Source organism: Rhinoderma darwinii, chromosome 5 (genome assembly GCF_050947455.1).
Source record: "Rhinoderma darwinii isolate aRhiDar2 chromosome 5, aRhiDar2.hap1, whole genome shotgun sequence".
Lineage (NCBI taxonomy): Eukaryota > Metazoa > Chordata > Amphibia > Anura > Rhinodermatidae > Rhinoderma > Rhinoderma darwinii.
The window spans coordinates 139,212,588-139,789,303 of record NC_134691.1 but is presented as its reverse complement, the minus strand read 5'-3'; the positions used below and the strand labels follow the sequence as shown (position 1 = coordinate 139,789,303).

The window sequence follows — 576,716 nt, the reverse complement described above, 5'->3', positions numbered from 1 at the left end:
AACGGCAAGTAACAACAGGGTTTCATGGGCCTCCTAGTTCAGAAGTATATATATATATATGTGTGTGTGTGTGTTCCAGCTATAAGCTAAATATGTAACCGCAAATACCGAGGATAAATTAGAAATGTATGTTATATACTGAAAGGCACAAACAAGCTTTCTGCAGCCCTTGCAGAACTGAACAAGCTCCTCTTAGCTGGACTTTAAAAACACTATTATTTATTTCAGTTACTTATATAGCGCTAACATATTCCGCAGCGCTATACAGAAGTTGTCCCCAGTGGGGCTCACAATCTAAGTACACTATCTACATTTTTGGGGTGTGGGAGGAAACCAGAGTAAACCAATGCAAACACTGGGAGAACATACAAAATCCATACAGATGTTGTCCTTGATTGGATTTGAACCCAGAACTCCAGTGCTGCAAGGTAAGGCTGGATTCACATGAGCATTTTACGTCCGTAATGGACGGAACTTATTTCGGCCGCAAGTCCCGGACCGAACACACTGCAGGGAGCCGGGCTCCTAGCATCAAAGTTGTGTACGACGCTAGGAGTCCCTGCCTCTCCATGGAACTACTGTCCCGTACTGAAAACATGATTACGGTACGGGACAGTTGTCCTGTAGCGAGGCAGGGACTCCTAGCATCGTACATAACTATGATGCTAGGAACCTGGCTCCCTGCAGTGTGTTCGGTCCGGGACTTGCGGCCGAAATACATTCCGTCCATTACGGACGTAACATGCTCGTGTGAATCCAGCCTAACAGTGCTAACCACTGAGCCAAGGAATCTTAGCGTGGAGGCACCGATGTATCCATCTTCAGAGCTGCCAATCTCCACTTAATGGGGAACATTCCTTTCTGTCGCACTGGAGAAATGACACTCAGAAGAGACTGCACTCAACATTTCCTATGCCTGATAAGCTGTGGCCTTTAGAAACACTGCTGTGGTTTTCATTGAGCGCTCCCAACGCTGAGTTTCTTTTAGATTTACATGCACGGTTTTGTCTTTTATGTTCATAGTATAACTGGGTTCAAAACCTACACCGCAGTTTACTGCTGTCAGACTGGCTGGTTTAACTTGTGTAGAGTGAACCTTTACTTATGACTCCAGGTAGTCATGTATCTGTAATATATTGAGTATTCATCTAGGTAATCTATAGGCTTGTAATAACAAAATATGTCATTAATGGGTTCTCTACTTTTAAACATTTCTGATCTTGTGGCCAATGTTAATCCCTTATTCACTTCCTAAAATTGTATGACTGTACCTAGTTAAGGGGGTTTATCAGTGACTTTTCAAAATTGGCAGCAGAGCAGGTGATGGCATTATATAATAAATTAACAGATACCTCCTGAAGTGCCAGTCCAGCGCTGAGGAACCTGTTCTCCACCGCTCCGGTCCCGGAAAACCCTGCAGTAGTCATGTGCTGTTTATAGGTCACGTTCCGCTGCACCCAATTACTGGCGATTCAGCGATCTAGTGCCGATGAATGGCAGGTGACCACTGCAGGATCATCCTGGATTGGAGCGGCAGAGTACAGGACCTCGGCCTTGGAGCTGGGGGGCACCTCATGGGGTGAGTGTCTGTTAGTGTATTATGTACTGCCCTTCTGCCAATTTTTAAAAGTCCCAGATAACCCCTTTAAAGGGGTTTTCCTGGAGTCCTTAGAACAGTCCAGCAATCTTTGACCAGTGGGAGTTCGACGCCCGGGACGCCTGCCGATCAGCGAGATGGAGTGCCAAGGGGTCTTCCATGTTTACATCGGCATATTGGCTCATACATTTGGAAAGCTGTGGCTTGTACTGCAGCTCAGTCTCCCAGCAAGCCCAGCATGGTTTGGGGTTGCTTTGCTGCCTTTGGAGCCCGGACACCTTTGAATCATTAACCCTTGCCCGCCATAGCCATTTTTCGGATTTTCATTTTCGCTTTTTCCTACCCACCTTCCAAAAGCCATAACTTTTTTTTTTATTTTTCTGTCAATATAGCTGTATGAGGGCTCGTTTTTTGCGGTCTGCATTGTAGTTTTTCACGGCACCATTTATTGTGCCATATAATGTACTGGGAACCTGGAAAAAAAAAATCTTTGAGGGGTGGAATGGGAACATTTATTCTTTTCGTTTTTACAGCATTCACCATGCGGCATAAATGACACGTTAACTTTATTCTGCGGTTCAATACAATTACGGTGATACCAAATTTATATATATTTTTTTCTGTTTTTACTACTTCGACAAGGTATAAAATAATTGTTCCAAATAAAATTTGTTTTGTGTCACCATATCTTCTTTTAAAAATTATTTTTTCATCTATTGAGCGATGTGAGACCTTATTTTTTGTAGGGTGAGCTGTAGTTTTGGGGTACATGTGACTTTTTAAAGACTTTTTTTATATTTCATTTTTTGTGGTAGATGATGTAACCAAAAGAGAGCTATTTAAATTTTTTGTTTTTACGGCATTCACTGTGCGGGTTCAGTAATGTTATTTTGTAACGATTAAACCAGTTATGTTAAAATATATCTAAATATATATATATATATACATTGCTTTTGGGGAAGAATGGGAAAAGGAGGTTTTTTGAACTTTTAATATTTTTTAAAAATGCTTTATTTCACTGTGTTTCATAACTTTTTTTTATTAGTCCCCCTAGGGGACCTGAAAAAGTGATCGTTGGATTGCTTGCATTATATGCTATAATACTATTGTATTGCAGTATATCTTGACTCTGACATGTTCGGAGTACAAAGATAGCAGACCTGGGGCCTACATTAGGCCCCCACACTGCCATGCCAACCATCAGCACTCTGCGATCACATCGCGGGGGGGGGGGGGGGGGGTGGATGGAACATCAGAGGGAGCCGACCCTTTTTCTAACAGCTAATGTGCAGAGGTCACTAGCGGGACCCCAGTAATATGCAGCCGACACACTCTTTCTATGGGGCCCGCTCCATGCTCCCCCCACCTGACCTCTGCTGTATATACTGCGGATGTTGGGAAAGGGTAAAAGGAACAATGAATTAAAAGGCATATCAAAACATTTTACAGGAGAATGTAAGCGCAGCAGTCCATGATCTCAAGCTGAAGACAAGACCAGGATCCAAAGCACACGTAAATGTAACTAAAGAATAGCTGAAAAAGAAAGAGTGTGTTTTAAAATGGCCTTATCAAGATGATGTGGAATGACCGAAATAGGGCTGTGCACACCAGGCATCCCAGAAATATTGAACTCTAAAACAATAGCAGGGAGGAATGGTCCAAAGTTCCTCCTCAACATTGTGCAAATCTTATTTGCAGGTACCGGAAATGTTTGGTGAAGGTGATTGCTACAGGTTCTTAAATTCAAGGGTTCACTTATTTTTTTTCCCCTTTCTTTCTGAATGTGCTCAGTAAAAGAGTACAACTGTTTGTGTATTATTAGTTTAGTTAGATTGTGTTCGTCTATAATTGTGACTTAGAAGATAATCAGATCTCATTTTATTAGTAATCAATGCAGAAATCCAGGTAATGCCAAAGGGTTCACTAACTGTTTTTTGTTTTTTTTTTGCTGCTGCTGCTGTACTCCCTTGAAAAGTCCTTAATTTAAATAAACAATTAATGTTATGTTCTTATGCTTCTAACAAAGTGACACTAAAATTGTACAGACATCTAGAGAAGTAAATATTATCCACTGGATATTTATAACTGTTTACACAAAACCCAGACAAATGTATTATTACAATGCACCTCCATGGTATGAGATTACAAAATCCAAGCCAAAAACTCTAGAAAGGACTGCAACAACAATCGTAACTCTCATGGATGTGCCTAAAATGTCTTCGATGTGGCTAAATAAACGAACTGTCAACAGAGCACCAAGATGAAAACATTAAAGGGGTTCTGTGGGATTATAACATTGATGGGCTATCTTTAGGCTAGCTCGTCAATGTTTGCGTCCTCCGAGACCCACACCAATAAATACATCGACAGGTCCATGACTCAAAGGCTCGTCCATACTAGAGGCTGTGCCTGGAACTACAGCTAGTCCAATTCAGTTGATTTACTTTAACTTTCTATGCGCTAAAAACACTTTGACAATTTATTAGGTCATGAGCCCTCTTAAACAGCAGCCAGTTGCTGATACTTTTTTAGGCTGGTTTATACAGTCGTAAGATGGCCACAACACAGATTCTCCATGGTTCTTCTAATCCAAACTTAGATCCGCATAAAAAACAATGATAATCTAAGTTCAGTTAAGTAGAACTTCAAGGGGTCCATTCGTAGCTGCCATAATACCTATGGTGCTCTACGTTCGGTTTAGTAGGACTGCGTCAGGTCTGGGTGTTGAGGCTATAATACACTATCTGGCCAAAGTATGTGAACACTTGACCATCACACCTATATGAATTTGTTGGACATTCCATTCCAAAACTGTGGATGTCAATATGAATTTGGACCTCCTTTTCTGGATATAACAGAGTCCACTCTTCTATGAATGCTTTCCACAAGATTTTGGAGTGTCTGTGGGAATTTGGGAAAATTCAGCCAAAAGAGCATCTGTGAGGTCAGGCACTGATGATGTTTGAGAAGGTCTAGCTCGCAATTGGCGTTCCATTTCATCCCAAAGTTGAGCGATGGGGTTGATGTCTTTCAAAGTCAATATCACTGATCTCTTTAGTATGACCCAATCGACTACCGGTGTTTGTCTCAGAAGATTGCATGGCTGTGTGCTTGATTTTATGTATGATGTGATGTGTTGACTACCACTGAGATTAGACATACTTACTGATATAAGGGCAAGTTGAAATACCAGTTCCCAGGTCACACAGGTGCAAAACTGAGACCCTCACACGCCTTCAAATCCTGGTGGGGGGGGGGGGCTGTTAGTATTATAACCACATGAATAAGGCATTAACACGGCTAGTTGTAGTGCACTATGCTCACTAGCAGCCGAGTGGTCTCGCCCATACTATTAGATTAGTATTTTGTACCTTTGCGACCTCCCTCCATATTACATTGTGGCTTGTCTGCATCCTGCATCAATCTGTTGTTTTAACTTGCCCTTATATCAGTAAATGAGGCCTTTTCTGTGATTTTAAGTAAATTTGATCCTGTCTTCTGGGATTTATTTGTACTGTTAGGCTGGGTTCACACGACCACTTTAACGTCCGTAATCGACGGACGTATTTCGGGCGGAAGTCCCGGACCGAACTCAGTGCAGGGAGCTGGGCTCCTAGCATCATAGTTATGCACGATGCTAGGAGTCCCTGCCTCTCCGTGGAACTACTGTCCCGTACTGAAAACATGATTACAGTACGGGACAGTTGTCCTGCAGAGAGGCAGGGACTCTTAGCATCGTACATAACTATGATGCTAGGAGCCCGGCTCCCTGCACTGAGTTCGGTCCGGGACTTCCGCCCGAAATACGTCCGTCGATTACGGACGTTAAAGTGGTCGTGTGAACCCAGCCTTAGTGTAGGGACTCGAAACGATGAGGACCCGCAGCGTGGGTTGCAAGCTTGCGTATTTTGGCTGAAATATCATCCAAAACCTCTTGTTTATCATGGTTAGTATTTTTTCAGGATTCAGTCTGACCTTGCGATGTTGGGGGAGAATAGTGTGTCAGTACTTTGTGTGGTTCACTTAGAGGGTGCTGGGCAGACCACCTGATCTAATAGTATGGGCATAAGTAATAGGCTGTAAGCCAACATGGTGCACTACACGTAACCGTGTGACTGGCCCCTTATGAAAGACTTATCGGTGTGCAATGTTAATACTAAGCAGACATCCCCTAATGGATGATAGGTGTGAAAGTGGCTGTTCTTCAGTATTTTGCTCCTGTGCGGCCCCGCCATGTAACATTGTGTCTTGTCTGCATCCTGTTGGGAAGTGGTCTTTTAATCTGCCCTTGTATCAGTGAGTATGGCTTTTTTCTATGTTCTTAAGTAAATTGAATTCCATTTTCTGTAATTTGTTTACTAGCTACAAGTGCATACTAAGAAGTGGGTGACAATGCCAAAGTTTTATTATCGTGAGGACCACCAGCCAGTCAGCAACATTTCCAAATTATCTTCTCTTCAGTGTACAATAATGTGGAGAATACTCCTGACCGAATGGCTGCAGCAGGTACATGCCATCAATCCATCCTCCACCTCCATTTTCCTATTTGCCAGTTTGTAAAAGGGGAATAAATAAATTAAAATGTAACTGGTATTCTTTCTTTAGTGTAACTTACGTGTTAGTGCTGCACCAAAACTAGGCTGGCACCGACATTTTCCAAGTCCATGTTTTTTTTTTTTAATTCATCCTGAGTGCATGTTGCAGAATGTGTAAATTCCACACTGAATGTATAAAAAGTACTTTTCTACTGTACTCTATGTAATCTTATTCCCAGTCGCAACTGCTAATACCACAATTCTATACATTTCTGCTTTGTATATTGTAGGGGGTGTTGGTAATGGACTATCTTTGTTGCATCTTGCTACATCTGACTGTAAAGAAAAGAAATTATTTTTTTTTAACTTTGCCCGGAATTGTAACATATATTTCAGTCCAGAAAATTGAATTTTTCTCTCTCTCTTTCAGGGGAATAGAAGTTATAGAATATTATGGTATAAAGTGCAGTATTCTTAAGATTTCACCTCAAAAACTTAAGTAAAAATCGCTATATAGCTCACTTACAAGTCATTGTTTATAATGCAGCTTTAGGGCATTAACCCCTTCCCAACCACTTCACATAAGTATACAGCAGCTACAAGTGTGCCAGTGTGCAAAGCTGCTGTATATTTATGGTCGCCCCCCTCCCCCCAACGATCTTAGTGTTTCTGCTGCATGAAGTGTCCAGATCTAGCTGTAACTAACAGCTCCTGGTCTGGGTTGATTTACCTGCACCTGATTGGTTCAAGTTTCGATAACAGCATCTGGACCAGAGGCCACGGGCGTTGCTAGGGTCATCAAAGATCAAGGGCACAAGCCCCGAGACATATATTTACCCCCCCTCCCTCGCAAAAAACAACCTTTTACATACATATCGGAGATAGCATATCTATAAGACTAAGGCTCCTGTAGCTACACCGCTGGATAAAATTGGATGCATTGTCTCAGCAGACAGTATCACACAAGATAGGCGTAAATATATGACCCCAGCAGAGAGTATCACACATGATATGCTTAGATACAGGGCCCCAGCAGTATGTATACTTGTACTAACCCTCAGGGGCAAATTTGGCATTTCTGGGTCCCCAAGCAAAGTTATATCTCGGGGCTCTAATCAAAGACACCTGTAGAGAGTTCCCCACACAATGCCCCCTGTATATATTGTCACAACCCCCCTGTATGGTCCCGCACACAGTTCCCCTGCCATACATCCCCCTTGAAGACAGTGCCATACATTCCCCTGTAGGTAGTCCCACATAACCACCTTATCTCAGCAGACAGTATCATACATGAGAGATACATGGCCACATCAGATAATATCACACATGATAGGCTTAGATACATGGCCCAGCAGACAGTATCACACATGATGTACTTAGATACAGGGCCCCAGCAGTAAGTATCCTTGTACTAACATATGTCCACCCTCCAAAAAAAATGTGTGTGTATGTATGGGCCTGTTTACAAACGGAAACCATTAGCAAAGTTTCCATCACCATTGAGATCAATGATGATGCAAACGGAAGCTATTGATGGGACTAGATGTAGTGGCTCAACAGAATTTATCACACATTATAGGCTTAGATACAGGGCCTAGCTCGCTGACATTGTGGCTCCAGCGCTGGACCCAGGTAAGGTAAGAATAATAATTGCTTTCCTTTTTTATGTGTTAGTAATTTTTTTTCGTGTGTTTGTGTTTTTTTTACATGTTCGAATGTTGGACTACTTCGGATATGAGGGCAACTTCAATGACAGCTTTTTTTTTTATTATCAGTAAAATTGTTAATGAGGATTGTGTGTGGTGGTTTTGTTTCAATAAAAAAAAATTCTATATCTGTATTTTTTTTCAACTTTATTACTATCGCCTTAGTAATGGCCGCTGGCTGATTGACAACGTCCATTGCTAAGGCGGGGCTTAATGTTAACCTGTGCAGTGGCTAAAACTAGTCCCCATTATTACCCCGGTACCAACTGCCACCAGGGTTGCCAGGAAGAGCTGGGTACGATCCAGTACCCAACCGTCCGTAGTGATGGTCGGGCACTGGGGCAGACGCAGGCTGGTATTATTAGGCTGGGAAGGCCCAAAAACAGTGGCCCTTCCCACCCTGGTAGTGCTAGGCTGCTGCTATGTTGTAGCTGGCTGGTTATGAAAAATGGGTCCCCCCCCCATTTTTTTATATCCAGCCATCTGGATAGCAGCAGGCTGGCATTACCAGGGTGGGAAGGGCCACTGTTTTTGGGCTTTCCCAGCCTAATAATACCAGCCTGCGGCCGCCCCGGTGCCCAATCATTACTACAGATGGTCGGGTACTGGATCGTACCCGGCTGTTCCCGGCACCCCTGGAGGCGGTGGGTACCCGGGTAATAATAGGGATCAGCCAGCTACCATTACTAAGGCGGTATTAATAAATCTTAAAAGAAAATACAAAGCCATAGAAGAAATATTTTATTGAAGTTAAAAAAACACACAACCGTCGTTAACCATTTTATTGAAAATAAAAAAGCCATCATCAAGGTAGTCCTCGATTCCGAAGTAGTCCAAAAACCATAAAAAAAACTGTAGTCCAAAAAAAACAACAAACCACAAACACAAAAAAACACATTAGTAACACATGTGGTAGGCTTAGATACAGGGCCCATGTGTGATGCTGTCTGTTGGACCCTGTATCTAAGCCTACCACGTATTAGGCTTAGATACAGGGCCCCAGCAGACAGTATTCTTATACAATATAAGATTACTGTCTGCTGGGGCCCTGTATCTAAACTTACTATGTGATAGGCTTAGATACAGGGCCCATCAGACAGTATCATACAAGTCAATGTATCTAAGCCTACCATCTGGTAGGCTTGGATACAGGGCCCATGTGTGATACTGTTTGTTGGACCCAGTTTCTAAGCCTACCACAAGGTAGGCTTAGCTACAGGGCCCAGCAGAAGGATCACACCATGTATTATCCTGTCTGATGGGCCCTGTATGTAAGCCTACCACATGGTAGGCTTCAGAGGTGGGCACAGACTGCAGAGGGCCCTTGTGCAAAGTATGTGCCTGGGGCCCCCATAACTTAACCACGCCCGGGCGCATGTAAAACTATACAAATCTATATTGCACATTTTATTACTAGTTTAAAACATAAATAATGACAATAATGTTACTGAATAATACCCCCATACGGTTACTGAATAATATCTCCACACCATAACCACATAGTGACTGAATAATACCCCCATACTGTTACTAAATAATACCACCACACCATTACCACATTGTGACTGACTAATACCCTCATACTGTTACTGAATAATACCACCACACCATAACCACATAGTGACTGAATAATACCCCCATACTGTTACTGAATAATACCGCCTAACCACATACTGACTGAATAATACCTCCATACTGTTACTGAATAATACTGCCACACCATAACCACATAGTGACTGAATAATACCTCCATACTGTTACTGAATAATACCGCCACACTATTACCACATGGTGACTGAATAATACTCCCATACTGTTACTGAATAATACCGCCACACCATAACCACATAGTGACTGAATAATACCCCCATACTGTTACTGAATAATACAGCCTAACCACATACTGACTGAATAATACCCCAATACTGTTACTGAATAATACTGCCACACCATAACCACATAGTGACTGAATAATACCCACATACTGTTACTGAATAATGCCTCCACACCATAACCACATAGTGACTGAATAATACCCCCATACTGTTACTGTATAATACCTCCACTCTATAACCACATAGTGACTGAATAATACCCCCATACTGTTACTGAATAATACCACAACACCATTACCACATAGTGACTGACTAATACCTCCTACTGTTACTGAATAATACTGCCACACCATAACCAGATAGTGACTGAATAATACCCCCATACTGTTACTGAATAATAGCGCCACACCATAACCACATGGTGACTGAATAATACCCCCATACTGTTACTGAATAATACTGCCATACCATAACCATATAGTGACTGAATAATACCCCCATACTGTTACTGAATAATACCGCCACTCTATAACCACATAGTGACTGAATAATACCCCCATACTGTTACTAAATAATACCACCACACCAGTACCACATAGTGACTGACTAATACCCTCATACTGTTACTGAATAATACCACCACACCATAACCAGATAGTGACTGAATAATACCCCCATACGGTTACTGAATAATACGACCTAACAACATACTGACTGAATAATACCCCCATACTGTTACTGAATAATACTGCCACACCATAACCACATAGTGACTGAATAATACCTCCATACTGTTACTGAATAATACCGCCACACTATTACCACATGGTGACTGAATAATACCCCCATACTGTTACTGAATAATACCGACACACCATAACCTCATAGTGACTGAATAATACCCCCATACTGTTACTGAATAATACTCCCTAACCACATACTGACTGAATAATACCCCCATATTGTTACTGAATAATACTGCCACACCATAACCACATAGTGACTGAATAATACCCCCATACTGTTACTGAATAATACCTCTACACCATAACCACATAGTGATTGAATAATACCCCCATACTGTATAATACCTCCACTCTATAACCACATAGTGACTGAATAATGCCCCCATACTGTTACTGAATAATACCACCACACTATTACCACATAGTGACTGACTAATACCCTCATGCTGTTACTGAATAATACTGCCACACCATAACCAGATAGTGACTGAATAATACCCCCATATGGTTACTGAATAATACTGCCACACCATAACCACATAGTGACTGAATAATGCCTCCATACTGTTACTGAATAATACCGCCACACCATTACCACATGGTGACTGAATAATACCCCCGTACTGTTACTGAATAATACCGCCATACCATATAGTGACTGAATAATACCGCCACACCATAACCACATAGTGACTGAATAATACCCCCACGCTGTTACTGAATAATACCGCCTAACCACATACTGACTGAATAATACCCCGATACTGTTACTGAATAATACTGCCACACCATAACCACATAGTGACTGAATAATACCCCATACTGTTACTGAATAATACCTCCACATCATAACCACATAGTGACTGAATAATACCCCCATACTGTTACTGTATAATACCTCCACTCTATAACCACATAGTGACTGAATAATACCCCCATACTGTTACTGAATAACACCGCCACACCATTACCACATGGTGACTGAATAATACCCCCATACTGTTACTGAATAATACCGCCACTCCATAACCACATAGTGACTGAATAATAACCCCATACTGTTACTGAATAATAGCGCCACACCATAACCACATGGTGACTGAATAATACCCCCATACGGTTACTGAATAATACGGCCTAACAACATACTGACTGAATAATACCCCCATACTGTTACTGAATAATACTGCCACACCATAACCACATAGTGACTGAATAATACCTCCATACTGTTACTGAATAATACTGCCACACTATTACCACATGGTGACTGAATAATACCCCCATACTGTTACTGAATAATACCGACACACCATAACCTCATAGTGACTGAATAATAACCCCATACTGTTACTGAATAAAACCGCCACAACATAACCACATAGTGACGGAATAATACCCCCATACTGTTACTGAATAATACCACCACACCATAACCACATAGTGACTGAATAATACCCCCATACTGTTACTGAATAATACCGCCTAACCAGATACCGACTGAATAATACCCCCATACTGTTACTGAATAATACTGCCACACCATAACCACATAATGACTGAATAATACCCCATACTGTTACTGAATAATACCGCCACACCATTACGACATAGTGACTGAATAATCCACTCGTATTGTTACTGAATAAAAAGCACTATACAAAGACCAATATTACCACATATAGTGACCATATAGTGGTAGATGCCACTTATACACAGAAGCTCTGCACACCATATAAGTGATTACATGACATTTATATCTAGTGACTCAAAAGTGATGTTTCCTCTAATCATCGTTCACTTTCCCTTTTCTTCTCCATCCGGCCCAGACCACTGTGACGACTTATTCCAGCCACGACCTGTCTCTGCATTAGGGGCCTCCATCGCAGATCCGGCAGAAACCGACACCCCAACGGAAAGCCGATGGAACCCATCAAAGTCAATGGTTGTGTCCGTGTTGCAACGGAACTGTTGCATCCGGCATTCAATTGTTCTGCTCCTCTGACAGAGCAGAACAGCATAATGCCCTGACGCAGATGTGAACAGGGCCTTAATGGGTAACTATAATAGTGTTTGTTCTCGGCAACTATAGCGACGCCATATGTTACACAATGTACACATATATAAAAATACTATGTACGGGAGCACTAGAGGATGCATTTTTGAGGTAAATATTGAGGATAAACCAAATAGAAAGAAAATTAAATAAACTCAATGTTGCCCAGATAAACAGATTGGGGGAAATGTATTTATTGGTGTTATATATGCCAGTCTAAATATGAACTGCATGTAGTAAAATATGGAAAATGTATTAAGTGGTGAATAAATTTGGCACATCTAAGGCTGTCCTAAAGCCAGAAAATGAAATCTACACATGCTTTGAACAGGCAAAGATTGGCACAGCCTTTTGCACCATTTTCTGGCTTTAAATTTAATAAATTTGTCAGACCACTGTTGACCACAGCTCTCCGACTAAACCCCATCCTCTTTTCTCTGCACTTTTCAAAAGTAAGAAGAGGAGAGTCACAAATTATAGTGCAAATATGGCGTGTGCAGTAATTTGCTATTTTTTTTTACACCAAAATGCTGGCACAAATAATTTCATAAATTCCCCCATTCTATTTTATTGAGTGTCTTAAAATATAGTGGTTCCATAACTCTAGTATACAAGCACAGAGAGAGTCTACTACTACAAACTATAGTAAGGTTGCGTTCACATATATCAGTTGCATCAGGATCAGTTTTTTTGTCTCGTGATTACAACTGATGCAAAAACTGAAAAAATGTATCAGTTGCCATCAGGCTTTTTCACAATTTTTACTACAAAACCATCAGTTAGTTGTCATCAGTTTTTACCATCTGTATTTAACATCAGTTTTTACCACAAGGGTCAACCAAAAAGTTAGTCTAGGGCCTAAAAATGTGCCAATTTTATCAGAGTGGTCCATAGCTTGATAATAGATTGGATACATGATAGATTAGATACTTATGTACCATGTCAGGGCTCTCCTTCTCTGTTATGACCTCAGCGCTACACTGAAGTCTGACACACAAATGTGTGTAATGTCACGTGTGTCATATTCAGTGCAGCGCCAAGGCCGGCACCAAGAGAGAGAGCCCAGAAGGCAGCTGCTGTCCACTGGCCTCAGATCAGATCTTCGAAGCAGTCTTGTGAGCCTGCAAAGACGCCAAACACTAGCCCTAACTTCAGTTAGTTTTTGGTGCCTTTACTGCTACCCAATCCCACCCTGCATCTCCTACCCACCCCACACTACACAGGGATTGCTGTTGTTTCTATTCACACAACAGCGTTTGGGTGTCGGCCATTAAAAACGTCCGTCTAGGTCCATTTTTGATGGTCGTTTTGCATCTGTTTTGTATCCGTTCTGTGTCCGTGTTTTCAATTTTTGATTTAAAAAAAAAAAAAACAGATGAATTTCATGTGTAGATAATGAAAGAGTGCCCTCTCTATATAATGCTGCAGTGCCCTCTGTATATAGTGCCACACACCCCCTGCATATAAGGCCACAGTTCCCTCTGTAGATAGTGCCACACTGCTCTCTGTATATAGTGCCACACCCCCCTGTAAATAATGCCACAGTGCCTATTTAGATAGTGCCTCACACCCCCTGTTGATAATGAAACAGTGCCCTCTGTATTTATTGCCACACACCCCCTGTAGATAATGCTGCAGTGCCCTCTTTAGATAGAGCCACACACCTCCTGTAGATAATGCCACAGTGCCCTCTGTATAAAGTGCCACAAATCCCCTATAGATAATGCCGCAGTGCCCTCTTTAGATAGTGGCACACCCCCCTGTATATAGTGCCACACACCCCCTGGAGGTAATGCCACAGTGTCCTCTGTATATAGTGCCACATCCCATCTGTAGATAATGTTGCAGCGCCCTCTGTAGATAGTGCCACAGCCCCATGTAGATAATGCCGCAGTGCCCGCTTATTAAATGCCACAGTACCCCTGTAGATGTCACACAGCCCCCTGTACATAGCACCACATAGCGCGCCCTGTAGATTGTGCCACACATTGCCCCCCTGTAGATATCGCCACCCCCACTGTATATTATGCTACCCCCCTTGCCCTGTAGATGGCACCACAGTGCTACACCCTCTTCCTGTAGATAGCTCCATTGGGGCTCCCTCTAGCAGCGGAATCCCCAACCAAAGCATTGTCGACGCTGTGGCTGGGGAATCCCTCAAGGAGGGCCCCCTGACGCCACTGTCCATACATGGACAGTGACGTCAGTGGCTACTCCTTGAGCGGAATCCCTGTTTCCGACTATAGTCGGGGATTCCGCAACAGTAGGAGCGCCTTACGTCAATGTCCATATATGGACAGCAACCTCAGGGGTTTCCTCTAGGAGCGGAATCCCTGGCCAGATCATCGGCAAAGGGGGTTCTGCTCAATCAGTAGCCACTGACGTATATGGACAGCGACGTCAAGGGCTTCCTCGTGCACAGCGCTTAAAGTAGCGCTGTGCCCGGGGAGTCCTCGGCGAGTGGAGGAGCTCCCTCTGCTCCTCTGCTCTGAACTAATTCTGACGCAGGGAGCTGATGGTTCCCTGCTTCAGAATTGGGTTCAACTGTATCTGCGTCCTGAGGACGCAGATACAGTTGACAGCGGGACATCGCCCGGGACAGCGGGACACTGCTCGGAATCCGAGACTGTCATGCTGAATCCAGGAGGGTTGGGAGGTATGAAGTCAGGTGCTACGGAGCAGAATCCCATGCAATGCAATGACCGGAGGTTCCGCTCCTAGCGGTAACCCCCGACGTCACATCCACCTTTCTGCCAGGTGCTGCCAGAAGGTGGATGCGGCAGCACCCGGTATTCATCCGCCCACAGTTAAAATAGATAGGATATGGCACCGGACCTCCCTGGGAGCCAGAACCAAAAACGCTGCAGGTAACGTTTCCGGATCCGGCTCCTGCACAGGTCCAGTGCCATATGGAGCCACAACTGAAGTCCCCTGTGCCAGGACAGATACCATAGAAAGCTATGGAGTCCATTCTAACATCAGTTTCCCTCCGCTTGTTCTGCAACACTTCGGAGGGAAACTGACAGGAGCAACGGACATATGTGAACGGCCCCTAACATTTCAATGGACACTGACTTTTCAAACCATTTCTTCTAATCAAATAATATATCAGATATATATCAAGTTTGTAATTTACTTACTGTTAAAATGTTGTGGTTTTATTCTTCTCTGTGTATGGTAGACATGATAGTAGTTTAGGCTCCGCCCACTAACTCAGAAAACTGAGAAACAAAAATAGAGCCTGCAAAGAGTAAATCTGCTAAATAATGCCAAATACAAGTCATTAAACGGGCAGAAATAATGTTATTCCTCATGTACGCACATATGGACAGTGCCTGAAAAGTTCCCTGAAAAGTTGGGTATGCTTTAAAGCTATAAAGCTTGCTGATAAATTCATTGCATGCAGGAACTATTTATGCAGGGGACAATATGCAGGAATATAAAAATCAATGCAATTGTTCTTGGTTATTTTCTGTCCCGTTTGAATGAAGTTTAAATTTAATTCTCCAATACTCCTCTACAATACCACATCTATCTCTATTATCCAGGAACTTGTCTAGTATAAAGTATTAAGGGCTCATTTTAGCTTTGAAAAACTAGGCTTACAAGCATGGTGGATGTTTGTTAGTTTCAGTTTTTGTTTAGGCTCTGTTGACATTGCATATATACTAACAAATTTATAGGGCAATATTCCCAACATATACGTCTGACGGAAGGAGCTCCCATGGGTCGGATACGCTGTGTAAAAATCACGCAGCGTAATTGACCTGGAACCAGCAGCACATTCTGTCCGAAAAAGCGTATTGTGGTGCAATTGTTCGGCCGACGTTTTCGCTACGGAAAGCAGCGCTGGAAATAAAAATATGTTTACACTTACCCCCTGCCTCTCTTCTGCGCGTAGTCTGCCCCCCTAAGATGACATTGCAGGCCATGCGACACTGCAGCCTGAGATTGGCTGCAGCGGTCACATGGGATGAAACGTCATCCCAGGAGGCCGAACTGCAGGAAGAAGGAGAGAGTTCTGGATAAGTATGATTTTTTTTTCCTGAATTGGGATTTTTGAGGCGGAATCGCTGCAATTCTACCGCAAAAGTCGCAACACATGGCTTTCTGTTGCGGGTTTTGCATCCAGATTGAATTAAATAGCCAAAACTTGCAACAGAAAAGCAATGAAAACGCAGCATAAATTGACATGCTGCGGATTTAAATTGACCGCTACATTTGAAACCGGCCTTACAATGTTTTTTTTTCTCTTCATAGTTCCTGCCATTAAGTTTCAATTTCTTCAACACAACTTATTCCCCAAGTAACATTATAGATGTGGTTCTTAACTAAGCACCATTATTTCTCAGTCACTAAAGCAGGGGTCTCAAACACGCGGCCCCTGAGGCTGTCATCCGCGGCCCGCAGGGCTCCGAAGCGCTTTCGGGTGAGGAGAGAGTAGGCCAAAGGAGGAGGCGCTCTTTTATGACATCATGAAGGAGCCCAGTCCCTTTTCCACGCTGCTGGATAGTTGGTGTTAGGTGAGCAATGGCCACACAGGCCCCTGTAGATATTGCAACCCCCTGTTAATAGCGCCCACACACCCCACCCTGTTTTACAGTGCTACACCCTCTTCCTGTAGATAGCTCCATTGGGGCTCCCTCTAGGAGTGAAATCTGCAGCCAGAGCATTGACGACGCTCTGGCCGGGGATTCGTCTACTGGAGGAGCCCCTGAAGTCATTGTCCATATATGGATAGTGACTTCAGGGGCTTCTCCAGCAGAGCAATCCCTGGCCAGAGCGTCGGCAATGCTCTGGCCGGGGAATCCGTCCAGGAGGATCCCCTGACGTCATGTCCAAATATGGACAGTGACTTCAGGGGCTCCTCCAGCAGCGCTCTTGCTGGGGATTCCACTCCTAGAGGGAGCCCCAATGCAGCTATCTAAAGGGGGGTGGCACTATATAGGGGGTGTGTGGGACTATCTATAGGAGGTGTGTGTGGGGCATATTTAAAGGAATGTGTGTGGCACTGCCTACAAAGGTCATTGTGGCATTATCTACAGAGGGCTCTGCGGTGCTATCTACAGAGGTCACTGTGGCATTATCTACAGAGGGCATTGTAGCATTATCTACAGAGGTCACTGTGGCATTATCTACAGAGGGCATTGTAGCATTATCTACAGAGGGCACTGTGGCATTATCTAGGGGTGTATGGCACTATCTACATAGAGCACTGTGGCAGTATCTACAGAGGGTACTTTGGCATTATCTACAGAGGGCACTGTGGCATTATCTAAAAAGGAGCTGCCCAATCTTGACATTCTTGTGTCTGCCAAACGCTGACAACTGAGCCGCCAGACTGCATTTAGCGACACTTAAACTGGAAACTCGCAAATTTTTGGTATGTTTAAACCTAGCACTATTATTATAGTAATGTAGAATTGTTATAGCAATGTATTATTATAGTAATGTAGTATTGTTATAGTAATGATGTATTGTTATATTAATGTAGTATTGTTATAGTAATTTGGTATTGTTATAGTAATGTAGTATTGTTATATTAATGTAGTATTGTTATAGTAATGTAGTACTGTTATAGTAACTTAGTATTGTTATAGTAATGTAGTATTGTTATAGTAATGTAGTATTATAGTAATGTAGTATTATTATAGTAATGTAGTATTGTTATAGCAATGTAGTATTATTATCGTAATATAGTATTATTATAGTAATGTAGTATTGTTATAGTAATGTATTGTTATAGTAATGTAGTATTATAGTAATGTAGTATTATTATAGCAATCTAGTAATATTATAGTAATATAGTCTTGTTATAGTGATATAGTATTATAGTAATGTAGTATTATTATAGCAATGTAGTATTATTATTGTAATGTAGTATTATTATAGTAATGTAGTATTGTTATAGTAATGTAGTATTATAGTAATGTAGTATTATTATAGTAATGTAATATTGTTATAGTAATGTAGTATTATTACTGTAGTATTGTTATAGTAATGTAGTATTGTTATTGTAATGTAGTATTATTATAGTAATGTAGTATTATAGTAATGTAATATTGTTACAGTAATGTAGTATTATAGTAATGTAGTATTATTACTGTAGTATTGTTATAGTAATGTAGTATTGTTATTGCAATGTAGTATTATTATAGATAGTAATGTAGTATTATAGTAATGTAGTATTGTTACAGTAATGTAGTATTATAGTAATGTAGTATTATTACTGTAGTATTATTATAGTAATGTAGTATTGTTATAGTAATGTAGTATAATAGTAATGTAGTATTGTTAGGCATAATTCACACGAACGTGTCCGTTTTGCGCGCGTAAAAAACGCAGCTTTTTGCGCGCATTGCAGTTCCGTGTGTCATCAGTGTTTGTTGCGTGTCTGCGTTATTTTTGCGCGTATGCCATCCCTATGTTATGCGGTTTTGATGTTTACAAAATGAAATGAAGGAGGTGGTTTTCTTTTTCCCATCATTTTTTGAGCAACTATTGCGCGAATCACGCACAGCACACGGATGTGCGTCCGTGTGCTGTCTGTGATTTTCACGCACCCATATACTTCAATGGGTGCCTGATGCTCCAAACACGCTCAAGTATAGGACATGCAGTGAGTTTTACGGAATGTCTGAATGGCCCATTGACTTGCATTGGTCCGTGCGACATGCGTGATTGTCACGCGCGTATCACGGACGTGAAATACGCTCGTGTAAATAAGGCCTTATAGTAATGTAGTATTCTAGTGATGTAGTATTATTAAAGTAACGTAATATTGTTTTATTATAGTAATGTAGTATTGTTATAGTAATGTAATATTATTATAGTAATGTAGTATTATAGTAATGTAGTATTATTTTAGTAATGTAGTATTATTATAGTAATGTAATATTGTTATAGTAATGTAGTATTATAGTAATGTAGTATTATTATAGTAATGTTAGAGTAATGTAGTATTGTTATAGCAATTTAGTATTATTAAAGTAATGTAGTATTATTATAGTAATGTAGTATTATTATAGTAATGTAGTATTATAGTAATGTAGTATTATTATAGTAATATAGTAATGTTAGAGTAATGTAGTATTATTATAGTAATGTAGTATTATTATAGTAATGTAGTATTATATTAATGCAGTATTGTTAGCAATGTACTATTATTATAGTAATATACAGGGTGGGCCATTTATATGGATGCACCTAAATAAAATGGGAATGGTTGGTGATATTAACTTCCTGTTTGTGGCACATTCGTATATGGGAGGGGGGAAACTTTTCAAGCTGGGTGCTGACCATGGCGGCCCTTCTGAAGTCGGCCATTTTGTATCCAAATTTAGTTTTTTCAATGGGAAGAGGGTCATGTGACACATCAAACTTATCGAGAATTTCACAAGAAAAACAATGGTGTGCTTGGTTTTAACGTTACTTTATTCTTTCATGAGTTATTTACAAGTTTCTGACCATTTATAAAATCTGTTCAAAGTGCTGCCCATTGTGTTGGATTGTCAATGCAACCCTCTTCTCCCACTCTTCACACACTGATAGCAACACCGCAGAAGAAATGCTAGCACAGGCTTCCAGTATCCGTAGTTTCAGTTGCTGCACATCTCGTATCTTCACAGCATAGACAATTGCCTTCAGATGACCCCAAAGATAAAAGTCTAAGGGGGTCAGATCGGGAGACCTAGGGGGCCATTCAACTGGCCCACGACGACCAATCCACTTTCCAGGAAACTGTTCATCTAGGAATGCTCGGACCTGACACCCATAATGTGGTGGTGCACCATCTTGCTGGAAAAACTCAGGGATCGTGCCAGCTTCAGTGCATAAAGAGGGAAACACATCATCATGTAGCAATTTCAGATATCCCGTGGCCTTGAGGTTTCCATTGATGAAGAATGGCCCCACTATCTTTGTACCCCATATACCACACCATACCATCAATTTTTGTGTTCCAACAGTCTTGGAGGGATCTATCCAATGGGGGTTAGTGTCAGACCAATAGCGGTGGTTTTGTTTGTTAACTTCACCATTCACATAAAAGTTTGCCTCATCACTGAACAAAATGTTCTGTGTAAACTGAGGGTCCTGTTCCAATTTTTGTTTTGCCCATTCTGCAAATTCAGTGCGCCGATCTGGGTCATCCTCGTTGAGATGCTGCAGCAGCTGGAGTTTGTAAGGGTGCCATTTGTGAGTAGCTAATATCCGCCGAAGGGATGTTCGACTGATGCCACTCTCCAGTGACATGCGGCAAGTGCTACGCTGTGGGCTCTTGCTGAATGGAGCTAGGACAGCCACTGATGCTTCTTCATTAGTGACAGTTTTCATGCGTCCACATTTGGGCAAATCCAACACTGAACCAGTTTCATGAAACTTGGCAAGCAGTTTGCAAACTGTAGCATGGGAGATGGGTGGTCTCGTAGGGTGTCTTGCATTGAAATCTGCTGCAATGACCCGGGTACTGCGTTCACCAGACATCAACACAATTTCTATCCGCTCCTCATGTGTTAACCTCTGCGACATGTCAATGGCTGTAAACAAGAGAAGGTTTTTAAATAACTCATGAAAGAATAAAGTAACGTTAAAACCAAGCACACCATTGTTTTTCTTGTGAAATTCTCGATAAGTTTGATGTGTCACATGACCCTCTTCCCATTGAAAAAACTAAAGTTGGATACAAAATGGCTGACTTCAAAATGGCCGCCATGGTCAACACCCAGCTTGAAAAGTTTCCCCCCTCCCATATACTAATGTGCCACAAACAGGAAGTTGATATCACCAACCATTCCCATTTTATTTAGGTGTATCCATATAAATGGCCCACCCTGTAGTATTGTTATAGTAATGTAGTATTATAGTAATGTAGTATTATTATAGCAATGTAGTAACATTATAGTAATATAGTCTTATAGTAATGTAGTATTATTATAGCAATGTAGTATTATTATAATGTAGTATTCTTATAATGTAGTATTATTATAGTAATGTAATATTGTTATAGTAATGTAGTATTATTTTAGTACTGTAGTATTGTTATAGTAATGTAGTATTATTATAGTAATGTAGTATTATAGTAATGTAGTATTATAGTAATGTAGTATTATTATAGTAATGTAGTATTATAGTAATGTAGTATTATTACTGTAGTATTATTATAGTAATGTAGTATTGTTATAGTAATGTAGTATTATAGTAATGTAGTATTGTTAGGCATAATTCACACGAACGTGTCCGTTTTGCGCGCGTAAAAAATGCAGCTTTTTGCGCGTGTTGCAGTTCCGTATGTCATCAGTGTTTGTTGCGTGTCTGCGTTATTTTTGCGCGTATGCCATCCCTATGTTATGCGGTTTTGATGTTTACAAAATGAAATGAAGGAGGTGGTTTTCTTTTTCCCATCATTTCTTGAGCAACAAATGTAGTATTATTATAGTAATGCAGTATTGCGGTATTGTTATAGTAATGTAGTATTATAGTAATGTAGTATTATTATAGTAATGCAGTATTGCGGTATTGTTATAGTAATGTAGTATTATAGTAATGTAGTATTATTATAGTAATGCAGTATTGCGGTATTGTTATAGTAATGTAGTATTATAGTAATGTAGTATTATTATAGTAATGCAGTATTGCGGTATTGTTATAGTAATGTAGTATTATAGTAATGTAGTATTGTTGTAGTAGTTCAAATAACGAACTGATTAACAATAATTTTGAATTGTATCAAATTTGAAAGTAATGAAAATATGTTCTAGATTTGTTATTTCATGAGGAATACAAATATTTACTAAAATAGACATGTCAGGAGAGGTGACAAATCCTCTTTAAGTGCAGACCCTGCATTTTAGCTTGTGATGTGCTCTTGCATACTGTGGGCAACCAAATCCCTCCGAGCCCTCTGGCAGATTCTGATTGCCTGAATGGTCAGTTCACCTTAGCATTAATATTCTAGTTATATCTCTACATGGACTAACAGTGGTAACCAGTAACAAGTGTTTGTTACTGGTGGCTGCGTAGTCTTCTGTGAAGAATAGTGCAATTCGCTGTGACTGTAAGGGTCAGTTCACATGTTGCGTAAATACAGTGGATTTTCCGCAACGGAATTTGTTGCAGAAAATCTGCAGCATAATACAGTAGCAGCAAAGTGGATGAGATAGTACAAATCTCATCCACACGCTGCTTAAATACTGAGCGGAAAAATCGCTCAGAAATTTACATATGGTTAGGAATTTTATTCCGCAGCATGTCAATTGTATTTGTCTAAACACTGCTTATTTGTTGCAGGTTTTCCCCATTGAATTAAATGGGAGGTAAAACCCACATCAAATACCAGTTGTTGCGTCTTTTGCGGCATAAACGCAGCGATTTTGCCATAAAAAATGCAACTCAGAAAAATAAAAAATCTTATACTTACCCAGAAGTCTGTGTTTTTTCCTCCAGGCCGCCCTCCTGGGATGACGTTTCATCCCATGTGACCGCCGCAGCCGATCACAGGCTGTAGCGGCAGTCACATGGGATGAAACATTATCCCAGGAGGCCGGCCAGGATGACGTCAGAGGGCCTGCCTCCTGGGATGATGCTTCATCCCATGTGACCGTTGCTGCAGCCAATCACAGGCGGGGCGAAAAACGTCACCACGACTTGATGCGGTTTTCCGCCGGGAATTTCCTGCTGTGCACAGGGTGGATATGCTTCATGCTTTCACGCAGTGTATCCGCCCTGTGTGAACTCAGCCTAAGGCCTTATTTACACTAACGTGTTTCACGTCCGTGATACGCGCGTGGAAATCATGTGCGTCGCACGGACCTATGTAACTCAATGGGGCCGTTCAGACAATCCGTGATTTTCACGCAGCGTGTGTCCGCTGCGTAAAACTCACGACATGACCTATACTTGAGCGTTTTTTGCGCATCACACACCCATTGTCAATGGGTGCGTGAAAACCGCGCACAGCACACGGACGCACTTCCATGTGCTGCGCGTGATTCATGCAATAGTTGTTAAATAAATGAAAGAAAAAAAAAAAAAAGCACCACATTCATTGCAGTTTCTAAGCATCAAAGCCGTGTGTCATTAGGATGGCATATGCGTGAAAATCACGCAGCCACGCACCAAACACTTATGACACACGGAACTGCTAGGCGCAAAAAACGCAGCATTTTTTGCGCGCGTAAAATGCACACGTTCGTGTGAATTTTGCCTAAGGGTACCCACACGCGTCAATGTTTTTACGTTTTTTCTGCAGCAAATCCACTGCGAATCCTCAGCATTGTTATGTGCAGATTTCGGTGTGGATTCACCCCTTATAATAATAATAATAATTACATACATAGTGACAAAACGAATTACTAATTAAAACAAGAGGAGTGAGGGCCCTGCTCTTACAGTCTATGAGGAAATAGAGAGTGACACGTGGTAAAAAGTGCTTGTTCAGTACAATGGTCCAGCCATCTTTTACATGAATAGGGTAGTACACAAAAAAATGGATGAGCCAGTCACCCAGCCAGTATATATGTGTGACAAATACGCAGTAGGGTGCAAGGAGTGTGGGCGATACTGTTGAGTGAAGGGGTCAGGTTCTGAGGACTAATGTAGTTGATGGGGTGGGGGGGGGGGGTAAAGGAAAGGAGTCAGAATAGGTAATGTTACAGGCCTGTCTAAAAAGATGTATTTTAAGGGCACGATTAACCCCTTCCCGCCGGATCACGTACAGTAACGTCAAGAAAACTGGTGTCTTACCGCATTTTCACGTTACTGTACGTCAAGGAGATGAAGCTGGCTCAGGAGCTGAGCCAGCGACATCACTGCCGGGTGACAGCTGTATGTTACAGCTGGCACCCTGAGGTATCGGGCAGGACCGGAGCTAGCCTCCGATCCGACCGATTAACCCCTCACATGCGGCGTTCAATAGAGATCGCAGCATGTGAGGAGTTTATAGCCACCGGCACCCCAGCAACGTGATCGCTGGGTTGCCGGTGGCTGCAAAGGCGATCGGAGGGCTAATGCTTACCTCCCGGTCTGCCAGTAACGGAATCCTCCTATGCCCCGTCGTCGGCGGAGCCCAGGAGGCTTCCGGTACCATCGGCAAGATGGCGCCGGCTCAGCTTCCGGCTCAGAAGCTGAGCCGGCGTCATCAGCAGTGGGTGTCCGCTGTATGATACAACGGACACCCCGATCTATCGCCAGGAACCGGAGCTAGCTCTGATTCCTGGCATTAACTCCTTCGATTTAGCGATCCATTGTGATCGCTGCATCCTAGAGGTTTGAAGAAAATCGGCAGCCTTGCCATGCGATGGCAAGGCTGGTGACTGTTACTATGGCAACAGGAGCCCTAACAATGGACTCCTGTCTGCCATTACGTAAGCTGATTAGGCCCCACCCAGAGGCGGAGCCTGATCGGCTTGCTGTCAGTGAACAACTGACAGTTCCAATACATTGCACTACATAGGTAGTGCAATGTATTAGAACATCAAACAAACAGTTGGACATTCAAATCCCCTAGTGGGACTAAAGAGAAGTGTAAAAAAAAGTGTAAAAAAAGTAAAAATAAAAGTTGTAAAACATACAATAAAAGTTTCAAATAATAACATAAAACACAATCGCCCTTTTTCACTTATCAAGTCATTTATTATAGAAAAAAATAATAAAGCCATACATATTTGGTATCGCAGCGACCGTAACGACCTGAACTATAAAAATATTATGTTATTTATCCAGCGCAGTGAACGCCGTAAAAAAAACCCTCAAAAACACTGCCATAATGACTGTTTTTTTGGTCACTGTCTTCAAAAAATTGAAATAAAAAGTGATCAAAAAGTCGCATGTATTCAAAAATGGTACCTAAAAAATCTATACCTCGTCTCGCAAAAAAAACAAGCCCTCACACAGCTCCATCGACGAAAAAATGTAAAAGTTATGGCTCTCACAACATCGCGACAGAAGAAATACATTCTCTTTCCAAAAGTAATTTTATTGTGCAAAAAGTTATAAAAAAGTTCTATAAATTTGGTATCGCCGGAATCGTACTGACCCGCAGAATAAAGGTAACATGTAGTTTATAACGTACGGTGAACGCTGTATATAAAAAAAAGTGGCACAAGCTGGGCACGACATATTTGACACTGAATTGGCATATCTAGGGAAAAATTTTAATTTGTACCTTCCGCAGCGCAATCATTTATGGAAAAGACACGTGGGGTGAAAATGCTCACTACACCTCTTAATAAATGCCTTGAGGGGTGCAGTTTCCAAAATGCGGTCACTTCTCAGGGGTTTCTTTTATTATTTCACATCAAAGCCTCTGCAATTGTGAACTAATACTTTATATGTCGCCAAATTAGGCCTCAATTTTACACGGTACTCTTTCACTCCTGAGCCCTGTCGAATGTCCAGGCAAAAGATTAGGGCCATATGTAGGGTGATTCTAAAACAGGGAAACACCGCATAATAATTGAGAGCTGTCTTGTTATGGTGGCACAAGCTGGGCACCACATATTGGCGTATCTAAGGAAAAATTCCCATTTTCATTCTCCCACATCGTGTGCACACGAATTTCTGCAAAACACCTGTGGGGTTAACATGCTCACTACACCCCTAGGTGAATACCTTGAGGGTGTTGTTTGCAAAATGGGGTCACTTCTGAGGGGGATCCACTGTTTTGGTCCCACAGGGACTTTGCAAATGCAACATAGCGACCAGAAACCAAATGCAGCAAAATCTGTACACAAAAGCAAATGGCGCTACTTCCCTTCTGAGCCCTGCCGTGTGCCCAAACAGCATTTTATGACCACGTGTGGGGTATTGCCGTACTCCAGAGAAGTTGCTTTACAAATGTTGGGGTTCTTTTTTTCCTTTATTTGTTGAGAAAATTAAAAATTTGGAGCTAAAGCTACGTCTTATTGAAGAAAAAGGATTTTTTTTATTTTCACTGCCCAATTCTAATAAAATCTATGAAACACCTGTGGGGGCAAAATGCTCACTACACCCCTAGATGGATTCCTCAAGGGTTGTAGTTTTCTCAATGGCGTCACTTTTTTGGCGTTTTCACTGTTTCTGTCCCTCAGGGGCTTTGCAAATGTGACATGGCCTCCGTAAACCATTCCTGCTAAATTTGAGCTCCAAGAGCCAAATAGTGCTCTTTTCCTTCTAAGCCCTGCCGTGTGTCCAAACATCCGTTTATAACCACATGTGGGGTATTGTTTTACTCGGGAGAAATTGCTTTACAAATGTTGTGGTGCTTTTTCTCCTTTAGTCCTCGTGGAAATTAGAAAAAATTAGCTAAACCTACATTATCTTTGAAAGAATGACGATTTTCATTTTCTCGGCCTACTTCCAATAATTTCTGCAAAAAACCTGCAGGGGTCAAAATGCTCACTATACCCCTTGATAATTTCCTCAAGGAGTGTATTTTCCCAAATTGGGTCACTTTTGGTGGATTTCCACTGTTTTGGCACCGAAAGAGCCCTTGAAAACCTGACATGGTGCCTAAAATATTTTCTAATAAAAAGGAGGCCCAAAATCCACAAGGTGCTCCTTTGCTTCCGAGGCCGGTGCTTCAATCCATTACCGCACTAGGGCCACATGTGGGATATTTCTAAAAACTGCAGAATCTGGGCAATAAATATTGAGTTGCGTTTCTCTGGTAAAAACTTCTGTTACAAAAAAAATAGATTAAAAATGAATTTCTGCAAAAAAAAATTTAATTTGAAAATTTCACCTCTATGTTGCTTTAATTCCTGTGAAACGTTTAAAGGGTTAAGAAACTTTCTAAATGCTGTTTTGAATACTTTGAGGGGTGACGTTTTTAAAATGGGGTGACTTTTTGGGGGTTTCTAATATATAAGGTCCTAAAAGCCGCTTCACAACTGAACTGGCCCCTGTAAAAATAGCCTTTTGAAATTTTCTTGAAAATGTGAGAAATTGCTGCTAAAGTTCTAAGCCTTGTGACGTCATAGAAAAATAAAATGACGTTCAAAAAACGATGCCAATCTAAAGTAGACATATGGGGGATGTTAATTAGCAACAATTTTGAGTGGTATAACTGCCTGTCTTACAAGCAGATACATTTACATTTAGAAAAATGCTAATTTTTGCAATTTTTCACAAAATTTTGGTGTTTTTCACTGGTAAATATTGAATTTATCGACCACATTTTTCCACTATCATAAAGTTCAATGTGTCACGAGAAAACAATCTCAGAATCGCTTTGATAGGTAAAAGCATTCCGGAGTTATTACCACATAAAGTGAAATATGTCAGATTTGAAAAAATGGGTCTGGTCCTGAAGGCCAAAATGAGCTTGGTCCTGAAGGGGTTAAGGGTATGTTTCCACTGGCCGGATACTCAGAAATCCATAGGTAAACAACTCTCAGAAATACACAGCTAATGGTGCGTTTTTGCTGCGCATATTGCTGTGGAAATGCAATGTAGCTGCGGTTTTACCTGCAGATTTAGTATGAAACCTAGTGTGAAGCATTGATTGTAGAAACATTTTATTTGCAGCTGCGGTTTTACTTGTGGAATCAATGCCTAATCAATGTAAAAACAAAATACAGTTTGCAATTTTTACAATAGATTTTATGCTCCCCACACAAGTCTATAGGGAAAAAATGCTGCATCTCCACTCAGAATCTGCAGCATAAATTGACATGCTGCGGATTATGAAGTGGCACTGCAGCTGAATTTCCACAGAAATGATGCTGAAATCTCATCCACTATGCTGCTACTGTAAACGATCTGGATTTTCTGCACGTTAATCTGTTGCGTAAAATCCGCTGCGTATCCAGCCTGTGGACACCTTTAAATGGTTGATGTTGAGAATTAATCTGATTGTCCGGATCAGCGCATTCCAGAGAGCTGGTGCAGCACAAACAAATCTTAGAGACGGGAGTGGGAAGTTCAGATTATGGAGGATGTTAATCTTAGATAGTTGGCAGGATGTAGAGCACGGGTAGGGTGCTAGACTGAGATGAGGGAGGAGATGTAGGAGGGTGCAGCATTGTGGAGAGATCCGTGGGTGAGAGTAATACGTTTAAATTGTAAGTGAAAGCTTAGTGTGGGGAACATCTATCAGTAATGAGTCACAGAAGTCAAGAGGAGAGTGAATCAGAGCAACAATAAGAATTTTGGCCGTTACCGCAGTAAGAAAAGGGCGGATTCTGTAGAAGTTTTTGAGGTGCATGTGACGTGAGCGTGCAAGTGATTAAATATAAGTAAAGATCTCAGTCCAACAAAACCCCAAGACAGCGGGCGTGCTGCTTAGGAGTTATGGTAGTACCACACACTGAGATGGAGACATCACGTTCATGATCGTCCAATCGCTATTATAATACACTGCAATACTTTTGCATTGCAGTGTATTACTGCCTGTCCTTGTAAAACGGACAGGCATCTGCTAGGCCATGCCTCTGGCATGGCCTAGCAGGCATTAACTGGGGCAGACATGGGCGCCTTTATTATGCCCCCCGGCTGCCATAGAAGACACCGACACCCTACGATCACACTCAGGGTGCTGGTAGTGTGAGAGAGGGAGCTCTCTCCCTCTCTCCAAAACCACTCCGATGCGGCGCTTGCTATTGAGCGCCACATCGGAAGGGTTAAACGAGCGAGATCGATACTGATATAGATCTCGACCATTCGAGAATGGATGCTCCTAGCCCTCAGCTACCGAAGGTAGCTGCGAGCAGGCAGATTTAATGGCTCCCTGCTCTATTTATTTATTCTGATGCAGCGCCGTAAAAAGGCTTTGGAATAAAGCCACCATATAAACACTATGGGGCAGTCACTAACAGGTTAAAAAAGTTAAATATTATCGTTGTCGGCAGCACATCTCCCTGGGAAAACAGGGAGATGCGCCGCCGACATGATAATAATGTATACGAGCGATCGGAGTAACGAGTGCTCATCCTCATCCATAGCTCCATGTGACATGAGCAAACGTGCGCCGATCAACGATGTCTCGTTGATCGGCGCTCGCTGCATCGGCCGATTATCAGCCGGTGTAAAAGGGCTTTAAGACTCATCCCTGAGGAGCCTCCAACAGCAAGCAGAAAAGTAGAAGAAGTAGAGCCAGTAAATTATATACTAAACATGGGGTTAGAGAGATAGGTAGAAAGCCAAGAGAGAGCAGTGTCCTTGAGGTCAATAGGTAGGCGCATACTGAGTAGGAGTTGGTGGTCATACACTGCAGAGAGATCTAGAAGAATCAATAAAGAATAGTTAGATGTAGCCGTCAGGAGATCATTTGAGAATATAGTAAGAGCCGTTTCTGTAGAGTGCAGCAACCAGATTGTAAGGGGAAGAGAAGAGAGATAGCAGAGAGATTTCTGATTAGGTGAGTACACCAAGCGTTCCAGGAGTTTAGAGATGAAGGGGGGATTAGAGACAGGTCTGTAGGTAGTTAGCAGCGCAGGACGGGTCAGGAGAAGTTTTTCCATATTAAGAAGGTTGAAATCCGCAGTGAACATCAGTAACAGAATGAGCATGTTGCGAATTTTGAAATCTGCAGCATGCTCTGGTTTCCATGCAAACATTTTTTTGGAGTTCGTGAATGAGATTTGGTCAATTCTCATCCTCAAGGCTGGTACTGTAATTCACTGCAGATTTTTTGTGCTCAAATCCACACGGAAAATCTGCAGCATTTCTGTCCCGTGTGGGCCTCTAAGGATGACATCTGTGTAAAAGTGTTTTTTATACACCTTAAAATTGGGAGTTTTTAAACTATATGAATGTCCATGTGGTTTCCGAGTGTCATCTGTTTTTCTCCTCAGCAAGCACTTCCTGGTTTTCCTTTTTCTTTAGCAACAATTCTGAAAAACGGACATCAGACAGATGTCATCTGTGTGCTGTATGTTTTTTTCACACACCCATAGACTTCAATTGGTGGGTCTAGTCTGCAAAAATGGACCAGAATAGGACATGCTGCTGTGAGTTTCTCACAACAGATGCACGTTGAAAAAAAATGGATGTGTTAATAGCCCTATTGACCACGGAAAACGGACAGCACACGCACGAGAAATACGTTTGTGTGAATAAGGCCTAATATGAATGGTCATTGTTGTTACTATATTAAATATAATATTTGAAGCTCATGTTTGGTTGAGTGATTACTGAGGGCACTTTGATCTATAAAGTTGATTAACAATAAAAAAAGTTTTAGAATAATATATACATTGTCCAAAACTTTTTCTTTCCATTGTAAATTCTATATTTGAGACTCGCTCTATATTATTTAACAGTGAAATGCAATAAATAATTTTTTCTATACCTATTACAATAAATAAATACAGTTTCCAATTTTTGCATTATGCGAAACCATTCAAGGCAAAATGTCTTCTTATGTTTAAAAAATATTGAACAAATGCTCAAATGAGAAACAGCAGTGGGAGTTATAAATCGCTTAAAAAGACTTAAAAATTCAGTTCAATTTATTTTTAAAATCTAAATATTATATGGCTCCTAAATATTCTGTTGTGAAGAATATTGCAGTTTGATGTGACGTCTGTTTGACACAGCTATCTGTTTTAGATAGGCTACTTTAGGGTAAGAAGCTATAATTATTACCAGAGTACGCCTGTTTGAGGCTGAAAAAATCCTTATAGGCTTCAAGAAAAACTACTTAGCTTAGGCAGTTATGTTTCAAGAAGAGCAAATTTTGTATTCAAATCTAGACCAACAGTAAAGGATCTGCCTGACACAGCTTCTTTGTTGACGCCCGTGGTTAATCTGCATCTGCTCCTAGGTCTGATAGAGTGACTCGATCTGCTACCACTCAGGCTGGTAGGTTCTCCCACTCCTCAGCCTATCACAGCCTGGCTAGATGTAGCTAGTTCACGCCCTCGGTCTATTTATACTCATTTCCTGCTCTTCCTTTGCCTGTGATTCTGTCTGGTTTCCTGGCTCTGCTGTTCCTGCTAGTACTATTGACCTCTGCTTCAAATTTACCCTGGCTTTACTGACTACTCTCCTGCTCTGCGTTTGGTACCTCATACACTCATGGTTTGACTCGGCTCGTTCACTACTCTTGTTGCTCACAGTGTTGCCGTGGGCAACTGTCCCATTTCCCTTAGCTTCTGTGTACCCTTGTCTGTTTGTCTGTCGTGCACTTATTGAGCGTAGGGACCGTCGCCCAGTTGTACGCCGTCGCCTAGGACGGGCCATGCAAATAGGCAGGGACTGAGTGGCGGGTAGATTAGGGCTCCTCTGTCTGTCTCCCTACCCCGACATTACACCAGCTTTGCTAAAAAGTGCTCTCAGAGCTTTCTAAGCTGTTGCTCTAGTCCCACTTACACAAGTCAAAAATATATTCTCCTAAGCAATTACCGTTAAACATCTTTGTCAAGCTACATAGGTTACAGCACATTTCGAGCGGTAGCTTTGTCTTCAGGCCTTGTACTTTTTTTGTATACCTCCTCCAATAAGACCAATACAGAAGGCATATAATTACGTAGTTTCTATAAAAACGCTACTGCAGGTCCAGCAGGGTCGTTTTGCCATTTTTGGTATATGACAGAAGGGCTTATATCTTGCTCTTTATAGAAGATATATGGAACTATTGTTTTAAATATCACTGCTAAAGAGCTCGGAATGGTAATCTGTGAAAACTCTTGCCAATATGGCTTGTATCCAAAAACACTACTGGTCTGCTCTAGGTCACAGCCTGGATTGCATTTTGACAGTTGTGTCACTGTAAAAAACAGGTTCCAGATGCAGAGTGGTTAGACCCCCCAAGGCATATCCACAACTACCGAAAGCCTATTATTATTTAAAATTGCAACCCTCGAGATGACATACATTTTTGGTCAGCTTGTCCATGTCTATGGCTGTAATCAGAATCATTGTAGGAATAAAGTGTTAGTGGACATTTTAAACAATCATCTTCTAAATGCTATTTTCATAAAGCAGGTAAAACTGTAGTGCAAGTCCCTAGCGCACACCCAGCCAGGATATGGCTTGATGATTGGCCACAGATACAGTGCCTTGCGAAAGTATTCACCCCCTTTGTGTTTTTTTCCTGTTTTGTTGCATTACAACCTTAAATTAAAATGGATATTTGGGGGGATTGTACCATTTGATTTACACAGCATACATACTTTGAAAGTGCAAAGAAAAAAAAAGAATTCTGTTACACAAACAATAAGGCTTCATTCACATCTGCGTCAGGGCTCCTTTCTGACGTTTTGTATGAGCTTTTTGTCAGAACAGAGCCCTGACTGAAACAAACCGAAACCATAGGCTTCCGTTTCCATCAACATTGATTTCAATAGTGATGGATCCGGTGCAAATGGTTTCCGTTTGACTCCGTTGTGCAAGGGTTCCGTGGTTTTGACGGAATCAATAGCGTAGTCGACTACAGTATTCATTCCGTCAAAACGACGGAACCCTTGCACAACGGAGAAAACAGCTCCTGATTTTCAGACGTTTTTGTTGCAACTCGCATTTTTCACGGCGTATTTTACAGCCGTTATTGGAGCTGTTTTTCAATGGAGTCAATTAAAAACTCCTCCAAAGACGTCCCAAGAAGTGACATGCACTTCTTTTTCACGGGCGTCTTTTTACGAGTAGTATTTTGACAGCGACGCGTAAAATTAAGGCTCGTTGGAACAGAACACCGTAAAACCCATTGAAAGCAATGGCCAGATGTTTGTAGGCGTATTAGTGGCGTTTTTTCAGGCATATTTGGAGGCGTTTTTTTCAGGCGTAATTTGAGGCGTAAAACACCCGAATTACGTCTGAAAACACTGCGTGGGAACATACCGTCACAGGTGTATTTCTCTTGGGGTATATCTATTAGCTGTAATGACAGGGATAGGGAAACAGACAAGTGCGCCCTAAACTACCCGCCACTCAGTCCCTGCCTACTTGCAACGACCCGCCCTAGGTGACAGGGTACAACTGGGCAACGGTCCCTACACTCAATAAGTGCACAACAGACAACCAGACAAGGAAACACAGAAAGAAGGGAAACGGGGCAGTTGCCCATGGCAACACCGTGAGCAACAAGAGTAGTAAACGAGCCGAGTCAAACCAGGAGAGTAAGAGGTGCCAAATGCAGAGCAGGAGAGTAGTGAACAAGCCGAGTCAAACCAGGAGTGAACGAGGTACCAAACGCAGAGCAGAAGAGTAGTCAGTAAGCGAGGGTCAATTCGAACCAGGGACAAGTAGTTCAAGAAGCTGCAGCAGGGCCAGGAAACCAACAGAGAAGAATCACAAGCAAGGAGGAACAGGAAAGGCAAGTATAAATAGACAGAGGGCGGGAGCTAGCTCCGTCTGGCCAGGCTGTGATAGGCTCTCCCACTCCTAAGCCTGCCATCCTGAGTGGTGGAAGATGGAGTCAGTCTCACAGACATAGAAGCAGGTGCAGACTGATTACCTATGGGTGTGGATACAGAAGCTGTGCCTGGCAGATCCTTAACAGTACCCCCCCTCTTATGAGGGGCCACCGGACCCTTTCTAGATGGACCTGGTTTATTGGGGAAACGAAGGTAGAACCTCCTGACCAATACCCCAGCGTGAACATCCCGGGCGGGTACCCAAGTCCTCTCCTCAGGCCCGTATCCTCTCCAATGGACCAGGTACTGGAGGGAGCCTTGGACCATCTTGCTGTCCACAATCTTGGCCACCTCGAATTCTACCCCCTCAGGGGTGAGAACGGGGACAGGAGGTTTCCTCGAGGGAGCCAAGGATGGGGAGTAGCGTTTAAGGAGGGAGGCATGAAACACGTCGTGTACTCGAAAAGATGGCGGCAACTCCAGTCGGAAGGAGACAGGATTGAGGACTTCAATGACCTTGTACGGCCCTATAAACCGGGGAGCAAACTTCTTGGACGGGACTTTAAGGCGCAAGTTCTTTGACGATAGCCACACCAGATCCCCGACCATAAACAAGGGGTTAGCAGAACATCTTCTATCTGCCTGAGTTTTTTGTATGCTCTGGGACGCCTCTAGGTTCTTCTGAACCTGGGCCCAGACTGTGCACAGTTACCGATGAACGACCTCTACCTCGGGATTGTTGGAACTACCAGGTGAAACGGAGGAGAACCGTGGATTAAACCCAAAATTACAGAAAAAGGGGGAGACCCCTGACGAGTTACTGACCCGGTTATTAAGGGAAAATTCGGTGAGGGGAATGAATGAGACCCAATCATATTAATAGTCAGAGATAAAACACCTTAAATATTGTTCTAGAGACTGATTAGTCCTCTCGGTTTGGCCATTAGTTTCAGGATGGAAGGCAGAGGAGAAGGACACATCAATCTCCAACTTTTTACAGAAGGCTCTCCAAAACAAAGAAACAAATTGTACCCCTCTGTCAGAAACAATATTGACAGGGACCCCATGGAGACGCAGGATGTGTTTGACAAACAAGGTAGCTAACGTCTTAGCATTGGGTAGTTTTTTGAGGGGCACAAAGTGGCACATCTTACTGAAGCGGTCTACTACAACCCACACCACCGACTTGCCTTGAGATGGAGGAAAATCGGTGATAAAATCCATGGAGATATGGGTCCAAGGTCTCTGGGGAATGGGCAAAGAACGTAGTAAGCCCGCTGGTCGGGACCTGGGAGTCTTGGACCTAGCACAAACCTCACAAGCGGCGACGTAGGCCTTAACGTCTCTAGGCAACCCAGGCCAACCAATAGCTTCTGGCAATGAGGTGCTTGGTACCCAGGATGCCTGGATGACCAGATAGTGCGGAGTCATGATTTTCGCTAAGTACCCTTAGCCGGAATTGCAGGGGAACAAACAGCTTGTTCTCAGGAAGGTTCCCGGGAGCTGAACCTTGATCAGCAGCAATTTCAGAGCCTAAATCAGAATCAATAGAGGAAATGATTATACCTGGAGGCAAAATACAAGCAGGATCTTCCTCCGAAGGAGCGCTGGCCATGAAGCTACGCGACAGTGCATCAGCCTTAATATTTTTAGACCCAGCCCTATAGGTAACCCAAAAATTGAATCTGGTAAAAAATAACGCCCATCGAGCTTGTCTCGGGTTTAGCCTCCGGGCCAATTCTAGGAAAACCAGATTCTTGTGGTCGGTAAGGACCGTTACCTGGTCCCTAGCCCTCTCCAGGAAGTGGCGCCACTCTTCAAATGCCCATTTAATGGCTAAGAGTTCGCGGTTGGCAATATCATAGTTACTCTCAGTGGGCGAAAACTTCCTGGAGAAGTAGGCACAGGGACGGAGATGGGTGAGGGACCTGGTACCCTGGGACAAGACAGCCCCCACTCCCACCTCGGACGCGTCAACCTCCACGATAAATGGCTCCATTTGGTTGGGCTGAACCAACACCGGGGCTGAGATAAAGCACTTCTTAAGGACCTCAAAAGCCTGGACAGCCTCAGGAGGCCAGCGGAGGAGATCAGCACCCTTGCGAGTGAGGTCCGTAAGAGGCTTAGCGATGACCGAGAAGTTAGCAATAAATCTCCTGTAATAATTAGCGAACCCCAAGAAGCACTGTAACGCCTTCAGGGAGGCAGGTTGGACCCATTCCGCCACAGCCTGGACCTTGGCCGGGTCCATGCGGAATTCATGAGGAGTGAGGATTTGTCCCAAAAATGGTATCTCCTGCACCCCAAACACACATTTTTCGGTCTTCACAAACAGTTTGTTTTTCCGAAGGACCTGGAGCACCTTCCTGACATGTTCAATGTGGGAGGACCAGTCCTTGGAAAACACAAGTATGTCATCAAGGTACACTACAAGAAATACCCCCAGGTAATCTCTTAAAATCTCATTTATGAAATTCTGGAAAACCGCAGGAGCATTACACAACCCAAAGGGCATGACGAGGTGTTCGAAATGACCTTCGGGCGTGTTAAACGCAGTCTTCCACTCATCCCCCTCTTTGATGCGGATAAGGTTATACGCCCCCCGTAGATCAAACTTAGAGAACCATTGGGCCCCCTGAACCTGATTAAAGAGATCAGGAATCAAAGGAAGGGGATACTGGTTCTTTACAGTGACCTTATTCAAGTTACGGTAGTCAATGCATGGCCTAAGACCACCATCCTTCTTCCCTACAAAGAAGAAGCCAGCACCTACCGGAGAAGTAGAGGGGCGAATGTAACCCTTGGCCAGGCATTCCTGGATATACCTTCTCATGGCTTCATGTTCGGGACAAGAGAGATTAAATATCCTACCCTTAGGGAGCTTAGCTTCTGGTACCAAATCGATAGCGCAATCGTATTCTCTATGAGGAGGCAACACTTCGGAGGCCTCCTTAGAGAAAACATCAGCGAAGTCCTGAACAAACTCAGGTAGCGTGTTCACCTCCTCAGGGGGAGAAATAGAATTAACAGACAAAACATGACGTCAAGCATTCATTACCCCATTTGGTAAGCTCCCCAGTATTCATGTCAAACGTGGGATTATGCAACTGCAACCAGGGAAGGCCTAAAACCAAATCGGACGATAATCCCTGCATCAACAGTACAGAGCACTGCTCCAAATGCATGGAGCCAACAAGGAGTTCAAAAACAGGGGTATGCTGTGTAAAATAACCATTAGCAAGAGGAGTGGAGTCGATACCCACTACCGGGACAGGTTTAGGCAAATCAATCAAAGGCATAGCTAGAGACATAGCAAATTCCACAGACATGATATTAGCAGAAGACCCTGAATCCACGAAGGCACTGCCGGTAGCAGACCTACCACCAAAAGAGACCTGAAAGGGAAGCAAAATTTTATTACGTTTCATATTTACGGGAAATACCTATGCGCCCAAGTGACCTCCCCGATGATCACTTAGGCGCGGAAGTTTTCCGGCTGCTTATTCTTACGCCTAGGACAGGTGTTCACTTGATGCTTGTCATCCCCACAATAGAAGCAGAGACCATTCTTCCTGCGGAACTCTCTACGTTGTTGGGGGACACGGAGGCCCCGAGTTGCATAGGTACCTCCGAGTCTTCCGTGGAAGAACGAAGCAACGGAACCTCGGGAGGCATCATGGGGGAGTCAGAGGAGAAAACACAAAAACGTTCACGTTGTCGTTCCCTGAGACGTCGGTCAAGTCGTACCGCTAAAGCCATAACCTGGTCTAGGGAGTCAGAAGAGGGATAGCTAACTAGCAGGTCTTTCAGGGCGTTCGACAGGCCCAACCTAAACTGGCACCTTAAGGCAGGGTCATTCCACCGAGAAGCTACGCACCACTTCCTAAAGTCAGAGCAATACTCCTCAACAGGTCTCTTACCCTGACGTAAGGTCCCCAGCTGACTCTCGGCAAAGGCAGTCCTGTCAGTCTCGTCATAAATGAGCCCGAGAGCAGAAAAGAAAAGATCAACGGAGGAAAGTTCAGGGGCGTCAGGAGACAAGGAGAAGGCCCATTCTTGGGGCCCTTCCTGGAGCCGGGACATAATTATACCCACCCGCTGGCTCTCAGAACCTGAGGAGTGGGGCTTTAAACGAAAATAGAGCCTACAACTCTCCCGAAAGGAGAGAAAAGTCTTCCGGTCCCCTGAGAACCGGTCAGGCAACTTGAGGTGGGGTTCAAGAGGTGAGGTGAGGGGCACTACCATGGTAGCATCAGGCTGGTTGACCCTCTGAGCCAGGGCCTGGACCTGTAGGGATTGACCCTGCATTTGCTGAACCAGGGTCTCAAGGGGGTCCATAGTGGTGTGAGGGACCAGGGTAAAGTAGGTATATGGGCTTGTGATTATGTAATGACAGGGATAGGGAAACAGACAAGTGCGCCCTAATCTACCCACCACTCAGTCCCTGCCTACTTGCAACGACCCGCCCTAGGCGACGGGGTACAACTGGGCGACGGTCCCTACACTCAATAAGTGCACGACAGACAACCAGACAAGGAAACACAGAAAGAAGGGAAACGGGGCAGTTGCCCACGGCAACACCATGAGCAACAAGAGTAGTAAACGAGCCGAGTCAAACCAGGAGAGTACGAGGTGCCAAACGCAGAGCAGGAGAGTAGTGAACAAGCCGAGTCAAACCAGGAGTGAACGAGGTACCAAACGCAGAGCAGAAGAGTAGTCAGTAAGCCAGGGTCAATACGAAGCAGGGACAAGTAGTTCAAGAAGCTGCAGCAGGGCCAGGAAACCAACAGAGAAGAATCACAAGCAAGGAGGAACAGGAAAGGCAGGTATAAATAGACAGAGGGCGGGAGCTAGCTCCGTCTGGCCAGGCTGTGATAGGCTCTCCCACTCCTAAGCCTGCCATCCTGAGTGGTGGAAGATGGAGTCAGTCTCACAGACATAGAAGCAGGTGCAGACTGATTACCTATGGGCGTGGATACAGAAGCTGTGCCTGGCAGATCCTTAACATTAGCTTTGCACTTCCAGACACTGAAATTTTTTCCCATTCTTCCAGGCAAAACTGCTCCAACTCCTTTAAGTTTTATGGGCTGTGTTCAGTGGCGTAACTACCGCGGTAGCAGCAGTAGCGGCTGCTACGGGGCCCGGGGCTTGAGGGGGCCCGTGCCGCCAGCCGACACGCCCTCCCAAATGCCCGGTGGCGCCGCTAGCAGCCGTTATGGCTGCTACAGGGGTAGCACCGCTACTGTGGGGCCCGCGCCACCGAGCCTTACACAGGCACTCTCATGCCTGTAGGTGTCGCTAGCACCGGAGGGGGCCCCGGTGCTAGCGGCAGCCAAATACATGTATTAGCACTGAATCGCCGGGCATGTTCCGTGCCTGACCATCCAGTGCCTTACAATGACACTGATTGGCTAGCGGCGCGATGACATCATCGCGCCGCTTCCATGCTTGGAAGGTGCTGATTGGCGGGGCAAGTCATTCTGCCCCGCCAATCAGCGTCATTGGAGGACGCTCGTTCAGCTCCTGCAGACATGCTCAGAAGAGAGCATGTCTGCATTGCCAGTGAACAGCGTGGGAACCGGAGAATGTGAGTATGTCAACTTTATATATTTTTTTCCTCATAAAAATGTGAATGGCATTATCTATAGTGGGGGGGTCTATCTACAGGGGGGGGGGGTCGTCTTTATGTGGGCTATTATATATAGGGGGGTCTATATGTGGGGCAGTAGCTACAGGGGGGTCTATATGTGGGGCAGTAGCTACAGGGGGTCTATATGTGGGGGTGGGGGCCACTATATACAGGGGGGTCTATATGTGGGCCACTATATACAGGGGGGGGTCTATATGTGGGGCACTAGCTACAGGGGAGGTCTGTATGTGGGGATGTGGGCCACTATCTACAGGGGGGTCTATATGTGGGGCAGTATATGTGAGACACTATACAGGGGTGGGCTATATGTAGAGCACTATCTATAGGGGAGCTATTTTTTAGGGTACTTTCTATAGGGGTGGGCTATGTGTGGGACACTATATACAGGGGTGGGTTACCTGTGGGGCACTAGCAACAGGGTGGCTATATGTAGTGCACAGTCTACAGGGGTGGGCTATATGTGGGACAATATCTACAGAGGTGGGCTATACGTGGAGCACTAACTATAGGGGAAGCTATATGTAGGGCAGCACGGTGGCTCAGTGGTTAGCACTATTGCCTTGCAGCTCTGGAGTCCATATGTGGGCACTATCTACAGGGGCTTCTATGTAGGTCACTATCTACAGGGGGCACTATCTACAGGGGGCACGGTGTGTGTGTGTGTGTGTGTGTGTGTGTGTGTGTGTGTGTGTGTGTGTGTGACAGTTATATTTAGATGTGTTGAGAATTTTAACTTTGTTTACAGGTGCAGAAATGTTTTAAAAGTGAGAAGCTGAAGACATCTGAGCGGGAAAACTCCAGAAATGGGTCATGCCCGGGAGAAATCCATCATAGATGTCTGAATCGGAGTGAGAAGAAAAGAACTAGAATCTGAGACGTCACCGGTGAGTCACTTAATGTAAATGTTTATTCTGCCTCTAATCAGTATTGTAGTCACTGTATGATCTGCAGCGAGATGATGGTGGTATGATTTTTTTTTGTGAAACCGCATCTCCCAGCATATCCTTATCATTGTTTCGGCCATGCTGGGAGCTGTAGTTTTACGCCGTACAAACCTATGCGCAGTGGCGTAACTACCGCTATAGCAGCCGTAGCGACTTCTACGGGGCCTGCAGCATGAGGGGGCCCGTGCCACCCGCCGCCACGGCCCCTCCCATGGCCGCAGGCTCCGCTAGCAGCCGCTATGGCTGCTACAGCGCGACGCCACTGAAGGGGTTGTTCCTACAAAAGACATGCATCCCCTAACCACAGGATAGGGATACATGTGGGATCGCTGGGACGCCAAGCGATGAGGAGAACGGGGGACCGAAAGTCCCCCCTAAGTTCTCCATGGCAAACCTCGGACTTCCGTAGTCTGTCTGCAGCTCCATGGAAATGACTTGCGCATCGGTCGTGCTTGTGCGCATGCGTGACCAGCGCTCCTTTCATTTTTATTGAACTGCGCAGATGCCAGAAGTCCGAGGTTAGTCATGGAGAACTTCGGGGAACTTTCGGTCTCCTTATCGCTGCCAGCGATCACACATGTATCCCCTATCCTGTGGATAGGGGATGCATGTCTTTTGTAGGACAAACTATAGGCCGCTTTTTTTTTTGGGGGGGGGGCTGTATGGCGTAATCTACAGAGGGGGCTGTATGGCGTTATCTACAGAGGGGGTCTGTATGGCGTTATCTACAGAGGGGGCTGTATGGCGTTATCTACAGGGGGCTGTGTATGGTGCTATCTATAGGGGGGCGCTGTGTGGTGGAATCTATAGGGAGGCACTATCTACAAGGGGGGGGTTGTGTGATACCCAGCAGAGGGGGGGGGGCCCCAGTCAAAAGTTTGCTATGGGGCCCAGTCTTTCCTAGTTACGCCCCTGGCTGTGTTGGTGTACAGCGTCTTCAAGTTATATGGGTTGTGTTGGTGTACAACGCCTTCAAGTTATATGGGTTGTGTTGGTGTACAACGTCTTCAAGTTATATGGGTTGTGTTGGTGTGCAACGTCTTCAAGTTAGATGGGTTGTGTTGGTGTACAGCGTCTTCAAGTTAGATGGGTTGTGTTGGTGTACAACGTCTTCATGTTATATGGGTTGTGTTGGTGTACAGCGTCTTCAAGTCATGCTACAGATCCTCAATTGGCTCCGGGCTCTGACTGGGCCATTCCAAGACATTTACATGTTTCCCCTTAAACCTCCAGTGTAGATTTGGCAGTATGTTTAGGGTCATTGTCCTGCTGGAAGGTGAACCTCCATCCTAGTCTCAAGTCTCTGGCAGAAAAACAGGTTTTCCTCTAGAATTGCTCTTCATTTACTGCCATCGATCTTTCTTTTAATTCTGACCCGTTTTCTAGTCCCTGTTGATGAAAAGGAGGGGGGATGGGAAGTGTTGGGTTTAGTCTCCTCTGACCAGAGAACCTTTTTCCATGTGTTTGTGGAGTCTGCAATATGCTATTTGACAAACTCTAAGTTAATTTTCTTATGATTTTCTTTAAAGGGAGTCTGTCACCAGAACTTCGTTTTGAACTAGCAGTATGCTAATATAGTTCATGCTAACCTGGTTTTAAATGTGTTTTCCTTTTTCCCCAGGGTACCTGCTTTGCATTAAAAACATTTTTATTAAGTTTATGCAAATTAGCATTTCAGTGCAACGAGGGCATGTCCGTTGCACCAAAATGCTAGCGCGTCATTGTCCTGTTCAACCCCCCTCCCTGCTCGCTGTGATTGACATGGGCCATTCAGCTTACTCGGCGAGTTCACGACTGGCTCCGTAGTGTAGTGAACGCACGCTCGTTCCTGCAACTTAGTCGGCGCATGCGCAGTATAAACAATATCGTTGTAATCGGCACTACTGCGCATGCACTACTGTTTTTGGCTAAAAAAAAAAACTGCATCAAAAGCTGCATGTGTGATTAAGGCCTAATACAAGAAATTAGTCTTTGCTATCCAGGCCCATAACAATGTGTGATCAGATAAATCACATATTAACCATAACATTTCTCTAAATATTGTTTGGGTTTCAAGGTGCTTTCACAGGGTTGTGTGCAGTGTCTTTTTTGGGGCTGATTTAGAAGTGAGAGGGCAGTAATGTATATGGTCGGAAACAGGGCAAAAAGGCTCTAACAGTGGAAAATAAATGTACGTGTTAACACATACACATTGCCTTTATTTTATGTTCCACATCCCAAAAAAATACTAATAGATTGATTTGAGTGTGTATGATATTGTGAGATCCATTGGAGATGACAATCTCTGTACAATCCTGCGGAATATGTAATAAAAAAGTAATAGTAAAAATAAAATTAATATTTTGAGCAAAGGTTACCCAAAACTGGGGGACCAGCTTCATATATGAAATGTTCTCTTGAGAAAATGGTGAAAGGCGAAAGATAAAGAAAATTCCCCCTTATTGGTGTTGTTCCGCTGTAGAGTGCTTTAGATGATCCTTACACTTCCATTTTGCACAATTGGATGGTCAAAGAAGGGAAGTCCGTGGCCAAGTGGTATAAACTTCAAAAGGTTTATTCAGTTTCTTTTTATAAAATAAGAATATAAAAGAATATAAAATATAAAAACACTGAATAAACCTTTTGAAGTTTATACCACTTGGCCACGGACTTCCCTTCTTTGACCATCCGATTGTGCAAACTGGAAGTGTAAGGATCATCTATAGCACTCTACAGAGGAACAGCGCCAATAAGGAGGAATTTTCTTCATCTTTCGCCTTTCACGATATCGCCAACAGAATCACTGTGGATCTCCGTACAAACCCCGGGCTACAGTACCCTATACCATATAATTTAGGGGGGATTCACACGAACGTGTATTGGATCCGTGCGGGCCGCGTGGTTTTCACGCGCCACGCACAGACCAATACAAGTTTAAGGGGCAGTACAGACAGTCCATGCTTTTTGCGCAGCGTTTGTCCGCTGCGCAAAAAGCACGACATGTTCAATATCTCCGCGTATTTCGCGCATCACGCACCCATTGAAGTCAATGGGTGCGTGAAAACCACGCAGGTCCGTGCGAACTGCCTGTTTCGCGCACCAGCTGTTAAAAGGATGAATGTAAACAGAAAAGCACCATCCAAACGGAGTGTCTTTGAGATGAGCGAACCCGGACAACCGAACCGAACTTCACCGGGTTCGGCCGAACTCGTTTTGGCCGAACCCGGCAAAAAAAATTCCTGTACGCGACGTCAGGAGTTAAACTGTTTCAGCACCCTGGACAGTGACTTCCGATCCCAATATACATGAACGTGTAAAAAAAAAAAAGAAGTTCTGACTTACCGATAACTCCCGGCTTCTTCCTCCAGTCTGACCTCCCGGGATGACAATTCAGTCCAAGTGACAGCTCCAGCCAATCACAGGCCAAGCACAGGCTGCAGCGGTCACATGGACTGCGGCGTCATCCAGGGAGGTGGGGCCCGATGTCAAGAGAGGCACGTCACCAAGGACGCGTCACCAAGGTAACGGCCTGGAGGGAAGTTCTCGGTAAGTACGAACTTTTTCTTTTTTTTTAACAGGTTTCTCGATATTGTGATCGGCATTCACTGTCGAGGGTGCTGAAAGAGTTAACTGCCGATCAGTTAACTCTTTCAGCACCCTGGACAGTGACTGACGTCGACTAGACTCATCTTTATGATGGCGGCTGCGCGAAAATCACGCAGCCGCGCATCATACACGGATGACACACGGAGCTGTCAAGTGCTTTTTGCGCGCGCAAAACGCCGCGTTTTTTGCACGCGCAAAAACTCAACGTTCGTCTGAATCAGCCCTTATACTATTTTTTTTATGTTTTTATACAAAATAGAGAAAAGTTTATTTTAATTGGCCATGATCAAAAATGTCTAAATATAGGTAATCTATGTATTCTAAGCAACTGAAGCAAACATGTTTACGCTGCCTGTCTCCCCTGAATCAATTTTCATTCACACAAGGGAATGTGTCACACAGTGCCAGTGTAGCAAACAAACTCTGAACCTATCAGTGCCTGATGTCTTGCTTATTTTAGATAACTCAGTGACCGGAGAGAAAATTGATTTATTTTTTAACCCGGCAAGAATTTTAATGAACTAATTGTTTGACATAGGTAGACTATCAAAATCTTCCTTGGAATACAAGCAACATAAACATTAATAACATTAATATGATAACGTGCCATATCAGTAATTCACATCAGGAAACAAATGCAATAAAGTAAAAAAGCAATTGCTTCCACTGTGTGATAATGGATGAAATGCAATGCTGGTTTCCCGGCTGAAGTTCAAGTCTACAACTTCTTTTATGGACTTTATTTTAGTATTAATAGTAAATGCCAAATAAATAACCAGAATTTTTTTTAAAGATTTTTTTGTTCTTTGAGAACAAAACAAAAAATCTATTAAATAATAATAACACAATTATCATTACAGTATTTTATCATATATGCTATAAATGCTAAAATAATTATTACTGCTACTGCGCCAACCATTATTATTATTATTATTATTATTATTCTCTTACGTGATATGCTGTTTTATATGTTATATTTATCATGGTCCCGATTAGGAGTAATAGGCAAGACCTCCAAAGCTATCAAGGATGGATATATTGTACAGGCAGTCCATACAGCTGCTATGGGTCCCATAAAGAAAAGGGGCACATTCAAGGTTGGCCTCATCCTTTTTTTTAATAGGTGCATGTGCAGAGATCCCCTCTATGCAGGCAGCAATGTTAGTAAACAAGGGTGTGGGGAGTCAACCCAAGGATTAGGGAATGGAGATGGGGGCAAACAAGCATGAAGTCCTCCTGTCTTAGGTGGTTATGGGTGTGGTGTTGTTAACCAGCACCAGAAGAAAGCCCCATTTTAATTCTCGCTATGGGTCCCACTTTTCTCTATGTCCGCTCCCTGGATGCTATAAATCCATATTATGCATAGAAGCCATAGTGTCATCCTAGAATTATTATGTTGGCACTTCAATGTCTGGAATGCTTAGAAAAGTCATAGGCACATCCTCATGGGTATATCATATGCATGTTTAGCCAGGAGATACCAATATAGAGGGACATTTTAAAAATGTAACCCAATACAAGAGAGGACATGAGGTGAGATTAGACAGTGTTAGTGACTAATGTGTCATTAGGAAATGAGTGTTGAAGTAATAAAGTGGGCGATCATTGAGCTAAGTGACTTGAACTTAGAGATAATGTATGTTGGTATACTGTGTATGTCATCAAAGGTGTTCAATCCTTAAATCCTAGATATGTAGGTATGTAATGGAGGGACCTCAAGTAAACATCACATTTCTTTTGAGGTGGGTTCACATAAACCAACAAAACACCAACATATATTTGAGCTCAATTGCTAATTTTCCATTATTTATTTGTTTTTTTTTACATATTCAGACAATATAGTCCACACAGTGCACATCTGCTTGTATATGCAGATCCATTATCTGGACTTCTGAAGTGCTACCTGCAAATCGGCACTAGGGATCCATAGTATTGTCGAGTACAGTTGTTTGTGCCATGTTAGTTTACTAGGTGGGATAAATGGCTGCCAAATCAGCCCATGAGCAGTGCAATCCATAATGGTGCACTATCTAGTTGCTTGAGCGACAATATAAATCACCAATGTGCAAGTATGCCAGAATTACCACTGGCAGTATATCTAGCTATATCTTCTAAGTAACTCTAGTCTTAAAATCCAATAGATCCATTTTTACCATCTCAGTAGTAACTCGGTAACTCAGTAACCCGGGAATAGCTTAAGGCTATGTTCACACTGCTGATTTTTATGCATATTTTGTTGTGAAAACCATGTGGAAAATCCGCCATGTGAACAGGGCTTAGACATCTCTTCCAAAAAAACTAAAAACCCAAGGGTGCTTATACACGTTCAGGTTTTGTTCAGGTTTTTTGGTGCAGTTTTTGAAGCCAAAACCAGGTGTGGATCATAAAGGCAGAGAATATATAAAGCGTCCTTCACACACAGAAATTGTTTTGGTGTTATAAACTGCATCAAATATGTTTATGAAAACGCTAGCCTTATTAAAATGTAACTTGCGTTTTTTGTGGCGATTTTCATTAAGTGTAATTTTGTACATGCTTTTTTTCGGGCATATTTGAGGTCCTATAGAAAAGCATGTAGGAAAAAGGCCTGCAAAAAAAAGGCCATACCCAAAGCATGCTGCGTTTGGAAAAAAACACCACTGACCACAAAATTGCCTCAAAAACACCAAAACGCAGTTGTGTGTAGTGCATTTTATAATTTATCTGGCCACACTTAAAACTGCACTAAAAAGGCGCACAAAACACCATGAAAAATGCACAAAAATGCAGCAAAACTCTGTGTGTAAATGCAGTCTGAGACTGAATTTCCAGACAGCATTTTTATTGCATTTTTTTCAGCATTCTAAGGGTATGTTCACACGGCCTATCTTCGGCCGTAAACGCCCAAAAAACGGCCAAAAAATCGGAAGCAGACGGAGCGTTTTTCGCAGCGTTTTTTTACGCATAAAAAACGGCTGCGACAAAGAAGTGGAGGACACTTCTTGGGACGTTTTTGGAGCCGTTTTCCATAGACTCTATTGAAAAAAGCTCCAAAAACGGCCATTTTCAAAGTATGCACTAGAACTAATAAAAAAACATGATGTGAATAGGGCCTCTGTATGTAAATATTAAAAGCTTCCTTTCACTGGCAGCAATCATAGATCTTAAAAATGGTAGGCAGTTGAAATATAAATTATAATACAACGTGGTCTAACTTGTGGCCTATCTACACAATGACCCCTTTAATATATGTGTCCTTACACAACTGACGAGTATTCATTGATTTTAATTTTACATACTGTACATGCCTAGATATCTCTTTGTAAATTACTATTTTAGGTTACACAGTCGGTCAATGTTGCCAAACAAACATATTCACCTGCAGATATTTGAAACATGGCCATGGCAAATATTCAGCAAGTAACAAAGCATGCTCATTACTAAGGATGCTTACTATTTCAGAAATGAAGTGAACATTTTGTCGAAGGCATTTTAATTCTCCAGCATTTTAATTCTCCAGCCTACTGTCTTTACGGTGTAGACCACACACATGGAGCTTGTCTCTTGCTCCCTGATTCTAAACTACCACAATTTAGTTTATTGCTTTATGTTTAAAGCAATGAAAACCTTGCTCCATAGTGGTCTGTCAACAGTATTGGATTTCATGTTGCTATCATGGAAAATACAATCACATTACAAAATTTGTTCCTTCTTGCCAAAATAGGCATTTGTCAATTTTTTTTGCAGCTCTTCATATTATTCTCATTAAGGCTATGTTCACATGGGTTGGATACGATGCGGAAAAGTTTGCAGTGTATCTGACCCAGAATTCAAAGGGAATTCCATCGGGAGATTCGCACCGATATGCGGATATTCAGGCCGGATTTAAAAAAACCTCCCTCCCCTCTCCTGAAGCTTTTATAGCAATGCGTCAGTGGTGCCCCGGCCAGGCTCTGACCAGCCTGCCTCCTGTGATAATATTTTATCACATGTGACTGCGTCATCATAGGAAGCCACCTGTGCACAGACCAGCCGGAAGAGACAACTCAAGGGTATCATTGTATCCTAGAGCAATGTCAAAACTACTATAAGGCCAGGATCACACATGCTGTTTTGAAGCACTTTTTGCTTAATTTTTTGAGCCAAACACATGAGTAGGCACAAAAGAAAGGACATGCATTAGTCATTTCTTTATACCTTTCCTTCCTTTAGGATCCACTTCTGTCTTTGGCTAAAAAAAACTGCCACAAAAACTGTGTGTGATCCTGGCCTCACATGTGGTTTTTGGTACAGTTTTTGGAGCAAAACCCAAGAGTGGATACAAATGGATAGTAAAGTATAGAAGAGAAACGGATACAGCTCCTCTCTTTTATAACCACTTCTGGCTTTGACTTCATCTAACTTCATCTAACTGAATTTGTGAATCCAATGGCCCAGCTGTCACATTTAAAAGTAGCAGATTCTTTTTGGGTAGCAGACTAATTTTGTTGCAATATGGAATTTCGTTCAAATGCAATTGATGGTCTTCTGGCAGTGGATTCCATGTAAGTCTGCACCCCGTGACCATTATACAGTGAGAAGATTATAGCTCAGTACTTTTCTGTCTGTGAGGGAAGACTCACTTGCAAGGTGGACCCCCAGTTGTTGGTTAGGCATGGTGGGGAAACCGTTTTCACAGTAGTGATTATATGCTGATTGCTTCTGAGGCACAGGTCTTTCTCTGGCTGCAGTAGCCCCAGGTACAGGGGAAATCAGCCCTGTTATAGTGACTATTGTCACTGATAGGGTTGTGCTGGGTCTAGTTAGACCCAGCAGCTTCCCACTAACTACATATCGGCGATCATGTAAAAGTAGACAGAATTGGTGTAAACCGTTTCTACCTTCTCTTCAGGGTCCCAGGCTTAAGGCAGCTTAAGCCCGCGCTGTAGATAAACTATGGCACGGGATTTAGGAACCAGGACCGACCGCCGTAAATCTACAGTGGGTGGTCCTCAACCAGTTAATACATAGAAAAATATGACTTTGGGCCCAATTCCCAATTGTGGAGCCTCTGCAAAACATTTTCCAACATGTGCGAGCTTAAAAAATTGGTAAAAGAACTCTGACCTGGCGTTGTTTGAACCCCCACATCATATTCATCAATACCAGTAATAACAAATCTCCCCCTTTATGTGAACGGTATTCTGAAATATACCAAAGAAAAGAAATGCAAAGACAATGGGGAAAATGTATCCATAGGATGTGTGAATTACAAATCACCAAAAATTGGAGCCTATTGGGCAAAATTTATCAAAATGGTTAACATGGCATACTGAATTTTGCTTGCTTGGTATGTCAGACAGATTTCTCTTCCTCATGCAACATGCACATTAATGATTTAAGTAAAAAATGGCATGTGTGTTTAATAAGCAGGCATATTTTATTACTCTCAGCTACATTTTTTTTTGGACTGCTGAGGTAGGTGTAAAAAGTGCCTAAAACTCCCCCACTGAGTATAGATGTATCCTATCCTATTACAAGGTCAGTTTTGTTATTGATGCCCCTAAAATCCTACAAATTAGTGGACATATAAGATTTATACTACATTGTGAAACTTGCACACAACAAGCATATACTGCTTTATACCACAACATCTGCTTTACCTCAGTCTACAGCTGTATACACATATTATGCTTGGGGAATATTCCTAAATGATGTGGAATATTCAATTAAAATAAAACTTTTAAATTTCGAATAACGGAAACTCTTAAGTATTTCCAGATTTAGATCTGTGATTATTTCCATATCTGTACACCTGGCCTCTTTTTTTGTTTCAAATATTTACAACCACTCATTTGCATTTCTGAATTGGAGGTTGCTATGGAGACGACGGGAGCAATGGGTTAAGGTCTACTCTTTAGGTAATTATTGATTCAGTCTACCAAAAGTTCCATAGATACCCTATCGAGGGATCACCAGGAGGTGCTGCTGTAATGGAAGATGCAGTCTGCTTGGACAGAAATATATCAGAGCACGAGTTTTCTCTTTTTTCTTAGGTTATGCGGTTCTCCTTTTTATATACATTTTGTATATTTACAAAGTTTAAAGGTTTTTTTTCAAATATGGTAATATCATTCAACTTTCTTCTTTTAAAGTGAGAATTGAAATCTTTATTTTTTTCATTCCTAAAAGATTGTGATACAAAATAGAAGATAACACGAAAATGTTAGCAATTAATAAATGGTCATGTAAAGTAAACTCTTAGAACTTCTATACAACGTACCATATATTTACAGTTTCTACATACTAACATCGCTTGTAAGTTGGAAAAAAGGCATACAACCATCACGTTCAACCTTTTATTCTGCAATGTTGACCCAGAGGAAGGCAAAAGCCCCATGAGACAAAAGCCAATTTTCCTCATCCTAGAGAAAAATGTCTTCCAGACTCCAATATGGCAATTAGAATAAATTCCTGGATCAACGACCCTTCTCCAGTAATGTAGTAAACATAACTTGTAATATTATTACACTCAATAAAGACATTTATGCCCTTTTTAAACTCTTTCAGTGAATGACAGCTTCTTCTGGCAGAGAGTTCCATAGTCTCACTGCTCTTACAGTAAAGATTCCCTTTCTATGTTTATATGGAAACCTTCTTTCCTCTAGATGTAGAGGACGTCCCCATATTATAGTTACAGGCCTGGGTAGAAATAGATCATGAGAGAGATCTCGGTATCAACCTTTGATATATTAATTAATCGTTATTAGTCACCCCTCAGCCATCTTTTTTTAAAACAAGATAACCCTAATTTTTCTGCGTACTGTAGTTCATCCATTTAATTTATTGCTTTAGAAAGGGAGCAAACAGATAAACAGAGCAGGAGGAAAAGGAACAATTGCAGGCTGGACATAAAGCTACCGTGTATTATCCGTAACAGAGAAGGGGCCAGCTTATCTAATGAATTGAGTCAGGCAGCCAGCCCCTTGATCATGTCACCAACACACAGAGAGGGGAAGGGGATCTCCCAGCATCCTGAAGTTGTGTCGGTACGTCACAACTAAGGGGAGAAGCTCCACCTCCAGGATCACATCACAGGCCAGGGAAATCTAGACATCCTTGCAGTTTCGAAAGTAAAAGTATATTAGTAAGTGTCTCCATTGTACACTTCTTAACCAATTAAGAACATTTTCTGTTGTTGGACAACCCCTTTAACGTCATCTCTAAACTGATTGAGCTTCGCCTTCCTGAAGTTCAGTGTTTTTGTGGCTCCTCAGCAAGGCATTCTATTGAAAGACAAGTATAAGTTTATTATCTTACGCCCCCCAAGACCTTTGTTAATCTGTCAGGTCTATTGGTTAATAAAAGTCCAAAAGGGCCATTCCTCTAGCTGGGTCCTGAACCATGAATTAATGAATGAATGAATTTCTTCAATTAATAGGACATCAAATTTCCATAGCCCAGGAGGAATACGCTAATTAAATATAATGGTCCTTGTACAGTGAATATCTTGTGGTTAGATTTATGGCAGTGACGAGATTGACTGCATTGTCCTAATATTAATAATACCCATTGGCATTAGTGCCATGCCTTTCACATCGGCAGTAACTAAAGCAATTCTATAGCCTGCATCACTGTGCAATAGCCATCTGGCTATTATGAAATGCTTGTGTTGTATTTAACATTCATTTATTTATATTATGCAACGTTGCTTTAATGAAATGATTAGCATGAATTTATGTGCTATGTATACATCAACTCATTTATTTATTTCATGAATTATACATATACTAACTGGCCAGTAGGTTGTTTACTATGTGGTAGCGCAGCGGAATAGAGAATGCTTTATGTATCTTTGATATGCATATACATTTTTAATATGAAATTGGGCAAAAAATATATTTTTATACTACTTGATCACGGTCTAGGAAGTGCTTGGCATTATGGCCAACATTTGTTTCGGTGTCTTCTATATAATTATAGTTGGTTGGGTATCCAGCACTGTGTGGAGGTATTCCCAATACATTATGATTGGCTAATTTATGTAGTTATCTTTGTGTATTCTTCTATTTGGTCCTGCACCCGTTGGGAAAGGTAATTATCTGTAGTTATTGACAAAAAACTGTTTCCTTTATGAGATCCACAGGTTTCAGTTTCCCAATTTTATATCTGGGTAGTTAAAGTCAAACCTAATACCTACCAAATTGTGACTTGCTGCCTCATCTATTTGTCTAAGCAGAAGATTGTCTGTGAATTCTGTTATATTTGGTGGCTTATAGCAAACCCCTTTCCTATAAAACAATATTTTATTATTGTTTTTACCCTCCATGTATTTTTACACATAGAGACTCCACATAATCATTTAACTCACATAAATCGCCCCGTAGTGTGGGCTTTAGACAGGACTTTACATAAAGGCAAACCCCTCCCCATTTCCGTTTTATACAATCCATTCTGAACAAACTGTAACCCTGTAAGTTAGCCACCCAGTCATATCATCTAGTGATTTCTTAGTTATCCCCACTGTCATACTTTTACTCTGACATTATTAATTTCATTTTATTTGTTACGCTTCTAGCAATGAGTAGCCTACAATTTTGCGTTTTTTTGGTAATTTTTTTATTTATTCATATTCTTATGAAAGGGTTATTCTCAGGATATCATTGATGGCTCAGTTTGTTCTGTGTGTAAAATAAATAACCTTCCCAATGACACTCTATTTCAGCAAATGTACCATTTTTAGTACTCACCCCCTCAAAAAGCCATGGCAAGTCACTGTTTTCTCTCCGTTGCTACTGGACACGTCCTCCAGAAATCGAGCATGTGCTGTTTGTTGCAGCTTGCTGTCTATTGAATAACTTGTTCTCCATGTGCAATAAATACTGCCCATGTGCGGTATCCTGTTCTCACAGGGCGAGCATGCGCAGAGTAGACTGTACTGTGTCCCTCTGCTATATCTCTCTCCCATTCAAGCCATATTCGCCGCTCAGCTACTTCACAGCTACAGTCGAGCGTGCGCACATGAAAGTTCACTTGAACCACCAATGAAAGGGAGATGGTGGTGACAACAACAGTAGCACATCACTTACAGAAATTGTAGTTCCCAAGCTAGACTCAGCGGCCACGTGGTAAGAGCAACAGGATCACCCAGTTGACTTTATGAAGAGTGCTGTCCAAACGGGAGAAGAGGAATCAAAATACACAAATGTGAATCTCAAAGTAAGTTTTTTTTTGTGCATGGGGCAGTTTATTTTCAGAAGTTAAAAGTGTTCTGTGCTTTTAGAAAAGACATTGGATTGTGGGACAACCCCTTTTTAACTATTCTAACCTCTACTTCTGTTCCACCCCCAGTTTCATTGATAAGTCCCAGTTCTTTGTCTACACTATCTTGCCCTCTACATGTGTAGTTTCCTCCCCCCAATCCCTAGTTTTAAAAAAACACAAAAAAAAAACACTTCTCCTACCTCCTAGCCCTCTTCTCACAGCTGCACCCTCCCAATTCAGATACAGCCCATCCCTACCAAAGAGTCTGTAGCCAACAGAGAAGTCCACTCAGTTCTCCAAGAACCCAAAACCCTCCTTCCTACACCAATTCTTGAGCCACTTGTTTGCCTCCTTAATCTCCTGCTGTCTCTCTGGTCTGGCATGTGGTACAGGTGGTATCTCAGAAAATATTACATTTGAAGTCCTTGCCCTGAGCTTACGACCCAAAGGCCTTTTTTTTACAGGCCAATGATCAGGTGAACAAGCATTCATACAAACGCTCATTCTCAATAATTGCCAGTCGTTCATCGGCTGTTTGCATCTTATGTGAAAAAAATGGTCACTGGTTGCCAGCACATTTCCCTGTGTACACTGCAGATGTGCTGCTGACATGATGCAAATGCATGGGGACAAACTATCGTATTAACGAACGTTCAACCCTATACTAAACGATCATTGATCTGTTTAATGGGAGCAAACGAGATGTATTGGAAATCCGCAGGTGCACATATACTTTGCTATAATCAATGTTTAACACTGAATCCGCAGGTAAAACCACTGTGTATTTCTGTGACAGATTTATCTGCGTTTTTTTAAGATTCTGCTTCTGATTTTCTGTTGCAGAAAATCCGCAGCGTATCCTAAACATGCCCTAAAGGATTCAGATCACTGAATACAAATAGCGGTGGATATGATGAAACACTAAACATAATGCGTAATATATATAATACTTTAGTGACATAAGGCCATGTTCATACATGCCGGATATATTGTGGGTTTGTGGTGCAGATTCCATACCAAATTTAGCAATAAATTACAGTGTAATACAATACATGTGAGATACAAATTTTGCATATTTTCGATGTGGATATCACTTTTTGCTAATTAACAAAAAGAAAACGAATGTAATACATAACATTGTGCATAATCTGACCTCCGAATATTGGAATTTTATTAACGTCAACTGGACCCAATGGTTTATTTTAAGAATGGGAAACACGTGTTCACTGCCTCACATATTTCTATCTAAAATAATGTTGTCTGTTAGACACAGGCAGATCATTAATTTGACTTGCAGCCAGGCACTTTATGATTTACCCTTTATGTAGTTATCTCATCTCATCTGCTTTCATGCAAAATGCCTTACAGGTGTTTCCACTCTAGAGCGAACATGACTGTTTCCTTTTTTGTGTCACTGGCAGAACAGACTGTTGCTATATTTTGCATATTCACAGTGGACTTCTCAAGATCACCTTCAGTTACATATGAAGCTGTACAGCCAGGATTAAAAAATCTACATTGAACATCACATGTATTGCATATCTACAAATCTATTGTGTAGACAGAAATGTGACTGAACTGTCAACTACCATATTATTCAATAAGGGGTAAAGCCAATTTTTCCACATTTTAAACAAAAAATTTGCAATGTGACATTAAAGTATTAAAGAAGTTTTCCCTTTAGGGACATTTATGACATATCCACAGGATATGTCATAAATGTCAGATAGATGTGGGTCCCACCTCTGGGACCCGCAACTATCTCTAAAACGGAGCCCCCTAAACCCTGTTCTATCGCTCTGTGTTCCCGATGTAGCACGGGATTTCCGACCATGTTAGATGAAAACAGCGTAGCTCGCCGAGCTACGCTGTTTCTGTAAGTCCCATTGTAGCGAATGGCAGTTACGGAAACAGCGTAGCATGTCTCCATAACAGCCATCTAACATGGTCGGAAATCACATGCACAATGGGAACACAGAACAGGTTTAAAGAGGCTCTGTTACCGGTTTAAAACTGCCCTATCTTCTACCTAATCTAATAGGCGCTTTAACCCCTTCGGGGTGAAGCCATTTTTTTTATTTTTCATTTTCATTTTTCACTCCCCGCATTCCAAGAGCCATAACATTTTTATTTTTCCATCAATAGAGTGGTGTGAGGGCTTATTTTTTGCGGTTGGAGTTGTAGTTTCTTTTAGTACCATTTATAGTTCCATATAATGTACTGGGAAACTGAAAAAAAATTATTTGCGGGCTGAAGTTGGAATAAACTGTGATTCCTCAATAGGTTTTTGGGTTTCATTTGTACAGCTATCACCGTGCGGTAAAATTGACAACTTATCTTTATTCTGTGGCTCAATACGATTACGGTGATACCAAATTTATATAGTTTTTTTTTTATAATTTACTACTTTTATTGATAATACACTTTTTGTTAAAAAAAAAAATGTTTTGTGTTGCCACATTCTGAGAGCCATAACTTTTTTATTAATTCATCGATTGAGCGGTGTGAGGGCTTATTTTTTTGTGTGACTAGCTGTAGTTTTTATCGGTACTATTTTTTGGTATGTAGAACTTTTTGATCACTTTTTATTAAAAATTTTCTAATAGCTAAGTTGACCAAAAAACTGAGATTTTGGCGGTTTACATTTTTTATGGCGTTCACCGTGAGCATTGCTACAATGCTATATTGTAACAGTTCAGACTTTTACAATCACAGCGATACCAATTTTGTTTACTTTTTTATCTTTTACATTACTATAGGGGGAAAATGGAAAAAGTTTTTTTTTTTAACTTTTAATATTTTTTTTTTATTTTTCACTACTAAAACCTTTTTTTTTACTTTTTTTTTTACACACTTCATAAGCCCCCCTAGGGGACTTGAATGAGCGATCGTTAGATCGCTGGTACAATGTACTGCAATACTAATGTATTTCAGTATATTGTCCACAGGCAGGACTTAACAGAGACAGAGTGAAGGCAGCCCTGGGGGCCTTCATTAGGCCCCTAGGCTGCCATAACAACCGCTGTCACCCCCCCCCCGATCTCACTGTGGGGGGGGGACGGACGATGAGCTGTCGGAGGTGGTGCCCCCTCTTTTCAACGCCTCAGTAGCTGCGGTCGCGATTGACCGCAGCATTTGAGGGGTCAAACAGCCAGGAACAGCGCGATCGCTGCTCCCGGCTGTTAGTCCCAGGTGTCCGCTGTAAAATACAGCGGACACCCGCAGCACATGGAGCGCTCTCAGCACGTGAGCGTGCGCCAAACATCACACCACGCACCCGGAAGTGCGGAATAGCACGTCTGTGTGTGCGAAGGGCTTAATGTAGATAACGGTAGTTTTATTTATTTTTAAAAACGTTTATTTTTTACCAAGTTATGATCATTTTTAGTTTTATGCTAATTTGCTCCTAATGCCCAACTGGGCGTTGTTTACTTTTCACCAAGTGGGCGTCGTAAAGAAAAGTGTATGTTGCTGACCAATCAGCATCATACACTTCTCTTCATTCATGCCCAGCTTGTATCATTGCACAGCATGATCTCACGAGATCATGCTGTGACGGGACTTCCTCCCGCAGGTCCTTCACCGTCGCTCTCTTCCAGCTGTCTCCTGCTTCTTGCTTACCTATCAAATGTAAGTTGTTAAGAATTAGAGAACTGATGGAAAGGACCGTCCCTTTACATATATTTTTGATCCTAACTTCAGCCAAATTCCATTCATCAAGCAGCTAATGTTCAGGTGACAAAAATTGACCCATGCAGTGTTAGTATGAATTCATTTAGCTCTTCCTCGGAATCAGATTTACTTTTTTTTTTCTTGCAAAGACACGCCACAGAATCTCAATACATCCACACACTATAGTCATCAGCAACATCGAGAGTGTAGGTGCTTATAAACCCCACAGAACATGTGTATGTCTATACATATGTGTAGAAATATATATTGTATATATACATCCAGTGATTCAGAATTTTTGATAATCCATCAGCACGGCGATCTCGAGGATGCATGTTTTTTTCCTGGCCTACTGGCGGTGAATTTGTGGAGTTTTTTTTCTTTCAGTTGACTTCAATGGGTAAAAAAAAATATAAAAAATACTTAGAAACAGTTCTAAGAAAATTTTGTAGAGCTGTTTAAGGCTTCTCCACTATTTGAGCATTCGTGTGTAGATTTGGTCATCCTGGAAAACCTGGAAAAACCTTTGAAAATTTAGCATTACTTTTTCACAGTACTGATGTTTATGACAAGTACATTTATAACAAAATGTGCAACTCTGAATAGTCAATGAGTCCTGTTACACATATAAACACCTATAGACTATTCTGGTATGATTCCTTGCTAAGTGTTATTTAATCACAGGCATGCAAACAAGACAGCAAAAAACAAACTGGCATCTAAACACTGTATATATTAACATGTTAATTATGCAGGTATTCCTAGACAGGGAATGAGAATCCTTCCTCTGCACATACAAAAAAGAAGCTACATTAAAAACAAAATGGTGTGTGACAATTGTGCTGTAGTTTTAAGCAGGGCCGACCTTTGGGGTGTGCGACCTGTACGATCGCACAGAGCGCATCACTCCAGCAAGAGGAAGGGGGCGCTGCACTGACTACCCTCCATTTGCATTTCTGAAGCGGGCAGCAGTGCCGGCGTTAAGGGGAGGGCATTATAGCAGCATAGCGGCTGCTATGGGGCCCACGGCATGAAGGGGAACGCGCCGCCCAGCACATAACATTTAGCGACTAGTGACGGCCACATTCACTTGTATCTGCGTCCTCAGGACGCAGATACAATTGAATAGCCCTGCAGCCTATAAGATGCTGGGACAGGCCGGCGCAGGCCAGCGTGATAATGTCACTGGCCCATGCAGGTGTCCTGTTTGGAGGTCGTGGAGCAATCTGTCAGTCGTGGGAACGGGGCAAGGTAAGTTAAAAAAATATATGTTTTCTGGCGGTGCTGTATATCTAAAACTCGGGGGGAGGGGGGGTTTCTGTGTGGCACTATATGCAAGGGGGGGCAGTGTATCTAAAATGGGGGGATTGCTGTGTGACACTATCTACAGGGAGGGCTGTGTATCTAAAACGGGGGGAATTGCTTTGTGGCACTATCTACAAAGGCGGGCTGTGTGGCACTATACAGGGAGGAGGGCTGTGTGGCACTATACAGGGGGAGGGCTGTGTGAGACTATCTACTAAGGGTGCTGTGTGTGGCGCTGTCTACAGGGGGCTGTGTGTGTGCCGCTATCTACAGGGAGCTGTGTGTGTGCCGCTATCTACAGTGGGCTGTTTGTGTGGTGCTATCTAGAGTGGGTCGTGTGTGTGGCATAATCTACAGGGGGCTGTGTGTGTGTGTGTGTGTGGCACTATCTACAGGGGGCTGTGTGTGGCGCTATCTACAGGTGACTATGTGTGTGGCACTATCTGCAGGGGACACAGTGGCACTATCGACAGGGGGCACAAAGGGGGCATTATTACCGTGTGGGGCCACAAGGGGGGCACGATTACTGAGGGGCAATTTTGTTGTGTCGAGCACTGAGGGATAATTATTACTATCTGGGACACTGTGGATTATGAGTTTGTTTAGAGGATGGGGTATAGGTGTGCATGGTGCTGGAGAAGCGAGAAACCAACATGTCTGTGTGTCAAATTCTGACGAGTCATGGCTGAAATAAGTTGTCACAGTGGTCTGGGCAAGATGGAGAAAAAAAGGGAAAGTAAACGACTCTAATCAGAGAAAACATCATCTGTCAGTCACTGGATATAAATGTGCTATAATCACTTATATCGTCTGCAGAGTTCCTGTGTATAACTGCCATCTATCACTATATGGTCACTACATGGGGGTAATATTGGTTTTTGTATAGTGGTTTTTATTCAGTTACAGAATAGGGGTATTATTCAGTCACTATGTGGTTATGGTGCGGAGGTATTATTCAGTAACAGCATGGTGGTATTATTCAGTCCCTATGTGGTTATGGTGTTGCGGTATTATTCAGTAACAGTATGGGGGTATTATTCAGTCACTATGTGGTCATGGTGTGGTGGTATTATTCAGTAACAGTATGGGGGTATTATTCAGTCACTATGTGGTTATGGTGTGGCGGTATTATTCAGTAACAGTATGGGGATATTATTCAGTCACTCTGTGGTTATGGTGTGGAGGTATTATTCAGTAACAGTATGGGGGTATTAATCAGTCACTATGTTGTTCTGTTGTGGAGGTATTATTCAGTAACATTATGAGGTACTATTCAGTCACTATGTGGTTATGGTGTGGTAGTATTATTCAGTAACAGTATGGGGGTATTATTCAGTCACTATGTGGTTATGGTGTGGCGGTATTATTCAGTAACAGTATGGGGGTATTAGTCAGTCACTATGTGGTTATGGTGTGGCGCTATTATTCAGTAACAGTATGGGGGTATTATTCAGTCACTATGTGGTTATGGTGCGGAGGTATTATTCAGTAACAGCATGGTGGTATTATTCAGTCCCTATGTGGTTATGGTGTTGCGGTATTATTCAGTAACAGTATGGGGGTATTATTCAGTCACTATGTGGTTATGGTGTGGTGGTATTATTCAGTAACAGTATGGGGGTATTATTCAGTCACTATGTGGTTATGGTGTGGCGGTATTATTCAGTAACAGTATGGGGATATTATTCAGTCACTCTGTGGTTATGGTGTGGAGGTATTATTCAGTAACAGTATGGGGGTATTAATCAGTCACTATGTTGTTCTGTTGTGGAGGTATTATTCAGTAACATTATGAGGTACTATTCAGTCACTATGTGGTTATGGTGTGGTAGTATTATTCAGTAACAGTATGGGGTATTATTCAGTCACTATGTGGTTATGGTGTGGCGGTATTATTCAGTAACAGTATGGGGGTATTAGTCAGTCACTATGTGGTTATGGTGTGGCGCTATTATTCAGTAACAGTATGGGGGTATTATTCAGTCACTATGTGGTTATGGTGTGGTGGTATTATTCAGTAACAGTATGGGGGTATTATTCAGTCACTATGTGGTTATGGTGTGGCGGTATTATTCAGTAACAGTATGTGGATATTATTCAGTCACTCTGTGTTTATGGTGTGGAGGTATTATTCAGTAACAGTATGGGGGTATTAATCAGTCACTATGTTGTTCTGTTGTGGAGGTATTATTCAGTAACAGTATGGGGGTATTATTCAGTCACTATGTGGTTATGGTGTGGCGGTATTATTCAGTAACAGTATGGGGATATTATTCAGTCACTCTGTGGTTATGGTGTGGAGGTATTATTCAGTAACAGTATGGGGGTATTAATCAGTCACTATGTTGTTCTGTTGTGGAGGTATTATTCAGTAACATTATGAGGTACTATTCAGTCACTATGTGGTTATGGTGTGGTAGTATTATTCAGTAACAGTATGGGGATATTATTCAGTCACTCTGTGGTTATGTTGTGGAGGTATTATTCAGTAACAGTATGGGGGTATTAATCAGTCACTATGTTGTTCTGTTGTGGAGGTATTATTCAGTAACAGTGCGGGGGTATTATTCAGTCACTATGTGGTTATGGTGTGGTGGTATTATTCAGTAACAGTATGGGGGTATTATTCAGTCACTATGTGGTTATGGTGTGGTGGTATTATTCAGTAACAGTATGGGGGTATTATTCAGTCACTATGTGGTTATGGTGTGGCGGTATTATTCAGTAACAGTATGTGGATATTATTCAGTCACTCTGTGTTTATGGTGTGGAGGTATTATTCAGTAACAGTATGGGGGTATTAATCAGTCACTATGTTGTTCTGTTGTGGAGGTATTATTCAGTAACAGTATGGGGGTATTATTCAGTCACTATGTGGTTATGGTGTGGCGGTATTATTCAGTAACAGTATGGGGATATTATTCAGTCACTCTGTGGTTATGTTGTGGAGGTATTATTCAGTAACAGTATGGGGGTATTAATCAGTCACTATGTTGTTCTGTTGTGGAGGTATTATTCAGTAACAGTGCGGGGGTATTATTCAGTCACTATGTGGTTATGGTGTGGTGGTATTATTCAGTAACAGTATGGGGGTATTATTCAGTCATTATGTGGTCATGGTGTGGCGGTATTATTCAGTAACAGTATGGGGTTATTATTTAGTCACTATGGGGTTATGGTGTGGCGGTATTATTTGGACCTTATATTGTGTTATTATTGGTAATATTGGTCTTATAATAGTGAGTTGTGTTCAGTAACAGTATGCAGATAATATTTCATCTGGTATAGAGGTATGATTTAATAACTGAACATGTATATAGATAATTTTTTTGTGAGAGATGGGGGACATATGCTTTGGGGATTGCAACACTCCTGGAGGCGCTAGAAATCAGTAATGCAGCTCTCTGCACACCGCCTTCTTAATTTACTGCATTATTGGGCCCCAGTTTTAACTTTGCCTAGGGCCACACTTTGTCTAAAATGGGCCCAGCGAGTCTGCACCTGCCTTCTGGTCCTGGCGCTTTTTCTCTGCTCCGGTACCGGCGCTGCACTGAAACTGACACGTGACATTACAATGCAGTGTATGTCAGACTCAGTGCAGCACTGGGGGCCGAAGCAGAGAAAGAGCGCCCAATGGTGAGTGAAAACCAACCATCGCTGGCTCCCCGGGCCCCCAAGGCATTATTTATACTTTGTGGGGACACGTGGGGGACATTATACTGTGTGGGGGGCACTAAAGGGGACATTATACTGTGGAGGAGGGCAATAAGGGGCATTATACTGTGTGAGGGCATTAAAGGGGGCATGATACTGCGTGGTGGGCACTAAGGAGGGCAATATATTCTGAGGGGGTATTCTGTGTAGGGGCAGTAAAGGGGGCATTATACTGTGGGGGCAGCTATGGGGCATTATACTGTATGGGTCACTAAATTAGCATTATACTGTGTGGGGTTACTAAAGGGGCATTATACTGTGTGGGGGGCAATATACTGTGTGGGGGCACTAAAAATAGCAATATACTGTGTGAGGGCATTATACTCTTTTATGGGGCATTTTTTTTATGATGGGGGTGGGGCGCCAAAAGAAGATTTTGCACAGGTGCCATCTATCCTAAGGCCGACCCTGGTTTTAAGCACCAAGTACCTGCAGATCTTAGTTGCTTGTAAACATGGAATGTGGAGTATGGAATAAATGTCCTCATAGACATGAAATGGAGCTCAGGCATTCTGACCACAGAAAGATCTTTGCATAAACATACAAGCTCAGAAAAACGTTATACAAATCCAGCAGGAAAGTGTTTGACACATTGATAAGAAACATTGGATAGATGCAAATGTTTACTTTTATTTACCAGTACAAGAGGCATAAGTTATAGATATAGACTCAACTGTGTAATAGAAGAATTACAAGATGAGAAGGGGTATTCAAATCTGATTCATAGGCATCAACATAATTTACATACTGGACCTGGTGTAAAAAAAAACAAAAACTGAAATGGACGGATCCAACTTGTCTGGCTGACAAGTCACAAAATAAACACTAAAATAAGCACAAAAATTGAAATCAGACTGCAGAGGAAATAAAAACATATGGCCATATTATGGCTCCATACAACGTATAAGCTCCATAACAAACATATATGTTTATACATATATGTATACATATCCAAAAAAGAGAACGTGAAGCAGCACTCAAATAAAGTGAATTTATTCATCCAACATGGAACCACAACGTTTCACCTCCTCTATGAAGGCATTTTCAAACTGAAAATGCCTTCATAGAGGAGGTGAAACGTTGTGGTTCCATGTTGGATGAATAAATTCACTTTATTTGAGTGCTGCTTCACGTTCTCTTTTTTGGATATCTAACACATAAGGAGAGGTCACTCCTTTATTTTTGAAGCTTTGCACCGGCCTAGTCAGGCATTTGTTCACAGTGCTGCTCCAGTCCTCTGCTTTTTTCTATATGTATACATATATATACAGCACCTATACGAGCTTTTGGCCCCTTATTGTACCTCTTTATGCCTCAGATTTCATACAGAGCTTTCTTCTGTCAGATTCTGTACGAAGCATGTTACCGCAAACCGCACGGAGGTAGCGAGGCTCCATACTAGGGCAAAAGTCTCATCCACTAGAAAATAAATCATGAAGCATATTATTTCGTAGTTGGGTAGCAAAGTGATCCAACATTTACAAGAGAACTCCCACTTAGGCTTCATGCACACGACCGTAAAATCGTCCGTAATTACGGTCCGTTATTACGGGCCCATTTATTTCTATGGCCGATGGACACCTTCCCATATGTCTACGGGAGGGTGTCCGTGCTGTAGAAACCTGCTAAAAAAATAGGACATGTCCTATTTTTTTATTTTACGGACCGTGCTCCTATAATTTATAATGGGGGCACGTCCTGTAAAAACGTCCGGCTGTCCGCGGCCAGCCGTACCCGTAATTACGGGCACGGTCGTGTGCATGAAGCCTTAGGTAATATAAAACACCATCAAGTTTGGACTGGCTCACCACAGGTTCCTCCAGAGTGCAAAATTCTTAAACATGGCCTATAAGGTCACGCAAAAGACATTCTCATTTCAAGTTCACATTACCGCTAAGGTCTATTCCTTTTTTTTTTGGGTTAATTAAAAAATAACCATCAGTTTTTTATTGATGACATCACCTGTGTGTGCAATGGTAACATCAGAATTAATGATGCAAATAAAAGGGCACATGTTCTGTATATGTTTAGGGTGGCCCTCAGAATCACTTCCTGTAGTGAGCTCAGGGCACCCCAGTCTGTCACCAGTCAAGCATCCATCAGGATGTTTGCTTGTCAAGAACATTGTGCACTACGCCTGCAGAATGATGTATGCAGAATATATGAACCTCTGTTTTCTGGGTTGACTAGAGATATAGTCTGGGAGTTCATATGTGGTGTATTATGTGAGCTATGGGGAATTGTCTTCAATCATTACCCATTTTCATATGAAGTAATCCATGGTGGCACCCTGAGGTCCCTCTCAATCCATACATAATACAAGATAGGGTTTGGTATAGATGTAACGGCAGCTAAATGAACATAATTACTGCATGCATTATATATGGCAACTCATTTAGTGCCAGTAGGGAGGTAAAGAAAAATAAGAAATTTAGTAATAAGGTTCACAGGGTATAACTGGCAGTCGCAGGCAGGTAATCTCCCGTGATGCTGCAACTATGCAAATATGTTGTCTCAGATTTATAAAAACAGCTTGTCATCTAGATATAGTACAGGATTCTGCTCACTATCAGATCATTATTCAGTGATTAATAAATGGAAGACAGACTTCTACAGTGACTCATTGCTGGCAGATAAAAGTGACACCTTAGAAGCTTTTAAAAGCACAGTGTAGCTATCACAAATCAAGTGCAAATCACCAGACACAAAAGCGACTCTCACTTATAGAGGGGTTAATGAGTAAGCAATACAAACATTGCCTAATAGCAAACACATTTCAGTGTCCTCTAGTCACCTTGTGGATCTGCTTTACTGATGCTATAAGAAAGTACATAGGGCAGATTAACTGAGACTGGCATTTAAAAAAAAACAACTAATAACTGTTCAATGGTCCGCCACTTCAGCACCGACGGTCTTTGTTTACTTCCCTGCAGCGATGCAGTGCCGTTCATGCACGTGAATAGCCTCAGCGGTGATGCTAGCATGAAAGACACGAGGCCACTGAGGCCAGTGATTGGCAACAGCGGTCACATGCATTACTGTAGGACAAGTCAACAAAGATCGGCGGGGACTGGAGTAGCGGGAGATTGAACCGGAGAGAATTGTTTTGGTTCTTTTTTAATAACTTTACTGCTCTTAGCAACTTTTTTTTAAATCCCTTTAAGTTGTCAATACATAATAATGTTTGCTGAGATCTGTGAATGATATATTGTGCATGTGGGCAGCAGATGTCTGATTTCAAGTGGAAGATTTCAACATACCCAATCCTCTGTTTCTCCTGGAGGCGAGCTGCTGACAGAGTTGTCTGGCAGCAGCTTATTCCCCCTTCCCTATTGAAATAAAGGTGCATATACATGTATATGGGGGAGTCAAGAGAGATAGCCAGCGACGGCTATGTTATGTGTATGGCTGTCCTAACAGTCTTTTAACTGTTTGTAGAAATTATACTACAGACAAAAAAATAGGAATTAAATGTAAAAACTAATATTTATATTGTAATGACAGCTATGTACTCCCCGATAGCTAGAACCACCATTTTTTTTTTAAAGGGATCTGGCACTAGATTTTGGGGCAGTAATCTACCAGCACACTGCTACAGTTCAGCTTCCTAAACATGTAATTTTTTCTAATATTAAGTATTAAAGTAAGTGAATTTATTAAAGTATAAAAAGATGAAAGTACTGAAATTAGATACAACATGTACAATAATACCAAAAAGTAAACATTAAATCAGAATCGCAAAGTTGAACACAGAAAAATAAATAGCTATTGACCCTAGAAACAAAGTAAAAACAATTTATGTGTATAAATGCCCAAAAAATATTGGAATTAAAATGGTACCAAGGAAACATGGTTGTACAATAAGAAAAATGTCATGAATATTGATTTCTATTAAACCCCATGCAGGTGAAGCTAGCTACATCATTCCTCACTAGTGTCATTATTAATCTATACTTCCAGGTATTCCTTGTTTTTCAGATCATAAGGTCACGAGCCTCCTTATTCATTTGGATTGGATTTAGATGTTTAATGGAACAGTTGTTGAAATTGTGTAATTTAAAATACTATAGAATTCATGCCTGTAATTCTTCATGTTTATCCTTCAAGTAGCATGTTTAGCCTTACCCTTTGTGAAACACATGTAGAGAACATTGTTACTTATAAGGGCACATTCAGACATGGCGGAATTACTGTTGAACTACACTGTGGACAGTCCGCAGTGCAATTCTGCAGCAAATGGTTTTCTCATTTCTTTCTATACATTTTTAGGAAACTTAGTTCAGACGTTTGCAGAAAATAACAGTGCGGAATTTAGGCTGCGATGCAGAATTTCCCCTACGCAGCATGCTCATTATGTTGCGGAGAAGAAGCGGAATTTCACTTGATATCATTATTTTCAATGGAATAAAAATATTTGACATTTTTGCCCCATAAAACCAGATGGAATAAAGAGTCCAGAGTTTTTACAAATACTAAATTCCCTGAAGCTTTAGGTTTCTAGCACTAACACACTTATCTTTGTTTTGGATGCCACATAGACGTGGCCGTTATTGCTATAACTCTATGTCATGTCAGATTGTTTATATCAGCAGAGGCTCAAAGTGGCTATTTGTTTGGTTCTGTCAGTAAAAAGATGTCATACCTGACAAAGCAAGAGGGACTTTGGAAAACATGGAAAATAAACTGTTAGTCCAGATAAAAACATATAATAAAATATTACAGCTCTCATGTGGGTCTCCCAGGAAATGTACTCACAATCAACCATCCAAGACAATTTTTTCTTGGTCTTCAGCTCAGTAGAAATTGCAGAAAGGAGACAGTCCTGCAACTTTTGTACCACTTACATTTTTATGTGGTTGTTGAAATGGCTCGAAAATACTTTTTTTTTTTTTAGGCAATAAGGCCTCATTCACACATACTTTAGTATGGACGGTTCTCGCACCGTTGAGAATTACAACAAAAATTGTACATCTATGTCCCAGTTTTCTCAGGAGTCAGGAAAGTCCACCTTGGAAATGGTAATGTAATGACGGGGAGGGAGACAGACAGGTGAGCCCTAATCTACCCGCCACTCAGTCCCTGCCTACTTGCAACGACCCGTCCTAGGCGACGGGGTACAACTGGGCGATGGTCCCTGCGCTCAGTAAGTGCACGACAGACAAACAGACAAGGGTACACAGAAGCTAGGGAAACGGGGCAGCTGCCCACGGAGACACCGTGAGCAACGAGAGTAGTGAACGAGCCGAGTCAAACCAGTAGTGCACGAGGTACAAAACGCTGAGCAGGAGAGTGGTCAGTAAGCCAAGGTCAATAACAAGCAGAGGATCAGTAGTTCAAGCAGCAGCAGCAGCAGAGCCAGGAAACAAGCAGAGCAGAATCACAGGCAAAGGAGGAACAGGAAGGGCAGGTATAAATAGACAGTGGGCGGGAGCTAGCTCCATCTGGCCAGGCTGTGATAGGCTCTCCCACTCCTAAGCCTGCCATCCGGAGTGGTGGAAGATGGAGTAAGTCTCACAGACATAGGAGCAGGTGCAGACTGATTACCCACGGGCGTCGACACAGAAGCTGTGTCTGGCAGGTCCTTTACAGGTAATTATATTCTTTCCATTCAAATCTGTCAAGCAAATTGAAATTTCCACTGTGTTGTTCCTTGGTTTATCACAAAATGATGGGAACTATGGTACAGGTTTACCTTAAATCGGTTTATAGCTAGTCTTAAATCAGTTTTAAGAAGACAATAAGAGAAAATAGTTCTTAGACCACAATCTCTGTACTAGTCATTTTCATGGATGAAGAGACATTGAGGAGTACTGTGTTATATTTGTCCTCCAGCTATAGAAGAGAATAGATCAATCAATGTGTAGGATTACCATTGGCAAACTTACAATTATATATTACATTATATACCAAGTATATACTTATGATTGGAATTCATCCCTTTACAAACAGGAGCAATTTCATAATACATCAGAGCAGCCTTAATCTTTCAAATTCACATTGTCCTCCATGTTAACTTATCAGCAACCAATGCCTGATAATATACACTAAATCTAGAACTGTAATTTTCCATTGTAATTGTTAGTAAGTCTTTCCCACTTTCTGTATTAATAACTTTTCAACTGTGCAGCTAAACAGTTGCCTAAATGTGTTTGGGCCGCTGCTTAAGCCAGCCATACATTTATTATCCGTGATGCCCAAATGGCGGTCCAGGAGGGCACATTCGGCCCTAATGTACCTTATCTCTCCCTATTATGTCAAAAATAATTTATTTTCTTTTGTCAAATCTGTTTTTAGTTAAAAAATATATGTAGTAAATTCTGTCCACAAATACAGCTGTGTAATAAACTCATATGTGTGTCTACACTGACAGAATGTGATGTGCGGCCCTTTGATGGCATCAAGTGCTGCATTTAAGGCCACCACAACATGATTATTACTTTATTATCCTGACTGTTTATTTCAATGGGGAGAGAGGAATAACATGAGACTTATCTCCCGGAGGGACAATGGATCAGGGGACTATGAGGCTGCCCCATAGGAATTAAATCCTAGGTCAATCCCATATTTGGTCAAATCGAACAACTTTAATGTGTATGGCCAGCTTTACTAACAAGAATAAAAGGGTTTTACACTGGCCGATTATTTTTCACGCTCGTTGCCGATAATTGCCCTGTGTAAACAGGGGAAAGATCAGCAGATGAACAAGCAAACGCTCGATCATCTGCTGGTCGTATCATTTAAAAAAAGTAAAATATTATCGTTGTCGGCAGCACATCTCCCTATGTAAACAGGCAGACGCCCTGCCGACATGATAATAATGTATGAGGACGAGCGATCGGAGTAACGACCGCTCGTCCCCATCCATAGCTCCGTGTGACAGGAGCAAATGAGCACCAATCAACGATGTCTCGTTGATCGGCGCTCGCTGCATCGGCCGAATATTGGCCGTTGTAAAAGGCCCTTAAGGCTCACTGGTGAGCAGAGATCTTGTGTTATTCACATTAAAACGAAGTGTTGCTAGTGCTCCCTCCCGGCCACCAAGGAGAAAAAGATGGTGCTCGGGACCTATGGAATTATGGGTATTTTTGTTTTGTGGTCATGGAGAGGCCTGGGCAAGCAAAGAGGCTTTTTGTAGCCCTGCCGGAGTTTTATACAATGTACAAATGCTCACTTCTGATCAGTGTCTGATAGATTTTCCACAGCATTAAACTTCAACAGTGTATTTTTCATAATGTGTTCGTAAAGGTATGTAAAAAGAGATTCCACTTGTTCAAAAATTTTTCATAAAATGACTGTTTGTGGTAAACCACAGTGGAGTCCCTCTCCTGGTGTTCTGCAAGTCTCCCATTTGCTCTATAAACCATCTCCTTGTCCTCACTACGCTGCTACATCCTTTACTTACACTTGTTATTTACTGCTATTTCCTTCCGCTTCTCCTTTTATCACATTTCTCTGCTCTTAGATCTGTTTTACACTGAACAAACGTTAGTGGCTTTGCTATAACCTGAGTCAGTTACAAAAAGCAGTCAAGTAGAACAGTGTAAACAGGAACACTCATTTTCTAGATTGCCTCATACATGGAAATGCAGGTACTAAGTAGAACAATGAGACACTGATTACTTCAAAGGCACAAAATAAATGTGCAGATTTTGGCACAGGAACACAGATGCTGGAGGTTATCTGTACGCACAGTAATGGAGAGAAATACAATGTAATAATGTTCTGTCTAACTATATTATATGAGGACAAGTTCTCAAGTACCAAATACAAAGAAATGTATAATGCACAATAACAAAATGTGCACAATAAGTTACCCAGCCTGGTCACAAATCAGGTGCTGCGTATTCTATCTTCATGTTTTTGCCAAAACTAGGGCAAGATCAAATGAGAAAGACAGGTCTAATGGAGGGTTTTATACCTCTCTCTCTCTCTCTCTCTCTCTCTCCTGTTGGATCTAATCCAATTTATGGAAAATAAGGAGCAGCAAATGCTCTACCTCACAATTCTTAGAACTGTTTCATTCACTTTTGGAACAAAACAACTGCGAGCAGCAAATACTGGTGTGTGGCCTCTGCCTAATAACCCTTGTATAGAAAAAAAAAACTGATTCAAACTTGTGAGTGCTGTGAGTTTTACAATAGCAATAATAGTAGGGGGCGCTGTTTAAATGATAGTGTTGCTTATTTCAATATGAGAGTAAGAACTGAAATTGGGAGAATAATCAATGGTTAACAAACACAGTTATTTACGTGATCAATAAGTTGAATGTCTGCCTTATTACGCAAACTACCTTGTCAATAGTACCAATTGGTGGGTAAACCAGTTAGGATTAATGAGGCCTGGGCTAGAAATAATAGTGGGTCTTCTGCACATCCATCAATAGTGTGAGTGTTGTCACTGCAGTCCGTGATGTTATAGAACAGTCAGGCAGATTTATTAATGTCAAACGCAAGTCTTAATCTAAAGACGTAAACAAGCAAATTTTCATCAGTTGGGACCAGTTGGTTTAGAAACATGCATGACTACGCATTTTGTTTCCATGAATAAAACTGAAACTTTACGGAACGGAAACCAACTGCAAAGGAAGCATTACCATTGAAATCAATGGTAATGCAAACGGAAGCTATAGTTTCCATCCAGCTTTACGTTCATCTGTTCCTCTTGTAGCGTCTATGGCCACAGCCCATCGTTCTGACTTACCCCTCGACGACCGTGGCCATGGACCTGTGTGTTCTCTGCTGCGTCGTCCCCCAGTGGGGCGCCGGCACTCACTTCCTGGTATCGAGACTGTCTCCCGTTGGGCGCTCCCACCCGAGCGTGCACGGTCTTAAAGGGCTAGTGCGCGCATAATTGCAGGAAGTCTGCAATCAAGCCCTGAATGTTACTGGACTATAAAAGGGGCTCTGCCCTCTTGTTATTTGCCTGAGCGTTGTTTGTTACCCAAAGTTTGTCGTGCTAATGGTCTCCTAGTGTCTTCCAGTTTCCAAGTGTTCCCTGTTCCTGTATCCTGTTTCCTGTATCAAGTGTTCCTGTATCTTGTTTCCTGTGCTATCCAGATCTAGTACCGTGCTGAGCTGTTGTCGTGTTGTGCTGCATTCCACGCCTGTTCCGCTACTCCACGCCTTACGTCTACCTGCCGCCTGGACCCAGCCTAGCCTGCCTTGCTACTGTCCGAGTTGCCACAGGTACTCTTTCTGGTCTATAGAATCTGTACTATACCTGTTTGGTCAGCTGCCGTCCCGCTATGCGGTACGGTCCAGTGGGTCCACACCCCGCATCGTGACACCTCTGATGAAATGGATGAACGGAAACCCCAAACGGAACCCGACGGTGATGTGAGCAGGCTCTAACCATTCTAAATTGTGACATATCATAACTAGGCTATATGTCTAGAATCAAGCCCTAGAGCAGTGAACTACAGCAAATATCACATAGGTAAATTACCTGTAGCAGACATCATGAAATGAGAGAAGTCACCCCACAGAGCTTCTCGACGTTTCACAACCTTTATCAGGAGAGTAAATGCTAATACTCACACAGTTTAAATACTACAATTTGATGACGGTATCTAATGGCGCAGGAAACACATCCAGGTCTTGTTCGGCGCAGACTATCTGCGTCAGATACCTTGAGCATGTTAATGCCAAGAGCGGAAACTTCCACCCATACTATGACATCTTCCGGTACAACGCAGAATAAATTCACAAGAGTGCATGCGTACCATAACGGCTAAAAATTAAAGCCCATCCATTTTTTTTAACAGATTATTTTATACCAGATGAATTTTCCCATCTCACAAATCATTCACATATAACCATAAGTGGAAAAGCATAGCCGATGTTCAACGGACAAGTGGTGGTGCAAGCGAGAGGCTGTCATCATGGAAACCCAAGCAGCATTTAAAGAGGCTCTGTCACCAGATTTTGCAACCCATATCTGCTATTGCAGCAGATAAACGCTGCAATGTAGATTACAGTAACGTTTTTATTTTTAAAAAAAACGAGCATTTTTGGCCAAGTTATGACCATTTTCGTATTTATGCAAATGAGGCTTGCAAAAGTACAACTGGGCGTGTTGAAAAGTAAAAGTACAACTGGGCGTGTATTATGTGCGTACATCGGGGCGTGTTTACTACTTTTACTAGCTGGGCGTTCTGATGAGAAGTATCATCCACTTCTCTTCAGAACGCCCAGCTTCTGGCAGTGCAGATCTGTGACGTCACTCACAGGTCCTGCATCGTGTCGGCACCAGAGGCTACAGTTGATTCTGCAGCAGCATCAGCATTTGCAGGTAAGTAGCTACATCGACTTACCTGCAAACGTCGATGCTGCTGCAGAATCATCTGTAGCCTCTGGTGTCGATGTGTCCTCGCTCGTCTGACACGATGCAGGACCTGTGAGTGACGACACAGCGTGATCTCTCGAGAACACGGCTGTGTCTGCACTGCCAGAAGCTGGGCGTTGTGAAGAGAAGTGGATGATACTTCTATGCACAACGCCCAGCTAGTAAAAGTAGTAAACACGCCCCGATGTACGCACATAATACACGCCCAGTTCTACTTTTACTTTTCAACACGCCCAGTTGTACTTTTGCAAGCCTCATTTGCATAAATACAAAAATGGTCATAACTTGGCCAAAAATGCTCGTTTTTTAAAAATAAAAACGTTACTGTAATCTACATTGCAGCGCCGATCTGCTGCAATAGGAGATAGGGGTTGCAAAATCTGGTGACAGAGCCTCTTTAAGCACTGCAGGGCCTCCCGCCCACTACTTAGAGTTAATATAGGTTACAGTTAATAAAAATTATCTATCTCAAATAGAATCACCCACATATTCAGAAACAAGATGTCAGAAGCATCGGATAAGACCGCGGGCAGAAGGCCGTCACCCAAAGGACCACCCCATTATAGGCATATCCGAAGGTTTACAGGCATCATGTCGGCAGTCCCATTCGATGCACTGGAGTCCAGCATTCACATATAAACATGAGTGGAAAAACATAGCCAATAGACAAGTGACGTGCAAGTGAGAAGTCGTCACCATGGAAACCCAAGCAGCGATTAAGCACTGCAGGTCCACCAAGGTGGCAAACATTGCGCCAGCAGCACCACTCACCACATGGAGTCAATATAGGTTACAGTCAATATAAAACACCCATCTCAAATAGGGCCACCCACATATTCAGAAACAAGATGCCAGAAGCATCAGATGAGACAGCTGGTGGAAGGCCCTCACCCAAAGGACCACCCCATTACAGGCATGTCCAGAGGGTCATAGGCATTACTCCAGCAGTGCCAACCGATGAACTGGAGTTTGTGCACCAAACACAAGCTATCTTCATTTAGCCTAAAAGTACCTATGGCACATACAATCCCCATACATGGGTGGCCAACTAATAGCGTTGTCCTCAAATGTTGTAAGGGGTGGCGGTGCATGCGGTATGCTGACAACGGGGGGACCCATCCGCCAACATACAATGTGGGGAGGCCACCCCAGTGGGAGACATCATGCAGGCCGCACCACCCGTAATGATCTCATAGTTAAAAGTATACAAGATACCAGTTGCCATAGGACAACACTATTAGTTGGCCTCCCACGTTTGAGGACAGTGTGCTTTTAGGCTAAGTTTAGAATAACTTGAATGGGGCCGTGCTGCAGTACCGGCACATCAGTTAGCCGGGGCGATGCTGTGCAGGGAATATCAGTGAAGGGGACACAGTGCTAAATTAGCGCAGCGGCCCCTCTCAGTCTCAGTTCGGTGGGGGGGGGGGTCTTAGAGGTTGGACCCCCACTGATCATAAAGTGATGGCATATCCTATTGATATGCCATCACTTTATAAAATGGGAATACCCCTTTAAAGCATATATTGCATACATTGCCCAAATTAATGGCAATGCATAGTGGAAACCTATTCCCAACAACACTACTGCTAAATCTATCTCAGTGTGCCCAGGGTTGCATAGTTACAAATTATAGATAACTGGGGCTGCCAATATTTTTTCAACATTAGATTGAAACTCCACCTGGAAGCTGCATTAAAACTTTAATGTAGGAATTGTGTTATCAGCAATTTCCTAATAAAAGGTTATTACTGTCATCACTCCCCTTAAGAGCAGAAATGTTACTGCATGGCAGAATTTTAATAATTAGCCTGCCTCACAGGTAGTACACGGTTAAATTCAAGGGAACAATCATACAAAATGTCCCTATAACAGGATGTGAAGTTATATGATCTTCTAAAAGGAAGTATGTTTCCAGCCTACTCTTGCCAGTCTACTAAAGTTGGCCATATACATGATATTGTAGTTGGAGATGGAATTAGTCGAATCTGCCGATATCGTTAGGATTGTCCTTGTGCCTTATGTGTACGGGGGCCTCCAGGCATTGGGGGAAAGATAAATTCGGCATGTTAGATTTTAATATTCCAAATTCTTTGTTCCCCAGGAAGATCAGCCACTTAAGCTGGTATCTCAACACTCGGTGGGTCACTTGACTTCTAAACACCTCCATGGGTAAGCCTTCAGTTCTAGTTTTTTCATATTTTTGGTTCTATTGAGCGGACTTTGTTTCCCTTGTACCTCAGGCTATATTGGGCCAAACCTTTTTTCCCATGCCCTATCTTCAAGACTACGCAATAGAGTAACTAGACAGAACTCTTTTTGTTATCTTTATGCTGATGTTACTTTGTCCATTGTTGACATGTACGTAGTATCTGGGGGCGAGATGGCACAGGCACCGTTACAATGAATCAGTACTATCTGTATTGAGCGGTGATATGTGCTGTGCTTTTCTTTCCCTCACATGCCTAGATTTGTCAGCATAACTTTTAAGGTTTAGTACGTACGGCATACCCGTGTGGAGGGTTTGTTATACTTGATCCACCTACCTATTTCTAATTTTAAAATATCTCGTTGTGTACTTGTGTTTTTATATTTTGTACTTCAGATGTAACAATAAAATTATATTTCTTTGTGTACTTATAGTTTCTGACTCCTTTTTCCTCATGGTTTTCAATGTAATTGTGGAGTTTTCGCTAGTTTATATTGAGATTTTTGGAGGTATTATATATCATCGTGTAGGTGATACCTAACCAAACTACCATTCCTGTGAGACAACTTGGTTGTTAATGGTATACATATGAGAAAAAAAACAAAATGGTTAAAAAAATTAACGACCATTTGCGATGACCAACGGCAAACTTCTGCCTGAGAAATTGGCCATGTTGGTACGCTGAACCGACATGCGTATGGCATGATCGGACGAATTCGGCAGATCATTTGCCACTTTGCACCACCCCAGGAACTAATTTTTTTTTTAAATGACTCCCTGATTGGCCAATTTTCTCTCCTGTGTTGTTGGTGGCATAACCGCATTGCAGTTAATCATTGTCTAATGTGTATGGTCCGCTTTAGACAGGTGTCTATAAGTGGCTTTTCCTTCAAGCTTTGTTAAATGAGTTATGGGTGACATAGTTATTTTAGTCAGACAGCTATGTCATATACAAAGCTAGCGTAAGTATTTTTTTTGAAGATGACCTCTCAACTCTCCTGACATGACAATTATGGAGCATATTTTCTTAGCTGGCATTCCTCAGTTATTCTTCCTGGAAATGTATGAATACATTTAAAACTGGGTGTTACAATTTCTCTTGTCAATGTTGGTTATCTCTACACATTCTGACACTGCCAGCACTGCAGCACTGATTAGACAGTATCAGATCATGTAGAGACACGCCCCATTGACAAGGGGAATGATGACGCCCAGTTGTCAATTTACTCAATTATTTCCATGGGGAATGGGTTGTTAATTTAACATCCCATTTGAAAGAACAAGGTAAAAGCGGCCAGATCCCACTCCTGTTGTCCTGTGCTGGGGCCACTAATTATTACTAAAAGTAAAATAAAGTCAATGTGTACAATGTGTCCATGTGTACAACGGTTCTCTAGGCAACCCGAATTTGTCACAGAAGAGTACTGAGAAAGGAACCAAGAGGATTCTGAAATGCGTACAGCCAGGTACCATTACAGAACTCATATTGCTATGAGCAATTCCTTTACTGGTCTAAAGAAGCCTTGTGCAAAAAAGGCTTGGTGCACACTGTGCATTTTTGTTGCGTTTTTAACATGCAATTTTTTGTTTTGGTTGATGAACTTCCATTGAAAACGCATTTAAAAACGCAACAAAAACGCACAATGTGAATCCAGCCTTATATACAGTTGGCGTCCCGAGCTCCATGTAAACAGGTAGTACTTCCTGACACTCCTAGCCAGCTGGATTTGATTAACCAATGAGATGCAGCTAGTGGCGGATCCTCATATGGGCGGTTTGGGCAGCTGCCCAGGGCCAAAGGCTCCGAGAGGGCCCATGGCCACCCGACAGGGCCAGCGTTAGGGGGGGAAACAGGGCAATTGCCCAGGGCCCCCTGCTGCACGAGGCATGAGTGGGCCCGCACCATGGGCCCCCTCATGCCCGATGGTGTCGCTAGCCCCGGAGGGGCCCCGATGCTAGGGACAGCCACATTCACTTGTATCTGCACCCTCAGGATGCAGATACAAATGAATACTATTGGCTGCAGGCCACATTAGGCCTGCAGCCTATAAGGCGCTGGGAAGACTCCCTGCGCAGACCGGCGTATGACGTCACTGCATCACGCTGGTCTGCGCAAGCCACCCGCCCCGGAGGATGTGCAGCGGTCCGTCCGTTGCGGGAATGGGGCAAGGTAAGTTCAATATACTGATTTTTTGGGGGGCTATGTGGCAATAAGCAGAATGGGATTGCTGTGTAGCACTATATACAAGGGGGAGACTTTGTGGCACTATATAAAGGGAAGGGGGGCTGTATTGCACGATATACAAGGGGGGTTGTGTGACACTACATACAAGTGGCGGGCTGTGTGGCACTATATTCAAGGGGGGCTGTGTGGCACTATATACAAGGGGTTGCTGTGTTTCACTATATACAATATATACAAGGGGGAGCTGTGTGACACTATATATAAGGGGGGCTGAGTGGCGCTATCTACAGGTGGAGTGTGTCGCTATCCACTAGGGGGTTGGCGCTCTCTAGAGGGGGGGCTGTGTGGCGCTATCTATATGGGGGCTGTGTGTGATGCTGTCTACAAGGTGATGTGTGTAGCGCTATCTACAGGGGGTCTGTGTGGCGCTTTCTACAGAGTCTGTGTATGACTCTATCTACACGGGCTGTGTTTGACGCTATCTACAGGGGGGGTGTGATGCTATCTACAGGGGCTGTGTGTGGTACTATGTACAGGGGGCACTGTGTATGTGGTGCTTTACTTTACAGTCTTTGACACAATTTTATTCAGGGACGCAGTGTATGGTGCTATTATATTTAGGGGCACTGTGTGTGGCACCATGATAATTTTACCTTCGTTTATAGGTCTGAAAATGTTGGAAAAGTGAGGAGCCAAAGACATCTGAGTGGCAAATTCTGCAGAAATGGGTCATGGCCGGGAGAAGTCATCATGAGTTCTGGAACTGATGGAGATGAAAAGAGGAAAAAAACACTACTACCTGTGAGTCACTGGATTTATAGAAACTCTGTCACCTCTACTGACATGTTTATTATAGGAAATCTATGTATTTCACAAAAAGTCTTTGTGGAGTCCAGGACTGATAGACAAATGGCTGTTACTAGTCAGGAGGATGTGTCCCTGCACAGTTTGATACTATCAGCGATGGTTGGAGAGGCTGTCAGTATGTAGGGACACAGCTCTTTGACAAGGGGATTCATAACACCCATTTGTAAATGCTTGCACAAAAAGGTAGTGTTAACAATAGTTGCGGGGGAGAAGGGGGGCCCAAGTTTAGGTAAGAGCCCAGGGCCTATGGTCTATTTAATCCGCCACTGTGTACAGCCACATCAGATGTACGTGAACTGCACTGGTTGGTCAGCAATAAAGTTGAACAGTTGAGGGGGAGGACTTTATGATTCATAAACGCTGTACGAACCTTTAAATAGTGGTGCTTATATCAATAACTGCCAAAGAAATCAATCCTGCTATAGATTTATGTGAAACAAAGAGAATATGCACTTTAAAGGGGTTGTGCGGGTACGGACAACTGATAACCTATCCACAGGATAGGTCATCAACATATGATAAGTGGGGGTCCGCGACCCGGACCCCGCACCGATCAGCTGCTCTGTGGATAGGTCATCAGTTGTCTGTTTGTGAACAACCCCTTTAATGCTTAGGATCCCTCAGGTTGTATGGAAAAATACAGAAACTTGTAAGGTCAATCGGATCGGATGCCATATGTATGGAGGTGCTTGTAATAGATAGTAGTTCTATATATACAGGGTGATTAAAAAAGGATGGTGTAAAAGTAAAGGCCTGTAGTTAAAGTAACATCAGTGGTAAATGGTCAGTGACTGAAAATCAAAGCTTAGCTGCCCATAGCAACCAATCACACCACAGCTTTCATTTTTAAGAGCCAAATTTGAAATGTGCTTACATAGTGTGACATAAGATGGTGAGATTGAAGCAAGAAAGAGCTTTTTTGTGTTCTGGAATTTTAAAGAACGGGGTCGGTTGTGACAGCACAGCGAAACTCGGTTTGGTAAACGTGTTCCGCAAAGAAACTGCATTTTGCGTTGGGTGAAGCAATTCGAAACCACTGGGTGTTTATGTCATGGGAAAAGTCCAGGCCCCCCAAAGACTTCAGAAGAGACAGTGAACAGGATTCGAGCCGTGTACGAGTGTAGTCCTAGAAAGTCAACCAGGCTGACTAATATAGAACTACAGGTGACACAAACCACAGTATGGCGTATCTTACGAAAACGTCTGTATTGTAAGCCATACATATTAAATCTTTGGCAGGAGCGGAAACCAGACTATAAACCGAAACGCCGTGGAAGAGGACAATTTCGCTGGGGCTCAGAAAAATCATGTGCCCTTTTCGAGCACATGAGGGACTCACTCAAAGTAAATATGTCTGTGCAATGAGCACACGCAACGTCTACAATCCCTTCTTTTCTGCCAATGATACTGTCACTGGCACTCCTACCTGGACATGTTAAAGGAATGGCTTATGCCACAGATAGAGGAAGATCTGCCAAACGTAGTCTATCAGCAGGATGGTTCTCCTCTACATTTACAATTGGATATTCGCCGATACCTGATTGAAGCTTTACCGGAACGATGAATCGGCCACTCCGGAAACAACGATTCACCAATGTTGCGCTGGCCTCCACGATCGCCAGATCTAACACCATAAGACTTCTTTCTGTTGGGCTACATCAAGAACTCAATGTATCTGCCCCCCCAGCCACAGGATCTGAACGACAATGCATCACTGAAACAGTCCATATCCGAGGATATGCTGGCACGTGTCTGGACAGAATTTGACTACCGCCTAGACATTTGCTGTTTCACCATTGGAAATCACTCTGAACATTTGTACTGTATAGATAAAACATGTATAGTGTGTCTTTTCATGTTAATAATTTTGTTTTATATTCTCTCGGTTATGAATACCGGGGCTACAATTTTGCATCACCTTGTATATATAATGTACCCGACAGATCCTGTACTATAAAGCCTCCTTACACTGTCGTACAGGCTTTGTACACACGGCTAACCTTTATTTGCTGATATATTAACACCCCTTTAAGCGTCATTTTTTTTTTTCGTTTGTAATGGAAGTAAATGCCAGCAGAAGCTAAACATATAAATATACATTTGTATACCTTTTGCGTAGTATATGCTTGGATCTGTCTGAAGAAAATAATGTCAACATTTTTTTTCACTTCCCCTTAAAAAAAGGTTTAAATGGTTGTCAATTGTATACAAAGGTTATGCCTTTTTTTTAACAGATATATCAAACAAGCATACAGTTCCATTCCCTTTTTTGAACTTGGTATCTCAGGGGCTCTACAGAAGTGGTATTCGGAACATTATCTAGACTGTTGTGACAACAAACTGCTTGTAAGCTATGCCACACCATCACAGCCTTTTTCAATTCGTAAACTGATGTCAAACAATTAGCACATCTCTACTCCTGAAGGTTACTTTAAAAACAGCCTACCTCTAGAGACCTCTCAAAACCCTAGACTCCATTGCTGATAACGACCTGGTCCTGATATGCAGTGGGTTGGAGATCAAGATCTGATAATGACAGATTGTGAGATCATGGACCCCGCAGAGCAGCTCACCTATGAAAGGAAGTCCACCACTTTCTCACTAGAACACCCACTATTCTGAACCTGGAGGCCCTAAAAGTTACTCATCAAGCTCATCACATTGCTGAGCACAGGGTCATTCAAAGTTTGTAGACTTTCATGACTTTCACAAATTCCTTCCACCTATGTCATGACTTAAAAAGTCTTCAGTCTGATAGAGGATCTGAACAATAAAACATGTCTTGCAATGAGATGAAACGTGTGAGTGTGAACTTTCCCTCTGTTAAAGAGCCAATACCACTCTAAGTTCCATAAGATATCATATTGGTATGAAGGGTTAAGGAAAATTGTGCCGTAATTACAGTAATGGCGCCAAGCAGATAGAAAAGAATGATAATGAGGGATGATTTTTTTCTTTAGAAGAAGTTTTTTCTTTATTCAGTTGACGATGCATTTCTGGACCATACCGGTCCCTTCATCAGGTGTGTTGTACATGTCATGTGCAACAGACTTGATGAAGGGACCGGTACGGTCCAGAAACGTGTTATCAACTAAATAAAGAAAAGAAAACTCCTTCTAAAGAAAAAATCATCTTTCATTATCATTCTTTTCTATCTGCCTGGTGCCGATACCGTAATTACTGCACAATTTTCTTCAACCCTTCATACCAATTTGATTCCTGCAAGGAGGATTCGTCCTCCCAGGGAACGCAGTGGGTGGCAGCCGGCTTCCACACAGAATGACACAGATTTCTGAGGAGTGCCGTGTCCCGTTATTTTCTTCAAGCTCCCTATGTGCATAAGATATCATAGACATCTTGAGTAGTGTTACAAAAAAAGTACTTTTATGCTAAATGTTCTTTATTAACAGTATGTGAATTATGACAGTTATAAGGTAAACCTGCTCACCAACTTATCAAGAAAGCATTCTTCTCAAGTTGCTAACCACCTTTCTGCTTTTAAGGGTCCTCTTACATAGCCGGACATGGGCCGTGTAAACGAGCGCCTATCAACGAGACAGCTCGTTGATCTGCACTCGTTTGCTCCTTTTAAATTATTACTCATTGTGAACTTCCCCACACGGCTTCTGGAATTACACCTCTCCACTATTTGTTGTTTAGAAGAAATTTCCACTTCCTGGACCTCAAGGAGGCCCCCCATCATGTTCCATAATCTCTTGTGGGGATTAGATTGGCATGTTTTTGAGTAGCTGTTATGACAATGCTGTTGACTACCATTGGTGTTTCCATGTTCTCAATGTTACCAAATACAGGGTTTGGCTCACAGCACACTGTCATGTTATGTTCCCCTACGAGGGCTCTCGGCGGGAGTATTTCAGTCTCCCTTGTAATGCCACTGGCACACCTATAGTTACGCCTGAAGTGGTAGATCCATTGGTAGCAGTATTATGTCTCATACTGGTGTCTTTAGTTCTGCTCACCTTATGGGAACTTTGTTTTAGGTCCTAGAATATCTAATGCCTCATGCACACGACAGTGTGCACCGGCTGGGTCCCATCAGTAATCCGTGGAAAGATAGGACATGTCCTATCTTTCCACGGTTCGGAGAATCGGGTCAGTTTTCACGGACCCGATTCACCCGCTAAAGTGAATGAGTCCGTGAAATCTATCAGGTGCCACTCAGATGACATTAAAAAATGGGCCAAGTGGCACATTGGTCGTGTGCAACTGGCATAAGTCTTTTTTTTTTTTAGCTTGATGGCCAGTCCAACTTGCTCACTAGATTCTGAGCACTGTTGATAGTCATGTATAAATAAAAAATAATTTTCCATTTCGCTTTAATTCCGTATATGATATATTCTGCTCAGGCAAAAGCTTACTTCCCTCAAAATTATTTTTTGTTGTCACTTTCTGTTTGTTTTTTTTAACAACTAATAAATACACAATTTGTTTCTTTTTCAGGCTCCATTGACTTTTTATACAGACACTGATAGAGCATGCTTTATTTTTTTAAGTAAAGACTGACATAAATAAATATGACCTTGTGATAGCTGCATTAAATTAAATTAACTCAGTATTCGCAATTTTCCAACTACAGAACCAATGTAGACCTGAAATTAGAAAACAGTTTAACCACACCAACCACACATATATATCAGGTATCTCTATCTAAACTGTGGCATCAGGAAGAAAAGTCATGTAAGTATACTAGAAACTATAGAGAAGCAAAGCCAATGTTAACCAGTACTGCTTTGCGTTACAAATGCATAGATATGTTATTACATAACTCTGGTTACTTATCAGATTTCATCTGTTACTAAGATAGCACATTTATCCATGTCACTGCTGATCAGCTAAATAGTCTTTTTTTTTATTAGCCAAAAGTAAATTTTTCTTATAACAAAACAAACACATTGCAAAAGTGTATAGCAATTACAGTTGTGTGTGTAGCCAATAATGGCAATAACATTTTTATATAATGTAGATTTCATCAAAACATTTCTTGCCAAAGTATATACAGTACTACTGAGGTTCAGAAGATGCCCTTTGAAGAATTGATTCATCTTGATATATTGTAGAAGTGCATAAACAACAGTTAATAAAAAATTCTTAATAATGACATTTCTCTTACAAAAAAACAAAACAACAATGTGGTTGTCTATGGAAAATAAAATAAATCTATAAAATGTTATGGTCAGAAAAGTTAAATTCATCTCTGACATATTATTTGGACACTAGCTGCTAAGGCTGGATTCACACGAGCATGTTCGGTCCGTAATGGACGGAACATATTTTGGCCGCAAGTCCCGGACCGAACACACTGCAGGGAGCCGGGCTCCTAGCATCATAGTTATGTACGACGCTAAGAGTCCCTGCCTCTCCGTGGAACCCATACTGAAAACATGATTACAGTATGGGACAGTTGTCCCGCAGCGAGGCAGGGACTCCGAGCGTCGTACATAACTATGATGCTAGGAGCCCGGCTCCCTGCAGTGTGTTCGGTCTGGGACTTGCGGCCGAAATACGTTCCGTCCATTACGGACATAACATGCTCGTGTGAACCCAGCCTAACAGTTTCAACTGTGGATTCCATCTGTTACCAAAGTAAGAGATGGCTGACATGCACTTAGACTACCATTTATTTTCATTACACATACACATCACCTGAGTCTATTGAAGGTAAGTGAATAAAGCAGGTGACCAATCCCTTGTGACACCTATAACCGATTGCCAAGAAACTGAAGATATCTTACGGAGGTGTGTACTATAAACATGTCCTCATCTAGCAGCTAGGTAGAGTTTTAAAGAAAAAGACAAATCTGAGAGTGGTCAATAAAGTAAAAAGATTAAAATCAGCCAAGGAACACCAGCGTTGGATGTGGGATGATTAGAAAAAAAGTGTCATGTGCATAAGAATCTAAATTTTAGGTGTTTGGCTCTCCGAGTGGAACATTTGTAAGGCATAAAATAAATAAAGACGTGCTGGAGGACTACTTGGTGCCATCTGTCAAGCATGGTGGAGGAAATGTGATAGTCAGGGGTGCTTTGGTGATGGTAATATGAGACATTTGAACAGGGTAAAAGGAATCTTAAACATGAAAGACTATCACTCCATTTTTGAATGCCATGGTATACCCTCTGGGTGGCACTTGTTTGGAGTCAGTTTCATCCTACAACAGGACAATAACTCAAAGCACTACTCCAAATTATACAAAAACTTTTCAGGAAGGAAGAAGTCAGGTGGTATTCTGTCTGTAATGAATTGACCAGCGCAATCACCACACTTCAACCCTATTGAGCTGTTGTTGGAGCCACCATATGATATACATATATATATATATATATATATATATATATATATATATATATATATATATATATATAAACTTGCCCCTTAGGCAGATCTAATTTGCGGGAGGAGCTTTAAAAAGTATCAAGAGAAATCTCTGCAGTTTTTCTTAACCTATTGATAGCTTCTGTTTATGCAATATCCTAATATATATTGTAAATGTAGGTCCACATAGGTCAAAGAGTTTTTCTCACTATAGGAAGTGGTGGTCGGAAGCTTCTCTATGCAGGGAAACTCCTGACGGGACATCTATCCCTTCGTTTTAGGGATTGTTGGGGGTTCTGGAGGTTGGACCCCCGCCGGTCATAATGTAATGTAATATCCTAATGATATACCATAAAATGAAAAAGTGGGAATACACCTTTAACATTTACACTTCTATTCAAATATTAAAAAATACAAGGTTGACTTGATAAATTGTTGTGTCTTAATATTCTGAACAAAAGTTCAAAAAGAGAAATAGAAATTGAAAAAGAAGAAAGAAAACCTAATATATCCTTGGCACTGCCACCTGTATAAGTACATAATAATAAGAAGATAATCATATGCCTAAAATAGTCCCTTTCTATGACAGTTTTTTTAAATGGTTTCTGAAATGCTAACTGCTGCATTTGGAAACCCGTATTCAAGAAGATGATTAAATTATTATAACGTAGATGTCCATTCATGAGGGTGCCGCTGAGAACATGAATTCCTTTGAACTATAATTTACATCAAGATGCAGAAGAGGGCATGCAACATTATCATTGAATTCCACTGAGCAATGAAAGAACACTTGTGGGAGATGCTGGAGTATATAGTGATTGTTATTATTATTTATAATATGTGTATATAGATAACAAATACTGCAATGCCACGGGAAGCATGTGTTCTTAAGATTGAATTATTCTTCATTTTGAAAGCAATATCATCCTCAGTGCACTTTGTGAACACAGCAGCGTCCTGGTAAAAAGGAGGAAGACGGAGCCGGTGTTTATGAATAAATACCTCCACAGAACAATGAAATTCTGCTTTGAAAAATTATATTATGAATCATTTAAAATCACTGACATGATAGCAAATAAAGAACATCACGTGGAGAGGCCTGGAATTACCATGCAAAGTAGAAATACTTGTCAGTTAGATGATTAGAAGCATTCTAAATAATGTTTGTTTCTTGTATATTATACTAGGTGATAATGGATAAAGTGCATGGATAATGACAGAGTGCAAGGGAAATGTAAATAAGTAATAAAGGTATTTAGATATGGATCATCTTTGACTTTGTACGGTAAACGTGAAGAAAATGTTATACTGGTCCGGAAAACAATGAGGTGAAACAAGGCAACTGTTGTCATATAGTGTTAAGGGGGTTTTACACTGGGCGATTATCGGGCAGACAAGCAGGGCAGCGATCAGCAGATGAACGAGCAAACGCACCCTCATCTGCTTATCGCAACGTTTAAAAAAAAAAAAAAGTCTGTATTCTTTAGAGCTTCATTCAGATTTCCACTGGTTGCTACTGGACCCAGTTGGCAATTTGTTGACGTCAAAGAATTTACGCATAATGTAATTCAAGAAATAGGAAATAATTACTAGGATGCCATGGTGGAAAAATTAATGATGAATTTTCCCTCCATAGACTATTATGGAATACTCAATATGCCATTATAGATTGATCATAGTGGTCTGACTCTTAAGATCTCAGGAACTGGGGTATTCGGTACCAGTGGAGAAGTGATCTTCATTAATCATGGTGCCATATCAATCATTATCGTTATCATTGGCACAATCGGTAGATGTACCCACATGTACATGGCATGACATTGCAGCCTACTGCAGAGCTCTCACCAGAGCATTGATGTTCCTTGCCCAGCTGTGATTTTTCAAACCACTAATTGTTCATCATGTTTTTTTTTGTGAAATGAAAATGTACATTTGGCTGAGCCACACGCTTATTGTTATAGGAGAATTTCAGATATTTTGGGGCAATTATTTTATGTCTATGGCCGCACAATATTTTGGTGTAACCAAAAAGCACAACCTCTTTAGTGTTCCTTAAAAAAGCAAAACCTGGTGTCTGTTTTAGAGCTTTATCTGTTCCGGTCTGTAAACAAAGTCTATCTGTTAGTCTATCTATAACATGCAGACACTTCTTCCTCCTCATACTCAGTCCTGCTTGGAGCAGTTGTTTGCCTATTGGCTGATAACACCATTTCCTTTTCCTGCCTTGCACTGATCTCTGACATTTCAAGGTTCATTTAAAGTCTGGATATACACAGCTGTTAGATTGTAAAAAAAAAGAATACAGAGGGTTGCAAATATAGAAGAGCCTGAAACCTATGTAATGTCTACTGTCAGGCCTGCTCTTCTACAGTGATTCGACAAAGACACAGTAAATATGGCCAAAAATATTGTGCGGAGGACAGGCTCGGTTCACACCTGCTTTTATATAAAAGTTGGAAGGATACGCATGGCCCAAATGATGCTAATTTTTTCAATGGGAATTAGTTGTACCATTTTTGTGTTTCAATCGTTTTTATTGAAAAAGTGAAAATGTGAAATACATATTGACATAATAATCAAGAAAAACATCAAAATCTACAGTCATCATGGCCCCGCACATTCGGAGCAGGGTAGAGAACATAATAACAAATGGCCTAATACAATTGTACAATTTTTTACCCCAAAAAAGTATTTTAAATTACTGCCGGACATCTTTAGAAACCGTCAGTCCTGTCTGAAAGAATGTTGTATGCTATGTGCTCCGTTCCTTCAGGTAAGACCATAAGGCCAATGTCATGCTGTAACAAAAGAATGGGCACCACATATGGGACTGTTGTATCTATGCCCCCACATGTGAATACACCTTAACGGGTTCCTCTGTTGGTGACAATACTGCCAGATGGATGAAGCATGCACTTCATTAGTAAGCAGAGAGCAACACGGCCCCTTAGACCTGCATGAGTTATAAAGACTTTTTTAAAGGAGTAGGAACACTGTCTCAAGCCCTAAATACAGCGCTTAGTAGTCATACCTAGGGTTCACACCTACACAAAGCTGTAGTATATTGTACGTCTGTACAAATGTGACCATTCCATGGATATCTACTGTAGCCTCCCCTACTTTCAAACAATTCTTTGTTCGAGTTTTACAGTTGATATATGAGTTTTTGCAGTCTGCTTTATCTATTCACTGACTGAAGTTCCAGCTCTGTTGCTCATTGGTGTGCAAATAATTTCTGGTTCATGTAGCAGTAAAAAGGCTAAAGGGCTTCACCTTTAACTTTCGAAGCTGCACTCTTTAAGGGCATTGCACCATTGATGAATGCTTTATTGTCAGCGGACCGCGATCATGCAAGCACTATGCTTCTGAGAATCCCAAACTGAACACAGAAGAGCCTTTTAGATTTGTACTGTTCAGTTGCATAATATGTCTGGATATTAAGATAATGAAATATAAAATTAAATGTAAAGATTTTTGCTTTCATTTAAAAAAAAAAAAAAAGTTAACAGAATTTCCCTTTTTATCCGTATTTGATATGCTATGTGTTGATGTGTAGTACAATTATGTAGATTGCACACTATATGGCAGCTAACTTAAAGCTTATTGTCATAATATATATAATGTATGTAGCCATCTTTATCTTGACTTCTAGCTCATTAAATACACAGTAGCAAGAGACTTTAAGGCTTTATTCAGACGAACGTGAAAAACGTCCGTGCAACGCGCGTGATTTGCACGCGCGTTGCACGGACCTATATGTGTCTATGGGGCCGTGCAGACATGTCCGTGATTTTTGCTCAGCGTGAGTCCGCTGAAAAAAAGTCACGACATGTCCGTTCTTTGGGCGTTTTGCACGCATCACGCACCCATTGAAGTCAATGGGTGCGTGAAAACCACGCATGCCGCTCGGAAGCACTTCCGTGCGAACTGCGTGATTCGCGCAAGAGCTGTCAAAAGGATGAATGTAAACAGAAAAGCACCACGTGCTTTTCTATTTACAAACATCCAAACGGAGTGTCTTTGAGAAGAGCGAACCCGGACAACCGAACCGAACTTCACCGGGTTCGGCCGAACTTGTTTTGGCCGAACCCGGCAAAAAAATTTCCGGTACGCGACGTCCGGATATAGTCACTGTCCAGGGTGCAGAAAGAGTTAAACTGTTTCAGCACCATGGACAGTGACTTCCGATCCCAATATACATGAACGAGTAAAAAAAAAAAAAAAAGAGGTTCTGACTTACCGCTAACTCCCGGCTTCTTCCTCCAGTCTGACCTCCCGGGATGACAATTCCGTCCAAGTGACAGCTGCAGCCAATCACAGGCCAAGCACAGGCTGCAGCGGTCACATGGACTGCCGCGTCATCCAGGGAGGTGGGGCCAGATGTCAAGAGAGGCGCGTCACCAAGGACGCGTCACCGAGGCAACGGCCGGGAAGTTCTCGGTAAGTACGAACCTCTTTTTTTTTTTTAACAGGTTGCTAGATATGGTGATCGGCATTCACTGTCGAGGGTGCTGAAAGAGTTACTGCCGATCAGTTAACTCTTTGAGCACCTTGGACAGTGACTGACGTCGGCTAGCCTCATCTCTATGATGGCGGCTGCGCGAAAATCACGCAGCCGCGCATCATACACGGATGACACACGGAGCTGGCAAGTGATTTTTGCGCGCGCAAAACGCCGCGTTCGTGTGAATCCAGCCTAACTTGACTTTTTCATTGGCTTCTCAACGGCTTTTGTTGTGTGATATCACGCTGCAGGAAGTTATCAGAGTCAAGATAAAGATGGCTACATCCGTGTATATATATATATGTATAATACAGTTCAGACACAACATTAAGGCAAGGACCTGATACAATAGCATGATTACTGAAAAACAAAGTCTAAGGCCCAAAGCACACGAACGTGCTTTTGCGGCCGCAATTCCCCCGAAAATCCACGGGAGAATTGCGGCCCCATTCATTCCTATGGGGCCATGCACACGAGCATGGTTTCCCCGGTTCGTGCATGGCCCCGGAGCCCGGACCGCAGAAAGAACGGGCAAGCCTAATTACGCCGTGTCTGGGCTCATTGAAAATATTGGCCGCGGCCATGTGCACAGCCCGCGATTCGCGGGTGGCTTGCGGCTGACACTCCGTGGCTGGCCGACCCGAAAATCCCGGCCGTGCACGAATGGCTACGGTCGTGTGCATGAGGCCTAATGGCTTGTCCAGACATAGCGGAATTGCTGCGTATTTTCCGTACGGAATTGTGGACGGAAAAAACGCAGCAGAATACAGTAGCAGCAAAGTGGGTGGGATTTAACAAATCTCATCCACACCCTGCGTAAAATTTACGAGCAGAAATTAACCTGCGGTGCGTATTTTTCGTACTGCAGGATGTAAATTCCTGTTGCGGAAAGTGCACCGAATTGCTGCGTTTTTCAGAGGAGAGATCCCCATCTCCCAGCATTGAGAAAAATGCAGCAAATTCCGCACCATTTTCTACAGTAAAAAACGCAGGAAATGGTGCGGTTTTTCCGCAGTGGAATGTCTGCTAGTTTCTGAGGAATTGCTGCAGAAATTTTCTGAGGCAATTTCGTTACGTGTGGACCAGCCCTTACAGTTGAGGATGCTAATAAGATGGTTCAAGTGTGTGCGCTTTTTCTCATAAAATACGTAAATTAATTTAACACTTTCTAGATTATTTTACTTTTATAAAAATCTTCTTGATAAATGTTATTTCCCAAAATGTTTTTGACTCCAATAATTTGTTATGTTGCAGATTTCCTCATGATATGCATATAATGTGCAGATTCTCTGTACATAATATATGTATGCTGACCTCGAACTAATGTTGTAATGATGAAGAAAGAAAAAGTCACAACACTCGTTTCGTTTTTGCCCTGGAGAGGACCCTACTTTTGTTGTGGGGGTCATATGGAGGACATATCTCTTACAGAGCTGACCGTTTCCTAAATATTAAGAATACTGCTGTCCAACTTTTCTCTTACTATTGCCTGTATTTAGTTGTAAATATAATATTATATTCTGTTTTATAATATCTTAAACTATGAAAAGTTTAAAGCTCCTCAAAGAAATAAAAAAAACAACATAATTAATGTCTCTAAAACCGCCAGGTCTTCAAAAGCCTTAGGCCGGTTTCCCACGTAGAGTAAACGCTGTATAATTTCCGCAACGGAATTCTGTGCGGAAATTCTGCAGCATTTACAGTAGCAACAAAGTGGATGAGATTTAGAAAATCCCATGCCACGCTGTGGAAAAAAAATGCACCGTAAACGTTAATAAATTTACCTGCGGTGCGGAATTTACATCCACAACATGTCAATTTATGCTGCGTTTTCGTTGATTCTCTGTTGCGATTTTCTGTTGCAGTTTTCCCCATTCAATTCAATGACGTTTCATCCCATGTGACCGCTGCAGCCAATCACAGGCTGCAGCGTCACATGGCCTGCAATGTCATCCAGGGAGGGCAGACTACGCACAGAGAAGAGGGAGGGGGTAAGTATGAACGGCTTTTTTTTTCCACAGTCCTGCTTTCCAAGCCAAAAAGAAAAAAAAAAAATACTTACCTAGAAGTCTGTTTTTCTTCGTCCAGTCCAGCCTCCTGGGATGACGTTGCATCCTATGTGACCGCTCCAGCCAATCACAAGCTGTAACGGCAGTCACATGGGATGAAACGTCATCCCAGGAGGCCGACCTGAATGATGTCAGAGGGCCGTCCTCCTGGTATGACGTTACATCCCATGTGACCGCCGCTGCAGCCAATCACAGGCTGCAGCTGTCACATGCGCTGCAATGTCATCCAGGGAGCCCGGACCGGACTGCACAGGCGGGACGCGTCGCCATGACAACGGCCTCAGTAAGTATGACGGTTTCTTACTGCTGCATTCCGCCGTGGAAAATCCGTTCAAAAAAACACACCACAATGTAATGCAGTTTTTCGGACAGAATGTAATGCGGATTCCAGGTCGGATACTCTGCGCAATTTTTACGCAGCGTACCCGACCCGTGGGAACCCGGCCTTAAAGGGTTTTTTCAGTTTTGTGTGTGATTCAACTCTGTAATATAGTTTGTGTTTCAATCCCTCAGTATTTCCCTACAGACCTAGTCCTGCTAACAGCTAAGAGGTGGATACACTCATATCCAGTCCAGGTAATCCTCTCTAAGCTAAATATATTACAAGCACAGAGCTCTCTCCTGTTCTGATAATTTGCTGCAATGTGTCAGTGTAGGTGAAATGTGTAGGCAGCATGTTATAAAGCAGGAACAGCTGAGCAAAATGATATATTTTTGTGGGAAAAGATTGAAATCCCTGCCCATTGTGATCTAAAGAGTCCAGTGGGCGGTCCTGTTCAGTTAATGTCAGCCTTCACAATGCTCCATAACATGCTGTCAATCTGCAGGCAGTATGTTCAACATGACAGGTTCCCTTTAACTCACAGGGAATTGCCTAGACTGGATACAATTGAGAGCAGCAATAGGTCGAAAAAAGTTTTCAGTCCTGAGATGTAAGCGTGAATATTTTAATTTACTGACAGAAAACAGATCTTGATAGTGATGAGATATTGAGACACATATAATATTAGAAAGTTGCTAGCTTTTCAATATTTGCAACTTTTCATTTATTAAGATTTATTAACATAAAACCACAAAATCCCTTGAACTACAGGAAAGAGGATTACCTATGTTGGACTATTGGGTGCATCAAGAGATCCACTGAAGCATACAAAAATGTACACTATTTTGTGTTACTTAAAGGGTTTCTTCATTCGTTTTGTTTTACAAATAGTTAAAGGATTTTACTATCATTGACATTTATGACATATCCACAGGATATGCCATAAATGTCAGATAGATGCGGGTCTCACCTTTGGGACCTGCACCTATCTCTAGAACCGGGCCCCCTAAGCCCCGTTCTACCTCTCTGTGCTCCGGCTGACTCGTGTGATTTCTGACCATGAGGAAGATAATGCTGAGCTACGCTGTTTCTGTATGTCCCGTAGAACTGAATGGTAGTTACGGAAGCAGCGTAGCTCACATACTATGCTGTTTCCGTAACTACTGTCACGGACACTGGGTTTGTGGACCCACTAGGCCGCTCCGCCGTAGCAGGGAGGCAGCTGACCAGGTCACAGTCTATGTGAAAGTAAGATGGCAGACAGTAATGCTTAGGTACCTGAAATAGTCCGGGCGGTGGCTGTGGCTTCAGCACGGATGGAGGCAGGTGCGGAATGTGGCGCCAGACGTGGCGGGCAGTATCCGATGAGCAGATGGCACTTGACGTGGCAGAAGACACTTGACGTGGCAGCGGGCACTTGACGTGGCAGAAGACACTTGACGTGGCAGATGGCACTTGACGTGGCAGATGGCACTTGATGTGGCAGATAGCACTTGACGTGGCAGATGGCACTTGAACACGGGTAGGCACAGGAACAATGCGGAATACAGGAACGGTAACAGGGCACGTGTAACAGCTGGAACGGGAGACACTAAGGGACCATTTGCGAGACAGACTGGGAAAGACTAACAACGCTCAGGCAAGGATCAGAAGGGCTGGGGCATTCTTATAGAGCAGGAAATCATGTGGGTTAATGATCATTGTTTTCATGTGCGCGCGCTGGCTCTTTAAGAGCGTGCGCGAGCGTGCGCGTGCACCCTACGGGACCCAGCCGGGCGGAGTGGAAGTGAGCGCTGGCATCTCCTAGGAGGGAGACGGAGGCCAGCGCTCACAGATCCATGGCTGCGGGCGTCGGGAGGTGAGTGAACCCGACGGCCCGCGGCCATGGGCGCTACAGTATCCCCCCTCTTACGCCCCCTCTTCTTGGGACCAGAGTGAGAGAGGAATTTTTTAATAAGAGTAGGGGCGCTGAGGTTCTCTTCTGGCTCCCAGGACCTCTACTCAGGACCAAACCCTCTCCAGTCCACCAGATAGAAAGTCCTTCCTCCTACCCTCTTGCGGTCCAGGATCTCCTTTACCTCGAATACATCAGAAGGACCGCTGGAAGCAACTGTGGAACTAGAGGTCTTGCTGTAGCGGTTCAGGACCACTGGTTTCAGGAGGGACACATGGAAGGAGTTAGGGATTCTGAGGGTAGGGGGCAGCCGCAGCTTATAGGAAACAGGGTTAATTTGTTGCAGGATCTCGAAGGGACCAAGGAACCTGGGAGCAAACTTGTATGAAGGCACCCTCAAGCGAATGTTTCGAGAGGACAGCCAGACTTTAGTCCCAGGAAGATACTGAGGCGGCTCTCTTCTTTTGGTATCTGCCTTACGCTTCATGCGATCTACCGCCAGCAAAATAGAGGACCGGGTCTGTTGCCAGATTTGCAGGAAGTCCCCATATGCAGAGTCAGCAGCGGGTACCTGAGATGAAGTCGACACAGGAAGAGGAACTCTGGGATGTTGACTGTACACGATGTGAAACGGAGTGGAGGTGGTGGACTCACTTGTGTGGTTATTATAAGAAAACTCCGCCCATGGTAGAAGCTGTACCCAGTTATCGTGCTGTGAAGAGATGAAGTGACGGAGATAATTTTCCATGATCTGGTTGATCCTCTCAACTTGCCCATTGGACTGGGGGTGATAGGCAGAGGAAAAGTCCAAACTCACATCCAGGAGTTTACAGAGGGCTCTCCAGAACTTGGAGGTAAACTGAACCCCCCGGTCGGACACAATGTGAAGAGGCAAGCCATGCAAGCGGAAGATGTGCTGAATGAAGAAGCTTGCCAGTCGAGGAGCAGAGGGTAGGCCGGTCAGCGGGATAAAATGTGCCATCTTAGAGAACCGGTCTACCACCACCCAGATGGTGTTGCATCCTGCTGAGATAGGAAGGTCCGTGACGAAGTCCATAGCGATGTGCTGCCAGGGGGCACTGGGTACAGGCAGGGGTTGAAGCAGGCTGGCAGGCTTGCTGTGAGCCACCTTGTTAGAGGCACACACCGTGAAAGCAGAGACAAAGTCCAGAACATCCTTAGGTAGCGTGGGCCACCAGAAGTGACGAGCGATCAGGTCTTGGGTCGTACGGACACCGGCGTGCCCATCTAGTTTAGAACTGTGTCCCCAGCGGAGAATTCTTTTTCTGTCTGCCAACCAAACAAAAGTTCTCCCTGGAGGGATATTTCTAAGCTGCAGAGGATTGGCGGTGACAACGCAGGATGGGTCTATGATCGTCTGAAGGGACTCCACCGTGTCTTCCGTTTCGAATGATCTGGACAGGGCATCGGCCCTCACGTTCTTGTCAGCGGGATGGTAGTGGAGCAGAAATTGGAAATGGGTGAAGAACAGTGACCGCCTGGCTTGACGAGGATTCAGTCTTTGAGCGGACTGAAGGTAAGTGAAATTCTTGTGGTCGGTGAAGATCAGGATGGGGTGAGCAGCGCCCTCCAGAAGATGTCTCCACTCCTCCAGGGCCAATTTGATAGCCAGTAGCTCCCGATCTCCAATGGAATAATTGCGCTCAGCAGAGGAAAACAGTCTTGAGTAGTAGCCACACACTACTGCCTTTGCTTTGGAGCTCCTCTGGAACAGAAGTGCGCCTGCACCAACAGAGGAAGCGTCCACTTCCAGTGAGAACTGCCGAGATATGTCAGGGTGATGGAGGATCGAAGCTGAAGTGAAGGCTTTCTTGAGGCTAATGAATGCGGACTCTGCCTCCGGAGTCCACACCTTGGCGTTCACACCCTTCTTGGTAAGGGTAGAGATGGGGGCCGTCAGAGAAGAAAAGTTCGGAATAAACTGCCGGTAGAAATTGGCGAAACCCAGGAACCGCTGTATGGCCCTTAGGCCTTGAGGACGTGGCCATTCCAGGACAGACTTTAACTTCTCAGGGTCCATCTTAAGGCCTTGATCCGAGATGACATAGCCCAGGAAGGGCAGAGACCTCTTTTCAAAGGTGCATTTCTCTAACTTGGCATACAAGCGATTCTCTCTTAGTCGCAGAAGAACTTGACGAACGTGCCTCCGATGGGTCATCAGATCTGGGGAGAAGATAAGAATATCATCGAGATAAACTACAACACACGTATAGAGGAGATCTCGGAAGATGTCATCAACGAACTCCTGAAATACTGCGGGAGCGTTACACAGTCCGAAGGGCATCACTTGGTATTCGTAGTGCCCATCGCGGGTGTTCAATGCCGTCTTCCATTCGTTACCCCGGCGAATCCGGATTAGATTATAGGCCCCCCGCAGGTCTAGCTTGGAAAAAACTTTGGCTCCTCGTATGCGATCAAACAGCTCGGAAATGAGTGGCAACGGGTATTTGTTCTTGACCGTGATCTGATTGAGACCACGGTAGTCAATTCAGGGTCGGAGAGATCCATCTTTCTTTTTAACGAAGAAGAATCCTGCCCCGGCCGGGGAGGAAGATTTTCGAATAAAACCCGTCTCCAAGTTCTCCTTGATATAGGCTGACATCGATAAAGTCTCTGGCAAGGAGAGAGGATATACTCGTCCACGGGGAAGAGAAGCATTGGGAACCAGTTCAATGGGACAGTCATAATTCCGATGTGGAGGCAACGTCTCAGCCTCTCGTTTGCAGAAGACATCCGCAAAACTGGCATACTGAGAAGGTAGATCGGAGAGTGACTGAGGCAGAGGGGGCACAACAGGACGGACTTGTGACAGGCAATGGCTATGGCATCTGGAGCCCCATTGAAGAACCTCTCCAGAACTCCTGTCGAGTGTCGGGGCGTGTAGACGGAGCCATGGCAGACCCAGCAGGATAGGATTGATAGCCTTGGGTAGTACCAGGAAGGAGATCTGTTCTGAGTGAAGAGCTCCGACCCGTAATGTCACCGGCTCAGTGATGAGCATGATTGGATCAGGCAGCGGTAGACCATTCACAGAGGCAACTGCCAGGGGTCTCTCCAGACGGACTGTGGGTAGTTGAAACCGATCCACTAGATCTTGGTGGATAAAATTAGCAGCCGCTCCAGAGTCAAGATAGGCGGAGGAAGGACGTGAAGTCTGTCCGGTGACGATGGCCACAGGTATCGATAATTTGGAAGAGGTTTTAACGTTTGGAGACGTTCCACCTAGAGTTGCCTCTCCAACCAACTATAGGTACTGGAATTTCCCGGTTTCTGTGGGCATTGACGCACAAAATGACCCTTGAGGCCGCAATACATGCAAAGTCCAGAGGAGCGTCTGCGCTGCTTCTCCTGTTCAGATAACCGGACTCTGTCTACCTGCATGGGTTCCTCAGGTAGCGCACTAGGAGTGAACAATAGTGGTCTCTGGGCAGGGGGTGCTAGTCTGTGGGCCCGGCTCTCCTGACGAACCTCTTGAGAGCGCTCCCGGATTCTCATATCAACCCGGGTGGCTAACAGGATGAGGGCATAAAAGGTAGAAGGAAGGTCGCGGGCTGCCAGTTCGTCCTTGATGTGAGAGGACAGTCCCTGCCAGAAGGTCGCCACCAGTGCCTCATTGTTCCATGCCAGCTCAGCTGCTAGGGTACGGAAGGAGATCGCATACTCCCCTACTGTGGAGCCTTCTTGCTTGAGGGTCAACAGAGTGGCTGCGGCAGAGGATGTTCGACCCGGCTCCTCGTATACGGCACGAAAGGACTGCAGGAATAAGGCTAGGTCCGAGGATACAGGTCCCTGTTGCTCCAAGATTGGTTTCGCCCATGCAAGGGCCTTGCCAGCGAGGAGGGAGATAATGAACGCTACTTTAGCCTCCTCGGAGGGGAAGAGATGAGGCCGTAGCCGAAAATGCACCGTGCATTGATTAAGAAATCCTCTGCATGCTCTGGGGTCACCGTCGTAGCGAGGAGGAAGAGGCAGAGGAACTGAGGATCCGGAACAAACAGGGGGAGCAACAGGCAGTGGCACGGCAACAGCCTCTGGAGGAAGAACCGGGGGTGGAACAGCGAGTAGATCCAGGCGGACCAGAATAGAATTCACCGCCTCAAGGAGTTGATCCTGACGAGTGCGTAGGTCATGCATCTCTGTCTGAATCTTCTGTACTGGGGTCTTGGGCTGGCCAGCGGGTTCCATGGCCTGAGCGTACTGTCACGGACACTGGGTTTGTGGACCCACTAGGCCGCTCCGCCGTAGCGGGGAGGCAGCTGACCAGGTCACAGTCTATGTGAAAGTAAGATGGCAGACAGTAATGCTTAGGTACCTGAAATAGTCCGGGCGGTGGCTGTGGCTTTAGCACGGATGGAGGCAGGTGCGGAAAGTGGCACCAGACATGGCGGGCAGTATCCGATGAGCAGATGGCACTTGACGTGGCAGAAGACACTTGACGTGGCAGATGGCACTTGACGTGGCAGATGGCACTTGACGTGGCAGATGGCATTTGAACATGGGTAGGCACAGGAACAATGCGGAATACAGGAACGGTAACAGGGCACGGGTAACAGCTGGAACGGGAGACACTAAGGGACCATTTGCGAGACAGACTGGGAAAGACTAACAACGCTCAGGCAAGGATCAGAAGGGCTGGGGCATTCTTATAGAGCAGGAAATCATGTGGGTTAATGATCATTGTTTTCATGTGCGCGCGCTGGCCCTTTAAGAGCGGTCGCGAGCGTGCGCGCGCACCCTATGGGACCCAGCCGGACGGAGCGAAAGTGAGCGCTGGCATCTCCTAGGAGGGAGATCCATGGCTGCGGGCGTCGGGAGGTGAGTGAATCCGACGGCCCGCGGCCATGGGCGCTACAACTACCATTCACTACTATGGGACTTACGGAAACAGCGTAGCTCAGCAAGCTACACTGTTTTCTTTTTCATGGTCAGGAATCACATGAGTCAGCCGGAACACAGAGAAGTAGACTGGGGTTTAGGGGCTCCGTTCTAGAGATAGGTATGGGTCCCTGAGGTGGGACCCGTATCTATCTGACATTTATGGCATATCCTTTGGATATACCATAAATGTCCCTGATGGGAAAACCCCTTTAATTTAAAAAAGAACAAGACTAGCTGACACTTTGTAATATATGCTGTGACTTAATACATGCAGTTAGTCAATGGATGTCGACAGTGGATTTCAGAGATGGTGTCAGCACCTGGTAAACTGGGGTCTACGATGCCTGGGGGTCTTACGGACATCTGGGTAGGTTGTTTTTACCACCAACTGGTGGGTTCAAAGAAATAATGGTCTTAAGGTACTGTATGACACTAATGGGCTATGTATGGCGCTAAGGGCTAGGTCACTGTATTTCATTTATGGGCACTGTATCTTACTTATGACTGGAGCACTGTATGGAACAAATGAGGACTATATGGTACTTAAAGGGGTTTTCCTATCAGAGACATTTATGACATATCCACAGGGTATATCATAAATGTCAGATAGATGCGGGTCCCACCTCTAGGACCCGCACCTATCTCTAGAACGGGGCCCCCCTAAACCCCCGTTCTACTGCAATGTGTTGTAGCTGAAAAATGTGATTTCCGAATATGAATTACGGAAACAGCGTAGCTCCCTGAGCTGCGCTGTTTCCATAACTCCCATAGTAGTGAATGGCAGTTACGGAAGCAGCGTAGCATGTGAGCTACGCTGTTTCCGTAACTACCTTTCAGTTCTATGGGACTTACCGAAACAGCGTAGCCGTAGTTCGTGGTCAGAATCACACGCGTCAGCCACAACACAGAGCGGTAGAAAGGAGATTAGGGGGCCCCGTTCTAGAGACAGGTGCGAATCCCAGAGGTGGGACCCGCATCTATCTGACATTTATGACATATCCTCTGGATATGTCATAAATGTCCCTCGTGGGAAAACCCCTTTAATGGGCACTGTATGACACAAAGGGGCACTATATGTCCTTATCTTTCTGAACAAAGTATGGCACTAAAGGGATACTGGTTTGCACTACCTAGGCTTAATGTGCACATAAGCACTATTTTTCTTGGCACAGTATAACTCTATTTTTCTGGACAGCTCTCTTTCTCTCTCGCTCTCTCTCTCTCTCTCTCTCTCGCTCTCTCTCTCTCTCTCTCTCTCTCTCTCTCTCTCTCTCTCTCCCTCGCCCTCTCTATCTCTCTCTTCCTCTATATATATATTTTTTCCATTTATGCCATATCATTGTCTCCGCAGTGTAGTGCAATTGCTTAACAAAATCTATACAAAGTATGAGCCCATAATATGCTATTTTAATTAACCTTAAATTATATAAAAATAGAATGCTTTAAAGTTCTCCTAAAAATATTTTAATGTTTAATTGGAGTCAGTTCTTTAAAGTTAGTTATACTTAAGCAATTACAATGTATTTTGCATTCATATTTTACACCTATGGTTTACATTATGGAGGAGAAAGTATAGTAACTAAGTATATAATATCAATATCAATGCTGTTTTCAGCTACATGAGTCTCCTCAAATATTTCATATCAGTCTGCAATGTGTCTGCAGCTAGAACATTTCATGAGTTTGATAGACAACCTATGCTAATGCCAGGTCAGACCTTACAGTGTATTCAGTGTTATGCTGAATAAATAATGACATAAATATATAAAAGAAAAAATAGATCAAGTTCACTTGTAATTGACGCATCCTATTAACTCAGAAATCGGCTTCCTATGCTTTTCTAATTTGTTAAAATCAAGTATAAATTTTCTACAATTAACTAAAATTGCTTTATTTCTATGCAACTGCATATTTAAAATATGTAGGAGCACATTTCCATTCTGTTATGAATTACTAAGTCTATGTAAATGTGACCCTGGTGTGGTGCAGAGAATAATGTGTAATGCGCCAAAGTGAACAGGCCAGGTATACAGTTAGAAAAAAATCTGACATATATTTTACTAGAGTAACAGCAATTCGTAGTTTAATGTGGACTATGATAGTAACATAGTAAGGTTAAAAGATCATTCATCTGTTTCAACCTATTCTTTTGCAATGTTGATCCAGAGAAAGGCAACCCCCCCCCCCCATGAGGTAGAAGCCAATTTTCTTTATTTGAGAAAAACCAATGTTGCAATTTATATTGCGGAAAAGCTGTCAATTTGCATAAAAAATTGCAAGATAGGAAAAAAAAGACCTAATTACTGTTTAATATAGAAAAAATTCCATACTCAACTCCCCTGGTGTTGCCTTAGCGATGGATCTTTGTCCCCTCTGCTGTTCTCCCTGCAAAAAAAAAAAGTTGCAGATGATGGAGCATGCCATATTTGCACTACAATTTGCAAATTTGAACACCTCCTGTCACTTTTCAAAAGTTATAAGAAAGTGGGAAGGGTTTATCAGAGGGGCGGGGCCTCTGTGGATCGACAGATTTACCATTTAGCCTTTACTAAAGTTATTTTGCACCTTATAGCACCTGCTTCCTAGAGTTAATAGTGTATAGTGTAAGCTCTTCTACGCTATCCTTTATTTGCTGCTATCCAAACTACCATGTAACTACTGTAAATATTAGTAGGCGGTATTGAGGTCTATTTGGAGCCCTTGAAGACAATTAAATTTTGTATTCACAGTAAATCTATAAACCTTTACACATCCTCATTTTTAAGACACATTTTAATGAGCCAGCCTCTAAATTACCCAACATGTGAGATGCACTTTTTGGACCACTTTTGCCCATTGTGTGAAGCAGAAAAGTAGAAGTTATGTACATGTTATATACAAGTATTTTTTGTGTACAAATGTACTTATTCATTTTTGAACAAATATAGGTAGGGAATGTAATACAGCCTTATATATCAGGATTGTAAGGTGTAGTCCAATAAGTAGCATCATCACAACATCACAGTAATATCCGTTCAAGCATGCACCCAAAACAAAGAACTAAACCTGACCAACATAAACAAAGTATCAGAACCTGAAATAAAAAGCCTAGAGTGTGCATACTTTTTGCTCTTGAGACCCCCATGACAACACTAACTTATGTAATGGTAGTTCAGGCTTTCGAACATTCGATCCCAATCTCCATCCAGTCGGTTGCAAAATAGATGAAAAAATAAAATCTATTTTGTTATGTTTTCTGAATTACTACAACAAGAAACAAAAAAATAGTCAAATCTACCAACGTGCTGGATTATCAAAAAATACAATCATTAAAAGTTTGTCTCACTAACCTGCTGGCGGAGACTCCGAGTGTAGATGCAGGTACTCAGAGGTGGTGTTGGTAGTCTGTGTTGTATATAGGGAATACTGCCCACTGTTGAACTACAGCTCTCCACTGTATCTCATCCAACAACTACCAACACAAAAGTAATTTGTAATATGAACAACATGTAAAAGCCTCATATACCACATGGGGCACTAGAAATCCTTGCTGAGTTGGTGTTAATAAAGGAATAATGGGTTATTGTGATCATGTTAAGATTAAATTCCACGGTAGATACCTGTGACTCTCAAACTATTGTGAAACTTCAATCCAGGTCCCTGGGAGTTGTCGTTTTTGCAGAAGTAGTTTGGTAACCACTGGTATACACAGTACAATTTATCATAAGTATAAGAACTTTAGAAGAACTCTTCTGAATTATTTATAATAATTTCTCCAACCCTTTGACCTTCAGTCTCTTTGTTTTATCGGGAATGGGCACAGTTCACTTTAAATGCTTCATTGACTTTTGAACACTGTCCCTGTGTGTGTGTATGTAGGTCCATTATGTCAGATCTGTTTTGAGAGTTTAGATGTTGGTACGTAACGTGTTAATTAAAATAACATGTTAGAACATACCTGCATCTACTCCTGATTTATTTGAATAGAGTGACATGAAGTATGCATTGCAGATGTATGCTTATAATGTGTTTGCTCTGATAGACATTCTTATAATGACTCTAAAGTGAGAAGAAGCCATTATTTAACCAGCTGCATCCTTCCTGCACGCACTCATGCCCTCTCATCTTATTCCCCCAATTTGTTTGTTGAGTGGCAAGTGGAAAACCCATTAGTTCTGGCATAACTATTGACCTACTATGAAACCTGCATGGAGGGTGGATATAATACTGTAGTTGCAGAATTAGACATATACAGTGCTACTGAAATGTATTCTGCATGATGTAGAGCACTAGTAGGACTTCTCACGGAGGGTAGCCTGAGGGATTATTGAGTCCTGCATTAAGCTGAACTGGAAATATATGCTATTTTGTAGAAGAACATTTAACAAAACTTGACAAAGAACTATCTAGTGTCTAAAAGCACATAAGTATTGTAAGGTAAAAGTTTACATAAACATTCATCTTTTTTTGCAAACACATAAAACCTTCATGTAAATATAAAAGCTGTCTAAATAGCTTATAAGTAAGATTGGTTTGTGCAAAGAATAATTTATATGACACAGCACTATGCTGGGAGAAATGTATGAAGATAAGTCATTTAGAAAAGTTTCAAAGATAACTTAATCTAGAGGATATACCCACAGAGGCTTATTAACCACCTATAGCTGGCCATACACATAAAATGGTTAATGGCTGAATCACGATGGTGCCACAGTCGGGGTGGACACAAACAGCATTGGGCTCTGTGCAACAAAAGTATGTGGACCCTTGTTATGTAACAACTAATTTGTTGAGAGCCGGGTGTTTGACATGGATCTCCTGTCTAGCAAGCCTTTCAGTGCTGTGGCAATTCCTTTGATGGATTGTATTTACCAGTTTTTATAAGCCATGGCAAATATTAACAGTCTTTTACATGCAGTCAATTAGTCATTTCTGTTATTTTTTTAAGAAGGTAGTGGGCCCCTTTGCTTCAGGTCACCTGTTTAACTGCACAGGTTGTGCAATAAATATGTCTTCCTTTGAGCCACAGCTATCTTCCATGACTCCCCCATAAGCTTACTGAGTCAAACGGGAATGTTATTTCTATGGAGTTATTTCTTTGGGAAAAAATTACAGCTGGACTCAATACGGCACCGCTTATCTTAAGAGATAACAATATGATTGTACCAGTCCAATTACTGTTTTTCTTGATGGGAGACATTGGACAACAAAAATATAATGTTTATGGCCAGCCTAAGTCTTTTGTGACTTTGTAACCATATAAAGGCAAAGACTACTAATAGAAAAAAAAACTAAGAAACTGTGGAGATACCTTTCATCACTCAAAAAATTTACGGTACAGTAATGCCATTGAACACTGACCAATGTGTCCCCCCTCCCCTCACTTATTTGAAAGGGGAACAGATACAATGAAATTGTTGATCGTTCTGTGGTAATGGAATGCCTATACGCACAGGGGCTGCTGTAAACAGACAACAGAGAAGAGAAAAAGAAGGATGTGCTACACACTACCTCTTCTCTCCTCTCTAGCCCTTAATTACTTACTTTGGGATAATTTACCCCTGTGAATCTTCATAATTCTCAGCCCTGTTTCAGAATACAATACAAGGAGATATATTTAAAGGCTATCTTTCCACTGAAGTTTTCCTTATTCTTAATTTGCTTCCTAAAAACAAAACTAAGCAACTTACTAAATAGTCTTCATTAAAATTTTCCTACCATTTTGCTGCTGTAGTCTGTGTAAGTCCTTTGCCTAGCTGGTTGTCCTGCTGTTTCTGACATAGATCCGACAGCAAGTTCGGAATCAGGGGATGGGACGATAGCCCCGCAAAAAAAAAGCACTATTTTTTTCCCCAAGAGATAACAATCGGTAACACCTTCCTCTACTTGCTTCCCGATCCCCTGTAGATCTGAGTGCAAGCTTCAGGGCCCTGTGTGTGGGAGCCCAAGGAGTTGAAGTGGAGCCGGGAGAAAAGAGAAGTCAGTATAAAAAGTGGTTTTCTGGTCTGGGAACTTAAATTTATGGAGGGGTCTGAAATTTAGGAGAGTCTGGTTTGGGATCTGAAATAATGTAGGGACTTGGTCTGAGGTATTAATAAATGTAGGGGTCTGGGGTCTGAAGTGATGTAAGGGTCTGGTCTGGGGTCTGAAGTAATTTAGAGGTCTGGTCGGGGATCTTAAACTTATTAAGGTATCTGGTCTGTGTTCTGAGGTAATGAAGAAGTCTGAAGTAATTTAGAGGTCTGGTCTGGGGTCGGAATTAATATAGGGGTCTTAAGTAATGTTGGGGTCTAGTCTGAGGTATGAAGTAATTTAGAGGACTGGTCACAGGTCTGAATCAATTTAGGGGGCCCAAATTAATTTTTCTATCCAATTCAATCCTGGATCCACCCCTCTCTGACAGCACACTGCTCCTGACTATGTTGGCTCTCTCTGCTCTCACCCTACTCTCATTGTTACAGTTACAGCTGGGAGGGTCAGGAATGTGGATCAAAGTGTGGAGAGAACAATGTCTTCTTATGCTGCAGAGGGGCCTTTGAACCCCTAAAGGCACTAGGGCTCGGGTGCGAATGCTACCTCTGCACCCCCTATCGATGCACTGCTGGGAGAGTGGGGTAGCATCTTAGTGTTCAGGGAGGGCAGATCATACAAACTGTACTGAATCAGATTATAGACAGGGAGGAACGCACACAGGCTGTGTATTTGTGTGTAGTGTAGAACACCCAGGGCAGACTCTTCAGGGAGAGGGAGGGCGAAATCACATACACTCCTTATTATCAGTGTCTGTCAGCACAAGGGAGAAGAAATTCCTCTTGGGCAGTATTAAAAGAGGTGAGCAGTACAGAAATGGATCTGAGATTGTATATTAGTGCTAGTTAATAGAGCAGCATCATGGATCACAGAAATCACATTGAGGGTATATTACTGGGAGGGACATGCCCACAGGGAAAAAGTCAGAAACTAAGGCCTCATGCACAGAACCGTAGCCATGTGCACGGCTGTGATTTTCGGGTCGGCCAGCCACGGAGTGTCAGCCGCGAGCCGCCCGCTAATCGCGGGCTGTGCACATGGAAGCGGCATTTATTTTCAATGAGCCCGGACCACAGAACAAGGCTGGGCTCCGGGGCCATGTAGGTGAGTAGGTGATCTGGTTATGAACGGGAAATGCCATGGATACAGCTACTATATTCATTCTCCTGTGGGAGAGAAAATCCCATGAGAAAGTTGCTCTGATCATAGCAAAGCATACTGTGTAACATTTTCACTAAGCTAAATGGGAAATTCCTGGTTGATTGTTGTAAAACGCTACAATTGTAGTGATGACTATTGATCGGAAACAATTTTTAAGCAGGTCGGATAATTTTTCCATTTAGAATGAATTGCTTGGTCACTATAGATACACCGATTCTAACTCTGAAAGCCGGTTATTGGCCAGACACAGTTATCAGCACGTCTGTGGCCCCCATTCAACACCTTTATATAAACTATTATAAAAAGCGCTGTATGACAAGGAATCTTTTAACATTTACCAAGGACTCCTCTGGAGTCATAACCCTGTTGAGTCACTAAGTGTATTTGACCTAAAACTTATATTACATTTTGTATTGATGTTTTATTTTAGTGTCAGTTCATGTCTCAGTACTTAACATTAACATTATTTTAAATACAGTGAACTAACTGAAAAAAAAACATTATAATTGACCTCAGCACCTTGTAAGAACAAAGCTTGTAAACAGATAACATATTATCCTCTCTCCAAGTCCAGTCTTTCCTTTCTTGTAAAACAACTATAGCTGCAGTGGGTACTGACCTTCATGCTGCCAACCAGCCATCAAGGTCAGAACACATACAACATATTGCTCACACTCCCTGTTTCTTTTGAAGCTGTGAATCAACCTCCTGTCCTCCCTTTTCTGTATTACAGGTCAGTTCCAAACAGCACTATTCTGGAATTCCTGTTATCACTGTGCTCTTGTTGCCTCCCGCGATTTTCACATTGCATAACCAAGAACTCTCTACGTCTGACTATACATGTTTCATTTAAAGTCACACGTTAAAACAACAGATATATAGAGATGTTCTACTGTAAAGTATTCTATGATGTTAATATTCGTGTGGCCACTTGGGGCTCTATACTCAATAAAATCCAAATTCTATTCCAGTCTATTTGGACCTTTTATAAATGATACCTGCGTACCATCCATCAAAGCCTTCGGACTGTATTCATTGCTATAGGCTACTATATTTTCTTAGATCTTATACAATGGGGAAGATTTATTATGACTGTCTTAAATATAGACAATATAAAAGTAGACCAGACAAACAGAAACTGCACCGATCTATCACCGTGGCGCATGTTGTGTGATAAATTTGGTGTATCTTATTAGATATGATAGACAGTTTTCTCATCTTTGGCTATCTCTTGATTGGCTTACTGTACAACCAATATTTTGTGCCAAAATTATGACGCATGTCATTAATGAATCTCGCATTTTTTATATCTCCTCTTGGCCACACCCCTTTTTCTAGACACTTCAAAACTGTCTAGTGAGGCGCAAAAAGTACCTAAAACACATAATAAATCTGGCGCATGGAACGTACACTAGATTTTTGGCGCAATTTGAGCAAAACTTCTGGCCATTTTCCTTAGTAAATCTCTTCCAGTGTTCAATGTTTCAGAGTATTTCCGCTAACACGAAAACTTCTCTCTGCAGAATCTCTTATGCCATAGGTCACCCACTTTTTTAGCTTTTAAATGGCATTCAGGTGTATTAATCTATCTGTCAGGTCTGTCAAAAATGTATATGAACAATATGAATTCAATACAAAACTTTTATTAGTTCTATAAGCCATTACATATAAAAACAAATTACCAACAAAACTGAACATAAAATATTTTCTGCCAGTCTTTCGAAATCTGGAGTGTAGTGTATAGCTACAGATGATCAGCAGTTCATTTAATTGTATATTTAGATCTCAATATTTTCATCATAAAACGAATGATTATAGTATGTGCCAGATTTGCTTAGCGTGAAAATTATGTCACTCTGTTCCTGATGGCAATAATACTAGTGATGCAATAGTCAGTGATGCAGTTCTGACCAGGATGCCAACTATCTAGTTACTGCATGCTGTGATATGGCGTATAATACAATGTGTAAAGGTACAGCTATTTCTACTCAGGAGCCCATGGCATTTATATTGTCCATATGTATAGGGTGATGACTATATTGTCAGTGAGATTCTTCTCAACCAGGTGCTAAACCAAAGTGATGCCAATCGTGATATGCTTAGGGAACAATTATTTTAAATTATTTTACCCATAAGGCCTTGATGCTAGTGTAGGTGTCACTTACTTTTTTTTTTCTATAACATCAGAAAGAGAAGGATACAAAAAATAAAAATCTGTGTTCCCTCATCTCCAGAAGACAACTGTACAGTCATGTGGCAAAGTATGTAATATGTGTAAGAAGTCAAACTTGCTCTCTCTATAACATCTGCAGATACAATTTATGGCTAAAAGTGTGTGGACACCTGACCTTATGAGCTTGTTGGACATTCCATTCCAAAACCATGGTCGTTAATATGAAGTTGAACCCACTTTTTGCAGAAGACTCCACTATTCCAGGATGGATTCCAACCCAGGAATCGTAAGGCTGGGTTCACACGACCTATTTTCAGACATAAACGAGGCGTATTATGCCTCGTTTTACGTCTGAAAATACGGCTACAATACGTCGGCAAACATCTGCCCATTCATTTGAATGGGTTTGCCGACGTACTGTGCAGACGACCTGTAATTTACGCGTCGACAGCTGTCAAACGACGACACGTAAATTGACTGCCTCGGCAAAGAAGTGCAGGACACTTCTTTGCCACGTAATTTGAGCTGTTTTTCATTGAACTCAATGAAGCACAGCTCAAGATTTACGAGCGTCTCAGACGCCTCGCATAATGCGAGGAGAAGCTTTTACGGCTGAAACGAGGCAGCTGTTTTCTCCTGAAAACAGTCTGTCATTTCAGCCGTAAAAGGCACCTCTCGTGTGCACATACCCTAAGGCCCACAGGTTGAGGCCAATTTTGAATAGCAGAAACCTTGACGGGATCGATTTGTAGGCTCTCAGGGGAGATGATATAGCAATGGAGTAATATGAGAACAATGAGTTATGACCTCTAGTTAGACCAGGACATAACGTTTGAGAACATATGAAGATGTCATTCACGAAATGTTGGAAAACAGCATGAGCATTACAAATACTGAATATTATCGCCAGGTATTCATAGTGCCCATCACGGAGAATCAAAGCGGTTTACAACTCGTCTCCATTCTTGAGCCGAATCAAATTATAGGCCCCATGCAGATCCAACTTGGTAAAATAAAGAGATTCCTTGATACTATTGAATAATGTAGAAATTGATGATAATCTTGTCCAGCCCACAATGCATTGGCTCAAGGTTCTATCCTTCTTCTTGGCGATTAAGAACCCATCTCTGGCCGTGAAGAATATTCAGGAATAAACCTGTAATGGCAGGAAGGAGGTGAAGGGAACAAGTGAGCCCTAATCTACCCACCGCCCTGTCCCTGCCTACTTGCAACGACCCGCCCTAGGCGACGGGGTACAACTTGGCGGCGGTCCCTACGCTGTCTAAGTGCAAGGGAGACAAACAGGGAACACGCAAGGGAATACAGTAGCCCACGGAACGCCGCGAGGAAACGGAGCGGTGAATGAGCCAGTCAGGATCAGGAAGTAGTGGAGTATACAAACGGGAGCACGGAGCAGAAGCAAGCCAGGGGCAGAGCAACGCAGGATAAATGGAACTGAAGCAAGGCAGAAGCACGGCAGAAGCAGGCTGGAGCAAGGCAGCAGTGGGGCCAGGAATCCAAGAAGAATAACAAGCAAGGAGGAAGAGAAAACGGCAGGTATAAATGGACAGGGGGTGGAGCTAACTCTGACTGACCAGGCCGCGATAGGCTCTCCCACTCCTGAGCCTGCCACCCTGATTGGTGGGAGCAGGTGTCAGTCTCAGAGGTCTGGCCTCAGGTGTCGACTGATTAATCCTGGGAGTATACCCAGACGTAGTGCCTGGCAGATCCTTTACAGTACTCCCCCTTTTATGAGGGGCCACCGGACCCTTACTAAGAGGACCCGGTTTAGTGGGGAAGAGAAGGTGGAACCTCCTTATCAATACCCCAGCGTGAACATCTCGAGCAGGTACCCAAGTCCTCTCCTCCGGCCCGTATCCTCTCCAATGGACCAGGTACTGGAGGGAGCCCTGGATCATCCTACTGTCCACAATCTTGGCCACCTCGAATTCCACCCCCTCAGGGGTGAGAACGGGAACAGGAGGTTTCCTCGAGGGGGACCAGGACGGGGAGCAGCGTTTCAGGAGGGAGGCATGGAAGACGTCGTGTATGCGAAAGGATGGGGGCAGCTCCAGACGGAAGGATACAGGGTTGAGGACTTCAATGACCTTATAAGGTCCAATAAATCGGGGAGCAAACTTCCTGGACGGGACCTTAAGGCGCAAGTTCCTCGACGACAACCACACCAGATCCCCGACGACAAACCGGGGGTTAGCAGAATGTCTACAATCAGCCTGAATCTTTTGTACGCTCTGGGACGCCTCTAGGTTCTTCTAAACCTGGGCCCAGACTGTGCACAGTTCCCGATGAACGTCCTCTACCTCGGGATTATCGGAACAACCAGGGGAAATGGAGGAGAACCTAGGATTAAACCCGAAATTACAGAAAAACGGGGAGACCCCTGACGAGTTACTGACCCGGTTATTCAGGGAAAATTCGGCGAGGGGAAGGAATGAGACCCAATCAAATTGACAGTCAGAAATGAAACACCTTAAATATTGTTCCAGGGATTGGTTAGTCCTTTCCGTTTGGCCATTAGTTTCGGGATGGAAGGCGGAGGAGAAGGATAGATCAATCTCCAACTTTTTACAAAAAGCTCTCCAAAATAAGGAAACAAATTGTACCCCTCTGTCCGAAACTATATTGACCGGGGCCCCGTGGAGACGCAGAATGTGTTTCACAAACAAAGAAGCTAACGTCTTGGCGTTAGGTAGTTTCTTAAGGGGCACAAAGTGGCACATCTTGCTGAAGCGGTCTACTACCACCCACACCACCGACTTGCCCTGAGATGGAGGCAAATCGGTGATAAAATCCATGGAGATATGGGTCCAAGGTCTCTGGGGAATGGGCAAGGAACGTAGTAAGCCCGCAGGTCGGGACCTAGGGGTCTTGGACCTAGCACAGACCTCACAAGCGGCGACGTAAGCCCTAACGTCTTTAGGCAACCCAGGCCACCAATAGTTTCTGGTAATGAGGAGTTTGGTACCCAAGATGCCAGGATGACCAGATAGAGCGGAGTCATGGTTTTCCCTGAGTACCCTTAGCCGGTATTGCAGGGGGACAAACAGTTTGTCCCCAGGGAGGTTCCCGGGAGCTGAACCTTGATCAGCTGCGATGTCAGAGGCTAAGTCAGAATCAGTGGCAGAAACAATTATACCAGGGGGTAAAATACAAGCAGGATCCTTCTCAGAAGGAGGATTAGCCATGAAACTACGTGACAGTGCATCAGCCTTAATATTTTTGGACCCAGCCCTATAGGTAACCAAGAAATTAAATCTGGTAAAGAACAGTGCCCAACGAGCTTGTCTAGGATTTAGCCTCCGGGCAGATTCTAGGAAAACCAGATTCTTGTGGTCAGTAAGGACCGTTACCTGGTGTCTGGCCCCCTCCAAGAAGTGACGCCACTCTTCAAAAGTCCATTTAATGGCTAAAAGTTCGCGGTTGCCAATATCATAGTTACACTCCGTGGGCGAAAACTTCCTAGACAAGTAAGCACAGGGGCGGAGATGGGTGAGGGAGCTGGTACCCTGGGACAAGACGGCCCCCACTCCCACCTCGGACGCGTCAACCTCCACAATAAATGGCTCCCTTTGGTTGGGCTGAACCAGCACGGGGGCCGAGATAAAGCACTTCTTGAGGGTCTCAAAAGCCTGGACGGCCTCAGGGGGCCAATTGAGGACATCAGCACCCTTGCGAGTGAGGTCCGTAAGAGGCTTAGCGACGACCGAGAAGTTGGCAATAAATCTCCTGTAATAGTTAGCGAACCCCAAAAAACACTGTAGCGCCTTCAGGGAGGCAGGTTGGACCCATTCCGCCACAGCCTGAACCTTGGCAGGGTCCATGCGGAATTCATGAGGAGTGAGGATTTTACCTAAAAATTGTATCTCCTGTACCCCAAACACACATTTTTCGGTCTTCGCAAACAGATTATTTTCCCGAAGGACCTGGAGGACCTTCCTGACATGCTCCACGTGCGAGGACCAGTCCTTGGAAAACACCAGTATGTCATCAAGGTACACTACAAGAAAATTACCCAGGTAATCTCTCAGAATTTCATTAATAAAATTCTGGAAGACGGCAGGGGCATTACACAACCCAAAGGGCATGACTAGGTATTCGAAATGACCTTCGGGCGTGTTGAACGCAGTTTTCCACTCATCCCCCTCTTTGATGCGGATAAGGTTATATGCCCCCCGTAGATCGAACTTAGAGAACCATTGGGCCCCCTGAACCTGATTAAAAAGATCCGGAATCAAAGGAAGGGGATACTGGTTCCTTACTGTGACCTTATTCAAGTTCCGATAATCAATGCACGGCCTAAGACCACCATCCTTCTTCCCCACGAAAAAGAAGCCAGCACCTACAGGAGAAGTCGAGGGGCGAATGAAACCCTTGGCCAGGCATTCTTGGATATACTCCCTCATAGCTTTACGTTCAGGACATGAAAGATTAAATATCCTTCCCTTAGGAAGCTTGGCACCAGGCACCAAATCGATGGCGCAATCGTAATCTCTATGAGGGGGCAACACCTCGGAGGCCTCCTTAGAAAACACATCAGCGAAGTCCTGAACAAACTCAGGAAGCGAGTTTACCTCCTCCCGGGGAGAAATAGAGTTAACCGAAAGACATGACATCAGGCAATCACTACCCCATTTGGTGAGATCCCCAGTATTCCAATCAAACGTGGGATTATGCAGCTGCAACCAGGGAAGACCTAATACCAGATCGGACGATAATCCCTGCATCACCAGTACAGAGCACTGCTCCAAATGCATGGAGCCAACACGGAGTTCAAAAACAGGAGTATGCTGAGTAAAATAACCATTAGCAAGAGGAGTGGAGTCGATACCCACTACCGGGATAGGATAAGGTAAATCAATAAAAGGCATTTTTAGAGACATAGCAAATTCCACAGACATGATATTAGCAGATGAGCCCGAATCCACGAAGGCACTGCCAGTGGCAGACCGGCCAGCAAACGAGACCTGAAAGGGAAGCAAAATCTTATTGCGTTTAGTATTAACGGGAAATACCTGTGCGCCCAAGTGACCTCCCCGATGATCACTTAGACGCGGAAGTTTTCCGGCTGCTTATTCTTGCGCCTGGGACAGGTGTTCAGTAGATGCTTGTCGTCCCCACAATAGAAGCAGAGACCATTCTTCCTGCGAAACTCTCTACGTTGTCGAGGGGACATGGAGGCCCCGAGTTGCATAGGTACCTCCGAGTCCTCCGTGGAAGAGCGAGGAGACGGGACCTCGGGGGGAATCGCAGGGCAGTCAGAGGGGAAAACATTGAAACGTTCAAGCTGACGTTCCCTGAGACATCGGTCAAGTCGTACTGCTAGGGCCATAACCTGGTCTAGGGAGTCAGAAGAGGGGTAGCTAACCAGCAGATCCTTCAGGGCGTCAGATAATCCTAACCTAAACTGGCACTTTAGGGCCGGGTCGTTCCACCGAGAAGCTACGCACCACTTTCTAAAATCAGAACAGTATTCCTCAACAGGTCTCCCACCCTGACGTAAGGTCACCAGCTGACTCTCGGCTAAGGCAGTCCTGTCAGTCTCGTCGTAAATGAGACCGAGGGCAGAGAAAAACCGATCAACGGAGGAAAGTTCAGGGGCGTCAGGAGCCAAGGAGAAGGCCCACTCTTGGGGCCCTTCCTGGAGTCGGGATATAATGATACCCACCCGCTGGTTCTCGGAACCTGAGGAGTGAGGTCTTAGGCGGAAATAAAGTCTGCAACTCTCCCGGAAGGAGAGAAAAGTCTTACGGTCCCCTGAGAACCGGTCAGGTAACTTGAGGTTGGGTTCTAAAGGTGAGGTGAGGGGTACTACAAAGGCAGCGTCAGACTGATTGACCCTCTGAGCCAGGGCCTGGACCTGTAGGGAGAGGCCCTGCATCTGCTGGGTCAGGGTCTCAAGGGGGTCCATGATAGCGTCAGCGTAGAAGAAATGGTAGACTAGGTAAGGGCTTGTTATTATGTAATGGCAGGAAGGAGGTGAAGGGAACAAGTGAGCCCTAATCTACCCACCGCCCTGTCCCTGCCTACTTGCAACGACCCGCCCTAGGCGACGGGGTACAACTTGGCGGCGGTCCCAACGCTGTCTAAGTGCAAGGGAGACAAACAGGGAACACGCAAGGGAATACAGTAGCCCACGGAAAGCCGCGAGGAAACGGTGCGGTGATTGAGCCAGTCAGGATCAGGAAGTAGTGGAGTATACAAACGGGAGCACGGAGCAGAAGCAAGCCAGGGGCAGAGCAATGCAGGATAAACGGAACTGAAGCAAGGCAGAAGCACGGCAGAAGCAGGCTGGAGCAAGGCAGCAGTGGGGCCAGGAATCCAAGAAGAATAACAAGCAAGGAGGAAGAGAAAGCGGCAGGTATAAATGGACAGGGGGCGGAGCTAACTCTGACTGACCAGGCCGCGATAGGCTCTCCCACTCCTGAGCCTGCCACCCTGATTGGTGGGAGCAGGTGTCAGTCTCAGAGGTCTGGCCTCAGGTGTCGACTGATTAATCCTGGGAGTATACCCAGACGTAGTGCCTGGCAGATCCTTTACAAAACCCTTTCTCCAAATAATTTTGGATATAGGTAGTCATAACCTCAGTCTCTTTTAGGGGGTAGTGGTTATACAATCATAGGTATGGTTAACTTGGGGTGTCTCTGCTGCCTTTTTAGGAAACACGTCTGTAAAATCTCGGTTTTGTAGTGGCAGATTGGACAGATGAGCAGCAGACCTAGGACTATTGAAGAGCTTGAAAACTCATGGTAATAAAACTCAGGGTTTTATATTCGGGGGCATGGAAGTGTCAGGTCCTAGGTCATCACCCCTCTCTCACCTAGGTCTTGGAGTTTTCTGGCTGTGGAGGACGAACAGGACAATTGACAAGAAGATGACGTCTTTGTCCACAATAGAATCATGGACCTTGAGTTAGGCGGCATTATTATTCCTCCACTGCCACGTTGTAGTACACACTTGCATGGGCAGGTCTGGAGCAGCGACTGGTGGATTATTGAAGGAAGGAGCTAAATGGGTAAACATCAAGTCTGTTCCTTTTCTTGAGATCTCTTCTGGAATTTAATTCCCTGCTCTTGTAGCCAGGGAAATAAGATCATCCAGTTCAGAAGGAAAGCCACGACCTCCAAGTTCATCCTTGATAGGGCTTAATAAACCTTTATAGAATGCTGCAAACAGAGCTTCATTGTTCTAGTCTAGCTCAGATGCCATGTTACGAAAATTTGACAGTGCATTGTACGACTTGTTTAAGAGAAGGAATAGCTGAAGCAGTAGAAGAAGTCTGGCCAGGTTCTTCAAAAGGTAGAAAGGTACCCCTCTGAAAGGTAGCCAGAAAGACAGACAGAATAGATACCATTAGATCATTATGTTTCCAGAACCTCTCCAGCAAGCAGGAAAATTATATAGTTCACTTTTACTCAGTCCAAGAAAAACTGCTGAGGGCAAATGTTTGATTCACTGATTGATGAAACCCCGACAGTCCTTAGGGTCCTCATTAAATTAAGAAAGGATAGGTAAATGCAGTGAAATTACCAAGACTCAGTAGTTTTCGCCAGCACCAGGCATTTGGGGCATAAGCTTTGGATTTTTGGCCAAGTGCCCTGGATTCCCGGCTGACCACCACTTACAATGTATCTGCGTCCTTGGGACGTAGATACTGTTGAATTCTATGGTGGAGCAGAGGGCTGTCAGCTCCCTGCTGCTCCATTCACTCCCATAGACTACAGGACATGTTAGGCCTGCAGTCCATGAGACACTGGGACATGATCTCTGCGCAGGCTGGAATGATGCATTGAAGTCTTCACGCCTGCCTGTGCTGTCGTTGGCTCATTGAAGTCAAGTACAATGAGTCTCGTTTTAGCGTATTATAGGCTGCAGGTCTAAAGTGTCTCGGAGACTGGGCATCTCTATTCTTCGTAGGAACAGGGTTAGCTAAGTATTAGTTTTATTATTTTCTGGGTCCCTGAGGGGCACAATTGCTGAGTAGGAGCCACTAAGGGGGCACTGCTACTGAGTAGAAGGCACTAAAGGGCACTATTGCTGAGAAGCGACCACTAAGGGAGCATCATTACTGAGTAGGGGCCACTAAAGGGGCACCTTTACTGTGTGTAGGGAACTAAGTGCATAATTACTTAGTGCCAATACTGTGGGGGCACTATTACTATGGGGAGAAACTTAGGGGCTCGATTACTGTGCTTGGGCACCATTACTGTGTGTGGGGCACTAAGGGACTACTAATACTTTGTTGAGGACACACATAGGGCACCATTACACTGAGGGGGCACTAAGGGGCACAGTCACTGTGTGGAAGGAATTAATGTGTCACCAATATTGTAAGAGGCACTATTACTTTGTCTGGGGGCACTAATAATGTAGGGGAACTAAGGGAGGCACATTAACTGTGTAGGGGCATCATTACTGTGTATAAGGCAATAAGGGGGCAGTATCACTGTGTGGATGATAGACAGGGGAATCCATTACTGTATGGTGTCACTACGGGGCACTATTACAACATGGGATACAAAGGGGGCACAACTACTATGGAAGGCACTAAGGAAACATTGTTACTGTGTGTGGCACAATTACTTTGGGGGGAACGAAGATGATTACTGTGTGGGGGCACCACTACTGGGTGTGGGGCACTAAGGGGCACAATTACTGTGTGGAGAGCACTAACTTGGTGCCAATTCTGTGGGGACACTACTACTACTACTATGGGAGGCACTAAGAAATCACTCATACGGTTTGGGGCACTGTTATTGTGTGGGCAGGTGGAAATGTGCTGCAAAAGCGAAGATCCAAAGATGTCTCGGCAGCAAGCTCTGCTGATATGGTTGGGAGATGTTGACATGGAGGTCTGCGCTGTATGGAGAAGAAAAGGGAAATTGAACAACTACAATCAGAGAAAATGTCACCTATGAGCCACTGGATTTAACTATACAGTATAACTGTTCCATTATATGGTCTACAGCTTGATTATACTCTTCCCAGTGCTAGTATAGTACCAGAATGTCACCACAATATGATCACTGTATGTTAACACTATTGGTAGTATTGGTCTTTGTGGTGGAAATAAGTGGTCTGATGTAGCAATATTATTTGATCCAGGTATAGTGGTGTTATTTGATAAATGTTTGACTATATTATTCAGTCACTATGTAGAGATAATATTTGGTCATGATCTAGTGGTATTATTATTCTGTAAAGTATGGTGGTATTATTCAGTTACAGTATGGTGGTGCCTTAATGTCTTTCTTGAAAAAGATAATATTACAGGTTATGAGTACTAGATTCTGGAGACGGGATGTTGATCCAGGGATTTATTCTGAATGCCATATTTCTAGTCAGGGCGGAATTTTTCACCTAATGAGGCAATTGGCAATACCCTTATGGGGGTTTTGCCTTCCTCTGGATTAACACGGTAGGATTATGGGTTGGACTTAATGAACCTATGTCTTTATTCAACCTTATCAACTATGTAACTATATTCAGTAACATATATCTGCCAAATATTCAATAAATAAGTGGTAGATATATGTGGTAATGATGTGGTGGCATTATTTGGCCCTTGTACAGTGTTATTATTTGGTAAGTGTATAATTATTATTTAGAGTTATACAATTATATTTACAACAGTCTGTAATGGCTGCGGACCGCCGGCTTCTCTTACCTTCCAGCGGATGCAACCGCAGACCTATGAAAACCTGCAGGCGTTTCCCTCCCCGGAGATGCCAGCACATGCGGCTGCACTGCTCCTAAGGTCCACGCGCGTGCCCATCCCCGGCCTTAAAGGGCCAGTGCACCCAGCTGTAATATGTTCCCTACCCAATCCCAACACACCCTGAATTAAAAAAAGCGCTCTGCCATCTTCCTCCTTAGCTGAGAGTTGTTGTATCTTCCTGTGCTTGTTATTGCAAATGGTCCCTTAGTTGTATCCTGTATCCCGTATCCAGTACTTGTTTTTGTTCCAGTGCGAAGTCTAGTGTCAGAGTCGAGAGTGTCATCTTGGCCAAGTGTTGTCTTTGCCAAGTGTCAAGTGTCATCTGTGCTAAGTGTCTGCTACACCAAACGTCTGCTACATCAAATGTCTGCTACGCCAAGTGTCTGCCATGCCAAGTGCCTGCCTAATCTTCTATCCAGGTACTCTTGTCCTAAAGACTATTATTGACTGTTGTTTGGCCAGCTGCTACTCCGCTACGGCGGAGCGGCCTAGTGTGTCCACATACCACATAGCCATGACAGTACGCTCAGGCCATGGATCCCACTGGTCAACCCAAAACCGTAATCCAGATGATGCAAGCGGACATTCGTGACCTCCGGGCACACCAGGATCAACTACTACGGGCTGTGAACTCCATAATTACTTGTTTGGATCTTCCTCCTGTACATCCTCTGGCTGCTCCTGCTGCTCCACCACCTGCTATCCCTCCTGCCTGCCCTGGGTCTGAAATTTTGTTGCCCCTACCTCCTCGCTACAACGGGGATCCTAAGACCTGTAGGGGCTTCATCAATTAGTGTATGATCCACTTCAGGTTATGTGCTCATCTCTTCCCCTCAGATGAGGCCAAGGACGCTTTTATTATACCTCTTCTCTTTGGCAAAGCATGTGCGAACCCCATCTTGGAACGAGAGGGCCCGGAGTTCTCTGATCTGCCACTGTTTCTAGAGACTTTCTGTACAGTGTTCAAGGATCCGGTCTGAACATCTGCAGCTGCCTCACTGCTCACCATCAAGCAAGGGGAATCAACTGTAGGGGAGCACGCCATCTCCTTCCGTACGCTGGCAGCTGAGCTGGCATGGAATAATGAGGCCTTAGTGGCTGGGCCTGGCCCCTCATATAAAGGATGAACTGGCAGCTCGAGAGCTTCCTGCTACCTTGGATGCCCTAATACTTCTGGTGACCCGGATCGATATGAGGATCCGAAAGCGCACTCTGGAAGTTCATCTGTAAAAAAGGTCTTGTCGACTGGCACCCAAATTTCAAAGGCCTCTACTGCCCTATCCTGCTGCACCATTGGAGGAACCAATTCAGGTAGACAGACTCAGACTATCCGATCAGGAACGGCAACTCAGACGTTCGACTGGGTTGTGTCTGTATTGTGGCCACAAGGATCATTTCGTGCACCAAAGCCCTCAAAAGCCGGGAAACTCCAGCACCTACATAGGCTTGATAAGTGAATCTCCCTCGACTACTAAATTCTCTCCCAGACTTTCTATTCCTGTATCTATCATCACCGGTGAAGGGTCGCACTCTGTACCTGCTTACATGGATTTTAGAGCAGCTGCAAACTTTATCCAGCAGGACTTAGAACACAGTCTCCACTTGGCCACTGTTCCTCTGGAGAAACATCTGGCGTTCGCTCCTGTGGATAGACAACCTCTGCTCGAGCCTATCCTGTCTATCACCAAACCAAACCAAAAGGTAGATGTCCTTCCTCCTCACTGTCCATATGAATGCCCTATCGAGTTGTTTCCTGAAGCCTCTCCCCCTCATGGACAGGTTTATCTTCTCTCCTTGCCGGAAACCCAGGCCATGTCGGAGTATGTCAAGGAGAACCTAGAGAGGGGGGTCATCAGGAAGTCTACGTCACCAGCCGGAGCTGGATTCTTCTTTTTGGAGAAGTATGGATCAATTCGACCATGCATTGACTACCGTGGGTTAAACCAATTCACGGTTAAAAACAAGTACCCCTTGGCGCTTATATCTGAGCTCTTTGACAGGATTCGTGGAGCCAAGGTTTTCACTAAGCTGGATCTACGCGGGGCCTATAACATGATCTGTATCCAAAAGCATCACGAATGGAAAACCGTATTTAACACCTAGGACAGATACTACGAGTATCTCATAAAGCTCTTTGGACTGTGTAATGCTCCAGCAGTGTTCCAAGAATTCATAAGCTATATCTTCCGTGATCTTCTGTATGTCTGTGTGGTGGTGTATCTGGACGACATCCTGATCTACTCTCCTGATCTGACGACGCATCAGAAGCATGTAAGCCAGGACTTGTTGTGGTTAAAGGGGAACAGCCTATACACGAAATTCGAGAAGTGCGTATTTGAAAAATAGTCCTTGCCTTCCTGGGTTATATTATTTCTTATCGTATTCTTCAAATGGATCCGGAAAAGGTGAAGTCCGTCTTGGAGTGGCCACGCCCTCAAGATCTCTGAGCTATACAGAGATTTCTTGGATTCGCCAATTTTTATCGACAGTTTATCCCAAAATTTCTCGTCCCTTACTGCTCCCATCTCAGCTCTTACCAAGAAGGGAGTGAATGCTAGGGACTGGACCCATGAGGCAGAGTTGGCATTCTCCAGCCTCAAGAGCGCCTCCGCTTCTGCCTCTGTTCTTCATCATCCTGATGTGATTCTACAGTTTTATTTGGACGTTGATGCCAGGAGAGGAGGCATCTGGTTGCTTAGCAGCCAAAGCCAGGAATCGACTGGAGCTCAGAGAGTCGTGCCGTTGGAACTTGACAAAGGTCCACATTTACAGTCACTGAGCTATTAAGCATGACCCGTACTATTAGCACTGTTTACCCATAGAGATTGCATGGCTGTGTGCTTGATTTAATCCACTAGTTTGCAATGAGTGTGACTGAATCATCTGAACTCAATAATTAAGAGTGTTGTCCATATCTTTTGGCCCATATATTGTATGTTTCTACCTTATTTTATTGTAAATTATAAACAGCTAACTTGAAGACAAACTTGTAAATAGTTATAGTAAGGCAATAACATTCTGCACAGTGTAGGCATCTATTTATTAATAGGGTATACTAATGAAGTTGTTCTGCTATAACAGATGGGTTTGAAGGAAACAAATTATACCTAGCATCATGCAGGATAGATAGTAGAAGGCCTCCAAGATGGGTCAGTTTATTGACCTAAGCAACTGTACAAACCTAACCAAATGCTATCTCTATTCTAAGAAATACAAATAAATATAAGATGCCTAGAAAAAAACAATCATTGTTCAAATTTTAGGCAAAGCTGTGTGCATGGACTCAGTATAGTAGCACACGGAGTCCCAATATACACAGAAGTAAAGAAACCCCATAACAAAGAATGAAATGGGCCCCGCTTTATGGTGCCAGGTTTAGTCACCCAGAACCGAATGGCCTAGTGTTTTTGTCCCCCCCCCCCTTCACACCCTACTCATAACCCTTGGATCCAGGGTTGGACTGGGGCTGAAACCCAGCCCTGGCATTTGAAAGCACATAGGCCCACTTGCCACATTGTTCACTCAGAAATATCAGCCAGATGAAAAAGCGGTGTGGTTTTGGGGACGGGGCTTCACACGGAGTATGATTATCCATTTATATCTGGTATATCATTGTTGTCAAGACGAGTGTCCTCTCAGTTACTTTACATAAAATGTTTATATTCAGCCTTTGCATCCTATCTTCAAAGGAATATTCCCATCTTTAACATTTCTGGCCTATCCACAGGATAGGCCATAAATGTCTGATAGAGGCAGGTATCACCTCTGGGAGACGCACCTATCTCCCGATCAGGGGTCCCCCGACCCTGTCCCATCTGGTGAGGAAGTTGCTGACTGCTGCATCCCGGCGGAGAATAAGTGAAGAGATGGGCAGTAATTCCGGGAACAGCCATCCTCTGAGCTATGCTGTTTCTGTAACTTCCATAGAAGTAAATGGGAGTTTCGGAAACAGTAATTATTAATAATTACATACTGTAATAATACTGAGGTACTATAAGTCCCAGCATAACCTAGTAATGAATAAATAAGCAGTTGAGAACTAAAGCAGTATAATTCACAGAATAACATAGTAATAAATAAATATGCAGCGGAGCAATGAGGAACTACTATGCCATCATAACCAACAAATAAATATACAGTGGAGCAGAACAGCAGGGCTCGCCTATCCTAGGACTGACGTATGGTCACGCGGGCAGGCTGTGCAGGAGGGCAGACTTCAGAATTCATCAATAACATGGCAGCAGTAGGTATGGAATTCAGGCTGCTGTATATGACCATCTCTTTTCTCTGCAGGAACAGCACACTCCTCCCTTGTGCTCACGATGCAGGATGCAGAGTAGGGGCAAACACGGACAGTACTGCCCTGTGCAAGAGTTTATCCCCCCGTTCAATGGCAACAAAACTGCAATAAGATTTTTTTTTATTATTTATATAATAAAATATATGAATTTAATTAAAGAATGCACATGTGCCACCCACATGCTCCACCCGTGTCACCCAAACACTGAACACACGCCACCCACACCCTGGACCCATGCTGTACATGTGCCACACATAACCAAGACACATGCTGCATATGCACCACTTACACATAGAACAAATGAGACACATGCACGAATCAAAAATAGGACACGGAACGCACTCACACATAGAACGCACAAGCGTAATTTACATATCACTCACACGCAGGACACAAGCCACACACATAGAAAACATGCAGCGCACATGCCACTCAGACAACACAAATGACGCATGCACACAACACACACACACACACACACACACACACAGGACACATACCACACACTGACCACTGCATTACACATTAATAAATCAACTTACCTCTTTTTTCCAATTGGTAAACCCTAGTAGATTACCTACAAGCTGGAACAACACCTTGCCCTTGCGTCAGGTTAGCCCTGTCCACTTTGCAATTAATCCCTCTGGACATCGCAACTTTCTAAAAATCAAAACTTCAGTCCTTGGCCAACTTAGCTTCTGCTCCTTAATCTAACTGTGGTAGAGAAGTACCACCCACTGCTTGGGGCCCCTGTGCACCTGCACCTGCTGCATTTGCGATATGTCTGCTGCTAATGCAGAGAGAGGTCAGAGGAAGATGAGACTGCATTGGCTGAGTGACTATCGCAGTGGCATGCAGAGACAGGTCAGAGTGGAGGGGGAGAAGCTACAGAAGCCTGTCGGGGATGAAGAGGATAGCGGCCCACAGCAGACACCAGCCAATCTGGTATTTGCCAGATGGGCAGTACGGCCCTGCTTGGATCAATTCCTCACCACCTTGTTTGCTAACAATGCATTTCCTCTGGACAGTGGAGGGTTGGCCCCCTCTCTTCACGGGCCCCATAGAAGCAGCATGGTATTCCTCTATGGTATGTACTTTATAGAACATGCTACATAGAATATACCACATGCCTCTGGCTCCATTTAAAATCAGGGACATAACAAGGATCTATAATATATTCCATGTACACGGTCACTTATTAAAAATAAGTGAATTACGGGATTTGTGATCCTGTAACCTTTAGAATGATACAATCTTCTTACACTATGCATAACTAGAACACCGAAGAAAGCATAAATATTTGCACATTTATCACAAAATTTTGCTTTACCAATTTCTTCTATTCAAAACTACTCCATAGAAAATTGCACGTAATGCAGACAGGTAGAAAGAACTGCAAAGTCTAGGTTGATGTTCGACCATCATTTTACAGTTTTCATCTAGATAAAATCTGGACTAACAACTAAACAGCTTCGCAAATGCTGTGCTTTATTTTCCTCGTACGGTTCTTGAGTTACTTCATGTCTTATATCTAAGGCTCTGTTCACATCACGCTTGAGCCCTTTTTAAAAGACATATGTAAGGAGGATTTCTCGACGTATACCCCCAATGGAAGACTGCAATGTATGCCACTATAAGAGCATACAGTTGCATATGTCGCCAATAGGCTCTCATTGTATAAAAAAGTATACCACGCGGTTTACTTGTTTTACTGCTTTCCTCTGTATGGAACATCACTACTGCAGTACAACAACATGCTCTTGTATACAGTGGAAAAAAAATGGCCCGATGTATGCCAAAATAATTCTCTTCTAGCATATGCCTGGTGATGTCCATAAGGCATCAACCAATCTGCCCTAAAAAGAAAAAATGTCCCTCCTGATCCCAAGTGTAGATCAGACTGGCTCAACATTCAAACAAGAATGCTATACATCGACATAGGGGCTGATATATTTTTTTTAAAGACAATTTCTGAGCCTTTTTTTAAAGCCATCTACTGTTCTTGGGATGACCAGCTCCTGAGGTAGGTTATTCCACAGATTCAAAGTTCTCATGGTAAAGAAAGCTTGTCGCCTCTGGAGATTGAACCTTGTTTCTCCAGATGGAGGGAGTGCCTCCTTGTCTTTTGAGGCGATTTTACATGGAACAGGTTTGCACCATATTTTGTACGGGCCATTCATATATTTATACAAATTATTCATGTCCCCACTTAGAAGTCTTTTTTTCAGGGCTAAATAAGTTTAATTTTTTTAATCTTACATCATAACTAAGATTCTCCATGCCCCTTATTAGTTTATGTACTACAGCACATGAAGGCCATGCGGCTCTGTACTGCGTGGCTCTGCTATGTGCATGGGTTCTAAGTGTAGCAAATTACTGCCCTGATAGAACTAGGATGTGTTGCTTTCTGATTGCCTACCTCACTAGAGAGTTTCTAGGTGTTGTCTACCTTCAGCCAAACCCTTTTATAAAAGATGTTCATCTTTACTATTTACAGTTAAACCCAAAAGCCTCGTAGGCACTGGCGAACAGGCAAAAGGAAAAAGAAGAAAACAGGCAATAATATCTCAGCTTAAATTCGATCCACAGTTTGTAGGTTCCTAAATGCAACCAAGGATTCAGTTAATTTTACAAATGTATTGTCCAAAGTTGGATAACCCTTTTTTAAGGCCCCATTGGTAATATCACCTCATTCATGTATAATACACAAATTATATAGATAAAAAACCTAAGAGGGATCCACAGGGTCGGACTGGCACCCCAGAGAACCAGAGGATCCTGTGGTGGACCCAGACTTTGGCACAATGATGGGCCCTAAAGGTCCAGTAGAAGACAACCCCATTTGGAGGTAACGTTTGAGCTAACCACTTACCACTAGGGTCTATTTCTTATGGGTTGATTCACAAATAACCTATTAGATCTTATGGATATGTCCTGTTTGGGCAATAATAACAACAACAATGCAATTAAAAGTGGACATGCTCATTTTCTGCATAAATGGAGAGTGGGCCCTCAGGATAATTTCCTTTGGTGGGTCCAAGGTACCCTAGTCCGACGCTGGGGATGCATGTCTGCAGGATTCTACAACCTTGACACTTCTGGACTGGTCTGTGCCTAGGTGGCCCTTTATAAATCTGATAAAGTTGACAAGTGTACACTGAATCAGTCAGTTGTTCCTTCAACAGAAATGACCAAGAATAAATTAATTTATTTTTCATATATTTTTTTAAATATTGACTATAATCATTTAAAATGTGCACTGTTTCATATGCCACACTACGTGACTCTTTCGAGTATTTAGTTCCTCTTTATAATCTAGGTTTTAGACCACCTTGTGGGATTCTTGAGCATAGATGTTAGAATGTCTGCCACTTTGCCATCTTGGAAAATCATGCAACAGAGTTTTCATTTGGAGATACACAGCTTCTGAATCTCCAAAATAAACAGAGCCAAAATGTGCTGAATATGCGTCTTCAGAAAGGAACTTTCGGGAGCCAAAAAACACAACACTTTCCTCAGGACACACAGGCTGCCTTCTTATTACTTGCACTGGTGTAACCTTGTGCCAGGATTATAACACAAACTAACCATGTAAATCAGAAAGTGCTCCTGTCAGGCGGGAGATTAGTTGCTTGTCTGTTATAGTGTCCCACTTTTCAGCTGATATAATTAATAGTCTTTGGATACCTTGCTTGTTATTTTTTATCCCTTTGCTGCTTTCCTATAATAACAAATCATGTCTGCAAATGCCAGAATAGGCTGGTGGAGCCTTAGGTGGAAAACAACTTCTTTTGTACATTATAATAAGGAAAGTAAAGGTGTTAACTGTTTCGAGGATATGGAAATCAGTCTGCGCTAAAGGTTTTGTTTTAGATATGCCTTCCATGTACCTTTTGCTAAAGCTCGCTATTTACCACTATTACAAGCGTAGCTCAATTGCCAAGATAAGTGAGGGGGAAATCCTCCTCACTAGGGAATTCAGCATCTACGACTGCCAAGGTATGATGTCTAAACAGCTACTAGACAATGCAGTTTTTAATTTTTAGTAAGTATAGTCCCTTCAATCCTATTCTATCTCACTTTTGCTGATCAATAGATTAGAATCATAGAAACCCTAACAAACATGATACAAATAAGAGTATCATTGTTGAAAGGTCGCTTTAAATGGGCATATTTCTGCCCATAATGAGGGTAAATTGAGAATATAACAAGTTGATCGGCGCTAGTTTAAAGTCCCTTTTACACGGGTCGATGCTTACTGTATGGGACAAACGATCATTAATATGATCGTTTGGTTCCCATACAGTTTGTATATTGTTGGCAGCACATTCCCTGTTTACACTGGGAAATATGCTGCCAACAACAATTATTTTTTAGGCTCAATAAAAGATGCAATCAGCAGACAAACAAGCGTTTGTGCTTTTGTCGCTGCCATGTTTACATGGGCCAATGATCGTATGATCATGAACGACTGTTCTTACGCAATCTTGTTTGGCGTATTATTGGCCTAAATCTGCTTTTAAATGGGACTCAGAGGCACACTTCCCCATTCAATGCTTTGTGTGGGAAACAGAGACACTTCCTCTCATTGGCCAAACTACTATCTCAATTTGATATCATTTTGTAGTTACGTTAAAGAATAAACAATCTTGTAAAAAAAAAATATATATATATATAATACTACAAAGTCTAGTAAAATTAGTAGTAAAATTAAGAGACCCAAATAAAAACAAACTGCATATTTAATAAAAAATAAAAAACCCAAAGAATTAGTCAAGAAAGTAGAGCAACTAGATGGGCTCGTACTCCCTTACACTGCACTACCAACCTTTGAGTGCATTGCTTAGTGATAGTTACACAGGTAGACAAAATCTGATATGTCACATAGACTGTATTCAAGGACAACTAGTAGTGCTCCTCAATCCTCATTTGCAGTACCTATATAAAGTATTTCTCTTGAAAGTTTAGCCATCTACCAAACAAACCTCCTGTCTAATAATACACAGGCAGGAAGTGTTTGTCATATTTAAGGTCTTGATGGTGGGGCTGCTTGGTTCCCCAGTCTCATTACTGATCCAGTGTTACTTCTGATTGTCACATCCTAGAGTCAATGAGCTGCTAAGCTGTGGCATCTCTGTGTCAATGATCCTTGAAGAGCTTGTAGTAAAGATTCTCCTAGTGTTAAAAATGGATGGATCACCGGGTCTCCAGCAGCTACAAAAACCGATTTGATGCACAGAGGTACATTGTAGGCTGTAAATTGTGTATTTCAGATGCCCATAGAGGTATTGCATGACTTATGGCAGATGCATATTTCCTTCCATAGACTCATTATGCACTTCATTGCTCAATGGCAAGGTATGTATGGGCTAAAAACAGATTACAATTTGGACAACCACCACTCCGGGTAAATTACCAATTTGTCCTATTGCTCAACCACCGGGCAGGAAGGATTGGCACAAATTTACTAGACTTCTACAGTCCATCACACTATAAATATAACAAGTAATGTTGTTTTTGGCTGTTTTCTTTTTATAATGATAGAGTCTAGCATCTATATTTCTCTATTCATGTGGCAGATCAAAGGTATGTTGGTAGGTGAAGTTCTGGGAGTTCAGTTTAGGATGGGAACAATGTTACAGTAACAATAGTAATCGAAAAAGTGTGGAGCAGCACTGTAGAGTAAGGCCATGCGGCTGGTGCAAGCTTCAGAGGAGCGACCTCTCCTCATGTAACATAGAACAACACATAGTCAGAAGAAAAAAGCCCGGCTTGAAAACGTTGCTGTGAAAACCTTTGGTGAATAAATTCACTTATTTTTGAGTTCTGCTTCCTGACTATGTGTTGTTCTTTGTTACAGTAACAAAATGTTCTTATAGTAACCAAAGAAATCCCCTATCATATAAGGCAATTTTTTAAATGGTCAGATAGCAATGTTTTTCTTTTGCCCTTCTAGTCACATATAAGTTCGCTGCCCCATCCCTATATCAAAATATACTCACCTAGGTAAAGTGACTTTTGGCACCCCCTCTGGCACCCAGCACCCAGGGAATGCCCAAGTAGCCCCTTGTTGTAAGTAATGAAGAAGGAGCGCCCATTTCTGCTAAGTGGATGTTAGATCTGGTCCGGTAGCCCTCTTAAATCATTGTTGAGACAAGTCATGAATTAGGTAAAAAATCAGAGATCGAGTTTGGGGAATTTATTACATATATCATTGTAATCATGTAATTTATGTCTAACTATGAAACACTGGGATTTCCCAACTGAAATCTCGTCCTGACATATAGAATATGGACCAAATGAGTTAAATAACACAATTACTGGACCTCTTTTCTGCAATGACAGGAATACCAGTACATGTTAACCTCTTTAATCCTAATGTATCCCTGTGTATGACTATAAGTTTATATATATACTTTGGAGGATGATAACTCTTTCTGCTTTTTATGTTCTGCTGTCTGTTTTCATTTAGAATACTGCTTAGGCCAGGCTATGGTATGTGTGACTGGGTACAGAGATGGATTAGCCTACCAGAATACCAAAGGATCTTCAGGTGGGCCCGCGCTCTAACACAATATTCGACCCCAAGGGTCCCGCAGAAGACAACCCCATTTAGGCAATTAATAGCCACTAGGGTCTATTTATCTATTAATTACGGGATGATCAACACATAACTTATTTGTCCTTATTGATTATATTTTCCACGTGTGTAATGATAACAACAATGATTACAGTGTAAAAAATTACTTACTGGGTACCTTGCCTAGTGACCGAACTTATCTATGGCCAGTGGAAAAGGACATTTAAGAGTTAGGGCATGACCACACGTAGCGGAATTGCTCTGGAATTCCGCTGAGGACAGTCCGCAGCGGAAATCCGCAGCGTACACGTTTCTCCATTGCCTTCCACAGCTTTTTAGTTGTGTTCGTTTACACGTTGCGGACAATTCCGCTGCGTAGCATAGGCTGCGCCGCGGAATTTGGTGTCCGCAGCATACAATGGTTGTTGCAGACGTGTAGCGGCCTTGTTGCGGACTCATTGCGGAATTTCTCCATTGACTTCAATGGAGATTCAAAATTCCGCAATGAAGTCCGCAGATGTTATGTAAATGTTAAATGTGCTGCGGAGCGTATTGGTTTTACTAACATGACATTTCTTCATTCTGGCTGGACCTATACTGAGGAAGTCAATGGGGCTCCCATAATTACGGGTGACTACGTGTGTGCACCCATAATTACTGGTGACTACGTGTGTGTGCACCCATAATTACGGGTGACTACGTGTGTGCACCCATAATTATGGGAGCATTGCTAGGCGACGTCAGTAAATAGTCACTGTCCAGGTTGCTGAAAGAGTTAAGCGATCGGCAGTAACTGTTTCAGCACCCTGGACAGTGACTTCCGACCACAAGATACATCAACCTGTAAAAAAAATAGAAGTTCATACTTACCGAGAACTCCCTGCTTCTTCCTCCAGCCCGGCCTCCCAGGATGACGTTTCAGTCCAAGTGACGGCTGCAGCCAATCACAGGCTGCAGCGGTCACATGGACTGCCGCGTCATCCAGGGAGGTCGGGCTGGATGGCGAAAGAGGGATGCGTCACGAAGGCAACGGCCGGGTAAGTATGAATTTCTGTTACTTTTACTAGGGAAAGGGCTGTCCCTTCTCTTTATCCTGCACTGATAGAGAGAAGGGAAGCCCTTTTCCCCTCAATACGCAACGGCTAGTCCGCATCAATTTAATGCCCATTTTAGGCAAAGCCGCAACAGAATCTGCAACGCAGATTCTGTGCGGCATTGATGCGGACAGTGGCGGAAGAAATCCGCCACGTCTGGGCATGCCCTTACAATTTCAGTTATCTATAACACAGATGTAAATGATACACAGACATCAAGAAAAAAAATTTGTACCGTTGATGCAATGTTTCACTAGAAAAGCATATACAGAAATATGTTTCTTGTTATATTAACACCAAAAAGATGCCTTAAGCCCTATTCATGTCTGCGTCGAAGACTCCGTTATGGACCTCCGAAGCAGTTCCTGTGAAAATGCAGGAAGAAATAGCGCAGCAGGCTGTGCTATTTCTTCTGGTAAAACGAGGGACACCCTCATAGAAACCAGACAGAACCTATTAAAGTCAATGGGTTCTGTTGGGCACTGCTAATGTCCTTGATGCAATGGCTCTGGCACTTCCCTTTTTTCGTTCTTCTGTTTCTATGACAGAACAGAAGAATGGAAAAACTTAGCGCGGATGTGAACAGAGCCTTACTTATACTGAAGCGATTGTTCCACATAACGGACACAAAGCAACAAATTTCAGAATACCCTTTATATTCCCAACTCTCAGCCATTTGATGCAGTATAGGTTTAATCTCTATTATAAACCTTTGTTGGTGCAGAAGAACTCGGCACAAAGCTCCTTTCTTGCTGCACCTGATCCTACCCATAAAGTGATGAACTGGGGTGATAGGGTTGAAGATCTTACAATATTTCTTTCACATTCAGTCAGCATTCTTTAGAGAGTGTGGTGAGGAAAAGGTCAAACATGAAGCTCCATACTTAGTATCACAATAAATTAACAGTTCAGTCCTGCCAGGGTTCCTTCACTGGTGACCATGGTAGATATCCTGAGTCATCTGTTTTCTATTGATTCTCTGTTTTGTAAAGTCATTATGCTATAATTGCTAATTATATGTTATTTGCTTATTTTTTTTATTTTGCTAAGTTCTTGCTTTTAAAAAAGTATGGGATTTTTCATGCTGTATTGTATAACAACATTGACTCACAATTAATTAATTTAGGCTTTTTTGGACACTTATTAACCAGAAATAAAATATTCTATAATGTCAAAGGGAATGTAAATCTGAATTGATTACTGGTATTAAATACAACATTTATACACACTGATATAGGAAAAGCTGTCAATCAGCCTTTGTGGGCAGAGAATGCAGAACTGTCAGAATTTACTCTGCTTTATACTCAGAACTTTTGCTTTAAATCATATAAAAATAATCTATCACTGAGCTCAGCTTCTCCCCCCCCCCCCTATCATGTGCTATCTCTCAGATAATGCAGCAGAAATCACATGATAGCTACGCCTTAAATATGGACTGTAAGCAGTGGAGGATTAGGTAGACCATGGGCCCTGGGCTGTTGCCCAAACTTGGGCCCCCCTTTCGCACCGCCGCCCCGTAACTATTTTTAACACTACCTTTTTGGGTAAGCATTAACAAATGGGTGTTACAATTCCCCTTGTCACAGGGCTATGTCTCTACATACTGACAGTATCACACTGTGCAGGGACACATCCCCCTGACAATGGGAATTGTCTATCAGTCCTGGACTGCAGAAAGACTTTTTGTGAAATACAAGGATTTCCTATAATAAACATGTCAGGAGAGGTGACAGATTCTCTATAAATCTAGTGACTCACAGGTGACGACTCTCAGATTCTTGTAGTTTTTTTCCTCTTTCCTTCTCCGTCCGTTCCAGAGCTCATGACGACTTCTCTCGGCCATGATTCATTTCTGCAGAATTTGCAATTCAGATGTCTTCGGCTCCTCACTTTTCCAACATTTCCACACCTGTAAACGAAAATAAAGTTATCATGGTGCCACATACTGTGCGCCTAAATATAATAGCACCAAACACTGCGCGCCTGAATATAATAATACCACACACTGTAAAACACCACATACACACAGCCCCCTGTACATAGTGCCACACACAGCCCCTGTAGATATTACACACCCCCATAGATAGCGCCACACACAGCCCCCTGTAGATATCACACATCCCCCCGTAGAAAGCGTTACACACAGCCCCCTATAGAAAGTGCCATACAGCCCCCCTGTAGAGAGCGCCACACAGCCCTCCCCCTCTTGTAAATTGCACCAAAAAGCCCCCCTATAAAAAGCGCCACACACATACCGCTGTGGATAGCGCTACGCAGCCCCCCCCCCTTGTATATAGTGCTACACAGCCCTCCCCCTTTGTACACAGTGTCACACAGCGCTCCCCCCTTGTATATAGTGTCACACAGCGCTCCCCCTTTGTATATAGTGTCACATAGCGCTCTCCCTTTGTATATAGGGCCACACAACGCTCCCCCTTGCATATAGGGCCACATAGCGCTCCACCCTTGTATATAGTGCACACAGCACTCTCCCTTTGTATATAGTGCCACTCAGCACTCCCCCTTGTATATAGTGTCACAGAGCACTCCCCCCCTGTATACAGGGCCACACAGCGCTACCCTCCCCTTGTATATAGGGCCACCCAGAACTCCCCCTTGTATATACTGTAACGGAGCAATCCCCCCTCCTTGAATATATACACAGCGATAGTCCCCACCTAAAAAAATATATACAGTTCACTTAACTTACCCCGTGGCGGCCGCTCCAGCTGGACGCGTGTGAATCCTCCGGACTAGACGCATGTGCAGACCGGCGTGATGCAGTACCTCATCACGTCGGCCTGCGCAGGGAGTCTTCTCAGCGCCTTATAGGCTGCAAGCCAAACGTGACCTGCAACCTATAGTATTCTATGCTAGCGACGCCACCGGGCATGAAGGGGCCCGTGCGGTTCGGCCGGCCATGGGCCCCCCGGGAGCCTTGGGCCCTGGGCGGCCGCCCAAACCGCCCCAATGATAATCCACCACTGACTGTAAGCTCTACAGGACAGGACCAACACTTGGTAAATAAAAAAGCTTTATTGCACACTAGGTTAGTTAGTTGAAAACTCGATTTTTTTTCACCCTATGTACAATATACTGTGCCTTTCAGAAGTATTTACCCCCTTGGTTTTTTTTCTGTTTTTTCCATTACAACTTTGAATTAAAATAGGGGTTTGTACAATTTGATTTACACAACATGCATACCACTTTGAAGGCAGTGAAAAACATTTCTTTCTCTGACACAAATGATAATTAAGACAAAAAAAGCAGAAAACTTTAATGTGCAATGCTGTCTCTATTATCTTAGCACATCTAGACACTGGGATTTTTGCCCATTCTTCCAGGAAAAACTGTATGACGCCTTCAAGTTAGATGGGTTGTGTTGGTGTACGGCGTCTTCAAGTCATGCCACAGATTCACAATTTGATTGAGGTCTCAGCTTTGACTAGTCCTTTCCAAGAAATTTGAATCTTTCCCCTTAAACCCCTCCAGTTTATCTTTAGAAGTATGTTTAGAGTTATTGTCCTGCTGAAAGGTGAACCTCCACCCCTGTCTCAAATCTTTGGTAAACAGGCAGGTTTTTCTCAAGAATTGTCCTGTACTTACTACCATCCATCTTTCCTTCAATCCTGACCAGTTTTTCAGTCCCTGCCAATAAAAGCATCCCCATAGCATGATGCTGTAACCACCATGCTTCACTGTGGGAATGGTATTATTTGGGTGATGAGAAGTGTTGTGTTTGCGCCACAAACAGCATTTAGGATGACTGACAGAAAGTTTAATTTTAGTCCCATCTGACCAGAGATCCTTCTTCCATGTGTTTGAGGAGTCTGCCACATGCTGTTTGGCAAACTCAAAATGTGTTTTCTTATATCAAGCAATGGATTTTTTTTCTGGCCACTCTTCCATAAAGCCCCACTCTGTGGAGTGTACGGACTATAATGGTCCTATAGACAGGTATTTTCATCTCCGTTGTGGATCTCTGGAGCTCCTTCAGTGTAACCATTGGCGTTTTTATTGAATGTCTGATTAATGCCCTCCCCGGTCTGTGAGTTTTTGTGCGTGGCCTTCTCTTGTCAGGTTTGTAGTTGTGCCATATTCTTTACATTTTGTTATAATGGATTTAATGGTACTCTGTGGGTTGTTCAAAGATTGTGATTTTTTTTATAACCCAACCCTGATCTATTTATAGTTTAGGACTTTGTCTCTGACCTGTTTGTTGAGCTCCTTGGTCTTCATGTGGCTTGCTTAGTGGTGCTGCAGACTCAGGGGCCTTTCAGAACAGGTGTATTTATAGTCAGGGAATCACTACTTGAACAATTCCCCTGAGTAAAAGTTTATGGAATTGCTATACGAGCAATTCCCCATAGGCAGCTGGAGACTATCTGGATCAAGCGTACAAGTAAATCAGCTACTTCAAGTCCGTCACCACTCTGGTCAGCAGAGTCTAAGGCTACTCTATGGTCTTCACAAGAGCCCGCCACAAGACAGGTTGGATTAGGCTGCATAGAACCCAGGTTGCTTTTACAGAATAAGGTGTTGGACAGGAGGTGCACTTGCAGGCAATACCAGAACGGATAACCATAAAGCTAGAGGGGTGATCAACAAGCAGAGTTCAAACCAGGAGAGACTAAAAAGTCCAAATTGCAAAACAGAAGAATACCAGGAGTTGCAGGGGCCGAAACCAGCTGTGATCAGAATATCCAAATCAGTGAGCAGAGGGTAAATCCAAAGACAAATCCGAAGTCCAGTTCAAGGAGTCCAAGTAGTCAAGGTGATTCAGGGTGTAATCAGGAACTTGACCAGACACATGCATTCACAAGAAAATAACAAGCAACAATGAAAAAACTAAACAGACTCAAATACTCCACCCTTGGCCCTGATAGGTTGCAGACAGAGAAATAAGATTGGCTCTGCATATCAAACCAGGGCCACCCAGAAGCTTGGCTAGTAGTCATGACAACCGAAAAGTAACGGACGTTTCCTAACAGTACCCCCCTACCTACCAGATGCCACCGGACCCTTAAGCCTCGGCCTAGGTTTCAAAGGAAACTTCAAATGAAAAATTTTAAGCAGGTACCCAAGTTCGTTCTTCTGGCCAATACCCCTTCCAGTGCACTGACTCTCCTGGAATCCACAATCCTTTGAACCTAAAATTTCATATCTCCTTCTGCCTGAATGGAGGAGGAGGTTTCTTGAGTGGATTAGATGGTGGTACAAAGGAGAGATTTGTGAAAAACATCATGAACATCATGAATTTTAAAAAAAGGAGGAAGAGACAGGTGAAAAGACACAGGGTTAATAACTTCAACAATTTGTTATGGACCAATAAACCTAGGAGCAAACTTACGAGACGGTACTTTCAGTCGAAGATTCTTAGTAGAAAGCCACATCTTTTGTCACACACTGAACACAGGACCTATCGTATGTTGTTCGTCCGCATTGTTCTTTTGAATTAGTTGGGAATTTCTCAGGTTCGATTGAATCTGAGCCCAAACTGTTCACAGTTTATTCGATTCAACTTCCACCTCAGGGTTATCACTAGAAGAGAAATGAAAACCATAATTACATAAAAACTGCGAGGTATCAAGAGAAACATGGTGGCGATTATTTATAGCAAATTCCGCTAATGGAAGATACGAGAACCATTCAGCCTGGTTATCCGAAATATAACAATTAAGATATTGTTCTAAGGTTTGATTAAAACGCTCGGTTTGACCATTAGTCTCTGGGTGAAATGCAGAAGAGAAAGATAACTGCACACCAAGTTTCGTACAGAAATTTCTCCAGAAGTTAGCCACAAATTGTAGACTTCTATCAGAGACAATATTTTCCAAAATACCATGCAGACGAACCACTTGATCAATAAATAGTTTAGACAGAGTTTTGGAACCAGGGAGTTGAGGCAATGGAAGGGGCTGTGTGTGGCGCTATGTACAGGGGGCTGTGTGTGGTGCTATGTACAGGGGGGCTGTGTGTGGCACTATCTACAGGGGGGAAAGTGTGTGTGGAGATATTTACAAGGGGTGTGTGTGGCACAATCTACAGGGTGGCCTTGTGTAGCGCTATCTACAGTGGATTGTATGGGGCTATATACAAGAGAGGGGCTGTGTGTGGCGTTACCTACAAGAGGGCTGTGTGTGGCACTTTCTACAAAGGGGCTGTGTGTGGCATTATCTACAAGGGGAGGGGGATTGTGTGGCACTAAGTACAAGGGGAGGGGGGTTGTGTGGCACTATGTACAAGGGGGAGGGGGGTTGTGTGGCACTAATTACAAAGGGGGGCAAGTACAAGTGGGGCAGTGTGGCACTAAGTACATGGGAGGGATGTGTGCAATATCTACAAGAGTGGGCTGTGAGTGGCACTATCTACAAGAGGGGGCTGTGAGTGGCACTATCTACAAGAGGGGGCTGTGTGCGGCACTATCTAAAGGGGGCTGTGTGTGGAGCTATCTACAAGGGGGCTGTGTGTGGTGATATCTACAGGGGACTGTGTGGCGCTATCTACAGGGGGCTGTGTGTGTGGTAATATCTACAGGGGGCTTTGTGTGGCACTATCTACAGGGGGTTGTGTGTGACGCTATCAAGAGGGGGCTGTGTGTGGCACTATATAAAGGGCAGCTGTGTGTGGAGCTATCTACAGGGGAGGGCTGTGTGTGGATCTATCTACAAGGGGCTTTGTGTGGTGCTATCTACAGGGGGGCTGTGTTTGGTGCTATCTACAGGGGGCTGTGTGGCGCTATCTACAGGGGGGCTGTGTCTGGTGCTATCTAAAGGGGGGCTGTGTGTGGATCTACCTACAGGGGGCATGTGTGTGGCGCTACCTACAGGGGGCTGTGTATGTGGTAATATCTACAGGGGGCTGTCTGTGGCGCTATCTACTGGGGGCTGTGTGTGATGCTATCTACAGGGGGATGTGTGTGGTGCTATCTATAGGGGGCTGTGGGTGGAGCTATCTACAGGGGGCTGTGTGTGTGGTAATATCTACAGGGGGCTGTCTGTGGCACTATCTACTGGGGGATGTGTGTGGCACTATCTATAGGGGGCTGTGGGTGGAGCTATCTACGGGGGGGCTGTGGGTGGCACTATCTACAGGGGAGCTGTGTGTAGCACTATCTACAGGGGGGCTGTGTGTGGCGCTATCTACAGGGGGGCTGTGTGTGGCACTATCTACAGGGGGGCTGTGTGTGGCGCTATCTACAGGGGGCTGTGTGTGGCGCTATTTACAGGGGGCTGTGTGTGGTGATATCTACAGGGGGCTGTGTGTGGCGCTATCTACAGGGGGCTGTGTGTGGCGCTATCTACTGTGGGCTGTGTGTGACGCTATCTACAGGGGGATGTGTGTGGTGCTATCTAAAGGGGGGCTGTGTGTGGAGCTATCTACAGGGGGCTGTGTGTGGCGCTATCTACAGGGGGGCTGTGTGTGGCACTATCTACAGGGGGCTGTGTGTGGTGCTATTTATAGGGGGCTGTATGTGGATCTATCTACAGGGCGCTCTGTGTGGCGCTACCTACAGGGTGGGCTGTGTATGGCACTATCTACAGGGGGCTCTGTGTGTGGTAATATCTACAGGGGGCTGTGTGTGCCACTATCTACAGGGGGTTGTGTGTGACGCTATCTACAGGGGGCTGTGTGCGGCGCTATCTAAAGGGGAGCTGTGTGTGGAGCTATCTACAGGGGAGGGCTGTGTGTGGATCTATCTACAGGGAGCTTTGTGTGGCGCTATCTACAGGGGGGCTGTGTTTGGTGCTATCTACAGGGGGCTGTGTGGCGCTATCTACAGGGGGGCTGTTTGTGGATCTACCTACAGGGGGCTGTGTGTGACGCTACCTACAGGGGGCTGTGTGTGGTGCTATCTACAGGGGGCTGTGTGTAGCACTATCTACAGGGGGGCTGTGTGTGGCACTATCTACAGGGGGGCTGTGTGTGGTGCTATCTACAGGGGGCTGTGTGTGGCGATATCTGCAGGGGGGCTGTGTGTGGAGCTATCTAAAAGGGGTGTGTGTGGCACAATCTACAAGGTGGCTGTTTGTAGCGCTAGCTACAGGGGACTGTATGGGGCTATATACAAGAGAGGGGCTGTGTGTGGAGCTATATACAAGAGGGCTGTGTGTGGCACTATCTACAAAGGGGCTGTGTGTGGTGTTATATATAAGGGGAGGGGGATTGTGTGGCACTAAGTACAAGGGGAGGGGGGTTGTGTGGCACTAATTACAAAGGTAGGCAGTGTGGCACTAAGTACAAGGGGGGCAGTGTGGCACTAAGTACAAGGGTGGCAATGTGTCACTAAGTACAAGGGGTGTGTGCCACTAATTACAAGGGATGTGGGGCTCTAAGTGCAAGGGAGGTCTGTGCGCAATATCTACAAGGGGGAGCTGTGAGTGGCACTATCTACAAAAGGGGGCTGTGTGTGGCACTATCTAAAGGGGGCTGTGTGTGGAGCTATCTACAGGGGGCAGTGTGTGGCTCTATCTACAGGGGGCTGTGTGTGGTAATATCTACAGGGGGCTGTGTGTGGCGCTATCTACAGAGGGCTGTGTGTGGCGCTATCTACTGGGGGCTGTGTGTGACGCTATCTACAGGGGGGATGTGTGTGGAGCTTTCTATAGGGGGCTGTGTGTGGTGATATCTACAGGTGACTGTGTGTGACTCTATCTACAGGGGGGGATGTGTGTGGCGCTATCTAAAGGGGGGCTGTGTGTGGAGCTATCTACAGGGGCTGCTGTGTGAGGCGCTATCTACAGGGGTGCTGTGTGTGGCGCTGTCTACAGGGGGGCTGTGTGTGGCGCTATCTACAGGGGAGGCTGTGTGTGGCACTATCTACAGGGGGCTGTGTGTGGCGCTATCTACAGGGGGGCTGTGTGTGGCGCTATTAACAGGGGGGCTGTGTGTGGATCTATCTACAGGGCGCTGTGTGTGGCGCTACCTACAGGGGGGCTCTGTATGGCGCTATCCACAGGGGGCTGTGTGTAGCACTATCTACAGGGGCCTGTGAGTGGCGCTATCTACAGGGGGGCTGTGTGTGGTGCTATCTACAGGGGGGCTGTGTGTGGCAATAATTTCTGGGGGCTGTGTATCGCGCTATCTACAGGGGGCTGTGTGTGACGCTATATAAAGGGGGCTGTGTGTGGAGCTATCTACAGGGGGGGCTGTGTGTGGCACTATCTACAGGGGGACTGTGTGTGGCGCTATCTACAGGGGGGCTGTGTGTGGTGCTATCTACAGGGGGGGCTGTGTGTGGCACTATCTACAGGGGGGCTGTGTGTGGCGCTATCTACAGGGGGGCTGTGTGTGGCACTATCTACAGGGGGCTGTGTGTGGCGCTATCTACAGGGGGCTGAGTGTGGCGCTATTTACAGGGGGCTGTGTGTGGTGATATCTACAGGGGGCTGTGTGTGACGCTATCTACAGGGGGGGATGTGTGTGGCGCTATCTAAAGGGGGCTGAGTGTGGAGCTATCTACAGGGGCTGCTGTGTGAGGCGCTATCTACAGGGGTGCTGTGTGTGGCGCTGTCTACAGGGGGCTGTGTGTGGCACTATCTACAGGGGGGGCTGTGTGTGGCACTATCTACAGGGGGCTGTGTGTGGCGCTATATACAGGGGGGCTGTGTGTGGCGCTATCTACAGGGGGGCTGTGTGTGGTGCTATCTACAGGGGGGGCTGTGTGTGGCACTATCTACAGGGGGGCTGTGTGTGGCGCTATCTACAGGGGGGCTGTGTGTGGCACTATCTACAGGGGGCTGTGTGTGGCGCTATCTACAGGGGGCTGTGTGTGGCGCTATTTACAGGGGGCTGTGTGTGGTGATATCTACAGGGGGCTGTGTGTGACGCTATCTACAGGGGGGATGTGTGTGGCGCTATCTAAAGGGGGCTGTGTGTGGAGCTATCAACAGGGGCTGCTGTGTGAGGCGCTATCTACAGGGGTGCTCTGTGTGGCGCTGTCTACAGGGGGCTGTGTGTGGCACTATCTACAGGGGGGGCTGTGTGTGGCACTATCTACAGGGGGCTGTGTGTGGCGCTATATACAGGGGGGCTGTGTGTGGCGCTATTAACAGGGGGGCTGTGTGTGGATCTATCTAAAGGGTGCTGTGTGTGGCGCTACCTACAGGGGAGTCTGTGTATAGCGCTATCCACAGGGGGCTGTGTGTAGCACTATCTACAGAGGCCTGTGAGTGGCGCTATCTACAGGGGGCTGTGTGTGGTGCTATCTACAGGGGGCTGTGTGTGGATCTATCTACAGGGCGCTGTGTGTGGCGCTACCTACATGGGGGGCTGTGTATGGCGCTATCCACGGGGGGCTGTGTGTAGCACTATCTACAGGGGCCTGTGAGTGGCGCTATCTACAGGGGGGCTGTGTGTGGTGCTATCTACAGGGGGCTGTGTGTGGTGCTATCTACAGGGGGGCTGTGTGTGGCAATAATTTCCGGGGGCTGTGTATCGCGCTATCTAGAGGGGGCTGTGTGTGATGCTATATAAAGGGGGCTGTGTGTGGAGCTATCTACAGGGGAGGGCTGTGTGTGGATCTATCTACAGGGGACTTTGTGTGGTGCTATCTACAGGGGGGCTGTGTTTGGTGCTATCTACAGGGGGCTGTGTGGCGCTATCTACAGGGGGCTGTGTGTGGCGCTATCTATAGGGGGGCTGTGTGTGGATCTACCTACAGGGGGCTGTGTGTGGCGCTATCTACAGGGGGCTGTGTGTATCACTAGCTACAGGGGGCTGTGTGTGCAGCTATCTTCAAGGGGACTGTGTGTGGTGATATCTACAGGGGGCTGTGTGTGGTGCTATCTACACGGGTTTGTGTGTGGTAATATCTACAGGGGGCTGTGTGTGGCACTTTCTACAGGGGGGCTGTGTGGGGCTCTATCTACAGGGGGGCTGTGTGTGGCACTATCTACAGGGGGGGCTGTGTGTGGCGCTATCTAAAGGGGGCTGTGTGTGGCGCTATTTACAGGGGGCTGTGTGTGGTGATATCTACAGGGGGCTGTGTGTGGTGCTATCTACAGGGGCTGTGTGTGTGGTAATATCTACAGGGGGCTATGTGTGGCGCTATCTACAGGCTAGCTGTGTGTGGCGCTATCTACAGGGGGCTGTGTGTGGCGCTATCTACAGGGGGGCTGTGTGTGGCACTTTCTACAGGGGGGCTGTGTGTGGCGTTATCTACAGGGGGCTGTGTGTGGCGCTATTTACAGGGGGCTGTGTGTGGTGATATCTACAGGGGGCTGTGTGTGGTGCTATCTACAGGGGGCTGTGTGTGTGGTAATATCTACAGGGGGTTGTGTGTGGCGCTATCTACTGGGGGCTGTGTGTGACGCTATATAAAAGGGGCTGTGTGTGGAGCTATCTACAGGGGAGTGTTGTGTGTGGATCTATCTACAGGGGACTTTGTGTGGTGCTATCTACAGGGGGGCTGTGTTTGGTGCTATCTACAGGGCGCTGTGTGGCGCTATCTACAGGGGGGCTGTGTGTGGCGCTATCTATAGGGGGGCTGTGTGTGGATCTACCTACAGGGGGCTGTGTGTGGCGCTATCTACAGGGAGCTGTGTGTATCACTAGCTACAGGGGGGCTGTGTGTGCAGCTATCTTCAAGGGGACTGTGTGTGGTGATATCTACAGGGGGCTGTGTGTGGCGCTATCTACACGGGTTTGTGTGTGGTAATATCTACGGGGGGCTGTGTGTGGCGCTATCTACAGGGGGCTGTGTGGGGCTCTATCTACAGGTGGACTGTGTGTGGTGCTATCTAAAGGGGGCTGTGTGTGGCGCTATTTACAGGGGGCTGTGTGTGTGGTAATATCTACAGGGGGCTATGTGTGGCGCTATCTACAGGGTAGCTGTGTTTGATGCTATCTACAGGGGGGCTGTGTGGGGCGCTATCTACAGGGGGGCTGTGGGTGGCACTTTCTACAGGGGGGCTGTGTGTGGCGCTATCTACAGGGGGCTGTGTGTGGTGCTATTTACAGGGGGCTGTGTGTGGTGATATCTACAGGGGCTGTGTGTGTGGTAATATCTACAGGGGGCTATGTGTGGCGCAATCTACAGGGTAGCTGTGTGTGGCGCTATCTACAGGAGGGCTGTGTGGGGCGCTATCTACAGAGGGGCTGTGTGTGGCACTTTCTACAGGGGGGCTGTGTGTGGCGTTATCTACAGGGGGGCTGTGTGTGGCGTTATCTACAGGGGGCTGTGTGTGGTGATATCTACAGGGGGCTGTGTGTGGCGCTATCTAGAGGGGGCTGTGTGTGTGGTAATATCTACAGGGGGCTGTGTGTGGTGCTATCTACTGGGGGCTGTGTGTGACGCTATCTACAGGGGAGATGTGTGTGGCGCTATCTAATGGGGGGCTGTGTGTGGAGATATCTACAGGGGGGCTGTGTGTGGCGCTATCTAAAGTAAGGCTGTGTGTGGCGCTATCTACAGGGGGGCTGTGTGTGACGCTATCTACAGGGGGGCTGTGTGTGGCACTATCTGCAGGAGGGCTGTGTGTGGCGCTTTCTACAGGGGGCTGTGTGTGGTGCTATTTACAGGGGGCTGTATGTGGATCTATCTTCAGGGCGCTGTGTGTGGCGCTACCTACAGGGGGGCTGTGTATGGCGCTATATGCAGGGGGCTGTGTGTGTGGTAATATCTAGATGGGGCTGTGTGTGCCACTATCTACAGGGGGGTTTTGTGTGGATCTACGTACAGGGGTCGGTGTGCGGCGCTATCTAAAGGGGAGCTGTGTGTGGAGCTATCTACAGGGGAGGTCTGTGTGTGAATCTATCTACAGGGAGCTTTGTGTGGTGCTATCTACAGGGCGTTGTGTTTGGTGCTATCTACAGGGGGGCTGTGTGGTGCTATCTACAGGGGGCTGTGTGTGGCACTATCTACAGGGGGGCTGTGTGGCGCTATCTACAGGGGGGCTGTGTGTGGCACTATCTACATGGGGGCTGTGTGTGGCACTATCTACAGGGGGGCTGTGTGTGGCACTATCTACAGGGGACTGTATGGTGCTATATACAAGAGAGGGGCTGTGTGTGAAGCTATCTACAAGAGGGCTGTGTGTGGCACTATCTACAAAGGGGCTGTGTGTGGCGTTATATACAAGGGGAGGGGGATTGTGTGGCACTAAGTACAAAGGGAGGCGGTTGTGTGGCACTAATTACAAAGGGGGGCAGTGTGGCACTAAGTACAAGGGGGGCAGTGTGGCACTAAGTACAAGGGTGGCAATGTGTCACTAAGTACTAGGGGTGTGTGCCACTAATTACAAGGGAGGTCTGTGCGCAATATCTACAAGGGGGGCCGTGTGGCCCTATCCACAAGAGGGGGCTGTGTGTGGCACTATCTAAAGGGGGCTGTGTGTGGAGCTATCTACAAGGGTGCTGCGTGTGTGTGTGGTAATATCTACAGGGGGCTGTGTGTGGCGCTATCTACTGGGGGCTGTGTGTGACGCTATCTACAGGGGGATGTGTGTGTCACTCTCTATAGGGGGGCTGGCTGTGAGTGGAGCTGTCTACAGGGGGGCTGTGTGTGGCGCTATCTACAGAAGAGCTGTGTGTGGCGCTATCTACAGGGGGGCTATGTGTGGCGCTATCTACAGGGGGCTGTGTGTGTGGTAATATTTACAGGGGGCTGTGTGTGGCGCTATCTACTGGGGGCTGTGTGTGACGCTATCTACAGGGGGATGTGTGTGTCACTTTCTATAGGGGGGCTGGCTGTGTGTGGTGCTATCTACAGGGGTCTGTGTGTGGCCCTATTTACAGGGGTGCTGTGTGTGGTGATATCTACAGGGGGCTGTGTGTGGCGCTATCTACAGGGGGCTTTGTGTGGTAATATCTACAGGGGGCTGTGTGTGGCGCTATCTACAGGGGGCTGTGTGTGACGCTATCCTCAGGGGGGATGTGTGTGGTGCTATCTAAAGGGGGGCTGTGTGTGGAGCTATCTACAGGGAGGGCTGTGTGTGGCGGTATCTACAGGGGTACTGTGTGTGGCGCTATCTACAGAAGAGCTGTGTGTGGCGCTATCTACAGAAGAGCTGTGTGTGGCGCTATCTACAGGGGGCTGTGTGTGTGGTAATATTTACAGGGGGCTGTGTGTGGCGCTATCTACTGGGGGCTGTGTGTGACGCTATCTACAGGGGGATGTGTGTGTCACTTTCTATAGGGGGGCTGGCTGTGTGTGGTGCTATCTACAGGGGTCTGTGTGTGGCCCTATTTACAGGGGTGCTGTGTGTGGTGATATCTACAGGGGGCTGTGTGTGGCGCTATCTACAGGGGGCTTTGTGTGGTAATATCTACAGGGGGCTGTGTGTGGCGCTATCTACAGGGGGCTGTGTGTGACGCTATCCTCAGGGGGGATGTGTGTGGTGCTATCTAAAGGGGGGCTGTGTGTGGAGCTATCTACAGGGAGGGCTGTGTGTGGCGGTATCTACAGGGGTACTGTGTGTGGCGCTATCTACAGGGGGGCTGTGTGTGGCGCTATCTACAGGGGGGGCTGTGTGTGGCACTATCTACAGGGGGGCTGTGTGTGGTGCTATCTACAGGGGCTGCTGTGTGAGGCGCTATCTACAGGGGGGGCTGTGTGTGGCACTATCTACAGGGGGCTATGTGTGGCGCTATGAAAAAACAGCTCCATTACGCCTACAAACATCTGCCCATTGCTTTCAATGGGAATTACGATGTTCTGTTCCCACGAGCCTTTATTTTACGCGTCGCTGTCAAAATACGGCGCGTAAAACGATGGCTCTTCAAAAGAAGTGCAGGACACTTCTTGGGACGTTTTTGGAGGCGTTTTTCATTGACTCTATTGAAAATCGCGAGTGGCTTAAAAAACGTCTGAAAATCGGGAGCTGTTTTCCCTTGAAAACAGCTCTGTATTTTCAGATGTTTTTGGTTAAGCGTGTGAACATACCCTGAGGGTTTAATAGCAAAGGGAGTGAATATAGTATTTTTTGCATTCCACTGTAATAATTTGGAATATTTTGTCAGGTCCATTATATAAATTTTAATTTAATATCCATTTTAATTTTAAGTTGTAATGCAACAAAACGGTAAAAACACGAAGGGGGTATACTTTTGCATGGCACTGTATATAGACGAACATGCTTATAAACATATTAACATATAAAAGTACTTGCTGATTTCTTCCATTTATGCACAATTATAGATCTCACTAGGACTAGGACAGCAAGAAAAGAGGCACAAACGGAAGGGAATATGACTGCCGGATCAGACTACACATTGTTTGTAGTTTGTAGGACACATAGGTCTGCACAGAAAATGTAGATACAAAAGGCATTTTTTTTTTCAAAACGGTTTGCAAAATTATTTTCTTTTTTATTTTAGATGAATTGCAGCAATATAAAATGGTGTGAAAGTGGACAGATCCCTTATGTGTGATAACTATGCAAAAATAGAACAAAATTAGAAGAAGGGACAAAAACATTTTCACTGCAATTTATAAAATACATACGTACTTATATATTATCACTGCATTTTCTGTGCAGACAATTAAAATGAATAGTGTGTTGTATACAGATGTGTTCCTCCTTAACGTATCTCTAAACCCGACATATCCCAAGATATATGGCGTGAGATGTTAAACAAACACGTAAAAAAATAATTTAATTCCGACGGATCCCTTTTGATAGAACTATCAATCAGCCATTCGTGCCCATAGACTCCCATGTTTAAAAAGCGTTTACCTTTGACTTTTTTTTAATGGGATGGCATGTATTGAATTGGTATGATGACAAATTGTGTAACAATGCAATTCAAGAAAGTTAAGGGTGGACACATCTGCAGTTATTTCATTGCCACTTTCTTCTCAACGATATCTCTATAAAAACTAGGTGAGGAAGACACGAGGCTATGCGGAGCACTGCCGGATGTGAAGCCTCTACCTTTGACTTCCTAGTAACCGTCCTGAGCTCTGACATCTGCTTTGACAGATTTCCTTTATTTTTCTTAAGCTTTTGCCAGCCTAACCACCCAATACTGGCTCTGTCCTGTCCATTACTGATTAACACCTTCCATTCTGCAGTCATTTTAGTTTTTTTATAACTCACGTGATACAGGCTGTGAAGCAGCTTCTGCAGCACTGCTATTATTGTTTTAGTTCCTTTTCATTGAGTTGGCTGCATATTATAAAATAATAATGTGTCATTCATAACTCCAAATCCCTCTATACTGATACAGAGGGGAATTTATTAAACACCCTATGCCAATTTTCTGTTGTAGAAAAGTCGCAATTTGCACAAAAATTTGATATTTCGCCTAAAAATTTAGCAACATTTCTGTTTTTATGCTGCCGTCACTCATTTTTTTAAATGGGAGGGGCCTAGCAGGAGCAGGGAGGGGCATCACAGCCTGATAAATTTACTATAATTTACGACATAGAAAACTGGCATAAATTATGGTTCAAATCTATGCCTAACTGGCGTAGATTTGGTTCTCTGCTGTACGGACATGTTTTATTCCAGGCTCATTTTAAACCACCATTTTATCTATTAAAATTGGCATATGAAACGCCAGTCTTAACAAATCCTCCCACTGTGTGCATGGGAAGTGTGATTGTGCATGTGCAGCTGACAATTTTCTTTTTATCCTTTACATGTGAAATTTTGCTTAGCATGTGACTGAGTGCTATGGGAAATAACAGACCTTTTACTTGCATTTGGCCTATCTATCTAATCTATCTATCTAATCTCTCTCTCTCTCTCTCTATCTATCAGTTATGAAATGGGTTGTCCACTGTAAACAAGCAAGGCTAAAACAAGGTTGGTCAATTCGCTTGGGCAAAAAATCTAGTGTGGGGGGGGGGCTTGGTGGGCATATCCAGTAACAGAAAATAACTCCCATTTCGAAAATTGTCTTCTTGTTAAAATGCTCCACTGATAAAAGGCTGATTACATGACCCGCTGATGGGACGCCAAGCAATCAGCCGTAATCTGGCCGTGAATTTGTCAGCAAGTGTCCTCTGCACATTTTACATTGAATTCAGTAGTCCGCGTAATGTATGGATGTGCCAGGTCCTTCAAAGAGAGGACGATCTTTCAATCCACTCTTCGCTCTGGCTAATAGACGAGGATCCTGAATTGAGGACCCTCGTCTATTAACTCAGAATTACCTAGTAGGGTTTTTGAAAATGTGTTTTCCAAACCGGACAACCCCTTTAAGTTGGACATAACCATTAAATAATTGTTAACAGACTCTACCGCTTTAGACAAAATCCAACAACAATTTAATGTCTATGAATCCAGCTTTATGTCTGCTGCAGAGGAAAGCTAATTTTGACATATCAGATTTTTACATGCACAATCCTAAGAAGAGTCAGAGTTTTCTGATAGCTATTTTTTTTACCTCCTATCAGTAGCAGAAACGATATGTGATTTCTTCTTGTTAAAATTGCTGGAAAATGGGGCATATGAGCTTGGTAATATATATATATATATATATATATATATATATATATATATATATATATATATATATATATATATACTGTGTATATATATATATATATATATATATCTGTATATATATAGTATATATATATATATATATATATATATATATATATTATTAAAGCCTCTGCATATGAAAACTATTATATTTTGGAGGCAGGCTTAAAATTGTTGTCAAACTCCCATGTCTTGAAACTGAGATTGTCTAAGTGAAGCTGAAGGAAACTGGGTGGTGGAGGCCCCTACGTATGTGGTGGAGGACAGGGGGCAATCGTCCCTTTTGCCCTGCCTTTAATCTGGACCTCTGGACAAGCCATGTCCAGTGGATGATCTAATCAGCTGTTGTGGCCAGGGAGAATGACTGCTTCCTATTAAATTCCCCTGCAAGGAAGGTGAAGGTTTAACGCGACACTTCACCATGCCCACTGATGGGCTCACTGATTGACTAATGGGCATCTGTATAATACATAGTTGCCAACATTTGAATTTTTTTCCAGGGACACTTAGGGTGTGGCGTTTTTGTGGGTGTGTCTTGTGGGAGTGTGGTTTATTTGGTAGGTGTGGCTAGTGGGGCGTGGTTTTCCAGAATTTCTGCATACAAAAAAACAAACTAAATTTCTGCACTGGTTTGGGTGACAACTAATATGGTGGCTGGTATGTCTCTGGTTATCTGGTTGTTTACAGGCAGGTGATGTCTCACTTTATCACTAAGGCTAAGTGATATGTACTGACCACTAATGGCAGCATAAAGTAGATGGTGCTCCACACTGCCCCCAGTAGATATTGCCACACACTGCTCCCTGTAGATATTGCCACACACTGCTCCCTGTAGATATTGTCATACACTGCTCCTTGTAGATATTGCCACAAACTGCTCCCTGTAGATAATGTCATACACTGCTCCTTGTAGATATTGCCACAAACTGCTCCCTTTAGATTATGTCACACACTGCTCCCTGTAGCTATTGCACACACACACTTCTCCCTGTAGATATTGCCACACACTGCTCCCTGTAGATATTGCCACAAACTGCTCCTTGTAGATTATGTCACACACTGCTCCCTGTACCTATTGCACACACACACTTCTCCCTGTAGATATTGCCACACACTTCTCCCTGTAGATATTGCCACACACTGCTTCCTTCACATGTCACAGTTAGGCCTCATGCACAGTATTCGCAAATACTGACCGTAAATGCGGTTCCGTATTGCTTTATAGTCATCAGCAAATCATCAGCAACGTACCCATTTCTGCTAAATGGTATCTGCAAATACAGTCCGTAGTGCATCCGTATATACGGATCCGCAAAAAAAGAGGCCTGGTTAATGGGAAATCCCCTTTGTGTTGCTTAGCAACACTTTTGTATTTGCGAACGCACCTCCGTAGCATCCTCGTCTTTGGCTTCCGCCATAGACTTCTATGGAGGAGTCCGTGCCGCAATTGCGGACCAAGAACGGACATGCTCCATAATTCCCGGCACAGTTCTGGAATGGTGACCGCGTTCTATGGAAGTGAATGGGTGCGTTTTTGCGGACCATGCCTGCGGTCCGCAAATACTGAGGTTTTTTTAACGGTCGTTTGCATGGAGCCTTGGACTGTAGATAGTTTCACATGGCCCCCCTGCAGTTAGTGCCACAGTGCCCTCTGTAGACAATACCACAATGCCCTCTGTAGATAGTGCCACACACCCCCTGTAGATGATGCCACACACAACCCCTGTAAATTATGCCAACTAGAACCCCTGTAGATGATGCCACACAGACCCCCTGTAGGTGATGCCACCCCCTGTAGAAGATGTCACACACCCCCTGTAGATGATGCCACACACACCACCTGTAGATGATGCCACACACACCCCCTGTAGATGCCACACAAACCCCTGTAGATGACGCCACACAGACCCCCTTTAGATGATGCCACACAGCCTCCCTGTAGATAGTGCCACACACAGCCCCTGTAGATTGTGCCACATACTCCCCCTGTAGACCTGTAGATAGTGCCACATACTCCCCCTGTATATAGTGCCACATAGTCCCCCTGTAGATAATGCCTCATACTCTCTATAGATAGTGCCACATACTCCCCCTGTAGATAGTGCCACATACTCCCCCTGTATAGTGCCACATACTCCCCCTGTAGATAGTACCACATACACCCCTTGTAGATAGCGCCACATTCTCCCCCTGTATATAGTGCCACATAGTCCCTCTGTAGATAGTGCCACATACTCCCCCTGTAGAAAGTGTACACACTCCCACTGTAGATAGTCCCCCCCATAGATAGAGCCCTTGTGGCCCCCTCTATAAGCAGAATCTCCGGCCAGGCATCGGCAATGCTCTGGCCAGGGATTCCACTGGAGGAGGTGCCCCTGAAGTCACTGCCCTTATATGGACAGTGAAGTCATGGGCTCATTCTATGAGCGTAATCCCCAGCCAGGCGTCGGTAACACTTTGGCCTTGGCTTCCGGCGCGTCAGGAGGAGCCCCTGACTTTATTGTCCATATATGGACAATGACGTCATCAGTGGCTCCTTCTATGAGCGGAATCCTTGGCCAGGCGTTGACAATGCTCTGGCCGGAGATTCCGTTGCAGGAAGTGTATCATGGGATACTTCTGGAGCACCGGAATCCCCGACCAAAGCGTTTCTGACGCCCTGGTCGGGAATTCTGCTCATAGAGAGCGCACAGACTTCACTGTCCATATAAGGACAGTGACGTCAGTGGCACCTCCTGCAGTGGACCCCCAGCCAGGGTGTCGGCAACGCTTTGGCCGGGGATTTCACTCCAGGAGGAGTGAATGGCAGAGCAGGAAGTGGATAGTTTCCTGCTCTGCCATAGTATTCAATTGTATTTGCGTCCTGAGGATGTAGCAGTTGCCGGGACAAGTCCCAGGACAGTAATTTGCCGGAACTGTCTCTGTAAATTTGGGACAGTCCCGGCAAATTCGGGACAGTTGGCATGTATGATAATACACGGATGCAGTAGGACTGCCAGAGTGAGAGCGACTCTTTGTAGTGAACAGCTGATGTGGCTATTAGAGGGAGATCCTTAGTGGGAGCCCCCCTTTTTCACCTCAATAATAGAGAAAATGGAAAGGTGTTGTCCAAAAGGTGCTTGATGTATGCCTTTTTGCAGAAAATGAGAATGTAAGCCTTTATTTTTTTATATATTGAGAAATAAATAGATCAGCCTTCAACTTCTACAACACATGCTAACCCCCTGGCACCTTTCGCCATATATTTACTGTGCTGGGGCTATGTAGTTAGTGCCATGCACATGAATGTATGGTGCAGGGATGGTGCAGGCACAGAAGCTATGCCAGCACTATCCAAAGTTGGTGTCAGCTGTATATTACAACAGACACTTTGCTGCAACAGCCAGGATCAGGGATAACTCCAATTCTATCTCTGAAAATCCCTTAAATGCATCTAAGTGGAAAGAGAGATAAAGGGGGCTCCTTATGTCACTGTTTCAGTGACCTGCAATGTGATTGCTGGGTGCCATTTGGTTTCCATGGTTGCCGGGCCTAAAGAAGGTCTGCCATCTCTACGTGCATATTAGTGCCTAATAGGGTACATGTCAGTTTTATACAGACAGGCAAAATACATTGCACTAGTGGGACTAAAATAAAATGTCAAAGTTAAATAAAATGTTCAGGAAAAAAAAATCTAAAGTAAAAAAAAATTACCACAATTTCTTTTTTACCCTTAGAAAATTGTGCAAAAGTAGTAAAAAAAAAAAAACCTAGTTTTTTTTTAAAACAATGACGGAATTGCTGATTTTTTTTCTATTCCCCCTAAAAAAATGAAAACGTTTTTCAATACCTATGTACCCCAAAATGGTGCCATTAAAAAATATAAATTGTTCTGCAGGAAACAAGTCTTTATATGTCGACGACAAAATGTATAGCTCTCAGAACTCAATGATAATAAAAATGAAAAAATTGCTCTGTCCCCAAGGCCCAGAAATGCTGCGTCCTTAAAGCTGGCCATTCACTTTAGATAGCTGTCGGCCGATCGCTTATATGGCTGTTCCTCCCATCCATGCACATGCAGGCTCGACTCGGCCGAGCATGCTTATAATTAGAATAGGGAGACTAGAATAAATTGCTGCCATACACCACTGGCAGAAGCTTATCTCCTTACAAAAAAAAAGGAGCGGGCATGTTGAAATCCAACAGTCCGATCCTTATCTCCTCATGTGCCGTCGGGGAGGAGTCGGCTATCATTCATCTAATGTGTACTGTGTGTGTGGATTCCATTGTATTATTTTCATTAGTAACTTAACAGAGTAGTACTGTCACGATCTAGGGGTATGTGGACCGACTAGGCCGCTCCGCCGTAGCAGTCACAATCTATGCAAAAGTCTGTACAAGTTTGTAGAACAAGGGTACCTGAAATAGTCCAGATGGTGGCAAAGGCTCTGGCATGGTTGGTAGTAGGTGCAGCAGGTTGCGCCAGTCATGGCGGATGACAGCAGGTGCAGTAGGTTGCGCCAGATGTTGCGGATTACAGCAGGTGCAGTAGGTTTAGCCAGATGTGGCGGATGACAACGGGTGCAGCAGGACACGACTCCAATCACTAAACAGGTTCAGGAACAATAACACAGCAAGGGATACAGGATACAGGTAACAGGGCACGGGAACACTGGGAACAGTCCAACACTAAGGAACCATTTGCAAGACTAATGTGGGAATTACAAACAACGCTCAGGCAAGGATCAAAAGGGCTGGTCCCTTCTTATAGTTGAAGGTGATCTGAGCATAATTAATCAATTACATATGCGCACGCTGGCCCTTTAAGGCCGGGAACCAGCGCGCACGCCCTTTAGTGAACACTACGGGACAGAGCGGACACGTGTTGGCGTCTCCGGGGAGGGAGATGTCGTCAGGAAGAGGAAGATCTGCTGGAGGCAGTTAAGTGGAGGTCACGGTCCGTGACCGCGGCCGTAACAAGTACAGTAGGTGCATTCTGTTCAAAGGGTAACTAAACGTTCAATAAACTTCTGACATGTCATAGTGACATGTCAGAAGTTTTGATCGGTGGGGGTCCGAGCGCTGAGACCCCCAGCAATCGCTAAAATGAAACAGCAGAAGATCACGTGTGAGCACTGTGCCGTTTCGTTACTGTTTGGCTTTTTCCAGAAGGTCGATGTAGCAGTTTATGGGCTCATAGACTTTCTATTGAGCCCGTACCCTGCTACATCGATTTCCAGAAAAAGCAGAACAGAAATGAAGCGGCTCAGCACTCACACGTTCAATTATGCTGCTTCGTTTTAGCGATTGGTGGGGGCATCTGTGTTCGGACCCCCACCGATCAAAACTTCTGACATGATACTGACATGACGCTATGACATGTCAGAAGTTTGTTGAACGTTTAGTAACCGTTTAACTACTTCAGGACTTTAGTATATTCTCCCAATAATTACGAGGCAGTTGAGCAATTCTTAGTATATGGGGGTTTAACTGCTATAATCTTTTAGGCTATCCAAATTATTTCTGCATCTTTTTTTCTCATGATAACAGTCCCACTTTGTCTGAAAGATAGTTCTTTCCTCCTGTGAGTGGACAAGAAATGTGCAGCCACAGAATCATATCTGGGCCAACCCGATGGTTGAAGACAGCAGTCCGCAAGAGTTTAAACTATATTTGTTAGAAAATCAAGAACTGACACAAAAATAGCAGCAAATTCAGCAGACATCTGAACTGTAAAAAATACGTATAAAAATGTAACTACTGATACAAACAATGTGACAAATCTACACGTGAAATAACTGAGGTGAATGTGACAAAAGTTTCCTCTCTATATCCTACCCAACTAGTGATACTAGTGGATAAGTCTGTCCTATTTCTGATCCTTTGTCTACTATACAAGAAACGTCTGTTTCCGAAAAACAAAAATCTGTACAACTCAATTATGCTCTTCAACATCAACACTATTGTCCTGCTCCTTGTTGTTTTGTCTGTTTCTATTCTCTGCAAACGAGAAGACAGAGTTGTTATTGTGCCCATGTTTGATCCAGATTGTCAAGGCAGTTGATAGTTCAGCCACTGCGAGAATATTTTTCAAAATATATTAAGCTATTAGTAAACTTAAAGGGGCATTTACATGATGCCTTCTAGCACATATTGGAGATATGCAATTTGTTCCTTTATGCCCTTTGTGGCCAGCTATTTATCTAGAACCCCTGGCATATAGCACACATACAGCCTATATGTACAGAGCCATTTATTCCAACATCCTAATCTTGTTATGCGTAATAAAATAATTAATTCTCTACATATAGCCACTTTTAGAGAAGGTCATATTTTCGTTAACTTACTGTGGTATCGCTTTTATCACAGTGAAAACTGATATGGATTTAGTAAGTAGCTTAGCAACTCTCACTATCAAATGACAATGCGCAACATTCCCACATAGTATACCTCCCAATCATCCCAGATTCAGCGGGACAGTCCGGGAGGCCAGTGGTATGTCTCTATGTCAAGTGTATCTGAATTCTCAGGATGCAGATATAGTTAAATCTAATGCTAAAGCAAGGAACCGTCAGCACCCTGCTTCAGCATTAGTACAGAGCGGAGGAGCAGATGGAGCTCCTCCACTCGTCGAGGACTCTCCGGGCACAACAATACTTTAAGCAGAGATGTGGGGCTTTTAACTATGGAGTCCCCGGCCAGAGCGACGTGGGCTCTCTGGCCGGGGACTCCTATCTTGGGCAAGCCCTTGAAGTCACTGTTCATATACGGACAGTGACATCAGTGGCTCCTCCAGGAGCAGAATATCCGGTAAGAGCATTCCCGATGCTCTGGCCAGGGATTCCTCTCCTAGAAAAGCCCCCTGATGTCATGGACCATATGAGGACAGTGACGTCAGGGACTTCTCCAGGAGCGGAATCTCCTGTAAGAGCGTTGCCGACGCTCTGGCTGGGGATTTCATTCTTAGAGGAAGCCCCTGACGTCACTGTCCATATATGGCTATCTACAGGGGGTTAGCGCTATCTACAGGGGGTGGCGCTATCTTCAAGGGGGTGTGGCACTATCTACATTGGCACTGTGGCACTATATGGGTGCTGTCTACAGGGGACACTGTGACACTATCTACATGGGCACTCTGTGTGGCACTATCTACATGGGCACTGTCTATGTTGGCAGTGGCACTTTATATATGGGCACTGGCACCAGGAGCAGCTAAGGTGGCATTATACTGTATGGGGGCAACTATGGGGCATTATACTGTATAGGGGCAGCTAAGGGAGCATTATACTGTATGGTGGCAGCTAAGGAGACATTATAATGTATGTTGGCAGCTAAGGGGGCATAATACTGTATGGGGCAGCTATAGGGGCAGTATACTGTATAGGGCAGCTGTGGGGGCATTATACTGTTTGTGGGCAACTATGGAGCATTATTTTGTATGGGGGCATCTATGGGGCATTATACTATTTATGGGGCAGTTATTGGGGTATTATGCTGTCTGGTAGCAGCCATGAGGCATTATCCTGTATGGTGGAGTTTGTGTGGGGATTATACTGTATGGGGCATCTGTGTGGGCATTATACTGTATGGGGCAGCTGTGGGGGCATTATATTGTGCGGGAGCATCTGTGTGGGCATTATGCTGTATGGGGTCAGCTATGTGACATTATACTGTATAAAGGAATTTGTGTGGGCATTATACTGTATGTGGGAATTTGTATGCGCATTATACTGTATGGGGGCATCTATGTATGCATTATACTGTATGGGGCTTTCTGTTTGGGTTTTATACTGTATGGGTGCATCTATCGGGAGATTTATACTGTGTGGGGGCAGCTATTTGGCATTATACTGTGTAGGAGGCACTGTGGTGTATTATACTGTGTCGGGCAGCTATAGGGGCATTACACTGTGTGGGGGCGGGTTCTAAGGGGGCATTATACTGTGGGTAGGCTCTATGGGAGCATGATACTGTGTGCAGTGGCAGATTAAGTAGACTATAGTCCCTGGGCTGTTGCCCAAGCTTGGGCCCCCCTCTCCACCACCACCCTGCCACGCCGTATCTATATTAAACACCACATTTCTGTGTGACAAATGAGTGTTACGATTCCCCTTGTAATAGGGCTGTGTCCCTACATACTGACAGTCTCCAACCATCGCTGACAGTATCACACTGTGTAGGACACATCCTCTTGACAATGGGAATGGTAACACGCCTTTGTCTATTAGTCCTGGAAACACAAAGACTTTATGTGGAATACAAGGATTTCCTATAACAGACATGTCAGGAAAGGGGACAGATCCTCTATAGGTCCAGTGACTCACAAGATATTTCTTCTCTGATAGGATTCGTTCTCTTTTCTTCTCTTCTTTATCTGACACAGACCGTTATGGTGACTTCTCCTGATGACTGCAGAGTTTCCTGATGAGAAATCTTTGCACCTTGATTCTGCAGCCATTTATAGCAACACAGAAATTCAGAAACGAAACACCATAAATTGTTTTATACCCCAGACGAAACCCCTAATCAAATTAAGACCCCAGGCCCATACATTAACTCAGACCAAAAAATTCAGTCCCCAAGGGGTAACTAAAGTTTTAAAAAACTTTTGTCGTGTCATAGTGATATGTCAGATATACACTATACACACCACACACTATATAGACTTACACTATACATACACTATATACACTATACACACGCTATATAAACTTACACTACATACACTATACACACACCACACACTATATAGACACACACTATACACATACCACACAATTTATAGACTTACACTATATACACTATACACACACTATATAGACTATACACTATATATACACTATATACACTATATGCACACTATATGCACTATACACACACACACACACACACACACACACACACTATATGCACTATAAACACACTATATGCACTATACACACACTATATACATTATACACACACACTATATGCACTACACACACACACACACACACACACACACTATATACACATACACTATATGCACTATACACACATTATATACACTATACACACACACACACACACTATATAGACTATATATGCACTATACACACACTATATACACTATACACACACAATATATGCACTATACGCACACACTAAATGCACTATACACACACACTATATACACTATAGACACACCATATACACTATATATATATACACACACTGTTCACACACTATATACACTATACACACACACTACATGCACACTATATGCACTATACACACTATATACGCTATACACACACACAAACACTATATACAAAATATACACTATACACACACTATATACACACTATACACACACACTCTATACACTATACACACACACACACACACACACACTATATGCACTTTGCACACACACTATATGCACTATGCACCGACACATGCTATTTACACACACTATATGCACTATGCACACACACAGACACATACACTATACACACATACTATATGCACTAGGCACACACACACACACACACACACACACACACACACACACACACTCACACACACAAACACACTATATATACACACACACTATACACAATATACACACACTATATACACACACACACTATAGGCACTATGCACACACACACACACACACACACACATGGCACACTTACCAGAGCCTCTTCCTCTGCGGTGCTTGTGCTCTGGCAGCCTACAGGACCTTGATCATGTGACTGTGATGTCACCACAGGTCCTTCACCCCGTAGTTGCGGTCTTGTCACTATCAAGCAGCTGCTGGAGGTGTAGAAGGGTGGGACAGTGCACAGTAGCACAGAGGAGCAGACTGTCAGGTAGAGTGACTCCAGCACCAGCCCATCACTATGTCTGACAGTCTGCTCTGTACAGCTGATCTGCTGTGACGCCCACCCCCTGTTCCCTGGTCTAGCTTGTCCCTGCAAATGACTCCCCCTGCACCCCCCTCTTCCTCTTCATCATAAAGTGAGACCGATGACCGATATAATGTGGCTGGCAGCAGCCCTGCATAGTTTATTGAGGTTATGTGCGGTTCAGGCAGCCATGGCCCCCCTGGGAACCTTGGGCCTCAGGCGGCCGCCTGAACCGCCCATATGAAGATCTGTGTGGGCTGAATCGGGTGTGTATGGGCAGGGTTGGTTGGAGTTAGAGGCATGGCTTCGGTTGTCCCTCTTTGGGATACTTGAAAGTTGGGAGGTATTCACATAGTGCTCATTGTAAACCTGTGGATTGAATAGGCAATAGCAGGACAGAACCTCTTCTATCTGAAGAAAAATGAAAGGCAGGTGGCCAAGGATAGTAAAACAAATCCCAAAAAATTATTCAAGTATATAAATGCTAAAAAGCCAAGGTCTGAACATGTAGGACCCCTAGATAATGGTAATGGGGAGTTGATCACAGGGGATCAAGAGAAGGCAGAGTTACTAAATGGGTTCTTTAGCTCTGTATATATAACAGAAGAAAGAGCAGCTGATGTAGCCGGTGCCAGTGCTGTTAATATATCAGTTGATAGACTGAATTGGATGAATGTAGATATGGTCCAAGCTAAATTAAATAAAATAAATGTGCACAAGGCCCCGGGACCAGATGGGTTACACCCTAGAATTCTTAAAGAACTTAGTTCAGTTATTTCTGTCCCCCTTTTCATAATATTCAGAGAATCTCTAGTGACTGGTATAGTGCCAAGGGACTGGCGCAGCGCAAATGTGGTGCCTATTTTCAAAAAGGGCTCTAGGTCTTCCCCGGGTAATTATAGACCAGTAAGCTTAACATCCATCGTGGGGAAAATGTTTGAGGTGCTATTGAGGGACTATATACAGGATTATGTGACAATAAATAGCATTATAAGTGACAGCCAGCACGGTTTTACTAAGGACAGAAGTTGTCAAACTAACCTAATCTGTTTTTATGAAGAGGTGAGCAGAAGTCTAGACAGAGGGGCCGCTGTGGATTTAGTGTTTTTGGACTTTGCAAAGGCATTTGACACTGTCCCCCATAGACGCCTAATGGGTAAATTAAGGACTATAGGTTTAGAAAATATAGTTTGTAATTGGATTGAGAATTGGCTCAAGGACCGTATCCAGAGAGTTGTGGTCAATGATTCCTACTCGGAATGGTCCCCGGTAACAAGTGGTGTACCCCAGGGTTCAGTGCTGGGACCACTATTATTCAACTTATTTATTAATGATATAGAAGATGGGATTAATAGCACTATTTCAATTTTTGCAGATGACACCAAGCTATGTAATATAGTTCAGTCTATGGAAGATGTTCATGAATTGCAGGCAGATTTAAACAAACTAAGTGTTTGGGCGTCCACTTGGCAGATGAAGTTTAATGTAGATAAATGTAAAGTTATGCATCTGGGTACCAACAACCTGCATGCATCATATGTCCTAGGGGGAGCTACACTGGCGGATTCACTTGTTGAGAAGGATCTGGGTGTTCTTGTAAATCATAAACTCAATAACAGCATGCAGTGTCAATCAGCTGCTTCAAAGGCCAGCAGGATATTGTCATGTATTAAAAGAGGCATGGACTCACGGGACAGGGATGTAATATTGCCACTTTACAAAGCATTAGTGAGGCCTCATCTAGAATATGCAGTTCAGTTCTGGGCTCCAGTTCATAGAAAGGATGCCCTGGAGTTGGAAAAAATACAAAGAAGAGCAACGAAGCTAATTAGGGGCATGGAGAATTTAAGTTATGAGGAAAGATTGAAAGAATTAAACCTATTTAGCCTTGAAAAAAGACGACTAAGGGGGGACATGATTAACTTATATAAATATATTAATGGCACATACAAAAAATATGGTGAAATCCTGTTCCTTGTAAAACCCCCTCAAAAAACAAGGGGGCACTCCCTCCGTCTGGAGAAAAAAAGGTTCAAGCTGCAGAGGCGACAAGGCTTCTTTACCGTGAGAACTGTGAATCTATGGAATAGCCTACCGCAGGAGCTGGTCACAGCAGGGACAGTAGATGGCTTTAAAAAAGGGTTAGATAATTTCCTAGAACAAAAAAATATTAGCTCCTATGTGTAGAAATTTTTCCTTCCCTTTTCCCGTCCCTTGGTTGAACTTGATGGACATGTGTCTTTTTTCAGCCGTACTAACTATGTAACTATGTAACTATGTAATCTATCTGATACCTCCAGCTGTCACTACCAGTTGAAATCTGTAGTGTCATCCTTCTTTTATAGGCGCTATATAAACTTTGTCATCTAGAGTACCAGTTAAAAGTTTGGACACACCATGGTCTTGTGTCAAGAAAACATGTTATAGCAGCATCAAAGTAAACATAGACGGGGCGGGGACCAGGTAACCGTTAGAGCAGAGGTGGTAGAAGATTTGAAAGCTTAGTAAATATGGGATAAATTTATTTAAGATAATTGTTTTATGCGCCGGTATTAATAGAAGTTTGTTGGAGTAAGATGCAACACATTTATTAAGAGGCAAACGCCTCTTAATAAATGTGTCGCATCTTTCGGCTGGCCGTGCGCCACAATTGTGGCTCAACAACCCCGGCCGTTTGCCATCCATTACCCTCTTCCCATCGAACATAAAACAAAAAATAAGTATACTCACTGCACCACTCCTTTTTTCTTCTCCCCTCCAGGTCTCCTCAGGCTCCTTCAGCATTCTGCATGGCTCATACAAGGTCTTGTTTCTGAGAAGCATCAATGTCCGGAGTGCTGCATTACATACATCATGATGTTGCCTGGCATCAGTACATTATACTGAAGCATGCTGAGGAAGCCTAAGGGGACCCAAAGATGAGAATTGAAGAGGAGCGGTGAGATGAGAATATATATTTATAGTCTGATGTAGGGGTAGTCCGATCTAGGGGGGCAAGGTATGGGGGCCGGTAAAGGCCTCTACTTTGCTCTGACCCTCAGAGTGAAATTTATGCCATCTAGGAGCTGGCGTAGATTTCCGCTATGATTTCCCCCAGTTTTCTGGTGTAAATTATAAGTGGCCCTGCCCTCTTTTCAGAAGCCACACCCATTTCACAGAAGTGTGACTTTTCTACGACAGATAACTTGCGTAGAAAGGTTGATCGATTCACCCATAGCTTTTTTGCCTCTAAGCCGCTTTTGTAAAAAAATATTATGGGGCTGAAAAAACCTTTAATTTGTGGAATTGTTTGCTTGTTAATGCCTAATGTAGTCAGTTGCGTCTTAAATTGCTCTAATTAGTAGAAAGTACAGTCCATAATATTGCAGGAAAATAAATGTTTTAGGGAGTTCCAGCAGCAAAAACTTCTCAACTCAGAGAAGACCTTGTGACTCTGGCATTTATGATAGTATTACTGCAAAGAAACCAAAACTGAAGAAGAGAAATAATAAGAGACTTGATTGGACCTAGGAACAGGAAGTGGACATTAGACCAGTAGAAATTTTCTATTTGGCCTGAAGAGTCCAAATATGAGATTTTTGGTTTCAATTGACATGTCTCCATAAGAAGGTGAACGATGTGTGATGTGTGGTTCCCACTTTGAAGTATGTAGGAGGGGGTGTAATGGTGTGGGGTGCTTTAACGAGGACACGGTTGGCGATTTATTTAGAAATGAACATACATTTAGCAGAGATGGCTACTACATCATTCTACAGAAAAAAGTTATCCCATCTTTGCCGAAAGTTGGTCATCAGTATGAACAGGAAAATGGCCAGAAACACACTTCCAGGCTGTGTAAGATGTATTTGACAAAGAAGGAGAGGGATAGAGTGCTGCATCAGATCACCTGGCCTCCACAATCACATGACCAAATGTTCCTAGAGATGGTTTGGGATGAGTTAGGGTATGTTCACACGCCCTATTTACGGATGTAATTCAGGCATTTTTCGCCTGCAATTACGCCTGAAAAACGGCTCCAAACCGTCGGCAAACATCTGCCCATTGAATTCAATGGGTCTTACGGTGTTCTGTGCAGACAAGAAAAAAGACGGCCGCCTCAAAGAAGTGCATGTCACTTCTTGGGACGTAATTGGAGCCGTTTTTCATTGACTCCATTGAAAAACAGCTCCAATTACGTCCGTAACTAACGCCGCGAAAAACGTGTGCACTTGCAAAAACGTCTGAAATTCAGGAGCTGTTTTCGCCTGAAAACAGGCTCCGTAATTTCAGACATAATTGACGTTGCCGTGTGAACATACCCTAAGACTGTAGAGCAAAGGAAAAGCAGCCAACAACCCAGCATAAATAATAAATCAAAGCAGTTTTGCGTCCTCATACCTGCTGACAACACTATATAATGTAGAGGGAGGGCAGTGCAACGATACCTGATTTGTCAGTCATGAAAGTTGCATAACTGATATATCGACATTTAATGCGCCCGCGATCGCAAGCACTACGGAGGCGGCTTCTTCATGTTCAACTGCTTAGGACTCTCCTCACTGAGTGACGATTTTAGCGGTCTACTGATTGGACGCTCAGACAACTTGCATGAACGACACAACAGGTTCCATTACACTGTTCACCCCTTCTCTATATAGCGCTGTAAGCCGTTTTGAGGGGTCAATATTCAGTTATATAATAATTTAATCCAAGGGGTTTGGAACCATAGCATTACTACAAATCAGTCTGGTAAATTTATAGGGCAACATGCAAGTAAGATCCTCTTAACTGAAAAGAGAAAATACATAGTTACCCTTATATTTATGTTAACCCTATGGCATATAGAAAATTCAAACACTTGAGAAAGGCTCCTGTGTTGAGCTGAAATGTCGTGTGTATATGGACCAATAAAGCACCTTTTTCTACCTTGCTTATACCTTGGAGTGCTGCCTGATTTTTGGATTCTACTACAGCAGGTCTGTTAGCCCTGACCTGGGCAGGTCGGCACCCACCTACGATTTACAAGGCTGTGCGGCTGACATTGTATTTGGACTTTTATATATATATATATATATATATATATATATACACACACACACATATATATATATATATATATACAGTGAATGAAATAAGTATTTGATCCCTTGCTGATTTTGTAAGTTTGCCCACTGTCAAAGTCATGAACAGTCTAGAATTTGTAGGCTAGATAAATTTTACCAGTGAGAGATAGATTATATTTAAAAAAAAAACAGAAAATCACATAGTCAAAATTATATATATTTATTTGCATTGTGCGCAGAGAAATAAGTATTTGATCCCCTACCAACCATCCAACCATTAAGAGTTCAGCCTCCTCCAGACCAGTTACACGCTCCAAATCAACTTGGTGCCTGCATTAAAGACAGCTGTCTTAAATGGTCACCTGTATAAAAGACTCCTGTCCACAGACTCAATTAATCAGTCTGACTCTAACCTCTACAACATGGGCAAGACCAAAGAGCTTTCTAAGGATGTCAGGGACAAGATCATAGACCTGCACAAGGCTGGAATGGGCTACAAAACCATAAGTAAGACGCTTGGTGAGGAGACAACTGTTGGTGCAATAGTGAAAAAATGGAAGACATACAAAATGACTGTCAATCGACATCGATCTGGGGCTCCATGCAAAATCTCACCTCGTGGGGTATCCTTGATCCTGAGGAAGGTGAGAGCTCAGCCGAAAACTACACGGGGGGAACTTGTTAATGATCTCAAGGCAGCTGGGACCACAGTCACCAAGAAAACTATTGGTAACACATTACGCCGTAATGGATTAAAATCCTACAGTGCCCGCAAGGTCCCCCTGCTCAAGAAGGCACATGTACAGGCCCGTCTGAAGTTTGCAAATGAACATCTGGATGATTCTGAGAGTGATTGGGAGAAGGTGCTGTGGTCAGATGAGACTAAAATTGAGCTCTTTGGCATTAACTCAACTCGCCGTGTTTGGAGGAAGAGAAATGCTGCCTATGACCCAAAGAACACCATCCCCACTGTCAAGCATGGAGGTGGAAACATTATGTTTTGGGGGTGTTTCTCTGCTAAGGGCACAGGACTACTTCACCGCATCAATGGGAGAATGGATGGAGCCATGTACCGTCAAATCCTGAGTGACAACCTCCTTCCCTCCACCAGGACATTAAAAATGGCTCGTGGCTGGGTCTTCCAGCACGACAATGACCCGAAACATACAGCCAAGGCAACAATGGAGTGGCTCGAAAAGAAGCACATTAAGGTCATGGAGTGGCCTAGCCAGTCTCCAGACCTTAATCCCATCGAAAACTTATGGAGGGAGCTGAAGATCCGAGTTGCCAAGCGACAGCCTCGAAATCTTAATGATTTACAGATGAGCTGCAAAGAGGAGTGGGCCAAAATTCCATCTAACATGTGTGCTAACCTCATCATCAACTACAAAAAACGTCTGACTGCTCTGCTTGCCAACAAGGGTTTTTCCACGAAGTATTAAAGAGGCTCTGTCACCAGATTTTGCAACCCCTATCTGCTATTGCAGCAGATAGGCGCTGCAATGTAGATTACAGTAACGTTTTTATTTTTAAAAAACGAGCATTTTTGGCCAAGTTATGGCCATTTTTGTATTTATGCAAATGAGGCTTGCAAAAGTACAACTGGGCGTGTTGAAAAAGTAAAAGTACAACTAGGCGTGTATTATGTGCGTACATCAGGGCGTGTTTACTACTTTTACTAGCTGGGCTTTCTGACGAGAAGTATCATCCACTTCTCTTCACAACGCCCAGCTTCTGGCAGTGCAGACACAGCCGTGTTCTCGAGAGATCACGCTGTGTCGTCACTCACAGGTCCTGCATCGTGTCAGACGAGCCGGCACCAGAGGCTACAGATGATTCTGCAGCAGCATCGGCGTTTGCAGGTAAATCGATGTAGCTACTTACCTGCAAACGCTGATGCTGCTGCAGAATCAACTGTAGCCTCTGGTGCCGATGTGGCCGACACGATGCAGGACCTGTGAGTGACGTCACAGATCTGCACTGCCAGAAGCTGGGCGTTCTGAAGAGAAGTGGATGATACTTCTCATCAGAACGCCCAGCTAGTAAAAGTAGTAAACACGCCCCGATGTACGCACATAATACACGCCCAGTTGTACTTTTACTTTTCAGCACGCCCAGTTGTACTTTTGCAAGCCTCATTTGCATAAATACAAAAATGGTCATAACTTGGCCAAAAATGCTAGTTTTTTAAAAATAAAAACGTTACTGTAATCTACATTGCAGCGCCGATCTGCTGCAATAGGAGATAGGGGTTGCAAAATCTGGTGACAGAGCCTCTTTAAGTCTTGTTTGCCAAAGGGATCAAATACTTATTTCTCTGTGCAAAATGCAAATAACTATATATAATTTTGACAATGTGATTTTCTGTTTTTTTTAAAATATAATCTATCTCTCACTGGTAAAATTAACCTAGCCTAAAAATTCTAGACTGTTCATGTCTTTGACAGTGGGCAAACTTACAAAATCAGCAAGGGATCAAATACTTATTTCCTCCACTGTATATATATATATATATATATATATATATATATATATATAATTAGAAAAATAATTTGAATAAAGCAGCACAGCGACAGCAGTGGGTGCAGGCCTCCTAGGTTGAGGCTAGAAACCCTTGTTAATGAAATCCCATAAAAATGAAGAGGCAGCACTCCAAGGAAATTGGTGAAAAAAAAGTGGTGTGTTTATTCACCCCAGGCAGGCAACATTTCGACATGTCTCTATGGGATCTTTGTCAAGCCTTGACAAAGATCTCATAGAGACGGATCGAAACGTTGCCTGCCTGGGGTGAATAAACACCACTTTTTTTTCACCAACTTCCTTGGAGTGCTGCCTCTTCATTCATTTTTTTGGGATATATATATATATATATATATATATATATAGGAAGTCCACCGTCCAGCAGCACCAGCCAAAATTATGGATGGGTGCACGCCCTAGGAGCTCGATCACGGCTCCAAATCTCCTATAGTCATCCAAGAATAGGCAGCACTCCAAGTCACAGTCAAAAAATAGCTTTTTAACAGCCCTTGTGCAACGTTTCGGCTCTACATGTGGAGCCTTTTTTCAAGCTATATATATATATATATCCACCAGTGCTGTAGTTCCTTTCTACCTTTCCCTCCAGAACTGACCAGGGTGCTGTTTTATGAAGTGTGATTATTCACGATGAGGAAGAGGTACAAAAAAAAGAAGAAGGGCTTTGTTTTAATGGTCTTGATGATTTTAGGCTGCGTCTTCGCCTCACACGATTACTTCTGTCATCTTTTCTCCGGAGACGGAGTTTACAAAGTTGTGAAGTAGCTTCTACTAAGTACTTCAACTTGTTTTAAACTTGCACACCAAGCTGCGAGCTCAGTTTCTTTGTTCTACTGGGAAGAGCACAAGAGAAAGGGAGGGAAAGGACATCAAGTAACAATGAACTCCTTGAGCAATTGGGGGGGGGGGGGGGGGGGGATTTACAGCCCCATCTATTTCTCATACCTGCTGCACTTACAGCGTTAATGTTTTAGCCCAACAAGCAGGAAAAGTAATTTTAGAAAATATTTGCCTGGACTAAATAATAACTAATAGGCAGTTGCAAGTTTTTCTTCATATCTTTAAGACATTTCAAGCACAGAGAGAAGATCTGGGTCCTTTAATTCCAAGTAAGTGCCACACCTATTCTTCCCGTTTCATTTTATATTCACGTATTATTCATAAAGTAATTATATATATATATATATATATATATAGTATATCCTTTCAAAATACGAGACAGCACACCTTGATAGTGAAAAAAGTGGATTTATTCACCACATGCGACGTTTCAGCCCTACTCCATGGGGCCTTTCTCAAGCATATAGGTCTGTAGATTTAGCAGAGCTGAATTTGTCATTTGGCACAACTTATGTTTATAGAATAAAAAAAATTCTGTTCACCCTTCTCCATTATCTTTAGAAAGCTTGGAAAGTTACCAAGTTACCATACTCTCCAGTCCCAATGAGTTAAAGTACACATTCAGCTCTGCTGCATGTGTAGAAAAGTAATATTCTGCCATGTCATTTAGCATATGAAAACAGTGACACTTCGACTTTCTATAACAGTGTTTTTTTTCAGGTTCCTCTTTCGTTTTGTGTTATGTTTTGGCTTGTTTTACAGTGTTGATCATTTGTATATTTAACAGCTCCCCTGTTTGTAAAGATTCATATGTTGATGTTATATATATGAAAAAATATTATTATAAAAGAATACACCAAATAATCCTCACTCAAAGATTAATCTTAACTATCATTTCTACATAGAAAAAAGTTAGTACAAACTTTTCATGAATAAGTTTCTTGCCTGTTGTCTGGCTACAGAATCTCTTAACAACCTACTACAAATTCCCAGAAACAATGACCACTACATAGATCTATGGATGAAACAAAACCAAAACAGGACCAGACAGCTGTAGTTTTAGGGCTGTGCCTTTAAAGGCTGTGTGTTTATTTTGCACTCCCTCCTCCTCCCTCTCCGCTGCAGGAACGTGCAGTTAGAAAGCAGAAAAGGGATGAGGAGCTGAGTGACTACCAACTATACTCTGGAAAAACAACTTTATAACAAGTGTTTAGAAGATGGGTTAAGGATACCTCAATGACATGATGTAGAAGAAGCCAGATCCACCAACGTGCCCTGCAAACAAACCCCCAGTTGCTGTGGATACCCATCCTTGCCTGCACTTTTTTTGTTTGGTGGGAGGTGCCACCAAACTCATTCTGGTCCCAAATTGTTTTGTGAAACAAGTGAAACTTCTGGAGGATTGAAGGAGACCTGGTTTCCATTGGGTGCGCTCCTTGTTGCTGCAGTCTATGCAACAGGTAGGTTGGAGTGACGCCTAGCTCATCTCTTTGTTGTTGAACCTAAGTCCAAGGACAATGAGAGGTGGGAGGGGATTGTCCAGGACAGGACAGGACAGTGGAGACACACTCCATGCTTCACACCTAATATCTTCATCACCATCATGAGCTTCTTCTTCACCCATTCCCTTCCACTCATTAAAACCCCACAGCTTTATAGGATCAACTTGAATTTGAGGACTTTGCCTCATCAGGAGGGCAGCCCAAACAAAGAGGAACCTCCTTGGACACCCAACAGTCGGACTCCTGCTCACCCACTTGCTGGTCTTAATGAATCTACTATGAAGTTTACCTAAGTCATTGTGGATGGGGGTGAAGCTAATGCAGGACAAAAGTTTACTGAGAAAGTAAGAGAAATAGCTGTGGCTCTAGTAGTGTGCTCCTGACTAGACAAGGGAGGAGGGCGAGGGTGGGAGCGACAAACCTGCTGCAGAGCTCCAGTTCTTTGTTTGCTCGGAGAACTTGAACAAAAGGAAAAGTCTGAAGAACTCTTTATCTGCATCTCTATCTCGCAGCAGTCCTTCTTCTTCAAGCCTGGCTGTGGTCGTCTTCTTCAGAAACTCCTCCGGCATGAGGGACCTCAATGTCATTGTTACCTGCAAGTCACAAAGGGGCTTCAGAAGTTTCTTGTTTTAGAGGTGAGTTAAGTGGGATGTGGGTGGGCAGGGATCAGGTGTAGTGGAAGTTCATTCACTCACTAGCAGTTTGTGTTCCTTTACCTAAGCACATTGTATGTATTTACTTGAAGCTGGAGTTAAACTTCTACTACTACTTTACTATGTTTAGAGTTGTATTTTAGTATTACACAATTTGATATACTTTGCTTATAGGATATAACTTTTTGTACTTATTCGTTTCCTATATGACAATTTTGTAATTAATAGTTTCTGGAGTACAAATTCTTGACAAACACATTTTTATTATTGAAAATTTTTTTTTTTTTTAAGAATTTAATTCCAGCCATTACGTTGAATTAATTGTCTTATTATCCCTATGGCAGCAGTACAGTTTCAGTGGTTTACTGGAAACCTTTATGAAATAATTAGGTTTATATGCTTTTAAAAATGACGCCACAATATGTTTAACCAGCAGTGAAAAATTAGACAGTGGCAAAAAGTTTCCAAACTTTAGTAAAAGTATTCTCACGAGGAGAAGTTGTGACGCAGCGCTGAGAACTCACAAAAGCTTTTTGTAATATTAAATGTATCTATGAGTTACTTTGTTTATTACCATTATTTGAGTTCTTAGGAATTATTAAAAATTGCTTGAGGTCTGAACTTAGTGATACAAAGAAAGATCTGGTTCTTGAATTACGTGACACGTTGTACTATCTATGTGACGCACTAATAGCCTTTTTAGTCTCCAATAAATCCCAGATAGGTCGTTCTATAAACGCAATATTTGTAGCATTTTCCTTATTAACAGATTATTTACTCATTCCTATTGTGTAAATTGTATAGAAAGGTCACTAGGTTTGCAAACACTATTTATTATTCCCATTTTAAGAAACAGTAAGGGAAATGGTTAAATTATGATAATAGGTTGTATATACTTCAATGTGTCTGAATATTCCTGTGACCACATAAAAGCAATTCATCCAGATGTTGGACAAGAGAATGGTTTGCATTCAGCAAGCCATATGTAGCGAAAAGGGCATGTTTACCCAATATGGTGGGCGTTTATAAAAATGCATATGCCCATAACACGTATATGATGCTAGTTGCCAGCTGTGATATTTGTACATTAGGGATCTTTAGGTTACACATTTTATATCAATTATCTCATATATCTGTGTTCAATACAACACTAACTTTATATGTAGAAGATGAAATATTCCTAGTATTTTTATTATGTATTTACAATATAAGAATGTATTATGTGGCTTTTCAATAAAGAGTCACAATATGAGTGCCGTTCATATCCCGCCCCCCCCCCCCCATTCAGTTCTTGTGGCATCCATTGGTATAGTAATATTCATACTGGTGGAAGCTCGTTCTTTCATATCAATGAGTCATTGTTTTATTCCAACAGCGCTCTCTACAGCTACAGTGCCGTGTCATATTTTATTGTGCCACTTTCCATATATTCCAACATATTCATTCTTCTTTCAATAAAGATTAAATAAATGAGTGTTTTTTTTATTTTTTTATTATCTAAAGTGCTAATTAAATTTAAATTTAAACCAATTAACTATTTTTTATTAGTTCATATATTAGTAATTCATTAATTTATAACTTGGCAAGAAGATGAATATAGACAGGGGTTTATGTATACAGTGGGCATACATTTGGCTATTGAAAATAGTTGACTCGTTTATCGATATATGAACAAAAGTTTGATAATGTATCTAAAAATATTAAACTTTATATGTTTTTCATCATACAGAGCTTTTCATGGATTTGTTAAAGGTAGACGAGGCAATGGTTGAATTTGGTTTCCAAATTCGTTACCTTTAAGCACTGTAGAATATGAAGATACAAAGGGTTCTGAGCCTAGGATTTTTTTTTGAAATCGTGTTTGGATTAAACAGGTTCTGCACTGTTGGATTATATACATTTTTGATTTTGGGATTTGCCGAACACTTCCACTTGGATTAAAGAATAAACGTCATCATTGTGACATTGTTACATTACCAAGGTACATTTTACTTCTTCTTATTTCTTATCATAAAGCTTTTTCATTTTTGTATTCATTTATTTTGCATATAACCCTTTGTTCATATGAGTTGCTAATTTAAGATTATTGTATTGAATCTTGTATATATCTTTTATTAGCGTATTATTATAATGAGAATATTGATCTGATACATTTTTATTTTTTGTTGTTTGGAAAACGTAATTCGTTAAGACTGATCTTTACAGTCCATGATTATCATGCGATAAATTAGCAAACACGTGATTCTGCTTGATTTAGGCGGGAAATGTTTAAAGGAATATACACAGACTAACATATTCCTTTCATGGTTCCTTGGAATATTGTATGTTTGCATGAATGAGAAAGGATGGAGAGGCACGTGCCAGTGGTGACACAGTTAAGCATGACAAGCCAAATGATTACATTAGAAGGCATTTTAGTGAATTATGCCAGTAAATATTATGTGCAGAAGATTGTATAGACTATGTAGTGAGCCTTTTAACATGTTGTGCTATGTTTTTGGTTGATATTGTTTGGTTTTTAACTGGATTTTATGCTTTCTAAGATGGCCTCCTACAGGGCTGTATATTTGCTCATTCAAAGTTGACAGGGCTTTGTTTTCGGTCTCTGAGCTCGACATTCGACATTCTAATGAATTTTGCATGAACGAAATATGTCCAAATGGGTTTTAGTTATAATCTGCAACCTTTTTATCAAAAGGCTATCCGAGCCCAGCTGTGTGTTACCAATGAATGTATATTTAGACTGGCTGTGCATTACATGTAATTTTGGCCTTTTTAAGGTATACACAGAAAAATAATGTATATCTTTCTTCTATTGACCGTTCCATGAATGCTGATGCTATATACCATGGCTTGCTTTGCTGTATGTATCATATATTTAAAAAAAAAGCATGCACTTGCTGTCTATACTATACCATGCACAATGTATATGGTACAACCACTGTTGTTGCACATCTGCATAGTAACAAGGGGCTGTTTTTTATACAACACTGTTTATAAGTGACATTTGATTTAATTTATTACTATATTTTATGGTTGCCATCATTGACACAGTCCCACAAAACATCTGCTATACCACACGCACACTTCTTATATTATTTATCTTTCTTTTTGGTGTCATAATTTTATTGTGGAATTGAACAAGGGTTTGTATGGTATGGGCGTGTTTGTTTGTTTTTTAATGAATATTGGTTAGCATTTTGTTTGGTATAGCTACATATAATCCATTGTCATTGGCTTTTAATCTTTTTTATCATGTAGATCATCATAGATAGGGACAATACTTTTGACATCAAAAGCTTATATCACCCGTAGAAAACTATGGTTTTACTGGGCTATGAATCTCCCAGGCCTAAATTATAACAGAAAAATGTTGGATGTTGTGGACTGAGTATATATTGCTTTCCTGATGACGCATTGAGTTATAATTAGTATAGTACATACATTGCGTATAGAACATGGCCTTGAAAGTTAAAATTTTTAAGGAGAAATGCGTTGACGATGACATTTCTTCTACGGTAGTGATGTTTTATGTGTATCTTTCAACTTATGTAATGGATGATATCATAAAGCAAGGATAAAAATTTGTCATAGTTAAGGTTATCTGAACACATATAAGGTTCTGGTAACAATACTATAAAAAAATAAACATACATGGGGGCATTTATACAGTAATGTCAAAGAAAGGACTGGACTGGATACAGATACAACAAAAAATATATAAAAGAATCAGACAATGAGCAAAGAATACGTTTTATATTTGGAAAAAAAATTATATGAATAGCCAAAATGTTTGCCTATTCAGGAGCGGCCATGTTAGATTCTCAGAAAACTGACTCAACGAAGCTTAATAACGCTGAGTAACTGGAAAACCTCATGACCACATAATAGCTGGCAGACTGCACAATGAAGATTATGTAATGTTGCTTAACTACGCATATTTTATACTAAAAGAACTGAACAGAGTAGAAAATGAGTAGACGTTCTTTTCACGAAACTTTCTAGCTGAGCAATGCAAATCTTCCTGATGTCTCAATATCACGGTTTATAGAGAAGATCCCTATTATAATGACTTTATTCTGCATTGGGAGTAAAGAAAGAATTTAGGATTTTATAGACTTTGCACAACATTAAATAATATGTAAAGTGTTTTACTATGTCCTAATGTTCCTATCTAGAGCAGCCAATGCTACTCATTACAGAAATAACCATAAAGCCGAGCTCTATAAAGATCTTGTTGGCTGTGACAAAACGACTTTGCTTGGAAGTGCTCAGTGTGAATCTTAATAGACACACCCAGAGCATTTTCATTTAACTGCATATTTCTATGGTTAATACATTATGTTGGTTACTTCGAGCATGATATATTCCACACCTTCCGCCTAAATTCCTTCCAGGAATTCTCAGAAATAAATGTCATTCAGAGGGATCTCTACTTCAAGAATGCAACATGCAGATTGGGCAGCAGTTTTCAAACTCTGAATGCTTCATCGCTTTTGTATTCCTACCGTTATGTAAAATGCAACCCGCTTTTGTACTGTATCTGAATAGCTGGCACAGTATTTTCCATTCAGCCTCCCTGCTTCCAACTCACTCAAACTAATGAAAGAAATACCCCAGAATTCTAGCCGAGTTCTTAAGAAACAAGTTGGAGTATTAAGAAAATAGGGCTTTAGTGGGCCTTCTTGGTTAAAGTTTTCCATTTATATTGTAAGATCCCACAAGGAGGAATCTTAAGTTCTTTTGTAGCAGTGTGTACATATTTATGCTGTGTCACGTCTCATGGGCTCTTTGTTACCCACTGTACAATGCTGTAGAGAGCACTGGTGCCTTAGAAATGCGTTGACTTTTCTTCCATCTGGGTTTGCTAGCTGAACGGTTATGTAACCCAAGAAAAAAAATATATACATTCTACATTTTTGTTTAAGGTCTCTTACATTCAATGGGAATCGGTTTTTAGAATCTTTCAAAAAGTCTTCTGAAAGACCAAGACATTGTAAATCAAGGCATACTAGATGTGGTTCCCCCGTGATTCCGTTGTTGCATCATCTAAGCAATAAAATAAAAAGATACATTATGTTTTAATGATTTCATAAAACAGTACTGTATGCTTGGGTAATTGGAGCTCATAATAGTGATTTGTTTGATAGAAATATTTTAATTATCAAAATATTCACAGGTACAATATTGTGAGAGCCTATGTAACTGTAAGCACAGTTGGTTTAACTGAAAACAATTATTCCAGGGTGAAGGTGTATTCCAGGGGTATCCAGTGTAATGCAGTTTATATACATATATATGTTCTAATAGTATAATAATGATAGCAAATTAAAAATATTTTGAGACAGATTTGCAAAGCAAAGATATTTGGTGGTATATATATGTTACCATTAACTTTAGTGGGGTTAATGTAGCAGCGTATACTGAGGGTAAAGCCATGAATATATATATATATATATATATATATATATATATATATATACATACATTCACTTCTATACCAGTCTGAAACATTTGCCTTATTGAAGTCAATGGTGACCAAACGGATGCAAAGTAATGCATATTTTTTGTCATCCAACCTTAATGATAGCAAAAAAACACTAATCCGTTTTCTTTACAGAACCCCAGAGCACAGCCTGCAGCATGCTACTGAATTATGGCAAAATGCATTCTGGCATTATTTTGTATACCTCAGAATTGAATGGAATTATTTGATGGATCCATTCCTTCAAGTCTTTTTGGATAAATATTTTTATAAAAATATGTTGTATACTTTTAGACTTATAGATTAATACAGATACCGTGGGTGTGACATCTCCGCTTTCCAGTTATATCAGATATATATATATATATATATATATATATATATATATATATACACACCCATGTGTCATCCAATACAATTATTTTTGTGGATACCTTGTATCTGCGCCATTGTTCATTGATCAAATTGCTTGGTATAGAAAAAGGTTGTTTCACATTACTTGAAGACATCTACTCTATGTGTTTAGGATACGAGCATGCATTGTCCAGTTAGAGGCTCAACAAATTAATTTTAATCTATTACCAGTTTGAGAATACATTAGGGCATGGGTTACGTGTGCTTCAGCATAGTTTTGTTAAGTCAAATGTTTGTGGTTCCGTTGGACATTTTTAAGATTTTTTGAAGCTTCAGTTGCTCTTTTCCCATTTCTAAATTTGTGTTCTCTGTTATGGCCTTTATAACATGTGTCTCTTAAATTCAAGTTTTTGTTTTTGTCATGAGAGCTATACATAATGTTTATGTTTAATCTATAGTATTGGTTAGTAATGCCCTTCCGTAACATAATTGCATTGTAACTATACAGACACACACACAATTTTATATATATATATATATATATATATATATATATATATATATATATATATATATGTGTGTGTGTGTGTCTGTGTACTGCCTCTGCTTGTCATAATGTGAGGACCCTGCTTGTGTATCTACCTGTGCTGAGATATGACGAAGATATTATGACAAACATATTTTGATGCAATAAAAAATTCTATATAGAAAAGAGTAGTATGGTTCTACTCTATAATGACATGACATTGCTAATAGTTTTTATTTATTTTTATTTATTCATATAGCATAAACCTATTCTGCAGCGTTGTAATTATTCACTGTCCCAAGTGGGGTTCACAACTTAAATTCCCTATCTGTATGTTTTTAGAGTGTGGGAGAAATCCAGGGTACTCAGTGGAAACCCATGCAAACACGGGGAGCACATACAAACTCCATGCAGATGTGGTCCTTATTCAGATTCGAAGCCAAGACCTCAGTGCTGCAAGGTAACAGTGCTAACCACTGAGACACTGTACTGCCCCTTATGTAGCTTCATATAAATGGTGTGTGATTCTGTTTTATACTTCAAATCCCATATCTCTGTTACTAGTAAAAATGGTTGAATAGTATTGGTCACATGCTTATAGATGTTGGCACACTACATGAATTAACTACACCAAAGAGTAGAAATACTGTCAGATTGTATCATAACATAGCTGCCAACTGTTTCTAATTTCAAGGGCAATGTAGTATATAAAAATGTGTCCCTAAATTTTGTCCCTAGCACTTTCCTATTTTTCAATATTCTTCATTCCTTTTATGTTATCGCTTTATGATATATTTAATGTTTCCCATAAATTCCTATTGTACACTTGATATATAAATGTTTTGTTTTTGTATAGTATCACAAGTAAGAATATACACTGCTAGGCCAAGTTCAAGTTGCGAGGTAGTGTGGTGCCTGTATCGCACAAAAGACATTCAAGCAGCAAAATCGGCATCTCTTATTTTTTGGAGTGGGTGTGCATGATGAGGATTGTAGTACTTCAAGCATTAAGGAAACAGTACAGCTAGGACGAAACGGATCAGCAGAACAAGTAGAATATTCTAAAATACTGGCGTCTATCTAATTTAGATGTCATTTTCTTCTCACGATGTCCAGTTGGGCAGTGATCCCATTATTTAGAATCTAATAGATTCAGAAAGATCAGGGCTGTAGTATTAAGAGGGCTCATGGTGGCAGTTTTTTTTGTGTTTGTAATTTGTCCGATTACATGAAAAAACAAGGAACAAAATGGACTGCTGCACTGCAAAATGGACTGCTGCCTTACATTAACATTTGTGGGCCAAATGGGGTGTTTTCATAAAAACAATATAGACAACAATAGAATGGTGTACTAACAAAAATAAAATACGTTTTCCCTATTTGTTGTATTGCAATAGGAGACAAGACGCATATTGTTCTCCCATTGATAGGGCATTATTCAGCCATCTTGAAACACTTGGAAAGCTGCTCACGTACGTTTTGTGTTCTTGACAGAGATGAGAAATGACCAGTAAATCTCAGGAGCCCGTGATCTTGGCAAGCTTGTCCACACCCTCCATTTTATTCCTGAAACTACCTCAAGAACACTTCAATAGACAGACCTAAGAAATATAACTATACAACTTTGATTAACAACTGTTACTCTTAATCCAAAAAATATAGGCTTCTTGATTATTCTTTTGTACGATAAAATGTCCACTATCCTTTCTTGGAATTCGCTGTCTTTTGTTGTCTTTCTGACACCCTTTTGAGTCTCGGTGCATTAATATGAGTAGGAGAGATGTCAATGGACTTCTTGGCAATAGCAGAGGATTTCAGGGGTATTGTATAACATACAAGGCCTGAATCACTGTGTGGCAAATCTGTATGCAACACCAGGCGTATTTTCCTAATGTATTCTGCTGGTGTATTTCTATACTTTGTGAGCATTCATTAGCCCCAGCGCAGCGCAACTTACAATAGAAGTCATACTAAAAAGGGACTGTTTATCTGTGAGGAGAGAAATATAATCAAGGACATCTTACACATCTCCCAACATTTTTATGACACCAGTGATCCATAAATGTTTCAGATCTTCTTGCCCTTCATGAGCCGTGTCATATTTCTTTCTTTTCAACTACCCAAGCTGTCATAGAATACAGTGCATCACGCTATTATTTCTAGGTAGCAAGCACATAAAAGGTCCAGTCACCCATGTTTGCCGTGTTATTAGTTTAAAAACTTACAATAAACAGAGTAAAAGAGATAGATCTAGTCCGTGTTACACTTAAGGTGCCAAGGAAGCCCTCAAGCCAGCAGACAATGTGATACATTAAATTGTGGGACTGAACCACATAGCTATTGCTAGTATTTCTGTCATATGTTCTATTCAATAACACCCCAAGCGTCTGTTTATACACGTAGTGTCGCTGCTAGGGAAAGTTTTATTGAACAGAGAGGCCGGTAGGTTGCTCAGATGGTATGGAGACAGCGATGCCTACAAAAAGGTCCAGAAGGCCCACAATCTTCTGTCCCTGGATGACTGACATATTTGTAAAGGGTAAAGTGCTTTACTAAGGTCCAGCATATGAAGCCAGTTTTAGCAGAAGATTTGACTAGTGTGGCATGACAGTAAGAACAGTCTCCTAATAGTTTCAAAGAGATAAATGACCTTTTTAATTATATGAAAGAAGAATGATCACATTCTGTTGATGAGAAGTGATGGCAGAAATGGAGGAAAGTTGTAAATGAGACATATACCCTGGCCAGTAAGTGCCATTCAGTACCTATGGTATGAAGTACTGGAGTTCATTGATGTGTTATTCCTATGGGTGTTAACATTGATGTCAGATGCCATGTTATTGATTTTTAAAGGGTCATGTAGAGCTTACGTCCTATTTTGCACAAATTTACAGAACTGCATGTTATAAATAATAATTATCATGCATCAACATTTCAAATATATTTTACACTACGTTTTTCCCATTACAACTCAAACCTTATAATATCTGAATAAAAACTTTATGAAAGATCAAATGGTACCTATGACCTCACCAAACACCCTTGTATCCCTTGCCATTCTGCAAAATCAGGACCACTGCCGAATTGACCACTTCTTTTAGGATCTATGAATCAGCATGCTTATGTATGTCCCTGTGAAAGTTTGAAATATAGGAAGACGATCCCTTCCCTAGAGAAACTAGAATCCATGGTTACTTATAGAACCGGAGGTTGGAGTCCAACATATAAGGTCTTCGAGTCAGATTACTATAACAATCTAACTACGTCACAATTATTGGCCACCAAATTTCCTATTTTTCATTAGTCAATAAAATTTACTTGGGCAACGAGGTCTGGACTATGAAACATATGTTATGATGAGGTGGCCTGGTCGCCACAGTCTGGTGTATGATAAATTGGAAGTAGAACTAGGATTATTATGTGTATGGCCAAGACTATTTCAGTTTCTGAGTGCAAATTTTTTATTTTTCTATCTTGAAATTCTTAATGTCTTTTTATCTTTTCTCTTTATTTTGTAGGAGATGGCTTGTGGGGTAACTAAATAACATTGTAATGTCTACTTCTAGTATCAAATCTATGTAGTAGTTCTCATAAATTCACAAAGAGGAAATGTGGTAACAAATGTTAACATCTATTTACATTGGTCACTTATTCTGGCCCGCTCTAACTGCATTGTTCACACTACAATTTACATATAAAACATAACTGGTGAGTATTAGATAGAAACCAGTTCATTCATTACCTCTTCTTACTATTGACAAAAATACTGTTTTTGTTTAATGCCAAATTGTTTTGTATAATGTAATTGAAACAAAGGCTGGCTTTGTATATGGCCTGTCAATCATCCTTCTGCTTCATTAAGTCACCCAATCATATAGGAGGCAGACTAATGATTGACAGCGTCTTCCCAAGGGGGCTGTGTGTTGTTTGTGGTATTTTAGTTTTATATGATGTACTGACAAGTGTACTGGTGAATTTTATGATCTTGGCTCGAAAGACAGTGCACTTGGCACTACAGTATGTTGTTTTTTGTTAACTAAACCAAGAATTTTGATGTTTGTTTGCTATGCTAGTTGCAGTCATAGTGATACTATTATTATTATTATTATTATTATTATTATTATTCAGGAGTGTTTGGCCTAGTGATAACCTGGAAGATATTAAAACGACTATAAGAGGTGAACCGAGACAGCAGTAGTGCAATTATACTGTAATGACTGATAAATTGCTCTTTAATTTAGTTTTCCAACATAGAAAACTAAAATGAGGCAAGCATATGATGAGAGCAACTATTAAGTCTGAAATTCTTATTATTCAAATTATTGCATATTACAAATTTCTCATTGAGCCCAATTCCGTTACTATTTGGTGATTTTGTCTCACATGAAATCTTAATGACCGAGTATTTTGAATATTTATCTTGAGTGATGCTTTTTAAAGCAATTATTTCCGCTTCATGGTGAAAAATTTTGAAAAGTTATTCTTTATTATTCTTCTTTGCTACTGAAATTGCCACCCTAAAGAAAAATTAGCCAAAAGCCCCACCGTAATTTGCAAGTGAAGGTGGGAGATGCAGCGTTAGACAGGGCAATAATAATGACCGAAACTGAGCAGAGCTCCCGCAGGAGCAGCTTCAGGCATTGTACAGTTCCCTATGCAACAGGACAACCCTGTCTAAAACAGCTTTTTCCGCCATCGCTTGCAAATTTTGTCAGGAGATGCCCATTTTGTTTGCCCTACCTCCTGATCATGACATATTTCTACACTAGGGAAAATAGTGGTCATAGAAAGTTGCTAATGTGCTGGGACCCTCAACAACATTAACTTTGTATAGTAACTAGTCGTAACCAATGAAAATAACACATGCCATACCCAAGATGAGGACAGTTGCCCAACATGTTAAATATTACCACTTGTATGGAAGTTAAAGGGATTCTCCATCTGAGATTACACAAATAGTGTCCTGAACTCATTTAATGTGATCCCTTCGGTCCTGATTGGATATTCCTGATCTTACCAGCACTATGAAAAGTCATTGATTCTAATAGCTTCTTATAGTGCTGTACATAAGAATCATGTCATTGCAATGGTTGTTTATTCATGCTCAAAGATTCTAAATTATGGAAATCTTAGATCAGAGCCAAAGGATTGCATCCAGCACGCCTTTGATCTGGAAATCCATAGATGTAATCTCCGGACATGGCAGAATGTCACGTCTGAAGATTTAAAAAAGTCCAAACCCCTTTTAAAGTCTGGGATTATACAGTTGATGGTCTTGAAATCCTGATGATACTTAATCTAACAAAAAATTTTCTCACTTCCAACCCACAACACCTAAAACGTACAGAAGATTCAGAATCCAGAAGTAAATAGTGCAGGTAGGACAGTCGGCAGTATGTAACATAAGAAAAAAAGGCTGAAGATGGAGTTGAAATTACTTGGGAGATTTCAACCCTGATGCCACCAAGTGGAAAAATCCTGAATATTTTTTTTCAATGTATATATATATATATATATATATATATATATATATATATATATATATATACAGTGAAGGAAATAAGTATTTGATCCCTTGCTGATTTTGTAAGTTTGCCCACTGTCAAAGATATGAGCAGTCTAGAATTTTTAGGCTAGGTTAATTTTACCAGTGAGAGATAGATTATATATATATATAAAAAAAAAAAGAAAATCACATAGTCAAAATTATATATATTTATTTGCATTGTGCACAGAGAAATAAGTATTTGATCCCCTACCAACCATTAAGAGTTCAGCCTCCTCCAGACCAGTTACACGCTCCAAATCAACTTGGTGCCTGCATTAAAGAGAGCTGTCTTAAATGGTCACCTGTATAAAAGACTCCTGTCCACAGACTCAATTAATCAGTCTGACTCTAACCTCTACAACATGGGCAAGACCAAAGAGCTTTCTAAGGATGTCAGGGACAAGATCATAGACCTGCACAAGGCTGGAATGGGCTCCAAAACCATAAGTAAGACGCTGGGTGAGAAGGAGACAACTGTTGGTGCAATAGTAAGAAAATGGAAGACATACAAAATGACTGTTAATCGACATCGATGTGGGGCTCCATGCAAAATCTCACCTCGTGGGGTATCCTTGATCCTGAGGAAGGTGAGAGCTCAGCCGAAAACTACACGGGGGGAACTTGTTAATGATCTCAAGGCAGCTGGGACCACAGTCACCAAGAAAACCATTGGTAACACATTACGCCGTAATGGATTAAAATCCTGCAGTGCCCGCATGGTCCCCATGCTCAAGAAGGCACATGTACAGGCCCGTCTGACGTTTGCAAATGAACATCTGGATGATTCTGAGAGTGATTGGGAGAAGGTGCTGTGGTCAGATGAGACTAAAATTGAGCTGTTTGGCATTAACTCAACTCGCCGTGTTTGGAGGAAGAGAAATGCTGCCTATGACCCAAAGAACACCGTCCCAACTGTCAAGCAAGGAGGTGGAAACATTATGTTTTGGGGGTGTTTCTCTGCTAATGGCACAGGACTACTTCACCGCATCAATGGGAGAATGGATGGAGCCATGTACCGTCAAATCCTGAGTGACAACCTTCTTCCCTCCACCAGGACATTAAAAATGGCTCGTGGCTGGGTCTTCCAGCACGACAATGACCCGAAACATACAGCCAAGGCAACAAAGGAGTGGCTCAAAAAGAAGCACATTAAGGTCATGGAGTGGCCTAGCCAGTCTCCAGACCTTAATCCCATCGAAAACTTATGAAGGGAGCTGAAGATCCGAGTTGCCAAGCGACAGCCTCGAAATCTTAATGATTTACAGATGATCTGCAAAGAGGAGTGGGCCAAAATTCCATCTAACATGTGTGCAAACCTCATCATCAACTACAAAAAACGTCTGACTGCTGTGCTTGCCAACAAGGGTTTTGCCACCAAGTATTAAGTCTTGTTTGCCAAAGGGATCAAATACTTATTTCTCTGTGCACAATGCAAATAAATATATATAATTGTGACAATGTGATTTCTGTTTTTTTTTTAAAAATATAATCTATCTCTCACTGGTAAAATTAACCTAGCCTAAAAATTCTAGACTGTTCATGTCTTTGACAGTAGGCAAACTTACAAAATCAGCAAGGGATCAAATACTTATTTCCTTCACTGTATCTCTTTGCTAACAAACATATACAAAAAGAAGGCAAAGAGTAGGGGATAAAAGAGCATGAGTGAGTCATAGGATAAGACTCGGGTTTCTCCAATAATGTTCTCTAGGCTTGGAGAACTCCGCCATTATAAAAAAAGGTTACACTTTCATTGAACATGTAGCATATTAAGAAAATCTGCTAGCTCAACCCTTCATCAGTCCTTTAAATGTTTCATGTATGAGATGCATAATGCTGGAACGCTCTTCTTCAATTCTAATAATACCAGTCTATATCATTTATATAGTCAGAGGCAATTTTGTAAAATATAATTTTCTAAATCATTTAATATACAGATTGGTAAAGGACCCATGAGACTTATTGCCCCGGCCCCCAGATCACTGTCAGACAAACCATGAAATAAAGTTTAATCATTATATAATTACAAATGTGTACAACTTTCTAATATACTTTGTGTTTTAATTTCTCATGGTTCTCAAGATGTCTGCTTGCTGTTGGTGCATGGCTAGGGCCTATAAATGCTCAGCTGATTTTACGGGGCCTACTGTGTATGAAGATAACATTCAGCACACCATTACACCATCACAACTAGCCAGAACTATTTGTGCAGTTTGCATTCATTTTTGCCCCTTTCAATTTCATTGTAAGGATGAATTCACACACGGCAGATTTGTTTCGGAAATTTCTTCGACTGAACCTTTCATCTGAATTGGGCTTGCAGAAATCCATAACCCCATTAACATGAATGGGATGGTTTTTCAGTTACAGAAATTTCTGCAACAAATCTGCCACGTGTGAATTCACCCTTAAAGGGGTTGTGACACCACAGACATTGATGGTATATCCACAGGATATGCCATAACTGTCTGATAGATGCAGGTCCCACCTCTAGGACCCACACCTTTCTTCCCCCGTATTGGGGTCTCAAGTGGGATGTGAGCTATGCAGTTTCCGTAATGCCCATAGAAGTGAAAGATAGTTAGGGAAACAGTGTAGCACAGCGAACTACGCTGTTTCCGTAACTCCCATTCGCTGTTATTGTTACAGAAACAGAGTAGGTCATGTCCCCACCATTTTGTGCACCTATGCACCACCTGGACGCCGCAAGCTAGCAGTCACCTCACCCGGCGGGATGTGGTCATAGGACCCCTGTTCAGGAGATAGGTGCGGGTTCCAGAGGTGGGACGTGCATCTATAAGACATGTATGGCATATACTGTAAATATCTGCGGTGACACAACCCCTTTAAGCAGAATTTGCGATTGATGAGACAAGGTGATGTTTTTACATAAATTAGCTGTTTAAGTTTGGTGAACCTGTGCCTACTGTTACCCCATATTTTTGTTCTCAGTTGATATAGAGTTAAACCCAGAGAGGTCTTGTTATGCTGTAGACACTTGTTTTCAAGGTTAGATGTGCATTCTGATATACCCTTCTGTGCATGACTATGATGCAGAATTATTGAAGTTAGGGCCCATGCAAATAGTCGTATTGCAGCTCTGTTTTGTACAGAGCTTTAATAGGGCTGCCTAAGGGTCAGTTCACACAGCGGAATTCCGCCTCCCATTCATTTCAATGGGAGCCAGACGCTTCTGCTTCCCGCTAGCTTATTTTTTTATCTAGTGGGAAAAAAAAGCCTCCTGCCTAATCTTTGGGCGGATTCCGCCTGAACCTCCCATTAAAGTGAATGGAAGGAGAATATTCCACGGCGGTTATGAGCATTGAATATCGGCAGTGTACCGCGTATGTACAGCTCCGTTCTAAGAGCCGTATGGCTCCCATGCACTGCCTTGCAGGCACCATGCACCTTCTTGTGAGCTTGAAACAGTTATGCAATTCTCCTCTGATTATGGTTTTTCCCACAGATTTTATACACACGAGATTGTTATGCATGAAAATTAGTATTGTGTTGCTTCCATGGGATTGTTTTTTTGAGATTAAATATTTGTATTAACAAGCAGATATGGAGGTGAAAAAACCTTATAAAATAACCACTGAGTGTAATAGATATAAAGCTGAACAAATCCTATTAGGCAGGTAGCCAATGTGCCTAGACATTTTCTGCTAGTGTCTATACCATTGAGTCATTTTCTACTGATCACTGGGAATCCTTCAATTGAAATTCTAACTACTAAATAACTCAAACTGGTTTCTGGAGTGAATACCTTTATTCGCCCTGGTGCGACGTTTCGGCTCTAACACTGGAGCCTCTCTCAAGCATCTCCAGTGTTAGAGCCGAAACGTTGCACCAGGGCGAATAAAGATATTCACTTATTTTTACTTTTTTATGCATAAGGATTGAATTGGGAACTTTGATCAGATCCCTGAGGCGTACACCCAATCATATTTTCGTGGTGCCGCTGGATGGTGGATTTGTGTATATATATATATATATATATATATATATATATATGTATATATATATATATATATATATATATATATATATATTGTCTTTAAAGTTTAAACTATATATGTCTTAGTGAGACCTTTAATATTAATAACAGGGCCACACAAACACAGCTGAGACATAGCACCTGCAGGGCGCAGCCCAGTAACGCAACGGTACCCATGAAGCTAGGCCAAGGCCTCATGACTGCAGCCCACACCCCTACAGGTGCAGCAGTTAAAATGCCTGCCAAACAGCCATATAAGCATGGGAACTGATCCTACAGCTCAACTCCATAAGCCCTTATTCTATACTATGTGTCTATGAACTCACTCATGTGTGAAGGCAAATATGAGATATACCTTACTTGATTTTCTTTTAGAATACAACTTATCGTCTTTTTTGCAAGTTACAAGCTTACTACACAGTTTAACTCCTACACCCCACTGTCTCACAAACACACTGTCTTATTTTCAGCTTCACATTGGTAATATAAGAAATGAGGAACAGCAGTCAGTGTTATATAACCTCTTCACTTCCAACAGATGGCAACATATTGTGTAAGTCAATTTTTACAAGTATCTATTTTCACCTGGCTCCTGTAGTTAGTATCTGCTTGATCTTTGTCTTTTATAGAAATGGGCTCAGTAAATACTCTGAACACTGGTTTTGGTGGAACATACTGTGGCAGCACTTACATGAATAAATAGTTACATAGTTGATAAGGTTGAAAAAAGACACAGGTCCATCAAGTCCAACCTAAAATGCTACAATGTTGATCCTAGGGAAGGAAAAAACCCCTATGAGGCATTTGCCATTTGTCTCATATTAGGGGGGAAAATTCCTTCCCGACAAAATATGGCATTTGGAATAAACGCCTGGATCAATGTCCCATAGTGGGTATAGCAGGAGAGCACCTAGAAGTATATAATTCTTTGGTTGTGTATGCTTTTTTTTTTTGTATTTGAAAATCAATAAACTTTATTAAATATCTTCATCAGCCGATTTGTTTGTTTTTATTGTTAAAAACCTATCTGAAGTTACCTGCTCGCTCCACCCCAGGGCCCCCCAAACCCGTCCTCCACTGTCTGATGCCACGGCCACCTCGTCGCCGTCCCCAGCTCCAGGGACACTGCAGACAAAACGGAGCCATGCACAGGCGGCACCCCCAGCCACAACGCATCCATGAGTCCCAGAACCCGCCTACCGCAAGTGCATGGCGCAAGCGAAACCACAGTAACTGTAGTGTGCCTATCTACTGTGAGATAAAGATGGGATGTGAAGACAGGATGGCTGTATATTCTTTAGAATGACATTCTACATTGATACACTGACCGTACCGTAAATGTTTGTAAAACAGCACTAGGCCCTCTTTCCCTGGTCATCCATTGTGGACAGTTTGAGCAACAACATTTTGTAAATGCCAACATTATAGGGCAGAGTAAAATTGTCCTTATTTTCGAAAGCAGCCAAACACAGTGCCAGCTTTCATATTTTCAGACCAGTTTAAAAAATTTAAGCTGAGCTTTGATTAGTTGCTATGGACAACAAGGACAGTTTTTCTTTTAGACAGGTTTGATAAATCTGCCCCTATATTTTTTACATTTCAACTGCCGCAAAGCATAGGAGACATTGGACATGTCTAAACAATATCTAAACACTTTTTTAGAATAGTTGTAATGGTTGATAGACTTTTTCTGTTAACATATATCCCAACAGTTCTGATTTAGTGGGTCTATATTTTTTTTCTTCCAGATATGGGGAATACAACGATAAGATCTATTGTCTGTTCTGCTTTCATTTTTCAGAAAAGTGTTGTGGAAATTATAATACATTCATTTCTTATAGATGACCTTTTTTTAAACAATTGTGGTCATTCTAAGTTTTTAAGGTGTTTATCTAAATAGCTCGTTCAAATTTGCAACTAAGGCTGCGTTCATATCTGCGTCAGGGCTTCGTTCCGACGTTCCGTCTGACCTTTCCGTCGGAACAGAGCCCTGACTGACACAAAAGGAAACCAGAGGTTTCCGTTTCCATCACCATTGATTTCAATGGTGACGGATCCGGTGCAAACAGTTTCCGTTTGTCTCAGTTGTGCAGGGGTTCCGTTGTTTTGACGAAAAGAATACCGTAGTCGACCACGCTATTGAAAATTTTGACGGAACGGAGCCCTGACGCAGATGTGAAAACAGCCTTAATAGTACAATGTGGGGAGTGGATACATTCGAAATCCTGCAATCGCTTGGTTCGGAGATAACTCTGATCCTGACCATTTAACTCCTAGCCTGCCATGTATGTGAGACTCTCAGACTATCTGTCACTGTAAGGGCTCATTCACACATCTGTATTTCTGATCTGTATTCATTCTGTATTCTTTTTTTCACTGAAAAAAAACTGTTCCAATATGTTTAAATGGTTTTATTCATATTTCCGTTTTTTACAATCTTTTTGCATCCACGTTTTTTATGCCCATGCCGTTTTTCTTTCAATACGCAGCATGTTCCAACAGATCAGTATTGGTACTGTTTTTAACCCATAGAAGTAAATGGGTTGATTTTAGGAAAAATCCATGTTCCGTTTTTGCATACTTCACATATCTGTATTTGCACATTACAAAAACAGCAAAATAATAGTTAATCCTTTAACAAAAAAAGAACAAATACTAACTATTTGTTTATAATGCTTTTAGAAGCCGACTAAGTATTAATCATGATCACTGCTTTTTGTGTCATACATTGTCTTATTTAATAATTCTTTTTTATAAAGTTTTTTAATTAATAGTTCTAACCATCTGACTCTGTTACTCCACACAGTCGGCCGTATTTATGCCATTTTTTTCATTTTAAATTTGTATCCTAAGTGTTGTTTCATTATGATCTGGTCTCATAAAGGGGTACTGTTTACCCCAAAACGCATTACGTTCTAAGGTCTATTTAGTTTCCGCAGCGCATCCCCGCGAAGGTCCAGGATTTTATCACTTTTTGCGGCTATATTACTACGCATGCATCTAATCGTACTGCGATTAAAGGAGAAAGGGGGACTGCAACACCTGATAAAGTTAAAACATCACGCCCAAACCCAGCGTTGTGCCTAAAGCACAACTAGACCATGTGAGCTCAGCCCGCTGTTATCTGACAATTTTTTATTGACCAGACATACTATCCCATGCAGAGCTCTGCGTTTTTTTTCAGCACTTTCCTCATAAATATGTAATGGGAATCACTTAGTTTTCATGTAATAACAGATACACATTATCAGCAATAATGAGTTGTAAAAAAACAACTCCATTTAGGAGGTGTTTCTAGTGATTCGCCCAAATTTCTAACTAGTCTGGGGCCCCTTTGGTTTCTTTTTTTGGATTCCTCTATCTCCCAATTCAGTTGTTCTAAATGACAGCATAAAGTAATAGAGTACAGTTTTCGACAGGCCTCAAGATGTTAACTGCCTGCTATTAATTCATAACCTATAGAGCAGGTATTAAGAGCTTACCCCACCGTTTTTTTTTAGTTCCAAGTCTTCCTTCCCGCAACTGCAAATGCAATGAGTCTCACAGTGGAGTGGGTAGGGATGCTGGCCAGTGCATGTGCGGTCGCGTGGCCAACCAAAGGCGCATGTTTATAAATTTATAAAAGGAGCTCCACACTGACTTCTGTGTTAGTTATATGTATTATGTTCACATCAAGTTTAAAGGCCTACGTTTGATGTATATGCTGGGAAAGCTTCCAATGTATACGTTAGACGTACGCTGTGATGGATACCTAACTGTGGCACCCGTCACCCATAGGCTATAATGATATCCGTTTAGCATATAGGTCATGAACTTTCACGACCCGTTTCAAGACATCTGTTAAACAGATATTATAATAGCTTATAGGTAACGGGTGCTACTGTTAAGCATCCTTTTAACGCATTCGTCACCCATAGGCTCTGATGGCATCCGTTTAACAGATACGTCATGAAAAGTTATTGAAAGCCCATAACGTATACATTTAACAGATGCCTATGATGGATTCCAAACAGTGACAATCGGTCACCCCTAGGCTACCATGTTAAAAAAAAGTATACTTTTATATCCATATCTTTTGTCTTGGAGTATGGTGATATATATATCTGCCAGGTGGAGGCCAAAAAGACACTCTTTTGGCCTCCGTCTGACAATGATGTCCTATGGACACGTTTATCGCATATGTCAGGAGCTTTACTTATGTACATGCTAAACGTAAACAAAAAATGTGATGTGAACAGGTCCTCGTGTTTGTTTGCTACTTGAACTTGACCTGTTATGATTCTCTGAATACTCTTCATATTCTCCAAGGTACCACATACTGATCCTGACCTGTTTACCTGACCCCTGGCTTGTTTGTCTGTTCCACGAATACCCAGTTCTGTCTATTCTCCGTTATCTGACTTCTGGTCTGTTTGACTACGCTCCTGTATTCCCTGTTCATCGTACAATCCTCACCGGTATGATCCTATAGTGACTTTCTGTTGTTGTCCCTCCGCTAGATGCTTATCCACGGACTCAAACACTGGACTAGCTTAGGGTACCAAAGTTCTGGGGCCAGCTGAGTACCACGACAGTAGAGGAAAAGGAGAGTCCTATAGGTAAATTGTGCTGTCCAGTCGGTTATTTTTCTAGAACCAGATCACTACCGCAGGAATTCTTACAAAAATGGTTGGACACTTCTGCATTCCCTATGTAGTCATTTGTAAAGCAGTCACATGGAGCAGTTGATGTACATTTCCTACGTCCATATATTGGATGTAAGAAAAGAAACAATCCATTCTCCCAACTGCAGGTTCCTGGAAGTTAAAGCACGTTGTACTGGTTACTGATTCACCTTTATTTACAAACTCCCAGACAATCCTTTTAAAATACTTTTGCTTGGTATATGTGGTACTTGCTTTTGAAGTTGTTCACATAGTCTAGTTTGTTTTTGCAGTTTTTTCCAATATAATTTTTGTTAAAGGGAAACTTCACAAGATATGTTCCATTGGATAATGACATCTGTATCGACTAGTGGGCACCATCTCCCTGACTGCTTAGGTAAATTAAACTCCTTGACTCCTTAGAAAGGAGACTGAGGGGTGCAGGTTAGTTCACCCTGTCACTCCTCTTGGCTGTGCTAAATTTCTAAGAGGGTTCACAGGAGGGAGAAAGTCCAAAGATATACATGCAAACATATACCCGTTATCATATGTGGTGAGCGACCATCTAGCCTCATGCTAAACACTTTTAGAAAAGGGGGCATTTAGTGAGCAAATGTGCCCACTAGTCTAGCTTTAAAAGTTTGTATTATCTCAAAGATGTAATGTAAGGAGCCCTGCACTGCCGACAGTTTTCCTTTAAACACTTTGCATGGTACTTAAACAGTTAAAGGAATGGCCACATAATGTCCGAGGGCCTAAGAGAAAATCAAATTAACTTTTCAACCCTGAAGAATTAATTTCTCATAATGAGCATTATGTCTAGGGTAAAAATGCAAGTCATATAGAGATCACTACATGAAGTCCAGAATGAAGTGCCAAGAATTAATAGGAGTGTGTGTAAAACAAAGCAACTAAGTATCAGGGAATACATAGGAGTTCATTGTTACCAGCCCACCACTATGAGCAGAGTGCTGGGCTGTGCGACCTCTAGCGTTCAGTCAATAATGCAGATTCTGTGCCAAGTCTGTCCTATATAATGTGGGATCCAGGCTGAGAAACTTACATTGAAGGCAGCCTAAAATATTGTACTCTCTTTTATTGTTATACACGGTTTTATTTCCTTATCCTAATATCTAAATTGTTTTTTTTTTTTTAAGGTGAGTGCTGTTAACAAAAATAGTTGACATAATTTTATCTGATTATTATTAATTCTCTTAAAGAGTTTAATAAAACGTCAATTTTTGCATGTACTTTTATATAGTGGAATAGACATTCGACTCCAAAAATATACTGATAGGTTATTTAGTCCAAAATATGTCCTAATAACATATTGATAGGTTAATTGGCTTCCTACGGAATTGGCCCTAGTGAGTGTGTGTGTGAGCGATAAGGAAATTAGATTGAGAGCTACATTGCGACAGGGACTGATGTAAGTGATCTCTATGCAGCGCTTGCCGTTATATAGGCAACATTAAATAAATAACATTGGCACAAACACAATTAACATTAGTATATTACGTTTTCCAGCAAGAACAATCTTTGTCGTATACATGAAAACTTTATTTTTTTAATTTAACCTGTTTGAAAAAGCTATTCATTGAGCTACAGTCCTACAAGAAACAGTACACACACACACACACACACACACACACACACACACACACACACACACACACACACACACACACACACACACATATATCAATATATATATATAATTTTGTTTTACCTATATCTAAATATTTATTTGATTTACTTGATTGCTTGAGTAACCATTTCATATGCACTGTTGATGGAAAAACCATTTATAGAACCACATCCTCTGCCTTTCAATATCTGTTGGTCTATTTTAGTGAAGCTTTTTTTTGTGGTTTTCTGCATTGAGGATACTTTACTGGTGTCCCACAGTTATGGTTGCTTAGCTCTCCCCATATGTTTCACTATATTGTTCCCTGGAGCAGAGTGACACTTCACGGCTTCTTTATAACAATTAATAGAACACACTTTTGTCTACTTCAGATGATGACTTTGCTGGGCAATGGACTATTGCTGCTGTCTGCTTGTCTCTGCCAATGGCCGGAGGCTAGGAGTATGTCTTTTTAAATTCAGGCAGCGAGGGGCTTCGACTAAGCTCCTCGGCCTCCATTATAATGAAATGCTGTAAAGTGAGACCTTAGGGGTCATGTATGAAAAGTGCACTAAGGGGTCGCAGACTGAATGTCAAAAATGACTTGAGACATATTTATGAAAATGACTCATGTTTTATGAAGAATAAGTCACTGATATAATCTCGATGAGAGCCCTATTGATGCACCAACACAGTGCTTCAGTACATTTTTAAAATCTTATAGAAATGTATTTTTTTTTAATACTTTTTGAGTTGAATGTAAAAACAAAATTGTTAAATGGCAGATAAAGTGTGTTCCTTATGGGCCATTTGACCAGCACTAGTTTAGGGCATTTTTTTTTTTTTACTCAGAGATGTCTCATACTGTTTTGGCAATACGCACAAGAGCTCCCCATGCTTTCAAGCCCCCACCTTCCCATCTCTTCTGAGAGAAAAGAGTGGTGTAACCCATGAACCGGCTGCCCCCTCTCTTACTTAACTTTGTGATGACTTTTTGAGAGGAGGCCTGCGTAGGTTCACATGGGGGACAATGAGCCAGGGCCTTCCTGCTCTACAGGCCCGTAACAGCTGCTTGGGTTCCCTTTTTTCTATACATGTCCTTGTTTCTTAATTTATCAAAAATAGACCCTTCATCTTTTTTGACCCTTTCCTTCATTTCAGTTTGACTTTCGAGATTTTTGTTAGGGCTCCCATTTTCAAAACGAATAACTAGTTGAATATTACTGGTTCAATTGGGGATAGACAAGGATGGCTTTGTAAAAGGAATGTAACAGATGTGATACCAGACAGAGTAAGAAGCAGACGAAGAAGCATCTCAGCTACACGCTCCCTGGTGGTACACATTGTACCTCCTGCAGAAGTTCTAACGCTACCAATTACATGAGTTTTACAGATTCCTCCATGAAATAAGCGAACAGACACTTTCATCTGTGTTATGTATGTTCCATATGTGTTATGTCTTTGATATCTTTGAAAATACATGAGGGTACATAATATTTCTGCTTCTCTATAACTCATGATTGACTTGTTAGTAACCAGTGCTCAGTATTGAATGTAACAAGGGTGGATCATACACTTTGAAAGCTTGTAGGATATAAGTGGTGATGATCTGCTGCTTGTGTTGAAAGTGCCGATTTAACAATAAATGATAGTCCGTCGATCTTAGGTACAGTCAAACATGACCGTACTTTGATCCTTAGGAACCTTTTATTAATTTACCCCGGAAGCTAGAAGGAATACCAGCTTATTGATTAATTGTTTGTCTGGATATCTTCTCTCTACATGTTCAATATTTTATCATCATCATCCAGTTTAGATACGTGAATCTGTTACTTATTAGAATCTGAAGACACAATTTCTATTGTAATACATCATTTAGGCCACATGTCAATATGCATTTATATTTTAGTTACTCTTTCAAGCCCGGTTCAACCATAAAATTTACAACTGATACTGTTTATGTTTAAATAGTTATTAGTTTATTTTGCTGCTTGAAAGTAGTACAAAAACCCTACTTTTAGCTAAAAATCTCACAATACACACAATACAGTCCAAAGTTGTTATAGCTTCATAGTAAGCTAAAATAGATTCTCCAGGCTACATGCAAATGCCAGACAATAGTTGGCGAATACGAGGTCTGCTTGCTCCGAGAAGCCCCCTGTAGCTCCTCTGTTCTCAGAGGTGCAGGGAGAAATGACCCAGTAGCAAGCGTGAGTCCGTCTCCACAGCCGTTAGTCAGCACTGGCATACAGAGTAGGGAGATGTTTCCAGCTTTCTCTCAGGCTATAGAAGAAGCATGGACTTTATGTAATATTTTACATAATGCGCAAGGCACTTTGTGAACTTACTTTAACCCCAAAGTGCATAATCCTCTTACGTTACACTCTCATTACAAGTGAATAAAATAAAGAAATATGAGGTTTATGTCTCCATTACTAGTCTACATTGCACTGCCTAGCAGAACAATGCACTACGTCTCCCAATGTGATCGAATTGTACCTCCAATCAAGAGACTAGCTACAAATGGTGAATACAGTTTATACAGTCTAAATTTGGGTGCTGCCCCATGATGTATGTGGAAGAGAAAGGATAGTGACAGGAGTCAAAGGAGTACTCTCATAGGCGTGTGCATGGGGTGTGGCAAGTATAATGCTACACAATGGGAATGATGCTTGAAACTAGAGGCAGTCCATCAATAGTCGGGGGGGGGGGAGGGGTTAATAAATTCAATCTTCCTCCTACTGCTTGGAGGCTCAGGTCATCATCTAAGCCCACCAGCTTCCACCAATCAGCTCACCTACAATAAATTATTACGTACAAAAATGACTAACAATTACCTGGTGCACATCCCAATTGACTGTACGGCACATAACTCCTTGAGAATGCTGATGATAGACTGAATTCTTATGTAAGAATACCCTAGATCATGTCTATCTATCTATCTATCTATCTATCTATCTATCTATCTATCTATCTATCTATCTATCTATCTATCTATCTATCTATCTATCTATCTATCTATCTATCTATCTATCTATCTATCTATCTGTCTGTCTGTCTGTCTGTATCTGAATAACATACCATCTAGGATGTTGTATGGCCAGGCAGATATTAACTTACAGGTTTTTTTTAAATCTAGGACCCCAACAAACCCTATTTTGAATTCTTAGGATAGTGTTCTCCATAAATAGCAAAAAGTGACCATATAAAGGGTGCAGGCGGATTTAAGTACAAAAAAAAATATTGCGTTAGAGAAATGAATTAAAGTGTATTATTTAAGTCTTTCTGCACAGTGCCATGTATCAGCGTGCCCTTGGGTAATGTGCACAGCATTAGAATCTTGGCATCTGTGTCAGTGAGGAATTCATATCGTTTTTCTGGAAGACAGCCACTTTATTTGCCAATATCCAACAAGTTCCTCGACAGAGGGAACATGGCAGTGGAATAAAAGGATAAATCCTGATCTGAAGTCTCAATACAAACCTGTGTTTATCCACTAGACAGTTCAGCAGAGACTTAAATTGCATTTCATGGGAAATCTGAGAATAGGTTTAATATGGCATTTTAAATATATTTATTACTAGATATTTTGTATGCCTGATGGTGGATGACCAGTGTAACTGAATGCTTACAATACAATACAATACTTCCCTAAGTAGCAATAAAACAAAGCAATCACTCACACTCCACAGGATAGATAGAAGTATTGCGTAAAACAAAAAGTTTTTAATTTATTATTATTATTTTTTTTAATTAAGCACTGTTGACAATTGTGTTGCAATTTCCATATTGAAGTACCAATAATTTTTAAATGATCTTTAAAAGGGGTTATCTCATCTCGGCAACCCCTTTCCATATGCCATATGGACGTCATAGGGATTGGTCAAAATTTGGGGCGGACGTCATACAGATTGGTCAACATTTGGGGCCCCCTTTATGAGCGAGAACAGAGAGTTGTGACTGACCCGTCCTGTCACCTGAAATGTATGGCCAGCGACAGCTTCCCCCCGGTGATAACAGAAGACCTAACTGCAAGTAGCTTCAATTGAAAATCATATAGTCAAGATGACACGATTTATCCACATATATTTTTTAAGTGGATTGACAAGCTCTCCTCATTTAAATAAAAATATATGTGCATATTAATGAGCATGTCTACTTTATAGAATAGATGTGGCCCTAGGCATATAGACTGATAGAACTTCATTATAATTTACCATTACCGCTAAAAAAGCAATACACCAAACAGGAGTTGAGGTTTCTTGTTGGTCATTCCTGTATAGGGCAATATATTGGCATTGTGACGCAGAGCCGTGTTACATGTGAACGCTTGTTTTGGCACACATGTAGTATTGGCACAGATGTGCTAAATTCAAACATTAGAAGAGGGTTGTAATTTACCATTCCAGCTAAAAAAGCAATATGTGACATAGGAGTTTGGGTTTCTTGTTGGTCATGCCTGTGTACGGCAGTATATTAAGATTACTGTATTTGCACGTGAACTTTCTTGTTAACTTTATTGTCGTTACAGCTATGGTACTGCCTAGTGTTTACTATTGCTATTGAAGGGACATATGGTATGTAATACGAATACTGAATTATTTGCAAGAGGGAACTTTATTCCTCTGTATTTTGGATAAAGCATAACTTTAAAAAAAAATTATATTGGAATTGGTAACATTTCAAATGAGTAAAGTTAGGTAGCCAGTGATAGTATTTCCAATGTTCATCTTCAGTCATATCCAACCATCTTTGATTTTGAAAATCTTTCACTAGTTATTGTGAAATATTAAAAAAAGGGTGGCCAGACCATTTCATTCTTTAATGGGGAGCTGTTATCATAAAGAAATTCACAGATGACTTAAAATAATTTCCAAAAATTAACCTTAAAGAGACTCTGTCACCACATTATAAGTGCCCTATCACCTACATAAGGAGATGGGTGCTATAATGTAGGTGACAGCAGTGCTTTTTATTTAGAAAAATATCTATTTTTACCACGTTAGGAGCGATTTTAGCTTTATGCTAATTACTTTCTTAATGCCCAACTGGGCGTGTTTTTACTTTAGACCAAGTGGGCGTTGTACAGAGGAGTGTATGACGCTGACCAATCAGTGACCAATCAGCGTCATACACTTCTCCCCATTAATTTACTCAGCGCATAGGGATCCTGCTAGATCAGGATGTGCTGTCTTATACTAACACATTAACGTTACTGAAGTGTTTAGACAGTGAATAGACCTTCCTTCCAGCCAGGAAGCGATGTCTATTCACAATCCCGACACTTCGTTAACGTTTCTGTGGTACTTACAGCAGAGCAAAGAGTAATCTCCCTGTAACCTGTCATTTACAGCGTGATCTCGCGAGATTACGCTTGCTCTGCTGTAAGTAACACAGAAACGTTAACGAAGTATCGGGATTGTGAATAGACATCCCGTCTTGGCTGGAAGGAATGTCTATTCACTGTCTAAACACTTCAGTAACGTTAATGTGTCAGTATAAGAAAGACAGCACATACGTAAATGAATGGAGAGAAGTGCATGACGCTGATTGGTCAGCGTCATACACTCCTCTGTACAACGCCCACTTGGTATAAAGTAAAAACACGCCCAGTTGGGCATTAAGAAACAAATTAGCATAAATCTAAAATCGCTCCTAACGTGGTAAAAATAGATAGTTTTTCCAAATAAAAAGCACTGCTGTCACCTACATTACAGCGCCTATCTCCTTATGTAGGAGATAGGGCACTTATGTGGTGACAGAGCCTCTTTAAACTCCTTTGGGCTGAATTCACACGCACAACATTTACTTGCATTTTCGGTTGTGTTTTTGCAGCCTTTTTTTGGCTATTTTTTTGCTAGGAAATTCTGTGGCAAGATGTTATGTAAAGTCTATAGTAAAATATGAGAAAATCTACATGTATAGTATTAGGCCTCATGCACACGACCGTACATTTGCGTTCACTTACTATCCGCTACTGCGGACAGTATAGGGCACATTACATCCTATGGGCCAACACCCACGACCGTGTTTTCAACGGTCCATGCATTTCCAGGAGCCCGGACCACAAAAAAAATAGGACGTGTCATTTGCGGTCCGGGCTCATTGAAGTCAATGCACTTCATGTGTGCACAGTCCGTGATTGCGGATGGCCCACCGATGACATTCAGTGGCCTGACCATGCCATAATCACAGTCCGTGCACACAGCTACGGTTGGATGCATGAAGCCTTAGTTTGTGGCTATTTTTGTAGTGTTTTTGGTATCAGTGCCGTTGTTTTGTAAACATTGCATGCTCTAAGTTTTGCGTTTTTTTCTATATTACTTGTAAGATGGAAAAAAAAGGCTGTACAAAAGGGTATTAAATGAAAAATGTCACTAAAATTTTTTAATGTCTAGGTTCATATTGCGTTTTGGGTCTACGTTTACGCTGGGAAATTCTTCTGAAACATACATCTAAAATGCCCATAGATTATCATTAGCCGGTTGTAAACAAAAAGTATCCTTTTGGCATATGTTTGGCTGGCATATACTGTATATCATTATACCTATGCCTCAACTGTATTAAAAGAAAGCGTAGATGACTCAATTCTCAATACAACTGTATGAAAAAACAAACGTATACCTTTTTAATGGGAGTCAGTGGCAAACGTATGCAACTGTATGGACATGAGCTGAATCTAAAAAAACAGTGTATGCCGTATACCCTGACTTGTACAATACATGTCCTGCATAATGAGCCAAGAGGAAGAGTGGGATACGAGATGGCACCTTGCATATAATCTATAGTGCTTATCTACTTAAATGGAAGGTGAACGCATCCTGCCCTACATTTTCTCGTACCACAAATCAAGTGATTCCAACTATGGAGCTTGTAGTATGATTAACCCATTCAGGACGCAGCCTGTTTTGGCCTTGTGGCACAGCCGATTTTTTCCAAATCTGACATGTTTTCTTGTGACATATTGTAATTTATGTTAGTGAAAAAGTTTGTCGACAAATGTAATATTTATTTCTGAAAAAAAAAAAGAAAATTTGCAAAATATAGCATTTTTCTAAATTTAAATTTATCTGGTTGTAAAACAGATATGGTAGTAATACCACACAAAATAGTTACTAGTTAACATTTCCCATATGTCTACTTGTATGTTTGCAATGTTTTTCTGCAGATTTTATAAATATCCCACATGTGGCCCTAGTGTGCTACTGGACTGAAGCGCCGGCCTCAGAAGCAAAGGAGCACCTAGTGGATTTTGGGGCCTCCTTTTTTTTTTAGAATATATTTTAACACGTTGGGGTACTATATAGAACACACAGTAAATTAAACCTTTATACAGAAGTTGTTCCTATCTTCTTATATATTTAGGTAATATCCCAGACCGGGTCGAGGGTTGGTGGGTGGGTATCAGAATAAAACTAGTTTCATGTCATTTGTATATATCACTGGCATTTGATAAATAAAAATAAATAAAAATAAAGAATATATTTTAGGCACCATGTCTGGTCCAAAAGGTCTTGTGGTGCCAAAACAATGAAAATCCCCCAAAATTGACCCCATTTTGGAAACTAGTCCCCTCAATGTATTTTACTAGGGGTATAGTTAGCATTTTGACACCACAAGTTTTTTGCAGAATTTAATGGAAATAGTCTGTGAAGATGAAAATCTACTTTTTTTCTGAAAAAACATAGAATTTTTTAATTTTTACAAGGAATAAAGGAGAAAAAGGACCACAACATTTGTAAAGCAGTTTCTCCCAATTACGGCAATACCCCATATGTAATAATAAACTGCTGTTTGGACCCACGGCAGTGGGTTTGCAGAAGAGAAGGAGCACCATTTGGAGCGCAGATTGTGCTGGAATGGTTTTCGGGTGCCATGTCACGTTTGCAAAGGTATTAGTACAGTGGAAACCCCGAAGAAGTGACCCCATTTTGGAAACTGCACCCCTCAAAGAATTTATTTAGGTGTGTGATCACTTTATTGACCCCATAGTTTTTTTTTTGCTGAATTTAGTGGATATCTGTCATGAAAAATAAAATGTTACATTTTTCACAAATGCGCAATTTCTAGGACAGATTTTTCAGACACAGCATGTAAGTGAAGGAAAGCACCTCAGTAGTTATTGGGGTATTTCTTCTGACTTTAGAAATACTCCCAAAGTGGTCTAAATATGTTGTCTGGACACATAGGAGTGCCTGGAAGTGACCTTATTTTTACTTGGATGATTTTTAGCCACAAGCATAGGCCTAAAAAAAAATTTCAGATCATACACATATGTTATAGTATTAGGTATTTATCTAGGGGTATAATGAGGGCTTTTAGTTTTGTTATACGTTTTTTTAGAGTGTCCAGTTTTAAAAATGGGTAAAATACCAGAATGATAAAGGGAGGGATGGGGGTTTCAAAAATATACATTTTTTAATCCAGGGAGGTGTGGAAGAAGCGGAAGCAGTCCAGGTTTTTATGGACAGGTGTTGCACTGATATATGGTATCCTTACGGATACCCCTTTCTGCACAGACATGGCGCCTTTTTTGTGCCATGCATTTTTTTGGTGTGGCAGGCACTTCACTTGGAAAATGCTGCCCAGGAACGATACGGCAATAACTACTTGAAGCAGCAGAAGTTTCCCCCACCTCGTGACCAAGCAGTAGAAATGTTATCATTTTTTCTTGGTACCTGGGTGGCCAGCGTTACGGAAAATTAAAAATGTATTGTACAGTTCCATCGGTACAAGGTACACTTCCAATGTCTTATACCATATTTTACTTTTTCGCATGCCACTGTATGGTTTTAAAACCTGATCATTCAGGTCAACTCGCCCAAGAATTTATTATATGCCTGAATGCATATAGGCATCATCGTGGACGTTGTGAATCCACACGTGGGGACAGGGGTGCAGCTGGCGTCATGCATAGATGTCAACATGCATACATCTTTTTTGTCCCTGTATTTAAGACACAGGACCAAATCCTGCAGCAATGCATTGCTTTTTCCAATTTGCAGATATTGGCCGATGAGGGTCTTGAGAAGGTGTTTTTTTTTCGGACCATCCCACACGCAACAGTTTTTTTGTCTTTTAGACATTTGAACAGGGGTACACTTGTGTACCAGTTGTCCAAGTACAAGTTGATCTAACAGTTGGTGCAGAAGGTCCCACACTATCTTCCCTGTTGTTAACACGATGGGAGGACAATTTTAGGGCTGTATTGTCCTGTCCTTCCCCTCATAGATCCGGAAAGCGTGTGTGTATCCGGTCTCAGACTCACACAGTTTGTAGACCTTGATCCCGTACCTAGGGTGTCGGGTTCGGAAAATTGTGGAGAAAATATTAGGGGCCTAATTTTAAAAAGTCCGTCTGAATTGGGGTCATCCTGGGGGGGCATTGGGAGTTGTCACTAAAGTGCAGACATTTTTGGAGTATCTCAAAGTGTGGTCTGATCATAGTATTTCGGTACAACGGACAATGATATAAAATGTCCATGAACCAGTAGGATCTCACTTTGAGCTTTTTAGTGAGACCCATGTTGGGGACTAACCCCCAATATTTTAGCATTTCTGCACAATTAGTCGGTTGCCAACGATTGGGCTGGGCATAAAAGGAGTTGGGGTGTTTGGCTATAAGTTGGTGGGCGTAAATGATGGCTTGGTCCACCATAAGCTTTATCAAATTGTCGGTAAAGAACATTTAGAAAAATCCAATTACAGGCAGCACATGAATTCCTGCCGCAGCAGTCAATTCTGGGATTTGGTGGTGTAATTGGTTGGGGTGACCAATCACTGCTGGCAGTACCAGAGTCAGGCAGAACATCAGTTTCAGAGATATGCAGAACTTGGGCACTAACCCTCCGGCGACTACGAGGAGGTTCCTCACTGTCACTGGAAGAGGAGGAGGGGGACGAGAGAAAAAACTCTGGTTTGTAACCGCTCGCTGAGTCCGTATCGGACGCGATCATGGCATATGCCTCTTCAGCAGTGTAACGTTTCGCAGCCATTTTCTTAATTTATGTATATATATTGTAAGCAGTTAGCAGGCAAAGTGCTTGATGGCAGGTATGTGCCACTGAGACTGCTACTCTCAGTGGTATAAACCCCAGAGCAAATGGCCACTCCAGGATTTCTCCCTGTCTGACTTAGAGTCCAGGTGGGGGGCTCCTAGTTTAATTAAAAGAGATCAACTGACTTGGGCAGAGAAGCTGTTATGTGTGAGCTGCATGAAGGTGAAGTGCTGAGTCTGGTGCTGAGTCTGGTGGGCTGTACTGAAGTGGAAAACTATTGCCAGAAACTACTCGGTTTCTGGGTGAGCAACAACCTGAGTTTTGGTTACTAAAAAAGCTAAAGGTTCTTTAAGAAGAGAGCAAATGTATTGTCTTACCTTTGGAATTTATTTGTGGTTGGAAAAACACCCTGTTTAATTTGCTGTGAATAAAACTCTGTATTGTTACACCAAATCCCGCTTGTGGTCTACCATGTAGTTAATACACACGTAGCTGTAACAAACAGTACTATAACAAAGATTTTTTTTAGTTATTTCACATAAAACACTAAAAACACTAACTAACGCTTGCTAACACTAACACCTACACATTAATTTTTTTTGTGTTTTTAAATAATTTTCACGTAAAACACTAAACACTAACACTGACAAACACAATTTTTTTATTTTTTATAACACTTAGTAAAACGTACTAACTGACACTTAGTGGTGCTGACTAACTGACATGTGACGTGACTGACAGTGACGGATTGACACTAACTGACAAGTGACACGACTGAGTGACGGAATGACACTAACTGACAAGTGACGCAACTGACAGTTTCGGATTGACACTAGCTGACATGAGCGCCATGATACAGCGGCCAACCGCTATCAGCACCACTAGCGCTCGTCTATGCAGTTTTCCAGCACGGCTCAGTGCCTGATGAAGGTCACTTAGACCGAAACGTCGCACTCTGCCACTGGCATTAAAAACAAAAACAAAATACCTTTGTTTCAAAATTGGTATACCGGATACTCTTTTATATATATATTTGGGTTGGGCCCCTATCCGTGCAAAACCCCACCCTTCCACGTATCTGGTGCTGTCTGAACCTATACACAAACTAACTGACAAGTGACGCGACTGACAGTGAGGTATAGACCCTAACTGACACATGACTGACAGTGATGTATTGACCCTAACTGACATGTGACGCGACTGACAGTGACAGATTGACACTAAGCGACAAGTGACGTGACTGACAGTGATGGATTGACACTAGCTGACAAGTGACGTGACTGACAGTGATGGATTGACACTAGCTGACATGTGACGTGACTGACAGTGACGGATTGACACTAACTAACAAGTGACGTGACTGACAGTGACGTATTGACCCTAACTGACACGTAACGTGACTGACAGTGGCGGATTGACCCTAACCAACAAGTGACGTGACTGACAGTGACAGATTGAGACTAAGGGCCTGTTAACATCAGCGTTGGCTTTCCATTCCCAGGGTTCCGTCGGAGGTTTCCGTTGGGTGACCTCCGCAACGGAAATTCAAACTGAAACCACAGCTTCCGTTTCAGTCACCATTGATATTAATGGTGATGGAAACATTGCTAATGGTTTCCGTTTTAACGACGGACTCAATAGCGCAGTGGACACTTACTGACGCTGACTAACTAACATGTGACACGACTGACAGTGACGGATTGACACTAACTGACAAGTGACACGATTGACAGTTACGGATTGACCCTAATCAATAGCGCAGTCGACTGCGCTATTAATTCCGTCGTAAAAACAGAAACCTGAATGGTGATGAACGGAAACCATTAGCAATGTTTCCGTCACCATTGATATCAATGGTGACTGAAACGGAAGCTGTGGTTTCAGTTTGACTTTCCGTTGCGGGGTTCACCCGACGGAAACCTCTGACGGAACCTCGGAACGGAAAGCCAACGCTGATGTAAACAGGCCCTAACTGACAAGTGACGCGACTGACAGTGACGGATTGACACTAACCGACAAGTGACGTGACTGACAGTGATGGATTGACACTAACTGACAAGTGACGCGACTGACAGTGACGGATTGACGCTGACTAAATGACAAGTGAATCAGCTAACGCTACGGATTGACAACTGACACAATGGATTGAGGCTGACTATTGACAACTGACACGACAATTGACACAGGCGACCTAGACAACTAGCTAACAACAAAATTATTTTTAGTGATTTATGATGGAAAAAAAAAAAAAATCTCTCTTATACACTGGTAGGTGTGTGGGGTCACACACTAGGAATATGGGAACTGAAGATTGGGGTTTATTCTTATTGTTTCACTCTGAGGGGCACACAACTCTGATCTCTCCAACTTCTCTTCACCAACAAAGAGATCAGAACCTGTGTCCGGTATTTTTCAACCGCCCTGGGTGAAAACGCACTGTGATTTCTGGGTCTGTACAGATCCACCAATCACAGCAATCGCCGTTTACATCAATTGCCGGCATTGGACCACTTTTACAAGTCCATTGCCAGTGACTGGAGAGTGTTAGCTGTCGGGGACAGCTTACCTCCCGGTTCCCGATGCACACTGTCACCGACAGTAACTGTATGTCCTGGTGCACTAAGACACTGGCCACCAGGACGTACAGTTGCGTCTTGGTGCGCCTAGAGGTTAAAGAAAAACCTTCAAAATCAACATGGAACCTACAAGGCGCATCCTATTATGAATAAAAGTTGTGTCCTGATGTTTATTTTCTAAGAGAATACAGAATAGCATTGTAATATAGGAACGGATGTGTGCTTTCTTATATACGGGAGATTGCTAACTTACCTAGACTCATATTCTCTAACATTTTATCTCCATTAAATGATTGCAATATATATATTTTTTCACATTTCATAGCAAAAGGGTATGAGCTAGTACATCCAAAGCACATTGAATAAGAGAGGCTTTGATCTGACCAAATCACCTCTTGTGGAAACATCTTCACCTCAGTTATCTGTGTCTAAAAAATACTGTGCTTCACACAGAAAACGAAGTTTTTTTTTAATAGTATGGGTAAATCAAGATGTCTAAAAGTCAATCTCCAGTCAAAAGTTGGAAGGACGGTTTTGCTGAAGATTTGTTTACATTAACATATATGCAAACCTGTGTGTTTTTGTTTGTTGTGCCAGAAAGGCACCACTGGTAAGTTTCTAGGGGCAATGGCTCGGCTACTATTTTGTTGACATATATCATAGAGTAAACAATACTTTACAGTAGTTTACGAGCATTTGTGAGTGTTGGGGAATGCTTCTCTTCACTATCTGTGTCCGGCTTCTTGTTCTCCTCCTTTTACCCCCTTCACAAGCAGCTGTGTCATTGAGTGGCAAGCAAAATTGGGATATTACATGCCATCTGTAATCCTATAAGAAAGCTCTGCAAAAGAGCTTCATGTACAGAGTAGTAGATAGACTTTTGTTTACCAGTGGCAAAGATTCAGTTCAGTGCCATAGTACATAAATACCCTGTCCAATGCAACGTGCCTTGATGCCATTACCCCTGCCACTCTGCTCTGGGGGCGCATGATACTAGCTTGTCCCCGAACTACGCCAATATCTCATGAGCTAACATTGAATTTAGTGGTAGAGTGAGGCCAGCCATACACATAAAATAATTGTCTTCTGACAGCAATCTCTCCTGACTCTCCTAATAATTCATGCGTACTTCCATAGGGAGAGGGGGATAAGCCACTGCCTGACATCTCTCTGCAGTGAACAAAGGACTGGGCATGTTAAAATCTGAAACCTCCTTGATCTTTATTTCCCCCATTGGCAGATTCTGAGGGACGAGTTGCCCCATATATATTAAATTGTGCGCAGATCCTGCAAAAAATGACAGAATAGCAGTGGGATCCCACCTTTATGGTCTTTGCATAGAATTTACATAGGAAGAGATTGTGCACAAGAGTATTTTCAATCAAGTTTTTGTTACTTTTTTTATGGTTAAATTAGCATAGCATGTTGTGCCATTCTACTGAGGCCGGACCCAGACTCATTATACGTTATTGAGGGGAAAAACATAGATCATGACTTACCCCTCAAACTAACGGATTATTATGGATCAAAACAGATAATGCACACGACCATAGAATTTGTCCGTAATTGTGGTCCACAATTACGGTCCTCAATTATGGACCAATTCACTTCTATTGACCACGGACACCTTCCCGTATATTTGTGGGAAGGTGTCCGGGACATAGAAAGCCTCTGCAAAAGATAGGACATGTACTATCTTTTGCTTTTTACGTTCCGTGCTCCCATACTTTGTATGGGAGCACGGGCCGAAAATGCGGGTGGCCAGCCGTGCCCGTAAACGCAGACCGTGATTACGAGCACGGCCATGTGCATGAGGCCTTATCTGCCAAGGAACCTATAAAAATTTAAGCCATGACATCGGTGTGAACACAGTTTTACATTTTTATGCTTCCTGCTTATTTGACAAATATGTTTTATCACTTGAAAAAAATATCTACTTTTCCCTACTTTCCAAAATATACTAAACAAAATCATTTACTTGGAGGCAATAAAACCAGAAAAATGTTTTTTTCTCCATCTGTTTTTGAAAAGAAACACAAAAACAAACAAAAACCTGCAGCTACAGTGTACAGTTCAGCTCAATCTATAAGCAAATATAAGTATTTCTCATTCACTTAGATAGAAAAATATTCTTGTGTAAGCAATTCCTTATCTTCATTTTATTATTTATGTCTTCTTACTTTTATATCACCAGCATGTTCTGCAGTGTTGTACATAAATCCTAATAAAGAACTCAGGAGTACACTAGGACTAATTTCATTGGAAGGCAGTTACATACCAGTATGTTTTGGTGTGTAGGAGGAAGCTAGAAGATACCCTCAAAGGCACGGAGAGGACATAGAGACCCCTTGCAGATATTGAAGCTGGTCTTACAGAGCCCTATAGATATTAGAAAACCCATATATTAAGAAACACTCAAAGTACAGCGTGATGGAAATAGATATGAAAATATGATGTCATCCTGTTACGTTTCTCAGAGTACTCAAGAATAAGATATTATTTTACTCAGCAGCAATGACAATGGCTACAACTCAAAAGTACAGTACAGCCGGCAGTTGTGTTATTTCACATATGAGAAGTTCCATCATCTATTACATAGGTCACACTTAAGCGGTTTGAGTCACAAAACACATCTCCTCTTAATCCATACAATCTGCTGGTTTATCAGGTCAAAGCTTCTTTCTGCACATGTTTATGGATTATATCCAGATCAGATAATACGAGGGCTTTATCAGGTGATCTTCTTGGTAGCCATACTAGGAATTACTGTCACCAAAAGTAAGTAGACAAAACATGAAGTATTACATAACATTGCTCTTAATATGTTATATAAGCAAAATATTTAACACATATTTAGTATACTATCAAAGGGAAAAGTGTCAACCTGCAATTAACCCAGTTATGAGCATTTGCATTACATCAGTCAAAACTAATGGCTGATTGGATTATTACATCTGCATTTCGTTATTATACAACAATTAGTCTATATTCAGTAACATGATAATACACAGAACTGGGGCCATGGGTTTGACCTGAATGGGGCACCATCTGCGTGGAAGTAGTATACTCTCCTCATATCATTGTGCATTTCCTCTGGGTACTCAATTTTCCTCTTGTAGTTCATAACCATCCTGATCAATTTGCTTCCCATTAAAAAAATTATGATCTCCACTGGGGCAGGGACAAAAATGTATTAATCTATGTTCATTGTACAGTGCTGAAGAATTTGTCAGTGCTAAGTGGGTCAGAAACAAAGGTGGGTAGAGGTATAGGTTCACCAAAAGTATGTCAGTGCTTAGTGGGTCAGAAACAAAGATTAGTATAGGTATAGGTTCACCAAAGGTACAATATGTCAGTTCTAGGTGGGTGAGAAACAAAAGATTAGTCTAGGTATAGGTTCACCAAAGGTACAATAAGTCAGTGCTAGGTGGGTCAGAAATAAAGATTAGTATAGGTTCACCAAGGGTAGAATATGTCAGTGCTAGGTGGGTCAGAAACAAAGATTAGTATAGGTATAGGTTCACCAAAGGTACAATATGTCAGTGCTAGGTGGGTCAGAAATAAAGATTAGTATAGGTTCACCAAAGGTACAATATGTCAGTGCTAAGTGGGTGAGAAACAAAAGATTACTATAGGTATAGGTTCACCAAAGGTACAATATGTCAGTGCTAAGTGGGTGAGAAACAAAAGATTAATATAGGTATGGGTTCACCAAAGATACAATATGTCAGTGCTAGGTGGGTCAGAAACAAAGATTAGTATAGGTATAGGTTCACCAAATGTACAATATGTCAGTGCTAGGTGGGTCAGAAACAAAGATTAGTATAGGTATGGGTTCACCAATGGTAAAATATGTCAGTGCTAGGTGGGTCAGAAACAAAGATTAGTATAGGTATGGGTTCACCAAAGGTACAATATGTCAGTGGTAGGTGGGTGAGAAACAAAGATTAGTAAAGGTATGAGTTCACCAAAGGTACAATAAGTCAGTGCAAGGTGGGTCAGAAACAAAGATTAGTATAGGTATAGGTTCACTGAAGGTACAATATGTCAGTGCTAGGTGAGTCAGAAACAAAGATTAGTATAGGTTCACCAAAGGTACAATATGTCAGTGCTAGGTGGGTCAGAAACAAAGATTAGTATAGGTATAGGTTCACCAAAGGTACAATATGTCAGTGCTAGGTGGGTCAGAAACAAAGATTAGTATAGGTATAGATTCACCAAATGTACAATATGTCAGTGCTAGGTGGGTCAGAAACAAAGATTAGTATAGGTATGGGTTCACCAAAGGTACAATATGTCAGTGCTAGGTGGGTCAGAAACAAAGATTAATATAGGTATAGGTTCACCAAAGGTACAATATGTCAGTGCTAGGAGGGTCAGAAATAAAGATTGGTATTGGTATAGGTTCACCAAAGGTAGAATATGTCAGTGCTTGGTGGGTCAGAAACAAAGATTAGTATAGGTATGGGTTCACCAAAGGTACAATATGTCAGTGCTAGGTGGGTCAGAAACAAAGATTAGTATAGGTATAGATTCACCAAATGTACAATATGTCAGTGGTAGGTGGGTGAGAAACAAAGATTAGTAAATGTATGGGTTCACCAAAGGTAGAATATGTCAGTGCTAGGTGGGTCAGAAACAAGATTAGTATAGGTATAGATTCACCAAATGTACAATATGTTAGTGGTAGGTGGGTGAGAAACAAAGATTAGTAAAGGTATGGGTTCACCAAAGGTACAATAAGTCAGTGCAAGGTGGGTCAGAAACAAAGATTAGTATAGGTATAGGTTCACTGAAGGTACAATATGTCAATGCTAGGTTGGTCAGAAACAAAGATTAGTATAGGTATGGGTTCACCAAAGGTAGAATATGTCAGTGCTAGGTGGGTCAGAAACAAAGATTAATATAGGTATAGGTTCACCAAAGGTACAATATGTCAGTGCTAGGTGAGTCAGAAACAAAGATTAGTATAGGTTCACCAAAGGTACAATATGTCAGTGCTAGGTGGGTCAGAAACAAAGATTAGTATAGGTATAGGTTCACCAAAGGTACAATATGTCAATGCTAGGTTGGTCAGAAACAAAGATTAGTATAGGTATGTGTTCACCAAAGGTAGAATATGTCAGTGCTAGGTGGGTCAGAAACAAAGATTAATATAGGTATAGGTTCACCAAAGGTACAATATGTCAGTGCTAGGAGGGTCAGAAATAAAGATTGGTATTGGTATAGGTTCACCAAAGGTAGAATATGTCAGTGCTAGGTGGGTCAGAAACAAAGATTAGTATAAGTTCACCAAAGGTAGAATATGTCAGTGCTAGGTGGGTCAGAAACAAAGATTAGTATAGGTATAGGTTCACCAAAGGTACAATATGTCAATGCTAGGTTGGTCAGAAACAAAGATTAGTATAGGTATGGGTTCACCAAAGGTAGAATATGTCAGTGCTAGGTGGGTCAGAAACAAAGATTAATATAGGCATAGGTTCACCAAAGGTACAATATGTCAGTGCTAGGAGGGTCAGAAATAAAGATTGGTATTGGTATAGGTTCACCAAAGGTAAAATATGTCAGTGCTAGGTGGGTCAGAAACAAAGATTAGTATAGGTTCACCAAAGGTACAATATGTCAGTGCTAGGTGGGTCAGAAACAAAGATTAGTATAGGTATAGGTTCACCAAAGGTACAATAAGTCAATGCTAGGTTGGTCAGAAACAAAGATTAGTATAGGTATGGGTTCACCAAAGGTAGAATATGTCAGTGCTAGGTGGGTCAGAAACAAAGATTAGTATAGGTATGGGTTCACCAAAGGTACAATATGTCAATGCTAGGTTGGTCAGAAACAAAGATTAGTATAGGTATGGGTTCACCAAAGGTAGAATATGTCAGTGCTAGGTGGGTCAGAAACAAAGATTAGTATAGGTATAGATTCACCAAATGTACAATATGTCAGTGGTAGGTGGGTGAGAAACAAAGATTAGTAAAGGTTCACCATAGATACAATATGTCAGTGCTAGGTGGGTCAGAAACAAAGATTAGTAAAGATATGGGTTTACCAAAGGTGAACATGCATTTAATGTACTGTATATTAGATAAATGCATAAAGAGCACTGCTCATGGCAGGAGCAGTCCAATAATGATTCAGGGAAGCCTTGGGGAACTCAAAGCCAATAGAGAAGATGAGAGCAGGACTCATTCATGAATTAGGAAAATGCAAACGTAGATGCAGAGTTGTGATTTAAAGTCTCCTGGAGTATAACAGTTAGGCTATACTGTAACAATAGAGGCCCAGTTCAGTTCAATAATTGTGTCCACATGTCACCAGAACATTTCAACGCCACCTCAAAGCCTTTGTCAAGGATGTTGTCAAGTTTAGAAAAGCATATAAACTAGGTAATGGTCCAAGGAACTCTAACTGGATTAGTGCAAGGGATGACTTCTTACATTGTCCTTGTGAAGCTCATGGACAGCAAAACAGATGCAAAAAAAAAAATACAAGAGATGATAAAGATACAATTCTATCTTCTGCCAAAAATGGTGTGGTAGCAACTAGTGGCAAATTTGATTGACAATAACTGAGTATGAACTCTATAGTGGCTCCAACAGTCTTCTGACCTAATTGTGAACATCATTGGGCCGTTGCCTTAAAGGAACCCTAAAAAAAGTCAACAGCTTATTTAAGTGAAGCTTATAGAAAGGGCTGCTAATATGTTTCATGCATGTATATAAATGTTCCTGGAGGGTATTAGAACTGGATATATGTGAGATGACTGGTCAGGGGGCAGACATTTTTGTAGATATCCTGTCACTTATCTCATTGAGAAACACTAAAGTACAAAATGGCTGCTCCCAGGCACCCCACAAACATAGCACAACTGAAAAGAATTCACAATGAAGAAGTGGGCATAAATTTGTCATAGACTGGTGGACAGTTACAATTAACATCTGCTTCAGGTTGTTTTTGCCAAAGGGGGCAATAGCAGGTATTAGAGCCCCAGAAGGTAACTTGCTTGTATTGTGTAATAAATTATTGCAAAGTAAACTTATTAGCGTGTTTTTTTTAATGTTTGGTTACATCACCTTTATCTTTGTATACTGTTTAAATGTTCATATGTGCACATAAGATAAAAAAATTAATAATAATAATAATTAAAAATAAATAAATATGTGACTGTATATTTAGTAAAATGTTAATCTGCCAAAAATGAGACCTGATGGATTCTCAAATATTTTAGTCACCTATTAGTTATCTTTGATCAGTCTTCTTCTGTTCTCTGTTCTCTCTGTTTTGCTGCAAACAAGTGTGGGACTATCGACAGTTCTGGATAAACTGATGCTGGATTAAAGGAATTTCACTCTCTTTCTCCATATATATATATATATATATATATATATATATATACAAACACTGGAGGACAAAATGTTCTTTTTTATCAACATTTCATTTATATTCGATAGTTCCAGGAGGTAAAGAGACAAACATTTCAACTCTGAGTGAGATGTAATCCATTCAGCTACAAAACAGCTTACCATTAAAATTCCCGTTTAAGACCACATTGTCAGCATGTATGAGTCTTCATCCTATTTGCACTGTTTTACCTTTAGTATTGGGAGTAAATGTTTCTAGGTTCATCCATCCTCTAGTACTTTTAGTTCAATTAAATATTAAGCTTTTAACACCATTATTTGGATTGTGTAACTTTGTGCTGGGCCGCATTAGGACACATCCTCACTTCACACCAACTACACTATAATTACTTATATCACACAAGACGTTCACCCTACCTTTTGTGAACTTACATTAATATATTAGGTATGTGCATAAGTATTCCTCCCCAACAGTTGGAGTTTTCTGATAATACATAGAAAGGCTGAGAGGCATAACTTGAAGCTCCTCGGCCCCAACACAAAAATCTATAACAGGGTCCTTTATTGTTTGTAGACTTGCTGTTCTCTTATGTGGCAGAGGGACCATTTGCCCCTCTAGGCACCAGGGCCTCAATGTCACTCCAGTCTCTGCACCCCCTATAGTTTCACCTGCTATATGTATACATATTACAACTGTCACATTAACATCCTGATATATGGTTTTGTTTTCCAGTATCCCAGAGTACAACCAAATTTCATAAGATGCTGAAATCATGCTGAAAGTAAGGGAACAAAGGGGTCTCCATCAAGCGCAGAGGGTGGTAACATTACTGTCAGTGCTCTGTAGCTACAGCTAATAGCTTAAAAGCAATAACTGAAGGGGTATGGTTTGGGCAACCACTGGTGGCACTTAGTAACTTGCAGCAGAGGTTGTTTTTCCTAACAGCTATTGCACCTAAAACCCCTAGAAAATTAGAATTTGAGGCCGATACTATCAAAAAAAGAAGACCTAGGAAAAAAGAGAAATATTAATTAGTTCATAGGTCCATTCTATTAAATATTAATTTAAAGTGAGTCAATGAAGTATTAGGTGTAGAGTAGAAAACCTTTAGGAAAAAAATCTACTATTTTAACTTTGTTTTTTAAACAGAGAAATTTCCTAATCTGTTCTCATTGTATTTTGCTTCTGACCTTGTGAAATTATTAGACTTTGTATAATATTGGATACCGGATTAAAAGAATTTCACTGTAATAACCTTTATTCCAACATATTTCACTGCATATTACAAGTTGATGAAATTATGAGAACTAATCAAGATCAACAATGTGACAAAAGGAGAGAAGACCCTGTCTATAAAAGCTTAGAATCTAAGGGTCTTCTTACACCGGCCAATTTTGGCTGGTGCAACGAGGGCCGATCAACGAGACAGCTCGTTGATCGGCGCTCGTTTGCTCCTTTCACAAGGAGCTATGTATGGGGACGAGCGCTCATTGCTCCGATCGCTCGTCCCCATACATTATTATCATGTCGGCAGCTCGTCAACAACGATAATATTTAGGTTTTTTAAAACTATGTGATCGGCAGATGAACGAGCATTTGCTTGTTCATGTGTTGATCGCTGCCCTATTTACACAGGACAATTATCGGCAACAAGCGTTCTATGATGGATCGTTTGCACGATATTTGGCCCTTGTAAAAGGGCCTTAAAAGATGTAGGTTAAAGGGATTAGGTCTTATCTTAAAGTATTCTACATTTTGTGTCATATGGTTGATTTAGAGATAGAGGAGTATTGCACTTTAGTAGATTTTACATGATATTGTTTTTTTTGTATTTTTGCATATATTGACACCATTTTCTGTGTATTAAATTACTGTCTGTCCGTGATTTATCAGGCTGAACAGAAGAGGACTGAGAAATTCCTCAAGTGTGCCTAAGCGTTGTCAAGTCATTTGTTTGCAGTAGATAATGTGTGCCAGTCACATGATAATGGTTGCCATACTTGCAGCCCTGCCAACATACAAGTACTATTTCTAATGTAATCACTTGGGAGACTGTTTTATTATGGAAAAGTTTAGAGATTAACTTTGTTATATTGAAATGACTGAGCATACCGTTGCAAGTTTACATTTCTTAGATACTGTCTCCTAGTTATTCTTGTGTGCGGTTACTCGATCCTTTCGGGTCATAAGTACTCCTCTCGTACAAGGTATTGATTTAGGCATTTCTGAGAACTGCATGAACAGCAGTAAGGTGAAGCTGCTTTTTTCCTCTATAAAGTATTCTTCCACGTAGATTGAACTCTGTTGGTTAACACTTAAAGGGCCAAAAACATTATTCTGTTTATTATGATGTTAAAAGAGATGCCCTTTAATGGAATACATAGGAGCTTGTTGGAAACATATATAAGGGTTTGTTTTGAGCTTTTAGTATGATATGGTCTGGTGTGTGTTTGTTCTTGCAGCACTGTGATGTTACAAATATGTTGGAATATGGTGGAATATGTTGGCACTGCTGGGTCCACACATGGTGTAATTACATATAGTTACATAGTTTGTACGGTTGAAAAACGACATATGTCCATCAAGTTCAACCAAGGGATGGGAAAAGGGAAGTGAAAAATTGGTGTGGCATCGAGCTGCCCTACTACCACATTGGAAAAAACACAGAAAAAGAACCATCACAGTATTATATCATATACACTGTTTTTTGTAATTGGTGTTTTTCACTAGTGCTCAAGGTTGGATCCACCTGGCTGCAGTACTTTACAAGGTGTTGTCATGTGCAGCACAGTGGTCCATGACAGAGGATCTTTCCAAGCAGATGAACTGATCACATGAATCATTACACATTAATAGCAGAATCAAATTTTCCCATTTTTATTGGAATAAAATAGCTCAATGTGCTGGAAGTACGTATTATGATCATTATTTTATACAATATTGGAACTACAATAGTCGTCTGCCCTTCTGGGTTCAAATGAATCCTTTCTGATATGTTCAATACCATTTATAAAATATATAATCCTTTCTGATATATTCAATACCATTTATAAAATATATAACGTGGCTTATTTTTAGTGTAAAATATTTATATTTTAAAATTACATCTATTTCTATCAGGAAATTTTTTTTTATATTGTAATGAATCATGTCTTACCTTCAAGTCAGTGTTAGAAAAGTGATTGCTTTGAAATTACTTGAGTGTTCTGTCATTTATTTTATGGATTAAGGGAACCCGTCCGTAGTTTTGAGTCCTTAAAAGTGCTGACAGGGCTATATACAGGGTGGGGAGTGCAGCGTATCCAAACCTGAGGTGATGGTTATGCAAGTTGCCTGACCGAGAATTCTGCGTTTTGATGTCCCTGACGCCGCAGTTGCGAGTGCCACAGAGACTTTCTGCAATTATTACTGCCAGGCCCTCCCCTCCGCTCTGAGGGATGGCTTCAGCATCTAATTAGGAGGCCGCTAAGGCTGCCACTCAGAGCAGAGAGTGGCACTTGCCATTGCAGGGCTGGGGACAAAAAAACTGAGATTTCTCGGTCATGCAACATGCATGACCGACAGCTTAAGTATTGTTAAGCTACTCTCCTCCTGTGTATAGCTGTATAGCGCTGTCAGCAGTTTTGAGGGCTTAAAACTGCTGACAGGTTCCTTTTTCTGGACACCATATTTTACTGTTATGTTGTGTCTTACAGATAATTTAAAGTTATGTAAGCATATCTTTATGGTAATACATTTTAATGTTATTTATTTCCCATTATTTATATCAGGGGCCGGACAAGCTCCTCTGGTGTCATAAGTCAGGGTTTTATATATCACCATTATGTTCCATAGCCTAGTACATATAATGCATTCATTTATATCAGTCCCTTTCCCTGACAGAGCTCCCAATAAACTTGAACACACTCATTTCGCAGGAAGCCAAAATAACCTATGAGTACCTTATTTTTTTGGAGCATAATAAAAAAGTAGGACATCCAGAGGAAATCCACAGAAACACAGTGAGATCAGTACAGATTATGCTGTGGTCAGATTTAATGCTAAACACTGAGCCTCCGTGCACATACAAGAGAAATCAGGATCCCTCTGTTTTTACGTCTAACGTTGATGACATATTGATAGGATATGCAATAAGAGTCTGATTTGTGGGGGTCTAACCAGTGTGACCCCCAATGATTGCTAACGTAAAAGAGCCTTGGTCCTAAATATAGCGCAGAGAGTTTTTCTTTGAAACATCTCCACTCCTGACCAATTGCTGTGTACAAATTATAAAGTTGTGTAGGAACTGGGTCCCTATTGCAATTCTTTACACAAGCCCTAGTCCAGAGTGGCACTGCCAGAAAAAAACGGACCATGATCACATTGTTCTAGGCATCAGTGGGAGTCCTAGCTGTCAGACCGTTTCCAATCAGACAGTATACATCAATGTCCCTAATGGGAAATCCCCTTTAGGGCCAGGATCACACACACAGTTTTGATGCAGTCTTTGGTTCAGTTTTTGAGTGGAATTCAGAAGTGGATCCTAAAGGAAGGAAAGGTATAAATAAATGACTGATTTCCTTTCTTTTGTTTTCACTTCTATGTTTGGCTCAAAAAAAGAGAGTAAAAAAAATGCACCAAAAACTGCATCAAAACGGCACATGTGATCCTTACTTAATGAAAGTTTTATCAAGGCCTTATTCAGATGAACGGGGGGAAACTCGGATGTCAAAAACGTCTGTTTTCTCGTTAAGTCAATGGAGGGATCAGTGAAAACGTAAGAAAATAGAACATATTCTATTTTTCAACGGACCCTTCACATGGTCCGTTGAAACAACGGTCCCATTGAAATACATGCGTCCGTGTGACGGCCGTTGTTTTAACGGCCATCACACAAACGTATTCTACGTTCCCTTGAATACACTAATGTCCCACAGTGTGCTGCCATATGATAGCCCGTTCGATGTTGTATTTTATAGATATAACTCCATAATATGACATGCACATTTGTACATAATACAGCAGAAAAAAAAAAAACCCTCTATATGCCTATGAATGAAATCGGAAGCATATGGAGCTACATTAAGCCCCTGTGCACCTTCATGGAAGCCCTATTATAGCTCCATACAAAACAGCCTTGTGCATAAGGCGTAATAAAAGCCTGAACTATGAGTCTTGGAGTAAAGGACTGATAATAATAAAATAGCGCAGTTGTATTAATAAATATGCTAAGCGTGTCGTCTGACTTGTTTTGTGACACAATAACATTATTTTTCTGGTGTAGGAAGAATAATACATGATCCAAAATATAGTTACAGCAATATAGAAACAAAGTTGTGCTGTAAATAATTGATGGCTATGATGTCAAATGTAGATATTACAGCACAATTGCCCATTCTGATATCCCATATTCTAACAGATGCTGAGCATAAGTGCAGTGTACATAGCCGCTGGTGGAGCAGTCTTTAGTGTTGTATAGATCTTCTAATGGACTTCCACTTCAGTCTGGCTTATATACTGTTACATACATGTTTGGACTAACGAACTGCCACGTTAGATAAATGTCACATTAGATGGAGTACCTTGTGTGACATCAAAGTCTCTTGCAACAGGACACTTTGCCTGATTTCTTCCTCCATTATAAGTAATCTATAAAATACTCGGAGACCAACGTGCCATAAACTGGCTCATGTTAAAAGAAGCATATTATTAGAACACAATAGACCGTTGAATGTGCTCTGAAGATTCAGCCATGTTAAATACAATCGCTTGAACGTTCTTTATTTCCAGCATGAAGTCCTCATTATTAATCCAATTCTGGTTGAAATTCTATAGTCAGCAATTTCATTTTTTAACTTGTAAGTTACATACGAGAAATGAGTCCTACAATATCATAACCTATAATATTGGTTGGTTCTTGTTCACCTCAACTATAAAGTTACATTTTATTGACTTAAATATGACAAATAACTTAAAGAGGATGTGTCACCAGATTTTAATTGGTGCCAACTGTTAGATAGTAAAAGCTGTCTATAAAAACTGCCCGAAAATAAAATGGGACTAAAGCTATCATTTATGCATCTCCTTTGGGCTTCGATCCTAGTTTTGACAAAACGACTTCAAAACTGCAAGTGTGAACTGGGCCTGATGCTAGATTTATACAGGGCAGTTTCATCCAGTTTTTATGTATTTTTCTGTTTAGCCGAAACCAGTAGTGGAGCCTAAATGGAGGAGAAATATAAAGTAAAGACTTTTACTTTTCTGTTTTGTTTTTTTATGGGAACCAGTCCTAGTTTTAACTAAAAAAAAAGAGAGATAAAAAGCATAAATACCTTAATTTTGTGGACTGGAGTTAGGACCGAATTCAAATGATCATAATACATCTCCTATTGGGACATGTATATTTTTTGCTTTGATCTGATCCCAGTCTTGGCTCAAAATATTAGCTCCCACAAGGAATTGTATTATGGTCATCTAACGAAAGACTAACAGTATTTTTTGTGTTGTGACAGTAATGTAAATTACATTAAATAGATAATTAGAATAATAGTGGTGTGGGCTTATGTAACTACAGGCATATGATATTAAAGGAGTGAACCCAAATGGAGGAACAATCCCTTCTCTTAAGCAAGATGCCCCAGCAATAAGCAAATCAGGCTACTCAAGCCCCCATCAATCATCTGTTATCACTGGAGGAAGCTGTGGTTGGGTGAATGGGGATGTAGCTCTTGGTCTTAAGGAGTCCGAAGCTCTTTATAGCATCTTGCTTCTCTAATAGAGGGGGTCGTAAAGGAAATATATTATCAGAAAACCTATATTTTTTTTACATTTCTGTTCTTTTTATTTTTTGATGTGACTATTGACATAAAAAAAAAACTTGAAATAGTGCAGATATCACACTGGCCACTAGAGCAGTCACAATTGGGCATTATTCACACGACAGGGTCTGAGTGTCGGCCGATAAAAACAGCCGTTTTGGACCGTTTTTCCCGGCCGTTTTGCATCCGTTCCGGGCCGTGTTGCCTTTTTTAACGGCCGATTTTGACCCGTTTTGCTTCCGGTTTCTTTCCTGTCCGTTTTAAAATCGGATGTATTTAATTTGTAATTTTTTGCCACATACTTCCCTCTGTAGATAATGCCACACTCTGCCCTCTATAGATACTGCCACAGCCCCCCTGTAGGTAATGCCACACAGCCCCCTGTAATGCCACACAGCCCCCTGTAGGTAATGGCACACAGCCCCCTGTAGGTAGTGGCACACAGACCCCTGTAGATAGGTAAAGCCACACAGCCCCCTGTAGGTAATGCCACACAACCCCTGTAGGTAATGCCACACAGCCCCCCCATAGGTAATGCCACTGAGCCCCCTGTAGGTAGTTCTACACAGCACCCCCCCATAGATGGCACCCCCTACCTGTCTGTAGATAGAGCCACCGTTCCAGGAGAAGTCAATGACTTCACTGTCCAGTATGGACAGTGAAGTCAGGTACTTCTCCTGGAGCGGAGACACAGGGTCGGGGATTCCGCTTCAGAAGTGCCTGACGTCACTGTGTCCCTATATGGACACATTTAAGTCAGGGACTTCTGGAGCAGAAACTCTGGCCACAGGGTCGGGGATTCCGCTTCAGAAGTGCCTGATGTCACTGTGTCCATATATGGACAAAGTGAAGTCAGGGACTTCTCCTGGAGCAGAAACATCAGCCACAGGGTCGGGGATTCCGCTTCAGAAGTGACTGACGTCACTGGACACAGTGACGTCAGGCACTTCTGAAGCAGAATCCCCGACCCTGTGGGGGGTGTTTCCGCTCCAGGAGAAGTCCCTGACTTCACTGACACAGTGACATCAGGCATTTCTGAAGCAGAATTACCCGACCCTGTTGCCGGTGTCTCCACTCCAGGAGAAGTCCCTGACTTCACTATGTCCATATATGGACACAGTGAAATCAGGGACTTCTCCTGGAGCGGAAACACCGGCCACAGGGTCGGGGATTCTGCTTCAGAAGTGCCTGACGTCACTGGACACATCTATGGGGGGTGCTGTGTAGAACTACTTACAGGGGACTGTGTGGCATTACCTATGGGGGGCTGTGTGGCATTACCTACTGGGGTTGTGTGGCATTACCTACGGGGGGCTTTGTGGCATTACCTATGGGGGGTTGTGTGGCATTACCTACAGGTGGCTGTGTGGCATTACCTACAGGGGGCTGTGTGGCACTACCTACAAGGGGGCTGTGGCAGTATCTACAAAGGGCAGTGTGTGGCATTATCTACAGAGGGAAGTGTGTGACAAAAAATTTACAAATTAAATTCATCCAATTTTAAAATGAACAGGGAAAAAAACGGATGCAAAACGGGTCAAAATCAGCCGTTAAAAACGGCAACACGGCCCGGAACGGAATCGGAACAGATGCAAAACGGCCGGGAAAAACTGCCCAAAATGGCCGTTTTTATGGCCCGACACTCGGACCCTGTCGTGTGAATAAGGCCTTAGCTGATATTTTCTGTTTTCTCAAGCTCACTTGTCTGCTTTGCTGTATATACAGTCAGAGGAGAATCATCTCAGTATCCTTAGATGGTGGGCGAGTTAATGATAGCTGTATTATACTGCTAGAATCCTAGATAAGGTAGCACAGTAAATGTGACCATACAAATAAGATTATTATCAGCTGAACCTGCGGATTTCAGCAGGATGTTAAACTATCTAATGTGGATGTGGTGCTCCCGACTCTCAACCCAATGGCAGTTAAGCTGCTGCCAGAGATGTCTGGCATCGGCTTACTCCCCTCCACATTCAGAATACATGCATGCTCGGCCTAGCAGAGAGTGCATGTGAATAGGGGATTGGGAGAAATAGCTGTCAGCTGAATGAACGCTTGTCTGACAGCTAACTAATATTTATGGCCAGCCTAATACTATATACAGAGATCAGGTTCTGTACGTATCTCTCCTGTCACTTTCGGTTCTCTGACGGATAGGTTTTACTTCATCACTTCCTGGAAACTGTAATAATCTGTGAATATTTTCTGTTAATAGACTCCCGTTCCTTTCAGCTGCCATAAAAAATACACACACACACACACGCACGCACGCACACACGCACACACGCACGCACGCACACACATGCACACGCACACACGCACACACACGCGCACGCGCACACACACACACAAACACACACCCTGCTGTACTGTCTATATAATACAGGAAAGAATGAGTCAAAATGGATGGATAAGTCAAAAGCTTGGCACATATCTGCGCTGCACCATTATGAATCCATACCTCCCAACCATCCTGCGAGACAGTTCTGGAATCCGAGTGGTGTCCGGCTGTTAAGGACTGCCTATGTCAACTGTATCTGCATCTTCAGGACGCAGATACAATTGAATCCAATGAAGAACCAGGGAATTGTCTGCTTCTGCTTTAGCATTAGTACAGAGAACTCACCGAGCACATAGCTATCTTACGTTCTGAGTCCGGGGAAGTCCATGACGTTATTGTCAATATATGGACAGTAACGTCAGGGGCTACTCCTGGAGCAGAATCCCTTGCCAGAGCGTTGCCAATGCTCTGGCCAGGGATCCCGCTCCTAGAGGGAACCCCTGATGTCACTATCCATATATGGACAGTGACTTGAGGGGCTGCTCCTAGGGTGGAATCTCCTGTCAGAGCATTGCCGGTGCTCTGGCAGGGTATTCTGCTCCTAGAGGGAGCCCCTGACGTTACTGTCCATATATTGACAGTGATGTCAGGTGCTCCTCCTGGAGCAGAATCCCCGGCCACAGCGTGACCGATGCTGTGGCTGGGGATTCTGTGCTAGAGGGAGTCCCAATGGCGCTATCTATAGGGAAGGTGGCAATATCTACACGGGTGGTTGCACTATCTTCAAGGGGGTGTGGCACTATCTACATGGGCAATGTGGCACTAACTACAGGGGACACAGTGGCACTATCTACGTGGGCACTGGAACTTTATATGTGGGCACTGGCACTAGGGGCAGCTAAGGGGGCATTATACTGTATGGGGCAGCTAAGGCGGCATTATACTGTATAGGGGCAGGTATGGGGCATTATGCTGTACGGGGCAGCTAAGGGGGCATTATACTGTATAGGAGAAGCTATAGGGGCATTATACTGTATGGTGGCAGCTAAGGGGGCATTATACTGTATGGTGGCAGCTAAGGGGGCATTATAGTGTATGGTGGCAGCTAAGGGGGCATTATACTGTATGGGGGCAGCTATGGGGGCATTATACTGTATGGGAAATCTATAGGGGCATTATACTGTATGGGGCAGATGTGGGGCTTTATACTGTATATGGGCAGGGCAACTATGGGGCATTATACTGTATATGGGCAGCTATGGGGGGATTATACTGTATGGGGCGGCTATGGGGGCATTATGCGGTATGGGTCACCTATGGGGCCATTATGCTGTATGGGGGCATCTGTGTGGGCATTATACTGCATGGGCCATTGGTGTTGGCTTTAAACTGTATGGGTGTACCTATGGGGGCATTATACTGTATGATGGCATCGATGGGGGCATTATACTGTATGGTCGCAGCTAGAGGGCAATAGACTGTTTAGGAGCATCTATGGGGCATTATACTGTATTGTGGCAGCTAGAGGGCATTATACTGTGTGGAGGCAGCTAGAAGGCATTATATTGTGTGGGAGGCACTATGGGAGCATGATACTGTGTGGGCTGAACCAGGTCTGTATTAGCGGGAATTGGGCGGGATTTGGCGTGGCTTAAAAGGAAAAAAAGCTGCCGCGCTACGCCCGCCCAATCAGTTGTCCCTCTTTGCGATACTTGAAAGTTGGGATGTATTGTTTTATAACTCTAAAGGTATGTTCACACGCAGTGGTTTCAGTCGTATTTCGGGGCGTTTACGCCTCAAAAAACGTAGGAAAAAACGTAAGCTGAACACCTAGAAACATCTGCCCATTGAAATCAATGGGAAAAACAGCATTTATTTCATATGGGGCATCTTTTTACGCCTCTGTTTTAAAAAAGGAGCGTAAAAAGACGCTCCGTAAAAAGAAGTAGCATGTCACTTCTTGAGGCATTTTTTGGAGCTGATTTTCCATTGAAAACTATGAAAAACGCCTCAAAAAACGCCTCAAAAGAAGCCTCAAAAGAAGTTCCAAATTAAAAGAAGCTTCAAAAACGCCTGAAAATCAGAGGCTGTTTTCCCTGAAAACAGCTCCGTATTTTCAGACGTTTTTTGTTAAGCGTGTGAACATAGCCTAACCCATAACCCTCAACGCTAGCCCTTAACCAGAACCCTCAACCCTGTCCCTCTACTAATCTACTTTAAAACAGTGGAAATACACAGGCCCAATTTGAAGGATGAGTCAAAAGCTTGGCACATATCTCCTCTTCACCTCTATGAATCACCCTTTAAACACCAACACGATATAAGCCCCAAAATTTTCGTCTTGTACTATTACCCTATCCTCAATCCCTGACCCTAGCCCTTAAGCCTAGCCCTCAACCCTAATCCTAACCCTAGCCCTCAACCCTTGCCTTAGCCCATTCTCTAGGCCTAACCCTAGCCCTAGCCTGAGTCCTGAACTAACCTGCTGTTAAACAGTAGTACACGAGTCCAATTTGATGGATGAGTCAAAAGCTTGGCACTTATCTGCGCCACACCTCTATGAATCCTCATTCAAGCACCAATATGATGTAAGCCCAAAATATTTCCCTTGTACTATGACCCTAACCCATAACCCTAACCCTAGCCCTCAAGCCTTACCCTAAACCTGTCAATTTATTCATAGATTTTCCCAATTAAGGATTTTTTTTGGGAATGAACGTATTTACTAAAGCAGATAGGTCATGAGAATTTACAGGTCCCCTTAAAGTATATATCTCTTGAAGGGTTTCCCATTCAATTGAATTGGACTCAGCTGCAATATCAACGATAGCAACAAACATATGTGCGGCTCTGTGTCTGTGTAAAAACCGAAGGATACACTGCCCCTTCATTCTTATGATCGGCAGTGATTCCAGCGTTTGGATCCCCACCAATTAAATATTGATGGCCCATTGTCATATGTTTCAAAAAGGTGTGTTTGGCACTCTGTTCCTAATGTTAGGTGTCAGTGAAAGACCTAGTAAAGTCCCAATAAACATTTAAAGGGGTTGTCCCACTTTTAAATGTTCTAGCAATATAATTCAGCATTAAAAACAAATTTGTTTTGTAATTTACCTTATGTTTCAAATATGCACCAGTTGCGAGATATTCCCTTTACTTCATTATAATGGCACCCCCTGGTGTTCAATATGTATAGTAATGTGCACGTCCACTTACTGAGCTAACTGAGGGAGGACGCACATGCTCAGTTCCGCTCTCCAACTGACACCAGCCAATAGAAAATGCTTTCTCTGCTTGTCAGTAAGGAAGTAGTGAAGAAGCTTTTATTCAGAACTTCTCTTCTTCAGTTATATAGGACTGGGCTCTCCCACTAAAAAGACAAGTAATGGGGGCATTAGTAAAGCTTCTCTTATAGAGGAGTCAGTGAAACAGAACGATCTGCCCGTACAAGCTTTGATGAGGGGGAGGAGCTGCAGAAGAAAGGACACGCCCCTGAGCTGCCTTAAGAAAATGCAGTACAGCAATTGGAGCAATGAATGGGAAGTTCTCTGGATCCTTTTAAGATACAGGGCTGGTTCTTGCCTTGTTAGAAAGAGCTGTACTATACTATATCTCATTTTTATTTATTTTAAAGTATTCTGGGACAACCCTTTTAAGAATTCCATTGCCAAGGTGCTCCTAAATTTTTATGGAGTATGCACTTATTTACTAAAACAGACATGTCATGACAGCTGACAAAACCTCTAGATGCATAGACTGAAAACCTGGTGTGAGCAAAGACTACGCGCAGTTGCACACGACCGAGTGGCACTCGGTTTGTTTTTCACGGCATCCGAATGGCACCCGATAGTTTTTACAGATCCATTCATTTTAGCGGGTGAATTTGGTCCATGAAAACTGACCCGATTCACCGATCCGTGGAAAGATAGGACATGTCCTATCTTTCCACGGATCACTGACGGGACCCAGACGGCATAACAACAGTCATGTGCATTAGGCGTAAGCCACATCCATTTTGGCACATCATGCTGCAGGCAGTGCATTATTTCACCCAGTATGTTTCTCTTCCATGTCCTATTTAAAATGTTGGTATGTCTGTGAATAATGATAACATATTGTACATCGTCTAAAGTTTTTAGACCCAGTTTTCACCTTGCATTTTGAAGCAGTTTTTTTTGTAGCAAAAACTCAGAATGCATCCAAAAATGAGGAGACTTATAAAGCTTTCAATTTTACTTCTCCTTACTTTAGGCTTCACACTAATCGTTCTCTTTTACTTGTAAGTGGGACCATTACAACTGGGCATGTGAAGGGTGCAAGGAAATATGTGATTTTAAAGTAATCAGCATCATTTTAGTAAGGGAGCAGTCACACGCGGCAGATTTATTGTAGAAATTTTCTGCAACTAAAAATCTGTTCCATTATTCTGAATGGGACTTGGAGAAATCTATACACCTGCTGCAAAAACAGATAAATAAAGCGGAATAAATGAATAAAACATTTAGATGAATAAAACTGATTTTCAGTCACAGACATTTCTGCAACAAAATCTGCCACTTGTGACTGCACCCTAAGCCCTTGTTCACACAGTGAAAATTTGCTGCAGATTTTGCAGGAATTTTTGAAGCCAAAACCAAAATTGGATCCAGAAGAGGAGACACTTTAAAGCCATCCCTTATACGTTTCTTCTCTTTAGGTTCCGTTCCTGGTTTTGGCTTACATGCAACATCTGCATCAAATCTGCACTGTGTGAACAAGGCTTATGAGTTGCTTTTCAGTCTGGGCCATGCTTTATAATACATTGCTAACAGCTGATTTTCAGCTGCCCTGTTGATAGTTTATAAAAAAAAAAAAACTTTACTGGGTAGATCTGCTCAGTTGAAAGATCTGTGGATTTAATCAATCTTAAAAGGACGACCCATTAACATTCTTCATGTGCGCTCATTTCATCACCCCTATTTAAAGACAGTCTCTGTGTCTTGTTCCCCAGGGGCTACACTTAAGGTAGACTGCTTGTCTTTGATGTTTGATTTTGAACTGGGCCAGCAATGTTTTGCTAGTAACTAAATATTAATTTCTGTTTGCTCAGTAAATCATGGTCATTATACATCCTGTGATGAGAGTGCCGTGGTGTTTTCCCTGGTGCCCTCCGTATCATTCCCTTCTGCTGCATAGTATTAGCAAATTCATAGGTATAGTTGGCTTCAAATCTCATTGCTAACTTGTTCTGTATTTGTATTATTTAATATGTATGACATAATGTTTACTCTACATAAAGTAACCACCTGTGTGTGCAGTGGAATTGGTTCTCTACCTTTGTCTTATTGTCTTCTAGGCATAACCCTTCATTCTAATAAAAACTTATTACCCCATCATCTCCAGCACTTAACAATGGCACAATATTTGTGGTTTCATATAAACACTGTCCAGCTGAAATTTTCGTTTTATAGCGTTCAACTGGATGGGTTTCTATTCAGGTATTTTTTATATAAGGAATTTTAATGAGCATCATTTTTTTTTTGTTTTATCTGAAAAGATCCTATTGGTCATAATATATTTATTAGTATAGAAAACCTGTTACACTGATGTGCTAGCAAAGGGAATGATGATAAGTATTGGTTTTGCCTTCTTAACGCCTTGTTTTGGGAATTGGTTTCTCGTTGTTCCTGGCGTTCCTCTGCACTCATAGTCGCTTTGAGCTTCTGTTTTTTTTTGTCTTTTAGCGATTATGTCGTCTTCAGACAAATTTGTTCTTTTTGGCGTCATTTTCTTAGTGCAATTACACCCTTTAAGGCAATTATACTCTTTAAAACAATTACGCCTTTTACGGTTGTTTCACTCCTTAGAGCAGTTACGCCACTTTGGGCATTTTTTAGCCTCTTCGGGTTTTTATTAGCTTTCATTTATAATCCTACGCTCCAACTCGATTCTCCAATACTCCCAACTAGAAAATCCTAAGCTTCAACTCGATTGTCCACCACGTCCAGTAACACTTACCTGTTGTTTTTGCTTCTATCGTCTAAATAAAATAATAATAAGGAATTGGAAAGAAGGAAAGAAATTAGGTTTGGCGCGTATCAGAGAGTTTGGTTGTATTTGGTAAGAGAGAGAAAAGCAGCCGAGTAAAAAATAAAAACTCAACTGTGCCTCATACACCATGTCCTCGCCCAATATATATATGATTATCAGGATGGTCTCTTTTATAAGTGAGGGTGATCACACGTAGCAGCTAAGGGACAATCCTGATAGTCAGTATATATTATAGAATAACTGTGCCTGCAATTCTCTTATGTAAAAGAATTGTGTCTTGGTATTTTTTTTTAGATAAGTGAATTGCATGTACAACTAATTCCTTAATTACTCCTAAAATTAAGATAATCGTGAATCAAATAAAAAATCGTCCATAGGGTTGACAAAAATCTAGATTTTAGTTTTTTGCAAAATCGCCCAGCCCTACACACAGTGATAACTCTGAGTACAGATAATGTAGTAGATGTTACCTGCAGTCCTATGTAACCCCACAGATAACACAGTGATAACTCTCTGGGTACAGATATTGTAGTAGCTGTTACCTGCAGTCCTATGTAACCCCACAGATAATACACAGTAATAACTCTCTGGGTACAGATAATATAGTAGATGTTACCTGCAGTCCTATGTAACACCACAGATAATAGACAGTGATAACTCTCTGAATACAGATAATGTAGTAGATGCATACACAGCAATATATACACATACAGATACATATATAGGCACTTAGACACACAAATACACATACAAAGACACACATACACACATACTGGAACTTATACACACACAAACTCAGAGACACACAGACAAATAGAGGCACAAACAACAGACAGACTGAGCACTCACATCTCCTTCCTCACAGGCTTCTTGCAGGTCGGGCTATGGGCGGAGCTAACAGTGCCTCGGACACCACGTCCTTGCCAAATATATATATGATGATTGCACTGTCCGTCCTGCTATCTAACGTATTACTTCATACCTGTGCTACATGTTTCTAACTGATCTCTACCTGTACTATATGTACTGTACTGCTATCTACCTGTACTACATGTTCTGCACAGCTCTCTACTTGTACTACATGTACTATACTATATGTACTGTACTGCTCACTACCTGTACTACATGTCCTGCAATAATCTCTACCTGTACTACATGTACTGTACTGCTTTTACCTGCACTACATGTTCTGCACTGCTTTCTACCTGTACTACATGTACTGCACTGCTCTCTACCTGTACTACCTGTACTACATGTACTATAATGCACTCTACCTGTACTACATGTACTATAATGCACTCTACCTGTACTACATGTACTGTACTGCTCTTTACCTGGACTACACATACTGTACCACTGTATTTTTACTGTACACTGCTTGCACTATACACGACCTGAAGACACTCCGGTACTAAAACTATCCTGTCCACTAGCCTTCAGCGGCTCTTTCTGACTTTCTTATGTAAGGACTGACTTGCATTATCTTTATTAGTTATCGGCTTATTTATCTTGAATGTCCACTACTTCTTATTTTGGGTTGACATTGTGAAGACTTGAGTTTTAAAGGGGTTGTTTCATGAAGACAACCCCTTATTTAAAAAAATAAATAAAAAAAAAAGTCAGCTTAGCTGCTATTGCTGTTGGAAAATGCGTCCAGTCACATATTTGGTTACCGCAGGGGAAATGTAGCATTACATGCCAGCCATTCAAATGGCCATCCATGTAATCCAAGGATGCTCTGGATCCCCCAGCTTAAGAGGTGCTTTTACAGAGCAGCTCTACATTCTGGCACATATTGGGTGACCCCCTCTTTGATGCCCATATGCCATTGTTTTTTCCCTTTAAGTGCTACATTTCCATATAATTATGGTCTCTAGTTACAATATTTTCAAGTTACAGTGGTCTTCCTGGAAAAAATTATATTTTAATTTGAGAGAGCACTGTATTTAAAGAAGTTATATACTAATATAATAATATGTTCATTAAGGGTTTGACCAATGGGACCCCCACCGATTACAATAACTAAAGTACTGATATACAATACCAGACATGTTGATGCTTGGTCTGGTAAATTCCAAAAGGTCCATGGCCCTTATGCTTTTGTGACCCACTAGACATAATCCTCTTGTGCCTAATGGAAAACCCCGGCCTGAACATTGTTTCATCATTCTAACAAAAGTGAGGTGGCAGTAGGACCAGCAAAATCATGGTACTTCTATGAAAGAATCACATGCCAATTATGCATTGGTACTAGTGATGATGCAGATGACAGATGTCACCACTTAGTTTTTCTTTTTTGGCATCCTTAATTTCTGTTCTGTATTACTTCTTAAAGCTTGGCAATAAGAAATAATGTCGGACAGGGACAGTAAGAGAGATTTACTAAGCAAAATGCACCAGAATTATTTTTCAAATTGCGGCATAAAAGTGTAATATGTGGCCTGTAAAAAATGTATTATGCATTTTAGAGATACTTTAGTCAGAAAATATGCCAAATGTATTAAAGGTTTTGGTGCAAAATACAGGCGTATGTGTACGTCAGCCAAGAAGTGGTTTAAAAAATAGCTGTGTGTCTAACGTGCCTACTAAGCATTTTAATAAAGGCAGTCTCGTAAATTGATTCATCCCACTGTTTCCGTAATGGAAACATAAGTCAAATATTTCTGCTAATATTATCTCAAGTCTGTATTGCGAAAAAAATCAAATAATTTGATTAGTGTTGCCCTATTAAGCCTCAATAACTAAGCATGTGTATATGCTAACATTGTCTGGTTTCTCTTTTATTTTCTCACCATGTATACTACGTCATAGCATAATGATAGCTACTGTAAAACAACTGCGTAAAATCACACTGCTGGCAACAAAGTAATCTCATGTTCTTAAATACAATTCTATATTCTTTTCTTTCTTTAGATCAGAAGACAAGAAACAATTATGTGAAGTCATAATTATTATTCTAGTGACTTGAACCCGTTTTAATGATATTTTTCTGATTTGGTTGAAGCAAATTGCACCACTCCCTACCTACAACCACTTGTGTTGAAATTACAGACACTTTATCAGCAAGCAGGAAATTAGTCTTTAATCTATTACATTCCAAAAAAAGAGAAAAAGCTCATGGTCTGCACATCCAATCTGTACAGTGATGTATTGCAACGAAATAATGATAATAATTTTAAAAAAATGAACAGAAGCTGACCTCTTTCAAGTTGATCCCTACTGTAATAATAAGTGGTGCAAGATGGCATGGTGACAAAGTAACACAGCACCTCTAGGGGCAATAGCGCCCCTGATTCCAGGCTAAGCCCCTTCGTTCTATGCTAAAACCTCCGACAGGCACAGCACTGCAATCATGTGATCAGATCAAAAAGCATACCTCTCCATGTAGAAATAGTCTGAGAGCTTAGAGGTAGAATTCCTTAAGCCACGTGGCATATTTGTGATGGATTTTCGCTACAAAGTTTAGTACCGTTCATGCAAAAAAAAATTCTCCTGCTAATTAAAAAACATCTGGGCCAAATGGATAGAGCGCTGGTGCAAAAAATGATGGAACATATAACCGAACTACATTCGAAAAATGACAGTACATTACATTTTTACTATGATCCATTTCTCCAAAGCAAAAGTTTTTACAAATGAACATGAGGTTCTTGTTCACATTTTGATCAAACTGTATGAGCCCACTTGTCATTTGATGGTGACCTCATTTAAATCACTAAAATAATATTAAGTATAGGACCCAACGGCGACCAATGCCACTGCAGCACATCAACTGCAATTTGATGGTCTTTTACTTCTTTAGATCAGAAGACAAGAAACAATTATGTGAAGGAGCAATTATCATTACTATGACATGAAATCTTTTTAATTCTATTTTTATGATTTAGATGAAGCAAATTGCACCACTCCCTACCAGCAAGCACTCATGTAGAAGTTACAGATACTTTAAGAACGTGCATAGAATAAGTTAGTATTTCCTAATGTTTTGTTATTATCTAAATTGCTCTTAACATGCAGGACTGCGGGGAATCCAAATTCCTCTAGAACTCATCAGAAGACATCAAGCTGTTGTCTTGGGAAGTCTGTAGTGTGTGAACGGACTGCAGATTGCTGTAAAGTAGCCTGTAGTCTGCTGATACATTGAAACCACATGTTATTAGGTTGTGTCTACAACAACAGGAAGCGATTCTAAAAATAGCATTGGTTTATGCGATTGCTATCTAAGCACCCCCAAAATAAACTAGGAATTGAGGCTCAGTGTACCTATGCTTTCAGCTAAAATCATATTATTTTTAGTTTTCACAGGTATATCTAATATATATTTGACATCTGTAAATAAAAATGAAAACATTTGTAAATGGCAAATATGTTTTTCATCACATATAATCAATGTTGTAAAAATTGAAGCGTCTATGGAATTAGGAAATTATTATGGATATTTAAAGTGGTTTAGTGTATAGATCCCAGTTAATCAGTAATTAGACCATATAATTTACAGTAGGGAGATATTATTCTGCATGTTATAAGTACAGGATTATCTCAGAAACCCATAGTGCTTGTATTAACATTGGCAGACACCGCTTCGGTAATCATATCTTCCTTTTTCTTTTTGCCTCTTGTTGATGAATGTAAAAATTTAAAGTGAACAGCAGGTAGGGGACACTGAATCTTACATGAACAGGTGCTGTAGTTCAGCTCTTGGTCCTGAAAATACAAGTCCCATAAGGCTCTGTCCCTCATAGGGATATGTTTGGTGATTGTGGCTTCCTAGGGACAATTCTGTCTCTCTACCAGATGTTAGGGGTAAATCTACAGTAGTCAACTGGGACATTGTTGCTAAGTCATAATAGTCAGTCCAAATGCAGGCTCCAGAATCGCAGTAAAGACTGACACACAATCTGAGAAGGAGCGTTCTCAGGCCCATGATTATATACTTTATGTCCTTCAGGATTTCCGGAGGGTTGTCAGCTAGAATCTGGTACCGCAGAAGGAGACCTATGAAAACACGTAAAAAGTGTCTAAAAAAAAATCAACAAATTTTAGGGAGAAACCCTTTTTCACTACTACAATGGATTAAAAGATAACTAGATATAAATGTAAAAACAAGCACACCCAGGAAACACCATATTGCATATGCTTGAAGCCACTGTTCGAACGTCAAAGGTATAATACACATTTCATACGTGGACGCGAGACCATTACAGCCCATCACTGGCTACCGCAGCATGTTCTCCATAGTGACATTACTTCTGCGGCCAGCAATTGGACACCATTCCATCCCACTCACCTCTTACAGGAAACAATGGCTTCAAACTATTTTTGACAGTTACTCTAAATATCACATGGTGCAGTCAGTTACATAGTTACATAGTTAGTACGGCTGAAAAAAGACACATGTCCATCAAGTTCAACCAAGGGACGGGTTGTGTATTTATTTATAATTTATTTCTGTTTCTTATACAGCGCCAACATATTCGGCAGCGCTGTACAGAAGTTGTCATTGCTGGCTGTCCCTATTAGGACTCTTAACCGAAATTTTCTATCTGTATGTTTTTGGAGTGTGGGAGGAAACCGGAGAACTCCTACGCAAACACGGGATGAACATACATGCAGATATTATCCATGAGAAGATTTAAACTCAGGACTCCAGTGTGGCAAGGCAACATTACTAACCACTGAGCCATCGTGCTGCCCATGAGCCTTTTTATAAACAATATAAGGCCTCATACACACAGCCATGTTGTACTGATCCGTATAATGGGCTCATGTAACGTCCGAGGCCGCAGACTCCTCTCATCCTGCCGACGCTTTCCTCATTTTATGCAAAGGCTTTTTCATATTTATTTCATATGAGTCACTACCATGTGGCATTTATAATACTGGTGTCTTCTTATGTAGCTGATGGGTCTTTAGGCCCCCTCATGCATCCGGGGCGACTGCTACCTCTGCACCTTCCACAGCTACGCCACTGTTGCAAGGAGAAACATAAATGAACAAAAAATTTTTTTGAGATGTTATATGTTTGTTGATATCATCAGTCTTTTTATATATGTAATCCATAGGAAAAATTCAAAGTTATATTGTCCACGATATTGTGGCTAAAGTATACACTTTCTACTATGTAAACTAGAAATCAGCTGCTTATATCCATAAATTAAAATGATTTCTATTCTGTGTCTTTGTCCTGCCACTCTTCTGTTTAAACATCCTGTCTTAACGGCCTGTAAAATATCACAGTCATAACATCTAGGTCGGGGGCTTTATTAAAACACAGCAACTGGTGCGAGCTCTGTAATTGGTCTGTGATAGTTTTACCTATAAAAATCACTGTGGATTTTTACAAGAGTTCCAGGCTGTAAATTACAAACCAACAAACCTTGAAATGCTTAGCATGAAGAAGCATTACCAATGCAGCCTTAATGTCCATGTGTGCTTGGGTGGAAGAACGTACAATAGAAATCACGCCTCTGCTCACTAAATAATGCATTCCCTTCAATACTATGAAAGGCCAAATAGGGTCACCTCAAATTTACCAATAAAGCTACTAAATAAATTAGGCTCTGTCATGGGGTATTAAACACTGGTACCACTAAAGCCATGTCTGGATATCTTCCATCGGCAGAGACCACCATAGAATATTATGAGAATGTGCACTTCTCCAAGGTATGTACATATTCTTACATTAAACCTTGGAATCTGTGCTATTTTGATCCATTTTTCATCAGTTATCAAGCGGTTAATAAGCGGTTACTGGATGGAAACAGCACAATCTGATTTATATTGTGACCATTAAAGGAGACTGAGATAGAGAAGAAAAATGAGCGGCACGCACCCAAATGTAGTTAAAAGTCCTTTATTTCGGCAATAAATGTGGGCTGTGAAGGGAGAACGAACAGACAAAAACAGGCCTGTTGTTGTCCGTTCGTTCTCCCTCCACAGCCCACATTTATTGCCGAAATAAAGGACTTTTAACTACATCTGGGTGAGTGCCGCTCGTTTTTCTGCTCTATCTCAGTTTTGTATGACTTTGACAATATGCTTTGTTGCTGAGCACCACCCGAAGACGTTTATGGAAAAACTGATGTCAATAGTGTCATGTAATAATTGTTAAACTCCAGTTCAGTAGTGCCCACTCCTTCTTCCCCGACTTTATCCCCTAAAGGAGACTCCATGAATAAAAGGGGTGCAGCTAGAAAGTCTGCATGATCTACATACTATGTATTGGCTTTAGATAGTAAAATATCAATATGTTTTCTATCTGAAACTACTCTCTGTTTACACATTGGAGCCTATCTGTGCAGTGACAGCATGTTCTTTACGATCAATCAGTCAACAACTCTTCACAATCAATTTGTACTATTCTCAATACGCTGTTGTCCAAGCCATGCATGGGTACTGTAAAGAATTTTAGTTTGGGCAATATCTTACTTTTGTGTGCACATAGCAAGGCACGCAGAAGATACAGCTATTTGACTTAAAGGGGTTGTCCAGACTTGGGGCTGTTTTTTATATTGATGACCTATCCTCAGTGGTCGGAGCCATCTTCTTTCAGCATGACCCTGCATAGCTTTCGGACCCCGGAGGCAGCCAGAATAGCTGATTTGTGCAGGGTCATGGTGTCAGACCTGCACCGATCATATACTGATGATCTATCCTCTGGATAGGTCATCTGTATAAAAAACAGCCCTCAGCCTGGACATTCCCCTTCAAGGATAGGTACACCTTTTGTAAGTATTTTTTTTTTTATTAAATGAATGTACTTTTTGTGTTTAAGCACTTTCATAAATTTTTTTTTTTACTTTTTAAGATACAGCTTCTATGTATCTTGTATACATAGAAGCTGTAGCGTTCTGATGTGATCGCTATTAGCTGGATCTTGTATATCAGCTCTTAGCCAAGCCGTCAGTTCAGCTCTACTGATGGAATCGGCTGAGACAGAACGATACAGCTTCTATGTACAAAGGATATATAGAAGCTGGATCTTAAAAAGTAAAAAAAACAATTAATGAAAACGATTTGGAAAGTTGCTTAGATGCAAAAATACACTAGGCCAAAACAGGCGGTGTCCTAAAGGGGTTAATAGGGCACTGGTTAATGTTATGTCACAATGCCAGTCAGTGCAGTGACAGTTACCTTTCTGTAAATTATGAATCTTTGTAATTTTTCTCCAGAGTGCTATCATGCCATAACTTTGAGTCCTTGAAATATTTCACATACCGACCGTTCACACTAATGCTTAATTTCTTAATCTGATGGATTTGTTTACTATGTTGTCATCGCAACAAATGGGGACCTGCTCAATTGAAAGCAGAATTTAGTCATGAAGGTACTTTGCTTTCCTTTTATATAATTAGAATTAAATGGGTATTTCAGCCAGAAAGTCAAATCTCCTATTCACTGGATAAGCGATAAATGTTAAATTGGTCAGGGTCCGACCGCTGGGACCTCACCAATTGTTAGAAGGAGAGACCCAGGTCCCCCATTTCTCCAATGCACACAACTGCGGCTATGAGGAGTGTGAATGGAGCAGCAGTGGTCTTGCACCCTGTGGGACTCATTTAAAGTCTATGGCACTGACTTTGAGGGTTAATTATCTGATACATGTAAGAAAATTGGTCTAAGGTGGGTGTAAGTGAAAAACAATTTTTAAAATCTTTAGAAGCCAGTATGGGAAAGGCTCAGGAATTAAAATTAATTGGAACTTAGTTTTTTTAATGTATCAAGCCCCCTCATGCCATGGCTGCTACGGCAGTAGTTACTCCATTGTATAGAACTCTAACTGGTTATTTAAAGTCTATCTATCTATCTATCTATCTATCTATCTATCTATCTATCTATCTATCTATCTATCTATCTATCTATCTATCTATCTATCTATCTATCTATCTATCTATCTATCTATCTATCGTGACAGGACCAGGGGAAAAGTAATGGACGGAGTGTACATCTCACCCAGGTTCCTATCATATACATTTAAAAAAAAACAGGGAATTGAGCTAGAAGGAAAATGTGTTTTCCTTGCTCAAGAGTTTTCTGGAAAACCTGTGTAAAAGGGCCTGGTTGTTGGAATAGGGAGAGTTGGGAGGGTTCCTATTCCACCAGCCACTTCAGGTATTGCATTGTGGCTAATTACCTGCACAGCTGAGATGTGCTTTAAACAGAGGAAGAGTTCACAGTCTCTCTCTCTCCCTCTCTCTCTCCCTCTCTCTCTCTCCCTCTCTCTCTCTCTCTCTCTCTCTCTCTCTCTCCCCCCCCCCTCCTGGGAAAGCTGGATGTGATTAAAGCAACTGTGGTGTTTTGTTTGGGAGCTGGAGCTCTAGGCTCAGCTCTTTCTAGTTAGGAACTGCATGTTTAGTTAGTGGCCAGACGGCCTAGGATTTACTTTATGTATTGATTTGTTTTCTGCTACGGCCTTTATACCTAATAAAACTGGCTGAGGCCAGTAGTAGCACACTGTGACTGGACTGTAGTCTGTTCTTACTGTGCCAAAAGTGCTTGTCTACCCCAGGAGACAGCGATCCGGTGTGCTGCCCCCTTACAAATGGTGCGAGAATGCGGGCAAAGTAAGATCAGCATTGCCACAAGAATCTTGCCAGTTTGATGTCCTGGGTTAAATCGGCTGTGCTAGTTAAAAAGTCAAACACTGCAGACATGGAGGAAGTTGTTAAACAGCTGATCCAAGCAAATGTTCAGCTGCAACAGGCTAATGCACTGCAGCAAAAGACTAATACTAACCAGCAGGAAACAAATCGTTTGCTTCTAGAGTCTACACAAGCCGCCTTCAGAGAGCAGCAGGTGATCTGGTGGAGCAGATAAAGGTGCTGGCTGAAAAACCTCAAGTCCAGGCAGAAGCTGCAGGTACTGGAAGGAGAGTGCAAGCCTCGCTCCAGAAAACGACACCAGAGGATGATGTGGAAGCATTCCTCACTATTTTTGAAAGGACTTCAGAGAGAGAGAGAGACTTTCCGCAGATAGGTGGGCGGATACAGTTGCTCCTTTTCTCACTGTAGAGCCCTAAAAATCCTACCTCGACTTAAATGAGCAAGAGGCCAAGCAATACCCAAAGTTGAAAGCTTAAATTCTGTCTCGCTTGGGAGTGACACCTGCGGTTAGAGCCCAGCGGGTACACACCTGGACTTTCCACCTGGATAAACCAGCAAGGTCCCAGATGTACAACCTAATCAAACTGGCTAAAAAGTGGCTGCAGCCAGATGTCATCACTGCTGGACAGGTCGTCGAAAGAATGGTCCTGGACAGATTTTTCAGAGCCCTGCCCATCTGGATACAATGCTGTGTCGGCCAAACTGAGCCCAAAGATGCGGATCAGCTAGTGTTGAGATACCTGACTACGGAGGACTATCACCAGGATTTCTCTGTTACTCGGCCAACCCCCAGGAACTAGAAGACCTCTGAACTGGGTAAGACTGTTCCTAATCTCAAGGGCGCAAAAGAAGCCCGTAAAGCGTTGTCAAGGGCTGGGCCATATGGCTGCCAATTCTCCCATAGTGGATGAGGCTATGGAGTGTGGTAGTGGGCGGAGACCATCACTGTTTGCTAGACCCGCCTACTCTGCCTTGTTCTCTCCAAACACAAAGCGACAAACCTGCCAGTTGATGATAGAGGGACACTCTGTGGAGGTTCTGTTGGAGTCTGGTGACTCTTGTCCATGCCAGTCTGGTGGACACCCGAAAACTGCAAAACAGGCGGATGGGAGTGGTCTGCATACATGGAGATACAAAAGATTACACCACTGCTGTGGTGTCTTTTGAAACTCCATGTGGAAATGTAACCCATAAAGTAGGGGTTGTAAAAACATTAATGCATAATATAATTGTGGGATGTGACTTTCCTTTGTTTTGGCAAATGTGGGAAAGGATTGAAAAATGTTTGACCAATATAAATGTGAATGTGGTTGACCCTATCCCAGTGGGAGAGCCTGACAATGGGCAAGCAGTAGGGGTGACAATGGGTGAAACGGAGAGTTATCCTTAGAGGTTTTTTCAGGAGATGTTGAGGAAGACCCTGCTGAAATTGGTCTCCCTGACTTGCCAGTCTTCAGAGATAACTTTGGCACTTCTCAACTCAGAGACCCTACATTAACCCATGCCAGGGAAAATGTAAAAGTAATAAATGGGGTACCCCAAGACCCCAGGGCTGAGAAAATATTTACCCATTTTTCCATGGAAAGGGACCTACTATATAGAGTCAGTGAAGTAGGGGGCCAAGTGTTGGAACAATTGGTAGTGCCTAAGACTCATCGCCAAAATGTGTTAGATCTAGCTCACTCACATGTGCTAGGGGGACATCTGGCCTATGACAAAACAAAAGACCGTATCTTGCAAAGGTTTTATTGGCCAGGGGTACATGAAGAGGTAAAAAGATATTGTGAATCCTGCCCACAGTGTCAATTACACAACCCTGTAGCAAATTTTAGGAGCCCTCTCGTGCCTCTACCGATTATTGAAACCCCCTTTGAGAGGATTGCAATGGATCTGGTAGGACCTCTGGTGAAGTCCGCCCGGGGACACCAGCAAATTCTGGTGATCCTTGATTACGCTACCCGCTATCCAGAGGCTATCCCACTAAGGAAGGTGTCCGCTAAGACCATTGCCAAAGAGTTGTTCTCTATGTTTACCCGGACAGGAATTCTCACAGAGATACTCACAGACCAAGGGGCACCCTTCATGTCAAAAGTTACAAAAGAGTTATGTAAACTGTTGAAAATAACGCACTTGCGTACCTCAGTCTGCCATCCCCAAACAGATGGATTGGTGGAGAGGTTCAATAAAACCTTAAAGGGGATGCTTAGAAAAGTGGTGGCCCAGGATATAAAGGACTGGGATTGTCTTTTACCTTACCTTATGTTTGCTGTCCGGGAGGTACCCCAAGCATCTACAGGGTTTTCCCCTTTCGAGTTGGTTTATTACAGACACCCCTGTGGTCTGTTAGATATTGCCAAAGAGACTTGGGAGCATGAACCTATTCATTGCAAATCTGTGATTGAACACATTGCGCAGATGCAGGACAGAATAGGAAAAAGTAATGCCCCTGGTAAGGGAACACTTACAGCAGGCCCAGGAGAGTCAGTCCCGGGTTTATAATAGGGCCGCTAAGATAAGGAGCTTCAGCCCTGGGGACAGGGTCTTGATACTAGTCCCCACCGTGGAAAGTAAATTCCTGGCTAAATGGCAAGGGCCTTATGCAATTGTAGAGAGGGAGGGAGAGGTAAATTATCGGGTACATCAACCAGGTAAACGCAAACCCTACCAAATTTATCATCTTAATTTAATTAAATCATGAATGGACCGTGAAGTGTTGGTGGCTACCAACAGTACAGGTAAAGTGATTCAGGTCTCTGGGATACCAGAGGTAAAAATTCCAAACATCCTGTCAGGTTCTCAAATCCAAGAGGCCAGGGAGTTTGTACAGAGCAACAGAGATGTATTTTCTGAGCTACCCGGTCGAACCAAAGTAATTAAGCATGATATAATAACCGAACCAGGCATCCGGGTAAACCAAAAGCCTTACAGGGTGCCCGAGGCTAGACGTAAAGCCATAGCCGAAGAAGTGCAAATGATGCTAAAACTGGGAGTGATAGAGGAGTCACATAGTGATTGGTCCAATCCGATAGTCTTAATCCCAAAACCTGATGGCAGCTTACGCTTTTGTAATGACTTCCGGAAGCTGAAAGCTGAATCCAAGTTTGATGCTTATACAATGCCACGGGTGGATGACCTAATGGATAGGCTGGGTAATGCCAGGTATTTCACAACCTTAGACCTTACCAAAGGCTACTGGCAAGTGCCATTGACCGATTCGGCCAAAGAAAAAACAGCCTTTAGCACCTCTGAGGGACACTTTCACTATGTGGTCCTTCCCTTTGGTCTGCATGGGGCTCCAGCCACCTTCCAGCGATTGATGGACAGAATTCTAAGGCCACATCACAAATGTGCTGCTGCCTATCTGGATGATGTGATTATACATAGCCCAGATTGGGAGAGTCATTCATCTACCCAGAGTTCAAGCAGTCTTGAACTCTATGAGAGAAGCCGGTTTGACAGCAAACCCCAAAAAGTGTGCCGTTGGACAGGAAGAGGTGAAATACCTGGGGTACACAATTGGGCGAGGTATTATCAAGCCTCAAATAAATAAGGTTGAGGCCATTCAGAACTGGCCCAGGCCGGTAAACAAAAAACAGATGAGGGCTCTTCTTGGGCTTAACCGGTTATTACCGGCGGTTTATCGAAAATTTTGCTACCATTTCTGCACCTTTAACTAAAGATTCTGTTATGGTCAAATGGACTACTGAAGCTGAGCAGGCTTTTCAGAGCTTAAAGCAAGCTCTTTGTGCCCAGCCGGTGTTAATAACACCAGACTTCAGGAAGGACGTTTGTGGTGCAAACTGATGCCTCTGATGTAGGAGTAGGGGCTGTATTGTCACAACTGAGGGGAGGAGAAGAACATCTGGTGGTTTACCTGAGTAAAAAACTAAATGAGCATGAGAAAAACTACGCCAGAAGAAATGCCTCCCGATCTGACCCCCTTAGACTTTTATCTTTGGGGTCATCTGAAAGCAATTGTCTATGCTGTGAAGATACGAGATGTGCAGCAACTGAAACTACGGATACTGGAAGCCTGTGCTAGCATTTCTTCTGCGGTGTTGCTATCAGTGTGTGAAGAGTGGGAGAAGAGGGTTGCATTGACAATCCAACACAATAGGCAGCACATTGAACACATTTTATAAGTGGTCAGAAACTTGTAAATAACTCATGAAAGATTAAAGTAACGTTAAAACCAAGCACACCATTGTTTTTCTTGTGAAATTCTCGACAAGTTTGATGTGTCACATGACCCTCTTCCCATTGAAAAAACTAAAGTTGGATACAAAATGGCCGACTTCAAAATGGCCGCCATGGTCAACACCCAGCTTGAAAAGTTTCCCCCCTCCCATATACTAATGTGCCACCAACAGGAAGTTAATATCACCAACCATTCCCATTTTATTTAGGTGTATCCATATAAATGGCCCACCCTGCACATACCAATTTAGGGTAAATTAGGTATGTATTAGGAATAACACATGATTTTTTATGGCCCCGTATGTACAGTGTGTGAAAGGCTCGCCATGGTACAGTACTATCAAGACTCAGTTTTCCTATATAAAAGATATCTCTCCCTACAGAACTTGATATTTTAGACATAAAAATGAAAGAGACAACGATAAAAGACAGCCTGCAGCAAGATGGATGCGTCCAATCCCAGGACTTATGAACATGTAATTGAGAAGCCAGAAGACCCAAACAGAAGACTGGGCATTCTGGAGAAACGCTTTATAGGGTTGCCAGAAATGCTTTCCAGTACCTGATATAATAAGTATAAAATATAATAGATTCTCGTTCCATATTATCCCCCATTATGTCTGATATCAAGAATGTTTTGAGGAATTCATTGAAAATACATTCTGATCCTGCATCCACGCTTTGTCTTGCATTTTAACCTTTATTTCGTGAAGATCTGCTTTTATAGCCAGCGTCATCCTCTTCGGTATCATTATCTGAACGCATGTCTGAGATGCAGACTGCTTCCTTAATAGAACTGAACACTGATGAAGGAAGAACATGGGATTATTGACAATGTACATGAGTGCTTGAGCAGAAAGAGCTTCAGCCGGTATAGGCTTTACCGTGAAAGATGCTTAAAATAAAATTACTGCAAATCAATACTGCAGAGCTCAACCTGTAATTTTTTACAAAAGTCGACAAATTCTGGCAAAAACACATATTTGTGCGCTCGTTCTTCTAGTTAATGAATAGTAAGACATGGTAAAAGTGTTTGCTGACTTTAATAAATCTGGTTGACAGTTGGGTTGGAAATAACATTCTGTCTCTTCCATAAGGACATAGCGTGGTAGCAAGTAACCGATAGACTGGGTTAGATCAATTATTAGTCGCATGTGTCTTGTGTGTCTTTGAGAGTACTTTTTCCTAGTGGACTCATCCATTGTGCCTTACTTAGAGGTCTTGTGTATGTTACAATCCTTCAAGCTGTAAAGGAATATTCCCTTAGGAAGTGGTGTACGTCTCTGGAGAAATCAACCTCTCATGGAGTGAAATTGGAGTGTGTTGATTCAGCAAGAAGCCACTGTGCCTTTTCTACATCACATCTTCCATACTAATGTAGAGGAGAGGTCAGTTATTCTCCGATTTGTTTTTTTGGGAGAGTTTTGAACCGTGGATGTTTTACAGCACATCTCGCAGCTGTAACTTGTTTTACTTTACAATAAAAATAACCAGTTTTTACGAGGGAAGCTGTGGGAACATTTGGTTTGGACGTTATACATTAATGTTCTAAAATTAATCATCTGGGCTGTATAAAAACACAGAAATGGAAAAATACGTATATCAGAAGTGACAGTGTTTGTTTTATTTCACGTCGTTTTAAGTCACTTTAAGTGACTTAGAAATGTTAACACTTTGTAATTATTTTCTTTGTCCTGGTTAATGAAGTAACCTGCTAAAATATTTATTTAAAGGCAATATCTTTAGGCAGGGTGGAAGTACCCAGCTGTATTGCAGCATCATGATTGGCTGGGGACATATCGGACAGAGAAGGATATCCCAAGGTAGGGCATGACACTCATATGCAGTCTTTCAATGCCCCCTTGAGCTAGGTTTCAACTCCTTCTATTCCGCTGGCCAAATTCTATGGTAGTAAATTTTATCATTTAATTTTAAATGTGTATATAATATGTTGTGTTTGCTGGATATGCAGTTACAATTATAATCCGTCTACAGCATCAATGCTACTTTTTGCCTCCGTTTACATGAAACAGTACCCACTCCCAATATTGTATCATTCATAATTTATTGCATGTGCTCAATCTAAAAGAGAGCAGCATTTTGGACCTAAATGTTCTACTTTTGCCACTTAATGCACCTTTGAACACAGTTTTATATTTTCTATATTTATATAATCTACAAACATTTTTTATAAGCATTACAAATAGTTTGCGCTGTAAATTAGTTGCTATGGGAAACAAGGACAGATTTTCTTTAAGACAATTTTAGTAAATTCACCCCATAGTGTTTTCTATCAACTAATGTTAAAAATAGAATAGAATAAATCATATAAAAAATGAAAAATGAAAAAATGCATTTAATCCTTTTTATTTGTTATTGATAATACTATAATAAAGTGTCTTTGGACTCAATAAAATTCATCTAGATCTGTGACAGCATAATAGGCAAAAATTATTTTATTATTTATATAAAATAGAATGTATATATAGATATCTATCTATATATATATATATATCTATCTACATATATGTGTATATTTATTTATACATATATATATATTTATTTATACATATATATTTATATATATATCTATATATATATATATATATATATATATATATATATATATATATATATTCTATTTTATATAAGGTGGTGGTCTTCTCAAAGAAGATGTCCAGCATGCATAATTGAAAATCTATCCAGGAAATATTGTCTGGGTAAAGGGCTGGTCTCAAAGAGGTGGTCTTTTGAAGAGGTTTCACTATATATATATATATATATAGAAAGAAGCATAGAACACAGCAACGGCACCAGGACTTCATCTACTCTGAAGTCCTGGTGCCGTTGCTGTGTTCTATGCTTCTGTCTATCTCTTTGGGGAATTGATTCAACCCCAGGTAACGAGCACATGGCCTGATTTCCTGGAAACCATTGGAGTGCTGTGTTCATCTACCTTTGGACTGTGTATATATATATATATATATTCAGAGAATGTAAAGTGCAGAAACACCACCGTAAACCATATTTTATATACCTACATCTCTGTGTTATTTAGAGGTCAAGCTACAAAATGAGTGTTATTCTATGAACTTACTCCTCAGTGGAAAGAAGATTTGACAGTTCTAATGTTATCTTCTGAACTCACCGTCTCTCCATTAGAGAAACCTCTACAGCTCTTATGCTATTCTATGGAGACTCGTTTTCTTTCTGAGTGACTTTTCACACACTTAATCAAATAGACTCAACAGAATAACATGGGAATTGGAAAGGTTTACTCCTCTATGCACTGAACTATCTCGTTCTCTTACTTATCACTTCTTACACTTTCCATATTGATGATGATCAACCACTTATATAAGAATGCAAACTGGTTCCCTTTGGTTTCCCATCCGATATCTAACATTAAGTATATATAATGTAATGGAGTTCTACTTTGTAATAAGTTTGGTTTAGTGTATATTATGTATGTGAACATGAATAGAATATAAGGCCGTATACTCATTCTGCAGTATTGGTGCATTTTTTTTTTTTTACCAATCCGGGTTGGGTTTACAAAAGAGGTAGTAAGTAATACGGCATTTATTTTGCATGTAGGTTGCAGTATCTATATGTTGTCTATAATACAAAAAATATTTATCCGAACACCTCTATTTATCCCTACTGACACGTTGTTGTTACATTGTATTATATGCTGTATATATTGCATACTGTGTTATATACAGTATTGCATACTATTGTATAATATTTTTTAACTTGGTGCTGTTAGGGTTAATGTGATTAAAGATGATCTGTCACTACTTTATAAATGCCCAATCTCCTACCGGGTAATATAATAGGTGCTGACATGCTGCTAATTCCAGTGAAAATTGTGTTTATTATTTTAACAGCTTTTTTCTAAATATACAAATGAGGCTATACTAGACAAACTGGTGGTAACGCTGCTCTTTCTCTGTGGGCGGTGCTTGTGTTGTCGGTATGACACTGTCCAATCAGCATCATACATCTTCTCCCGTTCCCTGCACAGCGTGATCTCAGCTTCAATCGTGAGATCACGCTGTATTTACACTTGTGGCCGCAGCACCTTCAACACATCGCCTCAGCGCCCATCCAAAAAGACGATTCCTGGGTGAGCGCTGAGGCTCTATAAGTTCCAAGCTTCATGTTGGTTGACTGCTATTTTAAGTATAAAATGAGTTAAAAAGAGTACCAAAAAAAAACCTTTTAAGGAGTTTTATAAGTTTAAAAAAACAATGTTGCTTCCTTCCAAAAACAGCCCCCTCTTGTCAATGGGCTGTGTCTGGTATTGTAGCTCAGCCCCATTCACTTCAATTGGGCTGACCTGCAACACCAGACATGGCCCATAAACAAGAGTGGCGCTGTTTCTGGGGAAAAGGAAGAACTTTTCTGAGCTCATACAACTCATTAAAATTATGGCATTTTTTAGATACCTTAATACAACTAAACTATCATCAAATGGCCTCCTTTGAAATGGGAATTGATGGGTTAAAATGTAATGTTTAATATGCTAATGAGGCTCCCTTTTCCTCATTGAGCCCTTTCAGCTAACCAGTAGGTATGTGAGGGCTCACATGTTCATGCTCCCTGTAGGCTAAACAGAAGTTTTTGAAAAGGCTTAAGAAATGTAAGTGATGGGGAAGCAGCAGAAGTTCTTTCAGCACGTCTGTCTTTCCAAAAAGGGTCCACAGTGCAAGAGGTTCATTTATTAAGGCATCTCACAAAAATGCCCTCATTTAAAGAGGACCTGTCATGTTTTTTTTGCTTTTCTTTAATGAAACCACATTTCTCTGCTTATTCCTCGCCTCTGCCCAATTCCAGCACTGTAAAAAAAAAAATTGCCCCCCCTGTCCCGCTACGGCCCCCGCTCCGTTGGGGACAGAAGAGAAAACCTCATCTCTCTTCAGTAGGTGTTTCCTCGCGCATCGCTGTGAAGCTGTCCAATCAGAGCGGACAGGCTCACAGCAATGCAGAAAAATCATCAGGTCTGCTGCATCACTGTGAGGCTATCCTCTCTGATTGGACAGCATCACAGTGATGCACGAGTAAATGCCTACAGAGGAGAGATGAGATCGGGAGCCATAGCGGGACACGGGGGGTCGATAAAATATTTTTTTACAGAGCTGGAATCGGGAGAAGGCGGAGAAATGTGCTGTAAAATAAATAAATGACAGGTCCTCTTTAAACAAGTCCATCCACATACACTCTCTTTTAACCCCTTGGAGGCATGGCCAATTTCAGTTTTTTCATTTTTGTTTTTTACCTCCCCGTCTTCCAAAAGCCATAACTTCTTTGTTTTTTTGTCGACATAGCTGTATGAGGGCTTGTTTTCTGCAAGACAAGTTGTAGTTTGTCATGGTACCATTTATTGTACTGCATAATGTACTGGAAAGCTGAAATTTTTTTATTTGTGGGTTGAAATGGGAAAAAAACAGCGATTATGACATTTTTTGGAGGGTTTTATTTTTACGGCATCCATCAGGCGGGAAAAACTACATGTGCACCTTATTCTACAGGTTGATACAATTACGGTGATACCAAATTTATATGAATTTGTTTTATGTTTTACCACTTTTAAAAAAAAAAAAAACTATTTGCTAAAGAAAAAATGTTTTGTGCCGCCATGTTCTGGGAGCCATAACCTTTTTATTTTTCTGTCAATTTAGCGATATGAGGGCTTCATTTTTGCGAAGCAAGCTGTAGTTTTCACCGATACCATTTTGGGGTATATGTGACTTTTTGATCACTTTTTATTAAATTTTTTTGGAGAACTAAGGTGACCAAGAAACAGCAATTTGTGTGTCTTATAATTTTTTATTTTTACGGCGATCACAGTGCGAGTTAAACAATGCTATATTGCCATAGTTCAGACTTTTACAGGCGCGGCAATACCAGTTATGTTAACTTTCATTTTTTTAACATTACTTTAGGGGAAAAATGGGAAAAGGTGGGTTTTTTGAACTTTTAATACTTTTTTTTTTTTAAAACATAAAAAAACTTTATTTAACTGTTATTTACTTTTTTATTAGTCCCCCTCGTTGGATCGCTTGCATGCTATACTGTAATACTAATGTATTGAAGTATATCGTGATATGGACAAAGATGACAGACCTGGGGGCCATTATTAGGCGGTGCGCGATTGCGTGTGTGAGGGGGCGCCCCCCTGATTCTAACAATTTAAATGTCGCAGCATTTAAAGTGTTAAATGGGCGGAATCAAAGTGAACTTTGATTCCGCCCGCTAGAGGGAGGTGTCAGCTGTATAACACAGCCGTCACCCGCCGAGTGTGGAGCTCGCTCAGCCTGTGAGCGCGCTCCATACTTCCCCTTGGCGACATCTCAGTAATAGTACGTCGTATGTCGCCAAGAGGCAGGTCAAATGATATGTGTTCAGAGTTTTCCAAAATAGTTACATTGCTGTTAACAGCGAAGTGGCAGCTTCCAAAAATATGTAATGTTGGAAAGGGTAAAAGAATACATTTTAACCAGTTAAATGGATTGTATGATATTAGAAAATTCTGATTTAAGTGAATGCGGCTGATCTGCAATACCAGACACAGCCCATGGACTAGCGTGGTGCTGTTTCTCGAAGAAAGCAGCTGTTTTTCTAATCTCATAAACCCATTTGACCATAATATATATAATGAAGGTATCCTTTTCCAGATGGCCTCTATGAACTGTGGTGCTTTTAGAAAAAAAAAATACCCATAGTTCCTGTGCTTATTTTCTTATAGCAGTGATATAGATAGGTGTCAAAGATTTATTTTACATCTCTTGGGATATAATATGACATGTCTTCTCAACAGCTGGATCTGTCATATGGTGTCTAGAGATATATCTCCAAAGCAGCGTCAACACTTATATTAAAAGGTCTACAATGTCAACATCACAAGTGTGAGGATATGTAGTTTGATACAACATATCAGGTTGGTATCTGTATTAGATTAATGAATAGAATTATTAATCTAACTTTAAATTGTAGCATTATTTTAGCTCTTCTGTGTGGATTTCTTTTCTTATAATATCTTTCACTTTAGTAGTGATGACCACTAAGATAACGCGTGCTGCCTTTGTTTTAATGTTTTAGTTTTGTTTGTAATGTTTCAGCCTATGAAATGTTGAAAGCCACTAATAATGTGCTGTAAATAGCGTAAACTGCAATAAGATAGGGTATGGTAATATTTAAAAGAAAAAATAACAAAAACTCAGGGCAATGTACATTTAAGGAGAACTCACTTGATTATATTTCACATTGTGTAGTAAATAATGATCATAATCATAATGGGGTTTTGTCGGGAATGCCCATCACATTATGTTGGCTTGGCAAATACTTATCAGTAAAGCCAAGACAGAGGCACATTTTTTACACTAGGATAAGTAGGAGTTTGACAAATGAGCCTTTGTTTGCTGACTTTGCAGTTTCCTTCATTAGAAGTAACAAGGGTCACATCTTCACAGGCCACTTTTTGCAAAGAAACCAAGCATTTAACCACTTTTGCTCCGCTGCAATGGCAATGGCACATTCTGGCTGGCTAAAAATTCCTCAAAGTGTTCTCAGGAAAGTAAGAGTCAATGTCTTCAAGTTTTCTATCTGACACTAATTCCTGCAAATTGAAATGAATGGATAAGGAATGTCAGGTATTCACTGTACATAATACACTTTTGTCTAAATGTCAAACATGCTGAGCCATCCACACAAAGCCTCTAGGTTGGCCAAACTGTTTGTGCGTATCCCATAAGCTTGGGGCCAGTGGGGCGATTGCTGAAACCCATTGTTTTCTCTCATGTCCTATCAAATTCAGTCTGTAGTTACACAGTTGCATTCAAATGCATTGCTTTAAGATTTATTTTCCTTCTTTAAACTGCTTTAAGGACTGCTCATGCTTAAAATCAGTTTATCCCGAGTTTATTTCGGCGCTGGCCAAAACCCTCTGCATTCCCCATGAACTCCTGTACTTGTTATGGGAGATATTTTGTGCTTGTCCTGGCAGTAACATATACTTTAACTTCAAAACTTATTATAAGACGTGTGTTAATTTAAAGTAATAAATAAAAAATAACGAAATAAATTGCTACATGAAAAACTGCCTGCGACAGGAAGTATGTGGGGGTACAAGGAAATGGTCCTATACAAAAAAAACAAAACAACAGAACTGTATTTTCACGGGGCCCATGGATAGTGAGTCTATCACAGGACCTGATGAGAATGGTGTATATCCACTGTGCCACCAAAAGATTTGACGTAAGGCTAAACTGAGGAGCGGAGTCTAAGGGGACCCATATATTCACCCTTTAACCCCTATACAGGGATCTAGGCTTTGCAGCTGGGGAACTTCAAGGTCACTACCCCCAGAGTAATCACCCTTGATGACGGGCGACGTAAACAGGTGGGGTACAGAAATAACCGACGGTATTCAAAATAAAGTATAACAATAGTCAGAACAGGCAGCAGAGGGGCACTCACAGTTTGTAGAGCAAAATGTCAGGGCAGGCGGCAGAAGTTTGTCTTGGGTAACAAGCAAGGGGTCATTGTAGGCGGCAGACAATTATAGTCATTGCTACAGGCAGAGGTCAATCACAGGAAATCCAAACAAAGTACACCCCATGGTATCACTAGCAAGCTAGGAAGGAACCTAATTGCTCAGGCAATGTGTCCAAGAAAGGGAGGTCCCTTTATACCCAGGGAAAGCTGGGTGGATAACTTGGCGTGCGCTGGCCCTGTTAAAGAAGGGAGAGTCAGCGTGTGCACTAGGAGTGACAGAAGACAGACCAGGGGGTGAGTGTCGGCGGCATGGGAGGCAGCCATCATCAGAGACCGGAGCAGAAGAGCAGCGCCGGCAAGGAGCCAGAAGACGCCAGAATCTGCTAAGTATACGGCAGCGGCAGGGAGTAGCATCCTGTTAAGGATCTGCCAGGCACAGCTTCTGTATCCACGCCCATAGGTAATCAGTCTGCACCTGCTTCTATGTCTGGGAGACTGACTCCATCTTCCACCACTCAGGATGGCGGGCTTAGGAGTGGGAGAGCCTATCATAGCCTGGCCAGACGAAGCTAGCTCCCGCCCTCTGTCTATTTATACCTGCCTTTCCTGTTCCTCCTTGCTTGTGATTCTTCTCATTTGGTTTCCTGGCCCTGCTGCAGCTTCTTGATCTATTTGACCCTGCTTCATATTGACCCTGGCTTACTGACTTCTCTCCTGCTCTGCGTTTGGTACCTCGTACACTCCTGGTTTTACTCGGCTTGTTCACTACTCTCCTGCTCTGCGTTTGGTACCTCGTACACTCCTGGTTTGACTCGGCTCGTTCACCACTCTTGTTGCTCTCGGTGTTGCCGTGGGCAACTGCCCCTTTTCCCTTGCTTCTATGTACCCTTGTCTGTCGTGCACATATTGAGCGTAGGGACTGTCGCCCAGTTGTAACCCGTCGCCTAGGGTGGGTCGTTGCAAGTAGGCAGGGACTGAGTGGCGGGTAGATTAGGGCTCACTTGTCTGTTTCCTTACCCCCGTCATTACACATCCGTTACATGTGATATTTTTAGGAAAACATTCTAAATGAATGATAATGTTAGATAATTTCTAAGTTGGCCCTAAAGGCCTATTTACCCTGGTCAAGTTTCTTCACAACTAGCAGGTTTATAACAAAAATTGTCCAGTGTGAATGAATATAAAGTTTGACGATGTTTGAACCCACCAATCGTGGTTTAAAGAATGGTTGTTTTATTAGTCAGGGACACACCTTTCAGTGGATTTGTCTCTGATCGGCCTAGGGTTCTGATATTTAGCATTGCCGAGCTAATCACCTTTGAGTTAATGAATATCATTAAAGGGATTGTCCAATTTCAGCAAATGAATGATATTTTTTTGTATAATGAAAAGTGATACGTTTTTCAATATACTTTCTATATTAAATCCGCACGATTTTCAAGATCTCTACTTGTTGTTATTCAGTAGGAACCTTTATTGTTTACTTCCAGCGGATACAGTTCTGTCCATGGTCATGTGATATACACACAGGTGTTCACGGCTTGTTAGAAGACACAGCTCTGATACACATACTGTAACTGTAACAATCCCAGCACCTGTGTCCATCACATGACCATGGACAGAATTGTATCCACTAGAAGTAAACAATGAATGTCCCTACTAAATGACAACAAGTAGAGATCTTGAAAACCGTGAGGAATTAATACAGAAAGTATATTAGAAAATTGTATAACTTTTAATTATACAAAAAATGATATTAATTTGCTAAAACTAGACAACCCCTTTAAGGCCACTTTTACATGGCAGTATTCTGGGCAGTATTTGGAAGCCAAAACCAGGAGTGGAACCTACACAGATCATTATTGTGAATAGATCATTTATATTTATCACATCATAATAGATGTTGGTGCTTTTTTTTATTTGACTTGTCTATAAATAGATGTGATGCAATGCCAAAAATTGACAGTAGATGCAGGGCAGTAGATGCAACCCTTTTGCAAAAAAGTCCAGTAAATCTTAACCGATGGGTGGTCCATCTACAACTGCAGCAGCTTATCAGTTGCCATAAAGCCATGGTCTAAAATACATGACCAGTGTGCCAGAAACTGGGAGTGTAGGAACTTACTTACAGACCATGACGTCTACCCATAGAGAATGCCTAGAACTTATTTGCACATCTAACTCATAGACTGCTTTATCACGAGGGACTGCTGCCTGTTTCATTGGACAACTGTCAACTCCGCATTTTGTGATGACATCACAGGCGTGTAGTGGTTTTCACTCTGGCATCTACTTGTTGTTTCATCTCCTGTTGATCTTCTCATTTTCTTCCCAGCAAACTTCTGTAAAGTTAGTATGTGAGTCCATTGCGTATGAATATTTTATAATTGCTGCAGTAAGCTCAATAGACCTTCCATGTCGGTAATACTGTAGACAAGTCATTATAGATTCATTATTTCATCTTCATATTCACTCATTTGTGCATTTTGTTTTGTAAACTGCACTTGAAGTATCGCTGAGGCTTAATTATATTTTTGCTGTTATTTCGTCCTGACACCATTATTTCTGTGGCGGTGCGCATACACATTTAATGGTAATATCCAGGAACATCAAGGAATTGAGTGTTTTTTTTATACATTTCTAATACTGTAAACATGCTTGCTAGTCTATTTCTTAGGAATAAATTATAGCAATTAGGTATTTCTAATGGTCAGGAATTAGCACCATTGGCAAGTTTTCTTCTTTCGTGTAGTTCTTATTAAAGGGGTTTTCCCATCAGAGACATTAATGACAATGACCCGCACCTCTCTCTAGAACGGGGCCCCTTAAACCCTGTTCTACTGCTATGTGTTATGGCTGAATTGTGTGATTTCCGTCCATGAATTACGGAAACAGCGTAACTCGCTGAGCTACGCTGTTTCCGTAAGTCCCATAGAACTTAATGGTAGTTACAGAAACCGCGTAGCTCGTATGCTATCCTGCTTCTGTAACTTCCATTCACTACTATGGGAGTTACGGAAACAATGTACTACACTGTTTCCGTAATTCATGGTCGGAAATCACACGCTTCAGCCCCAACATAGAGCGGTAGAACAGGGTTTAGGGGACCCCGTTCTCGAGATAGGTGCAGGTCCCAGAGGTGGGACCCGCATCTATCTGACATTTATGATATACCCTGTGGATATGTGATAAATGTCTCTGATGGGAAAACCCCTTTCACTGTCCCTTAGCTTCTTTTCTCAATTCAACTCCAAACTTACATACATTCAGAATTTTCCAAAAATTCAATCCTATTTATAGATGGGTGAAATAACTATCCTTGTATAAATCTTGCATTTGGGGCAATTCAAGAAGAAAATCTCCCCTAAACACGTTTGTTTTGCATCATTTGATAACACATATTGTATAATGTGTATTGTACTTAAGGATGGGATTGTCCTTTAAATAATACAGATTGTATAATGTGTATTGTACTTAAGTATGGCATTACTCTTTAAAGGAACACTAAACTTACCCTCACTTTTTGTCAGTCTGCAGGATTTTCTCTATGTTCCGTAACCCCTTCAGGACACAGCCTATTTTGGCCTTGTGGACACAGGTGATTTTTTCAAATCTGACATGTGTCGCTTTATGTGGTAATAACTTCGGAATACTTTTACCTATCCAAGCAATTCTGAGATTGTTTTCTCATGACATGTTGTACTTTATGTTAGTGAAAAAATGTGGTCGGTAAATTAAATATTTATTTGTGAAAACGTCACATTTTAGGGAAAATTTGCAAAAATGTTAGTTTTTCTAAATTTAAATGTATTTACTTGTAAAACAGATAGTAATACCACACAAAATAGTTACTAGTTTACATTTCCCATATGTCTGCTTTATGTTTGCATCATTTTTTTCACGTCCTTTTATTTTTCTAGGACGTTACAAGGCTTAGAACTTTAGCAGAAATTTCTCATATTTTCAAGAAAGTTTCAAAAGGCTGTTTTTTCAGCGACCAGTTCAGTTCTGAAGTGGCTTTGAGGGCCTTATATATTAGAAAGTCCCCATAAATCACCCCATTTTGAAAACTCTACCCCTTAAAGTATTCAAAACCGCGTTCAGAAAGTATTTTAACCCTTTAGGCATTTTGCAGGAATTAAGGCAAAGTAGAGGTAAAATTTTCAAATTAATTTGTTTTTGCTGAAATTCATTTATAATAAAAAAAAATCTGTAACACAGAAGATTTTACCAGAGAAATGCAACTCCATATTTATTGCCCAGTTTCTGCAGATTTTAGAAATATCCCACATGTGGCCCTAGTGTCCCAATGGACTGAAGCACAGGCCTCAGAAGCAAAGGAGAACCTAGTGGATTTTGGGGCCTCCTTTTATAGGAATATATTTTAGGCACCATGTCAGGTTTAAAGAGGCCTAAACAGTCGAAACCCCCCAAAAGTGACCCCATTTTGGAAACTACACCCCTCAAGGCGTTTTTCTAGGGGTATAGTTAGCATTTTGACCCCATAGTTGTTTTGCAGAATTTAGTGGAATTAGTCTGTGAAGATAAAAATCACCTTTTTTTCTGCGAAAACATAGAATTTTTTCATTTTTACAAGAAATAAAGGAGAAAAAGTACCCCAATATTTGTAAAGCAATTTCTCCCGATTACTCCAATACCACATATGTGGTACTAAACTGCTGTTTGGAACCACGGCAGAGCTCAGAAGGGAAGGAGCGCCATTTGGATTTTGGAGTGCAGATTTTGCTGGATTGGTTTTCAGTGCCATGTCGTGTTTGCAACGCCCTGGAGGGACCAAAACAGTGCAAAAGCCTCAAAAGTGACCCCATTTTGTAAACTACACCCCTCAAGGAATTTTTCTATGGGTATAGTTAGCATTTTGACCCCACAGGTTTTTTATAGCATTCAGTGGAATTAGGCCGTGAAAATGAATATCAACATTTTTGTCCACTAAAATGTTGAAGTTTTTCATTTTCACAAGGGATAAAGGAGAAAAAGCACCCCAACATTTGTAAGGCAATTTCTCCCGAGTGCGGCATTACCCCATATGTGGTCATAAATCTTTTTTTTATTAGAAATTAATTAACCCTTCCAGGACTTATCCTTTTTTGCTTTTTCATTTTCGTTTTTCACTCCCCGCATTCCAAGAGCCTTAATTTTTTTATTTTTCCATCAATGGAGCGGTGTGAGGGCTTATTGTTTGCGGGAAGAGTTTTAGTTTCTATTGACACCATTTAAAGTACCATAAAATGTACTGGGAAACTGAAAAAAAATAATTTGCGGGCTGAAATTGAAAAAAAACTCTGATTTCTCTGTTGTTTTTGGGGTTTTGTTTTTACGTCTTTCACCGTGCGGTGAAAATTACAACTTTCGTTTTATTCTGCGTCTCAATACGATTATGGTGATACCAAATTTATATAGTTTTTTTTATATTTTACTACTTTTACAAAGAAAAGACTATTTGTTAAAAAAAAATTATTGTTTTGTATCATCACATTCTGAGAGGCATAATTTTTTTATTTTTTCGTCGATTGAGTGGTGTGAGGGCTTATTTTCGGCGGGACGAGCTGTAGTTTTTATTGGTATAATTTTATGGTACATACAACTTCTTGATCACTTTTTATTCAAAAATTTTTTAGAGCTAAGGTGACCAAAAAACAGCGATTTTGGCGTTTTAAATTCTTTATTTCTTACGGCGTTAACCGTGCGCAATAAATTAAGTTTAACTTTATTCTGCGGGTCGGTACGATTACGGCGATACCATATTTATATCTTTTTTTATGTTTTGCAGCGTTTGCACAATAAAATTACGTTTCTATAAAATAATTTATTTTCTGAGTCACCATATTCTGATAGCCGTAACTTTTTTAATTTTTAGTCGAAAAAACTGTGTAAGGGCTTGTTTTTTGCGGGACGGGTTGTAGTTTTTATTGGTACTATTTTGGGGTAAATGTGACTTTTTGATCACTTTTTATTCTATATCTTGGGAGGGGTGGTAACCAAAAAATAGCGATGCTGGCATAGTTTTTCGTTTATTTTGTTTGCGCCATTCACCGTGCGGGAAAAGTATCATTATATTTTCATAGTTTGGGTTGTTACGAACGCGGTTATACCAAATATGTGTACTTTTTTTTAATGTTTTCATTTTTTTCCTATAATAAATTACTTCTTATATGAAAAAAAATACTTTTATTTTTACACTTTTATAAAACATTTTTCTTAACTTTTTTTAACTTTTTACACCTTATTTTCTTACCTGCAGCTCTGATTGCTGCTAGAATACATTACACTACCTAGGTAGTGTAATGTATTCCAACTGTCAGTGTGACGTCACTGTCACTCTGACAGTTAGTCTACGAGGGCCAGCCAGAGGCTGGTCCTCATAGGCTTCTATACATTGCATTCCCGGAGGCCGTTGCCTGGCCTCCGGATGCCATCACAAGCATCAGCAACCCCCACAATTTCATGGGGGCTGCTGATGTGCTACAAACCCCCTAAATGCGGCGATCGCTATCGAGCGCCGCATGTAACGGGTTAAATTCTGTCACTCTAACAGGAAGCCTATCAGGACCAGCTGGAGGTTGGTCCTGATGGGCTTCCATCCATGGCAGACACGGAGGCCATTGTTTGGCTTCTGTTTGCCATGCTAACTATCGGCAAACCCCGTGATTTCAGACCGGGTCTGTCGATATGCTAGAAACCTCTAAAATGCGGCGATCGCAACCGATCGCCGCATTTAAGGGGTTAAGTCGCCTAAATCAGCGGCAAAGGACCGCTGGCCGGCAAGAGTGGAGTGTCAGCGTGATTGTGCAGTGAAAGAAGCTGGGCTGGAACAATAAGAAGTGTATGATGCTGATTGGTCACTGACTTGTCAGCGTCATACACTCCTCTGTGCAACGCCCAGTTGGTAAAAACACGCCCAGTTGTCTATTAAGAAATGAATTAGCATAAATCTAAAATTGCTCATAACTTGCTCAAAAATTATCGTATTTCAAAATAAAAACCACTGTTGTTCTCTACATTACAGCGTCGATCAGATTATTTTGGAGATAGGGCACTTATAATCTGGTGACAGAGCCTTTTTAAATTTCTTTGTCTCCTGTTGCAGACAGATCAGTGGCTAAGTTGTCCTGCTGCAGCCAGTTGTCTTATAGCCAGACAGAGGACTGTGAGGAGGGGATAATGTCTGATCTTCTTGAACATATATAGAAGAATTCTTTATTTATCTCTCAGTTTTAATTGCATTATGAGACAAATAGACGACAATATTAAAGAGGCTCTGTCACCAGATTTTGCAACCCCTATCTGCTATTGCAGCAGATAGGCGCTGCAATGTAGATTACAGTAACGTTTTTATTTATAAAAAACGAGCATTTTTGGCCAAGTTATGACCATTTTCGTATTTATGCAAATGAGGCTTGCAAAAGTACAACTGGGCGTGTTGAAAAGTAAAAGTACAACTGGGCGTGTATTGTGTGCGTACATCGGGGCGTGTTTACTACTTTTACTAGCTGGGCGTTGTGTATAGAAGTATCATCCACTTCTCTTCACAACGCCCAGCTTCTGGCAGTGCAGACACAGCCGTGTTCTCGAGAGATCACGCTGTGACGTCACTCACAGGTCCTGCATCGTGTCAGACGAGCGAGGACACATCGGCACCAGAGGCTACAGATGATTCTGCAGCAGCATCGACGTTTGCAGGTAAGTCGATGTAGCTACTTACCTGCAAATGCTGATGCTGCTGCAGAATCAACTGTAGCCTCTGGTGCCGACACGATGCAGGACCTGTGAGTGACGTCACAGATCTGCACTGCCAGAAGCTGGGCGTTCTGAAGAGAAGTGGATGATACTTCTCGTCAGAAAGCCCAGCTAGTAAAAGTAGTAAACACGCCCCGATGTACGCACATAATACATGCCCAGTTGTACTTTTACTTTTCAACACGCCCAGTTGTACTTTTGCAAGCCTCATTTGCATAAATACGAAAATGGTCATAACTTGGCCAAAAATGCTCGTTTTTTAAAAATAAAAACGTTACTGTAATCTACATTGCAGCGCCTATCTGCAGCAATAGCAGATAGGGGCTGCAAAATCTGGTGACAGAGCCTCTTTAAGTAAGGAATTGCTGAAATGTTGTTAAAATTATATTTTCTATGTTTAAAAAGATAACTCAGTCAATTTAAACTTAACATGAACATCCAAAGAGCTCATACTTTCACGCTATATGTGATATAGAATTTAGTACATGAATGGTTTCATTTTATGATATCACATCTTGACCCATTAGTTTCTGTTTGATCCCCTTCATACCATTAGCTAAACAGAATATTGGCTTCCTGACTAAAAATACAGAAATGTTTACTGGGTTTGTATAGGACCCTTTGACCGATTGTGTGCACAGAGGAAGGAATTCCCAGTACACAGTTGGGCCGGAGTTTCAGATCATCCTCTAGCAGAAAATAGAATTTAAAATTTTTGCTTAGGTGAAGAGGAATTCGATACCAGGCACATCTTCCATGTGCCAAGTCCCTATAACAAACCACTGTTAACCAGTTAACCACCACTGCAATGATGACGTGCATACCTTACTGTGCAATGTAGTATAGCATTTATTTGGGAATTACTTGCTTTCTAATATCATGGCCTTGTTTCTATGGGAAATGAACATACATCTAAGTGTTTAATACATTTGATGAATTCCTGAATTATTAGAACAACATGTAATACTTCCTTGGGAAAAGTAGTGATCACGCTGGTAACTTTACCATGCTGCAATTATTAAACATGTTCCCTTTTTAATCTATGCACTGATCATTCTATGAAGCTATTTTGGTGATCATACAGAAATGAAGTATTTATAAATGTATTTAAAATTGCAGTAATGCCAACACTTTGTTTTATTGAAACATATTTCCATTATGTTCTACAGAATATGTTGTCTCCATTGAACTCGCTGACACAGCTTTTCTACAATACAAATGGGTTTATGCACCTTTTAAAACTGCTTAAGTCTAGACAAATTTATGTCTTACACAAAGGTTAATCCTGAAAATTATTGTATATTAATTTCTACTCAATGCTGGCATGGCAACTGGATTTTTAAACACAGTAACCCATATTTACCGACCTGCGCTGTGCAATCAAACACATTCCAGTGCATTAGGAGGCCTGAAAAAGCTATAAGCATGGAGTATAATGTATTTGATGTGCTCGGGCCAGTGAAATAGTTTCTGTATTGCTTTATAGCCTTTTGTTACTACATCCATTACATCTATTGCTTTTATGTTATATTGAATTTTATACAGGCAGAGCTGGATCAAGGTCTGTGGAGACCCCTGTGCAAAACAAGTATCAGACCTTCTTTTAGGAAAAGAGACCGTATTGCTGCAGTAATACTACCCAAATAATATTTCATACGGTGCCTATATAATATAAGTAGCAAATAACATTAGCATGATCTGTCGTATAGTGCCTACAGTATAGTGCCATATGGTGAAAACATAACAGTTCCATACAGTGCCAAAATAACAGTGATGTATAGTATTCAAATAATAAATCTATACAATAATATTTAATCCAATGGCAAATTAGAGAGCGGTGGGGGCAGGGTGATAGAGACTCCTAAATTGTGGAGGCCCAGTCTTTAGTCCAGTCTTTAATCTGTATAATGCTAAAGCTCATTGTACAGTTTTAGCATTGAAAGTTTATATAGAGATACAGGAAATGATGGGAAGCAGACTATAGATTTTGACATAACAGGATGAAATGACTGTCTGGCATAAAGACAAAGCTATGAAACAGCTTGGGGTACAACAGGGGTCATAAATACACAGTGCATTTTATACTGTTTTCACAGCCAAAATCTCTGCTGTGCACAAAACACAAAGGAGTAATTATAAACTCCGATGCAGCAGAGAAAGGGGAAAAGAAATTATCCAAGATATTCCTCTAGATAATCCTCCAGACGATATTAAACAGCTAGAGTCTGTTACTTTTTTTTATTAAAAATGCAACCATACTGTAGATTAATTTATTTGCTGAGGTTTATACATTATAGAACATAATTCCGTATGGTACTTGTGATATGTGATTTAAGAAACCTTTTAATACATAATTACACTAATAATTATAATTTTCTCTAAAGACCTCTATGCTTATGTCTACTTTTCTCTGGAGCTTCATCTTATTCATCAGGATAGATTGATAAAGCATGTTAATCATGATAATATGTGGAAAGAGATCACTAAAAATGTAGCATACATTTTTTGGATGAGATCATTTTACTTTATGTTACATTTTAATCTGAATGTATACGTGTTTTGTTTTGGTTTCAAAGAAGTTTTCACATTAACCCCTTAATGACCGGGCCTGAAAAGACGTTAATGACCAGCTCAATTTTTCTGTTTTTGCCTCTCTGCGCTTCAGCAGCCATAACTTTTTTATTTTTTCATTGACGTGGCTGTATGAGGCCCTGTTTTATGCAAGAGAAATTGTATTTTTTTTTTCCCACAGTTTGGTGGTAAAAAATTTTTTTTTACGGCGTGAATATAGGAAAAAGCGATTCTCGGCATAGTTTTTCTTGTTTATTTTTTATCCCGTTCACGTTTCACGCTAAATAACCCGTTAGATTAATTCTTCAGGTTATTACGGTCGTGTAGATACCTAATATGCGTAGGTTTTTTGTTTTTATTTAGTGTAGAGGCAATAAAATGGATTTTATGCAAAATAAAGACACTTTTTGGGACTTTTTTTATTTATTTATTTGTTTTGTTATTTTTTTTTTTTAATCCCATCAAGGGATAACTTTATTTGTAACTTTATTTTTTACTTGCAATGTATTAGCATACTCCTGTATGCTAATACATTACACTGTGTCACAATGACACAGGCTGCTGATCGGGCAGCACATAGTGTGCCCGAACACCAGGCACACGGAACAGACAGCCCTGGAGTCCTTTGTAGGTCCCCAGGGCTAACTGCAGAGGGATTCCCCGGTGTTTGATCGCATCACTGGAATCCCGGTGATGCGATCAAAGAGGGGAATTCCCTTTGATCATGCCGCGGTCACGGACCGCGGTAATCAAAGAGTTAAACAGCTGGGGTTGGAATGTTTGCCGACCCCAGCTGTGTTCAGGAGGCTGCTCTGAGATCAGGAGCTGTTAGTAACAGCTCCTGCTTAGAGGACGAGCGCTCTCACGAGCGCTCATCAGCCTGATCTGCAGCAACGCCAAAAGACGTCTCTGTAGACTAGGCACCCGCACCGCCTGACGTCAAAAGACAGTGGGCGGTCGGGAAGGAGTTAATATATCCTCACTGGGATATCCTTAACAGTTTAAACTATGAACACCCTACATTAATTCAATCCTTACTTTTTTTTATTATTTCACTACTAAAGTTTTCCCAACCCTCTACGATGCTGCCATTCATTTTCACATGGTAACCAATTAGGATGGCATCTGTTTCTGGTGACTTTATTCTGTCAGGGTTGAGTCAACTATAATGGTTTCACCATTGGATAAAGTCTACTTCTTGCTTTCTCAGTGGGCAAACATCCTTTGCTTAAGAAGTTATAACAGCCCCTTCTTATAATTGAAGCCACTCCATCGATCATCTGATTGGCATCAATCCTACTTCTCCCACCCCTGGCGGAAACTGAACTTAAGCCAATTCCCTGCAGGGGAAAAGTAGTATTGCATCACACCCATTCAAATGGTTGCATCTAGTCTGCCAGAGCGGCAGTCACGCTGTACATGGGTTTTGTAGCCATTTTTTTTTATTGTTTTCACATTTACATTATAATGTTTATTTCAGTCTTTTAACTTGCATTCATAGGTGCAGGATATATTCGATCTGTGTCTTCCCTGCAAATTCCTATTTGTAGAGAACAAGTTACAGTGTTCTAAAGCCAAACAGATATGAGATTTCTGGCACCAGTAATGTACACATAGGATAAGTTAGCACATACATTAAACTCACTTGCCTTGTGAAACTAGTTCATTGCAACCCAGAAACTTTGGACCTGTCACACCATTGTGCCATCAACGCTCCACCAGTAGTAGGAAAATCCCTCAGTAGTGACAGTCAAAGTCTGTCAGAACCATTACATTAATTAGAGATATTTAAAAACGACTTTAAAGTTTGAGCCCCACAGATGAATGGAATGATAGTAATGTTAAGTTTTCATATATGCACGCAACCCATTGTGGCAGCTGTAATATTTTTTTAATGCTGTGTCTATTGATGCCTCTTGTTGAAAGTGTACAATTTTTACTATGCAAATTTTAATAAAGAATGTCTATTGGTTGTGCACAGTAGAGAATTGTCTTATCAAGACAACCCCTTTTTCAAATTAAATCGATCACCACAAGTCTGAACTTTGAAACCTCCAGTGAACAATTGATATCACTGAAGAAAGTTGCAGCTGACCATACATTTCTGCTGCAGCGCCTGCTACAGGAGAAATGTAGTATTACATGCCACCAATTCATGCAATACATAAAGCTCTCCACTCTGGATAATAGAGGGAGTACCAGAACAAGTGAATCCCCTCTCTGATGTCTGTATGCCGTAGGGCATATGGACAGTATTCCTCTTTGAGACAAAATCCTTTTAAATGTGACCAATGTTTTTCATTCTAACTTAAAATATATACATAAGTAAATGTGAATTTCAACTTTTACACAATGGAATTGCCAGGGACTTTACCCGATCCCCAAGGGCGCTCCATCTGCCCGGCAGGTCTTTCGTCGGCTCGTCTGCAGCTGTGACGTCCTGTTGCCAATGCAATGCCTCAGCTCCTTGCTCTGCACTGTACACTGCTCAGCCGCAGGATTGAGGCCCGGCCACAGGGTATGACGTCTTAAAGGCTGGAGACCTTGAAGGGGAACTGCTGTTGGAGTTTCTTGTTCAATTCTTAGCCCTGATGTCGAGTTTCATGACGTTTTCTTGTTGTCTTTCCGTGATTCTGTGTGTTTGACTAGGCTTTATCTTGACACTGCTTGATCCAATAATCCGTATACCATCCTCTGGCCTGATTCTGACCTTATGTCCTGATGCTCATTTCTGGACCTGACATTGCCCATTTGTTGGTGACCCGGATCCGTTTTAACCACGATATTGATTAAACCCGCCATCTACAGCACGACTTTCTATTGGGGTTTATCCTGGGGACCGTGACCTGGGAATTCTACCAACAATGTCCACACCTCATTGTGGGGGTTAAGGGAGAAGAACGGTGGTTTCCTCAGACTTTGTACCAAGGGTTAGCCAGCACCAACTCAATATCAGTCCCTTCTTTCATCTCGTTGACTGCTGTTAATGTTTACTTGTGCTGGAGCGCAGCTCCATTTCTAACAAGTTCCTTTGTGTCACTCAAGTCTGTTTCTTCTACGCTGTGCTACTTCGATTCACTGCTCCTGAGCTGTCCTCCAAATTCTACGCTTGTCAGGGACCAGCATCCAGGTATGTTTCTGGGCTTAGTCTAGTTTGGAGAATTACGGAAATGTTCCATTATATTGATTTTGTTTGCAGTATAATTTTTGGTAAAATATATATACTGAATATACAGGGTGTCTCAAAAGTAAGGAGACCCATATAAAATGAAGACAGTTTGACAGGACGGTGATCCAATTTCAGACGCAAACTGTGGGGGAAGGGGGAAACCTGTTATGCCACAGCACACATTAAAAACAGTTGGCATCAATGGTCAGTAGTCCTCCAGAACCCAGAGCCATGATTGAAATGCACTTTTCAACTCTGACTAATGAAAGGGTCCTGAACGAGGCCCCTCTTTACTATTACTACTACATGCCCTAATAAGACTTAGATAAAGCGCTAGTCTAATTCAAATAATCCTTATAAGCAGCTATTGACACTTTCAGGTAAGGCCTGGTTCACATCGTGTTATTTTCCTTCCGTTGGAGGTTTACGTTGGGACTAGTCGAACTGCATACCTCCATCGTACAGTAGCGAGGTATCGAACTGTTTATACTACTTTATTTAATCTTCAAAAAAAATGTATACTGACGTATTCCAGCACATGGGAGTCCAAAAGGACACTCTATTTGGCTCTGCCAGGCTAAAGGAGCTTCCCCTTTCCCATCCCTTGGTTGAACTTGATGGATATGTGTCTTTTTTCAACCGTACAAACTATGTAACTATGTAACTATGTAACTATGTAACTATGTAACTATATGGACATGTTTAGCGTGCACTTCGGGAGTTTTTGACATATGTAGAGCTAAAACACGATGTCAATCAGGCCTAAGACTTACTTTAAATAAAACTAAATGATTCCAAGAGGAAATTTAAATATGCTGTTTATATAGGAACTATATTGTTGATATTTCACTTAGTTTTCCATTTAGAAATGTTTCTAGTATATTATGCAGAAACATAGAAGAAAGGTAAATGACCTTGTCTAGACCTGTACTGATGTTTGTTGTGATACAGATATTAGCTATTTCTAATATTTATATGAAATTCTTTGTCTTATAAAGGAACTGAAAGTACTGTAATTATAATTATGTCTATTTTTCCCATTGAGATGTAACCTTGATGCAGTTAAATTTATGATTGCCATGAAGAGTGTACTGTCGATTAGCATTTCTGCATTGTAAGCTATGTTGGGGTTTAATGCCCTGACATTAAAAGGGAAGGAAATTATAAATGGATTTCAGTTTTTCTACGGGATGAAGCTGTTTCTATGACAACCTAAAGATTGTGAGGTACCTCTTATTCCTCCCTCTTGTGTGGTGAATAGAGAATTCACCCAATATCCCTTTGCCTCCTCTCCACTTTCTTTAGCTTTGCAGCAGGTGATAAGATTTATGGTCATTCACATTCATGGTTTTATTTCCGTATACACATAAATAAAACCAGGTAACCTAAGATGTGTAAATCAAACAGGGAAAAATACGTAGCAATAGAAATGTCTTGGGATGTGTAAAGGAAGAAAAGAAAAACCACATCAGAATCACATTGTTTTGATGAGCTGCTACATTGTTATATGTTGGGTACATAAAACGATCATTGTTTCCAACCAGTGGCCAAACACAAAATCGGTGTAGTCTATTAGACGCTACAAGGACTTACACGAAAAAGAAAACCTTGTACAGTATAACAAATGTGATGATGTTTAGTACATTACATATATATACACATATATATGATATAATGCACCTAGAATTTAATTTGATTTACTCTTAGAGAGAGAGAGAGAGAGGGAGAGAGAGAGAGAGAGGGAGAGAGAGAGAGAACCAACCAGGACAAGAAAATTTACTATTTGCTCCTTATGTTTATCACACATAGACAAAAAACATTTTAATAAAAGTTTCATGGTTTAAAGAGACTCTGTCACCACATTATAAGTGCCCTATCTCCTATATAAGGAGATGGGCGCTGTAATGTAGGTGACCGTAATGCTTTTTATTTTAAAAAACAATCTTTTTTCACAACGTTAGGAGCGATTTTGGTTTATTCTAATGAGCTTTCTTAATGCCCAAGTGGGCTTACTTTTACTTTCGACCAAGTGGGCGTTGTACAGAGGAGTGCATGACGCTGACCAATCGGCATCATGCACTCCTCTCCATTCATTTACACTGCACTAGCGATATAGTTATATCACTATGTGCTGCCTCATACACAAGCCCTAACATTACTAGTGTCCTGATAATGAATACATATGTCCTTCTAATTCAATCTTTATCCTTCATTGTTGATCAAGGATTTTCCAAGTGCGTTGGTGGCCACGAAAGAGACAACAAAGTTCCCCTCCGATTATAATACATTTGCCAACTTTCTACATGTTTATCATCACAAATTTTTACATAGGATAGTTTAGGGATTAGTGATAGTATTCATGTAATATCCCAGGGAGTATAGACTTTCTTAGTGGTTAATGTCTAGTATCTCTGGTGGCCTAGGGTTTAATATTGATATCATTATCTATGTTGGTCTAGGGTGGTTATAGGTTAATATGTAATATCCCTGGAAGTCCAGAGTGCTTTAGTGATTTGCAGTCAATATACAATATTATAATCATATAGTTTATTATCTATTATCACATATATACAGTACAATATAATGCACCTATATTTTAATTTGATTTAATCTTATAGTAGTCGGAACTGTGTTTTTCTAATACAGAGCTCTAGACCCCATTCTAACCTTCACACAACAATTTAGTGAAATGCTAAAATATTGTTTGCTGGTAGCTGAAACAAGAGGGAGCGCTACATATGGATTTATACAGTTGCCATTAAACGCAATAATAACTGACCACAAACTCCTTCCATCTGCTCTACGCCCTTCTCTCCAGAGATGTCTCCACAGTGACCACCAGGGTGCGCTTGCGAGCTCAGTCCAGCCTTGGAGCCAGAGCGCACACAGGTGTGAGATTGAGCTAATTACTCCCAGAGCACCCTGGACTATAACAAGGGCTCTGCCCCTTCCTGCCTTGCCTGAGCCTTGTTGTCGTTATCCTAGTATGTTTATGGAAATGGTCTCCTAAGTGTTTTCCAGTTCCCAATGTTCCCCATTCCTGCTACTTGTAACCTGTATCCTGTGCTATCCTGGTCAAGTACCGTGTTGAGCTGAAGTCGTGCTGTGCTGAGTACCACGCCTGTCCTGCTACAACCACGCCTGGCGCCTGCCTGCTGCCTAGTCCCAGCCGAGCCTGTCTGTCTATTGTCTGAGTTACCACAGGTACTCTATACAAACTATAGACTGTGACCTGTGTCCTGTTGGCCAGCTGCCATACCGTCAAGGCGGTACGGCCCAGTGGGTCCACATACCCAACGTGACACTTAGTATGCTGTGAACTCCACTAGTACTACTGCGCTCCACTAGTATGGGTACTAGGAAATCCCCTACGTTTTCCTATGCAGAGGAAGGCAAAATAACCCCTATGATGAAGTTGCCAATTGTCCTAATTTTGAGTGAAAAATGTCCTTCCTGCTCTAATGCCGATAACTCCTAACAGTATATCTTTCCAGAGAAACATGCACTATTACTCCAAACTAAAGGTACTGCAAAATAGTATATTGCTCACAAGCATTGAAATGGATGCCAAACAAAGAAATTCATTGGCTAGAATTCAGAGACTGACAGAGTTTATACTCAGCAATATACATGTTGCATTGTAGTTTGTATTTTGTACTATATATTACAGTAAATATAATATAAATTATTTTGGGACTTGATATTCTCATTCTCTTTAGAGTTGATGTTATAAATAAGTGCAAACTCTTTTTTATGTCTATCACCTCTGATTTGCCTTGGTCAAGAGCAGCAAATGTATAAACATGGAAACAGTTTAGCTCATATGGTTTAATATTTATCGACCTATATTTTTACCAGAGTTGTACTAAACATCATTAGAAATAAGCTGCAGAGATAATCGTTATATTGGTCCATATCCGTGCATAGTCACATCCCATAGCGTTTTTTATTCAGATTTCATTATTTACATATTTCTTGACAAGGTCATCTCTAATATCAATTTATTCTTTTTCAATAACATTACAAGTTAAATCAGAAGAACAAAATATGTACTTTCTGCAGTTGGGTTCAAAGCTGACCCTTGAAACATAGTTGTGGAATTCCAAATAATGGTGATATTTTATTAAAGGAACACAATGGGAAATATTAAATTGCTATTGTTTTTGTATGTTATTTTTGTGGAAATGTGATGCAGCTAAGTAGAGAAAAAAAATTCCCTTCGAGCATAGAGAAAAACATATATCCATAGTCTTACATATTTGTTTACAACCTACCCAAAATCCTCCCCGTCCTCCCTCCCCAGATGGGGGACAGAAAAGAAAAACAATTCTAATGTAATTAATGATTTAAAAATATATTTTTAGTCACTCTGTTTGTCTACTGGATATAACTTGACCAGGTTGCAAGATCATATTGACTATAAAGGATCTCCCACCCTCTGTGGAGATGGTTATAGTCACATGCTGGTCTACAGACCAGGGGCAGACACAGACAGCTGAGGGCCCCTCTGCAAGAACAGTATATGGGCCCCTCGCTCTCCAATATCTGATCATAAATAACTGCCTTATGTTTCTCTAGAAGAGGATTACTTTAAAGAGGATCTGTCACTAGTTAATGTCCTATCTCCTAACTAATCTGATAGGCGCTATGATGCTGATAACGACAGTGTAAATAGTGTTTCAAAATGTTTATTATTTGCAAGGTTATGAGCTTCTTTCTAAATATGCTCATTTGACTATACTTGCCAAATGGGAGGTGACTCTTTCTTTTCTCTTTGGGCAGTATAATATTTTGTGTATGACGCTGTCCAATCAGTGTCATACATTTCTCCTCTTCCCAGCCCGATCTCAACTTCCATCGCGAGATAAGGCTGTGTTGCTAGGCTTACACCGCCCAGAAAGAGTCACCTTCCATTTGGCAAGTATAGCCAAATTAGCATATTTAGAAAGAAGCACATAACTTTGCAAATAATAAACGTTTTGAAACACAATTCACACTGTAGTTATCAGCATCATAGCGTCTATTAGATTAGTTAAGAGATAGGACATTAACTAGTGACAGAACCTCTTTAAGGAGACAGTAGGCCCCTTACCAACTGGCCCCCTGTGCAGCTGCACAGATTGCACCAATGGTTTGTCTGTCCCTGCTACAAACCATTTGCTTTTTCACTGCACCCAGGGTTTCTTCTTGGAAGATGAATGTCAGTCCTCTAAAAATTGATATACGGTAGTTTTAGTTCTTTTTTATTGTTATGTGGGCGCTTTAGATGTGCGCATGACGTATAGATAGTAGAAGACATCTCGTGTCCTGTAATGGGTACCTGTCAGCAGGTTTCTGATTGTTTTTATTTGACACTGTAAATCAATCAAAAAAATGGGGTCCCCATTAAACCTCAATATGTTGAGGGAGAGCAATATGTATTGAGCTCTCTGGCATGCAGCCATTTCTCCTACTGAGACACATAGAGAAGCGGGTGTTTGGGATTAACAGGTGCAGAACCACAGACTGAAAAGTGGGCACAGGCTGTCAGAAAACAGCATGTGTCTAGTAAAAGGCTGCTGTGGGGATTTTTAATTTACTGTGGCTTAAGTGCTTTCTTATATAATGTAAAGGAAAATGTTATAAGTATATATAAGGCAGCTGTGTATTCAAATTCTGAATAATACATAAGTAAAGTCTTCTTATTGGTCAAATGACACAGAGCTACAATAAACCTGCTAAATTTTTTCTTAGAAATGCCATGTTTTAGTTTTAGGCTTTTAATGCAGATAGGCCCCAGACTTTAAGGTTTATTGATTTTTATTGAAACCCAATTAGAAAGAGAAGCTAGTTTCTTCTTCCCTCACCAAACTACACCACCGCTAAACTACACTTCTTAGTATCCCTGTTGTTATCAACTTGTGGAAAAGAGGTCAAGTAATCATACTGACCAACACTTAAATCCCAAATTACAGCACATTTTAGACCTTCCCCTGTTCCGGGAACACTCCAAAATGCTCTGAAACTCCCCTTTTGATACAAATCACCATAACGTTCTCCACTTTTGTTGACTGTCTCAAAGGACTGTCCCGTGAAAAATGGGAATGTTGGCAATTGTGATTTACCTTATAAGATGGTGAAGGCTCTTGTCTGTCTGATACATCCAAGATGGCAAAAGAAACATCTGGTCACTTATGTACGCCAGATCTTGTTTCACCCTTTACAGGTATAGATTTAAGAAGTTTTCTCACTGTGATTGACTACCAGGGAGACCTGCAGGCGGGAGAGAGAGGTCCCTCTAGGAGACTCGGTGACAGAGAAATTAGCTCCATGAGAGCTTACCATGAAATTTCTCAGACAGCTACTTCCTAAAGCCTCATGCACACGACCAAAATGATTTTTACTGTCTGCAAATACGGATCCGTAGTCATCCGTAACTTATCTGCATATACGGCACACTGTCTGCAATGCGGTCCGTAGCGCATCCGTAGTTCATCCGTATTTACGGATCCGCAAAAAAAACCAGTGAGGAATCTTAGGTAAACCCCTGGCAGCAAATAGCAACGCTTCGGCAATTATGGACGGCTACGATCCACCTCACCTCGACTACAGACATGTTCTTTAATTTGCGGATCGTTTCTACGGCACGGACACACATCCGTAAATATACTGAAAGGTGTCCGTGACCAATAGAAATGAATGGATCCGCAATTTCATTCATAATTACGGATCTGTAATTACGGATGAAAACTACAGTCGTGTGCATGGGGCCTCACCTATAAACTCTGGAGCACAAATGGCTGAAAGAATAAAATACCTGCAAATAATGATTGAGGAGCAGTCAAGTTTTTATCTTTGGCTGGAGGTATGCTTTACATAAATAATGGTAGATACTGATAAATTGTCGAATGATTTTAAATAAATCAATTACATACAAACCATTATCTGTGTTTTAAGATTGTATGCAATTTACTGGTTTTATTCTGGCAACTGTGTGTGGTTCAATGGTAAAAATGGCTTTTGAATGCACAATTAAATGGTGGATGTGAAATATTAACTTTTTTTTAGACATATACATTACATCAAACAATGGAGCTGATCATTAGGTACTAAATACCCCATTCATTGCAGATCTTGATAATTGGCTAAATATCTATTTTGAGCTTAATGCATAATGTTGCCCTTGTCTGACTGAGAGTTCATATATATCTATACATAGAAGCAAACACAGATAATAAAGTCCAGGCTCCATTGCAATCCTGTCTCCCATTATACAGGAATCCTTGTTTTCTGCTATATTTATGCACTATTCAGTTGAATAACTTCTTCCTAAATTACTCAGAACCTGTACACTGCTATCTTTCACTTTACAATCAACTGAAAAGAAAATGAGACTATGCAAATATTAAGAAGAAACTCAACTCTACCAACTTGATATAGATAAGTGAGTTCAACAGATGCATTGCTTAGTTGGTATAAAATATTTTAGAGAATATCAGCAGTAAGTAGCGTGAATAGGAAAGTCTGTATCAAGAAAATTTATGAGATGGTGCTACATATCTGTTTCTTCAAAAGCCGTAGCATGGAAGACAAGGATGAATAACTTCATAACTAGCCACATTTACCATTCGTGGTTCTGGTAAAGCTTGGTGACAAATCCTGTGGGAAGTGTAGTGGCAACCATATTGTTTTCCACCCAGGACGGTTTGATATGGCTGCGGATCAGCTGTATTTTTGGGGACAGATTGAGGCCTCAAGAGATGGACCCGCCAGCAGTTATACTGAATCAATTGTAAGAACACTACAAAGTGGAAAAATGATCAACTTCCGCACAAAATGTTGGAATATAAAAATATAAAATTTTTATTACAAATAGACATGACAGAATAAAAAGATGAGTAACACAATGAGGAGGCGTCAGCCTATACTAGACCAAAAAGTGAATATAGTGGGCATGTTTATGCATGTTTGTAGCAGGACACGGACACAAATGTGTATCAAAGTCCAAGAATGACAACCAAGCCTCATAGGAAATGCATCAGATTGTAAATATGAGATAATAATCAAAATATAAAGTACTAGTCAGTGCAGGTATATAGCTTAAAGCCACATGCTTTATGTGCTGCAAGATCCAGAGAACTGAATGACATCAAACTGCCAACATGAGATAACGAACAAGTGTAAGAAATAAATACATACCAAAATTCATGGTCTCGCATAGGAAAGACGCCAACACCCGACGCGCGTTTCGGTGAATGCCTTCGTCTGGTGGTTGCATCATCCTAGCGGGACCCCCTCCTATATACTACCTGGCCCATGTGTTACAGATCAGAAATTACCGGTCACAGGCGGAAGGAGGTGAACGGCGTCAGCTAGGGGGTACAAAGATGGCCGCCGCCCCACTTCCGGAAGCCGCGTCATCAAGGAGGATGTGGGACAGCGATGTCTGACAGCGCCTCCCACATACCGCCCCAAACAGAGACAGCGGACAGAAGGTACGTAAGTCACTCCCCCCATCAGCGCACCCGCCCACCGCTGCAGTCCAGTGAGTCAGATCAGGAAAACTGGAAAATGTATGTAGCGTAATCATAAAACATCAAATGGAATTGTGACAGGTACATAGTACGTAACCAGGAAGCAGAGAACTGAGTGGACCATGAGTGTTGTATTATCTAGACATATTGTGAACATTATTATGTGTATGCATATAATGATTTGAAGGAAAATGGTGAATGTCCTACGGTCAGGGATGATGATGATGATGATAATGCAATGTGTATGACAAAATATGGTGAAAGTGCACATACTGTGAGATTTGTAGTGAAAGTAAAAACACATGTGGAGGAAAAAAAGGAGGACGGTCCAAAATAAAAATGAAAACAATGAATAGGGGACCGATGTGTGATGGAATAAAAAATCAATTGTAGATCAGGATGAACCCTATGGTGATGTAAGTTTTATTCAGTTGAACTACACGGGATCCGGCTTCTACGCCTGTAATATGGCCCCTAAAATGGTGCTATGTTATAGCTTTGTAAAACCGGCATGGGTGAAAACCAATATGGTTGCCACTACAACTCCAACAGGAGTGATAAATAAAACAATAAGAAGTAAATAAGTCCTGGACTTCTGCATGTCTAACTGAAAAAATTTCCGTAATCCAGTAGCATATTTGTTATTTCTTTAAAAGTGGCAAATCTTAAGTACAAAACCATGAAATATAAATATGAAAGTGTAGATAAGCTTTGAACTTACTTTGCAAAATACATGAGGAAATTGCTTATGATTCCATATTGTTCGCAAGAGGCTACAGTCCTTTTTAATAACGCAAACTACAAAAATCTGAATTCCTCCCATTCCTTCAGAAGGAATTTGTGTTTGGTCCAGATAATGTTAGATGATATCTTCTAGAAACTATATAGGGCCAGAACTGTGACTAGACAGTAAAAGGGGGGTCCTATGGGCTTCTACTCATTTGTGTGTCAAGCATTCCTCTTCTGGTTGAGTGTCGCCTGCCCGCTTTATGCCAGGGTTGCAGTCTTCTGTTTGTATGGCTCTGAAGGGCCAGAACACTCACTAAAGTCAACATGGCATAAACACAGCACTAGATCTTCAATACTTAAAGTATTCCCAACTCCATAGTAATTTTATTAGTATAAGCAAATATCTTAAAACATCACCTGGAATCACGCTGCTTTTCTATCTTACAACAGTGGAAAATGCACATCCTGCAGACTGCAAAATCACATACTGGGCATGACCAGTCTTTTTACAGCCAGTAAATTGCCCATTTTGCACTACAATTTAAGTGTTATCAGATCCTTTCTAACTTAAAAATGGATTTTACTTTTATGATTCAGCTTTATGTACTGTCAAAAACTGACTTTTTTTGTCTTATGTCGAAGGTCAAAAAGTGGTAATATTTAGTTTAAAAAGTAGTTGCCCTTTAATAGCTTGTGTAGTGCATATTTCAGGATGACATATTAAGCAACAACACATGCTGAAACACAAAATTTTTATCAAGGGCAATATACTTCATGACTTATAAGATAACCAAAGCACCTCGTTTAAGTGGGTACAAAAGATTAAGCACCTGGAACACAGGAAATGTCAAGTAGAAGAGTAAGTAGGTTAGGGACCCACTTAAAAGAGGTTGCCTTGTCATGGCAGGTGGGCTCATACAATTTGATCAAAATGTGCGCTAAGAACCTCACATTTGTATGTAAACATAGCAAAATAATCTCAATACAGTGCATTTAGTAGTTTTGGTGTAATTTATAAGATTTTTATCTTAGCATACCATTCACTTCTGTAGATCAAGAACTACATATCTCCACATGCCCTACAATAGAGAAATAAATTATTTTAGGCCGGAAAATTCCGCAAAAAAGTACAGTATAATATAAGAAAGTGGTGTTTTAACAAACCCCATTCACTTACACTGTAAAAAATTCACAATGGATTCTAGGCATTCTGTGGGTTTTCATAACTGCAGCATGCCCTATCTGCAGTCATCTCTCCATTGTATGCAATGGGAAAGTGGCCACACATAATTGCCAACAGGGGTCACGTTCTCTTGTTAAGTGAGATTCCCAGAGGTGGGACCCACATCTATCATGTATTCTGTGTAAAATTATTATAGCCCTTTAAGTCACTCCTAAGCCATCTTCTCACCAAACTAGATTTCACAAACTATACACAGTTTTTATTTGCCAGTGGTTTGTTTAAGGGTAAAACTATATTCTCATCATATGCATCAAGGCAATTTTTATGTTTCTGGTTTTCAAGCTCAGGCCCATTTAAGTGAATGAGGTCAAGCTGCAATACCATACACTGTCTTTGGACAAGAGTGGCACTGTTTCTGGAAAATACTAGACCTTTTTTCTTTATCTCAAACAAGACCTTTAAATGTACTTTCTTAGTTTCCAGAGGGTTTTTGTTTAATCCCTTTTAACCACACATATTTATTACTTGAGATGAGTGTATTTCCTGAAATTCGTTTCGGGTCCCGTTCTATCAAATCGGCTGTCCATTTATATTTGGTCGGAATAAATTTGCCATGAATCGCAAGTGCCCTTATTGCCTTGTCTAACTCTATGAATTCTACTAGGACTGTATTCAAGTTGGTTGCAGTCATAGAAGACATCAGAGAATCATACAGGGTAATCGGGGCACTTGTACCCCTAAAATAAAAAAAAATACCATACTCCCCTCCCCTGGCTTCTCATAACGACGCGTCTCTGCTTGCCTCCTGATATTCCGTTGTTTTGTCCCATGTGACTGCTGCTGTGAGGCGTCCCTGGTGACCTCCTGAGATGACAGAGATTTTGTCCTATGTGACCGATGCTGCAACGCATTCCTGATGGCCTCCTGAGATGACGTAGTTTTGTCCTGTGTAACCACTGCAGCCTGTGATTGGCTGCAGCGGTTACATGGGACAAAACAACGTCATCTCATGAGGCCGCAGGGACGCATCGCAGCAGCGGTCACATGGGACAAAACAACGTCATCTCATGAGGCCGCAGGGACGCATTGCAGCAGCGGTCACATGAGACAAAACAACGTCTTTTTAGGAGGTCAACATGGACGTGATTCTATGGGAGACCAGGTGACTATGGTATATTTTTTTATCTCCTTTTCGCCCATATTCCTTTTTCTAATCTGTTAAATGGGGCCGCCATTTTGTGTATTTGTGCGCCACAAACCCCAAAAAGTTCAGATTTTGGCAAACCCAAAACTTTTGAGAAATTCGGACCTAATTTGATTTATTTACAATTGATTAGCTTATCTCTGTTTATTACTGAACTTGGGAACTTACAATTATTATTATTATTAATATGTTTTAATAGCAAAATGCATAAGCTACTTTTACTTATTAGTATTTATTCATGTTTGCTGAGTTCGGCTGTATTGTTCATGTAAAATTAACATGGTATTTATCATAATGATATTTGTGACATGCTCAGCTTTTAAAGAAATGCAATGTTCGTCATCATTATGTTCTAATTTTTTCGATAAAGGCATATGCATTTACATTCATGTTTTAGCAAAAGTAACCGGCAAACTGTAGCTTAGCATTCCTAATGAAATCTTTCCACAACATCACCTTCTTGAATTTATGTCATCCTGCATTTTAGCTCTGTGTGACTCATCTGGTTCTCAGCCACTAGATGTGACACTCATGGCATACAGATCAATGATCTTACTGAGTCTCGAAAGCAAAATGCTGTAACAGTGCCAGTTTATTTTTATCTCTTGCAAGCATGAAACCTATTGTCCCAGTAATATAACAAGTGCTGTATGCACTGAGAAAATTCCTTGCAAGCAAAAAAACTTTAGCCTATTGCCCTAGTGATATAACATGTGATGCACTATTAAGAAAATAAAAACAAAACCAATAAAAACGGCAACATTTTTTCATAGAGAATGACCGTATTAAATCAATGGACCCACATTTCTTTACCACATTTAGATAAGAATCAATCTGTAGATTAGTTTGTGACTAGGGATGAACGAATTGATTCGCCTGTTTTACTGTTTCGCTTATTCACCTGATTTGCTGGTGCATAGAATACAATGGGAGAATCAGCTAAGCTATTATTAGGTCCTCTACACACATTGGCCCACATTTATTAGGCTTGTTCACATCTGAGCTAGGGCTCCATTCCAACGTTCTGTCTGAGCTTTCCGTCGGAACGAAGCCCTGACAGACACAAACGGAAACCATATATTTCCATCACCATTAATTTAAATAGTGACGGATCCGGTGCCAATGGTTTCCGTTTGTCTGCGTTGTGCAAGGGTTCCGTCGTTTTGACGGAATCAATAGCATAGACGACTATGCTATTGATTCCGTCAAAACGAGCATGTGCACGCACAGCTCTGCCACCACCTCAGAACAGAATAGGAGAAGAAGAAGAATGTGAATTCTTTTTCTTCTGTTCCATGGAGGCGGGAGTAACTTTGGCAGCGGCATCGGAGCTGTGCGCGCGTGCATGTGTGCGCACATGCACACTCTCACTCACTCACTCTTGAGCTCTCGGCAAACAAGGACAAGACTGTGTGATCTTTCGTGAGCTTGTCTGCTGAGAGTTGAAGAGTGAGAGTGCGCGCGCATGCTTGCACAGCTCCAAGCTGCACGTGCGCGCACGCGGTCTCCTCTCTCCAGCTCTTGCTGTGACTGTCCATAGCTGATTGGACAGTGTCACAGTGATGTTACATGCCTCTTGCCAATTGCACGCCCCATTGACAGTTCAGAGGTTATTTAAATATCAGGCGCCAAATATAACGGCACCGATATCTACATAACGGAGGAGGATAGAATTTTTTTTAAAGTGACCCAGGGTTTGTGCAGCCCTGACTATTACATGCTTCACTCAGCTGCACGTGTATGGGCAGGTGAAAGGTTCTCTTTAACAGTTAGGGTATGTTCACACGGCTTATTTTTGGCCGTTTTTCGGGCCGTAAACGGCCAAAAAATCTGGAGCAGAACGCCTCCAAACATCTGCCCATTGATTTCAATGGGAAATATGTTCCGACCGGCCGTTTTTTTACGCGGGCATTTTGAAAAATACGTTTTTGGAGCCATTTTTCATTGACTCTATAGAAAAACGGCCGTAAAAAACGCCACAAAAAACGCGAGTGGCTTAAAAAAAACGCCTGAAAATCAGGAGCTGTTTTCCCTTGAATTTAGTCCATATTTAGTCCTATTCATTTAGCCCATGGATACATCACACAGGGCTAATCTGTGGGCTATACCATTCTACTGTGAACAGACCGGGACCTATCGTAATGTTATAATTAATGTATGTGAGCCTGCTTACATCAGTCATTAATTTGCAGCCACTAAATAGTGCTTTCTTTTTACCTTTACCAGATAAATGAGTCTAAAAGTACATTTACTGCTTGACCAAACCAAATTTTTCTCACATGCCTTCTTGTTTTGGAATGAAAAGACAAATGTCGCATATTTTGGCGCAAATTTAGATGCAACGGTGTAACCTGTGGAATTTCCGTCAAAATCAGGCAAAAACTGAAAAATAAATATGGTCGATTGTGTTTTTATTTCTGTTGAATTTTTTTAGTTGATTTTTTATGTTAAATTCCAGCAACCTCAATTTTAACAAATTTTTGGTGCATTTGTAGGGAATTTTTGGTGTCGTGATTTATTGCGATGGTCTCAGGATACCTTGTAACTTATTTTTCTCATAGAGAAACATTATGGTTGTGGCATGTTCACAGTAAACTTGTGTAGTTTCACATGGGCATTTATATAAAAAAAAATAGAAATTAGTCCCAGAAAAACCCTTGATAGTGTAAAGTTTAACCTTTCTGGGCATCTAAAATATTCCAACAGTACTTTAGCATCATATATTATAGTAAATATTCCATATATATCTTACAGAGATGATCAGATAAAACATAAATTATTGTAAAATGCTTTAATTCACAATGTATCATTAAAGATGTTAGCCACACAGTGTGTCTTCTGTATCGAGGAGCCAATTACATGTTAATGTTACTAAAGAATTTATTTTGGTCTGTGCACTTAGGCACTTTCTGATCTGTATCCCCCTCCAAGGCCTCATATGTAAAGACAGCCTGACAAATAAAACAGGGATAACATTCTGTAAACTTTATGGAAATAATTCTTTACATATGAGTTAAGTAAAGATAAAAGCAGAAAAAAATGTTAATTCTTTTTTTCTATTTTTGCAATTTTCAGTTATTTTCTAAAAAAAAAAAATAGTATGCAATTAAATTATTTTTGCTTTAACCAGCACAAAGCAAAACTGTGAAATATGTCTTGATAATGAAGGTGTGCTAGACTTAATGGCTGTGTAAGACATATGGTTTTTCTTTATTGACATTCACTGGCTATGCCAAACAATTTCAGATACAAATAAGCATAAAGTGCTATATAATACATACTTTCTAGCTATCTCTGCTTTAGATGTCTGACAGATGTTAGACTTCTGGGTCGATTAATGTCTTAAAGGGGTTTTACCATCAGAGACATTTATGACATATCCACAGGATATGTCATAAATGTCAGAGAGATGCGGGTCCCACCTCTAGGACCTGCACATATCTCTAGAATGGGGCCCCTTAAACCCCGTTCTACTGCTCTGTGTTGTGGCTGAAGCGTGATATTACCGACCATGAATTACTGAAACAGTGTAGCACGCAAGCTACGCTGTTTCAGTAACTACTATTCAATTCTATGGGATTTACGGAAGCAGAGTAGCTCAGCAATGCATGGTCGGTAATCACACGCTTCAGCCACAACACAGAGCAGTAGAAAGGGGTTTAGGGGGCCCTGTCCTAGCGATAGTCAGAGAAGGAATGCCTGCAGGCAAACAAAACCCTATTTCCTGACCACCCAATGGATAATAAAGATAAAGTTAGAGTTTACAACTTTTATTGAGCTACGTGTAGCAAGGACAAACTATACACATAAATTTTAAAATTTCACTGCCACAGACCGAAGTCAGTTTAACAGCTGGAGAAACCCAGCAGAGTATCTGAGAATTGCGGTGTATGCCGAGTGTCGGCAAACAGTCAGTGCAAGGGCAACCAGTGCCTCTATTAGTATGTAGACAAAGGATCCGGCTGAGGCAGGGATTTAAAAATCAATACAGCCCCCCGACATGTTTCGCTAACTAGTAGCGTCCTCAGGGGTACACGGGGCTAATGGCGGCGCCCCGAGAAAACTGCTCCTCTTATGGGAGTGTGGAATGACGTGAGGTGGGTGTGTGGATGGCCGCCAATCAGGCGAAGCTAAACATCGGAAGCAAGAGGGGAGAGCGAGCATCCAATAGGAGGCCAGGTATAAAGCAGCCCATGGCAGCCTGTGAACTGCGCAGTAGTATAGACAAAAGTGCCGAGATAGTTTAAAAACGGCACGTCTGCGCAGTAGAGCGGCTGAGGGACTTAGAGCGGGGCAGGACAGGGCGAGAGCATAGCAAGGCACAGAGGATCGGCGCATGCGCTGTAAGAGCAAGGACGGACTTAGTGCAAGGAACAGCTGACAGCCACCATAGATACCTCGTACCAAGCGTAGGGCTGAGAACATGCCTCATTTAACTGCAATTTGTATATGCACAGGTCTATACAGAGATCTAGTGCAGTGCCACATGTAAGGTAAAGTGCCCAAGTGTCCCTCACAGTCCAGGTATATAATATATACTCCCTTTAAAAAAGCCAACCAGTAGCAGCTGCACATCCAAACAGCCACCTCAGGAGTAATATTGAAAATTAGTAATGAATAATATAAGAAAATAATAAATAATAAAGAATACGATAGCATTGACATCCATCTTCATTTATAAATTATAATAGAACAGAAAAAGAAAAAGAGCCGCCAAGCGCATGACATGTATAGTTAGGTCACGTGAGATCAGTGGATCAGAATAGATAAACATATATATATAAATAATCATACATAATTATAAAGCCCCCTTGTCAGGAGGCCACAATGAAGAGATGGTACCGATAACGTGGCCAAGAAACCGAGACAATAAAGGCGAATAAAGTACAATACAAATAAATCCATACAGAACCATAAAGGGAAACGCAGAGAAACTCACAGAAATGCACTATATGTAAAACCCTCGTTAAGTCCCTGAGGCGTCATGGAACCGAGACGGTGAATCCACCGTGCCTCCTCCTGTAAAAGCCTACGGTCCAAATTACCTGCCCTGGGTCCCAACTTAAACTGTGCAATGCCCCAAAATTGGAGCAGCTTCGGATTATCAGGGTGATACCTATGCATATGTCTGGCAAGAGTGGTGTCTTCCTTAAGGTTGATGGTACTAAGATGTCTGGACACCCTTCTCCTCAATTCCTGCAGAGTTTTGCCCACATACAGTTTAGGGCAAGGGCATCTAGCCAGATAAACAACTCCACCACTCTGACAGTTGAGGAATTGTTTAATGTCATAGGACCTGCCGTCAAGAGGGTTGGTAAAACTCTTAACTCTAGGCATCAGTGGGCAGAAGGAACACCTGCCACAGGGATGAAAACCCGTGACAGGTGATTTCAACCAGGTGGACGGGGCCTTTGAGGGGGTTGATGAAAAATGGCTATGCACTAGAAGATCACGTAGATTTTTTCCCCTACGGTAGGTAATGGCGGGGTTGGCAGGGATTGCCTCTTTTAGGTCAGGGTCAGCAGTAAGAATAGACCAATGCTTCTTCAGTACTCCAACAACTTGGGAGGAGCAGACATCGAACGTGCCAATACAGCGGATGGCACCAGAAGTCGTTGACAGTGCAGACCTAGCACCCCCATCGGAAAGTAGGTCAGATCTAAGAGACGCCCTAGCCCTGGCATAAGCCCTATGTAACCACTTTTTCGGGTATCCTCTTGTCAAGAATTTTTGGTAGAGACCATCACACTCCCTCTGAAAAGATAACTCATCAGAGCAATTGCGTCTGGCCCGCAGGTATTGGCCAATGGGTATCCCTCTTTTAAGGGCAGGGGGATGATGACTGTCCCAATGCAGAAAGCTATTGGTAGCTGTGGCTTTACGAAATATGTCTGTTTGGACACCACCACCAGGGTCCAGGGAGATCTTAAGATCAAGGAAATTGATCATATGATCGTTAATTTCATAAGTAAATCTCATGCCAATAGAATTATTGTTGAGCATAGACATGAAGTCGACAAATGTGTTGGCATCCCCATCCCATAGGATGAGAATGTCGTCAATATATCTTCCCCAAAAGGAGATATGTGACTTGAAAAAAAGAAGGTCATCTGAAAAAACAATAGTGTCCTCCCACCAACCCAAGAAAAGGTTGGCGTAGGTGGGTGCACAAACGGTGCCCATTGCTGTGCCTTTTATCTGATGATAATATTTGGCATCAAAAGTGAAGAAATTATGTGTGAGAAGGAAACGTAATAGTGACAAAACAAAATCATTGTGTCGCTGAAATTGAGTACCCTTTGTGCTCAGAAAGTATTTAACTGCAGTGAGACCCAAATCGTGTTGAATATTGGTATATAGCGACTCCACGTCTATGCTCGCCAACATGGTAGTAGAGGTGACAGTGATCTCCTGGATCCTGGTGACTGTGTCCTTGGTGTCCCTAAGATGGGACGACAGAGCGGAAACAAAAGGGGACAGAATCTCATCCACATAGAGGCTAATACCCTGCGTCAGGTTATCATTACCCGAAACGATGGGCCTACCAGGGTGCTAGGTCTGCACTGTCAACGACAGTGCTAGGTCTGCACTGTCAACGACTTCTGGTGCCATCCGCTGTATTGGCACGTTCGATGTCTGCTCCTCCCAAGTTGTTGGAGTACTGAAGAAGCATTGGTCTATTCTTACTGCTGACCCTGACCTAAAAGAGGCAATCCCTGCCAACCCCGCCATTACCTACCGTAGGGGAAAAAATCTACGTGATCTTCTAGTGCATAGCCATTTTTCATCAACCCCCTCAAAGGCCCCGTCCACCTGTTTGAAATCACCTGTCACGGGTTTTCATCCCTGTGGCAGGTGTTCCTTCTGCCCACTGATGCCTAGAGTTAAGAGTTTTACCAACCCTCTTGACGGCAGGTCCTATGACATTAAACAATTCCTCAACTGTCAGAGTGGTGGAGTTGTTTATCTGGCTAGATGCCCTTGCCCTAAACTGTATGTGGGCAAAACTCTGCAGGAATTGAGGAGAAGGGTGTCCAGACATCTTAGTACCATCAACCTTAAGGAAGACACCACTCTTGCCAGACATATGCATAGGTGTCACCCTGATAACCTGAAGCTGCTCCAATTTTGGGGCATTGCACAGTTTAAGTTGGGACCCAGGGCAGGTAATTTGGACCGTAGGCTTTTACAGGAGGAGGCACGGTGGATTCACCGTCTCGGTTCCATGACCCCTCAGGGACTTAACGAGGGTTTTACATATAGTGCATTTCTGTGAGTTTCTCTGCGTTTCCCTTTATGGTTCTGTATGGATTTATTTGTATTGTACTTTATTCGCCTTTATTGTCTCGGTTTCTTGGCCACGTTATCGGTACCATCTCTTCATTGTGGCCTCCTGACAAGGGGGCTTTATAATTATGTATGATTATTTATATATATATGTTTATCTATTCTGATCCACTGATCTCACGTGACCTAACTATACATGTTATGCGCTTGGCGGCTCTTTTTCTTTTTCTGTTCTATTATAATTTATAAATGAAGATGGATGTCAATGCTATCGTATTCTTTATTATTTATTATTTTCTTATATTATTCATTACTAATTTTCAATATTACTCCTGAGGTGGCTGTTTGGATGTGCAGCTGCTACTGGTTGGCTTTTTTAAAGGGAGTATATATTATATACCTGGACTGTGAGGGACACTTGGGCACTTTACCTTACATGTGGCACTGCACTAGATCTCTGTATAGACCTGTGCATATACAAATTGCAGTTAAATGAGGCATGTTCTCAGCCCTACGCTTGGTACGAGGTATCTATGGTGGCTGTCAGCTGTTCCTTGCACTAAGTCCGTCCTTGCTCTTACAGCGCATGCGCCGATCCTCTGTGCCTTGCTATGCTCTCGCCCTGTCCTGCCCCGCTCTAAGTCCCTCAGCCGCTCTACTGCGCAGACGTGCCGTTTTTAAACTATCTCGGCACTTTTGTCTATACTACTGCGCAGTTCACAGGTTGCCATGGGCTGCTTTATACCTGGCCTCCTATTGGATGCTCGCTCTCCCCTCTTGCTTCCGATGTTTAGCTTCGCCTGATTGGCGGCCATCCACACACCCACCTCACGTCATTCCACACTCCCATAAGAGGAGCAGTTTTCTCGCGGCGCCGCCATTAGCCCCGTGTACCCCTGAGGATGCTACTAGTTAGCGAAACATGTCGGGGGGGCTGTATTGATTTTTAAATCCCTGCCTCAGCCGGATCCTTTGTCTACATACTAATAGAGGCACTGGTTGCCCTTGCACTGACTGTTTGCCGACACTCGGCATACACCGCAATTCTCAGATACTCTGCTGGGTTTCTCCAGCTGTTAAACTGACTTCGGTCTGTGGCAGTGAAATTTTAAAATTTATGTGTATAGTTTGTCCTTGCTACACGTAGCTCAATAAAAGTTGTAAACTCTAACTTTATCTTTATTATCCATTGGGTGGTCAGGAAATAGGGTTTTGTTTGCCCGCAGGCATTCCTTCTCTGACTATATATTGTACCCGCTGACTACCCAGGGTCAAATTTGTGTTTTCTGTCCTAGCGATAGGTGCGGGTCCCAGAGGTGGGACCCGCATCTGTCTGACATTTATGACATATCCTGTGGATATTTGTAAAAAAAGATTTCCACAGCGCTCACTGCAACAGGATCTCCCCACTTAGAAGAAGGGTGAATGCAAATTCCATATCCAAAAATCCCATTTGGATATTCCTTAGGCTGGATTCACACGAACGTGGCGTTTCTGCGGATGCAAAAACGCGGCGTTTTGCGCGCGCAAAAAACACTTGACAGCTCCGTGTGTCATCCGTGTATGATGCGCGGCTGCGTGATTTTCGCGCAGCCGCCATCATAGAGATGAGTCTAGTCGACGTCAGTCACTGTCCAGGGTGCTGAAAGAGTTAACTGATCGGCAGTTAACTCTTTCAGCACCCTCGACAGTGAATGGCGATCACAATATCGAGAAACCTGTTAAAAAAAAAGAAAAAGTTCGTACTTACCGAGAATTTCCCTTCCGGCCGTTGCCTTGGTGACGCGTCCTTGGTGACGCGCCTCTCTTGACATCTGGCCCCACTTCCCTGGATGACGCCGCAGTCCATGTGACCGCTGCAGCCTTTGCTTGGCCTGTGATTGGCTGGAGCTGTCACTTGGACTGAATTGTCATCCCGGGAGGTCAGAATGGAGGAAGAAGCCGGGAGTTATCGGTAAGTCAGAGCTTCTTTTTTTTTACACGTTCATGTATATTGGGATCGGAAGTCACTGTCCAGGGTGCTGAAACAGTTTAACTCTTTCAGCACCCTGGACAGTGACTATCTCCTGACGTCGCGTACCGGAAATTTTTTTGCCGGGTTCGGCCAAAACGAGTTCGGCCGAACCCGGTGAAGTTCGGTTCGGTTGTCCGGGTTCGCTCATCTTAAAGACACTCCGTTTGGATGTTTGTAAACAGAAAAGCACGTGGTGCTTTTCTGTTTACATTCATCCTTTTGACAGCTCTTGCGTGAATCACGCAGTTTGCACGGAAGTGCTTCCATGCGGCATGCGTGGTTTTCACGCACCCATTGACATCAATGGGTGCGTGATGCGTGCAAAACGCTGAAAGAACGGACATGTCGTGACTTTTTTTCAGCGGACTCACGCTGATGAAAAATCACGGACATATCTGCACGGCCCCATAGACACATATAGGTCCGTGCAACGCGCGTGCAAATCACACGCGTTGCACGGACGTTTTTCCCGTTCGTCTGAATAAAGCCTTAAGTGGCAAAAAACTAGAGGACAGCATCCATAATGGCAAAGCAATATTGGTGTTTATTAACACATCCCAATGATACAAAAGGCTATCTTTCGACCCCATCATGTTTGAGAAAGACCCAGACGGGATCGAAACGTTGCCTTTTGTATCATTGGTATGTATTAATAAACACCAACATTGCTTTGCCGTTATGGATGATGTCCTCCAGGTTTTTGCCATATCACGTGGATATGTCTCTGATGGGAAAACCCTTTAAACCTGAAAACTAGTGGTACATATTGCAACCAATAAAAAATTATTTTTATCCTCTAATATTTAAAAATTTTGATTATTATTTGTTGCTATAGACAACACTACTAATTGTATGTGGACCAGTTGCAGTAAATGTGCTCAGTTCTACCATGTTCTCCAGCTGCCAATGAAGTACTGTATATGGATGCAAAGAAGTGCGTTAGAAAGAGACTAAATAATAATAGACCAGTCTTTCTGTTCTAAGAGCGGGGGGGGATTTAGGGAATAAGATTTTTTTTTTTTTATACAAATGGAAACTCCACTGAAGACTGTAGTTTACGTGTAAATTCTCTCTGGTAATAACGATATCTGACGCAACCGCTGTCTTTTGTAGGTTTCTGACAACCACAAGTCTGCTTATCCCTATAGAGTCAGCTGATGTTACTGAACCTCCACCAGGCTACTTCTTATGTCCTGTAGATGATGTAAGGCTATTGTCAACCATTTATCTCTGCTCTTCTCGGCAGTGGTCTGGAGTCTGCACATTGCTTGTGACATGCTGCATGCTGCTGCAGAGGGAACTGTGTCTGCAGCCTCTCCTGCTTCTTTTTCTGTGCTTAGACCTCATCTGTGGCTCTCCAGCATCATATTCACAAATTGAAATGATCTATAATACTATCTTCTAATAGATAATGTGATCCAGCTACTCTTCCCTATGTGATGCCTAGACAAGGCATCATGGCACATGTAGTAACCAGAACTACTTGCTGCAGACTGATTTCTACAAACAAGATGGTGGACAGAAGCTGGGTGGTAAGAATGATTTAATGTACCTGCATGTGCGTCACCCCGACCCCTAGCCACATCTGAGCACAAGGCTCCACTTTAACATTCACATGCTGTATATCAGCTCCTCCCCCTGACAGTTGGTATCTCCCAGAGAAGAAGAGAATCTTATGAGAGTTGGACCTCACTCCAGTGTGTCCTGTATTACTGAGGAAAATCCACTATTCTGTTAATGTTCTAATTTCTTATAATTTTAATTGTGAAATCTGTTTTTATTAAGTGCTTTCCAACAGTCAAAAAATAGATAGCATGCAGCGGCAATCCGATAGGTGTATACCATGCAGGGTAATAACTATGCTTCAGGTCCGACAGCACTGGGTCTGAATTGCACAGATTTCCCCTTTTCAAAAAAGTGAGGGTTTTATACCATCGCATAAGCAATTGAAATTAATTTTCTTGAATTCTCACACAGTTTGAGAACCATGCGAGTGGGAAAACACAGCTTTGATGTCATCCTCTGAGAATTCCACGTCAAGCTTGGTCCCCCATTTCTTCACAAAATAGGGTTTTGAATTTGAGGCATCAAAATAGGTAAAATCTTTAAAATTCCTGGGCGGCACGCCAAACACTCTCGCCCTAAGGGCGAATTTTAAAGATTTTACCTATTTTGATGCTGTTATTTCTTGTTACTTCCGGGAGTATGGATTAAACTTGGCGTGGAGCAATCTTTTTTCGGAGGGTGTTGCACTATGTGTCTTCCTTTTTCCATCTATTAGAGACATAGGATCTTTTCCCTACCAGGAGTTCTCTGAACGTCGAGTGACGATACGGAGCTCTGTTGGACTACAGGGATAAGAATTACCATCTACACCCTCATTGGATTGCGGACTGTACAATGCATTTTTCTGGGAGAGAGTGGCCATAGCGAATTGACATTGGACTGTTACCAGTGCCGTCTGTGCGGTAAACTTTACTGTACTTTATATATGTTATTTAGGGTATTTGTTGGATCATACCCGATTTAGTTTTACCTGCTCCGGTCTGAGAGATATATTGTGGGCACTATATTTGGAGCTTAATAGTTTGCCTGGTAGTAGGTACACTCGTCAAGGAGTGTAAATCCACTTTTTTGTGTTAAAAGTGAAAAAGAAATCCTGGAGCATCTAGTTTCCATAGAATAAAGAGGCTATGGACGTGTTTAAAAAAGGATTTTGGTAGGTTAATGGGGATGAAGAATTTAGGTAAGTCGTATGTGTTTAAAATATCTTTTTTCCCTTTCCACGAGGTAAATGGAAGTTGCATATTAGAAAGTTGTGTCTTGATTTTAGAGAGAAGCAATGAATCCGCTGTGAAAATCTGCATAATTTCCACAATAGATAGGGCATGTTGCGGACTAATCTGCAGCATGTCTAGAATCTGTAGCAAATTTTGTATGCTGTGAGTGAATGTGGTTTATTATAACCCCATTGACAAACATTGTACTGTACTTTGTTTTGAAATTTCGGTGTGGATTCCCCATCTTTTGGGCACATAGAGTACCACTGATTGCTCCATGACGGTGGAGCTAAACGAGCGCTGATCGACTTGCTATGTTGCCGATCGGCACTCATTACGGGCAGAAAATCTTTCAGTGTAAAAGGCCCGTAAGGTGGTTAAATTGCAAACAATGAACCTAGAAACCATTTCTACTATAATCATTCCGAAAAATATATATTTATTGACAGCCTTTGGCCTGTGACTGGTAAAGTATTGGAGGGGGTGTATTTCCCACCTGGCCGGTTGAGACGGGTGAGATGAGGAATTCAGAAGAGATGGGTTTCTCAGGTTTGCTCACTGGACTATTTAAGGCTGCAGTGAATGCAGTCCAGAGTCAGAACTTGGGAAACCACACAAGAATAGTGTGGAAAGCCTAATCCAAGGAACACTGTACTCATGGTTTATAATAGGTGAGGAAACCTGCTGATTAGTTACTGCCCAGACGGGCAATCTGTTTATTTTATTTCTATGCTGCAAATCTTGTATGCTGGATAAGCACTTGTCTATTTTTGGACTGCAATGAAGCCAAGCGTGGACTTTTCATTACGAACCGCAACCCCCCATATGCACAGATGCCAACATAACTTTAACAATTGTTTAGTGGAAACGGTATATACCTTTGCTTGCATTTTCGCTAACATATAAACTCTGGCATGTTGAAAAAATACATAGAATAATCCAGAAAAGCTGATAGTCTTGCACTAGTTTATAGCACACATTTAAAATATTATGTGAAAAGACCAGAAACAGAAGAGATAACCAATTAGGATGTTATTCTGATTTGAAAGTAAAGATACCACTTGGGTTTTCAATACTTTTCTTTAACGTCAGAGAGTACCTATCAAATCCCATTGATGCTGGATTAAAATAATTTTACTTATTGCTACTTTTAAAATAGCTACGAGCAGCCAGCTTCCAGGAGACATGTAAGTGGCTCATCAATATGCACGGCCAGTACTTCTGCAGACTGGTGTGGGATAACACTATTCAGCTCAGGAGTAAGATGATGCCGTCTCGTCACCCAATTTCTCCAGGTGGCTGTGAATATATCTGGGTGCTGCTTAGTGAACAGAATGCATGAAACAGTTTTTTTTATAGAAAGTATGATGGGCTCCCCTTTTTTTAAAGTACCATAATGTGTGTGTTAGTAAAGCTCATCAGCACTGTCACACATCTCCATAAAATGCATTAGAAGTCAGCCCTTTAATCCTCTTCTGCAGTAAATGCAGGTGTTTATATTGAAATTGTTTCACATTTTCAGTTAGAATGATTCATATAACGTACAATTCAAGATATCATTTCCTGGGCTGAAAATCAATATTTTCCATTCAGTTGTCGGAATATTCGTCTGATGTTATTCTGTACTGTCGTTGCCATAATTCTCCCAGTCTAGTGTTCTGCAGTAAAATGAGTCTATGTTTTATATGATATTGTTTTAGAGCCCTTCCATTTGGCTCCATGTCTATAATTGATCAGAAGATCACTTTCCTGTGTTTCAGATTTATATTTACTGATATAATTATATCCTTGTGGTGGTAAAGTTACGGAAATTCGTTTTAATGATAAAAATGAAGCGTTATGAACCACAAGAACCAAAAATATGTTCCTCAGCTTTATACCTTTAAAATTTGTTTTCTTATAATTTGAATGCAATTAATCTTTTTGATATTCAGAGTTAAGTTTGGTTCCATAAACATGGCATGGACCGGCAACATCACTGCTGCTCCAGTGGGACAGGCAACCTTACTGTGCGGTCGGTCAACTCACTTGTTGCATTGATCTGCATTCATAGTCTGACACCGTCGCCTTTCTTTGGATGTGTCAGTCTACATCTGAAGTCATAGTTCGGGATTAGTCCAATAAAGCAGATGATAGAGAATGGCTATAATGTTATTAGATAAAGTAACCATAGCGACATTAGAAAAAATGATAACGCCTATGCATTAGAACTCAGACAATTAGGGTGTATTTAAGAAGACCAGGACAAAGAAAAATTATTTTTCTACTGCAAAGTTTTATAGTTTCTAAAAAAAGGCAGAGCCGATTCTATGGTGTCTACGGTGAAAGGAGGCCCTCTTTGGTGTTGAATTGCTCCCAATGCTTCCCTTCATGATAACATTCTATTTACTTGCAGCCGCCTCTAAAGGAGCTAACTGCAAAAAGATTTATACAATTGGAGCTGCCTGAATACATATGCAGTGAGCTCCCCCTAGTGGTGACTACAGTAAAACATAATGTTGTCATTTAATTATATTATGGTATTAAGGGAAGCAACTGATTTGGAGTTGCGTTATAAAAAAGGGAACTCAAAGTTAAATTACAAAATGAATCAGCAGGGAATTATAGACTAAAAAAAATAATTGTTGTCCATTCTCAGTTCTGCTATACGGCCCTATGATTTCTTTGTACGCACCTGCTAGTGCATTATAGAAAATTAAAGCACCTACCTAATCGATTACTATGGCAAAAACTGCCATTTTAATATTTAGTACACAATAACAATATTCCTGGTTTTACAATGTTAAAAAACATTGTACTTTGGTGGTGCAGTGTTATCATACCAACACTATGCGAATCGAAATCACCATCCAGACCAATGTTCACACATATGCATGCCGATACTATTTAAGGCAATTAGGATACGAACAGTAATGGGGATAGTGATTCAGATTTAAAACTAGCTGTGGGGGGAGCTGGAGGTATCTATAAGCTTTTCGCAAAGGGTTACAGGGGCATATATCAAACATCTTTATTAATGCATGTGTGGCAAGCTCTACAAGAAGTTGGTTAAGAAGATGGTCTGTTTTTTACTTAATTATGTAAGATCCTAATCGTCACTCAATTGGCTATACAAACTGCATTAGATGTCAAGAAGTAGATTAATGTGTATTAAGCATGGGTGTGCATCATGCCAGTGAATTACTGTTGAAATGCCAACTAGTCAGAGTAGTCATGAAACATTACTGAAGTAATCAGATTCGTTGGAATTGTGATAATTACAAAATTTGGAATGCAAAAGAACATGAGATATACAAGTTAGGGGCTAGCCAATTTCACTGAAGTAGACAAAACAATTGTCCAGAGTGTGGTGCTTTAATCACAGCCTAAATAATATTATACCCTCTTAATTACAACACAGGACCTCTGTGCCAATGCCAAAAACCTCCGGAAATGAATGGATTATATGTACTTGTGTGTAATCTGCCTAACATTGAAATGTGAGGGATTAATGGGTTGGAAATTAGACTCACTGTTTATAGTTTACAATGCCATTTTTACCCATCTCTCCACAAATCAATACGAAGAAAAATACCCAGTTTGGCTATAATTAGTGTTATGGATTGTGCCAAACAGAGAAAATGTTAACATAAACTTTTGCAGATTATATACAATTTTGTAAATGTTGTTGGTCTTGTATTACACTTCTTTACGAGTAGGATAATACCTCACAGTATAAAGGCCACAGTATGCTATGTGTACATTTCATACAGTGCTAACCTGGCAGTAATAAATACTCCTGGCATATAATTGACTCGAAACGACTTTCCGGGTTAGTGTCCACCAAAAAAGGTTCTTTTCATATGGACAATTTCACATTGTCGTGAGTGTTAACAGGAATTAAATAAAAATATTACATGAAAAATAACAGAAAAATGTAAGAGTACTGAGAGATGACACAGCCTATGGATTTTGTTGACTAGATTATTAGTTTACATCAGGGATAATTTCCTTATTTTATTCTCGTCTCAACTCAACTCTCACCTAATTCTGAACTTTGTTGTCTTATGTATCCAAGTTTAACGTTAGCTTGATGACAAAGTATGCCAACAAATCAGGGAAGCTACTGCAAATGTTCCCTAAATATGTGAGCTTTGAAAACTGCATATAAAGTCAGTGATAGCTAATTTCCTCCCAGGATACCCACTTATGTGTTTCTGTGGCTGCGGTTATCAATGCAGTGGTGTAACTATAGGGGTCGCAGTGCTCGCAATTTCGACCAGGACCCCCACACCACATCAATGAAAAGTTACTATAGTAACTTGGGCCTATGTAATAAACTACACGGGCCCCCAGTTACTATAGTAACTGTCAGCACTTACCTTCCTTGTTCTGGAGCGCAGCGGAGGTCCTGACGTCACAACACTATGCGCTGCGCACAACATACCGACCCTGGATTGAGTCCGGTTAATGCCACTGTCTGCTGGAGCTGATAGGTCGGAGTCCGTCTCCCAGGATCCCTGCCAATCAGCTGTTTTGAAGGGGGTGTAGCTCTCCTACAACGCTACTTCTCCTTCATACAGGTCGATTCTCACACTGTGAATCGCTGACACAGACGTGTCAGCGATTCACAATGTGAGCAAGTAAGGGAAATGAAGGGGAAGCAGCGTTTGTACGAGCGCTGCCCCCCTTCAAAACAGCTAATTGGCAGGGATCCCAGGAGTCGGACCCGAGCTATCAGCTATTGATGGCCTATCCTGAGGATAGTCCATCAATGTTTAGTGACTGGACAACCACTTTAAGCCATACTGTATAAGATTACTGTCTGCTGGACCCTGTATCTAAGCCTATCTTGTGTTAGGCTTGGATACAGGGTCCAACAAACAGAATCACACATGCACATGGGCCCTGTATCTAACCCTACGATATTTGTTAGGCTGTGTTCACATCACCGTTGCCCTCCCATTGAGGGGTTCCGTTGGAGGTTTCCGTCGGGTAACCCCTCAACGGAAAGGCAAACTGAAACCTCAGCTTCCGTTTCCCTCACCATTGATCTCAATGGTGACGGAAAGGTTGGTAAATGTTTCAGTTTGTTACCATTGTGACAGGGTTCTGTTGTTCTTGGCGCAGCCATTTGCTTAGTCGACTGCGCTATTGATTCCGTCAAAACATCGGAACCCTGTCACAACGGCGACAAACGGGATCCCTTAGCAACGTTTCCGCCACCATGGAGATTAATGCTGAGGGAAACGGAAGCTGAGGTTTTAGTTTGCCTTTCCATGGAGGGGTGATATGTGAACAGGCCCTTAATAATGTTTTTTTTTGTGTTTGTGTTTTTTACAGGATTGGTCGTTGGTCTATGTCGGATTCGAGGACTACTTTGATGACAGCTTTTTTATTATTATTAATAAAATGGTTAATGAGGGTTGTGTGGTGTTTTTTAATTTAAACCTATTTTTTCTATGTCTTTTGTATTTTTTTTTAAACTTTATTACTACCGCCTTAGTAATGGCCGCTGCCTGATTGACAGCGTCCATTACTAAGGAGGGGCTTAGTATTAGCCGGTGAAAAGGCTAACATTAACGCCCATTATTAGCCTAGTACCCACCGCCACCAGGGATACCGGGAATAGTCGGGTACGATCCCATACCCGACCATCTGCAGTGATGATTTTGTACTGGGGACGCTGCAGGCTGGCATTATTAGGCTGGGAAAGGCCAAACACCCTGGTAATGCTAGGCTGCTGCTGCTGTGTTGTATCTGGCTGGTTATGAAAAATGGGGGGAACCCCACTTCATTTCTTAAAATAAAGAAATAAAGAAATAATATGAAAGTACAATGTGTGGTTCCCCCATTTTTATAACCAGCCAAATACAACATAGCAGCAGCAGGATAGCATTACCAGGGTCGGAAGGGCCACTGCTTTTGGGCTTTTACCAGTCTAATATTACCAACCTGCGACCACGTGCCCCTCCATCGCTACAGATGGTCGGGTACTGGATCGTACCCGGCTCTTCCCGGTACCCCTGGTGGCGGTGGGTACCGGGGTAATAATGGGGGTTAGTGATAACCTCTTCACGTCTAACGTTAAGCCTCGCCTTAGTAAAGGACGTGGTCAACCAGCCAGCAGCCATGTATTAGAAAAATACAAAGACATAGAAAAAATATTTTATTAAAATAAAAATTCCACACAACCCTCATTAACCATTTTATTGAGAATAAAAAAAAACACCATTATCGAAGTAGTCCTCGAATCCGAAGTGGTCTAACAACCGAACTTGTAAAAAAACACTAACACACAAAAATAATTAGTAACACATAAAAAAGCAAAACAATTCTTATACTTACCTTTCCTGGGTCCAGCCCTGGCGCCGCAATATCAGCGAGCTGGGCCCTATATCTAATCCTATCATATGTGATACGGTCTGCTGAGACACTGTATCTAATCTTACCCATAGCTATAGGGTCGTAGTTCTATAGATATGCTGTCTCCTATATACCCACACATATACATAAACATACACACATTTTTTGGGGGGGTTATATGTATTGGGGCTTTTTCCCCTGATGTTTCTAGACCTTAGTGATGCGCCTGGCTGCTGGTGCTGCATCGTTGGGTCACTTAGGAGACCCAGCGATGCAGCTGAAAGCTGCGGGCCATCTGACATGTGAAGTTTTTAGGGGGGGGGGCAAGAAGAACCTTTGCATCGGGGCCCATGAGCCTTTAGCTACGCTCCTGTACCCATGAGATGTTTTCCATATACAGTGGACCTGCATTAGCTCCAGAGACCCTGGATTTGGGTCTATAATGTATCTGTAAAAGAATGACTGTTTCTAGGAACATCATTACAGTAAAATATCTGACTTGCCAGCTTGTACATGTAATCTTATATCATCAGTAATCTTTGCCACAAAAGCAAATCATCTTTTTTTTTTTTTTTTTTAAAACCTGAGCTCCTTGTGTTTCCACCATCTACTAACCTGCCTAAGGCCCCATGCACAAGACTGTAGATTTCGTCCTTGATTACGGTCCGTAATTATGGTCCGAAATTACGAACCCATTCATTTCTATTGACCATGGACACCTTCCCGTATATTTGCGGGAAGGTGTCCAGGCCATAGAAAGCCTCTGCAAAAGATAGGACATGTCTTGTTTTTACAGACCGTGCTCCCATACTTTATATGGGAGCACAGGCCGAAAATGTGGGTAGGTGTCCGCGGCCACCAGAGGCCGGCTGTACCCGTAATCACTTTAATTCACCGTCTTGACTACTGTAACTCATTACTAATCTGTCTTCCTCTCACTAAACTCTCCCCTCTCCACTCTCTCTTAAATGCAGCATCCAGGCTCATCTTTCTGACCAACCGATATAGTAATGTCATCAGTGTGGGAAAATGTAGACTCATATGGTGTTTATACTCCAGGGCAGGGCTTATCAATATTTTTCTACTCAGCCCCCACCATCCAGAAAATAGTGATGCCTCACCACCATTTGGTTGAAGTCTATTGCAGAAATTAAAAGACTATTGTTGAATTTATCTTTCATATATCTCCTGAATCCAGTATACCATTAAAATAAGCAAATATATTAGTTATATTGCTAAGCCAGAGATAGGTGCAGACAGACAACAGCCCGTGCTGTTTATGCTCACTTCTGTTGAAACTACTTCCCCAGCTGCACGTCAACAAGTAGGGGGCGCCTCACTAGAGAGGCCCACCTCGTAGTTTGAGAAGCACTGCTCTAGGGCAATTATACAAAAGTTTGGACATTTTTTTTCACCCTGACACAACTCTATTAGTCCCTATTTTGATCTATTGCACCTTTTCTTGATCTAGTACCAGATACAAACTTTGCGCAAAAACAGAGTTCTTGCTACTAACCCCTCCCTTTTCTTTCATTCTTTCTAGATTCTTCTTAAGTGCATTCGACACCGTATCATCCCCATTTATTTATTTATTTTTATTTTTGCCTTTCTCTCATTTTCTCTTTGTCCTCTTTGATCCTTGTCTGACACGTTGATTCATCCCTTATTCTTGCCCACCATTTCTGTTTTCGTTAGTTCAATTGACAGAGGTGTTGACAGGGTAATTTCCCTCTCTAACTTCCCTGTCAATACCCTTTGTACATTTACTGATACTGATAACAGTTGCAAAGCATTTTCACTGGTAACACCTACCTTAACTACTTTTATTATTGAGTTACCTCCAAAATGGCAAAATGTCTAATGTACCTGTTTAACTAGAAAATTATTGCTGTATTTTTGACATGTTGATAGAAAATATAAATATAGTTAATATATTTAATATACATATTTGTTGAAAAGTTTTAAAAATATATTCACCCAGTCTTTATTACAGGGGCATAACTATAGGGATTGCACAGGTAACAGTCACATACAGGCCCTGCATTTTGAGGTGGCCCAAAACCCCCTTTGATACATATACACCAGTATTATAAGTGGCATATAGTTGTAGGGGGGTCCAACCAGATAGATAGATAGATAGATGTTAGATCAGGGGCGGACACTGACAGCATAGGCTCCCTGTGCAAGAAATGTGTTTGTGCCCCCTCCCTTCAATGTCAACAAAACTACACAAATTAATAATATATTACTCCTGTGCTAGACCCAGCTCAGCTGCCAGTTCCTGTGTCCCTGCGCTAGCACTACTTACAGTAATGAAATAAGAGGGAGGTAGAGGCATGGCCGATTCTAGCTTTTCTGCTGCCTGAGGCGAAAATTGAAATGGCGCCCCCCCAGATTTTCGATTGACATCCCACTGGCTGTTCTACATCACTAGCAGCCTCCACCAACTCTTGTGGTTGTGCCGTTGAATTGTATTGGCATGTGCGGTGCAGCCAAGCAGAATACACCTTGCTGCACGGTGCATGCCCAAGTAGTACAAGGCAATGGCGCATCCGAGAAAGTTGAAGGAGACTGGTAGTGATATATACCAGCCAGGGAGATGTCAATCAAACATGGAAAGTTGGGTTTGGAGGCAGGACTATGCGACTCTTCAGGATATTGTCACTGCCCCATGACCCCTTAATGAGTAATTAGCATATAATGTGCGCCGTTTTAAAAGTTGATTTTTAGATTTTACTGCATCTGAAAAAACATACAGGGGAATTTTTGTAAATATTGTCAGGTCATGTATTACTGCATGGTGGCGGTTCAAGGGGTTAAAACTACCTGACAGGTTCCCATTAAATATACAATGAATTGAAAACAATTCTATCTGCCCTGAAATTTTGTTATTAGAAATATATTCTATATAATTACAGCTCCTGAACCAAGTTCTGACATATACGGCTCCAGAACCAAGCTCAATACATATATACAGCACCAGAACCGAGCTCAGTACATATATACAACACCAGAACTAAGCTCAGTACATATATACAACACCAGAACCGAGCTCAGTACATATATACAGCCCCAGTCAAAGCTAATTACATATATACAGCATCAGAATCAAGCTCAGTACATAAATATAATACCAACACAAATACAGCTCAATTTAGTGCACCCCCTGCCGTATAGGTTTGTACGGCATAAAACTACAGCTCCCAGCATGGTCTGAACAATGGTAAGGATATGCTGGGAGTTGCTGTTTCACACAAAAAAATCATACCACCCATCATCTCGCTGCACATCATACAGTGACTACAGTGCTCATAAGAGGCAGAATAAACATTTACATTAAGTGACTCACCGGTGACTATCTCAGATTCTAGTTGTTCTTTTTCTCTTTTCTTCTCCATCCGGTCCAGACCTCTATGACGACTTCTCCCGGCCACGGCCCATTTCTGCAGTTTGCCACTCAGATGTCTTCAGCTTCTCACTTTTCAAACATTTCTGCACCAATAAACAAAGATAAAATTCTCATGATGCCACACACTATGCCCTAAATATAAATATAATAGTGCCTGCTTATCTAATTATAATAGCACTATACACTGTCCCTGATTATAATAGCACCATACACTGTGTCCCACACACAGTGCTCCCTGTAGATAGTGCCCCCATATAGCCCCCTGTAGATAGTGCCCCCCATAGATCCCCCTAAAGACAATGCCCCCCATAGATAGTGCCCTACATAGATCCCACTGTAGATAGTGCCCTACATAGACCCCCCTGTAGATAGTGCCCCACATATAGCTCTCCCTGTAGATAATGTCCTACATATAGCCCCTCTTTAGATAGTGCCCCACATATAGCCCCCTGTATATAGTGCCCCACATATAGCCCCCCTATAGATAGTGCCCTACATATAGCATGCCTGTATATAGTGCCCCACATATAGCCCACTTAAAATAGTGCCCCACATATAGCCCCCCTGTATATAGTGCCTCACAAAGCCCCCCTGTATATAGTTCACTACATATAGCCCCCACTATAGATAGTCCCTACATATAGCCCCCTCCAGTGCCCACCTAGGTCCAATGTACCCCAAAATGAAACCGATGAAAATTAAAACTTGTCCTGTAAAATAAACAAGCCCTTATGAAGCTCAGTCGATAGAAAAATATAAAAGTCATTCCTACAATAATGTTAAATCAAAACCCCCCAAAAATTGTGAAATTGCTGTTTCTTTTCCATTCCCCCCCCCCCCCCCCCCCAGAAAAATGAAGACATTTTTTCAATATATTATATGTATCCCAAAGTAGTGCCATTACAAAATACAACCCCACAAAAAACAGCTACATCAATGGAAATATTAGTTGTGGCTCAAAAAAAAAAATCATTGTGTCCTCAAGGCCCAAAATAGCTGTTGCCTTAAGGGATAAGACCTAGGCTTCATGGGGAAATTTCCTTGGAATCATTCAACCAAAATAAGTTTTTATTGCTGTAAGACCCATGTTTATATGTGATAGACCCTAAGACGACCCTTAAATGTATAGTTTTTGAAGAATGAAAACAGTGACATATGGTTTAGCTATTATAAAATGATTTGCATAATATTCTAACACAATTGTCTACAATGATATTGCTTTTGGGTTTGTGCATGATCTAGTGATTACTCAAGCCCAAGATCAATTTTTGAGGTTTTTCAAATATTAGAATAGAACGTCAGATTACCCCTCTAGATATATAATGTCTGTCTGAATTGGCTCAATGTTTTTGTGGGTGTTTATAGTAATAGTCACAGTATTAGGCCCGATGCACACGACTGTAAATAACCTCCGTTTTTGCAGACCGCAATTGCGGTCCGCAAAAATGGACCCATTCACTTTCATTAAACACGGACACCTTTCCGTAGCGCTACGGATGGGTGTCCGTGCCGTAGAAATGTTTCTAAAATTATGGAACATGTCCGTTCTTTTGCATTTTGCAGGCCGTGCTGCCATACTTTGTATGGGAGCACGGCCCGAAAATGTGGGTGGCAGACGGCGGCCGGCCGTGCCCGCAATCGCGGGCCGCGATTGTGTGCATGGTCGTGTGCATGAGGCCTCAAGGGGTAAGGGTTTCAATCTGGTCAGGATATCTTTTTTCTAATTAAAAAAATGTTGTATTTGTTACCCAACTAATGTTGAAAATAATAACAAAAAGTGTCCTTTCCCAACTGCCATTGTTATTTGTTGTCATACTAAATTATATAAACCTTTTAGCTATTTCTATACACATCACAAATAATAATTATTTTTAACTATTTTAAATTACTTCTCTTATTTAAGAGGAAATTTATAGTTTTGTTCATTCATTGTAATGATATATGATTTCAGGGGTAGTCATTACTCAATTCTTGGCCTAAAATAACGAGCCAGTTACCAACTTGGCATAATATGTTAACAAATTCAGCTCCGAATGTTCCAAATACCTCAACAAAAAGCATCAGCTTAGAGGGCATTTTGTGTGTCAAGAAGCATTGTGTTGTTCAGAAAATCTAAACTAAAATAAATGACCCTGTAGAAAAGATGCTGGGCTACTCGAAATTTATAGTAAAAAGTGCTGATTTAAATCCCACATCGTGTGTCATCCAGGACTAAGAGATCAACAATCCAACTATTATCATGACGTAGTAGCACAAAAGAAGCAGGAGAAGACTTATAGCTAAAATATTATACCCTGGTGACTTCAATATATGATCTTGGCACAAGCTCAACTTTTGGGAACCTGTCTCTATGAAATATTTGCAGATTAGCCAATATGTGAGGATGTGTAAGAATTCATGTTTCTAATTATATTATATCTGATTATTTTTTCAGTGCTCTGCCATATGTCTGTATATTTTTTTCCTTTGGGTTACAGTTTTGGTGGTGGGAAAATTCTGCATGCTTTGCAAATTTAGGTGGTGACTTAAGATCATTACAAGATGTATGTGCTGTACTTTATATACACATAAATATAGCAACTAGCAAGGTTGCATATTATTTAAGTCACATTGTAACATTTGTCTTTTTACAAGTATGTAAGACAATTGTGGCTTCAAGTACGTCACTAAGGCCACATGCACATGGCCGTGCCTGTAATCACGGCCTGCGATTGCAGGCACGGCCGGCTGCTGATGGCTGCCCGCATTTTCGGGCCGTGCTCCCATACAAAATCTGGGAGCACGGCCTGTAAAACACGAAAGAACGGACATGCTCCATAATTCACAGCACAGTTCTACGGCACGGACAAGCGATACGGAAAGGTGTCCGTGGCTATTAGAACCGAATGGGTCCATAATTGCGGTCCACGCTCTGCCCGGGACTCCAGCTCTGGGGTTACCCCTGACATCTCTGTCCATATATGGAAAGTGATGTCAGGACCAGAGCTGGAATCCCAGGCAGAGTGCTAGAAGCGGCTCTGCTCCGGGACTCCAGCTCTGGGCAAGCCCCTGACATCGCTATGGTAGCATTTGTGGAGGTCACTGTGGCAGCATCTGCGAAGGCCACTGTGGCAGCATCTGTGGAGGGCACTGTGGCAGCATCTGTGGAGGGCACTGTGCAACCATCTGCGGAGGGCACTGTGGCAGCATCTACGGAGGGCACTGTGGCAGCATCTACAGAGGGCACTGTGGCAGCATCTACAGAGGGCACTGTGGCATCATCTACAGAGGGCACTGGCAGCATCTGCAGAGGGCACTGTGGCAGTATGTACAGGGGACACTGTGGCATTACCTAGGGGTGTGTTGCATTATCTACAGAGGGCACTGTGGCATTATCTACAGAGGGCACTGTGGCATTATCTACAGAGGGCACTGTGGCAGCATCTACAGTGGGCACTGTGGCAGCATCTACAGAGGGCACTGTGGCAGCATCTACAGAGGGCACTGTAGCAGCATCTACAGAGGGCACTGTGGCAGCATCTACAGAGGACTCTGGCAGCATCTACAGAGGACTCTGTGGCAGCATCTGCAGAGGGCACTGCGGCAGCAACTACAGAGGGCACTGCGGCAGCATCTACAGAGGGCACTGCGGCAGCATCTACAGAGGGCACTGTGGCAGCATCTACAGAGGGCACTGTGGAAGCATCTACAGAGGGCACTGTGGCAGCATCTATAGAGGGGACTGTGGCAGCATCTACAGAGGGCACTGTGGCAGCATCTACAGAGGGCACTGTGGCAGCATCTACAGAGGGCACTGTGGCAGTACGTACAGGGGACACTGTGGCATTACCTAGGGGTGTGTTGCATTATCTACAGAGGGTACTGTGGCATTATCTACAGAGGGCACTGTGGCATTATCTACAGAGGGCACTGTGGCAGCATCTACAGAGGGCACTGTGGCAGCATCTACAGAGGGCACTGTGGCAGCATCTACAGAGGGCATTGTAGCAGCATCTAGAGAGGGCACTGTGGCAGCATCTACAGAGGATTCTGTGGCATCATCTACAGAGGACTCTGTGGCAGCATCTACAGAGCACTCTGTGGCAGCATCAACAGAGGGCACTGCGGCAACAACTACAGAGGGCACTGCAGCAGCATCCACAGAGGGCACTGCGGCAGCATCCACAGAGGGCATTGCGGCAGCATCCACCGAGGGGACTGCGGCAGCATCCACCGAGGTCACTGTGGCACTATCTAAAAAGGGGCTGCCCAATCTTGACACGTGTGTCTGCCAAACACTGCTAACTGATCCGCCGGACTGCATTTAACGAAACACTTAAACTGGAAAACTGGATTGTTGAAATAAGCACGTGGAGAAATATCTCAAATTTTAAACCTAGCGGTATTATTATAGTAATGTGGTATTATTATAGTAATATAGTGTTATAGTAGTTCAAATAACTAATTGATTAACAATAATTTTGTATTGTATCAAATTTGAAAGTAATGCGGCCCGTCAACTTCCCATTTTCTCTATATGTGGCCCACTTACCAGGCCGAGTTTGCGACCCCTGGTATAAAGGCAGCAAACCGTAAGGTGGTTTGTGCTTATATACTCTGATTAAAAATTATTAACTTCCTTAAAAAGAGGTATTCCCAGAATAGACATTTATCACCTGTCCACAGTATTTGTACAGTATGTGATAAGTGTTTGATCGTTGGGGGACCCACGAATACTAGAATAGGATTCCCGAGCCCCCCGTTCCTACTCACTGCAAGATCGGCTTGAAAACTTTGAATGGCGTGGCTGATGAGCATGCGCGGTATCGTCCCATTCAAAGTCTAAAGGATAAATATCTATTCTTGGAATAGCCCTTTAAGTTGTCCATAAAGGTGTATTCCCATCTCAGACATTTACAACAAGCTTGCATAGCGCTTTCTGTAAAGCCCAAGGACATGCACATATGGTTACCTCACTATTCAGTCTTTAACTGGTCATGACTGCTTTGTCAGGTGGAACAGGGATTGTGGTTCTCCCGCTAGGCGGAGGTCTCAGAGGTGGATATCCTATAAATGTCTATGTAAACAATTCTAACCTATTAATATTACATTGGGCAACACTGTGGCCTTACATATGATGGCATTCTGGCTTCAAATACAACCAAAGGCAACATCTGCATGGAATTTGTATATTCTCCCCATGTTTGTGTGGGTTTCCTCCAATAACAAAACGTACTTACTGATAGGTTAATTGTCTTCCCATATAATTGGCCTGTGTGTGTGTGTGTGTGTGTGTGTGTGTGTGTGTGTGTGTGTTTGAGATTGTGAAATTAGATTGTGAGCCCCATTTGGAATGGGGACTGATAAGAAAATATAAGTACAGCGTTGTGGAATATGTTGGTATTATATAAGCAATATAAAATAAATTATTGGATATGGAAAATAGAACATTTTCTAATTGGTATCCATTAGGTGAAGTCAGTGTCGTCAGTTATTGTGTGATGTGAGCCAGTATCCACGAGAATGCTTCCCACTTTCTCATAAATGATTACTGTTCGCTAAATAAAATTGATCTACAGTATATAATATCCTGTGCGTTATCTTGTCAAGCATTATAAGTGGTTACACAGGATGAAACAAATTAGAGAAATGTTTCAGGGGAAGTTAATAAAATCTGGCATAATATGCAAAGATGCAATAAACATTCCAATGTTTTTTATTACTGGAATGTTGTTGTTCAACTACACACACAGTGATTTTTTACTATTATCTGACTCATGTTTTACACTCATATTGATCAAAACTTTGCAAAAAATAATAATCATAGATATTTAGAATGCCTTAAAAAAATTCAACTGATTAAAAAGCCTTGCATTGGTCAGAACCTCGGTCGGACTGGCGCACCAGATTACCAGAGGATCATCCGGTGACCCAGACTTGGACACAAAGTCCAGCAGAAGATAAACACATTTGGAGCTGACTATGTAGATAGCCACTTACCACTTAGGTCAATTTCAAACCCCAGTCAGTGTCAGAAACTCTAGACAATTCAAATTCATGAAACATTTCAAAATGCAATTATTTTTTTTGCCGCAATGTAAATGGCTTGCAGCAGGTTTCCATCAGAAGAATATTTTGTTGTACATTATGAGTTAATCCTAAGCACTGGCCTTAACTATTTGGCACTGGCTATTGTAAATTGAAAGGGTTTCCTGGTTTTAGGTAAATAAAGCTAAATCTTTGTATTCCTTCATGCATTCTAAGAGCCATAACTTTTTTCTTTTTCCATTGACATAGCCATATAAGCACCCAATTTTTTGCGGGATGAGTTGTAGTTTTTAATGGCACCATTAAATGTACCATATAATGTACTGGGAAACTGAAAAAATATTCTTTGTGGAGTGGAATAGAAAGAAAAACAACAATTACTCCATTGTGTTTTTAGCTCACTCAAAATTACATCTAAACTTCATTCTGCATGTCGATCCGAATACGGTAATACAAAATTTATATAGTTCTTTTAATGTTTTACCACTTTTAGAAAAGAAAAACCATTTGTGAAAAAAAGTTTTCTATCGCCATATGCTGATGTCCATAACTTTTTGCTTTTTGCTGGTGAGCATTATTTTGTATTGGTACCAGGGGCGTAACTAGGAAAGACTGGGCCCCATAGCAAACCTTTGACTGGGGCCCCACCTCTGTTGGGTATCACACAACCCCCCCCTTTTAGATAGTGCCTCCCTATAGATTCCACCACACAGCGCCCCCTATAGATAGCACCATACACAGCCCCCTGAAAATAACGCCATACAGCCCCCCTGTAGATAACGCCATACAGCCCCCCTGTAGATAACGCCATACAGCCCTCTCTGTAGATAACGCCATACAGACCCCCTCTGTAGATAACGCCATACAGACCCCCTCTGTAGATAACACCATACAGACCCCCTCTGTAGATAACGCCATATAGCCCCCCCCCAAACAAAAACGGCCTATAGTGTGTCCTACAAAAGACATGTATCCCCTCTCCACAGGATAGGGGATACATGCGTGATCGCTGGCAGCGATAAGGAGAACGGGGGACCGAAAGTCCCCCCAAGTTCTCTATGACGAACCTCGGACTTCCGGCGTCTGCGCAGTTCAATAAAAATGAAAGGAGCGCCGGTCACACATGCGCACAAGCGCGACCGGTGCGCAAGTCATTTCCATGGAGCTGCCGACACAGACCCCGGAAGTCCGAGGTTTGTCATGGAGAACTTAGGGGGGACTTTCGGTCCCCCGTTCTCCTCATCGCTGGGCGTCCCAGCGATCCCACATGTATCCCCTATCCTGTGGATAGGGGATGCATGTCTTTTGTAGGAACAACCCCTTCAGTGGCGTCGTACTGTAGCAGTAATAGCGGCTGCTAGCGGAGCCTGCGGCCATGGGATGGGGCCGTGCCGGCGGGTGGCACCGGCCCCCTCATGCTGCAGGCCCCATAGAAGTCGCTACGGCTGCTATAGCGGTAGTTACGCCACTGCGTATAGGTTTGTACGGCGTAAAACTACAGCTCCCAGCATGGCCGGAACAATGGTAAGGATATGCTGGGAGATGCGGTTTCACAAAAAAAATCATACCACCATCATCTCGCTGCAGATCATACAGTGACTACAATACTGATTAGAGGCAGAATAAACATTTACATTAAGTGACTCACCGGTGACGTCTCAGATTCTAGTTCTTTTCTTCTCCCTCCGGTTCAGACATCTATGATGGATTTCTCCCGGCCATGACCCATTTCTGCAGTTTTCCGTTTAGATGTCTTCAGCTTCTCACTTTTAAAACATTTCTGCACCTATAAACAAAGTTAAAATTCTCAACACAGCTAAATATAACTGTCACACACACACACACACACACACACACACCGTGCCCCCTGTAGATAGTGACCTACATAGAAGCCCCTGTAGATAGTGCCCACATATGGACTCCAGAGCTGCAAGGCAATAGTGCTAACCACTGAGCCACCGTGCTTCCCTACATATAGCTTCCCCTATAGTTAGTGCTCCACGTATAGCCCACCTCTGTAGATAGTGTCTCACATATAGCTCCCCCCTGTAGACTGTGCACTACATATAGACCCCCCTGTAGATAGTGGCCCACATCCCCACATACAGACCTCCCCTGTAGCTAGTGCCCCACATATAGACCCCCCTGTATATAGTGCCCCACATATAGACCCCCCCCCTGTATATAGTGGCCCACATATAGACCCCCCTGTATATAATGGCCCACATATAGAGCCCCCTGTATATAGTGGCCCACACCCCCACATATAGACCCCCCTGTAGCTACTGCCCCACATATAGACCCCCCCCTGTATATAATGGCCCACATATAGAGCCCCCTGTATATGGTGGCCCACACCCCCACATATAGACCTCCCTGTAGCTACTGCCCCACATATAGACCCCACTGTAGCTACTGCCCCACATAAAGACGACCCCCCTATATATAATAGCCCACATAAAGACGACCCCCCCTGTAGATAGACCCCCCCCCACTATAGATAATGCCATTCACATTCTTATGAGGAAAAAAATATATAAACTTGACATACTCACATGATCCCGTTCCCACGCTGTTCACTGGCGATGCAGACATGCTCTCTTCTGAGCATGTCTGCAGGAGCTGAACGAGCGTCCTCCAATGATGCTGATTGGCGGGGCAGAATGACTTGCCCCGCCAATCAGCACCTTCCAAGCATGGAAGCGGCGCGATGATGTCATCGCGCCGCTAGCCAATCAGCGTCATTGTAAGGCACTGGATGGTCAGGCACGGAACATGCCCGGCCATTCAGTGCTAATACATGTATTTGGCTGCCGCTAGCACTGGGGCCCCCTCCGGTGCTAGCGACACCTACAGGCATGAGAGGGCCTGTGTAAGGCTCGGCGGCGCGGGCCCCACAGTAGCGGCGCTACCGCTGTAGTAGCCATAACGGCTGCTAGCGGCGCCACCGGGCATTTGGGTGGGCGTGTCGGCTGGCGGCACGGGCCCCCTCAAGCCCCGGGCCCCGTAGCAGCTGCTACGGCTGCTACCGCGGTAGTTACGCCACTGATTTGTACCATTGTGGAGTGCATATGACTTTTTGTCTTTTTTTGGGGAAGGTGAGGTGATCAAAAAACTTTGTTAACAGGGCGGCCTTATGGTATATGCATTCCCATGTACAATCCACAGTGATTTTGCAGCATGGGATCCTAAAATCTATCAGGTTTGCGTTTTTTTCCTATTTGTAGTTAGAAATTAATGTGAGTCAGAGTGTGTCCTGAACTTCATCCCAGCTTCAGTCAAGGACGGATTATCTGGACGGTTTTATTCCAACAGCTTGCAAACTGTCATCTCTTTCTGTTGGTGATAATAATTTCCTATTATCGAAGGCTGTACATATACTTTGATTTTGATCAGAATAGAAAAATCTAGAAGTGGAGCACATACATACTCAATGCTTTTTCCTCTCTTGGTGATGTATGCATAGGTGGTAAGATATTGTTTACTAATATTTCTAGTACGCCTCATGCACACGACCGAGTGTGTCGTCCGATCCCGTCAGTGATCCGAGGAAAGATAGGACATGTTTTATATTTCCTCGGATCGGAGACTCGGACCAATTTTCACGGACTCGATCCACCCGCTAAAGTGAATGGGTCCATGAAGACTATCGGGTGTCACTCGGATGCCGTCAAAAACGGCTCGAGTGGCACAATGGTCGTAAGGAAGAGACCTTAGCCATGTTATTACAGTTATCATCCAGTGTGTTGTTAAGTTTTATGCAGGGCTGGCCTGAGGTTGGATGGCGCCCTGTGCGGGATTCTCTATTGCAGCCCTCCACAAACCAAAAATTAACCACATATATAGACACGCATATACTGAAACATATATACTGTATATACATAGACGGACATATTTAGACAAACAGGCAAATATATACACACACATTCTGGAATATATACACTCATATAAAGGTAAATATATAGACACACATACACATCCTGTATATACAGACACACACACACAAGCACATAAATACACAGGCAGGAACATATACAAATTCATAAAAGGCACATATATACAAGCACAAAGACACATTCACATACATACCCATGTATACACAGTGCAGAGAATGTAATAGTGTTACGTGCAGTCCTGTGTAATACCACAGATAACACAGTGATAACACTCTGAGTACAGATAATGTAGTAGTGTTACCTGCAGTCCTATGTAACACCACAGATAACACAGTGATAACTCTGAAAAAGATAATGTAGATGTTACCTGCAGTCCTATGTAACACCACAGATAACACACATTGATAACTCTCTGATTACAGATAATGTAGTAGTGTTACCTGCAGTCTTACGTAACACCACAGATAACACACAGTGATAACTCTCTGATTACAGATGAGATGATGTAGTAGTGTTACCTGCAGTCCTATGTAACACCACAGATAACACACAGTGATAACTCTTTACAGATAATGTAGACATTATCTGCAGTCCTATGTAACACCACAGATAACACACAGAGAGAACTCTCTAAATACATATAATGTAGTAGATGTCACCTGCAGTCCTATGTAACACCACAGATATCACACTCTGATAACTATACTCACACATATATAAACACACACAGATGCATACATATATACACACACTAACATAGAGACATATGCACACATACTGGAGCATATACACACATAGACACACATAGACACTTACCATCTCTACTTGTTGACAGGATCACAGTCTTCTTGCAGGATGGGCTGTGGGCAGAGCTTCCACCTCTGCTATTGCTCCTTGCTCTTGTTTCCTCTGTGTGTGTAATGAGGAGCAGAGGACAGAGCAGAGGCAGAGCCCAGTGGTGCCCCCTACATGCTGGGAGTGTGCAGCGCTCTGTGCACTCGCACAGGTCGCACACTCCTAAGGCCAACCCTGCTCATATGTATACTGGCCACTAACCCAATCTCCCTAGAAAATGGCAAACATGATTAGAAATGTACATAGAAGTTAAATGTATCAATACAGACTTCATTTGTTTTATATATTCTTAATGAGTTAAAATAATGTATAAAGCAGTAATCCCTAAATCAGTCATGCTATGTTCACACTTATGCCATTCATAATAAAGCCACAGTGCTCTTATAACAACGATCCAACAATTGGAACTTCAAGTCCCTAGTGGGACTAAAAAAATAAAATGTCAAAGTAATAAAATTAAAAGTCGCCCTTTTTCCCTTATAAATTCCTTTTATTATTATTAAAAAAAATAAACTATGCATAATTGGTATCGCCGGATTCCATAACGGCCTGAACTATAAAAATATAATGTAATTTATCCCGCATGGTGACCGCCATAAAAAAAAAAAATTAAAAAACGATACCAGAATCGCTATTTTTTTGTGACTTCAGCTAAAAAAAAATTGAATAAATAGGGATCAAAAAGTCGCATGTACTCAAAAATGATACCAATAAAAACTACAGTTTGTTCCGCAAAAAACAAGCCCTCACACAGCTTTGTTGTGGCTCTTAGAAAATGGCAGCACAAAAACAAAATATATTTTTTTAAAACTGTGATTTTATTGTGCAAACACCGTAAAATATATAAAACCTATATACATATGGTATCGCCGTAATCGCATTGACTCTCAGAATAAATTAGATATGTTATTTATAGCCCACGGTGAACGCCGCAAAAAAAACAATAAAAAACCAATAGAAGTTTTGACAGCCTAATTACACTAAATTCAGCAAAAAACCTATGGGATCAAAATGCTCACTATGCCGCTCGATAAATTCTTTTTAGGACTGTAGTACCCCAAATGGTGTCACTTCTGCGGGGTGTCCACTGTTTTGGTCCCTCAGGGGCTTTGCAAATGCGACATGACACCCGAAAACCAATTGAGTAAACTTGAGGTCCAAAAGCCAAATAGCACTCCTTCCCTTTTGAGCCCCGCCGTGTGTCCAAACAGCCGTTTATTACCACATATGGGGTATTGCCGTAATCAGGAGAAATTGCTTTACAAATCTTGGGTTGCTTTTTCTTCTTTATTCTTTGGAAAAGTTGATAATTTCTACGTTTTATTGGAAAAAATTTAGATTTTCATTTTTACGGACGAATTCCACTAAATTCAGCAAAAAACCTGTGTGGTTAAAATGCTCACTATACCCCTTGATAAATTCCTTGAGGGGTGTAGTTTGCCAAATGATGTCTTTTTGGGGGGTTTCCACTATTTTGACCCCACAAGACCTCTTCAAACCTGACATGGTGCCTAAAATATATTCTAATAAAAAGGAGGCCCCAAAATCCTCTAGGTACTTCTTTGCTTCTGAGGCCTGCACTTTAGTACATTACCACACTAGAGCCAGATGTGGGATATTTCTAAAAACTGCAGAATCTGGGCAATAAATATTGAGTTGTGTTTCTCTGGTAAAACCTTTTGTGTTACAGAAAAGAATGGATTAAAATTGATTTTCTGACAAAAAAAAGAAATTTGTAAATTTCCCCTCTACTTTGCTTTAATTCCTGTGAAACACCTAAAGGATTAAGAAACTTTCTAAATGCTGTTTTGAAAACTTTGAGGGGGTGACTTATGGGGGTTTCCAATATATAAGGCCCTCAAAGCCACTTCAGAACTGAACTGGTACCTATAAAAATAGGTTTTGGAAATTTTCTTGAAAATGTGAGAAATTGCTGCTAAAGTTCTAAGCCTTGTAACGTCCCAGAAAAAAAAGGATGTTCAAAAAACGATGCAAACATAAAGTAGACATATGGGAAATGTTAATTACTAACTATTTTGTGTAGTATTACTATCTGTTTTACAAGCAGATACATTTAAATTTAGAAAAATGCAAATTTTTGCAAATTTTCTGAAAATTCAAGTCCGCTGTGATCCCTGACACTTCTGAATTAACTATCAAGTGTGCTAATTTTCTGCAGCGGAAAATTTCTGTCACGTCTGAACTTGCCCAAATAGCACAGACTATTTTCAGGATTTCCAGGCCGGTCCCATATGACACAAAGCAAGCAGAGTGGTTTAAGTGTTACGGCACAGACACAGAAATGAAGCCATATTACGGCTATGTGAATATGCCCTTAATCTGTATGTTAACCATTAGCCCACATTTGCATTAATGTGCCAAACCCATCTTAATCCCAGAAGAATACTGTTTCAGGCCTAGATAGACATTGGAATTCGAGATTGTACATCTCTTTCTACCTAAAAAAAAAGTATTAAGCTGAATCACAGTTTTCTAAAAAGTTATACAACTTTCTAACATACTTTGGTCTTCAATTCCTCACCATTTTTAAAGATCTCTGTTTGCTGCCAGTGAAAAGGTACATTCTTGTTTATAGCCAAAGTTTAACCTGTTCCCGCACCACGATGCAATAGCACGTTGTGATGTGGGGGGTAATGTATAGAGCGGGCTGTATTACAGTTGACACCCGGGACTTATGGCCAGGAACAGCAATTGCTCTGTTTCTGTCCGTTTAGCCCCTTAAATGCCGCGATCAATCACAATCGGAGCATCTAAGACATTAGAAAGAGGCGGGCGCCCCTCTCCGACAGCTCATCGGCCCCTCCGCGACTCAATCTCCTGTTAGGCTGGGTTCATCTCCTGTTCATCTCCTGTTAGGCTGGGTTCACACGACCTATTTTCAGACGTAAATGAGGCGTATTATGCCTCATTTTACGTCTGAAAATAGGGCTGCAATACGTCGGCAAACATCTGCCCATTCATTTGAATGGGTTTGCCGACGTACTGTGCAGACAACCTGTAATTTACGCGTCGTCGTTTGACAGCTGTCAAACGACGACGCGTAAATGGACTGCCTCGGCAAAGAAGTGCAGGGCACTTCTTTGCCACGTAATTTGAGCTGTTCTTCATTGAACTCAATGAAGCACAGCTCAAGATTTACGAGCGTCTCAGAGCGTCTCAGACGCCTCGTAAATTACGAGGAGGAGCATTTACGTGTGAAACGAGGCAGCTGTAAACAGTCTGTCTTTTCACACGTAAATGCCTCTCATCGTGTGAACATACCCTTAAGCCTTGCCTCTGGCAGTGCTTTACAGGAGGCTGTAAAAATGACAATATACTGCAATACATTAGTATTGTAGTGTATTGTACCAGCGCGCTGGTTCAAGTCCCCTAGGGGAACTAATAAACTGTGTAAAAAAAAAGTTTAATAAAGTTTTTAGTACTGTAAAAAAAGATGTATATTAAAAGTAAAAAAAAAAACTCTTTTCCCATTTTTCCACTAAAGTAATGTAAAAAATAAACAAAATTGGTATCGCCATGTGCGTAAAAGGCTAAACCAGTACAATATAACATTATTTAACCCGCACGGTGAACGTTGTAAAAAATTAAACCGCCAGATCGCTGTTTTTTGGTTATTTCATATCCCACAAAAAATTAAATAAAAAGTGATCAAAAAATCTCATGTAGCCCAAAATGGTACCAATACAAAACGACTCTTGCCCCACAAAAAATAAGCCATCATACCAGTCAATCGATGAAAAAATAAAAAAATTATGGCTCTCAGAATATAGCAACAAAACCTAAATATTATTTTTAACAATTAGTTTCTTCCATGTAAAAGTAGTAAAACATAAAAATAGCTATATAAATTTGTTATTGTCGTAATCCTATTGACCGGTAGAATAAAGTTAACATTACATTTTTACCGTATAGTGAAAGCCGTAAAAACGTAACCCCTCAAATAATTTTTTTCCAGTTTCCCAATACAATATATGGTACACTAAATGGTGCAGTGAACAACTGCAACTCGTCCCGCAAAAATCAAGCCCTAATACGGCAATATTGATGGAAAAATAAAAAAAAGTTATGTCCTTTGGAATGTGGGGAAGAAAAAAATGAAAACGAAAATCCAAAAGATGGCTGTGAAAGGGTTAAAAGCTCATACAGACCTCATAGTTCAGGAATTTTCTACTGTTGTATTCAGTATAGATAATTTTCCTTGGGTTAAAAACATCATCAGTACAAATGGCTCTCCTGTCCTGATAGTTTAGCTCCTAGACTTTTTAGTTTACAGAGGATTGCCTAAACTGGATACAATTGTAGCAAAAAGACAGCTGGTATTATGCTACATCCAGACTTGGTGGATTTGTTGCTGATACTGAAAATCTGCAACATATTACAGTGCAATGATAGTGATAGTTCAGAGCCACATTCACACATAGCAGAAAAGTTCTGTGCAGATTTTATGGCATGCTGCAGATTTTCAAATCTTCAGCATCCTTTTCATGTTGTAGATTGTTGCATAGGATGAAATCTACGGCAATTTCACAGCATGTAACACATTTTGCTACGGATTTGCCGGGGATTCAGGGCAGGTTCAGACATGGCGGAATTGCTGTGGAATTCTGCTCTGGACAGTCCGCAGTGGAAATCTCCAGCGGCCGTTTTTTTACATTTGTTTCTATACATTTTTAGGAAACTTAGTTCAGACGTTGCGGAAAACTCCACTGCGGACCATAGGCTGCGGTGCGGAATTTTCCCTCCGCAGCATGCACTGTCTGTTGCGGAGAAGAAGCAGAATTTCACTGCGTATTTCAGCCTTTTGCAATGCAAAAACTGAAATCTGTGGCAAGTCCGCTGTGTTTTCTGCAACGTCTGAATTACCTGTCAAATATGCAAATGTTGGTGCAGATTCGTTGCGTAATTGCCCCGAATCAGCACCAACATTTGCAGCGGAAAAAGTCTGCCACATCTGAACGTGCCCTCGTAGTAAAATTCCACATCAACTGAACTCACCGTCAGGTCTGTATGGGTTTTAGTGTTCTCATTCTCCGAAAGCAAGCAGAAATCTTAAAAATTGAGAGAAATTAAATGTTTAAGTATACTAGAAAATTTGGGAAAATAAAAGTATTAAAGTTGTCTGGTTATCTGAAAATGTTTTTTTTTTATTTTCACTGTGCAAAAGAAGTCATTCAATATTATAGGGAGAAACCAGGTATTTACATGCGAGCATTCATATTGTTTATATCCTGAAGGGAATGTCAGACAGCTGACAAAATTGTAAATGTTTTGTAGCTAAAAAAAAAATGGATGTTTAATTCTTGCATTTCTTATATAATCTATGGAGATTCTGGTTTCCAGCTTTATAGGATCGCTCCCTGTAAACTGTAATATTCATACTTTAAAAACACGTCTAGTCAGCTGGAAAAGGGCAGGCAAATAATAGCATAATAAACTAATAATAAAATATACTACTTCGAGAAAAACGTGGATTTGAATCTCAAATGAATATTGAAATGAAGATTTTTGGTGATAGCTTTGTTTGGAATAACCCAGCTTTCTTTCTTGGATTCCTACATTTAAGAAGATTGATTTTCTCCAGCATGGCCCAGGCTTTGAAAAACCGTCATCTGACTGCCACCCAGTGTTTTATTAGGCTACTGTTGTAGGAAGAAGGCAAGAGCTCCTTCCTTAGATGGAACAGCTTAAATTGATCTATAATCATATGAGATAGTAATAGTCATGGGGCATTACAGAACCTAAATTCTTCCGGGAACATAGGCCTTATCTTGCCCTATGACACCTATACTAGATAGCTCATTGCAATGAATTCATATACATGCTGCCTATAATAATCAATAGCACATAGAGCTAGTAGAATTAATTACAATTTCTCCAAGTCGTGTTATCTGGGAACTGTCTTCTTCATGAGCGTAACATCTGTACCCTATAAATGAAGCAATCCTTTATCAATACCATACAGAGTAATGGGAGCTGTGATCCCCAAAATGTGCATTATAGTATAAAAATCTCCCTTTTCTCTTCAATTGTGGTAATGGGAAAAGCCTTGGACCCACATCCTTTGGCATGTTGTAGGCGTTGCCGACATTAATCTTTGTCTGTGCAGTGGCTGCAAGCACTCACATATGTAATTTCTCCAGCTTGCTCTTTAACAGCGCCCCCATCACTCACTGTTCAGGTTGTTCGCCCTTCTCTTATATCAAGTTGCTCATATGATAAATATGAAGACGTTAGTATTACAGACTGGGCTCGGCCTCTTAAAAGGAAATGATTGGATTAGCTGTTAATCCTTATTCGTAACATCAAATTTGTCCAGATCATAAATATTATACAAAATCAATTGTGGCAAAGATTATTGAAAGACCATATGTGTTCCATAGATTTGTGGAGCAGGGTGGGCTGATATTCAGTTTCTAGGCCAATCCGTCTCTTCCACACAGGATGCCTGGCTTAATGTCACCTGATCCTCCATGGAAAAACCCAGGTTTCTATCTCCTCATTTTTATTGTGACATCATGACACTCTCTTGGACTCCTTAGAAACTCTGTTCATCTAAGAAGTTGTTGTGTGTGCCATGTGACCCCTCTTGGCACTGCTTCCTTGCTGAGGGGGAATCACAGAGGGGAGATATGCCACATATGTTCATCAGCATAATATTGCAGGCTTTATTCCAGGCCCCCAGTCAGCATTTCAGAGACCCACTTAGTGAGCCAAATTACAGCCTAGGGGTGGGCAGAGAGTGATGTGGCTTTTGGGCACTGAAGCTCATAGGTCCCTTACCAACCACTACAGCCATGATATGCTTGATTTGGGTAAAAAAGAATACATTTGAGTATCGCTTATCACGAAGCAGTTTGTGCAGACCCTGCACTTTAAGGCGTGCTCTAACTGACCCAGTAGCAGGGTTACCAATCTGATTTTTTCTTTTTTTCTGCACAATTTATCCAAAACTATAAACACCCAACATTTTTTACGGACAAACTGGAAAACCATAATGAATCATATAGATGAACAGCGATGTATGTATATAGCTTAGAATACTGATATGAACACATTAGCAGCATTTACTGTGAGCTATAATATTATGTCAACTATAATCTCAATAATTTGTACAACATACTCCAACTTTAAAAAAATTATGGACGCATCAAATTTTTTATAGATGATAGAAAATAGTCTCCTGTTTTTACGGACTGCCCAGGAATTTACCGATGATTGATTACTCTGCCAAAGAGCCTGTAGGCCCCCTCTGGCTTAGGTCCCTTAGGGCAGTCTGCCCCTGCTCATGACAATGTTTTACAGAAACTCATTTGAAGGTGTCTTTCCTAGTGACCGACTACCTTTAAATATGACATGAATTCAGTACACAAATTTTATTGTTGTGTTCTAGTTCCCGGTACTCCCTCTTTACTAGTGATACCTGGATGTTTTCTTATGGTTTTTTTTTTATTGCGCTTTGTGTCACTCAAGATAACCTTTGACAGGCAACATAATCTAATTGTGTGTATCCCCAGCAATAGAATCAGTAAGATATCACCTAATGCAGTCCATATGGGCCCTGAAAGCATATTATGTTGGTCCCCAAGATTGCAATGGTAAGTTAGAGGGGTCATAGAGTCATAGAGGGCTCTGACGGACCCGTCCTATAAATGTATTACATGGCTGGCTATTCATGACTGGGATGTCTGAAACCAGGCCCACTGTGATCCTCTGATCGACGCACCAACCTTAAAATTATACTGACCAACGTTCTTTGTAGCAAAACGTGAGATACCTAAAGGGCAATTATCGACCACGAGCTTTCTGTGAATGCTCGTCTGCCCGATAATCGTCGAGTGTAAAACCCCCTTAAGACTTTTGTCTGTCCGTTCATGACGCCGCTAATATAATAAGGTCAAAGGTAATAAGTTTACCTCTCAAGAGTGACACGTATATTTTAATATCTTGAAAAAGAGGCACTGTTGATATAGTTGCATAGTTACTTTTACCTTTCCAAATGCATAAAGTATCGAAAGTGTGATCATACACAATCAAATTGCCATGAATATAGAAGTCAGATAAGGTAAAGAAACTAGAATGCACCCGCCTATATTTCACTTAGACATGTTTACGCACTTGACAGACATTTGATTATTACAATTCCTCATGTTTCATAAGCAAAAAAAAGTGACAACTTTTATTCATTTCCCCTGAAACATACACAAAGAGAATTGTTTACAGCTTTATTGCTTCCTCTTTGCAGCCGGCCAGATGAAAGCATTAGCCCTGGGCTTGATATTAGATACTCTCCAGTAATAGGGTCTCATTATGCTATAGAAACAAGAGTGGTGAGTAAAGAATATTTTTTATAAGGATTATGTTACATTAACGGCAGTTGTTTCTTATACTGGTAGTGCTTGGAATACTTTTTATAGGATCAAATGAATATGTGCATACCATTTTACAACGACTTGGGCTAGGAAACGTAACAAGAATGAATCTGTGATAATGTCTAAACATTTTTTCCCTCTTAGGGAAACCTGGAAAAATTATGTGCATATTTTTTTGGTCCTCAAGGCACCTAATGACAAGCGTAGATATGCAGGTGCTTATGGTGTTTCTTGAATAATTTTCACGCATGTTTGCAAATACTCCTGTTGTGCTACAGATAATTCATTGCTTATTTCAGTAATGCCGGCTTTGGAAAACCACATACTAGCGAATACAGAGACCTATTATTACTTGACTGGGTTACTGTGTCAGTGCGCACTGGAGATGTTTGATAACATTTTGTAATACGGTGATGAAATTCAGCACCAGGGCCTGTTTTCCCATCTCTCCCTCTTTCTCCCTCTCTCTTTTTTTCAGTTCAGTGAAAATTTAATGCAGATGGGATTACTGCCTGGATGTCTGGCTGCCAAGTCACACTGACCCACTTTTATATTTTAATCCCTGTGGTGATTCAGTATTTTTTTTTTTATATAATTTTTATGAATATGTTTATGTAATACAGAAAAGACTCACATGAATTATTATGGACATGTTATATGAATACATCCAAATATGCCTACATCATCCAGCCATACGAAATTGTGCTTATAATGAATGCTTCTTTAAATGCAGGTGTTTACACTGCCCAATATTAGTCTTTGCACACTGCTGTGAACCCTGCTTTTCCAGCCTGATCAGCCTGACGTTATTCATATTATTCATGCTAGACCGAAATCCGGCGGCCTATATAAATACATATTTTTTCAAATTGCTGTAAAAGGTATTCTGGAATGAAATGTTTTATATTTTAAGTAGACCTTAGACACATTTAAACTCTAAAGTGCCAGTGGGATTTGCAATATATTGTACATTGAGGTATGGTCTGACTATGGGACTTTCTAATTTGCTTTTAAGATAGTTTAGAACTGTTGGTTGCCAGAATATTTGTGATTATTTCATATATATGTCTATTTATACATATGCTCCATAAAAATAAGTCCGGTTGATGGAAAATCCATATGCTAAGTGTTCCCATAGGTCAGCAGAGGGCCATAAATAATTTCCACATTAATACTTTACTGCAAAATCATATGAAGTAAGTCCTTGTACTGTTTTACGTTAATTTCTGGGTCTGTAATGCATGCATACATGGTAATACACGCTGACAATCCACTATTCAGAGTTGAGAATGGAATACAAAGCTCACCACACAGGTAGACTTACTCTAAATTAATATTGACATATAAGTTATCCATTCTTTATGTTCATCCCTTTTTTTTATAAAATTTACATGAGGATTTCTTATTTGGCCCCTGAGCCGCCCAAAGAATTTCCTTTGACAGCCACATCTGCCTATTAGAATATTCATGGAAGTAGATCACAGAGTGTAATGTTATGACTCGGGGTGATGTATATCCATGATGGGATCTAGGAATGTGCCACCCCTGCTGAAGGGATTGCCCTAGGGACACATCAGCGGCAATTTGTTTCCACTAGAAATCTTATTATTTAATAGCACTGTTATTAGATGACTTTATGAATGGAGTTTTTATTTGGTGACTGTATGGTACTACTTGAACACTGTATGTTGGTATTAGAGCACTATATAGCAGACTTTACTGTGTGGCATTGCTGCTTAGGCACTGTACTGTATATTATTTTTGCAGTGTATGATCAGGGCCGGTGTCAGCACCCGTCGAACCCGAACAAGTGCCGGGGCCCACTACCCAACTGGGGCGGGGGGCAACTCGGCAGCCGGGTGATGTCAGGAGGAGAGAAGGAGTCCCAGGCAGATAGCTAGAAGCAGCTCTGTTCCGGGACTCCATCTCCGGGGGAAGCCCCTGACATCACTGTCCATATATGGACAGTGTTGTCAGGAGCAGAGCAGTATCCCAGGCAGAGTACTGGTAGCACTCCACCCAGGACTTTGGCTCTGGGGTTGCCCCAGACATCACTATCCGTATATGGACAGTGATGTCAGGGGCTTCCCCAGAGCCAGAGTACCAGAGCAGAGCCCTTACTAGCGCTCTGCCTGGGACTTCAGCTCTACTCCGGACATCACTATCCATATATAGACAGCGATGTCAGGAGGAGAGCAGGAGTCCCAGGCAGAGTGATAGTAGTGCTCTGCATGGGACTATGGCTGTGGGTTTGCCCCTGACAACTTTGTCCATATATGGACAGTGACGTCAGGGAATTCTCCTCAAGCGGAATCCCCAGCCAGAGCGTCGGCAATGCTCTGGTTGGGGATTCTACTCCTACAGGGATCCCCAAAGGCGCTACCTACAGGGAGGGGGGCTGTTTGGCACTACCTTGAAGGGGGGATGAGGCACTACCTGGAAGGAAGGGGCTGTGTGGCACTACCTGGGAGGGGCGCTGTATGGCACTACCTGGGAGGGGGCTATGTGGCACTATCTACAGAGAGCACTAAATTTATTGAGGTACAATCTGGGGCCTAACTTCTATATGGGGCATAAACAAGGCCTAACGTCTATATGGGGGCACAAAGTGACGTTTTCTGTCATTTTACTGCCGCCGTGAGTTCCCACGCAAAGGGGCCTACTAAGACTGTGTCACCCAAGGGCCCACATAAACCTGGAGCCGGCCCTGTATATGATGATGGTGGCACTTACACACATAGAAGTGTTTTTTTTGGCCATCATATGGCACTGTATGTTACTTGTAAGTAGGCACTAGATGGTATGATTATTTGTACACTGTATGACAAAACACCAGAAGGGAAAGGTTGGTGCCAACAGAAGGTACTGCACAGGGCACCATCGTGTCTATGTTCAGTGGCAGTTTCTGGGCTCACTAATCTATGGTAAAGACTTTATGAAAGCAGCAAATAATTTATTTCTAATTATGTTTAAAAAACAGTGCCATGCAAAAGTATTCACCCCTTGATGGTTTTGCTGTTTCGTTGCTTTTTAACCTGGAATTTAATTTGATTAGATGTAATGGACTTGACAAAATAGTGAAAAATGTTACAGTGGAATGAGAAACAATAACTACAAACTGAAAAGTTGTGAATCCATATGTATTCATGGCCTTTGAAACCCCTAAATATGGTCTGATCAAACCAATAAAATTCAGAAGTCACATAATTTAGCTGAATAAGGTCCCCACTGTGTGCAATCAAAGTGTCACATGATCGGTCACATGATGTCAGTATGAATACACCTGTTCTGAAAGGCCCCTGAGTCTGCAACACCACTAAGCATGTAACATGAAGACCAAGGAGCTCTCCAGACAGGTCAGAGACAAAGTTGTGGGGAAGTAAAGATCAGGGTTGGGTTATTAAAAAAATAAAATATCCTAAACTCTGTACATCTCATGGAGCACCATTAAATCCCTTATAACAAAATGAAAAGAATATGGCACAACTACAAACTTGACAAGAGAATGCCGCCCATAAAAATTAACATCTGGATATTAACCCCTTTCCCGCCGCAGCCATTTTTCAGATTTTGAATTTCATTTTTTCCTCCCCACCTTCCAAAAGCCATAACTTTTTTATTTTCGATATAGTCCTATGAGGGCTTGATTTTTGCGGGACGAGTTGTCGTTTTTCGTAGCACCATTTATTATGCCATATAATGAACTAGGAAAAGAGGAAAAAATTATTTGTGGGGTAGAAAATTTAAAAAACAGTGATTCCTCCATTGTTTCTTGCGCTTCGTTTTTACTGAATTCACTGTGCAATTAAAACAACATGTTAACTTTATTCTGAGGGTCAATACAATTACGGCGATACCAAATACATATAGTTTTTTTATATATTTTACTACTTTTACAAGTAAAAAACGAAGTGTAAAAAATTATATTTATTTTGTGTCGCCAAATTCTGAGAGCCATAACTTTTTTATTTTTCCGTCGATTTAGTGGTATGAGGGCTTATGTTTTGTGGGATAAGCGGTCGTTTTTAATGATACCATTTTGTGGTACATGCGAGGTTCTGATCACTTTCTATTACATTTTTTGTGGGAGATGAGGTGACCAAAAAATAGCTACTCTGGTGGTTACATTTTCTTTTTTTTTACGGCACACACTGATTGTTTTATTGCTTGCACTATATACTGCAATACTAAGGTATTGCAGTGTATCATCTTTCTGACAGGCTTCTTAATAGAAGCACAAAGATGGCAGACCTGGGGGCCTTCATTAGGCCCCCAGGCTGCCATAGCAAACATTGCCACCCCGCAATTGCATTTTTGGGGGGCGCGATGAGCTGCTAAAGGGGGTCGCCCCCTCTTTCTAACGATTTAAATGCCGCAGTCGCTATTGACCACGGCATTTAACGGGTTAGGCAAGCGGGATCGCTGTAATATACAGCCGACACCCGCATCATATGGAGCTGGTTCACTCCGTGAGCCCGTTCCATACTTCCCCTACTCGGCTATGACGTATGGATACGTCAAATGTCGGGAAGGGGTTAATCAGAAATTCAACAAAAACACCAACGAAAACACTGAAGAAGCTCCAAAGAGCCGAAGGATTGAAAGTATCTGTCCAAAGGACCATTATAAGCCATACGCTCCACAGACTGGGGCTTTATTGAGGAGTGACCAGGTAAAAGCCATTGCTTAAAGAAAAACACAAGAAAACATGTTTTTAGTTTGCAAAAAAACATGTGGTGACTCCCCAAACACATGGAAGAAGGTCCTCTGGTCAGATGAGACTACAATTGAACTTTTTGGCGATCATGCGAAACGCTATGTGTGGCGCAAACCGAACACTTCTTATTCCCACAGTGAAAACTGTTCAGGTTTGAAGGAAAGATGGATGGCAGTAAATACGGGCAATTCTTGAGGAAAACCTGATTCAGTCTGCCAGCGATTTGACACTGGGATGGAGGTTCACCTTCCAACAGGACAATGGCCCTAATAAACATGCTGCTAAAGCTAAAATATATGGGGTTTAAGGGAAAATATTTAAATGTTTTAGAACAGCCCTGATTAAGAATCTGTGGCATGACTTGAAGACGCTGTACACCAACACAACCATCTAACGTGAAGAAGTTTGGGCGGTTTTCCTGTAAGAATGGGCAAAAATCCCAGTGTCTAGATGCGCTAAGATAGTAGAGACACCCCAAGAGATTTATTTCTGCAATTGCATCAAAAGGTGGCGACACGAAGTATTGACTTTCAGGGGGTGAATACTTATGTAAATTAATGTTCCCTTTTTATGTCTTAATTATTCTTTGTGTCACAGTAAAAAGTATTTTGCACTGCCTTCAAAGTGGTAGGCACGTTGTGTAAATCAAATGGTACAAACCCTCAATTCAATGTTGTTATGCAACAAAACAGGAAAAACAGAAAGGAGAGTGAGTATTTTGCAAGGCACTGTATATAACTTTAACTCATTCTGTAGCTTTGTACACAGTATGTATCCACTGACAGTCCCTGTCAACCGTGGAATTTTCATATTTCACATTCACACCTTAGAATATGTTTTTAGAACATTTAAATTTTTTTAAATTATTTTCTTGTTTTAGGCATCTAATAGGACATCTTTATAAATTAAATTCATTCTACATTATGGTGTTAGGTCTACACATGGCATTATGTTGTATTTTTTCTATATTGGATGAGTTATGAAACCACATATTGCAACGAGTTTTGGGGCATCTTGTGGTTTTTTTTCAAATTGCAGCAAGCACTATCACTTGTGCTTGAGTTCTGCTTGTTTCTATTTATTTCATATGGGAAAACTGCTGTAATGGATGAAGGTCTAGAAACATTTCTTAGACTCTATTTACACCACATTTGGCCATATAGTTGGCAGTATACGAAAATAAATAATAATGACAGTTTTCTGTCAGGCTTCTATGGAGCTGACCTATGCCAAAGTTGTGTCATTTATGGCTTAATACCTTTTTTTTTTCTTTACAGTACTAAACTGTATAACTTTTTACACTTGGTATACAGTTGCATCCCTTTTTTTGCAGTATACATTTTTTTGATTTTTTTAAATAAAAAAAATAATACTGATATATATCACAGGGAGCACAAAAGTGGTGTGAACTTAGCCTTGCAACATCCCACACACGATTTAATTGGATGTGCGCTTTACAATATAGAGCGGGCTCAAGAGCTGCACACTGTAAGTGGAAGATGCCAGCTCTTTCAAACATATGCAGCGGTTGCCTCTGTCCCCCGATCGCCTCCCCAGGATGGAATCGCGGGGTACCCATTGGTTGCCGTAGCAGTCTGAGGCCTCTAGGTGTCCCTTCTGTGATCTTTTATGAAACCTTGCCAAATGAAATACTTAATGGTAGAGCACAGATAAAGTCAATACACTGCAATTCATAAGTATTGCAGTGTATTGCATGAGCGATCCAAAGATTACATGCTTAAAGAGTAAGTAACCTTTCAGGTGACTTTTTAGAATAAGCTGTCATATATGTGCACATGAGGAATCACACTATTTCTGGCCATTACATAACTTGTATATAATATTATGTAGCAGTTTTCCCCTATGCAGACTCTCTCTCTAATCTTCAGTTGTTTCTTAGGTAGTGGGTGGAGCCTAACTGCTATCATGTCTCTCCCACCTCTATCTAACATATATATACAGGGAGGGCCATTTATATGGATACACCTAAATAAAATGGAAATGGTTGGTGATATTAACTTCCTGTTTGTGGCACATTAGTATATGGGAGGGGGGAAACTTTTCAAGCTGGGTGTTGACCATGGCGGCCATTTTGAAGTCGGCCATTTTGTATCCAACTTTAGTTTTTTCAATGGGAAGAGGGTCATGTGACACATCAAACTTATCGAGAATTTCACAAGAAAAACAATGGTGTGCTTGGTTTTAACGTTACTTTATTCTTTCATGAGTTATTTACAAGTTTCTGACCACTTATAAAATGTGTTCAAAGTGCTGCCCATTGTGTTGGATTGTCAATGCAACCCTCTTCTCCCACTCTTTACACACTGATAGCAACACCGCAGAAGAAATGCTAGCACAGGCTTCCAGTATCCGTAGTTTCAGTTGCTGCACATCTCGTATCTTCACAGCATAGACAATTGCCTTCAGATGACCCCAAAGATAAAAGTCTAAGGGGGTCAGATCGGGAGGCATTTCTTCTATATATATATACAGTGAAGGAAATAAGTATTTGATCCCTTGCTGATTTTATAAGTTTGCCCACTGTCAAAGACATGAACAGTCTAGAATTTTTAGGCTAGGTTAATTTTGCCAGTGAGAGATAGATTATATTTAAAAAAAAAACAGAAAATCACATAGTAAAAATTATATATATTTATTTGCATTGTGCACAGAGAAATAAGTATTTGATCCCCTACCAACCATTAAGAGTTCAGCCTCCTCCAGACCGGTTACACGCTCCAAATCAACTTGGTGCCTGCATTAAAGACAGCTGTCTTAAATGGTCACCTGTATAAAAGACTCCTGTCCACAGACTCAATTAATCAGTCTGACTCTAACCTCTACAACATGGGCAAGACCAAAGAGCTTTCTAAGGATGTCAGGGACAAGATCATAGACCTGCACAAGGCTGGAATGGGCTACAAAACCATAAGTACGACGCTGGGTGAGAAGGAGACAACTGTTGGTGCAATAGTAAGAAAATGGAAGACATACAAAATGACTGTCAATCGACATCGATCTGGGGCTCCATGCAAAATCTCACCTCGTGGGGTATCCTTGATCCTGAGGAAGGTGAGAGCTCAGCCTAAAACTACACGGGGGGAACTTGTTAATGATCTCAAGGTAGCTGGGACCACAGTCACCAAGAAAACCATTGGTAACACATTACGCCGTAATGGATTAAAATCCTGCAGTGCCCGCAAGGTCCCCCTGCTCAAGAAGGCACATGTACAGGCCCATCTGAAGTTTGCAAATGAACATCTGGTTGATTCTGAGAGTAATTGGGAGAAGATGCTGTGGTCAGATGAGACTAAAATTGAGCTCTTTGGCATTAACTCAACTCGCCGTGTTTGGAGGAAGAGAAATGCTGCCTATGACCCAAAGAACACCGTCCCCACTGTCAAGCATGGAGGTGGAAACATTATGTTTTGGGGGTGTTTCTCTGCTAAGGGCACAGGACTACTTCACCGCATCAATGGGAGAATGGATGGAGCCATGTATCGTCAAATCCTGAGTGACAACCTCCTTCCCTCCACCAGGACATTAAAAATGGCTCGTGGCTGGGTCTTCCAGCACGACAATGACCCGAAACATACAGCCAAGGCAACAAAGGAGTGGCTCAAAAAGAAGCACATTAAGGTCTTGGAGTGGCCTAGCCAGTCTCCAGGCCTTAATCCCATCGAAAACTTATGGAGGGAGCTGAAGATCCTAGTTGCCAAGCGACAGCCTCGAAATCTTAATGATTTACAGATCTGCAAAGAGGAGTGGGCCAAAATTCCATCTAACATGTGTGCAAACCTCATCATCAACTACAAAAAACGTAAGACTGCTGTGCTTGCCAACAAGGGTTTTGCCACCAAGTATTAAGTCTTGTTTGCCAAAGGGATCAAATACTTATTTCTCTGTGCACAATGCAAATAAATATATATAATTTTGACAATGTGATTTTCTTTTTTTTTTAAATATAATCTATCTCTCACTGGTAAAATTAACCTAGCCTAAAAATTCTAGACTGTTCATGTCTTTGACAGTGGGCAAACTTACAAAATCAGCAAGGGATCAAATACTTATTTCCTTCACTGTATATATATACACACTACCGTTCAAAAGTTTAGGGTCACTTAGAAATTTCCTTATTTTTGAAAGAAAAGCACCGTTTTTTTCAATGAAGATAACATTAAATTACTCAGAAATACACTCTATACATTGTTAATGTGGTAAATGACTATTCTAGCTGCAACCGTCTGGTTTTTAATGCAATATCTACATAGGTGTATAGAGGCCCATTTCCAGCAACCATCACTCCAGTGTTCTAATGGTACATTGTGTTTGCTAACTGTGTTAGAAGGCTAATGGATGATTAGAAAACACTTAAAAACCCTTGTGCAATTATGTTAGCACCGCTGTAAACAGTTTTGCTGTTTAGAGGAGCTATAAAACTGACCTTCCTTTGAGCTAGTTTAGAATCTGGAGCATTACATTTGTGGGTTCGATTAAACTCTCCAAATGGCTAGAAAAAGAGAGCTTTCATGTGAAACGCGACAGTCTATTCGTGTTCTTAGAAATGAAGGCTATTCCATGCGAGAAATTGCCAAGAAACTGTGAAAATTTCCTACAACGGTGTGCACTACTCCCTTCAGAGGACAGCACAAACAGGCTCTAACCAGAGTAGAAAGAGAAGTGGGAGGCCCCGCTGCACAACTGGGCAACAAGACAAGTACATTAGAGTCTCTAGTTTGAGAAATAGACGCCTCACAGGTCCTCAACTGGCAGCTTCATTAAATAGTACCCGCAAAACGCCAGTGTCAATGTCTACAGTGAAGAGGCGACTCCGGGATGCTGGCCTTCAGGGCAGAGTGGCAAAGAAAAAGCCATATCTGAGACTGGCTAATAAAAGGAAAAGATTAATATGGGCAAAAGCACACAGACATTGGACAGAGGAAGATTGGAAAAAAGTGTTATGGACAGACGAATCGAAGTTTGAGGTGTTTGGATCACACAGAAGAACATTTGTGAGACGCAGAACAACTGAAAAGATGCTGGAAGAGTGCCTGACGCCATCTGTCAAGCATGGTGGAGGTAATGTGATGGTCTGTGGTTGCTTTGGTGCTGGTAAAGTGGGAGATTTGTACAAGGTAAAAGGGATTTTGAATAAGGAAGGCTATCACTCCATTTTGCAACGCCATGCCATACCCTGTGGACAGCGCTTGATTGGAGCCAATTTCATCCTACAACAGGACAATGACCCAAAGCACACCTCCAAATTATGCAAGAACTATTTAGGGAAGAAGCAGGCAGCTGGTATTCTATCTGTAATGGAGTGGCCAGCGCAGTCACCAGATCTCAACCCCATAGAGCTGTTGTGGGAGCAGCTTGACCGTATGGTACCCAAGAAGTGCCCATCAAGCCAATCCAACTTGTGGGAGGGGCTTCTGGAAGCATGGGGTGAAATTTCTCCCGATTACCTCAGCAAATTAACAGCTAGAATGCCAAAGGTCTGCAATGCTGTAATTGCTGCAAATGGAGCATTCTTTGACGAAAGCAAAGTTTGAAGGAGAAAATTATTATTTCAAATAAAAATCATTATTTCAAACCTTGTCAATGTCTTGACTATATTTTTTAGTCATTTTGCAACTCATTTGATAAATATCAGTGTGAGTTTCCATGGAAAACACAAAATTGTATGGGTGACCCCAAACTTTTGAACGGTAGTGTGTGTGTATATATATATATATATATATATATGTATATGTATATGTATATGTGTGTGTGAAAACCCACAGCACTCCAATGAAGAAAAAGCTGTAGTTTATTCAGTCAACGCAAAGTTTCAACTTTTACGTCCTGTTATGGGATCTTTTTCAAGCAGATCAGCCCAGGAAGCAGGGATACATTTCTACGGAGGGGGGAGGGGTGAGTGAAGTCTTTTTTTTATTTTGAATTTTAAAAATATATTTTTCCTTATTCTATTTGCGATTTTTCCTGCGGAAATGTAACTTTTTCACAAGAAAAAAAACACAACTTTTGCAGTTTCATGCGAATTTCCTCTTATACAACTTATCGGGGAAAATCTGCAACAGATGTGTAGCCATTATAAATCTACACCGCAGATCAATTTCTGCAAAGCAATTTTCCGCATCATGTGAATGAGATTTGTTAAATCTCATCCACTTTGCTGCTACTGCAATACGGTGCAGATTTTCCGCCCACATATCCGGACGAAAGATCTGCAGCATTTACACTACATGTGAACATACCCTCCTTATATTCGCGGTTGACTTTGTGTCAACAATACATATGAACATCTAATTTATTTATATAACTTTATAAACATTTTATGTTGGTGAGCTATGTTATAAAACTCAGAGGGTCAATTACAAAATGTAAATGGCCCCGTCTCCGTACTTTTTATATAATATTATATAAAGTATAACATGAATAATTGTAGCTTGAATATTACTCCACCAGAAATCTCCTATATTTTTGTGTCCAGTTTAAATAGTATGATAGGACTAAGCCTGGACTGACAATGATTTATCTTTTATGTATTTGTTTATCTTTGCAGTTGACTGCAGTTTATTCTTCAACACATTTTGATAAGCAGTTCTATACAAGACACAGGAATTAAATCTATGTTTCAAAGAACATCAGAGGAATATCGAAGATGTCCCCTTTGAAATCCTCTGGGACATCTTCTGCCTCGTTTCACAGAGGCTGGAACATCACATTTAATGGGAGTGAAATCTGAGGTTTTTTTTTATATTTGCGATGATGAGTGTCAGCTTTTAGGTCATGAGATCATTGTAACGGTGATCACATAATTCTGGAAAAAGAAAATGACATCATTACAGCAGGAACTGCCTAATTCTTCAGGGAGAAATGGTACTTTGAAGCATCATACATGTCATTTGGGATCGTATTTCTATTCATTGTCTTTAACCCTTTCATGAGTTTACATTAAGAAAGGAATCCCAACATAATTAAATAAACCAAGTACTGATAGAGGGTTTACAACATTCATATATGAGTTAAAGTTGACAGTTTCTACCTTATACATTGCCCTTGAAAAAAAGCTGCTTTTAGTGTAATGTGGAGGATAAGGTTCTGTTCACACATGCACTAGTTATTTTTTGTCAGGTTGGCCTTTTTTTTTTTTTTTTTGAAGGTCAGAATAGCGTAGAATGCTGCAATATTCTATCATGTAAAATGAAAAACTGATACCTGGCCTAATGGTGTAAAGGAACGTATTCTAAACAATCATGACTGATCCATCAAGCAGATCTTAACGGATCATGACAGATCATTAAAAAAATGAACTATGACGTCATTGTGAATGGAGATAAAATATCTTGGAAATATATGCAAATCAGTGCTGAAAAGAATGTTTTCCACTTATTTAAAAATATACAACATAACTTACAGCAATGGTCTCCATAAAAGCAATAACCTCTATATAGCCCCATTAAATAAATGTTAAAAATGAGCTGCTAGAAAAAAAAATACCTTTTACCCAAATTAGAAACTGACAATTTGTAAGATGATACTGCTACATGACCCAATGGTCAGATTTTCAGGTTGATCACAAAGCAGAGTGACAAAATCATTTATTTTCCTTTAACTCATCATCCTCATCAGTCAGGGGCAGATTTGTCATTTTTAATGGCCCATTCAAAATGATGTCTGGGAGCCCTAATTAGACATACTTGTGTAGAGCGTCACACCCAGTGCCCCCTGTAGAGAGTGCCACACCATGGTCTTCTGTAGAAAGTGTCGCACACAGTGCTCACTGTAGACAGTGCTATACACAGTGCTCCCTGTAGCTAGTGCCACACACAGTGCACCCTCCAGATAGTGCACCCATTTAGTAATAACCCCCCATACAAATAATAAAACTTTTACTTTCCTAGCCCTGTACCCACAACGAATGGAGTTGCACAGCAAGTATTCTTAGCCACATTAGGTCTGCAGCCTTTGACATGCCAAGACCCTTGTGTAGGCTGGCGCGATGCAACGACATCATCGTGCCGGCCTAATGTGGCCTTTAGTCTAGTGAATGGTTGAGCATGGAGCTGATAGCTTACTGCTCCGCATTAGTATTCAATTGTTTCTGCGTCCCAAAGACGTAGATAACATTCACTGTGCAGTTATCCTGGGATTAGCGACACCATAACTGTATCGAGGGCGCAGATAAAGTTGAAAGTTGTGGCACTGTCAGGGGGCCCAACAGGGACCTCTAGGGACATATGCAATTGCGTGATTTGTGTATTGGTAAAGATCGCCACTCTCGTTGGGTATGAGGCCACTTTAGGGTGATATATGTAGTATTGGACAAGTTTTATTTTCTAATGACTACTTTCTTTTTCTCAAGTAAAACTATAGTGAGACTTATTGCAGTGCTGCTGTACAATCTTATCAAAGGAGACATTGTTTAGATGTTCCCGTACCGTTAGAAAGTTAATATTGAGCAAAAATAAACTTAAACCTTGGATCTGCCACATTATATAAGCATACAATTCTTAAAATAATCCTTAGATGAGGTAAACCATCTTAGCTGCTTTTACAAGTGGTTTTAGACCTAATTAGAAGTGACCTACCTCGCATTGAGGAAAACCACATTGGGACTTCTAATTTACAAAATTCAGTATAACTTTGGTTGTGCTGCTGAATTTTACTATATGTCCCTTTCAAATGAAGACTCCTTCTGTGGTGCATTTTTCTCAAAGGAGTCTGTGGGTGAACCACATCCTCTTGTATTGCTTGGCCGTCAAAGCAGAACTTCTTGACTTTTCTATGAAGTTAAAGAGGTTAATATATTTTTTTAAATGGGTAGGCAAAATCATACTGACCCTTTCAACACCTTTACCCACGTTATGTCTTGTGGTAAGTTGTTGTCAGTCCCATTAAAGGATAGCTTTTTAAATACTGGAACATTGAGACCACTAAGAACCTCAAGAACACTGTTAGACCAGGGAGTAGTAAACACCGGCATCATCTTCAACTTGCCATTTGAAAAAAAATCTTTAGAGAACGACAACTTAGAGTTTACATTCCATATAGAGATAAGCAAATTTTGTTTTGGATCTGATCCTATTAAACCGGCCATCTGATTCAGTTCGGTCTGAATAAATTCGTTGCAAAATGAAAGTGCCCCGATTACCGTAAAAAGACATAAACCACACTTCTAGGACTGTATCCAACCCCTTTCAAGCTCCTTATGGCCAAGACAGCATTAGTGTCGCGATGTGGGGTGTGGACCCACTGGGCCGTACCGTGTAGCAGGATGGCAGCTGGCCAAACAGGTTTAGTACAGAGTCTATAGTCCAGAAAGGGTACTTGTAGCAACTCGGACAGTAGCAAGGCAGGCTCGGCTGGGACCAGGCAGCAGGTAGACGTCAGGCGTGGAGTAGCAGAACAGGCATGGAATACAGCACAACATGACAACAGCTCAGCCCGGCACTTGACCTGGATAGCACAGGATACAGGAACAGGGAACACTTGGAAACTGGAAGACACTAGGAGACCATTTGCAAGACAAGCTTTGGGTAATGAACAATGCTCAGGCAAAGAACAAGAGTGCAAAGCCCTTTTTATAGCCCATTAGCATTCTGGGCTTAATTGCAGACATCCTGCAATTATGCACGCACTTGCCCTTTAAGACCGTGCCCGGGAGACAGTCTCGATACCTGGAAGTGAGTGCCGGCGCCTCACAGGGGGACGAAGCTGCAGGGAACTCACATATCCATGGCCGCGGCCGTCGAAGGGTAAGTCAGAACGACGGGCCATGGCCATAGACGTTACAATTAGCAATGTCAATTTAACAACAACATACTGTATATGGCTATGGGTAAATGGATGGTAGCCGTTGGTAACAAACAGCCATTTTAAAAACAGATGTTTAATGCTTTTTTTTTTTTTTTAATTCGGTCCCAAAATTATCCAGTTTTGGTGGCGGATGTCTGTCGATGTTTATACACACAGTGGTTTTAGAGGAAGCAATGGCTTTTTAAAAAGCAGTCTAAAAATTATCCCTTTTTAGGGGCAGATGCCTGATTATTCAGAGCTCACACAGTCTATCTACTAAACATGTAGTGTATTGTAGTTTGTTGCTACTTTTATTGTTGGCCAAGTTTGACCCAGAAAATGATGTAAAGTTTGATGGGCACTATTAGCAATTAGATATGTGCAAAACAATAAGTGACGTCACGTCTGTGATGTCTGTATCAGCAGGCAGCGGTCTGTATCAGCACCAAAATTTTAATTTTAAATTTATTTATTTAAAATAAATAATTATCATTTGGACGCAGACTGATGTATAACGGCGCTGTATAACTGCTTTACGCAGAACAATAGGCCAATTTTTGGTGGCGTTATTATTAGCAATTATATATTTAAAACAATGAGTGGCATCACGTTGGTTGGCATCTGTATCAGCAGCAGTATTTTAATTTAAATTGAATTCTATTTATTTGAAAAAAAAAAATTGTCACTTGGACACAGACAGAAGTATAATTATTTCAGGAGGCAGCGACACGCTGTCAGCACCTGGATTAATATTATTGAAGATTTGATGAAGATTGGTAATTCACAAATTAATGTAAGAATTGTAAAGCTGCAGCAGCACTCATTTACAGCAATGACTGCTTGTCCTGCCTAATACACTGACACTGACTGACTCCTATCTCCATCTAAAATCTATTTCTCTATCAAATTATTGTGGATCTAACCATCTATTCTCTAATCTCTTCTCCTCACTATGAAACACACTCACGGACATTAATTCACTATATATCTGTAATTCCGTTTTTTACTGTCTCTCACTCTCTATTTGACTGAACATTTTTCCTGTCTGTGTCCCCAGCCATAAAGCAGCAGCATTTTTGTGGTTGGACTGTTTATAGTGGCTATGATTCATATGACTGTCATCCACTAAGTCATCAGTGACTCACACCTATACCCCTCATGATTGGCAGTGCTAGAGGGAGGGCTGCCTGCAAGTCAATATAGAAAAACCCACCAGGCATCTGCCCGAGGTTATGTGGTCCTTCTTCTGTCTTCTTGTCTTCTTCTGATCTATAAAATGGTGGTAGGCATTTTGATCAATTTGTGCGGGACAAATTCCAAAAGTTCTGGATTCGCTATAATTGAAAAAAAAAATTGCAACTAATTCAATTTGTGTAGAATCGATTTGCTCATCTCTATTTCCATACTTACAGTAGCAGTATTGTACGATGTTATGCATACATAGAAACAGCAAATATAGCTATGTGATAACTTTTTAATTGGCTTAGTAGATTGCAAGCTTCTGAGACAGCTTAGGTCTTGTGGTAGAATGTTTAAGAAAGAGACCTAAGCTTGGTTCTTTAGTCTACTCAGAGAATAAAGAAGGTATCACATAACATGGGACCTATTATTGAGATAGACCTCTTTACATAGGGAAATTAAGCTAGTGTATGCTCCCTTATGAGGGACTGTAATGGAGAGCGCACTGTTTTCTAATCAGCACTTCTCTCTCGGCTGATTGACCAAAAGCTATACATTTTGACCAATCAGCCAAGATAGAAATGCTGGTTACAATACTGCTTGTGTTCACTTATTGCCCACCTCCCCAAACAGAAGGACTATTCTTTGGGTGCTATAGCACGCTATGTAAAGAGGACTACTGCATATCCATAAATGGATTTTCTTTGGCGATATAATACAGTATTGAAAATCTAAAGAATTTATGTGCAAATAGTTTAAAATCGACATAAGAGAAAACAATACAGGTCATGTATCAATTGAAAAAATGGCGTACATCAGAAAGTATGGCACTAAATTAGTACACCATATTTATGAACATATTTCTATCTATAGAGGCTTTTCTCTAGTAAAGGGTGAAATAAACATATGAAGAGTCCTCGGACGTTCATAAACAGGTGGTGGATTCAGGTACGTTAATATTTAAATAAAAGTGTTGTACAAATGACACTATTGCCACATGTTCCTCTAATGTCTTTACTGAAAGATTTACACTTGATAGAGGGAAATGAAGGTTTGATGTTATGATTTGGAATTCATGGGAAGAATGAAGCTGTAGGGAAATTGTTTAGAACTCTTACATGAGGGAATTGTTAGAATCACACAGGACAATAATCTTGGGGGTATGTACTGATTGTGCCACTGAAATTTTAACCCCGAGGGGACTGTTTTATAAATGATATATAAAGGCACAGATGCGTAAGAAAATAATTTAAAAATTAAACAAGCAAGGGAACGTATGGTTTAAGGAATTATTTGGGATTCATAGACAAGGGGATGTATACTGAGGGAATGATTTTGAAGTTAAGCATAAAGCAATGAGAGATAAATGGTTAGATCTAAGTAACAATCAATTACAATGTTTTCCCAATGGATGTATTTTTATATATATATATATATATATATATATATATATATATATATATATATATATATATATATACATATAGATATATATACTTTTTTATTTCTGTCCATAGCAGCTTCTTTTTGGTTTAAATCACTTTAGACACATTTATCAATAAGATGCGCCAGAAAGAACAGATGTTTACAACTCATCCGACAAGGGGCATGGCTTAGTAGAAAGGGGGCGTGGTTTACGATGCAACAAATTGCAGCAAAATTTGGGCGCAAAAAAGTGGTCTTAAGTAAGCTAACCAATAGGTGGTATAAAATTAGACAGAAGTGTCTAAAGATGTGCCAAATTTATCATCCAACATGAGCCACTGTGATAAATTTGGCACATTTAGTCTAATTCTAAATTATGTGTGCCACCATGTGTTGCCTATCCTAGGGAAAAATACCTCAGTAATTTGGAATGTATTGCAATTGTTTTCTCACAGACTATCATACAATCTTTGAGAAAAGATCTTTGTGTGTTGCCGAAAAAAAAAATCAGAAACAAATGCTAGATAAAATTTGGGTACAAAGCAGGCACAACACATATCCCTAATATGGTGTATCGGTAATAAGGCCTTATTGTTACAAATATTTCTATGTCAGTGAAAGCACAAGATGTTGGTTATGTTTCAAAACATTTAAATATGGTAGATTTGGCTACCAAAAACCTATGTAAAATAAGGCCATAAAAAAACTCTTGAAATATGTGGCATTTTTTTATATTTATATGTAGTAAAATGCTGAAAAAAGTGTGTGTGAAGGAGGCCTAATAGGGTTTTCCCATCACAAAAATTATGGCATATCACTAGGATATGCCATGACTTTCTGATCGATCGGGGTCCATCTGCCTGGCACAGACCGTCAGAATGTCATGGCATATCCCGAAGTGCTAATTCTTTGTGTTGCTTTGTACCACAGCCAAACCTCTGTATATCACATTTTACCTGCAGTAAATACGTTGGTTGGTTTATTAGTTATCCGTTCAGTTTGGCTTATTTCTTTTAATTTGATTCTTCTTAGGCTGGGTTCACATGTTGCGGCCACAGCGCCAACATGCGGTTTTGCCACAAATCTCTGTGGTTTTTAAATTGATTGTTAATAACCGCATAGATTTGTTGGTAGAACGGCTGTTTACCTGCAAAACTCTGCCGCCATTAATAAACAATGTTAAAACTGCCCAGATTTACAACTCTCCCGCGTTTTGGCCGCAATGTATGAATCCAGCCTAAAAATAACCACAACAAATTCCAATTCACCTAATAACTACATTTGTTTACTTGTGTGTCTTTGTACCGCAGCCAAACCTCAGTATACCACATTGATATAAGACCACCCAGTCTGTACCACTAACATCTGGATGAAAATCGACACTTTGCAAGGGGAGGAGGATTCTCTCAAAAGCAACAATCAATAGCATTCACTATTCCCAGGCATTTAAAATGGCACATTCATGTTCATCTGGTCAGCTTTGTAGATAATGTGGTGAAAGCAATTAAATCGGTACAGATGGCAGAAATATCAAATGTAGCTTAGGCTGGCTTTCTATCGAGGTGGCTTTTGCTTCTATTATTCCGTATTTTTTTTTTGTTTTTTTGTTTTTCTTGCAAAGGCCAGATATGTAGTATTTTGAATAATTCTTATTACTTATTATACATTCCCATCTATAAATTGCTTTGAATTTACGATGATTGTGTTGGTTGCTCTTGGTGCTGTATGTTTGCTAATTACACATTTGATCATTGAAAATGATAGTGTAGTTCCGTGCTAGCCAGATACAATTATTCAATGTAAAATACTTTTGTGTCAAAAAAGACAAAAGTTGTATAGGTATGATACCTTAATTGGCTAACCTCTTTAAATGTTGTGCTCTTTCATTTGTAAATTTGTAAAGTCATTCATTTGTAAACTTGTCTGACGAATGGGCCTGTGTGCTCTGAAAGCTTGCATACATAATTTCTCTGGTCAGCCAATAAAGGTATCATACCTGTAATAATTTTGTCTTTTTTGACACAAAAGTATTTAACATGGCATAATTCATTGAAAATTAAAACTCAAAATAATATTGTGATCAATAGGGATCCACCCAACACCTAACTTAAAGGGGTTTAAAAAAAATTCAGCTTTCATTTGTGATAGTATAATTTATCTTTTAAATCTCCTGGCACTTCAGTACAAGCAGCAATCCATTCGTCCACCACCAGCCTGTGTTTGTCTTGCTGAGGCGAGTAGTTCCCTGCACAGGCCACACTGTTGATTGAAAGTTTATAATGGGGCAGCAACCAGCGCTGCTGCTACTTCATTCTGAGGATCGATTGTGGTCCTGTCAGTCAACTACCTCTGATCAGTAGGTAATGGCATATCCTAGTAATATTATATACAGAAACAGCAGCATATACACAATATTTGTTAAAAGGTGTAGATGGGTGCAGAGCAACCAATAGGCCCAGGTCCACGGACCTCCATAGACATAAAAGAAAAAGAACCACAGCACTCCAAAGTGAAGTAGAATTGTGAGTTTATTCACCCCACAGCATGTATGCAATGTTTCAACCCCAAAGGGTCTTTGTCAAGCCTTGCCAGGCTGGACAAAGGCCTTTTGGGTTGAAACGATGCATGCATGCTGTGTGGTGAATAAACTCACAATTCTCACCACTTATTATAGTGGTAAAACCCTTTTAAGTGCACATATATTGTACCATAAATGTAAAAGTCTGTATTCCGGATGTAGCACCCATGCACCTGAGGTTCTACTAGATCCCTATGGCTCTAAGTTTGGTTCAGTAAAATAACGTGGGCCAGGGTATTGCTAGGGTCTTGAAAGATCAGGGGCACAAGCCCAAATGCAAATCCCCCCCCCCAAAAAAAAATGTCCCGAAGACAGTATAGAAATAAAACAACTTTAAGACAACATGACAGGCTTAGATACATCAGCTCAGCAGTATAATATCCATGGATCTTACTTTATAATGGAAATCAGTGCTGTGGTGCCTGTGTCCATAGACACATCAGCCCTTCCTTTAAATAATTTGCCCCATCATAAACACTAATGTATATGTAATAATATATCTCTGAATAGTTCAACCACCAAATAATACCTCCACACCAGGACAAAATATAACTACCATAAAGACCAATAATATCACCATACAGTGACCAAATAGAAGCGAGATACCAGTTCTACACAGGTGCTTTGCAGAGTATTATCACGTTGTACAGCACAATTACATCCAGTGACTCACAGGTGATGTCTTCTCTGAGTGGAGTAGTTCACTGTCCATTTTCTTCTTTATCCCGCCTAGGCTGCCATGATGACTTTTCCCAGCCATGATTTGTCTCTGCAGTTTGTTACCCAGATAACTATGGCTCCAGGACATCCTCATCACAAATTTACCATCCTACTACCGGCTTTAACATTGTCCTCCTGCTGCAAAGATAATACCACACAGATAGTTCCCCCCAAAATAAAAATGGCAAGCAGATAATATCCCAGATTGCAATAATGTCCCCTTAGTGCCCTACACAGTAATAGTGACTTCTACACAGTAATAATTCCTCCCTTTGTGTCACACATAGTAATAGTGCCCTCTTGGTAGCTTGTGCATAGTAATAGTGCCCCAACACAGTAATAGTGCTCCCTTTGCCCTACACAGTGATAGTGCCCTCTTTATACCACCACACAGTTATTTTGCCCTCTTAGTGTATCCCACACAGTAATGAAGTCCCCTTAAAGAGGTTTTCCTGGTGAGAGAAAATTGATGGTCTATCCTCCCGATAAGCCATCAATATCTTTATTGGGATCTGACTCTCTGCAATTTAAAGATCAGCTGTTTTGAAGTGGCCAGTGTTCTCGTACGAGCGTTGCTTCCCCTTCATAGCTCATGCTGCTCAATGCTGTGAAATACAGACACATTTGTAGCAGTGGTTCACAGTACTACAGCCTTCTCCCATTCACTTGAATGGGTAAAGGCTGTAATTCTGTGAACCATTGTTTCACAGTAGTGACCAGTAAAGGGAATGAAGGGGAGCAGTGCTCACAGAAGTGCCACAGCCCCTTTAAAACAGTTGATTGTTGGGGATGCCAAGAGAATAGGCTATTAATTATCTCTTTGCAAAACGCCTTTAATTTCTCCTCCACAGTATTAGTGCCGCTTAGTGCCTCTACCAGTATTAGTGCCCCCTCAGTGGCTCCTCAGATTATTGGTGTCTCCTTAGTGCCCTCTCCCAGTATTTGTGCCCCCTTAGTGCCCCTTAAAATTATACATTTTATACTCCCTAGTCCTGTTCCCACATTGAATTGTGCAGAGCAGTCTACAGAATTCTTCCAGCCTGTGCAGTCAGCTGCTCTGTGTAGGCAGGTGCAGTATACCTGTGTTTAAGAGTATGTATTCCGCATGTATCCCCCGTGGCATTGCTAGCACTGGGCAAAACTAAGTGGGGAACACCTGCACGCAGCCAAAACCACGCCCACTTGTGGTGAAAAAAGGCCACACGATTTTGTCGTTAATCGTGCATCCATTCAATACTTAATGGGGTTTTGGTTTCGGCTGCGTTTATCTGCCACTCTGTGTACTCACCCTATGTGCATCCTCTGGAAATTCACTCTGACATTAGCCGTGGATCTGGGGCAGCAGGAAAAAAAAATCCAGGGTTTGTGCCCTAAATGCTTAGTTCTAGTAATCCCACTGACATACATACTATTAAACACTGGTACAATAAGCTGAATAAGGTATACTAAAAGTAGTATTGATTCACTGTGGTCCTGTCACAATTTTTCTTTAAGAACCTGTTCTTTGAATTGTTCCTACAGCTTATTCTATGGAAAACCTCATTGCGGTACTTTATGAACTGCAGACAAATTTGCATGTATTTAATATAGTACGGTGGTACTCCCTAATTGAAGTTAATCATAAAAACGACTGTAATAAAACTGCGACTGTTAGGGACTTTGGGGGTTTATAAAAACTTCAACATACCCTGAAAATTTGGTGGTTTCCACTGTACTATTATAGTATCAGTTCATAAAATCCCATCCGCAACAGTAGAACATTGGACTGTACCAATATTTTACTGCACAATTTCTTCATAATTAAAGAAAAACATCAACAAATTGTTTTATTGGACATATCATGTAACTCACAAGCAATATTCTAGCAGTGTCAATTGTTTTTTTCCCAGCTCAGTTGCATCTATACATTTTGAACCCTTTCATTTTGGGCAGCTGTGTCATGTGATCTCAGTCTGACCACCAAAATGGATCATGTAGACAGGAGGTCAGTTTCTCTTGTGTGTCTGATTTCTTGTGAACTACAGAATTACAGCATTCAATATCAAGTCCCTCTTGGCAGCTCTGAGAGCCTTCCTTTCCCCCACCCAGTTCCAACCTCCTTGTTCCTCTGTATGTCCCCATGCCTATAGTGCTGCTGATGTGATTATTTATTCCCTATCTATGGGAGCAGGAGTTCAGTTATATAGTTGGTGGGTCATATAGTGATTAGCTGCACTAAACTCCCCTGACTCACATTGACAATTTATACAATCTGTGTGTGCTGTGTGTAGAATCTTCAGTGTGTTCCTATAAGATGAAGCTCCTCACTGTCTCCTGTGTAAAAACTGACCCGGAGAAGGCTATTAAAATCAGAAGACAGATGAGACAGGCTGAAGCTGCATCACATAGGATACACTGAGGCGCTGCAGTGTTAGTAGACAGCAGATCTCTGTCCCTGATCTATCACTTGATGCACTTATATAGGACAAGTGCAGTGTGACGAGACACCGGCCCAGGCTGCATTATAAGAACCATATCAGATGGGAAGAAGGAACCAAGATGGCAGACCCATAAATGACACATCAACTAATACAGGTATATACAAGGCATACACAAGAGTTGCTACATTGTTCTTTAATAATAGCCTTTGCTGCACTATACATAGGGAAAAAATTCTGGAGTGCTTCTTTAGGTTGTGTCTTTGTTTATCACCACAAAGCAAAGTGTAAACTTGGTTTAAAAAATAAAAATTGACCCAGTTAACATATAGCCATCTTGCCAGGGTTGCCAACCATCCATAAATTTACGGACAGTCCGCGAAAATAGGTGTTTTTTCTGCCATCCGTAGCGTAAGCCAGAAAAAAGCACCGTCCAGGATTTTTCCTTATTTTCCCGGAACTTCACACTGCGCATGCGCCAAATGTACATGCACAGTGCAAAGGAAGAGTGGCCGCGGCCGGGCATATTTTCAGATTCCGCTTAACTTCTGCAGAATCTGAAACTATGCAGGCCGGCCGCAGGCAAGTGAGGTCAGTGCCGGGAGTGGACCAAGCCAGTCATCTGACATGTCACCTGACCTCAAGTCAGGGACATGAGGTCAGGTGACAGGTCAGATGACTGGACTGGTCCACTCCTGGGCCGTCACCGACCCCAGTCAGAAGCGGAACGCCGCCGCTGCATGACCTGACCACCTCGGCTCCTCCTAACGGTAAATCCTGTCAGGGAGAGCGGTAGGCTACCACTAACGCTCTCCGCTCTGTTTGCAGTGTGGAGTTTTTTCAAGGTGGAGGGCTGTGTGGTGCTATTTTCAAGGTAGTGTGCTGTGTGGTGCTATTTTCAAGGGGCGGGGGCAGTGGTGCTATTTTAAAGGGGGGGCAGTGGTGCTATTTTTAAGGGGGGGCAGTGGTGCTATTTTCAAGGGTGGCTGTGTGGTGCTATTTTCAAGGGAGGGCTGTGTGGTGCTATTTTCAAGAGGGGGCTGTGGTGCTATTTTCACGGGGGAGCTGTGTGGTGCTATTTTCAAGAGGGGCAATGTGGCGCTATTTTCAAGGCGGAGCTGTGTGGCACTCTTTACAAGGGGGGACTGTGTGTGGCACTCTCTACAAGGGGGGACTGTATGTGGTGCTCTTTACAATGGGGGGCTGTGTGGCGCTCTTTACAAGGGGGAGCTGTGTGGCACTATTTACAAGGGGCTGTGTGGCACTTTTTACAAGGGGCAGCTGTGTGGCGGTCTTTACAAGGGGGAGCTGTGTGGCGGTATTTACAAAAGGAAGCTGTGTGCTGCTATTTACAAGGGGAGCTGTGTGCCGCTATTTAACAAGGGGGAGCTGTGTGGCACTCTTTACAAGGGGGAGCTGTTTGGTGCTCTTTTCAAGGAGGAGCTGTGTGGCGCTATTTACAAGGGGGAGCTGTGTGGCGCTATTTACAAGGTGGAGTTGTGTGGCGCTATTTACAAGGGGGGCTGTGTGGTGCTATTTACAAGGGGGCAGTGTGGCGCTATTTACAAGGGGGCAGTGTTGCGCCATTTATAAAGGAGCAGTGTGGTGCTCTTTACAAGGTTGGCTGTGTGGCGCTATTTACAAAGGGGAGCTGTGTGCCGCTATTTACAAGGGGGCAGTGTGTGATGCTATCTGCAGGGGGCATGGTTACTGAGGGGGCACTTTTATTTTGTCGAGCACTGAGGGATCATTATTACTGTCTGGCACACTGTGGGTTACGAGTTTGTTTAGACTGGGATGGGGTATAGGTGGGGAGGGTGCTGAAAAAGTGAGAAATCAACATGTCTGTGTCAAATTCTGCAGATATGAGTCGTGGCTGGAATAAATTGTGACAGTGGTCTGGGCCGGATGGAGAAAAAAAGGGAAAGTGAACGTCTCTAATCAGAGAAAACAGTTAGCGGGGGAAAGCTACAATTGGAGCTATGATTGGTGAGTCACTCCTAACACACTGCACAGTGCACAGGAAATGATTTTGGAATTTGTCCATAAAAATTTTGGTCTGTCCGTGATTTTTAGCTCAGTTGTCCAGAAATTTCTGAAGTGGAGGTTGGCAACCCTGCTTTTTACCTCAACCATATGCTGACTCGGCCATGTGCCGTCCACCTGCATTTTCTTTAACACAGATGTTTTCACCAAGTTAGATTGACCTGTGTGACAGCTACAGTCCACAGTAGTACATTCAATTGGATGCATGAATTGCATGATTTGCTCTATCTGTAGTTCACAGGTAAAAATTGGAAAGTCGCACTATATATATATCTGTTTAGCACATGTAGGCCACATGTACAGTGCCAGATTACAGGTCTGAACAACCGGAGGCATGGTAGCATGTTCTATCCTTCACTGTATTATGGATGTATTTTTGGCTGAAGGCCATGAACTTTGCATAGAAACCGATCTATAATTTTCTTAAAAAAAAAAAAATCACCAGTAAATATAAAAAACTTTAGATGTCACGTACTATTTAATTGGTTATTCTATTCTGCTTTTTCTTAGCTATTTCTATTTCTGTTGAAACTTGGTGACAACCACATGGATTTCCACCCAGCTTTTATAGAGCACTGAACGGAAGATCTTCTTAGGCTTTTTTCACATCTGCATCGGGCTTCCATTCAGTTGACTACGCTATTGATTCTGCCGAATAATTAGCAACGGAAGCTTTACCATCTAAATCAATGGTAATGTAAACGGAAAGCTATTGTTTCCGCTCATGGCTTCCCCTGATGGAAAGGTCTGATGGAACCCATGAACGGACGCAGATGTGAATGAAGGCTTAGTGATACGTACAGTAAACAAGGAATGTAACTACCGTATTTTTCGGACTATAAGACGCAGTTTTTAGCAAGAATAAATCTTGCTAAAAAGTCCCTGCGTCTTATAGTCCGCAGTCATTACTTAACCCCTTCCGGACCCATGACGTGCCGGAACATCATGGAGTGGGGGGTGATGTATGGAGTGGGCTCAAGGGCTGACCCCGCTCTATACACTGCAAGTGTCCTGGCCATTTAAAGGGGTTGTGCCATAAAACATATGTATCCTCTATCCACAGGATAGGGGATACATGTGTGATCGATAAGGAGAACGGGTACCAAAAGTCAGCATGAGAAGCTTTGACTTCCGCGTTCTGTGTCCGGCAGCTTCATAGAAATCAATATGTATCTTCTGCGCATGCGCGAGTAGCTCTCTATTAATCTCTGTGGAGCTGCGGGAACAGATAAGCCGGACACAGAACCCGGAAGTTCAGGCTTCTCATGCACCGCTTTGGGTGACTTTCGGTCCCCTGTTCTCCTTATTGCTGGGAGTCCCGGCGGTCGGACCCCCAGCAATCTCACATGTAGGCCCTATCCTGTGGATAGGGGATACATGTGTTTTATGGCAAACCACTTTAACTTGTTAAATGCCGCGGTCAATAGCGACCGCGGCATTTATAGGGGTTTTTCTATGAAGGACATCTATGACATATCCACAGGATGTGTCATCAATGTCAGATAGATGCAGGTCCCAACTCTGGGACCCGCACCTATCTCTAGAACGGGGCCCCCTAAACCCCGTTCTAACTTTCTGTGCTCTTCCGGCCCCTTGATTACATGTGGAGTTACTGAAACAGTGTAACTCGCTGAGCTACACTGTTTCCGTAACTCCCATAGAACTGTACAGTAGTTACGGAAACAGCGTAGCTCGCATTCTGCGCTGCTTCCGCAACTGCCATTCACTAGTATGGGAGTTAGGGAAACAGCGTAGCTCAGCGAGTTACACTGTTTCAGCAACGCCACATGCAACCAAGTGGCCGCTGGTTCATTTTCCCTAGGGGAACTAATAAAATACAATTTTCAGGAGTGTAAAAAAATAAAATATTAAAAGTACAAAAAAACAAAACCTTTTCCCATTTTTCCCCAAGCACAATGTAAAAAATAAAATAATTTGGTATCGCTGCGTCCGTAAAAGTCAGATCTATTACACTATACCATTATTTAACTCGCATGGTGAGTTTAAAAATGTAAAAAATCAAAATAGCGCTTACATAATGAAATAAAAAAAAAAGTGAGCAAGAAAATTGTATGTACCAAAAAATGGTGCCAATAACTCTACAGCTCGTTCCACAAAAAATAAGCCCTTATACCGCTCAATCGATGAAAAAAATATAAAAAGATTTATGGCTCTCAGAATGTGGTGAAATAGAATAAATTATTTTTTTAACAAATAATTTTTTTCCTATTTTCTGTTGTCTAAAACATGGGTGCGTCTTTATGGTCAGGTGCGTATAGTCCGAAAAATACGGTAGTTAGATTTGTCATTGAAAAGCTGTCACTCCGCTTTCGTAGAAACAAATATAACTAAAAATTAGCTGAATAGAACTGTTAACATTTTGACACAAGAGCACAACTGAATGACTTATATGTTTGTCCTTTTCCCCCATTTTAATGAAAATCCTCCAGAATCTATATTACCAAAGATAATGAAATGCATTAAAAGTGATAAAGAAAATTCTGACCAAGTGTTAATCCCAGGTTCCTCATTTTGAGAGTTTTCGTTTTTTTTTTTTTTTTTTTTCATTTTAATTATAATTGAGGGATCATAAGACTCTATGAGAAAATAGTTGTTTAGGTGATTGGAGGAAAGGTTATGGCTGGAGGTGGGGTTGCCGAATGTATTTTCTAGTCAGTGAGCAACTGAGCAAAGACGGCTTTTATCTGCTGTTGTAACAAACATGTTATTATCTACACAATTTTCATGCATTTTATGCAATTTTTTAATAGGGTTTACTAATGAATATAGCTCTATTTTTGTAGACAGTTGCCCTATTCTGCCCTCAATTATGGCAGATTTGTTCACATTTCACAGTTCTGAGGCAAGTTAATGTTGTCGAAGAGATTGGATTATCTGTAAGGAAATGCAGGAAAACGTTTTCTTTGATTTTGCACATTCTTGTCAATAGTCTTTTGTACTAGACTTCTGTAAATGTGGAAATACAATATTAACTATATAAAAAAACACTGTTTTGATGTGGGTAGAGTAAAATGTGTACTTTTCAATGCACAAAAATAATTTAAATTTAGCCTTTTATCTGGAATAGATTTTCATTTTTGTGTGCAATGTAAATTTGACATTTCCAACCAATTTACTTGTCATTATTTCTAGGATCAGGGTAATGTAATTTGTGAAGAATCTCCAAACACCTTTATGTGTTGATCACAAAGACAAGCTGTTTGTTTTTTGTATTATGGCGTATTATTTCCTATTCGTATATTCCATAAACATGACGTAGGCAAATACTGTTTGTAACTTATTTTTTTTAGTAAGGCCGAGGTTAGATGCAACTTTTTCAATGCTAATACCAGACTTATCATGGTAGTCCTACAAGGTTATGTTACTGTGCGAAATGGACAAGCAACCATTGCTATTGCATGGAATCCATCATTGTCAAAGTTTCCCTTTAAAGGGGTTGTCCTTGTACACCACCTCTTTTTAAATTCCCCATTAGGCTATTCTGTGTTGATAGAAAGGGGTCCACAATCAGCACCCTACAATATAAGAAAAAAATAGCTTTTGTCCTAGAGGACCCAGCATGTCTTTGCATTTAACAGCTTACCCATTCATTTGAATGTGTTCCATGTAACGCTTCCTCTCAGGGGAAGTGAACACCTGTCATCAAGTTCATACACTGATAACAGCTGATCGTGGGCAAACCAACAGTGAGACCCTTCATGATCAACTTCTTTTAGGGACTTTTCTAAGGAAAACATTTTGTCCAAACTGGGAAACTGCTTTAACCGGTTCAGGTCCAAGCAATTTTGAGCCTTCAGGACCAGATACCATTTAGTAATTTTTAGCACGCATTAGTTAAACGGCTCTGAGGGTATGTTCACACACTTTGTTTTAAGGCGTATTATGGCTATAAACATCTGCCCATTGAAATCAATGGGAAAAACGGCGTTTCATTCTGAAAAAAAAAAAGCGCCCCTTAAAAAGAAGTAGCATGTCACTTCTTGAGCCGTTTTTGTTGCTGTTTTTCATTGTGTCAATAGAAAAACAGCTTCAAAAATGGCTCCAAAAAACATCTGAAAAAAGGTTTTCAGCTTCCAAAACGGCTAAAAATCAGAGGCGGTTTTCTATGAAAACAGCTCCATAAATTTCAGCCATTTTGGACTCAGCGTGTGAACATACCTTAACTCTTTATTTTTTGTGCTGGCGACATGATTTTTGTGAATTTTTTTTTGGGGGGGGGGGGGGGGAATGCAGATTTCTTTTTTCATCACTTTTATATACCATATTTTTGCTTCTTTCCCCAGAATTTTTAGGCTCATAGTTTGAAACAAATTGCATAAAAATATGCCTTATTACTTTCTAGCTAATTTTTTTTAATTGTCTACCTTAAAGTTTGATATATTACATGTCACATGACTTAATTGGGCCATGGTTAGCGTTACAACAATGATTGGTGTTGGGAACATTTTTTGGGGGGTTTATGTGTTTTTTATTTCATTCAAATTTGCTATTTTTTTCAATATTATAGTCTGTTATGCTTTTTCCCATGTCAAATTTCATAAAAGACTTTAAAAGACTTTAATATTAATATAATTTTTTTTTTTTTTACAAGCTGTGCAGTCTCTGCTGTTACAGGGGGAATCATCCCTGTCATAGTGTCTTTTGTCACTGTTAGGGCTGTACTGGGTCTAGTTACACCCAACAGCGGAATCCCACTAAGAACATCCTGGTGATCATGTGACATGATCACTGGGATCAATAGAGGCTGCGGCAGTCTCGGAATTCCGGGCACCCGAAATTAAGCTGCTCAATCACTTGGGCAGCCAGCTGACGCCTGCGCCATAGATATACTTTGGCGCAGCTTCAAGGACCTGGGCCGCCTGCTGTTTGCATACAGTGGGTGGCTGCCAACCAGTTAAAGAGAATATCCGGTCATAACGATCTTCTGATATAACATAGAAAAGATCCATTTTTTTTCTCAGACCTCCACCGATTTTCAAATTGAAAAGGCTCTATAGGGGACATACAACCCTTTTCTCATACATAGTTTAAAAAGGAGTTTATTGCCGTTCCCACATTACTGCTTAACTTGATAGCTTTGCCATTCACGAGCCAGGTTGAACTGACTTGCGTACAACCTTACAGGAGCTTTGATTGCCATATCCTGTTGTTACTTTTGGAAAACACAGGTAAGAAATATAGCCATGAGAGGAAACGTCTTAATTAGTTCGGGCTCATGCACATGGGCACAGAGCATGTATGGCAGTGCATGGAGGTCGAACCGCTTCTCAGCACCAAACTGCACTACCTCCATGTACTGCCATACAAGCCCCATTTGGTGCCGTATGAACGGAGATATTCTCCCCAAGAAACAAGATGATGAAACGTATCACAATTTTTTTTCTCTTCAGGATTAAGACAGCATCTGAATTATTTTTTTCTGTATGCCTTCATATGAAATCAAAGGTACAGTAAGGCCCCTTGCGCTTGTATGGGCATGGTATAATATCTTCGTACAACAACCATATTGTATGGAGCCATAATATGGCGGTGAGCCCTTATGTGATGTTTAGACACTCTGGGGCAGTTACTAATGCTGTCTAATATTTAGAAAGCGTAAAGACCAGGCAGCCATCAAATGTACCAAATTTATCAAAGTGGCGCAAACTGTGTGATAAATTTGACGCATCTTGCTAGACGTGTTGGACAATTTTCCTTATACCACCTATTGATTGGCTTAGTCTACGCTATTTTTTTTTGCACCAAATTTTGGCGCAGAGCGGCACATTTTAAGTGACACTCCTTTCTGGTAGGCCTTGCTCCCATTTTCTCTAAAATATGTCCCCTCATTGAGTGTCGACCAGTGTGTCTAAAATGGTTAATTAACGTGGCCTATGACATTGACCCATTTGAGAAAGAATTCTGAATATTAAATCTACCCCTCTGTGTATTCAAAAAGCAGATGAATTTGCAGTTGACCAAAGACTTTTGGAAATACATGCTGGTACTTGTTGGTATTCGATAAAGACAAACAATGGATCAATTTTCCCTCGATCCAACCAGCATTCCAATATTTTTCATTGTCAGGATGCTGGTTGTTAAAGGGGCAAACGTTGAAATATATCTACAACAATGAGTATAATTTGTAAAAATAACCAACGGAAATAATGTGGACAGTCATTACCAATCTTGCAAATATTGTTTAGGAGCAATGCTGTCCATGTAATTTAATATCCGATAGCTGATTGGATTCTGCTTACATACCTTAAATGCCCGTTACTGGAATATAAAAAGATTGCATCCCTAGACAAATATACAAAGTGCCATTTAAGATCCTACCAAGAAAAGCACCCAATAAAGATTTTATTGACATTAAATTATTTAATTGCCTTTTCACATTGCACTATTTCTCAACCCATGAAAGAATGTGAGGAATTTATGCTGAAAAATATTGATCTCTATTGATATGAATTTAAATATATTTAACCATAAAATTGAATTACTATTCTGTTAAGTCATTTAAATATCACATACTTTCCCCCCGGTTATTTCTATGTTTGTTGGTTAATAATAGCACATTTAGTTGGCGTGAAATAATGATAATGTTTAAATGTCAATTTTTCAAAATAGCTTTTAGCCGGTCGAGTTTACAATAATAGACCTTACTGGTGTTTCTCCTGGAATATGATAAAAATTTGTGATTGCTAAATAAATATAATTTTTTTTATCGTATTTGGATAAGCCAGATACCAAAATATGAAAGTAAATAAATGGATGTGCAGGAAGGTTAAAAATAATGAGTAGAGACTGTACTAAATTTAGAGATGTGTATTTATAAATCTGCGCAAAACCTATATAAAATGTTTAAGAAAAGTATATTACAAAAATGTTTAAGATGTCCAATTACATACATTACATGAAAAAAAAACAAAAAAACAATTACTTCAAAGGTTTTCATAGCCTTTAAACTAAGTCTCTATTACAGGCAGTTATTTATGGTACTGACTTATCAACAGTTACGGTCCCTGAAGATGATAATATGAGGGGTGATTATTTTTCACCATGTACCATAGAGGCTGCTTATAGGGCCCTTAAAGTGAGAGTGCGATCCAGTGCAGGGCCCACCTTTACTAATGTTGTATGTGTGTAACACGGCCCCGACAACTTTAGTAAAAACAGGTGTGGGGAAATAACTTCTTAGAAAGGAGATGGGGGAAAACAAGCACCAAGTTCTCCTGTCCCAGGTGGTTATGAGTGTGGTGGTGTTAACCAGCACCAGAAGTAGCCCCATTTTAATAATTGCTATTGGGTCCTCTGTCCTCTATGCACGCCCCTGGCCCTCTGTTACCTCAAATTGTCCTTTTACCAAAACACCACTATTTCTGAAAGTGAAACACAGCACAGTATCTCAAAATAATAGCATTCTGAAACCTATTAGATACATGTGTTGGATATCTTGTCCATGTATCTTTAGTGAAGAAATTTAAAAAACAAGAAAAAAAAATATTTTCAGTCCTGCTTCTACACAGAAACATGTTTTCTCTTACTGCAGTGGTCTTAAATGGACTCTAACTTTTCAAACAACTTATGTTAATCTAATAGTATACCCAATATAGATTAATGTTGTAATTTACTTGCTGTTAAAATTTTGTTTTATCCATGCAAATTCTGTGTGAAGTTACTTCCACTATTTGTCTCCCTTCCTGTAATCTGCTGTCCACCTCCTGTTGTCAAGCAAAGTCCATTCCTGGTTACAGAGCAGAAATGATGGGCTGCAGAAAGTGGGGTGTCTCTTCACTGCCTGCCCATAGTAGTTTATGGAAAGGGGAGGGGGAGCAGAAGGAGAAACAGAGAGAGAGAGTCCACAACAGACAAGCTGCATACAAGTCTATGGAGAGGGGAGGGAGAGCAGAAGGAGGCAGCAGTAGAGAGAAAATGACAGCTTATTCTGAAAAGTCACCTAAAAAATTAGGTATGCTTTAATAGTTTCTTTGTAATAATGTTTATAGTGATTGTACAGTATAATAGCAGATCTGTCTTCAGACTCTGATGCCCTATATAAAGGCTGCATAGTATAAGGATGGACAGGTCTGCTGTCTGATTAGCCATAATAGCAAAAAAAAGAATTTCTGCTGTTTGGCTAATAAATACGATCAAAACGTTATGCCAGTCATAGTTATGAGTTCGGTGTATTCACGAAGGGAGCGTTCCCATCGCCCCTTTTGGCGGTGATTGGCGGCTGGTTGATATGAATCTGCATACACAGCAACCCATCAATCACTGTGAGGAAGGATTGAAAAAGGGTCTTATCAGTCAAATTCCTAACAATCTAAAATGTATCACCTATCTAATGGTTAGGTAATAAGCACTTTCTAATGGATTAACCCTTTAAATAAACATGAATGCTCTGCTGGTCAGAGAATGCATTCTTATGGAAGAGTAAGACAGGGCAGTTGTTGGCCGAACAATCGTCTAGCCAAAAGTTATCTCTAGCCTTGTCAGCTTTAGGTAATTGAATAAATACCAATTCCCTAACATTGTATTATCAAAATAGTTCTGTTTAGCAGTGGGAATATAATATCCCCCGATGCTATCTGCAGGGATTTATACATGATCTGGTAATACTTTGTTGACAGAATATTGTTTTATACAGGTGGTTCAGTGGTTCCTGTTCGAGTGGTTTTGGTGCTGGTGTCGTCAGGATTTCCAGGTGCAGGAAAGAAAATGCTTAGGGACATCTATATTTCAGAAACCCAGGTAAGTAAAATTTTTAGTAAAATGGTTCACAATTTGAGATATCCATTTTAGATTCACTTTAATTTTATAAGTAATCCTAGTTATTCTACCTTTAAAGCCATTAAATAGGACAAATACTGTTCATGCCTAGTGTTGGTCATTATTTGACATTTTATGACTATAATGATAGAGCTGGAGTTCACGATAACAATAGATTAAAATATCTAGCCCCATATGTATATGTATATATATATATATATATATATATATATATATATATATATATATATATATATAAAGAAACATTACTAAATTAAAATAAAAAAACTAGTGTCCCCCTAAACAGTGACAACCACAGTGTCCCTCATAACAGTAAAAGCTATAAAGGCAGATTTACCATTCAAAATGCTACAAAAGGTTACATTTTAAACAAAACTCTAGTCCTATTCCAGTGATCTGATTACAAATTTTTGTATAGAAAATATTAAATCCTGCGGTGGAAGGCTTTAAAATATACCACTAACACTTCCATTCAAAATGCGCCAGAATTCTGGCATACATGCTGTGCGCCACATTTATTAACTGCTTTAGACACTTTTTTTTCGACACGCTCGACTAGGGGGTCTGGCTTTGCAGGAAAGGGTCATAAAATAGCAGAAAGTAGGGGTTGCTTAAAATGCGACACTCTGCACCAAAATTGTGTCAAAATTTTGCAGAAAAAAAATGATGTAAACTAAGCCAACAAGGGGTGGTATAAGAAAGGGAAAGGTGCCTATCATGTCTAGCTAAATGAGCCAAATTCATCATACAGCATGCACCACTATGATAAATTTAGAGCCTTTCTTGACTGCCTTGTCTACAGTTTACACTGTCTCAAGTGTAAATAGTATTAGTAAATCTGCCCCAAAGTGTTCATTCTTTACAGAGCCTGTCTTAGTATCCCCTTTACAGAACCAGCCATAGTGTTGCCTTTACAGAGCCAGCCATACTGTCCCCTTTACAGAGCAAGTCATAGCGTCCCCATTTACAGAACTAGTCATAGTATCCCCATTTACAGAACTAGTCATAGCGTCCCCATTTACAGAACTAGTCATAGTGTCCCCATTTACAGAACTAGTCATAGTGTCCCCATTTACAGAACTAGTCATAGTGTCCCCATTTACAGAACTAGTCATAGTGTTCCCATTTACAGATCCAGCCAGTGTCCCCTTTACAGAGCAAGCAATAGTGTCCCCATTTACAGAACCAGCCATACTGTCCCCTTTACAGAACCAGCCATAGTGTCCCCATTTACAGAGCCAGCCATAGTGTACCCTTTACAGAGCAAGCCATAGTGTCCCCATTTATAGAGCCCGTATTACTAACTTCACAAGCTTCGGTGCCACTCGGGAGTAGAAAGTTAATGATATGTGACGAGAAAATCAGCAGCTAGTTATATATAACTACTTGACGTGAAAGTTTTACCTGCAGAAGAGATCTCAAGAGATTTGCAAGCACAGAGTGCCCAGGATGCAAGGGCTGAAGGACAACTTCAAAAATACCATGTTGGAAATTTTCAATATCGCCATGTCATTGCGATCCTATATCCATGTACATGGACCGTACATTGGTATATTGCCAAACCCTAAATATACCCATAGAAAAGTGTCACATTAAATAAAACCGCAATTAAATCAATTTGCTAAGCGTCAAATATAAAGTTTACTTTCTATCCATCCGCTTATACTTATTTCCATTTTACTCACAGATCGTGTTTATTTATTTGAAAAACTGTCATGTTAAGTTTCCTAATTATGAGACAATTGTGTGAGATATTAAAAGCTAATTGTCTCTTTGTGACTAGGAAGCTCTGATGAGGATTGTTTTCTCCATACACGTTTTGTACTGTAATTTTCATTTTTTGGATTGAGTTTTGGTTTGCGTTGTTTATACCCTTGTAACCTCTTCTGCATTGCTTATGCCAAGTATATTAGCTAATAATAGAAGCAACTTGTCTTCTTTTTGTCAGAGAGCTTTAATGTATAATTTATGCCAGCATTTTATTTTAGGGCTTTGAAGCTTTTGAAACTTGTTTCTTGTAACAGCTTTAATTGAGAACTGCAAAAACTCTTATTGTTAATAATTTATCACTAACTCTCCCTCATGTAGATTGATATTGGTCTATACAACTTAACAACCAGATTGCTGTCTCTAAACGTCTGTCACTTCCCAGATGCTGTTGTGTACCATACAAATATGGAACCCACTTATCTCCATTTAAAGTGTACTGCGTTCTCCTATAAAATCTATAGTGGGGCAACATATACAAGTCTACCATGTATTTGCGGACCTCTTAACCTTTTGGAGGGTCAAAGAGAGACGCTTAAGGTTTATCAGGTGAGAAAGGTTTATTAATGCCACCATTTTGGGGTACATATAGTTTTTTTATTAACTTTTATTATGTTTTTTTGGGGGGGGGGGGATAGAAAAAACCCCTGAAATTCCACCATTGTTCTATGCATATTAAATTAACGCCGTTCACTGTGCGGCGTAAATAACACGTTACCTTTATTTTATGGGTTGGTGCGATTACGACAATATTACATATGTAGAGGTTATTTATGTTTTATGACTTTTGCACAATAAAAACACTTTTGAACTAAAATGATTTGTTTTTGCATCGTCGCGTTCCAAGAGCTGTAATTTTTTTATTTTTCCGTCAATGTAGTGAGATGAAGGCTTGTTTTTTGCAGGACAAGACGTGGTTTTGATTGATACTGTTTTGGGGTATGTGGAACTTATTGATTAACTTTTACTATGACTTTTTTGGGGGGCAATGGAAAAAATAGCAATTTCGCCATTGTTTTTTTGCGTTTTTTTTACGGTGCTCTCCTTGCGGTTCTCCATATTAACTTTATAGTTTGGGTCATTACGGTCGCGGTGATTCCATATGTGTGTTCTTTTATTTATTTTTTATACTTTTATTAAATAAAATGACTTTTTATTGAATTTTTTTAATTAATATTAATATTAATTATTATTAATATTTTTTAATTCACATTACTTACTTATTTTTTTAGTCCCACTAGGGAACTTTACTATGCGATCTTTAGATCGCTGCTATAATGCTTTGGTATACTTAGTATACCAAAGCATTATTGCCTGTCAGTGTAAAGCGGACAGGCATCTATTAGTACGTGCCTCTGGCACGTCCTAATATGCATATGACCAGGTTGACCTGGGGGCTTTTATCAGGCCCCCGTGGCATTTAACGGGTATAAATGGTCGCATTCTAAGTAAACTTCGATCGCGGCCATTAGAGCAGGAGCTCGGCTGTCATCAGACAGTCGAGCCCCGGCTCCAGCGTGCAGGACTTGGACTGGGCCGCTGTGAAAAGGTGACGGCCTAGCCTAAGGCCCCTTAGTGACCGCCGTGAAAAGGCGTATTGGTGGTCACTAAGGGGTTAAAATACAAGCTCATTATACCTGCATATACAGTAGTTAGGAATCCTAGTTCTACCCTTTATGTTTTGGGGTCTTTTTAATCATAATGTATGTCTGTGCGACTCTCATCCCCCACTTTCATTCCCCTCTACACTTCTGGGTGTTGAGGGCTCATGAAACTCAGCACCCACCTCTGTTTATTACAGATCCCAGAATCTTCTGTTTCCCTATGGTCTTCCCACTAGTTTTATATTTCTCCCTCCCTTCCTCCTTTTTTACTCCACCCTCTGCAGCGTCAGTGCACTTTTTATCTCCCTCCCACCCTTTCATGCTTTATCTCCCAGCCCTGTGAAGCATACCTACGCTATTGAAATCCCTTCCACCCATGTGCACGCAGCTGGAGCGCGGTGACGCAGCATCAGAGGGCTGTCTTAAACACTGAACAAGCCCCCTGAAAAATTGTGGTCTGTGATGTAGCGTCCTCTGAGGAATCGGGAACACTAAGGAGCTGCAGAGCCGTCGTGACGAAACATATAAAAAAAAAACTTCTACACCACTTCCTAGTGGGGGCGAATACTTAGCAAACTAGAGAAATTACTAAATTAGACATAGATTAATTGTATGGATTGATTAATTGCCAGACATTTTTATCTCCTCGGAACAACTCTTTTTCAGATTGTAGATCCCCTGAAGTCAAGCTGATTAAGCATTGTCCCACAGCTGATACAAATGAGCAAATGCAGTCAAAATTTTCATTTTTCAGACAGCGTCCTTTCATTTCTATGGCCACCTGAGGTCCAGCTTTAGGTGATACGGAGTACTTCTACCTTACTTTTTTTTTTGGAAAGGAGAGCTCTGAACCAGACAAAACCTTTAAATAAGACTAAAAACAATATTCCTGTTCAGACCATACGGAAATCATAACTAACCTGGCAATCCCCTCTTCATTTATGAAATTTGCCATAAGCATTTGCACTAGAAATACGTTTGTAGCAAGTAAATATAAATACCTGTATGGTGGCTAAATATACGCTATTGCTTTATGAAGTTGTATTCTAATGTTGCACTGTTATAGGCATATCCAAGCATCAGACATACTAGCTGATGTACATGTAGAATGAATATGTCTATATTAACTTAGTCATGGGGTCAGCAGATAAGACATAATTTTTAACTGGACTGCATGTATTAAAGCAAATGGCATATGTGAGATTAAAATTCCAAGTTGTGAAGGTCATTGAAGAATTACGGAGAATAGTTTGATCCTCAGAGTGCTGAGATCACAGATATGTAATATGATTTATCTAGTATTCCCTTGGAGCAATATAATTCGTTCCTCTGAGGTACAGGTAGGAGGCACTTTGTTATGTGGTCTAGTAGACAATGCATGAGTGTGAACAATATGTTAACTGACCTCAGATGTCATGATCCAACAGGTTCTTATAAAATTCAGCGTCCACTGAAAAGTAAAAGTAATCAAGTATTTCTGGTCGAATACATTAAAGATTTATCGTTAGTGCCTTATTTATTAAAACATGTTATCTGATATATTGAGCGTGAAGTGGCAGGTAGTAGAAATAGCATAGTATAACTGTCTATTCAGTGGATATTTATGGATGGTCTCTGTGTTACTATAGTACTATATTAGGCATAAAGTAGTAGGTCTTTTTATTGGTTGTCATTAGGTATAATTCAGCATTAATTGATTATACGTGAAAATATTTTTATATATAGAATGTATATACAATTGGTCATCATGCATCCAGATATTAGATAAAGAGTCTTAAAGGGAACCTGTCACTAGGACAGATGCCCTAAGAAAAATATGCCATTGGTTGCTTGCCCTGAAATTAAGCATCTTGCTCAGCTGATTGGCTGAGACCATGTAGCTGCATCCACACTTTAAAAGTTACATTTCCGGGAAGGGAGCCATATGGTTCTGCTTAGTTATTCAGGAAAGAGTGGAACTTATTAAGCATAAGGTACACTTTCCAACAGAGTTTGTGGTGCTACTCAGCAGGTACAGGAGCACTCACTGGCTAAAGGGTCTAATGTCATCTATTAAATTTCTTAAGATAAATGGATTCCCTTTAATGGGGTTACCCGCATTGGATAATCCCTTTTTGTTAGAAGGGCCCCTGTTGTTAGGCGGATCACAGGTTGTCACTCTGCTGGACCACCAGCAAATACACTCTGCGGGGAAACCTGGCAGCAAATCTCCAATTTCCCTGCAGCATTGTCACAGGGGAAATTAAGTATTACAGAGTTACCATTGAAATCAATAATTGTCTGGATAATTCACTGAAGTTTTGGGTCCTCCAGAGCAAGTAACAATCTTGGTTGGAGCTCTCCTCCCTGGCTAAGTTATGAGGGTCCATAACTGGGGACCGTCCCAAATCCATTCAGAATTCTTTTATGGGATATTGAATTTTTTTTTTCTAAAGCAGACCCCCCTTTAAAGATGACCAATTTGGCTAATCATTCTACCTTAACTGAGGAATCACTGGGAAAATCAGTGTGCCTTTTATTACAAATAGCTCAGTTAAACCTACCAATGATAAATTTACCATTTAGTTGACTAGGACAAAACCACAACAAGCTGTAGGACCAGCCATATTAATTGTCAGAGCAAGATATAACTAAGCAGGGGCTTTGCCAGTATCAGGTATCCGGGATGCAAGCCCAGATAATTTGCCTTGTGTCCCACATCTCCGGGTGACCGCCATTTTTAACTGCATCTTTGTCGTCAGGACGCAGATACAGTTGGATACCATGGCAAAACAGGGAGATGTTAGCTCACTGTTCTGTCATTCACTCTCATAGCCTACTGAATAGGTGGAATTAAGAAGGAAGCATTACTGAGTGAGGGGCACCATTGCTGAGTGGTAGGCACTTTGGGGGTACCATTACTGAGTAGGGGGCACTAAGAAGGCAGTATTAGTGAGTGGAGGTACTAAGGGGGAAGCATTACTGAGTGGGGGCACTAACGGAACAGCATTACTAAGTTGAGGTACCATTGCTGAGTGGGGGCACTTTGGGGGTAGCATTGCTAAGTGAGGGTACTAAGAATGCACCAAGTGGGGGCATCATGGAGGCAGAATTACTTAGTGGGGGCTCTAAATGGGTAGCATTACTGAGTGATGGGCACATAGTGGGCACTATTACTGTATGTGGGGCACACAAGGGAGTGCTACTACTATGGGGGGCACTAAGAATCCGATATTTTTGTGTGGGGCACTAAGGGGGCACTATTACCATGTGATACACTAAAGGAGGCAACAAACTCTGCACAGATGAATTATGGCTAGGAGAAGTCGTCATGGTGGTCTGGGTCAGATGGAGAGAAAAGGGAAAGTTATTAAGTCCAATCAGAAAAGACGTCACCTGTGAGTCACTGGATTTAATTGTACTGTATTCATTGCAGTATATTTACAGCATAATAATACTCTGCAGAGTGCCTGTGTAGAACTTGTTTGTGGCCACTACATGATGATATTATTGGTTATATTAGTCTTTGTGGTAGATATATGTGGTCACGATGTGCAGGTATTATTTGGTCCTTATATACTGGCATTATTTGTTTCTGCATGACTGTATTTTTGGGATGCAGGGCTGATCTATCCATGGGTACAGGTTTCTATATAATATAGTAATATCTAGGGACAGTATACTGATGAGGGGGTAGATCCAAGCCTATTGTGTTCTAAAAGTTGTTTTATAGCTATGCAATCTTCAATATATTTCTTGGGGTGGGGACAAAACATTTGCCCTGGGGCTTGTGCCCCTGAACTTTTTAGATCCTAGCAATGTCCCATTCAACTAATAAATGGCTGAAATTAAATTTTCACATTTTTACAAAAAAATACCTGTAACAATACTTCTTTCAGTTGTTCCATTCTAAGTTGTTAATTTTATAATGATTATTTAAGATTAAAGATTTTTATTTCAACAGTATATTATGATAACTAGTTAACTTCAATTAAGCAGCATCTCATTGGTTCATTATAGTCTCTGCTTGGTAGTACATGGGGAAAAATTACTATTTTACATAGAAACAGGATTGTTTCAAAATAATTTAAATTCTGAATTTCAACAAACAGCCTGAAGCTTTATTTAATTTTAATGCTTTAAAGACATTATTATCCATCTAGACATAACCTTTTCTATTAGCAAATTATATAGCTTTGCAACAGATGTTAAACTTTGCCTCCAGTATGATACAGTAAAAGGATCGCTTAACCATTTATAAATTAGCCAATTTTGTTCTGTAGCTCTTTTAATATTCAAGACTGATTTGCTTACAACTAATGACAGACTGATTTCCCTTCGATTGATAGACTACTTTTTCCTTGGTGTAGATAAATTTATCATGATAGTTTAGTGGTTTTCGAAAAGGGTTCTTTAAGATATTATCCAATATATTCATGTCCTTATTTATCATGCTAAGGATGTCCGCAATTCATATGTAGGGTTCTTTAAGATATTATCCAATATATTCATGTCCTTATTTATCATGCTAAGGATGTCCGCAATTCATATGTAGGTTAATAATTCAGAGGGCTGCTTCAATATGGATGTGAGCTGTGCCAAAGTAGATTGAAGAAAATACAAGGTGCCCCCTGCAGTGCAGGACATACTTTAAATGTACTGTGGTACAAACACAGAAAATGAATTTTAGTATTATGCACATCAATTTGTATTACAATTTTTTTATTTGATTTTTAGAACAGATTTTTTTTTTAAACATTATGAATATATTTATATAGCTGAAAATCAACTGTCTCTTTGTTCCAAATCATATTTTTGACAGGAGGCATGTTCTAATCCCTGAAAACAAATATCTCTTGCATAACTTTTCTTGGTGCAATAAAAATAAAAACCTAGTCAAGGAAAATATTTTATAATAATAGAAAAGCATATACAGTATGTGTTAAATGCTTAAAGTGAATGTTTACCTTCCAACATCTGCTGTTTTTCCATTACTTTTCCTGACCTACAAATGGCAAACCAAATATCTGATGAAGGCCTTTCTAGATCGAAACGTTACACTGTATTGTGGATAGTTTGAAATAAATTTAAATTGCAACAAGCAGAGTATATGAATGCTGTTTTGCATCTATATATTACGGTATCACTAAATAAAATATCGCAGGCAACAGACAGGCAAAATAAATAATTGAAAATGGTGTCATATTAACCCCCTGGACCAAAGACGAAAATATACTTCCCTGTCAGATGCTAGATCCTGCACCACGGCATACATTTTTCCCATGCATTCAAACTGTCACGATCAAAAAGTCGTACGTATCAATATAAACTACAGCTCGCCCCACAAAAAAAAAAAGCCCCCACAAAGCTCCATGGACAGAAATATAAAGAAATTATGGTTTCCCAGAATATGGCGACACATTTTTTTTAAAGAAATAGTTTTTATTTTGTCAAAGTAGTTAAACATAAATACTATATACATTTGGTATTTCCATATTTGTATATTGACCTGTATAATAAAGTTAACGCTGTAAAAATGCAACCCCCCAAAATATGGAGGACTCTTGTTTTCTTTCAATTATACCTCACAAATAATTGTTAAAAGTTTCCCAGTACATTCTATGATACATTAAATAGTGCAATTAAAAACTACAACTTGTCCTGCAAAAACAAGCCCTGGTTTTGCTATGTTGACAGAAAAGTAACAATGTTCTGACTTTTAGAATTCAGGGGGGCAAATATAAAAATAAAAACAACCATAAATGCGGCGGAAAGAAGTTAAAAAACACAAATTAACATTTTTCACAACTGCTTTGCAACAATTCCTAAAAAAATATATGGTGGGTCTAAATAGTCACTACCCCTCTAAATAAATACCTTAAGGGCTATGTCCACCTTTAAAATTCATTTTTTTAATAACAATTTTTAATAAAAATGTCTATCAGTGTGATTGGTACAACTTTCAAAATACTTTTTATGAAAAATTATTTTTAATTTTTGTGATACGGCTGCTTTGTATTCTCTATCCAGAGCAGCTGTATCGTGCATTAAGACCTGAATCCGTCAGATCCGCAGGACTAGCGGGTTCAGTTAAAGTGGGTCCACGCATGACTGTAATCAATCACATCTGAGTTATGAACTTAGATGTGATCGATAGCAGCTCGATCCTGCGTGTCATAGACTTACAGAACCCGCTGACACTGAACCCGTCAGTATTGCGGACCTGACAGATACAGGTTTCAGCGCTAGATACAGCTGCTCTTTATACAGTATACAAAGCAGCTGTCTCAAAAAGTAAAAATAATTTTTAATAAAAAGCATTTTGAAAGTTGATAGACTTTTTTATTTAAAAAAATATATAATATTTCAAAAGTGTACATAGCCTTTAAGGGTTGTAGTTTTCATAAAGGGTTCATTTATGTTTTTTGTTATGTTCTACCATGTTTTAGCCCACGCATACAATTTGTACTGCAAAATGTAAGAAATAACTGTTACCTTTGTAAGGCCTCATGCAAACGACCATAGCCATGTGCATGGCCGTGATTTTCGGGTCGGCCGGACTGCCGCGGAGTGTAACCCGCAAATCACGGGCCGTGCACATGGCCGCGGCCATTATTTCCTATGAGCCCGGACTGCAGAACACAGCTGTAATAAGACTTGTTCGTTCTTTCTACGGTGCGGGCTCCTGAGCCATGCACGGACCGTGGAAACCACGGTCGTGTGCATGGGCCCATAGAAACCACGGTCGTGTGCATGGGCCCATAGAAATGAATGGGGCCGCAATTCTCCCGTGGATTTTCAGGGAATTACGGCCGCAAAAGCACGTTTGTGTGCATGGGGCCTAAGCCTTAAAATATAGTCAAAAAGTACAAATCTTTTCAAATATGTGGTGTCAAAATTGACATCATCACTGCAATATCACAGGTTTCCATAGAAACAACCCAAAGTTTATTTTCAGAGTTTGGATTCATATAATAAACAAATAGCTCTCTGTATTTAGCCCTTTTTTGTGACAAGGAGCTGATCGTTTTAGCTCCCTGCTACTTTAAGAGGATCGGCTTACACAGCATCAGCCGGTCTCTTTAATGGCTATACAGTGCGATCTGCCATTAAGTCTATTACTTATATGTATGTTCTAGCTGCGTGGGGCATAGTACTTACATATATCATCTATGGTTTAGAGGGGTTGTCTCAAAAACAACCTCTGTTCATTAGACCTGCTAGGGCATATGGACCTCAGTGTGAGGGTCCCCATATTGAGAACCCCCTCTATGAGCTACAGTAGAGAGCTGCTAAGTAAGAGCAGTTCTTGCTTTAGTTGATGCCTCCCATCCATGTATTACAATGGCTGGCATATACATTTTTCACAGGATAACACCTATAATGACTTTTGTCCCTTTCATAGTTTCATAGCATAACATTTATACCAGAATGAATTTTAAACCATTTTTGTTTTGCATTTATTTGTTCAATTTAGTTTGAAGTGAATGTACCATACATAGAAAATACTGGATAATTTATATTAAAACAAATACTAGCTTTTTATCCAGTTCTTTATTCTGCCAGCTTCATTACTAGTTGTACATGAATGTTTAACAACTAAATGGAGTCACAAATAGTTAATAATTACAGCTCTTACCAAATCTGTACTCATGCCAAAGTCACTGTGATTTCCAGGATTAGGGTATTCACGTTTCCTATTCAGTACTGTAGGTCCCTAAGTTCCCAAGGTATCCAGTGGTGCAGTTGCTGATATTTACATGAATGTCCAATAAGAAATCACACAGATTGGCAAGTGGCCCGCTGGCACATCACTTGAAGTTTATTTTAATTTCCCTGGAGCAAACGTTGAAATCAGGACGTACACAAGTGAATATTTCAGGGATACACATTCGGAAATGGTGTTGATAAACACCTGAGGAGGCCTACAAGCCATAATATTACCAGGAAAAGTGGAAATAAATGCACAATAAAAACACTTCCCATCATTATTATGAAAAGTTATGGAGAATCATTTCACTAGGGAATATCTAATTGAACATTTTCACACAAGATCGAGATGCCGTTTTTGCTCACGTGAAAAAACTGTAGATGTTAGTCCCTTGTTTAACAAAACACCTGTATTAAGCTGCTGTATCACATGGATTTCCTTTTCTTAAAGTAACTTAACCTTTCTGGGCTTTCTGCGTTGGAAGATCGATTTTCTCACATACTCTGCCTACTAATTGAGTTCTCAATACTCTTGGAAAGCACAAAAGTGTCAGTGTTAATTTGGCAAGAATTGCTAAGCCCCATTATGATTTATTCAGTAATTCAGAAAGGGTTACTCCGTTCGAGGTCTTGTTTCTTCAAGGATACAGTATTCTATTTCAGTTGTCTCAGTAAATTTTTTTTAAACTGTAGCTACTTGAGACTCATTTTTCTTTCCTGCATACGTCAATATTGTGGTGTAAAAAAAGGTCTTACTTGGTTGGTCCTCTGAGCGCTTCCAAAATGCAGACCCAATTTCGCTATGATTGGAATGACTTGGTGCTTCCCTGTTCCAAAAGAAAAGGACTGATTGGTAGAATTGCTGTCAGTTAGTTTGGGCTCTACCTGTCATTGTTTCCTTTCTGCTATGGTGTTGTGCCAATTCATAAAAACTAGGCAGTTGTAGGGTTAGCATTCATGTAAGGAGAAATAAAAGAGGAACAATGTGTCCGGAGCAATGCTTAATTTTCAATACATAGAATTGAGTAAGCACTAAGCTTGTATTAATATACAGGTATACTTCCATGAGTCATTTTTTTTCATGTTTTCTGTCGCTGTTTTTGAAAAGATTGGGTAATTGTGGCAAAACCGCAGCAGTTTTTACAAAAATAACCTTGTCACCTTTTCAGAAAACTTGGGAAAAAAACTGCAACAAAAATGACTCATGTGAAATACACAAATAAAGAAAATAAGAAATTCTGTACTAATATTATTTTACATATTTTATGTAGTGCCAATTTAATCTGCAACACCGTACACAGATTGTAATCACTGATATCAGTCCCTGTCACAATCCAATATCCTTATCTAATCGGGGGCCCGTTTTAAGGGATGGCAAACTGGGCAATTGTCCTGTGAGGAAGGAAACCTAAGAAGCAAACTAAAACCACTGAGTATTATTTAGCAGTGTATGGTATTATTTGGGGGCTTGAATTGCAATAATATGTTTGAACTATATAGCGGTATTATCTGGGCTGAAATTAGGGCAATAGAACTAGAACTGGCAAGCAGGGGAGAAAGGGGGATGGGGCTACTTTCTTTGTTGTCCAGAGAATCATTTCTTTCATAAACTCAACTATGTTATTCTGGCATACGCACACATATGTTAGGGCTAGTTTCAAAGAAAGCCATTCAAACTGTGGCAAGAAAACAGAGTACCGGAATAAAAATCCACACATTTATTGCCCAGGATCCCAGTGCAGCCAGATAGCTGTGCTAACTATTGGTAAAAACACAATAAGGTCTGCAAAGATGGAATCAGAAATCTGTAATGTTAAAAAAGTGGGACTAGCGTGGCGTAACGATCGTCGTCGCTGGCGGTGCCACGGTGATCAGGCCACGAGGGGAAGGGAGCCCGCTCCTGTTCCCCTGTCAAGTGCTGCTTTCAACTGGATGTGGAACCTCAGGATACAGATCCAGTTGAAAATTTTCCCAAGCCCTCAGTCCCTCCTTGTAAGTGCCACACAAGGTCTGTGCAGTGTCACTTACAAGGTACTGACACTGGACAGTGCCAGAACATTGTGTACTGCGTCGTACACAATGCCAAGATGCTGCCCGGCTTCAGGACCTTGTATGCTCCACGACAGATGAACTTGTGTGCCGATGCCTGATGTGGTAGAAACTGCAGCAGCTCCTAATAAGTGTTATATTTCACCCCAGTGCTGGATTCAGAGCTACACTGTCCATTACTGCTGTATAATCTCCTCCATGTTGCTGCTCCAGCTTCTATATAAATGTGATAAAGACAGGAGAGCAGGCATCTTCTATACTCTGTGTGCTGTGTAAGGCAGACAACAGACTTAATAGCAGTTAGGCTCTACCCACTAGCTCAGAGAAAGCAGAGAATAAGGGATAGAGTCTGCAGAGGGTAAAACTGCTAAAAATTTTTTTTATCCATATATGTCATATAATGGCCAGATATAGTGTTATTCCTCATGTTCACAAATATGACAGCTTATTCTGAAAAGTCACCTGAAATATCAGGTATGCTTTATGGTCAATGAGTGACTGATTGGAAAAACGGATTCAAACTGATGTTTGGCCGTTGATTAATTAGTAACTGAGAAAAAAAACAAAACGGCGAACACTGTGTGAGCCTTTTTTGTGGGAGTGTATACATAATATAACCACAGCTCCACTTTCATTACACTTTCTATGGATCAACGTAATAGGTAGAATGAGAATGGGCTGTTTTTTTGTTTTGGTTTTTTACATTTTTAAAAGGTTAACGTTAATACAGTGATTAGTTCAGGTGGGAGGAAATATATCCAACCAGAAAATAATATCTATCTATCTATCTATCTATCTATCTATCTATCTATCTATCTATCTATCTATCTATCTATCTATCTATCTATCTATCTATCTATCTATCTATCTATCTCATATCTATCTATCTATCTATCTATCTATCTATCTATCTATCTATCTATCTATCTATCTATCTATCTATCTATCTATCTATCTATCTATCTATCTATCTATCTATCTATCTATCTATCTATCTATCTATCTCCTACATGAAAGGTTTTGTGTTCCGGCATCAGCATCTCCATGGTTTGTTTGGACTGCAGGAACCATTAGCTACCTTGCCTTACTACATACTAAAGTCTACATACTAAAATGCAAAAATGTTGTCACCTTTTGATGCACAAATTGACCACAGGACCCCACGCTGTGAGATTTAATATTTTATTTATGAGCACAGACCTCTCCACCTGGCAGTTTTCTCAGTCCAGTTCTAGGCTGTGACTGTTATTACAATGTGTTGCATACATACTTGGGAGACAGGACACAGACAGGTTACAAGGCACAAAGCTATGCTGATTTGTAGGGAAATGCATTTTGCAAACTGTCAAGTGTCTTTTTTTCCTTTGATCCTTGTTTTACATATATTTTCAGACAGCAACAGTGCCGCATTCCTGCTGTGGATCAAGTGAAGGAAAATGATCTCCCCCACAGAGCACTTTCACTTAAAATATCAAAAGTTCCGACAAAGTATTGAAACTTTTACATGAGTCTATTTTTGAACTTCACTCAGATTCTCTCAGCTGAGTCATGCTTAAAATAAGGCATAATAACTTATAAAACGCACTGAAAAACTTGACATTTCTTAATGATCACCTTTGGATGGAAACTATGATGATGCTTGATGCTTTAGACATTTGTGTTAATTTTTTTTTTCTGTAATGACAGAAATGTAATAAAAGAATGGCAAATGGAAAATATTTTTTATCATTGTTTTTAGACATGTTAATATAATTTGATCATATATAATAATATTTCCACACAAAATGTATGTAGACATAGATACAGTATGATCAATGTACAAGTATAATTACAGTTTTAGGTAATGTAATTCTCTTGAGAGGATGCTGCATTCAATCTTCAAGGCTAGGTGCCCCGATAAAGGACAGGTTCGTTCCACTTCAGTACTGTGCAAGATGAGAAGTAAAACATTTCTCTAAGCACAATTCGTTGTCATAAAAATAATTGTCACATTTTCCCCCTTTGGAACTGTTACCCACTCATTATACGTGGTCTAAACGACTGTATCCCTAGGTGTAGGCATTCCATAAGGACACTGTTTCCCAACCAGGGTTTCCTGGAACCTAGTCAATGGTTCCCCAGAATGTAGCAGCAGCACTGACAGCAAGAACTGTCACTTTTAGGCTCTATTCACATGGTGTGTCCCAATTTGCTGTTTATTGGCGTGATCTCACAAAAAAACAATGCGTTTGCCCCGTTTTTGCTGTAACCGTGAATATTAACCACAATGATACCATACTTTGTGAATAGACGCTTACAGTACAGATGGCAGAATGATTTCGGCATTCTTAAAGATGCTTGGCATAGGGCAGGCACAGCAGTCAACAAGTCTTACCCAGAATATAGAATTATGAATGCTTTACCCACCCCTATACCCAGTTTCTTTGGTGAGGATGGAAGTAGGGGGTTCTCTCGGTGTGGAATCCCCATCCCCCATGGCAATAAGGTTAGGAATCACTACTTTAGAGGGAGAAATCAACGCTTTACAGTAGGCTCATTTGTCGCAGTATATGTATAACTGTTAACCGGCCATTTTTCTCACTGAAAGCTTAGGGGAATGTAGTGTATAATCTTTGTATTCTACACTAAAATCATTCCTTACTATCATGGAAATTATTTCAATGTACAACGGGTGACTTCCGGGTGATTCTGTGGGGGGGGGGGTGGTGCTTATACACAGCATCCACATCTGAATAGGAAGAGTGGCAGTTAAACAGATTGAGACACTGATGAGACAGAAGGTAGCTTTTACAGTACCCCAGACCCCCACTAGAAAATGGAGCTGATCTGCAGTCACTGATCATAACTATGACTTAATGGTGAATAGCTAAAAAACAGCCAACACATAAGAAAATACTTAGAAGGTAAGAATTACCCTTAGGTATAGTTTTTAAGCTTACCACTAGACATCTGCTTTAAAAAGGTTGTACCAGAATCAACAGTTATCACCTATCCATGGGATAGGTCATAATTATCTGATCACTGGGGCCCCGAAACCCCAGTTCCTCCTCACTGCTCGAGGAGTTCTTTCAATGGAGCGGCGGTCCAGCATGCACGCTGCCGCTGCATTTAATGTCTTAGAGAGAATGATGGAAACACCCTGGAACACAGTGCTCGACTGTTTCTTTCAGTCCCAAAGACATTAAATGGAGCAGTGGGCGCATGCTCAATCGTCGCTTCATTCAAGATCTTCACTGTGAGGAAGAACAGGGAGTTCAGGTCCCCATTTCTCGTGATCGGTGAGGGGGCCCTAATGAGTCTACCACCATGTCTTCAGATTGCCTCACTAACTAAGAGGGCTTATACATTAGCATTTCTTTTCCTGTTAATACATTACTCATATAATGCATAAAATGGTTGGATGATGAGGTGCAATTTTAGAAAGTGTGGTTTAGATGGGGAAGCAGAGGGTAACCCTGTGTGCTGCAAACTAACAGTGGTTAGAACAAATATGATAGGAAACATATACGGCACAATACAGTTTGCATGCTGGAGAGGAACTATACAATGATATTTTTTATTGTCTGCCTTTAAGTTGAACCTTTTTTTTCTGTTCTTTAGTGTAACTGATATTTTTTTCCATTTATATTACTGATATTTTTCCTTTGTTTTGCTACTTTATTATCATTATATCTTGACATAAAATAACACATTAACTTCGGGCATAACACCACATTAGATCATGTTGTCTGCTTGTGTTTGAGCCACATTGAATTTGCAATGCTGAAGATCTGCTATGTCTAAATTCCTTAAGTGTTCACCAATCTCTAGCATTTGTGAAATTGTTTTTACGTGCGAGTCCTCTACACCAAGTTCGCACATTTACTTTATCTCACTAAGTCGCACCATTTGCCTGGAGACATTTCCCAACTCTTGACATCATCAGTGCTAAATGTAATTGATGTCATGTCATACAGTATATTCCCAAGCATATACAACTGACTGGCAAAGCAGATTTAGAAATGGTTTTATGCTGTTGTTCAGAGAATTTGTTCTGTTTTTTCCAACTGAAAGTAAACAATGTGAGGACAGAATGCCATTGAGAAAGTGCCAATCAAACATGTATTCAAAGACATGATTTTAAAATGCAGGAAAAGATACTTATTGCTGAAACCACTCTGCAATGCTGAAATGTTTTATCTCACTGACACATTACTGCATTTAATAAAGATTATTTTAAAATACAACATTTGAAAGTGAATGGTGGTAAGAATGGTGGCATATTGTGCAACTTATTTATAGCTTAATGACATACTTATCATAGGGCAGACCATGTAGCTGAAAAGGGTCTCATAGAGAAGGGTACCAGAGCTGGCCACATCCTAGATATTATTTGGTGATAAGAATCTAAGGCTCTGTTCACATCTGCATTGGGGCATTCCGTTGTTCTGCTCCATCAGAGGAGAAGAACAATTGGATGCCAGACACAATGGATCCGTTGCAACACAGACACTACTGGTGGCCGTCAGAACCCATTGACTATAATGGGTTCCATCAGTTTTCTGTCGGGGTGTCTGCGGCATGTTGTTCTATTTTCTCTGGTAATCTCTGATGGAACTGCGATGGAGGCCCCTATCGGAACCTCCAACCCAGATGTAAATGGGCACTAACAAGGTTCTCTCTTTTTCACTGGAACTGCAACATTAGCAAACAAAGACGAAAAATAAACTAGGTGGCCATACTGCCCTTCTCTCTTAAAAGGAGTGTGAAAAGGGTAGGGGGCAAACAAGCCCAAGATCCTTCATGCCATGGTTATGGGTGTGTGGTAGTGTGAACCAGTACTTAAAGGGGACCCCATTTTAATTTCTACTGTTGGGTCCTCTGTATTCTATGTTCTCCTCTCATATATCTTAATGACTCAGGACTTATTGTCTCTAGCCACATGCAGCAGTGTTTCCACTGCTGCCAGATGTTACATTGTTGTTTACAGATCAGGAAATACCTTATGGCATTCAGTTGCATATGTTGGGCATACAGTGGAGGAAATAAGTATTTGATCCCTTGCTGATTTTGTAAGTTTTCCCACTGTCAAAGACATGAACAGTCTAGAATTTTTAGGCTAGGTTAATTTTACCAGTGAGAGATAGATTATATTTAAAAAAAAACAGAAAATCACATTGTCAAAATTATATATATTTATTTGCATTTTGCACAGAGAAATAAGTATTTGATCCCTTTGGCAAACAAGACTTAATACTTGGTGGCAAAACCCTTGTTGGCAAGCAGAGCAGTCAGACGTTTTTTGTAGCTGATGATGAGGTTTGCACACATGTTAGATGGAATTTTGGCCCACTCCTCTTTGCAGATCATCTGTAAATCATTAAGATTTCGAGGCTGTCGCTTGGCAACTCGGATCTTCAGCTCCCTCCATAAGTTTTCGATGGGATTAAGGTCTGGAGACTGGCTAGGCCACTCCATGACCTTAATGTGCTTCTTTTTGAGCCACTCCTTTGTTGCCTTGGCTGTATGTTTCGGGTCATTGTCGTGCTGGAAGACCCAGCCACGAGCCATTTTTAATGTCCTGGTGGAGGGAAGGAGGTTGTCACTCAGGATTTGATGGTACATGGCTCCATCCATTCTCCCATTGATGCGATGAAGTAGTCCTGTGCCCTTAGCAGAGAAACACCCCCAAAACATAATGTTTCCACCTCCATGCTTGACAGTGGGGACGGTGTTCTTTGGGTCATAGGCAGCATTTCTCTTCCTCCAAACACGGCGAGTTGAGTTAATGCCAAAGAGCTCAATTTTAGTCTCATCTGACCACAGCACCTTCTCCCTATCACTCTCAGAATCATCCAGATGTTCATTTGCAAACTTCAGACGGGCCTGTACATGTGCCTTCTTGAGCAGGGGGACCTTGCGGGCGCTGCAGGATTTTAATCCATTACGGCGTAATGTGTTACCAATGGTTTTCTTGGTGACTGTGGTCCCAGCTGCCTTGAGATCATTAACAAGTTCCCCTTGTGTAGTTTTCGGCTGAGCTCTCACCTTCCTCAGGATCAAGGATACCCCACGAGGTGAGATTTTGCATGGAGCCCCAGATCGATGTCGATTGACAGTCATTTTGTATGTCTTCCATTTTCTTACTATTGCACCAACAGTTGTCGCCTTCTCACCCAGCGTCTTACTTATGGTTTTGTAGCCCATTCCAGCCTTGTGCAGGTCTATGATCTTGTCCCTGACATCCTTAGAAAGCTCTTTGGTCTTGCCCATGTTGTAGAGGTTAGAGTCAGACTGATTAATTGAGTCTGTGGACAGGAGTCTTTTATACAGGTGACCATATAAGACAGCTGTCTTTAATGCAGGCACCAGGTTGATTTGGAGCGTGTAACCGGTCTGGAGGAGGCTGAACTCTTAATGGTTGGTAGGGGATCAAATACTTATTTCTCTGTGCAAAATGCAAATAAATATATATAATTTTGACTATGTGATTTTCTTTTTTTTTTTTTTATATAATCTATCTCTCACTGGTAAAATTAACCTAGCCTAAAAATTCTAGACTGTTCATGACTTTGACAGTGGGCAAACTTACAAAATCAGCAAGGGATCAAATACTTATTTCCTTCACTGTATATACATACAATCAGTATGACCATAACAAAAAGCGAGGTGTGACTAGAGAGCTAAAAACCATTTACACGAGGCTTGAAATTGCTATTTATCCAACACCAAATGACCACTTTTATAGAAAACAAATTAGTAATGCATATTTGTTCATCAGCAAGGGCATACAAAGAACACCGACTGAAAACAGAACATCTACAATTAAATCAAGTGATTAATAAATAAATAAATTAAATGTGCTCTAACGAAATTCTAATGAGCACACAAATATGATTTCATTTTCAATTCCTAAATTTATGTTCCCCTTAGTGATTTTCCTGATAAAAAGCAATAAAACTATTCAAAGCATAAACATATTGACATAAGCAAAAATGTGAATTTAAATGTGAAATTAGCTTATAAGATTTCCTACACCCTAAGTTGTCCTTGTTCCTCTATTATTTGCCTCTATATTAAGAACAATACATGATTATTAATCAAGTGTTTGTTTAATTAATTTTTATTTTTTATTTTTATGTAACACTCTTGTGAAATAATTTGGCCAGTTCTGAAAAACCACCTTGGCAATCTGTGTTAACACCAATTGAGGATTTGCCTGAGATCTTCTCTCATGAAAAGAATTAGTGCAGGATCTCTATTACAAGGTATGAGCACATGCAGTGTTCCTTTTATTTTTAAGTTCAGTTTAGTCTAGTTCTGATCTCTGGTTCTGCAAAACGATATACAATACCACAACTCTGTCTGTTATGACTTCCAAAATTCCTAAAAGTTTGCCTCCTTTTATATTCTCATATAGCTAATATCAATTCAAACTCTTAAAGGGAACCTCTCTCTAGATTTTAGGAAGCTAAACCACCAGCAGTGGCCGAGTACAATTTTCTTCACTACACATACGCAGGATGCTGCTGGACTTATCGCAAGACTAACTTCCTATGGGTCAGAAAACGCGCCAAAAAACAGCCGAAAATGCCTCCCAGTGATTTCAATGGGAGGCGGACGCGTTTTTTTTTTACCGCGAGCGGAAAAACCGCCTCGCGCTAAAAAGAAGCGATCCAGGATCTTGCCACCAGTTACAGTGATGAAGCTCGGATTTCTTTAAAAGATTCTGTTTCATGTCCTCCTCCTTTACAAAGTAATACATACAAATCCCTGTATACTGAATGTTATACAGGTATTTCTAATTCAGTGGCCAATATACAGCCAACCTTACCCTGCTTTCCTCCATAACTCAAAGAGAGTCTATTGCCAGAATAATATGTATCCCCATTATTATTAACATTTTATTGTTAACTCTTACTGCTTGGGCCAGTGGCACCCCATACCCAGCACCTGGGACACATACCCAGCTGGCTAGTCTAGAGTCAATTGCAAGTAATGGGCAACCCACATGTTGTACCATAAATGTAAAGATTAAAAAAACTGGTTTACCATTTTCACTCACTGACTTAACATTTGCAGTAATTGTGTTGTAATGAAAGGAAAAGTTATTTTGATATAAATTAATGGAAGTATTATTAAACTCTAGTAAAGGTCACTGCCGATTCAATAAAGATGGACTTCAAATGTATTGGAAATGTTTGTGTTTAGCTTGTCTATGATTATATAACTTCTAGGAAGTCTTTCTCTCACATAGCAGAGTTAAAGATAAAAGTGAAATTGACAAAATAATCGTCATCTTGTATAGCCTTCCATATCCATCTCTTCTTGTGCATGGTATAACTCAACAATGAGATACGCTGGCAGATCAATACATGAATTCCTCCCACACTTACAAGGAAGTGACACAATCCTCCTGCCGGTAGGCACTAAATGTACTTATCTTTTCCGCCACTTACAGCAATTTCTTGTCAACAAGAAACATGTTTTCTATGATTTTCTTCATCCCTGAACTTCTCGATTTCCAGTCCATTTAGTGACGGAAGTGGTCTAAAAATTGTTCAAGCTAATGCATCATTATTTCCTTCATTAGTATCTGGACTGCTGCGATAAATTATAAAAGAAAATCCATGTCTGCATGTCTGCTGTGGTGCACGCGTTCATTGCGCAGCACACTGTAATATTTTCTGTATTCTCTTCATTGCTTTCTATGGGAAAGTTATTTTTGCATGCTGGCATTGTCAATCACAACAGTTTTGAAGTTCACGGTACAAGTGAAAAATACATATGAGAATGAAAGGGGTTTAGATATTGATCATGTAAAGCTACAGTGAATATGGCCATATGAATTGCATAGATATATAAAAATATATATTGTATTTGTACAGTCTGTTGCATCAGTTATCAGCTAAGCAGATTCTGTTTGGATCTTACATGAACTTTGATGTTGTGAATTTCATCTCCGGCAGCAAGGAGAATTGTATTACAACATTTTTATTCCTGCAGTGTGAATTGTATCAAAGAAACTATGATGTTAAGCATGCCTCTGATTCTTAAAGGGGGTTTCTAGTTTTCCTGTTTTCTTATATGCCAGTCCTTCAGTCAATTGAAACTAACAGGTTCAAACAAGCACATGAGAGGCTTCCTGTCCAATATTTATTTTCTTATGCATATATAGTGCCAACATATTCCACAGCACTGTACAGATTTTCTCATCACTCATATCAGTCCCTGTTCCCAATGAGGTTGCCAATTTCACAGAAAGCCAATTAACCCATCAATACTTTGGGAGGAAACTGGAATCCCAAGCAGTAACCCATTCAAATAGAGGAAGGTCATAAAAACGACATGCAAATGTTGGCCTTGCTCAGATACACAGGACACTAATGCTGCAAAACAACAGTTCAAGCCACGGTGCCACCATGCTGCCCATTGGTATCACTCTATAAGTGAGGGGCTCCAGCTATGAAATTTTCTGTCATAAAACTAGGAAGCCCCATTTATTTTTCATAACCAAGGTCTACTCCTAATTTATTGCTTCCATATAGCATATAAATTGTTACCTCAAGGCAAAAAATGAAAAATACTAATATGTTCTACATAATATTACACAAATAAAGGTATTTCCCAATCAATCATACCATCTTGTCCAGTGGGGGTGACTGCCGTACACATACATCTGACAAGTGTAACTGCCCACAGTTAAAAGCTTGGACACCTAAAGACCCCTTCTGCGTCATTGACCAGCATAGCAGCAGGGGTGAATGTGGAAAGTGTTAATTTACCACTGTAGGTAGCATACAACTCTGTGGGAGCCTCCTTGATACATAGCTGCTTCTAGAGTTCCATGAATGTTCTGTGCCACTGTCTGGGCATTGGGTGTAACCAACAAGTGACTAGAAGAAGTGCCAGTTATGGGACCAGAGTAGCAACACTGAAATGTATCTTTGTTACATTGGGTGCATTCATCCATCTGTTTCAGATTTCCTTTCACATACACCAAAAGCACTACTTCCATGTTGTCCACGATTTCTAGTGTATTCATAAATATGGGATGTTTTATTAGATTTCCACCCAATGGACTCACTTGACTACTTCTGTGGCTCCACTGGGTTACTCAAACCAATCTGCCACCAATCAAACACTGATAGCCTATCCTAAGGATAGACCATCAATTTGTAAGGCCCGGAGAACTCCTTTAAAGCTACAACGATGGTCATTGAATAACTTGTATTAATCTAATATCTATTGTAATGTCAATATTTCCTTTTAACGTTTTTAGTTTAGCACTAAAATGACCCTGGAAGATTACTATATAATATTGGCATCTCGACCCATATAGACTGAAGAAAATACAAAGACTTGGCTTTTACATTTGTATGGAGAAAAAGATTGAAACGGTTGTAACTGTACTTCTGTTCAAAAGTAATCTGATTTGACTGCCTCATGAAAAAAGTGATAACGTAACTAGCCCTAGGTTTAAAACATAGGTGTCTTTACGTTCCATTGCTTCAGTTATCCCCTCTGACATTTTAATTCTTTCAGGGCAGATACTGGGAAAGTATAATTTATTACTGAGTAGACACAAATCTTTTATAACGTTCCAGAGGGCTCAGGTAAAGCTGCAGGCTACATTTGTTCTATTGCATATCATTTCCAACAACTCTAGTGCAGTTAATAGATTTTCTCGTATATACTGTATATTATGGGCCACTAAACATTGCTGAAAAACATGTTTATTTTATGACCATGTAAAGGTATTTATACAAGATAACTGCCTGCCTGCCATTAGCTAAGCTAAAGACGCATAGTAGTGAGAGCAGATATATGGATTTAATTAAATGATTTTATCATAAAGCATTTGGTAATGTTAAAGTGAAATGTTTGTGTATTTTAGGTTTGTCGGCAATATACAAGATACAAGGGGGGCACTCTTTGAAATCATGAGAGCTACAAGAGAGCAAAATGTTTCCCACCGTTATCCTGGCAGGAGAAAGCTACTGAACCACAGTAAGTAGAAAAGTCTCCATGTTGCTTGTTTGTATACACCATAGTTAACATGGTGCAATATATAATATCTCCGAGCGTTTCATAAAATATGTATTAAATATTAAAGGAAATAAAACCCACACTGGTGATAGCTGCAGTATACAGTAACCATCTGAATAGCCTTTATGGAGTACTATTATTTTTAGCGGTCTTGTGATTTGATAGTTATATCAGTCAATAGCTGAAAATCATATTTTTTGGGAATTTTAATACAAATATGCTAATAAATTTAAGAAACTGAGTTTTTGCCATGTTCTTGATGTATAATTTTGTCTTAAAATATTCACAGCTTATTATTTTGACGCTTATAAAAATGTACTTATTATTGATGACATGTTGTAAGGACAAGTTATATTACTAGATCCTATATCAAAGGTTAGGATTCGTTTGTGTTCACACTAGCACCTTGGCTTCTGTCCATTAAGGGGGGCCATGACAGCTATGTCAGATTTCTGAACTGATCCTGATGAATCCTGATGGATCCCATTAACTTGTCATTTAGTCTGTCATGTTAGGGTATGTGCACATGATATCGACCATTACGCCTGAAATTATGAAGCTGTTTTCAGGAGAAAACAGCTCCGTAATTGCAGACGTAGTTGCTCGTCCTCGCATTTTGCGAGGCGTCATTGACGGACGTAATTTAGAGCTGTTCTTCATTGAATTCAATGAAAAACGGCTCAAATTACATCCAAAGAAGTGTCCTGCACTTCTTTGATGAGGCAGTCAAACGACGACGCGTAAATTACAGGTCGTCGGCACAATACGTTGGCAAACCCATTCAAATGAATGGGCAGATGTTTGCCGACGTATTGGAGCCGTATTTTCAGGCGTAAATGAAAATAGGTCGTGTGAACCCAGCCGTACTGTCAAGGATTCTGGTATTTCTGCTGTAGACTGCACTATTTTTGCCATCAAAAATACTGAAACCCCTGACAAAAAGCAAATAATTCAAGTGTGAACAGCTCCTTAGTGTTAGGAAAATAACCCCATGTGTTACAACATGTACCTAAAATGCATTTTTTATGAGATCATAGAAAAGATCTTCTTAAAGCTGGAACCGACTAACATTGCCATGGCCACTGGTTCAAGGTGCCCAGTGCATTAATGTCAGTAGGTGTGCGATATTCACCCAGTCAAACACAAGTAAATGCTGTCAGTGGAGTGGAAAGTAATCTGCTTCACTAAGGTGGGGGTCCACCACTGTCATGTACATAGGAGTGCTTGTGGCCCTACTCAGCTGTTAAATCTCAAGACACTGTCTTCTCACTCTGACCCTACCTTAATGGGTTAAAGCAGTGAAGGTTAAATCTGCCCATTACATGGCACCCTTAACCCAGGTTGGGATTCCTTCATCTTATATTACTTTATGTATTGATTCAGTGAGCAAGCAGTATGACTTAGCCCTTTAAGATCATTTAGATTTTCTGTATTTCAATTAAATCTTCATATAAGCATCTTAATAGGGAAGTAAGCCCAAGCACTTAATATCCTCATCTGCAAAACTCTTTTTCTTAATCAAAAGATGGTTCAGCCATTTTTCGGGGTTATTGTCATTTGCTCTACAACATATGTTTTCCAGGGGATCAGAAAATCAACACCAAATTATTAACTGACCGATAAGTTAGAATGATGAGAAAAAGACAACTCATTCACTCACCACTTACAGAAGAAATGTCCACCATTGTGATGGAGACAATCACCTAAATACACGAGATTTATGACAAATTGTATTGAAAGCAAGGTAGGAATCTGTGTTCTTCTTTGAGACTTCAGTGCGGAAATTTCCAGTCCTATCCATGTCCTTCAAAGCTTGACTCTTCACTGCTTAAAAGAATGGGGAAATATTTCCCCCTGACATCAGCTTGGAATGTTTTTTTATAAACTGAGAAGGGAGACAATGCAAATCTAAGTATTACTATCATCTCAACTTTTTCCCAGTTTTATGTAAATAAATCTTATTCATTGTTTTATGAATTTGTACAACTTTCTTAAATATTTAGTTTCATTGCCTCCGATTTCTGTCAGTGAAATTAAATAATTTTTATTTATCGATAAAGACTGTAAACCGGGTGTACTGCTTCCTAAAAGACCGAGGACTGAAAGGGTGTATTCATATATGGACAGTGACATTAGGGGCAACTCCTGAAGCGGAATCCCTGTCCACAGCGTTGCTGACTCTGTGGCTAGGGATTCCACTCCAGGAGAAGCCGTTGACGTCACTGTCCATAAATGGACACAGACGACAGGGGCTTCTCCTGGAGTGGAATCCCTGGTCACAGCGTCGTCAACAAGGTACCTAAAGGGTGCTGTGTGGCATTACCGACAAGGGGGCTGTGTGGCACTACCTACAGTTGCTGTGTGGCATTACCTACATGGGGGCTGTGTGGCACTACCAACAGGGGGCTGTGTGGCACTATCTACAAGGTGGCTGTGTGGCACTATCTACAGAGGGAATCTGTGAGTGCTGGGCTGATGGTCATCTTACTGTGAGTGGGGGGCTGATGGTCATTTTACTGTGAGTGGCGGGCTGATGGTCATTTTACTGTGAGTGGGGGGCTAATGGTCATTTTACTGTGAGTGGGGGGCTGATGGTCATTTTACTGTGAGTGCTGGGCTGATGGTCATTTTACTGTGAGTGGGGGGCTAATGGTCATTTTACTGTAAGTGGGGGGCTGATGGTTATTTTACTGTGAGTGGGGGGCTGATGGTCATTTTACTGAGATTGGCGGGATGATGGTCATTTTACTGTGAGTGATGGGCTAATGGTTATTTTACTGTGAGTGGGGGCAATATACTTTAGCGGACATTATACTGTGTAGGGGTACGACAGGGGGGCAATATACTGTGTGTGGCACTTGCGGGGCATAATACTGTGTAAGCACAATGAGAGGACAAAATACTGTGTCCTTGAAGGGGTTATAATATATTATTACATTTTATTATTATACTGTATGGGGGGCACTAATGGTGCATTATATTGTGTGGCGGCACTATATAGGGAATTATACTGTGGGGGGGGGGGGCATTATACTTCTACCCGAAGATGTGCTGTGGGACAACTTCAGAGTCTGAAAACCTGTCCTGATCACGTCCAGCTGATGTCTAAATTCATCCTCATGACATAAACATGAATGTTTTCATTAATGCACAGCGAGCATAGATCACTCACGGACAGCAAGCATAGAAATTTACAGGGAATTGAAACTTATAGTATACTACAAACTTACATAACTTTTTCTTATACAATAATTAAGCTTCATTTGCATTAAAAAACATAAGTCTTAACTAAAAAGAAGTAAAAATGGAATGCAAGCTTGCATGTTTATATCAATGTTCATTTTTGTTTTAGAGTGTCTTTTTTTTCATAGGTGAATTTGCCTAATATATAATTATTCACATTTAATATGTTAAATTTGCATGACTGTAGTTGTTCCTTCACTTACACTTACACGTGCACACAGAACACATCATTGCATCAATTACTGGCAACTGTGGATTTCCGCAACAGATTTTATTGTGGAATATCTGCAGCGTAGTACAGTAGCAGCAGAGTGGATGAGATTTAAACAAATCTCATCTACATATTGCGTAAATAATCAGACAAAAAAAGTTCATAAAGTGACCTGCGGTGCAGTTTTTTAATCCGCAGCATGTCAATTTAAGCTTCAATCTGATTTTCTGCTGCGAGTTTTCCCCATTGAATTCAATGGGAAGGTAAAACCTGCAACAAATAGCAAATATTGCGATTTGTGCAGCGGAAAAGCTGCAATTCCGCAACATAAAAACAACTTTGGTTTAAAATGAATAAAAAGGTTTATACTTACCACCCGGGTGTTGTCATAGCGACACTTTCTTCTGTTCTCCGTCCAAGCTGGCTTCCTGACGCGTCGCCAAGACAATGGGGGCTGGCGTAAGTATTATTTTTTTTCAGCCACAGTTTTCCGCAGCGGAGATTCCGCCTGAAAATCTTCACCACAATTTGGTGCGATTTTTCGGGTGGAATTCCCTGTGGGTTCCAGGACGTATAATCTATGTAGTTTTTACGCAGCGTATTGGACCTGTGTGGACATGGCCTTATATTCTTAAAATTACCCCGACAACAAGTAAATTGATTGCTACATGACATACGTAAATATTGGACAATATGGTGAGACTTGGAGGTCTACCCTTTATGTCCCTGTTTACATTGTCAACTGGGGATTATGACCACTAGGCCCTCTGTTACAGTAGAACTAAACCGGACATTAATAACCCGTCACCCTTTGCTTTCAATGAAGCAAATTAGTCTTGTAGTTGGCCATGATTAGTAAAAATTAAACATATTTCGGTCAATTAGTGGACAGTATTCAATCTGTTTTAGATTTAGTCTGCTCGTTCTGTTCCTTTGCTTATTGCCTTTTCTCTATACTGAACTGTTGCTCACTTGCTTTTCCAGACTTGTTCTCTGGATACAATTCTTCATTGTTCATTTGCACATTTTATCAGCCACTCCTTGACTTGCTTATTTGCACTTTAATCTTTATGTGCTTTGATCTACCACATTTTCCTCTAATGTGTGAAATCAGTAGTATGTGAACTATATTTTTTCCCCTAAAGGCTTGGGAATGTCACATGCAATTTGTCATTTTGTGGTTCGACCAAATTGAATAATGTATATTAGTTTGGTGTCAGTCACATTATAAAAATCCAATCCTGTTTTTCTTTTGCATTTATTTGCCCACATTATGGGGATTTTAGAAAAAGGTACAAATGTTTTATTTCAATGATGTATATAGAGTATTTAAAGCAGGTTGTCTCACCACAGACAACCCTTTTATATAGGAATGGTTGCCGCCACAGTGGTCAGCTGATAGGTACAGGTCTAGCTCGCTGCCAATCTATCTAAACAGTTGATCTTGCCAGGTGATGCTATGGCCTGACAAACATTTCCCTTGCAGCGGCCAGTGCAGGAGAAATGTAGTATTACATGGAGACCGTTCAGATCGATAGCCTCCATGTAATACATGGACATTTCGAGTCCGTTACAGTGGGAGCTACTTATATGATGTCCATATGCCCAACCCCTTTAACAATAGAATAACAGTATGTAACAGTTAGGTGTCTTCACAAAAAAAACACAACAAATCAGTCAGTAACATCTAAAATATCTAGTATAGTAAAAATAACATTCAGTACTTTCAGAATGAAAAGTACTGTAAATACTGTATGGTTAAATTATCAACTGCATTAAACATATCTGCTTAAAAGGGGCCCTGCCCCTACAGAAATTTTGCCCCACTGGCAAAATACAATAAAAAAATACAATAGGACAGATACAAGTTTGAATGGCTTGTAAGGAGGGGAACAAAGTGGAGGTGTAGGGAAATCCTAACCTATATGCAAAAGCACCTACCTTCTAGAATAGATGATTCTATAGATAAAAGAGCTCACCCTAGATGAGACATGTTTGGTGATTGGTGCTCGGAGGAAAAAAGTATGCTACTCCTCACATTATCATCATAATATATGTCATTGGTAGCAATCTGTGACTTCCAAAATGATGTCAACTCATTGACGACTGTTTTGCCTTGTTTTTTCTGCCCTGCTGCTCTTTTGTTATCTGAAGTTTATCTTTTATTACCCAGAAGTCCACAGTAATTGCCACGCATTGCCAGGTCTACTTTGCTTTGAAACCACACATATACTAGAACTATATTCTAGAAGTGTAGTGAATGGAGTGGTTAGTCAAAAAATTGATATAAAACATATTTTGAAATTTGACATCACTAGGTTTAAGCCCAGGGTGCACAACCACATGTGGCCTGCGATGGAGTTATGTGTGGCCCCTAGCTATCTCTGGCTCCCTCCATATTTGGGGGCTCCTCTCTGTTTTGCTCTCCAGAGAGGAAGAGATGAGGTGAAGAGGTGGCTGCGCATGAATGTGGCTCTCTCCATTGTAGTTGTATAAACCACAATGGACAGAACTGTGCTTAGGCCAGCTTGACTCTTCCTCACTGGAGTGCCTAAAGTGAAAGCAGAGGATTGACTTTCTCCCAATAAGTGGAAGTCCCAGAGATGGAACCCACATCTATCAGACATTTATGGTATATACTGTCGATATGTCTCAGATGGGAATACCCCTTTAAGTCATATTGCAGTCATTAGGAATGACAGTGTGGTCCTCTAACCAAAGAAGGTTGTGCACTTAAAGGGGTTTCCCCAGAAGTGAAAATGTTAACCTACCCATAGGATAAGTGATAATTGTCTGATTGCTGGGGGCACCACCACTGGGACCCATACTGATTGCAAGAACAGGGCTTCTGAACCCCTATTCCTCCTTACTGCTCAACTGCAGTGATGAGAACATTAAATGAAGTGGCAGTCAAGAATGTGCTCTGCCGCTCAATTTAAAGTCTAGAAGAGTGACAGCCAAGCGCTGTCCATCAGTCCCATAGACATTGAGTGGGGTGGCGGATGCATTCTTGACCGCCGCTCTATTTAAGCTCATCCCCACTGCACCCCTCACAGTAGGGCTTGAGACCCCCATTCTTACGATCGGTGGGGTCCCAGTGGTAGGACCCCTAGCGATCAGACAAATATCATCTATTCTGTGAATAGGTGATAATTCTTTATTCTGGCAAAACCCCTTTAAGTTATTGTTTTGTACTGTTACTTTCTTCATAAAAAGTAGGAAAGTATCCAGAGATAGCAGAGCGTCTTATAATAAAATGTTATACTCTCCCCTCTGGGCTTTCTATTACAAAAAATTTGCAGTTAAAAACCATAATTAAAATACATCTGAATTTGCTTTTGGCATCACTGAGGCAAAGTCAACTTTGTTATACTTTATTCACATTAGCATCATGGCTTCTATTTATGACGGAGCCATGACAGCTATGCCGGATCTATTTTTAAATGGATACCAGGAATCCTGACGGACCCCATTTACTTGAAGTTTGTTGGGATTCTCGTATTTTCTGCCATCAGAACCCTTTAAGGCAAGTGTGAAGAAACCCTTAGGCTCAGTTCACACCACCGTCATGCTTTCCATTATAAAGTTACCCAATATGGGTGTAATGGGGTTCATTTGGCACACATTGTGAACACATTCTTCCCTTACACATGCTTCCCTATATGCTCGTCAGACATTTCAACTGCTAGGCATGCTTCTATCGGACTATAGTGTTATACAGCTTTCCTAACTATTTCAAGTGTGAAGATGATCTAAAAATTTTTACTGCTGTAGACTGGGTCTAACCTTTCAGAAACATTTCTGTTAGCCAGACATTTCCTCAGCCATCTCACAGACGCTTATACAAGATCATTGTGCAAAGTTCTCAAAATCAGAAACAGTCCTCTGCTGTGATTCGTCTGACGTGTAAAAGTGACTGTAGGCAATAATCTAAGTGGTTGCTGTGGGCTCTAGCGCAATTATTCTATTTCCAGCATTAGAGTGTTGCTGAGGACAAGCAGGTTTTTGTTTGGTAACACGTGCGAATCATTATGTTAGGAACTATTTATAGCAAGGCTGAAATCAGTTACAACTTGGTTTGGATTTCCATTTAATTATTAAGTTACATTTCTAATTATTATAAAATAGTAACTGCAGATTAAAACATTCCTTGGTCTTTTGTAAAAGGAACATATTTTTTGTCAGTACTTTCTTATGCATTTTGATTAAAAGGGTAACTCTAGTCAAAATTTAAAATTCAGCTTTTAGTCAGTCATGGAGCTCTACAAGTCCCTAAAGTTTCTGTTATCTTAATATTTCCATTACAGTGGTCCCCTGGTGCCCACTACTAGGCTGCAGTAGAAGTCTATTCTGGTCATAACAATAGAGCAGTTTTGTCCTGAGCCACTTCATAGTCAGTAAGTATAAGAAATATATCCAAACAGAAAAACAAGAATTTTACAAAGATGACCACCGCCTGCAGGGATACTAACAGGACACTAGTTATGATGGGGCTTGGACAATATTAACATGTACAAATACCTCATTTTTCCGTGAATCAGGCTCCATGATGCATCATTTCTAACTTGCACTTTAATTTTCCCAGCCTGGGAGGGGCTTAGTTGTGTGCACCCGCCCACAGATATCTATATAAGGATAGGTAATTTACATGCGGCTGACTCAATGTCATGAAGTCATGGAGAACAGCCACTTGATGCTGCAATGTAGAAAATATGTAGTAACAGCAAAAAACAGAACGCACAAAGACTATATAATGTAAGAGGAAGAAACACATACAAACACCCTGTGCTGTCTGATTTTACTTTTTTGCCCAAAATGTTCCATTAACTCTTTAACGAATAGTGACGGGTATATCCGTCATGTGCGGGGGGTAGTTTCCATCACTTGGATCTCGTGGGCACTGCCAGTGTACCGACGAGATAAGTGAAAGGTACACGGCTGTTATACACAGCCAGGCTCCTGCCACAACTGCTGAAATTGGAGAGAACTCAAATTCCGGCAGTTTAACCCCTTAGAGGCTGCAGTCAATAGCCGTGGCACCTGAGGTGTTTGACACAGGGAGTTCCCTCTGTCCCCCCCATCTGCATACCCGTCACGCGATCACGGGACGCCGATGGGTTACCATGGCTGGGGGCCTAACAAATGCCCCCAGAGGCATGGCCTAATAGGTTGCCTGTCAGTTTTACACTGACAGGCAATAATGCTTTGGAATACTGAGTATATCAAAGCATTATATAGCCGATCCAAAAATTAGATTTCTTTAAAAATGGGTCACTGTAAAAAAAACAACTACATATCAGTTACAGCCACAATCGTAACTAGCAGTAGAACAAACATAACTCAAGTAAAGGTGAGTAAAAAACATGCAAAAAAATTGGCAGAATTGCTGTTCTTTGCTATCCCCCCCTTTATTATAAAAGCTAATAAATAAATTATATGTGCACCAAAATGGTACTAATAGAAACTACAACTCATCCCGCATAAAACAAGCCCTCATTCTGCTACATCTATAGAAAACGAAAAAATATTTTGGATCTCAGAATGTGGCGTCACAAAAATGACTTTTTTCCATAAAATATGTTTTATTGGGCAAAAATACTAGAACGTAAAAAAGACTATATATATTTGGTATGGCCGCATTTGTACCGACATGTAAAAGAAAGTAAACATGTTATTTTAACTGCACAGTAAACGGCCCAAAAAAAAAACAACGCAACAAACAACTGCAGAATTTCTGTTGTTTTTCTGCAATATCTTCCAAAAAAATGAATGAAACTGAAATAAAAAAAATTAGATGTGCTCCAAATTGGTGCCATCGAAAAATACAACTCGTTCTGCAGAAAACAGGCCCTCATACAGCTACATTGATGGAAAAGTTAAAAAGTTATGGCTCTTGGAATGTGAGGATGAAAAAAATGTCAAATAAAAATTATCATTAAGGCTTAAACAGGCATGGTCGTTGAGGGGTTAATGTCATGAGACGATGGTTCATTTTTAAGTGATACTGTAACTTTTAAGAAATGTTTGTTTCTTAGATTGTTTGCACATTTGCATAGCTTAATTTTCTTTCACTAGTAATAGTTTGCCATATTTTTAATCACCAAAAACAATTAGGCACGCAATACAAGCCACATTTTTAGGGATAAGGCCCTCTTTACATTTTGCTTGTGCCCTACGTTGATCGTGTTTGTTAGGAAAGCTTCTGACGTACACAATAAACTTGTCTATAGGGCACCATTAGCCCGAAGAAGACCAAATGGACACTTTTGGCCTCCATCTGATAGTTATACGTTATTATACTTTTTTTTTTGGAAGATGGATAAGCATAGTATACTACACTGTTCCATGCTCAGGGATCCGGAAAAAAAAAGTATTGTAACACTTAGGCTGGATTCACACGACCATGTTACGTCCGTAAAGGACGGAATGTATTTCGGACGCAAGTCCCGGACCGAACACAGTGCAGGGAGCCGGGCTCCTAGCATCATAGTTATGTACGACGGTACTGAAAACATGATTACAGTACGGGACAGTTGTCCGGCAGCGTGGCAGGGACTCCTAGCTTCGTACATAACTGTGTTCGGTCCGGGACTTGCAGCTGAGAACACGGCTGTGTCTGCACTGCCAGAAGCTGGGCGTTCTGAAGAGAAGTGGATGATACTTCTCATCAGAACGCCCAGCTAGTAAAAGTAGTAAACACGCCCCGATGTACACACATAATACACGCCCAGTTGGACTTTTACTTTAAACACGCCCACTTGGACTTTTGCAAGCCTCATTTGCATAAATACAAAAATGGCCATAACTTGGCCAAAAATGCTCGTTTTTTAAAAATAAAAATGTTACTGTAATCTACATTGCAGCGCCTATCTGCTGCAATAGCAGATAGGGGTTGCAAAATCTGGTGACAGAGCCTCTTTAAGCTATGTATGTTCCATTGAAGAAAAATCTAAATACCACATCATACAATGATATTTTACAGAATAATGTGATTCTAACTCTTGGGCAACAGTTTTGGAAATGCCCTTTATGATTTCTACATGACAGTGAGAAGTTCAGAAAAACTGTGCATTGACCATCACATTCATTAAACTCTCCTAATGACTAAGCATTCTCTTTTTTTTTCATTGTCGCATTACAAGAATCATAACTTTTTTCCTTCGACACAGCCGTACGTGTTTGATTTTTAAGTGATGCAATTTGTAAGTACAATAGAAATAATATATTGATTAACTTTTTTTTTTAATTAAGCATTTTTTTTGTTGCGCTTTAAATATACTCCATTCATTATGCGGCGTAAATAACATGTCACCTGTATTCTATGGGTTGGTATGATTACGGCAATACAAATATCTATAGGTTTTTTATGTTTTACTACTTTTGCACAATAAAAACACTTTTGAACAAAAAATATTTGTTTTTGCATCGCCGCATTTCATGAGCCATAACTATTGTATTTTTCTGTCAATGTAGCAATATGTTGGATTAATTTTTCCGGGATGAGTTGTAGTTTTCATCTGTGCCATTTTTGGGTACATGGGACATATTGATTGTCATTTATTATTTTTTATTACCATTATTTATTATTTTTATTATTATATTTAAGTGGAGGAATAAAAAAAAAAGCAATTTCATCATTGTTTTTTTGTGTTTTTTCAAGTACGGCGTACACCATTCAGTTTAACTAACGTGTTAACTTTATTGTTCGGCTCCTTACGATCACAGCGATACCATATATGTTTTTGTTTTTAAACTTTGAGAAAATAAAACCACTTTATATGGAATTTTTTATTTTTTTATTTTTAATAGGTGTTATTTAGCTGTAATGAATGTTTTTTTTAGTCCCAGTATCGGGCTTTACAATGCGATCTTCTGATTTTTGATAAAATGCTTTGGTATACTCAGTAATTATTTCATTCCAATGATACCTAAAGAAAGTATCAACTGGATGGTAGAATTTCTATGGTTCAATTGGCACATACACCATTCTTATTTGTTAATAGACATAACGTAATCCATGCAGGAGCAAACTTCCTAAAAGATTCTGGCGGTGCTCAGTGCCAAATCACATAAAAGTGGAGTGATGTATGATTCAGAAATAATATGAGGAAACATAAGCATGACATTCACCAATTCCAAAATTCTTTATTTCTTTATTTTCATTCCTATAAAAACGAAACACATGGGCTGTAAGGGCAGATGTAGTACTCCTTCTCCAAACATAATTTCACCTATAGAAGCGCTCCTTCCGACCACTTCGGTTAGGGTCAAGGTACTCAGCTGGCCCCAGGATTTATGTGCCTTTCGCTAGCTTGGTGGTTAATTTTTTGGATAGCGTTAGCTGATGGGGAACCAGACCAAAAATAAGGAAGATTGGAAATCCAGTTACTATGGGCAGTGGCAAACAAAAGTCTATATAAACATACTTGGAAAGGTAAGACAGAGATTAAAAAAGCAAGGTCAGACAGTTCAGAAGTTGGCAGCGGGTGTGGGGCTGAGACGTAACATAGTGAAGAAGCCAGGGATCAATAAAGAAATGTAGCGGAGCTGTGTATGCGGAACAGTAGGGATAGTCAGGAGAGTAGTCAGACGAGCCAGGTCAGACAGGAGTCAATACAGAATATACAGGAGAAAAGAGCCTAGTTAGGGAATATACTTTAATAACTGCCGCTGAGACCAGTGCATAGCCATTTTAAATTAGCGCCTTCCTTTCTAGTTTGCCCTCAGATGGCGCTGGAGTGGGGCTAGATGAGTAGATGTTTGATTCTCCAATGTCCACATGCTTGAGGCCATGTGGTATGTTTGATATCTTTCAACTTGCTTGAATTACTGGTATTGACTAGTAGTTCAACTGACCATTGCGTGAGCGTTAATGACCATGACCCTTGACTCAATACTGCTGTAACTTATTGCCTATCCTTGACCTTTTATATGAGGTTACGTCTAATGAGGCTAGACTATGACCAATAGAACACATGCTAATCACCAACGAACCATCTGTTAGTCCAGGCCCTTCCTATGTGTTAATAAATCAGAGTTGATCAGTTCAATGGTTGATTTACATTTTTCCCTCATTATTCTTAGATTTTCCATGAAGCAGCAATGCAAAATAAATACCCTAAGAAGCCAAGTCATTTGATGTCACTTGATATGGAATTTTCCAAGCCATTAGAGTGATAATCCTTTTCCAATTCATCATTTCCTGTTTTACACTGTTGAAAGAAAAGGAGACAGTTTAGAACTACATAACTAAATGAGGAAAAGTTACACATATCGATATTGCCTGTTGGACTTTTTTTGTTTTTTTCAGAAAACAATTCTGCAAGTCTGTCTGACTGTTTAATCTTCTATTAGTTTTATAACCAATAAACACATTGTGTTAAACATATTGAAGACACTTATTGCTCATACTATGTAATTCAATGTCATTCAAAAGTTTGACACTAACAGCAGCTCTTAGGACCAGGAGTGAGGCGGAAGGAGTGAGTGTGCTGATATTGATCGTCCGATCACTTTAAATTGATTTTTTCATATAAATCAATGTAAGGAATATAGTATGTTGTTAATTTACTCTACATTTTCATGGATAATCTCTTTTTCAGCCTGCCAATACATGTGTTGATGAGGATTCATTGATTTTGTGATTATTGCCTTTGCCTGTATACTCTGTCCATAGCTATATATTAGCTACTGTCCATAAGTTCTTTAAACATATTCAATGATCCTTCTTAAGATGTAAAGGGGCCAGCTACTCCAATATATTTCAACCTGCTGCTAGTAAAAGGAGGTCCTTTTAGGTATATCTCTAAACTGTGCAGTTTGGGCATAATATCCTAGTGTTAGTAGTAATAGTGTTAGGGCATGACCACACGTAGCGGAATTGCTCTGGAATTCCGCTGCGGACAGTCCGCAGCGGAAATCCGCAGCGTACATGTTTCTCCATTGCCTTCCCCAGCTTTGTGGTTGGGTTCGTTTACACATTGCAGACAATTCCGCTGCGTAGCATAGGCTGCGGTGCGGAATTTGGTGTCCGCAGCATACACTGACTGTTGCGGACGTGTAGCGGACTTGTTGCGGACTCATTGCAGAATTTCTCCATTGACTTCAATGGAGAGTCAAAATTCCGCAATGAGGTCCGCAGATGTAATGTAGATGTTATGTGTGCTGCGGAGCGTATTGGTTTTACTAACATGACATTTCTTCATTCTGGCTGGACCTATGTATTTCTAGGTCTACAGCCAGACTGAGGAAGTCAATGGGGCTCCCGTAATTACGCGTGACTACGTGTGTGCACCCATAATTACGGGTGACTATGTGTGTGCACCGTAATTACGGGAGCGTTGCTAGGCGACGTCAGAAATAGTCACTGCCCAGGGTGCTGAAAGAGTTAAGCGATCGGCAGTAACTGTTTCTGCACCCTGGACAGTGACTACCGATCGCAATATACATCAACCTGTAAAAAAAATAGAAGTTCATACTCACCGAGAACTCCCTGCTTCTTCCTCCAGTCCGCCTTCCCAGGATGATGTTTCAGTCTAAGTGACGGCTGCAGCCAATCACAGGCTGCAGCGGTCACATGGACGGCCGCGTCATCCAGGGAGGTCGAGCTGGATGCCGAAAGAGGGACGCGTCACCAAGACAACGGCCGGGTAAGTATGAAATTCTTTTACTTTCACTAGGGAAAGTGCTGTCCCTTCTCTCTATCCTGCACTGATAGAGAGAAGGGAAGTACTTCACCTCAATACGCAACGGCTAGTCCGCATCAATTTAATGCCCATTTTGGGCAGAGCCGCAACATGGGCATGCCCTTATGCACTCAAAAAGTGGGATTTCCATTTTGCAATATTGATGACCTTATATGTTAATGCGAGTTTACTGGATATTATCTGAATTTTCCCTGTTCTATTATATGTGGAAAGTCAGAACACTGAAAATGGGAATATCCGTTAGTAAATATATATTGTAATATATCAATGCAATGTAAACTTGCCTGGAGATTAGATATATCATAGGCCCTGTTCACATCTGCATCAGAGGCTCCGTTTTGATCTTCCGTTGCAGATTCTGAATGGTTTTTCAAGAAGAATAGTGCTGCATGCAGTGCTATTCTTTCCATCATAACTATGGGCACCGTGACGGAACCTATCAATGGGGGTACAATGGGGTCCGTCAGGCACCAGTGGCATCCGATGTGCGACGAAAAATACTACACAAATGGGAACCGAGCGTTAACATTTTTGAGGCCCATGAATAACTTACTTTGATGAATATATTCCCCTTTTGAGATTTATAGAACATACATTCTCCAACAGGATATCTGCATATAGAATCCTTTGGATAATCCACCAGAATAAACAAAGATATATGTTAAAGACCGTCTCTCATTAACATTTATACGAAGATCTGCTACTACACAATGAAATTTATACACACGGATATGCATGAACCCGAAGGCTCCGGTTTATACGTAGAATAGGCAAAAGTCGAAAGCTATTTGAACCCCACTGGGTTTCTATAGGTCTTAAAGAGGCTCTGTCACCAGATTCTCAAATCCCTATCTCCTATTGCATGTGATCGGCGCTGCAATGTAGATAACAGCAACGTTTTTTTTGTTTTTTTTAAAACGTTCATTTTTGGCCAAGTTATGAGCTATTTTATATATATGCAAATGAGGTTTGAAATGGACAACTGGGCGTGTATTGTGTTTTTAACTGGGTGTGTTTACATGTATGACGCTGACCAATCAATGACCAGTCAGCATCATACACTCCTCTACATTTATTTACACAGCAGCGATGTGCAGCCACATAAACAGAGATTAACGTTAATCAAGTGTCCTGATAATGAATACACATGAAATCCAGCCTGGACGTCATGTGTATTCAGAATCCTGACACTTCTGAATCTTTTCTGTGAGATTTCCAGCAAGTGAAACGAAATCTCGTTTACCTCCGTAATCTCGCGAGATTTCGTTTCCCTTGCTAGAAATCTCAAATAAAAGAGTCAGAAGTGTCAGGATTCTGAATACACATGACGTCCAGGCTGGATTTCATGTGTATTCATTATCAGAACACTTGATTAACGTTAATCTCTGTTTATGTGGCTGCAGATCGCTGCTGTGTAAATGAATGGAGAGGAGTGTATGACGCTGACTGGTCACTGATTGGTCAGCGTCATACACGTAAACACGCCCAGTTAAAAACACAATACACGCCCAGTTGGACATAACGAAAAAAAACGCCCAGTGGTCCATTTCAAACCTCATTTGCATATATATAAAATAGCTCATAACTTGGCCAAAAATGAACGTTTTAAAAAAACAAAAAACGTTACTGTTATCTACATTGCAGCGCCGATCACATGCAATAGGAGATAGGGATTTGAGAATCTGGTGACAGAGCCTCTTTAAAGCTTGGATACTACTTTTAATTTTTGACAGTAGTATGTTTTATTATGATTTTTTTTCCATGCATACAGTGATCTTTTTATTTTTTTGAGAATATGAATATTTATTTTTACTGCATTTTACGAGTATTGCAATGTTTAATACAAGTCTCACAAGTCATTGTTGAATTATGTGTATATATAATTTCTGACATATCATTTTAATATGCCAGATGAAAACCTCAGTACAAGGTCGAAACACATAGCAGATATTTATAAATAAAATAGTATTCCGTGTTTACTAGAGATTATGCTGGTTTCATCTCTTAACACAGCAGTGCGTTCAAAGGAGTTTTCTCTAGCTTCTGTGGGTAACGGAATACAGTGTGAGGTCGATATCTCACGTCAACTCCGTGGGCCTGCAAGCTGTGGTCTGCTTTGAGTCTCAGGTCACATTCAGATGTGGCGGAATTGCTGTTGAATCCCGCTGTGGACAGTCCGCAGTGGAATTCTGCAGCAGCCGTTTTTTTTTTCATTTCTTTCTATACATTTTTAGGAAAGTTAGTTCAGACGTTGCAGAAAATAACTGTGTGGAAATTAGGCTTTGGTGCAGAATTTTCCCTCCGCAGCATGCACTGTCTGTTGCGGAGAAGAAGCGGAATTTCACTGCAGATTTCAGCCTTTGCAACGCAAAAACTGAAATCTGTGGCAAGTCCGCTGTGATATCTGCAACGTCTGAATTACCTGTCAAATATGCAAATGTTGGTGCAGATTCGTTGCGTAATTGCCCCAAATCTGCACCAACATTTGCAGCGGAAAAATTCTGCCACGTCTGAACGTTCCCTAAGACTCAACATAGGCTGAACTTGAATTTTGCCTATGAACCAGCACAATCCAAATAGCTGCGCAAACTCTTTCATTCATTTCATTCATTCATTTAGTACTCATTCATCTGATGCCTATGTATATGTTTTTACAAACCCTTACAATATCACCTTAGAGGAGTGCCATTCCATCTGTTTTTTGTTTTTTTTGTTTTTTTCTAAGGGCAACCTTTCTCTTAGTACCATAAAAAAATCCTAAAATAGTAGATGGTCTGGCTTCAAGATAATGATTAACACAAAAGTTCTGTCTTTTTGATAAATAATGAGTCAGAGCTGTAATATCAATACAATTCTGTGACCAAGTAATGCAGTATCAGTTTCTGTACATAAAACCTGCATAAATTACACATGTATGTATGTCTAGATCTGTATTATGTTCTGTAGTTCAGTTATAGCAATGAAGAAACCTAGAATTTTATCACGCTGGGAATATTAAAATGGATGATACGTTATTTTAGGTGGAAATCGGAATGTGCCAACACTGGTATTTGGTCTCCAACAGATACCACTAGCCAAAATTTTTGGACAAAGAAGCCATTTGATGTTTTATTTTCATATATTTTTATTTCCTTCCTAGTAGGGTAAGCATGGCCAGAGATGTTCACCAGGCTTTTTACAGCCTCAAATCGAAAAATTTCACAAATCAGGTTACAGTAATAAACCATATAGCCAAGTGCTAGGACTGGAGAGGCTTCCAGCATTCTAGTCCGTTCTCATTTAATGAAATGTAGTACATGTAAGTTATTGGATACAAACCATACCATTAGGGTATTCTTATCAGGGCATCTTATAAATGCTCTAATTTAAAGGGGTTTAATCACCAAGACAAATCCTTTTTAAAAAGAATTCACCTTCTCTAACTCCTGCCAAGCAGCTGTTATCTTCGGAGGAAGCCACGTCTGGCTATGCATTTCCCCTGCATTCAAGTGAATGGCCATTCATGTAATGCATGAATATGTCGTACCCACGAGAGAAGGAGCCGTTGTGTAGGAGCAGCCGACATAAGTTCTCATATTGAGACAACCCCTATAAAGCAGTCAGTCTGAGAAAAAAATTCTCTTTCAAGATTTCTCAGAAGATCTGAAATATTTTATGAAGACTTAACACCTACCGTATGATAATTTTGAGAAGTATTGAATGTGAACCATTAAAGAGTATTGTTCTAATATTCCTATGTACATTCATTTACAAGTGGGTGGTTATGCTTTAATTAATCTTTATAACAGTTTACTATTTTTACATAAGAATTCTGCCCAAAGGTCTTTTGGCTTCTTTGAACTGGACTCATTCCAGTGATATATTTTCTCACTGTGAATTGAAAATAAGATTTATTTTTACACATTTTAGTATTTGCGAGGATGAGAAACATACACAAAGGCAAAAGAAGAATGAAGCATATTATCTAGGAAGACCGGAAACATGGCTATTTCAGTTAAAATCTATATGAAATATAGTGCGGCTTCTATGCTTTCAACATGAATTGCCACGCTTTATTGCACAGTCAGGTTATTGCTTGCTATTTTCTCACGGGTCGACTAACTGACTAAACTGTGGGAGGATCACGAAAGAGTTTTGGCACAAACCCCAGTGAAAAAAAAAAGTTGGCTGTGTGCAGATAATCAGTCTAGTGAAACTTCTAGCATTCTCAGGCAGATCATACTGGTGAAGGAGGAAGGAGATAGAATAACCTTGGCCTGTCTCTGTGAGAAGAGAATAGAAGCCAGCACCTCCGATGGCCTGGGGCTTAAAGCATCATACTCTAAATAGCATTTAAATTAAAATAAATATTTATTGTTAGCCTTTGCTTTTGCTGCGAATTGCTTTAAATGTATGTGACAACATTCCTAACTGAAGAGACAGACATGGAAGAATGCATTTCATTCAGCCATTGTGTCCCATGTTATTTTTTAGGTAAAATTTATATTTCATACTATTGATATTAAATATTGATATTAGGTTTATACTAGTGACTTAAGGTGGAGTAAAAATAGTCCTTTTTTTTATTTCCTGGCCTTTTAGTATGAAATGGTTACTCCAGTAATAGAAAATGACAGTATATTGCTAAGATATATCATCACTTGCAGACCCCCACACTTGCTAGTATAAAGAGGGCGGCACTTTGTGGAGCACTGCAGCTCCTTCTTAAATTTTCCCACCTCTATGTGATATGCAGTTGCTTCAACTCAGCTCCAATCGCTTGAATGGGACTGAGCACACTTCCGTTCAGTCGTTGTGCGTAGAAAATTCTGAAGGGGCCTTGTTCTCGTGATCGGTGGTTGGAACCCCACAAACAGAAAGTACTTGCTCTTCGTTCGGAGGACCGCAAGCATCCATTCAACATACTGGAGGTCCACTGGTTTCAATGGGCACCGTGCAGTGTTATAAGACAAATTGTTCTGATCGCACCTAAATAAAACCTTGCTGTACCTCATATTCATAATGGGGGTTATCATTATAAAGTGATATCATAAAGTGATCATCATTTATTTACCAGGTGAAAATTATGTTCAGTCACGTAAAAAAGTTAAGATACCCTATGTAAAGTTATTTTTTACTTTTTAATATATGTGCACATATTAATATGTGATGTTCAATCAAAAAGTATATAAAAATATATATAATAAATTGATGTTGCAATAATATATTAAGCAAAAAAAAAAATCACAGCTACTAAAGTTTTTGAAATTCTGCCTCAAAATTCCGTCTGGAATGTTAAAGCAGATTTTGATCTGCTTGCACGCCGTTTGCTGCGTTTTTCGCCCGCGGCCATTGAGCGCCGCGGGCAAAAACGCCGCAAAATACGCTTTCTCTGCCTCCCATTGATGTCAATGGGAGGTCAGAGACGTAAACGCCCGAAGATAGGGCATGCCGTTTCTTTTTCCCGCGAGACGGTTTTTCCGCTCGTGGCAAAAAAACGCCTCCGCCTCCCATTGAAATTAATAGGAGGCATTTTCGGCCGTTTTTTTGCACTTTTTCCGACACGGTTTCCGCTTAAAAAAACGTGTCAAAAAAAATCTGTGTCATCAGGGCCTAACAGTGTATCTCTCTTTACAGAAACCACCAAGGAACTGTCAGTGTTTTGACTTTTTTCTTGCGTAGCAGCCAGTCTTAATTGTTCATAGATATGCATGTTTCTAATCACCGTAATTGGATAATTATGGTTCTAAACATTTGGTTAGGTGTTTGATTGATCTTGTTTGTGGCTCTCAGCCTTTAAATTAAAAAAACTACAGTTTTAATCAGTTTCTGTGCTAAAATAATATTTCTTAATGTTGTAATAATTAACTTATCGGTGTTATTATATCTCAGTAATTCATTAATAATTAGCGTTGTGTATCTTTGATTGACAAATTGAATGGTATCTTAATAAGCATAGATAAAGATTACATCGCATAAGGGAAAAAGCGATGGCAACCCACATTGAAAGTTTTTTTAATAGTGTCCATCACTTCTTTAAGCAATTGTAGCTTGAATCCTAAAAATAGGCCTCAGGCTTCATTCATAAGGTAGGCTTCATGCACACAGACCCCTCATGGAATCTCTATGTTACAGTACTACAGAAATGTAGATGGTCTGTGTGCCACCATATGGTGCCTCCGTACAGGAACCATATTACAGAGATATTGCCACCTTAATACGGCATCTGATAGAGCATGCTACAATTTGTTTCTATTGGATTTCATGTAAATCCGACAGAAGAAATCTCTGTGGGCCTTCGTATGAAATTGGAGACATACAGAGGTACAATATGGGCCTATAGATTGCTTTAAAGGGTAACTAAACTTTCAAAAAAACTCCTGACATGTCATAGTGATATGCCAGAAGTTTTGATCCGGGGGGGGGGGGGTCCGAGCACGGAGAACCCCACTATTTGCTAAAACAAAGCTGCAGAAGCATTCAGGTGAGCACTGACACAGTCGGTTCCAGATTGGCTTTTTTTTGGAAAGCCCAGCAATTGGTGTATGGTCTCAATAGAAAGTCTATGAGCCCGTACACCAACTGCTTGGCTTTCCGAGAAAAGACGATCAGAAACTAAGCGGCACAGCGCTCACCCGAGAGCTTTTGCTGCTTTGATTTAGCAATTGGTGGGGGTCTCAGCGCTCGGACCCCCACCGATCAAAACCTCTGACATATCACTATGACATGTCAGAAGTTTTTTTTAAAGTTTACTTACCCTTTAAGTGCCGTAGTACGGCCACTTTCATGCCTTGAAATAAACAATCACCTTTTGTGAATCTACAGTTATCTGGTACACTAAAATTGTTGGAAATGTATTTAGCTGGAACAGATGAATAATATAGCAGAGAAGTGGTAGTGAATATCTGCTGTTGCCATATGACACCTCTTATGCCTGTATTTTCCCCATGGCACAGGAGACACAGGCTGTTGGCTGACAGGAGACTATGGGGATTGTGAATTTTCTGTTCTTTCTTATTGTTTCTATTATTGATTGGTTATAATTCTGATACTAGAAGTGTATTAGGTAACTGCTGTATAAGCATGTAAGTGCTCCTTAAGATGGAAAGGCAATAATTCAAAGGGGTCATCTCAATAAGACAACCCCTATTTAAAAAAAAAATTGATGTGGCACTCAGCTGATCTGGCTGGCTACTCTACCCCCAACTATCAATTACAATGGCCAGGTGAAGTCACATCTCACTATACATTCAAATGGATGGCCGTCCATGTAATGCATGGGCACGCTGGGTCCCCCAAAGCAGGAGCCACGCTTACAGAGTGGCCATCCCCTTTGTTTCATGGATGGGGTACTCAGTGGAGGAACCTCCTCTTTTACATACGTTTGTCTCGTGGTAAGACAATGCCTTTAACCCCTTCCCGACCGCCCACTGACTTTTGTCGGCGGATGGTGCAGATCTATAGTTTACAGCAACGTCTTTTGATGTCACTGTAGGAAAGGCTTATGAGCGCTGCAATGAGCACTCATGCTCTACGCAGGAGCTGTTACAAACAGCTCCTGTACTTAGAACAGCCTCATGTATACGGCTGGTATCAGAGGAACCTCCGATCCTAGCTGTTTAACCCCTTCCTTGATCACTGCGGTCCGAGACCGCAGCATGATCAAAGGAGACTACACTCTCCAATCGCAACAACGGAAACCCGGTGATGCGATAGAAGGCTGGGGAACCCTTTACAGTCAGCCCTGGGATCTAAAAAGGACACCAGGGCTCTCTGTTCTGTAAGCTTTCTGTTAGAGAACACTGTGTCCCAGTGATAGAGTATAATGTATTAGCATACATCATAAGTATAACATAAATTTTTTAAAAGTTATGAAAAAACTAAATTAACAAAAAAATAAAAATAAAGACATTTCCACAAAAAAGTCATTATTTAGTATAAAATATATTTAACTTCCCATATATTTCATAAAAACATAATTTCATATTAGGTATCTACAGGACTGTAATTACCTGAAGAATTACTTTAACAGGTTATTTAGCATGAAACGTGAACAGTACAAAAAATAAACACAAGGGGGGGCGGAGCTAACCGCACTGTGAGATGGTCGCTTGATCCCGGCGCTCCTCACTGAGACGCAGATTTCCACGGCTGGAGGGCTTTTAACTACACGATAATGGTTCGTACAAGTCGGGACAAATCGTGTGACTCCCGGGGGACTCAGAAAACCGGTAAAACGCAGTCGGAGATGGAGAAATTCCTCCATAAAAAGCATCTCTCCCCGGCCGGGAAAAGCAAGATGGCGCCGGAGAAATCACTGCCGCCGGAAACACGCCGCGACGATGATTCTGATGAAGAGAGCTCCTGTACGCACTCTGATGCTGGAGGTGGGTCAGATCCATTACCTATTACTAGAGCTTTCTTGAAAAAAGCATTGGCTAGCGCGATGTCCCCAGTACTAAAGGAACTGTCTTCCATTAAAGCGGACATACAGCATGTGGGGCAAAGAGTGGCGGTATTGGAGGACACTCAATCCGCCATTATTCAACAAGTGGAGGCCGTGCAAGGTGCAGTAGCCTCACATTTCTCCCATCTAAATCATACTTACCTACAGCTGGAGGATCAGGAGAACCGCAGCAGGCGGAAAAATGTCAGGTTGAGAGGCATCCCAGAGACGGTATCCACAGAGGAGATTTTGCCAACAGTGAGGATCATTTTCTCGACCATTCTGGGACAGGAAAAAGCGGCGCAGGTCATTATTGAGAGGGCCCATCGGGCATTACGACCTAAGCCATCTCGAGACGAACCTCCCAGAGATGTTATCTGCGGTCTGCTCAATTTTTTGGACACGTCTGCCATTCTCTCGGCTGCACGAGTGATTCCCGACTTGGCATTTGAGGATAGCAAGATACTGGTCTTCCAGGATCTAGCTGCCAGCACTCTGGCCAAAAGACGGCTGCTGAAGCCCTTGACCGAAGCTTTGAGGCTAAGGAAGATACCCATGCGATGGCTGTTCCCGTTCGGCCTGGCGATCCTGAGGGAGGGTCGTCAGATCACTATCAGGACGCCAGAAGATCTCGCTAAAGCCTGGCCGAAAATAGGCATGGAGAAAATCGACATACCGGACTGGATGCCGATACAGCGAGATGTCCCGACATGCGAGGTTCCTGATCCGCACACTTGGCAGAAACCCCGGAAGTTTAAGGTCCCACGTAGCAACACAAGGAGAGGGTTTGGACAGCAGCTGGAAGCCCCCTGAGCCTGTTCGGGGTCCCCGCTAGAGGGGATCTGACCACTGTATATCCTTTACTTTTTGGCAAAGTTGTTGTAAGATTTATGCCCTGCCATTGTGTTGTTGTGGTGTTCATCAGCACGTACACCCTCCTTTTATGGCACAAGATTTGTAGATTATATGGAAATCTGTGTTCTCTCTTAACATTGAATGAGGTTGGTTTCCTCGTTTCACCCCCCTCGCAACTCTGTAGTCGGGCCGCGACATCTTAAGACAAGGGACATCCTCTGTGGGATAGGAGGTCCCCCCTTAATACCTTTTTGCCTATGGAATGTCGTTGCCTCGCTACATCTTTTTCTATTTTTTCTTTTGTATATAGTTCTATGTGTGTTCTGCATCTCTCCGGTGTTCACGCCTACATTGTATTATGAAGCTAATTGTTTTCTGAATGGGTCATGGCCCCGATTACTTTCTTGACACTGAATGTAAATGGGTTTGGGACGCCGCAAAAGAGGTCTCAGGTTTTCAAAATGTTTAAACAGGATAAGCCGGACGTCTTGATGTTGCAGGAGACTCATTTCCGCCATGAGCGGTTACCCCGCTTGCCGTTGTCCTCATACAGCCAGTGGTTCCATAGTACTCATACATCGGCCTCTAGAGGTGTGACTGTAGGTATTCATAAAGATTTTCCATTTAAAGTAGAAAATTCAAAGGCTGACCCGGCAGGCCGATATATTTTTCTTAAGGGTTCTCTCTGCAACACCAAGATGACTATAGCATGTTTGTATGCCCCCAATGATAAACAGATTCCGTGGTTGCTGAAGACATTACGTATACTTAAGAGTTTTGGGGAGGGGATGTCAGTTGTGGGAGGGGATCTAAATGTGGCGCTGGAATCTGATCTCGACTCTACTTCGACCGCCCGTGTGTTCACTCATCGAGCTATGCACAAACTTAAATTGATGTTATATAATTGCCAGCTAACGGATGTATGGCGTCTCTCCCATCCACAGGAAAGAGATTATACTTTTTATTCACATCGACATAAAGTATATCGGAGACTAGACTACATCTTTATGTCTACGCCGCACCTTTCAAATTTGCAGTCAACATCTATAGGGCATATTACAGTTTCAGATCATGCCCCGGTGCTAGCTACAATACATGTTCGAGATCTGCCGGTCAGATCTTGGTCTTGGCGGCTTAATGACACGATACTCTCAGATGAGGTGCACACGGGGGTCTTGGGTGCGAAATTGGAGGAATATTTTTGTCTAAATAGTACACCTGATGTAGCAGTGCCAGTAATATGGGAAGCCCATAAAGCATTTATCCGAGGTGAATTCATTGCATTATGCTCTCGTTTGAAGAAGGATAGGAATAAGAAAATGCAGTCTTTGCTGGCGCAGATCTCGGCTCTTGAACGACTGCACCAGCAAACTCTGATAGCTCCCTTACGCACGGAATTAGACTCCCTTCGTCATAAACTTAAAGATATGCTAAATATACAGGCAGCAAAGGCCTTTCAGAGACTCAAATGTCGTATATATTTACATGGGGATAGGGGCTCAAAATTGATGTCCAAAATGCTCAAGACACAAACGGAGAAATCCTTTGTTTCCTCTGTTAAGACTGCCTCGGGTCAGCGGGTTTCTACCACTCCTCAAGTGGCCGAAGCCTTTAGACAGTTCTACGCTAACTTATACAATTTAGACGCTCAAGGTCCAGCGAGTTCATTAGCCTCAGCACACGTAGACAGAGAGGTGGCGGTTCGGTCTTTCCTCAGCAAACTGACTTTTCCCCAATTATCAGATAGTGAAAATACATCCCTATTGGCCCCCTTCACGATAGAAGAGTTGCAGACCAGTTTAACTAGCATACCGTCGGGGAAATGTCCAGGGCCAGATGGACTACCCATCACGTATTACAAAAAATTTAGTAGCATACTTCTCCCACACTTTCTGGAGGTGTGTAATTCTCTCCTGAGTGGTTCTTCCCTCCCGCCGCAGGCTCTGGAAGCCTTCATTACTCTCATTCCAAAAGAGGGAAAGAGTCCTGATGACTGTGCAAGCTATAGGCCAATTTCACTGTTAAACACAGATGTGAAGTGGTGGGCCAAACTATTGGCTAGCAGAATAGCTAAATTTTTACCGAAATTGATAGCAGAGGAGCAGGTGGGTTTTGTTCCGCGGCGGGAAGGGAAGAATAATATCACTAGAGTTATTAATGCAATACACCTCGCGCGAAGGAAGGGGGTTCCTCTTGTCCTTTTAGGAACTGACGCTGAAAAGGCCTTCGATAGGGTCGACTGGAGGTTTATCCAAAGTGCCTTAGAAAAATTTAAATTTCCCCAGCCCTTTATAAGTGCTATATTCTCCCTATACTCAAAGCCTTCAGCCAAAATTAGAGTAAATGGAATATTGTCCGCCCCTTTCTTCATAAAAAATGGTACCAGACAGGGCTGTCCTCTCTCCCCGGCTCTTTTTATTTTGGCCCTAGAGCCACTATTATTATATATTAGACAACATGAAGAGGTTAGAGGATTGAAGGTAGGGGCGGTAGAGCATAAAATTGCAGCATTCGCTGATGATCTCCTTTTATTTATCACCAACCCACTGTCGGCTCTGCCGCACCTACTGACGCTGTTCGATGAGTTTGGTTTTGTTTCCAACTTCAAAATAAATCTTAGCAAGTCGGAAGCGTTAAATATCAATGTCTCCTCCCGGACCATTCTTAAACTGCAAAACTGCACCCCCTTCAGGTGGCCATCCGGGGCTATAAAATTTCTGGGGGTTATGATTCCTGCTGACCTGAGGGAGCTCTTTAGTCTCAATTATAAAGCCCTTTTTGCTAAGATCCGTAAGCAATTGTTATCCATAAGAATTCCGTTTCTGTCATGGTTTGGTAGGAAGAACTTACTCGCCACTTACATACTTCCGCAGATTACGTATCTGGTGTGTGCTTTACCTATAGAGGTTCCGAAGAGCTACTTCAGGAATTTCAAATCCCTGTTCATTTCCTTTTTATGGGGCTCTAAGAGATCCAGATTAGCATACTCCTCCCTGATACAAAAGAAGGAGCAAGGGGGCATCTCCTTACCGGATCTGGAAACATATTTTATAGCGAACCATTTAGCCCGCTGGACGCAATTGGCAGACAGGGGTAATACCTCTCTGTCTGTGGTCATGGAAAGATCCCTCATGGGACCAGAGATGCTGGGATTGCTATGGGTTCGTTCTGCCTCGCACTCCTCAAAGGGATACTTGAGCCCAATCACTAAGGGAACGATGGTGGTGTGTCACACGGCAAGAGCCTTGAATATGTCAAAACAGCTCCTCTCGCCCCTTGCTCCCTTGAGTGTCCTGCCCTCATATTTGGGTAGACCGTCCGATAGAACAGCGGATTTTTGGAGGTGCTTAAATAAGGTACAAGTATCTGAATTGTGGGAACTAGATGGGCCGCCCGACTTGCGATCGGTTTTTAAGGGACGGGATCTGAAGCAACCAAACGCACTACAAATGGCAGATTATACAACTACCATTGGTATGTTCAAAGCTCAGTCACCTCCTTTAAAAGTAGACCCGACCTGGTTAGAAAATTACATATTATTACCGGCCACCCCGCCTAAAGTTCTGTCTAAATTGTATAAAGGCATTCTATTGGAGACATCTTCGCAAAAACCTCATTTTGTGAGACAATGGGAAAGGGAGTTGGGCTTGTCTCTCTCCAAAGAGGAAGTAGGGTTTATATTGAAAGCCGCTCAGGGGTTTTCTAAGTGTGTACGCATACAAGAAAATTTCTACAAGTTGGTAACACGTTGGTACCGAACTCCGGACTTCCTATTTTCTATAGGTTTAGTCTCTGATAATTTATGTTGGAGGTGCCGAGAGGGTCCGGGCACCTTCCTTCACATCTGGTGGTCGTGCCCCAAAATATTAAGCTATTGGAGGGGGGTTGAAAAAATAATAAATTCTGTCTGTTCTACAAATATTACACTAACATCTGCACTGATACTGCTCTGGTTGCCAATACCTGATTTTACGCCGTCTGTACACAGTCTTCCGACCCACATGATCTCTGCTGCTAAATTGCTAGTGCCTACCTTTTGGAGACAGTCTTACCCGCCGACGGTGGAGCTATGGTTAGATAAAATGCAGCAGATATGTAGATTGGAGGAAATGGCCGCCTGGATAAACCATTCAAGGGAGAGATATCTGAAGATTTGGAAACCATGGCTGGTCCGGGAGGTGGGGGGGTCATAAGAACAAGCGTGACCCGCTTGCCTGCACTTCCTCACGAGTAGATTGGGTGTGGTTTGTACTACTGGATGATCGGGAGTAGGGGTGCGAAGGGATATGATATATGATATACGATAGGTGGACAGGAGGGGAGAGTATACCATGTGTGTTTTATTTTCCGTATGCATTTTTTGAGTCTGGCCTACACTGTATCCATAAACACTGTCTCCACAACTCAGCACAATCTGTTATTCACGTCATGTTATGAATTCAGAGACCTTTCAAATTCAAGTCAAGTCAAGTTGAGTCCTGTTTCCATATTTTCAACCATTGTAATATGGTAATGTGACATAAAGGCGTGACACCGGAGGATGCTACTACCATGTTTTTATTTCCTTGTATTATGTCTTAGCTATTTTGTACCCTTACTGAGATGCATGTCAGTTCAGGGTTTTTTGTGGGTTAGCTTGTATTGTGAGGATGTTGTTTCCTTTGCGATGTCTATCAACCGTCATTTTCAGAGAGTTGTAATGATACCCAGGACTTGTATTCTTGCTTTGTTTTCATTTTGCAAACCCTGATACCTGACTTGTATTGTATCGTATGATGTCTTCCCTTGTATGTTATGTGTATCAGTTTAATAAAAAGAGATTTTGCAAAAAAAAAAAAATAAACACAAAAAAACAATGGCGAAGATCGCTTTTTTCTATATTCACGCGGCTAAAATAAATTACATAAATTACACAGTAATTTTTTTGTACCCCAAAACTGCGCAGGAAAAACATACAATTTCTCCTGCAAAAAACAAGGGCTTATACAGCCATGTTAGTGAAACAATTAAGAAGTAATGGCTGCTGATAGACAGAGAGGCAAAAACAAAAAAATATAGCTGCCCATTACGGCCTTTTCAGGCCTTGTCATTGAGGGATTATGATCTTGATATTAAGTTTTTGAAAAAGAACCCACAGTTATGAATTGAACATGCATAAACACAACTATTAGCAATCCACCCCATTTTAGAACGCGGGTGTGTACTGGTGAGCTGCGATCAGATGTACATTAATATTACAACAAACCTTTTCTCTCGCACCTTGAATTAATATTATTTCAGAACTCCTCTTGCTTCTGGTACAGTTAATATTTCCATGATGAGAAATACAATGTTTGACATATGCATCATACAGTGAACATATTTCCTTATAGTCTCTGCCGCCCTTAGGCACTGGCCATCTGTGCCTAATGATAACACTAGGTCTGAAGATATGAATTTATATGAGATATGAATTCTATTTTAAGACTTAACCACATAATATGAACAGTAAATTTGCCATATAGTTTTATATTATAATTGCTGACTGCCCACCACTAACTTCTGTGATTGGCAGAATTTCTAGAAAAGAGCATGCAATGATTTGAATGTCAAATACCCTTGGTCTAAATAAATATATTCCTTTTTTAACTTTCCTGTCTGATTAGTGAAAGTATTTTACAACACATAGCTTGTATATCGTTGGAATACCTGTTCAAGATTTTTTTAATTTGACTGCGCTATGCTTTTGTGTATCAATTCCCGCAATATAATGGTCTGGTGGTTGAGGGAGCTAGACATCATTGGGCTACTGGAATAATATGCCTTTATTTCTAGGGTCCTGAAAATGCATGATGCCATATTTCATGGAGAAAATTTCTATTGGTTGGAAATAATCTTTTTAGTATCTTAGGTTACCTTTTTAGTTTTGACCACTGTAAAATAGGGCTCTTTAAAACATAATAAAAAAGGAGGCATAACAGTGTTGTAGGTTATTTTTCTTTAGATGATAGATGGGGTGTCTGGTATTTTTGTAACAATCAATTTAGGTCATGTAAGTCTAAAAGTTGGTATGGTGTAACTAAAAACTGGAGAAACAGGTCAATATGTTGAAAAATACTTTACAATCTAAATCTATCTGTGAAATACTTCTCTTAATTTTGTGTACAGTACTATAAAACTCACAGCAGTTAATTTCTTGCTAGTTTATAACACTATTTGGTACCTTCTAATTAGTTTTTATAAATGTCTCATTAAGTTTAAGTTGTTTTCTTGTTTTTGTTTTCTGAGACGTAAGAGGGTAGAATAAAAGCTATAAAATCCTGAGGATGTGCCTTGCCTCAGGATTGAATTAATGGTCGCAGACATGCATTTACATAAATAATTTGATAAGCAGATTTCATGTGAATTCATGCTTAGACAAAAATAAAAACTTGATTTGCCTCCAATATTTAAAAAGATATGGAGAAAATTAAATTAAGCTACATTATTAATAATTATATATTAGATCTAAATGGATTAAAAAAGTAATGAAAAAAAAAAGGAACAATTTGCATTTTTTTAAATCCGTCACCTATTGCGCTTTGGCTTTAGCTTGTATTACATCGAAGTAAAAAAAGAATCCATTAATAGATCCACCATAATCTTTTTATTTTGATTTCCAACATAAAATAGATTTGTGCTTAGAAGTTTTGCCAAAAAACATCAAGTGATTTGCACTAAGTGATCCACCGACAATTACAATATGGACCTTGGAGTGGTAACAATGCTGCCTCAGTGGCCACAGTATATTGTGCCAGGATCCACAAGACCACTGACAATTATACCTAAATAATAAACTTGTGCGTATACATACCACATACATTGTATAGGAACTGTTGTGTGATTGGCTGAATAATGTAAGTAGCCGTGGTAAACTTTGTGATTCTTATGTTGGAACCGTCATTCTCCTATATTTCCACAATGTAGAGTTCTTGATGTGAGAATATGTTGGGGTCACCTTGGACGTTGTTTTGCTGATAAACTCAATGCAGTTATTTTGGGTAAGGTTAGTTTTTCTTATGTATAATTGGAATATTTTGAGCTTTGTAATCACACAGTTGTTTTAGTAATAATAAAGCTGTATACGTTCTACCAATATTAATATAATCTTGTATACCATTATAGCTGTAGGTTTAGAGAATGCTGTATGTCAAACAAAGTTAAATAGTGGGAGCAACTTTTGGCCTGGGGACCACACAGAATTAAGTTGCACATAGAACTGCGATGCAAGATACTGTATTTGTGTAGAGATGAGGACATTACAGGAAGGATTACAGACATTACTACTCATAAATGACTGGTACTTTTGTCTCCCATCAGAATTTTCAACTTCCCGCCTGTAGACCAGAGTTAATTTATGTGTAGTGCTATAGAGGACCAGACAGATTTTTTAAAAAAAGCCAAAAGCCACGAGGGTTTATTGTCATTTTGCCCTTTTTGGTTTTCCCTGTCCAGAAGCTATCAAAATCTATTCCTATGTTGGATTCTTGGTCAACAAGATGGATTTTAAGAAGCTTGACTGTAAAGATGCTGGTACAAATGTTAATATTACTGTACAAGGCTGTACAAGTAGACCATGAGGCTAGTAACTGTTCAAAAACTTTATAAAGCAACGTGTTTGTTGCTGAGATTTACAATTAAACCTTGCTTAGTACAGATTGCTGTTCTCCATATTGCTATGGAAATGCCATAAATATCTATGATAGGAATAATTTTTTAACCGGTTGAGGACCGCCCACTATGTATATACTGCCAGGGACCCTGGAGAGGAAACAGATGGGGTTTTCACCGCTTCTGTCTTTTTGTGTACTCACATACACAGTGCTTAATGAACACTGTGTATAGAATACCGGTTGCTGACTATTGGTCCCCATGGTCACGTGACTGGTCACACGATCGCTGGAATGCCGATAGTTCGAGGCTTCTGATGGGTCTAACTAGATGCAGCACAGCTCTAAGGGTATGTTCACACGAGGTCATTATGTCCGTAATTGACGGACGTATTTCGGCCGCAAGTCCCGGACCGCACACAGTGCAGGGAGCCGGACTCCTAGCATCATAGTTATGTACGACGCTAGGAGTCCCTGCCTCGCTGCGGGACAACTGTCCCGTTCTGTAATCATGTTTTCAGTATGGGACAGTAGTTCCACGGAGAGGCAGGGACTCCTAGCGTCGTACATAACTATGATGCTAGGAGCCCGGCTCCCTGCACTGTGTTCGGTCCGGTACTTGCGGCCGAAATACGTCCGTCAATTACGGACGTAATGACCTCGTGTGAACATACCCTAACAGTGATAATAGTCACTATAGCAGGGCTGATTTCCCCTGTGCAGCGCCAGTTACAGTGGAAAAGTATAGTGTAAAAATGTTTTAATTAAATAATAATGTCCCCCAAAGGTCTTTTCTGACAGGCCATAACAATAAAAAGAAAATGCAGTTCAAATAAACAAAAATATATTCAATTAAAAGTACACATAAAATATAAAATACCCCCCCAAAAAAAGCTTCCCCCCTCATCATTGTCATAACACTAGCCCTGACCCAATTACCATGAAATAGATATATAATATATCATAATTTATGGTAGACAATGACGATCACAAATAAAAAATTTCAGGGTAACACTATATTATCACCTGAAAAAATTAGCTAAGCATTTTTTTAATATTTTTTTACACTAGAAGCCTAAAAATCATAAAGAAGCAAAAATGATGTGTGTATAATATTGATAAGAAGAGAAACCTGCATTTATCTCTAAAAAACATTGCAAAAATCACGTCGATTGTATAACAAATAAAAATGTTAGTTTAAGACACTCCCAATAACATGATTTCTGGGGGTATGTCAGGGCTGCACCGTCCAAGAGGCGAGGTGAGCTTCTCGCCTCAGGCGTTGGCCTACTGCCTCTTTGAGGGGGAGACGGCGCCACTGAAACCAGCTGCCAGCACCCCCTACTGCAATATAATTGTACCTATGTCTATAGGACGCAGATACAAGCACATGCATAAGCGCTGAATGGCAGGGCACATTCTGTTGCATGATTGAATGACTGTCACAAGCGGCGCGATGACGTCATCGTGCTGCTTGCGTCGTTGAAAGGTGCTCATTGGCAGGGCAGAATGATTTGCCCTGCCATTTAGCACCTTTTAACGACGTAAGCGGCGTGATGATGTCATCGCGCCACTTGCGTCGTTCAGCCCCAGAAGGCCTGCACTGCAAGGGGACAGCGCGGGAACGTGATCAGGTGAGTATGTAAAGGTTTTTTTCCCTTAAAATTGTGAGTGTCATTATCTACAGGGGGGCTCTATCTAAAGGGGGCACTACCTAATGTGAGGCTATATGTGGGGCACTATTTACAGGAGGAAGCTATATGTGGGACACAATCTACAAGTTGGGCTATATGTGGGGCACTATCTACAGGGGGGCTATATGTGGGGCACTATCTACAGGGGGCTCTATGTGGGACACTATCTACAGGGGGCTATATGTGGGGCACTATCTACAGGGGCTACTATCTACAGTGGGATCTATGGGGGCCACTATCTACAGGGGGTTCTCTGTAGGGCACTACCTATAGGGGGCTCTATATACAGGAAGCTCTATGGGGGCACTATCTACAGGGGGCACTATGGGGGCCCGACCTACATGGGGCTCTATGGGGCAGTATCTACAGGAGGCTCTATAGGAGGCACTATGTATGTGGAGCACTGTATACAGGGGGCTTTATGTGGGGCACTGTCTACGGGGCTCTATGTGGGGCGCTTCCTACAGTGAGCTCTATGTGGGGTACTGTCTACAGGGGGCTCTATGTGGGGCACTGTCTACAGGGGGCTATATGGGGGCACTATCTACAGGGGGCTCTATGCATCTGAGCAGCAAACTGCAGAAATGGGCTGTGGCTGGGAGAAATCATCATAGAGGTCTAGACCTGATGGAGAAGAAAAGAGTAAACCAAAAAAACTAGAGTCTTAAAAGACATCACCTGTGAGTCACTTAATGTAAATGTTTATTCTGCCTCTAATCAATATTCCCAGCATGTCTTTACCATTGTTTGGGCCATGCTGGGAGCTGTAGTTTTACACTGTACAAACCTATACGACAGGGGTTGCACTAAATTGAGCTGTATTTGTGCTGGTGCAGTATTTGTGTACTGAGCTTTGTTCTGGTGCTGTATTTATGTACTGAGCTTAGCTCAGGTGCTGTATATATGTAGTAATCTTTGTTCTAGTACTGTATATATGTACTGAGCTTTGTTTTGGTGCTGTATATACACTACCGTTCAAAAGTTTGGGGTCACCCAGACAATTTTGTGTTTTCCATGAAAACACACACTTATATTCATCAAATGAGTTGCAAAATTACTAGAAAATATAGTAAAGACATTGACAAGGTTAGAAATAATGATTTTTATTTGAAATAATAATTTTCTCCTTCAAACTTTGCTTTCGTCAAAGAATGCTCCATTTGCAGCAATTCCAGCATTGCAGACCTTTGGCATTCTAGCTGTTAATTTGCTCAAGTAATCGGGAGAAATTTCACCCCATGCTTCCAGAAGGCCCTCCCACAAGTTGGATTGGCTTGATGGGCACTTCTTGCGTACCATACGGTCAAGCTGCTCCCACAACAGCTCTATGGGGTTGAGATCTGGTGACTGCGCTGGTAACTCCATTACAGATAGAATACCAGCTGCCTGCTTCTTCCCTAAATAGTTCTTGCATAATTTGGAGGTGTGCTTTGGGTCATTGTCCTGTTGTAGGATGAAATTGGCTCCAATCAAGCGCTGTCCACAGGGTATGGCATGGCGTTGCAAAATGGAGTGATAGCCTTCCTTATTCAAAATCCCTTTTACCTTGTACAAATCTCCCACTTTACCAGCACCAAAGCAACCCCAGACCATCACATTACCTCCACCATGCTTGACAGATGGCGTCAGGCACTCTTCCAGCATCTTTTCAGTTGTTCTGCGTCTCACAAATGTTCTTCTGTGTGATCCAAACACCTCAAACTTCGATTTGTCTGTCCATAACACTTTTTTCCATTCTTCCATTCTTCCTCTGTCCAATGTCTGTGTGCTTTTGCCCATATTAATCTTTTCCTTTTATTAGCCAGTCTCAGATATGGCTTTTTCTTTGCCACTCTGCCCTGAAGGCCAGCATCCCGGAGTCGCCTCTTCACTGTAGACGTTGACACTGGTGTTTTGCGGGTACTATTTAATGAAGCTGCCAGTTGAGGACCTGTGAGGCGTCTATTTCTCAAACTAGAGACTCTAATGTACTTGTCTTGTTGCTCAGTTGTGCAGCGGGGCCTCCCACTTCTCTTTCTACTCTGGTTAGAGCCTGTTTGTGCTGTCCTCTGAAGGGAGTAGTACACACCGTTGTAGGAAATCTTCAGTTTCTTGGCAATTTCTCGCATGGAATAGCCTTCATTTCTAAGAACAAGAATAGACTGTCGAGTTTCACATGAAAGCTCTCTTTTTCTAGCCATTTTGAAAGTTTAATCGAACCCACAAATGTAATGCTCCAGATTCTCAACTAGCTCAAAGGAAGGTCAGTTTTATAGCTCCTCTAAACAGCAAAACTGTTTACAGCGGTGCTAACATAATTGCACAAGGGTTTTCAAGTGTTTTCTAATCATCCATTAGCCTTCTAACACAGTTAGTAAACACAATGTACCATTAGAACTCTGGAGTGATGGTTGCTGGAAATGGGCCTCTATACACCTATGTAGATATTGCATAAAAAACCAGACGTTTGCAGCTAGAATAGTCATTTAGCACATTAACAATGTATACAGTGTAATTCTGATTAATTCAATGTTATCTTCATTGAAAAAAACTGATTTTCTTGCAAAAATAAGGAAATTTTTTTTTAAACTTTTGAACGGTAGTGTATATGTATGAGCTTGGTTCTGGTGTTGTATTTATGTACTGATCTTTGTTCTAGTACTGTACATATGTACTGAGATTTGTTCTGGTGCTGTATATACATACTGAGCTTTGGTTCTGGTACTGTATATATGCTGAGCTTAGTTCTGGTGCTGTATTTATGTACTGAGCTTGGTTCTGGTGTTGTATTATGTACTATGCTTGGTTCTGGTGTTGTATTTATGTAGAGAGCTTGGTTCTAGTACTGTATATATGTACTGGGCTTTGTTCTGGTGCTGTATATATGTACTGAGCTTGGTTTTGCTGTTGTATTATGTACTAAGCTTGGTTCTGGTGTTGTATTTATGTAGAGAGCTTTGTTCTAGTACTGTATATATGTACTGAACTTTGTTCTGGTGCTGTATATATGTACTGAGCTTTGTTCTGGTACTGTATTTATATTCTGAGCTTGGTTCTGGTGCTGTGTTTATGTACTGAGCTTGGTTCTGGTGTTGTATTTATGTACTGAGCTTGGTTCTGGTGCTGTATTTATCTACTGAACTTGGTTATGGTGCTGTATATATGTATTGAGCTTGGTTCTCGTGCTGTATGTATGTCCGAGCTTGGTTCCGGTGCTGTAATTATATAGGTTAAATTTATAATAACAAAATTGCATGGGAGATGGAATTGTTTTCAATTCATTGTATAATTAATGGGAACCTGTCATGTAGTTTTAACCCCTTGAACCGCCACCATGCGGTAATACATTACTTGACAATATTTCCAAACATTCACTTGTATGTTTTTTTCAGATGCGGCAAAATCTATACAATCAACTTTTAAAACGGCTCACACTATATGCTAATTACTCATTAAAGGGTCAGGGGGCAGAGCCGCTATCCTGAAGAGTCACATAGTCCTGCTTCCAAACCCACCATTCCATGCTTGATTGACATCCCCCATCACTACCAGACTCCTCCAACTTTCTCAGATGCACCATTGCCTTGTGCTACTTGGGCATGCACCGTGCAGCGAGGTGTACTCTGCCCAGCTTCATCGCGGCACCGCACATGCCAGGGGAGTACAAGGCAAAGGCACATCAACAAGAGTTGAAGGTGGCTGCTAGTGATGTAGAACAGCCAGGGGGCTATCAATCATGATCTGGGGGGAACAATTTAAATTCTCGCCTCTGGCAGCACAAAATCTAGAATCGGCCTTTGGGTATGTCATACTGTCTCTTTCTTTAGACCATTCACAAGCCCCAAACATTTAAAAAACAGTGCTATTGGAAGGAAGTTTTATAGAAAATGGGGACAGAGGCAACAAGCAAAAAAGGCCACCACTTGTCATTTTTAAGACAGTTGTTCTTCTTTTGTGAAAATAGTACCACTATATGATGCCTAAATAGTGAAGGGTTTAATAGTAATGTTCTTACTGGTCCAAAGCAGTGAAGGTTTCCATGCTTCTCTGAGGTTGTTCTTGTAGGTCCATGGGCTTCCCTAGAAAATAGGTTCCCATGGACAATTTCCAAGTTTGCCATGCTGCAAAAATGTAACTATGCAGTACTGTGTATTCCTGACAGCGGATTACTTGATTCCAATATTTATTTTTTGGTTTACTACACCTTACTGGATGCATTTTGAGTCTGAGCACAGTGACAGTGGATCTAAGTGTATGTACAGCTTTACTTTCCTATGGAAATATTCCAGGAAAATTAGTTTTGACAAAATTACAATTGGACCCTCTCTCTATAACACTCCATATTTCATACAGAGTTTTTTGCAGGCAGAAAAAAATGCCTCAAATTTCCTTTTGCGTTTTTCACGTTGTTTTTTGCAGCGTTTTTCGCCCTCGGCCATTGAGCGCTGCGGGCAAATAACACCACGAAAAACACTTTCTCCGCCTCCCATTGATCTCAATGGTTGGTCAGAGACGGAAACGCCCGAAGAAAGGGCATGTCGTTTCCTTTTCCCGCGAGCCTCTTTTTAAGCTTGAGGGAAAAAAACTCCTTAAAATCAATGGGAGGCGATTTTGGCTGTTGTTTCCGAGGCGGTTTCCTTTGCAAAAAAGTCTGTGGCCTTTATTTAGAGTTTATTTCCTTCACAATGATAAAATAATGAATTTACCACAATAGTATAAATTTCCTTTATTCAAGCATTTATTTTAAGTCATTAAAACTGACCCCAGAGTTTCAACATTTCCATTTTCTAAGATATGCTATCAGTTTCTGATTGGTGGGGGTTTGAGCTTTAGGACCGCCCCCCCCCCCCAATCCTGAGAATGAAGAGGCCACAGCCAACTAATAAGAAAGTAATGGCATAGCCTTGCAATATGCTATCACTTTATGAGATTGAAAAACCCCTTTTACTGTTGTGTTTGCATTGTATACAGGGCATCATGTATACAAAGAAAACAAATTACTAATGCCCTTTGTACAGAATAAATACAATAGTTCCCCTATAAAACAGAAAATATCATAGAGCATTATTGGGGTTCTAAACCATTATACAGCACTACTGCTTGACCACCAGCCTATGTATAATCATTCTATCCTTGTTGCTTTGTCAATCATCTCTCCACTGACTTCTTGCTGAATATTGACCTGCTTTTATGCAATACATGTCAAAAAGCATTATACTGTATACACCGAATTACTGTAAAAATAGTATGTGAAGCCCTATTGTAATTTCTATTTTTTTGTACAAAGCTTGGCCTTGAAAGTTTCAGCAAAACTTACCTGGAGCGAAAATATGAGCTCTCGCACCTCTCTAATTAACAAGTTTCTGCCCGAGACTCATGTTCCCAAGAAGCGTGTCAGTACACGGCATAAATCCATATCTTTAAGCATACATTGAAACTGTCATCCATTATTCTTTATGGGAAAAATGCCAAGTTAGTTTGTATCTAGTAGTTATGTAATATTGATGTTCCATTTTATAAAATTTTTGGCAGATTTTTTAGTCTTGCTGCAGCATAAAGTGTGCATTATAAGGTATCTGGCTTATGCTAGACTTTAGAACTTCAGCAGCAGTAGAGTTTTAATTCTATCTATCTATCTATCTATCTATCTATCTATCTATCTATCTATCTATCTATCTATCTATCTATCTATCTATCTATCTATCTATCTATCTATCTATCTATCTATCTATCTATCTATCATCTATCTATCTGTCTACGTTGTTTGTCTGTCAATAGTAAGGCATAACAAAGGTTTATTTTTAGATGGTTTGTATCTTGTATATACATTGTAGAGGGATTTTTTAAGTGAATATAAAAACAATATCCATTGAAATTGGAACAGATAATGAGCCTATGCACGTTATTATATATCATCTGACATAAGCTACTTGTAAACAGTTTCAATAAATTGTGAGAAATACTTCAATAACCGCATGAGGTTAATTCTCTTTCGTAGTATGGAGCCTATAGGATTCCGAGTCGGCTTTTGATTATTCTCCTAATTCCCTACTGTGATAAGACGTGACCATCTTATTCTCAAAATGCATTTTCAGTATTCCAAATTTTTATTTCAGATAGCATGGCAAACTTTTTAACAAGCTCTAGTGAAAGAGTCACACACATTAACAGTGCGGCTTCTAGTGTCACAGAAAAATCATAAACTATCGATTGTGGTATGGGTTTTGCCCTTAATTTGTGACACAAAATTGACTTCTATCTATATATTTCAATCCAAGGGACAAAACTCACTTGCTTTCCGATATCAAAGATGATCTTTTGCTCCTTGGCTTTGATCATAGTCTTAGATGTTGGAGAGGAAGAGAAAGGCCACTCTTGACGTGTTGATGCATCATACTTGATCGATGGTGAGCTGAACACTGCATTAAACCTAATCAGGGATATTACAAAGGTTATGGTATCTCAGGCCTTGGAAAAGATAATTAATTGCCTACAGAATTATGGACCAAATGGACTCTATTTTAAAGCTGAATACATACAGTAGGCTTATAGAGGAAATGCTTTTCATTGTAATTTAGTGACTGGCAGGGGTGGGATGAGAGGTAGGCAGAGTAGTCGGTCTCCTAGGGCACCACTGGGGGCGGACATGCAATTAATAGATTTTAATTATTTTTTTTAAAAGCACCTCTTGCCTTGACATTTTTTACCAATCAGTACTTCCCTGTATAAATAAGAACAGTAGAGATTGTTGGAGAAAGGGGCAACGGGACAATGCAATTAATGATTGACCCTCGATTCTGAACTACAGGGACCCAGTAGTAGGGTTTATTCTGAAACCCAGAGGCGTAGCTAGGTTCTCAAGCACCCGGGGAAAAGATTCAGTTTGGCGCCCCCCCCCCCCCCAACCTCTGTCCCGACATCTCCTTCCCCCTCGTCGTGTTTGTTTTCTCTACCAATCGACGTGTCATTTCTTTTTATGTAACGCGAGCATAAAATTATTTGTACATTTCACAAGCAATATGGTTCTATACACAACACAAGAACCAAGCTCACTACATATATACAACACCAGCACAAATACAGCACAATTTAGTGCAACCCCTGCCGTATAGGTGTGTACGGCGTAAAACTACAGCTCCCAGCATGGCACAAACAATGGTGAGGATATGCTGGGAGATGCCGTTTCACAAAAAATAAATCCTATCATAATCATCTCGCTGCAGACCATACAGTGACTACAGTGCTGATTAGAGGCAGAGTGAACATTTACATTAAGTGACTCACCGGTGACGTCTCAGATTCTAGTTCTTCTCCATTTGGTCCAGACCTCTATGACGACTTCTCCCGGTCCATTTCTGCAGTTTGCCGCTCACATGTCTTCAGCTTCTCACTTTTTCAACATTTCTGCACCTATAAATAAATATAAAGTTATCATTATACCACACACTACACCCCTAAATATAATAGCGCCATACACTGCACCTCTAATTATAATAGCACCATACACCGTGTCACACACACACACACACACACACACACACACACACACACACACACACACACACACACACACACACTGTGCCCCCTGTAGATAGTGCCTGCCATAGAGCCCCTGTAGATAGTGCCCCCATATAGACCACCCCTGTATATAGTGTCCCACAAATAACTCCCCCTATAGTGCTCTACAGATAGCCCACCCCTGTATATAGCCCCCTGTAGATATAGCCCACCCCTGTATATAGAGCTCTACAGATAGCCCAACCATGTATGTAGCCCCCCTGTAGATATAGCCCACCCCTGTATATAGTGCTCCACATATAGTCCACCCCTGTATATAGTGTTTCACAGATAGCCCACCCCTGTATATAGCCCCCCCTTGTACATATAGTCCACCCCTATATATAGTGCTCCACTAGATAGTCCACCCCTATATATAGTGCTCCACAGATAGCCCACCCCTGTATATACTATATACAAGGGTGGGCTATCTGTGGAGCACTATATACAGGGGTGGACTATATGTACAAGGGGGCTATATACAGGGGTGGGCTTTCTGTGGAGCATTATAGGGGGAGCTATTTGTGGGATACTATATACAGGGGTGGGCTATATCTACAGGGGGACTATATCTACAGGGGGACTATATCTACAGGGCTGGGCTATATCTACAGGGCTAAGCTATATCTACAGGGCTGGGCTATATCTACAGGGCTGGGCTATATCTACAGGGCTGGGCTATATCTACAGGGCTGGGCTATATCTACAGGGGTGGGCTATACACAGGGCTGGGCTATACACAGGGGGGCTATATCTACAGGGGTGGGCTATACACATGGGGGCTATATCTACAGAGGGGGGCTATATACAGGGGTGGGCTAAACACAGGGGGACTATATCTGCAGGGGTGGGCTATACACAGGGGGGCTATATCTACAGGGGTGGGCTATATCTACAGGGGGCTATATACAGGGCGACTAGATCTACAGGGGGGGCTATATACTGGGGTGGGCTATCTATGGAGCACCATATACAGGGATGGGCTATATATACAGGGGGCTATATACTATATAGCCCACCCCTGTATATGGTGCTCTATAGACAGCCCACTCCAGTATATAGCCCCCCTGTAGATATAGTCCCCCTGTATATAGCCCAGCAGATATAGTCCCCCTGTATATAGCCCAGCCCTGTAGATATAGTCCCCCTGTATATAGCCCCCCTGTAGATAGCCCCCCTGTAGATATAGTCCCCCTGTAGATATAGTCCCCCTGTATATAGCCCAGCAGATATAGTCCCCCTGTATACACCCCTCGTAGATAAAGTCCCCCGTGTAGACAAAGTCCCCCCCGCAGATACAGCCGCACACTTCTATTGCAATTAAAAAAAAAAAAAAAATTCCAAACTCACCTAATTCCCGCTCCCACGCCGTCCGGCAGCCATGGAGACCTGCTCTCTTCTGCGCAGGTCTCCAGGGGCTTGAACGCAGCGTCTATGAAAGGCGCTGATTGGCTGGGCAGGATGACTTTCCCTGCCAGTCAGTCAGCGCCTTTCATCGACGGAAGCGTCACTGGTACAAAAGGTACCAGTCGCTTCATTCGTGTTGAGGCGCTGAATGGCCGGGCACGGAACGTGCCTGGTCATTCATTGCTTCTAATTGTACCTGTGTCCTTGCGACACAGGTACAATTATAGTGCAGGAGGAGGTGGCGCTGGCGCCCCCCTCCGGACTGCGCCCGGGGCACATGCCCCGCTTGCCCCCCCCTAGCTACGCCCCTGCTGAAACCCCCACTTTGTGCACAAACAGAGCTTGACTAGCCCCTGGTGACTGGGCAAACACATCAAAGGTGTCTGGGACAATATTTTTGTAAAATGTATAAATATTTTTACCTTTTATTTTGAACATTATAAAGATATAAAGGCATCACATATGAATTTACTGCAGTTCTGTAACACTCACATAATATGCAATACATGTCTGTTTAGGAAGGGAGACAGTTCTTAGAATATTTATTACTTTACAGTAGGCTATGTCTGGCTTGGATTTCACTTGGATTTAAAAGCACAAATAAGTGTTGAATGTCAGAATAAGTGCTGTCACTTTCCTTAAAGGGGCATTCCAATTACAGAAATTGATGGCATATCCACAGCATATGCCATATATGACTAACAGGTGGAGGGCCCACATTTGGGGCCCCCATCAATCAGGAGAATGGTGGTTAGGGGACAATCCAAAGAGTCTGGGAGGAGAGGAAGATACAAAGTTACGGTGAAGTGTGACGTTACATCTCTATACCCGAGTATACCTCATAACGTAGCTCACATTGCCATAAAACATCATCTGCACAAACACAGCAACTACAGTGATTCATTACAAATTTACATCTTGGAAATTCTCACCTTTTTATTGACACACAATTACTTCCAATTCGATACCAAATACTACCTCCAACTAAAAGGGGTTTCAATGGGGGCAAAATTTTCCCCGTCTTTGGCGAACTTGGTCATGGCGTGGTGGGAAGAAAAAACAATTTTTTCCACAAGGAATACATTTGGAGAAAATATCAATTGGTATGGCAGATACATCGATGACCTCCTGTTCATCTGGGAGGGAGATGTATCTGCCATCAAAGGTTTTGTGGATTTCCTCAATTCCAATGACTACAATCTCAGGTTCACACATGCATTTGACAAAATTAACATCATATTTTTAGATCTGGAACTGAAAGGGGAAGATGGTACCCAGATACACACAAAAACCTACAGAAAACCAACAGCCGGCAATGCGGGTAGTAATCACTCTAAACAGACCATTGTCTCCATTCCAGTGGGTGAATTATGCAGAGCAAAACGCAACTGCAGCTCAGATGCGCAATTTAAAACAGAAACACAACTTATACACAGTAGACTATCCAACAGGTGATACCCACGTTCGTCTCTAGACAGAGCAGACAAGGCAATTGCCAAGAAAAATAGGGACACCCTTTTGTCCCAAAACAAAAGCCCAAAATCAACATCCAACATACCAACATTAGTCCTGCAACAAAGCAGTCAATTCAACAGTATAAAAAGGATTGTGAACAAACACTTACCCATGCTCAAAGAAGACCCGGTCCTGGAAGACATCCTCAAAAATGGGTGTAGAATAGTCCCACGTAGAGCTCCATCACTTTCAACGACACTTTCTCCATCGTTCTTCAGCCCTATTAAAACAAAAGGTTCATGGTTGGAACAAAAAGGATTCTTTAAGTGTGGAAATAATCCCTGTAAAGTGTGCTCATATGCAATACCGAAAAAGGTTTTCTCAAATTCAACTAACACTGACACACATACTATCAAAAATTATATTAATTGCAACTCCAACTCGGTCATATATATAATTGAATGCACAGCATGCGACTTGAAATACATAGGATGCACCAACAGAAAGTTTAAAACAAGAATTCTTGAACACCTTGGCTACATCCGCAACCCAAACATACTCAATACCTCAAATGTAGCCAAACATTTCATATCTCAACATAATAGAACAATAAACAGTTTTTCTTGTTATGCCATTGAAAAAATACAAAACCCTAAAAGAGGTGGGGATATCAAACATATAACACAGACAAGAGAAGCCTTCTGGATTTTTAGACTTCAAACAAGGGTCCCCAAAGGCTTAAATTTAAGAAAAGACCTTATGTTCCATTATTAACGCCAATATACATGGCCTATGCTTTTCCTTCGATCCCATCTGTAACTTCTAACTAATTAGTCCAAATTGTACCCGGCTTCATACCAACCCAGTATTTCCAAACATATTCTAGAGATGTATAGTACTGTTGGGACAAAATCAACCCCAAAGATACATCGGATCTAAACAACCAATTAGTCACGAATAGAGATGAGCGAACCGGGACAACCGAACCCGGTTTCGGTCCGAACTTCCGGAAAAGTTCGGTTCGCAGCGAATCCGAACTTCACCGGGTTCGGCCGAACCCGTTTTGACCGAACACGGTCAAAAATATTATACAAATCGGCAGCCACTTGTCTCTATCAATCACTGATAGAGAAAAGAGGCTGCTGATTAAAAATAAAATAAAAAGCATTTCATACGTACCTGGTCGTTGTCTTGCGGACGAGTCCCTCTTCTTCCTCCAGTCCGACCTTCTTTTCTGACGCGGCAGCCTGTGATTGGCTGCAGAGGCCTCTGCAGCCCGTGATTGGCTGCAGTGCTCACATGGACTGCATCGTCATCAAGGAATGTCGGGCCGGATGTCGCGAGGGACGCGTCACCAAGGCAACGGCCAGGAGACCGGACTGGAGGAAGCAGGGAGTTCCCGGTAAGTGTGAACGTCTTTTTTTTTACAGGTTACTCTATATTGTGATCGGTAGTCACTGTCCAGGGTGCTGAAACAGTTACTGCCGATCAGTTAACTCTTTCAGCACCCTGAAGAGTGACTATTTACTGACGTCGCCTAGCAACGCTGCCGTAATGACGGGTGCACACATGTAGCCACCCGTCATTACGGGGCCTCATGCACACGACCGTAAAAACACCCGTTATTAAGGGTCGTAATTACGACCCGAAATAGCGGGCCCATAGACTTCTGTTAGCCACGGGTACCTTCCCGTTTTCTCACGGGAAGGTGCCCGTGCCGTTAAAAAGATAGAACATGTTCTATTTTTTTATTTTACGGGTCGTGCTCGTAATTACGACTCGTAATTACGAGCACGGCCGGCCACGGGCAGCCGGCCGCTTTTACGAGCCGTGCTGTCATTATAAGGGTATGTTCACACGACAGCGTCCGTTACGGCTGAAATTACGGGGATGTTTCCGCCTGAAAACATCCCCGTAATTTCAGCCGTTACGGCATCTGCAGGCGCTTGAACGCCGCGTCCATTACGGACGTAATTGGCGCTGCTATTCATTGGAGTCAATGAATAACGGCTCCAATTACGGCCAAAGAAGTGACAGGTCACTTCTTTGACGCGGGCGTCTATTTACGCGCCGTCATTTGACAGCGGCGCGTAAATTACGCCCCGTGTGAACAGACAAACGTCTGCCCATTGCTTTGAATGGGCAGATGTTTGTCAGCGCTATCGAGGCGCTATTTTTGGACGGAATTCGGGGCAAAAACGCCCGAATTACGTCCGTAATTAGTGCGTGTGAACATACCCTGTGTTCACACGCACTAATTACGGATGTAATTCGGGATTTTTTGCCCCGAATTACGCCCGAAAATAGCGCCTCGATAGCGCTGACAAACATCTGCCCATTGAAAGCAATGGGCAGACGTTTGTCTGTTCACACGAGGCGTATATTTACGCGCCGCTGTCAAATGACGGCGCGTAAATAGACGCCCGCGTCAAAGAAGTGACCTGTCACTTCTTTGGCCGTAATTGGAGCCGTTATTCATTGACTCCAATGAATAGCAGCGCCAATTACGTCCGTAATGGATGCGGCGTTCAAGCGCCTGCACATGCCGTTACGGCTGAAATTACGGGGATGTTTTCAGGCGGAAACATCCCCGTAATTTCAGCCGTTACGGACGCTGTCGTGTGAACATACCCTAAATTTTATAGCAGCACGGCCCGTAAAATAGAAAAATAGAACATGTTCTATTTTTTTAACGGCACGGGCACCTTCCCGTGAGAAAACGGGAAGGTACCCGTGGGTAACAGAAGTCTATGAGCCCGTTATTGCGGGTCGTAATTACGACCCGCAATAACGGGTGTTTTTACGGTCGTGTGCATAATGGGAGCACGGCTTGGAAAAACGACCGGCTGCCTGTGGCCGGCCGTGCTCCTCTCCTGAAATACTCTGTGCTGCCTTAAACTCTGTGGACAGGTCTGGATCCTGTTTCTTTTAAATGCTGCTAGGGAACCCGCTCGATCCACTATATAAGGCTGCGCTACAGTGCAGCATTTAAAAGAAACAGGATCCTGACCTGTCCACAGAGTTTAAGGCAGCACAGAGTATTTCAGGAGATGAGCGTGCAGATTCAGTGCTGCTGTGAACTCTGCTCTTACCATTACGTAGCTCTCAGTCTGTTACCTCTCCTCCACTACTGTCCTCAATAACACCTTCATGATTGGCAAGTCACCACGTAACGGTAAGAGCAGAGTTCACAGCAGCACAGAGTATTTCAGGAGATGAGCGTGCGGATCTTGTGCGCAGTGGTGACTTGCCAATCAAGTGAAGGTGTTCTTGAGGACAGGAGTGGAGGAGAGGTAACAGACTGAGAGCTACGTAATGGTAAGAGCAGAGTTCACAGCAGCACAGAATATTTCAGGAGAGGAGCGTGCAGATTCTGTGCTGTTGTGAACTTTGCTCTTACCATTACGTAGCTCAGTCTGTTACCTATCCTCCACTCCTGTCCTCAATAACACCTTCACATGATTGGCAAGTCACCACCCCGCACAAGATCCGCACGCTCATCTCCTGAAATACTCTGTGCTGCTGTGAACTCTGCTCTTACCATTACGTGGTGACTTGCCAATCATGTGAAGGTGTTCTTGAGGACAGGAGTGGAGGAGAGGTAACAGACTGAGAGCTACGTAATGGTAAGAGCAGAGTTCACAGCAGCACAGAATATTTCAGGAGAGGAGCGTGCAGATTCTGTGCTGTTGTGAACTTTGCTCTTACCATTACGTAGCTCAGTCTGTTACCTATCCTCCACTCCTGTCCTCAATAACACCTTCACATGATTGGCAAGTCACCACCCCGCACAAGATCCGCACGCTCATCTCCTGAAATACTCTGTGCTGCTGTGAACTCTGCTCTTACCATTACGCGGTGACTTGCCAATCATGTGAAGGTGTTCTTGAGGACAGGAGTGGAGGAGAGGTAACAGACTGAGAGCTACGTAATGGTAAGAGCAGAGTTCACAGCAGCAATCTGAATCTGCACGCTCATCTCCTGAAATACTCTGTGCTGCCTTAAACTCTATGGACAGGTCAGGATCCTGTTTCTTTTAAATGCTGCACTATAGCGCAGCCTTATATAGTGGATCGAGCGGGTTCCCCAGCAGCATTTAAAAGAAACAGTGTGTGTGTTTGGGTATGTGTCTTTGTCTGTTTTTGTTTTTATATGTGTGTTTGTGTTTATGTGTGTTTGTGTATATATGGGTGTGTTTGTGTATATATGGGTGTGTATATATGGGTGTATGTGTATATGTTTGTGTGTAGATGTTTGTGTGTGTTTTTGTATATGTGTGTGTTTGTGTATGTGTGTGTTTATGTGTGTGTTTGTGTATATATGGGTGTGTTTGTGTATATATATGGGTGTATTTGTATATATGTTTGTGTGTAGATGTTTGTGTGTGTGTGTTTTTGTATATGTGTGTGTTTGTGTATATGGGTGTGTGTTTATGTGTGTGTGTTGTGTATATATGGGTGTGTTTGTTTATATGTGTGTTTGTGTATATGTGTGTGTTTGTGTATGGTTGTTTGTGTGTGTGTGCGTGTATATATGTGTGTAGGTGAGTAGAAGTATTGTTATTGTTCACATTGATAACTGTTTTTTTATGTTGTTGCAGATTTTGATGTACCGATTGGACTACATCTTCGATTCGTTGGACTACTGCGTAGATCTACGTTTTTTCAAATTTTAATAAAATGGTTAACGAGGGTTTTGTTGGGGATTTCTTATTTCAATAAAAAAGAATTGTCTTTGTGGGTTTTTTTTAAACTTTATTAGTGCCTAGATAATGGCAGTTGGCTGATTGACAGCGTCCATTATTAAGGCGGTACTTAGTGTTAGCCGGTGCAGAGGCTAGCACTAACCACCCATTATTACCCCGGTACCCACCACCACCAGGGGTGCCGGGAAGAGCTTGGTACGATCCAGTACCCGACCATCTGTTGTGATGGTCGGGTACTGGGGCGGCCGTAGGCTGGTATTATGAGGCTGGGAAGGGCCAAAAACAGTGGACCTTCCCACCCTTGTAATGCTAGGCTGCTGCTGCTGTGTTGTATCGGGCTGGTTATAAAAATGGGGGGGACCTCACGTCGTTTTTTTTTTTTAATTTAACAATAGACGTTGGGTCCCCCACATTTTTAATAACCAGCCATATACAAGGCCGCAGCAGTCTGGCATTACATGGGTGGGAAGGGCCACTGGTTTTGTCCATTCCCAGGCTAATAACACTGTGTTGTATGTGGCTGGTTATGATAAATTGGGTGGAACCCCATGTCTTTTAAAAAAAAAAAATAATAATAATTTTAAAAAAAATGACGTGGGGGTCCCCCCCACTTTTATAACCAGCCAGATACAACACAGCAGCAGCAGCCTAGCATTACAAGGGTGGTAAGGTCCACTGTTTTTGGCCCTTCCCAGCCTCATAATACCAGCCTGCGGCCGCCCCAGAGCCCGGCCATCACAACAGATGGTCGGGTACTGGATCGTACCTGGCTCTTCCCGGCACCCCTGGTGGTGGTGGGTACCGGGGTAATAATGGTGGTTAGTGTTAGCCTCTGCACCGGCTAACACTAAGCCTCGCCTTAGTAATGGATGTTGTCACTCAGACAGCGGCCATTACTAAAGTGGTAGTAATAAAATTTGAAAAGAAAAAGACAAAGATATAGATAAAATATTTTATTGAAATATAGCACCCCCAACACAACCCTCATTAACCATTTTATTGTAGAAAAAAAACCGTCATCGAAGTAGTCCTCGAAACCGACGTAGTCCAAACACCAAACCTGTAAAAAAAAAAAAAAAAATGAAATAAAACATGTCGTAGGCTTAGATTCAGTTTAATGTGTGATACTGACTGTTATACCATGTATAGAAGCCTGCCACGAAGTTGACTTAGATACAGGGCGCCAGCAGACAGTATCATACATGGCCATACAGACGTATATACAAACAAACATACATGCAAACATACATACATACATACATACATATATACAAACATACACACATACACACATGCAAACTATCATACATACATGCATACACACACACATGAAACCATACATACAAACATGCAAAGATACATACATATATACAAGCATGCACAAATATACATGCAAACATAAATACATGCAAACATAATTACATACATGCACATATATATAAACATACATGCAAACATACATGCAAAAATAAAAACATGCAAACATACATGACAACATACATACATACATACATACATGCAAACATACATACATACAAACATGTATACATACATGACAACATACATACATACATACATGACAACATACATAAATGCAAACATACATACATGCAAATATATACATGCAAATATACATACAAACATGCACATATATACATACATGACAACATACATACATACATGCAAACATACATACATACATTCATGCAAACATACATACATGCAAATATATACATGCAAATACACATGCACATATATACATACATGCCAACATACATACATACATGCAAACATACATACATGCAAATATACATACATACATACATGACAACATACATGACAACATACATACATACATACATACATACATGACAACATACATAAATGCAAACATACATACATACATACATGCAAATATATACATGCAAATATACATACAAACATGCACATATATACATACATGACAACATACATACATACATGCAAACATACATACATACATACATTCATGCAAACATACATACATACATGCAAATATATACATGCAAATATACATGCACATATATACATACATGCCAAAATACATACATGCAAATATACATACATACATGACAACATACATACATACATGACAACATACATACATGACAACATACATACATGACAACATACATACATGACAACATACATACATGCAAACATACATTCATGCAAACATACATTCATGCAAACATACATACATACAAACATACAAACATACATTCATGCAAACATACATGCAAACATACATACATGCAAATATACATACAAACATACATGCACATATATACATACATACATGACAACATACATACATACATGACAACATACATACATGCAAACATACATTCATGCAAACATACATACATACAAACATACATGCAAATATATACATGCAAATATACATACACACATGCACATATATACATACATGCCAACATACATGCACATATATACATACATACATGACAACATACAACATACATACATACATACATACATACATGCAAACATACATACATGACAAAAAAAATAATAATACGTTCATACTTACTTTCCTCCTGTCCGGCCTCCAGCGATGACGTTTCATCCATGTCGCCGCTGCAGCCTGTGATTGGCTGCAGAGGCGGTCACGTGGGATGAAGCGTCATCCTGACGTGCGTGACCGCCACTACAGCCTGTGATTGGCTGCAGCGGCGAAAGGGATGAAACGTCATCGCTGGAGGCCGGACAGGAGGAAAGTAAGTACGAACGTATAATTTTTATTTTTTTATTACATTTAAATTGTATTTTCCGCGCGCCGAGCATGTACTGTGAAGGTTGCTGAAAGAGTTAGTGCAGCCCATTAACTCTATCAGCACCCGAGACAGTAGCATGCTCGGCGCACGTAAGTGACAGGTTCGGTCCGAACTAGTTCGGTCCGAATCGAACTTTTTTGTGAAATTCGGCGAACTAGCCGAACCGAACTTTTGAAAAGTTCGCTCATCTCTAGTCACGAACAACATGGAAAAAAAATATATATTTATATCATTTTTATAAATAAAAAATAGAAAATGAAACACAAAAACAAAATAAAAACAACAAAGGAATAAACAGATCACCCCTGTCTATCCCGACTCAACCTGATTGTTACTATTTTCTATATAGTCGTTCGAATCAACTTCCATTAAAGATATAAGTATGTTCTACCATAGTCAATAGGTATTTGTCTAAAATACATAAAGCGATAAAATCTATAACAAGACGCCACAGAAACAATCTGGACCTGGAGCTATACAGCAGACCACATCCGTAATACTAAATAAAACAACTAATGGTCCGATTCTCCGTATCTGAGCTACACATATATATATCTTTAAACAGTGCGTTTAAATATAAATAAAAAAATATATTTGAGCATATAAAACGAATAAGAAGATTTATTGATCTACTTGGAAATTATTGGTAAAGCCATAATCTGTTAAGAAAGTCAGCTTTTCTACCAACATAATCTAAACATAAAAAATTAAAACATTTAAAAATATAACCTGGAAACCCGAAAACATGTAATAAAAATAAACAAATATTAAGAAGAAACATACCAGTTTTTTGTTATTTTAAATGTACGTCTTTTTGATCTTTCACTTTTTACATAATCTATCGTTCTCTATCTAACTTAATAGCAGGCGCCATTCCACTTTTCAAGCCAGTCTTCCGACGTATTATGTCTCTTTGGTCACCACAGAATGATATTTTTCCGCTAAAACAACAATAATCTTCATAATGAAATAATATTTAAATATCATAGTCACCTCATATGAGCCACTTTGAAACGAAATCTTCCTATTTTCTTTCCCTTCTTGTGCTTCTGTCCTCAATAACACCTTCATGATTGGCAAGTCACCACGTAACGGTAAGAGCAGAGTTCACAGCAGCACAGAGTATTTCAGGAGATGAGCGTGCGGATCTTGTGCGCAGTGGTGACTTGCCAATCAAGTGAAGGTGTTCTTGAGGACAGGAGTGGAGGAGAGGTAACAGACTGAGAGCTACGTAATGGTAAGAGCAGAGTTCACAGCAGCACAGAATATTTCAGGAGAGGAGCGTGCAGATTCTGTGCTGTTGTGAACTTTGCTCTTACCATTACGTAGCTCAGTCTGTTACCTATCCTCCACTCCTGTCCTCAATAACACCTTCACATGATTGGCAAGTCACCACCCCGCACAAGATCCGCACGCTCATCTCCTGAAATACTCTGTGCTGCTGTGAACTCTGCTCTTACCATTACGTGGTGACTTGCCAATCATGTGAAGGTGTTCTTGAGGACAGGAGTGGAGGAGAGGTAACAGACTGAGAGCTACGTAATGGTAAGAGCAGAGTTCACAGCAGCACAGAATATTTCAGGAGAGGAGCGTGCAGATTCTGTGCTGTTGTGAACTTTGCTCTTACCATTACGTAGCTCAGTCTGTTACCTATCCTCCACTCCTGTCCTCAATAACACCTTCACATGATTGGCAAGTCACCACCCCGCACAAGATCCGCACGCTCATCTCCTGAAATACTCTGTGCTGCTGTGAACTCTGCTCTTACCATTACGCGGTGACTTGCCAATCATGTGAAGGTGTTCTTGAGGACAGGAGTGGAGGAGAGGTAACAGACTGAGAGCTACGTAATGGTAAGAGCAGAGTTCACAGCAGCAATCTGAATCTGCACGCTCATCTCCTGAAATACTCTGTGCTGCCTTAAACTCTATGGACAGGTCAGGATCCTGTTTCTTTTAAATGCTGCACTATAGCGCAGCCTTATATAGTGGATCGAGCTGGTTCCCCAGCAGCATTTAAAAGAAACAGTGTGTGTGTTTGGGTATGTGTCTTTGTCTGTTTTTGTTTTTATATGTGTGTTTGTGTTTATGTGTGTTTGTGTATATATGGGTGTGTTTGTGTATATATGGGTGTGTATATATGGGTGTATGTGTATATGTTTGTGTGTAGATGTTTGTGTGTGTTTTTGTATATGTGTGTGTTTGTGTATGTGTGTGTTTATGTGTGTGTTTGTGTATATATGGGTGTGTTTGTGTATATATATGGGTGTATTTGTATATATGTTTGTGTGTAGATGTTTGTGTGTGTGTGTTTTTGTATATGTGTGTGTTTGTGTATATGGGTGTGTGTTTATGTGTGTGTGTTGTGTATATATGGGTGTGTTTGTTTATATGTGTGTTTGTGTATATGTGTGTGTTTGTGTATGGTTGTTTGTGTGTGTGTGCGTGTATATATGTGTGTAGGTGAGTAGAAGTATTGTTATTGTTCACATTGATAACTGTTTTTTTATGTTGTTGCAGATTTTGATGTACCGATTGGACTACATCTTCGATTCGTTGGACTACTGCGTAGATCTACGTTTTTTCAAATTTTAATAAAATGGTTAACGAGGGTTTTGTTGGGGATTTCTTATTTCAATAAAAAAGAATTGTCTTTGTGGGTTTTTTTTAAACTTTACTAGTGCCTAGATAATGGCAGTTGGCTGATTGACAGCGTCCATTATTAAGGCGGTACTTAGTGTTAGCCGGTGCAGAGGCTAGCACTAACCACCCATTATTACCCCGGTACCCACCACCACCAGGGGTGCCGGGAAGAGCTTGGTACGATCCAGTACCCGACCATCTGTTGTGATGGTCGGGTACTGGGGCGGCCGTAGGCTGGTATTATGAGGCTGGGAAGGGCCAAAAACAGTGGACCTTCCCACCCTTGTAATGCTAGGCTGCTGCTGCTGTGTTGTATCGGGCTGGTTATAAAAATGGGGGGGACCTCACGTCGTTTTTTTTTTTTAATTTAACAATAGACGTTGGGTCCCCCACATTTTTAATAACCAGCCATATACAAGGCCGCAGCAGTCTGGCATTACATGGGTGGGAAGGGCCACTGGTTTTGTCCATTCCCAGGCTAATAACACTGTGTTGTATGTGGCTGGTTATGATAAATTGGGTGGAACCCCATGTCTTTTAAAAAAAAAAAATAATAATAATTTTAAAAAAAATGACGTGGGGGTCCCCCCCACTTTTATAACCAGCCAGATACAACACAGCAGCAGCAGCCTAGCATTACAAGGGTGGTAAGGTCCACTGTTTTTGGCCCTTCCCAGCCTCATAATACCAGCCTGCGGCCGCCCCAGAGCCCGGCCATCACAACAGATGGTCGGGTACTGGATCGTACCTGGCTCTTCCCGGCACCCCTGGTGGTGGTGGGTACCGGGGTAATAATGGTGGTTAGTGTTAGCCTCTGCACCGGCTAACACTAAGCCTCGCCTTAGTAATGGATGTTGTCACTCAGACAGCGGCCATTACTAAAGTGGTAGTAATAAAATTTGAAAAGAAAAAGACAAAGATATAGATAAAATATTTTATTGAAATATAGCACCCCCAACACAACCCTCATTAACCATTTTATTGTAGAAAAAAAACCGTCATCGAAGTAGTCCTCGAAACCGACGTAGTCCAAACACCAAACCTGTAAAAAAAAAAAAAAAAATGAAATAAAACATGTCGTAGGCTTAGATTCAGTTTAATGTGTGATACTGACTGTTATACCATGTATAGAAGCCTGCCACGAAGTTGACTTAGATACAGGGCGCCAGCAGACAGTATCATACATGGCCATACAGACGTATATACAAACAAACATACATGCAAACATACATACATACATACATATATACAAACATACACACATACACACATGCAAACTATCATACATACATGCATACACACACACATGAAACCATACATACAAACATGCAAAGATACATACATATATACAAGCATGCACAAATATACATGCAAACATAAATACATGCAAACATAATTACATACATGCACATATATATAAACATACATGCAAACATACATGCAAAAATAAAAACATGCAAACATACATGACAACATACATACATACATACATACATGCAAACATACATACATACAAACACGTATACATACATGACAACATACATACATACATACATACATGACAACATACATAAATGCAAACATACATACATGCAAATATATACATGCAAATATACATACAAACATGCACATATATACATACATGACGACATACATACATACATGCAAACATACATACATACATTCATGCAAACATACATACATGCAAATATATACATGCAAATACACATGCACATATATACATACATGCCAACATACATACATACATGCAAACATACATACATGCAAATATACATACATACATGACAACATACATGACAACATACATACATACATACATACATGACAACATACATAAATGCAAACATACATACATACATGCAAATATATACATGCAAATATACATACAAACATGCACATATATACATACATGACAACATACATACATACATGCAAACATACATACATACATACATTCATGCAAACATACATACATACATGCAAATATATACATGCAAATATACATGCACATATATACATACATGCCAAAATACATACATGCAAATATACATACATACATGACAACATACATACATACATGACAACATACATACATGACAACATACATACATGACAACATACATACATGACAACATACATACATGCAAACATACATTCATGCAAACATACATTCATGCAAACATACATACATACAAACATACAAACATACATTCATGCAAACATACATGCAAACATACATACATGCAAATATACATACAAACATACATGCACATATATACATACATACATGACAACATACATACATACATGACAACATACATACATGCAAACATACATTCATGCAAACATACATACATACAAACATACATGCAAATATATACATGCAAATATACATACACACATGCACATATATACATACATGCCAACATACATGCACATATATACATACATACATGACAACATACAACATACATACATACATACATACATACATGCAAACATACATACATGACAAAAAAAATAATAATACGTTCATACTTACTTTCCTCCTGTCCGGCCTCCAGCGATGACGTTTCATCCATGTCGCCGCTGCAGCCTGTGATTGGCTGCAGAGGCGGTCACGTGGGATGAAGCGTCATCCTGACGTGCGTGACCGCCACTACAGCCTGTGATTGGCTGCAGCGGCGAAAGGGATGAAACGTCATCGCTGGAGGCCGGACAGGAGGAAAGTAAGTACGAACGTATAATTTTTATTTTTTTATTACATTTAAATTGTATTTTCCGCGCGCCGAGCATGTACTGTGAAGGTTGCTGAAAGAGTTAGTGCAGCCCATTAACTCTATCAGCACCCGAGACAGTAGCATGCTCGGCGCACGTAAGTGACAGGTTCGGTCCGAACTAGTTCGGTCCGAATCGAACTTTTTTGTGAAATTCGGCGAACTAGCCGAACCGAACTTTTGAAAAGTTCGCTCATCTCTAGTCACGAACAACATGGAAAAAAAATATATATTTATATCATTTTTATAAATAAAAAATAGAAAATGAAACACAAAAACAAAATAAAAACAACAAAGGAATAAACAGATCACCCCTGTCTATCCCGACTCAACCTGATTGTTACTATTTTCTATATAGTCGTTCGAATCCACTTCCATTAAAGATATAAGTATGTTCTACCATAGTCAATAGGTATTTGTCTAAAATACATAAAGCGATAAAATCTATAACAAGACGCCACAGAAACAATCTGGACCTGGAGCTATACAGCAGACCACATCCGTAATACTAAATAAAACAACTAATGGTCCGATTCTCCGTATCTGAGCTACACATATATATATATCTTTAAACAGTGCGTTTAAATATAAATAAAAAAATATATTTGAGCATATAAAACGAATAAGAAGATTTATTGATCTACTTGGAAATTATTGGTAAAGCCATAATCTGTTAAGAAAGTCAGCTTTTCTACCAACATAATCTAAACATAAAAAATTAAAACATTTAAAAATATAACCTGGAAACCCGAAAACATGTAATAAAAATAAACAAATATTAAGAAGAAACATACCAGTTTTTTGTTATTTTAAATGTACGTCTTTTTGATCTTTCACTTTTTACATAATCTATCGTTCTCTATCTAACTTAATAGCAGGCGCCATTCCACTTTTCAAGCCAGTCTTCCGACGTATTATGTCTCTTTGGTCACCACAGAATGATATTTTTCCGCTAAAACAACAATAATCTTCATAATGAAATAATATTTAAATATCATAGTCACCTCATATGAGCCACTTTGAAACGAAATCTTCCTATTTTCTTTCCCTTCTTGTGCTTCTGTGAAAAAAGAAACAACTCAAAAATCATCTCGTCTAAATCGAACTACAAATACGGAGTTCCCCGTCCTTCCCGATACAGGTCTACGATATACACAAAAAAACAAATATTGTATATACAAATACATACGGACACTTCTCCCAGCACCTAAATATTTGTCTGCATATATAAAATTCTTTTTTGCACACAACAACATCAAAGGAAATCTTTACATACCTTATAACCATTCCTTCTCTGCTGAGGAAGTAGACATAAGATTGCGTTCCACAGGGCTCCTCCTTTCCCTTTAGTTATGAACCGCAATTAACTAATTAACCATGAGACTGACTGGCTACAAAAGGTCTAGACTGCACAGTCAGACAAATTCATAAGCCATGACTAAGGACCCAGCGAGGGTCTGAAACGCGTAGGCTACCGCCTATCTCCTCTTTTTTCTCTCTGTACTTTGGACAATACCTGCCCGTCACCAATATTTGTTCGTAATCCATTGCTCTGATTTTAATTAAGACACATTAAAACTTGGAAGAAGATTCCCGTTTTTAACAGAATTTGCATTCTCAGCGCTGGTTCCAAATCCTCCTTTTTCTGCAATATGCAATACATGTCTGTTTAGGAAGGGAGGCAGTTCTTAGAATATTTATTACTTTACAGTAGGCTATGTCTGGCTTGGATTTCACTTGGATTTAAAAGCACAAATAAGTGTTGAATGTCAGAATAAGTGCTGTCACTTTCCTTAAAGGGGCATTCCAATTACAGAAATTGATGGCATATCCACAGCATATGCCATATATGACTAACAGGTGGAGGGCCCACATTTGGGGCCCCCATCAATCAGGAGAATGGTGGTTAGGGGACAATCCAAAGAGTCTTGGAGGAGAGGAAGATACAAAGTTACGGATGGCTCACCCCATTTTTTTCTATGGAAGCTACAGAATAGGCTACAATGGAAAGAGCCACGCACATGCACGGACAGCTCTCCACTTATCTTTTCAAATAGGCAGCCAGCCACCTTGGTTTGCCGAACTGAGTTTAGTGGGCAACAATTTTCCCGATATTTTAGTGTCTCAGAGATGGGTCCCTCTTTGATCAGACAACTCTTATTTTGTGGATATGCCATTATTGCCTGTAATCAGAATAAATATTTAATTCAATGGAGAACGACTCCACATGCATGGCAGTTTTTTTCACTGACAGCCAGGACTAAAACCCAATCTTGGGATCATTGGGGGTCCCAGTGGGTTAATCTCATGACCATTGTCTTTTAACATGTTAATATGCCGTTAAACACTTTAATATGTATATCTACAATTTAAGATACAGATAATCCACAATTTATGTACAGTTAAATTGTAGTTTAATTGCTTTTTGTGCCTCATATTATGTTGCACAATAAGGAACTGTATTGCTCCCCATGTTGTGGTCAATACTGTTTCGTATTGGGTGCCACATATTGCACTAGATAGATAGATAGATAGATAGATAGATAGATAGATAGATAGATAGATAGATAGATAGAAGCAATGAAAACATGCATGCATCCCTACATCTTAACCCCTTCAGGACACAGCCTGTTTTGGCCTTGTGGACACAGATGATTTTTTCAAATCTGACATGTGTCACTTTATGTGGTAATAACTCCGGAATGCTTTTACCTATCCAAGCGATTCTGAGATTTTTTTCTCGTGACATATTGTACTTTATGTTAGTGAAAAAATTTGGTCGAGAAATTCAATATTTATTTGTGAAAAACTTCACATTTTAGCAAAAATTTTCAAAAATTTGCATTTTTCTAAATTTAAATGTATTTGCTTGAAAAACAGATAGTAATACCACACAAAATAGTTACTAGTTAACATCCCCCATATGTCTACTTTATGTTTGCATCATTTTTTTTCACGTACTTTTATTTTTCTAGGACGTTACAAGTTTTAGAACTTTAGCAGCAATTTCTCATATTTTCAAGAAAATTTCAATAGGCCATTTTTTCAGGGACCAGTTCAGTTCTGAAGTGGCTTTGAGGGCCTTCTATATTAAAAAGTCCCCATAAATCACCCCATTTTGAAAACTGCACCCCTCAAGGTATTCAAAACCACATTCAGAAAGTATTTTAACCCTTTAGGTGTTTCACAGGAATTAAGGAAAGTAGAGGTGAAATTTATAAATTTCCTTTTTTTTGCCGAAATTCATTTGTAATAAAAAAAAATCTGTAACACAGAAGGTTTTACCAGAAAAACGCAACTGAATATTTATTGCCCAGATTCTGCAGATTTTAGAAATATCCAACATGTGGCCCTATTGTCCTAATGGACTGAAACACCGGCCTCAGAAGCAAAGGAGCACCTAGTGTATTTTGGTGCCTCTTTTTTTTAGGAATATATTTTAGGCACCATGTCAGGTTTGAAGAGGTCTTGTGGTACCTAAACAGTCGAAACCCCCAAAAAGTGACCCCATTTTGGAAACTACACCCCTCAAGGCATTTTTCTAGGGGTATAGTTAGCATTTTGACCCCACAGTTTTTTTGCAGAATTTAGTGGAATTAGTCTGTGAATATGAAAATCACCTATTTTTCTGTGGAAACATAGAATGTTTTCATTTTTACAAGGAATAAAGGAGAAAAAGCACCCCAACATTTGTAAAGCAATTTCTCCCGATTACGGCAATACCCAATATGTGTCATAAAATGATGTTTGCACCCACAGCAAGGCTCAGGACGGAAGGAGCGCCTTTTTTTATTTTGGAGCGCGGATTTTGCTGGATTGGTTTTCAGTGTCATGTCGGGTTTGCAACGCCCCGGAGGGACCAAAACAGTGGAAACTGCCCAAAGGTGACCCTATTTTGGAATCTACACCCCTCAAGGAATTTTTCTAGGGGTATAGTGAGCATTTTGATCCCCATAGGATCTTTTTTAGAGCTAAGGTGACCAAAAAACAGCGATTTTGGCGCTTTAAATTCTTTATTTCTTACAGCGTTCACCGTGCCCAATAAATTATGTTTTACTTTATTCTGCCGGTCGGTACGATTACGCCGATACCATATGTGTATAGTTTTTTGTACGTTTTGCAGCGTTTGCACAATAAAATTACGTTTCTATAAAATTATTTATTTTCTGAGACACGCTATTCTGAGCCGTAACTTTTTTATTTTTTCGTCAAAAAAGCTGTGGGAGGTCTTGTTTTTTGCAGGACGGGTTGTAGTTTTTATTGGTAGCATTTTGTGGTAAATGCGACTTTTTGATCACTTTTTATTTTATATCTTGGGAGGGATGGTGACCAAAAAATAGCGATGCTCACAGTTTTCCGTTTATTTTGTTTGCGGCGTTCACCGTGCGGAAAAATTAACATTATAGTTTCATAGTTTGGGTCGTTACGAACACGGTGATACCAAATATGTGCACTTTTTTTTTAACGTTTTCATTTTTTCCCTATAATAAATGACTTATTATAGGAAAACAAAACCTTTTATTTTTACACTTTTATAAAACATTTTTATTAACTTTTTTTTACTTTTTACACTTTATTTTTTTGTTTATTAACTTTTTTTTACTTTTTACACTTTATTTTTTTGTTTATGAACTTTTTTTTAATTTTTACACTTTATTTTTTTGACCTGCAGCTTTGATCGCTGCTAGAATACATTACACTACCTAGGTAGTGTAACGTATTCCAACTGTCAGTGTGACGTCACTCTGACAGTTAGTCTACGAGGCTCAGCAGAGGCTGATCCTCATAGGCTTCCATACATGGCATTCCCGGAGGCCGTTGCCTGGCCTCCGGATGCCATCACAAGCATCAGCAGCCCCCACAATTGCATGGGGGCTGCTGATGGGCTACAAACCCCCTACATGCGGAGATCGCAATCGAGACCCGCATGTAACGGGTTAATTGCTTAAATCAGCGGCGATAAGCCGCTGATCGGCAACACTGGAGTGTCAGCTGTCAGGGACAGCTGATCTCCAAGTTCCCGATGCACACCTTGTCGCCGACAGTGTGCATCGGGAACGACACAGTGACTTCCTGTCACTCTGACAGGAAGCCTATCAGGACCAGCCGAAGGTTGGTCCTGATGGGCTTCCGTCCATGGCAGACACGGAAGCCATTGTCTGGCTTCCGTTTGCCATACTAACTATCGGCAAACCCCGCGATTTCGGACCGGGGTCTGCCGATATGTTAGAAACCCCCAAAATTCGGCGATTGCAACCAATCGCCGAATTTAAGGGGTTAATGCGCCGAAATCAGCGGCAAAGGACCGCTGGTCGGCAAGAGTGGAGTGTCAGCTGTCGGCGACAGCTGACCTCCGGTTCCCGGTGCACACTGTCGCCGACAGTGTGCACCGGGAGAAACTCAGTAACTGTACGTCGTCGTGCGGGAAGTAACCTCCCGCAACGACGTACAGTTACTTACTCGTGCGGATAGGGTTAATATTACCTTAAACAATAATAAGTAATCTAAACTTGTTGCTGACAGCTGGCTCTGCAACTCTGTCCTGGGGTCTGATTATGAAGAGACCTAAATCCTCTGGTCATTATGGGTTTAATAAAAGCAGTCACGCACTACAGAAATGTTAAATAATCAGCCTTGAAATATAAGTAGCAAATGGTGGTGTTTGTGTGGGTATTTGTGTGCAAAAGTTTACATTTCAGCTATAAATCAGTCAATAAGTCTGCTGCCAACAAGATAATGATTAGACCAAGTCAATGAAAACCGATCATTAAGATAAATTTGGACCTCATTACATCCTGAATCATTAGACCTATAAATCCCACTAAATCCACTGAATTGTTAAAGGTCTAACTTGATTTTACTTGTAAAATATTATCATTTTATATGACAGTCAAATGATTTTCAAATCTTAGATTGGAATTTTGCAGGCAATTGATAGGAGCGAAAGTTTGTTGTATTGATCTTTGAATCGATGCACGAATAATCACAAATTCCCTTTTGCCATTTAGTAACTTTATATGTACCAGGTGCTAAGCATCTCTTTGTTCTTTATGACCGTACTCACTTCCACACTTTGGATTTTTAGTGTATCCCCAAATATATTATTTTCGGAAATTTAAAATTTGCCTATCATTAAAATAATCCCAATCACCGCTTAGGCAGCTGATGTATATTTGAAGTAGTGCAGCCAGACATTGTGTGTCTAACCTGTGTTTTTATTCTTTACATTACTCTGCATGCCTTATAAAAATGCATATCTGTTTCTCTTCATGCCTGCTTTGTGGATTGACTCTTTTTGGTGTGAAGCACTCTGAGCTGATCAGAACACCCCATACTTCTAGTTCCCCTCTACTCTCACATCATGCAGTCTCACAGATTTACAGATAGAAAAATTGCAGCTGCACCCACTCCTCTCTGTCCACTATTTACTGCAGACATTTTTTTTTAGGGGGGGACTGAGTAGGTGTCTGAACTATCCAGAGAGCCTACAGACAAGGAAAGGGGAACTATAGGCTGCTGAAAGATGCCCATTTCCCCTATTAAGACATATTACAAAATGTAATTTATTCACATGTACTACTGATTTATGCAAAAATATTATTGGATTTTATATACTTTTAATGGGTATTCATTTATGGCATATCCACCTCTATGGCATATTAACCTCTGGGACCCACACTTATTTGTAGAAGGGGCCCCCTGACCCCAGTCCTACCTTCTGCCACTGTAGCTGGGCTCTGGTCACTGGCTGATGAGGTAGCCAGGTTTTACAGAATGAGTTGAGCATGTTTTGCTATGCTTTTAACGAAACTTCCATAAAAGTGAATGGAAGTTACGGAAACAGCATAGCACAATGAGCTATACTGTTTCCGGAAGTAGGGAGCTACAGAAACAGAATTGCTCGCTATGCTATGGTGTTTCAGTAACTACCATTCACTTCTATTGGAGTTCCGGAAACAGAGTAGCCAAAGGTGCTCCTCTGTTTCAGGAAAACCCGGCCACCTCGTCAGCCACTGGCCTGAGCCAAGCGACTGCCGCAGATGGTAGGACGGAGGTTAGGGGCCCAGTTCTAGATATAGATGTTGGTCCCAGAGGTGGTACCCGCGTCTATCAGACAGTTATGGAATATCATGTAGATATGATAGCAAAATAAAACCCTCCTACTCCCCATAATTGAATAGTCTTTCAGATCACCGTTCACAATTGTAGCGGTAATGGTGATTATGAGACCAAAATTTTAAGGCTGAGTAAACATGCCACAATTCTGTTGCTTTCTAACCAATTATTATGATGAACAAATATGATTTTCCAAAGACTGTTTACTCATCGTTAATTTCTAATATAATTAATTGAATTTTTACAATTGATTGAATTTACTATCCATTCTTTGATGGGAATTTCTACTGAACAACAGGGTAAAAATCTATATTTCACTCATTGACCCTACATAGCTGCTATTTTGTTAGGCAGGTAAGGAAAGTAACTGTTGACCACATTGTTCCCTCCAGGACGAAGGCAGTCACAAAGACAGCTAGAGCAGCTGGACCGTGAAAGGACACCATCAAACAGCTCCCAATATCTAAGCTTCTTGTTTCCCTTGTTGCTGTATAGGATTCTAAAAACAACCCCTGTAGAAGCTGTAAGGGTATGTGCACACACAAAATCAAAAACGTCTGAAAATATGGAGCTGTTTTCAAGGGAAAACAGCTCCTGATTTTCAGATGTTTTTTAAGCCACTCGCGATTTTTACAGCGTTTTTTTACGGCCGTTTTTGGAGCTGTTTTTCTATAGACTGAATGAAAAATGGCTCCAAAAACGTCCCAAGAAGTGACATTCACTTCTTTTTCGCGGGCGTCTTTTTATGTGCCATTTTTTAAAAACGGCCGCATAAAAAACACCCCGTCGGAACAGAAATCAATGAGCAGATGTTTGTAGGCCTTCTGCTTTCATTTTTTTCAGGTGTTTTTGAGGCGTAAACACCCCCAAATTACGCCTGAAAACACTCCGTGTGAACATACCGTAAGGGTCTATTCACACAGTGCGGTCAAATTGCGGTTTTTGCCGTCCTTTTTGTGTAATCGCTGCAAAACGTGCTCAAAACGCGATATGATTGCATGGAGTGAGTATGCCCTATTGGCAGCGTTACTGGTTATCACCGAGATATAATTAAAAAACGGCTGAATACAATGTTTAATAACTTGACGGAATAGGACGGCTAAAGGGCTTATATTTACTAGTGATTTATTTTAAGGGGAAATAATCTCTAATTTGTGTCTTTTTGATTTATAGTTTGGTAATATACTCTGTGCAGCTCTGCAGAAACCTGGCAAACGGTCTAATATGTAGTGTACCGATACGTTGTAGCCAAATTGAAAGAAGATTGTGCTAGCTTAAATTTACCTTGCTTGTTTTCCATGATTAAAGATCCATAGGCTAACACAATAATTTAGTATTGTTATGGAATAAACAGTACCACATGGTCTGGGTTGCCTCGCTGCCATTATTTTTGCATCAGATTTCCTAATCAGCTGAGCCAGTTACGTGCACGCTCATTACTAATCATCCTGCTTATGTTGAGTCATTATTGAGTAATCTCATTACAGTACACGACGCTTTCTAAAATGATTTCAGAACAATGTCATTACGGCAGAGTTAGCAGTTCCCATCCTGAAACATCTTGTCAATGTTCTGCCACATACAGGATGTATCTAAGGATTTCTGGGAACACGATGACCACGTTGTTATTAGATTGAGAAGAACTTTGTCATGTTGTACAGCTTCAGATGGGGAAAAAGGAAATGCTTCTCTTAACCTTGTTCTGTCTCCAGAAAATCCAGTGCGTGTAACAGTTTACGGGGTTTGATATGGAAAGTTGTACTGATATTTTGCATTTCATATTAATTGCTTCATAGCTAATTATAGTTTATGGTTGTTCTTTTGTGGCTGGTTATTTTATTTTTTTTTAAATATGTTCCAAATGTAAGATAACTAGAAATACCACCCTTTAGAGCAGCTTTTGTTGCTACTCCCCGGACGAAGAAAAATATAAAATTCATTAAAGTATGGCTTCATTTATACATCTGTATCCCCTCCTACTACTCTATATCCCAAATAGCATGAGGGTGGTTTGAAAGACGAAGTTTAAAAGAAAGGATCTCTCTGGGTGGCCAAAAGCAATGTAAAAAAATTGAAAAGTAACAAAGGCAGCAGTTTGGTTTCCTCTTTATAAAGATTTAATGCACTGAGGGTAATGAATGGATCCAGGGATTTTTCTAAAACGATGTTGTGTTCGAAAATGTTTCAAAACCATGTGTCAAAGCTGCCTAATAATTGTCATGTTTTTTTTGTAGACCCTTAAAAACCTGTGTGTGGGAGAAATAGTCGACACAATAGAAACAATTATTTTTAATGTGATAATAACATATTTAATTTATTACAAATCGTTATTAACTACCAATGTGAAAAAATAATCCGATTTTAATTTTTGTAAGTAGCTAATTGAAGTTGTTAAATGGTTGAATATGTAAGGATATACAATTATTTAACAATCAATTTATTACCTCGTATTTATAAAGCACCAACTTATTTCACATCTCTGAGCAAAGACTGGAGTCATATCACTTGCACTCACATCCAAATTTGAACCCACATGCACTAGGGACATTTTATAGGACGCTACCTACTACATTGCGGGTCCACAGTAAAAACCCATAACATACTATATGTGCCACTGTGTGGTGCCTTCTAAGGCCTTCAGCAAATGAGACGGAAATGCTACAGAATTTTAGTGTGGAATTTTATGTGTGGAAATTCCACAGTGTATTACAGTAGCAGCAAATTGGATGAGATTTCAACAAATCTGCAGAAAAATGTGCGGAAATTGACCTGCGGTGCAGATTTTCAATCTGCAGCATGTCAATTTATCTTGCGTAAATGCTGCAAAATTCCTGCACGGAAGTTCAAGACATAAATTCCGCAGCATCTCCATCCCATGTACAGGATGCCCAAAATTTCAGCCTGTTTTTGGTTCTAAATAAATGGCTCCCTCACAGAGGCGCATGCCCATCAGAAAAGCAACCTTAAGGGCTTGTTTACATGACCTCAGAGGGGCCTTCTGAGTTATTAAAAAAAAGTGGCAGGGGTATGAAGAATGCAAAAAATAAACATTACTAACCTCATAAATCCCAGGCATTGCCGCGCCATTTCAGTCCTCCCCGCCTCTGTTTATTAACATGGCTGCAGCGATGATGTGCTTGTACACCCACATGATCGCTGCAGCCAATCCCTGGTCTCAGTGGGAATACGGCACAGGATCACTGAATCCAGTGATTAACTGCAGCGATCACGTGGGTATAGGGGCACGTCATTACTGCAGCTATATTAAACAGCAGATGGAAGTACCGGAGCTGCGGTAATGGAATCTTTGTGATCTGTGAGGTGAGTAATGGCTCTTTTTTTTTAATGCATCCCTCCTACCAATGCCACTCTTTGAAATAACTCAGAAAACCCATTTAATATTGTTCCAAGTTGTACAGAGCCAAATCATGGCTCCCATTGAAGTCTTTGAGGCTTTACTGTACCATCGCATAATTCCAATTTCAAATGAAGGCATGCAGAGCTTTTTTTGTTGGATTCATTTGGAATATGACAGAAAAAAATTGGGGCAAGCTCCAACAGATGCTGTATTACAGAAGTAGCAGCGCTCCTATGGGAGAATATCTCCGTAATACAGTACTGTTCAGAGGTACTGTACAGCGGCACACAGAGCGCCTATGGCTCTGTAGTATTGACCCGTAGGGATTTTGAGTGTTGCAATACAGGCTCCATACACATGGCTCCTCTGATTAAAATATAGATTTTTTCTGTAAAACAATTCTTGGAGTGCTTGGGTTTATTTGCAAGAAAACACGTCAAGCCATGCACTAAATGGTCAGATTCCCAGAGAGATGGGAATGTGAAATACTGAAGATAGGGCACGAAGACATTGGTTTGTATAAAATGGTCCCTTACAATGGGGTCACTAGTGAAATGATTTTACCCTCAGTCACCAAAGAGTAATTGAAAATATAATGTACTATCAAGGAGTAATAGGAGGTGCTAAGTTTATGAGCGTTTATCCGAGAAAAATATTGAGAGCATGAAGTAGACATTTTAGGACCCTGGCAGTGTAAGGTATCATGAATGTGAGCATGTTATATTTCTGTACAATCTCTATCGCATGAAACCTTAATATGGTGTTAATAGAGTTCGATGGGGCCCTACTGTACCTCTATATTCCTCCAATTTAATACAGAGATAAAACGGTGCGTTTTCTGCCCGATTCATATGGAATCTGCCACGAAAAAAATGAACATGTTCCAACAGACACCTCATTATGGAGCTATTGCTTCTAGGGGATAATTTCTCTGCAATATGGGGTAGTACGGAGTACTGTACGGCGGCACATGGCTTACAGATTGCCCATGGCTTCATAGTATGGTATAGACACAGGTACTTGGCTACATACAGTGAAGGAAATAAGTATTTGATCACTTGCTGATTTTGGAAGTTTGCCCACTGTCAAAGACATGAACAGTCTAGAATTTTTAGGCTAGGTTAATTTTACCAGTGAGAGATAGATTATATTTAAAAAAAAAACTGAAAATCACATAGTCAAAATTATATATATTTATTTGCATTGTGCACAGAGAATTAAGTATTTGATCCCTTTGGCAAACAAGACTTAATACTTGGTGGCAAAACCCTTGTTGGCAAGCACAGCAGTCAGAAGTTTTTTGTAGTTGATGATGAGGTTTGCACACATATTAGATGGAATTTTGGCCCACTCCTCTTTGCAGATCATCTGTAAATCATTTAGATTTCGAGGCTGTCGCTTGGCAACTCGGATCTTCAGCTCCCTCCATAAGTTTTCGATGGGATTAAGGTCTGGAGACTGGCTAGGCCACTCCATGACCTTAATGTGCTTCTTTTTGAGCCACTCCTTTGTTGCCTTGGCTGTATGTTTCGGGCCATTGTTATGCTGGAAGACCCAGCCATGAGCCATTTTTAATGTCCTGGTGGAGGGAAGGAGGTTGTCACTCAGGATTTGACGGTACATGGCTCCATCCATTCTCCCATTGATGCGGTGAAGTAGTCCTGTGCCCTTAGCAGAGAAACACCCCAAAAACATAATGTTTCCACCTCCATGCTTGACAGTGGGGACGGTGTTCTTTGGGTCATAGGCAGCATTTCTCTTCCTCTAAACACGGCGAGTTGAGTTAATGTCAAAGAGCTCAATTTTAGTCTTATCTGACCACAGCACCTTCTCCCAATCACTCTCATAATCATCCAGATGTTCATTTGCAAACTTCAGACGGGCCTGTACATGTTCCTTCTTGAGCAGGGAGACCTTGCGGGCACTGCAGGATTTTAATCCATTACAGCGTAATGTGTTACCAATGGTTTTCTTGGTGACTGTGGTCCCAGCTGCCTTGAGATCATTAACAAGTTCCCCCCGTGTAGTTTTCGGCTGAGCTCTCACCTTCCTCAGGATCAAGGATACCCCACGAGGTGAGATTTTGCATGGAGCCCCAGATCGATGTCGATTGACAGTCATTTTGTATGTCTTCTATTTTCTTACTATTGCACCAACAGTTGTCTCCTTCTCACCCAGCGTCTTACTTATGGTTTTGTAGCCCATTCCAGCCTTGTGCAGGTCTATGATCTTGTCCCTGACATCCTTAGAAAGCTCTTTGGTCTTGCCCATGTTGTAGAGGTTAGAGTCAGACTGATTAATTGAGTCTGTGGACAGGAGTCTTTTATACAGGTGACCATTTAAGACAGCTGTCTTTAATGCAGGCACCAAGTTGATTTGGAGTGTGTAACTGGTCTGGAGGAGGCTGAACTCTTAATGGTTGGTAGGGGATCAAATACTTATTTCTCTGTGCACAATGCAAATAAATATATATAATTTTGACTATGTGATTTTCTTTTTTTTTTAAATATAATCTATCTCTCACTGGTAAAATTAGCCTAGCCTAAAAAATCTAGACTGTTCATGTCTTTGACAGTGGGCAAACTTACAAAATCAGCAAGGGATCAAATACTTATTTCCTTCACTGTATATAGTTTAGGATATGTAAAAGTTTATAATCTCTATCTTCCCTGTCGGACACATTCTTTCTACCGTTTAAATCCACTTATTTGGTACCTTCTGACACAAGGATATAATAGCACTCATTAGGGGGAATTTATTAAGATTGCTGTTTCATAACCCAGTCTTAATCTATAAAAAATTGGAGCAGGATGCATCTAATTTATTAAGAGGTTCACGCTTCTTAATAAATTAGGCACATCTCTGGCCTTCTGTGCGCTGGAAGTAAAATCTATACCACCTTCAAGCTGGCATAGATTTGCGCTATAATTTATGTCAAACTCTGATGCAAAGTATAGTAAATTTGTTCAGCCATGTAAGACCATGCCTAATTCTGCTAATCCTCACCCACATTTTTGGTAAAGTGCAGTGAGCAGCACAAATGACACATAATGTGCATTTTTATTTTTATTTTAACAAATTGCTATTTTTTTTATGCAAAAAACTGGCGTTTAACGATTAAAGAATTCCACTTATTGAGTTTGGATTTACGAAGGTTTTTGTCACTTTACTTGAAATGGTGGTACAACTTTATCTTGGATTCCTATGGAAGAAACCACAACATGGTAGAATTTATTCCGTTTTTTTAAAGCATATTATCTGTAAACTCCATGGAAAAAGTAGCACAGTGATAATCTGTAAATTCCTTATCACTTGCTGCTCTGATCACACTGTGTAAAAGTAATTTAAATTCTGATGAGATATAAATACCAAACAAAGCAGAGAGCAAAGACAGAGTAAACATCACCCCAAGGGACTTTTGATCTAAATGAGTCATACAGAGCAAATAAGAGGTAATGGAAGAGTGCAAGTGCATAGCATTCCAGAAGAAGTAAATATGCTCTGTGAGTCTGAGAGAGCACTCATCAGTGTTTACAATGACTTTGCAGCAAATGTGGCTTTCAGGTGAAACTGCCATATCCATTGTGGCCACTTATCCGATTCAGACTAGCTTGAACTTGAACAGGGAGAGAGCAAATTGTAACCTATCGTGACAAATCTCACGGTTTAAAGGAATTAAATGTGCTCATACATTGCAAGCTTCAGAAGTAATAATAGGAGAGGACAGGATCACTTGTCTCTTAAATGTTAAATTAGCCATATATAGTAATTTCTTGCCACCTGACCATCCGGGGTTATTGCAGAATGCCTAGGGATGTGCTCACTTACTGTAAGCTGAAGTCTGAATGGGATCATTAGTATTTTTGGTGACCTTGTTTACAAGCATAGATGTTGAGCCAGTCATACATGGTAGATGTCTCACTGATGCCCACCCTTAGATTTCCTTATGGTTAAAGAGACCAAGACTGCATAACAATCCACTACCTATAAAATAGAAACATGCAGACCTAACATAAAATTAACATAATAAATAGAAATAAATGCCAGACACATGCTGAATTTCCTTATTCTTGTGGGTTGGCCACTTTTTCCCTGTACATATAAATATTACAATTATTATAAGTACAGAACTCGAATGCCAGACAAACGACTAAAGGTCATTGGGTAAAGTCCGGATAGGCCATGCACAAACTGCCAGCTGTGACAAAGAACCAAGACTAAACAGAAAACCAATGTATCCGAGAAAATCAAGCCGACAATAGGTCGAGGGAAGGGGGAACTATCCAGAAAGGAAGTGCCCGCTACCTGACCCCTTATTTATATGTACATAAACTCCTCCCCTTGAGGGAAAAAAACAGGGAAGAAAAGTAAAGGCCTGGGTAATTGCCCACCCTAATCTAAAAGTAATAGAACGCCTGGCAGCAAAGATCTTTTATTAACCTTATGCCCGCTTTTCTGCAGTTCCTGGCCCAGTGGCTATATGCTTGAGGGCTATCAATCCTTAACACAGATAAAGTTCTGAGCTAACGAACATCTTAGTTTAGTTATGGGGTGGCGTTCTTGTATCTCGTGCCCCTGTTCATCCTAATTATACTATATCTTTTTTGCAATTTACTGATAGTGGCACACATTAACTTTCCACACAACAGGGTAACTGAATGGGACAAAACTTGACCAACCGGATCCCTGGCCAAGTGGAGCTCTGTTAGTGTAGGTAACCAATGTCTTAAAATCCAGTCTAAGGCCTATGAACTGCACCAAGCACCGTATTGTGGTCAAAACTGTTTCGTATTGGGTGCTGTGTCTCAGACCATGTTATTTTCTAGAAGCACTGAAATCAAGGCTTTTAGGGGAGAATATAACCCAAGATAGGGCATCTGATGTTGGGATTTTTTTATGCTGACTCTGCATAATTAAACCCTGCCTATACAATGCAATGGTGCACCAACGCCCATAGAATTGCATTGACATCGTATTCGGAATCCATATGATTTGGATCCGGAACACAATTGTGTGCATGAGGCCTAATTGAGGTCAGTTCCCAGAGATTTCCAAGATGATCAGTAATTATGCTTTAACCCCTTCCCGACTGTCCACTGTCTTTTGACAGCGGACATTGCGGGTCCCCAGTCTACAGCGACGTCTTTTGGCGTCGCTGTAAAAAAGGCTCAACAACTCCTGAACTTAGAGAAGCCTTTTGAGTAGAGCCGGGATCGAAAAAAAATGAAGACCCCAGCTGTTTAATCCTTTGATCACCACAGTCCGTTACTTTGACATGATCAAAGGGGTCTCCTCTCTTCAAATCATGATTGAAGACTGGGGGTACCCTTTGTAGTCAGCCCAAGGGTCCTAGAAAGGACCCCAGTACTGTTTGCTCAGTAAGCCTGCTGTTAGAGCACACTATGTACTGCCCTAGCAGAAGCATGTGTCATAGTGACACAGTGTAATGTATTAGCATACAAAGAGTATAAGTAAAAAATAAAGTTGTAAATAAAGTTATCCAATTATGGGATTAAAAATAATATAAAAAAAATAGTCATTATTTTGGTATAAGATTTATTTTATTGCCCATACATTACATAAAAGGCAAAAAACTTACACATAGAAGGTATCTACATGACTATAATAACCTGAAAAATTTATTTAACATCCTATGTACATGACACAAAAATAAATAATATAACTTACACCGTAAATTTTTTCCAACCCGAAACTGCTCAGAAAAAATAATACAATTTCTCCCACATAAAACAGGGCCTCATACATCCACATCAATGAATAAATAAAAAAGTTATGGCTGCTAAAAGGCAGAGGAGCAAAAGTGGAAAATTGTACCTAATCACTAAGGCCTTTTCAAAATAAACCCAAAAAATGTCTCGACATAACCATCAATCATTACAGACACAAAAAGTCCATAAATATCCTTTATTACGCCAAATTGTGGACGCCCCCCCGCCCAGAAACAATAAATATACATACAAAAAATAAATTTAAAACACAATTAAAAATGATACCGCTGAGACCATAAGCTAAACGCCATAAATGGCGTATAAACTCAAATTAGTACTGAAAAGCGTATGGTAGCACAATCCTAGATATCCATATGAAAAGTGCACAGCTTGATGGGTAAAGTGGAAAAATGTAAATCCATTATGGCTGCAACCAATGGCGCATAGCGATTAACCAAGCCAGCACACGTGTAACATCTGCGTCACAAGCGAAAGTACAGACAAGGGAAAACACTCCCCTCATGTGTACTTCTGCCCAAAGTTTGACAGCTTCCGGCCACACGTGAAATAGCCTGTCAAGCGCATGTGCACTCCACAGTCATTAATAGAGAATGTACCTTCAGGAATATGGAATGTTTCAAGCCAAACATAATATTGGGGTAAATCCGGGAGTCTATCAACAGCCACTCTTCCAGAACATATCCCTATTTTAAAAAACACCTACATATATCCTTTACTGAAAAAAAGCTGATACATGGTTGAATGGTAATTCCCATTATCACTCTAATTACCGTGTTTCCCCGATAGTAAGACACCCCCGATTGTAAGACGTATCGGGGGTTTCAGGGGGGTCGGCTAATATAAGCCGTACCCCGAAAGTAAGACATATGTCTTACTTTCGGGGAAACACGGGGGTATTGCCGCCTCCTGCCCACTTCCGCGCCGCCCCCCTCTCCATACGTCTCCATCAGCGGCAGGAGCACGGCTGTTATACACAGCCTGGCTCCTACTGCAACTGCCGGAATCGAAGCGCGCGCCGATTCCGGCAGTTTAACCCATTAAATGCCGCTGTCAATAGTGACAGCGGCATTTAATGTGTTTGACAGAGGGGGGAGCTCCCTCTGTCACCCGATCGGCGCCCCCGCAAACAAATCGCGGGTCGCCGTCGGGTTTCCGTGACAGCCGGGGGTCTAACAAAGACCCCCAGGTCTGCCTTCAGCATCTGCCTGTTAGGCGATGCCGGAGGCATGACCTAATAGGTTGCCTGTCAGTTTTACACTGACAGGCAATAATGCTTCGGTATACTAAGTATACCAAAGCATTATATATGCGATCGGCACATCGCATAGTGAAGTCCCCTGGTGGGACTAAAAAAAAAAAAGTAAAACAGTTAAATAAAGTTTGTGAAAAAAAAAAAAAAAAAAAATTCGACAATTTTTTTCCAATATAAGACATACCCCGAAAGTAAGACATAGTGGGGCTTTTGGGGATAAAAAGAAAGTAAGACACTGTCTTACTTTCGGGGAAACACGGTATATACGATCCAAAATACATCAATCAGATGCATAATGGATGCACAAACCAAAAATGTAGAGTCTATAAATCTAACAATCCACTTTAATTCTCCACCTCCTTATCCTTTTCAGGCCTGGTCATTAGGGGTTAAGATCTTCAGTGGTTTTTATCCAGCATTGCAACTGTTCTGGTGCTTTACATGCCGCAATACCAGTTTGGCATGCTTTGGCTGTGATATCACAATGTGTCGGACAATTTAATTCACAGTGCTTTCTGATTGGCTGCAAATTCAACATACTTGCAATTTTGACATCTGCTAAGGTGTTTTTATCCTAGCTACCTATGTATAGATGTAAACACAAAGGGAGGGGGGCTTTATTAGAACGAGGGTTTTGGAATATTGGTACATGGAGTCCAAAGGACCTCTTATTGGTTGGCGCTTTTTCCTTGCACTAGTATTGAAAAACCCCATTGAGTCTCTTCATGCAATCCAGTGTCACTGAGTTTGAAATGCAGTAAAATATGCTAAAGCTTGCCATCTAATTAACATGACAGTGTGAGTTAGAGATGTAAAGAGGAGCAGCAAGAACGTAATGATTTTATGGAAAAATCAATCATAACGAGGGAAAAACACAGCTAATGTACATTGAGCAGATGGACACAAATCAAAGCGTGGTGTAGATGGTATATACTGAACTGATCAGTGCGGGAACTCATACAAGGCGAGTTGCTCCATCAACCATGGTTACCTTACACAGAATATGAGTAACCCAAAGAACTGTCCGTTGGCTGAAGTCTTCATTTTGGAGAAAGTGATCTATAAGTGCACCTGAAGTTATTTACTGCTGAAACATACAGCACGCTTATTGCATAATGTGCTATCGAATGTATAGCTCAAGGGCAATTAAAGCTTCTAGTTCTGTGATTGAATGTTCTATAACATTACAGATTCACTGCCATAACCTCACTTGGGACACTAACTGGCTTTTAACCACTTTAATCCTGACTCTAATAGGCATTGCTAATTGTGTTACATTTGCAAATGTAGATGCCCTAAGGGAGGGTCATATGAAGGTAATCCAATTCCAGCAGTGCCTTATTGCAAAAAATAGATTCATGCTGATTCATTTGGCATTTCTGAAAAGCATACAAACCCTGGGGAAATTGTACATTATTACTATTTTATTCTTAAATAGTGCTGACCATGTACATTATATTTAGGATTGTGTGTTACCGCATAATAGAGGAGAATAGAATACAGAATGATGATCATATCATATCCTACTGGATCTTTTCTAAGTGCTGTTGTGGGAAACCTGTTTATATGGCATGATCTCATACACGTGAACTGGGAATCTCTAAGACTTATACCAGAATGAAGTCATTAGCAAATTCCTGAGCCCTGAAGTATGTCATGTAAACTTTTACAGTCATTTATAAAAAGTGCTGAAATGTAACTTATGATTATGATAGTACACACAGGGCTGCCATTCATGCAAAACTTTAGTTCACAATAAAAAGTTAAAAATGTCTTGGGTACATGCTTAAAAAAAAAATCAGTTCGGTAAATACTGATTCATCTTTTCATGTACAAGTGAAAAATAGTAGTCTTAAGTAAAAGTTTTCCAATCTTGACCTCCTTTTCCTGGGAACTATAATTATAAGATGGTGTTTCCGTCCTGTATACGCCTACAGCAAAGAATATGGTATGATCATAGAAGTGATTTGCTTTGATTAGCTGTGTTAAAGTGAAACTTCAGGGAAAGCCATAGTCTAGAAATTAGAAAATATCATGCAGAATGTGTCTAGGCTGTTACATAGAAATAGTCCAGGAATAGCCTGGTGACAAACTTTTTAACCTTGTATCCTACTGTTGTCACTGTATCTCCTCCAGGCTGCTTCCTGTAGATAATAAAAGGCTATTGCCACCCAATCATCTCTGCCCCTCTGTCTAGTGGGCTGGAATTTATACACTGCCTGTGACATGCATGCTGCTGCACAGGGTGCAGTTTGCAGGCCTCTCCTGTGTCTTATCCTCTGCATCAGACTGCATCTTTGGCACTCCAGCATCCTATTTGGAATGATTCATATAACTATAGCTCCCGGACTGTAAGAATAATATGGGCTAGGTTACAGGGTGGTGGGAATTATTTCATGTGTCTGCTGGAGTTTCTATTGAACGTTTTTTTTTATCACTTATCATTTATGAATGTGTTGCCATTTAGGATAAGTAGGAGGATAAGACCTTGTTACAATAGACATTACTTTGTTTTGTTCACTTGTGATCCATTGAGGTTATGATTTCACGTGACCTCAATGTCATGATGTGGGGAAGGAAATAACATGCAGGAAGGATAGGAGTTTGAGAGTGGACGGAGGGTCATATACTGAAAACTCATGTGAGAGTTCTATCAATATAATGTGGGAATGTTGTGGAGTCAAAATTTTCTTATTTGTGAAAGTCAGATGCTCCACTCTTGAGTGAGCAAAAAAAAAATGTGTCACCTTTTTGCAAACAATACAGGTAAGAGACCAAGGATGTGAAATGTATGACCAGAATTGATATATTGTGTTCTTTGATAGATGAAAATCAAGAGTCTGAAGATGCTTTATTAGAGTGTTATATCTGTAACCGAACTGAGTTTTCAGATGTAGCAGAACTGAGTTTGTCAGATGTAGCACTAGAGGCTTAGAAAAAGTTAGATACTTGTATATTGGTATGAAGAGTGATCTTTCGTGACACTTTCCTCTCTACATGTGGTAAAGCCAATCTATGAGACTTTTAGTAAGGGAAAACAAATAGTTTAGTTAATTTCTATTATTAACACCCTCAACACTGCCTCTACTGTATTGATTGGTTTGGTAGACCATGATGTATTCATTATCGATCAGTATTCTGGAGGAGTTACATTCCATCGCACATGCTGAATTAGAGAAACATTTACTTAGTAAACCACAACTAGACAAACCAGTTTAAAGAGTAATATATGAAAGAATGCTTACTGATATTTTTATTATTTTTGTGATGTCTCTTTGGGACGTTTCAATATTGGAAAGTAAAACACCTGTTTTCTGGCGGAGACCTACAAATGACTTTTGGAACTGCAGGGGTATAGTTGATTTCATTACAAATATTTAACCTCAAATGGATAACAAAGTTAGCCCTAAATGAGTCTTTTCTAATTGGAATTTATTGGCTTACCATTTGACAGTAAATGTTATAGATTGCCTGGATTTGTTCTTTAAAAGCCTAGGTGCCATATCCAATAATTGATCATTATACAATTTACCCTGCAGCAGGATTAGAGCCCTCTTTCTTTCAGTGTTCTATATATGTCACCTTTGACACTTGTACTTAGAAATGTAAGTTTTTTTTTCCCAGAAAACAAAAATGACAAAGCTGATACAATTTTTTTCTAAAATAGTCTGTGCTTTAACCCTTCACTGTAAGCGACCCCTGTTCATTTTAGTTTAAACACTAGCAACTTTTGTAGATTTGTATTTATGATTTTTTTCTTCTGAACAGTTAGGACTTTTCCTTAGAAATGCAGTAGAATTGGGTATTTTAAGTTAACCATCCAAAATAGAATTTCAGCGGAAATCCTATAATTCGGCATCCAATAATCCATATGGTCTGATAATCCAGCAATTGTTTCCAGTGCAGATCTTGAATAATGTTTAATTTCACAAGACCAGGAGCAGAGGTGTGAACAGAGGAAACCAAACTCCTGCTTGAACCACGGCTGTCGATGTAAATTTTTTCTGAAATGGTGTTTGCAGTCAGAGCTAAACATTATAGGTCAAGAGACTGAATGTAAGAAGCTACCAAAGTCCTATATAGACATTCTAGAGGTGTCAACTTTAACCCAGCTAAATGAGAGTCAACAGACGTCAGCCCATCAAGAAAACTTCCTCAACAACTTTTTGCTTACATTTTCTTTGCGCAGTAGAGTTATATGGCCCTTGTTGTTATTCCCTCCTGCCATGGGTAGAAAATGTTGGCTTCTATTAAGTAAATTTATTTGTTTATTTGTACAAGTTGGGAGCCTGGGTGGTAAAGGGCCCAGTGCAGGTTGTGTCGCGGAATAGATGGTATGAAAACAAGAGATAGATGCAAACTGTTTTTTCAGGCTGGTGCCAATGGAGAACCCGGCCACACATATACTCCATTTTACCCAATATGGAAGGCACTAAATTAGACACAGTTTAGGCAGGCAGAGATGGCTGACTTGCTGTAGAATGTCGCAGACAGGGCCAACAGCAGGGGAAAATGCAGGATTTTTAAAGAGGGGGCATACTTTTTAAACCAAGTTATTTTCGCCATGCTCCTGCTGCCCTTTGGTTTTTACACTACAAGTATTAGTCTGCAGATATCGACCAGCCAAGCCCATTATATTACAGGCTCTAATATAAAGGAATAAGCTGGAAGATATGTGCTAACCATAATTCATAGCGTAAAAACCAGCGTAGATAGTGCCACACTCACTGCACCATGTAGATAGCGCCACAGTGCCCCCTGTAGATAGCGCCACTGTGCCCTCTGTAGATAGTGCCACCGTCACCCCTGTAGATAATGTCACAATGCCCATTTAGATAGTGCCACACACCGCCCATGTAGATAGTGCCACACACTGCCTTTGTAGATAGTGGCACTCTTCCCATGTAGAGAGCGCCACACACTGCCCATGTAGTTGGCACTACAGTGTGCCATGTAGATAGCGCTACACACTTCCCATGCAGATAGTGCTACACACTGCCCATGTAGACAGTGCCACACACCACCCATGTAGGTAGTGCCATACCTTGTCCATGTAGATAGGGAAACAGTACCCATGTAGATAGTGCCACACACTGCCCATGTAGATAGGTCCACACACTGCCCATGTAGAGAGTGCCACACACTGCCCATGTAGATGGCACCACAGTGACTATTGTATATAGTGCTACACACTGCCCATGTAGATAGTGCTACACACTGCCCATGTAAATAGTGCCACAGTTTCCATGTAGATAGTGCCACACACTGTCGATGTAGATAGCGCTACAGTGTCCCCTGTAGATAGTGCCACATTGTTCCTTGCTTCAATAAACACTCACCTGGCCCCGTTCTCTCGCCGTCCTCTCCTCCATTGATGCAGGCCAAGGCCTGGTCCCTTTTGACCAGGCTTGCTCCAGCGTAATGACGCAAGTGGTGCAATGATGTAATGCGCTGCCTTCATCACAAGAAAAGTGCGAATGGTGAGGCAGGGTACTGATGTTTCCCTTGCCTCGCCAGCCCTTCGAATTTTATCCACGTCCTGAGGACGTTATACAATTGGGTATAATAGAGTGTAAGGGCCAGTGTTTTTCCCCATTTTTTTAGCACCTCTTCTGTGTCCCAATATATTTCCTTTACTTTGTGCCTATCGCTCTGTTTTTTCATTTACTTTGTTGTTAAGCTTCAAGTCACTAATTCAGCCAGCCTTATTGAGGCCTCGGTTGTTACATTGCTTGCTCTGCACCTTCATGGTATCCAAATAAAAAGAGTATTAATAAAAAGACACATCAGGATCAATATTAGCTTATAAAGTCACATTACGGACTAGATGAAAATTAAATGAACTAGAGGATAAAAAACAAATGTCACTAATACCTGTAGCTCACTCTGGTGACCAAGGGGATAAGCATAGAGATCAATATAACTTTTCATGGAATGTCTCCCATTTCAAACAGAATAGACCAAACTGACTGGTAACCAGCAAGGTTATGTTTAACATTAGACTTTATCTGTAGTCCATTGAGTGGATTTTTTAAACTGAAAGCTTTACTTTGTGGGTGGCTTTGCATGTTTGTATCTTTCTGGCAGGGGGAGATAACTGAACACAATCATAATCCATTAGTATTGCTCTTCTGTGCACACAGGCGCTGACTGTTTATTTAGAGTGAGATTGACGGAGGAGATATAAGTGTGAAGTAAATGCTTTATGGTGACAGAATGCAGATATATAATGTAGCACGTTGAATTATTGCTTGTCATCCCAAAGAATGATACAATATTGTGCATATTATCTTGTGCCTTTGACTCGGATAATTGAACAATATAGAGCAAATAAATGGTTAAAAATCACACTTTTTTTAAATGAATGCGACTCAACCAGAGAATTATTTTTACAAAGGGTAAGAGTGACTATACTATGTTAAGTCTATTCAGCCATTATAGGGCTTTAATAAAGTTAAAACGGAGCCAGAAAAAGTAAAAACATTCTTATGTATTCATAATGTATTCATAGGTTAACACCAGATCCAGCTTTTTATAAAGGAGCATTTTTTCCCCTTAAGTGAACAGAAAAAAAAACATCAATAAATAGTTCTTAAGGAGCCTTCTTCTGTCATGTTTTCAAAAAGATTTTTCTTGTAAGTCTTTTTTTTTATTGAAACAAGATTACAAAGCGAGAAATTCTAGAGATCCACACAATCAATCTCGTGTAAGAGAAAAATCCAAAGAGCAAACTTCATATAAACATGAATCATGACATAAACATACAAAGTATAAACAAAAACTTGGAATATGGGAAAATATACAAAGTCAAGGCAAAGTTAGTTTTTGTTGTCTAAAGGTATACTGATATGATATAGGGAGAGTACATGGTGGGGGATGCCTTGTTTAAGGAAAGTTTGATTAGTAAATTTGATACAGAAGGTTAGTTCCTGACACAAAATGCACTCTAGGGTCTTGGTGGCGACATCCAAATCATAGCACTTTTCATGTCTAAAACAAGTCAGTTACTTTTCTCTAAAATAGAATCCCACATTCTCATGACAGACTAAAGAGGTTGTTAGCCATGGACAATCCATTTTCGCTGGAAAGTTATATATAGTTATATATAATCTACAGAAAAACTTAAAAACAAGTAATCTCTTGCAGCTACACCCCAGGAGAAAAAAACCATTACATGCTGCTCATTGAAATTAATGGCCGTGTGAATAATGCCCATAGCTGCCAGGTCCCCCAGGGAGTGAGAGATTTTCTTTAAAACCTGTAATGACGGGGTAGGGAGACAGACAGGTGAGCCCTAATCTACCCGCCACTCAGTCCCTGCCTACTTGCACGGCCCGTCCTAGGCGACGGAGTACAACTGGGCGACGGTCCCTACGCTCAATAAGTGCATGACAGACTAACAGACAAGGGTACACAGAAGCTAAGGGAAATGGGGCAGTTGCCCACGGCAACACCGTGAGCAACAAGAGTAGTGAACGAGCCGAGTCAAACCAGGAGTGTACGAGGTACCAAACGCAGAGCAGGAGAGTAGTCAGTAAAGCCAGGGTCAAAATGAAGCAAGGTCAATAATGATAGCAGGAGCAGCAGAGCCAGGAAACAAGACAGAATCACAGGCAAAGACAAGCAGGAAATGAAGGTATAAATAGACTGAGGGCGGGAGCTAGAACCGTCTGGCCAGGCTGTGATAGGTTATCCCACTCCTCAGCCTCCCAGCCTGAGTGGTAGCAGATCGAGTCACTCTAACAGATCTAGGCACAGATGCAGGCTGATTAACCACGGGCTTCGACAAAGAAGCTGTGTCAGGCAAATCCATTACAAAACCACTCACTGCTCAACTGATTGCTGGATGTTCAGAATGAGGGAGTCCCATCAGTTAAAGGGGTGTCCATATCTCGTAGTGATGGCAGATCATGCAATCACTTTCTGATCAGTAGGGGCCCGACTGCAGGGATACTGATACTTGAGAAGGAAGAGGCCCACAGTACAGCGCTGCGACCTATAAAGTTTTCCCTGCACCTCGGCTCTCCCAGCCACTTGAATGGGGTCATGCTGCATTTCCTTGCAGAGCGAGTGGCCAGGAGCACCATTGTGCAGGGAAAAATAGTGAAAGGGACGCAGTACTCAACAGAGCTTTAGCCCATTTATACTCAGAATTGGTGGTGGTCACGACAGTCGAACCACCACTGATCAGAAAGGGATGGCAAATCTTAGCAATATGCCATTACCTTATGAGATGGAAAAAAAAAACTTTAACTCAGAATGCACTAATTGGGTATTTTATATGGGTTTTCTAAACCAGAAAAAAACCCTTTAACTTTCTTTCTTCACTGTATTAATCATGTGATACAAATTATATTTTGCTTCTTAATAAATGATACATTTCCTTCTTATTTATATACAATGGGATGTTATTGGCCTTTTTGCTAGGTACATGTTTTATTTGTTTTGTTTATATTAGCCAAATTCCTGTGTATTGTTTGCTGTAGTGCTCATTTCTTAGTTATATCTATTTCTGTAGTCAGGGCCATCTTTACATTCGATGGTGCCCTGTGTAGTACGTTCTGCTTTCTGCTGGTGCTCCTCCCTCAATATGGTGTACGGTCATATACTGTACAATAGGCCTACCATACAATGCTTAAATATGCAGTATACAAGTATAAAAAAATAAAACCATGGTGCTCCATATCCTTTTGTATATAAGGACTAGTAGACGGAAAGATATATGACTGCTCATCTGGGCTAGATGTGCTAATAACAGACATAACTCTGTATAGTAGCTTTGAGCAGTGTAGGAAACCAGCTGCAGTACCTCCTTGAACAAGTCGTGCAATAAAGCCGCAATGTACGGCATAAATGTAGGAGAAAAAGCAAAGAATTATGTGCGTCCATAATTCCTTCCTTTTTTTCCTATAATTTAAGCTAATTATACAGTATGTAGGCCAAATAACACTTTACAGTACCACCAACATTATACTGTACATTGCACAAATAGATAGATAGATAGATAGATAGATAGATAGATAGATAGATAGATAGATAGATAGATAGATAGATAGATAGATAGATAAATAGATAGATAGATAGATAGATAGATAGATAGATAGATAGATAGATAGATAGATAGATAGATAGATAGATAGATAGATAGATAGATAGATAAAATACTTTATTCATCCCCAACGGGGAAATGATTGTGTTACAGCATTACGTAATCACATAAAAAACATAATACAAAAAACATAAAAACATTAAGACATGACATAAAGATACAATAATACATTAAAAAAAATGCCTGCCTATAGCAGAAACACCAGCAATACTTATACTATCTGTGTCTATAAAATAATGATTCCCACGTCCATCTTTCCCTGCCAATGATTTAATGTAGAAGATTATGACAGTTGACAGAAATAACCACCGATAGCACTGCTACGCTGTACAGTGTCAAATGAAAAGTGCCACACATTGCCTGGGTAAATACCACTAAACAGTGGTTAAATAACACCAACAGAAATGTAAAAACAGTGATATATATATATAATGTCAAAAATAATAATACTGCAATATAATCAATGCCTTCAGACGCCTCCCTCTCCCCATCTTTTAGCACATTGGGCTCTTAGTGTAGATATTCAGAAGTTCAGATCCAGAGAATGTATCACTGCATTACTAGATTTACAATTTAGAATTCTTTAAAAATTTAGGTAACACACCCTGTTCGAAATTTTAACAGCGGCCATATTGGATATACAAGAAAACTCTTTCACTCAAAAACAACTGGATATCATTTTTTTACAAATTGAGGAAAAACTTAAGGATCTAAATTTATGACTGATTTTTCTTTTAAGCAGGTTGCTATTTAAATCCATTCATTATATAGTGCTGTAATAAACATTATGATATGTATATATATATATATATATATATATATATATATATATATATATAGACGTGAATTCATTCCTTAGCATGAATGGTAAATAACTGTACACATGTGCTGTATGCAGATCATCTATAGACTAATGAAGGCTTTATTTTATATAAGTGGCAGGTTTATTTTCTAATAATGTGGCCTGTTTAAATTCCAGACTCTGTCATATGTTCATGGTAGCTATTAAGGTGCCAAGAATAGAACTTAATGAATCAACTTCACATAAAAACTACAAAATTGGCATTAAAATGGCTGCGGCGTAAGAGAAAATGAATTAGTGTCTAGGTGTTCATGACTTAAATTACTTGAACCAGTGTTTGCAACATAAATAATGAATAACTCATATAAACATGGAAATATCCGCTAGCATATTGTTGCAAAAGAAATGTTATGTGCTTACTTTTTAAGACGCTTGTCTGTTGGGAGCTGCATAATGATAATTAAATGCAACTGTCAATTTAATTGTTTTGGTATTTTAAGATAAAATATTCCATTTTAATATGTTGAAAATAAATTATACAACAATAACTCAGAATGAATGTTTATTACATTTGACAACGCAACTCAGAATAAAGTTATGGCATATTTACTCAGTAGTATACCCTTAGAAAACATAGAGCAAGGTTTTCTTAAAGGGTAATACCAGTCCATTATTTACTAGGGATTGCCTAATGTATAATGCTGTTCAGTAAACAGTGGCACAACAATGTTCGGACCATTACTTAGTAATGCCAGCCAGATCCAGTGGGTGACCCACTCATTTTTGGAGATCTGGATGTGTCATGTACAATCATTAAAACGGCTGAAGCATGTATTTATATTCCACGCCAGCACTTCTACCAAGGTGGTTTAGAGAGAACAAGATGGTCAACACTGGAGCGAGGATAGCTGAAGACATGAAGTCTACTGGCAGGGTCCCTTTTTAAAACAGATGTTATTTACATACTTTAGGTCACTGCCATCACATATCCAAAAAACAAGGATATTGATCCTTATTTAAGGATGTTGATTAAAGATAAGTGTATTAGTTCATATTAGACAAGTCCTTAGTCAAAAGAAATTCACCCAAAGCTTCTGGTGTATAGCAAAGATCAGTACTGTCCAACCAGCGTCCCAACCACTAATGTTCCACCCGAGAGATCTGCTCACATCTCTTCTATAGGTCAGGCTTCCATCTGTGCCAGAAGTGGTAGTAGCATGTGAGTAGATTGACCCCTCACACCTAACTCCCTGTGATTGAATAAGTAAGTAAGTAGAAAGATACTACACTGCATACTGTTTTACGTTGGGGGACACTGCGACTGCATTTTATGGTGGAAATGGGGAAATACTGTTGTTGGTGGTTTGGGACATACATCTTGTCTGGCTCTGACTATATTCAGAAAAGGGTCTGCACACAGTCATTCTGAGCTCATTCGGATAATCCTTATTGTGGTCCTTGTTCATTCTCTGCATATTATGCCAATAACAGATTTCAGAAGAGATAAATAGGAAAATATTTACTTTGGAAAAGGTTTTTGCTCCTTTCCTCCTACTGGCATACAACTCCCTTTTTGAAAAAAATAATAATTCTGATCATGTACTTCAAATGTGGACATGTAAATGGGTAATTTATGTTTGTGTGCATGTCTATCTTTAGTTCTAACCCTGACTGGACGTGATTTGTGGCCCTTTGGGTCAAGGGACTGATTTGATGACCCCATCAGATGAAAACAGTTCACTTTAAATAAATGGCCCTTGAAGTGCCAATCAGGGAGCCAGAAGAAGTAAGGCTTAGTATTAAGAAAATTTGATTATTTTTCGCACAATGAATTTGGATACACATATACTTTTTTAACTAAATGGGACCTTGACACCAAGTCAAATGTTTAAGTTGAACGCGACTTTTTCTTGACAGTCACTCGACAGTCGCACTCCCGTAAATGTTGTATGATACTTATGCAACAGGTCATGCAAACTGTTCTATTGAGTTCGACTGTGCTGTAAATTCAGAGGAAAAAATATGTACAATGAGAGTTAGAAATCACCATATAGTCTAAGCAGCCAGGGTGGCAAGGAAGTGTAGCATATGACCCATCTTGTCTTCCAGCTCTGTATGGTCATATGTGGAAAGTGTTCTTTACAACCCTATTAGAGGTCCGTTTAGTGAGCGCAATTGCCCAAAAGTCTAGTTGTGCTCATTACATCAAAATAGTTTTGTGTTCCATTTTGTTCTTCTACCATTAAATAATATGTTTCTATCGATGCTTATGTCATGTCATATCGTATTATACCATGTGTCATGGAAAACTGATGTTTATTGTAGCTATGCCTTGCACGCAGGCAAAGTTAAAAGGAACATAGTTTACTCTACATATTATCACGAAAATGTGTCCGAAAAGTTATATTCCATGATATTATAGTCCCTGTTGGTCCCTCGCCCCTGCAGTGGAATGATATTAAAAAATAATAAATTAATCTTCCTGCCAGCCAGGGTCGGAAGTGCTAGACATTTGTATTAACATGTGCTTCTACCCCAACGTCTGAAAGCAGCTGCGTATTGTTCTGTTCTATTCAGCTTAGAATGTTCACTCTCAGAGGACTGAGGGCACACTGCCCGAATGTAGCTAGTGGTATAAATGGAAAATACTCTGTACGTGGTGCAGACAGTCTAAATCTAGTCTCCATTGTCAGTATGGGGTGTAAGAAGGGCCTATAGGTTTATCTACCTGTAAAGCCCTCACACACTACTAGATTGCATGTCCATTCAGTCCACCTCTTGTTCTCAGTGGGGCTCACAATCTAATTTCCACTTTCTGAGGCCTACACGCACATGGTAGGACCAGTTTCACAAGTATTTATTAAAACTGAATATTCTTTTGGAGGATGGGAGGAAACAGGTGTTACACATCATGTCTACGCATCATGTCTCAAGTCAAAACTTGTGCTTTTTAGGCATTGTGACAAAGGCTGAATTCACAGTGCAGTGTCCACTTGGCTTATGCACCTGAGAAACTCCAGACACATACGTTAGACGTATCAATAGGTCCCCATTCACCAATGGACAGCACAGAGGCCAAAGGGACACTCTTTTAGCCTCCATATACATTGTGATTCCTTTTTTTACAACTATATAGAATAGCCCAGTTTGCTGTCCTATTACATGCAGAGGAATTCTGCAGTTTTCCACACGTCATACACTCCCGAGTCCTGACGTATACTTCCGACATACACTGCAAACACAATGTGAATAGACCCTTACAAACGCACAGCTTTCAAAGACTAAACGCTTAAGTAAGGGTTTCAATCTGTTATACTCCTTGCTTTAGCAAATGTGTAAGAATCTTTTCACACTAGTGTTGTGGTTTTCCGTTTATGATGGAAATGACAAAACATAGCCAGATTTGTCGCACAACGGATACCACTGGCACCATTGACTTACAATGTTCCACCGAAGAGTCCATCATTTTGACAGAATAAATATTGCCAAATGCAGTTTTTTCAGTTTTTCTCAGAAAATCTGCCATAATCTGCCACAGATCCTCCAATGCAGACGTAAACATAGCCTAATTATTATTATTATCATTATTTATTTAATAGTGCCATTATTCCGGGGCAAAGTACATATGAGAAAGGGTTTAACCACATGACATGAAACAAAACACAAAATACAATAAGCATGAGCTTATCTGTCACCAGTTTATTAATTCCCCATCTCCTAACTAATCTAATAGGCGCTATGATGCTGATAACGACAGTGTAACTTTTTTTCAAAAACGTGTTTTAATTGCAAAGTTATGTGCGTTTTTCAAAATATGCTTATTTGGCTATGCTTGCCAAATGGGAGGAGACTTATTCTTCTCACTCTGGGCGGTGTAATGTTTCCTGTATGATGCTGTCCAATCAGCGTCATACAGTTCTCTTCCCAACCCAGCAACACAGCGTGATCATATAGTATACAGCTTTCATTCCTGACTTTGTTTTCAACTGATGATACCTCCGGTTGTTTCACTAGAATCTCATATTTCTTATGCCACCAGAAGCCTGATCCACAGCCTGAGATTTAGCTAGTGTAGCTTAAAGAGGCGCTGTCACCACATTATACGTGCCCTATATTGTACATGATGTGATCGGCGCTGTAATGTAGATTACAGCAGTGTTTTTTTATTTAGAAAAACGATCATTTTTCACGGAGTTACGACCTATTTTAGCTTTATGCTAATGACTTTCTTAACAGACAACTGGGCGTGTTTTACTTTTTGACCAAGTGGGTGTTGTACAGAGAAGTGGATGATGCTGACCAATCAGTGACCAACCAGCGTCATACACTTCTCTTCATTCATTTACACAGCACATAGTGATCATACTACAGGGTGGGCCATTTATATGGATACACCTAAATAAAATTGGAATGGTTGGTGATATTAACTTCCAGTTTGTGGCACATTAGTATATGGGAGGGGGGAAACTTTTCAAGGTGGGTGTTGACCATGGCGGCCATTTTGAAGTCGGCCATTTTGTATCCAACTTTAGTTTTTTCAATGGGAAGAGGGTCGTGTGACACATCAAACTTATCGAGAATTTCACAAGTAAAACAATGGTGTGCTTGGTTTTAACGTTACTTTATTCTTTCATGAGTTATTTACAAGTTTCTGACCTCTTATAAAATGTGTTCAAAGTGCTGGCCATTGTGTTGGATTGTCAATGCAACCCTCTTCTCCCACTCTTCACACACTGATAGCAACACCACAGAAGAAATGCCTCCCGATCTGACCCCCTTAGACTTTTATCTTTGGGGTCATCTGAAGGCAATTGTCTATGCTGTGAAGATACGAGATGTGCAGCAACTGAAACTAAGGATACTGGAAGCCTGTGCTAGCATTTCTTCTGCGGTGTTGCTATCAGTGTGAGAAGAGGGTTGCATTGACAATCCAACACAATGGGCAGCACTTTGAACACATTTTATAAGTGGTCAGAAACTTGTAAATAACTCATGAAATAATAAAGTAACGTTAAAACCAAGCACACCATTGTTTTTCTTGTGAAATTCTCGATAAGTTTGATGTGTCACATGACCCTCTTCCCATTGAAAAAACTAAAGTTGGATACAAAATGGCCGACTTCAAAATGGCCGCCATGGTCAACACCCAGCTTGAAAAGTTTCCCCCCTCCCATATTCTAATGTGCCACAAACAGGAAGTTAATATCACCAACCATTCCAATTTTATTTAGGTGTATCCATATAAATGGCCCACCCTGTAGATCACTATGTGCAGTCACATACTCACACATTAAAGTTACTGAAGTGTCTTGAGAGTTAATAGACATCGCGTCCAACCAGGACAGGATGTCTATTCATCACTGCCGACACTTCGCTAACGTTTGTGTCGAACTTACAGCACAGCAAGCGTAATCTTGCGAGATCACACTGTATATCACGCTTGCTGTCATTAAATCCCACACTAATGTTAGCGAAGTGTCGGCAGTGATGAATAGACATCCCGTCCTGGTTGGACGCGATGTCTATTAACTCTCAAGACACTTCAGTAACTTTAGTGTGTGAGTATGTGACTGCACATAGTGATCTAGTAAGATCACTATGTGCTGTTTATATGAATGGAGAGAAGTGTGTGACGCTGATTGGTCAGCGTCACACACTTCCCTCCACAACGCCCACTTGGTCAAAAAGTAAAACACGCCCAGTTGTCTATTAAGAAAGTCATTAACATAAATCTAAAATAGGTCATAACTCCGCCAAAAATGATTGTTTTTCTAAAAAAAAACACACCGCTGTAATCTACATTACAGCAGCGATCACATCATGTACAATATAGGCCACTTATAATGTAGTGACAGAGCCTCTTTAAGTGATCCCCCTTTCCTCCAGCTTTAGTCACTTACACTGTGTGTGAAGCAGCCTCATGCTGATAGGACCACCTCAGGAGAATCGCTGGCATTGACACCTACATGGCATATTTATGATCCTCATTTGCATATTTTGAAAAAAGCTCATAACTTTTAAAATAATAAGCGTTTTGGGACACAATTTTCACTAGAATTATCAGTGTGACAGCGCCTATTAGATTAGCTAGGAGATTGGCATTACTAAATTAGTGACACATCCTCTTTAATGAATGACAGACTGGTGCAGAAGGAGAGAGGAGGCCACCTGAGAAGGTTACAAAATACAACTGTACAATATATCATTATTACCTTTTTTTTGCTTTTTTCATGTATTGTTTAGATGGTTTTTACTCGATACAGTGTAGAAAAATAGATTATTTATTTACAAATTTCTATTGTAACTTCTTTTAATAGAAAAGGTTTGTTGTGAGAGAGGAAAGTTATTACAATGGAAAACATCATATAGTGAAAGCAGAACCTTCATAAACAATATATGGGTCCTTAAAGACGTGTTTTCTTTATAATTTTACTACTGCTTTGTGTCTTGTTAAACATTATTTGTAACTTCTTTAATGTAATACAATATATTACTTTTTATATATTTTCTAGGATCCATGGAATATCTCCTTTTATTGGCCACATAAAAGAGTTTGAAAATCCGAAGACGATCCAAAAGAATTGTGTAGTGAAGAGGTTTTGAGAGCACTAAAGAGATAAAATGCTACAATGTTGCAATGTATGCTGTATAACAATTTCAAGTGTACTTGTATATATGTTAATGAATAAAACATCTCTATATTGTAATAAATGCAAATCATAGCATACGATTGTATTAATTAAATCACAAGTCAATGCATTATTTCTGTTAAATTGTATAATGCAAATGCAGGAGTGGACACAGAAAGCAAATGGCCCCCTTGAAAGCACAGTATATGGGCCCCTTTGCAGTAAAAAACTTTAAAGGGGAAGCAGCGCCAATCTCAGGACTGGTGGGGGTCCTGGCAGTTGGACCCCATCTATGAGAAAGTGATGTCATATCCTAGCAATATGTTATCACCTTCTATGATGGGAGTAACCCATTTAACAAGGTCTGCTACACTATAGGGGAGATTTATTAGGACTGGCGTTCCATACGCCAGTCTTAATAAATATATAGATAGCTGGAGCGCATACCTCTTATTAAATGAGGCACATCTCTGGCTGTACATGCGTCTGAATGGGAAATATGCGCCAACTATGAGCAGGCGTAGATTTCCTCTTTATAAAATTATAGTAAATGTGTTGGGCAGCAACAGACCTCGTCCAATTTTGGCAAGTACCGCCCACTTTTTCAGAAAGTGGCGTGGATGGTGTAAATGTATCAAAAAACTCAATTTCTTGCGCACATTGCGACTTTTGATGCATTTGTGACTTCTTTTCTGGTTAATAAATTCCACCCCTATAAGTATATGTGTAGATATTAAGCCAGGTTTTTCTAACAGAAACATCAAGTACAGTATAATAAAGTAAAATTGAACATATCATTTGACACTTCACCTGCCTTTCACAATAATGAAGGAAAACCACGGGTTTCTTTGTGTAAATGGTCCAGATTTAGTCGAATATTTAAGTTATTGTTTATGTATCAATGAGCATTTTTCTTGTGAAGTTTAATAAATTATGTATTTCGATTTTTTACACAAAGAACATAAGCCGCATCCATGTGTAATTTAAAATGCTTTACAGTGGTCCTTTGAGGCAGGGGATGGACTTTATCCTACTTCCATCAATGCCATTGTAAAATTACTTTGACATCTTGGTGTATTCAGGTGGATAAATAAAAAGGACTAAAACGCAAGTAGGATTTATTGAAAATGTAAACACGTTATAATCAAGTAAATTAGTGTCTTTGAGGTAGAACATATTAAAAACATACGTTTATGAGCATGAAGGTCCCTTTTGCTCAGGCCATTGATCGAGCAAACCAGCGTTCATATGAACGTTTGCTCCCGATCATTGACCTTTGTACACAGGGCAATGATCAGCCAATGAACGCTCAAACGCTCATTGATCAGCTGATCTGCTCGTTTATGTAGCATTAAATATTATTGTTGTCGGCAGCAACAATCCCTGTGTAAATGGGGAGATATGCTGCCGACATGATGGAAATGTATGGGGACACATGATCATTGTAACGGTTGCTCGTCCCCATACATTACTGATCAAAGCAACTTGTGAAAGGAGCAAATGATCGCCGATCAACTTGCTGAGCAGCGCTCGTTTTCACTGCCCATTTCGTTCGTGTAATAGGACCCTAAATCACTATGATTATAAATATAAATGCACATTTTATAATGGCAAAAGCATAATTTTCGAGAATTTGGAGATGTAGGTTCTAAGTTTATCCTCATTACACATTAGGGGGTTCAAACAGAGTTTGTGTAAAACTCATGACAGTAATTTTTACTATTGTATTAAAAGGTTTTAATTCTGAGGCAGATTTATCAATATTATAATCCTAGGTAAAAACTGTAATTTGATTGATGTCTGAGATTATTAGTATGTCTCAAAGATTAATGTCTAAATAACTTAAAGAGGCTCTGTCACCAGATTCTCAAATCCCTATCTCCTATTGCATGTGATCGGCGCTGCAATGTAGATAACAGTAACGTTTGTTTTTTTTTAAAAACGTTCATTTTTGGACAAGTTATGAGCTATTTTATATATATGCAAATGATTTGAAATGGAATATTGGGCGTTTTTTTTCCGTTATGTCCAACTGGGCGTGTATTGTGTTTTTAACTGGGCGTGTTTACGTGTATGACGCTGACCAATCAGTGACCAGTCAGCATCATACACTCCTCTCCATTCATTTACACAGCAGCGATGTGCAGCCACATACACAGAGATTAACGTTAATCAAGTGTCCTGATAATGAATACACATGACCATCCAGCCTGGACGTCATGTGTATTCAGAATCCTGACACTTCTGAATCTTTTTTGTGAGATTTCCAGCAAGTGAAACTAAATCTCATTTACCTCCGTAATCTCGCGAGATTTCGTTTCCCTTGCTAGAAATCTCAAAGAAAAGAGTCAGAAGTGTCAGGATTCTGAATACACATGACGTCCAGGCTGGATTTCATGTGTATTCATTATCAGGACACTTGATTAACGTTAATCTCTGTGTATGTGGCTGCACATCGCTGCTGTGTAAATGAATGGAGAGGAGTGTATGATGCTGACTGGTCACTGATTGGTCAGCGTCATACACGTAAACACGCCCAGTTAAAAACACAATACACGCCCAGTTGGACATAACGAAAAAAAAACGCCCAATTGTCCATTTCAAACCTCATTTTCATAAGTATAAAATAGCTCATAACTTGGCCAAAAATGAACGTTTTAAAAAAAAAAAAAAAATGTTACTGTTATCTACATTGCAGCGCCGATCACATGCAATAGGAGATAGGGATTTGAGAATCTGGTGACAGAGCCTCTTTAAGCTCTGCACTAGCTCTGACCTGTCCTACATGAGCTACACAATATTCTTTAGACATTTGGTAAATACTATGAAACCTCTTTGAGACGGCCAGCAAACATTTGAAAAGAAGATGGCCAGTATACATAAGATATAAGAGAGATGAAAATCCATCACAGAAAAACCTGGTCTAGATCAAAGAGATGTTTTTTTTTTTTTGGAAAGGTATGTCTTATAGCTTAGACTAACAAATCCATGGCCCACCACTTCACAAAACACAAAATTTCATCAGGTGTCTTAAGCAACTTAAAATAAGTGTTTGTTTTTTTAGATCTATATTAACCCTTTAGTGACCAACCAGTCTATTTTGGGCCTTAATGTCCAAGCATTTTTTTTTCTGTTATCTCATTGTTGCATATCCAGAGCCATGTCTTTTTTATTTTTTTGTATCCCATAGCCGTGTGAGGGCTTTCTTTTTGTGGAATACGTTTTTTTTTTTTAATTACACCATTTGGGGTGCATATAATTGAAACATGAACTTCATGAACAAATAAATAATCTTCCGTCGTTTTGCCGGAAGCAATAGCGTAGTCAACTACGTTATTGCTTCCGGCAAAACAATGGATTTCGGTGCACAACAGAGACAAACGGAAACCATGTGCACCGGATCCTTCACCATTGAAATAAATGGTGATGAAAACAGAAATCTCTGGTTTCCGTTTGTGTCTGTTCAAGGTCCCGTTCTGACGGAAAGCTCAGACGGAACATCAGAACGGGACCCCAACGCAGATGTGAACAGAGCCTAACTTTTTTTGTGGGTAATGGAAAAAAAACTGCCTTTCCGCCATTGTGTTTTTCATTTTAAATTTGCACAGTTTACCGTGTGGTATTAGTACAATCATAACTTTATTCTGTGGGTCATGTTTGACTACATTTTCACAATAAAATACTTAAAAAAAAAAAAAAGTATTTGTTTTTGTATTGCCACATTCTAAGAGCCATGATATTTTTCGTTTTCTGCCAACTTATTTTTTAATAAGATGACTTTTAGAAGTTTTTTGTATTTTCTTTTGGTACCATTTTGGGTTACATATGACTTTTTTTTAAAATTTTTATTGCGTTTTTTTGAAAGGCAGGATGAACAGAAAACAGCAATTCTGATATTGTTTTTTAATTTTATTTTTCATGGCGTTCAAAGTGCGGGTCAAATAACTTAACAGTTATATAGTTTAGGTTGTTACGGATGCAGTGATACTAATTATGTGTGGGTTTTTTATTTCATTTTTGTAGTTTTTCATAATAAAGTATTTTGTAAGGGGAAAAAGTCGGTTTTTCACTTTTCTATAATAAACTTTATTGATCACTAGGCATACACTGTTGACACACCCTGAGGACTGTTGTTAGGCCCTCAGCTGCCACAGATACAATCTGCACCAACCAAGACACAACAACAACAACCCTCACATGTGCCCTGTCATCTTTTAAAATTCCCTCTGACTGATCAGCCTATGGGTGGGTAGGGGTTTGCATAGTTAACAGCACTAAACACCCTTCTGCTTATCAGCCCAGCATCTCCGGAACTGTCCCTGAGAAAGGGTTGGAGAAAAGTCCATGAAGTGCTGCCCCTCTTCTCCAGTACATTCCAGTCTGGCACCCACTAACTACTCCGGTAAATTACAGATAGATCTGGCTCCAACCAGCCTGCCAGAGGTAGAGAACTCTTAATGCCCTTTTTTGAGGGCTTTGCCATTTATTAAAGCCCCTACCAAGGCACAATAATGTTACAATACTACCCCCCCCCCCCCTCAAAATGTGTATGGACAATTGACCTTAACAGGTTGAGTACATGTAGAAAGAGCAAATTGTTCAACGTTCATAAAAATTAAACTGGAGGTGATGCACTGCCACAGTTATTAACTAGAACAAGTAAAATGGCTGGGCTGTATGGTTTCACCTGGATTTAAAAACATTATAAATTGAGATGTTTAACTGATTATAATGGGAAAGTACCTATCATTAACACGAAACAATCATGCTCCTAAATTGTTCCAAATAGCAAACTAGGGTCCTATAATACAACACATTTGTCTCTTCCATGGATCTTCTCTTCTCCTTGCACTGCTTAAAACAGGCTCTAATGTAGCTATCTTTCCTGTATCAATCTCCATAGTAAAAAATGCATTGGTCAGAAGTGATCTATGACTGCTCTCTTTTATTAGAAGTCATGTGTGGCATGCTGGGATAGGGCCAGGAAGTCAGACATTTCTGACATAACCCTTGGCACTTGTTTGAAATGAGGTTTAGGAGCACGGATCCATGTAAAAGGAGGCCCGGAAACCACATGGGGCACCAAAGCCACATTGGGGCCACATTACACATGTTGTATGAGTAGTCTGAATGCAACCAAGCACCGCAGCAGCCATGATATTCAGTGATGGCTGATTTCTTTAAATAATTTTTTTCATAGACCTTATAAAATGAAAAGGCTGAAATGTTTCCCTGTGTTCAATACATGTATGTAGGAAAATCTGTAAGATATTATAGCCTATTTATCTCTGGCAAAGCCCATTCGCATCAATGTTTACAATCACAAGAACATCAACATGGTATTTTCACTGCACACAATAAACTGAACTCATATGTCAAGTAAGGTTAATATTTCATTTTAGAAAAAGGTCTTATTTCATACTACAGCTAAAATATTACAGGAAACGGCAAACACCTGACATGTTTTCTGTCTCGGCAGTAACACTTCATCAGGAGAAAACAACATGTGACACATGGTAGTAATAAAGGCAGAGTAATTAGGTACACCTGGGATATATATATATATATATATATATATATATATATATATATATATATATATAAATATTAAAAATATTTTTATGAAACTACATATAAAAACCTACATTTCTAAAAAGTGCTCCAGTGAAAAATACAGTTTCAATAAGTGGGAAAATGTACTGTAAATTTATTTCAATATCATTTTATTTAAATTTATTTAAAATTAATTTTTTTGTATTTTAATATATTTTTGTATTTCATTTCAAGGTATACCTTCATGATTCCATGGATTACCACATATCATGTGTCACATATTCTTGCCGAAGGGCTCTATGGCATAGGGGGCATATAAATTTCCTGTACACCAATCATCATAATTATGGCGCTCTCAGAGTTTCAGATTAGCAAATAGGCTATCTCAGTGCTTTTCATGTCTCCCAATATAAACAAATGCTTCACTTTGAATTATTCAATGAAGTATTTAGTGTGCAGTAAAATAATAGCAGTATTAAGATTTTGCAGTAAGGATCTTATTGGCTGTCTACTATAAAGCTCGCTCAAAAACAGAGCTTTCTGCTTGCCAGAGATAGACAATTTTACATAAATGAAATCTAACAGTAGCGTAGCTATAGGGGTCGCAGTGGTCGCAGTTGCGACCGGGCCCCTAAGCCTGGGGGGCCCACGGGCCCCCGTTGCCATACAGCATGTTTCCTAACTATATCTTCTGTGCCGTGAAGCCGGCACTTCCTGGTTACGGTCACATGGTACACTTAGTGTACCATGTGATCGTGTTGTCACGTGACACGGCTTCCAGACAGAGCAGAAGAGTCTGTGCGGAGGACTCCAGGTAAGCTGCAGTGTAATGTAATGTATTGTGTTGTAATGTATTGTGTCGTGATGCCTTGTAATGTATTGTGTTGTTTGCGGTGGAGAGGGGGGGCGTTAAATCACAGCTCCCCTCCTCCTCCACCGCAAACTGCACAATACAACACAATACAGTATAGTACACATGACTATGAGAGCGGGGCTGCGACTGTGTAATACAGCCACTGCCCTGCTCCTGAGTCCTGACATGTGCGCGCCGTCAGCATGATGTGATGCGGCCGGCGCTGCACTAATGATCTGCGGCACTGAAGACAGAACATGGCGGGCGCACTACAAAACACCCCCATGTTCCGTCTTCAGTGCCTGAACCGCCGCTCATTAGTGCAGCGCCGGCAGCATCACCTCAGGCTGACCGCGCGCGCACTTATGTCAGGAGCGGGGTAATGGCTGTATTACAAAGCCGCAGCCCCGCTCTATAACGGCGGAGATCAGAGAAACCGCTCATCTCCGCCGCTATTCTCCTGAATGCTGCGTTCAAAGCTGACTGCAGTATTCAGGGGAAAATGAGAAGGGGGGGATGCCCCTGGATCGTGTCACAGGGAATTCCTGTGACGCGATTAAGGGACATACCATATATGGGCAGACAGCCCAGGGTCTATTGAAGAACCCCAGGGCTGTCCTACCATATTTCCTGTTGTTAGGGCATACTGAGGTATGTCCTAACAACTGCCTGTGTACTATCAGTACACAGGCTAATATACTGGCATATAGCTATAGGCCAGTACATTGAAGTTTAAAAATAAAGTAAAAACAAAGTAATGTTAAATAAAAAAAATACACATACACCTTTTTTACAATAAACATTAAAATAAGTCTCAATACATAAAACATACACATAATCGGTATTGGCGCGGCCGTAATAACCTGCACAACTATTTTTTTGCATCATTTATGATGTGTACTCTGTAAAAAAATAAAATAAAAATTGCTTTCTATCACTTAGGCCCCATTCACACGACCGTGCCCGCAATCACGGACCGCGATTGCGGGCACGGCCGGCCGCCGACTGCCACCCGCATTTTCGGGCCGTGCTCCCATACAAAGTATGGGAGCACGGCCCGCAAAATGAAAAAGGATGGACATGTTCCATAATTTTCGGAACATTTCTACGGCACGGACACCCATCCGTAGCGATACGGAAATGTGTCCGCGCTCAATGAAAGTGAATGGGTCCATTTTTGCGGACCGCAATTGCGGTCCGCAAAAACGGAGGTTATTTACGGTCGTGTGCATGGGGCCTAATTGTGAGGCACAAGGTGCGATGATGAATTTAACCTCCATGTGCCTCACATTAATAGTAATTAACCCCATCATGTACCTTACATATTAACCCATTATGACTGAGAAACATGATGGGGTTAATTACTATTAATGTGGGGCACATTCAAAATTCATCACACCTCGTGCCTCACATTAGAAAACAAAAGAACTTTTTTTTTAATTATTACTGTTGCCAAAGTAAACGAAGTATCGGTATCGAAGTCCAAATTTTTGTATCGTGACATCCCTACACTGTGGGTCGCGTCCCCCTGGGGGTTCGTGAGTCACTCACCGAGGTCCCGGTTCCAATCAATGCTGGAGCAAGGAGCTGACATCTCCTTGATCCAGCATTGCCTGTGCCCTGAGCGGCTCGACGCAGGCGGGATGTAGCGACATCATTATACTGTATGGGGGCTGATATTGTGGGGGGGGCATTATACTGTATGGGGGGCTGATATGGGGAGCATTATACGGTATGGGGCATTATACTGTGTGGGTGCAGCTATGGGAGCATTAACTGTGTGGGGGCATTATACTATGGGGGCTGTTGGGCGAGGCGTCTGGGCATAGGAGCGCGCAGGGGTCTGATGATGATGGTGGTGCTGGGGAGGGGTAGGGGGGCCCAAGCTGAATTCTTGCACCCGGGCCCATGAGCCTTTAGCTACGCCCCTGTAAATCTAAACATATATGTAATGTACCAGGATGTAAACCCTTCCTGCCACAATATGGCAGACAGAAGAGTAAGGTAACTTTCTTTATTTAACCCTCGGAGGTATGTATACATTTGGACAGTTGGGTGTCCAGGTTGTGGCCCCAGAGTAGTTAATTTATTGGAACAGCAGAGAAGTAAGCGGAAGTCCCAAGTGAAGTCCTATTAGACAAAATTGGGAAAACCTTATTTAGATTAGAATCAAGATTCCCTAATAGGTTATTCTAGCCCATGGATAACCAGCTGGCCAGCTAATGCACCAAATGATCACTGGATTACATTGTCCATTAATAGAATTTTTTTTTTTTGCAAACTTAGAAATATTTATGGCACATCCCATGGCACATAAAAAACATTTCATCTAACCCTCCTCTCCTCTGACACTATTAAAATGCTAGCACAGGCTCTCATGATATCTTGACTCCACTTCTACAATTCATTCCTCTCTAAGGCCCCATGCACACGACAGCAACAAACCTCAGTTTTTGCGGACCGCAATTGCGGTCCGCAAAAACGGAGCCATTCACTTTCATTGAACACTGACACCTTTCCGTAGCACTACGGAAGGGTGTCAGTGGCGTGGAAATGTTCTGGGAATTATGGAACATGTCCGTTCTTTCGCATTTTGCGGGCCGTGCTCCCATACTTTGTATGGGAGCACGGCCCGAAAATGCGTCTGTCAGTCAGCGGCCGGCCGTGCCCGCAATCGCGGGCCGTGATTGCGGGCACGGTCGTGTGCATGGGGCCTAACTCAAAGAAGCCGGTACCATAGTAATTCATATTAAACTATGATGTGTGATCATCCATCCCTCCTCCAACTTATATGTCTAATGCCACTCTTTGGCAGTCTACTAGCTGCCATTTACAGTAAAAAATCTTAACTCATACCTACAAAGCTTTCTACAACTTGCCAACTCCATAAAAAATATTTCTTCAATCTGTAGATACCACCACAAGTGCAACCTCCGCTCTGTGCAAAACCTCCTCCTTTTCCCCATTTTAATCACTCCTTCGCATTTCTGCCTCCATGACTTCTGGCATCTTACCCTTGATCTGGAAATATTTACATAAAATAATCTATCTCTCTCTGACTCTCCAAACCTTTAAAGGCAACATAAAAACTCACCTATACAGGTGTACCGACATACAATCTGTCTTAAGACCATCTCTTAAGCTGCTAGTCCATAGCTACACCCCATCAAACCATGCACAATCTGTCTCCTAGTCTAAACGCAGCTCACACTTTACCCAACGTCATATTTATATACCTTACCACTTAGTTTCTAGTCTCAAGAGGACAAGGCTCTCTCCCACTGAATTGTGTGAATTTCTGATGATCGATCTGTCTCATACAGTATATACTGCTAATATTGTTAACAACTGGAAAATGATTGTGTGTCATTGAAGTGGGTGTCTGATTTAGAAAACCCATTTTCATTGACCCTATTTGGGAATAGAGAGGAGTCGTCTCATTTGATATGGTGTAATGCTTAATTTACCCTGTGGTGGCACTGCAGGGAAATGTAACACTTGCTGCCAGGTTCACTAACAAATTAAAGCTGATTGCTAGGACTCTTAGTAAAGCGAGATGCTGTGATTTTTCTAAAATATGTAATCAAGTGGTGTCCTACAGCTGTCATGACTGATGGGAAGTTTCAATAGATAGTATCAATAGTAAATTAGGAAGAATAAAAAATGTGACTGGGCAATAATCACATTGATTGAATGGAACTTTGATTAACTGTTCAAAATTCAGAGTAAGACATATATGTGCATTGACATCTATTGTGAAATAATGTCCTTAGCTGTTAAGCCTAGAGGACAGATCAAATTGCCCTAATTCTACCTTCAGTTTGTGGACTATCACATTCAGCATCATAGACGATTTATGTCTTCCATTATGGGACTCTAATGTAGTATCACAATTACATTTAAACAAGTGGATCCCCTACATGTGGATTGTCACTCCATTGGTAAAATATCTGAAGATACAAGAACATATTGCATATTTTTTGTCTGGCACAAGATATCCACAACACGGTAGCTGGCAAGTATGAATTTTACAAATAATATCATTATGTCTTGAGAAAGTTATGCAAATTGTTATTAAAATGCAGAGTGTTTGAGATTGCGGGAGCCAAATGCAGACAATTTCAGAGGCAATGAGAAGAGAAATATTTTGGAAAACAAACAACTGCAAGCAGTGCTGCTGGATTCTTATCGCTCAGTATGTTGATACTCTAGTTATATGAATAATGACGGCACTGTAAATAGTGTCTCATTTACACTAGCAGAACTGAATACTCAAAATTACCACTTCTTATGCTTAACCACTTCTCTTTTCAATGAGATTAGAGTCCAGATGGTAAATGTCTTAAAGATGTCAAGACTACTCCAGAGCAACACAATAACTCACAGTAATCATCATTTGCAAAAGTGATGTAGATTCTAATGACCCGTTCAAAAGTGTAGATTGCTCATGTAAATGAATGTTCACAGTGTACACACAGAACTGGACACCAACTACGTGTGCTACATGCCATCTCCATCGTGTGTTGACATATGTGACGTGCAGTGAGGGGAGTGTTTGTGCTAGATTCAGAAAGCTTTTGGTCTTACATAGGAATGCGACTGAGATACTATACATTAAATCCATAAAGTTAGCACAAATTTGGTGCTACATCAGTCATATATAAGTCATAGATTTTCATTAGGGAAACCTTAAACGAGCAATGCCCAGAAAAATTAATTCACCAATAAATATATTGATCATTAGTCCATGAGTTGTCCTCTTCTGTCAAGTTGTTAAAAATTCTATTCAGTTGATTTCGAGAAAACTGGGTGACTAAACCAACATGCAACCACTAGTGTTACCAAATGAAATAACACCGAGCTTTCCCAGATTCATAAAAAAAACAACTGTGCTTGCCCAAATCACTGAATAATTATAAGATTTGCCCTTTCGTAGTCTGAAAAACCTGGGTGGTAACCACTGTGGGAGATATAATAATAAACAAGATGGCAACTATAAGGCTAGATTCACACATCGCGTATTTGAGCCAAAGCCAGATATGGATCGAGGACAAAAGAGAAGTCTAACTTCTTGCTCTATATTTCCTATTCCTTTTGAAACCACTTTTGCGCTTTGGCTTAAAAATCTGTATCAATATCTGCAACAAAATCTGCAACAAATACGCAATATGTGAATCCAACCTAAGGCTTTAGCTCAATGGCGACTCCCGCAAGTTACAGGTTTTTTTTCTGCCCCCGTTTTAATATGTGGTGACATGTAGTAAAGTTTTGTGTATAAACATACCTGGTGCTGTATTTCATGTCGCTCCGTTCCGGGTAGCCCGAGGGTCACATGACCTGTACTCTGACAACCCAAATCCTGCAGCTTCTTCTGTAGAAACCAGATGTCAGTCTCTCAATTTAAGTCTATGAGACCCACATCAAGGATCATAGACTTGCATTGAGACACTGACATCCGGTCGCTACAGCAGATTCTGCAGGATTCAGAGAGTCAGAGTGAAGATCACATGACCCCCGAGCGCACCCTTGCCTGATCTGCTACCAATGTAATACAGCACTAGGTAAATTGATGCACAACATTTTATTACGTCACCACATATTAAGATGGGGGCGGAAAAAAATACACCGGAGTTCTTTAATTAAAGGCACTTTTAACCACACAATTGAAATGGCTGAAAAAAAATAAATATTAAATTTCCAGGCAGTTGTGAATTTATGTTGGTTTAGTTCTGTCGTGTCACATGTCTGTTATGTGATCCTGACTCAGAAAACAAGTGCAAGTGATAGGGTTCTGAACCCTGTTTTAGCTGACAGTGCAGTGTATCTGCGGCTGCCATCAACCAAAAAGTCACATGCTGAGTCCTCTGATGGGGAAACACTGGACAAAAGCATTTCTAACACATGTTGGAGTTGTTTTTGTTATTATAATCTTAAAATGGCCATACACGTTAGATTTACGCTGGTCGAACCAACCGATTTTGCCGGAACCACCCGACCATCTAATGTGTATGAGATGTTCAGCTGATGTTGGGGGAAAAAATTATCGGGCATGTTAAAATTCAACAAGACCAATCCTTTGTTCTCGAGGGAAATGAGCCATCGCCAGAGGAGTCTGGTAGCGTCTTATTCTGCTCTCTCCATTGAGAACACATAAATGTTTGGCCGAATCGAGTATGCATGTGTATGGGGAGGTCAGGAGGAATAGGGGTGCAGTCAAACGTGGTGTAAAACGTTGCCGCTAAATACGCAAAAGTAATTCCGCAGAATTACTTTTGTGGTGAATTTGCTGCGTGTAGCGTCCATGGCTGCGGACCATTGGGTTTACTCACCCCCCGGCGGCCACAGCCATGGATCTGTGAGCGCTGGCTCGCATCTCCTTCCCAGGAGACGCCAGCGCTCACTTCGGCTCCGGTCCGCTGTGTCCCGTAGGGGGCGCACACACGCTTGTGCCCGGCCTTAAAGGCACAAATGGAATCATCATCATCAACTGCCCATGATTTCCTGTACTATAAGAAGGGCCCTGTCCCTTTGCTCATTGCCTGAGCGTTGTTAGTATTCCCAGGTCAGTCTTGCAAATGGTCGCTTAGTGTTATTCTGTTCCCGTTGTTTCTCATGCCCTGCTACCTGTATCCTGTATCCCGTGCTGTGTCCTTGTTCCTTAGCCTGTTAGTGTTGGAGTCGTGTCCTACTGCACCTGCTGTCATCTGCCACGTCCAGTGTCATCCGCCATGTCCAGTGTCATCTACCACGTCCAGTGTTATCCGCCATGTGTGGCGCAACATGCTGCACCCACCTCCATTTGTGCTGAAGCCTCTGCCACTGTCTGGACTATTTCAGGTACCCTTGTGCTACCAACTGCTATAGACTCTTGCATAGACTGTGACTAGGCCAGCTGCCTCTCCGCTACGGCGGAGCACCTTAGTAGGTCCACATACCCTGTGATCGTGAAACTGCATATTTGTGTTGCATATTTAAGTGTGGAATTTCACATAGCATTTAACTCCATGATGAAATTCCTCATCCAAAATCTGCAACACATACAGAGAATGCTGCTTAAAGTATTTCCACAGCGGCAAAATTCTGCACAAAAATTTAAACCATGTATATTTTGTAGATTTAGTTTTCACTCGTAGTAATACATGGTGTAAATTTCCTCAGTGGATATTTCGGCTACACAGAATTGTGCCATACGTGACTGTAGCAGCTGGTTTGGCCAATAGCTATTGGAGCTGTATGACCACCTTTAAAGGGCTTGTCCACTACTGAACAACTGATGACCTATCCACCGGATAGGTCATCAGTATATCCTCAGTGCGAGTCCAACACCTGGACCCCACACTGTTAAGCCGCTCCGGCTATCTCTGGACACCGGATGTTATGGCCCATTATGCTATGTACGGAGCCAGAATCAGTTGGCTCCATATATAGGATAGCGGCCGTGATGTCGAACTGCAGCTCTGCTCCTATTCAAGTGCAGTACGGCAGCTCGCCACTATTCAGTGGCCGGAGCCAACTGCTTCTGGCATGTAAGTCCGGTGCTCGGAGGCAGCTGGAGCGGCTTAACAGTACGTGGTCCAGGTGTCGGACCCCCACAGATCATGTACTGATGAGTTATCCGGTGGATAGGTCATCAGTTGTTCAGTAGTGGACAACCACTTTAAGCTCAACTCAGTTCATTGGAAATGTTGTCCTACTTTTTTGGCCAGTTTAGTATTGCCTAATAGTATCTATGGACAGTGATTTTATAAAATTGTACACATTGTATATATATGCAAATCATCGCAGTTAGCTTATATGAAACTAGATGATAGCTAATGCCACATGCCAACAAAAGGCTGGCTGCTGTGTAATGGAATTACTATAGAGGGCTGTTCTGTATAGGATTAACATTATCTCAAATTAACATCTAAAATTTACATCTAAATTTTAATATAGATTTGTGACTGTATCTTGACATTACTATTTTATAAAAGAGTATTTTAGAGTTAAAATTACAGAAATGGTAAAACTACCCAAAAAGTTATCTTCTGCAACGTCATAGATATACAATGGGATCTTCTGACATAAAATTTCAGAAAGTTCCTTTTGTCTGTATTTTTCCATTAAAAAAAGAGTCCTGTTTTTTTATTTTTACTGACATCCGGAAAGTGATATCTACTTCAGACAACTCAGGTCTCAATATTGATTTATTTCTATTACCTCTTAATATAACATTGATTCTATTGTGCAGTTCAATTTTATTCGATGGACAAAAAAGTTTATAGTTTGTCAAATGAAAAATAAAAATGTCCAGCCAATTGTAAATATCTGAAAATAATTCAGCTGGTTCCGCAGAAGCAGAATATGAAAACATCACATCTTGTTAACTCCAGGCAGAGGAAGAGATTTTGAGGGACACGATGTACAGTACAGGAGTGTTTCAACCTTTGCTGTGAAGATCCATCAATTCTTCAGTAACTCCTGTGAAAAAACCTGATGACACGATCTTACTGGTTGCACAGTCTTGTGAATTCTAATCTTGCCTATGTCTTGACATGCTCCTGTCATATGAATGCTAAGGTAGTGTCCAGACAAATGAAATAACCCTTAACATGCCGTTCTTGATATCACTGTAATGTTCCCATTTTAGACTCAAATGTAATCGTCAGCTACAAGTATTTTAAGTATATAACAAATTGGCCTGGCATTAACTGGAATGAATTGCTGTCCGAATGTGTCCTCGTACATTGCACCTCTTCTGCTAACCTTTCCAAGTGTCTTTGAAATTGTGAGAAAAAAAAATGAAAGTGTACATGTGTTGTTTGGGGCTAGACGGGTGCTAGTGGCGCACTAATGACCTGTGGAAGGCAGGGGGATATAAGGCAACAAGAGAGCAACAATAGCTGGCTGCTAACACAAGAAATATATTAATGGCAGAGGAACAATAAGAGGAAATCATAACATTGAAAAGACATATGTGTGCTGGGTGCCCCGGGAGTCACATATAAAACGTGCAGCTCCAGGACTGGTTATTTTTGTCTACTTTACACTTTTGTTCGATAGTATCCTGCTTAGGCCTATTGGGGTTAATAATTTAGAAACATCATATAAACAATGTATGTGAAGAACGTGTATCAAAAATGACGGTTCTTTTTTCATGTAGTAAAGAATTATTTTTATTGCTACGTAATGAAGACACACCAGAGAATAAAATACCACCAAAAACTATGATTTAGCATCAATATTTGCTCAAAAATGTTATGTTTATTGTTTTGTATTGCAACCCTTAGAAAATATTATTTCTATAATGTGTGCAAAATATAAAAATGAAACACCTTACTACCTTTAATACTATCTTCACTTAAGTTATAGAAATATTAAAGGGGTTTTCCGGTGTTTTTTTTTAATTTTTTTTAACTTTAAATGCATTCGTTTCTTGCAATAAAATCTGTTTGTCTTGTTTTTTATTAATCTCCCCTTTTCTTCTATGATCTTCTTATAATGCGTTCACTGCTTTTCTTCTTCAGGTATCTGGGCGGTCTTGTAGCCCGGCATGCGCCAGTGAAGCTAAAAAAAATATTACGTCATATTCTCTCTCCCACCTACCACATTTACACATCGGCCAATGTTACATATTTTAACCCTCCCACCAGCACTGTCTATAGCTCTCCTCCTCCGACTCCTCATTGTTCTGTACTTTTATTTATTTATGCAAATTAACATTCCGCATCTCACAAACTCTGTGTAAGGAGGAGATATGATGAATAAGACCACTAAGAATAATCGCATCAGCCATCATGTCCCCAAGAACAACGATCACGGTGCCCCTAATAACAGAGGGCTGGCTCCACAGGTCGTCTCCTCGCTGCTCCCTGAGGGACTATGGCTTCTGCATGGCAACTCTGCTGCTCTTCTAATTAGCCCATTATGCTGTTTTGTATAGTGCTTAGATTACAGCGGTGTCTGCAGCTGCTCTGACACGACCCATGAGATCAGTGCCCCTGTCACCGTGTCATGCGCTCTTATGATTCAACACATGCAGCAGAGAAACTTTATTATACTTGTAGACGATCCTCTAATTCTTAGTGCTCCTTATTTACTAGGAAGGTTGCAGCTCCTCATCATGTGTTATGTACATATGGTCTATATTGTAAGGGAGCATGAGGTATATCATTGATGAATTTGTGAGATGGTTTGAATCGACCGCACACAGAGAAAGCAGGTGGGCGGGATGAAAAACTCTAGCGGAAGGGAGAACTAGTGGGAGGGGGAATAGACAGATAGAGGGGGCGGAATAAGAACATCCCCCTGGCTTGATGTGTATAAGTGAGGTATCGACACAAGACTGTGTGCATACTATTACTCGTGCACGAGCCTGTGTCGAAAGAAAAAAAGACGCATGAAAACCAGAACTTCCGGCCGTGCCGAGGTAGTTTCAATAGGAAGATAAGCGTACCAATATTTAGATAGAGTCTTATGTAAAAAAGTTTGTGTCCCTGGAAAACCCCTTTAAGGAAATGGTTACTATATCTTTAACTTTTATATGCACGTTGGGGTTCAGCATAAAATCAAGTGAGCAAGTTTTCCGTGGATCAGTTTCAGTGTGAATCCCCATCAGAATGGGAAAAACTGCTAAACTTGTGGAATTTTCCTGTGTAATAGTTTAAAAAAAAATACAGAGAATGGAGTGATCGAAGAAAAACATCCAGCAAAAGAGAATCTTGTGGATGTCAACAACTCTTTGACGAAGGGGAGCAGAGGAGGATTACAATAATCGCTATGACGAACAGGCGGTGGACATTCAAGCAAATTGCAGCCAATTAGTATACTGATGCTCAAATTAATGTGTCCGAATGCACAACTCGTCGTTCCTTAGCCTGGGTGGGCTATAAATGAAGATGACCAATTTGAGTGCCATTGCTTTCTAAAGGAAATAGAAAGGCAAGACTCCAGTGGGCAAAAGAGCAAAATCATTGGATCTCTGGAGCAGCAGAAAAACACTGGTCTGATGAATCCAGATTTCTGTTGCACCTTGCTGATGGGAGGGTTAGAATTTGGCGCAAGCAGCATGAATCAACCCTTCCTGTCAGGTTTTAACAGGTTAGGCTGATATAGTAATGGTGAGCTTCATTTTTTTCTGGTGCATCCTGGGTCCTCTGATACCTGTGGATGATCGTTCGAACAGTAGTTCTTCCCTAATCATCCCACAACATGACAACTGTTTACCCTATGGCAGAAGGACACTTTAGCAGAAGCTCCGAGAAGCTATCCTGTCCACATGGGCCAATATTCCTGCAGAACAATTTCAAAACCTAGTGGACACTATGCCACGATAAATTGCTGCAGTTCCGATCCGAAGGAGGTCCAACGCGCTACTAGAAATCTGCCTCTAATAAAGTGGCCATTCAGTATATATATATATATATATATATATATATATATATATATATATATATATATATATATATATATATATTCAAACAGAGAAAGCAGCAGCACTCAATCTCAGTAAGAGAAAGCTTACATATGTGAACGGGTGCCATCGAGCAGTCCAGATCCTAGGACTGTATCAATATTAGGGAGAAATAAATCTTGCAGCACTCCAACAGGATGAATGAAAAAACTGTGATTTATTCAAGCCAACATACAGCGGTGCAACGTTTCAGTCCAACAAAAAGTCCTAATGTTGGACTGAAACTTTGCACCGCTATATGTTGGCTTGAACAAATCACAGCTTTTTCATTCATCCTGTTGGAGTGCTGCAAGATTTATTTCTCCTGAATATATATATATATATATATATATATACAGTATATATATATATATATATATATATATATATATATATTTATTTAGTGAGACAGTGACAGATCAAGTCATTGAGGAAAAGTATGTTTTACCATGTCTACTTTATGTGTGCATGGTTTTTGGAACGTCCTTTTTATTTTTCTAGGCGTTACAAGGCTTGGAACTTTAACAGCAATTTCTCATTTTCAAGATAAATGTCAAAAGGCTATTTTTCCAGGGGTCCGTTCAGTTCTGAAGTGGCTTTGAGGGCCTTATATATTTGAAAGTCTCCATAAATCACCCCATTTTAAAAATGGCACCCCTCAAAGTATTAAAAACAACATTCAGAAAGTGTCTTAACCCTTTAGGCGTTTCACAGGAATTAAAGCAAAGTGGAGGGGAAATTTTCAAATTTCATTTTTTTTGCCGAAATTCATTTGTAATCCAATATTTCCTGTAACACAGAAGGTTTTACCAGAGAAATGCATCTCAATACTTATTGCCCAGATTCTTCAGTTTTTAGAAATATTCCACATGTGGTCCTAGTGTGCTAATAGACTGAAACACAGGCCTCAGAAGCAAAGGAGCACCTAATGGATTTTCAGGCCTCCTTTCTTTAGAATATATTTTAGGCACCATGTTAGGTTTGAAAAGGTCTTGTGGTGCCAAAACATAGGAAAAACCTTTAAAAATACACCATTTTGGAAACTACACCCCAAAGGAATAAATCTAGGGGTATAGTGAGCATTTTGATCCCACAGTTTTTTTTGCTACATTTCTTTGAATAAAGCCATAAAAATGAAAATCTACATTTTTTCAAATAAAACATACAATGTTTTCATTTTTACAAGGAATAAAGGAGAAAAAAAACACTTGTAGAGCAATTTCTTTCGATTATGGAAATACCCCATATGTGGTCATAAACTTATGTTTGAACACAAGGCAACCCTGAGAAGGGAAGGAGCGCCTTTTGCCTTTTGGAGCTCAGATTTTGCTGCAATGGTTTGCGGCGCCATGTCACATTTTCAAAGCCCATGCGGTACCAAATCAGTAGAAACCCCCCCAAATTGACCTCATTTGGGAAACTACACCCCTGAAGGAATTTATTGAGGGATATAGTGAGCATTTTGACTCCACTGTTTTTTGCAGAATTTAGTGTAATTATGCCGTGAAATTGAAAATTATTATTTTTTCTGATAAAACGTGGAAATTTTTAATTTTTACAAGAAATAAAGGAGAAAATGCACCCCAACATTTGAAAAGCAATTTCTCCTGATTATGACAATAATAAGGCAGGGCTCAGGGGGGCAGGAGTACCATTTGCCTTTTGAAGATCAAGTTTTGCTGGAATAGTTTTTAGGTGTCATGTCGCATGTGCAGAGCCCCTGAGGGACCAAAACAGTGGTAACCCCCAAAAAGTAACATCATTTTGGAAACTAAATTTATCAAGGGGTATAGTGAGCATTTAGACCGAACAGGTTTTTTTCTGAATTTTGTGGAATTAGGCCGTGAAAATGAATATTACATTTTTTTTACAATAAATTGATTAATTTTTTCATTTCCACAAGGGATAAAGGAGAAAAAGCACCCAACATTTGTAAAGAAATTTCTCCCGATTACGTCAATACCCCAAATGTGGTCATAAATTGCTGTTTGGACACACGACAGGGCTCAAAAATGCAGGAGCGCTATTTTGCATGCAGATGTTGCTGATTTGATTTTTAGGCGCCATGTCACATTTGCAAAACCCTGAGGTACCAGAATACAGTGGAAGCCCCCAAGAAGTGACCCGATTTTAGAAATTACAGCCCTCAAGACATTCATCATTTGCCTGGACAAATGACAGGGCTCAGAATTGAAGGCCTATTTTGGTGATTTTCACAGCATTGGCCCAGAATTGCAGTGGTCTGAGGTCAAATAGTAAAATGAATCCCCAAGTAGTGACCCCTATCTTGGAAACTACACCCCGTAGGGCATATTAAGGAGTGTAGTGAGCATTTTGACCCCACATGTTTTTTCATTAGAAATTAATGCGTAGCGGATGGTGCAAAGTAAAAATTGCAATTTTACACTGATATGCCATTTTAGTGCACAATATGATGTGCCCAGTTTGTGCCATTGAAGACAAATACCTCATAAAATGTTAATCAGGTTCTCACGTGTATGGCAATGTCATATATTGGACGTAAACTGCTGTTTAAGCACACTATAGGGCTCAGTAGGGAGGGAGCGCCATTTGGCTTTTGGAGCACAGATTTAGCTTGGTAGTTTTTCTGTTTGGGGTTTTGCTGGTATATGTAATATGTAATCTGCATATGTAATCTGTGCGGACTACATCAGGGGCATAATAAGAGGGTATAATAATGGGGTAGATAAATAATAATTTATAGATGTCTGGCCAGTGTCGTACTTATAAATGGTGCCCAATTTTATCCGCTTTTGGAACGCTCTGCACATTGTTCGTCGCCATATTCTGAGAGCCAGAACTTTTCTATTTATTCTCCATCGGAGCTGTGTGAGGGCTTATTTGTTGCGGGACAATCTGTAGTTTTCATTGGTACCATTTTGGGGTCCATGCGATTTTTTTATCACTTTTTATTCCATTTTTTGGCAAGCAAGGTGACCAAAAACAAGCAATTCTGACAATGTTTTTCATTCTTTTTTTTAGTGTTCATATTGGGCTAAAAATGACATTTTACTTTATTCTGCGGGTCAATACGATTACGGCGATACCCAATTTATATAGTTTTATGTTTTGCAACGTTTGCGCAATAAAATCACTCTTTTTTTAAATAATTAATTTTTTGTGTCACGATATGAGAGCCATAACTTTTTTAGTTTTTATCAAAAAAAGCTGTGCAAGGGCTTGTTTTTTTGCGGGATGCGTTGTAGTTTTTATTGGTACTATTTTGGGGTACATGCGACTTTTTGATCACTTTTTATTCTATGTTTTGTGAGGGTTGGTGACCAAAAAAAATGGCGATTCTGGCATTTTTTTTTTTGCGTTGTTCACCGTGCGGGAAAAATAAGATTATAGTTTTATAGTTTGGGTCGTTACGGATGCGGTGATATGTGTACTTTTTTTTAATGTTTTCATTTTTTTTCCTATACTAAAAGACTTATTGTAGGAAAAAAGGCAGTGTTTTTTTTTTTTAATTTGAAACTTTTATTTTTACTCTTTTATTCACTATTCTTATTAACTTTTTGTTTTGTCCCACTAGAGGACCTGAGGGCCTGCACTTCTGATCTTTACTCTAATGCATTGTACTACCCACGTAGCCATTGTTAGGCCTCCGGTTGCCATAGCAATGATCGGCAACCCTGCGATCACATCGCAGCAAAGCCAATCTGCTTCAAACCACTAAGATTGTAGGTGGGTGCTACACCGATGTTAGGTTAACTTTTTACTGTAGACAATCAGAATCAGATCTCTTCCTTGTGATAAAACATTGAACTTCATATAACAAATGTCTTCATAAATGGGTGCCGGAACACGGGCATGAGGCAGCCACTGGCGGGAGGTTGGGACGTTGAAGTGCGCGGCTCAATGTCTGTTCCGTCTTCCCCGTGTGGAAAAGTCTCTGTTGCACTGTCATGACTACGAGATTTAGGCTTCCTTGTCCTCGATCAGGGGAAAAACAAGTCCAGTACCTGTGCTCCTCAGCGTCGTCTCCCTCGTCCTTGGGGCCGTGTCCAAAGTCTGGTTGCTGCACCACTGCACGGCTGGACACTGCACGGCTGGAACGCTGGACCACTGCGCGGCTGGATCACTGCACAGCTGGACCTCTGCATGTCTAGACCACTGCATGGCTGGACCGCTGGACCACTGCGCGGCTGGACCTCTGCACGGCTGGACCTCTGCACGGCTGGACCTTTGCACGGCTGAACCTCTGCACGGTTGGACCACTACACGGCTGGACCACTGGACACCGCACCGCTGGTGGCTGCTGGGCGGCTAGTGCTGGTGGCTACTGAGCGACTAGTGCTGGTGGCTGCTGGGCGACTAGTGCCGGTGGCTGCTGGGCGACTAGTGCTGGTGGCTGCTGGGTTGGGTTGAGTACTCACTGCCGCCTCTTCCCTGGACAAACTCGTCCTGCACGGGTCTTCTCTTCCCACTGTGTCTCTCCTCTTTCTTCCCCTCTCCTATGCTGCCTATCTCTCCCTTCTTCCTCCCACACGCACTCACACCGCTCTTTCTTTCACTTCCGCCGCTCTTCATGCCCTTTTCTGGCCACCGCCTCTCCACCCCTTCCGACTCCTCCTCTCCTCCTGTCCTCCCGCGGCTTCCACCTTCTCCTGCGCATGCTCCCATCGTCGTGACAACGATGACGCACGTCCTCCCGCATCCGACTTCCGGTAAGTTTCCCTGATTCCTGCGCTGACTGTGAAAACCCCCCTTACAAGATGCCGTAACAGCTTTTGATTGCGGAATCGAAGGGGTTAATGACAGGGATCGGAGCTAACTCCGTGCCCTGCCATTACAGCACGGTGTCAGCTGTAACATACAGCTGACACCCACGGCTGATGTCACAAGCTCAGCTTCTGAGCCTGCACCATCTTGTTTCTGGGGACCGAAGCCTATTAGGCCCCGCCTCTGAGCCACTCCATCTCTCTCAGGTAGTGTCTCAGGCAGCGTCTGCGATTGAGATATATATATATATATATTTATATTTATACACACAGGGGCGTAACTAGGAAAGATTGGGCCCCATAGCAAACTTTTGACTACCCCCATTCTTCTGGGTGCCCCACACAGCCCCATGTAGATAGTGCCCCCTGTAGATAGTGCCATACAGCCCCACTGTAGATAGTGCCTCTCCCCTTTTAGATAGAGCCATATAGCGCCCCCACCTCTCCCTTGAAGATAGCACCCCCCAAACAAATAAAACCTCCCTGCTCTGCCATAGTGTTCAATAGTATCTGCGTCCTAAGGAGTGGTGGAGCCGCTGTAGCAACCAAAGCATGAGGGGGCCGTGACGGCCGGCGGGCGCTATGGCTGCTAAAGCGTTAGTCACGCCACTGAATATATATACACATCTGTACATTATGTATCTTTTTCATATATATATATATATATATATATATATATATATATATATTTATAGTTTTATATATATATATATATATATATACACATACTGTACATATATATGAGATATATACATACTGTACATATATATATGTATATATATGTATGTATATATAAGAGATATATAAGAGATACATACACAATGTATGTATTTATATGATATATACATATTGTACACACATATATATATATATGTGTGCAATATGAATCCAGTGTGCTTGCGCTGTTCCTGTTCAAGTCGGAAACCAGCGCAAGGACGAGCTGAATCTTCTGCCTCTCCATTGCGTTCTCTACCATGGACGAGGGCGGCGCGACGGAGGGGGATAGCAGGTTTTTCACCAGGAGGCGTGGCCTTATGGAACCGGAGAAGAAGCCCAAAGAGCTGAATACTTTATATTAGTAAATATGTTATTTTTCCTCCAGACACAATTTAAAAGCATTTTATAATAAACTGGCCAACCCCTTTAATGAATAAATAAATGACCAAGTCTAATCTTTTTGACTCATTTGTTTGATTTGGTTCTCTTTATCTACTGTTAGGACTTGTGTGAAAATTTAGTGTAGTTTTGGGTCAAATTTATGCAGAAATATAGAAAATTCTGAAAGATTCACAAACTTTGAAGCGCCACTGTATATGTGCCATGAAACGGTAACTTATGTTAGCAATTTCACTCATATAGCCTCATATAAAGGCTGACAGAAAATCCAGACATGGTGGAATTATACATATTATAAGTGAAGTGGGCATAGTGGGATTATACACATTAGATGTGACTTGCACATCCCATCATGTTGGCTATATTGATCAATTAACCTGCTTAGTTATGGTAAAATAGGTTGGTAATAATTTAAGTTCATCCAAAAACCAACAGGCTTTTCTTATTCTTTAATTTCTGAACACTGCTTTCTCTCATAAGATTTATTATTCGCCTTAAATATCACAGAAAAAGACTAGACTTTCCTAACACATATAACAAGTGCATTCTGAACTAAGAAGATTATATGATCTAAAAATGCCTTCAAGGATTGACAGGAAGCACAGTGGAGGCCTCTGCTTGACTTATTAATAACATGGAAGACAAGAATGAGCCCAGCACTGAAATTTACTCTACTTCCCAGACAGTACTATTAATATATATTGCAGAGGAAAATGGGATATTAATATCTGCAGATGACATCAAGCTGGAGATTTGTAGCTTTATTGTAAAGTAGCTAGCTACATCATGGTTCTCGTCACAGGCCTGTTGTTTATGTAGAATAAAGGAAAGGGGCGACATAGTAGTAACAGTTATGTGCGTCTGTACAACTATTTATAGTCTTCTTCTAGCAATGTATGTTTTCCATTATAAAAAAAAATATTTTAGCTCAAAATAATGATATTTCATATACAGTGGTGACCTAATAAGAGCTATACTGTTGGAAATTTAGACGCGTTTTGATGCCTCAGGCTGGGAAAACAACTGACCTCATAATGTCATAAACTATAGGTCCAGAAATTTGAACCAGATTTTTCTGCAAGTGAGTCATTTTAACTGTAGGTGTAGAGGGAAAGTGGTCCTGGAATTATGAAATTATGTTTCTGTGTATGTTGTGTTATATTCGGTATATACATTATACAGTAATGTAGGGTTTATGTTATATAAAACTAAACATCATTAAACACATTAGGGCAGATTTACTATTGAAAATGCGCCAGAATTCTGGCATACTTGCTGTGTGTTACATTTCTTGGGAAAATACAAAGGATAACGTCCAGAACTCGATCCAGAGTATAAAAGCGAGAGTATTCATTTCATCCAGTTAAAACTTTCCTAGAAAGGATGCTTATGCATTTCGATATAAAGGTTCTTAGTCTAGCTATGACTAAGAACCTTTAGTTCGAAAAGCGTAAGTGTCCTTTCTAGGATAGTTTTACTTGTTTTAACCAGATGAAATTAATATTTTTACTTTTATACTCTGCATTGAGTGCTGGCTGAATGGTGAGCGGATCAATACTTTCTATTTTGTGCCACATTTTATTAACTGTTTTAGACACTTTATACAACATGCTCATCAAGGGGCATGACTTAGCATTAAATGGGTTTAATCTAGCAGAAATAACGTGGTTAAAAATGGGTCACCATGCACCACAATTTTGCTGCAAAAAACTGGCTTAAACTTTGCCAATCAAGAGGTGTTATAAGGAAGAGAAAAGTGTATAACATATATAGCTAGATGCGCCAAATCTATCATACAGCATACACCACTGTGATAAATGTAACACATCTTCTGACTGCTTTGTCTAAGTTTAATCTGTCTAAAGCTTAGACAATATCAGTAAATTTGTCCCATTGACTGTGTCAAACTAAGATATATTTAAACAGTTAATCAAAGCTGCTTGATCTATGTACACTGTATGTATCTGGCCAAAAGTATGTGGACACCCTTCATAATTATTAAGTTCAGGTGTTTTAGCCACATCCATTGTAAAGAGGTACAAAAAAATTAAGCACACAGCCAAGAAATGCCCGTAGACAAACATTGGCGGTAGTATGGCTTGCATTGAAGAGCTCAGTGACTTTAAACATGGCATTGTCAAAGGATGCCACCATTGCCACAAGTCAGAAAGTGAATTTCTAAAGTGCTAGATCTGACCCAGTCAACTGTAAGTGCTATTATTGTGAAGTGGATGCATCTAGGAGTAACAACAGCTCAGCCACGAAACGGTAGACCACACAAACTGAAAATGAGGCTGTCGAGTGCTAAAGCATGCGGCGTGTAAAAATCACCTACCCTCTGTTGCACTACTCACTACAGATTTCTAAACTACCTCTCGAAGTGACATCAACACAAGAACTGTGACTGTGTGTCGGGAGTGTAATGAAATGGGTTTCCATGGTCAAATACCTAAGATCACCATGTACAATGCCAAGCGTCGCTGGAGTGGAGTAAAGCACGCCACACTGGACTCTGGAGCAGTGGCAATGTGCTTTACTATCTGACATGAATCAACGGTTTGGCGGATGCCAGGAGAACGCTATCTATCAAATTGCACATTGCCTACTGTAAAATGTGGTGGAGAAAGGATAATAAACTGGGTCTTTTTTTTTTAGGTTTATTAGCATGTGCACTATGTGAGGTTCATACAGACATGGTTTTACGAGTTTGGTGTGAAGGAACTACAGTATATAATTGTGATGGTCTGATGTCCATATACTTTTAGCCATATCATTTATGTAGTGTTTATTGATGTTACATATATCTACTGAATTACCATCATACTGTAACTGAACAAAACCCAGTATACCAAGACCAACATTACCAATAATAGTACTATAAAAGGGCTAAATAATACTCCATACTATGACCACATATTACCACTACATAGTGACTGAATAATATCACCATACTGTTACTGACTAAAATTCACTATACAAAGACCAATATTACCACTATGCATGGACCATATAGTGTTAGATATCAGCTCTACATGAAAGCTCTACAGATAATATAAGTGAATAATGTACGGTTTCATCCAGTGACTCACAGGTGAAGTCTTCTCTGATTGGAGTTATTAACTTTCCCATTTCTTCTCCATCTGGCCCAGAAGGTTATGACGACTTCTTGCAATCACGACTGTTCTCTGAATTTACAGCACATGCAGCTTTAACTCCTCAGTTCTCCATCACTCTCTCCACCTAGTTTCCACCACTACACAAACTCCCTATCAATAGTGCCCCAGATGATAATGATGCTACCCTTGGTGCCCCACACAGTAACAGTACCCTGCCATTTGTGCCCCCTATAGACTATACACAGTGTCACTTTTAGTTCCCCCTCACAGTAATAGTGTCCCCTTTAGACCTCACCCAGTAATACTGCCGCTTTTAGCGCCCCTCAAAAAGCAATAGAGTCCCATTACAGTAAGAGTGCTCTTGTGACCCTCTTAGTGCCACAAATAGTAATAATGCCCCCACTTAAAAATGCCACTTTTTATGCCACCACACAGTAACTCCCCCTTTTATGACCCCACTTAGTCCTTTTATGCCCCCTACAATAGTGTCCCTTAATAATAAGTACCCCCTTTGTGCTCCTGAAAATAAAAATAAAACGTATACTCACCTAACCCTGTTTGGCTGTTCATACGACGAACTGGGATTTTTTCCTCTCTGTGCATTCAATCCTGGTGCAGGTGACGGGATGAAATCACTGCATCAGACCGCTTATCGGCATGCTTCTGGTGTCACATAGTATGCTGCTCTATGGCCTACGAGAGTAAACGATCTCTGCTATACCATTGTTTTGTTCCTGGCGCATTTCAGGGGTGCATGATCCGCCCTTCTGGTAATCCGCCACTGCGTGGGACATGTAGCCATTAGTCCTTGGTGCTCAGAAACTTAATAACAATGAACCTTTTTTATTGTTTCGTGCTGATATGTGAACTGTCAGCTAGAGTTGTTTTAGTTTGGCAAGTAGTTTGTCACATAACCATCTGTCTACCATTCAGACCTGAGGGGTTTTATCTGTGTTTAACAAGTAATTTAAATATAGGCCGATTCCCTTATATTATTATGATATTACAAATTATGAAATGCACATTTATCCCCATGTAACAGAAAAAGTAGACCAGTTGCCAGACACCTCTGTCATTTACTGGGAATGCAGGTTCAATAGAATCTAACATGGCAGTCCAAATTTCCTCCTAAGGGAAGATACCCGATAGTGTTTGACACCCCATAGATTGTATGATTCCTGTTGTATAATAAATTAATATTACAGCAGCAGATTGGATGGGGCTTCCATAAATTTCTCAATGTCTTTTAAAATATATAGTATCAGAGTAAACCAAAAAGTCATTATTCCTTTGTAACTAACTTGATTTATATCTACTTATAACTACTCGTTGGCAGAAGAAAATTATTTCAGGAAACAATTTTGAATTCGTTTTTTTGGGGGGCTTGTATCAGAGTTAAATTAATAAATGTGTTTACTGGACATCAATAGAACTATTGTATATACCAGGATGTATAGATTTATTTAAATATTCTCCCAGGCCAGTTTGACTTCTCAGTCTATACACAATGATTAAGCGATCTCTGATCTTGTGACCATAACTTGCACTTTTGAGGTCAGCAAATTCTTGAGGAATGCAGTGTATTTCTATGGTAACCCTTTGATCTCATCACATGTTTAGCAAATGAGATCCTTCAGTACTTGTCTTTTAACATGACCATAATTACTCAGTGACAAGGCATTTAGCCTGATAGAACTGTCTATTTAACCCAACATTCATTTAACACCCACTACTATGGAGCTGGAGAATTTTGTTGAAACATAAGTATAGAACATGTGTTACTTACCTTACCCAGTTACAGTGGCACTTTATTCCGAGCAGCCGTGGCTCCAGTCAGCACTACTAGATGGCGTCGGACTCTAGCCTTCACTCATCGTCTGTTGCTAAAAGTGCATCCCTTTTTGGCTATTTTCCTATTGCTATTTGATCCTGTTTCTGTCCCTGACTTTGACCTCGGCCTAGTTCCTTTCGATTTGTCGCTTGGTTCCTCTGGTTATACTCCTGGTATCGACTCCATGCCTGACCCGTGACTACGGTTCTGTCTCATCTTCCGGCTTGCTACTTTCTGATTACTATCCGTTGATGACCCCTGGCTATGTTCCTGATTCCGTTGCACTGCAGCGTTCCCACTTGCAATTTCTGACTATTCTGAGATCCACGATCAGAGAATCTTACCCAAAAATTCCATATCTCCTTGCGGCGGTTGTAGAACTGGGAGTTTCCTTAGACTTTCCACTTCAGTATAGACAGTGCTAAACCAATTGCGGCTTAGAAGATCTACTCCTATAGTGAGAATCGTAACATGTTTTCTGAAAACTTTCTGACAGTATGGCTGATGATAATTTTGCAATCTGTATTTGTTCCTCATTTTAAAATAAAGCTCATGGTTATTATATGTTGGCTCTACTACAGTATGTGTCTAATATAGCGAAAGATTGTGAGCCTCACTGGGAAAGGAACTGATGAGAAAGCATTCTCCGTGTAGCCCTGTGGAATATGGACGTTCTATATAAACAAGGAAATATCACCTCGTGTAACTTACTCATTTTGTTCATTTTGGGCCTTTGGGCAGAACCAAATTTTCCATTTCGATCCTTCATCCTTCCATTGGGCATACGTATTTTGCTATTTTGTGACACATATACTTTTGTATTCTATTTAAACCATAAAAACATTGATTGTGATGGTTTTTACAGTCCTGTCACATGAACAACTCCTATATGAGAGGTTTGCGCAGAAATTCCTAAATAGGCTAGGAGCAGTTTAAATCTGAAAAGCATTTACATGTAAGTTTTTTTTTTTACTTGGATGCTCCATTTTCCTTTGCTCCATTATACATTGATGCATTTTTTGCCTGGAAGTCGTTTTTATGTGAAAACAAGATGTTTATGTTTACTTCCTCATATTTTTCAGCATTAAAATTCCCAAGTCATACAACTTAACAATTTTCCTTACATTCCCACAAGCATCACAATGGTAAACCATTTTTCGCAAAAACTTTTTGATTTGTTTGCCCATGGCATATGAGACCTAGGTCTCTGTAGCTGTAGTTGTAGTTGTTCAAAAAGCCAGACCCTGCAGTTTATCTCCTTTTCTTTTTCCACATATCTGAAAAAAAGCAGTGCACACCTGGGACTATGTTTGGAGGTTAGATGATTTGCTGATGGCACAAACTATGTTGTATTTAACTTTTCAAGTGGAAGGTCAGCCCTGCTATGCTTAGCTCCCCTGTCCAGACTCACTAAGATAAACATTTCCTTGTCTGAGAAATATTTCACCAAATACATTTAAAATGGTCAAATCACTCAAGCTGTTTAAAGTACTAGAAGAGTAAAGATAAACAGACAGGCCCATGTCATGTTTGAACGGACCCTCCAGGGTTCCTCAAACATATCACTTTCTCATGGCAGCCTGAGTTATGCCACCATGTTCTGTCTGCAATGTGTGATTGTAATGGAAGATTTATGTTCCTTTTTGGTTATGTTCTAAAATTATTAAAATTATGTAGTTGGAAAGTGGCATCAATAATCTGTTGCCTCACGGCAAGAGGTAAAAAGTAGATGCTTTGTAAGAAAATCCAGTTGACAAATGTTACCAGTGAATAAACAGAAATGTATGAATTTAGTAGTAGGCTGTGTGGTAGAGAGATTGCTGAGTTATTTTCCTTAATTCAATGGTGAAAATGCATTCAAGAAAACACGTAAAAGCTGCGTATGCACTAACAACATATATAGAGTATATCCCGTACTTTTGTTGCAGTTATTTTTTATTTTTTTTAGTGTATTTTTCAAGCTATGTTCATGTGGGCTGCGCAGTGGGTCAGTGGTTAGCACTGTTGGCTTGCAGCCAGCATCAGAATGGGGTCCCTTGGGCCCACCAGAGGGAATGATTCTAAGGGCTCACACAGCAACTCTACAGAATACGTGCACATCTACTTGTTGTTATCATTGTACACATAGGACATATCGTCAATAAGGTCTAATAGGTTATTTGTGAATCACCCCATAAGAAATAGATCCTAGAGGCAAGTGCTTAGCTCCAAATAGATTTTTGTTCTGCTAGACCTTTTGGGATCCATTAGTGAGACAGAGTCTGGGCCCACCAGAGGATCCTCTGGTAATCTGGGGAGCCAGTCCGACCCTGCTTACAGTACTGGGATCCTGGGTTTAAATTTGACCAAAAGACGACATCTGCAATGGGGTTTGTATGTTTTTACTGTGTTTGCATGGGTTTCCCCTGGTTTCCCCAAAAAAGAATACGGATAGGAAATTTAGATTGTAAGTTCCAATGGGGACAGTGAGTGATGACAACTTCTGTATAGTTCTGAGGAACATGTTGACGCTATAAAAGCAATAGAAATAATAAAATAAAATACAGAAAAAACACATGGCAGACATGTCCATAAGCATTAATGCTCCCCACGTATGTCAAAAGTGTCCAAAGTGGCATACATTCGGGTGGTATAATACTTTTATTTCACTATATTGGAAAGTGTGGTCAGCTATGCTTATCAGTACAGGGAGAGTCCACAAAAAAAGTCTACTGCATGGTATATGTTTTTTTTTTTACAATGGGAATCAATGAGTGACATAGGCAAATCTATGGTATACAGTTGGATAATTTACGACTATATGTTTGACATATATGCTAGGATATTTCTCCAGGGTATGCACTGAAAGTTAAAAAAAATGAGATGTGAATAGAGCCTTAACCCAGCTTCACATAGAAACTCTGCATGTTTTCCTATAGAAAATAATTTACGGGAAAAAATTATTCATTTGCCAAGCTAACTGCCAATTCCTCATGAATTGTTTTCATGCTCGATCGTAGTTCAGTTACCTCTGATTTAAACAATTAAAATCAATAAGAAAGATTATAAAAAGCCAGCCTGCATTACACTGTATATATTTTATTTACACAGTATATCATTGTAGGGAATTCTATATAAATAGTAGACATTTTTACATAAACGGTTTATGGGAGCTGTTGGGTGATATGTTCTGCCTGTATAATTTGTGGATTCTTTTTTACATTTTTTTTTTCTAAATTAAACTTCCGAAACTGAACACATTCCTCCAAAAGGAGGTCCAGGAGAATGTAAATGTTATTTTTGCTGGCAAAATCATGTCAGGAGTGAAATATAAATAAGTTAAATCAAATATGATTTACATATCCCTGTAATATTTGCATAGACATTCCAACAAACACCACATATGCCACTTGAGACGGCAATTTTCATTCCTAAGTCCTGCAAGTACGTTCATTCCAGATGCAGAAGTAAAACTGCTTCACAGGGAATTTCTCATTCATTAAAATATCAACATTAATATTTTATTTCATTTAATAAAGAAATCAAGACAATAAAATCATCTTTAATACATCTGCCCCATAGAAGTTTATAAATACTGTACATGATGAGTCTGGATACTGTTCATTTCGTTCCAGACGTATACTGCCAACAGTAAAGCTGTATGTGGTGTGATTAGAGTCTAATTAGGCCCCCTGCATAAGGCCATAGCAGTAATCACGGCCCGTGATTATGGGCACGTTCGGCTGCGGACAGTCATCCGCATTTGCGGGCCGTGCTCCCATTCTTAAGTATAGAAGCACGGTCCATAAAATAAAAAAATAGGACCATTTTTTGTGGATACTTTCTACGGCCCAGGCAAAATAGGATATGTTCTATTTTTTGCAGATACTTTCTACGGGAAGGTGTCCATGGGCAATAGAAATGAATGGGTCTGTACGTTGATCCGCAATTACGGATCTGTAATTGCGGATCAAAATTCCGGTCGTGTGAATGAGGCCTAAGGTATTGTTTTTGACTAGCTGAACAAGTCTATACTTTCCAGCATTTCATTGTGTGAGAGACATCCTCTCATTGTCATTAATCTTTGAACCCCCTTGAGCTCACCTAATACTTTATTAGGTAGGGTGTCAAAAGCTAAACAGCATATTTAATCTAACAAGAGAGATTTATAGAGGGACTAATTTTAATCCCTCTTTCTTTTGTACCCTACAATTTTATTTGCTTTTGCAGCTGCAGCTGTACATTGAGTGCTACTTAGCTTGCTGATAACCAGTATACCCGAGTTCCTCTCTTGTTTTGTTATCCCCAGTTGAAATCTATTTCATTTATATGCAGATATACTTTTTACATTTATTAACATTAAATTTGATCTGTCATTTAGCTTATCATGCTGTGAGTGTGCTCATGTCAATTTGTAATGTGTCGCAATCGTGCTGTGTTTTTTATACATCATTTTATGTTATTAGTGAAAAGAGCTGCTATTCACAAGGCCATTAAAAAAAAACGATTAAGAACAACCGGACCCAATAGAGATACTTATGGTACTCCACTGTTAACTCCAGATTATTTGGATTTTTTTTCTAACCATTTACAGTACAACTACTCTACAACTACTTGTATTGTCTATACCATCTTCTATATCCAAATATACCATTCATCTGTCTTTTTTTTTTCTATTTAACAATTTAGCAGATCATCCCCAATTTCACACATGATGTATTTGTTGCGGATTCTATACCCAAAAAAATGCAACAAACTACAGCACACTGTATGTAAATGGGGCTTCACAAAACCCATTTCAAATGTTGCGGAAAAAAATGGTTGATTTGAGGGCATGTGAAAATTTGCAGCAGGTTTCATCTGTCATGGATTGCAATGTAAACTGTGAAATCCGTAGCAAAGTTATATCTGCACAAAGTTTACATGTTACATTTGTGTACTTTACATTGGATCTCAGGCCATGTCCATAGAAGCTACTAATGTGAGCATGCTCTAAAAATGAACACTTTTTGCGGCACAACCTCCAAATTTGTATAGAGAGGCAGCTGTAGTCCACAGGAGTGTATTAAGTTGTATGCAGCTCAGAGTATTCCTACGAACCTCATCTGTAGCTCGATAGTTAAAATTTGAAAGTCAAACTACAAAAGTCTTCATGTATCTCCAGCCTTAGAATACCTCCAAAATACTTGTTTTTGGACAGCAGAAGTTGGAATTAGGGCTCATGCACACGGCTGTATTAAGGCTCCATTTTTAATTTAAACAATTGTAAACTGGTCCAGTTAAAAGGGAATATAAAAAAATAACATTGCAGCCTATCAATTACAGAGCTTTCTTTAAAACAAGCGGATAGATCTAAATTCATCCTGTCCATGTGCTTCATTGATATTTATTTTGCTTAGACATCACTGTCCCTCTGCTTGCGTTAAGCAAGTCATATTGAATAATATCTGTCATACCTTTCATAGTAACTTGTTTGTGAACGCAGTTGAAAAGTACATTTCCAAGTTTTATGCTTTTCCTTTTCCTCTAGGTTTATATGTCCCTATTTATTATTTTACAAATTCGAAACATGAAACCTTATAATAAGATAAATACTTCGACATAGAATACACTTTAATATCTTTAGTTCCAAATCACTTTTTACTTTATCATTGATCAAAAGTCCAAGTTGTAAAGGAGGTATGTTTTATCAATATCTGAGTTCCAGGAAGAAGCAGAAATAACTACTTGGTGACTGAAATCTGGATAGTAAATTTGTTTTCTGTGTACTGAACGTCTTCTTGGAGGATCTCTTGGAAGTACTTATTTAGCCAAATATCCCAAAGGTGCCAAGAAAAAGGCAAGTTTTTAAGCTAAGCTGCTTTTATGGCATGAACCCGTTAACCCTTAAGTATCTATTGTAACAACAGAATACTGTATTGTCATCTGTAAGATGGTTGGTTAGTTGGTTGGTTGGTTGGTTAACTTGGTATAAACTATTAACTTTTCCTCTCATTTACTTTATTATGTTGTAACATGAACCAAATCAGTGCCCGCATTTCATTTTCATTGTATTTAGACACCTTCACTTTTTCCACATTTTGTTACTTTACAGTCTTGATTCTAATATGAATAATATTCATTTTTTCCCTCATCAATCTACACACAATACTCCAAATTACCATGTAAACTGACACCTATTTTTAGGTCTCTCCAGTGATGTTTGATCGGGTTCAGGTCCAAGCCCTGGCTGGGCCTGCTAAGTAGATTCACAGTCTTGTACAGAAGCCATTCCTGCGCTGTCTTGGCTGTGTGCTTAAAGTTGTTGTTCTGTTGGAAGGTGTATCTTTGCCATCTTGTTAGGTCCTTAACATTCTGGATCAAGTTTTCATCAAGTATTTCTCTGTATTTTTCTCCATTCATTCTACCTCAATGCTCCCCAATTCCTTCTGCTGAAACACATCACCACACCATGCTTCACTGTAGAGATGGCAATGGCCAGATGATAAGTGGTACTAGGTTTCCTCAAAATATGACCCTTGGCATTCAGGCCAAAGTGTTCAATCTTTGTTTTATCAGACCAAAGAATCTTCTTTATCATTGTCCTTTAAGTGTGTTTTGTCAAATTCAAAGCAGTCTGTCATGTGCATTTTACTGAGGAGTGGCACTCATTTGCCCACTCTATTATAAAGGAGTGATTAGTGGAATGCTGCAGAGATAGTAGTCCCTAGAAGATTCTCCCATCTACACAGCGGAACTCTGGAGCTCTTTCAGAGTAGCTATCAGGTTCTTGGTCATGTGCCCTTCTTCCCCCATTTGCTCAGTTTGGCTTGGCGGTCAGCACAAGGAAATATCCTGATGGTTCAATTTCAGAATGATGAGACCACTGTGTTCTTCAGGACCTTTAAAGGCTATGAACACCTTTGAGGGCATTTTTTTTTTGCTTTTGTCATTTTTGGGTATTCTGTGTATATCGATGTAGAAAAAATATGAATATTATTCCTTTTGAGCCCTTGGACCATGTTTATGCTGTAATACTTGTTTTGCCTTTTGCAAAGAGAAATATAACGTCAGACGCTCACCATGTCAATAGCGTCCAATACGCTTAGTCCATATTTAGCAGGTGCATTAATCCCTTGTTTGCTTAGAAGGCAAATTGTAGGAAATAGTGTGTAATGATCCAGCATGTACTTAATATAAAGCTTGCATTCAGAAGCGTAACTAGGAAAGACTGGGCCCCATAGCAAACTTTTGACTGGAACCCACTCTCCCCCACAACCAACGCCCTCCACCCCCACAACCCCCACCCTCCTGACAATGAACATTTATCAGTTATGTGTGCAATGTAAAAATACAACAAGTTCGTCAAGTGTACTCTTATTAACCTTTAGTAACAGGGTTACGAAAATTGTAACTAACAGTTCAGCACTGATATTTTAATTTTTTTTTATCACTTAACTGACCTGAAACTCAAAGCACCAATACAGGAAGGACTTGTTTCCATCTGTTCTTGCTAACCTTTAAAGTGTAAAGGGGAGGGGTGAGGGAGTGGTATCCCTGCATGCATGGCCCTCCATCCCATCTGCCCTATTTTATGAGATCCCATTAATATAGCTCTATGGTAGATCTATATTAATGGGATCTCATAAAATAGGGGGGTGGGCTTCGGGCTAGATCATCTATCCCTTACCCCCTATTTTATGAGATCCCATTAATAATGATCCCACACACCCCTGTAGATAGTGCCACACACACCCCTATGTAGATAGTGCCACACACACCCGCAGTAGATAATGCCACACACAGCCCCCAGTAGATAGTGCCACACTCAACCCCATGTAGATCGTGCCATACACCACCTAGGTAGATAGTGCCACACCCCCCTGTAAATAGTGCCACACCCCTCTTGTAGATAGTACCAAACACATCCCCTTGTATATAGTACCACACACAGCCCCCTGTAGATAGTACCACACACAATACCCCTGTAGATCCTATCCCAGTGTCTTATAGGCTGCAGGCATAACCTGGCTTGTAGCCTAGTGAATGGCAGGGTAGGAAGCTAGCTCCCTGCTCTGCCATTGTAGTCAATTGTATTTGCATTTTGAGAACGCATATACAAGTGAATGTGGCAGTCGCTAGCACCAGGCATCCGGAGCCCCCACGAATGCCTGGTTCTAGCAACGCCATCTAGCATAAGGGTAAATGTTATGTGCCGGGCCAGGCAGCACTGGCCCCCTCATGCCGCGGATCCCGTAGCAGTTGCTATGTCTGCTAAAGTGGTAGCTCCACCACTGGAGTGACCTCACTATTCCAGGTGGAAGCAGCCACGGCCAGACATGTACTGCCAATCTGCAGCGGCTGGACACTACAGCTTATAATTGCTCTATGCAGTGAGGTCTCTCACTGCACGGCTGACACATAGAGAAAGTCAGCTGTTTGGTATAGACCGTGGAGCGGATCACAATCTGCTCCAGTGTCACCTACATATGGTATAAATAGTTAAAATTGAAGTGCAGGCTTTGCACTTAAACTATGACTTGTGAGGCAGTGTCCAAGTGGACAGTCTTTTCTCTGCTGCCTTGCGTGCCAATGGGTGCACGGCTCGGGATGTGGAGGAGGATGCAAAAAGTATTAATTTGACGTGGCTGGGGGCTACTGGGTCCCCTAAGCCTCGGGGCCCGGTCGCAATTACGACCATTGCGACCCCTATAGCTTTACCATTGCTTGCATTTATTGGTCAATAGAATAAAACATGTTGCAAAATAGAAGTTTCCATAGCAGGCTAAACTATCATAACGTACTATGGATACTTCTATTTTGCAACATGTTTATTTCAATTGACAAATAAATGTAATTTTTTTTGTACTAAGAACATGCTGAATCATTACATACTAGTCCTTATTGCAAAATAATGATCATGGATGTTTAGCAATGTAGAGGACAGAGCATGAGTTGAAAAACAGTGCAAGTTCTACTGTGCTTGTTTTTGAGCTGACTTGAAAAAAGACTATTGGAGGAATTTATCAATCATTCTACGTATGTTTTCTGGAGCAAAAATAAATTACTTTTGCGGATATGGCTTTATAGTACCAGAATGGCCTCTTAAAAGGCGTGTGTCTTTTAATAAATTAGACGTATCTTACTCCAGTGCTCTTTAGAAAAAAACTGGCGTATGAAACGCATGTCTTAATAAATTCCCCCTATGTTTACTTCAGTCGTGCCTCTTCATTGTGAAAATTAGAGGCCTTACTAATATCAAATGGACATACAGTTTCTATAGATAAGCTTGTCTAGTGAGACCTTTAATATATGCAGTACAATCGAAGAATTTTTATATTTTGCATGCATCAATATAATACAATCATGTAGTGACGTTATAGAAAAAAACACAAGTGTTTTGCAGACTCTTCAACAAGTAGTTCAATATCTTCTTGCAGAGCCACTTGAGACAAGACAATTGTATTGCTAAGTGTGACAGTGTCAAGATGACTATTCTCTTTGATTTTAATGCTATTATATGGTTATTCTATTTGAAATGTGTGAGTTAGGCCGTTTGTACACCATGCTTCCCCTGTCTCTTGTGCCAAGATCTGATTCTTCTTTTAATCAATATATATATATATATATATATATATATATATATATATATATATATATATATATATATATATATATATATATAGGTGAGTACATCTCCAGAACATGATGTGCAAGAGGCCTAAGTCACCTATCAGTATACTGTTAGGATGTAGTATATATATTTATATATGTATCCGCCTTTGACAATGTTGCCCCACTCACTCTTCGCTGCAGTCCCAGACATCTTTGGCAGCAATGGCTTACCAATCAAACATGTTACAGTATCTCCGAATATGTTCTAGATTTGCTGAATGGAGGAAATTTGTCTCTACATCAGTCTTTGTACACTACAAATTCAAAGTCTGCTCCTACCACAATGCTATTGCCCAGGCTAACATTTCTTAGCAATCTAAAAAAGCACAACTATTCAGTACCTTCAAAACATTACTTAGACCTATATCTCATCTCCCTTCTCCCAGGAACTAGCCACGCATGTCAAGGAGAAGATAGACATTATTCAACAAAATATCTCACCTTATTCTTCTTTACCCTCTCACATTCACTTCTTACCCACCTCCACAATTATGTGTTCTATCTTTGGCTCACTGACAGAGGAGGAAGTGTCAGACCTGCTTTTTTTCTTGGCGTTAGACAACCTGCCCTCTTGACATAGACCCTTTTCTCCCATTCTCATCCCACATCTTACTAGAATTCTCAACCTTTCCCTCACATCTGGCATTTTTCCTTCTTCCCTCAGACATGCCCTGAATACTCAAATTCTTAAAAATATCTTCCATGATCCCACCCATACTGGTTTCCTATGTTCAACTTATCTTTTATTCTAAACTTCTGGAAATAATATTCTGTAACAGACTGAACCAGCTATCTCACTTCTCTTTGACCTTCTTTAGTGTTTTTTAGCTTGTTGATATTGTAGTTCATTAACTCTTTTTAGAGGTTGTTTTGTCTTCAAATAAGTGGCTCTGGAATGTCCCGGTTTTCCTCCTATCTATAAAAAAAGCACATTAAGTGTTTTTTTGGGCGATAATAACTCGTCTCCATGTCTTCTATTGGTTGGCATGCCTCAAGGTTCTGTACTGTGCCTGCTTCTTTTCTTAATTTACACTTCTTCCTCTGGCAAGTCAGCTACTTTGGCAACCAATACTTCTACACCGATGACACCTAGCCAAGGTGGAGGTCCAGGAATAAATTCTAAGGGAGAAGGGGCACAAAAAGTGGTGCCCTCACTAACACGTTTTGCTTTTTTAGCTCACTCCCCCACTACTCTCCTAACCGGTTCAGGACCGGGCTATTTTGAGCCTTCAGGGCCAGGCACCGTTTAGCCTTTTTTTGCACGCGTTAGTTAAACGGCTATAACTTTTTTATTTGTTAGGCTAGCGACGTGATTTTTGCAACATTTTATTGAAGACAATACAGGTTTCTTTATTTTTATTATTATTTTTTTATCATTTTTATACACATCCTTTATGCTGTTTTAGACTTTTCAGGCTTATAGTTTGAAAATAAAAGTAAAAAATATGCTTTTTTACTTTTCAGCTAATTTTTTAAATAAATAGACCTTTTATATGTGATCGTCAATGTCTACCGTACATTACATGTCTATTTTAGAGTAATTGGGTCAGGGCTATCATTACAACAATGACTGGTGTATGGTAATTTTTTTTGGGGGGGGTATTTTATAATTGTGTAATTATTATTTCGTTTATTTGTCTTTTATTTTTTTATTATTACGGGTCCTTTGGGGCCATTTTTTTCTCTTTTAAACCTTGTTTTTCCACTGTAACTGGGGCTGCACAGAAGACCCAGTTATAGGGGAAATCAGCCCTCTCATAGTGACTATTGTCACTAATAGGGCTGTGCTGGGACCCAGTCACATGATCATCTGGACCAGCAGTGGTTCTGTTGCTGCCTCTATTCTATACACAGCACTTATTGAGCACTGTGTACAAGCGATCAGAGAAAAAGCTGCTCTATTCAGGGTTCCCGGCAGTTACTGACTGCTGGGCACCCTAAATTTAGCTGCCCAATCGTTTGGGCAGCCAGCTAAAACCTGCACCATAGATACACTATGGAGCGGGTTTTAAGGAACTAGACCACTGGCCGTATATATACATATATACAGTCGGCAGTTGGGAATCGGTTAAATATGTAAGCCATATCGTCAACACAAGATGTAAAATAATAGTGGAATGCAGAAACACATAGTAACGCAGTCAGGGACAGGAGTAGACTTGCACTTTCAGTCAGGGACAGGTGTACGCTACTACTATGCATAAATCAATATAACTGTTCTCCTTTTGAATAGGCTGGCTTCACTAAAAATCTAACATGAACACTGACATTCATCTTTCTTACTAACAGTTCCATTAATACCGCTTCCCTCTGCCAGTTGCTTCATTGGTTTACAATTTAAACTTTTTACCCTAATATCCAAAGTCTTTAGTAAAAGCTACATCTGTCTATCTGCGTTCTCTAATCTGTACTTATGGCGCTAGCCATGCGCTCCACTCTACAAAGGACTGACCATTGTCTTTATCCATGGTAACCACCTCCCTCTTCCGTATCCAAGACTTCGTTGGTGTTTCTCCTCTTCTTTGGAATGCTCTTCCCTGTTCCATAAAACTATCTACCAGCTTAAAAATATTTAAAGGGACATTAAAAAACCCACCTCTTCAAGGATGCCTACCACAATACCTTACTAAAAATATATACCATTCATTCCTCTTTCTCCTTGCCTTACAATATCTCTACCCATAGCACTTCTGATGACAGAAAACCGTACTTTGCAGCAAGTCCACTCAACTGAGTAAGCACTTATGTAAACATATTAATTTAATCTTCTTTGCTGGTATATGGTTCAGTAGTTCAACAAATACCCTTGGTTCTTATTGTAAGCTGTTATATTTATATTGTAATGATATATCTTAATGTATGTCACTGCATTCGGTAATGTTTTTGCCATTACATAAATTATTTGTCTCTTCTGAAAATAGCATAAATATAAACTGATAAATCATTCAGATTTAAACATGCCCAGTCCTTTGTTTACAGGGGAGCTAAGCCCTGACAGATATATCTAGCAGTGGCTTAAACCCCTCTCCCTTTTGAAATAGAAATACATGCTCAGTCGATTTATGCAATCATGTTTTTTGAGGAGTAAAATGACATAGCTTGTTTGTTCGATAGCTAACGTATGCAAATGACCAGCGTTTGAACAAAACTTATAGCGACTTATTCAGACGAACGTGTGTCAAATCGGCCGGGAAAATTGCGGTTTTTCACAGCCGATTCGCACCCGTGCGGGGCCTTTTAGCCCTCATAGACTTGATCCTAATAGAATATGTCCTATTTTTTGCACGGGTCATTCACACAGTCCGTTAAAACAAGGGCAGTGTGAATAGCCACATAGAAATACATGCAGCCGTGTGACGGCCGTTAAAAAAATGGCCACCAAGCGTATGATTTCAACGTTCGTCTGAATAAGCCCTTAGTCACATGACTGACAGCAAAGGAGACCTGTCTGTTTCCAGTAGCAGCCAGCAGAAATTTGAAAGTAGTCACAATCAATGTTGCTTTAGGCTGGGTTCACACGTGGCGGAATTTCACTTAAATTCCGCTGCGGACACTCCGCAGCGTTAATCCGCAGCGGAGCCGTTTCTGCATTGACTTCCACTTCTATTTAGAAGTGTTCGTTTAGACGATGCGTAACATTCCGCTGCGGAGCATAGGCTGCGGAGCGGAATTTGGTGTCCGCAGCATGCTCTGTCTGTTGCGGAGCAGTGGCAGACTCATGGCGGAATTTCTCCATTGACTTCAATGGAGATTCTAAGTTCCGCAATGAAGTCCGCAGCTGTCATGCACATGTTATGTGTGCTGCGGATGCGTCTTGCTTTTTTGCCATGACATTTCTTCATTCTGGCTGGACCTATGTATTTCTAGGTCTACAGCCAGACTGAGGAAGTCAATGGGGCTCCCGTAATGACGGGAGCGTTGCTAGGAGACGTCTGTAAATAGTCACTGTCCAGGGTGCTGAAAGAGTTAAGCGATCGGCAGTAACTGTTTCTGCACCCTGGACAGTGACTACCGATCACAATATACAGCAACCTGTAAAAAAATATAAGTTCATACTTACCGAGAACTCCCTGCTTCTGTCTCCAGTCCGGCCTCCCAGGATGACGTTTCAGTCTAAGTGACGGCTGCAGCCAATCACAGGCCAAGCACAGGCTGCAGCGGTCACATGGACTGGCGCGTCATCCAGGGAGGTCGGGCTGGATGCCGAAAGAGGGACGCGTCACCAAGACAACGGCCGGTAAGTATGAAATTCGTTTACTTTCACTAGGGAAAGTGCTGTCCCTTCTCTCTATCCTGCACTGATAGGGAGAAGGGAAGCACTTTTCCCGCAGTCCGCAGCAGCTAGTCCGCATCAATTTACTGCACATTTTGTGCAGATCCGCAGCAGAATCTGCAACGCAGATTCTGTGCGGCATTGATGCGGACAGTTGCGGAGGAAATCCGCCACGTGTGGTCATGCCCTTAATGGAAATTCTAAATTAAAATATGAATGAAGTTGCAAGTTAAAGAGACGTTGGGTGATGCAACAAAACAATAACCCAAGGAACACAAGTAAATTATCTAAAGAATGGATGAGAAAAGGAGACTTGTGTTTTGGAATTGTGTCCTGACCTTAACCCTATCGAGATGCTATGGCATGACCTGTAGAGAGCTGTGTGTGCAAGGCATCCCAGAAATTCAACCATCATGTCTCATTTATAGTACAATTGTCCTTTTAAGTGGCAGAGGTGCTATTGGGGCCCCCTAAATCATCACGGCTGGGGTACAAATGCAACCTCTGCCCCTCCTATAGTTTTGCAGTTGATTGATTACCAAAGTAACTTGCATGAAAAACAAGTACATCATCAGAAGAAGATTATTTTCAAGTTTAATAACAGTTGATAAAACAGACCTGCTCTATAACTGTCTGCATGTTGAAAGATACAGACTTTTGCTTGATGATAAAACAAACACAACTTTCTATAATTTGGGTCTAAACTGTGCATAACCATTGTCTGCAGGGGCGTAGCTAGGGGGGGGGCAGGTGGCGCATGTGCCCCGGGCGCAACTAGGTGGTAGGGAAGGGGGGCGCCGCAGAGCAGCTGATCGCCGCTAATAGGCACCCTGTATGTCGGACACCTGCAGCAGCTTTAGGAAGAGCCAGGAAATCATGCAGCGGCGTTCTGACTGGGGTCTGTGACGGCCAGGGAGTGGACCAGTCCAGTCACCTTACCTGTCACCTGACCTCACGTCAGTGACATGAGGTCAGATGACTCAGGTCAGGGGACTGGACTGGTCCACTCCCGTGCTGCACCCTCCAAGCATGTAGGGGGTGCCACTGAGCTCTGCCTCTACTCTGTGCTCTGCTGTTACACACACGGAGTAAATAACAGTCGAAAAGCAGAGGAGGAAGCTCCGCCCACTTCCCGTCCTGACCTGTGATTCTGTAGCAAGGAGACATGGTGAGTGTCTGTGTGTATATGTGTGTGTAGTGTGTATACAGTATGTGTCTCTGTGTATACAGTATGTGTCTCTGTGTTTGTATGTGTATATGTTACTGTGTGTGTGTGTGTGTGTGTGTGTGTGTGTGTGTCTGCATGTGTTTGTCTCTTACATCTACTACAATATCTGTACTCAGAGAGTTATCACTGTGTTATCTGTGGTGTTACATAGGGCTGCAGATGACCTAACTACATTATTTGTACTCAGAGAATTATCACTGTTATCGGTGGTGTTACATAGGACTGCAGGTAACATCTACTGCATTATCTGTACTCAGAGAGTTATCACTGTGTCATCTGTGGTGTTACATAGGACTCCAGGTGACATAACTACATTATCTGTACTCAGAACATATTCACTGTGTTATTGCTGGTGTTACATAGGACTGCAGGTGACATAACTACATTATCTGTACTCAGAACATAATCACTGTGTTATCTGTGATGTTACATAGGACTGCAGGTGACATAACTACATTATCTGTACTGAGAGAGTTATCACTGTGTCATCTGTGGTGTTACATAGGACTGCAGGTGACATAACTACATTATCTGTACTCAGAACATAATCACTGTGTTATCTGTGGTGTTACATAGGACTGCAGGTAACTTCTACTACATTATCTGTACTCAGAGAGTTATCACTGTGTTATCTGTGGTGTTACATATGACTGCAGGTGACATAACAACATTATCTGTACTCAGAACATAATCACTGTGTTATCTGTGGTGTTACATGGGACTGCAGATGACATAACTACATTATCTGTACTCAGAACATAATCACTGTGTTATCTATGGTGTTACATAGGACTGCAGATGACATAACTACATTATCTGTATTCATAACATAATCACTGTGTTATCTGTGGTGTTACATAGGACTGCAGGTGACATAACTACATTATCTGTACTCAGAACATAATCACTGTGTTATCTGTGGTGTTACATAGGACTGCATGTAACACTAATACATTATCTGTAATCAGGGAGTTATCACTGTGTTATCTGTGGTGTTACATAGGACTGCAGGTAACACTACTACATTATCTGTGCTCAGAGAGTTATCACTGTGTTATCTGTGGTGTTACATAGGACTGAAGGTAACATCTACTACATTATCTGTAATCATGAAGTTATCACTGTGTTATCTGTGGTGTTACATAGGACTGCAGGTAACATCTACTACATTATCTGTACTCAGAGAGTTATCACTGTGTGTTATCTGTGGTGTTACATAGGACTGCAGGTAACACTACTACATTATCTGTAATCAGAGAGTTATCACTGTGTTATCTGTGGTATTACATAGGACTGCAGGTAACATCTACTACATTATCTGTACTCTGTTCTTACTGTGTTATCTGTGGTGTTACATAGGACTACAGGTAACACTACTACATTATTTGTACTCAGAGAGTTATCACTGTGTTATCAGAGGTGTTACATAGGACTGCAGTTGAATTCTACAACAATATCTGTACTGGGTATATATGGGTCTGTTTGTGAACGTGTCTTTGTGCTTGTATATATGTGCCTTTTATGTATTTGTATATGTTCTTGTCTGTGTATTTATCTGCCGGTGTGTGTGTGTGTGTGTGTGTGTATATATGTGTCTGTACGTCTATATATTTACCTGTATGTATATTTTCCAGATGTGTGTATGTATATTTGACTGTATGTCTAAATATCTGTCTTTATGTATGTACAGTATATATATTCCAGTATGTGGGTGTCTATATATGTGGTTAATTGTTGGTTTGTGTAGGGGGCGGCAATAGAGAGTCCCGCACAGGGACGGCCCTGGCTGTCACCAACCCTAGTCAGAAGGAACGCCGCCGCTGCCTGCGCCGCATGACCTCCTCGGCTCCTCCGGTAAGTCACACCAGGCAGAGCAGAGAGTGGTAGTGGTAGGCTACCGCTCACCGCTCTGTTTACAGTGTGGCGCTAAGTACAAGGGGGGAGTGTGGCGCTATTTAAAAGGGGGGAATGTGGCGCTATTTAAAAGGGGGGAATGTGGCGCTATTTACAAGGGGGAAGTGTGGCGCTATTTACAAAGGGGCAGCGGGCTGTGTGTGGCACTATCTACAAGGGAGGGAGTGTGCCGCTATTTACAAGGGGGTAAGGGGGCTGTGTGGCGCTATTTACAAGGGGGGCTGTGTGTGCGCTATCTACAAGGGGGGCTGTGTGCCGCTATCTACAAGTGAGGGGCTGTGTGTGGCACTATCTACAATTGGGGCTGTGTGTGGCGCTATCTACAGGGGGCTGTGTGTGGCCTCTTTAATTTATTTTCTTTTAATTTATTTTTATGTTAATTACATTATAGAACTATATCGCTTGTAAAATGTAGAAATGCTTTTATGCTCGAGTTACATTAAAAAAATTGTGAAAAAAATTTACACCTCATTGATTGGTAGAGAAAGCAAACATGGCAAGGGGGAAGGAGATGTTGGGAAATAAGTTGGGGGGCGCCAATCTGAATCTTTGCCCCGGGTGCAGGAGAACCCAGCTACGCCTCTGTTGTCTGAGTAAAGTGATGCCTGCCCTGATCAGCTCACTTAGAGTCCAGGGCTTTGTTGTCCAAGGAGAGTAACAGGAGCTTTACTTTCATAAAACAGAACTATCAGCAAGCTAGGAATTTCAGTGTGGGATAGGATATGCAATATAATCTTTCCGGATGGACCACCCTTGGGCAAACAGATTACAGTCAATTGCAGCTATGTTGGTGGCACAGCTAACTTTCAGAAGGTTCAGATATGAATCAGTATAGGTCTTTTTCAAGCTGTCTTTTTCACAGTTATGCCCTTTCCTTTGAGCCAAATCATTAAGGGATTTGGTTTCTTAAAATATCTGAATGCACCGATATACTACTGGCTTTCATGAAATTCAGACTTTCTAGCAGTGACAAATACAAATACGGACAATATTGCAAAAACGTGTCATAAATTTTAGTTTGTTTTGCTTAAATGTTTTTAATTAAAAGTGCATCTAACTTTTCAGTAACACTATTTCTGGCCATTATATGACTCATATCCTAAATTTTGTAGCAGTCTTCACCCCTGCCGGCTCTATTTCTAATTCTCAGTTTTCTCTGACTTAGTGGGTGAAGCCAAATTGCTATTACCGTATTTTTCGGACTATAAGACACACCTGACTATAAGACGCACCCAGGTTTTAGACAACAGAAAATAGGAAAACATTTCATATTTTACTACTTTTACAAAGAAAAACTATTGGTTAAAAAAAATTATTTGTTTGGTTTCACAACATTCTAAAACCCATAACTTTTATATTTTTTTTATCGTTTGAGCGGTGTAAGGGCTTATTTTTTGCGGGACGAGCTGTAGTTTTTATTAGCACCATTTTTGGTACAATCTGATTATTTTATTACTTTTTATATCATTATTTTTACCCCTATGGTGGCCACAAAACAATGATTCTGGGGTTTTAAATTATTTTCTTTTACGGCGTTCACCGTGCGAGTCAAATAATGCAATATTGTAATAGTTTCAGACTTTTACGGACGCAGCGATACCAATTTTTTGTTTTTTACATTGTGCTTGGGGAAAAATGGGAAAACTTTTTTTTTTAAACTTTTAATATTTTTTTACACTCCTTAAACCAGCGATCATTAGTACAATACATGGATGAGTTACGTAAACAGCGTAACTCGCTGAGCTATGCTGTTTCCGTAACTCCCATATTAGTGAATGGCAGTTACTGAAGCAGAGTAGCATTCTTTGCTGTTTTCGTAACTACTATTCAGTTCTATGGGAGTTAAGGAAACAGCGTAGCTCAGCGCGTTACGGTGTTTCCGTAACTCGACCATGTACGCTGTTTTCGTAGCTACTGAGTTCCGGAAACAGCATAACTCACGGTGCTACGCTTTCTCTGTAACTCCCATTCTCTTCCATGGGAGTTACGGTAATAGCGTAGCTCAGAGAGCACTTGGCTGTTTCCAAAACTCTCGACCACCTAACCAGGAAGTGGCCGGGAGGCAATAGAGCCGGGTAAGATAGAACGGGGTTTAGGGGGCCCCGTTCTAGTGATAGGTGCGGGTCCCAGAGGTGGCACCCGCATCTATCTGACATTTATGACATAATCTGTGGATATGTTATAAATGTCCTTCATAGAAAGACCCCTATAAATGCTGTGGTCACTATTGACTGCGGCATTTAACTAGCTAAACGAGCAGTAACAGCGCCATCGCTGTTCCTGGCCATTAGAGCAGCGTGTTAGTTGTAAAACACAGCTGACACCTGCAGTGTATGGAGCGGGCTTAGTTCGTGAGCCCGCTCCAAACATCACTCCTCGCCCCATGATATGCCGGCACATCATGGGTCGGGAAGGGGTTAAGTTTGAAGCGGTCAGGGGGCCCGATGCTGCCGCGTCCCTTGACTGCCAAATATAAGATGCAGGGACTTTTTATCAAGATTTATTTTTGCTAAAAACCACCTCTTATAGTCCTAAAAATACGGTATGTCTTCTACTCTCTGCATACAGAAAAGAGAAGTATCCTGCTATCTTTATCTTTTATATATGCAGAGGCGTAGCTAGGGGGGCAGACAGGGCATGTTTCCTGGGCGCAACTAGGTGGTAGGGAAGGGGGGCGCGGCAGAGCAGCTGACTGCTGCTGATTGGCGCCCTGTATGTCGGACACCTGCAGCAGCAATCAGCTTTAGGAAGAGCCAGGAGATCAAGCAGCGGCGTTGTGACTCGGGTCCACTCCCGTGCTGCACCCTCCCAGCATGTAGGGGGCGCCACTGGGCACTGTGTCTACTCTGTGCTCTGCACACACACGGAGTAAATAACAGCCGAGAAGCAGAGGAGGAAGCTCCGCCCACAGCCCATCCTGCAAGAAACCTCTGATCCTGTCAGCAAGGATATATGGTGAGTGTCCATGTGTGTCTGTCTGTATATGTGTGTGTAGTGTGTATACAGTATGTGTCTCTGTGTATACAGTATGTTTATCTGTGTTTGTATGTGTATATGTTACTGTGTGTGTGTGTGTGTGTGTGTGTGTGTGTGTGTGTGTGTGTGTGTATATGTCTCCCATTTGTTTATGTCTCTTTTTAAAAGTGTGTGTTCAATATTAAAGTAGAACAGATAAAATGCAGATATCTGGGCTGCCTCCTATATACCGTGCTTCCTCCTATATACGCTGCTGCCCCTATATACCCTGCTGCCCCTATATACCCTGTTGCCCCTATATACCCTGCTGCCCATATATACCCTTCTGTCCCCTATATATCGTGCTGCCCCTTATATAACATGCTGCCCTTTATATAGCCTGCTGCTCCTATATACCCTGCTGCCCCTTATGCACGCTGCTGCCCCTATATACCATGTTGTGTTACATAGGACTGCAGGCAACATCTACTACATTATCTGTACTCAGAGAGTTAGCACTGTGTTATCTGTGGTGTTACATAGGACTGCAGGCAACATCTACTACATTATCTGAAATCAGAGAGTTATCACTGTCATCTGTGGTGTTACATAGGACTGCAGGTAACATCTACTACAATATCTGTACTCATTTATTACTGTGTGTTATCTTTGGTGTTACATAGGACTGCAGGTAACATCTACTACATTATCTGTACTCAGTTATCACTGTGTGTTATCTGCGGTGTTACATAGGGCAGCACGTGAAATCTACAACAATATCTGTACTGGGTATATATGGGTCTGTTTGTGAATGTATCTTTGGGCTTGTATATATGTGCCTTTTATGTATTTGTATATGTTCCTGTCTGTGTATTTATCTGCCAGTGTGTGTGCGTATGTGTGTCTGTACGTCTATATATTTACCTGTATGTATATATTCCAGATGTGTGTATGTATATTTGCCTATTTGTATATATGTTCCAGTATGTGTGTGTCCATATATGTGGTTAATTTTAGTTTTTTGTAGGGGCGGCAATAGAGAGTCCTGCACAGGGCGCCATCCAGCCTAAGGTCGGCCCTGACTGTCACCGACCCTAGTCAGAAGGAATTCCGCTGCTGCTTGCGCCGCATGACCTCCTCGGCTGCTCCGGTAAGTAATGTCAGGCAGAGCGGAGAGTGGTAGCGGTAGGCTACCGCTCGCCACTCTGTTTACAGTGTGGCGCTAAGTGCAAGGGGGGAATGTAGCGTTATTTACAAGGGGGGAGTGTGGAGCTATTTACAAAGGGGCAGCGGGCTGTGTGTGGCACTGTCTACAAGGCGGGGAGTGTGCCGCTATTTACAAGGGGTGGAGTGTGCCGCTATCTACAAGGGGGGAAGCGGGCTGTGTGTGGCACGATCTACAAGGGGGGCTGTGTGGCGCTATTTACAAGAGAGGGGCTGTATGTGGCACTATCTACAAGGGGCTGTGTGTGTGACAGATCATTGATTGGTAGAGAAAGCAAACAGGGCGAGGGGGAAGGAGATGTCGGGAAATAAGTTGGGGGGAGGGCGCCAATCTGAATCTTTGCCCCGGGTGCAGGGGAACCTAGCTACGCCTCTGATATATGTGTGTATATATATATATATATATATATATATACATATATATATGTATATAATATGTATATATAAAATCTACAGCAGAATAGAGGATATCACACAGCAGTAGGTAAGCAGTGATCAGTAATGATTTAGCGAACAGTTAGGGTATGTTCACATGCAGTGTTTTCAGGCGTATTTTGGAGAGTAAACACCGCAAAATATGCCTGGAAAAACACTACTGAAACGCCTACAAACATCTGCTCATTGAAATCAATGAGAAAAAAACGCGTTTAGTTCAGACGCCCCATAAAAATAAGGAGCATGCCACTTCTTGAGCCATTTTTGGAGCTGTTTTTCATTGTGTAAATGGAAAAATAGTTCCAAAAACAACTCCAAAAAACACCTCAAAAAAACATTTTCAGCTACAAAAAGGACTGAAAATCGGAGGCTGTTTTCCCTTGAAAACAGCTACGTTATTTTCAGCCATTTTTGATTTTGCCTGTGAATACACCCTTAGGAGCGGGGTCGGAAGGAGGAAGGGAGCCTGATAAGTGGAAAAAGAAGCATTTTTCTCTAAGATATATTACAAAGTTTCTTTTATATTCACTTATACTATTAATTTATGCAAAGTTTGTTGAAAAGTTAGTGATAATATCATTGTGTATATACTGAGTAGTCACTTTTATAAGGAACAGCTGGAGCCATGGGCATTAACCCCTTAAGGACACGGCCAATTTTGGCCTTGAGGACAGAACAATTTTTTTATATTTCCCACTTTGCATCCCGACGCTCATAACTTTTTTATTTTTTGTACGACGTAGTTGTATGAGAAATACATTATTGTTTAATTTACATAAATTTTTATTTTGGTGAAAATGCAGAAAAAAAGCAGTTCCGCAGCAGTTTTACTATTTTTTTTTTTACACCACACACCGATCATCATAAATAAAAAATACTATACATTTGTTGTACAGTTTGTTACGGTCGTGGATATATCAAATACGTCTATATTATTTCATGTTTTGGGACTTATATTTTAAATAGTTTATTTATTGTAAAAAATGTGTATTTCAGTGTATTTTCTTTACTTTTTTTTTTTTTTTACATTAATTTAACTTTTTCTTTTTAATCCCATAAAGGGATTTTACATTTAGATTTTTTATTTTTTAACTGTAATCTACTGGCATATATCTATATGCCAGTACATTAGCCTGTGTACTGATTGTACACAGCAGTTGTTAGGGCATACCTCAGTATGCCCTAACAACAGGAAATATGTTCAGACAGCCCCGGGGGTCCTTCTATGGACCCTAGGCTGTCTGGCCATACAAGTTATGGGCTTTGATCGCGTCACAGGGATTTTCTGGGACACAATAAAAGGGCAGTCCCCTTCCTCTTATTTACTTTGAAAGCCGCAATCAGCTTTGATTGCGGCATTCAAGAGTTAACGGCGGAGAGAATAGGTTTCTCTTCTCTCCGCCGTAAGAGCGGGGCTGTTGCTGTGTATTACAGCCGTTGTCCCGCTCCTGTCACACAGGACGAGAATGCTAGTCCTAATGTGCGAAGTACCCACCGCTCAGGACGAGCATTCTTGTCCTGTGTCGGCAACCAGTTAATGCAAATATCTAATCACTCAACCTTGTGGCAGCAACCTAAACATAAAATTATGGGGCCATGGTCCTGAGGGTCCATTGTCATTCAAAGAAAAAAATACAATTGATAAGAAATGTGATCTGAGTGATCTATCATAATGCTTAAAATCCGCTAGATTTGTGTAAATTAATCTCAATGTAATTTGAGTCTTATACTTTTGCCGTTTCAGACAATACAGGATGTGTTACAATGCCTGCCCATTTGGGGAAAATGGGGCAAATATTTTTTTTTTTTACTTTTAATATTTATTTTTATAGATAAAATCCTTTATTTAACTGTATTTTACTTTTTTTTATTAGTTCCCCTACGGGATTTGAACCAGAAATCGTTGGATCGCTTTCACAATATACTGCAATATAGCAGTATATCATTATTTTTACAGACTCCAATTAATAGGAGCACAAAAATGGCAGACCATGATAACCATCGTCACCCAGTGAACTCATCACGGGGGGAGGGGGGGCACGGGCTGTCAGAGGCCGTCCCTCGTTCTAACAGCTGAGATGCCGTGCATGCTATACAATGTGGCATCTAAGGGGTTAAACGAGTGGGATCATAGTAATCTGCGATACCACTCGTTGAACTAAAGTGTTGGCTGTAACAGATGACACGCGTATTATGGAACGGGGAAGACCTATCCCTTCTTGGGAAACCTCATGGAGTAATAGGAGATCAAGATATAAAACTTTTCCAAAATATATATATATAATTAGGAAAATTAAAAAAGCACTGGCACTTTTGGAGTTGAGAGAATTAGGGTATGTTCACACGCAGTTTTTTTACAGGCATTTAAATGCAAACGTAAATGCCTAGAAAAATGCCTGACAAAAACGGAAGCTCCAAACATCTGTCCATTGATTTCAATAGGAAAAACGTCATTTAGTTCAAACGTGGCATTTTTTTACGCGACCGTAAAAACAAGTGCACGTCACTTCTTGAGACGTTTTTGGAGCCATTTTTCATTGTGTCAATAGAAAAACAGCTCCAAAAAACGCAGCAAAAAATGTTTAATGCTCTAAAAATGGCTGAAAATCAGAGGCTGTTTTCCCTTGAGAACAGCTCTGTATTTTACAGCCGTTTTTACTTTAGCGTGTGAACATGCATCTCAGACTATGAGATTTCTTGCTTCTGAGCAACAGTCGCAAATGCGACCAAACCCTAAGCGCGGAGGATCCGCTGGGCCCCCGTTGCCACACAGCGCTAACCGCGCTGGTCCCGCTCCCAACTGAATCTACGTCCGTAGGTGCGATGTAGTGACGTCATCACTCCTGTCTGCACCGAATCACTCACAGCTCAGTGCAGGGGAGGAGATGGATCTCCTCCACCCGTCGTGGGAACATGGATAGGTAAGTAATTATGTTATTATTTTTCTATTAGGTGCATACATATGGGGGCATTATACTAAGTATGGGAGGGTGGGCTCATATGGTAGCTGCTGAGGGGGCATATACTGTATGTGGGCATGATACTGGGTATGGGACAGCTAAGGGGGACATCATACTGTATGGCGGCATTATACTGTGTGGGGCATTATACAGTATGTGGCAGCTATGGAGGGCATTATAGTGTATGGGGGCATTATACTGTATGGGGCAGCTATGGGGGGCATTATAGTGTAAGTGGCAGCTATGGAGGGCTTAATACTGTATGGGGGCATTATACTGTATGGGGCAGCTATGGGGGGCAATATACTGTAAGTGACAGCTATGGAGGGCATTATACCGTATGGGGACATTATACTGTATGGGGCAGCTATGGGGGGCATTATACTGTATGGGGGCATAATACTGTATGGGGTAGATATGGGGGGAATTATACTGTATGAGGCATTATACTGTATGGGGCATATATACTGTATAAAGGCATTATACTGTATGGGGCAGCTATGGGGGCATTATATTGTATGGGGCATTATAGTGTATTGGGCAGCTATGGGGGGCATTATACTGTATGGTGGCAATATACTGTGGGGGCAGCTATAGGGGCATTATACTGTGGGGCAGCTATGGGGGCATTAGACCATGGGGGGCAACTATGGGGGCATTATACTGTGGGGGCATTATATTGTGGGGGCAGCTATGGGGCATTATACTGTGGTGGTCAGCTATGGGGGCATTATACTGAGTGGGGGAAGCTATGGGAGGTGTCATACTGTGTGGAGGGCATCTATGGGGGGCATTATACTGCATGGTGGCATTATACTATGGGGGCAGCTATGGGGGGCATTATACTGTGGGGGCAGTCATGGGGTCTGTCAGACAAGGCAGCTGGGCATAGGGGTCTGGTGGTGTTGGGGAGGGGTAGGGTAGGCCCAAGCTGAATTCTTGCACCAGGGTCTTTAGCTACGCCCCTGGCTTGGAGAGTCCACTGCGAGGGGGAAGCCTATGATTGTGCAGGATGTGTATAGAGGAGATCTGTGCTGCAATTTTACATCACGCTGGTTGTAGCTGTATTAGCGGCAATGTAAGATGGATTCCTGTGTATTATACAGAAGAATGAGACTAGGTGAAGCAGCAGAAGTAAATCTTGTCACAGCTTTCTCCTCAGTGGCTGCTGCTGGTTCTGTGTGTATGTAGTGATACTCAGATTAACCCTTAAAAAAACAGCTGTCTGCTCCTCCTCTAGCAAATTAACTCTTTACAAGTAGCTGTGACCTCTTCCTCCACCTGGGCTGTATAATACACAGGTAATTCTTATTACATGGATGATAAAATAACAATTTTCTGTATGAAATAAAGTTCAGGCAACTGGCTAGAGATGGGCTTATTTTTTTTTTTAATTGTGCCTATTCACCACCCATTATAATGCATTGGGGGATTATTATGTCAAGTATGAGAATTGCTTTCGTGAAATTTATAAGAAAAAAAGTAAATTGGTTCTCCCATTGAATTCTATGGATCAGGAAATCAACAAAACAGGTGAATTGATCGGCTCTCCCCTATTCCTGACCAAATCGGTGCCAGTAGAAGTTAGTGAAGTTAGTCATGGGACCAACAGAAGATGGTGTGGATCCACTATGTTGCCAACGGATTTGGCATAGGGCTAAACTAAGGAGTAGAGTCTAAGGAACAGCTAGGCGTTCACCCTTCAACCTCTGTACGGAGATGTGGATTTGGCCACTAGAATTTCGAGGTCCCCAACCCAGAGTAGTCTCTGTGTGCAGTGGCCAACCTAGATAGGCGAGATACAATAGTAGCATTCAGATACAAGATCTGGACAAAGCTATAGGTTAGGGCAATGTGCTTCTCTCCTAAGGTATAACATTTTATACTGCTTTGCACCATGCACTTTAGATCTTTTTTGAGCTGTCATGCGTATTGATATGTAACTGTAAAGGATTTGCCAGACACAGCTTCTGTGTCGACGCCCGTGGGCAATCAGTCTGCACCTGCTCCTATGTTTGTGAGACTGACTCCATCTTCCACCACTCAGGATGGCAGGCTTAGGAGTGGGAGAGCCTATCACTGCCTGGCCAAACGGAGCTAGCTCCTGCCCACTGTCTATTTATACCTGCCTTTCCTGTTCCTCCTTTGCCTGTGATTCTTCTATGCTTGTTTCCTGGCTTGCTGCTGCTGCTGCTTGTACTACTCATCCTCTGCTTGTTATTGACCTTGGCTTTCTGACCACTCTTCTGCTCAGCGTTTTGGTACCTCGTTCTCTCCTGGTTTGACTCGGCTCGTTCACTACTCTTGTTGCTCACGGTTTTCCGTGGGCAGCTGCCCCGTTTCCCTAGCTTCTGTGTACCCTTGTCTGTTTGTCTGTCTTGCACTTACTGAGCGTAGGGACCGTCGCCCAGTTGTACCCCGTCGCTTAGGACGGGTCGTTGCAAGTAGGCAGGGACTGAGTGGCGGGTAGATTAGGGCTCACCTGTCTGTCTCCCTACCCTGTCATTACAGTAACGTATAGATACTATATAGTAATGTGATATCCCTTTATTGGTGGCCCTTATTATCATCTGTGTAGATTCATTTTTCATTGCTTATGTTTGTAATTTTTAGAATTGATTAAATAAAAACTTTATGATTTATAATAGGTTTATAGACTCAGCTTTCTTCTACTAGTGATATAAATTATAGTACAGTAGCAGTCTTTCTGTTATAGGCAATTATACCAATTTCATATGTTATATAAATTTATGTCTTTACTTACCTAATCCCTTATTTATATAGTTGTAAATGTTTTTAACATATGTGTCAGCATTTATAGCACTTACAACTGTGGCTTTTCTACAAACCTTCACTTGTGCTTTGTAGTTAGAACTGTTACTTTTAAAATTTAGCTCAGAAAGCAGAAACTTTAGTACCATGAGTTGAATTATTAAAGCCTATCATCATTTGCTACACTCGATGTTCCGCTATTGTGGTGTCACAATGGTCACTATTTTGAAGTCACAACCATTACTATTCTGCAGATGGTGCTATTCCGATCTACAAATAACATCATGTGGATACAATAGTGCAACAGATCGCCAGATCGATTAGAGCGACAGGTTCCCATATGAATTTTAGTTAGCAGGCTTTAGAGAGCTTCATGTTCAGTAGATAAGTTGGCCTTGGACGTTGTGTGATCTTTTTTTCATCAACATCATTAGTATATACTGAAGTTCCACTATACAGTTATGTAAACCAGTCATTTTATATAAACAGCATGTACTGTACATTTAGTAAACGTGCTCTGACAGAGGCCCTGTAAGGTCATGAAACATATCAATATGTTGTGGTAACCCTCCATCTGTTAATTTTGACAAATAAATATAATATTTTGCATAGTGTCAGTCTTTGAAGTGGTTCTGCTTTATGAGCCAAGGATACTAAAAGCATTTGAATTCAATTGTTTTCATGAGTGTTTGTTTTCCTTCTAAGAGTCCTTGAAACCGAAGGCTGTGTTGATCTTCTGTTCTTCAGGACTGAGAGAATACTATTTCTACTTTATTTTTTACGTTTTTATAGTCAAGATAACATTGTCATTATTTGAACATTTCTGACATGGGCGCCATAATTCCTGAACAGTTTTGTCACTTCATCTATTTACAATTATTAAAGTATTAAAATTGCAGTTTAATGAAAATAGTTCCATGGCAATCCAGGCAGATTTAGCATCAACGTCCAGCGCATTTCATCCCATTCATCTGCTAAACTAGTGATGAAACAGGCCCACTCTTGTCTAAGGACTGTTTTTTGGCAATAGAAGCTCAGCCTCATTCAAGGGAATACCTAAAACAGTCTATGGACCAGGGGAAGACATACCAACGGTGCAACTTGTGCATCTGCACAGCGGCCCAGTAGATAAGGGGGCCCACTGCCACCATATAAACAGCCTCCAACGTCTATAGCTGACAATTACTGGTGGATTGTTACAGAAAAATAACAACCCCTGAAAAACAAGGAGTAATCCTGTAGTTTATATACGTGTATATATATGGTATTGCTTAAACAGGGGTGCCAGCGTGTGCCAGAGCAAAACACTTTTTTTTAGCAGGCAGGGAGCAGTAGAGTGCTCTTAAAAGAGGCCTTCTGCACCCTGACATTTTCAACTGTACCCATGTCATCAGGCCACTTTCAACTGTATCCACATCCTCCCTCTCCAGAAATTTGCTTTTCCACTTCAGACCTGCGCCGTATGAAGCACTGGTAACTCGGCTCTAGGTCCACGGGGCAGGCTGGCACAATCCAGTGACATCATTGCACCTGCCTGCACTATGCTGTTGACAGCGAAGGCTACAGGCCGGAAATGGCCTGTAGTCAGAGCTACTCTGTTCATCATGAGTACGTGGTTAGGTGAATAATCACTTTATTTTTTTTCTGTGGGACTTGGGAGGCATTATTACCATGTGCGACCACCAAAGGGCCTCTATTACTGTGTAGGGACAGTAAGGGAGCATTGTTGCAGTGAAGGGACACAATTGGGCACCTTTACGCAGTGGTGGGGCACCAAGAGGGCACTATTACTCTTTAGGGGCAGTAAGATGACATTGTTACTGTTTAGGAGCAGTAAGGGGTCTCTATTATTATGTAGGAGCAGTAAGTGGGCATTATTGCCATGAAGGGGCAGTAATTGGTCACTAATACTGTGTGTGTAAGGGCGGAAGAGGGGTACTGTTAATGTTGATGCAACTATGGGGGGCACTATTACTGTGGTGGGCACATAAATGGGAATATTAGTGTATGGATAACTATTACCATCTGGGGTACTACCTGTTTGTCAGTATTATTGTTGGGGTAGCAATAGTTATGACACAATTGTATTCTGAAGTACAGTATTTGGGGCACTTTACTACACAGCAGGTACAGTAATGTGGGCACTAGGACAAGCAACAAGCACAGTAATGGTGGAAAGCAGCAGAATGATACTGTTAAAGAGCAGCAGGATGGGAAGTTTATGTAGAGAATGAGGAATAAGTGGGGACGATGCTAGAAAAGTGAGGAGGCAAACATGTCTGACCAACAAACTCTACAAAGCATGGTTGGCAAAAATCGTCATGTAGCTCTGGGCCAGATGGAGAGGAAAAGTGAAAGTTAACAGCTCCAATTAGTGAAGACATCACCTGTAAATCACTGGATTTAACTGTTATTCACTTATATGGTCTGCAAAGCGTCTATATAGAACTCGTATTTACCACTATATGTTCTCTGTATGGTAATATTGGTCTATACAGTGTATTTTATTCAGTAACAATATGGTGGTATTAAATAGACACTATGTGGTGGTAGTATCTGGTTAAACTATCTTACATAGATAACTTTTTATGAGACGGCAAATGATTTGGGGAAGATTTTCTATATGGATAAAGGTTTCAGGCTCCCCAGAACTGATTTTTATTATAAAGTAATATCCAGGGAGAATTACGGTTTAGGCAATGTAACTAAGCCTATCGTATTATAAACGTTGTCTTTGTTTTATATATACACTACCGTCCAAAAGTTTGGGGTCACCCAGACAATTTTGTGTTTTCCATGAAAACTCACACTTATATTTATCAAATGAGTTGCAAAATGACTAGAAAATATAGTCAAGACATTGACAAGGTTAGAAATAATGATTTTTATTTTAAATAATAATTTTCTCCTTCAAACTTTGCTTTCGTCAAAGAATGCTCCATTTGCAGCAGTGGCGGACACAGACTGCAAAAGGCCCCTGTGCAGATAATGTGCCAGGGCCCCCCCGCCCCCCCCCCAATACCGACAAAGTTACCTAAACATATATATGCATATAAAAATAAACCTTACTAATAAAAATTATGAAGGAAGATTTATATTGTACATTTTATTACCAGTTTAGAACACAAGTAACACATTTTTTTCCGGGTTAAATTCTTATCTAAACTAAGTCCCTAAATGTGGGCAAAGAAAATGAAAAACCTATACTCACCTCCTCCGGCGCCTCCGTTCCCCCTCCGCAGCCCCTATCCCTTTCTGTGTTTACAAAGCTGCTGTGGTGACGCGCGGTCGATGGCACATGACCGCTGCAGCCAATCAATGCCCTCAACAGCGATTTGCTGTGGAACTACTGTCCTCAGCAGCACACCAATGAGGAGTTATTGGCAGCAGCGGTCACGTGCCATCGGCAGCGCGTCACCAGTGCAGCCTTGTACACTTGTAACACAGACCGAGACAGGAGGATGGGGGCTGCGGCGGGTGAACGGAGGCGAGGGAGGAGGTGAGTATAGTTTTTTTATTTTCTTTGCCCACATTTAGAGACTTAGGTTAAATTGAATCATTGAATATAACACAAAGCACTCATGCAACTGAGATGCAATAATTTAGATGATCTTATCATGCTTAGCTTACTGCACTGTTACCTATCAAGCAGGACTGAATCTCAAGATATCTACAGAGGGGGCTGTATGGCGTTATCTACAGGGGGGACTGTATGGCGCTATCAACAGAGGGGGCTGTATGGCGTTATCTACAGGGGGGACTGTATGGCGCTATCTACAGAGGGGTCTGTATGGCGCTATCTACAGGGGGGTCTGTATGGCGCTATCTACAGGGGGGACTGTATGGCGCTATCTACAGGGGGGACTGTATGGCGCTATCTACAGGGGGGACTGTATGGCGCTATCTACAGGGGGGACTGTATGGCGCTATCTACAGAGGGGGCTGTATGGCGTTATCTACAGGGGGGCTGTATGGCGTTATCTACAGGGGGCTGTATGGTGTTATCTACAGGGGGGACTTTATGGCGTTATCTACAGTGGGGTCTGTATGGCGTTATCTACAGGGGGGGTCTGTAGGGAAAGTCATACAGCCCCCCCCTGTAGGGAACGCCATACAGACCCCCCTTTAGGGAACGCCATACAGACCCCCCTGTAGGGAACGCTATACAGCCCCCCCTGTAGGGAACGCTATACAGCCCCCCCTGTAGGGAACGCCTTACAGCCCCCCCCTGTAGGGAACGCTATACAGCCCCCCCCCTGTAGGGAACGCCATACACCCCCAATCACTCAAAAAAATGCGACCTACAGTGTGAAAAGACAAAAGACATGTATCCCCTATCCACAGGATAGGGGATACATGTGTGATCGCTGGCATTGATAGGGAGAGCGGGGGACCGAAAGTCCCCCGAAGTTCTCCATCACTCACCTCTGACTTCCGGTGTCTGCGCAGCTCAAGTGTGACCGGCGCTCCATTCATTTCTACGGAGCTGCCGACACAGACCCCGGAAGTCCGAGGTTTGTGATGGAGAACTTCAGGGGACTTTCGGTCCCCCGTTCTCCCTATCAATGCCAGCGATCACACACGTATCCCCTATCCTGTGGATAGGGGATACATGTCTTATGTTTAATGGCAGAGCGGGGAGATACTCCCTGCTCTGCCGTAGTGTTCCGTGGCATCGCGCTGTAGCAGCCATAGCGGCAGCTAGCGGAGATTCCGGCCAAGGTGGGGGCCCGTGCCGGCAGGTGACGCGGGCCCCCTCATGCCGCGGCCCCGTAGCAGCCGCTACGGCTGCTATAGCAGTAGTTACGCCCCTGTGTTAGGGGGAGTTCACACTGAGGTTTTTTTCGCGAAAAACGTCAGAAAGTGCCTCCCATTGAAATCCATGAAATTTTTCCTGCGAGCAGTAAAAACCGCATGCGGGAAAAAGAAGCGCAATGCCCTTTCTTCGGGCGTTTCTGTCTCTGACTTCCCATTGACAACAATGGCAGGCAGAAAATGCGTTTTTTGCTGCGTTTCCCTGCCCACGGCCCGATGGCCGAAAAACGCCACAAAAAAACGCAATGAAAAACGCGGGAAGTGTTCTACCGGCAGGTCAAAATATGCCTCAAAATTCCGGAAGGAATTATGAGGCAGATTTTTCTACATAAAAACTTCTCCCTTCTGACATGAACTTTTTAACTTCATCTACCTGTCCTCTGCAGTCTGCACGTCCTCCACTCGTCCTGTGTCTGTCCTCCGCTCATCCTATGAGTTCTCCGGCAGTCCTGACTGTACTGTCCAGCCGCCCGAAGTCTTACGTCGCACCGCCCCCTGTCCTCTCCCCTGCCTGAGCGCTCCTCCTACCACCAGCATCGCCGTCCTGTCCTATTCATCTGTGCCAGATTGGCAGTGCAGTGTAGCGGCTATCACCGGGCCCGGGCACCCGCCCCCTCCCTCCCGATTGGTAGTGCAGTGTGGCGGCTATCACCGGGCCCCCGCCCCCTCCCTCCCCTCATGCCTAGTGTTGTGATGCTACTAGGCATGAGGGGGCCCGTGCCGCCAGGCCTGGTACATAAAATGTAATGTGCCTGTCAGGGCGACACGGGCCCCCCCATGCCGCGGGCCCCGTAGCAGCTGCTACGGCTGCTACTGTGGTAGTTACGCCACTGAACGGGCCCCCTTCCCACGCGGGGCCCTTGTGCAGCTGCACCGGCTGCACATGCGGTATGTCCGCCCCTGATTTGCAGCAATTACAGCATTGCAGACCTTTGACATTCTAGCTGTTAATTTGCTGAGGTAATCGGGAGAAATTTCACCCCATGCTTCCAGAAGCCCCTCCCACAAGTTGGATTGGCTTGATGGGCACTTCTTGCGTACCATACGGTCAAGCTGCTCCCACAACAGCTCTATGGGGTTGAGATCTGGTGACTGCGCTGGCCACTCCATTACAGATAGAATACCAGCTGCCTGCTTCTTCCCTAAATAGTTCTTGCATAATTTGGAGGTGTGCTTTGGGTCATTGTCCTGTTGTAGGATGAAATTGTCTCCAATCAAGCTCTGTCCACAGGGTATGGCATGGCGTTGCAAAATGGAGTGATAGCCTTCCTTATTCAAAATCCCTATTACCTTGTACAAATCTCCCACTTTACCAGCACCAAAGCAACCCCAGACCATCACATTACCTCCACCATGCTTGACAGATGGCGTCAGGCACTCTTCCAGCATCTTTTCAGTTGTTCTGCGTCTCACAAATGTTCTTCTGTGTGATCCAAACACCTCAAACTTCGATTCGTCTGTCCATAACACTTTTTTCCAATCTTCCTCTGTCCAATGTCTGTGTGCTTTTGCCCATATTAATCTTTTCCTTTTATTAGCCAGTCCCAGATATGGCTTTTTCTTTGCCACTCTGCCCTGAAGGCCAGCATCCCGGAGTCGCCTCTTCACTGTAGACGTTGACACTGGCGTTTTGCGGGTACTATTTAATTAAGCTGCCAGTTGAGGACCTGTGAGGCGTCTATTTCTCAAACTAGAGACTCTAATGTACTTGTCTTGTTGCTCAGTTGTGCAGCGGGGCCTCCCACTTCTCTTTCTACTCTGGTTAGAACCTGTTTGTGCTGTCCTCTGAAGGGAGTAGTACACACCATTGTAGGAAATCTTCAGTTTCTTGGCAATTTATCGCATGGAATAGCCTTCATTTCTAAGAACAAGAGTAGACTGTCGAGTTTCACATGAAAGCTCTCTTTTTCTAGCCATTTTGAGAGCAAAACTGTTTACAGCGGTGCTAACATAATTGCACAGCGGTTTTCAAGTGTTTTCTAATCATCCATTAGCCTTCTAACACAGTTAGCAAACACAATGTACCATTAGAACACTGGAGTGATGGTTGCTGGAAATGGGCCTCTATACACCTATGTAGATATTGCATTAAAAACCAGACGTTTGCAGCTAGAATAGTCGTTTAGCACATTAAAAATGTATAGATTGTATTTCTGATTAATTTAATGTTATCTTCATTGAAAAAAACTGTGCTTTTCTTTCAAAAATAAGGAAATTTCTAAGTGACCCTAAACTTTTGAACGGTAGTGTATATATATATATATATATATATATATATATATATATACACATGTATATATATATATATATTCATTCATTACACACCTTTCTGTCATAGCCAGCACTAACTTTTTCAGCAATTTGTGCTACAGTAGTGCTTCTGTTGAATTAGATCAGAGGGGCTAATATTCGCTCCCCGCGCACACATCAACGAGCCTGGGGACTCATAACCATGTCGCCAGTTCACTGGTTGTTCTACCTTGGACCACTTTTAGTAGGTACTAACCACTGCATACTGGGTGCACACCACAAAACCTGACATTTTAGAGATGCTCTCACCCCCTTTGCAGCTAAAACAGCTTCCACTCTTCTAGAAAGCCTTTCTACACGATTTTGGAGTGTATCTGTGGGATTTTTTCCACATTCATCCAGAAGAATATTTGTAAGGTCAGAGACTAATTTGGACAAAAAGGCCTGGCTCACAATCTCTATTTATGTTAAAGGTGTTCGATGGTGTTGAGGTCAGGGCTCTGTACAGGAAAGTCAAGTTCTTCCACACCAAACTCACCCACCATGGCTTTATGGACCTAGCACTGGGGCACAGTCATGCTGGAACAGAAAAGGACCTTCCCCAAACTCTGCCCACAAAGTTGGAAGCAAAGAGTTCTGTAAAATGTCTTGGTATGCGGAAGCATTAAGATTTCCCTTCACTGGAAATAAGGGGTCTAGGCCAACCCTGAAAGACAAACCCCATCGCATTATCCCTCCTCCACTAAACTTTACAGTTGTTCACAATTCTGTGAAACATTGTTTATTACTCCAGAAAACATGCTTCCACTACTCCAGAGTCCACTGGCGGCGTGCTTTACACCAGTTCATTTGATACTCGGCATTGTGCTTAGTGATGTAAGACTTACATGCTGCCGCTCGGCAATGGAAACCTATGCCATAAAGCACCCGGCGCACAGTTATTTACAGATGTTAATGGCAGAGGAGGTTTGGATCTCTGCAGTTTTTGAGTCAACAGAGTGTTGGCATCTGTTATGTACTATACGCCTCAACACTTGTCGATCCCACTCTGTAACTTTACGTGGTCCACCATATCGTGGCTTAGTTGCTGTGGTTCCTAAATGCTTTTCAATTTTGCAATAATACCATTTACAGTTGATTGTGGAATATCTAGGAGGGAAGAAATTTCACAAACTGACTTGTAATGGTGGCATCTTATTACAGTAACACGCTGGAATTCAGTGAGCTCTTTAGGACGACCCATTCTTTCACAAATGATTGTACAGACGGACTACATGGCTAGGTGCTGGATTGTATACACCTGTGGCAATGGGACTGAATGAAACATCTGAATTATATGATTAAGAGGTGTATCCGAATACTTTTGTCCATATAGTATCTGCAAATATTTTTTTCTGGGGAGACATATGCCTCTAATATTTCAAGACCCTAGCATTGCCCCTGAAACACAAAAATAATATTTGCTATCTATTAATAAGCAGTCATGTTGAAGCAGAGTGTTGAGGTGAATAGATGAAGCATAAAATATGTACTATGTAACTATGTAAATATGTCTTTATAGTGATATAGTTTTATGTACTAATCTCCTGATTAAACATGTTCACAACCAGCATCTCCATTTCCGTAACTTTTTTTTTTGCATAAACGTGCAGCCTAGAAATGCAAATTGCATAAACACGCCCTTTATTTTCATGACCACACCTATAAATATTGCAGAAACGGGACAGCTCAGCTGCTCACTACCTCATCAGACATGATGGCCCTGGCACTATTTTTGGATGACATCCCCATGTTTAACACTATTCTCCAAATTACAAGTACTGAAAAATCTGTCTCTTTATACTTTTGCTTCATGGAGCTTCTGTATTCAAAATAACACAGCTGGCTCTTATTTTCCTTAGAAGTAAGTGAATAGCTTGCAGGGTTTTATTGAAATTTTGGTCTGGATTGTGAAAGTGTAAACTGCTGCTTGCTCTGCCTCTCCTATGTGTCTGTGGGTATCTTCCGCAAAAGAAAGAACTGTTTATTGTTCTTACCGAGTTCTCTTCATTTAATTTTATAAACCATGAAAATCATATTTATATAAGATCACTTTCCGCCATATGGAATTTCACTGCCAGAAAAATTCCCTTGGATAATAACTTTTCTCCTCCGAACTTCTTCCATACATTTGTTTTGAAGTCCAGGAATGATGGTGAATATTGATTATTTCAGTTATGAAGTAGATCTGCCATTATAACAAATGTATATTATAGTATAGTACAGGAACATTTTCTCCTCAGCTTTAATGTTTATGCTTGTGTGAGCAGAATCTCTGCTACTACTCTATGGTAGAAGGTTAAATATTTGTACAAATGTCTGACCTGCCTTCCAGATGAGACATTAAGATAATATATAATAAAAACAGTAATATATGCAAATAAAATTGATCTGTAAGGCATCACAATGACTTCAAATTGCAAAGGAGAAGCTCTTTGGAGAAGCAGTTCCTTTGATTTATTTATCATTATATTGTATATTTAATACGTGTCCCATATTGCAATTTTTTTCCTCAAAAGGGCACTCCTGTGAGTATCATCTTAAAAACTATGACGAGAAATACTGTATGAGGTGTGACCAGAGTATTTAAAGGTGAAGTTTACATCTGCAAATGCTTACATGTGCCACGTGTACCCATCTCCAATTGGGGTGGAGGCACCATCTCGTTTTTCTCTTCAGGCAGCAGAAAGACCCTGGATGTAATAATTGTTCATACTTCATATTCAGCTATATTATCAATATGAGTCGTAAACCATTTACCATGTGGCTAGCTCATCTGAAAACCATCACATACAGTTGGGAGGTTACATCCATTTCTCATTTGTTCCTTGAATAAATCCTCACGCCATGCTAAGGGAGATATTTAAAGACCAAACAGTGAATTTTGATGACTGAGATTTTCCACAATACATGATTTAATCCTTATCCTAGGGCAGTGATTCCTCTCGAACGGCTTTTCTTAATTTGAGGGCTGGCTTCAATCAAAATCTTACTAAAACAGCTTCACTAGAAGAATATAGTACTTATGGTTGAATAACCAATTTCGACTTATATTTCCCTAAATGGTTTTGAATTCCAGTGCATGGATTTACCAGTGCATAGAAGGTGAGCTAGTGGATACACTCTATATCTCTGGCAGTCAGAGGTGCCAAGAAGGCTCGCTTGGTAGGAAGTAGTCCTAAACAAGTCGACAGGGTAGGGATGTGCCACCATCTGGGTCTACTTGTTGTTCTGATTGGCTGCAACAGCTTAGAGAAACGCTGTGTACACTATTTACATACAACTAGAAAATGTACCCGGCGCTGCCTGGGTATAAACTGTTGGTCTGTCTGTTTGTGTTCATTGTATTTGTTCCAACGGTGCCCAGGATCCAATCTGTGCCCTCATTTTTTAATTTATGGGGAAATTGATAGTAGCCCTATATATCCCGGCAGTTACACACTGTTTATTTAATTTTTAACCTCCTAAATACCTAACAGCTAAACTGGTAGGAGACGGTATCATAAGACTCTATGACAGAGCCTGTTAATAAACAACGTTGCCAGTTTTATTGCCAGGTGCATAGACCTAAAGATTTCTACCTCATCCAACTCTGGAGCAGGCAACATACAATTGTCCATGCGAGAAACATGCAGTCCAGATTTATGCCAGCCACCTCAACGATTGGCCTTGGCCCTTATTTATCGTCTTTGCAGATGATAACCTAACTGGGAACTATAATAGTTTAAAAGGTATTGTGTTATCTGAGATAATCAGTGGAATTCGGTGAATAAAACTAGTGAGGATGGTTGCTTCCAGCACATGGGGATGGCATGTTTTAATGCACATTCTGGTTCTATTACACAATCTTGGTGCATCCAGATTTCTCAAGAGAATAACTGGAGCACCAACTATTAGATCCAGGTGATGCGGAGGCATTCCCGTTGGTTCTCAAAAGTTTAAAAACTCAACTGGGCATTGCAGCATCTGTTCTGGATCTAGTGTGTTGTGAATAGTGTTGTAAGAATAAACTAATCCCGGCAACTCCTTAAGAATTTACAAGTTAATTGCGTTTACCGCATCATTTCTTGGTGCCAAAATAGCTCTCTGACATATCCAATAATGGTAGGGAGTTCTTCCTTTGTTAAACTAAATGCTATCTTGTTGGACTACACGATTGCCAAGTATGAGAAACAATTGGGAGAATTGCTGAGCAGATTCATCTCCAAAAGTTTGGATTTTATCTCTTAAGGGCACATTCAGACGTGGCGGAATTGCAGTTGAATTCCGCTGCGGACAGTTCGCAGTGGAATTCTGCAGCAGCCGTTTTTTTAATTTGCTTCGATACATTTTTAGGAAACTTAGTTCAGACATTGCGGAAAATAACTGTGCGGAAATGAGGCTGCGATGCTAAATTTGCCCTCCACAGGATGCACATTATGTTGCGGAGAAGCAGTGGAGTTTCACTGCGGATTTCAGCCTTTGCAATGCAAAAACTGAAATCTGTGGCAAGTTTGCAGTGATCTCTACAACTTCTGAATTACCTGTCAAATATGCAAATGTTGCTGCAGATTCGTTGTGTAATTGCACCGAATCTGCACCAACATTTGCAGTGGAAAAATTCCGCCACGTCTGAACGTTTCCTTAGTCTCTCAGCGTTTGGTCTAACGCTTCTAGAGCAGGTAAAGTGCATGGAATTTCCATTTTTCCAATCACAACCAATCTACGGTGACCATAGGCTATGGTTGCATCATAATTGAAAGCAAAATCATGCATGAAAACCCCTTCATTATAACGCCAGACAACATGATGGTCAGCTTGCTTTCTGGCCTGGGTTTCGGCAAGTGTCTCTGCGCTTCTGAGAGCCACCTGTCTGATCTGTTGCTGATAAAGCCTGGCCCAAGTTTGCTGAGTAAAGTGCTCTAATTCCAGCTCTCATCTTTTCAAGGCCCCTTTTAAAATGAAAGTAGGAATCTAATTGGATCGTGATCCTATCATAACGGCTGATAAAGGAGAACAACGGCAAGGTTGGGACATTTAATAAAGCCTTCCTGGACACCCAATGTACCTATGTGCCAAATTTGGGGTCAAATGGTTCAGGCGTTTAGATGCCTATAGAGGACAGACAAACAGACATTCGCTTTTCGTTTTATAGTATTGGATCGTGATCCTGTGATATTGGCTGATAACGGAGAACAACGGCAAGGTCGGGACCTTTAGAGTTTGTACAGCCACCACAGCTTCCATTGAAGTACCCATATACAGACATAATCATTACAACCATTGAAAAATACAGTACTGGGAATTAAATTTGTGAGGTAGCGGGAATAAACTGTTCATAGAGTAGTGAAACATGATGCGTGTCAATATGATGTGCTATGTCACATCAAACAAAGCAGTCTGAAAGAAATGAAAAAACAAACTGTTTCACAGTTTTGATTTAGGATTGTGATAAAGATTGTAGAATAGACACCATAAACTGGCTAAACATAGTTATAAATAGTATACTAAAAAAATTGTGAAAACAATTGAGGAAGGTAAGAATGTCAAATTGTAATAGCAAGAAGAGTAGCAGGCATCTGTATTCGATGTACAATGAATGGCCATGATAATAGTACAACAAGCATACATAAAAAAAACATCTAAACCACACCGGATCATATGGCTAGTGTTTTTTGGACTCAAACATAATTTTCAATGCCTGTGATACACGTTGATCGGGATCTGTCCTTTGGGGTTGTGTTCTTTTGGACAATCCCTTGTTAAAGTTAGGTAGCTGTAGTTTAATGATTTTCAATGAAAGGGGTTTTCCAGACACTAAAAATTGATGGCCTATCCTCAGGATAGGCCATCAATAGCTGATGGGTCGGTGTCCGACTTTCGGGACCACCGCTGATCAGCGGTTTTGAAGGGGGTGCAGCTCTCGTACGAGCGCTGCTTCCGCTTCATTTCTACTTGCTCACTGTGAGTTGTCGACATGCATTTAGTGGCGATTCACAGGTATTGCAGCCTTTTCTCCCATTCACTTCAATAGAAGAAAAGGCTGCAATACCTGTGAATCACTGCTAAATTAATGTCAACGACTGAGCAAGAAGAAATGTAGGGGAAGCGGCACTCATAAGAGCACTGCGGCCCCTTCAAAACAGCTGATCGGCGGTGGTCTTGATAGTCGGACCCCCGACCCATCAGCTATTGATGGCTAATCCTGAAGATAAGCCATCAATTTTTAGTGGCTGGAAAACCCCTTTAAGGTGGTAGGTCATTTTCCCTATGTGTATACTTCATTGCATCATAAATACCAATTAAAATAAGATAAAACCACTAAACTAGACATTGTGGATCACATTTATCTGTCTGTCAGACCATAAAATGGGCCAAGTTCATAATATGTTTATGAATAGGCTATACCATTACATCTGCAGACAACTTTGCCAATTTTCTTTGTGTGGCTCGAAAGGAACATGGTTAGATAGTCTCATGTATGCTTGTCAAAGTATAAAAAAACATATGTTTGCACTAAGAATTAAAGCTAGACCTTCCCACTTGTACAAGCACTGTGTAAGATTGTACAAAAATGGATTGTCCGATTTCCATTGGTGCTCCGGAGCGCACTACCGCCAGAATCTTCCACCATGAGAACCACACTGGCGATTATAGGCATAACTACCAGAGTAGCAGGCATAGCAGCTCTTATGGGGCCTAACAACTACGGGGGTCTATCTCCACACAGAGGTATGGTGAAGTTTGTGATGACTATGGATGACGGATGATGGAAGGGGTGTGGATAATTGAATGGAGCCACATTCTTAATATTATGGAGAGCCATGATTACCCATGTTAAGTGAATTATTCTACTACTGCTTCATCACTTTTTGCATTATTGACTGACCTGTACTGTGATGTCATTGTGTACATTTTACATGAATTGTGACATCATTATGTTTTTTTAATTTACTGTACTGGATGTCATTGCAGCTAGTGTAATTCCTGTAACTTCACTGAGTAGATTATCCTTTGACATCATTATGTGTATTATCCTGAATGAAATCAATTCTTGATACATACGGAGTATATAAGACTGAAGAAAAGAAAAGGCCTGATGCCCCAAGAAAAAAAAATAACCACTAAAGAATAGAAATGACCACTATAAATACCAGTAAAAGCAAGTTAGGGTGAGTTCACACGTAGCGTAAACTGATTTTTTTGTGGAAAATACGCAACATAATACAGTAGCAGCAGAGTGGAAAAACGGCTCAGAAATTGACCTGCGGTGAGTTCTTTTAATCTGCAGCATGTCAATTGTATTTGCGTCATCGCTGCTTTTTTGGTGCAGGTAAAACCTGCAACAAATAGCAGATGTTGGGATGTTTGTGGCAGAAAAGCTGCGATTTCGCCACAAAAATTGCAACTCAGGAAAAAATATATATTATACTATGACGTTTCATCCCATGTGACCGCTGCAGCCAATCACAGGCTGCAGTGGTCACATGGGATGAAACATTATCCCAGGGTTGCAGAACGTCAGGACGTCAGGAACTTGGAGGGACGCTTTGCCATGGTAAGTATATCCATTTATTTTTTCATTGCAGAATCTCCACAGCGGAAAAACCACACCACAATTTTGTCTGGAATTCCCTGCGGCTGCCAGGGAGGATGCCCTGTGTACCTTTACGTAGCGTATCCGCCCCGTGTGAACATAGCCTTAAAGTGGCCGTCTCTTCACATTGCAAAGAGACTGCAGGGGCAACGTAGTATTACATGCAATTAACGGATGGCTTGAGTCTGTCAGAGTTGCTTTCCCTTTGGGGCTAATAGAGGTCTGTCTCAAGGAAGTGACTCTTCTATGATGGCCATATACCCTAATGGGGCATATGAACAGGGATTGTCTCCATGAGACAACAACTATTTTCAATGGCCACAGTATATATCACGGGTTACTTTGGGTGGCTTTAATACATTTTTTGTATATTTTCTTAATTTTTTTCTGTTGGTCTCCACATGTGGAAATATCTTATGTTCAGTATTTGCTTAGTTTTCATAATGAATACAAGTAAAACTGTACTCTCAATCACTTTACATCAAACAGTTTTACTTCCATAAATACAAGACTCTCCAAAGAATACTGTGTGAACAGCACGTGGACGACTGACATTTTCGGAAACTTTAAACACTGTTTTTATTTGAATTTCATGGCTGTTACCTAAACATAGAGCTTCTTTTAAAATCTTTCCTCTTTCCCAAAGGCTTTGATCATAGCAAATTAAAGGAAATATCTAAGAGCAGGAAAACATTATTAATTTTACATTTTAGGGAGGGTTTTACTTAAATTACTTTTTGTGTTTTTAATATCCAGTAAGTGTCTACTACTTGTTTAAATATATCATTCTACATGATCTTAAGAGCTAAATGCTTTAAACATGTGCACACAGGCAATGAAATTTAATTCCTCTGTGGCTTTTGGACATGAACATGCTCAAAATCTAGAATTTATTTAAGTCAATGTTATCAGATAAAATGAATAAAGAAGTGTTTTTTTTAAAGAGGTAATAAATAACCTGGTCATTATATTTCTTTTACTGTGCATGTTTGCAGATAATTATTCCTGCAAAGAAAGTTCATTGAATGCTTGGCATGTGGTTGCCCACTGTTTACATACCCGTCCCTATGCTGCTGTGCTGGTCTCACTCCAGTTCTGTTACCACTTGAACTGGCAGGAACATACTTTACACACAATCAGCCAGTGCCAGGCTGGTAGTATTTAGCTTCCACTCACTGTCTTACTGTTTGTTGTGCTAGTGGTATAAGGGGAGAATCAGTTCTTCTAGACAGAAGAGGCCTCTGTGCCAAGGGCAGATATTTGTGGTGTACATAGACCAAATGTACCAAGGATAAATATAAGGCTGTTTTTAGGTGCTGCTGGACATAACCACACTTCTAACCTGCCCCAACAGGCAATCCTGGTACCCCATCACTTTTTCATAACTTTAACTTCATTGTTTGCCAAAATTGCACTAGCTGTGGAGAACTCATCCCTGTACAGATTCTCACACCAATTAAAAGGAAGTCAGGACCAACCTGAAATTAACTTTTTATCTTCAGGGGCTCATAGCGGTCGCATGTCCCCTTTCTATGGAACTTAGGCTCTTGACAAATCTTTTTCTTAAAGTGTAAGACAACATATTATAGTAACAGGTCCGCCCGACTAGTAGATGAACCTGCACAAAAATATTGTGCCATTTGTTTAATAGCACCTATAATAGAATACAATGGATTAGTCCGCTGTATTCAGAATGGGAGCACTCCCCTGGTCTTTCCCCGTCCCCTTACAATTGACTGACACAGTATTCTGTCTAAGATGCTATTAACCAAATGCCTCAATATTTTTTGGTTTCATTTTGTCTAGTAGCCCAATGGTCCTGTCAATATATTATGCTACCCTTAAATAGGGCAACATATTATGGTGACGGATCCGCTTTAAATATTCATGAAACTGCCTAACCAAAAGAACTAACTGCATAGTTGGGATTGTCATATATGAAAATTTCAATAATGTACTTTAGTGATTATTTATGTTCTGGGAACTAGCTGTGACCAGAAGCACTACTGCTATATCAGCTTTAGTGGCATGGTTACTATGGGGCATATCACCTGAAAGGGCCCGCCAGCACTGTCTTTATCAAAACAGTAACTTAAAGAAACCGTATCCACAAACCTCAAATGATATATCGTAAAGTACTTGATATTGCAGAGAAATTGTGTTGTGTCCCTCCCCTACTGATATGGGAATGAGGGACACAGGTCAAACATCTGATTTAGTATAGTGCATCCAATCAGATGGTATATCATATGGTTTATGGGAGACGGTTCCCCAATTCAAGAACTTTGACCCTTGGATGTAGTCAAGTGATCCCACCCATGGTTGTGATCGGGGGTAGGGGGGGGGACATATGTAGCAGTCCAGCAACTAAGAAGCAGGTTTTGGAGTGTGATAATCAGAAGGTATTTTGCTTGAGAAAGTGTCCTTTCTCTTCGTTTAGTTTGAAAAATCAGGAAAAAAAGATGCGTTACTGGAGTGTAAGAGAAGAGAAAAGTTACCCTCTGTCTCAGGACAGTCCAAAGTTTGGGCTGTCTGATGAGTCTCATTAGCTGCCAACTGTGAGGGCTCCTTTAAGAAAGGTGTGATCTACTCCTGCAATGGTACCAGCCTGCGGAAGTCAGGCACTGTCAGTCTGTGGGAGTCAGGAGTTCTGATAAGAATTTTTTTTGTTGTGAGCTGCTGGGCAGTAGGCCTTTTTACCCTGATAGCTAGGGGAGCCATGTGTTTACTCAGATGCTGGATGGCCTAGGGTTTAATTTTCACTTTGTTGTAAAACTGCTTTGCCGTGTATGAAGATAATAAAGCTGGTTTCAGTCAGTTGTAAACCTTATGCACTGTGTTAGAGTGAATTTTTTTTAGTGTGCCAACCATCTTACCCAGTGGGATGGTGATCCCGTGTGCTAACTTGCCCCTAACTTGTCACAGTATGTGTTTTATATATATATATATATATATATATATATATATATATATATATATATATATATATACCGTATTTTTCGGACTATAAGACTCAGTTTTTATCTTTGAATCTGAGCTGTAATCTTCCACTGCGTCTTATCTCCTGAAGGCAAATGCTTGCCAGTGTATGAAGAAGCCGGAGACTGAGCTCCGAGCTTCAAAGGTCCCTGCAGTGTAGTATAATGGAAGCTGCATGTCCTGTGCTGTGTGTAAAAATCTCTGCTATCTGCTCACTGAACAGTCACATCTTACGCACAGACTAATGTCAAATCTCACTGTTCAGTGAGTAACTAACACAGACATTAGTACACACAGCACAATAAATCTGTGCAGGTACTGATCTACAAGGACTTTCTAGCCATGCCGAGCTGCAAAAAGAGCAGATTCAACACCATTAAACCCTGCCTCTCCACATCTCTGTCTGGTGAGTTCTGTGGCGGGTGAAAGCATTATAGCTGCCAATATCTTGTATTACTGTGTCTGACATTATTATGGGGCATTGTGGCTGGCATTTTATTGAGGCACTGTGGCTGGCATAGGAGCACTGAGGCTAGCATTGTATTAGGGCACTGACTGGCATTGTTATGGGGCAATGTTGCTGGCATTGTATTGAGGCACTGTGACGCATTGTTATGGGGCACCGTGGCTGGCATTGTATTGTGGCACTGTGGCTGGCACTGTATTGGGGCACTGTGGTACCCTATTTTCTCAATATTACCTAGGAAATGAACAGTTAAAGGCAAAACCTTATTTTTCTCCTCTTTTATGCCACAATTTATGGGTGAGTCGTACGGTCCAGTGGGTCTTATAGTTTGAAAAATATGGTATATATAAATATATATATATATATATATATATATATATATATATATATGTACATTTTATCCAGATAAGCTTGGGACTCCAGTGAAAATGTGTATTTTTTTTTAAGAACTGCAGCATTTTTATAGTTTCTTAAAAGTACATGTACAGTAGTCAATAGTCCTGAATGATTAAGTTAAAGCCTTTGTGTCTGGACAGATATCCTTCTACTAGCTACTCAATTTTTTGCCTTTGATCCTGTTTAGTCCACTTGTCACAACAGAGAGGGGCTCACATCCTCTCATTTCATATTTTATTCACTTTTTCTGGACAGAGGAATGTTGATCCCTAATTAACTAGTCAGACAAAGATACCATATAATCCATGTTACTTCTAAGCACTGAAGATGTATTATTGCTTTTTACATTCCCAAATAGAACAGACACCCTTTCATCCATCTGTGTCTTTTAACCTGGCTGTCTAAGAAGAAGCATATTACAATGTGTGTCTTGTTTATATAGCTCACTCATCATTAAGTTTAATTGTTTTTTTTTAATTTAGACATGACATGACCAAAAGAAAATACATATTCTAAAAATTCTTACTACATTAAGAAGATATAGTTTGTGTCACTGTTGCCATGTGGCCTACAAGCATATTTTTTATGTTCTTTAAGATACTTAATGCATGTAATATTGAAAGGAGTCCAAATAGAGAATGTTCTACAAAATCCTCCTTACATTTTAAATGAAACCTAGAAGTTGTCCATATAGGGAACCACATGCAGTGGCGTAACTACCGCGGTAGCAGCAGTAGCGGCTGCTACGGGGCCCGGGGCTTGAGGGGGCCCGTGCCGCCAGCCGACACGCCATCCCAAATGCCCGGTGGCGCCGCTAGCAGCCGTTATGGCTGCTACAGGGGTAGCACCGCTACTGTGGGGCCCGCGCCACCGAGCCTCACACAGGCACTCTCATGCCTGTAGGTGTCGCTAGCACCGGAGGGGGCCCCGGTGCTAGCGGCAGCCAAATACATGTATTAGCACTGAATGGCCGGGCATGTTCCGTGCCTGACCATCCAGTGCCTTACAATGATACTGATTGGCTAGCGGCGCGATGACATCATCGCGCCGCTTCCATGCTTGGAAGGTGCTGATTGGCGGGGCAAGTCATTCTGCCCCGCCAATCAGCGTCATTGAAGGACGCTCATTCAGCTCCTGCAGACATGCTCAGAAGAGAGCATGTCTGCATCGCCAGTGAACAGCGTGGGAACCGGAGAATGTGAGTATGTCAACTTTATATATTTTTTTCCTCATAAAAATGTGAATGGCATTATCTACGGGGGGGGGGGGTCGTCTTTATGTGGGCTATTGTATATAGGGGAGTCTATATGTGGGACAGTAGCTACAGGGGGGTCTATATGTGGGGCAGTAGCTACAGGGGGGTCTATATGTGGGGGTGTGGGCCACTATATACAGGGGGGTCTATATGTGGGGCCCTAGCTACAGGGGAGGTCTGTATGTGGGGATGTGGGCCACTATCTACAGGGGGGTCTATATGTGGGGCAGTATATGTGAGACACTATACAGGGGTGGGCTATATGTAGAGCACTATCTATAGGGGAGCTATTTTTTAGGGTACTTTCTATAGGGGTGGGCAATGTGTGGGACACTATATACATGGGTGGGTTACCTGTGGGGCACTAGCAACAGGGTGGCTATATGTAGTGCACAGTCTACAGGGGTGGGCTATATGTGGGACAATATCTACCGAGGTGGGCTATGCGTGGAGCACTAACTATAGGGGAAGCTATATGTAGGGCAGCACGGTGGCTCAGTGGTTAGCACTATTGCCTTGCAGCTCTGGAGTCCATATGTGGGCACTATCTACAGGGGCTTCCATGTAGGTCACTATCTACAGGGGGCACTATCTACAGGGGGCACGGTGTGTGTGTGTGTGTGTGTGTGTGTGTGTGTGTGTGTGTGTGTGTGTGTGTGACAGTTATATTTAGATGTGTTGAGAATTTTAACTTTGTTTACAGGTGCAGAAATGTTTTAAAAGTGAGAAGCTGAAGACATCTAAACGGAAAACTGCAGAAATGGGTCATGGCCGGGAGAAATCCATCATAGATGTCTGAACCGGAGGGAGAAGAAAAGAACTAGAATCTGAGACGTCACCGGTGAGTCACTTAATGTAAATGTTTATTCTGCCTCTAATCAGTATTGTAGTCACTGTATGATCTGTAGCGAGATGATGGTGGTATGATTTTTTTTTTGTGAAACCGCATCTCCCAGCATATCCTTATCATTGTTTCGGCCATGCTGGGAGCTGTCGTTTTACGTCGTACAAACCTATGCGCAGTGGCGTAACTACCACTATAGCAGCCGTAGCGACTTCTACAGGGCCTGCAGCATGAGGGGGCCCGTGCCACCCGCCGGCATGGCCCCTCCCATGGCCGCAGGCTCCGCTAGCAGCCGCTATGGCTGCTACAGCGCGACGCCACTGAAGGGGTTGTTCCTACAAAAGACATGCATCCCCTAACCACAGGATAGGGGATACATGTGGGATCGCTGGGACACCCAGACATGAGGAGAACGGGGGACCGAAAGTCCCCCCTAAGTTCTCCATGACAAACCTCGGACTTCCGTAGTCTGTCTGCAGCTCCATGGAAATGACTTGCGCACCGGTCATGCTTGTGCGCATGTCTGACCAGTGCTCCTTTCATTTTTATTGAACTGCGCAGACGCCGGAAGTCCGAGGTTAGTCATGGAGAACTTCGGGGGACTTTCGGTCCCCCGTTCTCCTTATCGCTGCCAGCGATCACACATGTATCCCCTATCCTGTGGATAGGGGAAGCATGTCTTTTGTAGGACAAACTATAGGCCGTATTTTTTTTGGGGGGGGGTCTGTATGGCGTAATCTACAGAGGGGGCTGTATGGCGTTATCTACAGGGGGCTGTGTATGGTGCTATCTATAGGGGGGCGCTGTGTGGTGGAATCTATAGGGAGGCACTATCTACAAGGGGGGTTGTGTGATACACAGGAGAGGGGGGGGCCCCAGTCAAAAGTTTGCTATGGGGCCCAGTCTTTCCTAGTTACGCCCCTGACCACATGTCTACAGATACCCATACACATGAGATAACCCTATACAGGGGCGTAGCTAAAGGCTAATGGGCCCCGATGCAAAAGTTCTTATTGCCCCCCCTCCCCCCCCCCCACAAACTTCTCATGGCCGACGGTCCGCAGCTTTCAGCTGCATCGCTGGGTCTCCTAAGTGACCCAACAATGCAGCACTAGCAGCCGGGGGCGTCATTAAGGACTTAAAATGTCAGGGGAAATAGCCCCAATACATATATGTCCCCCACAAAAAAAAAATTGTATGTGTGTATTGTAGACAGCATATCTATAGCACTATGACCCTATAAACTATGGATAGAATTAGATACAGTGGCTCAGCAGACATTATCACACATAATAGGATTAGATACAGTGGCTCAGCAGACAGTATCACACATGATAGGATTAGATATAAGGCCCAGCACACAGTATCACACATGATAGGATTAGATACAGTGGCCCAGCAGACAGTATCACACATGATAGGATTAGATACAGTGGCTCAGCAGACAGTATCACACATGATAGGATTAGATATAAGGCCCAGCAGACAGTATCACACATGATATGATTAGATACAGTGGCTCAGCAGACAGTATCATACATGATATGATTAGATATAGTAGCTCAGCAGACAGTATCACACATGATAGGATTAGATACAGTGGCTCAGCAGACAGTATCACACATGATTGGATTAGATATAGGGCCAAGCTCGCTGACATTGCGGCTCCAGCTTTAGACCCAGGAAAGGTAAGAATAATAATTGTTTTGCTTCTTTATGTGTTATTAATTATTTTTGTGTGTTTGTGTTTTTTTACAGGTTCGGTTGTTGGACTTCGGATTCGAGGAATTCAATGACAGCGTTTTTTTATTCTCAATAAAATGGTTAATGGGGGTTGTGTTTTTTTATTTCAATAAAATATTTTTGCTATGTGTATTTTTTTAAACTTTATTATTACCGCCTTAGTAATGGCCGCTGACTGATTGACAACCTCCATTACTAAGGCGGGGCTTAATGTTAGCAGGTGCAGATGCTAACACTATCCCCCAATATTACCCCGGTACCCACCGCCACCAGGGGTGCCGGGAAGAGTCGGGTACGAACCAGTATCCGACCATTTGTAGTGATGGTCAGGCACCGGGGCGGCCGCAGGCTGGTAGTATTAGGCTGAAGAAGGCCAAAAACAGTGGCCCTTCCCACCCTGGTAATGCTGCCTGCTGCTGCTGTGTTGTACCTGGCTGGTTAGGAAAATTGGGGGGGACCCCACATCGTTCGTTCCAATTATTATTTTTATATTTTTTTAAATGACGTGGCGTCCCCCCAATTTTTCATAACCAGCCAGATAGAACATAGCAGCAGGCAGCATTACCAGGGTGGGAAGGGCCACTGTTTCTGGCCTTTCCCATCCTGATAATACCAGCCTGCGGCCGCCCCATTGCCCGACCATCACTACAGATGGTCAAGTACTGGATCGTACCCGGCTCCTCCCAGCAACCCTGGTGGCGGTGGGTAACGGGGTAATAATGGGGGTTAGTGTGAGCCTCTGCACCAGCTAACACAAAGCCTTAGCAATGGACGCTGTCAATCATCCGGTGGCCATTACTAAGGCAGTAGTAATATAGTTTAAAAAAAACACAAAGACATAGAAAAAATATTTTATTGAAATAAAAAAAAAACACACAACCCTCATTAACCATTTTATTGATAATAAAAAAAGCAGTCAGCAAAGTAGTCCTGGAATCCGACGTAGTCCATCGATCAAACCTGTAAGAAAACACCCAAAAAACTATTTAGTACGGTTTACGTGTGTTAGGCTTAGATACGGGGCCCATGTGTCATACTGTCTGTGGGACCCTGTATCTAAGCCTACCACAAGGTAGGCTTAGATACAGGGTCCAGCAGACAGTAATCTTATACAGTATAAGATTACTGTGTGCTGGGGCCCTGTATCTAAACCTACCATGTTGTAGGCTTATATACAGGGCCCATCAGACAGGATCACACATGGGCCATGTATCTAAGCCTACCATGTGATTGGCTTAGATACAGGGCCCAGCAGACAGCATCACACAATCTGTGATCCTGTCTCATGGGCCCGCTAAGACTGCTACATCGTAGGCTTAAAGGGGTTGTCCAGTCCCTAAACATTGGTGGCCTATCCTCAGGATAGACCGTCAATAGCTGATGGGTCGGGGTCCGACTCCCAGGAGCACGCCAATCGGATGTTTTGAAGGGGCCGCAGCACTCGTACGAGAGCTGCTACCCCTTAATTTCGCTTACTCACTCACACTGTGAATCGCCGACACAGATTCACAGTGTAACCGGAATGAAGTGACCGGAATGAAGGGGAAGCAGCTCTTGTACGAGTGCTGCGGCCCCTTCAAAACAGCTGATTGGCCGGCTCCTGGAAGTCGTACCCCGCCAATCAGCTTCAGCAGACAGGGATATTAATCTTACCCTCCTCTTCAGCCGCTGCAGAAGTTCTGTCCTGACTCTATCCAGGATCACGATGTTGTGCGCGGCGCATAGCGTTGTGACGTCATGTGCTGTGCACAGCGCTGTGACGTCAGGACCTCTGCTGCGCTCCGGAACCAGGAAGTTACTATAGTAACATTTTATTGATGTGGTGTGGGGGGCCACGGGCCCCCTGGCTTCGGGGCCCGGTCGCAATTGCGACCTCTGCAACCCCTATAGCTACGCCACTGACCCTATACTGCTTTATGAAACCCTATGGGCTGATAGCTATTTTTCTGAACTCCAACATAAACATGCACACTCAGCTCGGGAGAGGAAAATAAGCTGCTTCTAAAAAATCTCTGGCAGTGGCTTATCTCCTGCAGGAAATGATCAGTTGTGTTGAAATCCAACATGCCTGATCCCTTTTTTCCCCCGACATCTGAAGTTGGGGAGAGTTGGGAAGTCCTCAAATACATAAGATCGTTCTCCGATCCTTCCAAAATGTTGACAACTTTTATCTTATATTTAAAGCCTGTTTAAGTTACGGCGGGTATTAGACACTACAGTATGCTGTCGCATTGCCAAATTATAATATGGGCGGATTGAGTGGTAGCCCCGGGCCGGAAGTTGTGCATGGTATAACAGCTTCCTCTCATTCAAGTGAATAGACGAAGCGTTAATAATGTGCACAGCCGCTACAAATGTCATGGTTTTGTTCAGTATGGAGCTGTTTAAGCAATGAAGGGGAAGCAATGCTCGCCGGAGTGCCGTGGCCCCTTCAAACAGCTGATTGGAGGGGAAGTCAATAGTCGAACCTCCACCAATTAGATATTGATGGCCCTTTACTGAGGCTAGGTCATACATTTTACGGTACAGGATAACCCCCTTAATATATATTTTTTGTGTGGAATACTATATTAGACTCAGTATAAAAAAAAGGTTCTGAATTTGGGCAGCCTACCATATATTTCCTCACCTGTAAAATATTTAGATCACTATTTAAAGAGGCTCTGTCACCAGATTTTGCAACCCCTATCTGCTATTGCAGCAGATAGGCGCTGCAATGTAGATTACAGTAACGTGTTTATTTTTAAAAAACGAGCATTTTTGGCCAAGTTATGGCCATTTTTGTATTTATGCAAATGACGTTTGCAAAAGTACAACTGGGCGTGTTGAAAAGTAAAAGTACAACTGGGCGTGTATTATGTGCGTACATCGGGCGTGTTTACTTCTTTTACTAGCTGGGCTTTCTGACGAGAAGTATCATCCACTTCTCTTCAGAACGCCCAGCTTCTGGCAGTGCAGACACAGCCGTGTTCTCGAGAGATCACGCTGTGACGTCACTTCCCCAGGTCCTGCATCGTGTCAGACGAGCCGGCACCAGAGGCTACAGATGATTCTGCAGCAGCATCGGCGTTTGCAGGTAAATCGATGTAGCTACTTACCTGCAAACGCTGATGCTGCTGCAGAATCAACTGTAGCCTCTGGTGCCGATGTGGCCGACACGATGCAGGACCTGTGAGTGACGTCACAGATCTGCACTGCCAGAAGCTGGGCGTTGTGAAGAGAAGTGGATGATACTTCTCATCAGAGCGCCCAGCTAGTAAAAGTAGTAAAAACGCCCCGATGTACGCACATAATACACGCCCACTTGGACTTTTACTTTTCAACACGCCCAGTTGTACTTTTGCAAGCCTCATTTGCATAAATACAAAAATGGTCATAACTTGGCCAAAAATGCTCGTTTTTTAAAAATAAAAACGTTACTGTAATCTACATTGCAGCGCCGATCTGCTGCAATAGCAGATAGGGGTTGCAAAATCTGGTGACAGAGCCTCTTTAAGTGGTATAATAGATTGCTTTATGTCTGAAATATAATGGGTCTATTACATTTTTCAGTGAAAATACATTAAGCTCGATATTTAACAGGTGCTCAGAGATGATAAAACAAATTAGGAATAATTGTGCCTCATACATATATATTTTAGCACCTGTGAAATATATAAATCATTACTTAGAACCCAAATAATTATTTATATATTTCACATGTGCTAAAATATTTATTAGGTCGAATATAATTGCCTGTTTAAATATAAAAAAAAACAATCCTTTTATAGCTCAATTAGGGATTAATATATATTTAAAAGACGCCGTAAATAAATATATATTAGATCCACTATATATTTCCTATTTGGGATATAAAGCAAGCCATTATACCCCAGTAAGTGATTACATACCCTCCAACTGTACATATTTAGGAGGCACAGTACCTATTTATAACAGTCTTTACCTCCCAAATAGCCCCAAGCTTCCTGTTTAACTCCTTTTTTGGGCTGAAGTAGTGACACCATATATAACATTGGTGCGGACTATAGATTCGGCGGGGGGAGGGGGTGGGAGCTTTTTGAACATCCAGGGTCTACGGTACATTTAGTCTGCCACTGATGCTGTGTGAATACTTAACCCGTTAGTGACCGGCCCATCGTGTTTCTACGTAGGTCACTAACTGGCCTTATTCCGATGCCATAGACTTTTTACGTCGCGGCATCGGAATAAGTTTACAGAGCAGGGAGCTGTCAAATCTCCCTGCTCTCAGCTGCTAGAGGCAGCTGAGGGCTGGGAACGTCCCTGCTCTGCCGGGTGAGATCGATATTAGTATCGATCTCACCCGTTTAACCCCTCAGATGCGGTGCTCAATAGCGTGCACCGCATCTGAGTGGTTTTGGAGAGAGGGAGGGAGCTCCCTCTCTCCCCCACCGACACCCGGCGATACGATCGCCGAGTGTCTGTGTCTCCAATGGCAGCCGGGGGTCTAATAAAGGCCCCCAGGTCTGCCTGGAGTGAATGCCTGCTAGATCATGCCGCAGGCATGACCTAGCAGATGCCTGTCCGTGTTAAACGGACAGGCAGTAATACACTGCAATACAAAAGTATTGCAGTGTATTATAAATGCGATCGCAGAATCGCATATTATAGTCCCCTAATGGGACTAGTAAAAAAGTGAAAAAAAAGTTTAATAAAGTTAATTAAAAAAAAATTGTGAAAAAAAATGAAAAACCCAGCTTTTCCCCTCACAAAATGCTTTACTATTAAAAAAACAAAATAAAGTTAAAAAGTTACACATATTTGGTATCGCCGCGTCCGTAACGACCACGACTATAAATCTGTTACATTATTTAACCCGCACGGTGAACACCGTAAAAAATGTAATAAAAAACTATGGAAAAATTGCTGTTTTCTGTGAATACTGACTTTAAAAAAATGTGATAAAATTGATCAAAAAGTCGCATCTACTCCAAAATGGTACCAATAAAAACTACAAGTCGTCCCGCAAAAAAAAAGCCCTCACACAACCGCATCGGCGAAAAAATAAAAACGTTACGGCTCTTCAAATACGGAGACACAAAAACAAATAATTTTGAAAAAAAAGCGTTTTTACTGTGTAAAAGTAGTAAAACATACAAAAACTATACAAATTTGGTATCGTTGCAATCGTAACAACCCGCTGAATAAAGTTATTGTGTTATTTATATCACACGGTAAACGGCGTAGATTTAAGACGCAAAAAAGTGTGGCAAAATTTCAGGTTTTTTTCTATTTCCCCCCAAATAAAAGTTAATAAAAGTTAATCAATAAATAATATGTCCCCCAAAATGGTGCTATTGAAAAGTACAACTTGCCCCGCAAAAAACAAGACCTTATACAGCTGTGTCGACGCAAAAATAAAAACGTTATAGCTCTTGGAATGCGACGATGGAAAAACGTAAAAAATGGCCTGGTCATTAAGGTCCAAAATAAATCAGAAGGCCCGTTGACCATTGAAAATGTCGATTCACAACTGTACTCTATCGTCTGCCTATATTACCAGGTATTAATGGAGCCAGAAGTCATCTCAACAACAAGCCTTTAAAAATATATTTTTGAAAGGTTAGTTACCCAGAGCACAAACTGTGTCCATAAGTTTGCTTAACTCATTTACAAGACATCAATATATTTGTTCAGAAGACCAGGGGAAAATGGAGAGTAAAAGTCCTAAATATTTCTCATTGTCATAAACATTGAAAACATTCTCATGATAATAAGAAAGAAGGAAATTATTCAAGAAACATCTTTTTTTTTTATCCACCGAGGTCCTACAATGAACTACAGCAAAGTCTTGCTAGAAGCAATCATGTTTTCACCACTATCAATAATAAATGACTTATCAGATGTATTTTGTTGCAGCAGGGAATCTTGTAGTAAATTTTCCTATGCCTGGGAAGAATATTTTAATATTAAATGCAGCTGAATTAAACAAATGGCCATTTAAAATATGTGCAATGTTGTATTCAAAACTATGAGTCACGATGAAAATAAAAGCGAAGACTTCCAAGGGGTGTGTTTAGTATTGGGACACAGTGTAGACGTAAATTTCTTTCTTTGGTAGAAGTGGTACGATCATTGCTATTCCAAACACAAAATTCATGTAGAACACAAATCAACTTTACATCCAGGATATAAAAATCACATATTTTTTTATCACACTCCAATACTATAAACACTATGTAATATCTTTTGATACAGGTATGGTGCTTAGCTTTGAAGAGGCCGTTTTCTCAGGAATCCCCATTACCATCTTTATCAACTTGATAATTTTTACCATCTTTAGGGTATGTGCACACGCTTACTAGAAAAACAGCCCCTGATTTTCGGAAGTTTTTTAGTCAAACAAGAGTTTTTTGCAGCGTTTTTCTATAGTGTCTATGAAAAAGGGCTCCAAAAACGGCTGAAGAAGTGACATGCACTTCTTTTTCGAGGCAGTTTTTTTATGTGGCTGTTTTGAAAAATGGCCGTGTAAAAAACGCCCCGTCGGAACAGAATGCAGTTTTTCCCATTGAAAACAATGGGCAGATGTTTGGAGGCGTTCTGCTTTCGATTTTTCTGCCCGAAAAACGGCCGAAAATAAGCCATGTGACCATACTCTAAACCACATGAGCCACACTTAAAACAAACTTATATAATATCCTCATTCAATCAACTTACCACTGGTGAACACTTACAGCAGTCAAGCCATCATCACATAAGAAGCCATCTTCAGACCGGACCTCCAGTTTTAAACTATTTCAATCCAAGTCACCTGCCAAAACATAACATGAGACTGAGAGAGAGTAATAGAAGCCTTACCTCTGTTTTTTTCTGTTAACTTACTCGCCCTCTTTTCTCCCTGTGAATATACAATTTCAGACTAATGAGAACAACTTAAAGGGCTATTCCTATCTTAGACATTTATAGCATATCTGATAGCCGCCGCATCCAGGTGGAGACTCAGTGGCAAGGTGGCCAAGAATTGATTGGGGGTTATGGAAAGAGCTCAGCACAGTGATCCACAATGTTTGCGTAACTCCCAAGTTTCGGAAACATCATAACTCACTGTGCTACGCTGTTTCCGTAACGTCTATTCACCTCTATGGGAGTTACGAAGCAGCGACCTTGAGATTGTTATCGGTCCCAGAGCCTGCATCTATCAGACATTTATAACATATTCTATGGATATGCCATAAATTTCTGAGATGGCAATACCCCTTCCTCCTCAAGTGCCTCTACACACCATATCTAGTGATGCCCCCTCACGAGTAACTCTATGGTCCCTACACTGATCACTTTAGTCGTGTCGGAGACATGGTCCACTAATTGACACATTTTCTACCATTTTTAGTACTGTATTTCCCAATTAACACACTCCAATACAAGAAATAGCTGCTATTTAGAGGGAAACTCGAAAAACTAAAGTTTTCCACATGTGCCATATTTCAGTCTCTTTCCTGTTCTTTTTCTTGTTTTAATTACTAAATACTACACTGAGGCCATTGTCTAGCAACAGTCTGAATCAGGCTTCGGTGACACACTTTTTCTCTTTTAGTAAACGGGATAAGGCCCCATTTACATCATGTTTTTGGCATACGTCTAACGTATACGCATGGTAAAGCTTATGACATATAAGATAAATTTAGGCCGTCATGAAGCCTAACGGTGGCATCCGTCACCCATACACTAATAGGGAATACGTTAAACATATACGTCATAAATTTTCATGACCCTTTAATGAAGTGACGTTAAACAGATGCCATAATAACCTATGGTAGATGGATCCATTACCCATATGGCATCCGTTTACAGAAGTTGCACAGACTCCACAGCAGCAAATGGCAGAAAACAAAATATACAATAAAAAAAACTAAAAAAAATTTCAGTGCAAAGTGTCCATAGCATTTAAATATTACTCAACCCTTGAGATGAGAAAATAATTTTGACTGATTCTCGTATTCACTGGTCAAATGGAAGACTCTATTTCGTTATTGTTTTCTTAAATTTGCCATAAGCAAATGCGCAAATTGGGGAAATCTTTACCAATGCAGGTGAATTGGCAGGTGAACTACAGACCAATGCACAAATTGTCACAAATTAATAAAATTTTTCCCTATTGAATGAAAAGTTGTAAGTGCCCTTGTAAACATTACAAAAACTCCAAAAATGGATCAATTTTTTTGCGATTGTCTCATGGTTCCTTGCAGCTTTTTTCCCATAGGAAAATATAGAAGTTTCTTTTTCCATTCTTTTTTTTTATTGTTTGTACAAATAAGAAACACAAGTGCTCAACACAAGCCAATATCAGCACACATCAGTGTGTGCAAAAAAGGAGAAAACTGATACGCCCCGCCCCCACATTTATCCTAAGCTGCCTCACGCTGATTGGAAAGCATCAGAGGCAGTGAAGATTACTCCGCCCAGGGAGATTCAATGGAGTTCACGCCCCATTGGCTAACTACAGTGAATTACCATGTCGGGCGCCTAAAGTACGGGGGGAAGCAGAATTAAAAAAGAAGGCAATGGAAACAGGGAGGGAGCGGCTAAAGAACATATATGTACATTAGATGTTAAGACCTGGGGACAGGTCCTCTTTAATTCAATCTCTATTTAATAACTGACTAATATAATACATTCTATATGCCATAAACTGTTGTTCTGTAGTGTCCTAAGATGTTTTCATCTAACACCCCCCAGAGGACTGATAGATAAATATCCGTGCAGCCCTAACCTACATTTAAGTATTTTCCAAACTTATTGTAACATGTGAACATTTGACATGTCAGACTCACTCATAATGTTTAACCTTCTACTCTCCTATAACGTGAAAATACTTAGCCTGCCATAGTGTTTAGGGCCAATTTTGGATGAGTAAAGTTTTATAGGTTCAGCTCTATACCCAATTAATTGATGTAAGTAAGCTACCAAAAAATATAATCTAAAATTTAGCATAACTATTCCACCATATCCATTTGATAAATACAATATTTCCATTTTAATTCTAGGTCTTTCACCATTCAATTGAAATTCCATTATACCTTCTAGTGTCTTAAATATTGGTTCTGGGATAGTAATTGGAGAATTATGAAAAACCTATAGTACCTGTAGTAATATTATCATTTTAAATAATGCACCAAGCGAGATCGGAAGGCACCGCCAGCTAAACAACTTATCTATAATTTTCCTTAATAATAGTAAGAAAACATCTCTACATAATCTTTAATATTTCTTGATGCTGTAATACCCAAGTATTTAAATTGGAAAAAGGGTCTCTATATTAAGACCCTCACTCGAGGGTGACGCGTCCCTATCCATTTAGGCAAGACTCAATTTGTTCCAGTTAACTTAAACACTAAAGTCTTTTATAAACTGTTCTATAGCTGCAAGCACCTTGGAACAAGATTTCTCGGCATCTGCCAATGGTATAAGAAGATCGTCTGCATGAAGCAGAATTTTGTCCTCGTATACCTAAAGCCCTCAATATTAGGTCTAGAGCGTATATAAGAGGCCAATGGTTCCATTATCTGAGACAAAGGACACTTACCCCTATGTAGCAGAAAAGAGTCAGTAGCCATGCCATTTATACTAACCCTAGCCTTAGCTCCCTCATACAGGAGCCTAATTCACTTCATAAAGACTGGCTTAAACCCAATTAACACCGCCTGCACAAATTTCCACTCGACTCGATCAAATGCTTTGACTACATTGAGGGACAGGACTGCACATCTTACATTGTTGGGAATTTCTTGCATATTCCAATACAATCTTTGAATACTGCCAGCAATCGCTTTGCCAGCCATGAACCCCATTCAATCCGAGTGCATCAAAAAGGGAGACCTTAGCTAACCTAGCCAACAAGTTATAGTCTGAATTGAGAAGAGAAATGGGTTTATATAATCCCACATCTGTAGGATGTTTGTCATTTTTTAAATTTAAACTGATAAGCACCTCTTGCATTGATTCAGTGAGAGCACCTTTTTCGGCTGAGTGATTCAGTACTAACAGAAAGGTTGGCAAAAGCGTGTCCCCAAAGTTTAACAATATCTCAGAAAGGGAGCCCATTCGTACCTGAAGACCTATCACTGGGAGACTGTTTTGCTGCATTCTTTAATTCTTTCAGCATTAAGGGGGTATCTAATACATCTGCCTGTTTTTCAGTCAACCTGGTAATTTGACCATTTTTAAGAATAGTACAACTTTACACAAAGAGTGCAGGCTTTCCGATATGCATAAGCCCTGATAAAAGCCAAGGAACTCCTCTTTAACCTGCTCAGGGTTCAAAACTACTCTTCCATCATCTCTTGCTGCCCCAATTGCCCTGTGTTTCCCCCTGATTTATTACCAAATTGGCTAACCGTTTAGCGGAGGTTCCTCCTATTCTACAAAACGTAACTTTATTGAACTGAAAATGGCTCTGAGCTTTTTGATAAAGTGCTACATTTAATGCATCCTGCGCTTTAACCCATGTGGCCTTATTTTCCTCAGTAGATTGGATTACATAAGTGCTTTCGGATTGCTGTACCTTTTTATGATAGTTTATCCAAAACAGCTCTCAACACTTACTTGAATTCATTTTTTTCCTAAAATTAACGGCCCATCAGGAAAGTCTTTAAAGCGTCCCGAACAATCCGGATATCCACAGAATTTGTATTAAATTTCCAAAAAGCGGCCACTTCATATCACACATCTAACTGGTTCCCTAGAAATGAAAAAAAAAAAAAAATTGTTTCATAAATCTGAGGTCAAAACGACTTTTCATTTCAATATACAATATAACTGATACATGGTCTGATAAAGATCTGGGCCCAAACCAAATTATTGTTATAAATGGAAGAACCATCCTATTACAAATGGCAAGATCCATTCTCAACATAATCTCGACTTGATCTAATCTCGTCATATGAGCTTGGGAAAAGCAAGTGATTCCCCCTGGTTTTTGGGTTGAGACAAAGCTATGCGTCCAGCCACCATATTTCCATAAAAAAAATGTGGAAAACTAATATTTGCAATTTTTCCCTTCCCTACACAGATGACTTCCTAATATGTAATGTAGGTTAGCTAGTAGCTACCTCCTGTTAAATGTATACTATTGGATCCCGTATTGCTTACCATTTCTTACCTGAATCTTGCTCCTGTGTACGCTTCCATCAGAGTATTTGTTCTGCAATTGCAACGTTTTATATTAAAAAAAAAGTTGCAGCTGAAATATTTATCATACGTCCTGAAACATTTTAATACATGTCTCAGTCATCTAAGTGTTGACACATTTTACAAGGTGCCAGACTGTGTTCCTGTGGAATTATTGATACTGTGCATAAAGACATATTCCCCAGCATGTATCTGAAAGCTTTAGAACTAGTTCTTATATATTAGTCTTATTATAAAAAGTTTGAAATTGTCTACCCATATTACCATGACCATTTCTGGTTGATAGAAAGCAGTGTCCATCATAGTAATGTATTGTTGTATCTTGTGTTGGCTTTGCACAATCTCCGACAAACAATTTCGGCATGCATGGTGTTAAACATGTTTCTTTCATTAGAAAGTGTCCGGCATGCATTGCTGTATTAAACTTTAAGACTGCTGTGATATACTTCTATTCCCTGCAGCTGTTCTCCTGCATTTTATGAGGGGATTTAGGAATAGGCAGGCTCAAGCAGTTGGTCTAGACAGTGTTGATTTTGTTCTGATGAAATATGAGAGCTCATCTTCCAGCCTATCCTTTTCTATTTGTAAAAGCTACCAGCATGGTTCATTTTGGGGCAAATGTTTTCTAGTCAGGCACAGTTTTGTGGGACTCAAGGTTTGTAGATTACTTTATGATTTTAATTTCCTTTGAAGTGGTTTCATGGTGAAAACTTTTCATGCCTTTTTTGATGTTTGTTACTTTGGAGACCGGGAGAAAATCAAGCTTTACAATATCATCAATGCCTTGCTTTAGAGGTAATCAGTAGTATATCAGTGCACGTCTTACATCTGGAATCCGTAATGTCTGTTTAAAGAAACAGTCATCCTATATACACTAGTGATCCAAGCCGGAAGAAAACTGAGTGACTGACAAAATACTCAACTGCTTTGTTATCCTTTTTTGTGTATTCTCCTAAGAAATAGTAAAATAAATGTAGAATCTTTGTATAATCAGATTGACAGGATGTTTCTATGATATGAAATTACAGCTATTTTCACTGCCAGAAAAAAAGATTAGAGCAAAATGCATTCCATTTGATTGAGGATATGCAACATGAAATGTCTGCAAAAAAAATTCAAGTAGTCTATGAAAAAGATGTCACCTTCAGGAACATTGGGTCTGGGGAACTTAAGTAAGGCTCTAAATCGTGGCCTGTATTCGATTTGATTTACATTGTAGTTGTCTATGTGTAATAAATAATACGGGGCAGATAACTTATGAGAAGACACCTTGTTTTGACCCACGTTAGCTACTGCAATAAAGTGGACTTCCACTGATTAAAATGACAAAAAATTATAATAAAAGGGCTGTGTTTGTTCAGAAAAACTGCCACAAGGACTCTGTCTGTTTCTATACAGACTTTATCCCCATGGCATTGCTGTGAACAAGTGGCCTTAAAAAGTGACTGCACTTTCATCAAACATTTAATATGTCATAGAGAAATAACAAAAGTTTGGATCAGTGGGGATCTGGGTGCTGATACGTTCCATGTGAGCAGTCTTCAGCCTGAGAGGGAACGCTGATCACAGCCGAAGGTGCAAAGCGCTCAGCTGAGCACTTCTGCACCTTCGTTTTAGCAACGGTGGGGGTCTCAACACTCGGACCAACACCAAGCCAAACTTTTGATGTGCCTCTATGACATATCAAAAGTTTGATAAAAGTGTAGTCACTCTGTAAGCAGAGGATAGCAATTACATAAGCAGAACAGGCTGACTTACTGCTGGCCACACTTGGTGATGCACCTGAATTCCAGCAGTGAAGAGAAAGCAATTTCTACAGGACATAGTGAGTTATAAGCACGAATCAGCATACAATATATACTGGCTAGTTGACTGTGCTATATAATGGCTCACAACGCATTACACAATTTCAGCTGCAAATATAACTTCGATCATTTTGTACTGTGATTTAAATAGAAAATGCCAATAATGGTAGTAAAGTCCTTGCAATTTCAGTTATACATTTATTGCAACCACATGTAGTGTTTGTTATGAAACAAGACCACTGATTATTATTAAAAGGTCATGCGTACATTCATAGCCATTTTAATATTGTTCCAATGCATCTAAATAGTAAAAAAAATAAGTATATTTCTAAATAATGCTGATTAAACACACCCTACAGTTTTGCGTCTACGGCTCCTATGCAAATCTATGTTTCTCCCTGGTTACAGATCACAAACAAACCCTGTGTAGCCTAAACCTGTACTCATGTTCTTTCCATCTACCACCTCTTACTGGTAACCTACTGTTTGAAAAAAAAAAAAAAAAAAAATATATATATATATATATATATATATATATATATATATATATATATATAAAACTGAATAATCTCAATCATGGTGTAATGACTGGGGGATTATGGGCTGAAAAAGAGACAGCTGCTGATCTGAGCACACACAGATGTTGGCACTTCCCTTCTCCTGCGTGGCAGTAAGGAGAAAAGATGCTGAATCTGACTGCTTTTTGAACTAATGATTTTGAATACTCTACCTACTGTATATTGATATTTTTATGGATATGCTTTGGATATGAATGTTATGAGTAGATCAAGGATGGGCAGAGTATCGTGGAATAAATGATCCCACTAGACCACTCCAGGAGCCAGCTTGGCTTTTTAAGGCTTTGTCCACATGTACATTGAAGACTCTATTACGAGCCTCAGTCCCCCATTCCGTCAGAATTGACAGGAGGAATAACGCTGCATGCAGCGTTATTCTTCCCATCAAATCGACGGATACCACAACGGAACCCAACAGACCCCATAATAAGTTAATGATTTCCATCAGATGCTGGAGGTAGCTATCATAAAACAGATCCGGCACTGTGTTGTCGCTTCCATTATAACCGGAAGCCACAACACAGATTTCAACACGGTTTAAGTGGTACAGCAATAAGATGTTTAGAAAACAGAAAGTTATTTCCATGCAACACCTTTCTTAGCCCACTGGCTACCTGACCAATGGCGGATCATCATTGGACACTATGGGCAGCCGCCTGGGGCCTGATGCTCCCGGGTGGGCACATAGCCTCCCCAAGTGCAATGCATTTTTCCCAAAATTTTGCCACTAATCGCAGAAAAAAATGCAACAAAACGTCATAGTTTATGTCCTGTAAATGACCTGCAGACATAAAGGTCACATGACCTTATGTCTGAAGTTCTTGTTACTGATTAGAGACCTGCTGGTCACATAACCGCAGGTCCAACAACAGCAGCAAGAGAGAAGACCGTGAGGTGAGGTGAGCTGCTAGGTAAATATAGGGGGATCATGGATTTGTTTAAGGGGTCTGTGTTTAGGCGGTCTGTATTTAGGGGGTCTGTATTTAGGTGGTCTGGGGTCTGTATTTAGGGGGTCTGGTCCGTGGTCTGTATTAGTTTAAGGGGTCTGTATTTGGTGGATCTGTATTCGTTTAAGGGGTCTGGGGCTCTGTATTTAGGGGGCCTGGTCTGGGGTCTGTATTAGTTTAGGGAGTCAGATCTGGGGTCATTATTAGTTTAGGGGGTCAGGTCTGGGGTCTGTATTTAAAGGGTCTGGTCCGAGGTCTGTATTTAGGGTGCTTTTTCTGAGGTCTGTATTTGCTTAGGTGGGTATGGTCTGGAGACGGCAATAGTTTAGACGGTCTGGGGTCCATATATATTCGAATTTATTAGTCTGAGTAAAAGGGTTTGTCCAGGCACATCGATAGGTCATCAGTATGAATAACCGGTCCGTGCCCGGACAACACCTTTAATTTATGGTTCTGGGCCTTTGTGTCTGAATTTTTGTGTTTCTATAGAGGCTGGAAATGGCTGCAGAAACGAGGAGCAAATAGGTCTCATCAGGAGAAGTCGCCATACCGGTCTGTTTCAGATGGAGAAGAGAAGAGAACGACTCCCATCAGAGAAGACGTCACTTGTGAGTCACTGGATCTATAGAGGATCTATCCCCTCTCCTGACATGTCTGTTGTAGTAAATCATTGGATTTCACATAAAGTCTTTGTGTACCCAGGACTAATAGACAAATGTGTGTTACCATTCTCATTGTCAGGAGGATGTGTCCCTACAGAGTGTGATACAGTCAGCGATGTTTGGAGACTGTCAGTATGTAGGGACACAGCCCTTTGACAAGAGGAATCATAACACCCATTTGTTAATGCTTGCACAAAAAGGTGGTGTTCACTATAGACATGGCAGAGCGGCGGTGGGGAAGGGGGCCCAAGTTTGTGGAAAAGCCCAGGGCCTATGGTCTACTTAATCCGCCACTGACCTGACCCCTCGGAGTTGTCAAGCTCTGAACTAGAGAGGACCCACAATACATGCTAAATATATCTATCTACCCTTTGATTTAATTGGAAACATATGAAGGGTAAACATGAACCTCTTCTGCTCATTGAGGGCATGTTAAGGGTTAATCTGAAGAATATCACTTTTTGATGATAGACTCTACATGACCAGAGCTAGTGGAATGTTTGAGCCATTTCCCCTGGCCCTACAATAAAGCTTACAGGCATTTTTGGAATGTTTACATTGCTAAAAGTGTTTAAAGAGGATAACATGTCTCGCTGATATGTATTCCAATATTGTATGGAACTAAGTCTTTACTGCAGAGCATGATTCCTACTTCTGGATCTTATGCAATCCTTGTTTTGTAGCCAAAGTTCAGTATAAAAATGTACTTGGTATTGAGAGAACCTATATGGTACAGTAAGTAAATCAAGATGCAAATGCAGCACTACTGCTAATGTTAGAAGGTATTTACAAATAGATAAGCAGCACATGCTTTCATTTAATATAATTCAATTTGATCCATTTATTTTTAAAATAAACATTGTGTGACATTGTTGGAAAATAAATATAAACATTCAGTTTTTAACTAAATTGTGCTTAAACTCTTGATATTTTAAAAGCTTGTCCAATGTAAAGATTTCTCTGTCGAACTATGGTTTTTAAAAATACACTAAACATATTATATAAATACAATTAAACTCGATAAACAGTTTGAGTCTATAGTCAGACAATGTAAACTTTTTTATCTGTTTTCATTTATTCTTTTTGTTTTTTATTTAGACTGACAGTATTATGCGTCAAGAGGGTATTGGGAATTGACCGACCTACCGCTTATTTACAGCAGGCCACAAATACACTACTAGGTAGAACCACATCAAAAAGAGAATAGATCAATGAAAAGCAGCTTGTTGATGGATTCAATGTAACGATAGGTGAGTTTTCTTTCCATACCTGATATAGTGAAAACAAGCTAAAAAATAAGCAAAAGCAGCAAAACAGTAATAAAGATTTATTACAAAGATAATGGGGCAAAATGTGCCATAGTTCTGGCTCAAATTGAGGCAGAATTATGGCGTACATGCAGTGTGCCCCATTTATTAACTGTTTGAGACATTTTTCTTTTTTTACATGCTCAAAAGAGGCTGTGGCTTAACTGGAAAGGGGCGTGATCTATCAAAAGGCCATGTCTTAAACTGTGATACCGCAAAAAAATGGCCACTAAGCCAATTAATAGGTTGTATAGGGAAAATAAAAATGTCTAGCATGTCTAGCTAGATGCGCAAATTTATCATGCAGCATTCACCGCTTTGATAAATGTGGTGTATTTCCTGACTGCCTTGTCTAAGTTTACATTATCTAAAACCTAGACAGTATAAGTAAATCTGACACAATGTATTTTACATTTGCTGACTATATAACCATGAATAATCAAAGGTGGAGCTTTAAACCCTTCCCACACCGGGAAGAACCGTAAAATAGTGTCAGTGAAAACTACAACTCAACCACCAAAAAATAAGCTCCAATAAAGCTAAAAAAAAAAATTTTTTTATTGATTGTGAAAAAATAGAAAAACAATAAAAAAATAATAATTTGGTATTGCAGTAATCAGGACAACCTGTAGAATAAAATTAACCTGTTTTATTTATAGTGCACAGTAGGTGGCATAAAAAAAAACACTTGTCCTGCAAAAACAAGCCCTCATACAGCTGTAGTATGCCGACAGGAAAACAAAAAAGCTCTGGCTTGTGAAATGCAGCAATGACAAATTTGCAGTCACAGGCGTTCTTGCACCTGTATTTACGATTTGTTTCATTTTGTTGGCATGTGCTGTTCAAATTTCTGTTTTGTTTATGTGATTCATATATGTGGGGTTAGTGACTGCCTCCATTTTTTATCTTGCACTCCTCCCATTCTGTCCTGGGTGATTTTAATTCAATTAATGCTGGTTCCTACCATCTCCAGATAAATGTAGGCTTAGTCCCAGTTCTGGGTGTATGTGCAGAGTAGGTCCCCACCTATGGAGGACGCCTTGTCGTGGCAAGTGGGTTCACACAATTTGACCAAAATGTGCGCCAAGGACCTCCCTATTGTAAGTAGATTTAGCAGTAATGCATATTTATTTATAGTTAGCGGTTAAGGTGACATTGGTGTTCGCAGTGTGCGGACGCCATTTTCTTGTGTGGTGCCTCTTAGCAGAAGTATGAATTTAGTGTTAAAAGTTATTAAAGATTGGGTTCATGTTTATTAATCTACAATAGAAGATTAACAAATTCAAATTATATATGAGGTATATTAAAATAAAATTAGTTTGATCCCTTCGCCAAAATTCACTTAGTTGGTGAATAAAGTGCTCACAATAAATGGTGGCAACTGAGAACCTCAAATTTCCTTCTGCACACCTTTATAAGAGATTTTCTAGGACATTGAGGTATGGGCATCTTATCATAGGTTTGTTGGTGCACAAAAGACAAACACATAATAGTTGGACTTTATAGTCTGCTTACATGATCAGAATATCAAAATACAGTGGTCCCTCATGTTACAATGCCTCAGGTTACAATAATTTTAACTTAGTCTGTGGGGTTCAGGGTCAGAATTAATTTTAGTGGGTCTGAAATCTGAGGTCAGAATCAATTTTGTTTTTTTGTGAGTCAGAATTAATTTTGGGGTCTTAAGTCTAGGCCTAGATTAATTTTGGAGTCTAATTTATTTTTGGGGTCTTAAATCAACGGTCTGAAATATTACTGTGTACTGTGTTTATTATACATAATCCTGAGGAAGCTCCTGTCACCAAAGAAAGTAATTCACCGATTTCCAGCAGTTCTTTATGATGGTTAAATGTAAGGACTTGCATTATCTGTATTAGTTATCTGCTTATTTTAAAATATTTTCAAATTTGTAGATTTTAGCTACAATTTTGATGTTCAGTAATATGTAGAAAATATTTTGTCATTTAATTAGGGGCCGTTATAGTGTGACAACAGCAATTAATGGGTTATTTAGATCAAATTCAAGTCATAATGGGAATTTCAATCAATAAAATATAGGTGGGATCTTATATTGCTTTCAACTTGTGCAACCAGTGAACATTGTGACTAGTCAATATTTAGGAAGACATCTCCAAAGATGCTTGAATCTCTGATGACAGGGTAGAGTTGTCCTCATATATATCAGATATATTTACATTATTAATAACCATGGTTTGAGTAACTCAGTAAGTAAAGTGCTGAAACTTTATATTATACTCCTACTGAACATTTGGACTTTGAACTGAGATATTCAGAAGCACGGCTAGATGGAATTCAATGCATGCAACACTTCCGTAGCGGCTGCTGTGAGGATGGGCATGTGTAGACATTCAGCCCTGGCACTGACTTTCCAACAGTAGCATATTACAAGGTTTCATCACTACTGGTTAATTGGGTCCTGTTTATAAATACCAGTGAAACACTTTGATCATAACAGAATCCCTTCTTTCTAATGTCTCTACCGTACTTCTGGGATAATTTACAACGTCAAAGCACTTATTAATAGCATTATTGGTCCCTGGACAGGGCAACAGGTGGCTAGAATTAAGATTTATCTCTGTGCAATACGTAGATATGTGTTCTGTGATAGAACTAAATTTTTCTGGTTGCTGAATAATAAGGGCATGTTCAGACGTGGCAGAATTTTTGCCGCTGCAAATGTTGCTGCAGATTCGTGCCAACTATGCAATGAATCTGCAACAACATTTGCATATTTGACAGGTAATTGAGTGGAATTTCCGCAGATTTGAGTTTTTGCATTGCAAAGGCTGAAACCCACAGTGAAATTCTGCTGCTTCTCTGCAACATAATGTGAATGCTGTGAAGTGAAAATTCTGCACCGCAGCCTAAATTCCGCACAGTTATTTTCCGCAATGTCTGAACTAAGTTACCTAAAAATGTATAGAAACCAATGTGAAAAACGGCTGCTGCAGAATTCCACTGCGGACTGTCAACAGAAATTCCACCACGTCTCAACATGCTTTAAGAGGTGTAAAATATGAGGTACAAAAATATGGGCGTTATTATGGAGTGGGGCCCCTTTTTTCTGCTGTAACATACTCCACTCTTTCTGGGTAGCTTTCCACGACATTTTGGAGCGTGTCTGTATGAATTTGTGTCCATTCAGCCAAAACAGCATTTTTTAGGTCAGGCACTGATGTTAGACAAGTAGGTCTGGATCGCAATATTCATTCCATTTCATCCCAAATGTGTTTGATAGAGTTGACGTCAGGGCTCTGTGCAGTCCACTCCATTGCACGCTACCGGAATCCAAGAAAAATAAAGGGTTGTAGGGGTTTTCTTTCTCCTTCTGCTCCAGCAGTAAATGACAATCCACACGACTTGATAAAAGCTCCACACCTCCAGCTCATTGTTATCTAATATAAAGTGCAGTCACTAATTTAATGAAAGACAGAAAGATACGGACACAGTGCAATAAAGTCTTAAGGAAATTTAAAAAATTCACTGTGATATTTAATCATATTCACGAACAAATGTTTAATGTTTAATAACGGCATATAACAAGATATAAAATCCATGTGCCATCCAGCTAAAATACGCCCTACTCGAGTTTCGCCTGAACCGGCTTCTCTCATGGCAAGAACCATAATGCTATGAAGTCCATTTATATAATTAAACATTCATGGCATATACCTTCAAGGATATCCATAAAGTACACATATTACATTAACCCTTTCCCGACATTTGACGTATCCAAACACCTAAGTTGGGTAGGGTAAGTATGGAACGAGTTAACACGCTCCATACATTGCTGGTTTCGGCTGTTTGTTACGCTCGTTTAACTCGTTAAATGCTGCGCTCAATAGTGAACGCAGCATTTAAATTGTTATAAAGAGGGTGCGACCCCCTCTAACAGCTCATCGCGCCCCCCTGCAACGCAATCGCGGGGGAGGAGGCGATGGTTGCTATGGCTGCCTGGGGGCCTAATGAAGGCCCCTAAGTCCGCCATCTTTGTGCACCTATTAAGCCCTGAATAAAGTAAAAATTAGTTAAATAAAAGGGGTTTTTTTGTGTAAAAAGAAAATTTAAAATTAAAAGTTAAAAAAAAAAACCTTTTCCCATTTTCCCCCTAAAGCATAGTAAAAAAATAAAAAAATAAACATAATTGGTGTCGCTGCGTCCGTAAATGTCTGAACTGTTACAATATATAATTATTTAACCCGCATGGTGAACGCCGTAAATAAAAAATTGTAAACGCCAGAATCTCTATTTTTTGGTCACCTGATCTCCCACAAAAAATTAAATAAAAAGTGATCAAGCTGTCGCATGTACCCCAAAATTGTATTATTAAAAACTACAGCTTATCCCGCATAAAATAAGCCCTCATACCACTTAATCGTCGGAAAAATAAAAAAGTTATGGCTCTCAGAATTTGGCGACACAAAATAAATTTTCTTTTTTACACTTAGGTTTTTACTCGTAAAAGTAGTAAAATATAGAAAAAACAATATATATTTGGTATCGCCATAATCATATTGACCGACAGAATAAAGTTAACATGTTGTTTTAATTGCACAGTGAATTCCATAAAAACAGCGCGCAAAAAAACATGGAGGAATCGCTGTTTTTCATTTTCTACCCCACAAATAATTTTCTAGTACATTATATGGAAAAATAAATGGTGCTACAAAAAACGACAACTCGTCCCACAAAAATCAAGCCCTCATAGTAGTATAGCGACGGAAAAATAAAGACATTATGGCTTTTGGAATGTGGGGAGGAAAAAACGAAAATGAAAATCTGAAAAAAGACTGCGACTGGAAGGGGTTAAATATCACTTTCTCATTTAAAATACACAACAAAAATATTGAAAAATATGCATTTTTCAAAAAAAAAAATAATGAAAACTTTGATATTAGGTTTAGCTCTGATTCATTAATCTTAGACAACTAACAATACACATATGGCTCAAAAAGATATTAATTTCCCAAAACACAGAAACATACTTACAATGTATCCCTACCCAATGATTTATTAATTCATTAACTGCATGATCAGTACTGACCAGTCACCGGTCACTACCACCCCATTCATAAAACCCCTTTCTCTCGTGATCTAAGACCACCTGACTGTGGATAACCAGTCCTATTCCACTACTGTTTCAATCATGATCTCCTACCTCTTATAGCTCCACATTGTGTATTGCCATATGGTTCACATGGGTGAAAAGATATGCCACTGTTTCCCATTTGAAAAAAACAAGTAATAGTGGTCTTAGGATAGAAATCCATATAGATAGCCATTCCTAACCCCTTAATAGCAGACTGTTGAAAAATACTACTCTTAAGAACAACACTATTACCCAAAAAGTGCCAGTGCAAATATATGTCTCTTATTATTTTTGAAATAGGAGAATTCTGATAAATGACGGACTCATATTTCCACCGTTATTCTATGTCTTTATGGACCTTCCTTTATGCACAGGGACACATTCATGCTTAGGGGTACATGCTGAGGTGCACAGTGTAGCTTATTTTTTATTGAGCGGGCACGGTGTAGCTATTTTTTTTATTGAGGGGGCACAGTGAGGCACCATTTTTTATACAGGGGGCAAAGTGTGCCCTTTTTTTCATTCAGAAGACACAATGTAAGGCATATTTTTATTCAGGAGTAAAGTGTGGCAATTTTCATTCAGGGTCACAATGTGTGGCATATTTTTATTCAGGGGGTACAAAGTAAGGTATTTTTTTTGTGGCCCAGTGTGTGGCATTATTTTATTCAGGGGACACTGTTTATGGCACTGCTTATTTTGGGGGGCATTGTGTATGGAGCTATTATAATCGTGGGCCACAGTGTATAGCACTAATATATTCAAGGAGTATAGTAAAAAGCACTATTATATTTAAGTGGCACAGTGAGGGGAAAGTCCTGCAAATTCAATGAGCTGAAGACATCTGGGTGGCATATTCTGCGTAACCATTGTTTATTCTGCCTTTGACTGCATCTGATCAGTACTGTCGTCACTCAGATGGTCTGCAACATGTTGATGGGTGGTAGCCTTCTAGTTTGTGAAACAATTTTCAGCATACATTTACCATTGCTAAGCTCATGCTGGTAGGTGTTGTTGTACGCAGCATGGCAGGGATAATCCTTACTTTGTAATTGATCTCTGTACTATTTTCGTTAAAAAATGGAATCTCACCCATGAGTGTATGTGAAGCTTAGAGAAATTTGTGCTACTATCATATTTTACACACACACACACACGCACGCACGCACGCACATATATATATATATATATATATATATACATACAGATGTAGCCCAGTTGATCTTGATAACTTGCTGCAGCATGACATCACACAACAAAAGTCATTGGAAAGCCATTGAAAAAGTCAAGTTAAAGTTTTGTGCCACTGTGTATTTAATGCAAATAAATATAGTAATCCCTGGCTCTTTACTCAATACATATTATGTTTAACCGGAGCAGGTAAAAAGGTAGGTTAAATCCTCAACACCCCGAAATAGATGTAGACAAATACATAGATTGTACCGCTCAGACAGGCAAGGCAGTCCAGAATACTTTTGGAGGGTACACTTTCCCCCATTTGGTATGCTAATAGATAGTTCCAAGTCCTGCTTGTGTGCTCTCCGATGTTATTTGCCTTGTAGTTCCACAAGGGATACAGTGGTGTCTCGATCCAGATTTTCCCAATTGATCACCAACCTATATCCCCAGTAGGGAAAAAGGGAACAAATAGTGTGACAATTTTGCTCCACGCTTTTTATTCCATACTCACGGGATAAACGAATATAAAAACATTTCACAATCAATAGCATTCGGCACGCCAAACGCTCTAGCTTGACCCTGGCTTTTGCCCTTCCTCTGCGGCATGTGAGGCGTGTACAATTACTGGAGTAAAATAGCTGCTGCAAACCAACATTTTAAAACAATATAAAAATTACAGCTCTAGAGTTGCAGCTCTAGTTTCATACTGTTATAAATCTTAAACAACAATTGTAATATACTTTATGTTTTAGTTCTTTGTTCCTACGTCTCTAAAAAGAACAATATATAACTTCTCAAACTCTTCTAAAAGCAATTTTACATGGTATAGATTGATACAGATTGCAACCAATCACGATCGAGTAAAACTCAGCCAATATTAGGTAGTGTACATACTGACGTCATTTCATTCATAAGAAATGAGCTCTACTATGTTAGCAGATGTTCTACATGTGTTTCACCAACATCTTACCCTCTATAAAGATACAATCGCTACACAGGAAGGTAATGAGGGATCATCCAGACTTTGTTACTATTGTTAGAAGCCGGCTTATAGAATTAGGTGTTTTTAGAGTAGACAAACAACGTTAATTACTTACTATAAAGGAAAAATTGATGGGTATATATCCATCAGATAAAAAAGGAAATTTATAACATTATAACAAAATATTTTAGTTCAAAGTCTAAGTTGAAACCCAAAGTATGTCCATAATAAAAACTCAAAAGAAACTCAATTCTATGGGATGGAAATAATTAGGTATTACTGGCGAGGTGAAAATGATATAAACAAATTAGAAAGAGAGAATCATACTGGATATACCAGTATGATTCTCTCTGGCTCATTTTTTTTAAAATATTATTTCAGCTTGACTGTAATGATGGGGGTAGGGAAACAGACAAGTGAGCCCTAATCTACCCGCCACTCAGTCCCTGCCTACTTGCAACGACCCGCCCTAGGCGACGGGGTACAACTGGGCGACGGTCCCTACGCTCAGTAAGTGCACGACAGACAAACAGACAAGGGTACACAAAGCTAAGGGAAATGGGGCAGTTGCCCACGGCAACACCATGAGCAACAAGAGTGGTGAACGAGCCGAGTCAAACCAAGAGTGTACGAGGTACCAAACGCTGAGCAGGAGAGTAGTGAACAAGCCGAGTCAAACCAGGAGTGTACGAGGTACCAAACGCAGAGCACGAGAGTAGTCAGTAAGCCAGGGTCAGTATGAAGCAGGGTCAAATAGTTCAGAAGCTGCAGCAGGGCCAGGAAACCACACGAGAAGAATCACAAGCAAGGAGGAACAGGAAAGGCAGGTATAAATAGACAGAGGGCGGGAGCTAGCTCCGTCTGGCCAGGCTGTGATAGGCTCTCCCACTCCTAAGCCTGCCATCCTGAGTGGTGGAAGATGGAGTCAGTCTCACAGACATAGAAGCAGGTGCAGACTGATTACCTATGGGCGTATACACAGAAGCTGTGCCTGGCAGATCCTTTACAGTACCCCCCCTTTCTAGGTGGACCTGGTTTATTGGGGAAACGAAGGTGGAACTTCCTGACCAATACCCCAGCGTGAACATCCCGGGCGGGTACCCAAGTCCTCTCCTCAGGCCCGTATCCTCTCCAATGGACCAGGTACTGGAGGGAGCCTTGGACCATCTTGCTGTCCACAATCGTGGCCACCTCGAATTCCACCCCCTCAGGGGTGAGAACGGGGACAGGAGGTTTCCTCGAGGTAGCCAAGGACGGGGAGCAGTGTTTAAGGAGGGAGGCATGAAACATGTCGTGTATTCGAAAAGATGGGGGCAACTCCAGTCGGAAGGAGACAGGATTGAGGACTTCAATGACCTTATACGGCCCTATAAACCGGGGAGCAAACTTCTTGGACAGGACCTTAAGGCGCAAGTTCTTAGACGATAACCACACCAGATCCCCGACCATAAACAAGGGGTTAGCAGAACGTCTTCTATCTGCCTGAGTTTTTTGTATGCTCTGGGACGCCTCTAGGTTCTTCTGAACCTGGCCCCAGACTGTGCACAGTTCCCGATGAACGACCTCAACCTCGGGATTGTTGGAACTACCTGGTGAAACAGAGGAGAACCGTGGATTAAACCCAAAATTACAGAAAAAGGGAGAGACCCCTGACGAGTTACTGACCCGGTTATTAAGGGAAAATTCGGCGAGGGGAATGAATGAGACCCAATCATATTGACAGTCAGAGATAAAACACCTTAAATATTGTTCTAGAGACTGATTAGTCCTCTCGGTTTGGCCATTAGTTTCAGGATGGAAGGCAGAGGAGAAGCACAGATCAATCTCCAACTTTTTTACAGAAGGCTCTCCAAAACAATGAAACAAATTGTACCCCTCTGTCCGAAACAATATTCACAGGGACCCCATGGAGACGCAGGATGTGTTTGACAAACAAGGTAGCTAACGTCTTAGCATTGGGTAGTTTCTTGAGGGGCACAACGTGGCACATCTTACTGAAGCGGTCTACTACAACCCACACCACCGACTTGCCTTGAGATGGAGGCCAATCGGTGATAAAATCCATGGAGATATGGGTCCAAGGTCTCTGGGGAATGGGCAAAGAACGTAGTAATATCAAAGGGGAGAGAAAAGACATGGACCTCACATCCACTGTATACTATGATCAATGCGGCTAGGCAAAATATTTAAATATGAATGAGAGGTTCTTTGTAACATTTTGATCAAATTGTATGCAAGCCCACTTGCCACTTCACGGCGACCTCTAAAAGTGGGTCCCTACTCTAGCGGTTGCAGCACCGCATGGCGGCTACCGCCACCGCAGCACCGCTCCTGCAGAGGGAGCAACCCAGGGGCCCAAAAGCACCCATGCCTTCAGACCATGCCAAGCCTCCCTGGCTCTGGGCCACGTCCCCCCACAAGTGCAGCACTACAGCAACAGACACCACCACACAGCACCACAACATGTGAACAGATGGAATGAGCTCACCTTGACATGCACCCCCAGTGGCCGACTGAGAGTACAAGCAGGAGCAGGAACACTTATGAGGTCATTCCTAAATTAAAATCAGCTGGGCCAAAAGTGTGGAGTGCTGGTACCAAGTAAAACAAAACAACAGAGGGGATAGACTCTGTATAATATCAAAGGGGAGAGAAAAGACATGGACCGCACATCCACTGTATACTATGTTCAATGCGGCTAGGCAAAATATTTAAATATGAACGAGAGGTTCTTTGTAACATTTTGATCAAATTGTATGCAAGCCCACTTGCCACTTCACGGCGACCTCTAAAAGTGGGTCCCTACTCTAGCGGTTGCAGCACCGCATGGCGTAGTAAGCCCGCTGGTCGGGACCTGGGAGTCTTGGACCTAGCACAAACCTCACAAGCGGCGACGTAGGCCTTAACGTCTTTAGGCAACCCAGGCCACCAATAGTTTCTGGCAATGAGGTGCTTGGTACCCAGGATGCCTGGATGACCAGATAGTGCGGAGTCATGATTTTCCCTAAGTACCCTTAGCCGGAATTGCAGGGGAACAAACAGCTTGTTCTCAGGAAGGTTCCCGGGAGCTGAACCTTGATCAGCCGCAATTTCAGAGACTAAATCAGAATCAATAGAAGAAATGATTATAACTGGAGGCAAAATACAAGCAGGATCTTCCTCCGAAGGAGGACTGGCCATGAAGCTACGCGACAGTGCATCAGCCTTAATATTTTTAGACCCAGCCCTATAGGTAACCAAAAAGTTGAATCTGGTAAAAAATAGTGCCCATCGAGCTTGTCTCGACTTAAGCCTCCGGGCAGATTCTAGGAAAACCAGATTCTTGTGGTCGGTAAGGACTGTTACCTGGTGCCTAGCCCCCTCCAGGAAGTGGCGCCACTCTTCAAATGCCCATTTAATGGCTAAGAGTTCGCGGTTGCCAATATCATAGTTACTCTCAGTGGGCAAAAACTTCCTGGAGAAGTAGGCACATGGACGGAGATGGGTGAGGGACCTGTTACCCTGGTACAAGACAGCCCCCACGATAAATGGCTCCATTTGGTTGGGCTGAACCAGCACCGGGGCCGAGATAAAGCACTTCTTAAAGACCTCAAAAGCCTGGACAGCCTCAGGAGGCCAGTGGAGGAGATCAGCACCTTTGCGAGTGAGGTCCGTAAGAGGCTTAGCGATGACCGAGAAGTTAGCAATAAATCTCCTGTAATAATTAGCGAACCCCAAGAAACACTGTAACGCCTTCAGGGAGGCAGGTTGGACCCATTCCGCCACAGCCTGGACCTTGGCGGGGTCCATGCGGAATTCATGAGGAGTGAGGATTTGACCCAAAAATGGTATCTCCTGCACCCCAAACACACATTTTTCGGTCTTCGCAAATAGTTTGTTTTCCCGAAGGACCCGGAGCACCTTCCTGACATGCTCAATGTGGGAGGACCAGTCCTTGGAAAACACAAGTATGTCATCAAGGTACACTACAAGAAATACCCCCAGGTAATCTCTTAAAATCTCATTTATGAAATTCTGGAAGACCGCGGGGGCATTACACAACCCAAAGGGCATGACGAGGTATTCGAAATGACCTTCGGGCGTGTTAAACGCAGTCTTCCACTCATCCCCCTCTTTGATGCGGATAAGGTTATACGCCCCCCGTAGATCAAACTTAGAGAACCATTGGGCCCCCTGAACCTGATTAAAGAGATCAGGAATCAAAGGAAGGGGATACTGGTTCCTTACAGTGACCTTATTCAAGTTACGGTAGTCAATGCATGGCCTAAGACCACCATCCTTCTTCCCTACGAAGAAGAAGCCAGCACCTACCGGAGAAGTAGAGGGGCGAATGTAACCCTTGGCCAGGCATTCCTGGATATACTCTCTCATGGTCTTCACGTTCGGGACAAGAGAGATTAAATATCCTACCCTTAGGGAGCTTAGCTCCTGGTACCAAATCGATAGCGCAATTGTATTCTCTATGAGGAGGTAACACTTCGGAGGCCTCCTTAGAGAAAACATCAGCGAAGTCCTGAACAAACTCAGGTAGCGTGTTCACCTCCGCAAGGGGAGAAATAGAATTAACAGAAAAACATGACGTCAAGCATTCATTACCCCATTTGGTAAGCTCCCCAGTATTCCAGTCAAATGTGGGATTATGCAACTGCAACCAGGGAAGGCCTAAAACCAAATCGGACGATAATCCCTGCATCAACAGTAAAGAGCACTGCTCCAAATGCATGGAGCCAACAAGGAGTTCAAAAACAGGGGTATGCTGTGTAAAATAACCATTAGCAAGAGGAGTGGAGTCGATACCCACTACTGGGACAGGTTTAGGCAAATCAATCAAAGGCATAGCTAGAGACATAGCAAATTCCACAGACATGATATTAGCAGAAGACCCTGAATCCACGAAGGCACTGCCGGTAGCAGACCTACCACCAAAAGAGACCTGAAAGGGAAGAAAGATTTTATTACGTTTCATATTTACGGGAAATACCTGTGCGCCCAAGTGACCTCCCCGATGATCACTTAGGCGCGGAAGTTTTCCGGCTGCTTATTCTTACGCCTAGGAGAGGTGTTCACTTGATGCTTGTCATCCCCACAATAGAAGCAGAGACCATTCTTCCTGCGGAAACTCTCTACGTTGTCGGGGGGACACGGAGGCCCCGAGTTTCATAGGTATCTCCGAGTATTCCGTGGAAGAGAGAAGCAACGGGACCTCGGGAGGCATCATGGGAGAGTCAGAGGGGAAAACACAAAAACCTTCAAGTTGTCGTTCCCTAAGACGTCGGTCAAGTCGTACCGCTAAAGCCATAACCTGGTCTAGGGAGTCAGAAGAGGGATAGCTAACTAGCAGGTCTTTCAGGGCGTTCAACAGACCCAACCTAAACTGGCACCTTAAGGCAGGGTCATTCCATCGAGAAGCTACGCACCACTTCCTAAAGTCAGAACAATACTCCTCAACAGGCCTCTTACCCTGACGTAATGTCACCAGCTGACTCTCGGCAAAGGCAGTCCTGTCAGTCTCGTCATAAATGAGTCCGAGAGCAGAAAAGAAAAGATCAACGGAGGAAAGTTCAGGGGCGTCAGGAGCCAAGGAGAAGGCCCATTCTTGGGGCCCTTCCTGGAGCCGGGACATAATTATACCCACCCGCTGGCTCTCAGAAACTGAGGAGTGAGGCTTTAAGCAAAAGTAGAGCCTACAACTCTCCCGAAAGGAGAGAAAGGTCCTCCGGTCCCCTGAGAACCGGTCAGGCAACTTGAGGTGGGGTTCAAGAGGTGAGGTGAGGGGCACTACCATGGTAGCATCATGCTGGTTGACCCTCTGAGCCAGGGACTGGACCTGTAGGGAGATACCCTGCATTTGCTGAGCCAGAGTCTCAAGGGGGTCCATAGTAGTATGAGGGACCAGGGTAGCCTAGGTATATGGGCTTATGATTATGTAATGATGGGGGTAGGGAAACAGACAAGTGAGCCCTAATCTACCCGCCACTCAGTCCCTGCCTACTTGCAACGACCCGCCCTAGGCGACGGGGTACAACTGGGCGACGGTCCCTACGCTCAGTAAGTGCACGACAGACAAACAGACAAGGGTACACAAAGCTAAGGGAAATGGGGCAGTTGCCCACGGCAACACCATGAGCAACAAGAGTGGTGAACGAGCCGAGTCAAACCAGGAGTGTACGAGGTACCAAACGCTGAGCAGGAGAGTAGTGAACAAGCCGAGTCAAACCAGGAGTGTACAAGGTACCAAACGCAGAGCAGGAGAGTAGTCAGTAAGCCAGGGTCAGTATGAAGCAGGGTCAAATAGTTCAGAAGCTGCAGCAGGGCCAGGAAACCACACGAGAAGAATCACAAGCAAGGAGGAACAGGAAAGGCAGGTATAAATAGACAGAGGGCGGGAGCTAGCTCCGTCTGGCCAGGCTGTGATAGGCTCTCCCACTCCTAAGCCTGCCATCCTGAGTGGTGGAAGATGAAGTCAGTCTCACAGACATAGAAGCAGGTGCAGACTGATTACCTATGGGCGTATACACAGAAGCTGTGCCTGGCAGATCCTTTACATTGACAGTGATTCTCAATTATTTCTATCCAATAGCATTTAGTACCTTTGTTTTTTTTTATTATGGACCTTTGTATAGTGCGCAGACACACTCTGGTCCATCTTTCCCTTTCCAATATTATTGCATTGCTCTGCCACTCGCGTCTTTAATTTGCGAGCTGTTCTGCCTATATAAACTACCGTTCAAAAGTTTGGAGTCACCCAGACAATTTTGTGTTTTCCATGAAAACTCACACTTATATTTATCAAATGAGTTGCAATATGACTAGAAAATACAGTCAAGACATTGGCGAGGTTAGAAATAATGATTTTTATTTGAAATAATAATTTTCTCCTTCAAACTTTCTTTCGTCAAAGAATGCTCCATTTGCAGCAATTACAGCATTGCAGACCTTTGGCATTCTAGCTGTTAATTTGCTGAGGTAATCGGGAGAAATTTCACCCCATGCTTCCAGAAGCCCCTCCCACAAGTTGGATTGGCTTGATGGGCACTTCTTGCATACCATACGGTCAAGCTGCTCCCACAACAGCTCTATGGGGTTGAGATCTGGTGACTGCGCTGGCCACTCCATTACAGATAGAATACCAGCTGCCTGCTTCTTCCCTAAATAGTTCTTGCATAATTTGGAGGTGTGCTTTGGGTCATTGTCCTGTTGTAGGATGAAATTGGCTCCAATCAAGCGCTGTCCACAGGGTATGGCATGGCGTTGCAAAATGGAGTGATAGCCTTCCTTATTCAAAATCCCTTTTACCTTGTACAAATCTCCCACTTTACCAGCACCAAAGCAACCCCAGACCATCACATTACCTCCACCATGCTTGACAGATGGCGTCAGGCACTCTTCCAGCATCTTTTCAGTTGTTCTGCGTCTCACAAATGTTCTTCTGTGTGATCCAAACACCTCAAACTTCGATTCGTCTGTCCATAACACTTTTTTACAATCTTCCTCTGTCCAATGTCTGTGTGCTTTTGCCCATATTAATCTTTTCCTTTTATTAGCCAGTCTCAGATATGGCTTTTTCTTTGCCACTCTGCCCTGAAGGCCAGCATCCCGGAGTCGCCTCTTCACTGTAGACGTTGATACTGGCGTTTTGCGGGTACTATTTAATGAAGCTGCCAGTTGAGGACCTGTGAGGCGTCTATTTCTAAAACTAGAGACTCTAATGTACTTGTCTTGTTGCTCAGTTGTGCCCTTCTCTTTCTACTCTGGTTAGAGCCTGTGTGTGCTGTCCTCTGAAGGGAGTAGTACACACCGTTGTAGGAAATCTTCAGTTTCTTGGCAATTTCTCGCATGGAATAGCCTTCATTTCTAAGAACAAGAACAGACTCTCTTTTTCTAGCCATTTTGAGAGTTTAATCGAACCCACAAATGTAATGCTCCAGATTCTCTACTAGCTCAAAGGAAGGTCAGTTTTATAGCTCCTCTAAACAGCAAAACTGTTTACAGCGGTTCTAACATAATTGCACAAGGGTTTTCAAGTATTTTCTAATCATCCATTAGCCTTCTAACACAGTTAGCAAACACAATGTACCATTAGAACACTGGAGTGATGGTTGCTGGAAATGGGCCTCTATACACCTATGTAGATATTGCATTAAAAACCAGACATTTGCAGCTAGAATAGTCATTTAGCACATTAACAATGTATAGAGTGTATTTCTTATTAATTTAATGTTATCTTCATTGAAAAAAACTGTGCTTTTCTTGCAAAAATAAGGAAATTTCTAAGTGACCCTAAACTTTTGAACGGTAGTGTACATATATACTGTATATGAGACTGAACATGACATGGGTCATTTGGATAGACAGTTTTCTTGACTTCCTGTGGAATCCCACTCAGAAACATTATACTCAACCTTTCCCAAGCCCAAAATGTCTGCTTTCAGGCACCAAATGTTACCATTCAACTACACAGTCAATAGCAATAAGATTGACTGAAGGTTTATTGTCTCTTTAAAGTACCAATAACATAGAATCAGGAATGGCAGAATGGTGTTTCTTGTAGATACATATGGTGTCCATTTACATTCTCCACCATTCTGAATTCTGTATTGGAAGGGTACTACCTATGACGTTAATATAAATATGCAAAACCTTTTTTTACTTGAATGTAATTTTAGGTACAAATAATTTTTTTCTGAAATATTTCGAAATATTAGGATATTTCACCTTATTCACTTTTGCTCACCATCTTTGTCTACAAAAGGACAAAATCCAATCTCTGTAAAATGTTTTCAGCTGCTTACATCCATTGACAGCAATGAAATGCAGCAGGTTAGAAGTGTCGGATATGTTTTCTCTCTCTTACTGACTAAAGTTGATTAGTGAATAAACACATAGATGTTCTTCTGTTATTCGGATGTAGAATAGACAGCGAAAGCTGTACAAGCCAATTCTCTTATAATCTAACTCTTGACCCTTTGTGTCAGATCTCTTTTGTTACCAAAACATATGATTTATAAATTGAACATTGTTGGGTTTGTATTTAAAGCAATAACAGGAATAATTATGATAGTGGGATAAAGCTGAGACATTCATATCAAGATTGGAACGCAAAATTACAATGTTACAAATGTTTATGTTAAAGTCATTTCAAAATCTTACTAAATTATGAGGTAGTAAAACATTTTTAATAATTGACTGTTCTACTGTTGCATGAAAATGCAATACCTTTGGTTATGAACAACCATATGGCACCTATACAGATTTTACGTGCTTGATCCATATGCGGTGAAAGATATATAAACTTTATTGATACACATTAAAAACATACACAATGGTTAACACCGACAAGGTACAGACCACATAAAAAACAACGGGTGAGTATGATGGACAAATATCTGAATAGCACAAGAAAAAGTGACAAAATGTAATTTTTACCAATCCACTGAAATAAAAAGTTAAACAGTATCAAAGCAATACATGAAAGTTTCCTGGAAATCCTACTTGCAAAACAGTGGTTTGAAAGGCAAATGCCTAGGACCAGTAACCATGCATACCCGACACGCGTTTCGCTTAGAAAAGCTTTGTCGTGGGTGAACAGTAATATATACATACATTAACAGGGGCTTAACAATGAGGGTGTTGAGTTGGCCCATGAGTACACTGTATTCTGTCCTATGAATGACCTACAATCTATGAATGCTGATCAATGGAATTTAGACAGTCGGTAACAGGGAAAATATTAGTCAAGAACCTGTTGGAAATCTTATGTTGGTTTCTGTTGTCATGTGCAGGGAGCCTGTACAGCAACACAAGTCCCTACTGTTCCGTATTATGGCACCATATCATCAAGGTATTCTTCCCTAGCAGCAAGGCTTCTGGGGGAGAAAACGTTTGTAATAAAGCATTGCATTGAACATAACACAAGGTACACTATGGACCCGATTAAATTCCATGGGTGCTTTGTAATGTCTCGGTACAATGAATAAATTGTACAGATCTGTAATAAAGCTGCGGATCTGTGTTTAATTGTCAATCCTGTTTTTCTACTTAACTCACCAATTCATTTAAGAATGTTTACTTATATGTAAATGCTGTACAATTCATGACATACAAACTTATTTGCAGTCACATAAACCCATGCCAATTTAGAAAATGTGTTGCACTTTTATCACGCAATAAAAGAGACTCTACGGGTATAGACAATCTTGATGTTTGTATCTCAAACATGTTCTAATATCAGAGGTCATCATTAGCAATACTCATTCATGAGACTCACACTGGAGCGCTACTTTATTGGAAATCTTGTTTTTTTGTAAACAAGTGAGCACTGTGGCCATCCTGCTGATCGATGGGGAGCCAGGGTCCTGAGAATAGGTCATCAGTGTTTTCGTACCAGTCATCAGTTTTAGAAGGAATAAGTGCAGTTTAGCTTGGTACATCTAAGGAATTATCTTTTTGCTGAATATTTTAAAATGCTTTGTTAAACAGCAGTTCCCACCAAGGGTCCTGTTGCTTCATGGAACCCAGTTAAGTTTTCCATTTCTTTCAGAATGGGCAGGAACGGTTTCTAGAAGTCTCTGCCTACCAGTCGAGCTTGGCATTGAAAAGATGCTTGGCATGGGGTAGACACATGGCTGCAGTGGATTATTTTTTTTCAAAGGTAACGGGATGGAAAAAGGTTTTGAACTGCCAATTGTTTATCCTTGTTAAGCCACATTCACACGGGGCAATTTGATGCCGTCTTTGGTGAGGTTTTTTTTAACCAAAGTCAAGAGTGCACTCTAAAGGGAAAAGAAAGTATAAAATACTGTTTGTTTGTTTTTTTTATTTAAAAAAATAAAGCCATCAATAACTGCAATGTTTGCCCATGTAAATTTGGTCCTAAATTCTGGAGAACTACAACTTTGACTGTTATATTAAGAATTTAAATAACAATATTTTGTACTCTAAAAACCAAAATTATATTTGTGTATAGTACTGTAAAATCTTTTCTATATCAAACACTTAAGTAAGTTTATTCCTTGAAATGACTTATGTTATGTGAAGATTAGGCTTACCCTTTAACATTTCCATATGTGTTATTCAATACATCACAGTACATCTGTGCAGGATATATTTGGCACTATTTGCTTTAAAAATATAGTAAAAATTCATTAATTGCAGGTCATTCTAGTAACACATTCATATTTAAAACCATTCAGGAGGTAGAGCACAGTAAAGTTTAACTATTATTACTCAAGACTGCAATTTGATGGGGAAATTAACTTTTCTTAAATACAGTTTAAGAGACTGAGCACTTGTGGAACTTAAACGTTCCTACACTGCACATACATTGTCAAAATGTAGCCATGGGGACTGTGATTGAGGAGGGGGCTGTATTTTTTTATATTGCTGCATTACAAGATACCTGTGTTGATTATAAAGCGTTTTATGGAAGGATATATAATACATTTTTAAAATGTAGATTTTTTTTCCAAATAATCAAATCCACATTGATAAGCTGTCCTGGGAATTGTATGGGGAATGTCCCTTTTCCATGGAGAAGAAGAAAATAAAAAACTGCACCAAATGTGTCAAATCTGAATAAAATCGTAACATTACATATCACCTAATATATTATAGTAATATAAACCCCTTAAAAGCCAAATAAAGGAAGGGTAACAGCCAAATTATATTGGAAATTCCAACGCTACCTTATTATAATTAGCATTTTTATTACTATAATTGTCTTGCTAATAACTGAAGAGAGCTGCATTTAAACCTACCAGATATAACTAACAAACCAAAAAAGACCACAAAGAATGCAATTGCCCAATGTATATAAATATATAAATTACATTTATTAGTATATTTAATCTAAAATAATGTTTATAATACCACAATCACTTGAAAGGAGAAACAAAATGGACATAAGATGAAATAGCCTGACACTGAAAATCATAGAATGCACGTCCAAGAAAACCAAAACACACAGTATAGGTCAAGGCTACATAGAAGGAGCTATATCTGTGTGCAATGATTATATTAAGCAGCCACCCACCTCATGAATAGTATGCGTGAGGGTGGATGTTCATGAGTATCTTGCACCTGAGCAATATCCCTCTATGTATCATTGTGGCTTATCAGCATCCTGTTGGGAACTGGTGTTTGTATTTAACCTTGTATGATAAAGTATGGCCTTTTTCAGCGATTTTTAATTTATATATATATATATATAGGAATTAAAATTTGACCATAAACAATCAATATATACATATAATATAGTTGCGTTTAAAATGAAATGCCTAAGGCATGTGAGTGTATAAATGGGTAAATGTACAAATAATGGCAAGTAGCCCTCACTGGTTACTACTAAGCATAAATAAAAATGTGATATTCAACACCTATGTATGTAGTGTCAATCCAAATCGCCACAGTATCCAATAGGCACTCACAAGATTCACCAAACTCTGGGAAACTCACCTAAAATTCTTAACTGTGAATGGTACCAAGGAGATCAAACACCTCAACGTGCGTTTTGCTGGCCAAGTGGCTTTATGAGGAGGCTCAAATGAATTAAAAACAAGGGTATATATAGTACATAATAGATTAAATTCACCTGTATCGTTGGCAATTTGGCATCGAACCGGCATGGCTGGCCTTCATCTGGAGTAAGCACACTTATACAAGCAGACAATGGGACGTCGCATACACAACCTGCGTCATCACATACATTCCCATGGCAACATGTGCAAACATTGGTGCTGCTCCAAAGCGTAAGACCAGCGCATGTACGGAGCGCGTCCATTTCCAAAATACATTGAATAACGCCACAATATATATGGAATAAATTATTGCACTGACTTAGCAAGATGGCTGTTATAGGGACACTATATGAAGGAGCATATACTCAATACATTTACAGAGAGGCAAAAATACATGTAACAAATTAAACAGTGTAAACCCCACATAAAGTTGGCAGAAGTGATTATAACCACTGGTAATTTAATAATAATAATAATTTTAAATGAGTGCATAATTCATAAACCCACGCAGGCTACACAATCTGTAAATAGTGCGTGTTTAGATTTAAATACATGAAATTCAATCAAAAGCATACTTATGTGTATAGGTGTCCACACATCAAATAAATGAAAAACTGCAACAGTTACCCATAACACGCCCCACACAAACATGCTATAGTTTGGACAAGTGAGACACAACTGCACAGGATCACAGATATAACCACTCTTGTTTCATGTGAATGGTTTTCCACACCTACAATGGCTTGAGAACTACAGTGACTGGCAAGTCTAGGAAAAGCAGAGATGTTGACTTCTAGTGATTAGGACAAAAAAAGAAAGAAAAATATAGAAAGTGGGTTTCAGGGTATATTGCACAAGTGTCTTGTTGCTTGTTGAGAGAAAGTCCTGTTTCTGGCCTTTTTCTTGTATAGTACGTGCCTTTGTTCCAAGGTGTGAGTTCCATTGGTTTTTGCAGACATTATAACAGAAATATCTACCTATTGCCCAGCTAGTACTTTACCCCACAATTACTTCTTCACACAGTTCTGTACATTTCTTGATCTTAAATACAAATCCCTGCATTTCTTGATGTTAAGAACCTATTCTTGCACATTGTGGGTTCTGCTTGTTTCTCTCTTTTTACATATCAGCACCCAATAGAAACCAGTAGGTGCATAACAATGGGACAACACTCCCAATAACTGGCAAGGATATAATGGGATAGGGAAGGAGGGAAACCCCCGGGAAACATACTGATGTAGTCATATAGGCTTGGATACCAGGTTTGTAAACCAGGTTGCATCCCCAATGAGATCTTACATTTGATACACACTTCTGTTTTTTATGAAGAGGCATTTAAAGGTGGAGAATAAAAAGCACAACTTCACAGACTTACTACAGTAAACATGTGGATTCTAAAATTTTCATTTTTGGCTGGATATATGGGCTAAGTGATTATGTACAATAATAATATATATGCCACGACTTAAAGTTTTGGTAAATTCTTATTAATATTTTACTTTGTTTTATAGAGCATATGGTATATCCTAACATTTTCTAGCACATGAATGTTTAATATAGCTATATATTGTAATATGCACTTAAAGTGAGTTTTTAAGATTTTTTTTAAGATATGGACACCTTTGACATGGAATTGTTTTTTTAACATATATTAGGGGTAACTGGAGCTAAAAAAAACCAAAAAGTTGTTCTAAGTTTCAGGCTGCAATACCCATTTCTTAATTTGTTTTCAGACCTCCTCATATGCAGTTTGCAACCTACTCTTAGTTTCAGATTTTTAATATGTTGAAATGTCCCTCTCAGCAATACATGCTGGATGTTAAGTCTGTGTGTTCAGGATGCTGCTGCATTCACTAACTGACATGGATCAGCACAGCTTCATCCCTGTACTGCTTTATTCTACAGCCCATGTGGGATTTCCTCTCCCTTGTCCTGACACACATTGATTCTGAGAAGTGTGTTTCCCTCCTCAGCACAGTCTCTTCACACAGATACACAGCCTGTGTGATTCACCACCTCTTTGATTCAGTATAGCTTGTGTGATCTGTCCTCCCTTTCCCC

The 576,716-nt window shown here is 41.1% G+C and overlaps 1 long non-coding RNA gene across 2 annotated transcripts; it reads left to right on the top strand.

The window, feature by feature from the left end:
* The first annotated feature begins 165,405 nt into the window (after positions 1–165,405).
* LOC142652728 (uncharacterized) lies at positions 165,406–461,935 on the top strand. Of its 2 annotated transcripts, XR_012847905.1 has the most exons (6): positions 165,406–166,380; positions 168,128–168,379; positions 345,586–345,689; positions 369,714–369,826; positions 371,448–371,609; positions 459,907–461,935. It is a non-coding gene; the product is annotated as an uncharacterized LOC142652728 (long non-coding RNA). The 2 variants fall into 2 exon arrangements; XR_012847904.1 differs by lacking the exon at positions 371,448–371,609.
* Positions 461,936–576,716: the final 114,781 nt, after the last annotated feature.